General features: G+C 40.2%; 1 protein-coding gene and 2 long non-coding RNA genes across 7 annotated transcripts; 1 reads left to right on the top strand and 2 right to left on the bottom strand.

The window, feature by feature from the left end:
• Positions 1 to 8,060: 8,060 nt before the first annotated feature.
• On the bottom strand, positions 8,061 to 337,010 carry pvrl2l (PVR cell adhesion molecule related 2 like). 5 transcript variants are annotated; one of them, XM_008422835.3, is made up of 10 exons: positions 336,509 to 337,007; positions 194,908 to 195,020; positions 188,680 to 188,923; positions 175,654 to 175,947; positions 174,130 to 174,247; positions 173,859 to 174,007; positions 20,713 to 20,842; positions 17,866 to 17,923; positions 14,797 to 14,892; positions 8,061 to 11,709 (listed from the first exon to the last, which is right to left on the bottom strand). In XM_008422835.3, the coding sequence occupies exons 1-10, from the start codon at positions 336,594 to 336,596 to the stop codon at positions 11,545 to 11,547; spliced, it is 1,455 nt and encodes a 484-aa protein (XP_008421057.1). In that variant the 5' UTR covers positions 336,597 to 337,007; the 3' UTR covers positions 8,061 to 11,544. The 5 variants fall into 5 exon arrangements, with proteins under 5 accessions (XP_008421057.1, XP_008421058.1, XP_081468281.1 ...); XM_008422836.3 differs by lacking the exon at positions 14,797 to 14,892; XM_081612155.1 differs by lacking the exons at positions 8,061 to 11,709; positions 14,797 to 14,892 and adding an exon at positions 14,899 to 17,794.
• On the top strand, positions 49,543 to 52,158 carry LOC103472956 (uncharacterized). Its single transcript, XR_534950.3, has 2 exons — positions 49,543 to 49,918; positions 51,892 to 52,158. It is a non-coding gene; the product is annotated as an uncharacterized LOC103472956 (long non-coding RNA).
• A 21,748-nt stretch (positions 337,011 to 358,758) lies between the features above and the next one.
• On the bottom strand, positions 358,759 to 379,957 carry LOC103472954 (uncharacterized). Its single transcript, XR_534948.2, has 3 exons — positions 379,893 to 379,957; positions 379,441 to 379,558; positions 358,759 to 360,927 (listed from the first exon to the last, which is right to left on the bottom strand). It is a non-coding gene; the product is annotated as an uncharacterized LOC103472954 (long non-coding RNA).
• Positions 379,958 to 412,289: the final 32,332 nt, after the last annotated feature.

Raw genomic sequence — 412,289 nt, 5'->3', positions numbered from 1 at the left:
AATTTTAATTTCTTATCTAATGGAAACATTGTAATTGAGAAATTGTGTTTTTCCAACATTAACAGAATAAGGATTAATAAGGTTAGATTTCCTAAGATCAAAAACTGATAGAATAATGAACTGAACTAAGTTTACTGTTTGATGTGGTGCATGTATGACTGAACTGAGCTGATTTGTGGCAAAGTGTCTTGAGGTGATGTGTTGTGAATTGACATTTAAATGAACTGAACACATTTTCAATGTTAAGTCCATTGTGCTCATCTCAAGCTCTTGTTTGCATCTTTTGTTCAACATAAAAAACATGACAGTCATTTACCAAGTTATTTTTAAAGTCCAACCATGGCCAGTCTAATTGGTCATCTGAAAATCTAATCAGCCTTTAATCACTTATTAAACTTTAATATTGTGTGGAAATTACACCTAAAAGAGTTTGTTTGGAGCAGTAAATAAAACTTAAGACAAAAATTTAAGTTTCCTAAAAATAGTGGAAAAAAGTCTAATAGTAAAACTAATGTGAAAGCATGATTAATGAACTGAAGAACTTGAGACATAAATTACAATCTACAAGACAATTCAGTTTCTCACTTATTGAGGAGCGGCCATTTTAAAGATGAATGCTGCGTCGGCTAAGAATTTAGCTCATTTAAGGCTAAATGCTGTCAAGAGGAAGATTATATTGATGGCCTGACTCAGAGTTTTATGACCTACTTTTAATCTTCGATGGGACTTTAAAATGTGGAAATTATGGAAAGAAAAAAATTAAAGTTCACCCGTTAAAAGGCACCAGAGACTCAGCCACACCGGCTACCGAAAACTAAAGGAAAAAGTCCCTTGATTTAAATTTGGGAAGTGGGTAAAGGTGGTGGAGGAAGATGATTGGAGAAACCAAAGGTCTGATTGAAACTGTTTTAAATCAGCGACGTTCAAACGGAGAATCTTTATAGAGAAAATAAAGCCAGAGCTCATCTGATGTGATCCCTGCTGCGACTTTAAATGAAGATCCACAACTCAAACCACAGGCAGGTTTATTTTCCCCCTGAATCCACAAATCAAACAAAAGTCCACAATCCTCTGCTGATACCAAAGGTAAGTCACAACGAGCCGATGTAGAAACAGGAAGAGATGACATATAGAAAATATATATCAGAATCCTTCAGATAAATAAAACATCCCCTCCTGCCTGAAGCGAAAACATCTCTGTTGTTCTGACTGGAATATTTTCTTTACAGACCGACGCTTCGGTGCTGAAACAACAGAAATGCCAGTCAGTAAGTGGAAATGTTACTTATGATACTTTTTCTATTAGATTATGAAGCTGGAGCCGACAGAACTTTGACAATAAACCCGTTTATGCAGCTCCACCCGGCCAGATATGAAGACAGGAATATTTTCATTCACAGCTACGTCTTCCTAAGCTGCAGCTCCTGAACATGACAAAAGCAACCAGGAAGAAAGAACTGGGATAATTATCAAACTCCACAGAAAGTAGGAGTCAGAACTCAAGAAGGGACATAATAATGCATAAACTGGCTTTCCAGAAAATCACATTCTAATTTATAAAGTCTTAGAACAAAATGATGGTGTAAACACACACACACACACACACACACACACACACACACACACACACACACACACACACACACACACACACACACACACACACACACACACACACACACACACACACTTCACTAACTTAATCTGCAATAACTTCCATTAACTTTCCATTAATTTCTATTACCATTAGCAGTTTCCTAACTCTAAACTCGACCCAAACTTAATTCACTCCCCTTCTTCTGGGGGCTTCAGTTCCTGTAAAGTCCAGTCTGCAAAAACACTTGTTGGAAAATTATCCTTCCAAAGAGAGAAATGCTAAAACAGATAAAAAGACCAAATCCCATTTCGGCTCAGACAGACGATGATTCGATTATGAACAAAAAGTCTGAACCTTCACCAATAACCCAGTAAAGACAAACATGGTGGAAACAAAATTCTGCTTGAAAGAAATTTTACTATAAGGTTCTGATGACACCCACAGGCCGCTTTATTAGGTACCCCTATTGCCCTCAGGGTTTCCTCGGGCTACTAGCAGCTGGAGGAACATCTAAACATTCACGATGAGTAACTTCTTCAATTTCCTGCTTCTGAATATCATCAGGATTATTTTCTCCTCTTTTTGACTGAAATTCTGTCTAACAGACGAAGGACTAAAAGCTGAAATGGAGCCAATCATTTCTAAAACAGTCAAACATCCTTTAACGTTTTGTGGGCTTTGGTCTGAGTTCTGGTTACAGTTATTGTTCCATTTCAGCCTCACACAAATTTTTAACAACATTTAGCAGCTTGTTTTCAGACAATAATTCCCAGAACTTGTTTCATTGGGAGATTATTTCACTTATGACATTTTCCCATAAGCCGGTGAAACAAGCACTTTTTTAACATCAATTTTAAGGAATTATTGACTTAAAACAAGCTCCTATATCTCGCTGAAAAGTTACTTGAAAGTTAGTTTTGAATTATTTCAGGTATAATAAGATATGCGCATTAGAAATCAGAAATATAGTTGGAAAGATTTTCTGTTTTTGCAGTTTTTCGTTCTTAGCTCACAGGAGCATTTATGCTACTCAGAACGATCTGTTTCAAAATCTGACGTGTTGACACTCTTTGGCTGCTTAAACTGATTATAAAGCTACTTTAGCCTTTTTATCATCTTAAACCAGTCTGCCAATTATCCTCTGCTCACTGGACATTTTCTCTGCAAACTTTAGACGTTTTTGCATGAAAAACCCAGCAGATAATCAGTTTCTGAAATGATCAGACCAAAGTCTTCCTCTGTTGAATCTGTCGTCTTCACATCCAGGTGCGGAAATATATTCAGGCACCTGTCATGTGATTGAAAACTATTTGTGTAAACAAGCATCAAAACAGGTGAACTTTGTTTTTTTGGGGTTGGGATTTTGCTCTATTCATTTTTATGTATCCAGTCAATTTTTCTCTTGCATTCCCAAAGTAAAAAAAACTAATAATTTACCCAAAAAGATTTATTTGAAAGGCCTTTTGAACGTCCTGCTGAGATATTTTGATATTTTTAACGAATTTTGAAAACCATTAAAAAAACCATTAGGTGCACATTTTACTTCATATTGAGTGACTAACTGCCTTAACGTCAATTATTCACACTTAAGAGTCTGATTTCCAAAGCCAAAAGAGCGGGATTTAAGAACAGGCGGAGAAAGAGGAACGATTGTCGAGATGAAAAGAGGCAGAAAAGGAGGGCTGTGATTCTGGGACGTGAGAAAAGAAACGGAAACGCGAGATGGAGGGATTAGTGTAAACAGGTAGAAAGGTAGACTCAGAGAGATTAAGACAGTCAGATTGACGGAGTGGGGAGGGAATCAATGAGCTCGTCGATAGTGAGTGGGAGAGACGAGATGAGAGAGAAAGAAACGTGGCCTGGCAGAGCAGGAGGAGGAGAGGAGAGCGCCCCCTGCTGGGCTGGAGTCCCGCTGAGATCAACTGGCCCAAGAGAAAATGAGAAAGTGATTGAGGAAGCTTGTTTTTACTTTGTCTTATCACAGAAAACAGGTTTTTATATTCAAGATAGCGCGGCAACGGCTATTCTCAGGGGGAGCAGCGGCAAAATGAGGTAATATAAGCTTAATGTTTGATTTGAAAAATTACCGAGACTCGTAATAAATCTTTAATAGCGGTAAAAGATTAATTATTCTGGGTTGAGGCTGGAGGATAGCTGGATGGAGGAATAAATGGAGAAGGTAATGAGAGCCGTGATACAGAAAGCCAGAGGCTATTTATTAATGAGGATTACCTGTAATGTTATCTGAAGCAAGCAGCACAATGACAACAAATAAAACAAATGATTAAATCACTGCAGACAGTTGGAGGCAGCTGCACACAAAAGGCCTTTAAGCTGCAAACTCAGTCACTTCGTTCAGTCATTTCAACTTTAATCCATTATATCGTCATGAATTTTATACATAAAGCCGTTTATAGACGTCATATATCTGTCCACAGTTAATTATTGTCACTTTTTAATGAGAGCAGAAGCTTGTAATTCTCAGATATCTCAGCTGTAAAGTAATAATAAATATTTCTACTGAAACATTATTGTCCTCTTTTAAGTCATCAGTTAAAACTTGTATAGACTATAAGTCTGAATTTCTTTTGTATTTTTATATCATGTTGTTGTACATGTTGCTACAGATGTTAATAGATTTGGTATACTTTTTGTTTTTTGTGTCATTTTTGATGTTTTAATATTTTTTTACGTGAATCCCTTTGTAATATTTGTTTAAAAAAGTCTTCTACAAACAAGATATAATTATTATTGTATCATTCAGGTTTTCAAGTCCTGACAATAAACATTTTGGTATCGATTTGATATGTTTGATATATCATAAAACCCCTGATTGATAGTTATTTTGTTTTTTTCACACAGAAACAATAAAAAAAACAAGTTTGTGTGCATTTTTCTTTTCTAAATAAAGTGCAAAAATTATTTGATAACTAATCAAAACCACCTTTTTGTAGTAGAGAAACTACAACACAAAAATAAAATAAAACTTTTGGAAAGAACAGGAGCTTCTTAAAGAGACAGAGGCCAATTTCAAAGGCTCAAATTTTATTTTTTTTCATTTTTACACCTTAATATAGCTACTTTATTGTGCTATAAATGGAGGTATTTGGCTGGAAAACACATAAAAGCAGATATTAAACACTGCTTTCATTGAGGCTACATTTCTGTGTTGAAATGTTTTATTAGTTTGATGTGACATTCTAACTTTAAATGTCAGGTTTTCATGAGCAGAAAGCAGAAAACCATCATAATTATATACATAGAGTATATTTTTCAAATAGAGAAGCGAGTTTCTCCGTTAAGGTTTCAGAGGAAACCGTTGTGAGTATAAACTACAGCAGACTTGAAAGCGAGAAGGTAAAATACATTATTAAACGATGCCTCCGAGGAACAATAAAGGGAAAAGAGGACTGTAGAATATAAAGTACAACAGGTTTTTGGGATAAACTTGTTGATTGAGCTCGTTTTTCCGGCTCTTTTTGCTTCTCCACCTTCATGAGTCACGACGAGCATCTTCAATCCGGATATAAAAATCAGAGAAATCAAACTTCAGCTGCCAGACATGTCAGTTTTTACCCCGACACCTGCGGATGGGAAACATATACAGTTGAATAACGCTGAGCTGCTGCCCTGGGGTTTTTCTTATTCATGCTGCTCCTCCGTCACCAAGCAGATTTTACTTGAACTAAACCGCTTCTGATGTCAGAGCCTCTCCTCACTCACTTTATATGTCTGTCAAAACGCTGAGCCCAGCAGGGACCAGGATGAACTTAACGATACGGTTAATTAGCCACAAAAGTGAACAAATGCTCGCTGACAATGAGCTCGTCTCATCTCATCTGATCTGACAGCGGCTGGGTGGCAGCAGCTACACTGAAGGATAAAACGCAGACGCAGAAAAGAGAGTCGGGCAAATCCAGCGGCTAACAACAAGATCAAAAACATGTTGTACAAGCGTTTCATTCTCAAAGCGGAGCTACAGTACAGTCCTGGATTCAAAGGCTTTCTTATGCTTTTCCTAAAAGAACCACATTTGTCTAAGAACTATTTACAACTGCAGGATTGTGTCAGAGTTTGATTAATTTTATTAAAGTGGATTATAGGGGCAATGTAGAAAAAATAAAAAGGAGCAAATTTCTAAGTTTGACAAGTTGAAAATTTGCTTTAAGAAACTCTAATTTCTTTTAGGTCAATCTCAGAGATGCTGTATAAAAAAACAAGGAAATGTCTGAATTCAAACTCAAATTTTATTTTATTTTTTTGCTCAATATCAATTTTTCTAAAGAAAAAAAAAAAACAAGAAAACATCTGAGCTTTAAGAATTTGCAAGAAAAGTGAAATGTTGAGATTAATCCCAGAAATTTTCTAGAACCCCCCCCCCCTGCTGAAATTTTGAGTTATCTCAGAAATGTAGAAAAAAACTCAGAAATTTCTGTTTTTTTCTAGAAAATTTCCTATATCTGAGAAAACGTAGAACTGCTTGTCCGTCGTCATTGGCGGCCATCTTAACTAGCCTGAGCATTCACAGCTGGCTCTGCAATCAGGAGCCTGTTGCAGAGAGCAAGTGGGAATCAGCTGATCCATGATTGACAGCGCTAAGGCCCTCCTCCTGGCTCTGATTGGCTGTTTCAAGGTAGCACTGGGAGATGACAGATTATCTCTCATACCAGAAATCTAAAATAAATCAAACTTAAAGTGTAAAGCAAAAACAGAAAGTTGAAAGATGCTTGGTGTGTTTTACAAATCTGAAGATTAGAGTTATTCAGAATGAATAAAAATGAGCTTATGATTTCATGTAGGGAGGATTTTTCCTCATAATTTCAAACATATTTAATTTTTTCCTGAAATAATGATCACAAAGTCTTTTTGATTTACATTTTATTTGACAAGACAGTGAATTGAAAAACATATACAGTATAATTCCCCAAAAGCATACAAAATGATAAGTGATACATAAGAAAATGAAACGAAATCAATAACATTCACAAAGATATGATTATATTTCCAGTGCATGAGAGTGGCTTTGTTTCAGCATTCCTACTTTCCTTTTCAAACACGTCCTGTGTTTGTTACTCGTGTCATCAGCGCTTCTACTGTCAAAGAATAAAATGTGAGAATTGAAAGGCTAAAAATAACAAAAGAAGGCACGTCTGGCTCCGTGACGAAAAGCTGAAGTGACAAAGGATGAAGAGGAGAGACGGAAGGAGGAATAATTAGGCTTAATGAAGGAGAGGATTCAGACTGATCAACCTCATCGTTGACGTGCGCAGCTTATGGTTGTGGCGTTTAACCTGTAATTGTGGAGGTGGGGAGACCGAACAAGCACCGCGGCCGAAATGCAAAGCAGCGACTGAAGGGACAAACTCTCCATCTGTTAAATGATCCGTCTGCATGGAGCTGCTGCAGGATCTCCTCATTATGAACGTGCAGCCCAAGTCGGCCCATCACACATTTGATTTCTTTGCAGATTTCGCAGTAAGTGTCGACCTTCATGACTATCAGGAATCAGACATTTCAAGGAACCTCTAAATGACAACGCATTTAAACGTGAGGCGCTGCGTAAAGCCAAATGATTCTCCAATGAGACGGCAGAGCCAAAACTCATAACTGAACGCTTGCAGAGTCATTGGTCTCTGATGTAATGTGTCCTGATGATTGTCTTTTCCCCCTTTCCTCAATCTATCAAGAGCAGCCTGCTGGCAAACACATTAAACACATTAATCCACAGGAAACTAAACATTCATTCATTTTGTGAAATTAATTTACAGACAAAAAGAGGCAAAAGCGCCGCGTTCCCTCTTTGAAGACAGCTTTTTGTTCTGCGGCAGGGCTATAAAATACATCACACATGATTGTCCAACACTGCAACAGAAAAGCAAATTAAAAAGCTGGGCTGCTAACGTGACACAAGCTTTTCTGCAAAATATGGAAATAGCTTTTTTTTTTCTCCCAAAATATCCATGCAGCATGCAGACATTCCCTTTAATGAAAAATAACATCAGAGCCTACAATCAGAGGAACTTGAAAAGCTTTTACTCCATTAGCATTCTCCCTCCCTAAGTATTTTCAGAAAAGAATCAAAACTTACAGTTAAAGAAAAACAACTACTTTTCATATGTATTTGTTAGAAATTGTCCAATTTCACTTAAAAATAAATGTGTACATCCGTTACTTCCTCCTGAAAATAGACCAAATATTTCAGTGAGCACGTTGTAGTAAAGGAGACCCGTGGTGAATGTTGTTTTCTCCAATTAGTTTTTCTACAGCTAGCGAAGTTTTACTAGAAGAAACAGAGAAATTCTGGAAGTTGCTAACTTTAGCTACGAGCTAATCAAGCTAACAGCTACTTGAAACAGGACCAATCTGAAGCAAAATTATGTTTATAAAAATAACTTAATCAACTTAAAACTTTTTAAAATTATGAAGAAATCCTACATTAGTAATGTTTTACAACTTTAACCTGATCTGCGCCATCTATTTTGCTATAATGTTTTGCCGCAGAACAGCCAGTTGGACCCATCCATTTCCAAAGTCTGAGCTGGAATTCACAGAAGAAGAAATTTGAGAGAAAACAACAATTACTTGTTTTTCTCTGTAGATCAAAAGCAAACTGTTCAGCCAGAACCACAACCTTTTTGACTTGTGTAAAATGAGTAGCTGTTATCTTAAGTTTCAGTTAGCTAGCTTCTCAAATGGGACTTTTCCTCTCTTAGAGCCAACTGGTTTACATCATTACAAACTAGATTGTTAAAGGATTTTTTAAAACGCTTCATCACTTTTGCATAAAAGTTATGTCGTCTGCTAAACTGTAAAATGTTTGTGTTGCTACAAATAGGATAAAGTAGATAAAATCTCTAATGTTTTTCTAGTTTGTAAACAATTGTTTAAAAAATAAGCTGGTGTAGCGATTACACTGCAAAAACACAAAAACTTACCAAGTATGTTTTGTCTAGTTTCCAGTGCAAATATCTTTGTACACTTGAAATAAGACAAAAATGAATTTCAAGAAACTTTTCCGCAAGAAATAGGAGCTAAATAATTCCTTAATAAAGAGGGATTAAAAATAATCTCAGTGGAACTAGTACTTTTTCATAAATTATTGACTTAAACCAAATTCCTTTATCATGCTGAAAAGTTAGTTTTGGTTTATTTCAAGTGTATTAAGATATTTGTAGTAGAAACTAGACCGGAAATATTTGGTAAAATGTGTTTTTGCAGTGTAGCTTCCACAGTGAGAATTTCTTAATGATTCTTCACATTACGGTCACATTGGATGTTCAACAGCAGGAAAGATACTGACTAAACATAGATACTGTAAGTTTTATTCCCTTATTATCTCAGGAAATAAGTGTATTAGATGCCTATGGTTCAGAAAAAGTAAGAGATGATCCATCTCATCATCCACTCAGCTTCTACACGTACTGACCAGCTCTGGAAAACTGCCGTTTATCCTCCACCTCTGTGCTGGTTGTAGCTCCAACCTGCTTTCTGACAGCCGACATGATGAACTCAGGACAAATTGTGTGGCTCAAGGAAGATGAAGCGTGGTAAGGAAAAAACAAACAAACTGCATTTCTGTGTGAGTTGCACTCTGCGGCTGAGAGAAATTCAGTGACTACTGTATTTTTGGATTTGTGCTGAAGACAAACACAGGCAGCCTGGGGAGCTGTCACAACACAAAAGAACACGCGCCTTAAATTAGATTTAAGCTTGTGGTGTGCATGATTATGACAGATGCATCGAGACACAGATTGTAAAAAAAAAAACAAAACAAAAAGAAAAGCAGCGTTCTTTTCCGATATTCAGAAATGCTTTTACAAATGATGGAGATTTCTTTTGGGCAAACAGCCTCGGGAAAGTGTTTCTACAAGCCACTGATCATGCCATGCAGAGCAACATGAACAAGGAATAAAATCCACACCATTTATTTTTTTTTATACTCAAAACATCTTCGTATTAAGTGACAACTTTAATGGACTTGTGAAAAGCAAAATAGTAATATACACTTTGTTTTTTTTAGTCGCTCGTTTGACGTTTAGCTGACTTCCTTCCCCTGTACAGAGGCACTAATAACACCTACACCTGTTTATTTTATGTATACACATGTCACCAACAATATATTATAAATCAATATTATCAATGCTATTTACAATTTTTATCATTTGGTACCGTTTGACATCTGTGTTGACCCAATTTCAGTTTCAGCCAGAGGACATACAGCTAAAAAGCAAAATGTTCTGCATATATCATAGTTTATCATTTCAAATGGTTGAAATGGTTTTAATGGCAGTTTTTCTCTAATATATGCTCAGATTTGACACATTATGACACAGTCTATATATAAATTTTAAATAATAAGGAGGAATGTGTCTCTGTGTGACAGTTTGTGAATCTTTATGTGCATTGCTATAAGCTGATTTACGCAGCTGCAGCGCCACCAGATTTTGCAATTAACACAACCAATACGGATCACGGCATCTTAATTATGGGATGTTGCCAGGTTACAGAGCTCCGAATTATGACTCGTCTCCTTTGTTCACGTTAACGACGGCTTTGCTGCCACCAGAAAATTCACTTTTCCACATATATTAGAGACTTGTTTAAAGGTTAAATAGTTTTATTTAAAAAAGAAAAAGTGAAAATGCTCTTTACCAACAAACTGAAAACATGGTTTTCAGTCAGAGGTACATAAATACACCCTCCCATTGCTATTTCACTCAAAATGGAGCCACTTTGAGAGCTTTCTGCAGCTTAATTAGAGTCCAACTGTGATAAATTCAGTTGACTGAAGATGATTTGGATGTTACACATTTATCTACTTAAGATCTCAGACTTAACGGTTCATATTAAATCAAAAGTTCAAAGATTTGTCTGTAAACACTGCGGTTGTTTTCCTGCAGCAGAAACTGGGCCACTGCTTTGCATCGGGGTGAGACAACCACCAAACACAAAGGCTGTTTTGGGTCTCAGGTGATAATTCAGCTTCCAAAATGGCGGCAGGCAGGCAGGCAGGCAGGCAGCCTTCAGAAGCAGATTTCAGATTATCTGAAAAGATCCAAACATCCATTTCAAACAAAACTCGAGGCTTCGATTGATGCCAAAGTATTAAACCAGGAGTGTTATGTTTACATTTTAAAACACTCCAAAATGTCTGAAAACATGTTTTCACTTTGCTATGAAGGGTGTTTGTTGATTATCTGTTAGAAAAATGTAAAAAAAACAAAAAGGGTGTGAATCCGTACCGTTTCTTCACTGGTGTGTTTCTCAGACAGGAATATGGAAGTTGTTACTTTCTGAACAGACTGGAGGAATTTTTTAAAGGTGTTTTGTTTTGTCAGACGAGTGTTACAATCTCGTTTTGAAAGAAAAAATTGTTTAAATTATGTCCCATGGCTGTAAACAGACAAGCTGAGACTCAGCAGCCTCCCTCTCACACTTTAACAACAATTTGATGCTGTTTAAACGTCATGGCACAAAACGTTGCATAAAACATCTCATATTAAATCCCAGGAACAGGCAGTTTTCTGACTGCTTTTGGTGGAAATGTGGATTTTAATTAGTAACCAATCAGAGCTCCGGTTCATCTATACAGCGGCTCTGCATGCGGTTTTAAAGCCCGCCTCATCTTATGCAAGAACACATATGATTTCAAAGGCTTCCTGGCTCGAGAAGATAGAAACTTTAACTGAATTTCACAAGTGTTTAAAGAAAGAAAACTTGAAAAAGGAAGATACAGGCTGTGGCTTCGATGTAAACACAAAAAGGAAATGTGAAGGCAGGAAATAAAACCGAAAACCATCCGTGAGCAGATTACTTTAAAACATTCAGAGGTTAAGTTTACAATGAAAAGCAGAAACAGGTGTCATGGCCTCTCCCTTCGTTTCCCCCTCTAATTTAGGTGACCTGAAACTTTCCCGTGTGCCTCTGTTGCGGCGTCGTTGCTACGGCTACACATACATGGGGGTCGATACGAAGCTCTCGCCACGAGGAATGTTGCCGGACGAGGGCCCGTGATTGGACGAGTCGTTGCCGTGGTGACCGTCGGAGCCGTCCTTGTTCAGGACCGGAGGGGCTCCGCCGTTCAGCGCGTCGGTGGCGTCCTCATCCAGCATCTGAGGAAAAGGTCAGCAAGGTCATGTTTACAGCATCTTATCGGGAGAAACTCACTTTAGAAATGGTTCAGATATTTATATTCATTTATGTTTTATTCTTTAAATTTTCATGTAGTAAAGGTAATGTTTTGGTGGTTAAACACCTTCTGCAAGGCTCCTGAAATAAAATAAAATACTTTTTTCAGCTTCGCCAAAAATTCCTGCCAAAGAAATCAGGAGTCATTTTTTAAAAAATGTCAATTTTTATATTTTTCTGGACAGAACCAGAGCCAAGGTGAGCTATACCTGGAGGAACTGTAAAAATATATCATACATTTTATTTTATTTACCTATTAGTTTGGATTTAACGTTAAAATGAATCAATTTTTTACTGAAGTGATTCTTCATGAATAAATGGGGTCAAGACTTTTTGCCACATGAGTATTTTTGAAGTTTTTAAAAAAAGTAAGTTTGCATTTTCTTTTGTGCAATATTTTGATAAAAAGCACTCAGGAGTCTGACCTGTGTAGAAAATGGATCTGTAAACTGACATTCATTTGAAGGAAATGTTGCAAACTCTTCAAAAACACTGGGAGCGCACAATTACAATAAAACTTTAAGATAAAAAGAGGAAATATAAATAAAAGACGTATGTTTTCTTAATGTTTTCTTTTACATCAACTGTTCTGGCAAATTTATGTCAGTTTTGAAATGATTTTAAGGGCCGGAAAAGGAGCCAAACCGAACTTTAAACACCCGGAACTGAAATAATTCAAAGAAAGTTTTCTTGTGGCAACCAAAGAACTGAATTAAACTTCTGTAGTTAATTATCATAAAGATAAATACAGACATCATGTCAAGTTTTTGCCTTTCAGGTCTTTACAAAAACAATCTAGTTCTCACATTATTTGAAAGTTTCTAAAAGAGCAAAAAGAGAAATCCACATATATCCTTACATACCGACAGATAAAGTATTTTCTTTGTATTCAGAACAAGAGAAGCCACATTTCTCTAGCATCATAAGTTATAAAAACGTTCCAGTGAACAAGTGGAATATATTTAAAAGTCTGGGAGAATAGAAATAAACCTTTCTTATAAGGGGAAGAGGAAAAAAAAGCAGATTTGTTGGAGATTATCAGAGTATAAAAAAGAAAGATCAAAGAAAAACGCTGCACTCTGGACAAGATGGATTCTCAAGAGGTTTGTGAGATCACAAGGTAATCATTTGTACTCGGCTCCGGGCTGCGAGAAGCTAAAGAGAAAATAAGCAATGGTTTCTCTAAAACAGGTTAACTCAGACGTTCCTGCAATGTCATCAGATAAGACAGAAAAGGAGAGTTCTTCTGCACCGAGGAAATCTCTCATTTAGACATTATTTATCGCTCAGCTGGTCTGTGCAGCTCTGCAATCTGAGAATTCACTCTGGATTATCAGAGCCAAACAGGAAGAAAACTACAGTTTGGAAATAATAACAGAAAAATCTGGAGATTTCTTAGCTTTATCGTATAAACAGTTGAGTTTAAAGCGAACTAATAAAGCGCTGATGGACAAAATGGCCGATAAAAACCATTTACTGCAGGAATCTATCACAGGGTTCTGCTTCATTGTTTCCTTTTTTCTGGACTTCAATCTAAAAAGCAATCCCTAAAACTACAACCAGGTCAGCAAAGTTTAAAAGAGTGCCAATTGAGGTCTTAGCAAAAGTTATGTGCTTTAAAACAAAAAGCGTTTGTGTTGATGGGGCCTTTAATCCCTGTAGAGGAGATGGGAACCGGCGGGAAAACCCACAATCACATCTTTACGGCTCTGCACTTAAAAGCTTTAAAAGGTGCTGCGTGACAATTTCCAAAGCGATAGCATAAAACATTTAACACAGCTTTTTTAAGTATCCTGTGCTTGCATTATTTTACTTATGCACATTGAAAAAAGAGAGACGATGTCCTTTAAATGCTCAGTGTTTGTAAAATCAGGTCAAAGCTGAAACATCAGAACTGGTCAGCGTGGAAAGCGTCATGCCAAAAGCAAAACTAAATCAGTTTCAACACTTTTGCAGCTTCCTCACAAGGCAGAAAGAGGATAACTAGTAAAGAGCTACAAGGAAAAGTATCGTCAAGAAATTCACCGAACCACACAGGACAGAGACAAGAAGCTCTGGATTTTAAAAAACTTGTCAAGAAAACGAGGGACAAAGTCTCCTGTGAGCCAATAACACCTGCTGGGGTGATATTAATAGATTCCTGCACAGGATGGAGAGCAAGGAAAACTCTGCATGCTGGAACCACATCTGTTGGTCAGATCCGACTGAACCAGAACTGTCTGGCCAAAGGAAAGCATCCTGTGTTTGAGGAAAGAGCAGTGAAGCAGGACTGGAGGAAGTCCTGCCTTTAACTGCAACAGATCCTGGAATTAATTTGTGTCAACAAGTAAAAATAATGCAAACATCTAAAACAAACACTGGAGAAGTTCAGATGAAGCTAATTGCAGTACTTCGGTAACATCACTTCTTCCAGCGCTAAATGGGAACAACCAATCAGAGGCAGGAGGCGGGTCTTAGTGCTACCAATCACCCACTTCTTCTCTCCCTTTTTCTCTCAGCTACGCTGCAGCTAGCAAAGCTTGCGGTGAATGCTAATGCTAGTTAGCATGGTTGATAAACGGTTTTTCTGTAACGGTAAGTTGTTTCTCCACCATTAGCATATTGAGCAGCAAGCGCCTGAGGTTGATTGACAGCGTTAAGACCCTCCTCCTCCCTCTGATTGGTTGCTTTTGTTCTAATATTACTCTGTCACAATGTAGAGACAGTTTTAACAAAAAAAAACGTAACCAGTTATTTTTTTACTGAACTACTGCAGTCAGAGCTGACGCCAGAACTCTCGAAGCTTCGGTACACAGTTGCAAACTTCTCCTTACTACTCCACACAACTTCACTTCAAAAAAAAATCTGAACTGTTCCTTTAAGAAGCAGTGAGTGACTGGAACAAAGCGGACAGCTCACACTAGTCCATATGCATGCAGTTCTCTGTCATCGTTCGTCTCCCAGCCTTAAAAACGTTGGTTTTGGATCTGTGTGCACGTTGTGTTTGTGCATAAACAGTGTGTGTTAGTTACTGTGACAGGCTCTCCCCCTGTGGGCTCGTAGTAAACCTCTCCTGGGCTCAGAGGCACAGTCTCTGTGGCTGTGGGCGGCTCTGACGGCTTGTTCAGCTGCATGCACACAAATCAGCGCAGAAAGAGAGCAAAAAAAAACACAAAACAGCACAGAAACAAGCAGTCAAGTGGAGAAGACAGGAGAGGGCCTTTGAAACAATTCAACAGAATCTGTTCAGGAGATAACACAGCCGCTTCAGGAACGATCCGAATCGGACTACACACCCTTTGAAAAGAGAAGCGCAGCCCTTCACTTGCACAAACACTGAATGGTATCCTTCAGCTTTGGTGCTTTCAACAGCCTCTCATTTACATACAGAGAGCAGACACTTTGCTTCGACTCCCGTTGAAAATTATATTTTTTAAACAGGAAAATAGCTTTGGCATGAACTTTGAGACACTTGTTTTTCCACTGCAATTAAGCAATTAGTGTGGCACTTTGACTACATCTCCTCAGATGCATTTTGACCTAAATCACTTCAGCTCTCCTGCTCTTGCTCTCTTTTTTACCCAACCAGGCTCATAAATTGCTCACTTAAAACAAAACTGGAGAACTTCTGTGCCCTCCACAGATTGAAGCTGTGAGATGTTAAGGTTTATTTAGGTCTTTTTAGGCGTTTCATGTAAAGAAACAAGCCAGTCGCTTGATCCAAGTCTTTTATTTTGCAATTTAAACTGTATTCAAGCACAATGACATGAAGTTGAGTGGAAGGAAAAAGTGTGATAGAGGAAAGATGCACAGGAAACATGGTTAATTTGAGTTTAAATAGGATTGGTAAGCAAAGCAAACAGGAGCTACAAAGTTACTTTGCTCCTTTTTCACCATTTTCTTGTACTTAGTTTCCCAACAAACAACCCTGACGTAAAACTCAATGTATGTTTCTCCATTTTACGTTTTCCTTTCACTCGACTTTCCTTTCAAATCTAATAGAAGGTTCAATTTTTGAATTGAATTTACTTTTCAACTACATCCTGATTTATCGAGTTATAAAAGGATGAACAGGTTGATGCACCAAATGGTTACATCTTCTAAAAGGTGAACATTAATCGGTTTTTAATAATCGGTTCTGCTGAGATATTTTTCACAAAGATCTTCTGCTGATAGTGAGATGTAATGGATGACTATTTTCATTTTTTTTTTTATGGCTTTGATTGGTTGGAAGGCGACGGTTTCATGGTCTGGACGTCTAATCTGGACCAGAGCGGTGATGTCAACTCACTCAGAGGAAAATTATGATTCACATCTCAGCAGAAAATCTTCCATTTCAGCCGCAGACGTAGCTGAGAGCAGACAGTCGGCTGAGCTGCTCCAGCATTAAACTGTAATTTATCCTTTAACAAGATAACAGCTTGAGAAGCTATTCTTTCAAATTTGCATCTGTGGCCTGAAACGTCCAATTACCCGACACTCACACTGGACAAAACTCGCAAAAATAAAAATAAAAAAGAGGAGAGTGGATATAATTGTAGACAGACAGATAGAAGTCATGTGATTTTTCAATTTCATTGAGAAAAAACACATTTAGAGGTAAAAGTTTAGCTTTTTTTGGTTTCTTTTTAACCAAAGGGAAGTTTTGTTTCAAAGCACAATGCTAATACAGCTAGCTAAACCATGGCTGACGTGTCTGTCACTTTAAATACTCAACTATTATGTATTTTGAAATACTAAATAATTTTGCTTCTCATTTTAGTAATTTCAAAAAGCATGACATCAGACAAGAAAGCAAAAGATGCCACTGTGGATCCACTGATCTAAATCTGTAATTTATCATTCACAACATGATAATCTCCTAATTTAGTAATCAATTAAAATTAACACTAAAATATGTTTTAGAGAGGCTAAAATATTTTTTCCAACTGGTTGGCTGATTAATCGATTATTCTGATGATTTATTGGATTTAAAAAATCTGCATAATCTGCAGATTTTTCATTTAATCCTTTTTATACAATATTACAAAATTAAAAATGCAAACATGCCTAAGAGTCTCTTTTTTAGATAAAGAAATAAACATTTTATTGTCTAATCTGCAGCAATCTTTTAGAGTAAACTTGATCTTTTGTAGCAGCAAATACATTTAGAGCTAAAAAAATACTTTTAGCATCAAGATGTGAAAAACTCAGCTCTTTAGATGTGGAGATTATTATTCAATTAACCAATTAATAACTGAATAACAAAAGCTGCTCAATGAGAAATGTAATTTACTGAATTTGAACCAGGTGAAGGCAACACTTGAGGAGATTAATTACAGACAAAGTTTAATTTTTTTACATCTTAAATGCAAAATGCATATTTTTTTTGTACAGTTTTGGTATAATTACTGCTCTGACTGTGTTGTTCATTCAGCAAATGGTCATTTTTCAGTCTGTATGCTCCAGTTAACGATTAATCGTTAATAATGTTGATTAATTGCGATCAACCTGATTAATAGTTTCAGCTCTACTTTGACATTAGCGATAAACTGAGAGAGTTTTCATTCACAGTAAACACATGTGGGCATGTTGTACAACAATTTGAGAACTTTATCACCAAAAGTGAAGCAGCTATAACTGCTGAAGCACAGAGTGTTATTTAAAAAGATTCAGCCAGAAGACTCGTAGCCTCTCACCGCCCTGAAAACCAGAAGCTTTAAGAGTCACAGCCTCGCCACAGGTGCTGCTTCACAGACAAACCTTTAAACGTCTAAAAAAGACCCTTTCGCTGCTGCACCACGTGAACCGTCCTGGGCATTAAGAGCCATTAGAGGCCTTTTTCCATGTCTAATCAGCATAAAATTACTGAGTTTTTAGTCACGTTACATAAGTGCACCAAAATGCGAAGGAATGATAGGGAAAATAACGAAGTGCTCTAATGGTGCTCTTTACAAACCAAGGTAATTATTTGGGCACATGGAAGCCAACTGAGATCTCCAATCAATAGCCATTAGCCCCATTATGACGGCCCAAATGGACTGTGTGTATCTGTGTGAGAGAGACGATAATATAACTGTGGTGACAATAAGGATTGATTTGAAGCCGCGCCGATCACTCACCATCTCCGTGGAGCTGCCTGCCTTCACCGGAGGAGGAGGCTTGTGCTTCGGAGGACCCCTGATTGGTCGAGAGGGGAAAAGCAATGCGGTTATTGATCTTCGCTTCGTTAAGACATCAGATTTTCCTTTGTGTTTTAAAAGATGGACAACTGTGGCCGCTGAGAGGCTGAAGGACAGAAATGAAATATTGACCGCTGAAGATGTCCCTTTGTGTCGCAGTTCAGTCAATGTTGTTTTTGCAGAAAATCCAGCAATCAGTTGGAGAAAGAAATACATTTTAGTGAGCTTAAAGATTTTTTTTTTCTACTGGATGACTGAATCAATTCAAACACAGGTGGAGAAATCCTTTACGGGCGTGGAAGAAACCGTTCGGGCTCAGCAGAACTGCTTTGCTTTCATCGTTGAAACGGTTAAATTGGGGAGCTAAATGAATGTTATTGATATTAAATATTTTCTTTCTAAACTCTCAAGACTATAATTAACATTTTGGTTATAGATTCCCTCTGTGGTTCCAGTACATTTCATGGTATTTCTCTCTGGGAGAAAAGCAGCTGGTCAGGCAAGTGGAAGAAAAAGTTCTGCCGGGTTCAACACAAACCTTAAAATGCAGATTTAAAAAATGCACCAAAGCAGCACCAGCCTGCTTAACGTCACAGCTCAGCTGATGTGGATGTAAAACTAGTTTTTTCTTCCAACACCGTGAAATAAGGAGCAAACCAAAATCAAGACAGAACCAAGAACAGATCCGGTTCTTCTCAACTCGGGTCCAACTGTTAGAAGATCTAAAACCTACGTCAGATAATCTCCATTATCTCGAGTTGCTCTGAACATCTGAGCTCTTCTCTGCTGCCCGTAATTATGTTTGAACTCTTAAATATGGGCACTTTACTCCAACAGCCATTAATATATTAAATCACTCAGTGATTGATGTGATGCTCAAGCTGCCTTATAGTTGGTCTATATAAAGCGCTGTCTGCTGGTTTATTTCATTAGTTTCCATTAGTAAGGCATGCTAATGGTTATTTATACATCATCACTGCACAAACAATGAAGCAAGAACAATATAGATGAGTTATTAGTGGTGCTGAGGTGGAGTGGAGGACGGGCTTGGCTTCAATTAGGCTGCTAATCAACTTCTACTGAAGGCTCCCATAAATAAAACAGAACCAGCATAAAATCAGAGTTTCCTGCTCTAAACTTACTGCTAAACAAAAGTGGAGAATGGAGACATTATTATTATTATTATTATGATTATTTATGGCCCAAAATAACGGAAATAATCAAGCAACAAAATCAATAGAACTTGATTATTCCTACAAGGGAAATTATTAACCTGTCAAAGTTTAGCACATTGAAAAACGTAAGTTTTTATTTATTCTCTATGTTTGTATTTTAACCCTATGTAGGCCGTGCGGCGTACAAGCATGTGACGCATTTATAAGGCTTCGTAATAACAGACGGCATACCGAGTTTTCATTTCGACTCTGTTGGACAGCACGGACTTCAAACTTTATAAAAGTGGTGTTTTTATATTGGTTTTGTGGTTATTTACTTCAAAATAAAGCCAGAAATAAGATCGATCATTTCCGCCTTATTTTGTGGGGTCTAAATGTACCACATTTCAAAACAACCAATGAAAATGTGTTGACGGTCTGTTGCTAGGTAGAACGGAGACACGCGGAAAGAGACGGGGGGCGGCAAGAGACTAGCGATGCTGTGGATTTTACTAAGAGTGTTTCAATGGGTTTTTTTGACTATAAGTGTGTTAGAGTTTATGGTGTGTGTAGGGTTAGTAGTAGTTTTGCTAGCTATCGCTACATGGCTTCATAGCGAGCGCTGACGCACAGAGAAGAGAGACTGGGTGGCCATTTGGACCTCGTCTTCAAACAAAACTTTTGGTGTGTTGGTGTGTAAATTCAGACTCAAATAATCTAAAGAGGATGCTTATGCTAAAATTAATAACAATCTGTCAAAGATAAATTTTTACTTCTGAGAAAATAAAACTCATCAAGGTATAATGAGTGTGTTTCATGACAAATATGTTCAATTTACTTTATTATTATCTTAATATATAAATATATAAAGGTGTATCTATATGAGTGATTGCTTGTGATTTAAGAAATTTACTTCTCAAGCTTATTTTTTATTGAAACTTTTGTTGATGAAACATGAAACATCTTCATTTTAAACTGTAAATGAATGAAACAAATAAGTTTACACAACTTATTTTCTGCTCACTATAAGAAAAACAAACCATTTCACCAACATCACCGATTTATTTTCCATCAGTTTCATGAAAGTCTCATCCATATGTCTGTCACGTTCGACACAAACTTTTTAAAACTGCTCTAAAATCAGAATAAAATGACATTTTCACAGAATAACATCAGAGTCTATTCTTTTCAAACCAACAAGGTTTGAGATATTAGCCAAAGATTCTTTCTGTTTGTTCTGATTTACAGGCTGACTGATGGTCTGGATGCATCAAATTTTAATCCCGGCATAATGAATGTTGGAGCTCCCATTTGCTCGCTCGTTTATAAAACACCCTGATGATCTACATGGAGCTCCAGCTTGGAGAATTGCATCTGAAAACGTGGAGCAAAAGCCCAGAAGGTTTAATAAATCTCCATCCTCAGCTGCAGCCCAGGGGAGGATAAATGGGAACCTTGAACCGGGTTGGTGCCGTAAACTTCAGGTCCGGATTTGAAACCGAGTCACCACTGCTGGATCCTTTAATGGCGCGTGATACGTTTTAATGAGCTGCAGCCCCAGAAGGAGGGATTAGTTTGCTCAGGAGGTTAAACAAACGTTTAAGTTAATGCAGAATTAGTGAGGAAGACTCACTCCGTGTCCTGCTGGTACTTCCTTATGAGGAAGACGATGCCGATGATGATCCCGATGAAGATGATGGTGCCGAGGACGCCGCCGACCAGAGCGCCCGTCTGCTGCTCCTGGACAGGTTCCCGTTTCTCCTCTTGTACCGGCGGAAAGTGGGTGGGGAGGGAGAGGAAGAGGAAACAAAGTGTTATTACAGGTTCATTTAAATTTCATGAGGCCGATCTCGGCATTTTAATGCTGCTCACTGGCGGTATTTGTGTTTTATGCGTTCTCCTGCTGAGAAGAAGGAATAATCTGCAGCCGTGTGATTCAGGAGTGCTTCATAAAACCGAAGCAGAGCAAAACATGTAAAACAAACAAACAGGGTGACAACGCAGCGCAGCCATAAAACATAAAGAATTCATACAGGCAGCTCTGAACTTCCTGCCGTAAAAATGCCACAAAGCTCCGACTCGATCCAGTCAGAACAAGTCATTGCTCTTTAATTAAGGATTTGTTTATGGTTTCCACAGGGATGTGAGGAATCTGAACTGACTGTAAAAGCTGCTCAGATTGAGCTCTTATTTGAAAAGGCAGGAAAAAAAAAAAAAAAGCGGTCGGCAGCAGCTGCACGCAGCGTTCCCTCGGCACAATCACCGACTATCCCTGGGAATTTGGCAGGAACAACAAAGAGGGAGGCTGAAAGGTTTTCACAGGTTATTTAGTCCTTTGTTTTGATTTTTCCCATTTACTCAGTGTAACTGGAGCGTGCCCACACCACTGTCTCTGGTACAGAGGTGATAAAAGGACAACCTGCGGCGTTTGCACCCTGACTTCATTCATGTTCCAGTATTTACAGCTATTCACCACATCACAATTCCAGGAATATTGTTGGGTTTTCATGTGACAGAAGACAAATAAAAATATAAAACATCAATAACTTCTAGCACTAGTCTTTGCTGCAGGTGCAGCTCAAAGTCTCAACATCGAAACCTTTGACTAGTCCTCTTTGAAAACAGTTCAAAGTCAACCAGCCTGGACAGAAAGTGACTCTGAAGAGCAACTGTTGAGTCTCTCACCTGGATTCAGGGCTGAACTTTGACTGGGCCGTTTAAACACATTAATCGCTGCAGCCTCTAACTCAGGGGTGTCAAACTCCAGTCCTCGAGGGCCGGTGTCCTGCAACTTTTAGATGTGCCTCTGCTGCACCACACCTGAATAGAATAATTAGGTCATTAGCAAGGCTCTGGAGAACTGAGGAGGTAATTAAGCCATTTGATTCAGGTGTTTTGTACCTGTGGCACATCTAAAAACTGCAGGACAGCGGCCCTTCAGGACTGGAGCTTGACACCCCTGCTCTAACTGGTTTCCCTCCAGGATTATCCCGAGTTTAGCTTCATTCATCTTCTGATCAGACTCCTTGAAGAAAAGCATCCCCACAGCATGATGCTGCCACTATCACCTTGCAGAAGCACGGCTCAGGGTAATAGTTTGGTGTGTATTCTCAGTCATCCAACATATAGTCATCATAAATGCTTACAAGGAAGGCAAACAGACTTCTTTCTGTGTTTCCTGGAGATGTTTCTGAATATTCAGAATTGATGAATTCATGCTCCCATATTTGTGGGAACAGTTTAGGAGTTGCAGACATGAGACATGAATGCAAAACCGGTACATGAAGTAGACTTGGTAAGGCCTTGAATAACAGTATTGTTTTTGGAAGAACTCGGTAAGAGTCCAAACTCTGTATCTCGATAGGATGAGTAGAAGTTGAGCCAGGACTTCTTGCCCAACATCAGTGTCTGACCTCACAAATACTCCTCAAGAAGAATGGCCACATATGACTGTAAAACAGGCTACTAAGAGAAATCCCGTCTCTTTGGTCTTTAAGGAGTCCATCAAAGTCAGGCTGAATGTCTGAGACAAACAGAGAGGATCGTAAAGATACTATCTACCTCTAACTGACAGGCCTGACTTTAGCTAGCAAGGCTTCCAATGTCTGCACCATTCCAGCACCAGTCAAATGTTTTTATTTGGCTGCGTTTCATCTCGTATGACCGACTCAAACAAACAGCTTTACCACCGACTTCAGCACATAAATACTTGGAAATCCATTATTTTGCTAAAACCTTTGCATTTGCCTCCTGTCTAGATAAGCGATCGTTTATGGCGGCTAAAGTTGTGACCTCCTTGTGTCATTATGTTAAAAAAGCAACTTCAAAATAAAGTCAATGCAGCTTCAGCCGAGACATGAGGTTAAATTAGAAAATACGTGGGATGGACAGACTCAACCAAAGATGATTTATTATTGACTGAATTTGTTTTCTTCCTAAACAGCAGGGGGCAGCCTGTTCATATGCAGGTACATTTAGACGGACAGGCAAAGCAGCAGCTTTTCTTTCACAGCTGGACACAGAAACAGACAGAAAACATCCAGACGGCTTCAATCGGCTCCTCCCTACATAGGAGTTTCTTCAAAGCTCAACTGATGTGTCAACGATCACAATTTATATCTTTTTTTTTGTACACAGTTAACAGCAAACCAGCTTTTCAACAAAGACTGGGTTACCCTGCTGCTAGGGAAATTCCCAACAGGTGACACAGGAGTCAGGATTTAATACAGGAACAGAGATCTTATTGAATTCGGAATTGAGGTGAGAGGAGGCTGCCTCCCACGAGGAGAGGACTGCTGCAGAGAAGATTGATGGAGGAAGCAGGGAGTTTGTTGGAGGGCAAATGCAAAACGTGTTAATAATCTATCAGAGAAGCCCATCGCATCTCTCTGAACAGAAAAAGCGCTTCAGGAATCCTCATCAAACACGACCGGCGCTCTCTCTGCAGGGAAACCAGAGGTGCACCAAGCAGTAATAACTTTGTTCTCCTGCACCTGCTCAGACGAACAGCTTGAATCCAGAAAAAAAAAAAAAAAAAACACGTTTCACTGTCGAAATGTCATTTTAAAAAGTTTTTGCATCTAAGTGGTAGAAAAGTTTGCTGATATGGAAAATATGCAAGTTGTTTTCTGACCAATATTCTAATTACAGGGCCGATATTTAGCCATGTCCTTTACGGCAGCGCTGCTCCACCACGCAGCCCAGAAATGAAAGAATGAAAAGGGCAGGAAATGCCAGGCGGTGTTTGTGGACACAGAGAGAATTTGATTTCCATAACTATGGAAATGTGTGAAATATATTATCAAACTCGGGGTGTTATCAGTCTCCATGCAAAGATTATAGCAGCACAGGGTCAGAGTATGAAGAGCAGAGAAAACCAGGAGGGTTTTTTACCGTTTATCTTCTTTTGGTTGAATTTAAAGCAACTAAAAAGGTCAGAGGAATCGCAGAAAATGGCAACATTTGTTATATTTTCAGCTGCTGCGGTTCTCTTTCACAGTGTTAAGTGTCAAACAAACCAAACTAATAGAAATACCTGGTTCCCTCCTCACCTGTGGGGGCGCTGCACCAAGAACCACTGAAGGAAACAACATGAAAACCTCTGAAGAAACTAAAGTGGAGCGGCGTCAGATTTTAGCGGTTGTAGGATTTCTCTTTTGCCTTTGGTAAAAAAAAAAAACACAAAAAAAACCCCAAACCATTTCTTGAGCTAGCTCTAGTGTAGCATGTTTGTTTTGGCTGTATTTACCCAGAATGCCCTGCACTATAGTTCGCTTCCTGCTTTTTGAGAGATCTCTGGTCCGCTTGGAGTTTAGATATGCATTCATTTTATTTTGCATTGTAGGAATTACCAGATTCAGAGAAACAAATTAATTAGTAATATAAAAATGAAATGTGACATTGTTGATTAACTGAAAAAGGATTATACACAGGGGCTGCACAATGGCGCAGTTGGTAGAGCTGTTGCCTTGCAGCAAGAAGGTTCTGGGTTCGATTCCCGGCCTGGGGTCCTTCTGCATGGAGTTTGCATGTTCTCCCTGTGCATGCGTGGGTTTTCTCCAGGTACTCCGGTTTCCTCCCACAGTCCAAAAACATGACTGTCAGGTTAATTGGCCTCTCCAAATTGCCCCTAGGTGTGTGTGTATGGTTGTTTGTCCTGTGTGTCTCTGTGTTGCCCTGCGACAGACTGGCGACCTGTCCAGGTGACCCCGCCTCTCGCCCGAAACGTCAGCTGGATAGGCACCAGCAACCCTCCCGACCCCATTAAGGGTGCAAGAAAATGGATGGATGGATGGATGGATTTTACACAGAGCCAGGTTGACTTGTATAGCTTTTGTTGCATTATTAAAATAAATCATGTGAAAACTGCATTTTGTTTCAATCAGATTATCTCTGTCTGATATTAAAATTAGTTTTATGATCTTAAATTTCTTGTCAATAAACAAAATGCCTGGCTTTTCCCACCCAGCCATGCTAACCTGATTCCAGTTTGAGCAAAGCAAACTGGAGAGTGAAAACTTGGTGTGGGCTGAGGCTATAATTGGCTATAATTGTAAGCAGTGTTTTCTACAGACGTCTTTCTCCAGCTTTGAGTTTACGTCATTTGAAATAAGACACGTAAACCAAGTTTTCTGTGCTGTCGTTTACCGGCCCCCCAAATATAATAAGGATTTTATAAGCGACTTCTCTGACTTTTTATCTGGGATTTTAACTAACTATGAACATGTTCTTATTGTTGGAGACTTCAATATACACGTGTGCTGTCCTGATAAGCCTCTGGTAAAGGACTTTTTAAGTCTTCTGGACTCTTTTAACTTGGTACAGGCCGTATCCGGTCCTACACATGAGCACGGACACACACTGGACCTGGTTATTTCCTGCGGTCTGCCTGTGACTAACCTGGAAACCCGTGACTCTGTGTTCTCGGATCACCTGCCTGTTTTATTCACTGTTACTTTGACACCAACTGCAGTTAAAACTCGCGCTTCTGTTCGGCGCTGTCGGATTATTAACCCTTCCACTGCCACTCAATTCTCCACCGCTTTTCTTCAGCTCTGTGGATCATCTGACTTCCTCAGCTCTGATACAGAAGAGCTCTGGTCCTGGTTCTGTTCTTCCTGTCAAACCATTCTGGACTCGGTTGCTCCATTAAAAACCAGGCAGCCAAGGATTAAACCTGAGCCTTGGTTTAATGACAGAACTCGTGCTGCAAGGCAGGAATGTCGTCGTGTTGAACGCAGATGGAAAAAGGATAAACTGCAGGTTACCCTTCAGATTTTAAAAGACTGTTGGCGTCTCTACCAGAGCACGGTTAAAGAGGCTAAAAGGGAATATTTAGCAAATATAATTTCCTCAAACAGCCATAACTCACGTGTTTTATTTCACACCATTGACTCTGTCCTTAATATTCCACAGAATGCCTGTTTGGAAGCTTCTCCTGACATGTGTGCTAAGTTTCTGCGTTTCTTTATTGAAAAGGTTGGTAGTACCAGGGCTCTTATCACAGCTCCTGACTCCGACCCTTCTGTTTCTGTACCTTGCTCTGCTGCTTTCAATCAGTTTGAGCCTGTGACTGTTTCACTTTTAGAGGACGTGGTTGGCCGCATTAAGCCATCAGGTTCCCCACGTGATCCTGTCCCTCCACAATTTTTTAAAGATATTTTATCTAGCATAGTGCAGCCTGTTCTTGCAATTATAAATAGCAGTCTGTCCTCAGGTGTGGTGCCCTCTAGTTTTAAACATGCAGTAGTGCAGCCACTGCTTAAAAAACCTGGCCTTGATCCTACTGTTCTGGCTAATTATCGGCCTATTTCGAAGCTGCCTTTTCTTTCTAAGGTTTTAGAAAAAATTGTGTACTGTCAGCTGAAACAGTTTTTAGATGACAATGGCATTCTGGAGGTTTTCCAGTCAGGTTTTAAAACTCTTCATAGCACAGAATCTGCTTTAATAAGAGTTTTTAATGACATCCTTCTTGCATGTGATTCTGGTAACCGTGTTGTTCTGATTTTACTTGACTTAACTGCTGCCTTTGATACAGTAGACCACAATATTTTATTATCGCGATTACACCACATTGTTGGTATTGATGGCACTGTTCTTAAATGGTTCCAGTCTTACCTAGAGGAGAGAACATTTTCAGTGAAAATTAGTGACTCTGAATCATCTGCTGTTTCAATGACTTATGGTGTCCCGCAGGGCTCAATTCTGGGCCCACTGCTTTTCTCTCTTTATTTATTGCCTTTGGGTTCTATCCTTAGGAAACATGGGATTTCTTTTCATTGTTATGCTGATGATTGTCAGATTTATTTGCCCATGAAGCAGAAGGATGTCCACTCCATCAAACATCTCCTGGCATGTCTTGGTGATATTAAATCTTGGTTGGCCTTGAACTTTTTAAATTGTAATGAAAACAAAACAGAGGTGATTGTGTTTGGACCCAGTGGCTCCTGTGAGTCCTCCTCTGTTGACCTTGGACCTTTGGAGGTATATTTTAAACATGTTATTACGGACCTTGGTTTTAAGGTGGACAGTGATTTTAAATTGGACAGCCAAATCAGAGCCGTGGTTAAGTCCAGCTTTTATCATTTAAGGCGATTGGCATCAGTGAAATCTTTTCTTTCCAGGCAACATTTTGAAACAGTGATCCACGCTTTTATCTCGACTCGACTGGATTACTGTAATGCACTTTATCTGGGAGTCAGTCAGTCGCTGCTCTCACGTCTGCAGCTGGTTCATAATGCAGCTGCAAGACTTTTGACAGGAACTCGGAAGAGGGAGCATGTGACTCCTGTCCTGGCTTCACTTCACTGGCTGCCTGTATATTTTAGGATTCATTTTAAAATTCTTTTGTTTGTTTTTAAATCACTGCATAATCTTGCCCCGGCTTACCTCTCTGAGCTTCTTCACCCCTACGTACCCTATCGGTCACTCAGGTCAGCAGATCAGCTGCTCTTGGAGGTACCAAGATCCAGGAGGAAGCTCAGAGGGGACAGGGCTTTCTCTGTCATTGGTCCTAAGTTATGGAATGACTTGCCTTTACAGGTCAGAGAGGCCCCTTCACTGTCCACTTTTAAAGTTCGTCTTAAAACCCATTTATTTTACTTGGCTTTTAACTCCTGTGGGATCTAGTTTTAGAGTGTATGTTTTTGTTTTTAAACTGTAAGAGTTTTTTTTTTTTTTTTTATTATGCTGTGTTTTAATGTACAGCACTTTGTATCAGCTGTGGTTGTTTTAAAGTGCTTTATAAATAAAGTTGGTATGGTATGGTATGATTCCAGTTTGAGCAAAGCAAACTGGAGAGTGAAAACTTGGTGTGGGCTGAGGCTGGAACTGGGTTTTCTGGCATGGTAATTGGCAGACTAACGCCTCCACCACCACTACACCCACCTCGGAAACATTTGTATCCACATCAACAATGCATGCAACAGCATGTTCAGCCTGGACCCCATCTTGCAGTGAAAAGAGACTTTCAGGACCAATATTAGGGAGAATAAAGTCAGATTTTGTCCAAGAATTACGTTTTAAATCACAATAGAGCAACATATATTGAAGAACAACATTACATTTCCTCACCCTCACAGGGCAGCAGTTTAGACTAAGGTTGGAAATTATTGATTAATGAGTTAATCTAGAGTTGGCTGATCTTATCAATCGATTGTGGATTAATTGATAAGTGGACATTTTCTTAAAAATGAGTTTATTCTTGTATCAGTTTTTCATATGCTGTCTGAAAAAAAACTTACTCTTTGTCAGGTATACTAATAATTTCTCACACTAAGAAACGTGTATTTATAAAATATAATACAACAGCAATCTATTAAGTTGCTGAATAGGAAGGTAAAAAATAAGATAATAAGCAACTAACACTTAATTAATCATAAACAGAGAGATATTACCGTCTCTAGTTGCGCTTGAAGGAATGTTTTCTCCGTTTCCCCTCCCGTTTCTGTGTCTTCGTAGCTCGGTTGAATGTTTGCTGTTAGAGGGGAAACTTAAGGAGCTGGTCGAGACTTTATATTTCAGAACAGAACCGAATAAAGTGCATATAAAATCCTGAACACGGTCTCTGAACAGGTTATCTTTCCAGTTCTGGTATTGCGCCGCCATCTTTGTTTCTCTAACTGGCTCCTCGTCGCCCTCTGCTGGATGGCGGCCAAATTACAACACTAAAAGAATGTGCAAGCTAGTTACACGTTACTAGTTCATCAATTAGAACTAATTTTAATCTAATAACCTATTAATAGATAATTACAAGTTGATTAACTGTTTGCAGCTCTACCTCAGACTTTAATGAGCGACACAAAAGAGGCAGAAATTCGACTTTTTATGACATCTATGTGGAGTCAACAAATCCGCTGTTAGATCCCAGGTTTTCTCCAACTTTCTGGTCAGTTCTAAAATTGAATCAGCAGATTAAGCATTGGTGTCCTTTTGTTTTCTGTATTGACAACTGAACGAATGGGGACAGATAACATCCTGTTTGTTTCTCGCTCCACCGCCTGGGTCAGCCTGAATCTGCACACATTACGCTACTATCAAAGTGACACTCAAATGATCTGAATTTCTGACTGCATCACATGCAATTTAAATGGATTTGAAATAACAGCCCCCTGTGTTAAGTGCTCCATCGCTCTCACATACAGTGTGGGGGCTGTATTAGCAATCAGAGAAACACACTGTGCCCAAGGCCTGCACTTAAACTGCCTCTTTCTGCTTTCTGCTGAATTATAAAAACACAGATTTCTGCTCCACAGAAAAACAAGTACTCTCCACTAAAAAAAGGCTGAAAATCATGTTCAGGAGTTTGTTTTCATTGATTCCACACAGCAGCTATTACTGTTAAATAAAGATGTATCGCATAATAAAAGAATGGATATGTCAGTTCTATCGACATCTTTGTTATAAAAGTCAATTAGCGAATAATTGGACTGGTCCATGTGGCCTGGATCTGTTGACTCTGGAGAGTTAAAAATATAATTTGATTATTGAAAAGCTTTAAAATCAAATTGAAGGGTTAAAACTTGGTTGGGTAGAAAGTGTATGTACTTAATACTCCTGATGCTCAGGAGGAGGGACTGGTGCAAAGTCAGCTGAGATGACTATTTTGATAACTTTTGACTAATATGCATTATATTCTGCATACTGTACATTTAGGATCAGTTTGAATTGTGTCTCATTTAATATGTCAACATAATTGAACCCTTTTCTCCCAAATGGCCTTAATATGACATCCATTGTTCATTGTTAAAGTATAAATAAAGTCAATTTTAATGATTTGAACAGATTTTGCAAGCCAAATAAATGACTCTTTTCAATCCTAAATTCTGTCTTGCTTCCACATTTTTAAAGAACACAAGTGTTGAGTTTGTCTCTGGCAATTACAGCTAAATGTAGCCCTGCATTTAGCCACACTGCAATAAAATACTCTAAGAATTCAAAGAAAAGCCATTTTTTTCCTGTACACTAGTGGTTATTAAACAGTGTGAAAACCTGATGATATTACAATCGAATTCTGCAAAAAAGATATTTATTTCAGCTTTCCTACGTGCGAGTAAATTAAAATAGAGGGAAGAAAATAACTGGTGCACTTCTTTTCATTCCGCCTGCTGCTCCCCGTGAATGTGGTTTACAGTAAAACTATTTATAAATCGCAGCTTCAGCGTTGGAGGGAAGGTGGAAAAGAGGAGGGGAGAACGAGAGGATGTGAGAGTCGGTGGGAACAGAAATAAATGAAGGAGGGGAGGAGGGAAAAACATTTCAAATGAACTGAGAAATGGAAGAAAACAAGAGAATGTGGGTGATGAGAGGAGAGATGGAGAGAGAGAGAGAGGGATGATGCGGAGGGGTGTTAGCTGCCTGTGGAAAAGAGGAGATTTTAAAGGTCTAAACACTCCCGAGGGAGGCCATGAGTGACACTGCAACAACAACTGCTTCTGTCTTCCACTTTTCCCTCCATCATCTGCTTCTCTCTCATTTCTCATTTCTATATTCCAATAAGACATCCCCCCTTTTTCATTCTTTAAATTTAGTCCTTCATCAAACTCCGTATACAACTCCAATTACTGCGTGTAGCAGCATGAAAGCCGCCACCACGGGAACTTTGTTCTTCTCAAAACTGCCTCCCCCACATCACAACCCAGCAGCGGCTCTGGCAGCAACATTAGCTCCCACCATCAGCGCGCACACACTCACACACACACTCACACACTCACGCAAACACACAAATACGGCCTGCAGTGTGCGCTCGCCGTTGCTAAAAAGACCACTGGAGTTAGGAGTGTGCAGAAATGACTGCAATCAGCGAGCGATAATGATGAATCAAAGGGCACCTTTATTCCTTTCAGCAAGGCACTTTAGAAAAGAGGTGTGAGAGCTGCTGCGTGGGAGAGGGAAAGGTGAGTGGAGAAAAAAACACAAAGACCAACAGCTTTGGATGGACCGCAAGTTATTTTTTTTTTATAAACCTGGCAACTCTATGTACATCTTTCTTGTTTTTGCTCAATTTAGCATAATAACTGCTTCAGTTTTACACCAATTTGTCATGTGTGATGGGTGGAAATTATACAAATTATGAGGTAAAATGGAGATGAGTAAAATGCATATTTTATAAATGAAAAGCCGACTCGATTATTCTGGTTTATGATACAGGTTTCCTTTGTGTGTTTGGACGCTGTATGTGCTAATAAAGCGCTAAAAGTAGTAATGGTTTTGGATATTTCTAGTAAATACTTTGGTTTTTAATGGTTTATAAATGTTAAATTGAATAATTTCAAACTTCAAATCAATGGTGGGCCACTTTATCTAGAATAAAGAGAGCAGCACATCTACAGCCAAGTCAGGCTCACTTTCAGGACCGGATTAAAAAGCTACATCAATGCCCACATGTGTGTAAAACATGTGAAGCGCTTTTTCACCCACATGTGGATAAATGAAACACTGACCACCAGATTTCATGTGTATGATTTTGGTGTTGGCACTCGTCAAACGTAACACTTGTTAAATTGCTGACTGCATGGTGTTTATAACTTTATAACTTTGTAATGTTGTGATTTTATCACATGAAGCTCTTTGAACTGTTTTGCTGCTACACAGAGAAACTTGACTTGACTGACCAGGTCAGGTTTGCAGGCAGCTACGCAGGTATTGGAAGGGAAATTATTATTATTATTATTAATTTGTTGTTCCTTTCAACCATCTGTGTGATACTTCAAAATTTGCATAAAGAGACGTTATTATTGGGGTGTCCAAATGATCTGTAGGCTTCGTCCCGGTAACAGAAACGTTGACCAGATGTTCTGTCTGCTTTTGTTTTGTGGATTTGAAGCAGGATTGTGACTGCGCCATTTGTTTGGGTTTCTGTGGGAATATCAGATCCTTTTGATGGTTTTCTACTTCTTGGAAAAGAAGAGTAATAATAAAGTTAATGTATTGCTACAGTGGTGTGGATGTGGAGCAGTGGTCCCCAAGCTATGGCCCGCGGGCCTCCACATTTGGTCCGGCTCCCTGAACAATGCCAGAGAGCATTCAGATTTTTTTTTCATATATTGTATTTTCCGGTTTATACGTGGATTTTTCTTCAACCACCAGGGGGCTCTTTGGCAGAGGGTGTGTCCTGTAAACTGCTTGACTTTTATGTTATTTAATCAGTACGGTTGTTTGCTGGCAGTAGAGCAGATGAACACACGTGTTTGTTATGAACGCCGCATACCAGGTTTCCCTCAATGGAATATATACTAGTCAGTCCCAGTGACCGTTTCACTAACGGTTTTTGCCCAGGTGCTAAAAAACAATTGAGAAACTCCCCCCGCAGCGCAGATGATAAACGTGCAACACTTTTTCTGTTACACTTTTTCTGTTACAAACTGACTCCGGCCCCCCACCAGAGAAGGGAAAAGTTATGTGGCCCTCACAGGAAAAAGTTTGGGGACCCCTGAAGTAGAGAATGGTGCTCGGTTTGTTCATCTTAAGGTGTTCACTGCAAAAACTTACCAATCATTTGTTGTCTTCTTTCTAGTGCAAATTATCTTCATACACTAGAAACAAGACAAAACTAACTTAGATTGAACAATTTTCAGTAAGATATAGGAGCTTGTTTTAAGTTAATTTCTTTATATTGATGAAAAGTAATGTCTCCACTGGGATATTATTTCACTTATAACAATTTTTACTGTGGTTTAAGTAAAAAAAAAATCTGCCAATGTACTTTTTAAAATCAACAGTAAGGAAAATCGACTTAAAACAAGTTGAAAATTAACTTTATTTAAAAAGTACAACATCAACTCAAACATAAATGTCATGTGCTGCACCAGATTATAGTAAAAGTAAATTTGCATCTTCAATCTCTTGACAAGTGACACTAATTAATATACAATACAAGAAAAAGACAGAAAATGCCCTATTTACATTCCTATATCAATCAATCAATCAATGAATATTTGTACAGTACATTTCAGCAACAAGGCCTTTCAATGTGCTTTACATCATAAAAACAAAAACACAAACTATATGTTGCTAAAAAGTTATTTGCAAGTTAGTTTTGTGTTATTTCAATGTTTTAAGATATTTGCAATAGAAACAAGACAAAAAATACTTTTCACGACCTCCTGTTTTCACGACCTCCTGTTTTCACGACCTCCTGTTTTCACGACCTCCTGTTTTCACGACCTCCTGTTTTCATGACCTCCTGTTTTCACGACCTCCTGTTTTCACGACCTCCTCATGACCTCCTGTTTTCATGACCTCCTGTTTTCACAACCTCCTGTTTTCACGACCTCCTGTTTTCACGACCTCCTGTTTTCACGACCTCCTGTTTTCATGACCTCCTGTTTTCACGATCTCCTCATGACCTCCTGTTTTCATGACCTCCTGTTTTCACAACCTCCTGTTTTCACGACCTACTATTTTCATGACCTCCTGTTTTCATGACCTCTTGTTTTCACGACATACTATTTTCACGACCTCCTGTTTTCACGACCTCCTGTTTTCACGACCTCCTCATGACCTCCTGTTTTCATGACCTCCTGTTTTCACAACCTCCTGTTTTCACGACCTCCTGTTTTCACGACCTCCTGTTTTCATGACCTCCTGTTTTCACAACCTCCTGTTTTCACGACCTCCTGTTTTCACGACCTCCTGTTTTCACGACCTCCTGTTTTCACGACCTCCTGTTTTCACGACCTCCTGTTTTCATGACCTCCTGTTTTCACGACCTACTATTTTCACGACCTCCTCATGACCTCCTGTTTTCATGACCTCCTGTTTTCACAACCTCCTGTTTTCACGACCTACTATTTTCATGACCTCCTGTTTTCATGACCTCTTGTTTTCACGACCTACTATTTTCACGACCTCCTGTTTTTACGACCTCTTGTTTTCACGACATACTATTTTCACGACCTCCTGTTTTCACGACCTCCTGTTTTTACGACCTCTTGTTTTCACGACCTACTATTTTCACGACCTCCTGTTTTCACGACCTCCTGTTTTCACGACCTCCTCATGACCTCCTGTTTTCATGACCTCCTGTTTTCACAACCTCCTGTTTTCACGACCTCCTGTTTTCACGACCTCCTGTTTTCACGACCTCCTGTTTTCACGACCTCCTCATGACCTCCTGTTTTCATGACCTCCTGTTTTCACAACCTCCTGTTTTCACGACCTCCTGTTTTCACGACCTCCTGTTTTCACGACCTCCTGTTATCACGACCTACTGTTTTCACGACCTCCTGTTTTCATGACCTCTTGTTTTCACGACCTACTATTTTCACGACCTCCTGTTTTTACGACCTCTTGTTTTCACGACATACTATTTTCACGACCTCCTGTTTTCACGACCTCCTGTTTTTACGACCTCTTGTTTTCACGACCTACTATTTTCACGACCTCCTGTTTTCACGACCTACTATTTTCACGACCTCCTGTTTTCACGACCTCCTGTTTTCACGACCTACTATTTTCACGACCTCCTGTTTTCACGACCTACTATTTTCACGACCTCCTGTTTTTACGACCTCTTGTTTTCACGACATACTATTTTCACGACCTCCTGTTTTCACGACCTCCTGTTTTTACGACCTCTTGTTTTCACGACCTACTATTTTCACGACCTCCTGTTTTCACGACCTCCTGTTTTCATGACCTCCTGTTTTCACGACCTCCTGTTTTCATGACCTCTTGTTTTCACGACCTCCTGTTTTCACGACCTCCTGTTTTCACGACCTACTATTTTCACGACCTCCTGTTTTCACGACCTCCTGTTTTCATGACCTCCTGTTTTCACGACCTCCTGTTTTCACAACCTCCTGTTTTCACGACCTCCTGTTTTCATGACCTCTTGTTTTCACGACCTCCTGTTTTCACGACCTCCTGTTTTCATGACCTCCTGTTTTCATGACCTCTTGTTTTCACGACATACTATTTTCACGACCTCCTGTTTTCATGACCTCTTGTTTTCATGACCTCCTGTTTTCATGACCTCCTGTTTTTACGACCTCTTGTTTTTACGACCTCTTGTTTTCACGACCTACTATTTTCACGACCTCCTGTTTTCACGACCTACTATTTTCACGACCTCCTGTTTTCACGACCTCTTGTTTTTACGACCTCTTGTTTTCACGACCTACTATTTTCACGACCTCCTGTTTTCACGACCTACTATTTTCATGACCTCCTGTTTTCATGACCTCCTGTTTTCCTGACCTCCTGTTTTCACAACCTCCTGTTTTCGTAATGTACACGATGACATTCTGCTTGTATTCAACTGCCTTGAATACTTGCAGTTATTTGTAGTTGAGTGCAAATCGCCTCCTCTGAGGCCATTGTTCAAATAAATAAAGTATCGTTCACCTTTTAAACCATCAGCATGTTTTAATCTACTAATTTGGTATTTAACTTGAGTTAAAATGATCTAATTATGCTTAGTAGTTCGTTCTTACACCTCTCCATTAAAACGATTTGTATTTCTTCCATCTGTGTTATTATATTCCAAGCACTTTGCTGTGGTGACAGCTTGACAATAAACTACTAGTAGCTCTGACTCAAACAGCCCTCCCGTTTCATATTCACCGAGTCTTAAGAGATAAACACCGGCGGTCACAATCACACGCACACAAACCCACACAGCAGCAGCAGCAGCCAGCGTGCGGCCTGCGGCCACCATCACTAGAACCGCCACTGAAGTTATAAGTGCATCCAAATGACTGCAATCAGAAAACAATTACGATGAATGAAAAAGGGGAATGATTATAACGTTGGAGGAGAAAATGCACCTTTATTCCTCTCGGCGTGGCACTTCAGGCAAGAAGCACGAGAGGTGGTGGGTGAGAAAAGGGAAAGGTGAGTGGAATAAAGACAAAGAACGGCATGCGGGGATCAGCATAATTTAATAGTGTGTTGCTGATTTTTGTGGGCTGAGTGCTGCTGCTTTACATTGCAAAACCCCCTCCACTCCGCCGCGCAGGTCCCCTGCAGTAAAAGTCTTAATTAAAAACAGCAAACATGCAATTTTTGCTCCATCTTAAGTCGACAAAAAGGCCAAAAACATTAAGAGTGCTAAACATTTTGCCGGTGGTGTTAGAAGACTTGACGAACCGTAGGAGGATGTTTGCACATATTACACATTTCCTGCCATGTGACCGTTTTTAAAACAAAGTAATGCTGTGAAAATGGAAAGAAATCAAATATTGATTGGGTTTCTGAAGTTTTGAGCTAAAGTTTGCATTAGATGGCAAATTTAAGCTGTGAATCAGCTTCATTTTTGGACTACAGAAATTGTCTAAATCCCACTTTTTCCCTCCTTTTTATATATTTCTTATGTTTCAGGTGGGCTGAGTTGTTGCCTAGGAAATTAAAAGCACATTGGTGTTAAATGGCTGAGGATTGATTAGTTCTTTTGGTTTTACTAGAGAATAATACATTTGACTTTTTGTGCAGCGTTTACCTTCAAGCTTCTTTTTACCGTTGAAAGCAAATATCGACGTTTTTTGATTTTCATCTTTTGTTATTCTCATCGTTGTTTAGCATCAACCTGAGCCCTTTATGCTTTAACTGTTCCTTAATGCCTTACATCAATCCAATAGAACCCAAAGATTCAAGTTTATCGTTCAGACAAATCCATATTTATTTGTTTTGAAAGCTGCAAAGCTTTTATTTTGAAGGTGACTGCCGGGAGTTTCCATCATTGGCATCTTTGATAATTACATAAGTACCTCTACACTGCAAAAACACAAAATCTTACCAAGTATTTTTAGTCTAATTTATTGATCGGATATCTTAGTACAAGAACTAAACTTGTACTAAGTCTAGTTTAGTACAAGTGTCTATTTTCTACCCTTAAAAAGAGACAAAACTAACTTAAAGTAAGTTGTTAGGAAGATGTTGGAGTTTGTTTTAAGTGAATAATTCTGTACTAGTTCCACTTTCAGATTATTTCACATGTAACAGAGGAAAAGGTCTTGTTAAGTGAAATAATCTGAAAGTGGAACTAGTACTTTTTTTCTAATATCAAGGAATTACTAATATTTATCCATATCTTAATGAAATGTATTTGTAAGTTAGAAATTAGTGTTTTCTTATTTTAAGTGTGTAAAGATAGACTAGAAACTAAACGAAATTCTGTGTGAAAGCAAAGTTGAGAATCTGCATCATCTGCATCATAAGCACAAAGAGCATCAGGAGGATTGTTTTTCATTTTTTCTTTTTGTGATTACCCTGTTTACCTCAAATAAATGTAAAGCGTCAAGTAGCAAAATGAAACACTATAAAGAGGCTCTGCCTGGTCGGAGAGAAGAGTTTAGCCTCTCAGTGAAAGGTCGTTTTGTTTGCATCGCTGCATTTTGTTCATCTACTTTTAGCAGATTTATTTCTGATTTTTCTCTACTGAACACCATGGAGAATCATTTAGCTTAAGCTAAAAGTTAGAAGCTTCTTGTTATTTTAACAAATGTGCCTCAAAAAGATCCAAGATCAAAACCACGAAGCTGTTCAAGAACCTGGACCAGGTGAGATCCATTTATCCATTTCCTGTTTTTATTGTGTCCTGAAACCTGACGGATCAAGACCTTTTCTCTCCTCTCTCATGTTAAAGATCTGATAAATGCTTGATTTTTAATCAGCTTAGATTATAATATTTCAAAAATTAATTCCCTTCTCCTAAAACATCCCATCTAATCTGCAGTTGCGCAGCAGAATTAGCATAATTCCTCTTTGCTTGTTAAATTTGGGGTTTTCTATGATTAAATATTCAACAGGGAGTGGATGGGTAATAGATCTGGTTCTGATCAAATTAGCGATTTTTCTTATATTGAGTAATTTTTGAGTCGATTCTAATTAAACTGTAAATCTTGAGAAATAAATACAACATTTGTGACATGGATCGTTCCCAGTTAAGGAGAAGCAGCCATTCTTTAGACTCAAATAGAAAACGATTCCCACACTGTTTTCCTTATTACTATTTATGTTGACGAATAAACAAAAATGCTCATTTTTGCAGGTGTAACTTTAGGAAAATTAACAGAACTATACAGAACATCAGTCCTGTCATTTTACTCCTATTGCCAGTAGAGCATAAATATCGGGATCAATAAGGTTTGTTACTTTTGCTGTGGATTTCAATTTCTCGTTAAATTTTCCCCTATTTTTAAGAATCAACTGGGTTTGATAATTATTAGCTGAATTAAACAGGCAGTTCTGTCAGCTGCGGTTTCAGCATTTAGACAGCGTTTGCATGTTGTTGTTTCAAGTTAATTTATGCTATTATTGGGTAACAGCTTCAATATTTGCATGCCGATGTGTAAATGCAGTAGCAGTGTTGCACATGTGAGGTAAGGCTCGACTGTGAAAAAGTTTAAATGAATTAAATTAACATTAATTAACATGTGATAGAATAACAATATAGTTCAGCAGTTTAATTTCACTCCATGATATTCTTTGTGGTTGACTTGAAAATGTTTCTGGAGTTTGTACAAAAAGAAAAATCGTAATTAAAGAAAGAAATGCAGCAACTGGTTCTGAAAACACAACTTTGATCAACAGCAGGGCTGCAGCAGCGACCATCTGTTCTGTGAAAAGCTCTGAATGTCTTTTTTTGCTGCTTTCATATTGAATTTGTTATATTTTCAAACTCGATCCAAACACATGGACAATCAATGCTCACATTGTATCAGGTTTTATTTTCTCTGCGCAGGAGAACAGCGGAGAAGCTGCAGAACAAAAAGGCTCTCAGGATGAAAATGGTTTTAATGACCTGAAACCTCAATGGTTTTTAATATCAGGACTTTTGTCCTCTAAAAGCAAATATTGACTGGCTGGGAGAGAAACTTTGGGACTGATTGAAGATATTCTTTATTTTCCTTTAAAGAGCTATTCTGAAACAAATGGGAAAAGAAGCAAAGGGAGGCTGAGGATCAGCGCCGATCTGCAAATTGAGGACCCCTTGTTTGACGAGACGAAGCGGGCCAGCAGAAGGATCATAAATAATTCTTAGGCAGCTCCGTCCCTGTGCACTCACTATAATTAGCCTTGTGAGAGGCGGCGAGAGTCATCCAGCAGCGTTTCTGTTACAGTACGTGACAACTCCGGCAGCCCGCAGAGGACCAAAGCACACAGCCGCACCTGCATGTTGCACAGAAAGACAAGCCGCTCTTTAAAATCCCATTTCTCACAAACACTTGCAGAGACAGACGCTGAAACGCAGCGTGACCTTTTTGAAAATTAATCTGTCTATCAGTGCTCTGTGTTTCTGTGACAGATATTTCAGATGTGCAGCACTTCTGAACCTTATCTGTAGCCAGATATCCTCTTTTATTTTCTGACAGCGGGAGCTTTTCCTGTCCTTTTCTACCCCACCAGGGTAGGGCACCGACTTAACAGGGTAAAGCACATAAATATGCACAAATTCTGCTGCTTTGCTCCTGAAATAACATCGGAGCTGGAGAGGAGGCCCAGGAAACACAGCGGCGTTGCTCTTTAGAAGGATCCAGAGGAGGTGAGAGTGTCTGGGAGACCTGAACCCCATCCAGGATCAAACTGGGTCATGTTAGTAGAAAGAAGGAAGCAGGAAGTGAAGCAGCCAGATAACGAGCAGGACCCGGCTGACTTTATCTTCTCAGCTCAGTCTCCTCGGTCTCGCTGCTCCCGCTTTTTTTCTGTAAACACACTGACGCTGACATTTCCAGTTGTCGTCTCTCTAAAAAGAGCTGTCATCTACCTAGTCATACAGCATCAAATCACTTAAAGGCTGAGGAGCCAAGGGAAAACACTGAGATATATGCAGAGAGATTTTAGCAGCCAAATCCTGGAAATGTGCTCCGTCTGAGGTGTGACGGTGTAAACCAACAACAGGAACCTCTTCAGAGGTGTGACGCTACAACAACAGCTCAAAACTGCATACAACTGGAAAAACTTTAAAAAATACACAAAACTTTGAAGAGCAGACCAGAAAATGTCAGTAATTAAGGTTGGAGATATTCCAGAAGAGCAAAGTTTGCAAAAGAGAGAAAAAAGAATCAAATTAAGTTTGTCAAACTTACTTTATGAACTTTATTTGATTACTTATTACAAATTAACTCAGTCTTTTAAAAGTTGGGCCACGTGGTTTTCTGTCTTTGGTCAAATTGAGCTTTTTGTCCAACATATAATATATGTACATATAACATATTCTATTTTTATATATAATGTTTTAAGGTGAAACTTTATCAACTTTAAACTTTACACTGCTAATTGTTGGGCAGGGTGGTGGAAGTATCATGCTGTGGAGATAATAGATTCAATTTAACCTCCAAATTTTTCAACTTTTACTATCAGCAGCTATTTGGTTGAAACTTGGACACAATGAAGTGTAATGAAGAAGTTTTCATGTCTTTAGAGGAATGGACAAAACAAATCATATGTCTATGATTTATCTTATCTTAGAAAAACAAAGACTACCAAATGGGCCAAATGTCTGAAAACAATACCTTCAGACATATCTTGATACTCATATGTGAATGTTTCTGTGCATCAGAAATTAATTTACAGTTCATTTCATTTCCCTCTCTGAGCCTAAACCATCCTGAGGCTTTTAATTCAAGTCATATTCAATGGAGGAATAAGAAACTCCTTTAGATCTATTCCATGATGCTGTTCTAAGAAACCAAGATCTATAGCACTAATTGAAGCAAACGCTTAAGATGTGTAACAAAATCCCTTAAAATAATTAAGTTTTATTACAGCTGCATAATCTCACATTTATCTCCAAATTGAAAAGAAATAGAAGCACGACAGCTTATTTTAAGTAAATTAACATTGATTAAAAAATATACTGGCTCCACTGGGAGATTATTTTACATGTAACAAGGGAAAAATGTCTTGTGATATTGTGAAATTATGTTTTTTTTTTTAACATTAGCAGGTTATGATAAAGCTGTAAAGTGAAGATGGTTAATTTAGATTTAATCTGGTTTTCTCTCCTAAACTGACAACACGTCGTCTTTGGGTCCAAATCATCTGATTAAATCAACACAGAAAAAGTTCAGCTGATACAAAACACAGAAATCCCCTCTGTGTCTTTAGTCAGAGGCTTCTTCTGATTTGTTACAACACAGACAGCTACACGGCATCATCATATACAATAACACTTTGCAGAATCTTTCAATAATATGAGGAGCAACAACATTTCCTTTCCCTGTAGGATCGATAATTGATCAATATTGAATAAAAAAATCAGCTTTCCTCTATGACGTTTCACGACCCAGACTAGAAAACGGATGAGGAGTAAACATCAGACAGGATTCAGCATCCAGAGGTTGTGCAAACATCCCTCTCCTTTAATGCTGCAGTGTTGTGAAATGTTAGAGAAGACGTGATATTTCACCATTTTGGCAAAAGAGGGTTTTACAAGCTGCTACCAGCGGGGGTGCCAAGAGGTTCGGTACAAGAAATGTTATTAAAAACAAATATTTCCACTCCTGGCAGTAACAAATTGCATTAAATGGGAATATTTTGACAAGATGAATTCATTTCCAGGCTTTTCACACATTTTCACCAAGAGGCCAATAACTGAGATGCTGGATGTGGTTTCTACGAGTTCCTCCACTGTTAAAAATGATAAAATCTTCTCTCATTTTGGTCTGGGCCACATAAACTGAACTGCAAGTGTGAAAGAGCCATTAGGGACTTCTGCAGCCTGCAAGAGCCAAAACCAACATTTGCTGATAACAAAATATTCCGGTTTATCAGAGTTTAAGTTGCCGTATTGTAAGTGGCTCAGACTAAATAAGTCCTCTTTTATGTTTCGGGCCTCGGTAAAGAGATCAGACCTGCATTGCTGCATCTGCCAGCTGCACATTCATCCTCTGCTCTTTAGCAGGAGTGTGAAAGAGCTCCAGAGTCAATTTGGCACTCAATAGCAGTCGGCTGAGCACTGCGGTTAAAAGGTTAAGCGACTGGGGTAATACCTGCACAAAGAGACGGGAGAATGCAAAAGTGGGCTGTTAGGTGTTAAAGGAGTTGGGGCGCGCTCAATTTTAGCCTCGTCAGACACTCGGAATGACCTGGAGAGTGGAGGAGAGATCAGTTCCATCAGGCGCTCCCTGGGTTATTTCAAACATTTGGAATATATTCAAGTGCTGTTTTGCCCAGGTCTGGAGCCGAGGGAGCGCTATAAATATTCATCCTACTTTACTGTTAAGTTCACTCGCTCCAGCACATGTCACTTCGAGCCACTTCAAACACACTTCACGCCGCGGCTCCGGGTCCTGCGGGCCCAAATCGGGGTCGCCTTCTCCTGACGGCCAATCAAGGCGACCCTCAGAGATAGGGATGCGACTGCGTGTGTGTGTGTGTGTTTCCCCATCACTCGGATTCAGATCATGTTTATCTGCATATGTGGGTGTGTTGAGAGGCCAAGAGACAGCCAATCATGGAGGGCCAATCATCCATCACTCAGACAGCAACTGTGTCACCTGGGTGCCTGAGCGGCTGTCTGTTACCGGGTGACCCTGCATACGCGATGAGCTCCAGGTGAAAGATTTGAGAGATGGGAGGAGAAGCAGAGGTCAAAAACTCCCTCTCACACACTCAGACGAAAGGGTCAGAGGTCAAATATGGAGACAGGTGGAATGTGAAGGACTGGAAATTCAAATGTATCTGTCAAAACATGTCATGAACTTTAAAGTGACCGACTACAATTCCTTGAATGGGTTAGGATAGATGTGTGGGCGAAACAAAACACGTTTATTACATTTTTTGTGAATAAAATCACTCTTAGATATTGGAATTTGTGAGCTCATTTCAGGGCGTCTGTCACTTTAAATCCAAATAAACTGCAGCTGGCAAAACCCCCAACTCAACATTTACACTAAAACATTTAAATGGCTGCACACAGAAGCACAATTATGCATCTCTAAAAAGCAGAAGTGGAGCCTCCTGCACAATCACCAAGAACGCAGCTGGTGGTTTCTGGATAGTAAGTCAGCAACAAAACATTTGTCTTTTCCAGCAGCCATTGTACAGCAGTAAACCAGCTGACCAAACCTGCTGGAACTCCACTAATTGCCAAAAAACAACAGATTATTATTCACTTATAACATTGGAAAAATGTCTTATTAGTAAAAATAAAATCTGCCAGTGCAACCAGATCTTTTCATTAGTACTGAGGAATTATTGACTTAAATCAAGCTTTAATATCTACTGAAAAGTTACTTGTAAGTTAGTTTTATCTTATTTCAAGTGTGTTGAGATAAAAGCTTAAAGCAATTTGAACAAGAGAAACAGAAAGTTTCTCTCTACACCTGGCGCAGTGACGGAGACGCCTCCAAACTTCCTGTTGGAGGAAGGCAGCGAGGATTCGAAGTGCCATCTTGAGGTCTCCATAACGACGATTAGGTGGTGGCTACATGGCAACTGGTTGTTTGAGAGGCATGAAAAAGAAAAAGTCTTTTTCTGTCCTGTCACCACAAAACAAGCGTGGAGACTGCTGAACCACACTGAAACACAGAAACGGAAGAAATCTGTCACAGGGGAAAAACACTGGCACTTGGGGCATATTTTTTTTTTACACCTGAATGAGTAAGAGGTCAGAAGTTGGGGTCAGAAACTGGAAAAGGATAAAAAAAATAAGTGGAACGCCATTACCCAGTAAAGTAATAATCTAAACAAAAGCTCAGAAAGATCTTTAGAAAAGTTGAATGATCAAAAAATTAGGGAAATTTAAGAGAAAAGACATTTTACAGAGAATCACCTTAAATAAACACAACATCATCTATAATTCAGTAGATTCCATAATTATAATCTTTAATTATCCTTTGCTCCTCTGAAATGACGGACCTGCAGCTGGAATCTGTGAAGTCAACAGTTTAAATACTAAATGAAGCTGAATAAATGAAGTTGAATAAATGAGGCGGTTCTTAAACAACGCAGCTCCTGGAGGTCGCGCTCTCTCTCCTCTGCCTGTTAAATGAGCTTTAGATGTGTGCACACATAAAAAAAGATGTTTATTTGTGTTCCTGCGCGTCTTGTTGCAGTGTTTGTCATCTGTCTCTGCTTGTAAATGTTTGACTGATGGCTCACACCTCGGCCTCTCCGTATGTGTGTGTTTTCACCTGTTTGTGTGCCATCTTTGACTGAAATGTGTGTCTCTTGCTGTGCGTCACAGTTTGGATATGTGTGTGTGTGTGTGTGTGTTAGCTCCACATGCTGCAATGCTGCTCTGCGCTGGCGGGGAACCGTATGCTTCCTGCCATCCGCTGCCACACCGAATCATTCACACAGAACCACACAAAGCCCACGGCTCCGGTGGCCTCCCTGTCCTTGCAGCCCTATCGGTCATCTGTCCCCTTGCTGCTGACCTTCACACACAATAAGTCCATGCATGCATAAAACAACAAGGTGAGCAAACTCACAGCTGTGCTACAGAAGCAGCAGACAGCGCAGCTGCTGGTAAGCAGAGGTAAGGAGAGAAATGACAAATGTCAACACGCGGGACGCTACAGATGAACTTTATTCAGGAAGGAAGTCACTGAAACACCAAGAGCCCTTTTTGCACCAATTCTCTGTTTTTCCTCTGAACAAACATGATGTCAGATCGGATCAATCGGTTTTTACACACTGACTCAGAAGTTTTAGGATTTAGCAAAAGTGTAAAGAAGAGTTTTTTGCATCGCTCTAAAGTATTTCTTTGTTTTTCAAGAATAAACATAAAAACTAAGCTTCCCTCCTCCCAGCAGTGCAGAATATCCAGTCAACTTTTCGATCATCTTAGTATTATCAGCAAGAATAATATCTCAACTACTGCGCATTCAATAAAGCATAGAAAAGTATAAAAAAACTTGTCAAATGTTCAATCGACAGATCAGTGATCAGTGGATCCCCATTTTCTAATGCCACCCTGAGCAGCCGCCCACATCAAAAACCAACTCTAGATAAGTTGGCCATTTCTCACACTTCTAACAAACTACTTTTTTAATTTAAACTACTGTAATCTGTTTCTTTTTTAAGGATATGACAGGTAAAGTTTAACTACATTTATTTATTTAGCATCAACTAAAAAAAAATTTACTTTAAAACTCTTTACAAGACAAATAGGCCAAATTCATCGTAATTTTAGAGGATCCAACATGGGGCTAATTTATCCCTTTTTCATTTTTTAAGAATTTATTCACAATATAATACATTCTTATTGTTAATAATCTAAAAAAAAAGGTCATTTCTTACATATAATCAAGCTATTGAGAACGCAATAAACTTAATATATTTACTCGGATAAACTTAATTTGATTACTTGCAGCAAGTCAAATATTTTTTAAAAGTTGGATGTCTGGTTTTCTTTTTTCATTGTGCAGATTTGTAACGTTGTTTTGCTGAATTACCATCTTATTATGTGCTACTAACACAAGGTGGCGCTAATGCAGGACTGAGCAGGTAAAGAAAAAAAAGCTTCATCACCAAAGCAGAAGCTAAGAACCACAGTTTTCCAAATAAGTGGCAGGAAAACAAACTTCTGGATTTGCTTTTCACTAAAGTCAGCCATGGAAATAAGCTTACATCCCAACCTGCAGTTTCTCTAAAGTATGCTAAATATTTTCCAGCAAAAACACAAGTTATACAGATTGGTGCTGAACTGTGAGTAGGAGGTATGCTGTATTTTTAGCAGCAGCAGAAAGTTTCTCTTACTGATATCATGAAACTAATCTGGTGACAACAAAAGGTTCAGAGAAAAGTGCAGCTGGAAAATATAATTATTCTCATTGTTCAGGAAGACAATAGAGCCTCTGTGCTTAGTTTGGTTGCTATGCAGCTGAATATATAAATAAAGCATTGTTTGATGTCTTTGGGATATGACTTTATTTAATCATATATATTATGCATATTTGGCGTAGTTTTCATTAATTCAATATTCATTCAGTGACACGTTGCGGTCAGATCCTGCAGGTTTGTTTTTATGACCACCATCACAGGCGTCAGTGAGAACTGAAAACATTCATTTTAGAGGTTTGATGTTTGTGTGACGGAGGATGAAAACAGAATCAGCTCTGGCAAAGATGGCGGCCTGCTGTGACTGCAGGACAGTCGGTTGTTTCATGGAGGGAACCAGAACGTTCCTTTAACTCCGGCTTTAAATGAGTTTTAAAATATAAAAACTGTTTGTAGCTGAATTTGTCCTTCCTTTTAATAATGCACCAAAGTTGCTTGAAAAAAAGGGAACAGAAATAACCATAATTTGTGAAGATTCAGTGCGAAGAATCAGCAGCAAAGTGACAGGAAAGTCGAAGCATGCAGATTCACGCAAAGACAAAAATGTAAAAACAGAAGAAAGAATGAGGGGCTACACATACACAATACTGCACAGCTATTAAAAATAGCACACTGAATCAAGGAAATGTGTAACTCAGTAGGACAATTTAAAATTTATAATTCAATTCCTACTTTAGTGATCCCAAAGGGAAATTACATTAAAACTAGAAAGTGTGCATTTCCTATGAAAATGCCAGAGTGAATGCTGAATGCTTTTGGTGAAAATGGTGAAAGTGATTGAAGCAGAAAGGTAAGAAATAGTCCACGCAGTGTGACAAACCCACGTAAAAGCCAGAATTAGCTAAAAAGCTAAAACTAGCTAAAATACTATGGATAGCAAATAGGCTACCACTAGCATGATGGGTTACAGTTATATACTCCATGAAATGTAAAAAAAAACAAAAATCTCATATAAACACTAAAATTTGAAAAGGAAAGAAATGTTCCCCTGTTCCTTCTGATAATGGGTGAATGAAATCCAAACCTTTTTTGGTTCCTCAGATATCAACATGTGTTTGGAGGCGTCGTTTAGCATGATGGCTACAAAAAACCTGCTACATGCAGCACGAAAAAAGCTCAAATTATTTCCAGGTGTTAAACAGCATAAAAGCTGTTAAACTGCCCAACTTCAAAATGGCTGCTGCCTTATTTCCTCCATCACAGCCCTGAAACGCGACATTTTGTATTGTAATTCACAATTCTGCCACAGGATGGAGCTGTTTCCCTCATTGGGAGAAGAAGTCATAAAATGCTGAATATTATAAAAAAGTATGAAGGTTATGAAAACCAAGAGATTCAAACCAAGAATAGTATAAAAGCTGAATGGTGAAAATAGCACAAAGTATGCAGGAGAAGAAGCACAGCGAAATTTAATTAAATACAAATTTATATATAAAAAAACATTATATTTTCATAAAATTGAAAAATAACAGCATGTTTATTGAGAGCAGAGATGGTCATAAAAGCTAACATCTGGCAGAGAGGAAGGATCTGTGATATCTCTCCTGTACACAAAGGACGCAGAATTCAGTTTTTAGTGGAAACTCATCATTATGACCAGAAGGAAAGGCTCAAAAACACCAATCATGTGTTTCATTTAGAGATGGCTCTACTGAAGTAAAGATACTTTTATTGAGAAGCACTTCTATATCTCTAAAATAAAAATAAAAAAACACCTGACTGCTGCACAGATGCATAACATCTCATAACTTTTTCCCCAAGAATCATGACCCTGAGAACAGAGTCCAGCTGATGGTTTTAGTGATATTTTCTCTGTCTGAAGCTGATTCGTTTCAGTCTGGACAGGTTTGCACTTAACACTGTGAGCTCCAATGATATTGTGAGTTTTAGGGTAAAAAAAAAACACACACAGACCACAGAGTGAAATGATTATTTCCCCCGTTCACTTTCATTTAACACAAAAGTAGCTATATTTTTCATTCTGCGCACTTCCCACACTCATCCATCTCTTCCCACCTCTGTTGAAAACTCGACTTATCTTAATTCATTCAGAAACCTTTCCTTTTTTAAATTCTCCTCTGCTTTGTTTTCCTCCCTTGTCATCTATTCTCTGTCCATCTCATACACACCTACACCCACTGCATCCCATTTATCTCATCCCTGTCTTGCTTTCCTCTCCATTATCATCGACACCTTGGTGACAAATTGAAAAACGAGCACTTTAACACGGTGAGCCGCCTCCTGCTAACAGAGCAGCTGAAATTAGTTTGGTGTTAACTTGTGAGTTTACTGCTGATCGTGCTGAACAGATGGGAACTTGAATCAATGATAAATATTTATGGAAGCTGGTAATAATTGTCAAGGTGAAAATTAACGCCGCGGCCAAAACTCCATCCATCACTGCTTGCATCTCATCTGCATTCCAACTTTGTTTCCAGGTGCATTTATTTGTTTCTCCATCTTGGTAACGAAACACGTCCAACGTTAGCTGACATTAAAGCCAAGACTAATAAATCTGACAGAAAGTTTTACAGCTCCCCACACTGCAAAAACACAAAGTCTTATAAAGTAGTGTTGGTCTTGTTTCCTGTGCAAAAATCTTAGTACACGTGTAATAACACAAAACCAACTTAAAACTAACTTTTAAGCAAAATATAGAGGTTTGTTTTAAATGAAATAAAATGATAAAAAACTCTTGAAAAACTCCTAAGCACTAACAAGTGCTTAGATCTTGACTGAAAAAGAAAACAAGCAACGCAACTTTAAAAAACAACTAGTTAATCAATATTTCTAAGTTGCATCTCCATTCTCCTTTTCTTCTTACTTGTAAGTTTTTTTTTGTCTCTTTTCACATGTACTAAGATATTCGCACTAAAAACTAGACCAAAAACAATTGGTAGGATTTTGTGTAAGAAATGCGCATCAGTAAACAGAAAGTTTAAATCATTTCTGAAGGCAACATTAATTCTCTCATGTGGAAATCAGTTAGAAATGAAAGTCAGGAGAAATTACTAAAGAGACACCAGGGAGAGAAAAAGCTTAAAGGGAAGCAAACGCATTTAGCGTCTGTTGCGAAGGAAGACGGGTAGGAGGAAACAGAAAACAGATGAAAGGAGAGAAAATGCAGGAAAGGACAGGAGCAGAAGGATGAACTTTCTCCAGAGCTCTTAAGCTCTAGTTACGTACTGTAATGAGCGGCAGTGTTTGCTGAGTTAACAATACGAAGTGCAAAGAAGGAGAGAAAACACACATGAAACCCAAAGGGAGGAGAGAGAGGGCAGAGGGACACACACAAACACAGCAGAGCAGCATGGAGCCAGCAGAGGAACCATCTGACCACCCAAAATAAACCAATTTACAGAAAAACAGCGAGGCTGGTGGGCGGCTTTTACTTTTTAAACCTCCATTAAATTAAATGAAACAAATCTGGCTTCTTTCTAATAGATTTCTAACCTGCATTTCTTTAATATTTCATGCTACTGGATGGAGAAACCGCAGTGAGAGCGATTCACTCACCTCAGCATGAGAAGTGCTGATGAAGGCATGCTGAGTATCACCTATGAACACATGAACAGGAAACTGAGGCTCTAATTCAAACAGGATCAGCTAAACTGGGCTGAAATGAGTTAGAAAATGTTGAACCTGGATTTTAGTTACACCATTTAAATATCAGAATTTCACATAATAAACCTAAAAGTATGGGTCCGTTTCATTAATCCAACATTTCTGTATAAAAATGTCTTTATTTATTAGTATGATATAATATTTTAATCTGTTTTTATTTGCTGTAGGCAGAAAATCATAATAAAGACTTAAAAAAGTGATTCTGTGCTATATAACGTGTTTTACTTGCTGAAATAAATGACGTTTGTAATAATCCAACGTATTCAGAATGATTGCACTGAAACTCCCTCGGTTTGTAAAATGCAAATTGAAAATGTATATGAATTATTCCTCAAACTGCAATGATTCTAAAACATACTGGAGACTTTTTGTCATAAACACAAGGACATTTTCATGACCTTTTCCCGTGGTTTGGACTTTGTTTCTGTACTTTTATAGGTGATATGAGGCAACAGATTACATTTCCTGGAAGAAGAAGAGCATGTGAGGTGAGGCCTGCATGCTCATCTATGTGTTGTGAATACTAATGCTAAAGATTGAAGCAATAATCTGAGCTATGCAGGTGTTTCTGTTCACATGTAAACAGTGAAAAAGTCTGTTTTTAAAATAGAAACTCAACAAAAGGCAGCACTAATCACCTCCCAGGGGTAAACGAACAGAAAGGACTGAGTTCGCTTCGTGTTCACGTTCACGGTTTGCATCGGCTTCACCTAAACACGGCCAAATCCCCGAGCTGATAAACACGTTTCCCAGGAAGCACTAATGAACGAACAGGCAAAGAAAAACAAATTTAACGCATGACGGGATCCAGCGGGATGGATGAGCAAAAGAATTTAAATAAATAAAATAATGTTGGGACTCTGGAAAATGAACTTTTGCGTAATTGAGATTACAACAGCTCAATTTTCCCAATTGATGACCATGTAATTATCACATTACCACGTATTAGCAATGGCTTGGTTTGGTCACGGAACATTTCTTTCACATGGGAAATAATGTTTTATTGTTAATTAGAGCAAAAAGGCGGCGGAATGAAAAAGTGTTGATATGGTGAAGAGTCTGTGCAGTGAATGTAAATATATTGGGGGACCGAGGAGCCAGAGCAGCGACGGCATGTTGACCTGCATGCACAACCATCACTAACCTCCACTGAGCGGGAGATTCTGGACTGAGGTTCCTGATCAGCAGCAGCAGAGATGAACGTCCAGAGTAAAGCTCCATTTGGATTAAATGCAAATGAAGTTGACTGCTACTTCAGTGTGAAGTTCAGAAATGGACAATGCTTATTTTATGGAATGGCTGCAAAAAACAGAATGTGTTTTTTTTTTGTTAAAACATATATTAGTTTCAATTTTATACACTGAATATCAGCCAGAAAGAAAAAAACAACAACATTAAGCTAAAAACAAGACAAGAAATAATATTTTTATTGTCCCTTCATACAATAATCTTGATCACTTTTCACGTTTTTTCATCTTGGAGAACATGAATCTAACTTAAACATATTTTATTTTGATTAGAAAACCAATAAAACAGATCAGTAAAGTGTTTGTTTTCAAACCTTTTGCTTCATTTTTGGACAGTTATTTCCTCTGATGTGAAACTGGAAGGATTTTTGCTCTCATTTTGTTTTCGTACTTTCGAACAGTTGTTATGGTGCGTAACCTTGGCAACTAGGTATTATTTTTACAACTGAGTAGCTGATTGGCATCTAAAAACCTGAAATAATACCTGAACTAAAACCTTACATCCCCAGGAAGTTGAAAAAGACGGTGAAAGGATGCAGAGAGAGAAAGAAAGAGGAAATTTAAATGACCGCTTCCATCCGGCGTGATGGGGAAGAATCACATCCCAGAGACATGATTGTTTTTCTGAATGACTTTCTAACCAGATAGAGATTTAAAGAGGAGCAGCAAAAGCAAATGAGCTGGGTTAGCAGTGCTTGCTAACATGTTGGCGTCTCATGAGGCTGCAGCACAGCAACAGTCTTCAGTCAGAGGCATCCTGACTGCTACTGGTTTACTACAACATTTAATTGGATTTATTTGGATTTGTATTTACTGGTTTTTAATCTGAAACTCCTAAACAACATTTACTGCAACCAAACACCTCCAAAAGAACCTAAATCAGTGCCGATGATCAAGTTTTGGACTTTAATCAGATACAAATGCAGTTTATTCTTTCAAAACTTTATTTGCAAAGTTTGAAATGGCCTTGAACATACAGCCAGAACTAAAATGAAGTGGATCAAGTCAATGGATGTTGCTGTGTTATTGTGACCTAGTCAAAGTTCAGATCCAAATACAACTGCAAAAAAAAAAAAGAAAAATGAATGAATATTTCAGTTTAGATGTGCAAAGCTGGATGTGATTTGAAACAAGACAGAGTATCTGAACATTAAAAGCACAACACTTATTTGTATTCTTAATTTGCTTCTTCGTTCTCTGTGTTTCCCATAAAGCTCTAAATTCTTCAGTAAGGATGTGGATGAGAGGTGATGGATCACCTTTCTGTCTTCACTCCAAAGGAAGGCCGTCTCATCAGAGAGCTTATATAACGTGAAGTCAGTGTCTGAACAAAGCCAGCCTTGTGCTAGTCAGAGACACCAGATCTGGACTTTTCCACATTATAAAGCACATCCATCACTCCCTCTCTGGGGTTTCGCTCTGGCAGAAAATCTCAGGTTGTTTTGTGCTTTGATACTGAAAGTAAACAGCATGAAAGGACATCTGCAGAAACACTGTGAGAGGTTACCCGTCAGAAAATCTGAAGGTGGGAGGTTTTAGGGGAATTATATTCAGGCAGTTCCTGACTTGTTTTCCAGCATCCTCCTCGCTTTTCTCCTTTTATATCTCTGCATCTCTATTCTATTACCTTTTATCTCCTCTCTACGCTTCTCCCCGTGTCTTACTCCGGAGCCAAGTATTTATCATGCAGGGAACACGGGCGGCGCTGCTGGTAATATCTTCATTCCCCTACCTGTGGTTTTCCATTTCATTTACGCTCCATCTCTCTCTGGCTCTCCGAGATTTCAGAAAAGGCTCTCACCAACGAGACACACAAACGTCAGAATTAGATTTTTTTCCCCACTGTAGGTAATTGTCTAATTTAAAAATGGAAATGTTTCATAATTTTTGGGATAAAATTATAAATGCATGCATGGCGGAGTGCTAATCTATCAAACTGTTCCTCATTTAGGCATCAGATCAGCGTTTAAGTCTCACAGCATGTTAACCTTTTTAACAGAAACTGAATCCGTCTGACAGTCGAACCTCCAGAACAATAAAACCTTTTTTCTAATCCATACGGAGCAGCAGAGATGAAATATGGAGAAATTACTGTAAATTAGAGGAGAGGAGCTGCTGGCAGAGAACTGGAGCCGCATTAAAGCAAACAGGTGGGAGATTCTGGAGAGATTTTAGCTGCAGATGCAGATTGTTTCTAAACCTTCAATTAAGTTTGGGGTCGTCTTACTGGTTAGTCTGGAAAAGTCTGGGTTTAGGTTTCAGCCAAAGTAAATGCAGAATATGGACGAATTTCTGGAGCTCAAGATTTTATTTTCTATTTAAATGATCCGGGCTGCACAGTGGTGCAGTTGGTAGAGCTGTTGCCTTGCAGCAAGAAGGTTCTGGGTTTGATTCCCGCCCCGGTCTTTCTGCATGGAGTTTGCATGTTCTCCCTGTGCATGGTGGGTTTTCTCCAGGTACTCCGGTTTCCTCCCACAGTCCAAAAACATGACTGTCAGGTTAATTGGTCTGTCTAAATTGCCCCTAGGTGTGAGTGTGTGTGTGCATGGTTGTGTGACTCTGTGTTGCCCTGCGACAGACTGGCGACCTGTCCAGGTGACCCCGCCCCTCACCCGGAACGTTAGCTGGAGATGGGCACCAGAACCCCCCCCGACCCCACCGAGGGACAAGGGTGCAAGAAAATGGATGGATTTAAATGATCCATCAATTTGCCCTTTTGTCCGTCCATCCGTCCCTGTGTGTGTGTGTGTGTATGCTTATTATTCCTCTGACTTTGAAGCTCTGAGTAAAGATGTCAGAAGTCAGAGCTGCTGCTCGATCCTTTACTTTCTTAGTTTTATCATTTGAGCTGCGCAGCATGTAAAAGTGTAAATAGAAGCTGAAAGTCGAATGACGGTGATTCTGAGTGATGTGCAGCTGAAGTAACATCACACTATGAACAAGACAAAAAACAAAAAGCTGTTTTCAGTGCAGCCTAACAAAGGTCAAGGACTCACTGATTATGAGTGTTTGTGGAACAATTTAGTAATTAATGAACAAAATGAAAACGATCATCCTTAGTGGAGATGATGAAAGGGAAACACGGCTGGAAGAAGCAAGAAACAGAAAGAAACTCAGAATCACAGATCGCAGCAAAAAACCCGACAGGAGCCACAAGGAAAGCAACGACTCTTTCTGGTCCGCATTGCCAAAATTTCTCCAGAGCATCCTAACCTCCATGAGAAGACGATTTCGCTCTCAAAGGTAAAGGATCGCAGGTCTCGCCTGAAACCTTTGGCAGCTCAAATCTCCAGTTGCAGGATGCAGACAGTAATTAGCTCTTCAACCTCAGAGGACAAACACTCCACCAGCCAGACAGTCTCAGCCTGATCCCCAAAGCAGCAGAAAAGAGCTGCACGTTGACATGATTTGGATTTATTCAGACAACGGACACACGTCCACACACACACACACAGCCGGGGCAGCGACAGAGCGGGGACTAATGGAGCTGTAAAAAATAAAGAAGGCTTTAAGAAAACCAAGCTGTGTGACTGAGTGTGCTCTGCAGCCAGCGGCTCGTTTGATGTTTTCATGACCGCGGCTTTTACGACTCAAACCTGATTATCGGCTCAGAACCACAGTCTGGACCATCACAGCCTGCACGATGCTAATGGGGGGTAATGACACGGACTTTAATTGTTGTGCTGGCAAATCTAGCACTGCTAGATAAAACACACCAACATGCGAGCGAACACTTCAGAGCACCAAACCCGAGAAATACGCCACAGTCACACATTATAAACACCTTCAAGACACACAGCGTTGATCCAAAGGTGTCATAAGCCTCAGTGTGGTAAAATATGATAAAGAGTAATTATGCAAAAACACTGGCAAAGACAGAAAAACTCATTATAAATGTAATTAAAGTAGACATGGGAAGTGTGGAGCTTGTTTTCAGTATTTACAGGTTTGTGCAGGTGTGAAAGAAGAGTAAATATTTGTGTTTTCAGACTTGTTACACTGTATAGTAGATCTATTTGTGGTATTTAAACTCCACAGCCACTCATGAACAGATAAAATCCATAAATACTTGAGATGCTCTTTAAAAACAGACTATTTTACCAGTTCAAACACTAAATAAACCTTAATATTTATTCATAATAATAGCTGTAGCACTACCGCAGAAGCTAACATCTACAGTCTTCTGTATTTCCTCTCTTAGGGATTCAACCAATCAGTGCCAAGAAAAATAAATGTCGCTCCTGGATTGGCTGCTTTGCAAGCGCCAGCCAATAGCACCAAGTGGCATTGAACTGAGATATTTCAGCTTCCAAAGCCTCATTTTATTTTGAAATCTTTCTACAAAAAACCCTGCAACTTTGCTAATTCTGAGCCTCAAATAAACGGAGGCCGACTGTCTGGACAAAATGATTTTCCCTTCCATTCAAAGTATTTCATTCAGGTGAGCTCATCACCTCCATCATCAAATATTTGTGAAGATTGGGTCGAGATTTCTAAATGATCAGAATGATCAGAGGCTCCTGAAACACTGGAAAACTGAACTTTGCCTCAATCTGAAGGTTAAAAAACACATTAAAGACAATAAATGTCTTTGGTGTTGAGCACATGTCTATTTACTCAAGAATTTAGTTTTTAATTTGAAAATGTTGCTCATTTTGTGAATATATAGTTTTCAATTAAAATTACACAACAAGCAATTAACCTGATAAAAAAAATTATCACCACAACATTTAACTTTTTGCAAATTTAAATTATTTAGACATAAAATGTTGCTTTTGAGGATCATTCAGCAACTTCATGTTGTCCTTCTGGTTCTTTTTAAGTTTTAAAACCTGGTTTCATAATGGAGGAAAATGCTCTGAATGTCTCACCTTTGTGCTGCAGCGAATGACGGTACTGATGCTGCTGAACTCAAAAATGATTGACGTGTTTATGTTGTACCAAAAAGCACATTTAGTTTTTTGATTTTTGGATAAACTCTCCACAGAGAGTCAACTGGAACATGTCAGGATAAAGGAGCAGTGCAGAGTTTCAACAGCTCACAGCACAGAAATGATGTTTCTCATCAGTTCAACAAAGTCATCTCACTTAAATTCAGCCAATACTTTGAAATTGATTAAATGAACATCCTTCACATTTTACGGTGAAACAAATTACACACTTGGGCTTTCCGTCGATGGCTTTAACTGGTGCTTTATCCAGCCCTCATTAGACCAGTTACAGCTGCTAAGTATAACATTTTTACATCGATAAATCATTACGGCCGTCAGTGTTATTACAGTACACAAATGAGACGGGTACTGACAAGATTAGCAGCCTTATTGACTGCTTCCAAGCCAAGTAATGAAGTGGCAGAAGGCCTTATAAGAAAGGTGGTGACAATTACGGGAGCCCGCTGTGAGCTGAAGGCGCCTGATTTTCTCTGCTGGGTTCTTTTGTTGCTTACTGTAATTAGACCAACATATAACAAGTGATATGACAGTGATGTATGGAGGTTTAGCAGCTTCTGTGTGACGTGAATCCAGGCTGGATGAGTCGTTCAGACTCGCAGCTCAGCAGGAGGTTTTCCTCACATGACTCACTTATATGTGCTGTGTTTCTGCATGCGTGACTGGAAACCACGATCTTCGTGGAACTGCAGGTAGAACTGGCTGAAATTTGAGTGAGAAATGTGGATTTTAAAAATCGTGTCGTGTGGGGATCCTGTATTCCCTACCGTCAGGTTTCCTCAGAGCGCTCCAGTCGTTTCGGCAGATGGCTGCTGGAACCCGAACCCGGTCTGGTTCTGATGCTGGTAATGGTTTCTGGAACTGGGAAGCTGCATCAACTCTTCACTTGGTTTGCTCAGGCAGCATTTTACTAATTGGCATTTTATGAATTCCTGAACCTGATTGTTGGGAATTGCATTACGACCAGATTGCAGAAGACTCCAGTTTTGCTGACGGACTGTAAATATGAATCGATTAAATGTAACTGGGTTAGAACTGGACCTGTTTGTTATTATTCTCAGAGGTGGATGTTTATATAGGTTCTGTTTGATATAAATAAGCTGACCTGAGTTAAACTGAAATGTGAGGAGAATCGTGTTTGGGTTAGTTTATATCAGAGCCAGCAGCTCGGCATCAGCAGGGGGTTTGGGTCCATAGTAATCAGGTGGTTCATTAGCATAATAAAAGGAAGTTGTTGTGATTCATCTCCTCATCACCTCTTCACCTCGCTGACAGATGGCATCCAGGAAGGTTAGGAAACAGAATCAGAAATAAACGGCCATTTGTTGGTTTATTGGAGGAAAAGACAAAGAGATTGGGAGAAAATGAGAAGCAGCGTGGATGCAACACTCTGGGCTCAGGTGTTTTCCTTCAGTTCCTGTGACATTTACGTCTCATTTGGTTTGTGGCTGCAGCTGCTGTGGCAAATGTTGGAGGAAGTTTGCATGCAAGTGTGAGATCTCGCTACCCTTAAGGTGAAAGCTATCCAAAGTGACAAGTTGTAGCTGTAATCACAGCTTTAAAACCTGCGTCAGTCACACTGAAAGCTCATTTTTAACTCCATCCACGACAAACAATCTGAGATGAAGCAAGACAACATCAGGACGACAGCCTAATTATGCACAGAGAGGCGAAGGAATCCGAGCTTTGAGAAGCCCAGGAGAGTACAAACAGCTCATCAAACTGTCCTCACCTGAGGTCTCTGGAGGGCGATAGGCACAGAACGACTGAGTGAGGGGCTGCGCAGCAGACAGACTCACACAGTCTGAGCAGAAATGTGAAATACTTCCACAAGCTTTTCACTGCACACCATCACACGGTTGCAGAGACAAAAACACACAAACGCACAGAGAGAGGCAGATGGGAACCTCGGGCTTCACAGGTGGCAGCTGCATTTCAAGCAGGTACTGCTGCCAGTGGCCAGTGCAGAGAAACAAAATCCAAACACAAGTTAAAGTGTCATGTGCAAACATCAGCCATCAGTTTCCCCGTTCCTTGCAGGATAATGTTTTTCTCCAGCCAGCAGAGCGTGAAGCGCCTCAGGTGTGCCGCGTTCGGCGGCTGCAGCCCGTAAACGGCCGCCATGAAAACACAACACTGGGAGGCACAGACACAGACATCTGTCACGTTTCCAGCCATGTCTGCAACATTTCGGCGCAGGACGTTTCATATTCCTCATGGCGCAGCGTAAATGTTTTACATCCTCTTTCATTTTTAAACCTCCTACTTGTCAGACGACGACTTTAATAATTCAAAACACTAATATTAGTGTAATATCCGCTGGAAAGATCAGCAGCTTGTTTCCCTCCTACACACATTTTGCTTATATTTTTCCAGAGGATGACAGATGGGAACCGGTTCAGCTTTCTGTTGTTTACACATTAATCTTATTATTGACTTCAGATCAGAAGCAAAGATTGTTTGCAGATGCGTTTTTAATCCCCGCAAGATGAGAGACAAAAAAAAACGTGAATCCAGAATATTATGTACATTTCTTAGAAAGTTAAAAATGTATAAAAATCTTTTATCCGTTGCATTGAAAAGTGGCTTAATTCGGGTAAATCCACAAACTCTTCTTCATCCATCCATCCATTTTCTTGCACCCTTGTCCCTCAGTGGGGTCGGGAGGGTTGCTGGTTCCTCTCCAGCTAACGTTTCGGGCGAGAGGCGGGGTCACCCTGGACAGGTCGCCAGTCTGTCGCAGGGCAACACAGAGACACACAGGACAAACAACCATGCACACACACACTCACACCTAGGGGCAATTTGGAGAGGCCAATTAACCTGACAGTCATGTTTTTGGACTGTGGGAGGAAACCGGAGTACCTGGAGAAAACCCACCATGCACAGGGAGAACATGCAAACTCCATGCAGAAAGACTGGGGCCGGGAATCGAACCCAGAACCTTCTTGCTGCAAGGCAACAGCTCTACCAACTGCGCCACTGTGCAGCAAACTCTTCTTCAGTGCGACTTAATTTTTAATACATGGAGAAAAGATGATTTCCTGGCTATGCAAAAACAGAAACCTATAAAAGTTAATATTCTATTTTAATCAGAGTAAAACATAGGTGCAATTTGGAGGTGTGGCTGATACTGCCCACCCAGAACCAAAGCGCCAATGGAGAGTCCAGAACAATACAGATTTATAGTACAAAACTATTTATTGGGATAAAGATAAAAAATGAAGCAGGCAGTTTTATAATAATAATAATAATAAATAATAATCAATTATTGTCAGCCTAATCTGGTAAGTATGTGTGCAAAATACATCAAGCATTCAAAGAGCTTAAAATATAAATATCTGCTGTGAACTGTAAACACAAACTTTATTCAGCTGTAGAGTTTATTTATGCTCAGATGATGGGAAACTGTCACCTCTTTCACTTTCCTTCATCCGTAATTAGCAACATTCTAGACTTTCTGTTCAATATTCGCTAATTAGTTTGTGTGTAAACACCTTATGGCGTTGTGAAAATTACGTTTAAATGGATTCTGTTATCATGTAGTTTAAATCCATATCTCTAGCCCTGCATGATAGGATTGTTGAAAAAAAAAAAAAAAAAACGTTTTCAGGTGAATCTTAAATATAAACATCGAGGAGAGAAATCAGACAGCATAACCTAACGGTGTGTAGCAGCTAAAACCACTGAGTACAAACTGTTCTGCTCTTTAAATAGTGAATTCTTTAGAAAATGATGAATAATCGCAGAAACTCTCTGTGGAACATCAGGATATGTGGTGCAAAAATATTTAACTATTTTACACACTGTGGTGTTAAACCTCAGAGTTTCTCACTCGGATGTCGTGAAACAGACCAACACAAAGAAATGCAGTAAAAGGATTTATGACTTTCGACATTCACTGAGAAATTCACCCAGATGTAAGTCATTATTGTAGCTTTTTAAAAGACCTTAACTACAAATTATTCATGAAAACTTTTCCTGTTAGCCGATTTATTTCCAGAGCATATGTGAAATATTTTAAATTAAAACAGTTATCACTGCTGCGAGCCGTTTGGAGGTCATGTCTCTACAGTTTTTTTTTTTTGCAAAGTTCCTAAAGCTGAGAGCATCAGCGTTCAGGTCTTTCCCCCAGATTCTCAATTAGATTTGGGTCTGGACTTTGACTAGGCCATTCTAACACATACATGTGCTTTGATATAAACCATTCCTTTGTAATGTTGGTGGTTTCTGAAGGCAATTTGTTGCACTGGATTTTATTTAGAGGTATTAAAAGAAAAGGTGTCTGAATACACATGCATGCCACACTTTTCAGTTTTTTGTCTGGAAGACATTTTGAATCACCTTCAAATTAAAATTAAAAAATATTTTGATGATCCCAGAGGGAAATTAAATGTTGTTGTAATTCATATTACTGATGGCAAAAATAGATCTCCTGTAGCAGTCTGTATTGCAGCGAATTTGAAGAAGCCTCTGACTGAAGACATTCTGTTTTCTAAAACAATCTAATCATGTTTTAGAGAACATGGTTAGATAGTCGTGGTTCTCCATAATGTTGTTGATTTCATGTAAAGTCCTTCTTTCCATCGCCTTCCATCTTTCTACTTCACAAAGATCCGTTTCTCTGTTTTGCTCCAGATGGATTCCTAATAAAATCATCACAGTTTGATGCTGTGATGTGATCAGATGTTAAGGTTTGCTGGTTTCCTCACATAAAACCTGCATAGGGAGGATTTGTACCTGGAAATCTTCTTGCAGGTCGTCATGGAGGCGTGAAGAAGCTAATGGAAGCTAACAGTCTCAGTCTTTGTTCTGTTCTTCTAACATGTCATTTAACCTGCATTCTTCTACAGTGAGCCTGAGCTCCAACATGAATTCGCCTAATCTTTACATCAGCTGCATCATGTCGCTACATGATGATCCTTCGGTGGTTTAATGAGGATCACATCTCTGCCAGCATCTCTCCGGAGAAGCTGTCAGTCAATCAAAGCAGATTTGGAGCCTGATTTTCAGTCTGCTAACAAATAAAATCTGTCAGCTGATGTTTGACATGAACTGCACCTCCATCTGACAGCGCTGTGATTATCTCCAAGTTAACTGCAGCGGCCTGCTTACCCCCACGCTGCGCTCCACATTTAAATTCAGCCCGAGCCCTCGCTCCGACAGATGGTCAGCCTGTTATGTGTGCAGCATATGAACTATTGATTGCAACATTTGCATGAATTATTTGAGCTCCCGTTCTGTTGGGGATTTTTTTCCAAGATGGGATCTGCTGCTGGCAGTCTAAATAACAACAAAAAATAGATAACTTTAGTGCTGCTATTTTTTAAAATGAAGAAGTAGCTGTACATACCAATAAAGTTCAGAGAGAGGAAGGAGCACAACGACATCTTGTTTCTTCTCCCAAAGTCATTTTTTCTTAAGTGCACGTGAGAGACCAAGGCCAGCTGACAACACAGCGAGCTCGGCGTGTTTTCTCAGGCATGCATCGCTGTGTCATCAACGTGTTTTTGTGCAGGTTGCACGTGGGTGTTGGTTCACGCACATGCATGTTTGTGTGGGTTTCTTGGCTTGCGTGACCACGGCTTTCAGCACTAAACAAAAAGAGCTGGTAAGGCTGACTGAGTGTTAGAATAAGACTGACAGAGAGAGGGATGAGGACTGGAAGGAGGGCAGGGTGGGGTACGACCCAGACGGGTGGAGCAGGTGAAGGCTTCCAGCGTCAGCGACGGGGATTTGTCTTTTCCTGTTGCTTTGCCTGCAGAACAGCCAACTACAGGTGAGATTTTTGGCTATTTTCTGCTCCGTTGCTGAGTATAGAGGCCCAGTGGTGTAATGTGTTTGTGTGAGTGCATCTCAGTGTGCAGCTGAAAGCCAAAAATACACAATTCCAGCAAGCAGTAACAGCACACAGGAGAGAAAGAGAGGAGTAGAAGGATGAGGAAGAGAGGCCACAGGCTGAGGGAAGACGAGAGGAGAAGAAAACAGGAGGAGATGAATTATAATCAGGGCTTCAAAACCGTCAAAGCAACATTTTAGATTCCCACATTCTAACATCCTGCACAGACCTTTGTCCTGTGAAGTGGATAAACGCCTCCGCCACACCGTAGAAATCTAGTTTCTAAAAGCTGCACAAGTGAAACAATGGAGCCTGTTAACCTTCTCCTGTGCAACGCAGAGAAATCTGCAGCAAAGCTGCAAACACACAGAGGGTCAGGCGGACAGACAGACTCACAACCAGAGTCTCCCTCCGATGAGCTCCCAAAAGATCCAGACAAAAATACAGCAGGAAATATGAACTGAATTAATTTCTATTTTAACTCTCTTTATTCCAGACACATAGATGTTTGTTTCAGCTGCATTATAAGGGAAATAATCCCAAGAGAGTGAAAAGATAAATAAGGATAATAATAAATGAATAAAAGGAGGAAGATCCAAAATGGAACAACTTCAAACATTCACTGGAACAGTTCATCTCTACAACAACTTCTGGAACAGAAACTCAAAGTATGGAAGCCCTGAAAGGCAAAAAGAATGAAATGAAGGGTGCTGGGTACATTTTATGCCATAAACTTTATGACATGATAGGTGCTAAAAAAAAAGTTTTTAAGAGAAAAACAGAATCTGTTGAGGATTATTCTCAACTTATTTTCAGAAAGAGACAAGAAAAAAAAAAAAAAATCATATTTTTTCTCTCTTCAAAAAGTGACTTCCAAACCAAAATCTGAGCAGGTTGGCATATCTGCTTATTTAGCAGATAAAAAGGTTTGTTGAGGGCAAATATCTTCAAGAGGAAGTGATTTAGAGAGAAAACATGAAATTTATAAATGGAAGAAATTTTCAACTTCCAACTTTCAGGCCTTAAAGTAAAAACAGTTATTAAGGAATCTGACCAGTGTTACGTTTCCCTCTCATTCTGTGACTCGGGGGCTGAAAAAAAAAGTCTTTTGTAAAATTCTATCGGCCATAAAAAGCAATATTTTAAAACTTAAGATCCATTTTTGAAGTTTGACCAAAGTTGCTTTTAGCTCCTGGATTTTTGCACTATAAGCCCTAAAATGAAAACTGAACTTTGGAAGATGAAGAATGAAATAAATCTTTCAAACCAAAACAGAAAGCGCTGACTTGACTGTTTTGTTCATCCTGGTTCGAACAGCCATGATGATAAAAACACAGTTCCTAGTTACTAAAACAAAAATATGACTTCAATAACTTTTTCTTCACATTATATGATTTATTAGGTGAAAAAAATCGAGTTAAATAAACCTTCAGCTCTGAAGTCTAGAGATCCGTTTCCTTCTTGACTTTATGATTTCCATGTCATGAACAGAATGAAAGACGAACCAGACGGTGATACACAGCAAAGATTAGACTAGATTTATAGTTTTTAAAGTTATTTAGGTGTCCAAAGTAACCAGAACAAGTTTCACTTCAGAAAAATGGAGATAAAAAAAGCTTTATTAAATTTGTGGGAAGTTTATATTCAGTGTCATAAATTTGGGCGTTTGATTTTCTTCTCTCTTTCTTCAACCACATGATGTTTGCAGTCATCAAACAAGCTTCTGTTGACGACTTGCTGAGATTCATGTTTGATGTTTAATTTACTCCAATAATTATTCAAATAAATAATTAGCAGAACATCTGACCAGAACCATCTGTTTGGATTTATGGATTTCATTTGTGGTTTTTCTCTTGTGACGGATTTTCAGTTGATATTATTGTGAAGCTGCTTCTGCTGCCTGATCCTCAGGATCCTGTTCAGTTCCTGATCATTCAAATATTTTCCCGCTCTCCGCAGAGATCCATGGAAATGTGGGGCTGATGTTGCATGAAGAAGCGACGTTCAGTGCCACCGGTTTGTTTTCCTGGCTGTGTGAACGCACACACACCAGCGGGAGTTTGATGAATGAATGATGCTGCGCAGGAAAGCAAACTGCAGCCAGATTTATGATGATGCCGCGTAGCTGTAATGAAACGAGGATGCAGGCCAGGAACGCCGGATCTCCCGGTGCCTGAAACCGGACCTGAAATCACGTCCTCACACACACTCTGCCGCGGTTCGACAGATGTTTTTAAAAGTGTGGTGGAATCGATCGTTCTCGTGCGCGCTCACGTCACACGGACATAACCTGCATTTTAATCTCCATCTTCTCTCCTCCATCTTTTCTCAGGTTTCCACCGTCATATATGCTGCAAACATGCACGTCTGTGTGACACTTTGCTGTTATTAAACCCATTTTCAGTGACTGGAGTTTGCAGCCATACGTTTATTGCGTTAGCGCCTTCATGCATGTGAAAGAATCCCATATGAAGGTGTTGTGTCACCTTTTAAATCCAGTTTCTCGTTCCCAGCCCTCTCTCATGCACATAAATAAAAGTTTAAAGGAAAAGACAGAAGTGCAAGAGTCACAAAAGCCAAAGAACAACTTCCACAAACGACAAACATATCGCTTTTTATGGTTCCTTACAGAACCACAGAACATCTTTTATCTGCGTCTCTTTTTAAGGAAGCGGATCCTCAGGCAAAACTCTGCAGAGGCAAAATGCTTCCAGCAGCGCAGAGAGGAGAGAAAAGGAGGAGGTTTATGTGTGAAGTCCAAAACTTTTTGTTATTTCACAGGCAGGCTGGGTGAATGGATTATTCATGGGTGGGGAGAGAAGAGCCAGAGTGGGGAGATGTGGAGAACAAAAGGTATAAAAGGCAGAAAGAAAGAAATCAGCTTAAGGAAATTACAGAGTGGAGGAGCTTTAATCATTGCCTTCCATATTAATGCAGCTCTGGTTCGAATGCGTCCGTCTGAACCGAGCAGAGCTGGAGACACTTTGACTGGTTCTGCTTTTAACAGCCAACACAGATTACCTGCACACAGCAGGATTTATCATCTCTGCCTTGATGATCCGTATTATTGCAAACAAAGAGTTTTTTTATTATATTTAGAGAGATATTTCAGCCCACAATGTCGTGCACTTTGGTGACGGAAAGTTTTTCTGAGCACAGGTTGCTTTGGCAACGTTAAAGTCTTAAGAAAATCTCCTGCTAATGAAGAGATTTTGGACGAACTTCAGCTTCACTGGTTCTGCTCTGAGACCCAAACAGGTTTCATTCAGAGGGAATAAAACCTGAAGCAGAACAGGATTTGATGTAAATCTGCTTTTGGGCAAATCCACATCATTCTGGTTCCGATAAAACATGAATCATTCTCATCTTACATTTAAGTAATTATGATTAAAAACTAACCGACTTGCACTAAACTTTAAGTTTTGTTGTGAATGCTAGCCCAGTCCGATACTTGGACTAGGCCAGTATGTGATGATGTGGTTGACTTTGATGGCTGAGAAAAAGTTATTTTCTATAGAATATCTTCTTGTTTAACAAAATAATGAACCTTTTTTTAGCACACAGCCAAGGTTTGATTCTGTTGGAGTTGAAACAAGCAGTTTGTTGTGGTTTCTAATACGTGTAAGAATATAGTTATTGCTTTTAATAAACTTTTCTAAGAAGCTTGTAAAAACTCATATTTGGTCAAACTGCAACCCCCAGTTTGCCACCAGGCTTCACCACTGAATAAGATATTTGTTAAACATAATTCTAAAATTGTCAACCTAAAAAATAATTAATTGTTTCTACTGGTAACTTTATCAATGCAATAAATGCAAACTTAAGTACTTGTGTTGTAAATTTGAGACATGAAGCATGACTGCGCATGCCTCCAACCACTAGATGGCAGCAAAGCACCTCCGGTACGACCACCGTATGTGTAGAATAATACACACCTTCATGGCAGCATAAAGACAGAAAGACGAATAAAGAACAGGAATTTGTAGCAGCAGTCAAAATGATTATTATTCAGCATCAAAGCTGATCTGCGTTTTTGATGGTTAAGTTTTTAAAACCGAGTTTCAGTCGTGTTTAACAATCTACAGCAGCAGTTCATGTGAAAAGATCTTTATAAACATCATATGTTCAGTTAAAAACAGCTGCTGCTGACATTTTTACAAAAATCAACAAGAAAATGATGATGAACTCAAGCAGGTTTCATGACAAACAGGAGTTTTAAACATGGTGGTCAGGAAGTTGCAGCTGCTTGTGAAGGAGCCGCTCCCGGATTTGGAGCTCTGGCTTTGAAAACTGGAGCAGAAAGAACTGATGCCAAGTTAGAAACCATTTGGTTTGAAAAGTGAGATCCAAACCTGAATAAGCATGATCTGTTTTACATCGGACAGATCCCCCAGAAGGAGAAACGCTCACAGGTGCTCCTGCATAATCATGACGGTTAAAAATTCACAGCTCTGAACTCAGTTCACCCAAAACACAGAACGTTCTTCAGCTGCACGCCGCAACATGCAGGCGGCAGATTATACGGTTCTGTGCACAGCTGTTTCTAAGTGTGTTTTGTGTGCACACTAATAAATGTGACAGCGCCGATAAGAAGCACTTACAAACAAAACCCCAGGCGAGGTGGACACACAGCTTGGTTCCACCAGTGTCTTGTTCCCACTCACGGCTAAGTCAACACTCAGCGACGGGAAGTCGAGCGGCGAAGCGGGAAAAAAACAAAAAATCACCGGGGACAGAAACATCAAAACAGAGCAAAGAATAAATAAACCTGCTTCCTCAAACCGCAAACATCTGCCTCCATCTCAGAGACGCTTCATTACTACATTAATCTAGAGACTTCCCAGTGAAGAATTAGATCCAACATGGCCGCCGTGGAAAGGCTCAACCTCCATAATCTCTGCATGTGGTGAAAGTAAAGCCAACTGAATTTATCCTTTATTTGCTTCACATTAATTAATAGAAAAACCTGATTGATTTTCTGTATTTCTACAGTTTCTGGGGTGAATAAGAAGTTTAAAAAAGAACCAAATGTGTTATTTCAGCTTAAATGTAGTATTTATGATATGATTTAAGCATAAGAAGAAATGAAACTGAAACCTGAGTGGTGCAGTCACCAGATGGAGCAACGAGATCCTGATCAAAAAGTGTTCACAGTTTGAACTCGGACTCGGATTTTTTTCTTTGAAGCTTTGATTCTTGTAAAAATGTGTTAATATGAGAGTAAAACTTTACGGTTTTAGAGTATTTAGGAATAAACACAGTGGAGATTAGCTTTTTGCTTCCTGATTGTCAAGCTTTCTTGCATACAAACATTTTTTCCAAACATCTTTATCTATTTTTACTGCAAGTTCAGTTGCCCTTTTCAGCCAGCTGACCAGCAATATGCAGCAACAGGAGGGGGAAGGGCAGCTACATTTCTCTATTTTCACTTAATTTAATTAGATGCCACAACTTTTCACAGGCATCTAATTAAAAGTTCTTGAAACCGAGTCATTAATATGATCAAATATTTAGGCAGATTTTAAAGCTCAAGTTGTTTTAAATCTTGAGAAAGAAACTTGATACCAATACCGCTCCCTCCATGACTTATTTAAACTAAATATTATTCTGAATCTCCATTTTAACTTGTAATAAAACATAATGAAAGCTAAACAAGCTCCCAGGAATTGTTTCCTTTTGCGTTATAAGCCTGTTTAAAGAAGAAAGACGGCATGTTAGCTTATAGCTGAGTGTTTTTACAGTCTTTAAAATCTTAAATGCTCCCATTTATGAAAGCATCGCAGTTTTATTATCAACAGTTTTATCCACAACAAGCTGTAGACATTAAACAATTATTATGGATTGATACAGATAAAAAAACCCCAAAATGTTTCTTTTTAGATGTTTGGTTTCTTCTGTCAGACGCAACCAATACTGTGCATTGTTTCAATTTTGACCCTTTTTTCTTTCCATATTTTCTGTTGCTGCTGGAGAGTCACAGAAACTCAAACTTTTCTATTCCTGACTCAGATTTAATGATCGTCTGCTCGTTGTTTTTGCTGTTTCCCTTAAGAAAATACAATAAAAACATTCATTTTGTTGTGCTCTCCTGGTGGGAGAGCCTCTGGCTAGCAGATTCTTCATCAGCTTGCATTAGCCAGACATCTGTGCTGTTGCTTTGTACGAATACATTTACCACTGGACCGCACCGCTAAATGGAAACCATCCAAGATTTAAGGCAGAATAAATCATCACTAACCATAAATTCAGATAGAAATTCTCTTTTCACAAACACGTTTTGCAATAAACATCCATCTTAGGTTGGGTCCAATACTAAATGCAACAATTACAGGGACTAATAGTTTGAATAAAAACCCAAGAAGCTTTTGTGTTTTCTGCAGCTTCTTCACAAAATGCTGCAGAGTAACAAGGTTGGAGTGACAACAGGCACTCTCTGCTAAAACACATTGGCAGAATAAAGATCAAGAAACAGAAAATGCCAGTTTTACTCCAGAGACTGAGCTGCACAAACACAAGGCTGAAGTAAATAACACAGGGCAACAACAGCAATAATCTCCATGTCACTGTGAGCGAAAAGCCCGGGAAGAAAGCCAATGACCCACAGGAGACGAGACAGAAGCTGACAGAAAAACACAAAAACGTAGTTCCAAGAACATACGAGTACATGCATGCACGTGCACACCGACGAGTAACTGGAAAAAAGACGTATGCTCACACACAGCGGCGCGCACACAAGCGCAAAAAGGTCAATGGTGTAATTCCTCGCTGACAGAGTCGATGCAGCCGTTGTGTCGGCTGCAGACAGGGCCATGCTGACCATGAGTAATTTGTAGTGACCTTTACAGTGTCAGCTAACCCAATGAAGAGCCTGGAGGCTGACATCTGCTCTCGCTGACGTGTGTGTCGGTGTGTGTGTATCAAACAACTTTCAGCAGCCTAAAAGCTCATGGCAACAAAAAAATGAAAAGAAAAAACAGAGAAAACTTCCAGGAAAGAATGAAACACAAACCGCTTCGTTTTATGGTTTGGATTTGTTGAACGTTTGACTTCCAACAAATGTCCTTCGACTTGCTGTGGGAGTTTCTGTCTTTTTATGAAACAACCTCAGCGGCTTCGGCTGATTCCGTGATTTTTGTCTTGCTATAAAATCTGCAAACAATAAAGGCTGCAATAAATGTCATTCATGTTCAGAAGGCATGAAATGTAACACGAAAAATGCATTCTTCAAAATACAGCTTTAAAAAATCCCTAGTAAATATGCTGAGAAGTTGTTTGTTCCACATCATCATAAAATTCACATAATGATTTATATAAAGAGAACAACACATATTTTAAGCTATTGTAAAATATGAAATAGGTTCTTTTATGCTACTTATTATTTATGACAACAATATTTATTCACATTTTTAAAACAACCGAGGAGAACCACACGACTCTACTGCCATCAATAACAATAAAACAGCAGCTCAAATTTAAAGCTGCACTGGAGTCAAAGTTATTCATATTAATGCATCTCCGTCTAAGAATTTAATTTATCTGATTCCTGAGCGTTTGAATAACGAGCTCTTGTCACATCACAGCACAGAGAACAGCTTCTGGACAATCAGATTCCTCATTCAAAGACATAAAAGCTCTTTGCAGAACTGAAAACAAATTATGTCATATTTTTCCAGAGAAGCGATAAAATTGATTTTTAGTTGGCAAACCTGCCAAATGCTTTGTTGTCTCTTTTTTTTTTTTTAAATCTTGTTTGGTTAATTTTCCAAGTCGACGTTTGTCTTCCTTGCAGCTGCCACTGGGACTACAAACTGAAATTAGATGAAAAAAAAACTACAATCTGGTGGATTTTTGCTCTTTGAACTAAATGTTTTCTGGATACTGTCCCAGATAAATAAACACAAATAAATAAATAATAAGGTAAATAGATATTGTATGCTTAAAATTAGCTGGCATGGTCTGAACAGAGCTGATTGGTAAACTAATCCCACTGGACGTCAAAAAAAAAAAAATCTATTTCTATTGAAATTTACAGTTTCCTATTTGTGCTAATTCTTCTCTAAGTTTGAATATTTTCTCTTTCCTGTATTTGTCTTCCTGAATCCAGACCCTAACAACAAAACCAGCTCTATTCAGATGACAAAATCCGCCATAAATGAACGGAAATACAACAAAGCAGTTTACTAAGGTCAGAGTTCATTATTAAACGATAAGGAGAAAATGTTTCCAAGTCCAAAAACCTTCAGGAACGATTGCTGCTTAATGCTCCACGTCTTCATCCATCCGTCTGAAACACCTTTTCATTTTTTTCCGTGTCTGAAAAGTTGCAGCAACTTGTCCATTGTTTGAAGTTGTTTATTTTTCCATTTCTTCAAAGTCGATGCGAACAGCATTTTAGTGATGTTTGAGAAAGAAAAGCAGCAGCTCAGTCCTGTTAATGTTTCTCTCTAAGAAAAGTTCAGACCAAAACAGCAAAACCAGAAAATATCCACTTAGATTCTGACCCGTGTTTATCTGATCCACAGCTGCTGGGGACTCAAAAGACCCAATTTCATGGGGTCAAGTTCCTCCTTTCTACACTGAAATTTGTTCCAACTAAGTTAAACATGATTAACTTGATAATGCAATGCATTGTGGGAATTAGACTCTCTGTAAATGCCATGAACTGGTGCACTTATGGAGAAAAAGCACCAACCTTCAGAACTTACCCCGTGACCTAACCTGCAAACACAGATTGCTAATAGAAAGTAGACGGGTGTCGTCGTCATGGCGGATAAAGCTCCTGATTCCTGCATGTTAATTTTAACCTTTCGAAGAGCAAAAAACACAAAACAACAGCAGTGATTAGAGGCTTGATGATGTGAAAGCAGCAGCGTCGGACAACTCTGCATCTGCAGGCTTTAAAGGGAATGAAAAAGTCAGGCGGGTTTGTGGAAGCAGCACCATTAACATAAATTAGAAATCATTACTTCAAAGCAGTTATCAGACTTTCTTTTGCACATTTCAGAGGCTAAATGAGCTTTTATCACCGTTTTTAATCAACAGTGTATTTATTGATTTGCGACTCGACTGCCAGACACGACACTGTTACTGACAGGTTGACGTCATTTCTCACACGGTTAACTTTATTCATCTCATATGATTCAATCTGTCTCCAAAATAAAAGGAAGCAGTGAGATACTACAAGATGATCTGATACAAACAATGACCAGGAACACGAGAAATACTTGAATACGAAACATGATTTAGAGGATGATTTAAAAGGTTGACAACATCCATGATAACCAAACAACATGAACCATCCATGAATCCATTCAGGAAAAATAAATGAGCTAAAAAATAAAGCTGTGACTTTGACCAAGCAGAGGTCAAAGAGCAACATGAGGTGGACTGAAGGGAGAAAATATCCAAAAATGTGAGAACAAATTGGCTGTATTTTTTAAAAAGATTAAAAGCTTCATCAATAGAGTTTTGCCCTTGTTAAATTCCTAAAATATGTAAAATTCAATGAGGAGATCAAGTTTGTTCCATTTTATAAAAAACCCAAACAGATTTTTTGGTATCCTTCCCAGCCTGATCAAAAGTCAATGTGTTGTTTGGACTTTTTCAGATTTTCAGTCAACTGGAACGTCGTTAAAAGAATTTTGTTTTTTAATCCAAGCCATTTTAACGCTGACCTTTAGGTCACTCAGGCATGAAATGCTCATATTCTCACACGAACCAGTGTTGCATTTACAATTTAGCAAAGAAACCATTTGAAGTTTGATCTTGACAGACCTTGTTACCACAGGTCTGTCTCACTTCTTTGGCTGAATCTATTAAAACAAAGTTAAACCGACAGAAACGAGGCTTTTAGCTTCAACAAGTTGCTTCCCAAGGGAGCGTAAAACTTGGAGTAGGGTAGAGGATTAAACCAAGAATGATGCAGCTCCTTGTTTCTTTTCTTTCCCACCTTCCTGTTTTGTCATGCAGACTGCATGCACAGAGAGGCTCTCGTTGTCAGGGATGGGACTGAAATCGAGTAAAGAGAGAAACTTTAGAAACCCGTAAGGAAGCCGGATAATGACTGAACCAAACATCTTTCAAAGATTACAAGAAAATCTGGCTGCAAGACGCAAAATCAGAAAACTAAGAGGAAGCTTTACATTTCAAACTTCTGTTTTCTTTAAATCAAATTAAATTACAGAAAATGGTCGATGATTATGTGGCATTATTCTTGTCCTCTTTTTGCTTGTCAGTTTTACTCTGAAAGTGGGTGGTGTAACGTTTTGATGGTTGCTAAAGTCTAGACAGGAACATTAAGATGCAGCACAAACCGGCCATGTTGCATTTGAGACGCACCATTAAACACGGGCAGGACATGCTGCAGGCATCACGGGACGGAAGCAGGTAAGGTCAGGAAAACGGAAGCACAGGGAGCTGATCGATGCTCGGACTGAAGGTGGGGTATCGCTGTGTGAGTGTGTGTGTGTGTGTGTGTGTGTGTGTGTGTGAGGGAGGGGCGGGCTCTTTCTCCTCAGCTGCCAATCAAACAGAAACGGAGACAAACTGAGGAGCATGAAAAGTGAAGCACATTAAGAAGGTTGAAGCCATGCAGATGTAATCTACATGTTTTACTCTTTACTTTTTTCCTCGTCATGATCGGATCGGTCATAAGTCGAGCTTGAAGACACAGAAAATAAAAAATAACAGAACAAAACAAATAAAGATTAATTACTCAAAAGTTCTTTTATATGTTCAAACAGGATGTTTAGCAAAAGGTGATCAAGAAATTACAACAAAAAAAACAAGTTAAATTGTCAAAAAGCAAATAACACGATAAAAGCATTTCATAACGGTTGATATCAATAATTATTGATTAGTTTTTTGCTTTAAATATCTGAAGTTCTAACTGATGGTGTGACCTTTACTGGTTTCCACTTTGTGCTGTTTTTTATTTTCAGCTAGTTATGAGGCAAAACCTTAAACTGCTGCTGTGCAAGTTACTTAACAGGCTGTTGCTAAGTAACCAAAGAGTGAGTGAGTTGCTAGGTAACCAAAGAGAAAGGGAGTTAGTTGATGCCACCAACCTAGCTAAGCCTTTCCTCTGCCTACATCTCCCAGAATGCAGTGCGGTTCTGGCTTGGAGTTCACTGAAATGATTGAATATTCTATCAGATCGATTATCTATTGATTGATCACGTTTCTGTAGCGATACGTATTGTTATTGATTGATTGTCCAGCCCTGCTGATCAGAATGCTTCCAGTGTGTCCAAACTGTTTGTCACATTGGTCAAATTCATCAAAACAAAAGTACTCATGGGTAAAAACAATCTAACTTAATAAAAACTAAACATATTTTTGTCTCAACAACAAACTAAACATACATAATTGAACTTAAATAGGTTTTAAGTGGGAAAGGAAAGTTTAAATCATGGCTGGACGAGTTGAGCCTATGAGAGCTAATATTCTGCAGATGCATCTGTTCTCCATCAGACGTGACTCAGATGAATGGCTCATCACCAGACCTCTGCAGAGCTGAATGCCAGGCTGATGAGGCAGTTCAGGTGTGCTGCAGAACGGATGCATCAAACAGTTGCAGCGTTGTTGCTCTTCAGGACTCACAATTGTGAGAAAGATATTAATTCGTTGGTAGCAATTTAAACCCTTATTAAAAATATTAAAAATATGAAATCTTCATGTCTGCTGAAAAGTCAAATATGTACAATTACGGATTGGAAGTTATAGAGTTATATACGTTCAAACATTTAGCTTCACAAAACAGTGGTGGAGATGAAATGATTAAAAATGCAACATCCTGTGTGTTTCTGATAGTAAATCTATTTTAAAGTGTAAAGTCACTGCAGAAATAAATATGTTCAACTTCTCCAGAGGCTTTTTAATCATTAACATGCAAACACACATCTGACTGAACTCCAGTTCATTGGTTCAAGTGCTTCTGTGAGGAGTTCTTCATGCTTGGCTTGTTCTGCGCAGCGTAAATGTAATTGCCATTAATTCTTCATACGACCCTTCCTGAGCCATTTAGGCCTAAACAATGTGACCACTCTGAAGAGTGGAGCTGCCACAGATTCAATATTTGAAAAACACACATTATGGTGTCCTCAGGGTTGTCGCCTTTTACTGAGGAGGGTTTTTACAAAGACTTGGTGCTTTAGAAAGGGACCAGCATGATTTATATTCATTCCACCAATTGCTTTTTAAATGGGGTCAGCTCCTTTGAAATGCTCTGTCTCCTCTGAATGAAAAGGTCCAGGCAGGAGTCACGTCTTTAAAAACACAACCCATTGAGGGTTCCTACTTCATGCTGCCTCTGACTATTTAATAGCAGCAGAAAAATCCGTCTCAGATTGGAAAGCTATCATTTAGAAATTAAAAGCTCTGCAGAAAATTTTGCAGGGACATTTTTCTTCCTTCGGCCTGGAGTGAAACTCTAAATGAATAATAGAAAAATGTCTATAAGACAAGTCTACAGTTCAATAAGAAAAAGAAAATCTTGTTGACTAAAAAGCAGCCAGAAGATAAAGCTGGATTGGACATGATCTTGTAAACATGGCAACCAAAGATTGGATTGGACCGACCTGATGCTAGAGACTCTAGTACAGATTTATCTTTTTTTTCTGTCATATTTAGGAATTAAATAAATTTTAACACCAGACAAAGAAGAGCTAGGCTTAATGTCAGCCTCCCTCCATCATCTTCTGATTATCTGAGATTGGGTCGAAGAGGCAGCAGGTCCAGAAGGGAATCCCACCTCATTCTGGGGGATTCTGGAAGGAACGAAAACATTTTGTTTTCATCAAAACAACTAAAGGTTTTCATGATTTCTCCTAACATGTTTTCATCTGATAATGTCCTCAGTAAACAGAAGGATGTTGTTTTTAAAGCAATAAATCAACTTCAAGCAGGATGTAAATAAAAAAAACCCAAAACCAGCCTGCAGTTTTAAATTAAACATGTTTATCGTTACGTTTCAGTTAAACAGCTGAGATAAATCGATCTCCCCTTAATGTCCAACTGAAAACTCCTAACAGCAAAAACTGCAAAAAGCTTTGATGACTGACAGGTTTAACTCACAGATTATTTTGTTCTCATTCCTTTCTGCAGTACCAGAGTCTCCTGTCTTTGTATATTTCTCCAAAAGTTTATAAAATACATTGTTAGAATTAGTTTAAGTATCTGGGGATCTTGTTCACGAATGGGGGAAGAAGGGAGCGGGAGATCGACAGGCGGATTGGGGCAGCGTCTGCCGTGAAGCGGGCGCTGTACCGATCCGTCGTGGTGAAGAGAGAGCTGAGCCAAAAAGCGAAGCTCTCGATTTACCGGTCGATCTACGTTCCCACCCTCATCTATGGTCATGAGCTTTGGGTCATGACCGAAAGAACGAGATCACGGATACAAGCGGCCGAAATGGGTTTCCTCCGCAGGGTGGCTGGGCTCTCCCTTAGAGAGAGAAGCTCGGTCATCCGGGAGGGACTCAGAGTAGAGCCGCTGCTCCTCCACGTCGAGAGGAGCCAGTTGAGGCTCGGGCATCTGGTCAGGATGCCTCCTGGACGCCTCCCTGGTGAGGAGTTCAGGTCCCACCGGGAGGAGGGGAGACCCAGGACACGCTGGAGGGACTATGTCTCTCGGCTGGCCTGGGAACGCCTTGGGATTCCTGGAGGAGCTGGAAGAAGTGGCTGGGGAGAGGGAAGTCTGGGCCTCCCTTCTGGAGCTGCTGCCCCCGCGACAGAAAATGGATGGATGGATGGATTCTGACCTGAAGAGTCGTTTGATGAAGCCCAGCTGTGATTTCTACTTTCTACTAACTAAACCTCTTTTATCTAGGTTTAGGTAAGTAAGGAGAGGAGAGTCATGTAGGTTTGTAATTATAAATTACAGGCTGCAGTGGAATACGGGAAACAGAACGCTCCATATGGGACACTTCAGTTTGGCTTAAAATACGGGAAAGTTGGGAGCCAAACGCCTGGCGAACTCGACACGCCGCCTTCAGCTCAGAGCTTCTCTCTTCACAGCGGAGGATGGATGTTCACAGCAACATCCGGTAAGCTTCATACGTCAAACTGCTGCATTGCAAACGTCACAGACAAACATTAGCAACTGGGCAAAACTTAAGACTTCAACAGAGTTCAAGGACTTTAAAAGGCTTTAAAACTGAGAATACGCATTATGAATCCCACAGACGCTCCTACAGTCCACAGGCTGTGGGTTCACAGCCTGTGGACATCTATCACCATGATTTATCATTTTTCAGAATGTGTGTGTGTGTGTGTGTGTGTAAGTAAAGAAGATTTCCCCAGAGTCTTCCTTTGATTAGATTTAACTTAATTCAAATACACTGAAGCCTTGATTTAAATGGAAAGCACTGAAGTCCATTATGTGGCACAGTGAAGGACAGTCGCACTACATCAGCCCTGAACTGCATCAAAAGCTCTCAGTCAGCCGCCGTCTGTCAGCCCAAGGTTGGTGTGTGACTGACAGGTCAGCAGAGACTTTCTGCTCCATAATGCATGTTTTCACAAAGACAAGGATCTCAGATATAAATATACACACATGTGCAGCATGGTCTGCAACAGGACGTCACAACACACCTCTTATGTATGCACAGAGTGAGACATTCAGACAGGTAAGAGTGATTTGCAAAGGTTGGAGGGCTGCAGCATGAACAGGTGACAGATTCAGAGAAACAAGCAGCCAGAGGAGAGTCGCTGTTCGAATGCTGCATCTAAACCCCGGCGAACGCTACAGTTTTTTAAAAAGTCATGCAAGAAGTGAACATGCCACACTCTGAGGTCGATGTTATGAAATCTTGATGGTGACATGGGTCACAATGCACAACGTTGAGACTGCATAACGGAATTAGGTCAGACAGATCTGACAGTGTGACAATGAGTGGAAGCAAGACATGGATTTTAGGGCCTTGGGGTCAGAAACAGGAAAAAGGGGAAGGAGGCAGCTGTCAGGGAAGTCAAGGGTCTGTCAGGATCCTAGTGGGTGGATGTGTTTTCATCATTTATCACAGATAAAAGGGAAATCCTTCAACCGCTAAAATGTGACATCCGTCTTTGTTTACATTTTGCAAAGAAGGAAGTTGTGCTCAGTGTCTTCTTCTGAGGTCTTTGTGTCGTTTCCTTCAGTGGTTTTTGTTGCAACACCAACATCGGTGTTAGAGTAAACAGGTTTTCTAACGGGTTTGTTTGGTTCGACGCAGTGCAGCGTGAAAGAGAACCGCACCACCTAACAGGTTCTGAATCACAAGCACCAATGTCAAAAATGTGATATTAGACGGATTCACCCTAAATTAGACTGACTGAAACCACGTAGCATTTCCTCAAATGCCTGGTAATGAGCCATTCATTACATCCAGGTGTCCAATTAGCAGTTCTGTATATCTGCTAATGATTACTGATTAAAAAACATACACATGACTTTGCTGAAGTAGTTCAGCCTGTCTCACATTTTGCAGAACAACAAAGTGTGAAGAGAATCTGTGAAATAGACGCAGAAAAACCTGGAATATCTCTGAATTTGGCAGCAGTCCAGTACCTGCGCTCTCTGTACAGAGCAGGAAGGAGCCGGCTCTCTATCAGCCTGTCTGTGTCCGAGGCTCAGCTCTCAATCAGACCGACAGCCGCCTGGGAGAGACTCATCACGCTGCAAAGATCCTCAGCAGAGGGAGATGTGCGCTCCTACATAAAGACTTTTTTCACCCGTATGTACAGAGTTACGGTTGTCCTTCAGAAGAAAATAATAAATCTCCTTCAGGTGAGGTTGTTACAACATTGTAGCTTCTTTGTAAAACCAAATCGATCAAACTATACTGAAGAAAGTGTAAATCATTTCACTGACTACATCATATCCTAAGGGTATTAAATGGATAAAATGTGCACTTTTTAAAAAACTTTTCATTAAGACTGTGCTATTTTTTGGTTGGAGCAGCTTTTATGCCCAGTTTATGGCCAGTTCTCTGAACGCCAACATGCTCCACAGATCTGCTAACACAGAAGTATTGGATGGCCTGCAGCAGAAGCTTAATGGGGTTTTCAGCTAATAAATCTGCATCAGTCGTTTGAAGTTTTTATGTAAATATAATCATAATCTCAGAAGTTTCAGAAAATTCTTCCTGAATGCATGATGTGAAGAATTAAATCAGAACTAAAAGCAATATGGGACACAGAACTGAGATTATACTTTGGATGCATTCTGCTGCTGCTAATAGACACTGCATTGGTTTTCCTTTGTAACATTTTGGGGACCATTGGTTTGATTTGTAGAGATGTTACGTTAGAAGGACGTAAAAAAAAAGCCTCTTTGTCAAGAGAATGTGCTCATAGTCTGGTTAGAATATGCAAACTTCTGTCATTGCAGAACCTGTTCCCTTAAAGCTTAAAGTTCAGCTGCGATGAGGCTCCGTCATGATCTTCCCCTCAGGCAACTCTGAGAATTATATTAGAGCTTTACTTCCAGATGAGGTGTGAGACAGACATCCAACAGGTGTGTGATTGCCCCATTAGCTCTCCTTCCTCTCTGGCTGCAGGTATATCTGTGTGTTTGGAAAAGTGAAAGAAGGCAAATAAAAGCTGGATATGAAAAAAGGTTGTTTTTTTCCACCAGCCCTGTTCAGTTCACCTTAATCCAACTCCAGTTTGTTAGTCTAGAAAGTCCGATTTGTTTGAGGAGGAATGGATGTAATCAACAAACGGAGCCTAAAATCCTCAGTCTTGGTTCGGTTGAAGTGAAATCTGGTGCATGTGAACACCAAGTGGACTGGAAACTGCTCCAAAAGCAGGAAGTGGGCTACAGAGCAGGGCATTCTGGGTAAATACAACCAAAACAAACACGTCTAGTTCTAGTGGGAGAAATGGCTCATATTTTACCAAAGATTAAAGAGAAAACCTGGACTTTCAAAGTGTTTTTTTTTTTACTTTCATACTGTGTAATGTGAAGGCAAACTGCAGGAGCTGAAAATGTAAGAAATGTTAGAATTTTGGTCCACAGTCAAACCGAGTCCAGTGGACTACGAGGCGGGCAAACACCCTGGTCCTACCATGGATCATTCACCCACACATATCTGCTTCACGCTCTTTACTAAGCAGAAACCTCAAACATAGCAATACAAGCTTGTTTTTCCAGATGGAAATTGACTCTGCATACTTCGTGTTTGCAGATAAATTTGCACACCAGCATCTTATAGGTTATTCCCTAATGGAAGCAGATCCTCTCAAGCATGCAGCTTCTCTGGCTGTGCAGAAACAGGCACCTTCACACCACCACATACACATCCACAAGCACACGGGGCCTATTTCTTTTCTCTCTAATGGAGCCGGGCCCCTGAGAATGACAACCAGGCTGCTACGCATCAGTGGTCATTACCCACGAGCGCCGGGGCCGTGGGGCCGGCCGGCCGCCCACTCTCTCTGCCTTTCACCCTACATCCGTCAAAAACAGGTACACGCTTCCTCCTGTTTCTCCACTACTCCTCTTTATCTCCTTACTCTATTTATAGTGCCTCGCCTCCTCTGTGTCTCTGTCTCCAGGGAGGAAAAGTCAAATTTAAAATTTCCAAGACAGGAGAAAGAATGCATTTCTCTAAAAGTCACCTTTTTGTGTCTCAATTTGACGTTAAAGGGAATGTCGCCCTCTTCAGAGGATTTATTGTTGACCCGGGAATTAATTTGGCTCACGTAGTTTCAGGTAAGCTGTTTTCTTGCAGTCTGTCGCTGACCACAACATCCTATCAGACAGACAAGAAGATGTTCCTCTGCTGCACACTAGCAACACAAGTTGATTTTCTACTCGGAGACCATTTCAGCTTTTGCACCCTGAGCACACTGGAAATAATCTCCCAGTCATGACTTATCATGAATCATCTGCGGCGGCCCACAGGGGACGGTGGCTGCATTCAGGAGGAAAGGGCAGAATGTAAAATAGCTTTCACTTAGATTCCTCCTCCTGCTGCTGCTGCTTTCGCCCCCAAAAGGCACTGTGAGAAATTTCAAGTAAATTTTATCCTCGGGCCTTGTTAACCTCTGGCCCAGGGTGAAACTCAACACCAAATTGAATTGCAGCACTAATTAATTAAAGCAACAGAATACTCAGCATTCAATGCAGCTGCTCATTAGGTTCATCTGATGCTTTGAGACCTTTAAATATAGCCAAGTCCTATTAAAACATGTTTATCTGAATGGACTAAATTTCACAGGTTTAATGAGAAACCTGTTAAAATTAGGACTGGGCCATTAAAGGCTTCAAATGGGAATACTGCAACGCAATTCTTCAAATTAGTGTAAAATATACAAATGTATGCAAGCCTAGAAATCTTTGGTGGATTTCCTTGTAAAAATATGTTGGATACTTTATGGAAAGCGATGGGTGGAATGTGTTTATTTCCCAAAGTCACAAACGTAACACTTTAATTGCAACATCCCGTTATTTTCTGGGATTGTTTCAGGAAGAGCATCCAGAGAAACCATCTGCCAAGTCTGTGAGCACGCAGCTGTGGAGTGGACAACTACACTTTAAGCTTTTACTGATATTTATATTGGTATTTTTAGAATCCAAATCATTCTGAGACCTGATAATAAATATTCAGAGTATTATTAAAAAAAGGATGGCTCACTTTTTGAAGTTTTTCCTCTCTTTGGAATATAAAAGTTTAGAGCATAATTTAGAGTTCTCACTATCTGCCTAACTTGGGGGATAAACATCAGGCTTGTCTTTTACTCTAATCAGGTTCTGTTGTTGGTTCTGGTTCATCACCGTTAACCAGCCCAAAGAAGGCCTATTTAAAGTTTAGCAGGAAACGCTCTACCATATGCAGATGACAAAATGTGCGTGCAAATTATTTTTCAAAATCACAGTTAATTGTTTTCTCAATAAAAATGCCATTTAAAGATAATATGTCACATGGATGCATGTTCTACCTGTGAACATAAGCTGAATCTTTTTTCTTCGTGTTTGAGCCTCATGAATGAGTTCGCTTGACTGCATTTGTTCTCTGATCATATCGTAATGTTTTAAATTCACTCCCAGAAACCGCTTTCTGGGAGTGAGACTTTATACACTTTCAGAGAGAAATAAATGCTAAACTAACCCAAAGGGAGGACTTTTTAAATATCTTAGATAATAGATGCGACCTAAATAGATATTAGGAAGGAAAAAGAACAAAAGTGCATTTATTTCAAACGCTTTCTGAGATCTACTCTAACAGAATCAGGTTATTGACTTGGTCATGACATGTATTGACAACATTTCATAACAGCCTTCATTACATTATTCATTACATTTAGAGACGATTTAACAATCTGAGGCTCATCATATGTCACTGAGCTGTAACCACTCACACCTGATCGTCATCACCCGGATCCCCAGCTGCTGCCACATAAGGACGGATCTTCCCCCTGCACGGCGTCAGATTGTTGTGAAACCCTCAGCGGTAACACTTTCAGGCCTGCTGTAGTAACGTGAGCTAACTGCCCAGTAACTAACCTGTCTGTCTCTTCCTTCTGCCTAGTTGCCTCTCCTGTCCCTGATCCTGACCCCCACCTCTGGTTTTGGACCTCCCGGCTTCGACCCCCTGTCTGTCTGATCCAGAGATCTGGAACCTGTTTTGACCTGGATTTGGACCCACTGGCTCTGACCCCCCTGTCTGTTTGACCCCGAGATCTGGAATTGCCTGACCCTGATTTGGATTCCCTGGTTCTGACCCCGGGCTGTCTGACCAAGAAATAGTTTATCTCCTAAATAAACACCTGTTTTTGTATTTGCTGTTCAGTCCCTGCGTCCATCAGTTCCTGAACGTGACATCATATGAAGGTTCAACAATATTTTATCTAATTTATTGAAGGAAATATGCACTGTATGGGCCAGAGTATAAATCTAATAATTTGTTGTACATCAGTTTTTTTTGGTTTGGGGTGTTATGCCAATATCCATCTCACAGGTCAACAGTTTTCGTTTTTTTTTCCAAAAATAGTCTGATTAAAATGTGGACAGTGACTTTCAGTACTTGGTTTTTACTTTTGGTAAACTGTGAATGAATTAAGACTTTTGAGTTACAAATAATCCCCCTTAGTGAGTGATGACTGGTGGGTAATCTCCTGGAGATTGCAGGACTTGTTGTCAGCTAAACTTTTCTTTAGAAGCTGTTTTGTTGCCTCGTCAGCAACAAGCTGACAGGAGAGCAACAGAAAACAAATCTTGGTTCTTCTTCTGGCAAATTGAAAAAAAAGTCTCTGATAAAACCTTGATATTGTTTTAAAGCTGGAAATGTAACCGTCTGAGTTTTTCTCTCTTTCCTCTGAGCTCCTTTTGTTCCGTCTCCATCTTTTATCAGCGTCCTTTATTTTCTTTTTGTCTTAAATCCCCTCAGTCACTTCCCTAAGAATCCACCTCGACTTTCTTCTCCCGGTCTCTGATCTTCTCTGCTCTCCCTGCTGTCTGTTCTCGTCTTTTCCACTTGTCAGGCTAAAAGGAGTAGACAAATGGATGGACAGATGAATACCCAGATCTGCGGAGGGGCACATGGAGTGATGGAGTGATGAAATGAAGAAGTGGCGGTGCGTGACAGAGCTAAGCTCAGTCTAGTTCAGGGTTAGGGAGGAACCAGAGGAGTCAAACGAGAAGGGGAAAGACGAATAAAAGAAGATAAAAAGGGGAATTAGATGGTGGAGGAGGATTGATTTAAATCTCTATTATATCATCCACAGTGGGGGTTAATAATCCATGAGATATAATGACGAAAATTGTGTTTTTCATTGCCATTTGATAAAAACAATGGTGATTAATGCTTTTTCCATGAAAGCTTTTTTAATGTTTTGCTTTGAACACCCACTAAGCCTAAATCACACATAATCTATCTGGTGAAAAAAGAAGCAGTTCATCATTTGCTTTCTTTCTGGCAGAGCTGGAGAATTCATCGATTGTTCAGGCTCTTGTCCTTTATTTACCGTGTCGACGAGCATTAAGCCTTCACACAGCATGCCGGCACTTTGCAATAAGAATGGCGCCGGTGTGTCATCAAAGTGGCCTGGATATGAAAACAAGCTTTTTCATTCCAGGCTAAAAAATGAAGACCAGACGTAGGGAGGCAGACTTTCAACACTGTCAGCAAATGTAATAATACCAACACCGTGATAGGTTCATTTTGGTTGATTTCAAGGGGAATAACAGACTTTAGCTTCATTGTTCAGTTGGCCGCATGTAAACTTTACCAGCAGATTGTTAACTATGAGAACCAATAATGTAAGCACCTGGTTACAGGCCATAATTCAGATCCAGAACATTTATAAATCTTGAAAGTACAAAAAATTGATTACAAAGAATGATTATTTTCTGTTTCTCAAAGTACGTAAATAATTTGAAGAAATCTGATGCAAAAAAAGAGCCGCGTACAGCCATATGCAGATGATAATGTGGTGTCTATCCCAGCAGAAAACACTAAATCTACTGGTTTACTGGACAAAAAGACCTTTTTAATGATAAATGTGTGTTTTACTGATGGTCATTAGTTGCAGCAATATTATTTTTTTCTTCCTGTCTGAACCTCAGGAATGAGAGTTTAATTATCGGCTCTCAGAGTGTAAATCACTTTTACATTTTTTTTTAAATAACGCCTCTAAAAGAAACCTGGACAACTGACTTTCAGCTGCATCCATTCACTGCCGTTATATTTTACACAACCACAGCACATCACGTTATGATAAAACCGGTTATCCTGGTGATAAAAGTCACCGGGAACAACAAGGTGTGACTAAAAGCCAGAGGCACGCAGACTGATGATGCTGGTCAGAACCGGAGCACACAAGTGGGCAGCTGAAATGCAGGCAGAACTCAGTGCAAACTGCTTTTAAATCCTTGGACAGGGTTTCTGTTTGTTAGGTTTTCAAGATGTTGCTGTCAATTAACTCTTCTACATTTTCATGTGAAGAACTCAAATGAAAGCTGTGGACTTTTATTGATCATTCACTGATTAAAGCTGTGAAAAAGACCGTCTCTTTAACTTGGAATGTAATATTTACTTTGCAGCTGGCAGATCTGGATGGATTATAGTCGTCTAAGTACTTTTAAAAAACATTTTTTGTTTGAAGTTAATACACATTTGGATCTTTGCTAATGCAGCTGAAACGATTTCCATGTGGCTCCATGTTTCCAGAATAACACCATCGATTTTTTAGCAATATATTAAAGAAACGTCCCATTGTTGCACCTGCAGAGTTCTTACTTTCCAGAAGGATTGTTTTCTGCTAAACATCCCCTCTGGGTGTTAATACTTTCAATCATTGGAGAGTTTGAATGTTTTTAGGTTGAAAGAAAAAAAACCCATAAAGCTGAAGCTGCTAAAAAAAAAAAAAAAAAAAATTTGCCTCAATCATTTACTGAATTCAAATTTCCTGAAGAGTGAGAAGATTGTCACTGGAAGTGATGAATACATAACAACCCAAATCCACACCCTGCAGACTGGATCCTGCTGCGTAAAGCTAAGCAGAATGCTATATGTGCACAGAGTGTGTGAACAAAACACAAAGAATCACGATCTGGGTGAGAACATGTTAAACACATGTACAGCTTTTTGTTTAATGCATTCATACAGACGCTGTCCAATCAGACCGTTTGACACGACATTGTTCGTCTGATCTCAGTGCATAAAACTGAAAATGCAAAGGTTGTTGGGTCCTTTACGTCTCACTGAAACATTCCTCTAGTTGTGCAGAAGAGCGATTCAGATAAAAGTTTACACCTGAACTCTTTCACTAAGCCCTGAACATATGCAACTATGGGGAGAAATGATCTGCTGACTCATTTACCAACATTAAGAAATGCTAAAATGTCACGGACGAATGTAAAAAAGAGAGAAGATTCAAGTTCCTCCAAGGTTTTTATCAGCCTTTCGGAAACTAATAAAAGATAATTTTTCTTTATTGTCCCACATAAGAGTCATTCTGCGCAAACATAACATAAACATAAAATATAAAATATATTTAAAAACAGAATAAAGGATAGAAAATATTTTTGCAGATATTGCAAATCTCTGAGCAGCTACTCTAAAGGAAAAACAAATGAGATTCATGGGTCTGAAAGCTGTTCAGTGCAGGGATGGAAGAGGAAACTGCAGGTTGATAAAGTGGAACAAAGACTGTAAATGGTAGAAAAAGTACCAATGAAACCATCCAGAACCATTCAAGCTGAAGTCGGTACTGAATCACTATATTTTGAAATGTAAAAATGTGATTGATGATAGCTTTACTAACAGAAAACATACAAAAAAAAAAGGCCAGACTGGAATTAGTCACTCAGCCTTTTTACCACATCAAATCTTCCAGTTCCCATTTCAACCCAACCAAAACAACTGAGCTGACTTTTCATCTGCACCCTATTTTTTACGATTACCCAGACATTTTAGCGCCTTATCATTTAATTTGATTTGTTGATTACAACAACAAATGTTTTATTTTCATTAATTATTATTGTAAACAGCGGATTAGTGAGGTGTTAATTTAAAACCTTTTCTAATGTTCCCACTAAGCTTTGCAAAGCATCGACAGAGGAATAAGTTTGCTGCAGATGAAAAGATGTGCTTCAGACGGAAACGCACTCCTGAAGGGAGACGAGTTGTGTGAAAGGAGGAGGCATCGATCTCACCACAGATCAGCCTCTCAGATACACCCTGAAACCCTCATGACAACAAATTAACAGCTTTTTTAATGGGATGCAAATTATGAAAACAACTCCTTATTTTCTTGACAAGATGCTCTGAAAATAGTCACCTATTTATGGTTCTTCCCAAGAATACGTCTGAGTTAATGCCGTCAGCTCTGAATCCCTCTATACCGACTGCAGATCTATCTGCATGACATTGGGGAGGAAAAAATAAGTCGAGAAAAATAGAGAAATCCGAGTGTGAAATGAGAATGTAAGCTCGTTGTCGTCCGGGCGTCCAGATGAGTCGATGGAGGCTCGACGAAGCGGACGGACGGAGGTGTGAATGGACAGATGCGGGGATGAACGGATGGACAGGAAATGAAACTTATAAACCAAGTGAAGACGTTTTGGAGGTTTGACAGGAGCAGATATATAACCTTGGCGGAGACGAATGAACGGAGGAAGAAGGCGCCGGACGTGGAGCGTTATGAAAAAGACGACGTGTCAGCGCGGCTGAAGCTGAGATTTTTTAAAATGAAGGAGTGTGAAAACAGGATGAGGAAGGAAGGAGGAGAGCAGCTGCGTGAGCAGAGGTGAGAGTTTCCTCTGCAGCGGCTGAACTGTCGCTGCTTCACTTCATCCATCCTGGTTAAACGGACAGATGGGGATGAATGAACAGATGACGCAGGAGGTGAAGAAAGAAGAGAGGACACATTAGAGGAAGACAGGAGGAAGGAGAACTCTGCGTCTCTCGTCCCTCTCTGCTGTCCTTTAATAAAGCCGATGGAGGGTCATGTAAACAGAGCAGAAGACATTTGGTTGAACCAGTTTTAAATATCACAGCAAGTCAAAGATGGACTATTGATTCCTGAGCAACACGTCAATGTTTTCTTTTCATTTTGCTTCTCAGTGGAGGAAAAAAGTAATAAAAATGAACAAATCTAATATAACAGCAACAAGATATATGCAGAAACACACAAACAACTGTTTAATTAACTATTGACAGATGGAACGTTTCCCTTTCTTTGGATTATCTGATGATCTGAGATTAAAAATCATCTTTTTACCGTATTGGTTCCCAGAAATGCATAACATTTTACTCAGCAGGAATGTGTTATTGCTTCATATTTCCCCCCTGGAAGTTTTCTTTTTGGGACCAGGCTGCAATATGAGTCAACCTGTAACCTGATTCTTCAGATACTTTCCCAGAAAGTCATTTTTCTAGTGCTTATGAGACACTTTTTTGTTATAAATGCTAAAATCTGACATTTTGTATAAATATGCCGACACACATTTCAATCCTCTGACCAGCGCCGTTAAAAATCACATTTCATTGACTTCAAATAATCTCAGATGAAGAGTCTGCAGCTGCCTAGATTCAGTGTTTATAACTGTAAAGATGTTACATAAAAGGTGTGAATTTATTTTATTAGTTATGATTTTTTTTCTGCTATTTTAGCACTAAGTGATCGTTTAAAATGACCCACAACTAATTTGTGATTAGTTCCAACCTTCAGACGGTCAAACCTCATCAGATGGATTTTGATAGCTTTGAAAATAATTTACTTCATTAATGAGACAGATAAGAATCTTTAATACATAAACATAATCAAGTAGCCCTAAAGTTATGATCCACCAGTTTTCAGGTTTGATTATTTTCTACGGTTTTATTAATATGAGGTGATGCTTGTTTAAAATGTACAGGTTTTCTATTATACTTTGAGTTTATAGTTATGTTTTTATTAACTTAAATTAACCTTCTGTTTTTGGAAATCAATGTTAACGTTATTTCCTGACTTTAATTTTGCTCTGGATTCAGACAGAACCTGCTGCTAAACCAATTATCACTTTGTCTGATCTGTGTCAACAATAAAGCTCAGAAAAAAAGCATTAATGCAAATATTTCCTTTGTGAGACGTTAGAAGCTTAAATCACAAGCGGCTCAGAGTTTCCACAGGAATCCTTAAGAGAAAAGAGTAAATATTTCTTAGAAACATAATTAAAGCAACTTCTCTACTTGCTGGTGTCAAATTTCTATTTCTAGTCAAGATTGTGTTTGCTAATGCAGTGGCTGGTGTTTAATCTCTGCAGGGAGCCATTTAAATCCTAATTATCTTCCACTATGAACGTAACGACCTGTTTTTACTGAATCTCTGATGATCAGTTTGGGTTCTGTGACTGTCTTAGTTTTGAGTATTTTAGCTGGCAACAAAACTATAAATCATAAAGAAAACAAGTTTAAAGCTGTGCTCATGCTAACAGGATAGATGGATCTGCTCATCTTTTCATCTGTTTCAGGAATTTAACTCAAGCAAGTCCAGGTGAAGTATCATCATGTTTTTGTTGCGTAAGGTGCTTCAGTATAGGCCTGGTCTTGTTTCAGTAGCAAAGTACTGACATGGTTTTAGTTGAGGAGTTTTATCCTGGTTCACAGTAAAGTACTGTCCATGTTTAGTCCTTTTAACCGTACCGGGCCGGAGCCCGCTGTGGAGCGGGCAAACACGTGACACATTTATAAGGCTTCGTAATAACACAGACGGCATACCGAGTGTTCATTTCACCTCTGGTGGACAGTACGGACCTCAAACTTTATAAAAGTGGTGTTTTCATATTGGTTTTGTGGTTATTTACTTGAAAATAAAGCCAGGAATATGATCGATCATTTCCGCCTTACTGTGTGGGGGTCTAACTGTACCACATTTCAACACAACCAATGAAAATGTGTTGACGGTCTGTTGCTAGGTAGAACGGAGACACGTGGGGACAAACGAGGGGGTGGAGGGGATTTGGATACGGCAAGAAACTAGGGAGAATTGATGCTGTGGATTTTACTAAGAGTGTTTCGATAGGTTTTTTATACAGTAAGTATGTTATTTAGAGTTTGTGGTGTGTGTAGTGTTAGTAGTAGCTTTGCTAGCGATCGCTGCATGGCTTCGTAGCGAGCGCTGACGCACTGAGAAGAGAAAGACTGCGCGCCGGAATGGCCATATAGACCTTGGCCTACAAGGGTTAAAGTACGGTCATTTCTTAGTTAGTTGAAATACTCTTGTAAAACATAGTAGGTTTTAGTTGGGTACCGTTTTGTTTTATCCCAGGTAAAGTACTGCCATGTCAGGTAAAGTACCATCCTGGTTTGTTCTGGGTTCAGATAAACTGCTGCCATGTTTCAGTCCTAGTAAAGCACTGACATGGTTCAGTCTGACCTGGGAGTAGAGGAGTTATGTAACCGGTTCAGACAGATTAACATCAGAGCTTCATGGGTTAATCTGTCTGGGTAATGTGCAGTCAGTTAAACAGGAAGAAAGAGGGCAGAACATGGCGGAGGGATACTTTGATATGACATTGAGTGGAACACGATCTTCAGTGTCTTCACTCTCCGTCTCCGGTGGAATCTAATAAAGTGACATCTGCAGTCCTGATGCTTTTAAATTCACCTGCTTTTCCTCGTCCGGAGCAGCAAACCCAGCACTGGGTTTTTTAATGGCTGATTTTTACCTTCCCACCGCAGAGATAGGAGCGCGGCATCATCGTGCATCCTCAACACAAACAAAGACACAAACACACACCCATCCTCCAGTCCGCCCACACGCTCCTCGGATCATGCTATTCATTTCATCTTTGATTCCCTTTGCGGAGATGATGAGTTGGAAACATGAAAGAAATCCAGTGAACTGAGGAGAGAGCCATTCTCTCGCTCCATCTCCCCGTCTGTCCTTTACTCCCCGTTTCTCCAATCGTTTGTTTGCTTCTCCTCCTTTCATTACTCTGGCCTCTCTGTCTTGTTTCCTCTCTCTTTCTTGCTCTTCATGTATCAGTGATTATCTCGTTTTCCACCTCTGTCTCCATTTTATCCTTCTCCTCTACTTACATCTGTGGTCAGCATGATCCTCCATTCCCCTTCATGCAAATCTTTCTCCTCCTTGTATTGCACTTCCTCCTCTCCCTGCTTGTCTTCCCCTTCCCTTCTCGCTCGTTTTCTCGCTCCCCTTCCCCCGGGGTTCTGCCGGATAGTAGAAGCTGCCACTTAGGAATGACGAGGGCGGTGAAGCGGTGGATTAAACACTGAACGAGCCACAGGATGCCTGGAGTCGAGGCAGGAGAACACTTTCCTGCAGTAACGCACATCGTGGCATCGCGCCGGCTTTAGTTTCCAGGATCTATTCTTAGAAACAACAATATCTCCTTCCTTTCCTCCCGTCTACCTCTCCAACAACCCACACTCTGCCTCCACCGTCTGACCCACTGCTCTCTCTACTTTCAAGGCCCATCTGCCCTTTTCCCTGCCTCAGCCTCCCTTGCTTCATAAATCTCCTCGGCTCTCATCACTAAAACTTCATTAACGAGCTCCAATTAAGGCCTGCTAGATTAGTGGTTGCTATGGTGATGAGGCTGGTCGTACCATTGCCGGGTCAGGAGACATGACAAAACCAGGAGGAACACAAACGGAAAGGATGGAAGAGAAAGAAAACTAGAACACGAAAGAGCAAATAATTACTGGATGTGGTGTTAAGAAGAGATTAAAGTTTGGCCAACTACACTGTAAAAACACAAAATCTAACCAAACATTTTTGGACTAGTTTCTAGTGCAACTATTTTAATACAGCTGATATAAGAAGCTTGGTTTATGTCAATTAAAGCAGATAATTTCACTTAAAACAAGACATTTTCCCCTTGTTGTAAATGAAATAATCTGTAATGAAATAAAACACTTTTTCATCAATATTAAGAACTTATTGACTTAGAACAAGTTGCCATATGTTGGTGAAAACTTTCTTCTAATTTAGTTTTGTCCTGTTGGAAGTGTGCTAAGATATTTATACTAAACTAGATTAAAGTTACTTGTTAAGGTTTTGTGTTTTTTACATGGAGATTTTTCCTCCTAAAATTTTCTGTCTCAACCAAATCAGCCCACAGAAACATGTAAAAGAGCCAGGAAGTGAAGTTTTAGACAGGATCACATCCAGATGAATGAGATCCAAATTTAAGAGGTTGGGCTTGATTATGTGTGTGCAGCTCACACACACACCCACACACACACACACACACAGCTTGTTACGTATTTAGGATTGGCACCTCGGTGTTCTGTTTGGCAACATTTTGAATTCTGCTGGTTTGATCGAAGTTATTATTGGTGTTGGGGTATTTATGTTTTATGAGGGTTTTCCTGCTGAGCTGCTTCGTCATTTTCTCCCTCTGGGAACCAGAGAGGCCATGAAAACCTGAGCAGCTAAAGCATTAAGTCTCAGCTGCGGTAAACTAGAGAGCAGCTTAACATGACTTGCTGTTGAAACTGCGTGAAAAGTCTCTACAATGAATGCAAATTAATGCCTCAAATTAAAAAATGATGCATCATTTTCCTTTTACTTTGGAAATATTCTCTACATTGAGATGACCTTTCATAGCAAATCGAAACACTGAAGCATGAAATATTCTGAAAATCTGATTAAGATTTTCAGAATCTTGAATAGATTCAGTTTTATTTCCCGTATTTTTGAATATTATTCCATTAATATGTGAATTTAAGGCAATACTTCATTTGAAGGAGTTTGCATATTACATTGTCATAAACATAACTGTCCTGAACATGAAGAAGTCTTTATGAATGTTTGTTACTGTTGCCATGAATGCAAAGTTGATGCTTTTAATGGACTTTTAGTAAATGTTTTAATGTAACTTTGCATTAAAAATGTCATTATATATCAAATAATGCAGTAGTTCCCAAACTTTGAACATAAACAACATCGGTAGCCTACAGGCTACTTGTTAAGCTTAAGGTGCTGTATTGATATTAGCTAGTCATCTTTTAGCTAACTTTACCTGCATCCAGCAGCTTTACTCAACTCAGTCGGTTAGTTTGGGGGAAAAACTGTGAAAGGTTTTTGCGTTTTGCTGATTTGCTGCCAAGATTCTAACACACCTGCGTAGCTCTGCACAGACCTGCTGCACAGGTGTAAACCCGGCGCGAGTGTCGTAGCGCTCATGTTGCGTTTAAAGGCGGCTCGGAAAAACAGGTTACCACATGTTAACAACGGAGGAAATAGTTTTAACTGCTGATAAAAGTGACAGAGGAAACAGATATGGGAAGTGTGGAAGTGCCTTCTGTATCAAATTGACACAGGAATAACAGAGAGTTGGAAATTCTAAGGTAAAAACCGAGAGCATATAGCGTTCATGGTTTTTTTTCATCCAGACGGCTTTCCGCGCCCCCCCTGCATTAGCACGGCGCCCCCGCTAGGGGGCGCGCCCCACAGTTCTGGAACCTCTGAAATAATGCAACATTTACACTTTTAACGGGCAACTTATGGTGCAACTCTACACTATAAGTGTCGTTACTGAATGACTCTTCATGACAAACATTTATGCAGACTCCTGTTCATGTTATGTCATGTTTATGACAGTCATGCCAGTCTTCCACACCCTTTCAAATAAAGTGTTACTGAATTTAATTATACTAAATTCCAGGCATTGTAATTATTTTACAGAATGATAAGCAGTTTGACAAAAGCTCTTTAATTTTCCTCTAGTTTTCCAGCTCCTTTTTTCATGAATAAACTAATCATAATTAGACTGTCCGTTATTACATTGCGTCACATCACAGATTGCGTGGAAGATTGCTACATTTCTGTAAACCAATAGCCCAGAGATGGGGTCTTTCCGGTAATCAACCGTCCTCCCCTCACTCACATGTAGTTATTCCACAGTTCTGCTCTGATGGCGAGGGCTGAATGTGGCACTCGGGCCCCGGGGAAGCCGAGCTGAGAGCAGCAGGGGAGATAACTAAAATAGCCGCCGTAAAGCCGTAAGAGCCAATTTAGGCCAGGCAACGGCGCCTGAACAAATCGGGAGTCGCACATCTCTGAAAGGGAGAAAATGAATTTAAATATGATACAATTTTAAGAGGACACAATGATTTTAAGGTGAGAACTGAAAATGAAAATGGGACTAAAAAAAAAAGAACCTTTTTCTTCAGGGGATTTAAAATGGATTAAAGCATGCCTGGTGAAGCTGCAGAAGAAACGCTGCGAGCTTTTCCTCCTCCGCCACCATGACACCGCAGCGGCCTGTGAGTCAGTGGAAAAAACGCAGAACAACTCCAACACTTTGGGCCGCGGCCCCCGGGACGCTGCGGTGGGATTGAAGCAGTTTGAACTTCTGTTGGCACTTAGGAGGCAACTGAGAATTTTTGCTCCCATTTATCCGCAGGGCTAAACACGAATCATCAACAAGGCAGGAGCCGAGCGGACGCGTTTAAATGGTTCTGATGGGAAAGACGAACGTTTAAAAGACGACAGAAGTGGAAAACAAACATCTGCTTTGGAGAGAGCCAACAACATGAGAGCTAAATGATGGTTAGCGCTGCTGCAGACAGCAGGTCCACAACAAGACACATCCACAAAGAGACGTCTGGACCACCAGGCCTCACTGCAGCGTCAGCACGCACACAGTTTTACGTCTCTACTGGTTTTCATGCAAACCCACATCACAGGAAACGCTCTGTGTGGGCAGCGATTCTCAGTGAAAAACTACGAGTTTGCATAATTTATATGTATAAAAAAACGAATATGCAGCAGCCGTTGTATAATTTAAAACTGAACTAATGCATCCAAAGTACCACATAAACTTCAGGTTATGAGGATTAATGTTGAAACTCTCTGACCGCTCGGAGCCTTGCAGACATTTTATATAAAGATTAAAACTTAATGCATGAATCTGAAATGTTTTTTTTCCAAATCCAAGTCAAAACTCAAGTTAATGAGGGCCAAGTCAAAGTTTTCATCAACTGAAAAACTTTTTCTCATCAAGTTAATCCACCTTCACATCACTGAAGGTCAGGAGCTCAGACTTTTACAGTTTGTCTCCAGGCATAAATGATCACATAATATTCAATATTAATCTGTTTTTATTAGTTAACAGCTGTATTTTTATCATTTAGCATTTGATTTACCATAAAAATCTGTTAAATAATACTTTATAACATTCTGAAACGGAATCAGGTGTTATATTTACCCCAAAAGGCATAAAAACAGGCATTTATGCTCAAAGAATAAATAATATAGAGATTAAAAGCTGCTAATGTTTGATTTCTGCTTTTTAGTGTTTGTAATAATTGAATTAGCAGCTGCTTATTCCTGTCTTCATATTCTCATTTTATTATTTATTGCACTAAATCTGGTTTGAAGGGTTTTCATCTCCAACATCTTAGCTGAAGAAGTTTTTCTAACATTTTCTAAATTTACATTTAAAACCTTTGTTCTCAATTATAAACAGCAAAGACATTGATTTATGAAATATAGATCACAAGACAAAGTAAATAGCATGTTAAGCTTATGAGTAAATGTCACAGGAAGTGCTTTTATTTTGATTTTTAAGGCAGGAAGAAGTAACAGCAGAGAATAAGTTACGTTTATTTTGTTCTGAAAGTGATTTAGTACAACATTCAGCTGCAGAGACATTCATGTGGTCATTACTATGAAGCTACAGCGAACATGAACAGATTGTTATGAGCCACCGACATCCCATAATAATAAACTGGCTAATCAAGCCCAGCTTTTCACAATAAAACACTTGCAGCAGCTTCCAGTTTCCTTTCACTCTTTATATTATGAGATAAAAACTGTCCGAGCCTCAGACCAGGAGTCCAAGTCAAGTCAAAGAGAATCAAGTCAAATCTGAAGTTTTATTTTTATTTCTTACCAAAGCTGTCATGATCCGTGTTTCTGCGTGTTTATTTTTAGAGTTTTTTGTGTTCAGTTTGCTTCCGGTGTCTCCGTCTCTGCGTCTTCCCCGTTGATTGTCTCCCAGGTGTGTCTTGATTACCCCGTGTGTATTCAGTCTCACCTGTTGTCTCTGTTCTTGTCATTTGCTGTCTAACGTTTGTTGCAAACTGTCGGTACTTCCGGTGGAACCGCCACGTCCTGGTTTGTGTTTGCTCATATTTCGTCCTGTTGGTCAGTTGCTACCGGCAATTAGCTGTTGGCTTGTATCCTGCCTGTCCTGGACTGTGTACCGAGCAATATTATCATTAAATTCCTCTTATTCATCATCCTACCTGGGTCTCAGCTTCCTCTCCTCTCCTCTTCTCTCCACAACGACACCGATCCTGACAAAAGTCTGAGGGTCAAACTCGACTCACCGTCTCTGGTCTGACTGGACACCAGTAAACTCACTGCAGGCTATTGAAGCTACAGTTTATGATTAAAAAATAAAGCATTTAATCTAAATAAAACAAAAGCTTGTTTGTTTTCTGTTTTCCCAAAAATATTAAAATCAAATTTTGTTCCTTTCCAAAAATCGAGTGTCATCTCTGTTCCTGAACTGAACGTATTTCCATCCCTATTACCAGCATAACATTAGCTACATATGTACCAATATAATCCTATATGCAATATTCTGTAATATGTTATTTTTACATTATTTACCACAGCTACGCTATGATAACCATGGCAACCGTGAGACTGGTTTAGTTCAAGAGGAGGTTAAAAAGAGCCCTCTTGGGAAGGTTAAGTTCTTTTTCTCCTTAAAAAATATTTTTCCGCTACTAAAAAACGATGAGGATATCTATTGTATTACAGATGTTTCCACTGAATTTACGATACAAGGCCTTTCTAATTTAAAAAAAAGGTTTTTGTGAGTCATGAAGCATCTTTCCTTTGCTTCAAACTCGCCTGTTGTATCAAATCGTCCTGAATCGAATCCTGTTGAATGAAAACGCCCATCAGAAGCCCCTCACTCCTCCGTCTTTCTCTCACAGAAAAAGCTTTTCCACGTCGGAACGGGAACTTACTTTCCTTTTCTGTCCAGCTTTCATTGCAAATTAAGCAGAAAATAATATTTTGCTGGAAGGAAGACATTCTCACTCAATATTCAAAGCAAATATTTGAACACTGCTGTTTTGATCAAAGCTCGGCACAAGTTAATTTATACCTCATTAGGCTTGAACATCTAAATAAATACATTTTTAATTAAACATTTACAGCCCGGGTGATTTGGGATCTGGATGAAAAATATTCAAATTTGCGAGAACCCTTCCACCAACAGAGAGACATGTAATTATCTTTCCCTGTGTTATGTGGTGGGACATCTCAAATACTGGGCGATTCGGTGAATATAAATAAGTAATCTCCAGCCGAGCGCTTTGAAATGTGCCTGGAAGAGCGTGAATTGAAAATACACACGGATAAATGTTGACATTTGAGATGGTTGTTTAGATTTGCTGCACCGCTGACCAGAAAGCAGGCTGGAAATCAACAGGCGCAGGATGTTTGTGTGCCTTCACTGTTTGTTTTTCCACCTGTTCCTGTAAGCCAGGAAGGCAGGCAGGAGCTGCCAGGGAGGAGCACGTCACCGAGGTCTCTGCACACAAAAACCAAAACTACGGGAGCTGCTGCACTTTCACAAAAATACAACAACTGGTCCTGAAGAGACGACACATTTTGCCGGATGGTAAATTGTCCCGGAAATTATTGCAACCAACGGATTTTTTGTCTTGTAAATTAAAAGCTGAAGTGAGATTATGTTGTTGCAATAAAAAAAATATTATATGACTTTTTCAATCCATCTTACAGGTGATGAAAGTTGCCAACATTTTCGGATTTACGTCTCCAAAAAGGAAATGATATTTCAGATACTTGAGTCAGAATATGAAAACAACGTTTTTGTTCTATTTCAAGTGAACTAAGATATTTACATTAGAAACTAAGATATGGTATTTTTGCAGAGTTTGTAAACGTATAAACAGAGTAAACATTAAGTTACTGTGCATCACTGCCTGATGGCTCACAGTCCTGAGAATCCTGTTTCATTTATGGTTCCTGTCTTAACCCAAAGCTTTGCACTGAGGAAATGCAATGTCTGCAGACAACAACACATGATGTAGGTTCTGATTCAAACCTTTGGAAGTTTATTAAAATGTCGGTTCACTTGTATCCTTCATGTTTAGTGATAAAGTTGCTGCTTTGGTTGAAAATATTTCTGGTTTGTTTCTATTCTTAGTCAAACAATGCCTGTTGCTTCTTTTAATTTCCACTATTTGAAGAAAAACCGATGAAACGCTAACCGTGCCTTTAGTTCACCTTCTCTTTTCTCAGGTCTTGGTGAGGTTCAGTGTTTTCGCAGTGACAGCGGCGCGACATCATGAGGTCGATGCATAATCTGAAGAAATGTTTTTAGCCGAGTTCATTTGGTTTCTCCTGAGACGCTGACTGCTGGCCAGATGAAACCAGCTGGACGGAGATTAGAGGGGAAGATGGCGCGTCACGCTGAGTGTGTGTGTCCCTCTCACGTTAAGTGTGGTGAAGATGCGGCCACTGACACGCTGACCGTGTCTTACACGCCTCCCTGCACATCCGTGACAGCGCCAACTCTCTCAGCTATCTCCCTTCTCTCACCTCTCTCTCTTCATCCATCCATCCGTCTCCGTCCTGCGCTCGCCGTGTCGCTCTCTCTTTCTTTCTGGCCTCAGGAGATAGCTCTGACACCTCTGGGATGGATGCTCCCTCTCTCACACACACACCTCCTCCTCCACACACGTATACATAGGCCGATAAGCAGCCCAGGCGCTCGCTGACTGACTCTCATACATGAGGTAAAATAAGCTTGGTGTGAGTTCTGAGCGCCAGAGGAGCCGCTATCTCCACCTCCATAGTCTGGAGCTGGTTGTATAGCAGGGGAATAATGGGCTATAACTCACCGCTAAGCTGTACAGGATTACAGCCCGGGATCGGCGGCATGGTGGGATGTGTGTGTGTGGAAGTGTTGGTAGATGCTGGAGCAGAAATTGGTGTTAACAGCAGAGGAGGGCAGCTAAGTACTACTAATGTGATTATTTTTGTGTTTATGGTCTTATTTAAAGGTTCAAACTGAAGCCGTTTCCTTTTCATGAACTTTCTGCTTGAATCTGCAAATATTTAGCCGTTTGCTTGTCCAGAAAAGAAATGTACACTAAATATATGATGAGGGAACAGTTTAAGATCCCCACTGGGACAAACTAATATCTAGCTGAAATGTTTATAGTCGTTTTAGTGTATTGATGTAGCCTAGATTCAGCTGGGTCAGGGTTTTTTCATCAAAGTTTCTGTCTTCAACAGATGAAGAACGTGTAAAGATAAAGGTAGATTTCTTTAATCTTCCTTCCTTTTAGTATGTACTTCTAGTTGGCCAATCTGCTGCTGTCAATAACTTTGCTACATTAAATTACTTTGCGTAGATTGTAATGCAGAACTGAGGCAAAACTCCAGCTAACTTCAGACAATAAAAAACGTAGCAGTCATGAAAGTGCTACTAAGCTGTATTAATGTGATTATTTTTTGTGTTTATGTTCCTTTTTGTAAACTTTCTGCTTGTATCTGCACATATTTTGCAGTTTGCTTGTCCAGAAAATAAATTTAAAACTAAATATATTACGAGGGGACAGTTTCAGATCCCCACAGAGACAAACTAATGTCTGTCTGAAATGTTCAGTCACATTTTATCTGCTCTGTGTAAAACAAATGGAACAAGCTAAGTCCAGCTGTTGTCCAACAGAACTAAACTGTTTTAGAAATTAAACAAAGTCGTAAATATTCACATAAAAGATGAAAAAGGTCAAAGAGTCACGTGCAGGTCAGGTTCTTTCTGTGTGCAAATATTCCTGCCTTTCCATTTTAGCTTGATTGCGCTGAAGCTGCTGCATATTTACGGATGCACACACACACACACACACACACACACACACACACACACACACACACACACACACACACACACACACACACACACACACACACACACACACACACACACACACACACACACCACTGGGCAGCAGACACCTGCTCCCTTGTCTGGACTCGTTGTGAACAGGTGAGGAGAAGCTCAACTGCTGTGACAAGCAAAACACAACAACAGCATTCCGCTGGGAGGAAGAAGCAAGAGGAGCGACAGGAGGACGGGAAGGGAAGAGAGGGAGGGGGAGCGGAGGAGGAGAGCCGCCAGCTGGGATGCAGGTGGGTGCAGATTCTGCTTATTTGGATAATGAACGTTGAAGGAGGGAAGCAATGAGGAAGATGGAAGGAAAGGGAGAGAAAGGGAGAAGAAAAACAAATGTTGAACGGTTGAGGTTATAAAGTCAGCAGGTAAATCCAGGAGGGAATAAAAGTATCGACACGAAGCCGAGCTCGTCTCTGCAGCCCAAACTGACCGACTGACCGGAAGCTGATCACTAACTCTGTGTTCGGTTTTTGCTGCTATTTGCATCACTAATTATAAATACCAATAACCAGCTGATCAGGGCCAAACAGACAACATTAATCCATCACTGGTTCGTGAACTGACTGGGAATCAGATACTCTGAAAATGTAAAGTTTTCCAGTTAAACAAAAAACTAGTTTTTTGACGCTAGGATGAGGTGACCTTATCAAAACTGTTTAATTTCACCAAACTGCAGGGGAAACACTTTTTCACGAGTCACATGATCAACAACCAGAAGTTGCCACTGACGAGAACCACGAAGAAGAAGAGGAAGGAGAAAAAGAAGAAGAAGACGATGGGGTGTAGTTGGAGGGTGATGGCGAGTCACGCTTTTTAGTGAGTTATTGCATGAACAAACTAATTCATTTCTGATTTTAATAGTGTTTTGTCTCTAATGAAAACACTGCAATGACAACTTTAAAAAAAAAATTACATCAGTGGAATATTGACAAAGTTTTGTACATTTGTAATGGAAATGCGTCTCGTGAAGCCAGACGTTTCTGATTAAGTTTGTCCTTCAAACCTGTTGCAGCGAAAAACTCCAGACAATTATTTATCACTGAATTTTGACACTTCTGGCTCCTAAAACACCTTTGGCATAAACTCACCACCGTGTCCAGTAAGACTGATTTATTTATTTTTTACCTTCAATGCTTACATATATCAAGCTGCTAGTTTCCACTTGCATAATATCTCAAAAATGTGAACTATGACCTGAAAACAAAGCAGAAAAACTAGCAAGTAACTTGATTACTTTTCCTTTTAGTCAGGAGCTGGAAGCAGGTTCATGTAGACTAACGTAATGGATGATGATAATTAAAATATTCTGAGTGCCATATCTAATGTTTAGTTGTTTTTTTGTTGTTGCTAATTTAAAACCACACAATAAAAGACCAGAGCTTCAACAGCAGCACTAGTGTCGGAACAATTACAGCTTATTGTCTGCTCTTATCTGGCTCGTTGTTTTAACATGGCCTCTGATTCAGTGTGTTTGTACACACCAATCAGAGGGTCAATAACTCTGGTCAGGGTTGTCATTAACAGACTCTGCCTGTTGTTAAAACCAGAGTTCATAAATTAGATTAAGACATGTTAGCTGGAATAATGAGACAAACACTGTAATTTGAGCAGTGAAGCTCTGCACTGTGATCCTGTCAGCGGCTCAGGATACAACAGAGAACGATGTAACTCGGCTCTTTGGTCACTTCATGTGTTTCTGTGGTACAGATGGAAAATCTACTTCACACATTATTGGCTGGTGTTTGCAAAGCAGCCAATCCAGGGGCACCATTCACTTTCCTTGGAGTTGATTGGCTGTAGCCCAAAGAGCAGATGAAATAAATGACTGTAGATGTATTAGCAGGTTTAATAATGACACAGCAAAAACCTATTGTAACAAAATCTGGTGCAACACTGCACAGACTCTGACTGCATGGTCTACACTATGATTAATTTAATAACACCTGTAGAGTATTGAAATGTCATTTCCAAATGAACAGTTGTTTCTTTAATGTGGAATAAGACTGATGTTTCTGCAGAAGTAATGGAGTTGAAAGTGAAAGACATCCTTCAACAGCAGAAGGCTTGAAGTTCCTCAAATGAACTTCATTTCCTAATGTTTGGACTTGGGTAATATAGTTTTCAATAAGCCGACATGTCAGGACAGGAAACGGAGTGGAAGCAGTTTTAGGTCTCTCTATCGCAGCTGCACAGCACTTTGTCGACTTTTCAGTCTGGGATGTGGGACGAAACGCTCGTTATTACCAGGAACCTGACTGGAGACTAAACTACAGATCTGTTCAACGATTCTAACTCTGAAGATTTGCACATAGAACATATTTGCCAAACAGTTCAGAGTTTTATAAAGTTGTATTTCTTTCTGTAGTGAAGCAATGATTTTTTTTTTTCATCGCTACATTAACTGTTATAGCAATTGGCAGTTATATTTGGAGCAAAACCTCTGCTTTCATCTGACCTGCTGCTCTAGTCACAGGTCCAACAGCAACCAAACGTGTTTGTCTTGAATCGAGCTCTTTAGAGAGGTGGAGCACGGATTTAGCATGTACAAATTAGAAGAAGAAGAAGAAGACGCTGAAGTTCTCTAACAGACGGTTGAACCACCTGCTTCTCTCGTCTCTTAGGTGATTAATGCTGCATTTATTCTGTGGTCATAAACACAAAAAAGGTTTCTTGTTTTTGTCTCGTTTCACCTACACGTGTTAAATAATCCTTTCCTAATCAAGTAAATTCCTCCGTGTTTCTACTAGACTGACAGATATGAAGCTCTAATTTTACTCCCCCGATATTAAGAGCCACACATCCAGACATCCTTGAGAACCTGCTGCATTAATTATGACCATTTCATCGAGAAGTTGTACATGCCCAGAGTTGATGAAAGTGTGGTGCTAAACTCTCTGAACATCCCTGTAACCATCGGCTATTAAATTCCCCTTTTTTATTTCAGCATCTTTTAGAAACTCTCTGCAGCTTGTTGAGTTGTGAATCCAATTAAGTGCAATCACCTGAAGGTGTTAAGCAAATGGACCAGATCTAACTGGCTTTGCAACAATATTTCACAGATATCTGCTGGCTGCTTTAATGGCAGGTCACACAGTCCATTTCTGGACAAACCAATTCTCACTTCGTAGCAGAAATAAGTGTTTTAGATCTCTCTCAGCGGCGACATTAACTGCTGTCGAGCCGCGAATGTCGCATTTTTCTGTTGCTCACACAGAAGAAACTCCTTATTTTCCCAACAGTTCAGCCTCTCTTCTGCCTTCTTAGCTTTTGCATCTCATGCAGAGTGACAAGCATATGTAGGCTGGCATTTATGAGGGCTGTTTCATTAACTATTTATGGCTAATTGTAGGTGTTAACAGGGTGGGATGTGCAGGACTCGTCTGGAAGATTGCAGCCTGATTAAACATGACAAGTGGAAACCGGTGTGATTAAAGTTCACACTCGAGGCATGCGCTGCTCTCCAAACTTTTGTTTAAGTAAAAAAAAATATCAGCAGAGTTGAGGCTAGAAGGATTTGTTTTTCTTCCTATGCTGGTGAAAGTATATTTAAAAAATGCTCTAAAATGAGCAAAAAAGTAAAAATAATGCAGGCTGTTTGAGTCTTATTAGCACAAATCCTAATTTCTTCTCTCCAAAGTTCTGCAGAAGATGTTCAGCATTTTCTCTGAAACTTAACATCTTCTGACCTCCTGCAATCCTGACCATAAAAAGGAAAATTCTGCGTCTAAAGATAAAACTCTGTGTGGGGATGGAAGTAAATGCTCCAGTGAATCTGTGCAGGAAGCAGTTTTACCATGTTCCCGGTGAGATAACTGTAGGTGAAAGATTAAGATGTGCACAAACAACGAGTTGGCCCGAGGTCCGTCCAGCTGAAGGAAATTCATCCTTCAGGAATGGGTCAGCACTTCAAAGAGAAGATCAAAGGAAACAACCAAATACAACCTGATTGAAGGACAGTCGGACGAATCGCATTATGAAAAGAAACAGGCTGGTAAACAGAATGTTATGATGTCTAAAGGTTGGCCTGAATTCACCCAGACGCTGAGAGGAAAAACTCCCAAAGAGACCAGAAAGGAAATCTATTTCATCCGTCCGTCAACTGTCTTCTAAATGAGATTTAAAAAATCTCCAAAAGGTCAAAGGTAAAGAACTGCAGCAAATAATGCCGACCTGTGCTCAGTACGTCTCTATGGCAACCGTTGGATACTAAATATGTTGCACTGATGAGTCTTTTCTATCCAAACATAAACATAGAGCTACTAAACTTGGATTCAGATGGAACTGCATCCTCCGCTGAGACTAAAGGTGTTTTCACACCTGATAGTCTGATAGACTCGGTTCAGTTTGCTTTCACACTGCACTGTCAAGAGATCCAAACTATTTATAAACCCGTTCCCCTCCTCGCCTGTGGTGGCGCTGCACCAATAACAACTGAAGGAAATGATCGAAAAACCTCAGAGGAAGACATGAGAGCAATTTCCATCTTTACAAAAATGTGAATTTTAGTGGTTTTAGGATTTCTCTTTTGTCTTTTTTTTGAAAGACCAAATGCCATTTCCCCTAAAATCACTAGACTCAAGTGTTTGTTTTGGCTATATTTACCCAGAATGCCTTGCAGTATGGTCTGCTTCCTCCTTTTGAAGGTCCCTTGCATCCACATATGCATCCAAACTGAACCAGAGTTCACTTTAATCAAACTGAGACCCAGGTTTGTAGGTAGATCAGAGTTCGCTTTTTCGATGACACATTGACACCTCGCCAAACGAAGCAAACCTTCAAGGCAAAAAAACTTTAGTTGGATTAAAGAGGACTAAACAGGGTTGGTGTGAATTCACTGTGAGATTTGGCTTTTTGACCACAGACAGCAGGTGAGTCTGCATAGATACAAGAAGCTAAGTGTGTTGAGGATCTGTGATGCTGTGGGCCTGCCTTTTTTAAAAGGCCTTGGGAACTTTGTTAAAATGCATAGATTTTACTAAAAAGCTGGATCCTGAACACAGAAATTCCATCCATCCATCCAATTTCTTTACATCCTTGTCCCTCTGTGGGGTCGGGAGGGTTGCTGGTGCCTCTCCAGCTAACGTTCCGGGCGAGAGGCGGGGTCACCCTGGACAGGTCGCCAGTCTGTCGCAGGGCAACACAGAAACCCACAGGACACACAACCATGCACACACACACTCACACCTAAGGACAATTTGGAAAGGCCAATTAACCTGACAGTCATGTTTTTGGACTGTGGGAGGAAACCGGAGTACCCGGAGAAAACCCACGCATGCACAGGGAGAATACGCAAACTCCATGCAGAAGGACCCCAGGCCGGGAATCGAACCCAGAACCTTCTTGCTGCAAGGCAACAGCTCTACCAACTGCGCCACTGTGCAGGCTGAACACAGAAATTGTTCCTCAAAAACACAAGCTGCCATCTTGACTCCTCTCAGTCTCAAGATCTAAATGCCACAGACCACCTGTTGGCTGGTTTGGTGACGGGAGACGAAAACCCACACATCCCATTGATGTGCAGCAGCAAAATGCTCCCAGGAGCCTCTACTCCCTCTCTACAGTCCAACCTTTTGAGATATTAGGAGAAAGCAAAGTACAGCCTGTGTGGAAGGCAAAGCGAGTCGCGGTGCCAATAATTGTGACGGGTGCAGCAGGTGAATGTTTAAACAGAAACCCAGTATTTTTACTGGGATATGCATCTTTCAAAGTGCTGTAAGTATAGCTTCGCCTGCAGAAGGTGAAGTGTCTGTTTGCACCAGAAACAAATTGCTGCCTCTGCAGCTCCACAAGGAGGAAGAGCGAGACTGCAGCCATCACACCTTTTCATTACTCAACGGTTCTGATGCGTTTCCCCCCCGGTTGGAAAAACCCTCTGCTCTAAAGGCTCTGGAGACGGAGTCAGGTTGAACTGGGAGAGAAAGGAAAATGTTTTAAAGTGGCAAAAACAGGCAAAAGAATATAAGAAGCTTATATTCTTATATTAACAAATGCATTCAAACTGCAATAAATTCAAGAAAGAAAACAATTACCATGAATTTAAAGATGAAAACTTGTCAAAACCTCCAGAATATTCCAAATTACATGACATTATAAGCATAAATCTTTTCTGAAGCTTCATAGCTGGATGCTATTTTTTTTTACAGCTAATTACTGAATACATTTGATGGGAGGGCATGAACTGCTCCCTGCTTTTAGAGACCAGACGCTGCTGTTCAGCATTGGAGGACATTTCTAATAAACAGTTAAGTGATGCTCTTCCCTCAGGTGTTCTCACAGAAGATGTTTTCGGAACATCATGCCAACGTTAATGCATATTTTCTTTTTACAGAGCAATTCATGTCCCAGCTCTCAGAGAGCCACAGGTGCATTTAATGTAGCAAATACAGAAAAGCATGAATATGAGAGGTGCGGAGGGCCTGATGCAGACAGCCTGAGCGTTTATTTCACCTCCTTAAAACGAGATGATTCCGGTGTGATTAAAAGAAAAAGGATGTCATGTAGAGCAGTGTGGGTTTGAGCCCACATCCAGCCTGTCCTGTGGGTGATCACACCTCAGCAGGTCAGCTGGGTCACATTCAGAAAGCGACTGCAGGGGTGAGGAAGCATCAAGTCACCATCATCATCACGGTGCCATCGCCTCGGCTCCGGAGGAGACGAAGGTGAAGAAAACCGAGGGCAAACTGGAGAGGTGAGAGAAAAGCAGGATTTACAGCCCAGGTTTCACAGTAACACCCTCTGGTTAGAGAAACCGTCGCTTCCCTCTGCTGCTGTTTCACCATTTTCAATTTTTCAAGCTATTATGAAAGCTGCATGCTCACACATCTCTGTGTTGTACTTTGCAGAGGTGAGAGCATCCACAATGGAGTCTGAGATTTATTCCACATTTACAAAAGTGAAAATAACTTTTTGTCCCCAGGTTCGAAGTAAAAAAGTTACTTTAGTAGCTTTTTTAAAGCCATTTATATGATTTGAAGTTTGAAAAACAAAATTAGAACCAAATTCCTTATTTATGTTTGTTTAGCTTCTTTCTGTAAAGTTTTTACAAACTTCCATTTGTGACAAACCATCAACGGATCTTATATTTTATACAAATGATCATCCAGTATAAAAAATCCTATGGAAATATGTGACCCTGAATTTTGAACCTGATTAAAGCGTCTCCAGCCTGTCCTGGGATCTGCCCTGGACAGCCGGGCCGTTTTCCTGGCCGAATGTTAAAGGCTCAGATTTATTTGAGGGGGGATTTAAGAGCACAGCTTGTTTCATTTCCCACTCTGAGATGCTCCACTTCTGCACCACTTTCTGACTGGGTCATCCTGCGAGCCCAAAGTTTGTCTTGCCTGCGTTTATGACTCCAATCTCTACCATCAGGGTTGCATCAACAGCGGAGAAAAGATCCTTATCTTTGGCTTCATCTGATAAGAACGTGTTCAACATGCACTCAGAGGGAAACTGGGATTATTCTCCAACAGAACAAACAGTGAAGGAATCAAAATTTTATTTAAAACTCCCAGAAGGAGAAAATTCATATCTTACTTGTACTAGGACACGTCTCCAACTGCAGCTATCGAGCCATAAATGACTATTTAGACTCTTTGGCCAAAAAGGTTAAAGAACCAACTAAAGTTTTTAAATGTAATAGATCTATTTATTTTTATTATTAGACTGGAAACTGTGTACAAATATTAACATCTCATAGAACAAAATCTATCCATCAGCTTTTCAAAAGAGGTTCATGGTATTTTTGGTGATAGAAATTATGACTAGAAATATTCTGACTTTTATTTTCAAAAGATCATAAATGTGGCTTTAAATATATTTTAGCTGAGATCTAACGTCAGAGTTTATATTTACATATTTGTAAAGAAGTTCATGAACGATCAGGTTCATTATTGAAATGCTGGAATCAAACTTTACTTGAATCTGATCACTGAATAACGTAAATAACATTAAAACAATAAATATCTGTTGTGGAGGTCATATATTTATTTAAAATTTAGCTTAAAATTGGGTTTTTGAATTGATAATGTTTCTTCTTTAGTCGCTAAATAGTTTTAGATGAAATTGAACTAATTGTGATTAATTACAGATCCTGCAATTAACTTGATTAAAAACTGGAATCAAGCGCCACCGCAGTCTCCCACCCCCACAACTTTGAAAATCCCTACTTGAAAATATTTAATAGTTAATTAAATTTTCAGCAACAGGCCATTCAAAATGCTTTTAAACGGTTCATAAATGAACCGTCTTTTGGTTGGTGGCGCTCTTCAAATGATAAAAGCAACTAAATCTACCAAGTGGACAAATCATTTTTTGCATTTAAAAAGAGTTGGGAATCCGTCCATCTGCTTTCTAATCATTTTCCAGGTCATGTAGGGGCAGAGTGGAGCCTCTGAGCTCTTGGGGTCACGGGGTCACAGCTGGTGTACATCCTTCAGATGCCCAAAGCTGAGAAATAGTTTCATACTTGGAGAAAAACACTGGAGTTCTTGGACATAATGGATTCAAGAAGAAGAAGAAAACACAAAAACTCAGCTGAGAAGTTAAACTGTTAGAAACCTTCCAGGACTTTGCAGGAGTTGTGAGTGCTTTAATATCCTCCGCTGTCTGTCCTGACCTCACTACTGGTGTCTGTGTCGGAGCTACGTTTTACTTCATAAGATTATCCTTCAGTCAACTGGGAGTTGCTGCCGGTTGTAGCTCAATCTTTATTACATCTGTCACAAGATGTTGGTCTTAGAGTTGCTTTTTGGGTGAAACTCCCAACAGGACTTTGTGTCCCCCTCACTTCATTCAGGCTTCTGTCTGATCCGGTCAGATATGAGGGCTTGATTGGTGGACTCATGCATCGATGCACGTCCTAATGCCAGTTCCTCTTCCTCCCTGGAGACGCTGTGGACCTGGTTCAGATCGACCCGCATCACCGTGGCTCTGCATCCCCAATTATTCAGAAATTTAGCTGTTGGTTCTGAACTTTCCATGTTAAAACATCTCTGAATTATTTATAGATGCTTTAAATGCAGCAAAAGTTTCACTGCAGCCTGAATGATCCACACTGTGTCTCCCTAATATAAGCATTTATGATGTTTTTCTTCTTTTATTCATCATCTGTCTCGGTTCGGCCTGTTGTGGCAGAATGCATTATAAAAATACTCATCACATTATTGTAATGTGGTCGTATACAAATGAAATAAAATAATATTTAAGCACACAGCTGTTATCTTAAAGTTAAATTCTTGTGAGTCTCTGGAGTTAAGAGGGCCACATAAATAGCTACAGCGGGCCGGATTTGGCCCCTGAGCCTTCAGTTTGCTCTCGATTTATGTAGACAAAAGAGAAAACTATAAGTTATGAAATAGTTCTCACACAAGGTGACTAAAGTCATTACAGTTTCTTACACTATTTACAGTTGTGGCTGGTGGAAATTGTTTTGTTAACGTGGGGTTAGCAGCAAAAGTAAAAAGTAAAGAAAGTCCAGATTTTATGGATTTAAACTAACGTGAGATCTTAACAGTTCATAAAACTGGCAGGAGACCTTTTTACTTTCGCAAACGGGAAACAAATTAGTGAAACTTGATTCACAATTTTCTACAATAAAAATCAAACTTTAAAAAATGAATAAAAATGTCACATGGGCCATAAAGTAAATGAAAATCTCCAACAATAACATAAAAGCATCTGCTTTTGACATTTCACAACAGTTTAATAAAAATATATACTTTTAGTAAAAAACAGCGTTACAAAAGGCAGCAGGTAAGATTCAGTAAAACAAACTGATGCTGTTAAACTGGATGAAGAAATGAAACAAATGCATTAATATTTTCAAGTTTTTCAGTTCAGTTTTAGCTGCTGCTTGTTCTACTTAATGAAAACAGATGAGATGCACTAATCATGTTAGGAAACTGATATTATTCTCTGTTTCAATTACATATTTGGAAAATGTACATATTTAAGACTTAAATATGTAAAAGGCATGTCTTTCATTCACTTGCATGATTTGAGTTGAACGACCTGAGACCTTCCTGTGACCTGCAATGACTTGGTAATACTTCTATACGTGGATTAAATATTTCCCCTTGTCACAGAAAATATATTTTTATCACTAGCAAGTAGATGTAACCTAATTTAAATAGAGAGTTTCAAAAATATATATATTCACAGAAGCAGGGAAGCAAATATGATGCAACGGAAAGGGGACGTTTTCTTTTTTCCCAGCCTGTATTAATTAAGATGTGGCCCAAAAAGTGCAGAAAAAGGGGGCATGATGGTTCAGACCCATGAAATGATGAAATAAATCAAACAGCTTTGATCCTGGTAACAAGCCGTGACTTTTTAACACATCCTCAGGAACAACAGCGAACGCCTACGTCCCTGGTTTTAATCTCACAATCTGAGAACATTCCTGAGACGTGCATGTGTGCAAACAGAGTGGGAGGCCAGATAGAGACACAAACAAGTAACAAGTGTTCCCGTGTAAAATCCACGGTGAATTAAAGCAGATCACCCCGAAGGCACAAAGCTCCACGCTCCTCTTCCTCAGCAACACAAAAATATGTTCCATCCATTTTTTTCTCTCTCTCTTAACCTTGAAAAACCATCTTTACTCAAGACAACATCTTCATCACTGCAGCTAAAGCACACAATTAGATTAGGAAGAACAGCACAGCTCACATGGTCGACTATAATCTGACCGTAGCAGCCAACCGGTGCTCCGTCTGTTGTCATTCTTCATAAAAAGCTCTTGAGATTGGACAAGGATACACTTGAACGAAATGAGCAGGAATAATAAACGTATCCTTCAAAGCTCGTCTAGAGGCAGGCTGCAGAAAAACCTCCAGTGGGTTCATCACAGCCCACCGTGGATTTGGTCGGTTTCGGCTTCCTTAATTGTGCTCCTGTTTTTTAATAAGTCTAAAACAAAAAGGAATCTGTACAACTCACCTGCGCTCAGCTTATTTTTCTACAGATTTTCAGCTTGGAAGCGTTTTTAATTACCAGATGCCCGGTTAGAGTCCAACCTCTGGCTATGAGGGGAACCGAAAAACCACTGCAGACATCAGATTTTCCTACCAATAATTAAAGAAGTGATGTAAAACTCACAAATATGGCTAAAAGAAGCTAATTAAAACATACTAGTGAACACATGTAAAGGGCAAAAACAGCACTGACACAAATTTTATCACACGCCCACACATGACTTGGAGCAGAAAATCAAAAATTCAATTTGTTTTTTATGGTGCTTATGTCAGCAAGAGATTTTAGCCTCTGGATGGAAGAAAAAGAGACATTACAACTTTGAATTTCTTGGTTTCTTTCTAAGGTTGATGTAACAACAAGTGGGTGTTATCACACTTTGGTGCCTACGGAAGAAAAGCCTCAAGTCTTGATCAACAAACATCCCAATAAAAATATGTTTGCATTCATCTGAAGCAGCAGGAATTTCAGGATAATTATGTTTACATGACAAAGATATTTAAATCTTGAACCAGCTGTTCACCTCTACATGTGCGATCCACATGATTACTTTATTACACTGAGATTATGATGCCTTTAAATAATTTGGAAGAGCCCAGATGGTGATGCTACGACTTTATGAGATTCTTATACGATAATGCAAACATGAGGTAAATGGAGGCACAACTGGGATTTTATTTCAACCTCTCAGCTACTGTTTTCTAGTGTAACATCGTGTAAAAAAGAAGAAAAAAAAAGAAATAGGTCAAAATATCAGGAAGAGAATGTGAGAATATGCTTTTTTATTTAATCAGCTCAATAAAAACTAAAGACCAGCAGCGATGGCGGCTGAAGCTGGTCAGAGTTTCATCATCAGTGAAACAACTCCTGCAGCAACATGGGCTGGGATGCCACTGTGAGAGGAAGCAGCCATTAAAGAAAAAAATAAAATAAAAATCATTGGAAATTTGCAAGCAGAGGTGAACTGAATTTCTAACTGAAGCTCATATTTTTTATCCGACTCCTACAATAACATAACATTACATCAGACTATGAGTGTAATGCAGAATATGACTTTAAATCATCGGGGTTGTCAAACCAGGAGTTGCATGTCTGTAAAGGAAGTTGTTTGGTATCTGAAAAAGTCTTCCAGCATCCAACACAAAACATTTCCTAATATAACAACACAAACCAAAACTCCTAAATCCAAGCAGGCAAAAATATTTAACAGTGAATTTGTGATACATTTTATAACCAGTGTCAGTATAAAGATAAGGTGAAATATAATCCGGATTGATTTTTGGTTTTCATTTTAGTAACAGTAGCTCCCTAATTTCATGTTTTACAAACCTAAACTAACCTCAGATTTTAGGATGGCCATGTAAGGAACAGGATTTCTTTAAACATATTTTAATAGAGGACAGCAGACGGTTTCAGTTCGGAGCCAATATACTGTAATTACAGCAGAAAAGCCTCTGATGGCGCCTGGGCTGCCTGCAGTGGTTCTCACCAGCAGAGACAGTCCAGAATACGAGCGATTCGAGAGCAATGATCTTTGATTCAAACAGATCTGTTCATGCTAGAGCTGCAGTGGAGAATCGTTTAAAAACTCCCAGTTCAACCTGAAGCAGACAATTACCCCAAAACGAGTCCTGGTGGCAAAATCAGCTGCGATCCATTAAACTCTAAAACCACAACGAGGATCAGGAAGTGACATCAGACCCAAGTTAACCAGTCAGAAAAACAGTGGTAGATCAGTAAAATACTGGTAGCAATGCAAGCTAACAAACTTTATGCTTATATGTAAGAAATAACATAAAAATCAGCAAAAAATACATAAGACCCTGCATATGTGTGAAATATTTAATGAAATCAAACTGACAGAAATGCAAATAAAATGTTTATTGTTGCAGTTTTCACTTTCTAAACCCAAAGCAGCCATGTTGGTTTTTGAGGTCTGGGTTGGTGAAAAGAACCTCAGACTTTCCATCCGTCCATCCGTCCGTCCGTCTGTCCATCCATTTTCTTTACACCCTTGTCCCTCAGTGGGGTCAGGGAGGGTTGCTGGTGCCTCTCCAGCTAGCGTACCGGGCGAGAGGCAGGGTCACCCTGGACAGGTCGCCAGTCTGTCGCAGCCTCAGACTTTCTCGACTGTAAATTTGATGTCAGGGAATTTTCTAGTCTAGGAAATCGGAAATTTTAACTTCTGACTCCTAAGCTGGAAAAACAACAATGTGTTTCCCCACAGCTACTCAAAGAAACCAGACAAGAATTTGACATTAGGATCTCTGAAAAAAGTCAAAATAAGATATATAAAACTGCATATTGCTAGGTGTAGTATGAATGAAAAACTGTTTGCTTTCTTCCTTTATTCGGAATAAAGCAACATTTGTGTGGCTCTGCAACGGGCTAATTGCATCCAAACAAGGATTAACTTGGACTCCTTTCTTCTAATCCCTAAACAGCAGCAAAGATGAAGTGCTTTTATTAAGAGATAAGTGGACATTTCTCTAGGGCAGATTATACCGACAGTTCAAAACCACAAAGACAAGAAAGAAAAACAACTCAAATTTATATGACTGGAACCGTAAGACTAATCCTAATAAAGAGCTGCTGTCTGGATGTTCTCCCTAAAAATAGTGTTGGGCATTAAAATGCATCTTTAACTTGAAAGTAATGTTTGCAAAAGTTACAATTTTTGGATGTGAACATAATTCTTACTGTTATTAAGTTATAAAACTTTAATCCAGAATCTGCAGATTTGCCTGAGGGCTAAGCTAATGAGCTAACAGAATCAGGCGCTTATAAGAAAACGACTGATGTTCATGTGTTCATTGTTTCTGACCAACCTGGACTGAAAATAACAGGCAAAGTCAAGCTGAGCTTTGTTCCTTCATTCATTATTAAATTGTATTTTAAGCTCGAATATTTTTGAAAATGAGCGTTCGTCATTTAAATATCAATAAATTGAAAAACCAACACACATAAAAAAATAGAAAAACACTCTGCAGTATGTGGTGGATGATTCCAACAGGCAGCGAAATTACGAAAGGGAAACACAACCCATAAAACTCAAATGAGCCAAGAGTCACAAAATTACATTTAAACTTAAAATGAACGTTTTTTTTCAAGCTGGAAGCAGCAGCGATGAATCACAGCAGCCTGCAGCGTTCGTCAAAAAGACCCCTCAGTTCTCACATGTCGAATCTAAAAAAGTATCAGAATCACAGCAGCAACAACAGGAAGCGAATGATTAAAACGGCCATAAAACATTTCTAACGCTCAGCTAAAACAGACGGAGAATGATAAAAACGCAGAGGAGAGATCTGGCAGCAGAAACAGCGAGGAAGAGGAGAGATTAAAGGATTACACCTTTCCCTGATGTTACCGACGGATCAGAGATGTAAATACAAAAGGTAAGCCGTCCACAAATCAGCCACGATGATTATTCCACCACCGATGCACTTTTATCTGTTTTTATCTCGCTTTATTGGGGGATTGGAGTGATTTTGCAGCCAAGCGGTTGTGACACATGTTCATGGCTCACTGCTGAGATGAAAATGTGTCGAAAACAAGAAGGAAGCGTTTGGCTTTCAGGAGGTCAACATGTTAGAAAGTCAGGAAGCAAATAAAAGGGAAAATATGGCTTTTCACAAAGCTACAGGGTAAAAACACGGATCTGTGCAGCATCATTTATCATCCCCACACTAATGGATACGTAAACATCACGGTTCCCTTAGTGGGAACACAATTCATATCTACAGCTAATAAAGTTTTATCATGGCGTTCTGCAATAAAAGTGATTATAAGAACTTCTAATAATAATGTAACTTAGCCCCACAAACACAAATACTGTTTTTGACAAACATTCCCATTATCAATATGCTTCTTCCATACCAGTCACATAAAGATCCGTCACTAAACTCCACATGATAACTGTAGTTTTCATTTTAACGGTATTTATTCATGCTTTCTTTAAACAAAGAGTGGATAAAACAGTAAAACTATCTGATTTTTATCTTTATAAGATCACGATAACTGATGAATGATGCGATGAGTAAATGTCCAGGCTACATGCTTCAATCACGTGACAGAAATCCTCATCATTTCTTCATGTTTAGACCAACATCAGATGCTTTTTTTGGGGAATCAAAACCCGGCGTAAGAGCAGCTGCAGTATGATTCTACAGAAACGTCGTTTAGAAAACATTAGCAGAAGCATTGAAGATAACAAATAGCATATTCCACAGCAGACCAAGCAGAAGCAGACATTTTCCTCCTCCTGCTCAGGTTTTCTTTCAAAAACTCATTTTCCAGCAACACAAACGGTAAAGTTTGAAGAAACTTGACAAACATATTAGCTTAAAAGTCATCAACTATTTTTCCTGCCATCATGAAATTCCATAGAATTATACTTTAAAAATCTTTTCTTTCTTTTTTGTTTGATGCTATCACCGGAGACACTTAAATCTTTAAAGACCTTCCTACAGTCTTAGAACCGAGGCTGTTATCGGATCCAATAATGTTTAAATTAGAACATATTGTGACTGGGGCAAAGTGGAATGATTTGAAATGAAAAAAGGGAGAAGCGAGGGAAAGTAATAAAACCCTGCATGGCGGCAGAATGCATTATTTCAGCTGCATCGATGGCGGCGGCGGCGGCAGTGCAGGTGTGTCTGCTCCAGGATGGAGCTGCGTGTTTTAACCTCCTGTTTGCGCTCAATTCACCACAAACCTCTGGACATTTTCCATCAAATATTCTATTGTTCTGATTATATTCAAGCTTCATAACTAAATGAATCATTCAGAAGAAATAACTGAGTCAAGTGGAAAGATTTAATTAAAGATATCACAGAACTAAGGCCGCTTCTAATGTCATTAATCAGGTTTACGATAACAGCTGCAGTTTGATGCTTTTACTTTCATATTTTATACCGCATGAAAAGCAGTAAAAAGTATCATTTTTTATGTGATTAGAGACTTTTGTTGGGTAATTACGTTAAACAAAACAACTCAATTCAATAACTTGCAGAATATTTTCCTGATCTTCATTTTAAGAAGAATATTATTTCAAAAAAAACTTGCAATGCAGCTTTGACTCTGAAAAAAATACCAAAACAAAACAATAACTCTTTTTCACATTACCTGAACATTTCTGCATTTGCTCATATCCTCAGACTTTAATGTTTCTTAGTGGGATTTTATGCGACAGATTAACAACCTGGTGAACCTGGTGAGGAGCAAAAACTGTAGATCATATTTGGTTTTATACAGAATAAAATCATGAATAAAATCTGAAATGTGAAGCTGTAAGAATGCACTCTGCTCAGATCAACAAACACCGAGCCTGAAAACGGTTTGTCACTGGTTGCCATGGCGATTCCCTCCGTTTCTGGGATTTACGCCTCAAATATAAAGTATAATAATAAGAATTCATGAACCCCGAGTACCAGAACCTTCTGGGACCATAAATTTCTTTTGGTTTTTTTGCTCTGCAGTGTCAAGTTCTGTTCAGTAACCATCAGAGTTTGGGCATCTGCACTGTGGCGGGATTTTATTCTGATCTTTTGCAGATTATTTCACATTTTGTAAACCCTGTGTTGTGTAATGTCATCAAAACTACCTCCAGAATATCTCCTCCATTGCATTTAGACGCATTTTTAATTTTTTTTGTTTTCTATTAAGATTTGTTACACTTCTGTCAAACAGAAATCTGTTAAACATGTTTACCATTTTACTTTTCTGCTTCTAAACCATTTTCCAACAGACAGCCGCGGTCCGACTCCATCTTTGGAATAATTTCTACCATGAACTGAAATCAGAAAGTGTGTTTAAACCCCTGCAGACAGAAATCAGAGCCTCTTTTCATCTGCAGAGGAGAAAGAGAGAGAAGGAACTACGAAGGAGAGCGCGCTCAGGAATCTTGTCCTCGTTAACGAGAGAGGAGGAGAATAAAAGGTAACAAGTTCCAGTTTGTGTTTGAAAGAGAGGGAGAAATGAAAGGAGGAATAATGAGGAAGAGGGAGAAGGCTGTGTCGTATAGCCCACCCAGAGAGGATGCAGATGAAATATACAGAATGCAGATTGCAACGCAGAGCTCATCTCTGAGGCGTGAACCAGTCTGATGAGGAAAACATCAGACTGGTTTCTTTCTCTTTCTCCTTCTGCAATGGTCTGATAAGTTTTATTAAAATGCTTTTAAAAGTTTTGCAAAGGCCGGCGCTGCATCTGCTTCTCCTGTGGGCGATACACACAGAACGTTCTGCAGGTCCAATAACAAATCCTGCTGCTCCAGAAACCTGGGAAGAGTTTGGACTCATTTAATGTGCCAGAAAAAGACAAAGTTTTCTTCACTGAATCATCAATTTCCACAAGAACAGGTCCAAACTTCCAAACGGAAAATCCTCAGCGGCATATTAGGATCCTGGTAGGTATAAAAAAGGAGTGAATTTCTGTTAAAAATCTTATAATATTTTAAAAATTAGTCTCAGGATTAGTCTAGAAATAATAAGGAAAGTTCAGAGCTCCAAAAAAATAAAATTGGCTTAAAAAAAATAAACTGAAATTTTGAGATTAATCAGAAAAACTTTGGAAAAGAAACAAATTTTTTTTGTTTTTTCCCTCAAAATGTTGGACTTTTAAAACAAGTTTAGAAAAAACTTTCCAAACAGAAAGTGAATATGGAGCAACAAGTTGCTGGGGGAATATTTTAGAGGGTTTTTTAAAGCAGAATTTCGACTTTTCAAACTTAAAAATTTCAAAGTTTAAAAAAAAAAAATTCTGAACAGTTTTTCTCAAAATGTCAGAGGGTTTTGGTGGAAAGTCACTACTTTTTTTTCTATTTACAATTTCAAAAAGCAACAAAACCAACGGCAAATATAAATACTGGGCCAGTAGAGGGCGATGTGACGGTGACAAGTTCAAGTAACAGAAAGTCAGGATTAACAAAAAATAGCTAAATAAGATCAAACCACAAACAGCATCGTTGAAAATTACACCAAATCTCAGCAACATCTAAACATCTAATTTATTTTTCTTCACAGGGATTTCTACTGGTCTGAATTTGAAAACTGTTTTGTTCACTGATTTTAAGAGTCGTTTCAAATCACTTCCTTTCCCTTCGCTGTTTACGGCTCTTCAGTTTTGCATAAATTTCTGTGAAACCTGCTTGAAGAGCTTCAGGAGTGTTTTATGTGAAACTGTTGATCATTCACAGAACACCGATGTGTCGTTTTTTGCACCATATCTAAAGACTTCTCAACTTTTCTGAGAATGTAACGTTTCTTTAGTATAAAACAGAAAAGTGTTGACCGAGGAAGGGAAGTGAAGCCCCGAAATAAAGACCCAACTTTCACACACAGTTGTAATAAATAGGCAGATTGTACAGCTTTCATCTACTAGATAATAATGCCAGTTGTACATCAGTTTCCTACCCTGGAGACCTTTCAGTAAAGTATCTGCTGCCATATTTGTGTCTTCCATCAGTGATGTTCTTTTTCTTGTCACACCAGGCTCTCCACCATCTGCCGCTTCAGACACCGAGGGAGAACAAGCCAAAGCTACTGGCTAACACCAGAAAGTGATCTTGTTCCTTTCAGCTGAAAATCAAACATGTGCTTTTAAAGAAACTTTATCCTCACTGCGTAAAAGAAGAAAAAAATAACTGTTGTGAAAAATGAACTCATCAGTTGTGTGTCCCGTCACAGCCACTGGTGGGTCTGTACCTTACCAGAGGCACAAAACTCAGACGTTTGTAAGTCGAACTTTCAGGTTCAGAGGTGAAAACTTTCCACATTTTTCTGAGATGAGTGGTTTATCTCAGAAACGAGCTTGGACCGGTACTTCCTGTTTATTACAGCCAAAAGTAACGAAACTACGGCAGCCTGGTTGGTTTGTCCAATGGAGTATTAATACCACCAAGAACAATTAAAACAATAATAACATAATAATAATTAAAGTATGAGAATAAAGCTGTAGAATTACAAGAATAAAGTTGGAATAACATGTATTATTTCAAATTTATTCTTGTACGACTTCATAATATAACTTTATTTTCATTTTATCATTTATGTTTTCGAATGGTAAATAGAAACATGCCTAATTCACATTTTCCACTTTTTTCTTTTTCACAACATTTCAAAATGGACAATTCAGTTAAAACATGGAAAGATGACATTTCTTTGCAGGATTTTGTATCTTTATATGTTTCAACAGCTTTATTTTCGTCTCTTTTTAATGTTGGCTTTAAATAAGCTTTTGATAAATAATTTTTTTTTCTATAATTGCAAAAATTACATTTAATTTCCCTTTTTAATGTCTATTATGAGCCAATGCTGCCCAGTAATTACTATGATAATTTTGGTAATTACACATAATTACAACAATACATAAGTTTAGATCAACATGGGGTTATTTGGCATAACTCCTGGACTCAATGTAGTTTGTGTGGGGGGTTAAAGTTTGGCTGCAGAAACAGAAAGTTTGCTCCGTGCTGATTGGAAGAGTAAATGTGTTTTACTGCAGACCCTCAAAAACACCCTGAAGGGAAAAGGAGAAGGATTGTTTTCCCCGGAGAAGATAAGAAAAAGTGAGCGAGAGGAGAGCAGAGCAGAGCAGCAAGTGTTTGTGGAGATAAATTTTAGATGAGTGTGAGTCGACTTCTCCGACAGGAGGAAGAGCCGGTTCAGGTTGGACCAAAGCGATGGACGTACAGATACTGTACAGGAATATCTGGACTTCTGATGCTGTGGCTGTAAAACTGATGGAAGAAACTAGAAGCTAGAGAAAGAAACGACTTTAATCAAGTCAGATCATATGACCACCTGTATGTAAAAGAAGATCTTAATGAGATCTTTCATGTTAGCCTGCAGCATTTCACAGGAACATTTCTGACATTTTGCTCCAATTATGCTCTAAATGTGAGTTTTAAATGAAGTTCATCCAAGGAAATAAAATATAAACTTCAAAAAGCTAAGGTGTGAATCCAGAAACAAAAAACAAATAGAATAATAGCAATGATTATAAAATAAGCTAAAACTAACAATGCTTTAAATTTCACGTGATCTATATTTAGAAACATTTATTGTAGGTGCGGCGTGGAAAACTCTCCTGAGGAATAACGTCCATCAACCTGCACTGGTGTGTGTGAAGCATCTAGTCAACCTGCACTGGTGTGTGTGAAGCGTCTAGTCAAGCTGCACTGGTGTGTGTGAAGCATCCAGCTCAACCTGCACTGGTGTGTGTGAAGCATCCAGCTCAACCTGCACTGGTGTGTGTGAAGCATCCAGCTCAACCTGCACTGGTGTGTGTGAAGCATCTAGTCAAGCTGCACTGGTGTGTGTGAAGCATCTAGTCAACCTGCACTGGTGTGTGTGAAGCATCCAGCTCAACCTGCACTGGTGTGTGTGAAGCATCTAGTCAACCTGCACTGGTGTGTGTGAAGCATCTAGTCAAGCTGCACTGGTGTGTGTGAAGCATCTAGTCAACCTGCACTGGTGTGTGTGAAGCATCTAGTCAAGCTGCACTGGTGTGTGTGAAGCATCCAGCTCAACCTGCACTGGTGTGTGTGAAGCATCTAGTCAACCTGCACTGGTGTGTGTGAAGCATCTAGTCAACCTGCACTGGTGTGTGTGAAGCATCTAGTCAACCTGCACTGGTGTGTGTGAAGCATCTAGTCAACCTGCACTGGTGTGTGTGAAGCATCTAGTCAACCTGCACTGGTGTGTGTGAAGCATCCAGCTCAACCTGCACTGGTGTGTGTGAAGCATCTAGTCAACCTGCACTGGTGTGTGTGAAGCATCCAGCTCAACCTGCACTGGTGTGTGTGAAGCGTCCATCTCAACCTGCACTGGTGTGTGTGAAGCATCTAGTCAACCTGCACTGGTGTGTGTGAAGCATCTAGTCAAGCTGCACTGGTGTGTGTGAAGCATCTAGTCAACCTGCACTGGTGTGTGTGAAGCATCTAGTCAAGCTGCACTGGTGTGTGTGAAGCATCCAGCTCAACCTGCACTGGTGTGTGTGAAGCGTCCATCTCAACCTGCACTGGTGTGTGTGAAGCATCTAGTCAACCTGCACTGGTGTGTGTGAAGCATCTAGTCAACCTGCACTGGTGTGTGTGAAGCATCTAGTCAACCTGCACTGGTGTGTGTGAAGCATCTAGTCAACCTGCACTGGTGTGTGTGAAGCGTCCATCTCAACCTGCACTGGTGTGTGTGAAGCATCTAGTCAACCTGCACTGGTGTGTGTGAAGCATCTAGTCAACCTGCACTGGTGTGTGTGAAGCATCTAGTCAACCTGCACTGGTGTGTGTGAAGCATCTAGTCAACCTGCACTGGTGTGTGTGAAGCATCTAGTCAACCTGCACTGGTGTGTGTGAAGCATCTAGTCAACCTGCACTGGTGTGTGTGAAGCATCTAGTCAACCTGCACTGGTGTGTGTGAAGCATCTAGTCAAGCTGCACTGGTGTGTGTGAAGCATCTAGTCAACCTGCACTGGTGTGTGTGAAGCATCCAGCTCAACCTGCACTGGTGTGTGTGAAGCGTCTAGTCAACCTGCACTGGTGTGTGTGAAGCATCTAGTCAACCTGCACTGGTGTGTGTGAAGCGTCTAGTCAACCTGCACTGGTGTGTGTGAAGCATCTAGTCAACCTGCACTGGTGTGTGTGAAGCGTCCATCTCTCTGTGAGCAGCTGAATGCAGCGTGAACACAGAAACGGATCGGAGCTGGAGGTGGAGGTGGTGACCATGGGGGTTCGTTTTTATTGCATTATCCACAGTCTGCTTGTTTGAGGGATTTGACTTTTTAACTTCAGATGTGGATCCGGTAGAACTGGAAGCATGAAGGTGGATGAGGTCAAGCACTTGGGGTCAGCCATGCAGAGCAACAGGCACAACACAAGATGGGTGAAGAGTGAGAGCGGATGGAGACGAGACATCCCAGCTCTGCCAGGGAGGAAAAGAGGAAGAGGAGGAAGGAAGGGACAGACCTGCTCCGGTGTGACGCCCCCTAGAGGGAGCAGCTGAGATGAGACGAAGGTTAAAGCCTCAGTGGAATCTGGTTATGAAGGATTCTGCTTTTATTCAAAGCTTTTGAACATTTCCATACAGGAACAAAAAGTGTCAACATGTTCCTGGCAGGTAGTCTGTATGATGCAGAGTCATCTTCAGATGATGAACGCTGCAGATCGCTTTTGTTAAGACATAACTTTATCTGACACAGAGCCTGCTGGGTGAAACAGATTTCATGTTTTAAGTTCAGAATAACAGCACTAAAAACTGGTTTCACTTCCTTCACTCATCAGTGTGATGTGGCAGCACGTGTTTCTTAAGAAAGATGGAACAAATAAAGAATCAGAGGTAAAAGGTGACCCATCATACTTCCTATACAAAACATGTCCACTGCCTTTTTTCACAAAATCCCTCTCAGTAAATGAGTCGGATCAGTTCTGCCTATTTGAGCTGTTTTAGGGCGTCTAGTCACTTTAAATCCAAATAAGCTGCTGTAGGCCACGCCTCCTAACTCAACGTTTGCACACAAAAAAATGACTGCAAACAGATGTGCAATTATATAACTGTACATCTTTGAAAAGCAGAAGTGGAGCCTCCTGCACAACCAATGAGAATGCAGCAAGTGGTTTTTGGTTGGTAAGTCAACAACCAAACACTTGACTTTTTCAGTAGCCATTGTAAAGCAGTAAAACCAGCTAACCAAACATGCAGGGGCACTAGTTAGGTTGCTAGGTAACGGGGTAGTAAATACTCATGTGCGACGTAACATTTGGAAAGGCTTTTGAAATGGTTCATTTCCCAGACACCAAAACACATGAACTTATTCCCATTATTGGTTTTAGAAGCAACTGAAACACAAATGGAAATATAAAAACATGCAACATGTGAATATTGCATATTACGTCCCCTTTAACTGCAGCTTTGTCAACAGAGGGCGACATCCAGACCCCTGGCAATTCTGATCGTGTTACTGAAGTGAAAACTTTAGGATTAAAAAAGTTCCACTCTTTAAGACAAGCTGCTGCTTTGTCAAAGCAGGGGTCCTCAGCCTTTTTCTGCAGGCAGAGTCTGTCTGCCTCCCCACAGAGAGCTGGGAAGTTCGTATCGCCGAACCGCGGCCGTCCTTCTGAGGAGCCGCTGAGTCCCTGCAGCCTGTCTGCAGGTTCAGTTCTGCCCTGAATGCTCCTCACTAACAACCTGAGGTGGGAGGAAAACATTAAACCGACTTCTTACCTCCAGTTCAGGCAAAAATAAAAAGAAAAGGCAGTTTGGAGTCAGTGTGTGTGTGCACAGTCTGATTTGTTTTGCAGTTCAGCTGAAATGTTTTAATCATTTTTAAACAATTTTGCCAGATTTTTATTAATGTAACAGTAGTTTTGGGGTTTTGTGGGAATATCATGAACAGAAGTGACTGTAGATGCTTTTTCTTCTAAACTGACTTGATTTACTGTCAAGTAAGAAAACAAATTAATACAATGGAAACAACGGAGTGAAGTAGAGGATGTAACAGAGGAATCATATGCAAGGCGTTATTTCTGCATTAATAAATGATGTGAATGGCTAATGCAGCACCAGATGGAGGCAGTGAAAAGATTCATCTCTTTCATTTCAAACACAAACAGGACAGACTGCAACCATCCAGGACTGGTTTTATTTTTAAAGTTACAAACTTAAAGCTTTAAATCGCAATTGCCATAAAAATACCAACTTGTCTAACATTATCACAATTTGGTAGGTTATTATATTTCATAAAGCTTTACATTTACTTCTTCTGTACTGCTTATGAATCTTTGTCCAATGAAATCGATTGTTGTTTCAACGTGTTGCATCTGAAACAGACTCCAGAGCTTTTGGCTCCTCCGACTGCAGGATATCAGAAAACCATGAAATCTTCACTTTACAGCTGAATTTCACTTTGACGATCCAGTTTGCAACCAGCCAACATTTCCCTCCCTTTAAGACTTCCTGAAAAAGTTTAAAAGTGAATAATTTATGAGTAGCAAATGTTTGAATATCAGTGAACTCTCTTGATAATAAAGAGTAAGAGAATAAAGAGGCAATAAGAAAACTAGGGCATCTATTTCCTCACACTGACCACTCAGAAATAATGTGATAAAATGGTAACAGTTATGTTTAATGTTGATCATCATTTCTCCCCCCTCCTTCATTTCCCTTCGCTGTGTCTTTTTTTCTCTCTCTCATTCTCCTGACAGCAGAAAGCAGAATAAAGGAGAGAATGAAACAGCTGGTGCTGATATGAAAAGTGCAATTGGAAAAAATTGGATTTGGGAAGAGAGGATGAGTTTAAACCTCCAGACAGCAATAAATGGCTGCAGCCACTAAACTAGTGGTGCATTTATTAATCCAAAACGATTTCAATTATCTTTTAGAGCTTGCTTTTGACCAGCAGGAGAGAGACGAAAATGGCTGGAGGGGCTTTTTACTCCGGGAGCAGCTTCATCTTCTGACACATGCTGCATGACAAAGAGAAGTAATTAAATAATTTCTAATTAGCAAACTGTCCCTTATCTTGCATTAAAGGTTATTTCTGCAACACTGAATGTCTTTGGTAATAAAATTACATGTCTGAAAAAAATAAAATAAAAATAATATAGTTGTCACCTGATAGATTTCTCCTGTTTTCGCTTTTATGTCATAGTGAAATGTTTCATATCTTAATAATACCAAAGAATGGGAAAGGAAGAACTGGAAGAAAGGTTCCCAAACCAACCTGACTGAGTACAAACAGAGATGTCCCGTGTTATGAAATCATGGATTAACTGTGATTGGCCATCGGTTTTTCTACAGCTTTCATTCACATGATTACTGCCTGAGCTTCAGGATCTGGAAAACTGCTGGAATTTATGGAACCAACTAAAAAATCCTGAGAGAAAACGGACTGGATTAGTCAGATTATGCAGATTAATGCCTCCATCTTTGAATGGCTGGAAGAATCAAGCTTTTGGGGTGGCCTAGTCAAAGTTTTATTGATGATAAAGGTGGAAAAACTGATTAAATTGAAGAAGCAAACAAACTTAAAAACTGATTTTTCATTTAGTAAGTTTATGTTTGTCTGATATGATACATTTTGGGCGCCTGGTTTTCCACTCTGCTTTGAAACCCGTCAGTATAATTTATCACCACTGTCACATATTTCCATCTATATATGCTCCTTTATAAAATGTGAAAATGACTTAATGTAAATTTTTAACATGTTTCCACATTTTCACAGCAATTTAACGAGGACATTTTTCCTCAATATGATGAGAATCAGACAAAAAACAACATTCATGATAATTGTACAGAAAAAACAGTTTTCATCAATGCATGCACATTTTGATGCAATAAAACATGTTTTAATTGCATATTAACTTAATTAAGATTCATTGTTTACTTTGCATCTCAGTGGAGAAGAAAAGTCTCATTCTACAGAATAAAAATGCATCTTCTACAGTCTGCAGAACGAATTCGACTCCTTCGGTTGAACTGTAAATAAAACCAGCAGATTTTCCTCTGCTAACTTTGCTGCAAACTCACTGCTGATTACTATACCATGTGCCTCCAGAAATATCCTCTCTGCAGATTTAAAGTGGGATAATTTGTTTTGCCGGAAGGTTTTCTACATAAACCACTTTTACCCAAAGTGGCTTACAATGACTACGACACTGAAGTAGCTTCAATCACAACACTACAAGTCATAAACGGAGAGGGAAAAAATCTACGCGAATAATGATTCTTACTTTTAAAAGGTCCCTCTTTCATATGTATGTGCAGCGTAAAGTGGACGGCAATAAGCTTTGGGGATATTTAGGGGAAGATGGCGTTCAGTATTCCAGCAGCAATCTGTGCTACTGTGCTGAGCAGCTTAATATTTTCCAGTTTGCAGGATGGAGTTTCATCCCCTGATAACAACCACAGACTCTGATTATTAATAAGGACAATTATTCTTTGTCAGACTAAAGCTTCTAAACATTTACGAATGCCAAACATCTGTTGTTATGAAGCAGGTTTTCGCACAACCAGCACATGCAAACCATTGCTTCACCTCCATTGCATCAGATTTTCAGTAACTGATTAAAAACGTCATGATTCCAGGCTCAGTGTCTAAACCTGCAGCATCACTGACAGGCTGGATCAGTGAACCAGCCGGATAACGAGCTCAGGTACGTCAAACTCGAGGTGGGAGATGAACTTTGGCTAACAAGCGCTGGTCAGGCTTCATGTGTAATATTCTACTAACCAGTAAAATTGAGTTTGACACTTTCTCCGAACAGCAACAGCTAAACACCAAACTATCCACGTCTCTGCCAGAGAACATTTAGACGACTTTAGCAACATGTTTTTGATATTGATATTTTGGGGAGGCCCATTCAGAGTTCTGACTTAAAGCCAATAGAGAATCTGAAGGAGGAGGGAAAAATAAAGTGATGGTGAAGAAGCTGTCCGGTTTTATCACAGATAAAGAGTTGAAAACTGGTTAGAAATTATAACGAGGGTTTTATTTCCTGCACTTATAGTTGGAACAGAGTAAAATTAATTCTGAAATTACATTATTAGGATAAAATTTAATCTAAAATGGATAGATTGTAGTTAGCAAACTACCTATCTGGATAGACAAAATTATCCAAATAACTTAAACACCAACTATCTGCTGATCCTGGACATGCATTGACTAAAATAAAGAAATTATTCTGATCAACTTTTGCAAACATTCATCTTAACTTTGTAGCAAAACCAGAAAATTCACATAGCGGATAATCCATGGAGATGGAAACAACGAGATCACACCAACCAGCTTAACGCCAGACCTTATCCCACTCTGTCATCAATAAACCAGTAACATTAAAAATGTACAAGAAAAACTAAATCACTTTTTAAAGCTGCATTTTGATTTATGCACCAAATGCTAGTTTCAACAGCCAGAAATAGAGCGTTCAATATAGACACAGATATGAAACGTCAATATTACACAAACAAAAATAATAGATGTTTGTTTGCACTGAAAGATAAACAATTTCAAGATCCAACCAGAACCTTTTCTAAGTAAGACTAAAGTAATATATGCCTCTACTCTAAATGTTAACATTTCATTCATATGTAGTAATAATATTGTAAACTGACTTATTAAATAAAGAGATTACCTTCCAAGTTTTCCATTTAAAATGTGTCATAGCGATAAGTGGACAGCGTCTGGTCTGCATGTGATGACTGACATCAAACTGTCATCCAGCAACAAACTTCAGTCAGAGGCCTCCACAGGCGAGATGCAGGACTGTCTGCTACTGGAGATCCTTCCTCCCACCAGCTTCAACATTCACAACGACTCTTTAAAGATACTTAGATGAGACGAGGTACAGCAACATCTTAAAATATCTTTGAATTGAATTTTATTTTTGTACTTTTCCACATTTAGTGACATTTTCATGATATAGTTAAAAAAGAATGTTGGTTAATTAAATAAAGCACACAAAAAGCATAAGGAAACCATAAACTCCAACAAATTTCTTGCTCATAATAAACAGTTCTAATGTGACATCAAGAGAAAAACACAAAAAACAGAAAAATCCTAACCTGCAGAGAGAAAAACTTCCAGCAGGTGTCACCGACCTGTTGATTGCAATCAAACACTGATTGCTCTGAAAATCCAAACACACCCAGAAACATTTAAAAACAGCTGAATGAGTAATTCTGTTGATTTCCACTGATTAAAATTAAAGGATTGTTCTGCGTTTAGCTTCGACCATACAGGTAGAAGATGTTTGTAAAAAAATGAATGTATCACCTCAGAAACCTGCGCTCACACACAGATTTATGGTATATGCTCTGCTCTCTGACAAAAAGTGATGTGCTCATTCAGCCGTGAAAAAAAAGCACCGCCGCAATCCGTTTCACTTTTCCCAGCAGGAAAAGCAGCACGACCACCGAATATCTGACCGATCATCAGCGATGACCTGAACTTCCCTGCTGCAGTGCAGCGTTAGACAAGAAGCACGAGCTAAGAGAGCTGCAACATCTGTCACCCAGAAAAGAGCTCTGTCTGCTCCTCATCTGGGGTTGGAAGAAATTAATGTGAGGCAGCACTTAAAGAGTTTCAGCTCAGTGAGAGGCATTCGTCATTTCACCAAACTGCCACGGAAAAACGGGCAATTTTGGGTTTAGGAGTGCAGCGCTGAAGCATTTTCAAAAGCAAAGTAAAGAGTAAAAAATTAGCAGAAACAAGGTAAAAAATGTCATTAAACTGCAACTTAAGCTTTGGAAAAAGGTTGCATGTACTCATTAATTAGATTTCTGTGATGAGAAAAAGTTTATTTAAAGTCTCATTCCACATTATTTCACAGATCTTGACTGGAATGGTTTCTTGTGAGCAACACTTAGCAAGACTTTACGTGATTTCTGTCCGGTCTGTCACATTGGCAAATTTCACTGGACGATAAATTGTCCATTAAATTATTGCGATAAATGATCATGTTACTGTTTTGAGACCATTTACCAAGTAATATAATGGTAATGCTACAATAAAGCAAGAAGACGTTCTTGAAGATCAGTAAACCTTTTAAATGCTAATGAATATTTAACACTGGAACTGGAAGACATTTTAAATATCCAAAATAAACAAAAACAAATAAAATAGAACATAAAGTATCTGTAAACAAAACTGTCTTTCAAAAAAGGTTTAGTTGAGACCAAATCAAGTCTTATATTATCCAAGTTTTGGTAGAAATGATAGAGTTTGTTTTATCATGAGGTTATTTGATGTATTGCTTATTGTAATTGTGTCAGTAACCATTTTAGAAAAACATGCATGTATAAAGTTATAATGCTCAGCAGTTTTTGCTTTCAAATTGAAGAAAATTACCAACGGGGTCAATCCGATCCCAGACTTTACATCTGGAAGTCGACAATCTTTAGTCTCTCATTTGAATTAAAGCAAATCTATAATTAGACTTGCATCAAAACATACCAAGAAGCTTTTATTGCATCTAAAATCCAACATTATGTCAGAGCTGAAAGATGCAGAAATCTTCTTGGCATGAATGCAGATCCTCTCAGATCGCCGTGGAGGTCGGCGACCACAGGAACGAGCGCTGAGGTCATGAAGGGAGGAGGAAATAAAGCCAAGCAGATGAATGCTTTAAAACTGCAGGCGCTGGCAAAACGAACACATTAGATCTTCATCGGCTTTTTTCTGGAGTCAAACGTTAAGGTGAATTAGTGCGGGTGAAAGTAGGCCTCTCCAGCGGCCGTGATCGTATCGGCTGATGCTGTGCCATGTACGGGATCCTGTGAATGGTTTAACTATCTGCCACTCTGGAAAGGATACAAAGGGATGTTTAGATCCAGTTCATTAAAGAAACGCCTTAGGAGTGAGGAGTGAATTAAAATTTAATTGTTTCAGTTAGAAAGAACCGACTAAATGAAGACATTAGAGCGTGATGGATGGGAGGACTGCAGGGCAAACCTTCTGGCTTCTGCTTTTCTAAAAGTTCAGGAAGCAGAATCTGCTGAAATGAAATAAAATGCAAATGATTATTTTCTATTAAAATCAGCTCGCAGACACAGAAGCTCGGAAGGAGCTTTGTGTCTGTCGGCTAAACTCCTTACTGCTGTTTTTGTTTTGTGCCTGTTGCGTCAGCAGGCATGGCTTCCAGCACCGAACAGGGGGAGAGGCGACCTCTCCCTCCATCACCACCAGCCAAGTCCGACTCGGATAGAGAAACGCTGCACCGAAAAGCACACAGCTTTCAAATAAGATATTGAAAACACGACCCCAAGGAAAACCTTAATAATGTTTCAGGTTTTCTTTACTTCGGCTGCACTAATGAGGTCAAAGGTCATTCAAATTTGCTGCTATGCAAATAAACCGCATCTGCTAGACCACGTTTTACTGAAATGTTGGGAATTGTGATTAAATCAGGAAGTAAAGTCTCAACCTATCAGAAGGTAGAGGTGCAAACATAAACAGAGCTGGTACAAATAGTTTTGAACACAAAGATTGCTTAATATTTATCACTTTTTGCAAGCTTCAAATGATTGTTTTTAACAAAATTGTTTAACAATATTGTTTTTACCTATTCAGGGTTTATTAATGCACCTCACAATAACAGATCAAATTCTTCCAGTAAGAAAATGGGAAACAAAAGACGGAACGCTGTCCAGGTAAGGCAGGTAAGTGTTGACCCTTAGATTAAGCTGTACCACCACACATCTTTGAAAAGCAGAAGTAGAGCCTTCTGCACAACTAATAAGAAGTGGATTCTGGATGGTAAATGAAACACTTTTCCAGCAGCCATTGTACAGCGCATACAGCAATAAAACCAGCTGACCCACACATGTCAGAGCTCAGCTTGGGTTGCTAGGTTATGGGCGGACGACGCCCACGTTGCTAGGTGAGGATTTACACTCTGGAGGTTTATGAAATGGCTCATTTCTTTAGACACCAAAAAAACATTAACTCTTTGCCAGAAATTTTATATTTTTTCATTTTTTTGTGCTTGGGCTGTTTTTAGAAGCAGCAGAAACCCAAATGGAAGAACAAAAACATGCAAACTGGGAATTTTTGCATTATACTTCCCCTTTAAATAAAGTCTGCCAGAAACCTGCCAACGATCCTGCTCAATAAAAGCTTTCAGCAGGATAAGGAGCCAAAGCATATGGCCAAGTAAACCCAGAGCTGGTTTAATAGACACAAAGCAGACAGTCTTCCGTGGCCGTCTCAAACCTCTGGCCTGAATCCTATAGAAACCCCTCAGGATGAGCGAACGAGAAGACTGGACAGAGAGATTTCACAAAGAACGGTCACAGAGCCCCTCTGTGCTCTTCAGTCTTGTGAAATGTTGGTGGAGAAGACTAACTGCTGTCCTACTTGCAATTCAAGGCAGGAAAACTATTAAGGGAATTGGTTCCAATACGTGTGGAGGGTATCTGCTAATAGTTTGGGTTCAGCGAAGCTTTATAAATTATTGCAGAATCAATGGCATCTAAACAAACAGCCAGACGTCTGTAAAACAGCAAAGATCACCTTTTCTTAGCTGAAGTATAAAATACACTGCAGATCTTTTTTATTTAATATGCAGCTCATAAAAATAACCTGAGGACAAAAACTCTCCAGCATTACAGAAACTGTTGTTGTTCCAATTGAACTCTGATCCAATTAGCAGAAGACGGAAAGCTTTAATATCCAAGGTGGTTTCGATGACTCTAACGCTGATGCTGCTTTTGGTTCCATCTACAACTTGAAGACTTTTAAAACTTTGTTTCCCTTCTAGTGTGGATTTCACTTAGTTTTCCCTTTCAGGTCAAACAAAACCCCCAGATAGACCAAAAACAAACTCACCACAACACCTGCTGCACACAGCGCTACTTCAGATCACTGCTAATGGCTTCCTGAGCTGAGGGAGCACATCTTTACAACCTCTGTTTTCATTTCACCCTCCGTCTCTTAGGGACCTGCAGACGCCCTGCAACGGAGGAGAATCTCCATTTTCTTGCTCAGCTGTCTGAATAAAAATGTGTTAAAGCAGGAAATATAAAAAAAGATAAGAGGTTGAACCATTGATCTGTTGTATCTTTGGCTGATTGTAGTGACAGCAAAAGCTTTACAAGAAAATACACAAAAGAATGAGTAAAAAGGTTTCATTCAGTATGGATGAAAAATTACAGGCGTCTTCTGTCAGACAAGATAAACTCACTACAAAAACATGAAATCTAACCAAGTATTAATGTCTAGTTTCTAGTGAAAATATCTTGAAAGAAGACAAATCTAACTTAAAGTAGGTTTTAAGCAAGACATTCGTGTTTGTTTTACGTTCCACCGTCAGATTATTTCACTTTAACATAGGAAACCAGATCTTGTTATGAATTAAATAATCTGCCAGTGGAACAAGAACATTTTCATCAATATTAAGGAAATATTTACTTAAAACAAGCTTTCCTGCAGGAAAAGTTACTTTGAAGTTAGTTTTCTCTTAAGTGCTAAAATATTTGCACTAGAAACTGAACCAAAATGAGATTTTGTGTTTGTGCACCAAAAACCAGGTATGCTTTAAAAGATAATTCATTTATATAAAATAAAACTGCTTTGGCTACTGGTATCAAAATATATAAAAGTTTTAAATAGTAACTTAAAAGTACAGTTATGTCCCTTTCATCCCTTTCAATGTCATCTAGCTGAAAGAAGGCTCTTATATTCCTACATGAAAAAAAATATTTACTTTGATGCTAATGTTTTGTACGGAAGAGGATTAGGGCCACTGGAAAAAAATAAATAAAACAGTTCTGTCTTTAATCTCAGAATTCTGACATTTTTCTCAGAATTCTGAGATTAAAGTCAGAACTGTTTTATTTTTTTTCCCAGTGGCCCTAATCCTCTTCCGTAGTTTTGCTATAGAGCAGAATGGAGGAAAAAAAAAGCTTTATGACATTCTTTACAAAAAGGCCTTGAGAATTACCACACCATGGGATAATGTCCTGTGTAAGACCACTGAGGTCTTACACTCAGTAAGAGTGTAAGCATCTATTGTTTGTGAGCATAAAGTTTCTCAGGTGAGAAAATGGTTTCCTAATCCTTGTTGTATGTACAAAAGACCTTCTGATGTCGGCAAATTGCACTGAATCGACAACCTTCAGGTATGACTTGGTCCTCTATTAACCCTTTAACAACATGTTTACCAGCAGAAACTCAGCAGACAGACAGTTCCACCAGGTGTTTGCTAATCGCTGCCGGCTAGTCTGAAGGGAGCTGAGTGGGGAGATCATGAGAGGAGAGCTGCTCTGTGAGGCAGAAGCTGCAGCCCTGAGGAGGAGCTGCGCCTGGAAGGCGGGGCTACGTCCATCCAGGTGTTTAGCACACCTGAGTGGTTGCCATGGAGATTAAAGGATTTCTGAAACATGCTTGAAAGAATCAAGGCAACACTCTAGGTACGTTGTTGATGAGGGTGTAACTTTGTAACATGATGTAAAGCTGAAAACAATTGATTTTACATAATATATTACATAATTCTGGCCCTTAATCTAAGCTGGATAGAGAGAAAAAATAATGAATTTGCAGATATTACAGAAAATTATGAACACACAGCTCAGAAGATTGAAAGTGGAAAAACAGTGAAAGCCTTTCAAGAAACTGGAAGCAGCTCCCTGAAGCTCAGCTTTAACGGCATTTACAACAAAAGTTGTTCTTGGTAGCTAGCAGGGCTCTTCTTCCTCTCTCTCCCTCCTTCCTTCCCTTCCCCTCAGAGCAAAGCAGAGATAATGTACAGCACTTTTATGCCTTCTGCTGAATTAAACATGCAAGGAATAGCCTGTGCTGGGCGCTAGAGCTGAAGCAAAGAGAGAGGGAATTTTAAAACGCCTTTCTATGCAACCCCCCTTCAGAAAAGTCTCCAGAGAACTGCTGAACATTCTTTACAATTAAAAAGATCTGTCGCAGATAGGCTGAGCTGAGGGAAGCTGAACAGGACAGGCCTGTTTTCACTAATTGGTCTGGTTGAAAAGGGCTGTCAGTTGTTGTTGGGCAGAAGCAGCCAATCGCCAAGTGGAGGGCCGGAATACCGCTCGGAAATACTCCTGAGACTTCCCTTCCACCTCCAGCTTTCGTTGTTAGAGCCGTAAATCCCATCCTGAAAAATATCTCGCTCCTTTTCACATCTCTGTCACGTCTGTGCTGCAGCAACAGATCGGGCTTCACAAGTTACAAATCTGGCCGTCTCTAACTCCTGGATCCGAGGCGGATAACTTAGTTTTTCCAGACGCACTTGGTCTCAGGTGGGTTAAAAACACAAAAAAAAACTAACTGCTGCTGTCTTCTCATGCTCTCTGCGGGGGAAATGGTTTCAGTTTCTGCCCAGCTTCTGCTCTTTTTCAGACTCCATGTCTCTAATCTGAGAAGAGAAAGTCTCCTTTTCTCTCCCGGCCTGTTTGGTATTCCCCAGATGGAGCGCAGAACTACCACCCTCCCCTCCCTTCTGGCCCCTTTTCCTTTCTGACAGAGCCAACTGACCTGTTACTGAGCGCTCTGCATGCAGCGGGGGCCAACACTCACAGAGGCAAGGACAAGACTCTACAGGGGTGAGGCTCATAAGAGCAGCCTCCAGCGGCACATGCAACATGAGGCGCCACGGCGAGCTAAAGATCAGAGAGGGGGACGTGTAATTATCACATCCCGCTTTCAGCTGGCCGCGGGAACAGCAAGGGAAGAAAAAAATCAATACAAGGGAATCATGGAGGTGTGAAAAAAAAAGATCAAACATGTTCTAATATATTCAAAAGGTATTTTATTTTCTGTTACTGGATTCCTGGGTGATGTGTTCCTTTTAAGGGGCAGCATTATGTATTTTCCAGGCACATGGTGCCATTTTATAGCACAAATATCTGTTAACTTCAGTTGTTATAAAATGCTACATTTATCAAATTTAACATAAAAGGAATTGGGCCGGGCTGCACAGTGGCGCAGTTGGTAGAGTTGTTGCCTTGCAGCACAAAGGTTCTGGGTTCGATTCCCGGCCCCGGACTCTCTGCATGGAGTTTGCTTGTTCTCCCTGTGCATGGTGGGTTTTCTCCGGGTACTCCGGTTTCCTCCCACAGTCCAAAAACATGACTGTCAGGTTAATTGGTCTGTCTAAATTGCCCCTAGGTGTGAGCAGTGGCGCAACTACACATTATTCAGGTGGATGCGAAAACATAGATTGGCGCCCCCCCTACCCCCCCCCGACCGAGGGAAGGAACGTCAGGGTGAAGGAGCGACGCTCACTCAGTCCCCCCCGAGGCAACGATACGTGAAGGGTAAAACTCGCTACATTTACCTCGTTATGTGCGCGAGGTGAAGGAGCGTAAGGAGCGTAAGGCGCGCAGAAGTGTACGGGAAAACATCATCGGCGCGCCGCCCCCTCCAGACGGGGTTTTGGCAACCCCTCTGGTGCTGCGCCCCTATGCGTTGCATACCCTGCATACCCACTTTTTGCGCCACTGGGTGTGAGTGTGTGTGTGCATGGTTGTGTGTCTCTGTGTTGCCCTGCGACAGACTGGCGACCTGTACAGGGTGACCCCGCCTCTCGCCCGGAGCGTTAGCTGGAGATGGGCGCCAGTAACCCTCCCGGCCCCACTGAGGGACAAGGGTGAAAGAAAATGGATGGATGGATGGAATTGGGCCTGTTTCTTCAAAAGCTCCTGCTCTATTAACCCTTCAGCAAAGTTTTTCCAGCATTGCATTGAGAAGCAGTTCCTATAATGAGCTCAGCGGTTCCACCAGGTGTTTGCTAATTGCCGCTGGCTAGTCTGAAGGAGCTGAGTGGAGGAAGTGAGAGGAGCCCTGAGAAGGAGCTGGGTCTTGAAGATGGAGCAACGTCCAACCAGGTGTTTTGCAGAGCTGGATGGTTGGAGTGAAGGATTGATCAAACATGCATGGAAGAGTCAAAGCAACACTCCAGGTGTGTTTGTGACGAGAGAACAACATTATAGCATGATATAAAACTAAAAAATATAGCTTTACGTAATTATCTTTAATCTGTAGCTCAAGCAGTAGCTTCAGAACAATAATGTCACTTTAGAAAGTTGTTCCCATCTTTTTATTTCCACCTGTTGTTGACAAGGCAACAGCTGGAAATCCTAAGTCAGGCCACAAAAAATATGATTTCCCTCCAGTCTTCATCATTCCGTCCTCATCAGCCCTGTACCACCTAATATAAACTAACTTATCCGCTTCCTGCCATACACAGGTTACACATTTCAGATGCTTAATCTAGAATCTTGTTTTTTGGGTCATGACCCACATCTCAGGACTTTACATGAAAATGCAGCAGATGGACAATTAAACCATGAATTCCCTTCTGCACCGTCATGCACTGAAGGAAAGCAGTCATTGCTGCAGAAAAAGCCCGACGCCGATACCGAATGGCACCGAAACAGAAAGAATACATGTCCAACTCAGGAAAAAACTAAGTTATTAAAAGAATATTTCAGAAAATATTTAGATTCATTTAGGTTGTACAACGATGACAAGCCAAACCTTTTCTTAATCATTCTTTTAAATAACATTATTTAAATCTCTCAGTAAACACTATACATATAAATTACTATGTAATTCATCTTTTGACCTTTTCTATGAATTATGACTTTACAAAAGTCTAGAAAAGACTTTTAAAAGTCATAATTCTGACTTTGTTATGTGAAAATCTCACTATAATCTTGAGGAAAAAAGTCAATTCTGAAAATTAAAGTCAAAATTTAAAAAAAAGTTCTCTTTATCCATACTTTCTCAACTGAATATCTAAAATGAATTAAGTTTTTAAATATTGAAATTTGCTGAAACAAACCTTTGCATATGTGTGCATGTAATGGAAAGGCCTCTAGAATAAACTGCATGATAAACATGCAGATTACTTTAAACAAAAGCGTCAAACTGCACAGTACAGTATGCGGTGTGTTACATAATGAGCATCCAGGTGTGACGGTGGATTTAACTGTAGATGCTGTGACAAAGCAAGTGTGCAGTTTTTGTGTAGAGTCTGCAGAACCAGAAATAGGTCCCTGTGGCAGGTCTGTTGAAGAAGCTAAACACAGCAGGTGCAGCGGTTTGGTATTTATGGACTGATAACCCAGAGCAGCGTAATTAATTACCAGATTCTCTGCAGAGTCTTTTTGAAATGCTTTTCTTTTATTGAAACTGGGTTGTGCTGAAACAAAAAGTTATGACCGATGAAGATTTTTCTCGCAGAGGGTGCATCCACGCTACAAGACTCTGGGAATAATTAGGCACCAAATTTGCGTTTCCAGTTTAAAGTTACCTTCAGAAATCCCTGGAGAAACAAAACGCTGAGACCAGAAGCTGGATATAGTCACATACACCCATACGCCTACCAAAAATATCTCCATTTAAATATAATACAGCACTGTAAACAAAACATAAATAACTGACTCTCTCAATTTACACTCAGACAGATATCATATAGTTGCTGGAAAAATGTGATTCTTGGAGCATGGATGCACCAACAGAGTCCTAAATAAAACCCCACATCCCATTTTTTCTGTAGGGAAACAATAAACACGACATGTGTAAGAACTGCAGTTACACTACGGCTGTCTGCAAGTTATTTCAACAGAATTGGCAGCTTGTGCAGACAAATGATGCGGCTGTACGCAGAGTCTCCACTGAAATATTTAGTAAGAAAGCAGATACAACTGTCTCATTTACAGAACAACAGATTGCACAGTATGTCCAACATCAATCAGCAACAAGGGAACTGCTCAGCGGTGGAAGAGCTGAACCAGCTTTCCTGTAGAACAAAAAAAAATCAATATAAAATCCAAACATTTCAGCTTTTGATTTAATGGCAAAACTGCAGATTTCCAACCCACACGACAGTAGTTACAGTTCATGTTGAGGAATAACAGCTATAGTGTGTCGACAATACTTTTTTCTTTCACAGTACACTGGATCATGAGAATATAAAAAGGGAGAGATCAAGACATTCATTAGAAATTCCCTTTTTTCTGTTATTCTTTATGTTGAAACTGATGAAACAAATGAAAAACCGTTTTAAGTGCAGAGCTTCTGCAGGGTCTTAGAAAGTTATTAAGTCTTATATTTGAAATCTAGGCTGTAAATTTGAAACTTAGTTCATTGTAACGGATGTTTAAACACTTTTGTTCTGAGAAACAAAACTCTTCTGGTCTAAATGAGGAATTCAGACATCATTATGCATTAAGTGCTAAAGCAGGCAGGACGATCGTTCATCTTTACTGTGGAACGTTTCCTATCATTATCATCTTGATTCAGTGTGACAATAATATTTAAAAACTCAAAAACTGCATTGGTGGAACTGTTATATTGACCAATTTCTACACATTTTGTTATAAGAGAGCATCAACATGTTGGAAAATGTGAGTATAGCTGATAATCAGGGAAAAGGGATAGAAAATACTTTAGATCTCCTCTAAAAATGCTTCTAACCAAACATAATTTAATATGCATTAATAAACACAGTGGAGCTCAGAACCTAACATTGATTGTTTTCTTTATTTCTGTTATTGAGCCAATCAGCACCTAGAAAAATAAATGGCTTTTCCATAAGTAGTCGTGGCTCCACTGCATTTCCAAACACTGAGTACAGATCAGTGATAACAATCACAATACTTTATGCATTTGGTGTCCTTAAGATGCCTGTTTGAAATGTTTTTAGAGTAGTATTTGTGTTCGTCTGGCTTTGATTGTTTCATACACTCACTGACGTACCAAAAAGAAGAAGCTGGAAATATTTTTATGTCATCACGTTTATCGTTTTTATGACGGTACATTAGATATTGTAATAAAATTTGACGCCTCGCTGCAGTTTGTTTGGAGAGTTAAAACCTTATTCATGGTCATGTTCTCCATCAGAGGTGGACGTTAAACACGATTAAGCTTGGAAAAAGGGATATCAACAGTTTTGTCAAAAAGCTACTGAAGTTGGAAAAGATGTCTAACTTGCTTAAGTATTATTTTGTAATTCATGTAACGTTGAGTTTTGGAAACCCTTTATTTCACAGTTTTGTTAATTGCAACAAACAACTTGTAATAAACAGAGTTTGTGTTCAGATCATTTTTAGTTTTAACGGCAGCGTCGATGGATTCTCCTGTGCCGAGTTAAAAACGGCGCTGACCTTGAATAAAGTGAGCACCGCCTCATTTTGAGTGTAGTTCACACTGTGTGGTGTATCTAAAATACTTAATGCCTTTTTAAATCTTAATTTAACCAAATTTGCCTCTGCCAGTGTTCATTTAATAAAAGTTGTGAATCCTATTTTTGTTTACAACAGGCTTTCTGCTTGATATTTTCTATTTTTCTGAGCAGTTAATGAGTTTTCTGTGGCTTGAAATGTTCCAGTTGTGACCTTCCCTCCGTGTGTAAGCCAGTCTACGTTCTTCTTTCTGTCTTGTGATGGTTTTCCTGGATGGGTCGCCTCACCGTGGCATAAAAATGATTCACACAAGCTGTTAATTAAAATGTTTTCTCAAATGAAATGTTTTATTTACACCTGATCTCCGGAGACTCTGGTCTTGACTTACTGCATTATGTTTCTCACATAAATCGCTGTGCTTTATTTACTGCTACATTCAACTTGTAATTTCTCAAGAGAAACAGGAAACTGGCTGGAAAACATTTCAAATACGCCTGAAACACAAAGACTGGAAAACACGAAGCTTCATCTCTGGAAAACGATCAGAGCTGCAGAGCTTGTGTCTTAAAACATTTCAACGTTTGTTAGTCAGAAAATGTCACAAATAAAAAAGAAAAAAAAATCTGATTCTGACTATTAAGAAATAAATTGAGATTTTATTGTTCCAGATTTGCCACAAATCATTTCAAGCTTCTCTTTCCTGACTTTCAAAACATACATTTGTAATCTTAGAAGAAGATCTAATCTAAAACTGCACTTAAACCGTATAGGATATTTATTAAATCTGTATTTTATGCATCATATTGCACCTGAGACTAGCAGTTATAAGCTAATTAAAGCTCTTTAGCCTTTCAGGTTTTACCTGAACTACTTTTTTCAGATTAATATTGAATTATCACATCTCCAGTGCATCCTGAAGAACAAATTACTGTCCACTTTATTAGATTTGCTTCCTGTCTTAATGAGCGACTGAATAGGTGTTACTAATAAAGAGGCCGGTGATTGTGTGCCGAATGTCACCAAAAAAAGTTTTCCGATCTAAACTTGGAGTTGTGGCTCATTACTGCACTGGAATCCTTCGGTAAGATTACATCTTTAATATTTCTAAATATATGCTAACATACATTGTGTAAGTGAGAAATTGTTAGATTTTCTTTTCTTTAATATTCATAAATGCATCTTGAATATTTAATAATCAGAAAAAGACCCTAAAACATTCAAAAGGCCCTGAAAAAGTGATAAATGACATCCAATAACCTCCAACAACGTTGGCGGATATGTCACTCGACACATGGAGCCGAAACAGAACAAATATGACTGTTATTACATAAAACTGGAGCATAAAACAACTGAGCAGTCCTCTAAGGAAGGAAACAAGTGGGAAGAAAGTAAAGAAGGTAAAACAAAAAGGAAGAAGAGTTGGAAACAAAGAAAAGCAACTTTTTTATTCATTTAATGAGTCATTACAGACTCGACGTGAAACTTTGTGAAACCCCCCAAGGCTCTCGGTGCATCTTTTCCCAAGTAAGATCAACACCATTACACAAGAGCAACAACAACAACAACAACATCTACAACAACAACAGCAACAACTGTGCTACAGTGACACACCGCCCAATATACGGATGATGCACATCATTAACACCACAGCCAGCCACACATTAGCACACACTGGTAAGTCAGCATGGGGCCCCGCACTTCAGCGGCTCCCATCGGGAGACCAGGTGGTGTCGCGGGGAGCGAGCCCCCAGCAGAGCCAGCGTTCGGCGATTAAGAAGGAGTCTCTCACTGTTGCCAGGACGACAAGTTTAGTCTTTCAGAGTTTTTTTTATTTTTTTATATAAATTCAGGTTCAGGTTTCGTCACAAGAGCAACAGCAACATCCACAGAAGCTGTTAACAAGTTGATGAACATCTCACATCAATCTGGGTGATTTTGTGACGGTTGTTATGTCTCTAGTTGAGATTTCTGGTAATGTTTACGGTACAAACACTGGAGTCACTCTGCACATGATCACACAGCGAAGCTGAAGCGAGAAGAACGAAGCGATAAGCAGCGTAGCGTCAAGAATCCGCTGAGGTTTCTGACTTACACTGAATCAAGTCTCCCCTGGTTACAGTTCAACACGGTCACAAACTGAGCCACAGCGCACAGCGCCTCACAAGCATCACAACAACTTCTTTCTGTTTTTATTGTTCTCGTAGTCCTCTTGGGTAGTGATATACAGGAACTGTGAAGCATAGAGGAAATTACTGATGGCAACTCTGCAGTCAGGTTGGAGTTTAAGCAGGTAGGTGTCGAGCTAATGGAGGCGATTTGAATTTTAGTGCTGAACAGGAAGTTGCTTTAACTCCCTCACTTCCTCCATCTCATCCTCTGATTTCCAGGCCCTTCTTCTCCTCTCCACATCCTCAGACATAAATGGCAGTCCGGGAGATGACAGAGCCGTCCCTCTGGGACTCCATGTCGTCGTCGAGGTACACATCCATTTCTGCTTCGCCCCCATGACCTCTGTGGGCATGATACGCCGGAGGCAGCGCGTTCCCGCCGCCTCCAAATCGATTGTATCGCTCGTCTTCCTCCTCGATGCTGTCATCCAGGTTGAACTTCCTCCTCTCGGCTTCATCCATCTCACCGCAGAGGAGGATGTCATGGGGGGTCGGCCGGGTTCCGGCTGGGGCGTGGTGGAGGTGGTGGTGGTAGCTGTTGGGTTTCTCTGTCAGGGTCCCGGTGGCGTCGCAGCCCTCCCGGTACGTGTACACCGGCCCGTTGTTGTTCGCCCCGGTTCCGTTCTTGCTGCCGTTTCCGGAGCCGGCGAATAGCAGGCGGGCTTTGTTGCCGTAGTCGGAACCGTTGCTGCCTTCGTTGCCCGCCGCCACGGAGTCCCCGCTGCTGGGGAAGCCCCGCCTCTGTTGGCGGCGGCTGCGGGTCAGGAGGACAACAACGAGAGTCACGACCAATAGGAGGGCCAGGAGGGAGCCGATGACCGCGCCCGCCACTGCGCCGGCACTGGACGGATCCTCCAAGGCTTCTGCAGAGGGGATGGAGGGGTTGAAATGAGGGAGTGAGTGGAGGAAGAGAAAAAGGAAGGAATTGATGGCTGTAGTTCTTCTTCTATTGTAAGTGGTGATGATAGCACGTGTGTTACAATCCTCTTACAAGTGTGTGGTAATGTTCTCCTCAGTGTAATCCCTTGGTGAGGGTGCAGTCATTGCTGGGATCAGGCTGAATGGGACTCATTCACTCTCCCAGCTGCTTTTTGTGCGACATTTTGCAGACATTTTGCTCTACATTTATGTCTGTCCAGCTGTCGGCTCCCCTTTTGTTGCCCTCTCCCCGCTTTTTTTGGCAGCTGGAGGGGGTAAAGCCTTTTCAACTTTGGGTTGGTGTGAGCCAAGTTTGCCTCTCCACTCATGTTTCAGTTGAATATTGAAACAAGAATGAAGTCGAGCGTACAACATCAGCGAACACAGGTTTGCTTTGGACCTCATTTTTTGTCTCTGAAACGGATTAAAGGTTTTGGGTCCAGCAGAGCGACACAGCAGACAGACAGACAGACAGAAGCAGAACCAGAACAGAGAGGTGAGGGTGTTAATTGAGGAGAATGAAATTGTGCCTGGAAAGTGTTTAACATCCCCAAGCCCTTCCAGTTTGACCCTGTCTAATTCCCTTTCTCCCATTTGTACCTGCTCCACATGCCCTTTATCTCCCCTCTCATTGTCCAGTTCTCTGCTGTCGCTGGCTTTCTCCATCTGACTGCTACTGGTCAGCTAGTCAAACCATTGGGCAAAATGATCACCTGCTGTTAACCTGGGACCCCATCCAGACCTCACTGACAGGCAGCACACAAAGGTACAAGTCCACACTGCAGAAAGGCTAATGCCAGGCCGGTTTTAGGAGGAATCTGAGTAGAAATGAGAAAGAAAAACAGCATCTGGCTCAGATAGTGTTGGATCTGGACGAACAGATTCATGCAGAGCTAAAAGACAATATCAAACCAACCATGTGGGAGAATACAGTGAGCACCACCCAGTAAAACACCAGGTTTCAAGTAAATGCTTGATGAGACATAAAACAAACATCCAACAGGGAAAATATAAAAAAAACCCAAAATCTAAAAGATACAATAACATGGTTACATGGTGTGTACATAAAGTTACTATACTACCTCGATCTATAATTTCATCTCTTCTTGGACTCAAATAAACTGCTCCCTCCTTCTTTTGCTTTTGTACCAAAAGGACTTGGGTCAAAACTGACTGATGTTTGGATCTGTTCATAACTTCTGGTTCCATAAACAGTTCAGATCAATTAACTGGGAAACAAACCAATGTGTCTTGGTTTCATCAGATCTTCATTTTACCCCTGAGCATGCTGGGAGATTTTAGCCATACCTGGATGATTACATTTGAAAGAAAGGTTCCTGTTGTCCAACTTCAAAGTTTGTACAAATGTAGAACACATTAGATTTTGTTAGAACTTGACTAATAGTGGATAAAAATGGTGTCAGAACTGCCTGACCTCTTGATCAATGTCCGTCTGATTTTTCCATTCAGGAAAGAGAAATGTTTTAGTTGTTACATTACTGTATTAAACTTCTGCTAGTTATTGATGACAGCACTTATGTACAATGAGATCATTTTGTCCTTGAGACCTTTTGCATGCTGCAGCTTTAGCTACAAGATGATTGTTTACGTCGTAAACACCAACCATTGCAACAAGGGGGTGCAAACTTTTCACATCCACTTTAAGAATGCAATTACACACTGTCATTTTTTCTTTTTGTAGTTGAATTACATGCAGACTTCCCTTTGAGAAGCTGTACAATTACAGGAGAGCGGAACAGCAGCAAGTCTGAGCTCCTTTTTGTTTTATGCAAATGACTCGCTGGTTCTGCCAGCTCTCCTGGAAAACACAGCCAGGCACGCCAATCAAGCAATCTAAGGTTCACTGAAATGATGCTGTTAGGGTATATGTGCAAGAGAAGCAACATTATGTGAATGACATTGTTTTCCTTCAGAGACACCACATTGGACACTGGATAATGGCCTCTCTGGAGCTGCAAAGTGTGGTTATGCTAACAAAACCAGCAGGGGGATGTCACTACAACCGGGCCTGGATTGAGAGCCTGTGATTCATGCAAATTGTTCATTCTGACAGTGCAGGGGGAAAAACAGATGAAAGAAGAGAGGAGCTGAGCAAAGGGACAGCAGAGGAAGCCGGAGAAGGTTTTTGGTGGAGGGAATAGAGAGTAAAGTTGAAAGCAGAGGGCTGGTTGGTTTTAAAACACTATCTGCCGGTTCAGAAGGAAAGACGAAGCCAGGATGACACAAACCGGCTGTGAGAGCAAGGCGGGGCTCAGGGGAAAGGATATGATAGCTAAATTAGGAGGCAGTGTTTATATCCAATGGAAGTGATAGAATGCACTAATGATGATGAATCCAACTTTCCTGTCCTACTTTCCCCTCTTTTCAAACTTACAGACTGGCATTGAAACACAACATGTGGGCCAAAGTGATATTTATTTTTATTGTGCCATTTATATTTTAGGCATTAGTGGCATTTATCAAGTGCCTGGGAGACAGAGAGACAGCTGAATAATTGCCTTTTGTGAGAGGGCCTTTGGTGGCTGTCATCCTTCTGTTAATCAAGTGCTAAAAAGTCCATTATTCTGTATAGGCTTTACAGACAATGCACCTAAAAAGGTCATTAGAGCTGGCATGTTCATTTTTCAATAGATCAGGTCATACACAGGAGCAGTGTGAATTTCCCTCCATTTTTCTACAAAACCTAATGACTGCTGATATTTTAACTAAAATTATGCATAAAGCAACTATCTTCTGCAACTAGGAGCAATCATTTCTCCCCTAAATTAAACAGAAACACATATTTGTTTCCAATACCTACGCTGTTCTTTTTGCGATACGATTACTCAAGAAAAAATGCAAAAATGAAAACATTAACACTGTAAGAATATCAGATGGCAAATATGAGCATAGATAATGGTCCATATTATGAATTAGCACAACATAAATAAACTGAATTGAGCTGAAATTGAATGCTAACCAGCTGTTCTTTCAAAGAACAGAAAATAAACATGCAGCTAGCTTAAAGAAAGGCCTCTTGTTAGCTATCTGTTTAGACTAGAGGCCTTATTGTCCAGATGTTAGCTTAGAAACTAGCCTGTTAGCTTTGTAGCTATCCCACCCTCCATTAATTGGCCTTCAGCTCAACTTTAACCTGAGAACTTTTCCAAACTAACTAGTCACTCTGACGTTTGTCTCCTGTTGTTTCTGTGCCGTCTGTTTCTAATCCACTAAGTCAGTCGGTAGCCGTCTTGAAGTCAGAAACTTGTGGGTTCAATTCTAGTTTATTCCTCTGACTTTAGATCTCAACCACAAGTGGCCTATCAGTCTGCAGATGTAAGAGGATGTGAATATTGAGTGGGGCGTCAGAAAGCAGACTTAGGCTGCGTTCACACTGCAGCCTGAAGTGAAACCGATTCAGATTTTTTGTCAAATCGGATTTTTTGATGATGATTCACACTTTCAAATATATGCCACCTGTACGTGATCTCCAGTGTGGACGGGCAAACGACCTGAAAGTGTCCCGCATGCGCAGTAGAGGGCGCAATAGTGTCAGCGTTCTCAGTGTTCTGCCAACCACCAAAAAAAGAAGAAGAAGTGCTCAGTGTTTGTGGAAGTAAACATGGAGGCTAACGCTGGAGCAAAGCTTACTGGAGTTGTTGTCTGACCGTAGCAGCATATTAACAACTTAATCCTCATATAGTCCGTCATGGTTGCTGTTTTTCTTCCTGCTTCTGCGTATCAGGATGCAGAATAGTGACATTTGTAGAGTATCAGGGACGTTCAGGTCGGATGAATGTGACCTGGGCGTTAGGTCACATTTCAACCGAAGACGTTTCTGATACCCAAGTGATCTGGGTCACATTTGAAAGGAGCCGACCTGTGTTTTTAGACTGTCATGAAAAGATCAGATACAGGTCACATTACGTCCAAAAAATCGGAATTGGGTCACTTCAGGCTGCAGTGTGAACGCAGTCTTAATGTGCAAAAGGTCTTTGAGCCATTATCATAAAAATGCTGCGTAAATTCAATTCATTTAATATTACATTTTAAACATCAGTGGAAAGCTGACAACGTGTGGACATTTCCCATCTCCACTCCATTAGTTCAAAGAAAAACAATATTGATTGGCACTCTCTAATAATGAATGATTTAATGTTTAATTTCATCACTTGTTATCATCCATCAAAACCGGATATAGCATGTAAATGCTTTACAAGGATGGCAAAAGTGGATGTTATGTTTAGTGATGTTTTTAATAGATGCGGGCTTTATGAGGGCGTTATCCGACATCATTTATTACAATCTAAGACACTAATGGATCCCAGTTTAGCGCCGACAGTAAAATGCCAGATTTACGATCAAAGTTTAATGTCAAATTCTTGTCAACCATGCTGCGAGACACTTTAGTAAACACTCTTCAGTGCGAATACTCCCCCCAAAAAAGTCAAAAGGAGAGGAGCCTATCATAAGCAAGAAAATAGGCCACGCTTGTCATCCTTACTTCTCGTCAACAGAGGCAGGCTGGCTGCATTAAGAAGCACAGTGATAAATGTCACAGAGAGAGGCAGGAGGGCTTAGATCAGTCTCTGTATTAGTGTCATGAACATGGAGGAGATTAGAGGAGAGGGAGAGCGAGAGACCCGTGAAAACTACCCATTTCTACTTGGCTCCACTCACAGCGGTTGGGATAATCTAAAGCAGATGATTTGAGATGTGGGGAAGCAAGGTGGAAAGAATTAGGGCTGAGAGGGACGGACAAACAGCCTCAGAGAGAGGCGTGAAAAACTAAAATAAACCCAAATCTGAATAATCGGAGGGTCGTCTTCTCCGCCTCTCTCCCTCTTTTCTGCACTTTTTTCATTCTTTGAAGTGGGGCATGAAAACACACCACAGGCTGTCAGTTCGCACCAACACAGAGACGACTGACTCCAATTAAATGCTGCTTTTGGTCAACGACGTCTAGTAATGCTGAAATTACTAAGAACCAAACACTAAAACACAGAATGAGGAAAAATATGAGAGAGCAAAAAAGCGTCAGAGGAGGATTTTAACAAAATAACCAACTTTTCCACATTTTTTACTCTAAAGATACAAATCCGAGACAGGACACTTTGTAATATATTCTATCATTTACTGCTCCCCGGTAGTGAAATTTAAAAGTGTAAACATGATGGATTTTATTAGCAGGTTTAGACTAGAAGATGAGTCAAAGATCAGCACCTCTTTTAGCTCCCAGCATCTAAAAAACTGCTTCCAGATTCAGTGTGAAGGCCTTGGAGATCAAACCTTTTCCTTGGGAAGCCATCAATACATGAACATCATTCAAACCACATCTGCTCACAAGGCAGAGGTACTGCACCAAAACCCAAAGGAGAGAACTAAAAGAACTACATTTTAGTTTGAAAAGACACTGAAGCACAGAACAAACACTAAATAATTCCTGATAAACTACTTTTTGTTTGTTTAGCCTTTAAGCATCGCGACCTTTGCCCTTTAAAGGCACATGCCTTAATTCAAAGAGATAAAACAGTGTGATAAATATTCACATCAGTATCAAAAGATTTAAATCAAGTTTCTATCAAGTGCAAAGCAGGAAACTTTGTAGCTTAAAAACAAGTTTACTTTTCATGACTATCAGACTTCAGAGGGACAAAACACCTGATCATCATAGTGACTACCTCAAAACCTCGTTCTGGAACATGAGGGTGTGTTTTAACACGAAACGGATCAGGACTTTCCTTTCAGTCACTGAGTCGGCCATTAATCCATCTGTACATTAGAGTATAATGGAGTCAAACATGAGGACATCAGTCCATCATCTGGAGTTTGATTCAACAAGGATCCCAAACACTCAGAAAACAATCAGTTTTATCGCTGCTATAAGTTTGTTCTACAAATGAATCACATGGAGAAACTGAAGTACAAATGTTAGAACCGGGTGAAGAGCAGAAATGACAGATGAACAGTGAGAGGTGTAATGTGCAGAAATATCTCAATTTATTTCTGTTATTAGAGCTGATGTGGTGCATTTTTAAAAGTACAGATTTAAAGGTTTAAACTACTCTTGTTAAAAAAAACTGGTAAAACCAAAGAAATGGTGAAAGAACAAACTTTATTACTAGAGATGGTTTAAAAATGTTTGGCACAGGTTAATACTCCCACAATACCTGTCTGAATCTGATTAGCATTTATTCTTGGATGACAAAGAAAACCAACTGAGCCATTTTTCCAATTACCTGCTGGGTTTTTTCTAAATCAGACGGCCACAAGTGCATGACGCCCATTAAAGGTGTTTATGCCATAGACACGTTGACCTGGCTCAGTGGGAACTGTGGAATAAAATCTCTTTAAATAGTCGAAGGAGCAAGTTTCCTCAGGTAAACAGGGCAACATTGTTCCTGTGCAATTTAACATCATTACATATAACAAAAGGGTTCAGAATTTTCTACCTCCTTCTTTAATCCACATGTTGGCTTTTTAAGTTTCCGTAACACAGAAATTCAAACTTCAGATGCAGCAAAAGCAAAAATCTATAAATCCTGTGCAGGTATCGATTCACTCTGAAGTTACTGACTGATTTAACGACATAATTTTAAAAAAAGAATATATGTTGTGGACATGATCATCCCAATGATGTAAATATTACTATTAGGCTCAGACTCCAACGTCACAAGATGCTAATGCTGCACTGAAAACCACAAAGCATTACCAAGTGTTTATCAGGGTCCACGTTTCCAGCTCAAATATCGAAAAGAAATATGATAAAAGTAATTTACAAGTAACTTTAAACAAGATATAGGAACTTGTTTTAAGTCAATAATTCCTTAACGTTGATGAAAAATACTAGTTATAGGAAAAATGTCTTGTTATTTAAGTAAAATATCCAGACAGTGGAACTTTTTCATCAGTATTAACACATTATTTGCATAATACAAACATCTGTCTTACTTCAAGTGTACTAAGATATTTGCAGTAGAAACTAGACTAAAAATAATCAAGAGTTTGTGTTTTTGCAGTGTTTGATTTGTTCCAAAAGTTGGAGCTTCAAGCTGGGAATGATGTCACACTCGCATCGGGAACCCGGGGGATTGCTAATTACTGAAGGCCGATGATATATTGATCTTACTTTTATTGGTTAAAACACAAACGGAACAAGCTAACAGATGTTTGTCTTTTACATCAGTATTATTACAAAGTCAGTAACCATCATATAGTTTCTATTTGCACAGTCAGATTGGAAACTACACTCAGGGCTGCTCAGTCAGCTCAAACTTTCTCAAATCAGAATTCCAACATCAACAGGAGTTTTGTTGCATTTCTGACCCCAGAGAGACACCAGAGTACGTTGTTTTCTGACGACTGGGTCATAGTACAAGTTCTACTCAAAAAGAGGCAGAGAGACTCAGACAAGAAGAATCAAAACCAACAAAGTATCAAATTATCTGAAAGAAATCAAATAGTTTTTCCTTATAATCTCACAAGTCCAGAGCTGCCACACAGTTGACCCCAAAATACTTTGAAAAATGCCTGGTGTACACAGAAACGTGAAGGAAGCTTCACAAACACACAACAGAAACACTCATTAAATGTTCTTTGTTTTGTTGTAGTTCCAACACACACATTATCTGGTAGTGTTACACACACATGAGCACAGCGAGCTCTTAAAAGCTCCTATTAGCCTGAAGACAGCAGAAGCCTCAGAGTACATCTGTATCACACCTCTGACCCAGACGGAGTAATTGTACATCACACACTCTGCTTAATTACCCCTGATGACACAGACAACCTTGCACACATGAAAATACACACACAGTCTATTAAATTACCCTCTGATGATCACTGATCTTTACACACACTTCATTTACCCCACAACTGAAAGTCGACAGACACACACTCACCTCTGAGCACACACACACACACACACACACACACGCACACGTCTAAGCACTGCCGTTTCCATGACAATCTCAATTATTTCCCCATGCATCCCCACGACGCCGCAGCGAGAGGAAATTTCCCGTCTGAATCATCCTCAGTTCCTTCTCTTCATCAGGGATTCTGGCCACCGCTTTTCATCTACTGGCTCCTCACTTTTCATCAGTGAGGGAGCAATCAGAGGGTGGTCAGGAACGACGGAGAGACGGTAAGAAAGAAATTAAACTGTAAACCACACAAGAAGAAGAAGACGGCAATGAAAGGAGGGGGAAAGTCAAAACGACTTCTTAAGCATCTTGTTTTCGGCATTTCTCTTGGCCCATCGAGCCTCCCCGTGCTCTCTCCTCAGAGACTTTGGATTTTAAATGGATGCTTTCTGACACAGAGCAAGCAGATGGGATGAGAACTAAAAGGCACAGACAGACGGGAAGGAGAAAGTAGGAGAGAAGGGGGGGGAGAGAGAGAGAAAGCGCGAAAACAGGGGATGTAAACAAACCGGACGCAAATGTATAATAGAATACAACACACATAGATTAAAAACAAGGCTCATGCAAGACTTAGAGAGTGAAAGCATGAGTGTGCACACACATGCACACACATTAGGTCTAATTAAGTTTTTTCCATTTTACTGCCTCCTGCAGGGGTTCTGAACTTCAGGGGGTTATGCAAGTACCTCTCCACTCTCCTCTTCAAGCTCTGCGCTCAGTTAGCACCCAGCTGCTGCACATGCAGGCTCTCATACAAACACTCAATAACTGACTCATTTAAACACAAAAACAGACCTTTCTACACAACTCCTGACTCCACTCGCCTTAATGCATGCATGCATACTTCTGCCTGAAGTATGCATGCACAAAAGTATGCATGCACAAAAAAAAAAAAGCTGCAACCCCCAAATAAGACGCTTTTTTCCTCTTTGCAGACGGTTGCTGCCAAGTGGCACAAAAATCAACTCAACTCTGTTGAAAAGCTTCTGACTGCATATCTGCACACTGGTTTGCATTTTACACCAACATGGAAACAAATGTTCATCAGATTCAGACACGCCGCCACAGAAATGTAAAGCTTATGAGGGAATGAACTCCAGCCAGCAGGTTGCAGAGCTCAGATTAACAGTACGGTTGTAAAATACAGTCATAAAATCAAACAGCAAGGCAACAAAACGGAGCCAACAGGACTCAGCATTGATTTCCAGCCCATGAACATGGACTAATGGTTGTCTTATGGTTGGAGTTCATATTGCACACTGCAAGTCCACCTTAAACAGCAGAAAGTGATACTGTAAGCCAGACTGGTTTACATCCACGACATAAAATACGTTTGTTTCTGTGAGGCTTAAAATAATTGGGGGAGAGGAATATCTTTGGTTTCCTATAAGATAGTGATCCCCTATAAAATGTTTTCATTTTGAAGACGGAACTGTGTATTTTTAGTACTTGGACCAACAAACTGTGAGCGACAGGGAATAAGAGATGTGGACGAACTAGCTGGGCTTGATTTTGCTCCAACTAAAACTTGTTCATGTCAAAATCCACCTAACAGCCAACATGTGGTCTGTAACGATGTCAGGAACGGATAACACATTTAAGACCGCTTTGCATGCTATTGTAAACACTGAGCTAGTATAAATAAATGACATGCCAGAAACCTACATTTACAGCCAAACAGAATAAAGTCTGCCACTAAAATACAATCTTGAAACATGGAAAGACTTTACAGATGCTGCACTGATGCTTCAGGTTGAACACGACCAAGACAACGCAGCAAAGAGAAACATTCATGCAAGAGAGGGACATTGTTCAAAAAAATAAAAATTAAATAAATTATTTAGATAAAAGCTTTTAAATTGGCAGATTCCAGCTGATGCCCTAACCAGAGGAACACTGGGATAGTTTTACTCACAAATTAATGGCAATATTTTCTGAGAATTTTGAACTTAATAATGTCGATGATATTACTTAGCGAAGTTCCACTGGTGAGAGAAAGAATCCTGTAAACTAAAGGATTTATAGGTGGAGTGGTTTTATTTCACACTGCATCAAACGATCCAGACCCTTTAAGCAACCAGTTCCCCTCCTCGCCTGTGGTGGCGCTGCACCAAGAAACACTGATGAAAACAACATAAAAACCTCTGAAGAACACACTTAGCGCAACTTCCTCCTTAACAAAATGTCAACAAAAATGGAATGTCTTTAGGTCTTAGAGGTAAAAGACCATGAGCCACTTCTGCATTTATTTACCCAGAATGCCCTGTGCTGCTTTTGGAGCAGCCTCCACTTAGCATTCACATATTGTGCGTGCTCCTGAGTGCATTCCCCTTTTCTAATGATGTCCAGCTGATAAGAAACCCAGAGGCAGACCCAGAACTCGCTGGAATACCTTCAGGTTTCACAGAATAAGGTTCAAAGTGTTGCTGAAGTATTTACCTCCATGACCTGAACTCAAATACGTTCAAGATGGATGGAAGGATTTTGCATCAAGCTTGTAGTGTTTAAGTCATGGCGATAAAAACTTAATGGAGGAGATTTCAAGCTGCATGTCAGAATTTGTATCAGGTTAGTAATTCTGGTTAAACTCCTTGTGAAGTCGTTAAGACCTTTTGGTCTTCATCAGGAACAAAACCAGCCGCAGACCTTCTGACCTACCTGCATGTTTTACACCAATAAAGTGTTTATGAGGTGATGCAGATGGAAACGTTTCCTCAGACAGAACCTTTGCGTGTTTCTCTTTTCCTCCCGTCGCGTGTGTGATTATGCGACATCCTCAAGCTGCGGATAATTAGGTATGCCGTGAAAATGTGCATCTCCTGTAAGATGAGTGCTTTGACCTGAAAAGGATGAGAGCCTCCGAGTCTCTGAATGTCTTTTAACACTGTCAGGTTTGCCGTTAACATCTCTCTAATTAGCCTTTCCTTCTTATTACAGGTGAGGCTGTGAGTGGGGAGGTGGAAGTGTTTTCTGAGTCTGATTTGATCAAACTCAGATTGCTACGTGGGGAATGTAGAAATGAGCACCCACCGGGCCGGCTGGGTGGCCTGTGATTACAGACAATCTAGACTTCTACCTGAAGCTGCGATAACACCTCTGATTTGTTTCCTTCGCTGAAGTCATTTAAACTTTGCTCTGCATTTTTTTTTTATGTGATTATAGGACAACCACAGCTTGTAAAACACATGCCATGCAGCACAAACTGGCTGCTTCCCTGGACGGTTCCTGGAAACTGACATCATGCCGGAAGATTACTGGGGAAAACAGAATTTCTGTTTCTTTTACACTTGGTGTTCTTTGCCATAATTTCATGTTTCTCTGAGGAGACATGAAGCAGTAGTCTAGCATCTGTCCAGGCTGCAGACTCCCATGGGTTTAATTTGTTAACACTCTGCCTTCCAGAGAGGAGAAACTGCTTTCTATCAAGTTCAGCTGAAGTGAATAAATAAACTACAGCCTAGACGTCTTGGATGAAGCTCCTCAGCAGGAAAATTCTCCTAATAAACCGAACCACATGCTTCTTGGAACAGGAGTCCTTTTACTGACTTTTTTTGCTGGGTTTTGGCAGAAATGTTTCACTCATGCAGCAGTTAAGTAGTAAGAAGGTCATCCGGGGTAAATCTCAGCCTGCATCGTGGAGAATCGGATTCTGATTGAGAAACAATAATCCTGTCAGCAGATCCAGGTTTGGAAACCTCTGGGTGTGGTTTTCACTTTTCCCACGTGATTTGTTTCTGTTGGCTCCTCCAAAGCGAGCTGAAGCACTGTGCAGCTAACGTACACATTCATGCCGTTATGTTTGAGGAGCATTTCACACTTTCTGCTTCTTCAAAACAAATATTTCGAGGTTAAAGTTCAGTTTGAGCATGTAACCATGGTAATAAATACTTTCTGAAGTATTTAACATCCAATTAAAATGTTGATCTCACTTCCTGACCACATAAACACGTCAGATGTAATGTTTGCCAACCTAAAAAAACTAAATCTGAAAACCTTTCAATTAAAATTGAACTGAAAGTGAAAGTTCAGCAGTGCTTTAAATTCAGTTTGGATGCCAACATTTACATATTTTAGCAATAATATCTGAGTTTTCACTACATGGCCTCAAACCTAACACCTCTGCCAGCAGCCCAAAGAGCTGAAGCTCAGATCATCCAACACAAGATTTTTTGGTGAAAATATAACTAAACAATATCAAGACTGAACTTGTTTAAATCTCTATATATTTGGTCAAAACGTTAAAGTTTAGTAAGTATCTAAACTTAGCTTAGATGTACAGGAAGGCTTCCACCAAGCGGTTCTAGTTTAGCACCAGTTAGCACCAAGAAATGAAAATGGAAAAACTCAGAAGTTGTGCAGCTAAAAACTGAAGCTACTTAAAAGTGCAGAGCATGAAAATGAATGAAAAAGTTGTTTTAGCAATGAAATTACATGATGTCACTCCCTCTTGTCATAAAGTTCTGATAAAAATGTTGAAATTTTTTCACTCTTAAAGCAATGTCAGACCAAACTACAGGTAATAAGTTATTTGAATATTTTATGGTTTTATGTCATTTTTCTCAGTCCATCCTGTGTTTTACCTGCCATATTCAAAACAACTGCTTCATATCAACACAACACACATATGATCATTTCGATAGTTTCTGTTTTGTTTTTTGCGATTTATTTTTGCAAGACAGAAGAAAATGGTCTCAACTCAGGCATTCGGCAGAAATGTTGTACTGCCCCTTGTGCATAGGGGTTTCATTACACCTAAAACCTGTTTTTATTTCTACAAGAAATGCCTTATTATTACAGTATGTCAAACATATGTATATGTGAAGTTAATCAGCCCTAATTGGTGCCAAGAATAATGATAATATCCTGTTATTTACACATCTCACAGCAGTGAGAGAGCAAGCTGCTCTCTGTTAAGTTAAGTGTTTCTCAACCCAGTGACAATTGCAGAATAAGCTGCTTGGTTAAATGTGGTTATGTTTAATTGAAAAATGTCTCAAAGGTTCAAGATTATTCAAGGTGACAACTAAGAAATAATCAACAAAACATACATTTTCTTACTTTTTGTGATTAGTTCATATTAAAACAGGAACCCGCACACATTCAAACTGCCAGCAGTTTTCAGAGTTGTCTTAATTAGAAGTAAAATGATTAGTTTTTTTTTTAGTACCAATGGCAAACAATTAAAAGTAATGCAAAGGAATTACATTTTAAAGTTAGAAAGTTGTGAGATGGATGATGTACTGATTTTCTAATCTTCTGTATCTCTGAAACTTGCAGCCAGCAGAGATGATTAATAAGAAATCGTCCTTTTCCAACCATCCGTGTCCAAATAAAGAAGCATTTAATGCAAATCTGCGGTGATCCATCACCAAACTGCGAGTGCTGCGCTGCTGAGACACACTCACACACCGAGCTGTCAGCTCCAGTGGGTTCAGGAGTTTAATGAACATTATTGATGCAGAGGCTCGTGCAATTACTGTGACGCTTACACCTACGTGTCGGTGGCTTCATTAATTCAGGGTAAATTCTGGCTAATATATAAGGACAAGCAGATATGTGTAAGAAGAGCTGTCGTTTGTCCGGGCTCCTGCTTCCCCGCCCCGCCTGCTCTCCATTACAGATCAACACGGCCGCCGGTCCGTGTGTCCCGTTTGGATACTGTACGTGTGTCTGTGCGTGCGCGCCGTCAGAAACATTTTCTGCCTTATTCTGCCTGGCTGAATGCAGGGAGCTGATTGGATCCAGACCTCGGCTGTTGGTGCTGATCAAGGAAGCCAAGCAGGGTGGAAAAAAACCATCCCGCTCCCCTCTCTCCATCCCTTTCGCTCCGCTCTCACTCAATTCATCTCCATCTCAGAGTCACCCCTCCTTCCCTTTGCTCCACTAAACCCCCCCTCACTCCTAAATGGGCGATTTGTGGCTGGGTGAGTCATTTCTGAGCAAATCCTGACCACGGATAAGGAAGGGGGGAGTAAAAGACAAAGGGGATGTGTGGAGGAGGAGGAGGGGGCTAAAGGGCCACAGAAAGAAGAAAGAAAGAACAAACTGAACAAATGTGTGCTTTTCATTTCAAGCGGAGAGAAAGCAAAGAGGGAGAAAGGAGAAGGATTAAGACTGCTCTGTTATTTCCCAGCTCACTCACTCCCTTATGATCAGGAATATGAAAATGTTAAGCAGGAAGGCAGCAGAATCATCCCCCCTCTTCACATTGCTCATAAAGTAATCTCAGCGCCTTGCAAAATTATTCATACAACTTAAGTCGTCACATTTCACACCTCAAAATATTTCTCCAGCTTTCCAAATGTAGACACTTTTACACACTTTTCTTTGCAAAACAGCCTGAAGTTCAGTCTGATTGGATGGAGAGCATCTATTAACATGACTCTACGAGTCTTTCTGCGGAGTCTCAGTTCAGATGCACCGATCCACTTTTTTCACTTACGATGCCGATATCTGGGGCTTCGTATCAGTTTCTGTTTTTAGACACGGACATAAATGAAATGAATTACACGTTTGATAACTGCACCAGCAGAGCACACTTAAATACTGGAGCAAACTTCCAGAAAACTGCAAAACAGCTGAAATGCTGAGTTCCTTTAAATCACGGCTAAAAACGAATCATTTGATTAATAACTGGAACGTTGATCAACAGATCTGAGGTGGATTTGCTTGATGATTTTAATGACTGTGTTTGAAAAAATGTAATATTTACCGATTGTTTCATAATTGGTTGCAAACTCAGGCAAGTTGAGGAAATGGATGAATCACTGGCGTTTCCATGGCAATAAACTGCTTGGTGTTTATAGCTTTCCTTTATCTGTGATGGATGCTTCCAGCATATTGTAAAATCTTAGCCACATCGTTTTAAGGCACATCTGAAGGCTGAAGACGGCAAAGCCTAGAGAGTTTGGACAGATGTTTAGTCTCATTCATTTGTTCTTTTTATAAACATTTTTCTCACAGTTTTCCAATTAACAGTCCAACTGGGTGTAACTTCACTTCATTAACACAAACTGCTGCTCTTTGTTCTCTGGTTCTGACTGAAACTTGCTGTTGTTTTGTTGCTGACGGCTGCTGCCCCAGGTCTGCTGCTTGCTCTTTAAAAATCAATTCAAATAAAACAAAGTAAAAACGTCTACAGTAAAGTGAAAAAACGTGGCTTTTATCAGCCACTGGGTTACGGGACTAACTCTGGCTCCTCCCATGGGGGGCCGGGACGTTTCCAGGAATCAGAGACACCATCTCCTCAGAGGATCCGCCCCGCCAGGCCCCCCAGGCCTTCACCTGGTGAGACACTCCGGAAACTGGTCCCCCAGTAGACGTCTGGAAGCCATCCTCATCAGATTCCTGGATAACCTCAACGGAGCGGGGACTCGGAGCGCCTCCCTGATGGATAAGCCCCTCACCACATTCCTTACTCTTAGACACAGCCGCTCTTACTCTAAATCTCGTTCTGCCCAGAGTTTAGCAGAATGACTGCAAAGTAATAATCAAATCAGCAGATTTTACAGCCACTTGATGCCAGAATATGACTGGAAATGTAAAATTTGGTCAAGAGATTATAAAAAAAAAAGTAAACAAAGAAAAGAAAAAAGCTTCAAGATTTAATCAGATTTTCTGACTCAATGTTTAATGTTGCACGAAGCTGCCAGACATCAGCCCAGTTTGGATCTGTGCAGGAAACCAGAGGAAAACTTTATTCCATCTTATTAAAAAAATAAAGACACGTCAGTGAAGCAGCAGAACAATCACTTCCTCTCCGCTGTCATCTCCTCCTCAAGGCTTTTATACATTGACCTGTTCTCAGATAATCCACCCTGACAGCATTCCATCTCTCCTCCCTCTTAACCTTTGACCTGCCCTCCTCCTCCCTGCATTGATCAGCTGGTAGTGGATCAGCTGTAGATGTTGACAGCAGTCTGACCCTGAACATTTGCTGCTGGCTAATTAAAAGGCAACGTTGGTCTGCAGGATTACATCCAGCCCACTCCAACCTGCTTTTTTTCCTCCTTAACAAATAACCTTTGTTTTATTTTTTAGATAAAAGAAAAATGTGTAAATGCACAATACATTTAATTTTTAAAGGAAGAAATTCATCCAACCCAATCCAGTCCTATAAGGAATAGTAATAACGCCCTGAACCTAGCAACTATTTGTGCCATCCTTAATGGCCACTTCCAGGAATTTTTGATACGTTTCCAAGTTATGGTCGAGGAATTTTGACCCACTCTTCTTTGCAGAACTGTTTTATTTCACTCATATTCAAGATATTTGGAGCATCTTGATTGCATCCAAGTTTGAACTTTGACCAAGTCGTTCTAAAACCTTCATCGGAGCTGGAGTTTATGAAGTGCTTCTAGTCGTAAAGCAGCTGTACTTGATCTTAAAGTGCCGAACAGAAGATGAGATATTGTTTAGGATTTTCTTCTAAACAGCAAAATTCATGTCTCCCAATAATAACAAGTCTTCCCGGTCCGGAAGCAGCAGATCCAGACCAACACACTATCAAAACTGATTTCTCTTTGAAAAGGTGCGTTAGCTTTAGCCCAGGTACGGGACACACCTTGATTTTAGTCTCATCAGTCCATAGAATATGTTCAACGTCTTTGGGATGCAGGATGATTCTTTTTCCTTACATGTCTGATTGAAACCATTTTTATTTATTTTATTTCGCTGATGTTCACTGAGTGTGTGAGGCCTGCTGAGCTGCAGATATCCTGTTTTTTTCTGACCTTGTAGATGAGCTGAAGTTAAACTCTTGGAGTAGTTTTGGTAGAGCTTCCAGCGGGAAGTTTCACCACTGATTCACATTTTCTCCATTTGTAGATTTTTTTTAAACCTTTCCATGCTGACAGGTGTCAGTAATTTAGTTTAGTCTCCTTCACATATGGACTGCTGGGTTCAGACAGATTCTCCTGCTTAATAAATCAGGTTAATATTGCTACTCTGGTCATTTTTTCGTTAGTATATTTTTTTTTTTACATGTGGGAAAAAAATAGAACAAAAAAATAAATTTGTAAGGCAGGCAGACACTTTCACATCTCTCTATGCTAATAAACACACAGTTCACCAGGGGAAGTTTATTGGGGCTTTCTGATGCCGACTGGAAGGAGATCACAGAGAAATGAGAAATGTGACCGAGCTGACACCACAGATTGATGTTCAGTGAATATTTCTCTGCGCTTCCAGGCTTTTCTCCTTCTGGGGATCAGGACCATTGTGTCTCTGCATGCACCATGTCTGCTTATTTGTTTTTGTGCAAAAATCTGTTTGCCTCTTCCTTTCACCTGACGTGTCTCGAAGTGGGATGTGGTGAAATGAAGAAAGAGCAACAGTGGCTCAGGGTCTTTAACATTGAAATAGAATGCAGCAGCAGCAGAAGCACAGAGGTAATCATGAACTGCTCCCTTGCCAAGCTTTAGCTACAGGTACCAACATCTGACCCTGCAATCTAACTGAGGAACGAGCTTGTGCTTGGGTCCAAAGTCAAAACGCTCATACAACGGAAATCTGCACATAAATGCAGAAGCATTGTGTGTTTGTTGCATGCAAATTGCATCATATCTGTACCACATAAACCCATATATTTGTAAGTGCAGTGGCTCTATAGGACATTTCTAATGTGCAGTATACAATCTTTTTTATATGCTTCTAGTGAACTATGACATGTAATTCTGCCTGAAGCACGGCAGCAGAGGAAGTTTGGCCTTGGCTGGAAGAAAAACAGTGGAGAAAAAGGAGAGAAATGAAGAAATGGAAGGCATCCCCGGGGATACGAGAACAGTACATCATGAGCGTATAAGCGTGTTCTCGTTTATGCATCTCAGGGTCACCCACATGCCGCCTCACCCTGATTGAAACCAGCGGCGTCGTGGCTTCGCTCGGCTCGGCTCCATCGGTGAGCTCATGTTTCCTTTGTAGTTGATGAATAAACAGAAAAAAGAAAAATCTTGAAATCTTGATGTTTGAACTGCACAGCCTCCAAATGTGAAATATTTAAACCGCAGAGCAGAGAGAGGCAGGTATGTGTCTTTAAAATATTAATACCATATACCAATCATTCAACTCTCTCCAACTAGGGGCAGCTGGGTGTGAACGTTGAGAAAATCAAAAGCCAAAATAGTTTAAAACAAGCATCAAGTGCAGCACAGATCTATTTGAACAGTTTGTGCAGAAACAGCAGAGGAATCCAAACTATAAGACTCCCAGAGGTTTTCAATGCCCACAAACATAACATCAATATCAAACTGGCAGCTTCAAAACTGGCCGGCAACCTCATGTAGAAATCAATTTCATTGACCAGAAACATAAACAAAAACTCAACAAATTTTCAGTGTAACAAGTGAAATGTGTTAAACAGAAAAAGTTTTATTTATGGCCTGTACAGCAAATACACAGGACTAAAATCTAACATGCTGGAATCAGTGAAGTTAAGTTTAAGAGCCCAAACTCCTTAGAAACATATGATGCAGCTGCCAAATATCAAAAAATAAAGTTTAAAATGTGACATTTACTCAGTGAAAATGGGACAAGTTAGGAATATATTGCTGTTTTATATTGGATAACATATCCAAAGCCCCATGTTAGGAGAAGAGAAGTCTTTATGTAATATGATAGAATGCCCAATTTGTTAAATCAAACATGTAAACTCTAAAATCAAGATGTTCTCTGTTGATTTTGATGTAAACCTCAAAGCATCTATAGTTTTATTGGAAATGTGGGAATATATCTTGCATGTAGAGAAAGTGGAGATCAATCTTTACACTAACACCAAATCTTAGCTCATCTTTCAAAGATTTTCTGGCTAATGTTAAAAACAACCAGTTGAATCCCCATCAGGAAGAAAAGTACATCAAAATGTCACCACTGTTCAGTTTATGACCCTTTATTCCAAATTTCACATCCTGTTATGAGATCAGGCAGCTGTTACCGCTTTGTCTGACCCACCTTCACTTGTCCTTTGCTGTCTCCATGGGAGACAATTTCACTGTGGAGAATCTGTCAAAATAAATGCTACGTTACATTCAGAATTATGAACTAAAAAAGGAATTCATGGAATTAGTGTTGACAGGATGTGCAGGATCATCAGGTTTCTATAGTAACTAATAATGGAGAGCCACGGGATTCATTTTTAAAAGGAATTACGCGATCTGGTTGTGTTATTTCTCATTTATTTTGTTTGAATTAAAACAAAACTACAACTTGCATTTCTGGAGTTTCTGCACATATTCAAGTTTTTAGATTTTATTCTTCAGTTTTTGTTTACAGTTTGCTGTATTTCTTTATATTCAGTTTAAAGTTGACCTTTTCACACTGATGGTCATAAAGGACTTTGTTTTTAGAAGATGATGAGTTACTCTGAGATGCTCCATTTAAAGAACAACATCTGCAGCTCAGCTCAGGTAAGAAGGCCTGAATTTCTCCTTTAAGCTCAACTTTCCAACTTAGTTCATTCAGGCTAGATAGTTTTCCTTTCTTACAGAAACATTCTTCCTTTGAGATTATGGTTGCTCCTCATTTTATTTGAACACCTGACTTGTTTTAACAGAAGACTTTTAAGTTGCTGCTCTACATGTCAATGTTATATTTTTACCCTGCTTAGTAATTTGTTCCATTTGCTTTGATGGATTCAGCAAAGCAGAGCACAAAAACTGACTCCTCAACAACACGCATTGTGCCTTCCAGGGTAGAAAACAGAAATGCTAATAGCAAATTTTAAAAAAGGGACGATGCGTCTTGTCTGTATCTGCAACTTAAGAAAGAAACTCTTCTCATCTCACCACAATGCATTCAGTGTTTTGTGAAGAGAACCACTTCTGGCTGCTACAATGTGACAGCAGCTCCTGGCTCACTTCCCAGGAAATAATCAACCAAGCAAAGGGACACTTTAGAAACAATTCCACTTTATTCTGTGAGACCAGGACTCTTCAAAACTCCTTTATTTCCATGTTTTGAACACATTTTTTGTTTAAGTTCCATAAAATGGATGACTCCTTTCTGTGAATTATGCTAATTTGTTTCCGTTACACTTTTCCAAACATGCAGACTTTATGCTCTGAAAATGGTGCAAGGAGTTATTTTGATGCATCTTAAGTAACAATAGGACTAAATCTACCAAGGTTTCATTTTTGAGACTTATAACCTCAAAGTTTGTCTTTCATTTTTTCTTTTACTTCATGAATAGTTAATTCTGAACTTAAATTTTCACAGACAAACTTGTGACATTCTTCTGAATCTCAAACACCAAAAGAAAGACAAGTTATATATATATATATATATATATATATATATATATATATATATATATATATATATATATATATATATATATATAAAAAAAAAAAAATTCCCTTCTCACCCTCCGCGGGTGGTCTGTTTCATCCTCTGAGCTCGGGTCCTCTACCAGAGGCCTGGGAGCTTGAGGGTTCTGCGCAGTATCTTGGCTGTGCCTAGAACTGCACATTTCTGGACTGAGATGTCTGATGTTGTTCCTGGGATCTGTTTGAGCCACTGCTCCAGTTTGGGGGTGACTGTCCCGAGGGCCCCGATGACCACAGGCACCACTGTGGTCTTCACCTTCCAGGTCTTTTCCAGTTCCTCCCTGAGGCCCTGGTATTTCTCCAATTTCTCATGCTCCTTTTTCCTGATTTTGTAATCACTTGGTATTGCTACATCCACCACAACGGCTTTCCTCTGTTCTTTATCCACCACCACAATGTCCGGTTGGTTCGCCATCACCATCTTGTCTGTCTGGATCTGGAAGTCCCACAGGATCTTAGCTCGGTCATTCTCCACCACTTTTGGGGGTGTTCCCCACTTTGATCTTGGGGCTTCCAGTCCATATTCTGCACAGATGTTCCTGTACACTATGCCCGCCACTTGGTTATGTCGTTCCATGTACGCTTTCCCTGCCAGCATCTTGCACCCTGCTATTATGTGCTGGACTGTCTCAGGGGCCTCCTTGCACAACCTACACCTTGGGTCTTGTCTGGTGTGGTAGATCTGAGCCTCTATTGCTCTGGTGTTTAGGGCCTGTTCCTGGGCGGCCAGGATGAGAGCCTCTGTGCTGTCCTTCAGTCCAGCTTTCTCCAGCCATTGGTAGGTTTTCCTGACATCAGCCACTTCAGTTATTTGTCGGTGGTACATCCCATGTAGGGGCTTGTCCTCCCATGATGGTACTTCCAGCACCTTGTCTTCTGTTCCCCATTGCCTGAGACATTCGCTGAGCACATCGTCTGTTGAGGCTTTGTCCTTGATGTATTTATGGATCTTGGATGTTTCATCCTGGACAGTGGCTCTCACACTCACTAGTCCTCTGCCTCCTTCCTTACGGCTCGTGTACAGTCTCAGGGTGCTGGATTTGGGGTGGAATCCTCCATGCATGGTTAGTAGCTTCCTAGTCTTGACATCCGAGGCCTTCATCTCTTTCATTGGCCAGCTAATTATTCCGGCAGGGTATCTGATTACTGGTAAGGCATAGCTGTTTATTGCACGGATCTTGTTCTTGCCATTGAGCTGGCTTCTCAGGACTTGCCTTATTCGTTGGAGGTATTTGGCTGTGGCTCCTTTCCTTGTGACCTCATCGAGGTTGCCATTTGCTTGTGGTATTCCCAGGTACTTGTAGCTGTGCTCTATGTCTGCTATTGTTCCTTCTGGGAGTGAGACCCCTTCTGTGTGGGCGACCTTCCCTCTCTTTGTAACCATCCGACCATATATATATATATATATATATATATATATATATATATATATATATATATATATATATATATATATATATATATATATATATAAATTATATATATATATATATATATATATATATATATATATATATATGGCTGGAGATGGGCACCAGCACCCCACCCGACCCCACTGAGGGAAAAAGGGTGCAAGAAAATGGATGGATGGATGGATGGATATATATATATATATATATATATATATATATATATATATATATATATATATATATAATTTTACTTTTGATGAAGTAAAATTCTGCTTCATCAAAAAAGGATAAAAAAATCATTACCATTTCACAAATTAGGAGTCTTGGTTCTTATATATTTTGTTAGTTTTATATAAAACTATTTTAAAATAACTATTCACATTTTCATTTAAAGTAAACACTGACAATAATTAAATCACACTAATTGCTTCTGTAACCCAGTGTTAAAAACACAAGTAAAAAATGAATAGATGTTGATTTAATATATTATTCTACAACGAGATTAAAAAGTAATAAAGTTATAAAAAGAATATGTTTGTAAATATGTTCATCAGGCACGTGCAGAGGGGGGGAGGGGGGGCTGGGGGGGCTTGAGCACCTGCCCTTTTTGCTCCTTGCCCCCAAGTGCCCTTTTGGTCAATTTTTATTTTTTATTTTTCTTGTATTATTATTTCCTAAGCCCTCTTCTGACACATAAAAACATGTGCTAAAATTCTTTGCTTTTTTGTATAACATAATAAGCCGGTCACCTTGTTACCTTTGACCTTTTGCCCGTGACGCATGACGCAGTTGCCTCTCGCGCAGTGAGATAAGGCGGCTAACTGGAGCTCAACGTAGTGAACGTTCCAGATTATAAAACAGTTTTTGGTGAATTACAAAAAAACATTTTTGGTGAATAAAGTGGAGTAGACTTGCTACTTCTCAGATGATGGAAAACGTTGAAGTATCGTTTCTGCTTCAGCTCGGAGTCGCGGTTTAAGCAGAGAGGTAATGAAATACAACAGACACTGACAGGCCTCTGCGTCTGCCTTTCTCTGAAGAACTACTGAGCAGGAGGAGACAGGCAGGTGAGGAAAAACTGTTCTTACCTATCGATTCAGTATTTTATCATACAAATATTAGGCTCTTGTTATTGTGCTATTAGCTAGCTGCTAGCTAACGACTTTGCTAGCAAAGCTAGATAACTAAAAAGCTTCTCCCCTGTATTGTTAATGATATCAGTCATTCTTCAGTATTTATTATGCAATAAGGGCACATCGCCCGTCCAAAACCGATCGTCTCCATAATGGATATATGTCCGATCTTCTAATTTCCTTTGCTGCATAATGTACATTTAATTTATTCTAGCATTAGGTAAATATATCTTGAAGGAGAATAACACTTAAATAAAAGTCCAACAAGGATATTAATTTAGAATTAAAAATAACTCACCCTGAATTACCATGATAGATATAATGTATGTAATAAAAGTGACATTAATGAAGGGGAAAAAACTCAACCCAGACTTTAAGTTTAGTTTCTGGTTCGCAGAGTATGAAGTTAAATTTGTTTTCCCAATTGTTCAATGGAAGAAAAAAAACTAACCTCAGTTAAGTAAAATAAAATTGTAATCAAAACTTTTGGAATTGTAATGATTCCTTTAAAAAAAAAAGTTGTGTTTAAAATACTTTTTTTTAAATTAAATAACTCATTTTTACCAAACATAAACATTTATTTGCACACATCAGAAATCTTTTATTGTGATGTTGGGCTCCGTTCACGATATCATGTGAGAATCACAAACAAAAACTTAGAATAGCAAGAAAATATTTCTGACAAGCGCAACTAAGTTTGTTTTGCAAAAAAGAAAGTTAACTTCATGAGTCAAAAATGTGTGATTTAAATTTTTTATAAAGTTTTTTTAGGCAAAACTCAGTAGGCTTTTCTCATGGTGACATGCATTAACAATTCAATATTTGCTTTTGTTTTTTGTTTTTTTCTGCAGTTCCACGTTAAAGTTTGATGCAGCTCTGCTTTCCTGAATGGACCATCTTCATCTCCACTGCAAGTGTAGCAACCAGGTAGCTCTGTTATAGATTACAGTCACTAAAAGGTTGCATTGTGTCCTTGTTTATATTTTTGATAGTGTAATTCTGTAAAGACTAAATATGTCTGGTGGTCCAGCTCTGATTTACATATCTTGCTAAATTGCGGGTTTGAATATTGAAATACTTTCCTATAACAAAGTAGAGCTGCAGAAAGAAATTACTAATAAAATATCTTACATAGGCATAGTGTTATGTAGATTGTATATCTCACAATTTTGTAATTTATCGTTATTTATTAAACTCTGAAAGCTGAGAGGCTGTTAATATTCTGTCCTAGAATGCAGTCAGGTCACCTAAGTTGATTATCTAAAAAAAAATCATCAGAATAAATAATGCCTTCAGTTTTACTTTCAGTTTCAAGCACTTGGCATCCAGAAACAGGTGAATCTTCACCATCGCAGACAGAGTGTTTGCATAGTGTTGCATTAGACTGAATAGTGGTATTATTGGACATGTTCACAAAAAAAGCTGCAATAGCTTAACTTTTGATTATAATGAACATTTTTACTACATTAATTTGTGTTTCCAGTTTTAAACAAAAGCATTAACAAAACATGCATAAATATTAGTCCATTTTTTTGTCACTTATTTTTATATTATTACCTGTTCCAACTTCAGATCAATAACTGATTAAACTGTATTAATCTTCCTCTCATCCTGTAAGACTCACACTGGCTGCTGCTGGTGTTTCTGGTGATGAACTGACCATACAGTCGTTCTGCCATGACAATGAGAGACTGAAGTTACTCCTGTTCTCCACCTGCTGACCTCCTAAAACTCAAATCTCCCCATGTGGACCACTTCATGCCCCTTTCCGATGTGGGCTTCTATATTCCCCTCATGTCTGTGGGTGCGATAAGCTGCAGCCTGGAGGCTCTCGCCTCAGCTCTTATCTCCCTAACAGATGTTCCCCCTGTGTGGCCACAGCACCAATGGTCACATGGAGGCCAGCAGCCGACAACTCCGTGTTATTCCTGGACGTTTCAGTCAGATGTTCTTGTTTCTGCATAGACGGAGCTTCTGAGGTCTGAAGGTCTATTTTTTAAAACAAAGGTTTTCCAGCCATGCAATCCTCCAAAAAGACCCTCAGAAGATGAAGAAACTATTAAGGAATTCATAGTTAGCACCAAAATTATTCATAATCTTCAAATATTACCGACATTTGTTTTGTGCAGTGAGTTGCAAAAACAATTTTGCCATCGCTTCCAGACGCTGTTGCCTTCAAACTTTAGCAATTTCCTGATAAGTTTCATTATTTAAACAGAAAACATGTCAAATAAAACCAAACTGCTATTTCTCACTATTTTAAGTGACCCTCCTGCCATCCTCTGAATGCTAACCGCAGTAATCAGCAGTGCCGCATGGTTACTTTGCTTAATTTTTTAAGTGCAGCAGAGAGAAAAACAGTTAAGCCCAAAATTATTCATCAATTTAAATCAGGGCTGCTCAATATTATGAAAATATTTCAATGCAATATTGTTCCAGGAAATTTTGATGATTAATCAACATTTTTACAACTCTTTTTTTTCCATCATTACACGGATTAAAATGATTTTTAATCCTATTAAAAATAAAGTTAGACCCCAACTGCTCCTCTCTGTTCTGCTCTAACCCGTCAGCTGTGAGGTCAGACTCTTTAACTGAGTTGCTTTTTATCGATTATGTCAGAGCTTCTTCCCTTTGTGAATGCATTGCAGTTATCGTTGACGTCATCTCACTTCTGCCAGGAGACATTTTGCCCAGTTGATGTGAAAATACAACATGAGGATGTATTCCTGCAGCTTAAAATGGCACCCGACGTCCTAATTTAACCAGAACCGCTAAAATGAATGGCACTTCCAGGTGATTCTGTATATTAATAACCACAAACAAACACTTCATGCTGTTCAGCAGCAACTTTCAGCACAGTCTGCTCTGAAAATTTGATGGAAAAAAAACAACTTTATAGAAATCTGTGGACGCCAACAGGCCGAGCACAGACAGCGATAATAATGTGCAGGAAAAAAGAAACAGCAGGATCTTATAGACTGTGATAAAGGCTTAGAATAAACAAATAACATAATAGGTCTGAAGGGGAGATCCCCACAGAGACAGGAATTAGGTAAACAAAGCTTTCTCTAATTAATTCATATTTCTCTTTTGTGAAACAGATTAAGTTTGAGCATGAATATTCCACAGGATAAACTAAACGTTGCAGGATGTAAAGGCGACGATCCGCAGGAGGCCATGTTGCTGCAGTTTGATGATCAGGGACCCACACAAGAGGAAACTGAATCAGCTTAATCATGACCTAAAGATTAGACAAAAAAGCCTAAACAGGCCGTTTTACTGTCTGTTACCGTAGCAACGGTGAAGCAGGAAGCCACAGAGAGCTGCAGCTGTAATTAGCTGAGCTTCTGTCTCAGTTTTACATGTGAAAGAATCCAGAGTTCAGAGACAGTTTAGGATTCATTTCTAGATAATTAGTCAGGTAATTACACTGATTTGAAATCACAGTCATCATCCCAGCATGATTGTCATAATTTTCTTCATTCCATATGTTTAAACGCAGCTTGAAGAAAGCAGTGGAGATGTTATATTTACCTTTGTTATAACTGAAACTTGATTATCATCGCTTCTAGATTTCTATAGGTTTTTATGGAATATCAGTTCATTGTCCACTATAAAATTAATGCATTGCATAAATAACAGTGTTATTTATGCTCATATTTAGCCAATGACGGCACGTTGCTAGTGTAAGGTCAGTTTTTCCAAATTGTCTTGAACAGCTCAGGGAAGAGATTGATGTTTTCACACCATACTGCTACAACATGGTCACACTTTTAACAAATAACAGTGTTATTTATGCAATTACTTCAATTGAAGTAATTGCATAAACGTTAAAACCAGTTTAATTGAATCCCTCCAGGATTTTATAATCAAATCGCTGATTTTGTGGTGGTACTTTAGAATTATTTTGTGATATTTTTTCCTCATTACACTGCAAAATTTGAATTTTAATCTTAATTGCGAACCCACTTGTGCAAAATCAAATGTCCAAAGTTTTGAAATCAGGAAACATTTCTCCAAAATAAAGCGACCAAAAGTAGGAAAAACTCTGAATTCCCTCAGCATGAAAAAAGGCTCTGTTGCACTGGGAATCACAAAAAAACTTGGCTGACCATTATTCTATTTCCCTTTTGTAAAAATTCATGTTATTTACACAAAAACTATAATTGAATTTTACAACTAAATTAAATATATTCATGCTCCATGTGTTAGTGTTAAGATTAACTTGAGTCGCCTGCATCATGCGTAGCAGAGCTACAGTGTCTGACATTGAAACAAGAAATCAAAGTCAAGGATCACCAAGGAAAAAAACACAAACATTGAGAGTTTGTGATGAACAATCTGGTGCTAAGCAGCTCAAATGAAGCAGATGAACATCAACTTTCATTGGACGCTGAATGAAGATGCTCCTCTCGGCATGAGTGCTCCTGGGTGAGTAAATCAGGACCTAATCTGGCACAACAACATCTCAGCAAACAAAGAGGGAGACCAGCAAAGACTGTTCTTGTGAAGGAGGTTGACATCAGGCTCCTCTCAGCAGCTTCCTCAGAGCTTCCTACAGAGGCGTGGTTGACTCTGTTCTGTTTGTCTGTCTGGTTTCTCAGTTGCAGAATGTCAGCAGAGAAAAGTTAAAGCTGTTGAGAAGATCATTGGCGTTTCCATCCATATCTTCCAAAACCGCTGCAGGAGCACAGCAGCGAACACCATCAAGGACGCTCAGCCGCTTCATAAATTCTTCAAAATGTTGCCATCAGGCAAACAACACCCACAGTGTAAAAGGCAGAACCTTCGGACTGAATTACAGCTTCCTCCCACTTGCTGCTATAAGCCCAGGTGTCTGTGTCAGTGTTTTACATCTAGTTTTTATTATTCATCACCACCCGAACTAATTTACTCATTTATTGTAGCGATACGTCTGGAATCTATGAGTGTTTATTGACGGCCGCTACAGAGCAAGCATATAAACCGCCTTTAAATTTCCTTTGGTGACCTTGGAGAAACACTGTTGCGTTTTGCGACTGAACACATGGCAGATAGATAATAAAGATTCATTTTTTACTTTATTTCACATGATGGGCAAACACAATTCACATGTGAATAAGGTTATTCACGCGATAAGTCACTAAGAAACATGCAGCGCCGTCGTCCTCCTACCACTTCCTGTCGCCTTCTCAGCCAGTAGTAACATCTGTTTGTTGATCACGACTCGTGATGCAAAAAAAAGGAGTTTCTATTGCAGCTTTGCAACCCACAATAATTTCAACCACCGGATCGGAGCACAAAAACTTTTTATACAAAAACCTGTTATTTTCAAAACCGTTCTGTTTCAATTGAGCAAATTTACTTTCTTATTTCCAATTTAGGCAATTATACGATAATGGAAACACAGCTGGTGACTTGATTTTATTTGTGTAAAATAAATACTACCTTCTCTTCTCCTCCTCTCCATGGTTTGTGTTTGATTTGGCCGGTGCTGAGGTTAGCTGTGGCTTTGTGGCACAGAGTCGGAGCCAGAATTTCCTCCCCATGGCTACATCATCTGATTATTTCATGGACAGTTCTGCATGGTTCAGCTTATGTGTTTGTGTGTGTGTGCGTGTATGTGTGTGTGTGCGTGTCCGGGTGTGAAGCACAGCGTGTCTGTGTGTCTTCAAAGTGAGTACGTGTCTTTCCAGTGGACATGTATCTCAGTTGCTGCAGGCGATCCAGGAAATGCTTTTCCACTCGTCCGTCTCGATGCGGCTGTGCGTTTGAGTGTGTGTAAGGGGGTGAATGCATGTGTGCGGCAACACAGCCGCCAGCCCCATGCCAGCTGGACTCCCCCATAAAAGGCTTTTCTTGCTCAGGGTAGGGGGTGGAGGGGGTGGAGTGACGGCCAGAGAGGTGGAGGACAGAGAGGGTCACAGCCTCCTGCCAGCTCAGTCTTACGAACTCGACCAGAAGTCATCACGGTTTTTAGAGAAACCCTTCGTCCACTCTCCTCCTGCTGCTCCCTGCGTTTGAACCTCTCCATCTCCCCCTCCACCCGCCCCCACCCTTCACACAAACACTCGCCTTTATCTCGGTTTTCAGCTCCTCTGCAATCACCGTCTTCATCCCGCTGCCCACCACCACTCCCTCCTGTCCTCCACTCCAATCGTTTTATTTTATTTTCTCCTGCCAACAACCTCTTCCACTCTTATGTGCACGCTGCCCTGGGCAGATCCAGCTGGCGCCGTGGAAACCAAGCGAGCCATGCATAGCTGGCACGATGCAGACGTTGACGGATGGGGTTTGGGGTGCGGGGCGGAGGTGGGGGGTGTTTGTGCATAACAGGAGGGAGGAGGGTACATTTCACTCCTGTCAGCAAAAACACTAAAATTTCTTGTTGCATTACAGAGGCACTTACTCCTGAGAGCTCAGTATAGATGAGAGAGATGGACAATATGGAGGTGAGTGAGAGTCATTTTATTAGGGCTCTGAAAATGCCTCCCAGTGCCATCAAACCCCTCCTTCAGACCCACTTCTGCTTCCACAACCATTTTCCATCCTTCTTCCTCATCAGCCCCGTCTTACTGTGCTGCTCTGCGGTCTGATGGGGGTTTGTGTGTGTGCGTGTGTGTGTGTGTGTGTGTGTGTGGGGGGGGGGGGGGGGGTTGTGACTTGTGATGGCTCCTTGACGGCAGCAGAAATGGCAGACGGCATGAGGCTTCCATCAAACGTATAACAGAATAGAGAGGAACCGCTAACGGGTCGCAGCAGCGTCCGCTACAGATCAACTTTTATTATTTAAAGAAATGTTTTTATGTATTTGTTAAAAGTGTGACCATGTTGTAGCAGTATGGTGTGAAAACATCAATCTCCTCCCTGAGCTGTTCAAGACAATTTGGAAAAACTGACCTTACACTAGCAAAATGCCGTCATTGGCTAAATACGAGGTTTGATAATGTTTCTGAGATTTGGACAAGTGTTATTAAAAGTGTATTCTTATCTAAACTTTTTAAACATTTTAGTTGAGTTATTTCACAAACAACTTTGTTCATCGTGTGCTGAAAAGATGCTTCAGTCTAAGTAATAGTTTAAAAAATCAAAAAGCTTTTCAGGATGCCAGGTCCAAAACAAAAACCCACATAAAGTCACTTCCTGTTGCGACATTCAGCAGCTTTTAGGCGCTAAAGCAACATTTTACTCATTTGCGGCTTCAGCGGCAGCAGATAACCACTCTGACCTTTAAAGCAGCCGAGTGTGTTTGTCCAAGGGTCAATGGTAATGATTTTCTCCCTCATCCGAAGCGTGTCTTCTGTTGAGGTAATTGGCTCGATACATTCATGGAGCCCGACCTCGGAAAAAAGCACCATTCTAAAAACAACGTTGTGTCTCAGAAGTTGAAGCAGCAGAAAGGATGTGAGGTAAAAAGGTTCAACAATTTCTGCTAGCGGTCACTCAGTGCTAGAAATAAGATAGGACACACTTATGATTTCATTCTCAGAGCCTTAATGATGTCTACAATCCATCTGACTCTCAGGGTTTAAGTCGTGTCCTTTCAGTTTTAATAGGGGTCAGTACACTCCTTCCTGGCAGGAACAGAATCATCTGAATTAGTTTGTCTTATTAATTGACATGAAGGAGGCTAACAAAGAGGTTCTGGTTTCCATTAAGGTGTGATTAGCTGGAGGAAAGAGAGTATTTGGAAAGTTCAGATACAGAACATGAGGTTTTAACACCCAAAAAGGAGATTTGGGACAATTTCTGCAAAGAGAGTCTAACTGCGACCGTAAAGCGTAATCCAGCGAAAGCTGCTTGGGATTGAATAAAAGTCGGATGAATTCGGCCCAACGGTCTGATAGCAACAAGTCATCGCTGCCTCCTCAGGGTGTCCAGGACATTTTGGGTTATTTGGGATGAGAGTTTTATTCCAAATGAGACTTTGATGTAATGCTATTCCCTTTTCAGTTCGTTTACTTTCTGCTTTCTTTTTGCAATCACTGATTTACCAAATATGACTCTACATCAGGAGTGTCCAAACTGATCACTTGTGGGATCAAAAAGGTAGTTGTGGGTCAGAAAAATGATATTATTTTTAACATTTATATATATTTTTTTACCTGCCTGGCAAGAAACTAAATGCACAAACAAATAAATAGTGTAATTTCTACAAAAAATGGATCAATTAAACGTTGCAGATTTCCCCTTAAAATGTTTTGCTTTGTTTAGCCACATCAGCTTTAGAGTAAAAGTGTATTAATCTGAAAAACATGAGAGAAAATGAGTTTGTGCTACTTTCCAACTTAGGCAGTTTTTTAGTTCACAGTGAAAATTTCACACCAGTTTTTATTAAAACGCAGATCTGCATCAACTGAAAGGAATCCCAAACTGTACGTTGGACCCCTCTGCTCCATATAATAGGATCATAATTGGATTAATTCTGAACAGAACTGGAATGTATAGAAATAAATTTGGTTGGGGTTTATCAGAATCAGTTGTTATTGTACTGAACTGGACTGCAAAGATGATCATTTACCTCTTTCAGTTTCCAGAACAGGAACCTCAACAGCCTCAACTGTTATTTTCTTCTTTTTCATAACCAGGTGAGTCATTTTTTCCATAAAAGACATGAAAACCCCAGATATTCCACATACACCACTATTCATTTTTCTGTTTCTATAGAAGATTGACAGTAATACTGAATGTTCTGCACCTGAATGCATCACATCAGATATAAAGTGGTTGCTGTGATTGTACCAAGCTAGCAGATGAATGTGGTGATATTTTGACGGTTGCTAAGAAAAGAAAATCTTGCGATTGGTTGTTACGTCAACAAAATAAATACAAAATAGAGAAAATACCAAAGTGCTGCTTCACTCCTCCAGCGTTTCTCTGTGGTGTTTAACTGAGCATAGAAGGAAATAAACAGAAGTTGTCCAAGAAAGCCAACATGAAGGACTGAAGCGTGTGTCACCAACAAGATGCTTCCTTTGAGCATTTAGTGGCTAAACTGTTGGCGTGTCTGAATGAGTCACTCAGCCTCGTGCTGCTGATCCTTTGGAAAGGTGAAATAAATGATGCGTTCTCACTGTGACTCACTACCAGTGGCAGACCGGCCATCTGGACTGCTGGGACTTCTCCTGAGCCAATGATGAATATGAATCAGAATGGTGGGACGGCCAACCATGAAGATCATCACTGCAGCTGGAATTCACCAGCTCAGCCGAAACGAGGAATGTTAACGATGCAGCAGGAACCAGAAACAGGTTTCTGGTTGGTTATTTGAACCAATTACATTCATATCAATCTGGTAAATATAAATACAGCTGAATAAATCAGCACCACATGTAGCAGTGGAGCTATTATTGGTGATGCCTTTTTTTATGTGAAAATATACAAAACCAGGAAAAAAAAATAAGCAAAACAAAATCAAACACTTAAGTGAAAACATCCTGGGTCAGAAAATATTGGTACTGGCAGATTATTCAAATCTGGATATCAGGATCAACTCAAAGGCAAAACCAGGAGATGAGAAAATCCAACAGAAAATAACAACAGCTGCAACATTTATGCACCAAATAAATTCCTAACCTTCAGTTTGATTCTGACCGTTGATGCATTTACACCACTAATGCCATAAGACTAACCAGGTCTGTTTACTTGTACATGAACACAATATCTACAAGTGTTGTGCATCTTTCAGCTGCTAAATAAACATTTAATGTTCGCTCATATTACACAGCAGCAATCAAAGGTCTTCACAGCCTCTAAGCTACTTTAATGAGCTGCTGTGATTCATTATTTCATCTCATTACATGCAATTAAAAGCTACTGTGCAGTTGTCTAGAAGGATGTGAGTTTGATTAATAACAGGTTTATTAATTATTCAGTAGTTATTAAAAATGCCAGTTGTTTTTGCGAAGTGCTACCAGATGCTTTATTTTTCACTTTCTGTTTAAACTTTTAAAAGAAGATGACAGTGAAGAGTTTTCCCCAAACGTGAAGCGAGGGAGGATAAAATAATCTCTTTTATCCACGATGTCTAATGTTACTGCATAATCAACACAGAAAGGCAGTTTACTAGTTAGTGAGCAAAGAAAATCTTTTCAGAAGCGCCTGCATACAGAAACATGCCACAGCGTTGACTTCAGCACAAATCAAGTTATTCTTACTCCAACAGTTCCTTTTATCATCTTCACTCACACAAAGCGTTGGGTCAGCCCACCGCCTCTGGTACTCACCTTCTTTAACAGAGTTCACTTTATACCATCTACTTACTGTAACAGGAGCCATGAAACAGACGACACATTCAGCACAGAGGAGATGAATCACAAAGCTCGGCCTTGATCTCAGACACAAAAAGATGAAAACCGTTTCTGCAAGGCCCTAAAAGTGTTGGGCGAGCCTGTGTATGGACTGAGCGGGGGTTTTACGTGTGTCTGAAAGGGATTTTGTTGAGATGTGCTGGAAGAGGAAAGCATTGACTTGGTGATACTCTGAGTCGGTCACAATGCTGTGCTTCCAGCGAGAACAGGAGCGGCTAAGCCACTTCCGAACCTCCCACACACCCAGCACACCGCCCGGCTGAAAGGGAGCTTTGTTTTCTGCAAAAGAACAATTCAAATCTGCGGCTCAGATTTCCCACGGATTTTCTAAAAGTAGATTCCTCGCTGTCATTTGGTTAAAGAGAATATGTTAGTTTTAATCATGTCTTGTTGTGAAGCTCAATATAGTGATAATCCATCTAATTCCTCTGACAAAGAAAAGGATTTTCACCAGTAGAGAAGCTGTTGAGTGCAACGCTGAAAGCAAATCGAGGAGAAATCAACACAACTTCTGACACCTTCATCATGGAGAGTTTCAGTTTGTGGACGTGTTTGATCAGTTTGTGACAGAAAGTCCCGACCAAGAGCAAAACCAGCCCTGCTTCCAGAACGTCATGAGACAGGAAAGGAAGGAGGAGATGAAAACTTCAGGAAAGTGTTAGTAAATGTATTTGTTGCTGAGGGAAGGTGGGAAAACGGTAAGAAAGAAAAGCAAACCTCTGCAAACTGGCTCACACCAACTTGAACCCTTTGGAAAAATGTAGAAATCCCGAAACAATCCCAACACCGGAGCGTCCACCGCAGGGCCAAGGCAGTGCGATAACGGCCTCCTTCACAGGTAATCACCTCCAGCTGAGTTCTGGCTGCACAGACTCAACTTCAGCACATAGATTTCATTTGAAAAGTTACAAGTATTGGGCCTTATCGTGCAATTTGGCCCTGCTGTGGGGAAATAGCCAATCAAAAGCCTCCGCCGGCCCCAGCTGACAGCGAGCAGCAAACAGATCAGAACCCCCACAGCGATCAGATCAGCTCTGATCCCAGCATGTGAGAGTTTCCAAAAATGAAATCTGCATGCATGTGTGCAGGTGTGTGTGAGTGGTGGGGGAGGGTGGAGGACACGTTGAGCATTCAGACGTTTTTCTGCATCAAGTTGCGCTGCAGAAACCGCAGACGTGCGGTTTGGCGTTTGCGGCGTCTTTGTGTGTTTGGGAGGTTTTGTTCGGACTCACCGATGACGAACGTGGTGAGCGTTTTCCTGCTGGCGCCGTGCTTGTTCTTGACCTCGCAGGTGAAGGTGGTGTTGACGGCGTCGTCCACCTTCCTCACCGTCAGCTTGTTTTGCTCCACCACCACCGTGTCCGGCAGCGAGCCCGAAGCCCTGGAAACGACCAAACAGGAAGACAGGACGGGGTTAACACGAGGACAGAGCCACCCGTCGTCCATCTGCTGCACCTTACAGGTTAATCTGTGCTGTAAAGACGTGGAGTGTGTGCTGCTCACGTTGTCCAGGTGATGGTGGTGGGCTCGGGGTTGGCCGTGGCATGGCAGAACAGAACCGCGTCAGAGCGACCAACATACCAGTTGTGGTCGTAACCGTCGATGGTGACGGTCGGAGGGTCTGGAAGTGAAAGTTGTGCTTAATTACAATAAATAAACGGATCATTTTTGACAGTGCAGTCCTGTTAATTGTTTTACAGACTGATGCGGTTTAACTTTTTTAATATTTTTCACAGTTTTTGTGATGGCTGTGTCTGGCTGCTCCTGGTGTTTTAAGGTTTCCGTTTCATCAGGGGAAAGTTTCTGGGGGAGCGTTAAAGATGGGTGATTTTCAGGGTAAAACTCTCTGTCTTTACTGAAGACTTGCAAGAAGAAAGGCAGTTTTGGAACAAACAAAAGGAAGTTTTGCAGTTTGCCAGTAAACGTGAACACACCATTCCCATGGTAAAGCATGGTGGTGGTAGCATCATGCTGTGGAGATACTTGCAGCAGAAATATATATATACGCTTTAGATCAAAGCACATCCATCTGTTGGTGTGGTTCAGACCTAAATCCATCGGTTTGTGGCGAAACTTGAACATTAATATTCAGACACGTTTTCCGTTTAATTTAATTGAGCAGACAAAAATAAGTCTGTAGATCTGAATACAAATGCATGCCACACTTTAAAATGTTTAATTTAATAATAAAAAACATTGTGTGACATAAAATGCAGATGAAGTACTTGAAGGTTTGTGACTAACTTAATAAATTTCTGGAAAGGTCGAAAGGTGCAAATACTTTTGCACTCTGCTGTTGGGCCATTTTATTTGAAACAACACAATGTTTGTGGTGAAAATCAGGAAGAAATGAGAGAAAATAAGACATGAGTTCATGATGTGTCCACATGTTGCATCACAGCTCCAGTAAAATGGCCTTCAGACAGCTGAGCTCTCCAACCGCAGGTCATAAAACTCTCAATAAGAACAACAACAACTGACGGATGTCCAGCTTTTCTCTAAAAATCTTAAGTGAGGAGAAAATGCGTTAAATCTAAAATCAATCTGAGCTTTGGGACATTCTGCCCTTCATGTTTTTGCAACCATGCATTCTTTATACATGCATGGCTGCATTCTTCTTCCCATGTATTTATGCAGCTCATGTTTATCACACGTCTCACTTATATTTCTGCTGAATCGGCCTTTAACATCCTATTAAAGATGAGCAGGACGTTCAGTGGGAAGCATTTCCTTCCTGTGTTGCTGCATGAAGACATAACTTGTATATGGTTTTGGTTTATGTGCATTCAGTCACTGCTACCAACAGACTGATGGGCAGCTGGAATGTCGGCGTGATTCACTGTGAATGTTTAGATAAAAGAAATAAATAAAAAACTGAACAACATGTCAAGTTTTTACAACTTAAAAGATATTGGAAGTGAATAAAGTGGATTGCTTCATTTCTAATAATGTAATAACTTATTTTCACCCTACATACGACTGATTCAAACTTGTTTTCTGCCTCTGTGTTTGTTTTAGGTAACTTACACTCCACTGAGAGCTTCAGAACCTCGGTCCACGGCCGGTCCTGGGTCTTCTGGTCGACCAGACAGGTCACCTCTCTGCCGTTGTCCTCCGCCGTCGGGACCAGCCTGTACTCGCTCCGAACCGTCACCGTGCCGTCCGGCCCGTTTGTGGAGCTGGTTGAGTGGTTGCCGCCGACCGACGCCAGCCACTTGATGGTGGCGGCCGGTTTCCCGTCCGCCGCCTCGCAGTGGGCCACCATCACCGACTTGCTGCCAGCCTGGACCGTCACGGCTTTGGCCGAGTTCTTGGGCTTGGCTGGCGTCGCAGAAAATGGGAAGAAGGTGGAAGGGGAAGAGAAACCGTGGTGATAAGAACACAGATGGTCCAAAATCCAAAAAAAGAGGCACAGAAGGAAAAAGGTTAAAAAAAAAAAACAGTTTGTGTAAAAGAGTCGAGAAAAGAAGAAAGAAGGAAGAGATGATCAGTTTCATGTGTTTATAATTTCTCTACTTTGCTTTTGCTTTCAGCTTAAATTCACAGAACAAACCAAGGAATATTGCATGATTTTGACTAATACTAAACTGATGTATTGCTATTACAAAAAAACACCAAAGTAAACTGATAACGCTGAATAAAAACACACAAGAAATATCTAAGTTAGAAAACTTTACAAAAAAAACTTACAAAACCTATTAATAAATACAGTAAATATTAAACTTTTATAATCATTTCAGGGCATAAAAGTAGTAAAATACCACCAATGCACCAACAAAGTTTCAATATTATACACAATTATTACAACAGAAAACTATTTTGGAAATTGAATGCCATATTGCAATAACACTTTAAAAAATGCCTCGTTGTACCACCAAATATTTACAGTGTACTCTTCTTTTATTTGGACAAACAAAATGTATTTATTTTCACTGCAGTAACCTAATCTCACAGTGGGGGGTGGGGGGGATCTTGATGGTATTCCTGCTGTTATTCTTTTGCTAATAAATTAAAAAAAAATAATAATAATGCCCTTAACATTTTGAGATCTGAAAGGGCCTCTAAGCAAGATGTATTTGCAATAAAAAAAAGTCTATTAAGAAATGAAACATATTTTAAACCAAAAGATTGTTTAAAAGTGAAGTACAACGACCAAATAGCACCGCTTTGCTGCCAGGGACAAAATAAATGTCCGCTTTCTCACATCAAGTTCAGCTGTCTGCCAGCAGCAAACAGGCTTCACAGTGCTGACCTTCAAGGGAGCACAGGAACACTCCAGAGCCGAAAGGAAAAAACGCTGCTGTTATTTCTGTCAGTCCAGTTTGGGTCTGTTTTCTTTGTGCAAACATGACCTGCTCCTCTAAAAGTGACCTGTTTTTCTGGAAGTGTCACAGTTGAACAAAGAAGACTTTCATCTAAGAAGTAACTCCTCTAGTAAGTTAGTAAAGTCAATTTATAAAGCACAAAAATCACAACCAAAATGCACATAGTGAGAAAAGAAGCATAACAAAGAGTGAAATCATGACATCAGAGCCTGAGAAAACAAAACGGTTCTCAGCTGGTCGTTAGGAATCCTCCAGTCAGAAAAGTAAAGCTGAGGGGCCATTAAGACCCACAGAGTGAAAAGCCTGGTTCACACAGCAAGACCTTTATGCCAATTTCCTGACGATCTTAAAAATGCCCCGATTATCAGGATGGCTCTTAACATAATCTAAAGAGAGATTTCTGCAGGGTGAGGCGTGTTGAGAGAGATCTGGTCCTTTTTGCAATGGACACTGGGATCTCTTCCATCTAAAATCAGGGATATTCAACATGTTGGATCATCTTGACTCGATTTCACAGGGTGTGATTTCCTCCGAGGACGAACAAGAACACGACCTGTTGAATGTGACGGAAACACAGAGGGGAATCCAAAATAAAGACAAAACAAATGCCATGAACTTCTACTGTCCTTTTTCTCTGTTAAAATAGTTCAAACTATCACCGTTGCTTCTTCCCAGTCAGCCATGCTTGTTTACACCGAACTCATGTTGAGTTCTGTGAAATTTGGCATCTGATGTGTGAATGTATGTGTGTGAAATCGGTGTGTGTGTGTGTTGTGCTCTCTGCCATGAGACTGTATTGTATGACAAAGCCTGCAATACCTGGGATTTTTTTTTATTAACATGTGGGGTGTGTCAGGTTTTGAAAATCGACCGACACTTTGAAATTCACCAGGCACAGCATCCAGACCTGAAACTGATGATCTGTCCCGACTGGTAAAAACAGCATTACAGTAATGCAAAAGTGATGACACAAATGTGTGAATAATGTTCTCTAGATATCATATATTTAAAGTTCCTGAGCTAAAACCAGCCACCAGGTGAGAGGATCTCTTTATATTCATGCACACGTCTCTGTATCCTGTTCATATTTGATGCAGATCATATAACAAGTGGCATCTGCAGAGCCTGGTTTCCTTACATGTTGATATAAAATGTGGGCAAATAGTTCCTTCAAATAAGAGGATTTCACTTTGATTAATCAGAGTCATTCAGGTGTGTGGAAGCACATTTCCAACAGGCTGTCTCATCGCTGCAAGAAGAACAGCAACCATCTGGTGTCTCAAACATACAGCTGTGTCGCAATAAATTAGAATATCCTCAAAAAGCAGCTTTTTTATCTCACTCATTTCATTTAAAAACAAAACTCAAACATTTAGAGCATGGAATAGATATATTTAAGCTTAATTAAGGTTAATTTTAATCATTCTTGATGAAAATATTAAAAGTGGAATGTTACGTCAGACCAATAGAAATGATTTTTTGATACAGATGTACGTCCATGTCCTGTACGGTCTGCGCTGACCACTGCGGTGTGACATGGAGCCGATGAGCCTCGGTTCTGCTGAGGCCTTGATGAATAATGACCTTCATCGGCTGTGGCGCCTCGTCTTCCTCTTGACAATCAACCGGTGATGCCATGGTTGCGAGAGCCAGTGTTGGTACTTTTGGCAAAGAGAACCACTGGCAAACAGTAGAAATCTTTTAAACATGTAATTTCTAATCAAATTAAAATTAAAACATCTAATATTTTCCCAGAGTTCATGCTCCTTTTACCTTGTTTCATTATATTTTGAGAGATATCTGGCCTTTCTGTCACAAACAAACTTGTAGTTGAAGGAAACACTTCAGTATATTTATTATTTGTAGTAATGAGGTAATGCCCTCTACATGAACTGGGCATTTATGATGTCTACAACCCTGGATCATTATAAATACACACAGATCAGGTCATGAAAGGCATAAACTTCAGTTTTACTTATAGATGTGAATAAGGCAGCATGTTTCACTAGCAAATTTCACATGGATGCTTGTCTATATAAAAAACTACATGATCATATTTATGGTTAGACATAACATCTTGGTTAAATGACCCCCAGTGTTAATTCAGCAAAATTCTCATTTATTCCCATAATTATTATGATTTCATACATTTTCAAGCTCTGCTTCTCATTAAAGATCATTAAAGCTGTTATTTCCTGTTTACCCATTTTCCACCAAACTTTTTACTTCAACTAAACTTTCCATGATTATACTTGGAAACAGCAGCATCCTTATGCATTATTGTGTGGGTCATAACATGAACACAATATTTCAATCAAATGTTATTTGTATAGCACATTTCAGCAGCAAGGCATTTCAAAGTGCTTTACATAATTAAAATAAAAACAGCATGTGACATTAAATAAAGAGAAAGAGATTTAAAAAAAACCAAAACATTAAAACCCCTTTAGGACTTCAGTTAAACGTCGTTTAACTGGGATTCTAACCCTCAGGGACTTTAGTCAAAAACACCGTTTGACAGGGACTCCAACCTCTAGGTTTTTAGTTGAAACTCCGTCAACTGGGACTCTAAACCCCGTAGAACTTTAAACGTCATTTAACTGGGACGTTTTCCGGGGGGCTTTACATCATTAAAACGTAGAAAAGAAATAAAAAAATGTAAAACATTAAAGACATAAAAACATGGAAGACATCAAAACCGGCACTTTAACCCTAATTTAGCCATAAGCAACTCTAAACAGGTGGGTTTTAAGTTGAGTATTAAAAATATTTTTAGAATTGTTCTGACCCAACATCTGAATTTTGATCTGCTTTAAGCATCAAACAGACGTAAACAGCAGACGTAGACCACTCTGTGTGTAGAAAAGCCATTTGTGAGTTTATGAATTAAATGACCTAAATAAATCACCTTTCCAAATGGTATGCTAATTCAGTGATGTTCACATGTAACTGCAGCGTTGGACCAGTTGCAGATAATCACTAAAAGATTGGTACTCTAAAGGATCTTTGGCTCAGTCACCATGCCTGTCGGCTTCCTGATAAGCAGTTTAAATTGGACGGTTTATTGATGGAGCCGCATCTCATCCAATCCAGAATGAGAAGATAAAACCTTCCTCGTCCCAGTCATTTTCAGTTTTTTTCCTCCATTCTGCTCCGCGCTGCGCTGGTGTTTTGGAAGAGACGGCTGAATTTCCCTCTCTGATGTGAGCTTGTCAATCACCTGCAGCTCTGACTCTGGTCAGACTTCGACATCAGAACCTCGCCTCTGGCTTTGTGCTGCGTGTCATGTATCACTTCTTTGATACCAGCATCAATGACACGTCGAAGCTGCTGCCTGCTGCGCAGATTGGCCCCCCGTTTCATCATGGGGTTGTACATTTTTCAATCTTGTCGAGTTCTTGTATAAAAACTGCCAGAGTCCAGACGTTTGGCTCCACCTCGCTGACTGAAACGTCTGCCGAGGTGACAGGACAGCGAGCCGTCACGGATGGAGAGGAAACATTTCAACCTTGTTCCCCGGAACGGACTTAAAATAAGCCAGAACTGCTATTGTGAGGCTCTTGTCAAGATGAGTGACAGAGCCAAGGTGGAGACGTGTAATTATTGGAGATAATTAAATTCTAGAGTGTGGTAAAGAGAATCAGTGTCAGAAGAACAGGGGAACGGCACCATCTGTCCCATCTATATGCAACTAAGAAATGATTTCAGTTTTTTTAATTTACATTCCCACTACTGCTTGAATTTATTATCAAATATTTTATTATTCCATCTTCTATGTAGGTGACTTCAGAGTTGCTCTGTAATAGAAAAGCACCTGCAGAAATTGTCTCAACATAAAGGTACGGCACTGAGAACACTAATAAAACAGATGAGAAATTGATAGAAACGAGACAAAGCTGTTATTAAATTATGTGACAAATGCAGGGTGAGATGGAAAAATAAAGAAATACGTTTAAAGAGTCACAGAGCAGAAAGGATGAGGAAAAAAAAAAAAAAGAGCGGCTGAATGGGTTTTGATTGATCTGGAGGCTTAAAGACGTCAGGAGAATCTGTCCATGATGTTTTCCGTGACGTTGCATCCAATCGAGCAGCTTCGACTCTTCACCTCAGCCTGAGGTTTTCTATCAGCACAGCAGTTAGCTTAAACAAACAGAGCTCACCGACGGGTGGAAAGCCGGTTATATATTTATTTACACTGTTTTCCCACTACTAGCACTGCAACACATTCAAATAATGACTAAAACCCACACGGGATTTTTGTGATAGCCTGAAAATACACTAAAAAAACAACTACTGATTGTGTAAGTTTATCTTAAACTCAAAAAAATCAATTTGCTGAAAGAAAATATTTACATTGCACTTTACCACTGAGGTTCTTGTACAGAGGCTATGATGCTGCAGACGGTTAATATGACATGATTCATCTAATAAAATGAAATATCTAAAGTAGCATCACTTGACAGGCAATAATTAAATTAAGTTTATTTATATGATGCCAATTCATAACTGTACATTCAGCATAATATAAAGAAATATATAATAAGATCTAAATACACACAATATCAGAGTTAAACAGTCAAGTTCAGCTTATTATGATTATTGGTAAAAATGTAAGAAAGGTAAAGCTACTATTCCAATAATATCTGCCTAATAAATAGAACTAATAATACAGAGTTTAACCAATTATAAGCTTATTCTCAGCCCTGCAAGTAAAATCAGCTTTATATATGTGACAAACTCGTCACTTATTTTGAAATGTTTCTCAAACACAACACATTTAAGGGAAAAAAACTATATATTTTATAATCTTAAGGGGAAAAAAACAAACGTTTCCAGATAATTGGATGTTGTAAATAGTGAACAAAATGAGGATATTGAGGTAGAAGTCCTGACATACTTTTAATACTTCACACCAAAAGGGATTAAAATTGTCAGAGAAGTTTAAGATCGTTTCTTTGCTACTCATGGTAACGTTTAAAATTTCTTCTCCGATGACATCGAGGAAAGATTTTGTCATGTGAAACAAGATTTCAGTAAAACATGTTGAAGTTCAGGCATCGGTTAACTATGAACCCACTGCATAGTTAGTAAATACACAACTATCTATTGCTCAATCATGTGTGGATACTAAACACTTTCATTAGTAGCTAAATAATTAACATTATTAGCACATAATTTATGTTAGAACAGGTCAACTAAGCAGGAAGCGCATCATTAAGTCACAAATACGTATATAAACGTTGATAAAGACATCGGTTTGGTAGAGAAAACAGCCCAACATATTTCCCAGGTAAAGACAACACGGACCTTCGCCCTGATGATAACTCAACCATTTCCTCCCCTGATGCCTCTGGGTTAGTGGGCTGCGCTGGTGTGTGGCTCTTAAAATTGAAACTGATATGTTAGCAAATCAGATTAAAGCAACCCATGAGCCTGGCTTTATGCTAGCTGGTAAATGTGACCCATGCAGTTTCAGCAAAATAAAAAATAATCATGTAGAACAACCGGATCATGTGGGGTTTTAAATAGAAAATCTGATCAGTGCGTGACGCCTGGTAGCGCGCCGCGTCTTCAAGGCAGGTCAAACAAAAGGCTGGGGACACATATTGATGTTTCCTCCCTCTCTCCATTTCTAAACATGGCATCTCTCACCGCTGTGCTGTGATGAAGGGCGGTCAGGTGATTTATTCTGTTATTTTCTACTTTGTTGAATGCATTGTCAAAAATCAATACATGCTTCTAGATCCTGCGAAGGCTTTAGGATCCATGTCTCACCAGCTGCCCGGGTTCAGAAAACTCTGCTCTCAGCCTGACACTCCCCTGCACACATTTACACAGGTTGTCATGAAAACATCTGTTTGCGTCTGAACTCCATGTCAACGTATAACAACACATGAATATTCAACATGGGAATCTTTTATCCTGTAATCATTGTAATGTTTTGACAACTCATTACTGGCCTCTGGAAATGTTACCAGACAATAACTTTGGCCTGAGATTAATTTAGATTGCCTCTATGAACCATCCAATCGTCTAAAAGGCATTAATTAGAAATAATTCTTACCATCATTGACATGCAAGGAGAAAAAAAAGCCACACGGATATTAGAAGCATCTAAAGTTTCCACATTTAAAGGCTATTTATGCTCAATTTAAGATTCCTTTCATGAGCATAAGCTTTCAATCATGTGGTAATTTTACATCTGCAGATGTAATAAACAAAACAAGATGAATGTTACTATTGTAGTTTTAACCTGCTGGTGCGTTCTGATTCTGACTTTTAATTTGAAAATCTAAAGAAAAAATGAAAAGAAAAAAAAGAAGACTGCACGGCGGGACAGCTGGTAGAAAAGAAGGTCCTGGGTTTGAACTCTGACCTACTTTAGTCTCCACTGAGTTTACATATTCTCCCTGTGCATGTCCGGGTCTCTCCAGGTACTCCGACTTCCTCCCACTTTACAAAAACATGACTGCTTTGGGTCTTGTTTGAGTTAATGTATCAGAAAAAGTTTAGCCTTTAATAAACGTTTCCTCTTGGGGGAACCAAAGATGTTTCCAGGTATATGTAACGTCGTTCCTGTAAGTTCTGGCTCTTTACCCATTTTGAATGCACTGCAGTTTGACCGGGACGATCCTGAAGGTTTTCAGTCGTTTCGTGACTTTCTTGTTGGAGAAGACATGACTGGGCACAAATTCGTTCCAACAGCAAGCTTAAAATTGGACTAAAAGAGAATTATGTGACTGACAAGAAGTGAAATGGGTCTAAATGTGCAAATATAAACATATCAGCAAAATCTCATGACTGCTACAGCTTTACAGTGTGTCGAACGTCCAACAGTCACTGCAATATCATTGTGTGCAAAATCACGATCGCAAAGGACCGAATGCAAGACTTTAATGGATGCAACATTTGATGTCCTATCCATTCACTGTCTCCCTATTGATAATATATTTAGCGAGTTGAGTGGGATTTATTTAACGACTCGGTCTTGTTTGGTGAAGTGGTCTAGTCGTAATAACTTGGTTAATTGTCAAACTTGCTCAAGTCCTGATCACTTCCTCTCAGTGCTCATAATGTTATGCCTCATCGGCGTCCAGAACCTCTTATGCATTATGAGTTTGCTCAGATTGTGATTTTATGTGCAACTATAACTAACAGCTTCTGTTTTCAGGGGAACGTTTGTCACACCAAAAAAAAAATACCTTCAGCCACTACAGCTTTATAAGAAGTTCAACCAGCAAGCCAAATAAATAAATCACAACAGGATAGATTCTGCAAGAATTTAGCAGGAAAAAACACCATTTATTTCCCCTCAGTGAAGTCAGATCCACTCCATTCACCTGAATGTACATTAACACCCTCGTCTGAAACAGCAGCTGCATGAACGCACATATACCAGACCGCTAATGTACTGCACTCGCCCTCACCTGCAATCATATTTCTGTCTTGCTGGCTTCGCTAAATTCAATAAGATGCAATATATTTGGCTGCCACTTATTACGTGTGGTCCCCATCCAAGATGATATGCCATCAATCACTGCCACGCCAGACATTTTTTTAAATTCACACTCCAACAAGAGCTAACAAGATTGGCTGGCTGTGCTGCTCTAACCAATAAGTGCTGTTAGGATTATGTATTCATACTAAAATAAGTCATGATACAATCGGGGAGCCCGTGGTTCAATATCCAATACAACGTAATATGATTGGCTTCCAGCAGCCGTGGGGTCTAATGTGATTGGCTCATATGGATTGCATTTCCAAGAAGATAGAATACGACTGTTCTCCAGTGACTTCGAGGTATTCAGTTTGCCAAATGCTTTCAGTCGGGCCAGGTTCAGTCTCAGGGAGTTTGGCACCGCCTCAGATCCACACAAAAAGACAACCGAGCTTTCCAGCAGGTATTTCCCAGTCTGGCTCCACTTCGTGCCAAGAGAAGCAGCAGTTGGGAGGCTTAGCCCAGATCCTTCTCTGCATAAGCCAGGAAATATCTCCATATTCCTTTTACAGAACCACAACAAAAAAATGCATCTTCTGTGTCATGCTATCTCTGGGACGGATAGCCCTACGACCTGCTGACCCTCTGAATATGACGTAATGCTCTTCAGAAAATGGCCAACTGCTCCATGACAGACGTCAAAACAACTTCAACGCTCCTGTAAAGCTGGTCAAAATACAGACAGCTGCCAACATAATATCACTTCTATTTATTTGATTTCACTTTAAAAATGGTGGATGCTGCACAAACAGACAAGGATGTGAACCAAACGTGTCACTTTACCTTAAACCTTTAATGAGGAAAGAAGACGGTGAAGCGTCAGAGAACACTTTGACAAGGTAACAAAATTAATGTTCATTTTTATCAGTAAGCAAAAATAGTCTGATGCAATTAAATGTGTCATTACAGAGAAGCTATGGGTCTAATTATTAGTAGCCCTGCAGAAAATGAATCAAAATTTGTGGGAAGGGCTGAAAAAGCACAAATCTGATCCGGTTACAGCGGTTCTGTTAGGAGCAATGGGTCAAACTTAAAGGATATCCAAAACATGTGGCCCAATTCATTCGGTTTACAAACCAAATACAGAACAAAATTATGTCAAATTCTGAAGTGCAATAAAGGTTTCTTATAAAACCATAATTATTCTGGAATTTAGCCCCAAGAAATTATTTTTGCTAATCCGAGATGACAAAATTCAGGAAATGCTTAGTCTGATTTATATCATAAACTGAGTGAAAAAATATATTAGATGTTTGTGCAGGAGACAAAATATCCTTGAGTTTAATATGAAAAACAGGTAATAATTTATTCACAGCCCCCATTTGAAACAATCTTCTCGTCTGCCTCTTTACAATAGAAAAACAGCCTTTTGACCGTTCAGTGACAGAAATGACTAATAATATGTTCTCTTGAAAAATAAACCAACAAAACAGAAAACAAGGATTCAAAATCCCATCTCTCCCTGAAGAATGAGTGATGAATAAAAGCATCAGGCATCTAGAGAATATTAAACTCCTCTGTCTATTCAGCCCAGGGTCTATTATGTTAGAGCGTTTGTTTCTGCAGAGTGCTGAATGTAGGAGGCTCTTGTTCTTCCAGGACTAATTTTTAATGTGTGCATGCAGCACTTCAGGGAAACAACAAAATGAACAGTTTGTTATTTAAGCACGAAGCCTTCTAAGTTTATTTTATTATTATTATTTTGGAGATGAAAAAACTCCGGCATCATTCTCTTTTTGACAAGGCAAATGGATAAATAGTAGAAGCCGTCTAAGATTGCAAAAAGAATGTGTCGCCTTTTAACACCCACTCAGTTTAAACCACAAAGACTCCAGCCTCAGTGGCATTTTTCTACTACTCCCATTATTGGCTTTAAGTGTTTGCTGCTTTGCAGTCTGCTGAGATCTGACAATGCAGAGGGTAAGAGCGAACACTGAACAAGCACTTGGCATCTTAGACTTTGCTCCTCAACACATATTGTTCACTTTAAGTATTCAAATAAGCTACATTTGCTTTCAAGAATTTAATTTTTAAGGCACTGAAGGTTTTGAAATTGTGCAAATTAAAAAAACCCTCAGATTTTCAGTCTTTAAACTATCTATCCTCTCTACCATTGGTACCAGGTCACAGTTGTTCCCTCTACTATAATGGAACTTGTCTGTTGTGTCCCTGAACCGTCCTGTTAGCTATAAACCGTTGGACGTCTGGTGCCATTTTGTCCTTCTTCCCAGTTCTAGCAGGAGTTCCTGCTCTGCTGCTTTGTGCTCATCATTAATCTCTCCTGTTAGGTTTCTGTCCTGGTTCCTGTCATGTTGGAGCAGAAACTTGCTTCCTGTTAGAGTGTTATACACATAATCAGGAAGGGGGACTGAATCCAACTTCTCATCACTTTCTAAGGAAGACTTTTTTTTTATTATTATTATTATTATTATTATTATTATTATTATTATTATTATTATTATTATTATTAAATGAATAAGGTAATTTAATTACACTTGTATTAAAAATCCAAACAAAATAAATATTGGTTTTGGCAATCAAACTGTAGCACTTTAGTTTCAGAAACACAAATTAACCATCAACCAACTTCCATTTATTCATATTAGTTATACATTAATTGTCAATGAGTCATTATTACATTTTGTTTATTACGGCAACTGACAATACTACAGCTAATTATGGATTATGATCTATTAAAGGTAAATAAAAAGATTGCTGCATATTAAATTTGATCTTAAACTCTGTTAATGTGTGGATTAAGAGGTAATAAAACAAGTTTTCCTACCTTAACAGAACCTACGAAAAGTTTCTGTTCTCATTCAACAAACACCAAACGACAGCGTCAGCAGCAACACTCAGGTCATTCTTTAGGAGTCAGAATATGTTCCCATGTCTAAAGTGAAAAATAGTTATGGCTAGTTGTTTAGTAGATGTGCATTAGTGAATAAAAACTTCCCATATATAAAGCCCAGACTTCTTTACGTTTTGTAGAGTCATTTTAAACACAAAGCATTTGCAACTGACTGGACAAATTAGCCAATTTAAAAATACAAGCATGGTGGTGGTTTACTTTCAAGATGGCGTCACATTAGGGTCCTGGGTGGAGCATCATGGGAAGCAGTGGCATTGTATCCATTGTCACTGTAATTTACTGCCTTAATTGTTTGGACCGCGGCAGAAGGTTCTGCAGCTAACATCCTGGTGCCAGATACTCCAGGACACCTTCGGGGGTCCACAGGCTTCCACGTCTCAACAGGTTTGGGCCGTTTTTGGCAGCAGAACGGCGACCGAAGCAACATTAGGCAGGTGGCCATAATGTTACGCCTGATTGGTGGATGAAATGCAGTAAAGGCAGCTCCCAGCGTGTATGTGTTGGGATGAAAAAATTTCACCGTGCCAGAACATCTATTGCTTTTTTTTATCTTTAATTATTTGGTTTGCTGTCATATTTGGGTTTTAAAGTAGAAAAGAGGTTCATAAAAAATTATGTTTTATTTTTAATCTTTGTTCTCTTCCTTTAAAAAGAGAGCTTGCATCTCTGTGTAATAGAAAAGGCTACAGAAACATTTATTTCCTCCATGCTGCAAGTTGTAATTTTTAACAGACTGCACCAAATACAGAAGGAATACATGCGTATGCTGCAGTCAAAAACTAATTACAGAACATCCATTTTAAATATCTGGGCAGGAGGAAGACAAAATGCTGGTGAAGCTAATCTATGCAGTCTTCAGATAACACGTATAAGTGATACAGTAGGAAGTTCTGTAATAAAACACCTGCAGGTCATCTCATCTTCCAAATTACCCTCTGATCACATCAGATCAACACATTTACCCAAATTACCTGAGTCTTCCTTCACAGTCTGAAAGCGAGTTGGAGAAACCCCAGGAGTCAAATCAAGAGTATTTCCAGGAAATCCTTCTTATATTTTATGCAGCATGTTATCAGGATAAACCCAGAGACAATTTGGCAGTGCTTTAACTTTAGCCTTCTAAGACTTCAGGTCCGTTGGGAACCGTTTTGTTTTAAAACGCAGAGATAATCAGACGGCGGAGAGGAAAGATGAACAGTAAGAGGAGTTTTTCAAAGCCTCTCTAAAGCTCCGCTGACAGAAAGTGCAAGTCCTGTGGAGGATTTTGGTGTTTTAATCATTCACATGTGGGCCTGACATATATTTATCCATAAATGAACGACACAAACAGCTGTTTGTGGTCTGGTGTGCGTACTCACCGAGCATTATGAGCGTGGTGGTTCCCTGCTCGTTTCCAGACGGGTACGTAGCGTACTCGCAGGTGTACCGTCCGGCATCGGACATGCGCAGGTCTTTAATCCTTATGGACGGGATCCTCAGGTTGTTTTGGAGAAAAATAACTCGATCCCTAAAGGCCACGTTGGGAAAACTCTGCCCATAGGTGGGGTGGTACACGGCAATGTTGTCCCTCTGGCCATCGACAGGTTCCCATATCCACGATACCTGGGAGAGCAGAGTGTTTTAACAAACACTGGAACATTAATGAGCTAATTTAAGGCAATGGAGTGAGAATAAAAGTATGCAAAATACACAGCAGTTAAAAAAAACCTGCTGTGCGATGGAAAAACCCAGTTTTATAACTTATATTTGTTTTACATAATTAAACATGAATAAATAAAAAATGCCAAAAGGCCTTTTTGGGTTTGTTTGGAGAACAAGGACAACAACTGAATCACATTTAAAACATTTTATTTAGTGACTAAATTGAATTTTATAGACCAATTACCCAGCTAAACAGATTTATAGCAACCTTGATTAAAAATATTGCAAAATGAAAATGTTACATTAATAAGAAATGTAAATGGAAGACATTATTGCTTTAAAAAAAAAGAAGAAGACTCATCATCAACCACCTCTGCTGCTAAATTAACATTTTGCCATTTTATGGTTTATTATTACAGTTTTAACTACATTAATTGTTATTTTGATGCAGAGGAGGTTTCAGAGCGTGGACAGCTGACGTCAGAGAATCCAATGACATGTTTACATGTGTAGGAGGTGGAGAGTAAAAGGCTCTTAGCTGCTACTTTATAATCATCAAGTGGCTTCGCTTAAAGCGACACATTTCCCACTAAAACACACTGAATGGCTTACTTATCCAGTCAGCTGGACATATAATCAGAAAGACTTACCAAACCTGCCGTTCCTTCACTTTCTGCACCACGATACAGAACAGAAAGGCTACATGGATTCATGGAGATGAAATGGGAACATTTACAACAGCTAGATTTGAAATAGTGTGTGCAAACATTAAACAGGACACAGCAAAGAGTGGTGCTGCATTTTTCAAGAGCTTTGAACTTAATGACTTCAGGACAAACTTTAGCTTCTTCAAGCGGAAATGACAAGTGACCCTTATAGGTAAGCGCTTGGTGACTGCTGTGTTTCAATGTCTCTGTGTGTTTTCACATGAGGGCAAAGTTCAAGCTACAGTAAATAAAAATCTCTGTAAATAAATAAATTGAGTCCTCAGAGAGGCATCGTTGAAAATGTATACTTCTGCTTCAAATATCAGAAGTCGAGGCTCAAGTCAGAATTATTTAACGTTAATGCAGCCACCTCATAAATAACTTCTAACTTCAAATCTCAGTTCAGTACAGCAGCAAATAGAAGTTCAGGTGCTTTTAAAATATGAAGGTGAAACTGAACTGAAGCATTCAGACAGAATTAGGACTTGTGGAAGGTGACAGCAAGTTTTAATGGGCTAATTCTTACAGAAATCTGAGAAGTAAAACATGGAAATATTGGAATTAAAGATCTGACCTCATTTGTGAGAAAGACAAAAGTAAGGAATGAGTTATTCTAATATTAGCTCACCATCTCTCTGTTTTAGCATAATGTATAAGACTAGATCCAGAGTCTGCGACTCCAACCCTCAAGTTTGACTCTCCTGCAACTTTTGGATGTGTCCTGCTCCAACACACCTCAATCAAATGGCTGAATTACATTATTTCCATGTCAGCAGGTTTTTCTAAGGCCTGGTCATTAATTATTCGTTTGATTCAGGTGTGTGGAAGCAGAGAGGAAAAGTTGCGGGACAGTGGCACTCGAGGACTGGAATTGCATTTATTGGCTGGAATAGGCCTAATAAGTCTCCACACAAAACATCTGGATTGTTTGCTCTCCATGACAACCTTCAATCATCCGTCAGCTGCTTGGATTCTTCCAAATGGGACTTTAAGGATCCCATTTGGATTATTCTATATAGAACAATCCAACTTGGTGAAAGCAGCAGATTTTCCATCCATATAAACTTTGAATCTGATAAAAGAACTGTAATGACGGCGTGTTCAGGACTTTCACACCAAGAACCTGACATGTTTTCACTGACATCTTCTTCTAAACGTTGGATGGATGCATCTTATAGCTTTACTGATTCTTTTTTAGATTACTATTCCTGCCACATATCCTCCACAGTCAGTTCATTGCAGTACAACTACAGAAATTTTAGGTTTTTTTTTTTTTAAAGAAATGACTTAAATAGATTCATTTTTGATGACATTCAAGTTACTGAGATGCACCAAAATCAGCCAAAGTGGTAAAAAAGAACAAAGAAACACTTTGGGTAAGGGCCCATAAATCTTTTACGGGACTGAATGAAAGATTTGCTTTACTTACAGATTCTCTCTCAAGGACCATTATAAGCTTTTCTTTGAGAGATTTCTGATTGTGACAAATATCGATATCTGCAGAGACTCTGCCCTGAGGGAGAACACTGTGATGCTTTCCCACATTGATTTCATTTTTCTCTGCTGTTTTCAAAGAGACAGCCGAATATTGGCTAAAGTGGGAGTCCAGGAAGGAGAGGGAATACAGCTCATCAATACACATTTAGCAAACATCTAAACGAATGACATCTGAGGGGGAAAATAACGGCGAAACAGAGGGGGATACAGACAGGGATGCAGACTCTACGCCACATATCATCTCAAATTAGGAGATGAGACTCCCTGTTCAGTTGTTGATTGCAGCGAAAATAAAACACAGGACTAATGAATCCATGTGCAATTTCAGATTTTGTATATGTGAGCAAATTACCTATTGATTCCAACCAGCAGCCTGAGGGCAGCAGATCCCTGAAGATCCAACTGAACTAGCAAACAGCTCATTTATGCGGGGGGTTTATGTATTCTATGAAACGTACTGGAAATGGGCAGGAAGTGAATGAAAACCATCACAACTCCTGCAGAATTAATTAGTTTGCTTTGTTTACCCCTACACAGCTGCATGTTTAATATCTGATGGTTGGGTGAAGTTAATGTCAGTTTTTATAATACGGCATTCCTCTGGCTAATTGTAAAAACCGTAATGGAAACATGTTTTTACATCACACCAGAGCTTTTTGTATGTACTGGTCTTCTTGGACAATACGCGTTACTGTGTGAGCAGAATTATCCACATATCATATTAATTCATTTCTAATTTTAAATAAACACTGCAATTGTGAAATTCTTACCATTTCACAACATTAGCAGGATAACAAAAAGTTTTGCACACATTTGAAATGGAGAAAACTTGATATAACCACCTGGGCTCCTCGGATAGAAAACAGTTTACTACTTAGCTTTGAACATTGTGCACCGAGTACAGACTAATTCACAGTTCAGCATTTGTGGAAATTCGTGCAGAAAATAAACTTTAATTTACTTGCATGTTTTGTTTTTTTTGTAGAGCATATCTAAAATATTCTAAGTAAAATACAGCTGGGAAATTGCAGGCATTTCTGATCTCTAGCTCCTGTAAATAATGGTCCACTGTAACTACAATATTGAGAATATACTGAAATGAACTTCAATGTAGGATTGGACATATTTAAATACATATTTTTGGATATAAATCTGTTTCATAGAAAGAGCCTTTAGATTAATTCTAATCTAAATTAAAATAAACTTTGGAAATGAGAGGATTGTGTATGTAATTTCATAATGATCTTACATTGGATGTTTTTATGCAAATCCATTAAACTCTGTGATGTTTAAGGTTTAAATTTGTGATGCAAGGCAGACGTATATAATGCCAAGTTATTTCCAGAACTTCATGTAATCAGTGATGTTTCTGTACGTGATAACAGAGCCTGCCAATGGCCTAATATAAAGTTTGTAAAACAGGATTTGTTGACCAAAGCAATTATTTAGTTGACCTGTGGAACAGACTCAGACGTGTCGGGTCGCTTTGCTGTCCGTAGCACAGAGCAGCTGTTTGTTTTAGCAGCAGGGGTGGATGCATGCACAGACTCACTCAGCAGAAAGAGGACGCCTGAACAAAACACCAACTAGTGGCACCTTTCCATGGAGGTGTGGGCGTGTTTATTTATGCTGCAGAACAGAAGCTCTGCAGAGCATCTGCTAGATTACATTTATTTCCCTATGATTTTTTTTTAAATTCTGTAACATCAATGCCAAAGGCTGCGGTTTTTCTTCTCATTTCTTGTCTGCAGCTCATTAGAACATTGCTGCAGAGATGAATCTGTTACATAGGCAGAAAGTTGAGTAAACGCAAGGCTCTTTGTTTTTCTTCCCACATATAGTTGGTAGGTTGATACTCCTGGTTCTCCCTGCATTTCTGTTGTTTTTCTGTCCAACTTTTCAAATGGTTAGAGGCACCGCCCATACAGAGGCTGGTACTGGTTCTGCTGGAGTCAGAAAATCTGACTTTGAAAATCTTAGATGTCATCATCATTTTCAAACTGAATGTGACTTTGTGTGATTTGCTGTTAGATTAAATTGGACTGAACTGTCTACAGTATGAATAAATGCTACCAAGTATTTTTAGTTTAGTTTCTAGTAAAAATATCTTAGTACACTTGAAATAAGACAAAACTTGCAAGTAACTTTTTAGGAACTTGTTCCAAGTTAATTTCTTATTAATTTTTGGGGAAAAACAAAAGGACTAGTTTCACTTATTTCACTTGTAACATGGGAACATGTTTTGTTATTAGTGAAAAAATCTATCAGTGGAACAAGTCCTCCATCACTATGAAGAATTATTAACCTAAAAAAGCTCCTATTTCTTGTGGAAAGATACTTGTAAGTTAGCTCACTTTAAATAGGGAAAAATAAAGTTATTTGCACTAAAAACTAGACCAAAAAATACTTATGATTCTGTTTTTGCAGTGTGTCAAAAGAGATTATTTGTACTATGCTGATAAAGTAAATAACTTAATCGAAACAAAGCGAATTTACAAATCTTGACTAATTTGACATTATTTTTCCAAAGTCGCAACTCTGAATCACTGATTTGCTGAGTGATTCAGCAAATCAAACATCCAGAAACACAAAGCACTGGATGCAGTGGAGCTCTGGATTCTAGATCAGCGAAGATGGGCTCTCTGGAGTGATGACTCACACCTTTCCGTTTGGTAATCCAAAGCATAAGTCTGGTTTAAATTATCTTGGCTCTACACAGAGAGACATTCTGAACAATTTCAAGCTTCCAATTGTCCTTCCTGTTCCAACATCACTGTGCACCGGCACAGAACGTAAAGAGCAAGCAAGACTGATGTGAAAGATTCTTGAGAGGCAGAGAGTCCAGAAAGAAAACCTTTGGGATGAAAAAGAACAAACTACAAGCCAGATCTTCTCGTCCAACATCAGTGTCTGATTACAAAAGGTGTGAAAAAGTTGCCACGTATTTACAAAAACAGACTCAACCTTTTGGAAGACATTCATAGGAGAGTTGAACCTGCATTAAAGCTGGGCTGTCATTAAAGGCAAGGGAGTTAAAAATGTCAGTCTGGTGTTTGTCCATTTTCTTGTATTATTGAAATTCTCTGTTTTAAATTCAAACATTTTAAATCAAATCTTTAAAAATTATGCTATCCCAGAAAGATCAGAGGTTTGTACCAAAGAATCATGTTTAATATGTGGAAATCGTTAAAACAAATCAATGTTCAGAAAAGTCTTGCTTAATTGTAGCTGATGCTCTGATACTTTGGGGAAAAGACTGCAGAATGCAAATTATGATTAATAACACAACTACTTACATGTTAAATAGCAATAAAATACAAAATAAAATAGAGTATTTTTGGAAATAATTAAGAGAAAAGCTTAGATTCACAGAAAAAATGCTTTGTGTTGATGTTGCTGTAAAAAGGGATCCATCAGTATGTTTTCCACTCATCCTCTGGAGCTTCATCCCCCCACCCATCTGTTGATGGAGCCTCTTAGAGCCAGCTTTTATCCTGCTGTGGAGGCTGCTCAGGTTTCCACAAAAATCTGCTCTTTACCTCTATAAAAAGAAACTCTTTTCAACAGAAAGTCGATCTCCTTTCAGAAAAACATGTTTATTGTTGATTCTTTGAACGTTTTTGGGAGATGGAGGAATCTTAGCCCCAAAATAATGCAGTGCCCCCTTCTTCTAACCTTTAGAAAGTCATCAAAGCCAAAGCATTCAAAGCTAATCAAAACAGTGTTGGTTTTTGTGCCAACCTGTGTGAGCTTGGTTAAACTCCCTCCATCGACGAATTCACAGCGCAGATCGACGGATTCTGTGGGATACGCCTCCAACTCTTCCTCCACTCGCACTTTCTGAGCAACGACACCTGCAGCAAAAGAAAAGGGAAAATCAGGATTCGCAAAATTCCTCTAAACTCAATTTTTTACCATTTGAAAATGACTAGCAGAGCACAAACATAGCATACGTCTGGAGCTATAACTTAATTAGAGATAAAAATGTTTGGTAACAAGCCTCGGGGAGCATCTCAGACAGTTTTTTTCATCTCAACTCCTGCTTATTACAGTAAAAATCACCCACAGGGGGCTGGCGCTAGGAGGCGAGCCTCCAGGAACGCCACGCCGCTTGGGAATGTTCTGCTTTTGATGGAAAAGCAAAATCAGCTTATAACCCCAAGCAGGAAAAGTTCTGCTGAGCAGCACCGGTCAAACGGACCTACGTAGCTCCACCGAGAACAAACAGGGAAGTCGTCCTCCTTGAACTTAAAGAGAGCAGCAAGACAAGAAGTCAAGCAGCGTCTCAGAGCTCGGCAGGATCTGGTTTTAATGAGCAAGTTTAGAAAAAAGGTTAAAAATGTATCACTTGTGCTTAAATTTGAGCAGAAACATCATCAAAACCTGAAAACTGGAGAGAAACGATTCCCTTGATTAACATGCAGCTCCGTTGTGTGACTGAAGGAAAAGTTCCAGATCATGACGGATCTCCAGAGGAATCTTCTATCAGAAACATTCAGATTACAGTTTGTTTTGTTTTTTTGTCAGAAAATCAAACTTCGTCCCACTTTTCAAATCTTTGGACTTTGGAGATGCATATTCTTTTCTCTAAGCTCTTCTCTTGCAGATGTTATCTTCTGGTTATTGGGCTTCAGAATCGAGAAATGTGGGTCAATCTGCATATGTCTTCCTCGACTAGGCCATCTTTTGCTTTACAGCAGGAATGTTTATTCCAACCTCCTGATCTAAAATAGCTGTCCATGGATAGATCCTTGCCAGTCTCTCTCTTCCATCAGGGATGTTTCGATCCAGTATTGATATCGGAAATTGGTCCGATATACACCTAAATCTATTGGATTTGATCGGACTTTATCTGAAATGTACGACAGAAGCAAGCCGACAGCTTCTCGCACACTAAATAGTCCGCCCCAGCATATTTATCCATCAGCGCATGCGCAGGTCAGGTGACAACAACAACAGTGTTTGCTAAACAAAACCAGTGTCGATACAGTGGCAGTACTTATCGCTAAAAACCGAAAAAGATGTTAGAGGACTGGAATTGCATCTATTGTAAAACTTGTCAAGTCTACAGGTATATATATATATATATATATATATATATATATATATATATATATATATATATATATATATATATATATATATATATATATATATATATATATCTCTCAAGAAGACTTCGTAAGACCACTGAAGAAAACAAACAAACCTCTGGCTTCTTCAAACGACAGACTCTTTCAAATTAATCTAAGAACAATCCTTCACATTACTGGAGAGCAAAACAAGAGAGAAAGGTTCTTTAACGCCGTCAGTTATCATTAACGAGCAACAAATGATTGACAGCGCAGCATGTCTTCTTCGTGTATTAATGGCGGTTGGCAAACAACCGTTTAGTGTACAGTACCGCCACCTACTGGAGCTCAGAATGCAGAAACACTTACCTTACAAAACAATCTTCACATTATGCTCTGATTGCTAAAAATTGAGATGAAGAAGTAATTTAGCTAACTAATTATCTATTTCTCTAGTTTTCTCTCTTACTTCTGTTTACACATCTTTTTCTTAATATACAAATTTTGAACCTCTGCTTACAAGTTGGTGACCCGTCAGCATGAAATACAAATACTCAAAATGTCTTCCTGGTTTAAGATTTTCCATCAGTTTATGTTTTGAGTTTGTAAAAAATAGAACAGCATCACACTTCTCCTGGGAAACCAAATTTAATTTGTTAAAGTCAGCTTAAGTTGCTTTTAGTGTCTGAAGTCGACATTTCCTAATCTAGTTCTGACAGAATTACAAAATAAAGCTGATGTAGAGGATCATCAAAAGATCTAAATGCAGAAAGGAAACAAAGTTCTGCGAATATTCAGCCAAATTCTGCGAAAAACAAAGTACCAACAGTCACATTTAATGCTTCTTTTCTGTGTTTCTACCTTCTGCTAAAGAAATTCATCATAATCTGACATTAACTGTTGCTGGCTTTAAACAATAGCTCATCATTTTATGAATTAATCCTCATCAGGAAGTTTCTAACCAGCAAAACTAATTGCTGCCTCTGCCCTTTGTTCAGAAATGACACATGTTGCAGAAACACAGTGTGTGTACTTCCTAAGATTAATGCACCGTAATGAACTTGTTACACTTTAAATTAGGAGAGGAAGAAAGAAAGTGACTCAAAGAGAAAATGAAAGAAAAGCAGAAAGAAAGAGGAGGAACAAGAAGGGAAAACAGAGAAGTTGTAATCCTTTGTGTGTGTGATGCGGTCCAACAATCTGCCAGCATCTGGGAGAATGAAAGCCACGTTTTCTGAGGAGGTTTTCATTGTTTGGGGATGACAGTCAAATCCCTTTTTTTGTTTCTCACTTCAGTAACTTCTACTGTAACTCTGGACGCCTACTTTCTGTTTCACCCTGCTTCTCTGACCTCATGCGGAGACCCGCACCCCCCGCCACCAACCCTCTGCAGGCCCAGTATCAAATCCAACCAGGGTCTCCTCTCCTGCAGCTCCCCTCTCAGCCTGCCTGTGGGCCTATAAAGATAAAATTCTTGCTCGGAGCCGGCCCTCTCGCTCTCCCTGCAAGAAAAGGGGATAAGCGCTCGCTAACTGCTTGCTAACCCCGGGTGGTTCTGCTGAAAAAGCCTCTTAGTGTGCGAGGGATTGATTAGGACAATAAGTTACAAGCAGCTGCACGGAGGTGAACGGGCCGGGGAGGATTTAGGCGGCAAATCAGCTGTAAAACACAGTCACACAAACAAAGAAAATAGAAGAAGAAGTGTGCACGTGTGCCTCAGGCGATGCCGGGTTATGCTGGATTTACAGCATGCATGTCGCCGCGTGACTACAAATACGTGGAAGAATGAGGATTTTTTGTTTTCACCGTGAAGTCATATGCATGCTTAGCGGTGTTGCTGCATGCATAAATCAGAGCCTCTCACTGTAATGTCAGTAGATGAGACCGACTCAGACACTGAAGCTCAGTCTTTACCCTGAGGGGGCAATAAGGCTCCCACTTCCATGTAATTCACACAAACACATGAAATCAAACCTTCACTTTTTAACCAGGTTTTACACAAAGAACCAAGATTGCATCAGCTTTTTATATTTCCTCTTTCCTCTCAATTAACTCATCAACATAAATCCTGCTAATCCCATTAAACTGATAAGAAAATCCACACACACCAGAAACACAAAAACAGGCACGAACTTTTACATTATTTGCAGATGTCAAAAATTTATTTATAGCAAAAAAATAATAAGAGAAAATCTGCTGCAACGTCGGGAAACGATGGGGAGAAATAAAGCAGCATGATATTAAATATTGAAAAGAATCAAGGAGTAAAAAGTCAGGAAAAGTGTACAAGAAGCTGGAAGGAAGGAAATTACAGAGACTGATAAATGCAACAGAATAAAATAACAGCGCGGAAAGAAAGTGAGGAAAAAGATTTATTAATGTAAAGGGGTTAAAGTTATGACTAAGGCAGGGAGAGCCTGTAGGCAGAGAAGACTCAGGGGTGGAGAGACAGGGAGTGCATTTGAAAACGGTCAAAAAGAAGAAGCAGAACGGGATGAGAGTTAAAAGGTGGAAAGAGACAATTAAGTTCCTCAAACTAAACTCCAGAACAAGATCAGGATAGAGAGATTATTTATGCATTCACACCAACCAGCTGTAAAACATTGTTCTTATTAAAGAGATCCAAACTGACACTTGGTTTCTCTGAAAAATTATCATTTAATGAAATGCATTTCCTGGACATTTGAGATTGAAAATGAATAAAGTGAAGGGTTCAAATGGCAGGTATGGAAATGCTTAGGTAAGAAATGAGGGCATAACATTTGCAAAGCCGAATACAGAAAAAAAGATCCGAGTCCTGGACTATAGACTTGTTTAAACGCAGCCAGTTTTAAAATGCATGGCTGACCACATTGTTACAGGTTGTGCACGTAATTTGATGATGCCCACAGAGAAAGAAAGACTGTGTTGGCTGCTCCAGCTCCTCTGGACTCGCCGTTCTCAGGGATCTCCAGACAGCAGCTGATCTAGTTCTCCATCTTTTAAACATAATTTATATCTCTTGACCACAGGGTAAAGTTGAAACAGCTTCAGGCTCAGCACTCTTCACTACAGCAGGCCAGATAGACTGATAAAGCTTCAGCACATCAGGTGTGAATTTGTAATTGAACTCTGATGTTCTACAAACCTCTGCCTCAGCTTGGTTGAAGTGAACTCTGGCGCGGTTTGAATGCATGTGAATGCCATGCGGATCGGAGACTGCTCCAAAATCAGGAAATGAATGATAGCGCAGGGAATTGTGGGTAAAAACAACCAAAAGAAATGGGGAAGTCTAGTGCCAGAGAGAAAAATGGTTTGGGTTCTTTTACCAACGATGAAACAGAAATCCTACTAGCACGAAAATATGATTCCTCAGAAAATGGAATTTGGTCCCCAACTGAACCAAGTCTACTGAACACAATAAAAATCAACAGAGCCCATATCAATGACAAACATTACTCATATATGTCCCAAATATACATTTGACAGATTCTTTATGGTTGTCATGCAGAACTCTAGATGGAAACTTTTCCTTTTCCTCTCAGTACGAAGCCAGCGGCTGTCGTCATCCAGCTTTAACAATTGAAAAGCTGTAATTCAACAAAGACAATTATTGGAAGAAGGATCTTTGTCAAATGAAATCACTGGTTGCCTTTATGCTTTTCAGAAAGAAGGTTAAACATATGCACGACGAGCTGTTGGGGAAATTGGTGTCAATGCACCTCAATAAACCTTATCTATCCCATCCTTTCCATTATAACCCCAATGATCCCACAATTTGCCTCCCATTCTACTGTTGCACGCTGCAGCTCCAGCTACACGGAGTGGAAAGTGGAAGAGGGGAGGCGGTTAAATGAATGGCCATACTCTGCCTGCCTCCCTGCGCTCCGGAGAGATGAATCACACTTAATTGACATTTAGAGGCTTGTGGCATTTGCCTGTTTATGCGGCGCTTCCCCGTGTAGACGGCGTGCAGTGTAAACAGGAGGAATATGCTGATGGGGTGCTCACTCATCCACATTAACATCCAAATCACATACTAATAGAAGGCAATGATGCACAGCTGTTTTGTTTTGGAGGGTTTTTTCCCCCCTGTCAGACTGTCACCATGTCACATGTGTCAGATTGTATCGGGGTGATTTCCAGCAGCTGTCAAATGACAGGAGGGAATAAATATCTGGATTTAACGGCTCAAACTGAAGCTACAGCAGCCAGTGTAACATGGACTCAGGATTTCAAAGGGTTTTAATTTGTTCCTCTAACTAATTGCATCAGATTTGTGGAGGGAAAAAAGCCTCCATCCAGGGGCCCTGAGTTGAAATATTTCTCCCGCTTCACTTCTTTTTGTTTCATGGATTTTGCCGTTCAGCTGCAACTATCTCCACAAAAAAGCCCAAAGGTGTTCAGTTGGATTCCATTCAGGCAACATTCTCGGCCAGATTTTCTCTCTTCAGAAACTCTTGTGTGAATTTTGGCAGCGTGCTTCAGTTGGTTATCAGACAGCAGTGTTCCTCTTCTGCCAAGCGTCTGCAGAAGCATTTAGGAGTTTTCATTCTGCTGCATCCTCGGGCATTCGGGTTGCCATGGATACAGTTCAGAGTGTCAACTCTTCAGCACATTTTTTTCACTCATGTGGTCCCGCAGTATGACGCTCCCTCCTCTTTGCTTCAGAGGTTGTGGGGATTTATTAGAATTACAGTTTTGTGAGAATGTCACACAAACATGCAAAAAAAAATGTTCACTAATGTTTAAAAAGCTTTTGTTGCCACCACAAACATCACAAAACAGTTGGAGTTACACAAATTTAGTTACCAATAAAGTGACTTTAATTATGTGCATTAGGGTAAAATGAGACTGAACATAGAGACACATTGAATAAATCTGAATGTATATAAACATTGTTTCCATTAAGTCCATATTTCTGAATTAAAAATGTGCTTTTTATTGGGTGATGTAATATTCTAATCATGTCGTGTTTTCATTAGCTGCAAGCAGAAATCATAATTAACAGAGAAAAAGGCTTGAAAACATCAGCGTGTGTGGAATTAATCTGTCTGTGTTTCACTTAGTGATGGAGTTACTGAAATAAATGAGCTTTCTAATAATGTTCTAATTTATTGAATATGTCTAAACATATCACCTTTCTGTTTTTTAAATGAAATATCTTTATTGTTTTTGTATCAGTCTGGTTGTGCATCACTGTGTTTAAAATCCCACAAAAGTGCTTTAAAGTTTGTGGCACAATCTGAAAATTTCGAAAACGACACTGTGGCTTAAACAAGCTCTGGATGAGAAACACCTGTTTTCCCATCTAAGATGCTTTTTCAGTCACTGACGCCTGAGAAGTAATTGGTAGTTGGTTGTTCAGCTAAAAGAAAAGACAATTTCAGTTTCAATAGTGGCAGGATTGGCTACTTTTCCTCCCATCACATCTGTGTGTTCATCCAGCAGTAAAACGGCGTCTGCCTCGGCAGAATGAGCCGCTACATGGGGGTTAGCCGTGCAATCATTTGACTCCATCATATCTCTATCCAGCAGCTTTTTACCAGTCAGGAGTAACTGCAGGCTGACGACTACGTGGCGTCTTTAAACCGAGAAACAGCTGTGGAGAGCGTCAGGCAATCAGGTTTAAACAGAGCTCCAGGCCATCAGTACGAGTGCTGCTAGAACGTTTCGGTCGCTGATCCCAGGGGTTGTGTGGCTCATCTTTAGGAGAATAAAAGTGTTTCAGGTGAGAGTGGGGGGGGATGAAAGCGAAGATTCAGGTGACAAACATAACTCTGGCAAGACGCTCTACAGATTATTTCAGACCTTCACACACAGGAAGCCATCCACTCCACTGTTGGTGTAAAAATATCCCTTACATGATTATCTGGTGATGCATTTAATTCATCTTCATTTTGAAATGTAATCCTGGAAACAGAAGACCACAAGGCTTTGACGTATTCCACACAAGGAACAGGCTATAAACAGACCAGCATCCATTCAAATCTCCCATTAATGTCATCCAGATAACTGTTCAAAGGTGGCGTGAATTAGACAGGAAGAGCTGCAGGACGGCTGCCGTGGAGTGACTGTCTCATCTACCCCTCACTGCAGAGATGAATTACCGGTAATTGGCATTTGACAGCTCATAATCATCGCATTTTGCTGCGGCTCTTACAGGAACAGGCCACTGATCAACAATGAGGTGGAGGGAAAGGAGAAAGAGGAGATTAGTTGTCACGACGATGGCTTTGGTTTGCGATAAAAAAAGAGAAAAGCATCGCGTTCGCTGGCAGTCAAAAGCTCCTGGCATCTGTGAACGTGTGAGGATTTTAGTTTCTTTTTTTTTATTTCCACAATGATGCTAATGGAGCTCAAATTGAGCCCAATAACCATCATTCAAACCATTTAAACAAAAGCAGAGAATTTCAGTCATTGTCTTGAATTTAGTGGTGCAGCAATTCAGCTTCGGAACCACAAGCTTGGTTTTGTTATTTTATTTCAAATCAGTAAAACTGTATTCCAAGTCAATGCTTACACCTATTAAACGAGAATTAGGCCAATAAAAGCAGAACAACCACATATTTTTACTCTTGGCTTTGTGTTAGTCAACACCCAAGATGGGAAATTTATTCCAAACAAATGTTTCATCCCCCCAGAACACAGACTGGTTGAATAATTACGATTAAACCCAAAAAGCTGCTAACTCTTCATCAACATACCAAACTCATGATTTAATCTGCAGACGTTTCTCAAAAACAGATTCCTATGAGCTCCAGGAAAAACTAATTGGAACATCAGATTAGTTTTGAAGAAAAATGCATGAAATGCTCTAAAACTCTTTATTATAGCACAAAATGAAGGAATATTGTTTATTAAAACAATGCTTTTTCCTCTTAGACCTCATCAGATTAGCAGAGGAGTCTCAAAAATCGGATATTTCAGATCTGTGGTCAGGAAACTCCACTGATCATTCAGGCAAGACTATCCTTCCTCCCGGGTTAATACTTTCCTCCCTGTAAAGTTTACAACCACCTAGTAATGCATCCGAGGGAGATTTTAAAGAGAAAACTGCAAAGTGGGAAGCATTGCCTGCAATCTCTGTGGTTTGTTGTTAAATATTCAGTGTGATTTTGTCCCTCGTGTGACTTTAAAGCTTCTTTTATGAGCTGCGTCTGCGATGGAAAAACACAAAGAGTTGAGTGGTGATGCAGGAGGAAGACCTTCAGTTGAGAATTTAAGATGAGTTAGAAAGTATCTCAGTTGCACCGTAATCTGAAATTTCATCTCATGAACAATGCATAAAATTTGACAAACTAAATCAGACTGAAGAGAAACTGAAGGAAGTTTAGCCTTTTAACGTCAGCGCTCTGCTAATGTGCAGCTGGCAGCTCCAGTAATTGGTTTGTTTACACTGTGGGTGGCTTTTCTATTACCATGCCGTCAGCTGACAACCCACTGGCTCTCAGGTATGTTGATTTTTTTTTTTTTCCCAACTGGGACTGAAGTGTTTCGTAGCCCACTGTGGGCTGAGAAAATAATCCGACCCGTGGGTTTATAAAACCTCTTCATAAAACCTTTCTGCATTGTTTGCGAAAGTGCTCCACGGGCAGGAAGCCTGCTGGGTTCTATTTCTGAAAACTTAGCATGTTTTTTTTGTTTTTTTTATAGATGCACAGCGTTCACTCACCCACGTGATAACAGCAGTAACACCATCCTGCAGATGCAGTGTGTAAACGATCTGTTAAGTCGAGGCTGATTCCCCAGTAATTGGCGTTTCACATAAAACTTCTAATGTTTCAAGTTAAATCAAGATGTTTTTTTTTTTTTTGATGATGCAGAGAGAGAACTGAAAAGACTTTCTGCCACATTTAGCTTCAGAAGGGACATTGAGGCCATGACACTCCACATAAACGCAATTCTACTCATAATGAGTAGGCGGAAGATGTGCAGTTGAGCTAAATGTTAGAAACTACAGGGCAGATTAACATGAACAGACTCCTGTTAGAGCTGACAGAAATAATCACGGTTAATCACGATGTCATGGTCTCCATGTTTGCAGCACAGTTCTTCAAAACAACTTTATTCTAAAGCATAGGCTGGTGAGTGGCAGCTTCATCTGCACAGTTCTAGCAAAGTGGCACATAGTTTGAAACAATGAAAAGAATGTAAACATGCAGTCAGATTTTCACATACAAACAAGAATTTGGTGCACAAGCTTTAGTTTATTGAAGATTTCTCAAGTTACAGAGTGAAATATACACATTATATCTCAGATCTGAGGACAGAAACTCCAGATTTATACAAGTCCATTTCTTTACACCCTTGTCCCACAGTGGGGTCAGGAGGGTTGCTGGTGCCTCTCCAGCTAACGTTCCGGGCGAGAGGCGGGGTCACCCTGGACAGGTCGCCAGTCTGTCACAGGGCAACACAGAGACACACAGGACACACAACCATGCACACACACACTCACACCTAGGAGCAATTTGGAAAGGCCAATTAACCTGACAGTCATGTTTTTGGACTGTGGGAGGAAACCGGAGTACCTGGAGAAAACCCACCATGCACAGGGAGAACATGGAGACTCCATGCAGAAAGACAGGGGCCAGGAATCGAACCCAGAACCTTCTTGCTGCAAGGCAATAGCTCTACCAACTGCATCACTGTGCAGTTGGTAGAAAAGACAAGTCGAAAAAGACAATTTCAGATGCGTCACAACATCTGGAAGTGAAACCAGACCGTCGCCCTCAGATGGAGCGATGGAGGTTAGGATGCTCAGGTACAACCGGAGGCTCAAACCAGCGAACTAGACTAAGGGGTTGTTAACCAAGAAACAAAGTCCAGCTCCTTAAACGATGCTGGACTGAAAATGACTCTCCACATAATATCCAAAATGCTTATTTAAAAAAGTTATGTCAGAAGGATTGTATTTGTGCAGAATGACATGAAGTAAGTTTAAGTGAGTCGTGATCAGGCTGTGAAAATTGGAACGCAGAGACACAGTGCAGCTACATGGACGTCAGCTTTGGAGAGATTTTTCAGCAGCAGAACAAAGAGCTTAATATTTATTATTGATGATATTTATTAATGAGCATCAAACCTGCTGGTTTTAACCACCTGTACGATATAAATGCTTGAATATTAATGTTTACATGAAATGCTCCTTAAGGCTGCTGAGCAGGGGCGTAGCCAGGAAGTCTTTAAAGCGGGCTAAATGGGGGCCATGAGGAAGCAAATATAAAAACCCAAGCAAATATCAGACTCACAACATGAAGGTCAAAGACTGACATAAAAACAAATACATAAAGCACAAAAAATATTCTAATTTAAGCTATTTATCTTCTTTCTTAAGTTATTATTCATCAAATTGATCCACTTTCTCTCTGGGAGGATTTGTTGGGCGATCTAATTTGTGGTTTAAGATATTTGTCAGAGCAGAGGTTAAATGTTTTGCATAAAAAAATTTAGTGTTTTCCAAATTATTTTAACAAATCATTGCAGTTTTTATGTATGTATGCCATTTATATCTACTATGTTTACAGTACAGTATAAGATATGAAAATGTTAGGTCACGATAATACTCTCACATAAATAGATATGAAAATAAGAGTTGAAATAAATGACCAAAAGCTGAAGAACACGACATTCCTAACAGGAACTGCTGCTCTGTTTCTGGTTCATCTGTGTAAAAAAACTCAGAAATGTTCTCTGACACGCTGTGGAACAGGTAGTCTGGTCATAATTCATTGAAGCGTCTGCAGCACTGGTGAAATCTCATGAACGTGAACTTCCCCACGAACAGAATGAATTCCTCATGCTCCAGGGAGCAGCAGAGGAAGGTTTTAGGAAACCAATCTCCAAAAACACAGCAGATATCAAGCCGGAGCTGCTTCATCCTGCATGCAGCTCTCAGGTAAAGCATGTTAGACTGGCTCCATGTTCCAGGCAGACAAACATGCAACAGATTCATCATCTTCTTGCTGTTCTGCCTTTAAAGCTGGCAGCGACTTATAGAGGTGCAGAGTTAGCATTTGATGGTTTGCGTCCAGAGGCCTTTCCCACAAAGCAGAATTCCTGAGTTAACCGCATATCTTTGATGAGTGAAACCCAGAACATCCTTCAAAGCTGGAACACGGTCTGAAGTTTAAAAAAGGAGCCGTGCTGGGAATTAAACAGAACCCAGGTAACTTTGAAAGTTCGGCTTTCAGAGAGGGGCCCCTGCAAAGGCTTGAAATGAGGAACAAATTCAGGACATAAAGCAGCTCCAGACACTTTTCTGGGATTATTTTTCCCTAGTGGTTGCTGTTTTGGACGACATAAGCTTGGAAGTGTGAGAGGTGGTTTATTGGCAGGTGAAGATAAAAGTCCAGCTCTGCATGTTGGCATACGTCTCCTCGGTTAATGCATCAGGAGGAGGGCGGAGCCTCATCGCTCCGGGGTTCACTTCAACCTCCAGCCGCCTCACTGAAGCTCAGACACATTTAGACGTTTCAGCTTCTACTTTACAGCAAATATTCGAGAGAAAATAAATGTAGAGATCAGAAGTGTCACGTGTTTGGGCAGAGGTGGTTGTATTCTTTGTCAACAAGGACAAAACAGTTAAAGGAGCCGCGCCAGCTCAGCAGTCAATCCGACCTTCGGTTACAGTTTGTCTGCAGGCTTTGCTGGGTGCAGTTCCGTCGTTCGCCTCAAACAATCGACGAGCCTCAACGGCTCGACACACTCAGGCAGCTGCAGAGATCAAAGGCCAGCGAGAGATTCATCAAAAGGAGTCATGAAGAAAAAGGATCAAGAAGGAAGAGATGGAGCTGTGAACAAATTAGATGGTTGTCTAATTTTGGTGGAAGGACAAGTGGAGACAAAACGGCATCTGGAGCCTCAAAGATGAGGAAAAAACTCTGAAGATTCACAAAGGAATCAAAATATTATTTCAGCAAAGCAAATGTTTCTGATATCCATCTGGTTCCTTTCTTTTCTCCACAAATACATCACAGATTGCTCTTTTGTATTTGCCAAATTGAAAAAAAGAATCAAATGTCCTCTAATATTTGATCTGCAGATAAACCAAACAAAGGAAGGTAAAGGAAAATTGGCAGATTTGATCTCTGGCTGGATAGAATGGAGCAGATCACAAAGCAAAACTAAAACAAAAATCAGTTAGTTATAAGTATGTTGTTCTAAAGTGTTTTAACATGAGGCGGTAAAACTTCATAATGACCTTCTGTCGCTGCCCATCGATCTGCGTTCACTGATCGATGCTTTGAAGATAAAGAAATATTGGTCATTTTCTCTGTCTCAGGATCTACACGGCTGATGTTGAGCTTCATGACAGAAAAAAGGACTTGAGGTGAAAATGAAACCTGAAAGAACCACAAACTAGTAACATAAGAAAAACCATCAAAAACGCATCGCAGACATGAAGCACGGTGGTGGGAGGGTGATGACTCGTTTTGCAGATGTTCCAACACCCGGATGTCATTCAGTCAACCAGGAACAACATCCATAATGGGTGGACGTTTTTTGGTTTCAGCTCCTTTATATAAATGCTTTTTTTAAAAACACATGAATAATGTGTTGTTGTCCCTGCTTCCCTTCCCACCTGTTTTTTCTTAGTGAAACCATCGTGGTATCCGGTGCTGAGCGTTACCTGTTAATGGCTCCATCAGCTCCATCAGCTCCAGCAGCAGGTACATTCTGCTGCCCTTTAAGAAGCCCATTAGTGAGGATGTGCAGACATCTGAACTCCAACTCCCATCTGCCTCACTGCAAGAAAATCACTCTGCGCTGCTCTTGTCTTTCACATGTTCTGGTTTGAAACCACCAATGTGTCAGAAACATATCCATGTGCTTTTCTGAATTCATTATCTCATATTTCATAATGATACGAGTTATTATTTCATGACTAATCCTTCTTCCAACTTGCTCTTTATTTAGAAAATGGACACAGCATGCACATCGATTCCTCTTTACCTGTTAATAAAAACACCAACGTTATCCACATAAGTACCCACTGAAGAGACTCACAAGAAGAACCCAAATCCCCACAAATGTAGGAGCTTATTTGATCAGATTAGATTTGTCCCTAATTTTTCCTGGACTCGTGGCTGAGAGGCAGAACTGCTGCAGCAGACGGGGGGGAATCCAACAATAGGGGCGGATTTGGCTCATTTCATTTCAAAGCGACATGGGTCCATTTTAACAAGCCCTCTTTAGCAAAAAAAAAAAGAAAAAAACACAAGATGAGAGTAATGTGGATAGCCAAGCACTGAGCCCTAATTACTAATCATTTCTGCCAGAGTGAGAGGCAAGTGGCAAATAACAGGATTACAGAGCTGAACACAAATTAATACGAGAAGATCAGGTGACGAATAACAGCGACACGGATCTGGTTCGGGCCAGATAATGGGTCCAAAGTGTCCATAAGAGTGGAATTAGAGAATAAACAGCAGCATGGAGAGTCTGGGCACAGAATATGCAACAGGAAGGCCGAATTTCTCATTTAATTCAGTCAGTTGTCACAACAGACAAGAGTCTCAGATTACATGTCGCAGGGAAGAAAAGTCCAGTAATGTTTCACAGCAGCAGGTAAAAGGAAATATTAACTTATTCAACCAAGAATTGTGGACGTCAGATTTAACGCTTTAGCAAAAAAGCTGAGAGAAAATCCTGACAAAACTTTTCAATTATTTGTAATTTTATTGCAGTTTCTTTTTAAGCTTGAATTTGGGGCACATTTGTCTGATTTTGCCAGAATGTGAACGACTGTGCAGTAAAAGCTCAATGGACCCAGAATTTTACTGTGAATCTTTGCAGAAGGACCCAAATGAAAACATAGAGAGACATTTTTCATCTTCCTCTCTTATTTCCACTATTTCCAACATATGTGCAATTTATTTTTTAAAAATATTTTGCTCTTTCCAAGATCCTCTGTCTTATTCTAGTCCAGACTTTGAGAGACAAACTCCTAAATTTGTATCTCGTTATTACTGACACCACAGGGAAGTTAGGATTCTTATATTTCTGTTGCGTAACTACATTAAAGAAAAAATAAAATCTAATTCTTGGTTACATTTATTCAGTTGGAGAAAAAATCCTGGTAGAAAAATTAAAAGTGATGGTGGAGGATTTATCGACACACCTGCCATCAATACTTTGCTCGTCCTTTTTCCCAACAGGGCAGTACTTACCCTTCTCCTAAAATATTTCACAAGGCGGGATCAAACAGAGGGAGGGACCTTTGACCTTTCCTCCATCACATTTTCTCTAGATTCATGTTTTCCTTTCTTCAACTGAGTCCACAGGTTTCCTCAGTCTCCAGGATTTAAGGCTGGAGACGAAACCAACCTTCTGGATGAACCGTTTCTCTGCTCATTTTGTATTTTGGATCAAAATCCCACCAGATTATTATTTTACCGTCTTCCTTATTTCCATCACTGGTTATACCTCCAAGGAAATGGGACTCCTGCATGGCTGCATTGCAAATGGCAGCCAAATAACACTGTGCTATATTTCAAATTCCCAAGAAATGTTCTATGAAAAAATCCACCAATAGGTGAATTACATGTGATATAATTGCTTCATCATGTAAAACCATTTAAACTGATTTGTTGCTGAAATGTCAGGGTTTCTGCAGGTTTCATCAAATCAAATTTAAGGCTTTTTAAGATCATTATGAATAAAATTTAAAGCATGTATTCTGACAGAAAAGTACAAAGGAAAGTAGAATATTTTGTATTGTAATGCCGAGGTTTTTTACACAAATGCATGTAACGTCATGTGTTGGCAACAGAAGTGAGCAGTGGTGATGATGGTCACCATCCAGCTAACTGCCAACAAATTTACACTTTTCTATGTTAGATGGAGGAAAGGATGCTAGCTAACTGGCTAGCAAGGGTATATTAGCAGCCAGTTAGCGTTAGCCTCAATCGACTAAAACGTAATTAAAACGACTTGAATGTTGCGTGACATAAAAATCTCTTGTTTAAACAAATTACATTTTAAGGCCTTAATTTTAGATACATGAATTTGAGAGTTTCTTGGACTAGAAGTCCCTGAAAATGGACAAAAGTGAAGATTTATAAATGACAAAAAACTGACTTTAAAGGGAAGGTTTTGGTATTGACGGTGATGAAACAGATAATAAAGGTCATAAAGACACAAATGTCACAATTAAGATTTTTGTAAATGTTTCAGTGTGAAATTCAAGTTCAATGTGGAAACCAGGAATCTAACCGTGAACGTTTGTAAAAACCTGTGTGCACCTTGTTGAAACACGACAGATTAAACTGCAGCTCTCAGGTCAGCTTTGTTTGACCCCAAACAAACAGAAACATTTTCAACTGGAAGCAAAAGTTACAGCAAACAACAAGAAAAGTAAATAGAGGTGAATCGAAGAACATCAAGATAAGAAGATGGGAGCAGAAAAAAAAAAAGTCAGACGAAAAAAAAACGGATGAGAACAAATGGGCTGATGAAAATTCATGTGAGGAAGAAGCAGAGAGAAAAAGCAGTAAAGAAGAGGCTGGATTTTTTTTTTGTTTAAAAGGGAAGATAAATGAGAAGAAATTGATTCAGGCCTGGAGGAGAGGGAGGACGTTGTGTACCGGGACGTTATTGTCTGAAATTACACAGGACGACATCGCTCCCCGCTTCCCGATACAATTCAATTCAAAGCCAGGGTTATTTGTCTCACCCTAAATTCATACACTGAAACCTTTTCTCTCCCTGCGCTGGGATGACAGCGCAGCCATATTAGGAGTAGGAACGTCTGTTTGTGGTGTGTGTGTGTGTGTGTGTGTGTGTGTGTGTGTGTGTGTGTGTGTGTGTGTGTGTGTGTGTGTGTGCGTGTGCCTGCGTGTGTGTGAGATCTCTCCAAATCTATTATCTCTGCAGGTATCCAGGTCACATCTAATGGTCGCGCAGAATGACCCATCACTGCTGCCGTAGCCTGGTTTCTGTGTGTGTGTGTGTGTGTGTGTGTGTGTGTGTGTGTGTGTGTGTGTGTGTGTGTGTGTGTGTGTGTGTGTGTGTGTGCGTGTGTGCGTGTGTGTGTGTGTGTTTGAGTGATCTCTGGCTGTCCTTGCTATGCCCGTGTCTAACTTCCTCTATGGTGTAAACACATTCAGAACACACACACAGGCAGCCTGTGTTGGCAGTAAAACACACACACACACACACACACACACACGCGCACACCCACACCCACACACACACACACACACACACACACACACACACTCACACACACACACTCACACACACCCCCACACACACACACACAGTGAGAGCCTCCAGCTGTTTCTCTGCTGTCCGTCTGACAGACACTAAGCAGACTGACCTCAGCTCCAGCCTTCAGACCCCCCTCCCTCCCCCACCCACTTTAACTCCTCCTCTTTATCTTGATTTCTTGTCGTCCACTGTCCTCCTGTCTCTGTTTTGTGTCTCTCTCCTGACTTCACTCAACATTTTTCTCCAGTTCCTTCCCCTCCTGGAATCCGCCCGGCTTCCTGAAACGCCCAGCCGGACGGGAACGTTAAAACCAGTCCTCCCTGGAGCGGTCCAAACTCTGAGCTCTGCAGGTTTTTCCAACATAATGGGAGAAGAGACCAACACTGGGAAAACAGTGTCATCACATCTATTCTTTTCTAACATGCAGTAATGTGTGTAATGAGCTGGGAACCCATTTAACCCTTCAACTCTCCTTCTACTCGTTTGTTTTACTGGGTTTTGGAACCAGGCGAATGAATTTGAATTGTGCAACTTTTGACCTTTTTTACCGTCTGTTACAGTTGTTTTTTATTCATTTCTACTTCCTCTTAAGCTTTATAAATCAACACCCATTTATTGTTGACACTTTGTTATTCAATCACTAACATACAGCAGTGAAATGCTGCTTCATGCTTAGCGTTTGCAGACTGCAGCCTATATACTGTAGCTCATTTAGCTTTGATGCTGTTTAAGCTCCATTTCTTATATTATCTCTGGCATGGTGTTAACATTAGTTTCATTTGTGAAAAATGTCCTTAACATGTTATATTTTACACCCTGACACATTTTACAGAAATTACCCAAACAGCTTCATTTGTCAGAGTATTTCCATTATGTTTTGACATTATGAGAAAACTTGTAGAGATTTGAGCAGGTTTCCAGCTTCAGAGGCGCCCAGTCTGCCCAGTCATTACCTGAATTCATAAACATCTGTTTGTGGCATAATGAGTTTGTCTGTTAGAATATTTAACAAATCGTCAATGTGTTTAAATGACTGAATGACTTTCACATCTCTTTTAAAAGTGAAAGTGATGTGAGGAACACTGCATGCATCTTTATGACGAGGCTAAAGAGAAAATCTGCTTTTCAACGACAAAAACACTGAAATGATCTGGAAAAGCAACCAGCGTCTGGGCAGAAAACCCCAATAAGGACGTAATGGATGGTTTCCTCAGGTGTTTCTGGTTAACTCCCTGCAACGTGTTCCATCATTTTCCTCACTCTTGCTGTTCACTAACCTCCTTCACTTGGACAACTCACTGCGCCTCTTATTATCCGTCTGCTGGCCTCTTGACTCCCACAATATGTCACCATATTCTGCTCCCGGTTTGACAGTCTTATCAGCCTCGGGGCAGACAAGCTAAACTGCTGCAGTGGGTGGCAGAGCTACTGCCCCATTTCTGCTTTCCCAGGAAATCAGACTGCACATACACGACACGCAGAAGAAAAACTAGATTTTACGACTTCTACGGTGACTAATACGATGTTCCTGTGACTTAAGGATCAATCTTTGCAGCCAGGTTTCAAATTCATAAAGGAAGTCTTCTAAAACCTGTGGCATGTTGTTTGGTCACAATTATTAACAGATGATCATACAAGTAAACAAGGAAATTATGTTCATTTATGCTGTAGCTGTTAGTCTTCACCTTCCTCCAGCGTCTTGAGCTGCTTCTCCTCCTCTCTCCACCACCTGGTTTGTCTATTTCTCCTCCGTATTTTCTCTTTTGTTTCCTGTTTTCCTTCCTCCCTCCACATTTTGTCAAGGGCACCCTCCCACTCTCCTCCTCTCTCAGCTACCCTTCTGTCCCTGTAATACTCTTCTTCTCCCACTCTGTTCCTTTCATCTACATCATTTTGAATGTCCCCCCTTCATCTCGTGCCCCTCACACCGTTTTTCCTCCACTTTCATCTGCTCCTAGCCCTGAGTCGGCCATCCTCAGATGCAGCAGCCTGCTGCATCGTTGACTTTCCTCAGAGCGCGCTCTACATAATATCTCCTCTCTCTTCAAGTCCTCTGACTTTCTCTGAAGTTTCTCTGAAGAGCAATCACCCACATACTCCCATTTCACTGAAAGAAGGCACAATCCTGGTCGGGCTCTTGAAAAAGAAAGTCCTTGTGTAAAAAGCCTAGCGGTATTTTTGTGCAACACAAAAATCCTATAAATGCTTTCATTACGGTACAAACCAACTGCAGTCTCTCTGAGTGGGTCTGGTTTTATCCTTCACTTCTCCTTAAAGTCTGAAAGTCAGCAAACAAATCAAGCAAACAAATCATGCATCAGGACACCAACAGGAAAAACAGAGCAATAACTGCACATTACGAGCTTTCTCAAAGAAAAAGCTAATTCTGCATCTGAATTTAACTATTATTACTGTACAAATTAACTGAGCGAATGTATTAAAGGGATAATCCTTCTCTCTTACTCGATATAAACATCACAAAGTGATTTTATTTTATGATTAGGAAGTTTATTTTAGCAGTTTAAGACTCGACCATGTTTTTGTTATTGTTAGCACTTTTGAAGTTAGCATGCTAGCTCATCTGAAGAGTTCATCCACATACTCCCATCTCATGCTAACATGCTAACATGCTAACCCAGCCTGTGCCAAATAAAATGAGCAGCTAGCTGATTTTTATTTTCATATAAATGACTGATGTATTGAGTCCTGAGCTAACTGAGTGTGACGTTAGCACAAATAAAGTTCACATGGTAATTAAAGATGTGCAAGAGCATTTTAATGAATTAGGAGCCTTTGTGCAATAAAATGTTTATTGTGAAGTCTAGAACTAAATATAATTTAAAGTCAAAAAGGAATATGCATTCACCTTAAGGTCAGACAAACCAAACACGAGGTTTGTTTGCTCCTGTTAACCTTTAAAAGATCTCAGGAAGATTATTTTTGCTCCAAAAGTATAAAATTTAAATTAGAACTGAACATCTATGGAGCCATATTTAAAGATAACATAAGAGTCCAACCTTCTGCAACCATCTGAAGCCTTTAAAATCAGTTATGTTGTCAAATGTAATCATCATTCTTGGTGAACACTGTTAAGGTGTCATGTTTAACCCTCATTCAGCTCAACCTTCTGGCATGTTGGGAAGAATCTCAGCTGGTTCAACAGTTTACATTCACAAGTCTGAAGCGCAGAAGAGCTGCACTTGTAAATGCACCTCTTTGTTTTTACTAGAAGGGAAAAAAAACTATTGTGTAATAAAAAAAACCATTGTGTGTTTTGTTTCACTAACAATTATCTTTAACTAGCAATAAAACTCAAGAAGTACATCATCTATCTTAATATATACATGCCAGTGTCAAAGCAAGAATTATACTTATATATTTTTATGTTATTGTCAATTTCTGTCAACCACAATATAAAATAAAGAAAATTTCACTCTTAATAATGTATGTTTTTAAACAAAAAAGACTCAAACATCCTATTTTATGTATTTTCTGCTGTGTGGTGTCATCATTATTTAACAAGTGCAAAGATTTAACTGCATTTTAGCAATTAAGTATTTATATTAATTACCTATTTTTAATTAAAATTGTTGTCTTGTAATGTATATATATATATATATATATATATATATATATATATAACTACAACAGCAGATTCATTTAAAAATACTGTTTTATGATATTTGCTTAAACTTTTTTTACAGTGTGAAAGAAAAAAAAACAATCACTTCCCTGTGCATCTGACAAATTTTTGTTACTTAGCAACAAGCTCCAACTCTTATAAAACTTGTAAATATTTTATTAGATCTATTTCCATCTATCCATCATCTGTACACATTTAATCCTGTTTGAGAACAACGGGGGCTGACGCTCGTCTCCAGATATGCTTTGAGCAAAGGACCAGATTTATAAATGGAAAACTTGATTTTAACCTGTTATTTCTTTTAAAATCTCAGTTTATTTTTCTGTCTCACCTTTTAGTCTGAAGAATTAATGAAACGAGAAGAGTACTGTTGCGTCAGGAACACAGTGATACTTGAGTTTGAGAAGCACTTGTTATCTTATCTGTATTTTGGATCTTTTATAATTAAATGAGCTTTACACAAACAATGCATGCCCGTTCTGCTCTGCCTTTTTAAGAGAACATCATGCTCTCGCTGCACAGTAAACAAATAGTGAATAATTACGTTTCCTCTCTGCAGTGAGCTGCTGACATTCTCCAGATCAGTCTCTAAATAAAGCTTTTCTCCCTCGAGTGTAAAAAGCCTAACAATCTGGACGGACAATTAATAAGGCTGAATGCAAACGCTCACTATCGTTTGGATGTGAACTTACAGACTTTATAAAATAGGGAGCATAATTTTTTATAATATATCATAATGTTTTATGATTAAATTGTTTTATTAGTGAGCTAGAGCCTAAAGCAGAGCAACCTTCTCCATACAGTGGCCATTAATTGAGGCTTGGGGAAGAAATAGGGAGGACTTTTATTTTAATTCATAGCTGATGGAAGCATGCGGGAACACTCAGAGCACTTCTTCATGATAATTACTTTTTTTTTCCATAAATTGTTTTATGGAAATTGTTGTGCCCTAATCTGATAGCAGCAGCAGCAGCAGCAGTGATGTAACGGAGGTAAAACCGAGTCGGGATGTGACTCACAAACAGATGAGGTTCTTCTGACGTGGAGCAGATCCACAGGAGTTAATGGTGAGCTCTTCACGACATTAACCTATAGATCCCCATCATCATTAGTTTTTATTTATGCTTCTACAACAAGAGTCAAATGCTGCACACAACCCGGATGGCACTGGTCATCCTGGTTAACCTGATTATGCAGTTAGTGGAGCCCGGCTCCCCGTGTCGAGTGGGATCCTTCGTAAACTGCTGGATGCAGCGATGGGAAGGTTTCTATCCTACATGGAGCCTGAGAGAGGAGGAGCATCAGGCAGCCAACCGGCTGCAATCGAAATTCAACAAAATTGCTAAAACACCCTGTGTCTACCCCTCACAATTCATGACAGGAATGAACTGGGCTCAGAACGTCTAAAAGCTGAAATTTAGTGCAATTTAGGCGTTAGAAAAACAGCTTTTCCCTTCCAAAGCTGTCATTTTTTCTTTTAAAATGAAGCACTTAACACAGCAGCTAGCTCCATCGCCATGACTCAGCACATCCACCACTGCCTCTGTCTCCTGAAGGGCGCTGTGAGTGGAGCGTACCGCACGAATCGCTTAGATCCCAAACAGCCAAGTTAACCCTCACTCTAAAGTTCGGAAATGCTCCGAAGGCAGCTGAGCAACGGCTCGAACCTTTTCACGTTTTAGGACGTCATTAACTCCAGCGAATGTTTACAGGACTTTTATGAGAAACACCAACACAGGGTCCAGAAGAACTGCCTTCTATTTACTCTGAGTCAATGTTTTGGTGAGCAAACTTTTGCAACAGCTGCACCTTCTACCATATATTCTTAATTAGATTTAAGTCTGGACTTTGACTGGACCGTTTCACTGTAGCTCCTGGTGTAAGATTAAGACCGTCCGTCCGTCCGTCCGTCCGTCCGTCCATCCATCCATCCATCCATCCATCCTGTTCCCCAGTAGGAATATTTTTAGACAGAATGCTAATTTCCGTTCTTATCAGTAACATTTGACTTTAAATGTAACTTCCTGTGACTCTCTTAGCAATGGGTCTATACTTTTCCGTAAAGACAATTTGTGAAATGTTCAAAACATGAGATGTTGCTTTAAAACCTGATCCTGCTTCTAACTCCTCCATAACTTCCCCCCCTGGACCGTCTGCTGGTCTCCATGATCGCCATGTTGTTGGTTGCTAATGTTCTTCAACAAACCCAAGACGTTTATAGGACAGCTGCATTTATTTTCAGATTAAATTACATCCTGGTGGACGACATTTAATAATTTTATGCTACTTCTGAAGGAAGATTTTGTTTTTGGTTATCAGAATAAAGGGAACTTGATAGAAATGTATTGGGAAACCATTTTAGAATCAACTGTTTGACAAAATGCAGGACATTTTAAGGGGTATGAATACTTTTGCTAGGAACTGCAAATGGAGTCAGTTGTTTGCTTTGTTGACCCTGGTGTGAATAGCTTTCAGCCTGGTTGCATCCATCTGGAATTACTTTAATTATTACATTAAATATTTATAAGTACGCCGTCACCCTGAAGATCGTTTCCAACGGCCTCGCCCCAAAAAGCTCCACAGCAGGTTGGCGCTCAGGAGGCATCTTAATCAGATCCCCTCACCTGAACCCACTTCTCCTGATGCAAAGCAGCAGCAGCTCATCTTAGCGTTGTATTTTGAGGCCAGAGTCCAGACTCGCTTCCAGAGAAAACTCATTTCCGTGAGTTTCATATTATGGTCACTTGGGTTGCTGTAATAAACCTTGACCCCCAGATAAAAGATGGGACCCTGCGTCAGACTGCCGGGTGCCTTGTTCATCCCTCATCTGCTTCATTTTCCTCATGTTTACGAGCAGGACCCAGATAATTACAGCCCTTTTCTGGCCCTCAACACCGGCTCTCTGGAGTGAGCTTTTTTACATCTTGTTTATGAGCTGAAATATTGTATGGAGATATGCTGAACTGTAAGGCACAGCAACAATCCTCCTCCCTTCGCTCAGGGACTCCATGTGTCAAGTCAGCGGGTTATTACATTATTTGACCTTTGAAGCGCTTAATGACAAGTTGATAAGTAGAGCCAGGCATTGAGATGCAGGAAGATGAAAACATCAAGACTTTCTGCACAGGAACAGCAATGACCAGGGGTCACTTTCTGATGTGGAGACTGTTTAATGCATGCAGTGAGGAGCTGCGTCTGTGAAGTTCACCCCAACGTCCGACTGGGGTGGCAAAAAAAAACTCCATCTTAGACTTTAAAGGCTTCAGTTAGATGGTAAATATTAAAGTTCAAGAAAGGACAAATAGAAAAACACAGAAAAAGTTTGAAGGAAGAAAGTTATGTATGAACCACAAAAGTCTAAAACTAAAAAGCTTTTGGCAAAGAAAATGACATGTTGATTTCTTTGCAGCTCCTCTTCAACCATGTTTTCCTAAACATTTCTGCTCAGGCCTTTCCATAAATCCACTGCACAAATTCACACAGACACACACACACACACACACACACACACACACACACACACACACACACACACACACACACACACACACACACACTCTCCCTCCATGGAGTACAAACAGTACTTTTCATGTACGATGACTTCTTGTTTTGAATCTCCCTGCTGTCACCAAACATTTGTTGAATGTTTCTTTGCTTTCAAAAGCAGTGAGTTTGTGTTCCCTAAAACTCACACTGTGTAGTATCCAGATTTCTCTTTTTATGTCTAAATACATCAAATAAGCAGAATAAAACTGGTTTTATAAGAGTGACTCCAAACCTTCACTTCATAACTCAGATACGGTAACATTAGAGACGAATGCAGACTGAATCAAGTATGTAACGTGTTTTCCTCTATACTCTGTTTGTCTCGAGTCATTTGGATTGTCCGGCTGATTTTATAGTTCAGTCTCTCTAAGTTGGAATGAAGAGCCGACCAAAGTCTCTCCACATCGATATGAGATCCTGATGAAGTCAGGGATGAACTGCTGCTGCTGAAGAAGCTTGAAGCTGTTTGGTGTGTACTTATGTTTTTTGACTGCAGCTTCATGGGACACACCGATGGACTTCCTCCCATCAGTCTGAGCTCCTTTAACAGGCGAGCCGCTCTCACTGTCAGCCTCTCAGCCGCCTCCATCCCTTCCTCCAGTCGGTCTTTTATTCACAGCTGTCGATCAAGCTTCCCTCTCTGTCACTCTGCCTCTCTGACAAGTCTTTATTTTTATCGCTAGCTCCATAAATCTCTTTGAATCCATTCTCTTCACAACTATCAGTCTCTTCTTCTCTCACTCACTCCTGTATTTGCGGTTTCTCACCGTCTCTCTCTCCTTCAGCTTTATGTCTTTTATAGCTTTTTATTATATCAATCTTTTTTTTTGTCACTTCTGGCTGCCTTCTCGTCGTCTGGCTCCGTCTCCTTCTTCCCCCATATTTTATCTCTACCTTTATGCCACTTCATTCTCATCATTTGTCTCCTTTTGAGGCCAGGACAGCTTGGATGTGTGTGAGCGTGAGTGTGTGATTGGTTGTCTGCGTAAGCCTCATAAAAGCAGCATACTGAGAAAATTAAAAAGAGATTTAAGGTTTTTTGTGAGACAGATGGAAAATGAAGTGTGTAAAGAGACATTTCGTGCATTATTTTTTTTTCTGCATGTGTGTGTGCAGCACTGACCATCATGCAGGGGGTCAATGATGAGACAGGAGGGATGAAAAATGTGAGGATTTAAAATATGATGAGGTCAGAGTTCAAGCATTCATTCTGGAGTTGGTGGAGTACGTGCACATTTGACACAAAATGCATCTATGCACAAAAGCTGCACACACAGTTTAGTCAATTTAAAGGATATTAATGAAGGTACTATGTTTATTCGTTGAACTATAGAGTTCAATGTGTTTCATTCCAATTTTAGGAAACAAATCAACATGAAGTAACTTAGAAATGTAAAGGAAATGATTTACTTTTTTAGCTTTCACAAATTATCTGAAAACTGACACGTGCATTTTTTTAAAAATCCAGTTCAACTACAACAAGAGTTAACAATTCACATTCTTTTAGTTTTGTTAGAGAACATTAGAGAACATCCAGCATCATGAAGACCAAGGAGCACAGCAGACATGACAGGGAGAAAGTTCTGGACAAGTTCAAGGCCAGATTAGGTTATAAAAAAATATCTCCCAGCTTTGAACATCCTCACCGTTCAAGGCTTCATTCCAACACGGAGAGAGGATGGAAACTGAACTGACAAGTCAGACAATCAGAGAACAAACCGAGAGCATCATGCTAACGCAGCAGCAGAGTTTATGTGGAAGAGTCTGTTAATAGCAAAACTGTCAGACGGCAAAACTCTGGTCCTGATGAAAGAGTCCTGAGAACAAAACCATTGTCATCAGATGTCCTGCATAAAGTTTGCTGGAGGCCATTTTGAGCTGAGCTTTCCAAACTTTGCTCCTAGAGGAGCTGGCCGCGGAAAACTTTCTAATTTTCATTCACAACAATGTAAAGAGTATGTATGTATTCAGATATGCAACGGAAACTGATAATGTGCAATCTGCTCCTTTCTATTCAGTCACTGACACGAGAGGAAACAAACTCACAGGGTTTCCTGATGGAGCCTGTTGGATGTGAAGGCAGCTTGTTTCAGGAACACAAAGCCGTCACCTTGAAGGCAGTCAGCCTGCCAGCTGCAGCGGCTCTGTGTGCAGAAAAACAATCAGCGGGAGCTCGCCATGCATCACCGTGGCTGTTAATCTACCACAAGAGCATTCACATGGCAAATGTAGTCATGGCAGCCATGCTTTTTATAATAATATTAATTACTGTAAGTTCAGACAGATGTTGAGAGGAATTATTGCTGCTAACATGAAGGAATGAGTCTCAGATTAAAGTCCTGCAGGCGAGATGGTGAGTCCAGACTTCCAAGAGCCTCATCAGTAAATGTTTCACAAGATGAGAGCAGAAGATGAACCTTTTAATTTATACATGCCTTCATGAAAACAGCCTTGAGAAGCAGCCGATATGAAGAGTCAAAGGTCAAAGTATGAAGAGATTTTCATGTTGTGTCCAGTTCTTAAGGCCTGCTCACCGGTCAGCCAGGAACTGCAGCAGCTGATCTTTAAACCTCACCGCTGATTACAGAAACATTCAGAGCTTTAACTTCAGAGACAGCAGGTTGCAGAATCCTCGCTTAACAAGAAAACTAAGTCGCTCGCTTTCTTTCAAGTTCAGAGAGAGAGAGAGAAAAACAAGTTCATGTCTTTGATGCTTGTGGTGAACGTGTCTGATGAAAAGGACGTCCTCCACCTCGCTGTCCTCCAGTTTCACCGTTTACCTTCAGATTCTGCTTGTTTGTTTGAACATTAATTACCTTCCAGAACAAAATTCTGCGACCCCAAAGGAAAAGCTAACAAGCAAACAATGTGGATCAGATGGAGGCGTTTCTCTATTTCCAGCAAATATCTGACGGGATGTTGACTTTTGTTTACTCCAACCTGCAGAATGCACAATATCCTGCAGTTTTCTACTCATATCTGATCTGAAATCTGCTGGGATTCACAGAAATGCTTAACCAGAACCCAGGAGCTTAATTAGGAAGACTGAAAAAGAAAAGTTTACCAAGTTTCCATCCTTGCTAACCATCAGTAAACGCTGAAGGCAAGCTAGTTGTTGAAGCTAATTAGGCGGCGATCTGTTTGCTGCGTCGTGTTGACTCTGGGAGCAGACACCTGCCTCACGCCGAAGCTTTGAGAAGCTAATAAGACTTTTTCTCCCCTCAATTGCTGCTCCTCTGAAACCTTATAGACGCTGCCAATTAAAATTCACAGCAGTGCAGGATTTGTGGCTGAGCAGGACGAGAACGAGATGCTGGACACATTTTTGGTTTTGTTCGACATGTTGAAGCTGAATGAAGTCCGAGGACTCTCAGGATATCAGAGGAATTGGATAGAAATTCCTCAAAACATGGAATGTGAAATCTGACCGTTATGCAAACGTAGGGGCCAGATCTAGAGGAGGGGTCATCGGGGTCCAGGCCCCAAATTCTGACATCTGACTCCGCCCCTAAACGTTTCCTGCTTTACAACTGGAGGCTTGGAAATAAAACAATCAGTAACTATTTATTTCATCCATAATGATGTGGAGTTTGAAACTCAATTCAGCGTTTAAAGCATAAAAGATCTGATCTGTGACACCTTCTGAAACTGTTCATGTCCAACCACAAGACGATAAAACCCACAACAGTTCCCATCGCCTCAATGTTCATTAAACAAAGTCATAAAAAATAATGGAGAAGTTTGTGAAACATAACACCTGATAACTGCATTTACAAAACAATAAAAAAGAAACGGCTCTCCGTTTAGCATCACTGGAAATGTGTGATAAAAGGTTATTCTCAGAACTACAGTAGCACATTCTTGCACAAAAAAATAAAAAAACAATATTTGATTATATTTGTTTGTAGGAAAAATAAAAATTGCACATTTGCAGAAGTTAAAAAAAAAGATTTTCCAAACCTCTCAAAAAAGTAATTCAAAAAATGTTTAATTTCACCTCAGGTGTTAAAAGAGGTACCTTTCTTCATTTTAAAACTGGATTCTTATGATTGTTTTCTTATTATCAGGAAAGTTTGTCTCACAGCAACCAAACCTAAAACATCACCACCCGCGTCCTGAAAAATAAAATCTGTTCCAGCTTAATCAACTGATCCACATAAAGTTTATATTAGTAATTAATTTCAAAAAGCGATAAGTGATTTAATTCAAGTGTTTATAGCCAAGTAGTTAGATGATTATGGCCTAAATCTAATCAAAACCCAAATTTTTATTTGTAATAAATTAGAATATCACCTCAGACCAATAAAAATATGTTTAATATAGAAACATCTTAAAGCCTGCATGATGTTCATTGGCATTTACAAGCAGCATAAGCCACAAAAAGTCACTGCAAAACAGTTGGATGTTCACAGAGGTCTGTATCAAGTCATAATGGAAAGTTGAGTGGAAGGAAGAAAAAGGAGTCGAGAATCAAAGCTGCTTCTGGTCCCGTGTGAAGTTCTTCACACAGTCAGTGATGATTTCCATCGTTTTTAATCCAATCCAAAGTCGGAACAGCCGGCGACAGGAACTGCTGGAGCACTTCACGCTTTCATTAGCAGAAAGCTCTCAAAATAAACGGATAAACACTTCAAATATGTCACTCTGTGTGGAATGAACCTTTATTATATACAAGTTTCATTTCCTGAATGACTGAGATATTTTTAATTTATTGAACATAGCCATTAAGCCTGTGCAGACTCCCTCATCAAGCGAGCAGCTCCTCCATCCACATGAACAGCTGAAGCTCCACTGAGAGCCTGCAGTCAGCCAGATGTACCAACACACCAAGCCAACCTGTGCACAGCCCCATGTTGCATTTCAACCCCCACCCCCCCAAAAAACAAACAAAAAAAATAGTTCAGTCATTTGCACACTCAAGTCAAAACAAATGAAACCTGCATCTCATTTAGCAGGCAGCGCAGGCAAGCCCTTATAAAACATGCATGGCATGTATTCCCCAGCTATATCTGCCTTCACATACAGCTCACTCTGAAAACAAACCGAACACCGGCTGCAGGAGGGAGCCCACCTCTGCAGGCCTCTACGCTCCATCATCCGCTGACAGACAATTATTATATCATGCATCACACGCCAAAACATACGCAAAGGCTAATACACAATCAGATCAGCTGAGAGCCGAGGTGTGTGCAGCGACTCCAGCCATTCACGCAGACGTCAGGTTAATAATTCAGTACGGTGGTTAAGAAGGGAGGCCTCCCTCCTTATTCAATTATTGACAAGCAACATCTCGACTCTGCCTGTGACCTGAGGGATGTGGGCAGGCAGAGGAGAGGAAGCAGGAGGAGGAGGAAGATGCCCAACATATGTGAAGGAAGAGGAGAGGAGGAACACAGGTGAGCTGTAAATACACCCAGAAAGCTTTAAACTGGGACTGAAATGGAAGCGCTGGAACAGCAGGGAGACGGATGGAGGTAAAAGCTGCAGGAACTGTATGCTGATTTTTGGCTTTATTCATAAATCTGCCAGTTTGTTGCCAAGGGCTACAGAGCTCCCAGTTCACAGTTTTCATTTCAGAGCAATTACAGCTTGTTGCTGCCCCGCTCCCTTCTCTGCATGTACTGGATGACAGCCTGTCACATTACCTGCAACTGGCCTTCAATCCCGTTTGTTTTTTTATTTCGCACAGTGAGAGAGTCTGCTGCTGCTTACCTTCTATTTGCATTTCAGCATTTTATTCCCGCCGGAGTCACAAAACATTTATATGTCAAAGTTTTGTTTTTTTAAAGTCTCACGTTTCCAGATTTCTCACTAGATTTCAGTCACTTCTTGAAAGTTTGAATAGGAAATTCACTGGCTGATATTTCTGTAGTAGTAAAGCTTTGAGCAGAGAGCCATCACATGGAAAGATTGATGGACAAATCAATATTTCATATGAACTTCAACTATTACTTTTAAGTGAGGAATAAATTAGGATGCACTCTCTTCTATTTCCACTAAAAATAGCTGAAGTTTTACACCGGCGTATAGATTAGAGCAACATCATCAGCATATATGAAAAACCTTTACATTCTCTAAGCATCATTTAGTTTAGTTTCTCCTGACTTCTGCAGTCAGAAGGAAGACTGGGTCAGATGAGTCTGGGAAGGATGCATGCTAATGCTGACAGCAGGCTGCAAGACGCTAAAAGAAATCTGCAGAATCTGTAAAAATAAAGGGAGCAACTGCTGGTGTACAGAGAGAAACTGATTAACTTTAACTGCAGCAGGACCAGCTCACCATCACAACACTTCCCATAAATGCACCAAATACAAGGAAAATGTGAGACCATCTGTAAAAACCAATTAAGCTGAAGCAACATGACAACCACCCAAAACGTCCCAGTAAATCCACCAACCAGGTTAGGAATAAAATAACATGATCAGACCTGGGTCTAGTCAAAGCCCAGATCTCAATCTCACAGAGATCTGAGATTGAATGAAGAACTGGGACAATTTTTTTCTAAGATTTTTCATCTTCAAATGCAATTCTCACAATTTCATTAAAGAAAACCTTTAAAACATTGACAGAATAGTGTTTGCTTCACTTTAACTTTATAGACCTTCAGGTTGTCCTTCATGATGGTGTTAACAGTTGGATATTGTCTTTAAGAGAAAGAAATCAGTTTATCTCGTCAGTGAAGCTGCATGTACTTCAGTGAGAACAGTAAATGATTGTAACTTATGTTTTTTTACCTTCCTCGCTTTGTTTGTTCACTCAGAAGAAACAGCATGAACTCTGTCTGCAGATCGAAGTATTACGGAGCAGTTTGAATTCAGCTGCTTTTTTGTTGCATATCTTACATCTCTCTCTCACACACACACACACACGCACGCACGCACGCACGCACGCACGCACGCACGCACACACACACACACACACACACACACACACACACACACACACACACACACACACACACACACACACACCTTGAGGAAAGCTAAAAAAGTGCTGTTCCACTTGTTTCATTGATCCGTCCTCCTCACAACCAGCCTGCAGAGTTTTTTCGGGCTGATCTGCGCCGCCGCAGCTCACCACCTCTGATTATCCTCACTTCCTTCCCAGCTTCCTGCTCCACGCTGACCACCTCTTTACTGCTCCACAGTTTCTGCATTTACATTCTCCCCGGAGACTTTTCACTCACCGCTGGCTGCTATTTACTTCAAACTCAGGGAAAATTCTTGATGACTCCAGGATTCAGTGACGCTTTTGGGCCGTTAAAGCAGGACTGTCTTTTAATGTTCCCACCCTAATGTGCTGAAATTATGCATCTCCAGGAAGTTTTTTCTCTCTCCTGCTTCAGGCGAGATGCGATTATGTAAGTAAATGTGGAAACGGCTCTTCACACTTCCAAAGGAGACGCAGTAACTTGGTGATTATGAGTTGAGCTGTTGGTAAACAGTCCTTTTCTAAAAGCCTCATTTTATTCATGTTTTCAATACAAATACAGTTACTATTCTTTAACTCTTACTTTTTCCTCCATTTTTATTTATTTTTGTGACTGTTGCTACATTTGTGTGACAATTCAGACCAAATGAAGTACGGCGCTCCTGGATTGGCTGCTCTGCAAACGGCAGCCAATAACAAGTCAGTAGCATTGCAGCTAGGAATTTAAGCTAATCAAGCTTTTCTTTTGAATATTTTTGATATGCTTCCTTAAGAAAATCTGCAAATAAAATAATTTTATGCAATTTTTAGAATTATGTTTCACAAAACAGTCAGTAAATAGTAAACCATAATAGGCAGGTAGACTGGAAAATACATTTAAATGCTTTGCAAAGACGTTCAATTAGTGCTTGGTGACATTTTTTTAATTATGTTGTGCCAAAAAAAAAAGAATCAATCACTCACGTACACTTAAGTTATTATCTCACGCTCCCAAGAGGAAAAATAACAATTAACGTCACAACAGGAGCTCTGTAGAAATTAAATTTAATGTCAATCCAAATGCTTTAAACTAATTAAAATTATTTGGTAATATCACCTTATCACATTATTCACATAGCGATGCAGAAATAATAGACGGCTCAGCTGTCCGTTTCACCGCCTAATGGCCTGTTTGAGAATTCATGGAGTTCACAGCTCAGCACCGAGAGTAAAGAGACGAGAAGAGGAGGAAGAGGAGGAGGAGGAGGAAGAGGAGGAGAAGGAAGAGGAGGTGGAGGGGACCGCCACACTTATTTCTGTTTCAGCAAAGCCTGAAGAGCCGCGGAGAGAAAGAGAGGAGACGGCAACAAATGGTTGAGAATGAAAGTGAAATCCCTTTTTTCTTTCTTTACTTTCACCACTAAACAGCCAACCACCACAATGGTTCCTACCGTAAAGGTTCCTACTGCGGCGAGAGAACAGAGACCCGCCGAGCGGAGCCGCCAGAACAGAGGGAGAAACCCGGAGCTTCCAGGTTTCCTCTCAAGTTCACTTCTGTTTGTTTATACAGAAACAGGAAGAAAAAACTCCTGACAGCCACGTTTAAACTTTACAACCCAAACCAAGAGCTGTTTGCATTCCTGTTTCGAAACACAAAGTTCAAGAGTTTCAGGAATTTGCATCATCCAGAGAGCGTTGAGTAAGATCCCTGCAGGAATCGATCGCTGCTGCCAAACGTTTAAGCTCCTGCTCTCACTGCGGCGCCTCAGAGTGACGCCCAGACCGGAAGGTTCCTGAACGCAACACCGTCTAGCGTGCATCGAGCTGGCCGGAAAACCCCAGGAGCCGCGGCGGAGCGGAGCTGGACCATCCCCGCTCCGTGATTACACGGCCGCAGCGAGTCTGACGGCCAAATCCCAGCACGGCTTTCCAAACGGCGGGGAAAAGCCACGAAAACATCTTTCTGCTAATCCAGAGTTTTCCATCCAGCATGGGAAGGTTTGGTGGTGAGAGGACGGCGGACAGAGAGACACTTCAGAGGACAAGACAAGTAGGGACCAGGGCGCAGGGCCAAGCTCTGCAACATCATCATAATCCATCCAAAAACTCATTTTCCCACAATCCCCTCCGGCAGGACATCACTTCTGAGGACGGCTGGTTTGTGCAGCATGTAGTTTGTGTTTCTGTGTAGCCCCATACGTTTAGCAGAAGAGTGTGAGCAGAGTTTAAAACACACACGGGGACAGAAAGATGAATAAATCAAACATAAAGAGGATTATTGTTGCGGTTTGAGCCACTATTATTCTCCGCTTCCTAAATGTGAAGGTTAATCAGATCATATGTGGACGTGTAGTAAAAAAATACAAGAGGAGAGAAAGGGGATTGGTGAGGCTGACATATTGATGAGATAAAGTTTTGTGGTCCACAGCAGCTGAAGGACGACATGCAGCTCAGGTCAGACTGAAACGGGAAGCATGAGGCTCGATGTTCCTGTTGCCAGGTTTCTAGAACATTTTGTTTTATCGAGGTCATCAGTTTTATTTGTTTCCACTGTGGGGTCCCAAATGATGATAGTTCTATAAATAGATGGCTGCTGCTGGGTGGGTTCACCTCCTGCTGGGCCGTCTGTGCAATCTGAGACCGAGATCTATGTCCACCATAAAAAAACAGAAACCAGAGAGCCGCTCAAGGTAGAAAAAAGCAGGAGGTGCAGCAGTAATCCTCAGATGTTTCACAGCGGTTTGGTTTAAAAATCAGCTATTTTCACTTTAAAGTTTAAAAGAAGTCATTGTGACTTCTAAACGTGATCAGGGGAGAGAGAGAAAGGTTGATTTTCCAATGATTCTGTCAGAGATTTCACTCTAAAACATCCGTTCAGTCACTTTAAACCTTCTGGAAAAGTTTAATTCAGGAAACGATGCAGATTTCCAAAGAAAAGAGATTCAACTCCAGTCACAATTAATCTGTGATCTAAAGTCAAAATATGGAAATAGTTCACAGCAGTTACTCTTTAAAAATGAATTGAAATCACAAAAATAAATTTGTGTCGATCTACGTTTTAAAAACCTGCAAGATGTTTTTCCAAAATAAAAAAAGACAGATTGGAATATTTTAGAGATATTTGCCATTACTTCATTGATTTTTTAAAATGTATTAAACATGAGCACAGGAAAACATGAGAATTTTACTTTAGTGGTTTGAATGATGTGAAGAAATATTAAATTACCTCCATTTAATGAGTATAAATGGTGTAGATGTCAGTAAATGACTTTCTGAAATCATGTTTTCTACACTGACGCCGTTTTGCTGATTTTTTGTGGTAAAAAAAAATTCCCAAATATTGTTTTTATCAGGTTATACTTCCATTAAGCAATAATTAAAAAAACTCAGACAGAAATAACAAAACAGTAATTATCTGCTGTAATTATCATCACCAGTTATCAAACGTCTGTCAACCACTGTGAATAATAAAAACCGTTGTTCTAAATCCGTCTTAAAGGACGATGTAAACATTACGGATGTAAGAGTTTGTGAGGTAAACTGACCCAATCAGGATCAAGCTGCGTCTGACTTGGAAGCAACAAACAATCAAAGCTTCAACCAGTTTTTGTTGGCAGTTGAGAGAATCTGTTGAAAAAGTTTTCTGGTTGCATTTGAAGAAAATTCTGCAGAAAACAGATGAAGAAATAATAAAACCTGAGCAAAGAAACTGTTTAACTGTAACCGACTAATTAGTAAAAAAAAAAAATTAGATTCAAACCCTTTTCTGGTTCCTGGAACCTTCTAGTTTCAGGCTGACTGGTCAACATGACCGACTCAATCAGCAGAAGTCCACAGCAATCATTACACAGCTGGAAGTTTCCAATGTGACGCAGCTGAAAGCAGGCCGGCTGAAATCTCCACCAATACAATTCTAGATCAGATAAAAAATAAAAATAAAAAACCTCTGGTGTTTTAAACGTAGCTGCTGCACCTCCATGAAGAAATGACCTGATTTTTCATGAAATATAAGAAAAGTCAGATTGAGAAGGAGGAGAGTTCCCTCAGATTTATGCATATTCCTGAATTATTTATGAAAAGTGAAACCTTGGCTGCTTCTACATCTGCCGTGCTGAGGTCTGCGCTCACAGGTGATGTAGAGCAATCTGTGCACATCGCTCTCCTCCGGCTCGTTCCTGCCGTTCTTTAACTAAAACCTCATGTTTTCATGTCTCACTGCTGCATCAAAGCTCATGTTTTCCTGACACCTGACTGACTTGATGTTCTCCATGTTCTGCGGTTTGATCCTGTTTCTGCTGTGATCAAGCTCATCTCTGTCCACCTCTACATGACAGACGTTCCCTGCTTCTCTGCATACATTTACATACAGATTTATGTTTGTTGTTTTGTTGTTTTACGCTCCTGATTACGGTTTCTCATGCAAAAACAGGTCAGCGACAGGCAGCGTAACAGCTGGCGAAACAAGACATGGGAAACGATCAGAAAAGGAGAAATGGCTAAAAAAGCAGACGTGAACAGCAGGAGGGAGAAAGCAATTTAATTCTTTTTTTTTTTCCAGAGGTCTATTTTAAACACAGTTGACAAGGTGTGGTGAGGCACTTTGTCATTATGAGGAGCGCCGGATGCCGGTGCTCGGGGATTCGTGGCGTAATTAGCTGGTGAGGCAGCTGAGAGACGATCCTGGAGCCTGATCTGCATTTGAGACGCAGCAGGGAGGGTTGAAAGGGCCGGGCTTCTCGTTTCAATTACCTGCTCCGCTGCTGTCTGCAAAGAAATGACATTATCTGCTTCAAACTGGGTTTATTTCACACCGCTTCTTCATGTCAGTGTCATCCCTTATCTGCGGGAGGCCAGTCTTTTATTTGCAATTATTAGACAGAGGTGAAAGAGTGACGGCGGGGGCAGATGGATGGATGGATAGCCGGAGCGCCGGGAGCACGGATGAGAGCGGGAGGAGGGGAAGCTCGTCTGCATGCGAATCAACACCAGGACCGACTCTGCCGGGGATTGTGGCAGCTAATATTGCTTTGCTTATCTGCAAACATTCCACTTTCAACACCTTGCTTTCAAGCTCCTGCACAAAGGATCACTGTGGACTCTGAGCTGGAGCGGAGGGAAGAAAAACATTGTTTTCCTCCTCTTTTCATCATTAAATCATAGAATTATTCCAGAGTTTACATGTGATCGCAACACGTGCTAAAGCAGTTCACCTGTTTTATTTTTTAAGTTGGACGAAACTCTGTTGTTCCCTTGGAAACAAAGCGCGCTCTCCTCATTGAGCTTCCAGGCTAATTGAACAATGTTTTCATGCACAGTTAAATATCGTGACATGTTTCTGCTCAGCAAAGCTCAGACACTATTACTAAAGCTTAAAAAAAAGAGTTTGGAGGCACAACACAACAAAAAGAGAAGAAATGATGTAAACACCTCAGACCTGAACTCACACAAGAACCGACTCTAAACTTTACTTGCTGGACAATCTTAGGAAAGTAACTTCTTGTTTCTGCAGCTGCTACTCTTGGATTCACATAATACTAGAAGTTTTAGTCAAAAAAATATTTATCTGAAATCCAGTCAACATGTCGCTAAACCTCCATTATTGATGATGTTATTTTAACAGTTTAGAAATCCAAAAATCCAAAATGAATCTTCTGAAACACTGAATGTGAACCTGTCGTCAGATTCAATGATTTGATGTGAAAACAAACAGTCTAAAGAACACGACAACGCTCTTGCATTTCCCAAAGTCTTCCTCTGATTGGCTGCTCAGCACCTCCTGACATCTCCACCAGGAAGTGAAGGCTCTGAGAGAACCAGGAAAGAAGCTTCACCACAACTGGTCAGAGTCAGATTCCATCGTTTTGGAATCAGTTCTTTAATTGATTTGTTTAGCTCTAAACTTTTTAAATTTAAAATGTCTGCAACAAGAATACTGTGTTTTTCTCTTTTTGAGATTTTTCTTTGCTAAACTACATCAAAGTTAATCAAACTACATCCTACTTTGAGTAATCACAATTTCATTTTTGGTTGTGTTGTTAGTTTTTGTCATAACATTTGGTGAAAATGTTCATAGATTTGATGCTCATTGCTTCATCTTTTCGACTTCGGTTTCCTAACATGATGGCGTCACCAGCCTGAAGACTCTCAGTTCATCTTTGCCATTTCAGTGAATTTGATTAGAAAGAGAGCAGAACACAAAAATAGGGGGGGGGGGATCTAATTTTGTGGCGTCCAACTGAGCATTATTCCCATTCTGTTTTTCTCTCCTCGTGTGCAGAAACGTTTTCCCAGAAGCAGCCGAGTGTGACACAACAGTTTAATTTAGGAAGAATAAAGAGGATCGTTCCCTTCTGCACAGTTATGCACCAAAAACAAATGACACCCAGCGACATCCGTTAAAATGTATTTTTAATTGCTGGAATCGATAGCTGCATTCAACTGACGGCATATTAAGTTTCTCTCTCTTACGATATTATTGGATTGCAAGAACAGAACTGTAATTTAATCTCTCCTAACTGCTTATAAATAACTGAACAATGTGGAAAAAGTTCCACTGTCATTTGGTTGAAGTTGTTTTTCTACAGGAGATCCTGCAGATCTAACAAGTTTACAATTTCAGCCTCAGGTCAGATTCAAATCTGCAGCAGTAACAGAATAATACAACAATCTCTGCTGTCAGGAATTGATCCAAACTCATGATTGAGTTGTTTGGGTCGGTCAGTCATCCAGATTCCCCGTAGTTTCTATGCTACCTTTCAGGACTCTAACGGAAGATCCACAGGTTATGACAGAGTTTCTCACAGAGAAGAATAACAATAAGAAACCCAAAGTGGAGGGAAAGCTGAAGAAATTCCTCTCCAATGTTGCCACAAGCCAGAAAAAAGTAACAATGGCTTCATCATTTTGTGGGAATACGATTCTGCAGCAGGAAGTGAGAAGCTAGTCAAAGCTAACAGGGACAATGGATGCAGCTAAATACCAGACGACCCTGGAAGAGAAATACTTGAGCAAAGGCTCACCTTCCTGCAGGACGACGACCCCAAACACTCAGCCAGATTATATTCATGGTCCAGTCAAAGTCCAGATCTAAATCCATCTGGGAAACTTTAAACTTGAACTCCTCGTTTAATCTAACTGAGCTTAGGATATAAAATAATAATGGGTAACAATGTATGTCTCTTCATATGCAAAGTTAGCAGACGTAAAACCCTGAAGGCTGGCAGCAGTTACTGCAGCTAATTTTGGCTCCACTGAGAACAGATTCAGCACTTATTTTTGAAAACCATGCATTATTTTCCATTCCTCTCACTGTTCTGCACTACGTTATGATGATGCATTACATAATTTCCAAAAATAACTCATACAAATGTTTGTTCCTAGTTAGATAAAATGTGAAAAGTTCAAGAGGAGTGAAATCTTCTGCTGTGTACGGCAGTACGTCACCTGAATGAAGTTCACAAGGTGAGCGACGTCTGGCCACAAACTCCAAACTCTGCCTCACTTTTCCAGTTCTCTGACTGGACTGGTGCAAAATGAACAAACTCAGGTATCCAGCAGGGGGCAGAACCCGAGGTAAACAGATGCACAGCAGTCATCTGCCTTCCTGATCGTGGAGAATAATTAGTCTCCAAACGCTTCCGACCAGCTGCAGGGATCATCCTCAGCATCACTTCTTGAAATATTCAGTCCTAAAGGAAATGATTTATGGCTTCTATTAATGTGAGGAACTGTTGGATGGAAAACCAGCAACGAAGTGACAGAAGAAAGCAGTAAAAGCATTTGACCCCCAAACTGTGTTGGGATGCAGCAGCTGTTTCCCATCACCGCCGCCGCTGTAAGCCACAGCGGGCCGACAGCTCGCCGTTACGTAACGTCGCTTAAACACGGCCTGATGTTGTTAGCAGTGTGTGTACAGTGCATCCTGCATGGGAGCAAACCACGTCTGTTTCAGTACAGCGTGTGTGTTTCTGCCCATATGCGAGTGTGTGGGAGGATGAGTCAGACAGCAGGTGAATCACTCCAAGCGTACACACACACACACACACACACACACACACACACACACACACGCGCGCGGAGAGGTGCTGAGGATTGCCTGCAGAGAAGATAGCACCTAACTTCTCCACGCGATTTAGTCCAGTTACCCTCCACACAAACACTGCATGGATCCCAAACAAGGCCAGAGGTTCTGCTCCCTGCGGGTCGCATAGAACCCGACACCTAACCGGCTGTTGGGCCGCGCTTCTGCAGGACCTCCTGGATTTTATGGATAGATGGGTGAGTGTGTGTGTGTGTGTTTTACAGAGATTGCAGGGTCTGTGGATGTGAGCCTTCGGTTTGCTCAAATGCCATAAAAGGTCAGCAGTAGCCAGGGTCCAAGTCTGTTCTCACACTAAGAACCGTGACATATATATGCTGCAAACACACACACGCACACACACACACACACACACACGCACGCACACACACACACACACACAAAGCAGGGTAAAGATTTGCATAGAAATACACCAAAACCAGACATCAATGCACCAAAGGCCCTGAACATGATGTCACCTGACCACCGAGGACACACAGGCACTTCCTGGTGACACTAAATACCTGGAAACAATCTGAGAAAAAGGATTTGACCTTAAACTCTGGATTGAGTTTCAGTAGGAAGGAGAGAAATCAGCTGTAAAAGAAACAGACCTAAAATCAGCCCCACCTCTCAGAATGTCTTTAAAAAAGAAGCCATTTACAGTCTTAAGAAAAAGAAAGTACACCCTTCGTCAAATGTAGGTTTTGCACATCAGAACATGATTAACATAATTACCCATTTTCAATCTCTAGTGTACAAAAAACACAGCAAATCTCACTTCAGAGTCCTAATTTATAAGGCAAAACCAAGATGAAAAAACTGTAAAACAAAAACAACAAAAAAACAAAAATTTGAAGTACGTCTCTTCAAATTTGAAGAAACATTTTGATGGCCACAAAACGACAGCAGGCAGCAACAAAAACTGGACTGCAGTGCAAAAGCAGTAAGTGTTTTAAAAACAAGTAGATAAAGACAAGAAAGACTTTATTTTTATTTTTTTTTTTTAATGTGTATTTTCTTCAAGAAACTGGTTTTAAGTTAAACTTGAAATGTATGGAAAAATATTGGCGTTCATGGATGATTCTCTATGTTTACATTGAACTAAAATGGTGATAAAATGACATTTTTTATGTGTAAATTAAAAAATCAATTATTGAAATGGCTCCTTAAACTGTGGCCACCAGAGATGCACCAACAAGAAAATATGAGCCAAAATCGGCTTTTATAGCCGATAACTGATATCTAGAGATATTATAATTTATAACCCAAATGGCAACACGACGGAAATAAATATCAATTGCTGATCTTGGCATGTTAATATAATACAGGTATGTTAAAAATGACTAATATTGGTCGATACTGATGTTGGTGTCAGTGGCAACACAATCCTCCAGGACCATCGCTGATGTCCAGAGCAGAAAACTGACACCATGATGAATTAAACATTTGTTTTTAATAAGTAGTGGAATTAGTTGTGCTTCTGTGCACCTCAGCTTGGATCTACATGAACGTAGAACCTGGTAATAATCACATCCTGATGAATAAAAGCTTAGAAGCTGCAGATTCTTTTTATATTGGCAACATCTGCATCATTACTACAGACAGAAACTCCCTGAGTTCTGACAAATAAAACTACTCCAATAAATCTGAACAAATCAAACACACGAGCGCAAAATGAATCAGAGCAGATTTTCTAGCCTGTCAGCCGTATTCGTCTCACTCAGTGTCACGTCTGCTTTTATTTTGTGCTGCATTTATTAGTTTTGCTGAGAAACAAACAGCAACATAACTGATGTCAGCATCGTTAGATTTAAAGCGATTAACATTTGCATAACTCAGCTGCAAAAGGTTTCTACAAGACAATGATTTGTTTGTTCCGGTTTTCATGCACTCAACTCCTTCGATTTTCAACGGCAGTTTTTAAAAGCATTACTGATGTAAACAAACAGGCTCAAATGTGCGTGAACACTAAATCTCAACTCTCTCCGTCATAAGCATTCAATCCCGCCGGGCCCCACGGGCTCCTTCCATCACTCTGCAAGTGAATAAAACGTCGGAAAATGTCGCCAAACGAATAAATCAGAGCGCAGCTGCCAGTGGGGCGACAGTGTTTCAGCAGGCAGGCGCCTCGCTACAATTACAGCACAGACCTTTAACTAATGACCTTGTCTGAAGGAGTAATAGAACAGCGCCGGATGAGAGGAAGATGGAGAGATAGTGGAGGGTGTGGCTCGCAGTGGGCCGTTCAGGATGGGAGGAGGATGTGCAGCAGAGATTAAAGGGAGGGCAGGAGGGCGGAGGGGGGCACTGGGTTGTTGTGGGCATCAAATATTCATGGCGTGCTGATAGATGGAGTGACAACCCGGGGAATTCACAGAACTCTCATCTGAATTCCCCATTAGTGTCCAAAGAGGAAAGGAGGGAAATTTCTGAGCCTCTTTGGAATGAAGATCCTCTGTGATTAAAAGCTTTGGGAGCAGAGCAGCGTCACGACAATGACACCCAAACACACAGAGCCGGGTTTTAAATGCATCTTAATGCAGCTGCCATAGCTGGAGCTTTCACAAAGTCATAAACCTATTTCTATAGTGGAAGAATCACACAGTGAACAACTTTAATTTATGTTTGAGAAACAGGAAAAAGAATGCTTTTAGAGGAAATCTAATATTTTTATCCACTTATTAAATATAACATGATTAGAAATTCCCTTTTTTCTTTATTTAAATAAAATAATGAACTTCTTTTAAAAGCATGCAGTAAGTTTTATAAATCTGAAATCAGAAGGATAAAGAAAGTTTAATTTGGTGCCTTTTATGGTCGATTCATACGTGATTTTTTTATATGTTTGGACTGAATATAAATATTGAAATAAGAAATAAAAACTACTTTTGGATTTTCTTTAAAACATCCATCCATCCATCCATTTTCTTGCACCCTTTTTCCCTCAGGGGGGTCGGGAGGGTTGCTGGTGCCCATCTCCAGCCAACGTTTCGGGCGAGAGGCGGGGTACAGCCTGGACAGGTCGCCAGTCTGTCGCAGGGCAACACAGAGACACACAGGACACACAACCACGCACACACACACTCACACACACACTCATACCTAGGGGCAATTTGGAGAGGCCAATTAACCTGACAGTCATGTTTTTGGACTGTGGGAGGAAACCAGAGTACCCGGAGAAAACCCACGCATTCACAGGGAGAACATGCAAACTCCATGCAGAAAGACCCCAGGCCGGGAATCGAACCCAGAACCTTCTTGCTGCAAGGCAACAGCTCTTTCTTTAAAACATCAAAGTCAAAATTATAATCTTAAACTTGCTATAACTTGAGAAAAATCCACAATAAAATAAAACTCGTGCACCAAATTCTTGTTTTTAAAGTTAAAGTTCTTTGTTTTATGATGATCCAAACTTGCAAAAAAAAGAAATTGGACTAAATCCTTAAAAGAATAAACTTATCAGGACGTTCAGGCCTGTAAGGAGCCAACAGTGAAGATGTTCTATGATTACATGGAAAGCTGAAGATTCTCCTAAAGCCTCCTCATCTTTTCCCTCCTTTATTCTCCAGTTCACACCTGAAAACTGAAATTACTTCTCAGCATTTCTTTTGAGTGAGCCTCTTAGTAAAATAGTTTCTGTGTGATTAAAATCATCTCAGGGGCAGGAGAGAGACGGGTTGTTAGTTTGGTAACAATAATATCAAAATGTGCAAAGAGCCTGGAATCAAATCACTATCAACAATGAGTTTTAAACATCTGCTCACTTTGACTTTCATTACCGCTCCTCTGCTCTGATTGTTCTGATATTTTTATAATGCCAGAAATAAATTTCTACTTTTAATCTTCAGGATCGGATAATTGCACAGGTCCCGTGTTTTCCTGTAATCAGCCACCGCCGCCTGAGGGAGCGCCGCCCTGACAACGGCGCGCGCGGCGAGGTGCGGGTTTATCCGCTTCATTGTTTCCCTAAGAATGCTGATTGAAAGGAATCTGATTTAATGCACTCAATTCCCTCCAGAAATCATAAAGAACCAACTCGGTGATAAGAGCGAGGCGGTCAAAGCCCAGAGGAGCTTTGTTTTGGGGAGACAAAGCGGCGCGAGGAGAGGAGGCGAGGTGCGCCTGCCGATTTTAATCTGGGAGATTTTAACATATAAACATTCATCAGAAAGTGAAACTAACTGAGGATCTGAATACATAACGACTGATAAACAGCTCAGAATAAACAGCATCGCACAGAAGGCCCGGGCTGATTGATGATGGCAATCACTCTGACGCCACACTGTTAGAATAAAACCATAGCAAACAGGAAGTGTATCCTCTTTCAGCCAGTTAGAGCCGGAAGTTCGCTGGTCTGGACCCAACAAGTACATCAAAACCAGGACAGGAAGACAACAGCATTGACTTCAGAGGATTAGCTTTTACCACCCATCAATCTGTTGGGACTTTTAAGACCATTCCCAAACTGAAGTCCATCATTCCAGACGGATCGATTATCCTCAAGTGGAAAACATTTAAGAGAGCTGCCAGTCTTCCCAGACGTCCCACTAAATTCCCCCCAGGGAAGGAAAAGCTCCAAGAGCTCCATGGCAGGCCTACAGACGGACAGTTAGAGGCTCATGACAGATCAGTTAGACGAGGCCGGCTCCGGCGGAGGGCTGCAGGAGAAAGTCTGCTTTCTCTACAAAGGTCTGGCTGTTAGGAGTAAACCAGTTGCCACCAGTCTGTCATAGAGCCTGAGAAACTGGATGACTACACACTGGACTGACTTTTTGGAAATATTTCTAGTTGACAAAAACACAGACTTTAATTGTGTGGAAAGAGAAAGAAGCAGCTCATCACTGTTCTTACGACAGCCTTAAATAACAGCTCACATGTCTGAACATGTCTGGTAATCAGCTGGCTGCAGGCCCTCTGCCGCAGCAGACAGCCTGACTAATTAACCAGCTAATATGGTGAAGTGAATTACCTTATATGGCACTCTGTCATTCCCGCTCGCTGTCCACCCACAGCCCTTTTACACTCCAGGGACATCCACAACGCTCACACACTCACACACAGATCGCGAGGCGACTTGGGGATGCTCACTTCTGGAGTCCAGCTGCCAAACCTCCAGCTTCTTTTCCACTTATCCTCAGCCGCCATCAATACCTGCTTCTCACGCTGAAGGTTATTATACAGTGAGAGTCTCATTCCACACCTGATGGCAAAACTACGTTTGGCTGAACCACAGAATTTCTGTGACAATGTCCTGCAGACAAATGAGATGAAAGTTGGGCCACAACGCACAGAGCAAATAGGCTCAAACATTTCATATAAACTGTAATGCACAGAGGTGGAGGTGGGATGGTTTGGGCTCATGAACTTCCTCTTTATCAGATGATTCTATAAGAGGCTGACCAAATGTGTTGGATCAAGACACCAATCTGAAGCAACACTGGGCTGAAAATCCTCCACATGGAGACGAAGTTGGACAAAAAAAATGAAAGAGTGATCGCTGCTGAAGACGTTAGTAAATCTTTGGGTCTGCCTCACACACACACACACACACACACACACACACACACACACACACACACACACACACACACACACACACACGCACACACACACACACACACACACACACACACACACACCCACACACACACGCACACACACACACACACACACACACACACACACACACAGCGCTCATATTTCTGCCTAATCTCTGTTTAATAAACAGTGACAGTGTGGAATCTGTTGTGTGTTTTTTCAGCGCTTGATGTTTGGTCTTGATACATAAGTTCCTGGAATTAAAACAGTGTTTTCTTCCTTTTTACTGTGACTTTACATAATGAGAGAGGAAGCGGCTCAGAATAAACAAAGATGTGTGCAGAGGGCTGAGCTGATTAATGATGGTTATCACTCCGACTCCACTGTTACAACCAACAGCTTTACAGGGGAAAAAAACAGAAACAAGTCTGAAATGTGAGCAAACAGAGACATGAACAGCAGTGTTGGTCTGAATCAGTGACGTGTGATGTGAAATGAACTCCAGGGACACACACACACGCACACACACATCCACATAACATATGCACTCAGATGCACATGTGCAGAGAGAAATGCAGGGTAGAATCAACCTGAGTCTGCAGGCTCATCTTCAGAAATCACACAGACCGGCTGCTGGAACCAAGCTGGCTTTGGGACGATAAGTCCTGAAAATTAGATGGCTTGCCACTATTGTGCAGTACAGATGGATCAGAACACACACACACACACACACACACACACACACACACACACACACACACACACCCACGCACATGCACACACACACGCACACACACACACACACACAGATTATAAAGACACCTAAATCTGTAATTTCTGTCCTCTCTGCCCCATCACACCCCTGGCATGTGCAACTGTGGACTTGATTACATTCATATGGCTCTGTTGGTGTGTGTGTGTGTTTGCGTGCGTGTTTGTGTGTGTGTGTGTGGCCTGATCCACCGGATTTCCAGAATCACCGTTGCAATCTGTTGCACGGATGGATGGATGAGGTGAGGGAGGAGGGATGGAAAACAGCGCAGGAAAAACTAATTACAGAACAGAAGGTTCTGGGCTCAGAGGCACGCAGCGACTTTTCGCTCACCGTTTCATTTTCTGCCTCAGACAGACGCAAACGCGGCCACTTCCTCTCAGACAAACCGGTGAGAGATGGGTGATCCCCACCTCCAGAACCTTTACCTTCATAAAAATCTGCTGCACGATCGGGCAGCCGGCGCTGTGCAGCTACCTCTGCTATCGTAAAGGTGAAATACAATCGGCCGCCTCGGAAAAAGCCAAGGATTTTCTTAGAGGACGAGACTCTGGGTGCTGAACATACTCAGACTCATACAGCGCAGATTAACACATTTATCACCGCACTCTGCAACCATGAAATTAATCTAGTCTGACCTCATCTTTTCACTGTAGATATTTCTCTGCACAAAACACCTCCTCAAGGCTTTTCCTGCAAACACCAGCAGCATGAAAGGGACAGAACATCGGTGCTGATTGAACAATGAAGCCTTTCTGGATCTCAGATAAATCCATCCCCAGCCAGACTCAGTCGCTGAACTCACAGATGTGATAGTTTTTTCTTAAGCAGTTACCAGATCTGTGCAGAGCTGAACAACAACAACATGAGATGGATTCCAGCATGTAAAACGCGAACAGGCGTGGGCGCCGCCGCCGTTTCAACAACTGTAATAAATTCATCCGGGCAACCCACAAATTTCAAATAATGAAAGTGTAGTAGGAGCGAATTAGAATAGATGATAGATGGAGATGAGCAGCCTGGTGTCGGAACAGCTCAATGTTTGCTCAGTCATATTAAATCAACCCAAATACACGGTGCATAAGCCTTTCCGTGGCTAAATTAAATTGCGAAAAGTGCCGCAATTTCAGCAGGCTGGAACCCACAGTTCAGCGACACACACCGGTGTGTGTAGACCAAAACACTCATATGCTGACATTTGTGTCTATAAATCACTACATTTTACATGATTAGTCTCCATTTGGCAGGTTTATTCATGTTATGTTAGATGGTTATGATTTGTTTACATGTTTGATCTGTTTTCTGTAGCACTTTAGAAATGAAGTACATTAATTTGATTTTGTTCACACAGACATCAGGATTTTGGTCTTAGCCTTTCTGTAGCAATTGGAGTAAAAATGAAATTTATCCTGCAAATGTTCTGCAGCAAACATATCCAGGTTTCTTAAAAAAAACTGAAATCTAATCAGTTAAATCAGATAAACTCCAATAAAGGCTGATAAAATAGGCGCTACCAGACGCTAGCCGAACTCCCCGTGGCGTTGGACCTTTATCATCCATGTGACTTTTGGATTTGATCAAAATCTTGTTAGAAAAATTGACCCAACCTGTAGCAAACCCTGACCACAGTATGCCTCACATCATTACACACATTTATTAATACACTATAAATTATAATTCCTAAAGATTTTAAATCAAAACAAGCAGATGAATGAAAAGCAGAAATGACTAGTTAGACAATCTCTAAAGTTTTTATTAAGCTTCAACTTCCATATGCAGAAACATGGTTCATACTGTGAGCCTCCTTTACCTACATACGTTAGATAAAGAGGAAATGTTGTCTGAGAGACACTTAAAACACGTAAACATTACTACAGTTGACATTTTAAACTATCTAAGTCATCAGCAGTCTTGCTGCGTTTTCCCAAAACCCAGAGGTTTGCTAAAGTCTGCCAACATTTCCAGATCCAGTTTGTTCCCTGACAGGCAGGTTTATGACAGAACATCATGGCGGTAGTCTGTTCACTGGGATGAGCTGAGGTTAGTTACTGGTCAATGTGGCCAGTTTATCAAAATGTTAGTAAATTAAAGTTGTCACCCTAAAACATGTGTCAGTTTTCATGAGGTTTGATCGCCAGAGAAGATTCCTGAATCCCAAAATGAGCGCTGCGTCCTGCTCCTTTAACAGAATGTTTCCTATTTAATGAATGAAGTTGATTCGTGTTCAGCACGATGGGAGCTGAAGAAAACCATCTGATGAATGTTTTCATGGAGAAAGAAACTCATAAAGTGACTAAAATGAACACATAAAAGTTTGATTAGTTTTTCCAGAAATAAGAGAGAAAAGATTGTAAATTTAAATTTCATATTTGCTAAATATTGCACATCATCAATCAGTCAGGTGTTAAATTTTTTTTATTAATTTTCTCACTTAATTTAGTATTCTGTGAGCAGCGAGGTTTACAATCATCACTTTTGACAGATTTATGATTTAATTTGTCTTTTCCAGATTTTATAGATCTGACTGAAAAGTTGCTTCATCAACTTCATACTTCTAAATATTCAAAGACATGTCTGACATAATTCAGGCTCCATGAGATGCAGTTCGCCTCCAGTCTATTCCACAGCTCAGAGTTGTATTTCAATACCAACACAGACTCCGGAAAGGATTGGAATCCAATTTCCCATAATACTCCACCTTAGGAGTAGACCTGGGAAATCGGCTTTTTAATCCTTGCTGCCTGCGTTTGGTTCACAGTCCCATGAAGCTCAGATCTAATCTTGCGTTTTCTGTCTGTTTGCATCAAAGCTTTTTGACGCAGAATGGAGTCAATAACATTACCTGGTTTAAACTGACTGACTTTACTGTCAAACTTGAACTTTATCATTCTGCATCGCAACGTCTCCACCTACGAGAGTTTTAGCATTTTTTCTGTAAACGACTAGAACATTTCAACTCCTTTCAAATCTAATTAAACATGAACTCGCAGCAGAACCCTGCAGACAGAGTTTAATTAGACTTTAGTTCGTCTTAATTGTGCAATTTACTTTAAAACTGATACAATCCTCACTGTTCTGCAGTGGAAGTGATGCTGGGATCTTTAATCATCTTTAAACATTAGGTGAGTGTAGCAGAAGTTATCAAACTAAGAATATATCAATCAGAGGCAGAAATGCTTTTATTTACTTATTTTTGTGTGTATAAATTTAAGTTACTAAGCAAAGAACTCCACACCACGTTAATGCCAGAATTGCTGCTAATGTTGGCACAGATTCCTGGTTTTATTGGCAACAGAAAGGAAACGGTGGAATATGGCAAGCTCAACAGGTATATAATATGGATATCATGGCATTTCATGTGTTTAATGTGTTTTGCTTGCAAGTCATGAATCTTCAAATAAAATATGCCACCAGGCGGTAAATAAATGTTCAGCTTAGAAGAAGGCTAAAAGGTCTTAAGTAAACTTTATGTCACCTAAGGCGACATAATTATTTGATGTTGCTATAAAATGACATCAAGTGCCAGGAAAGTACATGTTGCTGTCCCTTTAAGAATTGCTGCACCAAGTGATTTTTTTTAAAATAAACAAATAAACTTTAATTCTAGCTAGAAGTGAGAGATAAACATTGCAGCCACTAGACCATATGAGTCTAACATTCAGGGAAATGTTTCTTCCTGTCGCTCATCAGCTCATGTCTGAGTTTGAGACAGACGTTGGTCTGGAGCTGTGAGGAAATGTGTCTCGCTGCTCTGATATCACCTGTTTACATCCTGCGGTTCCCCATCTGCTTTTTCACACTTCGCCTCTTCACTTCTGCTCATGAAAAGGTTGCAGTAAATGAATTTATGCAAAGACTTCAATACCAACAAGTGGGTCTGAAAAGAGTTTTTAAAATCAGAATTTCAGCTTGCAAAGATGCTTTTATATACATAATTATTAGCCATTTATTACATGTATTTAGTCTAATTTGATCTTCAGATTTCTGTAATCAGCTCTAATTGCTGCAGAAATCATGCAAATGATCGACGATGCTGACCTTAAAAATGCAGACATTTCATTTTCTTTTATGTTTTTTTGACCTTGTTTATTCTGTGTCTGCAGCTGCGACCACACTGGTCCAGGTTTGGGTTGACGGCATGTGCTTTGAATTAGCAACATTTTAAATTGACCAAATGAATCCAGAATTTTGAGAGTTTTGACTGCAATCACCAGACTGAGTCTGTAAGGAGGATGAAATGTCCTGTGCAGGTCTGCAGCACTTTGTGTTTGTCTCTGTGTCTGACTGATAGGAATCAGACTTCACACTTCATAATGAATTAATGCACAGACCCGAGCAGCTCCAGACGACACTGGATTTGTCAGCCTTGATGTTGTTGTGTGGCTGTCTGCCAGTTCATCAGCCACTCGTTCATTCACTGACTCAGTCCACTGCCTGCCAGAACCTCCATTATTTCATTTCCTCCTCTTCCCGTTTCACGGTGCCACTGCCTCTCCCTCTCTCTTCATCTCCATCCGCCTATAATGCTTCGAATTTCACACTTTCACCGTCAGGACATGAAATTAATTAGATTGCCAGCAAGTTTACACACTCCCACACACACAACCTGACCAGCATCTTGAATTTCAGCTCTCGCCCATCAAACCGACTCCCAGAGGTATGTGGACCGTCATCAGGGAGGGCGTAAGTCCAAACACACCCACGGCAGGATTTCCCAAACGCAAAACGTCTGTTGCACAGAGTTCTGTTCACCACGGCAACAGCAAGGGTGTCGTAGCAACAAGACAGGCAGCTGTAGAGCAGAGTAACAGCTGTTCATTTGGAGCCACATCTGGCAACAGATCTTCTCAGTCCGCGAACACTCGCAGCCCAGAGAAGGTCTCTGGAGAGGGGACGCGTGTTGCAAACCATAAAACACGGGGAAGGAGTCCCATGTGTGGCGGCTCAGCGTCCGACCCAACCCGAACTGACAGTTACTGCACAGGCAGGGCCACGCATCCGCTGCCTCTTCTCAAATATGTCTCGCTTTTCACCGGTTTACCATCGCAGCGGCCCAGATGAAAAGTGTAATTATGCAAATCATCCGTTTACACACTCAGTTGGTGCTACAAAGCTTACAGAAAACCACGAGGCTCTTCTGGGTTTGGAGAGCAGAGGCTGCGAGAGAAAAGCTTCACAACAAACTCATTTTAGTCCAAAGCTGTGTGAGACCTGCTGCCGGGCTTAAAAAACAAGAATCAATAGTCCGCAGCTGCAAGGAGCACGCCGGTACAAAACGTCGATAATATCTGAGGCCAGAGAGGACGGCGCTCAGCGGACGCCATTTCTGTACACATCATATACAAAGACACAGGGATCCTGATATTGATTGGCTTAGATTTTATATTGTGTTTCATCAGGTTGCCATTTCTTAAGTCTTAAATTTGAATAGAAATGTATACATCTTTATAATTTGTTTATAAAAAGAACAACAAGATACTTATCACCAGACTCTTTGCCTAAACCAGCCAAACAATCGGTTCTGGAGTTAAAGTTGAGAACATTGGAGTTCTCTGTAATAGATGAAATACATTAAATATTCAGTTAATTTATCATATACCATGTCGGGACAAAGTATCTGTCAATGGAGTCCAGATTGTCAGTGCTACACATCACTAATGTCATTCTAATGAAATGGTGTGTTATATTACTGAACTTTAAAGCTACCAAGTTTACAACAATATAAAATGGTCAAAATAATTAAGATGTCAGTTCTTTAACAAAAACTACCATTAGTCTCTGGATTCCTCTCTTAATGCCTATTGGTGCGTTTTCTACACATACCCAGAACAGTAACAGAAAGACTTTGCTGCCATCTTGTGGTCAGAGTGTGAACTTCATTCATTTGTGATGTTAAATCTTTAAGCTCCATTTGAATTACGGTGGATTTGTGGTTCAGTTTTTCACCATGTCACTGACTTTCTGTGGAATGTGAATCCAAGTAATTAGTGGAAAATCTTATTTGGATTTTTTTCATAAAGCATCTCTAAAATAGCTGAATGAAAATTCAGCTTGACAAGCAGCTGATCCATTTATTTGTCTGTCTGCTATCACTAACCTGATATATTATATATGCTCTATCAAAACATGCAATTTACCGAAAGCGCCTGCTCCAAGCAAAGCAACAGACTTTTTTGCATAATTGTAAATAAATCCAGGCAGTAAGGAGTGAAATGCTGGAGTCCAACAGAGCTGGTTTCTCAATGTACCACTTCTTAAAATTTCTTGTCCCTTTGATCTTCGGTTCTGACAAAATGCTCAAAGTCATGTTCATCCAGTGTTTAACAGAGTAAAACCTGTAATGTCTGCTGCCGTCTAATCCTGGAATAAGTTCCTTTCTTTTCCCTTGTCGTGTTTAACATTTCAGCCTCTTACAGCATTCAGGCCTTCCTGGCTGTTCTCTGACTAAACATTTGATCATCTCCTCAGACGCGTTGCCTCATCGTCTGTTACCCTTTAATTTCTGAATTCCTCCGACTGTCCCCTCTCTGATCATCTGCGTCTCCCAGAACATGATTCTGTTCTTCATCATCCTCCTCTGAGGAAGAACACATCATCATCTGATTTGCTCTTTCATCTCTCTTGTCCCCGACTGCTTCTTAAGCAGGAAAGACACTGAAAAACTCTGTTTGTTCTTAAGTTTCTTCAAGAGGGACAAAAAAAAAAGAGTATTTGTTCTGGTTTTTAACTCTGAAAGAAAAAGTTTGAAATAAATCATGAATGATGCTAAATTATCAGAACTTAAATACATGAGTGAATTTGAGAAAAGAAAACGCAAATAAATGTTTTTTAGGACTGTATCTTCATGTGTGGGAGTCCGGCATCGGCTCTGCTCAAAACATAAGTTCAATATTAAGTGTTCGCTACGTGTCAGTGTGAGGGTCATGAGGGCAGCGTGCAAATCTGGTGCTGAAATGTCAATCTTTTTATGTAACTTCACATATGATCAGAAGCTAAAACCCCAAAAAGAAAACAAGGAAAATGTAGACATTTGCACAAACTGGAAGACTTCCAATCTGAGAGGGAATAAATATCAAACCAATAAGCTCACTGCGTGAACAACAACAGGCCCAGGGCTATTTATTCACTTTAACAGCTGCTTATACATACAGTTGATATTGTGACTTTTGCTCCCAGAAGATCTGTTGTTAAAAACGTAAAATACTTTGGCAGAATGGAAGAAACTCAACGCAGCTCCTGTTTATTTTGTGGATCTTCTCCAAAAACAACGTGAAGCAGATCCTCAAATTTAATGACGGGATTGTTTTACTTATCTCAAACATCAGCAATAAATACAACTTCTTTGTGCAGACTTCTTCATAACAATGAAGAAGAAAGCGCTTTCTTTCGGCAGCGGCAATAAACAACCGGAGAGGGAGAGAAAAATCCATTACAGGAGAGGAAATGATAGCATTTCTCCAGCAACAGCAGCAGAAACTCAAGGAACTCGAGAAAATGGCTCCTTTTATGATCCTAACTTTTAAATTGTTTGATTCAGTTCTTTGAAAAAAAAAAAAAGTTTCTAAACTATTTCATTTCCAAGAAGTGAACGGTTTCAATAATTTAGGCGCAAAAGGATGGAGGTTTGATTCCCTTTGGAAAGGCAAAGCAGCGTAAAGCTTTTACAAACCGTACAAAATAAAAGCCAGGTAACCTAAAAATAGAGCAGAAGATTTGAACCAGGAACGTCACAGGAAACCTCAGCTGGACCGGAGAACTGAAAGGCTTTTTTCTGCACTTTGTGACAATTTTCCTTTTAATCTTTAAACTGTCTGAATGTGGTTAAAAGAGGCAGTCGGGCTCAGAGTCAGGGGATAAAACTTGTGTTTTATATTTAAAAGCTCAGAGTTCAGACTTTTCTACCAAACTGCTGCACATTAAACATGATTTCTGTGCCAGTGCTAGTAGATTGGTTCTTGAATCTGCAGGACAAGCATAATTCTAACAGAGCGAGACACATTTCAAACAACATTACACTCAAGTACAGCAAAGCTAGAAAATATCTACTTCACTCCAAACCCTTTTTAGATTTTTTGTGGTAAAACCAAACATTTCTTGTCCTTTTTGTTTATCCAGAACTGAAACTGCTGCATGGCAATGATTAAATGCAACCAAAGCAGTTAAAAAAACACTTCAAAAATGATGAATCCACAGAGTGACAAGTCCTGGAATAAACACCAACAAAGAAGAGCGATTTTTCAACACTGTTGTGGAGACGCATTCTGCCAGCGTTGGAACCCGGTGAAGGTGGATTTCTGGCCGTGGTATTTGTCAACCACAGTTAGAAATCCACGTTTACCAGTGATCAGATGAAAGATGAAATCCTCTGTTGAATGTCACTTTTTAGCGTTTATTCTGCTGAGATCTGGATCCACATCTGCAACATGCCAGGGGAGTTTTTATGACGCAACATTTGAAGGTTGAATCAGAGGGAGAAGAATTTAAAAAATGAGACTTAAAACTGAACCGATGAACTTCTTCTGTCTAATTCTGTGCAAAAGGCGATTTTATAAGGTTTGCTGAAACTTTTTGATAAAAATACAGACTGTGGATCATACAGGCTTTCACAATAAAACAGTAAAACATCTGAAGAATTGTCTATCCTCTACTTTAAAGGACGGATTTATGAGCTCTAATGAACTATTACTGCTATGAAATTACAAAAGAACACTTCAAAGTGATGCCAACAGGTTCCTGCTCAGCATGACTGTGTGATTCAGAGGAAGCAAGACCACATTTTACTGCTTAAGAGCTGAAAGACAACAGTACAGGTCTATAAGAGCCAAATATCAGAGCAAATGCTGCAACAGTCTGTCATCTCTGCTGTTAAATGTTCGAATCGTCTACTGTAGTCATAGCACAGCACCAGATCTAAATAGTTACACATGGTTTCGATGCCTCCCTGCCTTAACAGGCCTCATTTAAATGAATGTGTATTTTTATCCTGCAGAAACTGGAGCAGAAACATCTAAAACTTGCCTTGCTGCGGCCGTTGAATGCTTGCATCTTATTTCAGGCGTGTCAAAGTCATTCATATTGGACAGAAGGATCAGATTTTTCATGTAAAGTTTGCTGCTCTTTGCATAGTTCATGCCAGACATTTCTAACCACCAAGCTGGTCGGAGTGTCGCTTTCCCACACAGAGGGAAACACAAACAGAAGAAAATGCCAGAGAAAATGGATTCCAGTGCAAGAAGACAAACGTGGACATGAAGCTGGTTTATCTCAACCAGATAGGTCCTGACCTACAGTCCTGCAGAGTGTGTGTGTGTGTGTGTGTTCTCAGATTCAGGCCCAACATGGAGCTTTAAATCAAACCCAATTTGAGTCGCGCCACTGCTGGGCCAAATTCCTTCCCTTTTCTCTCCCTATAATTCCCGTCACACCAGCCAAGAACAACTGGCCAGCTGCGGCGCGTGACTGTCAGGGTGTGTGTTTGCTCAGCGCCTCGCTTCAAGTCTGTTCCCGCTGAAACAACTGAGGTCATCCATCCTGGAAACAGCAGGATTTCCTGATAGACATTGACACAGCAGAAGCGGTGTGTGAAAAAAAACGGAGCCGAGCCTCACCGCTTCCACCAGAATTAAGAGGATAAGTAGCCGGGGCTGCTAATCAAATCCACATGATTAACTGATTATCAGCGAGCGGAGCCAAAGGTTCAGCAAGCAGAAGCTGTGGCAGAACGCCGAGGAAGGAGGGCAGAGTAATTATCTCCAACAAGCAATAGTTGCTGCTCATCAATCTGGGAAGGGTTACAAGGCCATTTCTAAAGTATTTAGAGTCCATCATTCTACTGAGAGGGAGATTATTAATGAGTGGAAACTATTCAGTTATTGCAGGAGATCACCAAGTGGCAAAACAAATACATAAAAATCAAAAACTTTTGCAAATCTTTCTGCTCAGCAGTCTGAAAGGTCAAAGGTCAATCTGAGCCCATCATTCTGCAGAGAGGATGCCTGTTAACAGGACAATATTCAGTGTTTGAGAAATACAATGATTCAACCAAAATGTAATCAAATACATGAAAAAACAACAACATGAGGAATAGACTAGAAACGAAGCTGAAGAAGCAACTGATGCGTTTTGGAGAATATTGAAAAAAAAACCTAAGATGCAAATATAGTCATCCAACAATGTCAGACCAAACAGAACTCAGGAAAATAATCAAAAACCCTGAAAAGATTAATTTTACTGTCATAAATTCACAGTCTGTTAAAAAAAAACAACAGATTGAAAAAGTGCAGCGTGATCAAATGGGAGGAAAATGAATTCTGTCCTTCACTTCTGGATTTAAACTGAATTCAACTGAAGCCTTTTAGGTTTGCAATGTTGCAGCTGAAGCAGCTTTTTGGAATAATCCAAAGACGTTTGATCAAAACGCTGCGCGAAGTGTGGAGAAAACCAAACAAACATCTGACTGCCAGGCATGGCGGTGGAGGGGTGATGATCTGGGTTGGTTGTGCAGCCACAACCAACCCAGATCATGGTACTGAGTGGACCAAAGTGTTTTAGAGTTAAATGTGAGGCCATCTATCTAACAGCTGAAATGGAAAGGTTGTTGAAATGGCCCAGTCAAAGCCCAGCTCTCCCCCTAGTTGAGGCTTTGAGGAGGGAATTGAGGAGATCTGAGCAGAAATGAATGTTTTCAGACATCCAGAAGTCAGACAAACATTTTGGATGAATTCTGCTGCTCCACTGAGTTTCACAGCAAGGCGCCAGTGGGATGGATCCTTTACTGCTGGTTCCGATCAGCAAACCTCCTGTAATGGAAACACAGAGCTCTCCATGACAACACGTAATGGATCTTTAAGTAGTTCAAGCCAGCCATCTGATTGGTCACAGCTGCTCCAATTAAAATCTTCTCAGACCAGGATGACAAATCTCAGCTCTAACTAGGAAGAAAATAAAACATAATCAATGTTTCCACATTTTGAATTATTCATCCGGCGCCCACAACTAAAGGACGCCCCAACTGAGTGAGAACTTCATTTCATCACTCCTGTGGATCCGTTTGCCATTTAAACCGTCTGATCCATGCTCCAGTAACAGCAGGATGGAACCATTCAGCTAAATTATGGGTTTAAACCTTCAGAGGCTGATGAGGTCCTGCGAACCCGTCAACATCAACCCAGAAAGCTTTGTGAAAGCATCCGCTGTTGGGCTGACAGTGGCTGTTTCCAGTTGGGTAAATTGTGCCATGAAGAGCTGCTTATGGTCAGCAGCAGAGCGTGGATACACGGCAAACATGGATTCACTGCTAAGAGGCCCAAACTCTGATCCCGCCATCTGTGGGCTTCAGCAGAAACCGAGAGCAGACAGGACTCGGTGTTTCCTCGAGCTTCCAGCCCGCTGCAGCCTCGCTTCTCTGTTCTTGGCCGCAGCGAGTGGAACAAGACGACGCGGCGCTCTGAAGTCGGAGCCCATCTGCCTCAAGGTTGGAGGTTCTGAGATGATTTTCTGCCCACCACATTTGTAAAGAGCGGCCCTCTGAGTTAGAGCGGAGCGAAGTGCCAAAGCTTCCCTCGTCGTTCTGCAGCGGCTCCAGAAAGGCTCCCGCTGTGCCATCAGCTATCACAATACAGCCAGGGATCCCATTTTCCTCCTGCTTGGTGTGAAGTGTGACAGGAGCTGCAGCAAGTGGAGGGTTGCTGCTGAGCACCGACTTCTGAAGTCTAAGATTACAAATATGCTAGGATGCAGTTTAATCCATGTTAAACTGCTGAACATGAGGGCTGAGGTCTTAGACGCTGTAATTAGCCAGCGACACCTCTAACCCCGCTCCTCTTCCTACCTCCACCTTCTTAAGGATTGCCTGAAGTTTTCACCGCAGGAAAAGAACCTCTTAGCCGTTTGTACGTCCATAAGGAGAAACTACCCTGCTGGTCTTTTTTCCGTTGCTTCTGGAGAAAATCCTGGTTAAACTTGTGAACATTTGTGGTGCTAGAAATCTTCAAATCCAAGAAACTGGATCATAAAATGTACTTCTGGTCGATTAAATGAAAAGTGTGTTGATTTTTTTTTCTTTCTAATCCCAACAAGATATGAATATAACTAAATCAAAGTCTTGTATAAACCAAAGGGCTTCAGTAAACGGCTCAATGTGGAGAACATAGCAGGAAACAGCAGCCATGTTTTCAGATATGACAAGCCTTCATTATAAAGGGAAGCATAGAATAACTGAAACCAACCTGCTGCAAATACTGAATGGACGTCTATAGACATGCAAAGAGGAAAGTTCGATCTCAGTTTTATGGTTTAATGTTGAAAACTGATCTGATGATAAAATGAGTTTTAAAAACTGATGCTTATGATGCTGTAGAAAGAAAAAAAAGGGGTAAATTTCCACCAAGAAATATCAAAAACTTGGAAGAAAAAGCAAAAATTTATGGATTAATTTCAGAACTTTTCTAGAAAAAAAAAGGAACTTTCTGAGTTTCAGAGTTTCAGATGTCAAAAATCTTTGGAAGATTTTTTAAATAATTAATTCTGAGATTTGTTGCCGGAAATTTACTTATTTTATTTTTATCTCCAATGAGCCTCGGATGGGCGTCTTAGACCCTTAATGCAAAAGGGAGGTTTTAATTCGGGTATAATGGTTACGGGGTAACAAAATATCCGGGTGGAAACATATCAGCAATAGCCTTAAAGTAGAAACTGTTGCTGCACATCAATCTTGGAAGAGTTATGAGCAAATGATTTGAAGTCCATCTCTCAGATGAGAAGATTAGTCAGAAGTGGAAAACGTTTACGGCCGGATGATGTAGACATCCAGCAAATTCACTCCAAGGTCAAAACTCACAGTGTTCACATTAATCACTATAACCACAATAAACGTTGAGGTCCATCCAAGCCTCAGGATGTAAAAACTTAAAGGTCATCACAGGACAATAAGACGGCGGGTGATGAATGGGGCGTCTCCCAGTCGACCATGAACTCATATTCTGGAGATAAACAGTTTGACCCACCGGGTCATTAACTGGATCATGATCCGGAGCAAATCTGACACAGAATGGCTGAAAAGTGAAAGAGCTGCGATGGCCCAGTCAAAGACCAGTCCTCAACATGGTGACAGTGATGTGGTGGCGCCCTAGAGAAGCTGTTTAGAAAGAAACAACATGTGCCAACCTCAGCCAACCAAAACATCGAATAAATTCCTCCACAATGATGTCAGAGGCCAATAAAGTCAGCCAGGAAACTCCGCAGGCTTGTTGGCGCTCAGGTTGTTTCTACACGTTACTGGATCACGTTTTTTCACTTGAAGGTATATTTGAATCATTTTAGAAGCTGGAAAAGGGAAAATCATTTCATGCCTTTAAAAGTAAAGCTCTACGACTGTGTCAGCGCGTTCTGCGCAGCACTGACCAAGAAATTTACTGCGAAGTCAAATGAGTATTGTAATTAAGTTAAGGAGTAATAAAATGAAGGTCTCCTGCTGGCGCCTTAAAGTGTAATTGTTAGCCTGAGATTTGGTGGCATTAAAACCTAACCAGATGTCTTCAGATTTCCCCGTCTGGCTCAGAAACACACCACAGTCCAGCGCTTCGTTGCACAGAGAGCCAGCAGCTCCTTCAGATTAAACTCGTCATGTTTTGGACCGAATCTGGGAACTCTGGGTTTAAACAAGCCTGAAAACTGAAAGTGCATTACATCAATATAAAAATAGCTGGAGGCAGAGTGTTTCCCCTACATCATCTGATGTAATGCTTTGAGTTCTTCCCTCTGCTGCTCGGACGGGCTGAATCGCAGAAAAGCACATCTCCTGTGATCAAATGTTATGAACTCAACAACTGAAGAATTGAGTTGCAGGCTTGATTTTTTTTAGCCGCCTGACTCCGACCTGGGCACAGAACCGCTCAGAGCTGACTTCAGAGTAAATCTCATCGGGTCAACAAGTTCAGGGCCAAAAGTTTGGCACTTTTGTTCAATACGAAAGATACAAACCCTCAAGGTTACAGTGAACTGCATTCAGATTCTGCAGGATGGAGGGAATATTATTAAATTATTCAAGCAGAACCACAAATACAGATATAAAGCATAATTAACATAACATTTTCCAACTATATAAATAGCTATTTACTAATATGATTTTGCACAATTTTGAATATTTTCACTGAAAACACAAAACAAGTTGGGATCTTGAGTACAAACCAGCCAAAGCTGATGATGATAAGCAGGGAGTCAACACTCAGCGGAACTTTATGCTCACAAACAAGCTTTATAACAGGTGGCATCTTAGTTACATTATTTCCACCCTACATTACTGCACTGAAGTTAAACACACTAGAATAAAACTGATCATGGGGAGAGAAGAGAGGTTTGCACAGAATCACCAGAATAAAGTATTCTGGTGAAAGAGAAGCAGATGAGCTGATCTATGCATTATAACATCAGCTGAACAGGAACTGTTGGCTCTACATCTAACCTTAAAGCTGTCAGAAGGTTTTGTCACATAAGATCATTAATGTCCTTCTGTTGGGTGCCGGTTTGCCAGGTCTCTAAGCTACACATCCTCTAACTATATGAAGTCAAATTAAAGCTACAGACGTTATGATTACCACTTTAGTTTTGGCAGAGTGTTGTGGTGTGCATTGTTGCCCAAATGCAATGAATTGTAAATATGAAAATAATATCCATCAAGAGCTATTAGCCAAAACTTAACGACAAAAAAAATTTGATCTGCCTTTTAATTTGTGAAAGAAACATGAAGATGCTAAGAATTAGCTGGAGAACTGAGCTGAAAAGAACCCAAACCCAAAAGATATTTCTTCTTTAAAGTTTACCTCAGTCGTGGCCTTCGTCAGCATTTAAAGCCTCCGCTAACCCCGATACAGATAAGCATCCACACTGCAGGCTCTGATCTGGTATTCAAAGATGAAGGGAAGATTTTAAAGCCTTAGAAAGAAACATACCCGCGGATTTTACACCCCGTTACTGAGATACAGCCAGGCTCAAAGAGATGTGCAACTTAGACTTATTGATTGTCAGTTTGATACACAGAGCGCAGAGGATTTCTACGTCTGCTCAAGGTTCTGTGAATATTCTGGCAGCGTAAAAGCAGCCGAGGTTGAGGGAAGGTTTGATGTTGCATTGACAAACATGAGAGGGAAACCTTGGAGAGCTGAAGAGGAAGTTTATCAGATAAACATCTGTCAGCGCTGCACACAGACGCGTCATTAATTACATGTGATCTGAGTGGAACTGCTGACAGCTTCCTAATCAGAGAGTCTTTGAAACAGTTCGTCTCCAGGAAGAGAGCAGGTTTGTAGGCCAGGGTTCCTGCAGTCTGGAAAAATGTGAGCTTCAGTTGAGCTTTTTAGGGAAAAACATGGAGAAGAAGAAGAAGAGAGCATGGAAAATAATTCAACTTCTGGACCTTTTCAGTCCTCTGAGTTTGTTTGACCTTTCATTAGTTCTGTTGTTTGTCCATCCATTCAGTTTTTTTTTTTTTTCAGAATCCATATTTAATGCCTTGGGGCCTGGAAAAGCCTGATGTTTTTATATGTAATATGAGCAGAGAAGGTTCTTTTATGCTTTTTGTAAAAGCGTATAACACCTTATTAAACACGGAAAGCGTGTAATCTGTGGTTAAATAATATATTACAGCCTCCCATGTGTTGATGGGACATGTATTTGTTTAAGCTGATTGTGCAGTTACAATATTTAAACAACCGAGTCCATATGTCTAAGCCAGGTCTGGCCTAAAAAAAATACATTTTACTCTCAGTTGGACGTTTTACTTCATTTAATCAAAAATTTAGAAGTAAAAAAGCATCAGCAGACATTAATGAAAGAGTTTCAAGTGAATAAACTACACAGCAGTTCTGATGTTAAAAGGGGCTGAAGCATGAAAGCTGCAGATTGCATTCAGTTATCTTTATTTAAGGTTGTCAGAAGATGTTATTTGTTTATTAGTTTTTGCTATTTTAGAAACAATAAAGTTCATTCTTGGGATTAAAACTACTGCAACAATCTTACCGACGTCATTTTTCTTCTTGATGAGTAAATAAACTCTGAACTGTCTGTGATTCATCCTGTTCCATGTTCATTCATCAGATCATGATTGAGTATTTAATGTCAGTTATTGTGGGTTTAATATGAAAAACAGAGAGATAAAAAGAGAAAAGGAAGAGAGTGAAAGAGAGAGAGAGACAGAGAGAGAGAGAGAGAGAGAGAGAGAGAGAGATCCACTGTATGTAGCCATTTGTCTTTCATCAGCAAACTGAGCGAACTCAAACAGAACCGCTCAGAACTGCAATCTAACAACATTTGGAGTAAAACTGCAATCGTTGCACCTGTCGGGACCTGGTCTGATCTCTGGGTGTTTTTAACCTGCATCACCTGCAACAGGGTCAATTTGCAGCTCGTACGTTCTGTACCTCTGCCGACTCTCAAGCACAAAATGTTCTTTAGAAATGAAAAAGGCGGTGAGCAGATCTCATAATACCAACTATTACCAAATGACGGCTGACAAGGAAGTGAAACCTTTTAGACTACATTAATAAAATGGAAGCTTTTAGCCTGTATCAGCTCCACAAACTACACCTTAAGAGGACATGGCTCTGCGTCTTCAGAGACTCTTAGTGGAGAATATAAAGGAATGAAATGATTGCAGGAATTGAGAGACGCTAACATTGTGTATAGAGAGCATCCATGTTTTCTTTATGCTTTTATGTAAAGCAGGAGTTTTATGTCATGTTTCTTCTACTTTTTGGTGTCTAATGTATTTCAGTGACAACAACTATCACACACTTACATCTACAGGAAATCTACATACTATTCAGCGTTTTTCACTTTTTTCTGACCTGTTTTCTCTTTGGTTTTGTTTTCTCCAGTAACCTGTTCTTATTTCCTGAATTTTCTCCAGTTTTCCATGTCTCCCGTCTCCTCCTCTTCCTCCCTGGGTCTCTGCATCCTTCTGCCTCCTCAAAGCTCTGAAATTTCATCTCCTTTTGGCTCATTAGGGAAAGTTGTTGATACCTTTCCTGCAGCTTCCTCTCCATTGTTCTCTGACCACTTTCAGCTGCAGCACCACTATCTCATTACAAACATGACCGCCCTGGTCTCTTTACCAGAGCCTTCCTGTTTATGCAGACTCTTCTTATTATATGGAGGCATCACACAGATCCAGCTACACGTTGTGAAACTTCTTTACCTCATTTTATTCCTTCCCATGTTTGAACTTTTTGTCTAATATATATAAAATATATACACTGCTCAAAAAATGAAGGGAACATTTAAACACTTAAGTGAACACTTAAGTGTTCCCTTTATTTTTTTGAGCAGTATACATTCAAAAACATCACTTTCAAGCTAACCTGAGCCGTCACAGTTTCCAAAAACTGAACGTTTAAAATGAAATGTGAGGAAAACAGGAGGGAAGAGAAATTGTGGATTGCAATATTCACCGTGAATATCATCAACCCAACTTCAGATTCATAAAATTTATGATTTTACTAGACGAAAACCTGGACAAAAGTGGGTTTTCGGACAGGAACAGGATGCCAGACTGTCCAAACTGGTTTTGGATGACGTAAAGCGCAGGATTTACAGGATTCCCAACAACCTGGCAAACAGCCAATCAGCACCAAGGACAATGAATGCTGCTCCTGGATTGGATACTTTGGAAACAACAGACAAAGGCAATGCAGAAAGACATTTTATCTTCCCAAACTGCATTTTATTTAGAAAAGTTTAGATATGCTTTATGAAAAGATCTGAAAACTGGCACATTGTTAAACTAATAAGTCACATTCCACAGAAAAATGTGCGAATAGACGAGGCTCCGCTGTAATCACTCCACCCTGGAAGGTTATGGAAATAGCTGTTCAAACTCTAATGACTTTTGTCATTTGTAAAATTGAGCTGATGTTCACTGGAATGTGGTTTAAAGCAAACTGGTGCAAAACATTTCATAATGCACCAGATTGCAGAGCTTGCTTTATAAATGCCTATTATACAATAAGAAACTGATATCTGTTTTTATAAATAATACATTACATTCTGCAGCGTGGCGGTTGCAAAGGAACCTGACCAAACAGATACAATTTGAAGCGTTTATGTTGCCGTGGGCGAATGTTTCTCCCTTTGGAAACTCTCTGAACTGCAGAGCGAATCAGGTGAACTTCAGAGGCCACTGGAACATTTGAAGTTTATGTAAACATTTTAGCTTCAACATGATGGATTCAAGAAATCAGAATGAAACCAAGACACATCACTTCTTTTATGAAGATCTTTGTGGTTTTTAGAATCTAATAAATCGTTTTCCACTGTTGGGAATCAGTGATTAGAAGATGCTTCATGTTTTGTGATGTACGATTAGCAGGAGATAAAGCGGATGGTTAATGTTTGTAGTTCTTTTTTTTGTAACTTCAGCTGATATTTGAACAGTTTTTTCTGCTGGTACCAGATATTTTGCGTCCCTCCTCTTTAACCTTCAGCCAGGTGGATTTTCTCTTCTGACTGATTCACTTCATTTCCTTATCTCATTTCCTTCTCTGCAGTCTCTTTTTTCTTCTTTCCTCAATAATACTGACATTGTTTCTTTTAGTTTAGTGTAGTTTCTGCATGCCCAGTGCTCTGAAACACAGTTGGAAACTACAAATCTTACTATCCAGCAACAGAACAGCTTCAACTGAAACAGACATCAGAACAAAGGAATTCCAGCCCCAAAGATCTTCACATTTTACTTTTAATGCTGCACTAACCTTATTTACAGCGTCTCTGGAATAAAATATGCACCCTTCTCAGACGGGCCAGAGCATTTCTGCAACTTGATCATTTCACCCTTCTTAAATGAAACCCAGTTAATCGTTCTCAGACGGTTTTATTTTCTCTGCCACAGCAGCTATGTTCCCTCAGCGCCAGAAACGTCTCGGGGAGGATTTTGTGGTGAATTGTTGAGCTATAAACTGAAACTCCATCCTGTGTGTAACTCAATCAGCACTTCACGACCGACGTCTACAAGCGGGGGCACGTCAGCCGTTGTAACAGCGGAAAGGTGAACCAACACGCCGCTGAAGATGGCTTCCACCTTCAGTTTGGCTCATTTTATCTTTGAAAGTTTGGACTCTTATCCAGCAGTCCCGGCCCGGTGCTTCTGCGGCGTTGCAGCGTCTGGGTTCCCGTTTGGTTTCTCTGCACAGCTCAGCTTCGTTTCAGGCTCTGAACAGCTCCATTTAACTTCATCTAAGCAAACAGTGGGACCACGTACGCACCATAAAGCAAAGACAAATGAAAACAGAAACAGATCCATCATGTTTTGGACGCCAGCTGCTTCAGGTTGGATCATCTCTGGTGAAATCCCGCCCACCAAACTGATCCAATAACAGTTTCTGGCTGCTATTTGTCTTTGGTTTAATTTTAATCAGTTCAGCTCAGTTAAGCTAACAGAAACTCCAGATTATTTATGATGTCTAAATTATGTCCAACTGCAGCTTTTTAGCTCTTAATTTATTGCTTCTCCCTCTGATGGCAGCTGAGCTGAGAACTTCAGCCATGAACTGTTTGTCTCACTTGGTCAACTTGTCGCATTAGAACATTTTAACGCCTGTCTGGCAAAATTAGGGTTATGGGTTTACAGCAGATAGAGCCAAAAGTCACAGCATCGGCGTATTTGGAGGCAGTTTGCTGAATTAGTCACAGGCTGAAGGAAAATTAAAGAAACAAGCATCCGATATCAGGTCATTTTACAAACACTCAGGTTGTAATTTAAACCCTGACAATCACAGGAAGCTACATTTTTGTGAATATGTCATCCTAAGACTCCATGTGAAATTAGTCAACTTGATGGAGGTTAATTATTCAAAAGGTCTGGACTCAGGTCCACATCAGAGGGTAAAATTACGGAGGCGAGTGACACATAATGAGCAGGGGGTCAATTACCCTGATAGAAAAATGTGAGTCGGCTGGGCGGCTGTTAACCACCGAGGTCTGCTGGAGGCGGACGTTAATGCTGCGCTGACCGCCGGCGGGCCAAGATGGCTGCAGTCCGACGTCCAGAGAAGCTGGATGGAGCATGTGGGTCATCAGCAGGTCATCTGCTGAGATCACAGAGTTTCTTAGAAAAGTTGCTTGATTCTTCAGATGTAACTAGGGTAACTACTGGAGGAAAGAAATGCAGTCTGAGTAAACTGCATTAGCTAATCACTTGCAGGATTAATGCAGTTTGACATGAATGAACATGAATAATTCTAATTTCTGATGGCTACAACTATTATAAATTCCTGAAGGGGAGTGACTGATGATCCTTATCGCCTCTTTTAACAGGAGGGACGTCTTGACTCCTGGTGCATCTCCAGTGAACTCCCTCTGAGTTAAATCAAGGACATTATCTGCAGTATTTAGCAAACAGATGCACCAGCTCTCACAGCCAGGATCATGAAGTTACAGATTAAAGGAAAGATTCAGAACAGGACAAACTCAGACTCTGGACGGCCGCTGCAGTTTCAAAATACTCTGGTATTTTTATCCTGTATGTCTTTGTGTCATTTAAATATAAAATAAACTGATTAACATTATTAGATGCAAGGTAAAACTTCTGAACTTTTTATCTGTGCAAAATTCTTTTAAATCTGAATCTGATGTTTTGGTCTTGTTTATGAAAACTGTCGATTAAAAGTCTGAAGCAGAACGTTTTGAAGAAGTTTTTCTTTCCAGACTGATACACAGTAACGTTCTCATCCGTTCTTGAATTTGTGGAGATCTGGTCATGATTTCAGCTTCTATTAAAACGTTTCTGGACTCAATCTAGCAAGTAAACCTCTATGTAACATTGCTTGCTGTTCCTTTTCATTTTACTGATTGCAAAGTACTTTCTTACACATCTCTGTGATGTTTTACCCCTTGCAGGATAAACAAACTTTATTTATATAGATATAGAACCATCAGAGAGTAAAGATCCATTTGGGACTGAACCAAATTATTCAGTACTTGGGAAAACAGCCGTAATTCCAGGAACTATTCTGGACTCAGAAGACATTAAGCACCATTGAATTGATGAATAATTCTTTATTTCTCACTAGTTTTTTTGTTGCTGTTGCTTTTGGTTTGGAACATTTTCTTGGTGATTTAAGTTTTAACTGTTCAATGTTTTCTTAGGTCATGTTTATTACCTTATTTATTTATCGAGGACATTTAAAGCCACTTCAGTTTAACCAAAGCACATCACACATAAATATAAGCAACAAAAGACAATAAAATGACAATAAAATAGAGCAAACAGAAGGAAATGGAGTTCAGACTCAGTTAACTAGTCATTTGGAGTCATTCTGAGAACCCAATATGTTTTATGAGGAGAAATAATTTTAAAGCCGAGTAAAGAGATTTGCCTACAGGCATCTATTAATGAACCATACACATAAAATACCTGCTGATATTCCACAAGAATGTTATCAGAAAATACAGCCAGCGGGACATAAGGTGATCAAAATGAGGCCAGATTTGTATAATCAATAAACACAAGCATTACTTTTCAGAGCTGAAAGCTTCAGCTGCAGACGCAACGCTCCCCGAAAAGAAAATCATTAAAAATGGCTCACATCTCATCAGAACCGGCACCTGGGTGTCATTATCACTGCTGAAATCTAATGGCAGCCCTCCTTAAACAGTTCCAGCATCAGCCAGCCATGATCACGATCATCATCACTGTCTGCACGCTCTGGGTGTGTGTGTGTGTGTGTGTGTGTGTTCAATAACCTTTTGCCACAGCTCAATGTGACGCTCTAAATACAGATTCCACATCAGTGACAGCAGGTCCCTGAAGAGCTCAGGAAGCGCCTGACGACACGGCAAAACAGACACAGCGTGTGTGTGCATGTGTGTGTGTGCGTGCGTGTGTGGGTGCGTGTGTGTGTGTCCGAGTGAAACAACGATCTCTTTCCCAGCAGAAGCACCTTGCTCTGATTGCTAATTAGCTACTTGTCAACAGTCTTTCCTGTCTCCTCTCCTGTGTCTCCTGTGTTACATGAACACACAGATTGCACGGTTAGAAGCACATTTCACAGAGAGCCCAAGAACAAATACCTGAGCAAACGCAGTCATTTACACATTTGTTTGCATGCATGAGTCATTTTGTTCATCTAGTGCACAATTTACCTTAAATGCATCACTTGTGAATCTCAACCATCCATCAAAACCAGCTAAAACCAGCAGATTGGCGCCCATGCTTTCACCAGTCCCAGTTTGTCTGTTCTCTCTCTGACAGAGACGTGTTGAGTTGAGTTTTCATCCCTTTAAAAACAGCGTTTCCTGCTCCTCAGGGTGCGCTTTCCTGCATGTTTAAGACGCCTTTCTGCTTTTAAACAACTGATTGAAAAGGGATGAAAGACCTCGACAGCTTGTCAGGTCCTGGAACAGTCAGTCCACACTGCTAACGTAAAGCAGGCGTGCTGAAGCAGGAAAACATGGAAAAATGGGACGTTCCTCAAGGACCAAGGTTACAAAACACTGAGTGCCAAACGCTGCCTCTGAACCATCTGAAGATAAAAATAAAACTGATTTTTATAGTCTGAGTTTGGCAAAAACATTCATGTTTGAAAACTTTACTCAATAATTTTTTTTTACATAATTATCCAGTATCAAAACTCCCACCACAAGGTGGCAGTAATGCACCAAGTTGCTTACTTTTTACAACAAAAAAAGAAATCCCTGTTCTGTTTTTCACTGTAGTTTAGTATTTCACAGTAAACCTGTTCAGTCCTCCACACTAACTGGGGAAAAATAAAGGAACTGTGACGCTTTTCTGGCCGCTAAATGGATGATTACGTCTGAGGTTCAGATCTTGGACTTTTTTGTGTGAAGTTTCCATATTTTTTCCCGTGAGCGCATGAATTCCTCTGTTTTCTGCCTCGGTCCAACAACATGCACATCACTTTAGATCAACACACTAAGCTGCTCTTAGTGAGTGTGTGCATGTATGTGATTGGATGGAGCCAAAAGAAGCAGCATCCCTCCAGCAGAATCCGTGTTTTTATCTGAAATAGATCTGAAGTGGTCACAGACCAATAGGCAAGTAGAAAGACTGAACCACAAATGTCCCATTTTTAACATTTTAATATTAGTCAGAAGGGCCGTGCATTATGCAAACTGAATACACTGCAGTGGAAGTTGAACATTAGGACATTTTCTAGATAAAAAGCTTACCGTGTTTAAGATTTGTTGGTATCAGAAGAGGAAGGAAAGCCCTGAAAGTGAGTTTAAACACAACTGCCCTACAGAAAAGAGCCAAACATTCACAAGATGATTGTATTTTTCAGATATGCACCACAACAACTAAAAGCCTTAGAAACAATGTTTCAGTTCAGCTATTGGCCCTTTAAAGGTTACAGAAAGTTGAAGACTGACTCAAGGTCAAAGGCAACATCAGGATATGACTTTCAGTCCATTGTAAAACTATCCGCACACTTTCACTTCAACGTTGTGTTGGGTTGCAACAACAGACCTAGGTGTAATTTAGTCTCTGCTAGATCAACACAAAGTAGAGAATAAGTGGAAAGTAAGAAAATAATCAATGGTTTGTATTTATTTGCTTCTAGTTTGAGTTATTGTTGCTAATTCTTTGCAAAAATAGCTCAAGCTCAGAAAAGCATGAATACACTGAAACTTTCTCCTACTACTCTCCAGTCACACAACTAACTCTTATTAAACTTTAATACTCTGTGCTACATTTGCCTCTGTGTTTCTGTGCTTTAACAAGTCTCTCTGTTGACAGGTACTTCCATGGTGCCAATAATATAGCTTTTAATTGTGGTCAATTCTCATGTTTTCTTTAATGTAGGCATCAAAACTTCATATATCTGGGCAACAAAATCCCCTTTCTCTCGACTTTTGAAAGAACTTGATGAGTTTCATCATTATATACTTTGCCAAAATCTTTGCTTCTAATTTAGATGCCTCATGAATAGAAGTGGTTGCCCTGGATTTTATTGAGGCACACCAGAGTAAAGGGGGCTCAATGCAAATATACACTGTTCAAATTTTGCAACGATTTCCTTCCACATCAAAAGTATGGACAATGATGAATTACTGAATGTTGTAACATCAACATTTTGAAGAAGTGTAAAGGACTTTTGTGCACCCTTTTCTCAATTTCCAGTTAGAAAAAGTGACAGAAGTGCTTCAGTGCAGCTGTAGGAAACACAGCCTCTCCAGAAGAGGAGCCTTAAGAGGACAGATGCAGCGCTGAGAACCTCCAGAGTGTCTAATGAGGTGGAGAACAGTCACCAGTCCTAATAGCGAAGTCACAGTGTGCTGTTGCTCTGTCGTCTGAGGTCTGTCTCTCATTCAATAAACAGTCGCCTCCTCCGTCGACTGCAGGGAGCCAAATGAGCCGACAGAAAACGCACATGTAGCCCTGCGTTCCCGCTGCAGCGGCTCGCGCTACGCTGCCTTCAAAACAAAGAGATTCCCATCCGCTGGGCCAGTTAAGAAAGCCATCTGCTTCCTCAGCCACTCTGCAGAGTTCACTCACTTTCTTTTCCTGTCTGCACATAAAGACTCTGCACCTGATTATTAGAGGCAAACAAGAATCTGCTTCCTCTAAAGACATAAAAGAGCCATCAGAAAGTTGTGTGTGTTGTCGTAAAGCGTTTTCTTTCTCATTAAAGGTGAAGTTCTGTAAAGGTCAGGCAGGGTTCTGATGGTTAAGAAATCAGGATCGACTCTTTCGGAGACGAAGCGACACAAACAATGGTTCTGCAGATGGAACATGATTTCTACACTCAAGCGTACACCTTGACCTTTTCTCTAAAATGTTTTGGGAGAAAGAAATTACTTTTCACTCCAGTGACTGAGAGGAGTTTCATGCCTTCAATCCCTGAGAAACTATTTCTACAAGAGGAGCAACTGTAGGTCATTTCAGACTCATCTTTAAGAAAACAGAACCACATTTTCAGGGTTAGAGCTGGTTCACCTTACCTTAAAATAGTTATATACCAAAACTACTGCCATAATTATTACAATCTCAATAGTCTGAAAGAGGAGGTATTATGCGCTTTTATCAGTTTATACCAAGTAACTGAATTACCTTCAGTTAATTTAATAATGCTGTGTATATAGATAAATGTAACTACGTAATTGAACACATTGAAATTCGGATGCTGTCTCTTTAGAAATTTGTGCTCTTTCTGATTTGCCATAGCAACAATGTTTTTACCAGTGTTGGTAAGCAGCTCCTGTAATGAGCTCACAGATGGTCAGCTCCACCAGGTGTTTGCTAATTGCTGCTGGCTAGTCTGAAGGAGCTGAGCGTTGGCGTAGCGGGTGAGAGGAGCTCTGTCAGGTGGAAACTTGGACGAGGAATCAAAGCAACACTCCAGGTATGTTTTAGATGAGGGAGTAACGCCATAACATGATGCAACGCTGAAAACAGCTGATTTTACATGTTACTGTCCCTTTAAAAGCTTCACCAACACAAACTCGTTTATGGCTCCAATGCCTCACAGAAACGAGGCGACTTCAGGTCTGAATTGCTGTCTGCAGTTCGGTCCGCCCGGCTGATTAAAGGAGTGGTGCTGTGGGCTTCCCATCATCAAGACAGGAATCACCGTGGCAACAGAGGACTTGGATTTTTCATTTTATGAACCCATCACCAGGTAGGTTTGAAATTAATACATAAAGGGCCAACAAAAGGGTGTTGATTCATGCTGGAAAGGTTCTGGCTTAATTTGGACTCTTTGTCACGCCGACGGCTCTGTCTGCGTTTGTGCTCACTGAAATACAAAACTGGAGCTAATCATGAAAAGGAGAATAAAAATGTACAGAAAAGCTGAACTGGAGCCTCCTTGTCAGGTGCTGACGTTAACACGAGTGCAGGGAAACTTTTGTGATGCAGTCAGCTTCCCTGGCAGCTAATTAAGCAGCAACATGTTATTTTAACGTCAGACGTGCGTCTTCTGTAGATGCAGGAGATGAAGATGAAAGATCTACCTGTGGGGCCCGTTTAGCTCACAGCTGCGGTTTTACAGAATCTCTGCTGTAAAGATTCACACGTCTCAGGAGGATTCAGAGAACGATGTCGGGGCTCGGGCAACACGTAACCATGGAGACGATTACGAGGCCGCAACCTCTTTGCAGAAGAGGACTCGAAAAGCAGAAAGAAGAAAAATATTTGCATACTTCTTGTTGATTTTGAGATTAATCTATATGTTAATAAAAATAATGTTCTGTTATGTTTTTAGACGTCCTGTAAAGTTTAATGTATCAATTCTGCACCATGGCATTAGTTTAACATTTTACTGCGATTGATTTCATCTGCTATGAAGTGTTAAAGTGACTAAACCCAAGCAGATCAGAAGTAAAGAGATTAGAAAATGTTTCACATAATTGACCTAATTTTTACTTAAGTGTTTGTAGCTTAATGAAAACATCACTTTTGAGGCAATTTACAGTTTTTTTCAATCTCGGCTGGTAATTTGAAGCTTTTTGAGAGTTTGATAGAATATGTCTCAATTACATTACCAATTTTATACTATTCACTGGCAGAGTTCAATCTTTGTTTCATTATTGGACAATCAAAGTGACATTTTTCCATTCTTTTGGCTGAATCTGAGTTTTCCTTTAGTTCCTAAACCTCTGTAAATTTTTACAGCAGCTCTGAGTAATTTCCAGTTTTTGAATGTCTTATCAGTTGTGTGCAAAAATAGCCTACATTAAAATATGCACAAGTGTTGATTTTGCATTCAAATACATTCCATTAGTTTTTAAAATAAAGTTTTTATTTTGAAGGACATTTCTGGGATTTTCCTGTGTGGGTTGTTTACATCAGCCTCTTCGTTGGCTCATGACAAACAGAATGCAGAGCAATAAGACAATGTTTCGACTTACAACAAGCAACATATAAACCGTTTGCATGTCAGTAAGAGTTTCAGGATGTTGGCTTGACTCTCATTGCAGACCTGACATTTCTGAATTTTGTGAAGATCTACTAAATACACAAGAAACCTGCATATTTTTCATCATTTCATAAATATAACATCTGCAACATAAAGCTCCACTTGTCAGTTTCAGATGTTTCATTTGACTGACTAATAAAATGCAGCATCTATTGTTACAAGACGTGGAGGAAAATCATATTTAGAGTCAGTATATTTTTGAACAATGAGTTCAGGCTATCGACTACAACCACAGCTCCTCATGTGGGAAGATTAAATATCCAAGCCCAGTCTGGCAGAGAAACCGACTGGATTTTAACTCCAGTGGAAAGCTTTTCAAATATTTGCTTCCAAAAAAAAAGAGGACTTAAAAAGCAAAAGAAGCTAATTTTTTATGAAATTACTAGCTTGAAAGAAAATGGTTGGAATTAGATTTTTATTTGCTTCCTGTCAGAACAGACAGAAGTTATGACAGAGGTGAAGTCTGTTTAGCTTCACTGGCACAGTCCTCTGAAAGCAGCAGAGTGATTTATGCATTCAAATTATCATGACAAAACCTCTTTTATTTTGATTTCATAAAAACAGGAAATTGAAAAGATGAAAGAAAATGTCCAGGAGTCTCTTAACAATGCAGTTAAACAGACAACTTCTCCTAATTGTTTGGCTACATGCAGCTCTTTCACACCGTTAGGAAGGTATTCATACAAATTATAAATGAAAGCAGCAGAAAAACAACACACACACACACACACACGCACACACACACACACACACACACAGAGATCCGACATATATCACCTTTTTGTAATCTTAAGAGCCTTCCAGAGGATTCCTCTGTAATTATAGTCTCAGGAGAATTGTACTTTGCTCAGCAAATACCAACACTTCCCAGTTATGAGCTCAACGTGCCTGAACACTCCACAGAAATGCAGCAGCGGCTCTGATGAAGAACTGGCAACACTTCGACATGTAACAATGAGAAACGCTAAGCCAGGAAAGATTAGAATCACATTCCTCATGCAAAACATCCACTCTGCCTCACAGCCGCGCCGCAGTCAGGCCCTACGTCTGCAAGGAGAAAACCAAGATTAGGTCTGGCTTCATGAGGTTTGCATTTGCATTTCGTTCATTCATTTACAGGAAATGTGTGTGTGTGTGTGTGTGTGTGCGTGCGTGCGTGCTTGTAAAGGCAGAGTTTACGGTTAACAAAACACTCCTGTTCCTGAAGCAAGAATCGAAAACTGAAAATCAGCATCCGTGTTCTTGATAGTTTTGGTTTCTCCACAAGAGATAAAAAAGAAAGCCACCCGTCGCATGGCATCTGCCCAACCCTGGGGGTAAACCTGTTAAAAATGCATGCATTCAGCTGCAGCATATGGCATTCAGTACAGTCAGGGCGCGTTAAACATTTAAACATGTTCCATAATTCCCTGTGTGGAGCGCAGCTTGACCTTTCAGAGCCTGCAGACGGCTGGCTTTAACACGCCGCTTGACATGTAAACCACAGGAAACGTATTTAGGCCCACACTTATTTCTCACTTGTTTCAATGTCGGCAGGCAGAGAGTCATGATACAGCAAAGATCAGGCCGTCACCTCAGAATGACTGTTTCAAACTGAAACAAATAAAACATAATTAGAGAGAAAGCAGAAGAGAGAGAGAATGAAGAGACACCAAAGGGCAAAATCCTCAGGTTTAAAGAGAACAAAGTCAACATCAGGTGACTTTTTAGTACAAATGTTTCTATAACACACCAGCAGATCATGTGCTTTACAAAGTTAAACTGATGAAAAGAATAAAACTTCTAGAAATTATTTAGAGACTTCCAAAATAAAAGCCAAAATGTTGCTGCAAAGACATGAAGGACTGAGTCAGTTTTTTAAATCTCATTATTCATCAGAATAATGTACAGAATAAGTGATTACTAAAATAGCTGCAGCCCTAAATACATCTGTTTCTTATTAATGGTCTTGCATGACAAAATGTATTAATATCATTACGCAGAGCATTACAGGATGTGTGTCTTAGCTCATGCAGACAACTTGACTAAAATAGGGAGCAAGTATAATGATGGAAAATAAAAAAACCTAAAAATTAATCATCCTTCTTCAAAGAACGGACAGTAAAAAATGTTAATGATTTCCTCGGGTCTTCAAAAGCAGACTTTAGAAAGATTGAGGACTGAGGTGCTCATTAGTTAATCATTAGCTTATCGTTAGCCAGAAGTAGAGTATAACTCTGAGCAGAACACACACACAAGGTCAAAGTTTCCCCTGCTGCAGATTTGTAGTAAAAGTACTGCTTTGGTTTCTTCAGGCGAGATTATGAAATGTTTGCAGCATACAAAGCTCTGCATAAGACAAAAAAAAACATCTTTAATGTCAGATAAGATGGTGAGAAAAGCTACAGGGAAGCTGCTGAAATAGAGTCTGAATTAGAACTTCATAAAAAAAGAAAGACCGAATAAATCAGAACCCAGAGGAGCCGGAGGAGCCTTAACCCCAGGAGAGGAACGGATGCAGACACATCCCCCTAAATGACTTCTCAGGATGACTCCAGCTATAAGTGGGTCAAGGTATGCATTGTTCCCCCCTGTGGGGGGTCGGCTGAGCGGCTGAGTGGGCTGAGTGCTTCTGCTCTGGAGCTAATGCAAAAATAAAAACTCTGAAGAGAAGGTAAAGTTCAAGATGAATGATAATGCACCAAGTCATCAGGCAGGACATGTTTGGGATAGTTAAACTTGTTAGAAGCATAACTGAGCCATTAGCTATAGATAAATACATATGACAGCTACATAGACAAATGCATACAGTGTTTAAAAAGATACTTATGGTACCCTTTGAATTATTATAGTTTTGTTCCTGTCAGTACAAACATGTACCGTCAAGAAGAACCGCAGACAATATAAACAGAAGCTCTCAACCCAGTTCCAGTTTGATTGCACTTGTTATTTAGCAAAGAAAGGATAAAACTTTGAGTGTCCATAAAGCTGATAGAAACAAACCCTAAATGTGGGTCTATAATACTAATAACTTATCTTAAAAACTATTTTTAATGTTTTCTTTCACGTTTTCCAAAAGGATTAGCAACATTACCATGATTTAACTTTTCACTTCTTGTCTGTCAAGCTACAATGTATTTTACTTTGATTTTATGTGATGATCCAACACAAAGCTGAAATCTGCAAATATCTGAAACCCAATCAAAAACATCTCATAACTTCTTATTTTAACAGTTCAAACACCAAAAATACCTTAATTTGTATTAATGTGCAGCAGAAGCCATCTTGGCACGACCACATTAGTTAACATCATCGTTTGAATCATTTCATGGTGAACTACAATGAAGGCTCATTGTGCCCAATAACACAGACCAAACAAAACAGAAAAATACAGAAACAGCACAAACATCAGGTCTGCAGATTGGATCAGATGTAGTCTGGGTTCCTGGTTCCCCACAGACACACGGGGTTCACAGCCCCCTTCACTCCTCTGTGCCCTTCACACACAGACCAGACATGCTACACATTTGTAGCTACATGACTCGGAGGTTCACCGTCCTGAGTCAACTGGAAATAATCAAACATCACTTTTACAAATGGACTCTTGAGTTCAGCTGTGAATTATTAATGATGTGATGAGGCCACTGGAGGCAGACTTTAATCCACGCCAATGCAAATGCACCCCAAGGTCAGCAGCATTACGCTGCAGCGGCCCGTGGTTGGCACAGATTGACTGGGAGAAAGTCTGTGAAATGGGTCCGTCGTAGTTTAGCAGAAATCAGAGCGCGGCGTATAATGGAATGGCCTCGAGCCCCAGGCAGGCAAAGGGGGGAATTAGTTAGAGCCTGGGCCACATCAAAGTATTTCAAGGACAGAGAGTGTGTTTTTTATAAACCGTCACCCCGCTGAGCTGCCATTTTCTCTGGAAACAGGATTCACAAAATAACCACAACAATGTTGTTGCAGAGGGCCAGGGCGATAATGAGTGAGGGCTGTGTGTTTTGGGACTTCTCTCCGCCACGCTGCCTTAATTCTACTCATTATTTTGTGAAGGACAGCAAGAGGATGGCCCTCACGGCTAAGCATGCTCTGAGTGGAAGAAGTTTAAACTAATTTTAACTTTTAGAGAGCCGTGCACTTCAAATGAGTCTACACAAGTTGCATAGCAACAGCAGCGAATGTATTGGCGTTGCTGTTTATGTTTGATGGCGGTTAAACCCGGAGAGGTCCAGCGGACTTCAGAGCTCCTTGGTGCTAATAAGGGAGTTCTGGTCGGGTTACAGTGAAACCCGGACAATTAGTGGGTCTGTAATGGTTTGTAGGAGCTGCAGTGTAACATCCAGCCAGCCGGGACTGCCATGGTCTCTGATTAGCCGTCTCACAGGAAAACGTTCAGATCCTCACGGAAACACTCTGATTTACACACATTTACAAATCCACTCTGATGCAGCAGAGGAAAAACACTCACACAACTGATATCTTTCCATTACATCTGCTGCACAGTCACAAATGACTCAAAGAGTGTTTCATTTCCACAGAGTCTGACAGTCGCTGCTCAAATGGATCTAAATCTGCAGACAACAGCTTTGTGCTTTCAGATAAAAATAAAGGATCTCTGGTCGTGAGTAATCGGCCGTTCCGTTTGGTTTTAATTCCAGTCTCTGGTGTGCTGCGATGCGTTCGGAGGTTTTCCTGTGTGGATGGAGTCCAGGTCTGTCCCTGCTCAGCTTCCCTTGTAGCAGCGGGTTATATAAAGATAAAGACTCTAATTGCACACAGCAGACTTCCATCATTATCCCCAGCAGTTTTTGTTTCTACCAAACAAGGACGCTGCCATCGTTCCCTCTCCTGTGATCACTTCACCTGCTGGTACAGGCCTTTTACTGCTGAATGAACACAAGCCCTGCCTTGTGTACCTAATACCTCAATAATCTGTTTAACTCTTTATGGTCCTGCAGCCTCACAGACAGAATCAGCCATCAGACGGCGGTTCCTCCTCTCCTCCAGTCTGTCAAAAGTCTTCTGGAGGAAAAACTCCCTCTGTTCTGTTTTCACCAACTTCCTCCGTCTTTAACTCTGACTCTTTATGCTCTCACTGTTCAAATCTGCAGAAACCCAATTAGTGGAGATGGGAAGCTCTTCCCTGTCGTGGCTCCAATTTAGGATTTAAACTGATAAGCAGAATGCTTTTTTCACCCCCAACATAAAACCTTGCCAACGTGGCGAAGTAATGAATTACCCTCCAACCTCTGTTTCATTAAACATTTTCACACAGGATAATAAAATTTGCTGAAATCACAGGTGACCCAGATTCTGCAGAGTGATGTAGGGTGAGGTTTTACCTCCCCTGCTGCTGATGTGCCAAATTAGAGCTGAAGACTAACAGCTGAATAGTTAAACCTCCTTATGTTCTGAGATTTGCATGAGACTTACTGAGAAATTTAAATTGCAAATTAAAGAAAAATTGATGAAAATCCCTGAACTGCTCCTCATGTGGACGTGCAGTCGGAGGTTTACACCCTCATCACTGCAGTGAAGATAATTCAGGACTTTTAAAGATTTGCTTCAGCTCTTCTGTCTCCAGGCTGTTAAAATGAATCACACAAAACTGACCATGTCTTTTTAAACCAGAATAGGTTCATAACTTTGAATTGAATGTGGATTTTTCTGCTCCATACAAGGTCAAAATGATGTTTTATAGATAAAAGTCACACCGTCACCTTCAACAAGCTTCTAACATGAATCCGGATCCATAATTATCACTTTTTATTGATATAAATAGTTCAGTTTATTAAAACTGGGTGAAACTTGAACAAGAAGGAGATCAGGTTAATGTAAGGCTCCGATTTCAAGCCTGTTGAAAATGTGTTAATTACATTTGAAAGACGAGTCTGTGGGGAAAATATGACGTAATCTTTTGTGACGGCTACAAAACGTATGCAGTCAAAGTGCAGAATGGTTCAAATAAATCATCAATTATTGAGATTCATATGCCATCTGAGTGTATGTAAACTTCTGACCAGAAGTTCAACTCTGACTCTCCTTCCTCGGAGTCTCAGTTTGCAGATACTCAGCAGTAACTGCAAACTTTTCAAAGACAATACCAGGAAGGAATCAATTGTGGTAGTAAAAACATAATCAGGAGGTGATGAATAACATCTGTATGCAGCATTCAAGCTGCACCGTTTATCAGATGTCCTTTTAAATCAGCCAGAGAGCCAAAAAGGAACAAAGTGAACAGAAATCAATGTTAGATTTGCTTTGTGGTTCATTCCCTCTCTGCATTTTTGCATCTCCTCTCATTCTTGCATGAAGAGAATGTCTTTTGTTGCTGGGTATCAAATGAGCCACACAGATCATTTGCAATTCAGAAAGAATCTAAGCAGCATATATTTCTTTAAATCTTAGGATAAACTACTATTTTAACAAAAGAGCTGAGGTCTGGTGGAAAACCTCTGCCTTCATGCGTTCTTTAAAAGTCTGATCTTCATACTGAAGAAACGTAAAGTGGTGAAACAGTTTGTGGTCTGGAGTTTACGGGCTGTTTACTCATGCAACTGCTGCCGAGCTGCACTGACAGACACTCGGTTAAGACTATTTTCTTATCCTCTTATTTGTTTTAATTCTCACAGTCATCCCCTTGCCTGACCCCCTCTGACTTTCCCTCTCATTTGCTGCTTCTCTTCATCTTCCCAACTGAATAAATAAATGTAGAGATGAGGGAGAAGGACAGGCTGGAAGATGAGAGAGGGGGAGAAGGAAAAAAAAAGTAGGACACTCCAACCTGGATGCATCGTCCAAAGCAATTTGCTCAGATGGAAAGCGAAGCTGAGAGGAGGAGGAAAACAAGGAGCTTAAGAGCATCTCTGCTAAAGAGGGGGTGGCTTAGAGAAAACAAGCAAAATGGACAGACAAGCTGTGCCACCGAGAGCCGAGGAGGGAGGGCAAGGAAAATGGGAGAGAAAGAAAGTGTTGGTAAAAATCACAAAATGGACAGGGTGTGTGTAGAGCCACGGAAAATTGTTGTGCAGCAGTAGAGGGAAAACAGAGCCCCAGATTTCCCCCTGAAATAAATAAATAAATAAATAAAAGGACAGTTTAACTGAGAAAAAGTAAAAACTCAACTTACTTCTCAGTAGAAACATGATTTCAATTTTTATTTTCACCTTGCTTTTATCTTTAAAACTAAATCTCAACTCAAAAAGACAGACAAAACTCCAGTATGTTAACACATTCCTGATCTGGCTGCCATCAGGATTCAGAAAAACAAGCAGATGAGAAGCAACATCCCAATTCTGAGGCTTCAAAATGACTGTCAGCAAACTAATGGTTGACATTACAAGACAGCGCATGATTGCAGAGAACCGAATGCTGGGAAACTGTAGGGTACAAGAACAAGTAGGCTATTATTTGGTGTCGTTGAAGGAAAGATGATGATCCAAGAGACATCAGCGAAGATGGAACCAAAATGGAAGCAATGTGCCTCTTAAAGTCTGTATGTTTTTAAAAGCTGCACTGGATTTATAAAATGTCACCAATTCAACGGTTTTGCCTTTTCTGGCAGACAGAAAAAAAAACATTCATCTTGGAAATGAGGCAGTTTTATACCTCATTTTCTTTACTCCTCTTTCTCATCGTCATCATCATCATCATCATCGGGTCCCCAACACTTTGCAACAGGAATGATGTGTCTAATGCCTGGTTCATACGGCAAGATTTTCACATTTCACATCCTGAGAGAGATCACACACACGACAACAAGTCTAAAAGGTTTCGTCTCACAGTGTGTGTTGTCCAGCCACACAGCAGGAGCAACGCACACACACGAGCGCACACGCACACACACACACACACACACACACACACACACACACACACACCAATTTCACTCACCAACAGCCAAAATTTCAGACAGGAAAACACCAAATGTACCTAAATAAACACAGTGGAAACCATCTTGCTACTACCAGAAGCTAACAGCCTCAGACTTTCCTCATCTTCACTCTTGAAGGTCCAACTAATCAGTGCCAAGAAAAATATATGGCACTCCTTGATTGGCTGCTTTGAAAACACAAAGCAGCCAAAAATATCTAAACACAAATGATCAAAACCATAAAACAGAATGATTTTCATGACCTGTTTGCTAGTTTTGCTAATTTTACGCCATGATGTTTAAATAACTCCTTTTCCACATTTGGATCCATATAGCAAAAATAATTGCTGTCTGGTGTTGAAAACCATACTTTAATTAAACACATGATGCATATTATCTTTTGTAAGCCTCACATGGCATGTTTTATAAAACATTCAGTTCCTGTTCAGGAATTCAACACAGCGTTTCTGTTTTAGCCAAGTTAAATATCTATGTAGGCATTCCAGCAGTGATGCACAAACTGCTTTCTGCAGGTACAATTAGAGTTCAGTGGACCGAAGCTCTGTTAGAGGTAAATAAAGTGAATATGCTGCTGTTTCTGCTGACCTTTTAAAGCACAATACAAAGCACATGCTCCCATTAGCGCACACTTAGCCATCGCTATCCCACACTCCTCTACAAGCAGTTTTACAGCCTTTCACACATTTATTCATGTGATCCAAACAGCTCAGGTTACGACCAGGAAGGTCAAAAACATGTGACCAGAACCAGAAACACTCAGAGGATGAGAGGGTGAGTCAGTGATACACATGACTGAATATCCCAGAAACATAAAAACATCCAAAATGTGAACAAACATTCAGAAAGATGTTCCAGTCACCAAACTGAGCACATTTCAGCTTCACCAGCTTATGGTGCTGCTGCTTAACGTCACACAAATGTTCTGGTTCCATATTTGTATCTTTTTAAATCATTCTGGCTTCTTCTGATGTCAACTGGACATTTCTGTCCACATAGCTGTTGCTAAATGTATATTTTATCTTATTTAGATCATTTCAAACATTAAACAGAACGATGATTGTATGCTAAGACAAATATGCCATTTTAAGCACATTCTTTAGTTATTAAAGATTTACCAGCTACAGTAACCCAACTTTATCTGAAATGAGTTATGATTAGGCTCTAATTTGATTTTGAACATAATCTAATTAAGTCACGGCACAAAAATGATTTCTGACTAAAGACCATCTACAGACGCTTTTATAAGAAACAGAGACGCTTTTGGTCAAACTAAGATGTACAAAATCCCTTCAACCTCATCAGCTCTTCCTATAAACGCCTATGAAAGTCGGGAAAAGCAGGAAAAGTTGCCTCTACCATGGATGCTGGTCCCAAAGCTCATTTCTATTCCTTACAGCTCATCAGGTTATTAGTGAGTTGATAGTGAGCAGATTGATGGCAGAACAAAAACTGTCCAAACGATCAGCGTCCAGAAAGGTTCATCCAACCCGACGAACAGGAGAAACGTTAAAACATCTGATTTACTGAAACATGACAGAAAAGAGGAAGCCAGAAGATTAGGTTACGACTTGAATGTTATTATTTATTATTATTAAATGACATTAAACAGTTGGTATAAATGTCATGTTACACACAGAGGCTTCTGGGGTCGTCATGCACTCAGCAGACAGCCATGTTGGGCAGGGATTGAACTAATTCATGTCCAAATCTTCATCTGTTTCACCTCCACATGCAGCGAAATCCTCCTGCGTTTGTTTCCTGTTATTTCTGATGGAAGGAATAAAGACAAACAGCAGAAATAGCTGTTTAAGGAGGAGAGATCAACTGACTGCAGGGGAGTCCTGAAAAGCAAAGAGCAGGATGAAAATATGAACTGGGGCAGAAATGAGAGGAGAAAAGAGGAAGTGAGAAATGGATGCAGCTGTACGGCGGCGGGAGGCTGAAGGTGAAGATCAGCTCAGAGGTGAAGGTTGGAGCAAAGTGGAGAAAATCCTGCATTTATAACTTGGCAGACATTGAGACGTCTCACACCTGAAATATGTGAATTTGGTTTGTTTCACGTTATTAGACCCTCCGTCAGTTTCAGCTTTTGCTCTACTTGTTCTTTCTTTTTACACTTGAAACTAAAAAAGCACATTTATCAGTACAAGTGCTGTGGTTTTGTACATTTTGTTGGCTTACAACCAAAAACTTTAATGTAATTTTCTTCCAGAGTATCTGAGGCTAAATGAGAATGGATGAAGAGGATTTAGAGACATCAGTTCAATTCCTCCAGATGGAATGATTTTAATAGATCTGGGCCCAGAAACCAAACACAAGGATTCACACTGACTTTAAATTACACTCATGTAGACTTTTTACAAATTAAAAGACAAGTGTTTGTGCTGGAACAACTTTTGGGGCATCAGAGTAAAGGAGGCTGTAGTTAAGTGGAAGGAAAAAGTTCAGATTTTGATTTGTAACCATCTATATTTCATTTCCTCTTCCCAATTACAATATAACTGTGTTATGTTGATCCATCACCTGTAATCTTCCCATAATTGCTGATGTTTGTGGTTGTAAAGTGGATGCTGCTGCCTGAGGTCAGGCGTTTGGAGGGTGTGTGATCCACACACACCCTCTGTGGCTGTGATGAGAGTCTGTTTTCAAACAATAAAACAACAGATTTAATGCAAAGCTAATCAAGAATCTTCTGTATACCGAGCTCATAAAAAGCATCTCAGAGTAAGTGTGTTTAGTATGTACTCGTTTATGGCTGCCTTTTTATATGTCACTGCCAGCTCTAAATCAAATTCCTTTGTGGATAATAAAGCTGCGTTAAGCTTTCATTGAGTTTGACGTCTAGATTTAGGGAAGCGGTCCAAATCCAGCGTTAAGGCCGGCTCCCTCCTGGGTTCGTTGGTTCTTCCGGCTCCGTTGGTGTTCTTTGCTTTAAACTTCCTTTAAGCTGTTTTCTCCTGTCTTGTATTTGTGCTACGCGTCGCTTGAGCCAGCGCTTGATGTAGAAAGGGAGATCAGACGGATGAGAGACACACAGGAGGGTGAAGGGAGTGTGAAGGAGAGGAGGAAACAAAGAGCACAGTAACATGGGGAGAAAGGAGTATGATGGATGTTGAGGGGGCTGCCCCTCAGAGAAGGGGCATTAATAATCCATAGCGCTTTAAGTACTCCCTTTGAGGGAGAAAATGGCCTGCGTGAGGCTGAAAGCAGCCAAAACACTCATCCTCCCTCCTCCTTTAACACCTTCCCTCTCCCCAGTGCTGTTAGATGCGCTGCCTTTTGTTTGCGGCTTGCTCCGTGGCTCGACTTGTTCCAGAGTTGTACTGATGCGACGAATGAGACAGTAAATCTCTCACTTAGGGCCCTTACACACTGAGCAACAACAGCAGCAATCCTGCAGGGTTATTGCATGTCATACTGAGCCAAATGGCTGCGATAAAAATCAGCCTGAGTGAGATTGTATGATATCAGTTTAGTCACATGTCAGGCGGCGAGGCGCACACCTAATGATTTGTGGGACAAAAACGAGCAGATGTGCCTCATTAACTCGCCATGTGTGTTCGGCGCTCTGCAGACCATTGTCTCGCTTTGCCACACCTTTCCTTTTTCATTTTAGCCTCCAGGTTTTTTTTTTTTCCTTTTGCAAACAGCAGGCTGGCAACATGCTATTTTGTGGAGTTTGTTCATCCATTGTTTCTGAGCTTTTGCTACAATCCCCAGCAGGGCAGATTTGGAGTCACATACAAGAAGCCTTGAGTCATTCTTCATTGTTTTAGATTTCTTCCTTCCAAGCAGCTGGACTTTCTCCTTTTGTTGGTGTCTGAAGATATGTTGTTCTCCAGATTAAACTTTAGCCTATAAAAAAGCTCCCACACACAGAAAACATCCCAAATGTCCTGTTTTAAATGTATTCTTTGGAATGTCCTTATGAACAGATTGGACCAGAGACTCAGACCAGTATTATTCAGTACCAAGTATCCCAGTTCCTGTCTGGTTTCTGGTCTGGTGTCTCCAGTTAGTCGTGCATTTGAGCTGATTCATTTGTGCTTTAATAAATGTATGTTTTTTTGTTGTTTGTATAAAAACTCTTTTAGGTTTCAGAAACATTAAAGTTGTGTGAGATGACATTTCTACCAAAAAAATGCCATAAAACAATATTCTGGTTTGATTGAAGGTGAAGACGTGTCAGAATAAAACGGCCCAAATCAGAACCAAAACACACCGACACACAGAAGATTAAATAAAACCCTGACAAATCAATCCTGACTGGATTCACACATTTATTCCTGATGATTTCTCACCTGCCGCTTATCAAAAAGTTTGGATTTAGTTCAAGGAATTATTTTAAAAGATAATTAAAAATGATAAAATGAGATGAGAAACAGAAACACAATGTTGTCACCTTCCTAAAATAATGGCCTAAGTCATTTTTTGTCTAATGAATAAATAAATAAATAAATAAATAAATAAATAAATAAATAAATAAATAAATAAATAAATAAATAAATAAATAAATAAGGGTGAAAAAACACTTTCAACAAAATATGACTTGGATCATTATTTTAGTAAGATGACAAAATGACAGATGGAAGATATGATTTTAGCTCTGAAAAGATCATTTATAAAGAGCTGAAAACCTTCCTGATTTATCTCTCAGGTTTTCTTCAGATTTTCAAATTGTGTTTATTTCCTGGAGTTACTATTTTAGCCCTTTATTAGTCAGAGTGTCTGTTTTAGTTTTTAGATCCAGTTCTTCTTCTTTCACTCATTAAACTTTGATTTCACTTTTCATTTTAAAGGTCATGTTGCTTCATGGGGTCACGGAGGCTACCTGCCTCCATCACATCTGAAGTTATGTTGCAAAAACATTTCTGCTGTTGTCAGAGGAAAAGCTTTGTGCAAGATTCCTGAGGTGTGTGGAAGAAAGAAAAAGATTAGTTGGGCATCACAGATAAAGAAATGAGCTCCACCCGCAGACATTTGAGTCTATGAGGCAAAACAAGCTGAGGATTAAGACGCTGAGTTTGTTGCACGAAACTGACAGACGGATGACGTGTCAGAGTGGAGATTCAACAGGAAGGAGGAGAGCGAATCAGAACGTCACTGCTTTTTATTTTACATGCTAGCAGCTACAGAATGTCCCCGAGATAAAGGCGGACGGAGATAAAGGTTCCCGTACAGCCGTTCCTCTGGAAGTCTGACTGCTGACTGTGATGAATTGGTGAAATCACTGACAAAGTACTACAAGCCAAGCCGGCAGCGGACAAAGACAGAGGAGAAACACAAAGACACACCGAGCCAAAGATGGGAAAATTAATGACCGAGATGACAGGGAGGAGCAAAGATAAGATGAAAGGTGGAAACAAGAGGAAACGGAGCAAGAGCCGGAGAAAATCTGAGACAAGAAATGAGAAACGCTGTAAATGAGTGACACAAAGCAGAGAAAATGATGAGGAAGAGCCTGAAATAAAGGGAGGAAAAGGACCGAATCAATGAAACACAAAGAGACAAACCGAGGACTGCAAGGAAGGAAAAAAAAACAAGGAGCAAAAACTGGGTCAAAAAAGCCGAAAAAAGTGAGAAATAGATGGAGATGGAGTGAAAGAGAAACTGGATCTGACAGGTGAAAGAAAAAAGAACAGCATCTAGAGTGAGGAAGAACAGAGCAGGAGGCCTGAGCCGGGCGTCGCCCCAGGCAAAGCCATTGTCTTGAGTGCATGTGAGAGTGTGCACGTAACATTTCCATCCAGCAGAAACCCTCCACACAACAGAAAATTAACTGCTGCAGTCGTTTCCAGAGTCCAGTCCTCTTTGTTGGGTTTTGTCCAAAACTCTGCAGAATCGTCCCATAGACATTGGAAAACTGCCATCCTCAGTCGAGCTGGAAACGGACAGATTTTAATGATATCTGAAAAATATGCTGATTTATTTTCCAAATCACCGGCATGACTCAGCATGTCCAATCAAAAGAGGGGTTTTAATAATTTACAGAATCGATTTTGTTTCTAAAGTTTCAGAAGATATTTGTCCTGAAGCCGAATATGTCTGAGATAATAAGCTGTGTGTCTGCTGTTGATGTCAAACCACCAAAAGCACAAAACTGAACTGAACTAGTAGAAAATGTCTGTCTGGAGAAGACAAAACGTCTTTAACAAAGAGGCAAACTCTGAAGTCCCAACCAAAAGAGTTCATTTTGGTTCAAAAGGCAAATTTACAGAAGAGAAGGTAAGATGTACAGATTAACCTTCAAGGATGGGTAATAAAAACTGGGTTTAACGCACAAATACCTGATCTTTAAATCTACTCCCAAGTATTCAAAGACAAAGAAGGACTAAGAGCCCTAAAATCCTGGTCCTTAAGAAGTGGAGAGCTGAGTAGATTGTTCTTCAGATTGTTCAACCTGAACTCTTTAGGTTTTGTCACCGTTAAATGTCTCTTTCTGTCCTGGCAGCAGTGCAGTTAAACAAGATCAAATCTTAAAGATGAAGATTTCAAACAACAACGCTCCTTCGGTTTGATGCATCCATTGTGGACGAGTTCTGGTCCAGTTCATTAATCTTCTGCTGCTTATCCAAGGTCAGGTTACAGAGGGAGAAGCTGCATGAGGGAAACCTTTTATTAATGAGACGCGTCGCCTCCTGGGAGGTTCTCAGCCATTCCCACGTCAGAACATGCATCATAGTCCATCTGCAAAGTTTGGGTTCTGTCCTGGGATCTTCTTCCAGTAGGGCGCGTCCTCTGGATGACATGTCAGTTTATCTCAGAACAATGACGCAATCTGCTGGGCTTCCTTAGATACAAACTACTAAGAATAGCTAACTGCACTGTGTGAGAGCAAGGATACGTTGTGGGGTTTGAATAATTTGAATTTATTTCTTTTTTTATATATTGCCTCAAGATGACATCTTTTGGTGCTACATGAATAAATTGTATTTAATTAACTGAACCTGCTTTTAGCTCACAGCTCCAGTTATTACAGCTAGAAACTGGTGATCAGGCCTGAAACCTGGGAGCAGTGATGGACTCAGACCTGAACACTCAGAGCCACATAAAGACAGTAACAAAGCCGGCCTTCCCAGGATTAAAGGACTAAGGTCTCAACAACATCTAGACAAACGTCTTATCTTCTAACTGACCATTCAGGTATGGCAGCATGTAATCCCGGCCCTCATAGCAGAGACTGGGAGAGCAGAGTACAGTGATGACAAACAGACACAGCAGTGTTTACTTTGCTCCACCGTCTGAACACTGCAGAGGACTTTCCCAGTCCGTGTTGTTCCTGGCACCAGCGGCAGACTGTTCATCTAGAAGGAGACCCGGTGCAGCATGCATATGGATTCACCATTACCGGCGTTTTACTCAGCCCAGTGGGTAGAACACATATGCTCCAAAACGGCATGAATCACAGCCAGTTCAGAAAATCCCTCTCCATCTGCATCTCCTGTTGGCCAAGTTGTGACTCAGTCGCTGGAAGTCAGGAGCAAACTGGAAGCCATCCAACTGTGAGACGGCTCGTCACGTATTAAACCTTCGATCTGACTCATGTCGGACGTTTGAGTCCAGGCGGCTCACTGCCACAGCCCGGTCCGGTCCGGTCTGGTCCAGGTTGGATTTGGATGGCTTACAGTGCGGTGCACTCCCGGTTCTGTCCAAGATGTCTGCCCATGTGCTAGGGATAAATGTCCTCTTTTATTAGACCTGATGCTCAGAGGGGGCATTTTATCATATTGGTATCATTTATCGTGATAAATTCTAATTTCAATAAGAATATTGGTTTATCCCTGTCTCAATTAATTCCTATTAATGATATTTAAAAGCCCCCAAAGCTGTCTGTGTTGCTGGGATTGTTAGCTTCACCATTTCCTCCACAGGTTTTTCAATAAGCATCAATAAATATCAAATTTAAAAACATGATTAAAAGCAGATACTGTATCCAGGTCAGTGAAACAAATCTCACTTCTTCTTGCATTACAAATTTATGTATTTGTGGAAATATGGCAGGTGATCCAACTTTTTAAAAAAATGAGTTAATTTGTTACAAGTAATCAAATTAAGTTTATCCAAGTGAAAATATCAAGTTTACTAAATTGTCATGTTAAACAACTTAATCTGATTACATCCGTTCTCTTTTTTCAGTGTAGTCACAGCCTTATCTAGATTTAATAAATAGTAATAAATAATTCTTATTATTACCACAATAGCACCACAAAATATTGTGATAAAACTTTAAGTCCGTGTCGCCCACTCCTACCTGACAAATCAATCCCACCTCACGATTTCTTCAAAACAACGTTTGAAACTATTTTGGTCCAATTTTAGAGTCTCTTTTACTTCTTACCAGCAAATACTAATTAAGTTAAATCAATTTTATAAAAAGGATTCCAACAAGATCTTGATGAGCCCATTAACCACCCACTATTACTGACCGTCAAACTATTAATCAGCAAAGGCCACATGCTGTAAGAAAACAACAAATCTGCCAGTGGAGTTTGCTCCATGTCGTCTCAGCGGTTCTTGTGGCTCCATTGTTGGAGCCTCATTGTTTGCGCCACAATATCCTGAAGTCTCCTCCAAGCTCCTGTTTTCCTCCTCCCGCTCAATCGCTTCCCCTGCTCTCCTTTTCCCCTCTGCAGCGCCCAAAAAAAAAAAAGAAGAAAAACAATGCTGGCTTGTGTTGGTGCCAAGCTCACATCCAGCCATGACAAACAGCCGGTCAGAATGCACAGCAAGCCGCGCAGGCACACAGAGACAAAGGGAGAAAGTACAGAGGACACGGGAGGAGGAGAAATAAAAGTGGAGGCCTGGAGATTGGAGGTCTCTACATGGCTGTTGGTAAATGGAGGGCTTCAGGGAGAGGAGAGAGGAGGGGGAGAGGGAGGGTCTCCATCCTCAGCCAGCCGTGGTATCACTCCCCTCTGTCATCTTTAAAACATCCACCAATAGGCTGGATGTGCAGCAGCAATGTGCAGCTGCATGATAAAACCAGGCCAAGCGGCGACGAACAAGCTGCACTCACAAAAAGCAATCCTGCACTCACTCACAGATATGTATCTATTTATCTCTGCATGCTGTTTGCATTCTGCAGCCCTCTGCTCCATCCTCTCACCCCTCGCCCCTCCTCCACCCTCCTCCATCCTCCTCTGCTCCCACATTCAGTCCTGGTGTTCATTTGGGTTTTTGCTACTGCAGCTGGCTGTAAAGATTCTGGATGAGCCGTTTACTTTCTGACCCGGCCGTGACATTCTGATGAATTGAAATTCAGGTCACAATCTTTGGTGGATGTCATCGGTTTTCTCCCTGCATCTTAAGCTCTTTCCCACCCCACTCCAGACTAAAGTCAAATTACACAATGGCATTTATTTTAGGGAGGCACAGAGCAATCGGCTGCAGGCGGGAATCAGATGATTTTCTGCTTGTTCAACCTGATCTATAATCAGAAAAATGGAAACTCAAAGATATAATCTTTTTCCAAGCAGAATGCACCGGATATATGAGGCCAAAATGTTAACAGTTATCGGCCTGGAATCTGTTACTGACTGAGAAAAACGTATCTTTTAATCAACAGTAAAATATTTAAAATGAATTCAGAGAAAGAAAAGTTCAACAATTTTTAAGGAAACTATTTTCAGCGACATGCCAGCAAGACAAGAGCAAGACTTTAAGCAGATAACAGGAAGGCTAAAGCAGTTATAGTTGTATTATTTTATTTGTTCACACTCTTCTTGCTTCCAAATGCATTTCATGTGTGTAAAAATAAAACTCGTGTGTAAAACTGAGATACTAATTGGTGGGAAAAAAAACTGGACATCAGATAAAACTGGTGTTTGTAATAGTTTAGACTCGTTGTTCCAGAATTTCTCTCTTCTTTTTTACATTATCGGGTAAAGTGTGTATGTCACAAGGTCTTCAAAGATTCCTGGTTTAAAACCATAAAGAAGCAGGAAAGTTGGTGAGGCAGAGGAGGATTGTCTAAATATACATTTCTGGAAGATGTCATAAGTGGGTTTCCCATGTTTGAAAACACTTCTTACAAGCTCTGCCCAGAGATCAGCTTATCAACACCCACACGCCGCTTTAATCCACCGCTCACACACGCCTGACCCCGTTCCGACTCGCTCCGACCCCCGTTTGTTTCACGCTGTTTTAAATCTTTCAGCGTGACGCCAAAAACATCCCCCTGAACCCATCCTCACATCAACCCTCCACAGCAAGAGGGAACCAAAGTTAGTCAGGTGCAACCCGAGTGTCGCACGAAAGGTCGTCCCCCACCCAGCCGCTCAGACACTCAGACCCCCGTAACGGCCCACTTCACTGATGAACTGTGTGTTTTCTTGCAGCAGTAAAGATGAAATGATGGAGAATGGCAGGAGGGCCAGATATGAAGAGTTCACTGCTGGACAGTCATTTTCTTACACAAAACCTTTCAGCTCGCCTGGACCGCCTGACACAGTTTTGCTCTGCTGATGAAGTGCACCACCATGCATACTCCTCAGTGGTCGATGGCTTCATTTATCATTTTTTAGAAACTGTGAGGACCATTGTGGAGCAGCCTCAGGCGCCATGTTTGCAGCCAGGTAACATTTTTCAAACGCTAGCAGCAGAAGTTGGTTGTAATGGCTTCTGAAAAGGAGGGCACCGAGTCTCCAACACAATCAGTTTCTGTCTGAAGTGCTGAAGAAACAGATCAAAGTAGTGCATAAAATATGGGAACATTGAATTCAAACATGTCATTTCTTATAGCTGCTGCAGCATGCCAGCTTCATGTGGCTATAAATGTCACTGCAGTCCATATGATCACATATAAAAGGTGTTTTATAAAAGCTGCTGGTCACAAAACGGGCTGAATGGGTTTTTAAGGAGATTCAAATAAAAGGTAATACAGGGATCAAACTTTGCTTTAAAGGTTTGAATGTCAAGTGAAGGCTGACCTTTATTCCACTGATAACGGTACAGAAAGGGGTTTAACCTTTGAAGCAGCATTTTAAGGTATCAGTCACCATTAAACTGCTGAGAAAAATTTAAGAAACACTGAGAAGTAAAAAAATCAAAAGGTGGGCTGAACAATGCAGCCTCTGAAATAACAGGCCAGAGCTGAAAACCTGCAGCAGAAAATAACTGATAGTCATTCATGCTGGAGCTAAAAAAGCACAGCTGGGATTTTATTATAGTTACAAGTCAAAGTCATAATAATGACGCATCAAGTCTCATCTGGGATTAGTGATGGTTTTGTTCCTCAAAGATGATGTTCCTAAGGATTAATGCAGACATGGACACATCGAGCTTCATGAGTCAAGGTTCAGCAAAGTAGTAGAAATATGAAAAAATATATACATTTAAAAAAAAGACTGCTTATAATAGCCACCAACACAAAACAAATGTTGTTCAAAGATGGAAGCAAAAGTCCAACAAATAGATAGAAAAACAAACAATTCATGGATTAATGGAAACTTATTAACACTTTATACAGCTGAGTAAGGTTCAGTTTAACAGCATAAAACTCTAGATAGTGATTAACACTAAGAATAAAATAGTTGCACTTAATGCTGACAGAAACACGAAGCACAAAAAAGGTTTTACATCTGGACCAGAAAAACTGACAGGTTTTTATAAGGTTAAATACTAAGGAAGAAGTAGTGAACGACACAGGATGCAGGAGAGGAAATCAGGTGATTAGAAAAAGCTGTGAGAGAAATAAAATGTCCAACTGAGGGAAGCAAAGAGAATAATAAACACAAAGAAAGTAAAAACCTTTGGGAAAAGACACAACACTGATTCAAGAGAATAAAATCTGATGGTACAAAGAACAGAACACAAGAAAAAACCAAGGAACTAAATAAAATGTTCTCATATGTCAAACATTGAACACAGAGGAATGAAGGAAAAAGTCAAAACAAACAGAAATGAAACACCAAGGATCATAAAATCCTCCCAAAGCTTATTATTGCATCAGTACAATAATTATGTAACTCGGGGTAAAGAACCCGATTGTGTCAACTGGTAGACCACTGAAATATCAAGTGGCCTCAAGTCTCACAATTAACAATACCCAGGTAGGTCTGGCTGAAAATGATGAAACAGAGATAGTATTCAAAATACATTTTATTTATACATTCTTTTACAATATTAAAAATTGACTTTATTATTCTAATTTAAAACCCAATAAAGCTCACAAACCCAGGACAAGACTAGAAGCAATCTGAAACTTAACCAAATGAGTAGAAACACAAAATAATGTTAAACAAAAACAAAACCCACATGGCCTCAACCCAGTCCTATAAGGCTGTGGCCCATAAACTAATTCATAAAAATAAGGAGATATAAACTGCTGTGGTTCTGCACGTCTGGTGCTACAACTCCAGCTCTAATTGATTAGCTGAGAGCATCTAAACTACCAAACAGATGCACTTTGGTGAGAGCATAAAAACACAACAGCAGCAATCTGTAATACCCATAAAGTTTCTGCTGACAATAATAAAGCCATGTAAGGTAAAATGAAAAGGTATCAGCTACACAACAGGTACATTCAGACGCTGCAGTGAGAAGCCACTGAAATGCATCCTAAGAGGCCATGAGAAATCACATCAAACTTTCCATCCATCCATTTTCTTACACCCTGGTCCCTCAGTGGGGTCGGGAGGGTTGCTGCTGACCATCTCCAGCTAGCGTACCGGGTGAGAGGCGGGGTCACCCTGGACAGGTCACCAGTCTGTCTCAGGGCCACATCAAACTAGTAGCAACAATATAAAAAGCGGCGGCCTGACGTTACACAGAGCTAGTTACAAGTGACATCAAAAATCCATTTATCCTACCAGCAGCACAAATAGCAACGATCCAGATCCTCCAGCAACCTGATGAGCACAACACCAGCACTCATCTGACCAGGATCCAACTGCAAACAATGGACCTGACAAACACTCTTAGAGTATCGTGCACATCTGGTGCCTGTATACACTATTGAGCCCAACAAGGCTGTGAAACGGAAGTGAAGGTGGGGAAACGGGGCCTGGATGTGTTCAAGGGCCCTAAATCGGGTGGGAATTTACAGCAACTTTATGTAACAATGTTTTCAAGTAAAACCACCCAGTTACACTTATGTTGAAACAACCTGATGAAGAATTAAATAAAATAGAAGTAATGACATGGACAAACATTAAACATTGTTATTCTGTGACACATCTATTCACTACAAAACCATCCAGTTTGCATTAGACATTCAAGAGGAAGTTGCACCAAAAATATTTCACTCTAACTTCAGCATTTTCTATCTATAAAAAGACATAAACCAACTACTTCCTGTTTTCCAGTGACTTCTAAAAGAAGTTGTTGCTTCAGAAAACTAATCACCTCATCAACTGACTCATGAATCATCTCTTCCGTCCTTTTCAGTCAGCCGAATTATGTAGGTTAATGCTGAACTCGAGCATAATGCAGAACTCTTGAGCTCAGTGCTTTAAAAGCAGCTTTTGTTGGTTGTGCTTGGAGCCCGGAGGTTTTCAGAGAAACCTCGATGCCCCACCGGTTCCTCTGCTGAGAGAGAGTTTGCCACTCACTCTTGTTTGTCCTTCATTGTTACACCTGAGGGGGAAATTCTTAGAAATGCTTTGTGTAAAAAGGAGTAGGATGGAAATCTGCAGGCTATTTTCAAAAGATGAAAAAGCAAAGTCTTTGTCCACGCAACAAGAGGCAGAGAAGAACACCAAGTGCTTAAACTCCACTCCTCCACCTGCACAGCTTCCCTGTGATCATGTCGATTACCTTCATTCCTCCCCTCCGCCCCCTGAGGTAACCGCTGCACGTTTCTGTCCTGGCCATTACCTCCCATCTTCTCCTTATGAGTTTTATTTCTTGGTCTGTGGTTAATAAAGAGAGCTCGGCGGCGGAGGGCACCAGCAGAAAACAGAACAATGAACTGATGTGGCGCTGCAGATTGTTGCTACGAGGAATCCTCATCTTCCCGTTATTAGATGTTGCTGCGTTGCTGCCAACAGGAGAAAACAATAACCGCCTGGACGCTGCAGCCACACAACGGTTTTTATGTACTTTCCTGAGAAAGTGGCCTATTGACAGCGACGAGCCAATGCAACACCTGCATCACAGTGGTTTGCTGTGGATTATTGGTATGTGTGACTGAAGGAAACAACGTTAAAAAGTCCTTATTTTTTTGTATTTTGCTTCAGAAGAAACTGACTTAAGATTTGAAAAGTTTCTTGACATTATTTCTCCAAACATTTTTGAATGAGTTCCTTTAATATCCTCCTGACTACCAGGAAAAAAAATATTGTCCAATTACTTTTTTTTTTTTTAAATCCCACAGTGTTTGTAAGGTAATAAAAGGTTATATGCACTTACTTTGTCTCTTCCCATAAAATGTGTTATTACTGATAAAGGCCACTTTTCTGAATTAGAAAACAGTACGTTCAAAAGTCCCACCACTTCACATGTGGCATCCTTGAAAAGCCCTAAATGTCTCCAGATACCAAAAGGAATGAATTCAGTAGAATGCAGGGGGTGGGAGATATTCAAGTTTAGAAATGTCCTCTACAGAGGACAAAAATGAACTTCTGGTAGTCAGGAGGATATGATAAGTTTCATTGTTCAGGCAGGTTTCCTTGCAGTTGTGGCTTCTTTCACGCTGAGCGGCTGTTCAGACCTTCCAGCTGAAGATTCCTTTCACTCTGAATAATAACCAGTATTTGTAATCAGGCTTTGGCTCCTCAGGGGAAATATTCACAAATAGCACCACTGGACATTTGCATGTTTGTTTGAACAGCTGAATGTGGAACCACCTGAAAATCAGACCCAGGAAGGAAACAGACTTAGGTTTTTCCACTATGCCATCTTAGGAATAAGTCTGCTTAAAGTTTGACCTTAAAATACATCTACAGGTGTCCTTTAGACGAATCAGATGTGAATTACAATGAAGCCTTACAGACAAACTGAATTTTTCATTGAGTTTTAACAGATAAATGCAGGGCCTTGTTCAGCAGCCATCAATTCTCCGGCATTCTTCTGTCGTCCTTCGCCTGCTCAGATATGCTAATGAGATGCTCAGAGGACAGGTGTGTGAATATTTTGTGTTCATTAGTCAGCAGCAGCCACTCGACTCCACACCATCTCAACCAAAGCTCGGATTCAGAGACAATTACGTCTCCACCCCAGAGGGCAGCTATGTGGCAGAAAACAAACACACCTGTGACTGCCGCTGCTCTGAGGAGAAATGTCACGCGAACCACCTGACGGATCGTCCTGACAGGGTTTGATAGCCGAGGCAGACCTGCTGCACCACCTGTCCATTATTTCCTGACCTGCTTTGCACTTTGGAGCTGCAGCATCGTCTCGTCTCTCCTGACAGGCTGCAGGTTTCCTCAAAGGAAGAGAAAATTGATGCCTTAACAAACCAGAATCAGTCATTATTACCTACTTATCTGTTATTACTTAACAAAAGGCTTAGTTTCCCTCTTCAGCCTGGCCTTCCACTCGTAGCTGCCCACTTCCAACACACACCCTCCTTCCAGCCGGATGAAAGCAGCCGAGAGTTTTCTGCGAAGGTCATGTGACGGTAATTGCTCAGGGCATGTTTTTGTCGAGCTGCCAGAGCCTTTTAAACATGCAAGTCAGAAGCAATGAGCTGAGAGGTGGACGCTCTGGTCAGCCTCCAAACATGATGCTGTTTAATGTAAAGAGAAGTACTTTACACTCCTGACATCTGCTCAGCTCTGCAGACTGCATGGTGCCAGGCAGCTGTAAACTGGTCATGATGTAAAATGACAGTTTTCACACAGTTTAGAGCAGGGAAGTATTAAAACTAAAACTTTGGAAGATGCATCTGTAAAGAAGAGAGACTGTATGAAAAAAAATGTAAATGACTTTGCAGAACTTTTATGGGAACAGAAGTCGTGTAACTGTTTAAGCATCAGACAACCAGGGAGTCATTTTTAAACTATTAATTTGTATTAATTCTACGTTTCTGTCCTCCTGGGTCAGAGCATCTGATTCTGCCCGAGTCTTTCATGGACAAACTGTTAATGCTGCCATCTTATACTCAGCTTTGGTTCTGTGGTACCTTCTAGGATGAGGGGATGGTCTGAGATTATGCTGCCAACTAAACATCCTTTTAACTTATTTTTCAACTTTTCTGTTACTCAGGAAGTTCTCCTACATCAGCTCTTCTGTTTGCTCTGATCTTCTCAAAGTCCCAGCCCGACATGGAAGATCTGACAACACAGTATTTACACTGGGAGCTTTGATCACTGGATGATCATTTACTCACTGCAGGTGAGTAAATGAGCGGGAAACAGCTGTAGAATCGCAGGAAACTGAGGTAGAAACAGCGTTTCTAATCATAACAGGAACAAAATGAAACAACAGAACGAAAGGTATCAAACTAAACTCAAAGTCCAGCTGACAGTCAAACTTCATCCATTCATTCATTCATTCATCTGTTTCCCTTTGGTTTTTTTATTCAATTGAGTCCATTTTAACACAACAGACAATGTTTGATACTAATTTGCTTTCCAGGGAATTTACTCAAACTGAAGATAATGGCACATAATGACCGTATCATACAGGAGCTTGTCGGCGTGTTTGGTTGAATATGCTAAATGGCTTTTTAATTTACGGCAGAACAAAAAAATAACAAAAAAAACAACTTTTCAATCAGGCTGCTCTGAATGAAAAAAAAAGATGAACATTTATTTCAGATGATAATTTGTGCATTTAAAAGCTCCGATGCTTTTAATTACCTCAGCACCTTCAGAGCTGTTTGCAATTTGCTCTTCAGGGTGGCAGCTCTTTAAAATTTCACTCCTGCTTTCAGACGGACAAACTGGCTTTTGTGTGACATTTCCAAGCAGCCTGTAATTAGGTTCATCGTGGTGTTTTTGCTTGTGTCAGTATGTTGCCACAGCGAAAGCAACAAGAATCTGAGGCGCAATTCACGACCTCTGCAGCGCCTCATTTCATACCAATGATGTCAACTGTGTATTATGAATTATGTCATTCATACTCGCATGTGGGGCATCTTAAAGCCATGCATGAAGTTAAATGTGAGTTGAGAAATTCTGGGAAGGCAGTCGGTCCTGCAGACCTCGCTGGTCAAAGGAGCAGAACTGTGACCACATCCAGTTGATTTGAATGTCAAACGGCATCTTCAGCTTGAACTTTATGAACATGTAAATGTGCCTTTTAAGATCATTTGTCAGACCTGACATTTGCACTGTCTCAAGAGGTCTGGAAATGACGAAGCTCGACAGTGAAAAGCGGCTCTGGATGAGAAATCAGTCCGACGACAGCGACGAGCGCCGCGGCTTTAATTACAGCTGGAAAACACATGAGCATCATTAGACCCAGGGATTCTTAATGGAGCTGTGCTATAAATCCGGTTTTTATTTTTGCCTCGAAATGATTACAAAAACAAATTAATACCTTCTGACTTCAAAGCAGGAAATGCAGATTCCACTTTAAAACACAAAATAGGATGTCAGTTATTGATCTGCAGACGGGATTCATCAAATCTGGGTTTCCATCCTAAAAACGGAGAACGGAGGCTGCAGCAACCAAAACAGTTACGTTTCCTGCTGCCTGTGACCTGATCTGCTCCGTTTGGCTCTTTTCAGTGTTTCAGGTCATTTTGCAGAGCTGGCTCCTATCAGCATCACCTTCAGCCTTCTGCTTTAGCAGAATACAATGTTTTAGTCAAACCCTAGTTTTTGTTTAGAAATGTTATCAGGTGCAATACGAAACCATAGAAAAACAAGTAAATTAATGATCAAAGTCAGTTTTTGCCTCTGCCTTCTCCCCTCTCCTCAGGTACCACATTCTTTCTTCATATATTCCTGGATCCTAACATATTTGCATATGCAAAATGTGGTGCCGGACCCGCCAGCTTGGACAAACATTCAGGTCTCCACAAAGGCTCTGAACCATGAACTATAAGCTGGAGGCCCAGATGTCCAGGAAGGAGATCCAGGAGATGGATCAAGAAGATCCAAGCCAACACAAACACAAAGAAGCCAGACTTGGCTGCTCCAAATGAGCCGGCATCCTCAAAATGTTCAGCACAACAAACCACACTCTGGTTCTGGAGCCGAGATAAAACCCAAACGCTTTTGATCCATACGCTGGAAACGGATCAGCTTAAATCTGAGCAGAAATTATTTCAGTTCTGCATCTCAGACTTACTGAAACAGAACAAATAAGTGCGATTCTGTCACAAGATTGATTATTTAAAAAATGCAGTAATGATGAAATAAAAACTAGCTGTAAAGTGTTTATCCTGCAACTAGTTTTGCATGTAATTTCTAATAAATCATAAATTGTAAAAGAAAAAACTGCAAACAAGCCAGTGAGATTCAAGTAGAAGCTTATATTACATTTATAATTTTCTGGAGGACAACTGAACAAAAGTTCACCACTAATAAGCTTACACTGTAAGCTTTTTATAGCTTATTTGGGTTGAAAACTTTCCCAGCATGCCTCTGATTCAGAGGAGCCTCTTAAGAACCTTCATCCTCATCAATGAAGCCGTTTCTTCTTCCTGCTCTGCTTTCTCCACAGAACGGGACGGATCCGTCCTCAGAAGGCTTTTAATAGGAGGTCTGGAGAGCCGGAGCCGTTTGTGGGCATGTTGTGCAGCGGGAGGTAACATGAGGTTACATCACAGAGAGGAAAAATAAAAAATAAAGCTGTGCCCAGAGGGAGGGTAGCTGGGAAACATCTTTTTACTCTACAGAGCCAATCAGCAGAGATGTGCTTCAACCAAATCACCTAATAGGAAACTGTAAATTAGGGATTTTATTTTGAGGAATTCTGGTTACATTTGAAGAAAACCGAACATCAAATAAGCTGGAAAACATTTTCTTTGCTCCACTCTAACTCACACCCTGGAAATACAAAAAATTTTGCCAAACGTTTTGTGAGTTTTAAAGCTGAATCTAAAATAATGAGGTTGTGTTTCTTACATTCTTCTCCGTTTTGTTGACGTCCATCCGGGTCGGAGGAACCCAAAGATGATCTGTCTGAACTCGGCTTGAATGGACAGATTTATGATTTATTCCTCCTCCACTGAAAACAGCAGCTCAAAAACTGAACTGAAATTTATGTCCCTGCTTACAGGAACATAAAACTATTTCTACAGCAGTTAAACCACAGACATGACTTTACTTAGAAGCTCAACTTCCAGATGTTCCCAGGCTGTAACATTAAAACTGACGGTTGTGATGTAATTTATATGCATTTTGATCTTAAGCATACATTTTTCCACCGTTAAAATTATAATATTTTGGTCCAAATGAGGTTCAAGTTCTCAGGAAAACCTTACATCACCAGCTGCGTCCCAATCGACTATGTAATTGCACAGTTTGACATTTTGAAAATACATTTGCTTAATGCAAACTCTTGCTTTTTGATAAAAAGTTTTGCTGTTGGATGTGGTGGATTTCTTGGATGTATCTAAATTGGTTTATTTTGCAAAACTGCAACAGAAACACTTTTTTCACATCCAAATCACATGATCAACAGCAGGATGTTGCCTCTGGCAGAAACCATGAAGAAGACAGGAAGTAGTGGGCAGATTATGGTGTGGCAGGTTTTTAAGGACTTACTGCATGAATGAACTTGTTCCTGTAGGATGTTGATTGAGTTCACCGCACATGAGAAATTGTGTTTTTTATATGTTAGCATAATATTGATAAAGTTTAGAGGAAGATGGACAAACACTTAGTGTAAGACATATGTGAGCTGATTCGTGCATTGACAGCCTAAACTCACATAAAACAGGAAATGAAAATAACACACCTGGATAAAGACCTGACTTAAAATTTAACCCAAGTCCGTGTTCTAGATGTCAGGTAAAAATACCGGGTAGAAAACTTTCCTCCAGAGCATATGGAGTCCAAAAGATGCTAAAAATATTTAGCTATAAAATACAACCCAATAACTGGCGTAATATTCTGTCTTGGGAATAACTTGTTTATATTGAGCATCACAGGATCAATGCTAACTAACTGCATAGAGCTGTTGGTTTGTGTCTATAGGTTGTTAAAGAGTGCAGGAAGAACAGACTCTATTTGTCTTAAAAACACAAAGAAATCATTATATCTCCCCTTTTAAACACTTTTACTGTCAATTTAGCTGTGCATCTTGAAGCAGATAAAACAAGAGGGATCCATCATGTCAGGAGCAGAGTGATAGAAACCAGAAACTCACAGCGGTTTGATTTTCTATCCCTGCTGTCACATAAAAGACAGGAGTGGAGCGTTTCTTCCATAAGGTGCAGAGACCTCTCAATACCACTAAAGGCTGAAAAATACAGCGTGCAGCTTTAATCCGCCTTTTCTGTCTGCAGATAATCTATGATTAAAGCCTGACAGTAAAAACAAACCAAACTCATCTTTGTTTTACATCCACGTTTGAAGAATTCAGAGGCGCAGCGTTTAAATATAGAACAAGAGTTTCTCTCATCTCCATATGCAGGCCTGGATTCCTGGAACCAACATGGAGCCGATGGAGGACTTAATAACTTTGATACATTTCAGTGGTGCTGACACCGAATAACTGACACGAAACAGAATCGGCATGTACAGTAATAACGTACGACTGTGCACAGTAGATTATCATCGCTGCTTTCAGCTTCTGCGGCGTCAGACCTCATGAGAAAAACAGGCACAAATGGATGGATTAGGTTTGAGTGGGCAGAAAAGTTCCCATTTTCTGGAACAAGTTTTGGATCAGTGGTTCTGTTCTCTGTCTTTGTTTTTGGTCACGAAGCCAATTCACTGCAGATGGAGAGTAACGTCTTATAGAAATGATCGAATTTCACTGTACATTTAATCTAAAGCTGAAGTTCAATTCAAAGTTACTCCAGATTGATCATCAGTATTTCAGTTGGTTATTTAATACCAAACCTGACATTAAACAGACTTGGCCACAAAGGTTTGTGTTTATTGTTTTCTTCTCTAATTTACAAAGATTCAGATTTAAACATAAAGGCTGAAATCCACACAGATTGAAAATAAAATAAAAGTACAATCAGCATCAACTTAGAAAAAAACTATGCAATAAGTAGCAATTTACAAAAAAAAAAAAAAAATGACACATCAAAATATCACTGGTTGCAAAAATGCTCAGCATGATTCTGCCACTTCCATGCTTTCAACTGGTCCACTGGTCTTGGGTTGTGAAATATTGATTCTTTCAAACAAACTTCTGCAACAAAAGTTTGTTCATCACTGCAAATATCTAGTAGTGGTGGGTGTATGTATATATTTGAGCCTGCATACATGATCCTAACCCTGTGCTGACCAGACGTCGACGTCTGAGTGTATGAAAACGTTTGACCTGAGCTGCAGCCGGACAGGAGAAGCAGCAGCAGGAACGACCAGCAGAACAATGAGAAAAAGCTCTTTGTTTGCAGACATGTTTAATTCTGGAGGATTTTAATTGCTGCATTAGCAAGATTAATGAAAAGCAACAGAGCATAAAAGTGAAAATTAATGTTTGTTCAAGACAATTCATTAACAGCAAACTGCCAAGGTGTGGCTTTATTCTCAGAACATTTTTAACTCACCGTATTAATTAGAAGCTTGTCAAAATAATGACTGACGAATAAAAAGTGGATATAAAGTTATTTTCTCTGATCGGTTTGTTAGAAATCTTCACTTTTTCGTCAGAAGTCAAAGTTTGAGTCAATCTTCTGGTTTCATCCAGCCGTAATTTTTTGCCATTTTCTTATGAGGAGCCGATCTGAATCACTGTGTTTGACAGCAGCAGGAGTTTGTTCCTGAGCTGAAGCCTCTTTGCTCGTAAATCATCATACAACGTAGTAATTAGCACACGCTGCGTTGGCCCTGATTGATAGCGGTCGGGAGGACGGTCTGCAGCACACACAGCGCCCAGATTCACACACAGATAGAGGAGAGCAAACAGTAATCTGCGTCCCTTTACTTCACACCGAGAGACGCTTTATCAATAACGAAAGCAACAGTGTGTGTGTAGTTTCATCCCGGAGAGTCCTGAGGTGTTGCCTCCTAATTGAAAACTAAAAAAAAAAACAACCAAAGTGAAACAAACGACTTCTAAACAGACATGCCTCATTAAAACAAATGAGAAATTCTGCTCATCTGTGCAACGTGTTTGTGATTTGCATGACAACAACGGCGGGGCGAGGGGAGACAAACGTAGCAGCTTGTAACCTTGTTATCGACACACACGCTGCACCCCACACACACACCAACACACACACACCAGCGGTATCGATCAGAGGCCAGCTACAAAGAGATCAGGTCAGCAGAGATGCGTTTCTTAATGTGCTGCTTTTCCTTAACGGCGCTGCAGCAGACACAAACATGAGCACTGAGGGACAGAAACTAATGAACATGAGACCAGAGTGGAGGCGTGTCCACATGCACACGCTGCTCGGTAATCAGGGAGTTTGGAGAAGATGAGGATTAAAAGAGGAGAAAATTTGATTGCAAAATGATTAAGACTTTCACAACTTTCAGCAATAAACTAATGATTTATGTAGTTTCAACAGGACTACGTGACTTTTTAATATGCTTGAGCATATGGCATGTGGAACAACTTAAATAACTGCAGTTTGTACCATCAGTCATGTTTGATGACTTTGGGAGGAAGCTGGAGTACCCAGAGAGAAACCACACATGCACAAGGAGAAGAAGCAAACTCAAAGCAGGAGGAGTCCAGTCAGGGATTCAAACCCAGGACCGTTTTCAGCTGTGAGGCTTCAGTGCATCAGCATCACACAGCCAGCATGGATACGGCATGAGGAAAGGTCTGGACAGAGCAGGAGATGCTACTTGTTCACTGCTGCCAAAAACTGGAATAAGACTGATATGTGCAAAATGAATCACTCCAAATGTCGCCATTTAGGGTGAAACCTTCCTTCCATTTAATGTCAGAGAAATCCTCTTTATCTTGATGAAACTCAGAAACATCCAGAACATCTACAGGTAGACCTTAAAAATCAAAACAGAACAAGAAAAATGAATAAATAATCATCAAAATTCAGAATAAAAAGCTTAAAAAGCAGTTTGGTGTGATCCAGGTGGTTTATTCCACCAACATGCAATAATGAGGGAAAAAAGTTGTGTTTTTATCACAACTAAAAGAATCAGACTGGTGGACATTTCATCTGAAACACACCTTTCCTTTCACAGACTTACAGGAACAGAAATGATAATGTTACATTTCCACTCTTTGTAATGCAAGTAGGCCGAGCAATGACCTCCCCAACACGTGCACATCAAATGTGCAAGGTTTGCACGTTTTAGCACCATGAAGGAAGCTTCCCCTTCAGGCTGACCTCACCAAAACGCTCATTAAATATTCAAACACGGTTCCTTCTCAGGCTATTGGTGGTGTGACTGTAGGATTTACTGTAACCATGCAGTGGCATTAATTAAGAGTACAGTTGTTTATTGGTGGTACCCATTAGTAGTAATGATTATTCCACCATCTCCACTGTGCAGGAATAATCGACCCAGTGATCGAGTCAGACTCTCCACACAGCAGCAGGAGAAACCATCAGACAGGCGGCTGCAGACACAACCTGAACGATAAATCAATCAGTTTAAATGTGAAACATCCAGAATGAGAAGACCAGGCGCAGAGACCCCAACATGTACAGATCTGCTGCTGAAGCTTCAGGACAAACCTCAACGTTTTGGATCCATTTCTGACCGGTCAGAGGTTTCTAGTGACAAACACTGGAGCTGCTCATTATTCTGTTAACTATGATCAACAAATATTTGATGAAATCTAAAGAATCTCTTCCGTTTTGTCACAAGCTTATTGGAGACGTGGTTTAAGTTGCACATTTCAGGTCTTTGCTTGGCCTACTGACATTAGACTGTTGGGTTTTTCTAAATAAATTCTGATTAACCCAATCCTGTAATCACCAGGCTTGACTTTAGAGAAAAATAAAGCTTTAACATTCAGCTGGTCAGCAAAACTTAGCTGTTCAACACCATCAGTATTCACAGAGGTCAGGGACAGCTGCTGCCTGCAAATAACTAAATAAATACTTGAGATTAACTCTAAAAACACTTATTGCTGCCTATAATTATATTATACGGATTAATGATCACGAGGCACGAAAGCTAGCTACAGCCTTCATCATTTCAGCCAATCAGCACGGAGGAAAATAAACGGCGCTTCTGGATTGGCTGGTTTAGAAACAGCAGCCAAAACCAGGTCAGGTTTGTGTCAAAGTATTTCAGTTTTCCAAACTGCATTTTATAATATTTTGAGTCAGATGTATGGAAAAAATCTGCATAATGAATATTTAGTACGTCATGCACAAAAAAGTTCCAAACTGCTGTATGCAATAAAAGGTTTTCTGTGTTTTAAACATGCAGAAGTGAAACAGTCCCAGGCGCATTTCCTGTCACATTATGTACAGACAAGAACGGAAACATCATGGATTAGGGCAACGCCTCAGGGGAGACGAAACAGAGGGAAAGAGCACAGAGCGGGAAAAAATCCCACGGAAAAGAGCAAAACCGCCCACAGGTGAGTTCCTGTCAGCTGGATGCCACAGTCAGGTGGGGGCGCATGAATCGGAGGTTAATGGGGGGTTGTCAACGTGATCGATTACACTCTGGGATTTACGGTGGATCGCTGAGAGAGATGGCAGCAGGAAGATCACCTGGGACTGGCGGCTCATCACAGATTCAACAATATTTACATAGAAAGTCTGGAGAAAAACAGGCAACAGAGGCTGACAGGACGCAGAATCAAACTGAAAGATAGAAACAAGCTGCAAAAGGCTGAATCCATTCCCTAGACTTATTTTAATCAGGTGTTATATTCATGTTATAGCTCATATCACAAACCGCCAACCTCAACAATGCAGCGTTTCTCTGAGCTCGATTCTCTGAGAGCAAAGAAGTGAAAACGACGAAGAAGCACAAGTTTATAAGCAAAGGGCAGAAAAAGGAAGACAGAATCTGAGGCGTCAGGTGAGGTGAGTGTGAGAGATGAGGAACTGGATCACGCCGAAGGAGAGCGGCTGAAAAATGGGAAGAGACAGAGGAGGAAGATGAAGAACGGCGGAGCAGAGAAGAAACGCTCATCTCACGATGCTCTCTAATGAAGCTGGCTGCCGTTTGCGTGTCAAAAAGGTAAAAAAAATAAGAAACGCCTCAGGCTCTTTCCAACTTTAACATACAATAACAAAAAGACACCGGAGCTATTTAAGTAACAACTCAAACAAACGTCTCTGCACATTTAGGAAAACGTAGCACCAACAGCACAACTGCTCAGCCTCAAGGAAAGACAAGCTTCCCTCCAAAAAGTGACTTGTTGTCATCGAATAGCCAACATTTCATTCCATCTAAACTGGGTTGTGATTTTCCTCTAAATCAGAATTCATCCAAAGCCGACTTTCACAGGCCTGGCCAGTAGTACACAGAATAAAGCTGCTGCTAAAAGTTCCCTTTATTGGTTCCATGGAGAAATGTTTACGTCCTGCTGCAGCCTGCAGCTGTTAGCAGCTTCAACTGAATGTCAAAATCCACCTGAGAAGCACAGAATCGGTGCAGAACCTCGGATTACCTTCAGCTCAACCAGCAGAAGGAAATACGCCGAGGAACGCTCCACCGTCACAGCTCCTCTCCTGTTGTCTCCGGGGAAAGTTTTCCTGTGGATCTAAATGAGAAATCCCATCCCACACAGTGACGATGATGAAGATAAGGGGAGTTTAGGCTGGGTTTGTGTCAGAGCACACAAGTGAGGAAGATCTTCCATGCTGTGATTTTTCAGCTCTTTTGTCCTGCAGTGCAAATCCAGATTTTTACCCAATTTTACCCAAATCGTCCACGTTAGATTTCCTTTTGACTGCCAAACTGCTCCTTTCATTTTATTTAAGTTGTGATTCTCATTTTTAATGTCTGAAAATCAAAAAGTTGACACTTTTTTCTAAAAGTTATGCAGGTCCATTCATTAATCTTTTTAAAAGTTATTTTATAATGAAAGAAATGCATTTGAAAACAAGGAAAAGTAAACACAGACTCGTGAAAATGTAAATGTCACATTTAAACTTAATGGCAAAAGCAAACAAAATTACAGTATGCAATTAGATATTTTTTGTGTTAGTTCCTGAAGTTTCCACATTTATATACAGTAACTCTTAAAAACTCTTAAAAATCTAAGCCACAAATATTTGACTTCAAGAGAAAACTTTAATCTCTTTGGTGGGATGAAATTATAGTTTAAAAATTACAGAATATATATGGGTCCTAAATATTTAAATATATTTTTTATGAAATACCAGCGAAAGCATCAGAATTATCAGGTTTTTTATTATATTGGGACAACAGACAACAGTAACAGGCCAAAAAAATGATGACATGTAGAATCTGCATGCACGTCAAAGGAAATATAACATGTAGTTCAGGTCTCCTACCATCTTATATATCTGTCAAAAATACAAAAAACAAACATAAAAAGCATCAAATATCAATAAATTAAACACAGAGCAAACAAAACTGGTAATTTGACACTTTTTTTCTGACATTTCGACATTTTTGTGTTCATTTTTTGAAACCAACTCAAAACTCTTTTATAACCTCAGAGGGCCGTTGCCAGTTTTTTTTTTTATTATCCTTTTGAAAATCTTAAAAGCCACAAATCGTACAAACCAAGAATTGTTCATTTTGAGATTTAAACTTTGAATTTCTCACGTCCTCAAAAAAACAACAAACCTTCCAAGGTCTTTTAGAAGCTTTGTCTGATCAACCACCAAACATTTCATCTGTTTCACTTTAATTTGCTGCAACTGCTTTAATTCCTCATCCTGAACCATTTAAAGAGATTCTTATGGTAGGAGGAAAACATGTTGCACAGATGCAATCACAAAGCTGTTAAGACTGCACAAACATTCAGTGTGCAAATATGATCCACATAATAAAACTATTTATTTTTTTTACATGGGTTTTTGGTATTTAGTGGGAAGAAAAATGGGAAACTGCTGCAAAAATGCAAGTCTGACTTTTTATTTTTGAAAAATTCTCCCAAAAATCCCTTGTTGCGTTTAGAGAGCTCAGACTGTCAGGATGGATTCTGTGCATTATCCCTAATGTTCTGGCTGTAGTTTCATTTCTCTCTCTAAGCGCATCACTAAGTTTTATAAAGTTTGTACCAAAGTTAGCAGCTGTGTCTCCAGTTCTGTTTGGCCAAACTCTGACATTTTGCACATTACTTAAGATATCGTGGCTATAAATTCCAATATATTGTCCAATGTAGACTGTCATGAATATATATAAACACTAATCGATATTGATTAGTTGATAATAACATTTATTTACATTAAATGACACATTCTAGGCAATGTTTTGATTTCAATCTATTTTTCTATGGGGTTGTAGTCTGATGCTGAGCACAAAGAGGAAAAATCTGCCAGCTCTATATCAGTCGCACATTTTCAAAACCATTTCAGACAGAACAAAACCTCATTTTTTTGGAACCAATACCCGTCTGCGAGCGTAGGACTTCGGCCCTTGAAAGGGGGCAAAGTTGAAGACAAAAGGAAAGCGAGAAAGCAAAGAACCACACGCAGGTTAAGCTAAAGAGAGAAAGGCCAGAACAGAGAAAGACGGGAGAATATAACAAACCCTGCCGGCAGAAACCAGAAGCCAGAGATAAAGAGCGGCTTAAGTGGAAGGAGAAGGAGGAATGAGAGGAGACAGAGGTGTGAGGTAAGAGGTGAAAGATCTCAGCTGCAGACAGCCACTAAAATAAACACGGCCCGACCCGACCCGCCCTTCAGAGCAGGCAGGAGGTCAGCTGGAGATTGAGTAAGTTCACGGCGAGACCATGAAAAGAAAACAGGATCCAAAATGGAAAAAGAAGACAGAAGCAGAGAGGCAGATCCGCTGCATAGTGTGGGATTAACCTTGAAGCACAGAAAAGCAAAAACAGGACATGAACAGAAAGATGAAGAGAAAAAAATTATTTTACGGGATTTTTTTATTTTCACTTCAAAATAATGAAGTAGAAAACAACTTTACAGAGATCTACTCAATACTGTAGAGAGCTGGCACTTTTTTAAAGATATTTGAGTTCAATATTAAAAAAGTATAATTAGCTGCGTCGTGATTGAAGTGATGTCATCAGGTGGTGACCTGAGCACCTACTGAATCAAATCAAATATAAACAAACTGTTCACTAGTGGAAGGAGTTTGAGGTCTAAGTGGATTTTTCATCAGGCCTCTGAAAAAGCATCAAATATTCGCCTTTATTTTCTATAACCTTTAAAAACATAGTCATGTTTAACCAAAACGAGAAATGTCCACAGTGGTTTGACTTCGGACCAAATGACCTTCCAGGTGGACCGTTTGTTCTGGTCCAATCCTTAAATATTCCATCAGCCAAGAAATGTAAATTAAGACTAATTTGGTTCATTTAGAGCTAATTTATGCTGCAAGATGAAAGTCCAAGTTCAAGTGAAAGCAACCAAACAGCTTCAACTTTATTTATTTGAAGAAGATTCAAAAATATGTACAGATGCTGCATCGGGTTTTGTCTAATACATCCGAAGTGGAGACAAACTGAAGGTCATGTTTCATTTAAGCCCCTCAGATTTCAGGGATTTCCTCAGTAATGAGTCGACTTAAAGTTCCCAAAACACGCAATCAGAGACGGAGACGAAAATCATGTTCCATCTATTACCGTAGGTCTGACGGCATGCTGCGGTTTTCTTCTTCATTCTGAGCCAGAAAAGCATAACTCTTAACCTTGACTGCATCTTGCAGACATTTTTGTAACTTTGAAATTAAAAACAACAAGCGAGGCGAAGGTAGAGGCGCTGAATGGCAAGAGGCATGACAGAAAATAAAACAGGACAGAAGTAGGTCAGAAAACACATTTATAGACTCAAACAGGCACTCAAAGATGACAGACGCCAAATACAATGCAACAGGAGGACCGGGGTGAAAATATAAAAAACAGAGGAAGTCTGGTGGCAGAGCAAGGTGAGACAGTAAACCTGAGAGGAAAAGGAGGAAACAGAAAACCAGAGGCACACAGACGAGAAGGAGCAGATGACCAGTCTGGGTTTTAGGAGGAATCGTTCTGAGAAACATTCTGCCTTCGTCTCTTTTTGCTCCGGTCTCTGGTCACTGTGGCCATGCTGTGCAGCTGGTCCACCCGAGACTCACACACAGAACCAATAAGCCACGGCAGCCGTACTGAGGGTGGCGGCGTGGTGCTGAATACCAACACCGCCACCAATCAATGGCAGCAAACGCAGCCGCCGCCGCTGTGCGTCGTCTGTCTGGGCACAACCCAGAGACAGATTACCGCATTTATACCCCAAACATCAAAAACATGGAGATGTGTCAGGATTTAGATGCATGAGAGCGTGTATATTATATATATATATATATATATATATATATATATATATATATACATAGCCTTATGCTTTGAAATTCATGTGTCAGGGGCTTTAAAGGGAGCTGGGGTTTATTCAGGAGACTATTTTATGAAAATTTTCAGATTTGCTCAAGTCAATGGTTTTATATTGCTGATTGGTGGGGGAATAGATCACTGAGGCTATAAATCTGGTGAGGATATTTTATTATTCAGAAATAAAATAAAGACATACTTGATTTATACTGTTAAAAAGCAATTTCTAAGTTCTTAGACCTGCTTTTCCTTTTTATTCACAAGGACCCATAAAAATGAGCAGAACGTGTGAAAAGAGTTAAAAGTGAAGAGTTTTAACCTTAATGTCAGCGTCTTTAAATCCTGAATGATGAAGTTCAGACTGAATTCATGCAGCTATAATAAATTATAAAAGGTGTCTTCACTGTTTCCAGATTTTCTTAGGTAGAGAGGAGATTTATGCAAATCACAGAGCAGCAGCCACATGTCAGTAAATCATCCCATTGTGTTCGTGTTAGTTTGTCCATATCACCTCTGAGGAAACATCCATCCTCTGCATCGGGACAGAAATGTTCATGCAACTCTGAACATTTTTAAATCATCACCAATATTTATGTGGTTAGTCTGCAAACTGTGCATGCAGCTGAAACAGCAGACCAGACGAAGCTCACCGCACACATTCAGCCGGGAGCTAAAGAAGCTCAAGGCCACTGATAAAATGTGTCTCCTCCTCCTCTGCTTTCTGTTTTACAGGAACTGGAACGTCACCTGGCAGGTGCAGAGGAGGAAGAAACCTGAGATCACTTTCTAGCTTTTTGCTTGGGTAGCTGGCCTAGAAAGAGAAGTTTATGTGGTCGGATACGTTTCTGCAGCTTCATGCATTTTACCTGCAGTGGTTGATTCAACTGTATTAGAAGATCAATGAAAACACATGAATAAAGACCAACGGCCACAGGAAACACTCCAGTGTTACGATGTCAATTAGATATGAAAGAATCTAGAATATGTGTTTCTATGAAGCTCGCTTGTCAAATCAAAAATACATTTCTAACTATTCTATAAAACATTTGTTTCATTACGCCCACATTTTTGCATTGACAAGTTTTTATTGGTCTGATATTCTAAACTTAAATGTTTTCATAGGCTGTAAATGATTCATAATTACCAAAAATAATGGACTGAAAATATTAGTCTGTGTGTAATTAATCTATATAATGTGTTCCACTTTATTTATGGATTGATTCTATGTATCACAAACTGTCAGAAATTTAGCGAAATTGCACATTGGAGCAATATTTTCTATCTTATTTCTATTAACATGCTCTTAATGTCAAAGTATTGCTTAATAGTTACTGTAATGTTCATCATAACCGTCACCATGAGGTTTCAGTCTAACTGAGGAAAACACCGTAATAAGAATACTCTTATTACTTTTTAATCATTTCAGTCGTTCTCCAGTTTTCTTCTCAGGTCCAGACCGGGATGGATGACATTCAGAACACCTGCAGGGAGCTCAGTGAATGTTGCAATGATAATATAACTTGATATAATAAGCGAGTAAATAGGGTTCAAACAAACAGATGATGAGTCATCAACCCAGCGAGAAATATTTATTTATTTTCCATCTGAAGAACAAAATTTTATGTTTGATATTCTTGTAATGAAAAAATGGAGTTGTAGTTTTATACCATCTAATCATCATTGAGAAAAACAGTTTTTAATAACTGTAATTTTCTGAAATAATAGCATCTGAATTCATTCAAACTTTGGTTTTTAAGTTATAGCTGGAGGGGAAGAGTCGCTCTCTGGACATTCAAGCTTTTTCTCAGGCCATCAGGCCATCAGGCTGCAGAAACGTTAGGCAGGAAAATGTCATTTTGAAACCATAAATCTCTAAAAATATCATTATGTTTAAGAAGAACCATAACTGTACTTCAAATTTACCTTTCAAAGTGCTTTACATCATAAAACACAAAAATACAAATTCACAGAACGTGCAACCAACAACTGACATTTTGTCAAGCGCCATCGTTTCACATCAGATTGTTGATTAATGTTTTATTAATTATACTTCTAAAACAGCTCTAAACAGGAGTTAAATTTAAAGAGTGCCTGAAGAAAGAGGTTAGAGTTTAAAGGTTTTTCTGCAAGAAATTATATTTTCCTGTCAAACAAATCTAAAAATAAATCGCATTTTGCAGAAGGTTTTTCTTTTGTGTAATAGATTCACCTTTAGTAAAAAGGACCTTTTATCACTTAACTAAATACAATTTTTGAAAGAAATAAAACTTGTTTCCAGCAGTTATTAAAAATTTGAGGCAAACTGTATGAGAATACAAAAAGCATTTATTGTTACACGTATTTACCAGGATTCATTCATATTTTAGTTTGAATATCTTGGCTGTCCAAAAGATACGCAGAGTCGCTCTGTCAATGTCACACAAGGTAACAATATGGATGAGAAATAATTCACAGCCTCACAAGGAAGTCTCTTAGTTTTATATACACACCTGAAAATTACATCAATAACTGCAAGGAGGACAATTTAGTTATAGGAAATAAGAAATGGCACCTGAAAGACTTAGCAAGGCAGAAGGTTGAATAAGAGGGCAAATTCAAGCGAGAGCAATAAGGAAAGCTGATATGAATAGAGAGGAGTGAGACGATGGAGGGGGTGAGAGGACATGAATGACAGCATGAAGGAGAGGAAACACGATGACAGGAGGATGAAGGAGAACGCAGACGGCAGGGGAGCAGATGTGACGAATGAAAAATCAAGCAGGAGAGGCCAATGACAAGGCAGAAAGGTGAGAGGGAAGGAGCAGAATAACAACGAGATGCAAGTCAAGGAGACACAAAGACATCGGCCGCTCCGGAGAAAACAGCAGGGATTAGTGGAAACTAAAACAAAGGCAGCGAAACGACTGGATGACCAGCAGCAGGCGAGTCAGGAGAGAGGAGCGATTCCACTAAACAAGCCTGCAGCCTGACACTGATTGTTCAGCGCTCTGATGTCCGTTTAAGGTAATGGAATGTGTAAACGCTGCTACTGTTCAAACCTGCATTGATCTGAGATCAGACCTCCGCAGAATGCCTCACAGAAACTCCCCGAGCATAGAAATGCACGGTGAGTCTGCAGCAGAGCGACACCGGACACAGCGCAAAGACGTAAACCAAACCTTCTGCAGGGAATCAAGGACAAACCGAACAGGCTGGACGGTGGAGAGAGGAGCGAAGAAGCTTCAGCGCCAACCGAGAGGCAGGAATACTCAGAGTTCACTGCAAGGACTCCCACAGCAAGCTCGAGTAAAAATAGGGTATTAGTGAACATTTTAAACTAATATAAATATCATGAGGTATTTTAATTAAAATCTGAAAAAAAAACTATTAGTTCTTTTCCATGTCTACATGGTTGTAATTATAATTTTGATACAAATCCTGAAGCAAAAAGCTAATTTTGGTATCAGTTCCAGTGTTCTCTATGGACGACCTCGGCTTTAACAGGCTCATTTTATTCAGTGATAATCGGTTAGTCAGGTCGTCTGCTCCGGCAGAGAACATGCTCTGCTGACATGAGATCCACATCGTATAAATTCTAGTCTGAAAGCAGCAAAACCTTCACAAAAGTGATGAGTTGCTGTAGTTTTCACACCACAGCTGCTGAATTTGTTTCCTTTATAAGTCATAGAAAAACTGTTGGAGGTTTCCGTCAGTCAGCTGACTAGCAGCAACATGTGGGGGAGGGGCAGCCACAAAACCAAACTATTGTTTCGCTGGCTTCTCATTAGAAAGTGAACATGAGTCAGTAGCTGCATTTCCATTGACCATAAAGTTGCGCAAATTGGCATTATGAAAATAAATGTGCTCAGGTCAAAAGGGAAACATGCCAGAGTTGGTTTCTAAACCACATTAAAATCTCCAATGGAAACATTTCTTTGAGTCGCACCAGTTCATGTCAGCTCTGGTCTGGCTGGACGATGTGCAGCTGCCAACTGCAGTTTCCCAGAAACACAGCCGCTCTCACGTATAAGTGTAAGAAATGGGAACAGATCTAAAGTGTCGTCTCCATGATTTTAATCATTTGGTGCATGATCAGACTTGTTCACATCTGATTTTAATTGCATTTCTTATTTAATAGAAACACAGCAATTGCAAAGCTGTGTTTTATCATCATGCACAGATGATGAAAAGGTTTTCCACTTGTAATGGAAACGGAGGTAGAGTGCAGAACTCATGGCTAATAAACCTCTGAACCACAAAATCCTGGAACTCAAACTGGGCTAATTTTTCTGATTTGGTGATGCAGAAATATTATAAAGCACTTTATGTGAATCATAGTTGGTTGCTATGGTGCAGTGTGACATGGGTTGGCGTTTACGTTCTGAGGCTCTGTGGTTAACAAGCATATGCTGGCAGCAAAAAGCCACACTGACTCTATGGTGAATATGTGCATTTAGACAGACCACAAACTGACGCTTAAATGTTTGAGTCAATCAATATTTTGCAAGATTTAAGATGAGATAGAGGTAACAGGCCTGATCTTCTGCAGTGCAACACCTGCATCAGGGAAGAGCTGTCAGCAGCCACCTAAAAGAGGAATGTTGTTGTTGCACCAACAAAGCAGCGTTTTAAACCTCAGGTGAACGAGTCAGCTCCTGCTCAAAGACCCACAGATAACCTACTTTCACACAAGCAAAACAAAATCACTGGTGGGGGCTGGGATCCCCTCTACCAACCAAATATTAATAACTCCAACCTGGATGATGCGAGGATGTGTTGGCAGACTTGATTAATCATCTGCATCATTAATCAAAACTGACTTGTGGCTCCGGCTGTTGGGATTTTTTTCATAATGAATAATCATTTATTGGATTAGGTACCGGCTGCTGTCGGCTCCGTTCTTGTTTAATTTCTTTCCTATTTGTCCCCCCTCGCTTCAAACATGGCGCCAGACTAATTATGTTTGAATGTGAACGTCGATCCGCGCGCCACCTCCTCTGATTTCCTGTGACCTGCTCGGCGTAGCTGCGGGCGAACGCGGCGGCTCCTTCTCCTTTGTGAAGGTTTGATGTGAAACAGATGGAGGCTGTTATCGAGTTGAGGTGATGCATCCTGTCAGCCTGCTCTACTTCCTTATGATTGGCTGAAACAGTTCTGCCTCCTACAGGTCAGGCGTCTTACCAATCGGATCAGACAGAACATTGTTTTTTTAGCCACTTTTACTCAATCTGCTGTTTTCTCTTGCTACTCTCCATCTATGGGTCGTCTCTTATCATGTGCCTTCGTATTACCTCATACTATGAAAGGACACCTGGCTATTGCTGGTTTAAACTTTATATACATTTTTCTCCTTGTCTTATTTCTGTAGAAAGTACCTCTGGCCCCATTTCTAATGCATTAACTGCATCTCTTTTTCTTTCTCTTATTCCTGCCATTAACTCTGAACCTTGTTTTTTTTTTTTTTTTTGCTCCATAGAAAGTACTCCTGACTCGGCACTTATCCCATTACCACTGTGTGGTCTCTAAGTTTTTCTTTCTTATAGAAAGTACAGCTTTTCCACCATTTGTAACCCCTAACCAGTCACAGCAGATCAAAAGCAGCTCAGTTCTGCTAAATTTAGCAGAACATTGAACATAATGGTTTAGAATATGGACCAAATACTAATATTACTATTAGTATTTCTTTTAGAATCAATGAAATATTTTTGAATTGAATAACAGGACAAGAATTTGACTATTCTTTTTTTTCCTTTCTCCTTTTTTATATTTCTCTAATAAATTGTAGCTAAAGGGTGAAAAGTCCCTGTTGTGTCAATTTTATTTGAAAAAAACTCATTAAATTTGAAACCTGAGGGAACAAACGTTGGCAGCTGTCTTTTATGAGAGTGTCCATTAAAGTCCGGACATCAGTGCGACTGGGCTGCATTATGTTGGTCAAAGCGGATTGATTAAAGCTGGTAATTAATCCATCTGCGGTCAGAGATTAGAAACTGATACTCTGATGGGGGCGGGCCAACATCTGTGGGACAATTATCCGCTGACGATCGCTGCTCTAATGCAGAAACAAACCGGCTGAACACGCAGAGAGGACCCTGGCCTGCGACTGCAGAGCTCGTTTCACAAGATTCTCCCAACAGAAACAAACACTGATCAAAGTGTACCTGGGCATTGGAAGGAATATTTCTTTTTTCAGAGCCAAATCCTTTGAGTGCCCCAAACAGAATAAATAATCATCTAAAATTAGATCTTATCCAATTAAAACAATTAGTGGAGGTTTGTCACTAAAGAGGCTCAACTCTGAGGAGTTTGAACATAACTTAATAAAACTACTTCAAACTGCTGTTTGCTCCTCCATCATGACTTTATTCTCATTTCAGACAACAAAACAATGTCCATCATGTCACATTGATGGACATTTCATATCTTAGTACACCTGAAATAAAAAAAAAACTAACTTACTAGTAAGATATAGAAACGTGTTTTATGTGAATCTTTATTTTAGAATAAATGAAATATTTGAAATATATGAAATATTATATTGATTAAAAAATACAAGTTAAGGGTGAAATAATCTGAAACTGGAACAAAACATTTTGTGTCTCATTCTACTGGTTAATATTTCACTTATAGCTGGAACTTTATCAGTATTAAGGAAATATTGACCTAATATAAGCTCATATTTCTTGCTGAAAAGTTACTTGTAAATTAGTTTTGTCTTATTTCAAGTGTACTAATACATTTGCACAAGAAACACTTGGTAGGACTTAGTGTTTTTGTGATTTGGTGCCAATCATAGAGAGCTCTTCACCACTTCACATCCCAAAACAGAGACATGCAGTCACCACCAAACCAGAACATTTTGGCCCGTTTGTTGCAAAGGGTCTGATTCTTCTTTCATAAACAAGCATCTCCAGAACCTGTCTAAGCCGTTTGGTTTTATGTTTTGTGTATTTAGCAGCATATAAAGGTGCTGTTTGTTGTTTCTATTCGATCCTTTGGGTTAAATGGGAGGTTAGATAAAAACAATGTGGTTGACAGATGAAGGTGCAACAGTGTGACCTTTAAAAATCCAATTCCCTGTGTTAGTCTCATGAAAATGCATCTTAATCTGACCTCTGCTGGGCCTGGGAACAGGACCTGTCTGGCATGCTGATGTCATCAGGGTAAGACAAGCATAAAGATGTTCACACAGTGCTATCAGAATGCTTCATCTCCAGGGGAATATTTGGAAACTCACACTGACAGATTTCCCAGCTCTGAGCTCCATTTTCCATTGAATGATAACCAGAAGGCGTGCAACCACTTCTCCGTCTCCTGGTGGGAGGGACGAATCTCTGAGGTGTGCTCAGATACGTTTAAAGCGATCGCGGTTTCTTATGACGCACAAACGTCTGACCATGTCAGAGCCAACCTGCTGTCATGAGGCGGCTGGATTTCCAGTGCAGTTTCGGGAAATAAAGGACTTTAATCCAACATTCAACAGTTTATAGAACAACCTTGACTAGCGTCGTCTCCCGGCAGACGTTTCTGTCAGTCTCTCTTGTTCTGGAGAAGTTTTTACCCACTTTTTATGTTCGCTCAGCTTGTTGAGGTTTGCAGACATTTGTTTCTGCACAGCTCTCTGAAGACGCCGTGCAGCTTTTCAGTCAGTTGGAAACCTGGACTTTGACTGGGAAATTTTTCAGTTTTATTATGTTGTACGTCTGACCCAGTCAAGGCCAAACCTCAAGCTGTCAGCCCGACAAATTCAGACTTGACTCTGAAATACTTTCATGTCAGCTCATCAGCTGCCTTCAGGTGTTTATGCTAACATTTGTTTTCTCTCTATAGCGCAGAGTATGTGGATCACGACTAACCGTCTGTTTGTTCACATCTGCTCAGAGGATATCATTGCAGAAATCTTGTGGCTTTGCAAACCAATTTTTATTTATTTTTCAGAAAGAGAGAGATGAGCCTTTCTTCTTCTTTTAAACAAGTCGTCCTTGCTTGGTATTTTTCTCATCACCTGTTTGGTTCCTCCAGGCGTTGCATGGTCTGACCTTGGGGTGAATTTATTGGGACATCCATGCTTGAAAAGATTGGTAGCTGCAACAAATCTTTCCACTTGGAAATAATCTTTTGCTCTGAAGAATGATGGATTTTAAATTCAAGTTCAGTTGCTTCTATAAAGGCCATTAAAGTGCTGGTGCAGCCGTATTGTCCAAACCACCTAAACTCCTGATTTATAAGGGCTGAAATTATTAATAAGAATAATTTTTAATCAGTTATTGACATAATTGCTAGAGAATAGAGACTCAAGGAACAACACAGAGCAGTAATTAAGCCAAAACTGTACAAAAAAATATACATTTTGCGTTTAAGATGAAAAAAAACAACATATCTGTAAGTCTGATCTACCCAGAATTCATCAAGTGGCAGTTTTAGTTTCACCTGGTTAAAATCTGTAAAAAAAAAAAAAATCTTTAGCACCTTTTGCATCCATTTATTAATCGGCTAATGAAAAATGTAATCACCAGATCATCCTCAAACTGTACTGATGTTAAATTTTACAGAATTGAGCTTTTCATGTTGATTTAGCTGCATCCTGCTGCAGATGATCAAATATTCACTAAGCGAATGTGTGTTGTTGCATTTTGGATAATAACATGTTTATTTATTTATTTATTTAAAGAAGGAATGTAATTATTTGTGTATTTCGGTGTATTTCCAATATTATATGAAAAGACAAGTGATTAACAGAAAAATGTGTGGAATGTGCATTTTTTATTCGATTAATTGATTAATCGTTAGACACTCAGCCTTACACCTGAGTGTTACTTTCTGTTTAAATCCTACAGAAGCAGCGAGGGTGTACTTAGTTTTTCCAATGACTGTCCATCCCAGAGTAAAAACTTAATTGTCATGTTGCAAACAACATCCTGCATTTTTTTCTTAAGTCCTGATCCTTTGGCGTCAAACTGTAGACGTTCCACCAGAACATACGGTGACACGTGGTTGTTTCGTCAGCAGTCATATTTCTGTCTATTCTCCACACATCTGCACAAACAAAGCGATGAGACGCAGCATGAATGCAAATACAAGCAGTGAAACACGTTCACACACACAGAGGCAAACACAGACCCTGCCAACGCCCACGACTCTCAGAGATGAGGAGAAAAAGAGACGTGAGTTGGGGGGGAAAGACATCGGAAAGGACTTAAGAAAACAGCTTTTATCTGTTATCTGTGTGGAGAGAGTGCGTCTGGAGAGCTGTCAGGAGGTTGCTGCTGAGTGTTTCCAACCGACTGAGACACTGAGGGTTTCTGTGGCTGCGCAGCAATCATTTCATATATGTGGCAGAGAATCAGCGCCCTGAACGGACAGCGCGCGGGATCATCAGAGTCTCTGTGCACGAGCGCCCGTGTGTGCTTGAAAGTAAATTTGAGTCCGAGCGCCTTCCATCAGCCTCTCTAAGCCCGGCAGCCGTTCCGCTCTGAGAATTAAATACAAGGGCAGAAGTGAAGGGAAAAGAGCCAGGAGATGGCGAGGAGGAGAGAACAGGCTGGGGGGAAGGTTGGGACCCTCACACTTCTCTCTCTGACATGTTCCAACCCCCCCCCCCACCCTCCACCCTCCGCTCTTCGTCCTCACTCGGTCTCTGTCATTTCAGGAAAAAGGGGGGGCTGGTGAGCTGACACTCAGCAGGGAGGGTGGGAGTTGTCACTGTGTACTAACCCCAGCATCCCAGAGAGAGGAGGTGGAGGTGGGGAGGAGGGGAGAGAAACCAGGAATAGAAGCAACAGGATGACGGTTTAGCCAGACCTGTCAAGTGAGACGCAGAGTGAACCCAGAGCTCCGAAGAGCTTCAGGCTACAGCGAGCAGCAGCTTCTCCCGCATGCATCTAAACCAGAACACATACTGCGCTAATTGTCATTTAACCCATCGCGCCCGTTGCATATTTTCTTCTAACAAGCAATTACACAATGCCCCCTATCATCTCCAAACAACTGAGCTGTTGTGGAGCGACGATAATCTCGCTGCAGTTTAAAGCTTCAACGCAATCAAGTTAGAACATGTCGACACTGTTCTGGAGACAAAAGGTTCTGGAGACAAAAGGTTCTGGAGACAAAAGGTTCTGGAGACAAAAGGTTCTGCATTTCAGAACCATCACTCCCAGGAGCGTTAAATGTGCTGCAACAACATGCAGAAATTCATCTTCCTTGCCTTGTGAGGACCTGTGTCCCCTAAACACACAAATGTGATTTTCAAGATCATCATAATTACCCCTGCATTAATTTAATGTATTTTACATTTTCTCAAACTAACCACTTAAATGTCAGCTTCACTAATTGGTGTTTTCAAAAGGGAAAAATAAAAACAGAAGCATTTCAGTTGATGGTTTTCTGTGCAGTCATTGATATGTGACTAAGCTAAATTGTATTACCAAAGTCCCACTAACCAGAAAAGGAAAAATAAATCAACATAATGATGATATCTTTGGTTTGAAGTGAAATCTAAAAACCTCATACATATTACTCATGAACATATTAACCCCTTAAAAACCAATTTTACGCCTTTTTAGTTTTGCCTTTTCCACAAAAGGCAAAACGTTTTGTTGTACATCCCATTACTGCAAATTGATCAATTTACAAAAAGGTACATTATGTACTTAATATTCATTATTACATATCATGGTGTCATATTACTTTTGCATTAACACAACACACAAACTTTCCAAGACACAAAGTCTCAGGATCCAAAACCATCCAGCTGACGGAGTCACAGCTGCCACATTTTCTGGTTTTCAAGGCGCTCGGTCTGGTATGCTCTAGATGTTTCGCTGCTTTAAAACACCTGGACTCAAAAGCTCAACATCTTCACTCTGTTCATTTGAAACCAGCAGGACCAAAGCAGGGAAACCTTTAACAGATCTGGGTCAGTGTGCCTTCAGAAACAGGGGTGGAAAAACTCTAAACTACTTCTGCCATGATGCCAGATGAAAACCACCAAGAACACTTTAGTCCATTAATCATGTAATGAGTTTTTCCATTACTTTCTGTCCGGAAGTAATTTGTGGTGATGCAGAGTAGAAAAAATAATATAAAAATCAGTTCAAGATATTAAAGTTGCATGAAATGATAACCTTCCCCATGTCTGCTACAGATTAGGCCATTGCTTGGCAGCCGAATCTAAAGCCTTGAGAACGTGTGCTTTAAGGTGGTCGGGAGAAAATCCTGAGCAGCTCTTATCTGCTACTGTAAGCAGCAGATAGCAGAAAGCCACTGTGGCCACGTTCAAACCTCAGAGGAAGAGTTTCATACAGCGCAGAAATGAATGGAAACAGATCAGCGGCATCGTCGTTTGGTTGGTCTCAGGTTTTCTCACATCAATCTCTGCATCCATCCGTCCGTCCGTCTGCCGCAGCAAGGAAATGACTCCCATCATCATCATCATCATGTCCTGCATATCCACTCCTACGCTGATGATAATCCGCTCTACATTAAAGCCCATGACTGGAATCCAATCCACCCAGACTAAATTATACACTAAAATTTAATTTTGAATGACTCCTACTTTTCCAGAAGGTAACTCAGTATAACTGAAAGAGTCATCGACTGACAAATTGGAGACATATTCCCAACTTTTGCATTCTAAGGATTGATTTTGAAACTCAAGCTGAAGGTTTAATGAGTTTTGAACTAAAAGCAACATGTTTGTTGTAGTTAATGCCGAAAACATGGTAAAAATACCGAATACTGCTTAGAAATATTTTTAAAACTAAAACCAGCTGCTGAAAGTAATAATTAATCATGTACTGATAACCAAAAGTAGCATAAACTTGTCATAAATAGAGATAAACTTTTCTATTAAAGTCAGACTTTTAGCACTTTGCTGCTATGAAGTACAGAAGTAAAGCAGAAACTTTAAAGAAGCAACTTCTACTGCCCACAAATCTGTGAAGGATTATAAGACTAATTCCAATCTATTTGAAGAACATCTTACTGCAGAGAAAATAAAGACAGATCCGTTTCACACTCTACATACTGACCCTATATGAGGCTTCGGCTTGTTTTTAAAAGGACTGAAGATAAAAGTTATTTATTCAAATAAATATGGCAATAAGACTAAACACAAGATGTCTGGAACAAAGTCCTGAGGACAGGTGAAAGCCAAGCAGAAATACATAATGCAGTCAAACAGAACATCAGACCTTACAGCAACCATCAGCCACGGTGGTGAGGAGATGATTTGGGCTCATTTTGTAACCACAGAACCAGAACATCTAACAGTCCCTGAATCAAACATGAACCAGCCGAACCTGGGCTCAAAGTGAATCAAACCAACAGAACAATGATCCCAAACATCCATCCATCCATTTTCTTTCACCCTTGTCCCTCAGTGGGGTCGGGAGGGTTGCTGGTGCCCATCTCCAGCTGGCGTACCGGGCGAGAGGCGGGGTCACCCTGGACAGGTCGCCAGTCTGTCGCAGGGCAACACAGAGACACACAACCATGCACACACACACACACACACCTAGGGGCAATTTGGAGAGGCCAATTAACCTGACAGTCATGTTTTTGGACTGTGGGAGGAAACCAGAGTACCCAGAGAAAACCCACCATGCACAGGGAGAACATGCAAACTCCATGCAGAAAGACCGGGAATCGAACCCAGAACCTTCTTGCTGCAAGGCAGCAGCTCTACCAACTGCGCCACTGTGCAGCCCTGAACCCAAACACAGCAACACATTTACAACAAAACAATAGTTGTTGCAATGGCCTAGTTAAAGTCCAGTTCTAAATGAAATCTAAACTAAAATACTTCAGTTTGCTGCTGAAGCTGGTTTTTGAAGGATGAGGTACAGAGAGTCATGAAAACCTTCACATCAATCTGTTGGAGTTATTTTTCAGCCAGCTGGGACGAAAACATGAAACAAACAGAACAAACTCGACATAAAACACGTTTTTCATAAAACACGTTTTCAAAAGATATAAAACGTGGATGAAGATTTAAGGGTGTAATTTTGAGCAAGATTTATTGAATCATTTACCATCAATCAGTTTGTTGTTGATTTTCTTTATTCCTGTGCGGTTTTAGCTTTCTGCTCTTCATCCCTTCTGGACGGTTTCACGCTGACAACCACTGCCGGAAAAAAGTCATGTTCCAAACTATCTCATTAGCACGCTCCCCTTCAGCTTCTTTTATTCTGAAAAATGCCTAATTCAATTCCAAACCTATTTAACTTTTTACTTCAGACACACTTTGTACATTAGCTGTGAAACACCCAGAGGCTTACAGCTTAGACACCCACAGAGTCTGTGGAAGGCATGCTGGGAAAAAGGGAAGATGCACATAAAAGAGCGGCGCTCATCCTGTAAACACCCTTTTCTCTCCGTCCAGTCGGCTAACTGGGCCGCCAGTCCACCGCCCATCAGGACGTCCGCGCGGTTGGAAACGGGAACAGTCGAAACATTTCACTTCCATCCTCGAATGCATCCGCAGGGATTAGGAAAATCATCCTCCCATTTCAAGAATCCCACCGCCTGGAAATTGACTCGGGGGGATGAGAGGGTGGATGGGTCAGGGGCTTACGGTGCACGAGTCGTTTTCTAGTTTCCATTTCAAACTTTTTCCTTAATGGAGTTTTTTGGAGGCACTGCAGGAGGGCAAAGCCGAACTGGAGAGTCGGTGAAATTCACCTTCTTAGGAACATAATAAGGAGTCCAACTCCGAGTTACATCCTGACAGACACTTTTTAAATGGTACTGGAATTGCTGAAATAGCTTTTTGACTTAGAAATAATATTATTTGACTGAATTTAACTACGACTACACAGAGCTGGTTAAAGGGGTAAAAGACTCATGTGTAAATAAAAACAGAAAACATGACAGACTGGGTGAACAAGAGTTCACTGAAGCAATCCTGTTATTACATTTTAGGCAATAAAATGTTTATTTTGTTATTTAAAAAATTAATGTATTTGTTTATTTGCATTTAAAATGTTTTTTTATACTGCATTAAAAGGTTTACACAGTTAAACTGATGATCTTCAGAATGTTTTATTATCCGATTATCCATTAGTTGCAGCTTTACTGCATATTATACAGAAAATGAATGCTGTAAACGTTTTATGTCTGGATGGCTGCTGACCTGTTGTTTAATTATTGATTTTGCACTAATTTATTAAATAGGTTGATTGTGCATTGCTGATTCTTGTAAGAACTAAAACTATGTCTTCAAAATTATTCTTCTGCATCAGAAGAAGTGAGACCTCTTTCTAATAAAGAGTCTTATGCTGAGAGCAGCCAGGAAGGTAATGTATGGAGGACCAACAGTGCCTACAGTTAAAGCTACAGGCTGTTAAACATGTCTGGATCTGTGTGTTTAGACTTACTGAAGCTGAATGTGAGCGGCTGTGTGGTCAGAGCTCCTGGAGGGAGAGTCTGTCTGAAATCCAGCTCTTAGATTCTTCATGCACATTCATTTGTAACCTTGGCTTGTTTGATATAAAATCCTCCTTTTTTTTTCAAACAAGTCTGAGCCTCAGAGATTTGCTGGAACATTTCAGACATTTTCAACTGCAAAAATTTCTAAGTTATAATAATTTTATCCACAGCTCTTATTTATTGCAGAAAACAATTCATAGGCCACTGAGAAGCTTGTTTTCTTCTTTGACTGTATTATCCACAGGTATGCTCGCGAGCAAAATTCAGTTTCATTTTACCCGATCGACTGACATTTCTTTCAGTTTCCAAACATGCAAGTTCAACAAATTACTTGCAGAAAATGGCAAATTGCTACTTTCAAGCCTCAAATTACGCGAAGAAAATAAACTCATTCATTCTTTTCAAAATGCACGAACCCAGTGTTTTGATTTAAGAGTTCAGGAATCAACATTTGGTGAAAAAAAAAAGGGTTTGATTATTGCTGTTAGGTTTAGACGATTACAGCTGTTTAATATTTCCTGAGCTGTGAATCCACACGGACGATTTTAAATAATAACAGTCACCTTCTTTCAGCCAGCTGATCAGCAGTGTGCAGCAACACGTGGATGAGGGGCCACTTTATGTTACTGTCTCTGACATCTCAGTAGAAGGACTTTAGGAGGGCGGAAAGATGAAAAGATGTGTAAAATTAACATTTAAAAAAAAAATTTACTGAAAAAGGAAATTTAATTAAGATATTTAAATGTCAATGAGAAAGAAAAATATGAAGTAAGGTTGAAAGTTGCATCAGTGTTGAAACCACAACTTTTTAAAAGCTCAGTAAAGCCGTGCCAGCAGGCGGCTCAGTCCTATTACGGAAGTGTGAGGAAAAGATGGAGTGTGTGCCTGTTTCCAGTCCGTCACAGCGACTCACATCATCACCCATCACACAGTTTATGGTGACTGTAGCTCTGCAGCTAACAGAGGGACCTTGTCATGGCCACTAAAAGCTTCAATCCAGACTCTGCTCTGACTTAAATCTAAACCCAACCCGAAGCCAATCTAAAGAAACCACAGATTATGTGTCAGAAAGTGAAAACAGGTCGCCTTAAAAAATAAAACAGCTTCCCTGTATGAACCTGCGGCAGCCAGGCCAGTAAACAGACACATTAGAGCTGAATTTGAGTCCTTTGTTCTGGTGAAACGATGCCTGCTGGTCCTCCTTATTGTTTAGAAATGACTCATGATTACAGAACGGAGGCTCAATCCAAGGATCCCCATCACTTTCCATCAAAAGCACAACAAACAGAGCTCTGCTCTGGTAGCGTTTGCACAGACGCGTCGTGCAGCGAACCTTAAGATGTCGACGGTGACACACAAGGATCAGAAGGATGACAGATGTTCGGCAGCAGGCTCGCTAATCTGTTTTGCACTTTCATTCCACCTAATTGAGGGGGACTTGGACTGGATCATCCCTCAGAAAAATAGAAAAAAAAGCAGAGATCCTTTTGGTTCTGACTGACAGGTGAGAAAGCGTTCCCGCCAAACGCAGTAGGGAGCAGAAATAATGAAAGGCAGTATGAGAGGAGAGCCCACGGGGCCCGCAGAGGAGCGCCGGGCCGTATCTCCAGTCACTCGACAACGATATACTATTAAAGAAGAAAATAGAAAAGGCTGCCTTTGAATGAGCTCTGTAATTCTATCATGCAAATGAAAACGTTCATTGGTGCTCGGCAGAAGACAGGACGTCTGCTTCCATCTGGAATATTGAACGTTTTAATGTCAAAAAGGAACGGCCACCTTTTGTGCTGCAGAAAACTCAATTTGGGCCTCGCAGGGGAAATCTGCTGGGTGAATGGTGTGAATGGAGCGGTGACCACCAGTTTCACATTACAGACAGTCTGGAGTTAAAGAAGAGCTCCTGCTTTATACTGGAGTTAAGACAGAGGAGAGAGAGAGAGAGAGAGAGAGAGAGAGAGAGAGAGAGAGAGAGAGAGAGAGGAGCTCGTTCTGCAGACTGAACGCCAAATCTCTTAATCAACACCTAAATTAGAGCGAGATGTGGAAGTAATTAATCAGGTTCAGCAGCAGCCACCAGGTATGAGGTGTGTGTGTGTGTGTGTTGGTGGGGTGAGGGGGGTGGGGTTCAGCTGGATGAGAGCTGAAGGGACAGATTGACCCACCTTTTAGAAAGAAAATATAATGACAAAGTGGATATGAATTCATAACAGCTGCCCATATTGCTCCCAGGGTCGTATTAAATTTTAGGTTTATCAGCAGCTGATGTGGCCTTGAGCAACTTCCCTGAAACGACAGGGTCACCGACCCTACAGCAAACCTCAGCAAACCTTAACAAACCTCAACAAACCTCAGCAAACCTTAACAAACCTCAACAAACCTCAGCAAACCTCAACAAACCTCAACAAACCTCAGCAAACCTCAACAAACCTCAACAAACCTCAGCAAACCTTAACAAACCTCAACAAACCTTAACAAACCTCAACAAACCTCAACAAACCTCAACAAACCTCAACAAACCTCAACAAACCTCAGCAAACCTTAACAAACCTCAACAAACCTCAGCAAACCTTAACAAACCTCAACAAACCTCAGCAAACCTCAACAAACCTCAGCAAACCTCAACAAACCTCAACAAACCTCAACAAACCTTAACAAACCTCAACAAACCTCAGCAAACCTCAACAAACCTCAACAAACCTCAACAAACCTTAACAAACCTCAACAAACCTCAACAAACCTCAGCAAACCTCAACAAACCTCAACAAACCTCAACAAACTTCACGCTTTGTTTGACTGTTCTTCCATCGCAAAAGTATTCACACACTCTAAACCAGGGGTCACCAACTCCAGTCCTCAAGATCTACCATCCTGCAACTTTTAGATTCACCTCTGCTCCAAAATGTCTGAATTTCCTCACCAGCATTCATTCCTCTCTGCAATAGGCTGGAAATGAGCAGTTTATTTGATCCAGGTGTGTTTGAGCAGAGACACATCTAAAAGTTGCAGGACGGTGGCCCTGGAGGACTGGAGCTGGTGACCGCCGTATTAGTGAACGCTTCATTTGTAGCAAATGATGCATCTGCAGCTAAAAAATATTTGAATATGAGAAAAGTTTCTGCTCGACTTGTAGGGCTGACCTGTTTATTATTTCTTGGATTAACTGATTAATTAATGAAGTTGTTTGATGGAAAAGTTGAACAGAATCTGAACCAGGTGAAGATAAAACGATGCCATTAAAGCAGTTCTCAGAAGAACATATTTACAGATAAGTTTTTTGATTTTATGTGTAAAATGTATTTTTTATTTATTTTTACATTTTTATCTGCTGTTCTGAGTATATTGCTCTTTCAGTAAACTGCATTTTTTAAGTCCATATACTCCACTTGATTAAAATATTTGTTGATTATTTCAATAATTGGTTCATAAATAATCCGACTAACCCCCTCAGAAAAGGAGTATAAATATTAGTCTTTATTTTCTCCAGAGACGCATCATATTAATTTCCTGTAGCCTTGAGCCAGATCTGTGAAGCTGCAACACGGGGAGGATTGTAGATATTCTGAACCCAGTTTGCAGTCCAGAGTTCGCACCACTTCTTCACGCTCCAGTGTTCACACACACATCACAAGACTTGTGAAGTCAAGTAGGCCAAATTAACTTCAACAGATCATCCAGAACTTTTCCTTCCTGAACGCTGCAGAAGGAAAAGCGGCTGCGTTCTCCTTTCCCATGACTAATTCACAAGAGGAATCTGATGTGGTGTAATTAACTGAGATTTATGGCTTCTTGGATTCTCTGACATCTTTTTTAAGGCTTTATTTACACGGTTTTGCTAAGTGACGTATCGTCTATGTGGGTTTTCTGCAACATAAGGAAAGAAGCAATAGGAGAAAAAGAGAATTCAGTGGTAAAAATGGAAGGTAAAGAAGAGAGGAAAGTTTTATAAATTGTGCAATAATCCACCTTCTCACTGGCCAGTCCTCTGTTGCTGAACCAATAGCATTATGTGGAACAGCTTGGAAGCTAAAAGTTGCTAATTAATGATTATTTTCTGTAGATAAAGAGCGACACAAACACCAAAACTTGCAAAAACAAATACAAAACAGCTTTGGAGGTCAGAGAGGATGAGGAGAAGTTCCTGAATCGCCTGGGAATCTTTTACTCTAATTTGCATTAAATCCTCTTGGTTAGGGTGGAAAACCACCGTGGTTAAGCATTAAAATACAGCAGGGGGAAAAAAATAACATTTTCATGCAGAAAACTCCGCGGCCATTTTGCACATTTCCATTTCAATGCATCCTGCCATTCTGCTGCTGCCACCTCAGGAAACTCTGCGTGCCATAAAGTGACGCTTTGAGGGTTCCCTGTGTTTGAAAAACAGATCAGAGAGAGGGGAGGGTCTCTGTGGCTGCAGAGCGAACAGCTTCACGCTGCTGTGTGTGCTTCAGTCCTGCTGCAAGGCCATGTTTCAGTAATTCAATAAATAAGCAGCACCACTTGTAGAAAACCCTGCAACCTTTGAGAAACTAAGCCGAGCAGTGATAGTCTGTTAGTCGGTGGCACCTGGGGGAATCCTCGTGTTTTTAGAGTCAATTCTCCTCCAAAACCAGCACAGACTCCTGTTTCACAGTTTCTGGGGTGTCTGAGGTTTTCTCCAAGCAGAACATGTCTTAAAACTTCAACAAAAAAATAATAATCTAAACTTCCACCTAAACTTCTTCTACCGAATCATTTTGAAAGAAACAAATTTCAGTCAATACTCCACAAAAAGCTATTGCTGCTGGTTGCGCTTCAGTTTCATTAGCTTCCTTCACGTTTCTGTGATATCATCGGTTCTCATTGCTCAACAACAGGAACTACTGAGTGGCATCAATGTTCTTCTGTCGATTTGGGGATCAAACCGTTTACACAGAAGTTCCACTGCGGTCGGGTTTAATTACTGGTACGAACACAGACAATGGATTTCAGCAGGAATATTGGAACTGAATGTAGTGAACACAGGATGCTTGAATTACTCAGAGTGTCGTTGTTATTTGGATGGATTGAGTTTTTGAAAGAGCTGAACGGTGAATGAAAGAAGGTCGAGGTTTGAATCCTGGCCAAGGTCTTCCTCTGCTCAGTTTGCATCTTCTCCCTGCATGTAGTGGTTCTGTTCGGCACGGCTGTGTGCAGGCATGGCCCTGTGATGCATGTTTATATCTGGAACAAAGAAATACTGCAAACCAGAGCGGAAAAAGACATTTCAGCAAAGTGTTGTCACCAACAGGGCTGATATAGATCCGAACCACAAGTCCTGTGCCATTCCTTCAGTTTTCAGGTTGCTGTTCATAGAAAGCTCTGTGAAAACTTCCACGTCTGCTAATGAAGGCTGACAGGAAGCCATGTCCCATTGTTAATATAAAAACATGGACAGCTTCCCGTCACTCACCTGCCAGCTGCAGAAGATGTGCGAGTCTGTGCCAGGAAATAACTCCTGACACACGAAGCCTGACAAACTTAATTGTCACATCCATGTCTTGTTTTTTCCCCCTTTTCTTACATGCAGCTGCTTTGTTTGCCAGCACAACCATTCGCTGGCAGCCAGGTTTGAAATAACCGCAGCACGTTTATTGAAAAATGACAAAAAAATGATCTAATTAGTGGTGACATGCATGGCAGGATAAATGGGGGGGAAATGTGTTGGGAAATGGGCTGTAACTTTAAATGACACTGGTATTCTGTTTTAATGTGCGTGTGACTTGCATGAAAATGTGAAGAGCATTCAGTCAAATAGAGTTGTACATGCAAATGAGAAACAATGTTGTCAAAGTGGATCCACTTGATTAAGATTACTACCATCGACACACACACACACACACACACACACACCATGCAGGGCGATGCAGCCAATTTAAGGAATGATGAAGACGCGCAGGAAGCAGAGGGAGGAGAGGAAAATGCCGGAAGCACAAATCCTCGTCCTTAGCGACGTTCTCCTTCAACATGTCATCAGCGCAGTCAGGATGTCTCCTCCTCATGAGGCCGATCACCTGCTGACCTCCACAACTTGTTTCCAAGAGTCGGCCAGCTGCAGGGAGCTGGACAGTCCGGCTATTTTAGGAGGCAGAGCCACAGATAAATCAATTCGCTTCCTATTCTTCCTATGTTCCGTTTGAATTACCTCACAGAGGTGTAGAGCTTCATTCCCCCCCCATCTTTTTGAGTCGCTACTTTGTCTCACCAAGCGGTCAGGAACATTTGTTAAAAGGGTTGATATTTGGTCTGACCTTTTCATGCCTCGTTTCAACAATCTAAAGTCTACCTACGGCGCAATCCGGAGCTTTTTCAGCCGCGGCATGGAGGAAATGTTGAATACTGCAACAGAATGTCTCACTGCACAGTTCAGCAACACTTGGCCAACGTAAAGACATTTCAGTGCATTCAGGTTAAATTTGTTATATCTTCAGAGCATTTGTTCAAGGTGTTTAAAAGCCAGGTTATTGTATTTTCTTAGCATAAGACCAGGATCATTTCTCTACATTATCTGACCTTTAAAGTGACAAAATAATAAGATTAAAAAGCAAAAGAAAGTACATTTGTCGAGGGGACAGAAATATAACCTTTTGATTTAATTCCACCTTCTAGTCTTCCTCACATCACTTCATCCCAACCACAGTTAAACTGTCCTAGTCAGATTTTTCTGACATTTTCATATTTGTACATGTCATATCCAAAAGATCTCAATTTACAAAAATATCAGTACATTTTTAAAATATCTTTGGAAATTGTTCTGTACCCTTCTCCAGACTGATACATTTGCATAATAACATCCTTTGCAACCTTTCTGCACACTACAAAAACAGAACTTTTCTCCTGTTTTGCCTTTTCATAAAAGGCAAAAGATGGTTGAAAGATCTCACAAAAAATGCAAGAAAGAGCAATGCTGTGATTCCATCCATCCATCCATCCATCCATCCATCCATCCATCCATCCATCCATCCATCCATCATAAGTAATTGAGGTAGCAGATTACACAGAGAAGCCCAGACTTCTGTCTCTCCAGCCACATTTTTCCATGTAGTTGAAGCTCTTTGTCAGATGGCTGAAACTAAAAACAGTGACTTTTGTTTCTGATGCCGACGACAAAAACAGATTCGATTTTTCTGTATCCAAGCATTGAACCAAGTTCTGGCATCACAGGGGGGAAATGAAACTGTGGAAACCATCTGAACTAAATCTGACAGAATTACTCATCTAAAGAATAGTAAAAACTATACATATATATATATATATATATATATATATATATATATATATATATATATATATATATATATATATATATATATATATATATGGTAATGGCGAACCAACCGGACATTGTGGTGGTGGGTAAAGAACAGAGGAAAGCCGTTGTGGTGGATGTAGCAATACCAAGTGATTACAACATCAGAAAAAAGGAGCATGAGAAATTGGAGAAATACCAGGGCCTCAGGGAGGAACTGGAAAAGACCTGGAAGGTGAAGACCACAGTGGTGCCTGTGGTCATCGGGGCCCTCGGGGCAGTCACCCCCAAACTGGAGCAGTGGCTCAAACAGATCCCAGGAACAACATCAGACATCTCAGTCCAGAAATGTGCAGTTCTAGGCACAGCCAAGATACTGCGCAGAACCCTCAAGCTCCCAGGCCTCTGGTAGAGGACCCGAGCTCAGAGGATGAAACAGACCACCCGCGGAGGGTGAGAAGGGAATTTTTTTTATTTTTTTTTTATATATATATTTTAATAAGAGATTGTAGACTTTATTGTAGAGGGATCAGTACAACCACCAGACGACCATCCAGGCCTCTGGTAGCTGAAAACATGACCCAACCAGAAGCAGAGACAGTCCTGCAGACGACAGGACAGATTAGAGGAAATCTGGGTTAGTTCCTGAAGGATGTTTGTTTCCTCCAGTCAGAGAATGACGGTTCAAACATTCAGCAGTATCGTCACTTTTCAGGGACAGTTGACAATGGCCGACCTTTCTCGTGCTCCGACTTGAGCAGGACAGGAAACTCACTTTCAAGATCATGCAGACTTCTTGGATCCAAACTTCCTCAGCCAGGAAAGACGTTTCACTTCGAATGCGATTCCCTCAAATCTACAATACGGTGCAAAGCAATGGCTTCACGAAGTTATTAGGAAAAGTTTGATTGTTTCAGAGCGAAGGCAACAAACTGAGGGGAAAACTGCAGACTGTCAGAGGAACATTAGTTGAATCAGTTACCTCTGCAGGAATCAATTTATATATATTTCATAAATGGTGACATGCTTCATAGACTCATGATTTATGCAAGACTGACATGTGTAGAGCTTCCATAATTCAGACGAAATACAACCCTGAGATCTGTACTGCAGGAACTTTACTCTACTTTAAGAAGCTTGGATTTTTGTGTTTTAATGCAAAATATGGAAATACAACCAAAACGTTGCCAAAGTATTTACACATGTTCAGTTTTTCAATATTTATTCCCATTAGAGCCAACAGCTTCACATATTTTACTGGGATTGTATGAGGCAGACCAATAAAAAGTAGTGCACAAAGGTAAATGAAAGCTATTTTTTCTTTTTAAAATTTTAAAAAGAGTATTATGCTTTAATATTTGGTCATTCTCTCCAATTAAAACTGAAGTTTTGTTTTATGTGTTTCTCCCAGATGTGCACATCTAGAGGAGAGCATTTCTGTCCAGTCATGTTTGTAAAGTAGTTTAAGGTCAGTCTGATTCAGTAACAACACAATCAATATTCAGGCCTTGCAACAAAATTCTCAAAATGTCTTTGGTCTGGATTTTAATTGCAGCATTCTGGCACATAAACATGTTTTCTACTGGTTTTTGTTTTCCTGCTGGACACGACCAAAGGTTTTCTCCCAGGATCGATCAGCACACAGCATGTCCCGAACCTTTAAAAGGAATCATGCCTGAGTTTGATGCTGCTGCTGCTGCTACCATGTTTCACAGAGAGGTGCAGGATTAGTTTTTCTAAAACCGCATTATTTTGCATTTAGGCCAAATAAAAGCTGAATTTTGACATCATTTGATTTGCAAACCTTTTTCCATGTTTTCCATTTTCTCTGCTCGGCTTGTAGTAAAACAATCATTTTGTTATTGTCAGCTTCTCATCAAGCCCATATTTGTGGAGCGCACGACTGATAGCCGTCAACAGATTCAGCTATCTGAGCTGTTTATTTCTACATCTCCTCCAGAGTCACCAGGAGGCTTTTGGTCTTTTCCATTTAAGTCTAAAAGCCATTTCCTTCATAAGTTTGCAGTTCTGCTAAACAAACAAAATAAGAGCATCAAAGGTAAGGGGATGTGAATGAATATGCAGAACATTTCTGAGTTACGCTGTGTGACAGTAAAATGTAAAAAACTTTACAGTAACAATGTTTGTATTGAGCCTCTGAACAGACAGAGGATAAAAAAATAGACCAAGATCTACATTTTAACATTCCCACTGAAGTGGTTTTGCTCTAATCATGCAGCTGAAGTGTTTAATTGCAATAATGTCTGCTAATTCCATTCCACCTACTCTGATATTTCATCCCGACACACCGCTGATTACAAACAAATGTTACGGGGGTGAGAAAGAAATCTGCTTTCTGCATGAGTAATGTCAGCTCTACTGGGTCCCATCGTTGACATTTTAAATTGCCGTCTCTCATTAGCGTTTGCACATCATCCAGGATGTTTTCTTTATACCTCCGTTTAGCCGCTGTGTAAATTCCAAGTTGTAAATCTGCAAACGCGGATCGGTTTGGGCTCCCGCGGTTCCCGGTTTAACCGTCGCTCTTCCCGTCTCTCCGCAGGAGGAAGCCCTGCCTAAAGGCTTTATAATGATGCAAGTGAGGCAAACAAATGTTACTGCGCTTATTAAATCGCCCACATGGGTACAACAGGAAATGTCACAGAGTCACGCCGCAGCCTGATCCACTGCTGCACTCCCACACAGAGGGTTCAAGCCGTTTCCATTTTGTCACCAGCAAACTATCTGGGAAGGAAGCGGCGGCTGAAACGGGAGGAGGACGACTCGACTCCCAGAGCAGACAGAGCAGAGATGCTTGTCTAAACAGTTTCACACTTTCTGAATCCCTTCCCTTTCCAAACAATGAGGGCTGGAGGAGCTGGGAGCAGCAGAGAGAGGGAGGCGGGGAGGAGGGGTAAGGGGGCGGCTGGCACCCCTTTTAATTCCACCAAAAGCTGAGCCAACAAAAGGGCCTCCACTCGGGAGCTGGGATGGAGCCGCAGCCAGCCCGGCTGGCTCGGAGCGGGTCGTGAGCAGAAGAATGAGTGAGAGAAAGGAAGGGAGAGAATGAGACAGAGCGAGTGAGAGCGGAGGAATAAAGGAAAGAGAAAATGAATAGAATGAGCTGGGTTTGAAAGCCTGGAAAGCCCCCGCTGGAAGTTGGGCGTTTTTTCCCACCCGGCATGGAGGCAAAAGTAAAAACCAGAGAGAGGAAGCAGCATTGATTGAGAACGCAGGAAAGGTTGGGTGTTTTTCAAACGTCTGAAATGATGTTCATGATGCAGAGAGACGACTGAAACCCCCGAGAGCAGCAGCTTTTCCTCTGGCCGTCCGCGGATCAGCGCCATTGTGATTCATGGCTCCGCTCCTGTTGCTCCGCTCAGTAATCCCTCGTCCCTCTGACACCTGTTAGCCCAGGAATCACAAAGAGGTGCCAAGGTGTTAGCCATGATATGGTTTATTTCCAAAGAGCCTGATGTGGAATTTGCTTACGATCCCGATCCTTCAAAAAGAAAGAACTAAAAAGGAAGGAAAGGAAAATTTGCTGACTCGTACTCTGACTTGCGGCGGGTGAAGTGATGGATTAAAAGCTGCCCTGTGGACATTCAGCAAGCTGCAGCCGCACAGAACACAAAATCCTCACCCTGATTCCACCAGACCAAACGGAAACAAAAAAATCCTTAAAGTCACGCGCTGGTGCAACAGAGGAATCAGGAGAAATCCACCCTGCAGAAGCTGCATCACTGACCACCAGCAGGACGCAAGTTAACAACATCTGAGGCCAAAGAGCTGCCAGGGTCAAAACCAAGAAATACTGTGAAACCAGGCATCTTCACTGAAGATAAAACTTTCTGCTGCATAGAATCAAGTCTCTCTTTTAATGTCTCCAGTTAATTTGGACTCACAGAGAGGAAACTGTAGTTGAAAATAAAAGAACAGGTGAGTTTGTTGTAGTGATCCAGGTTTGTAGGTTGGAGGTTTGGATCTTTAGTTCTACAATTTTTCAGACTTTCAAACAAACTTGCTATTATGTGTCTTGTTTTTAGCTTTACATTATTTTGACCCTTTGCAGCTGGGTTGCTTTTTTAGTGACAAAAAAGTGTAAATGACTGAAGTGTGCAAAAAAGTCCAACAAGTCATTCCAGTTTAATTCTCAAAGTCGGCACAAGAACCACAATTAGACAAGTCTGAACAGGAACTCAGACCAATGATATTAATGTTTGCAAATTGGCAAAGAAAAATCTGTAAATAAGAAATGTAGTCATTTTAATAAATACCAAGAGAAGTTGAAGCTGTCAGACGGCCCAGAGGCTGCAGACATGACAGCTCATGTAGGCAAAACAGAAACCTTAGTATGAATAATTAGTGGTAATGGTTTGTCCTCATGGTGATGATCAGAAGGAGGAACCACTATATCAGTTCCTGTTAAGGGAAGTCCGTCCTTGAACCGCAGCAGACTGACCGTGACGGTCAAGGCGATGATGAGTCAGAGAAGAGAGCTTAAATAAAAAAAACCCACAGGAATAGACCAACACTGGCGGTTGGTCTATATCAACCATCAGGGCTGATATGAGTGGCGATGCTTTTCACGTGCAAACAGGACGTATCCAACTCTGGAAATAATTCACTTTTTGAGTGACTGTGTGGAAACAGAAGCAGTGCCAACCGCCGTCCTTATTAAAGTGCTTATTATCCAATCTACACAACAGGCTGCAAGCTGGTTGGCCAGCTGTTTCAGTCCCTAAAAGTATTTCTGTCAACGAGAAGCTGTTTGATTTTAACTCAACGTTTCCGTACTGCAGGAATCTGACATCAGCCACCACCGATTCTTAAAGACGATCATCCCAGAGGAACAGACACAAAATCCACAAGATATGGATAAATGAACCGTGTGGAGAAACTTTAAAACTTCCCAGGTGTTTTTCCTGTATTTTCTACTTCATGTCAATGTTTGAAATTTATCAGTTTTATACACTTCACACTCTTTATATAACGCACAGAAAGCGTCACTTTTGGATTCACAGAAATGTGAATAAATTAAACATGATTGACTTAAATCATGGTAAAAATCCATTTTAGAGTTGATGAAAATGTTTGTACTTTTTTTTAATGGAAATGTTTCATACAGTATCCATCTCTGCACTTCTCAGTTCACACAATTAAAAGCTTAACGGTGAGAATGTGTTGCTGACACGTCTGAATCCCAGACGACCTGCCATCACTGCATCACACCCTGGAGCCGTGAAGCCGGCTCATCCTCACACAGGTCGACCTTTACGGTTTCCTCGCAACCTTGGAGGCCCAGAAGCGTCACAGCGGCAGGTTGACAACCACACCCCACGCCGCCCGCATCGGTTCTGTCCAAAAACAGACGGCCAGAAGGCTTCCAAGTCCCAGCGTGAAGGACTTTCTGAAAGAGGTTAGGGACAGCGGAGTCACTGAGCTGCAGGACGGAGCAGCTGAAAGTTTCATGCATGGTTGAGGAATCCAACAACTGCAAGTGTTACTTTGGAAATTTAAAGCTTCTTTACATGTTCACAGACATTTTAATACAGTTTGGAATCTAAATTGTTCCTGAGGAAAAACAAATCAAAACAAAACTACAGCCATCTCCAAGACATGTCTCTCACATCAAAACCTTCCAACTTCCACAGAATCCGTCTTAAACCTCAGGGCTGGGAAGCTAAATGGTGTTTCATCAGGTTTTTTTTTAGTCATAAATTCTTTGGATAGCAATATTTCAGCAATAGTTCAGGTTTTCCTCCAAGAGCTAATCAGCAGCACCATTATGCAGCGACGAAGAGCGAACAGCCGGCTGCAGCCGAGCCGCTCACAGACGCGTCTCCCAAAGCAGAGCTTGGTTATGAATTTTAATTAAAGCAATAAAAAGGTCTGTATTTCCATTCACTTCGTTATCAATCCATCTCATCTTCTGGGAGTGGTCCAAGGAGTGTAGCTGATGACTGTTTTGAGATTTTTCTCTCCTCTGGAGGAAGAACTTTGGATGTGATTTTATGTTTTTGTAGAAAGACGGAAAAAAAAACGACTTTCCAGAGATTTTCAAAAGTCATTTTTTTACTAGTCTAAGACAGGTTACAGATCTCTAATGGCTGAAATAAGAAATCTCTCATCAGATTCATGTCCTCCATATCTGCTGACACAGACGTTTGGTGTATGTTAGAAATTCAAATCAGAAAACTAGTGGAAAGTCGTAGACATCTGCTGAGAGACTGTTGTTATTCAAGACTTCTCAAACACTTCATCTGCACTGTAGAGCTGTAAATAACCAACTATATATCTGAAAATACCTCAAATAGGACACCAACCCTTCTGATTAGAAGGCAAATGGTCCTTCAGTGTTATCTGTAGTAAATATGGTTTATTGTCTTCATACCAATTTGACTCAAACAATTTTCAGGATTATTAGGAAAGAAGTAAATAAATCTACACTGAGACGCTTTTAGCTGGATAAAAGCAGTAAACAATGCTAAATTATCAAATAATGCTAAATAATATAGATTTTTTTGTAATAGTGATCATTTGTATTTCAATTTCAATTCAAATTTCTAGTTCAACGTTGAAAAACTTACGAGGAAGTGAAAAAGTCCAAAGCTTTTTCACAGCCACAAAATCCAATATGGCTGCAAATAATATAAACCTTGGTGAGAGTCACGACAAAAAAAAAGTTTATTTTTGACTATCCCAGCCGGGTTTAGTGAAGCCATGACAGAGTTTGGAAAAAACTTCTGATTACATAAAATAAAGATAAATTCAAACCTGAAAACTTGAGTCCAGGTTTGAGTCGTAGAAGAAGAAATATAAGTCAAGTCTGACTTTGGTTGAGCAACTTAAGCACAAATGTTTTAGATCATAACATCTTGAGCTGAGGGAAGATGCACATTATTATATTGACACTATCAGAGTTCACCTACATTCACAGTAACCATCAATTAAGTAGGTTTGTATTTTCAAAGCGTCTTTCACAGACAAAGTGCAGCGCAACAGAAGTCACATTTATGTTGTTCATTTTGTAAAAACAAGCATAAAGTCGTAGGGATCCCAAGTCGTCATTAAGCCAAAGGAAAAAATGAAAATGCCAAAGCAGAGAAGCTCCAGATGAAGTCTTCAAATGGAGGGAAAACCAGAATGGACCTCTGGAATGCACATGCATGAATATGCAAAACAACAACACGGTGCAATGCAAAGCAGACCATGAGTCATTAATGACTCTCGATAATCAGGCCGCGGCGCTGCAAGGGCGATAATCATCGGCCGCCTGCTCTCCAAGTGATAAGCTAATCAGCCGTTCGTCTCCAGCGAGCCGACAAGGGGACTCATCATGGCTGACATTTCAGAGCAGGATGGAGCCCAAAGAGCCCAGCCTCCGAGGAGAGAGGGCACCTGAAGTGACTTAATTATCACTGCTGCAGAAGGAGATCCACTCAACCCTGTTCTACACTTTTTTTTTAACTCAAGGTTAACCTGGTTCTTCCAACATTATGGTTTCTGTGCTGCATTAACGTGTGTTTCAGGGAGCGAGTAAGAACAGGAGACTGAACGGTTTCGGTTTTATTTGTGTCATTCAGGTGTATCAAAACAAAGAATATCAGAGGTGTGATCACACAAACATAAACCTTTAGTATTTCTGCTGTATCTAATCATATCATCACCATGTCCGTCACAGATCTGTTGGGAAACGGCAGAAACAGAAAATTCTGCTGAAAACGGCTTCAGATGCCAGGAAAAACCAACGTTTGCGTTCACCTGCACCTCCTGCGGCTGTGGTGGGTGAAATGAGCGCCCAGGATTTCTCCTCCTCCAACAAGACAGTTGTGTTGTTGCACGCTCAAATTAAATCATAACCTGTGGGGATGCTGTCACAATAATCTGACAGCTCTCAGACAACCGGATGTAGCCGGCGTCTCAGCCGAGCGGCTGTCATCCTTCCACCAACCTGTGCAGCCCAGCCTGCAGCAGCATCACAGCCCTCATGCTCTTCACAAGCACGAGGAGGAAGGCTGGGTTCACAGCGAGTTCCCCATCAAGGTCGAACCTTCACCCAGGAAAGAGAAGCGTTGGTCGGCGCTCCTCATGCAGCAGATGCTGCTGCTAAACGCAGCCCTGAAATATCCTGCCCTCCCAGCCGCTCTGATCTCTGAGGCGCGCCTCGGAGGAGCGACAGCGTGAGAGATGACACGGCTCCAATATGACCCATCTTCTGTTTCCTCTGTGACAATTCAGGGACAGCTCTGACAGACGATACGAGTTACACCCAGGTGGAAGCAACAGTCGGGGCAGATTTCTGCTGACGCTGAGCAGGAAAACAGATTTTTATGCCAATATGTTCAGCGTGACTGGCTGCTGCTGGAAACGCTGCAGCTGGCTGCAGGAAGCGGAGGAAACACTGAAAACCTGACTAGTTTCAGTCAAGATGCATTGATTAGACTTTAACAGGGAAAACAGTTTTCTGCTTTTATTCTGAAGGGAGAAAACACAAGCAGGCTTTTGTTTCAGCTGCTTGGATTCAATAACTGACCATGAAGGGAAACTGAGCTGCAGGAACTTCGATAGGCTGTACTTTGGAATCCAACATGAAATAAATACAAACAAGATTTTCCCAATTATGCATGAGTGGACGTGTCCAACCGTTATGATTTTACATTTGACTCAACACGTAACACTTCGATGATAAATCCACAAAGAGATTTGTTCAGTATTTTGTCAGCGAATGAGAAAAAGCGTCAGATTTTGATCCCTATCTGATTGGCTCTTTACCAAGTTTCAACAACAACAGTGCCATGTTATTCTACAGAAATGTGCAGTGGGGTTGAAATATTGCAGAAAAACATTTAAGGAAGCCAAGGAGGTTTTATACTGGTGGACAAATGTACTGCTTCCCAGTAAAAATGTGAAAACATTTTTTTTTTTTACTGCAGTAGCATAACGACTGACTGAAATATTTCAGAAAATTCAACCTTAACTTTCAGGTTTGGTTGTTTTTTTTCCCACTGAACTGAGACAGAAATGGAATAATATTGACTTTAAGATGGCTGAATGATTTCTGTTGATTCTAACATGTTTCAGATCAACGCTGACAGACTCGGCTTGTTTCAGATCTCTGGCTGACCCGACATTGCTGCCTTGCAGTTAGAAGGTCTTGGGTTCAAATCCCAACCACAAGCACAACTGTTAGGTAAATTGGCCTCTCAAGATTACAATTAGGAGTGTGTGCGCATGTGTGTGTGCGTGTGCATGTGTGTGTGTGTGTGCGCGTGTGCGCGCGTGTGTGTGTGCGTGCGTGCGTGTGTGTGTATGCGTGTGTGTGTGTGTGTGTGTGTGCGTGTGTGTGTGTGTGCATGCGTGTGCGTGTGTGTGTGTATTGGTCCATAGTGGACCACGCCTCTCCTCTGATCAATGATGCAGATAAACACCAAACATTCCCATGACCCTGAGACGATGAGCAGATGATGGATGATCTCTCAGCCCCACAGCATCACAGATCCTCCACCATACTTCGGAGGCATGTGGTTCGTTATTAAAATTTAATATTTCTCTTTGCACAACTCCCAAACAACCTATAGACAAGCACAAGGCGCCGGTTTTTGAGGGTTTTTTTGTTGTTTTTTTAAACCTTCCTTACCAGTGTTTTCTCATATTTCCCATTTTTATTGGTGGTCAAGCAAAAAACAGGAAGTCATGGAGAACTGATGAGAGGTTTGACTCTGAACATGTTTTAAATGAACCTAAGTTGATCATTCTGTGCAGAATCAAAGGTTTCTGAGTTTCTCACTGAGATTTTCCATCACTATAAAAGTTTGATTCATTTTAAGGTTTTTAAAACGTCTTCACCAGGAGGGCCAGCAAATGTTGCCTGGATCTGTAATGCTGTGCATGGCTTTCAATGATTCAGATATCCTGTAATTAAAGCTAAAATTATTGGTCATTATTGATGCATTAAGGCGCCACAGGATTCATTTCTAACGTTTCTTTGACTGTTTTTGGCGCGTAGCAGCAGAACGGCTGATAATCGGTCATTACTGGTGCAGCTGAAGCAGGAAAACCAAAGTGACCCTCTCCACGTCTCTGCCTGTTTCACTGAACGATTCACGGTGAGATTGTGCAGATATGGAGCATTTTGCATGAACCACCTATGGCATTTTCATATACTATGATCGTGCATTTCCTTTAATTAACCACTTAATTATTAAAGCGGGATTTCTATAGAGAAGCCAGTAGAAGCGCAGCTCCCCATCGTCACCCTGTTGCTCCGGTTTCCAGCATTGTTCTAACAATCAGCTGCTGTCCGGTTTGACCGCACACGCGTCTCCCTCTGCAGGTAAACACAGACTGCAGGTCAGCCGTGCATGGAGGGGTTTGTAGAGGCTCAGAGGGGATTAGGTTTCCTGAGCAGTCACCTGCCGACGGAAGCAGCCAGGAATTAGGACAAAAACCACGCCACGCCTCGCATGTCAAGACCCCAGCTGAAACTCAGCTGCGACCTGGTGGAGGGAAAGCGGGATCAGAAACTTTTACAGTCAGACATCAGTCAGTCGGAGCGGAGACGTGACTGTGAACATGAGCGGGGAATGCGCGGCTGGAAAGTCGGAAGATCAGCCGTGATCCAGGACGCGCGGCGCAGGAGGACTCAGCCTCCGCTGGCACCCAGCTTGGCTCGGCTCGGTTCGGTTCTGCTTACCTTGAGCAGCCAGAATGATCAGCGTTGCCACCATCCAGGCGTTCCGCCCCGGAGAGCGCGGGCAGCGCGCTGCGTAATCTCTCGCCATTCTTCTGCACTGGCGGTAAAAATCCAGAACACCGAGGTGTGCCAAGACCGGACTCCGAGTTATTCCTCCGGCAGCCCGCTCACAAACTTAAAACTCAGTTCAGATCGCCTGCTTTCAAACTAGTCAACTTCTCTCTCTCCTCCTCCTTTCCTCCCGCAGCTCAGCGCGTCCTCCTCCCGATTCCGGACCGAGCGCAGATCCTCTCAGAGTCTTAACGACAGGCAGGAGCGCGACCCCTCCCCCGTGTGGCCCGGCCGCAGTGCGCACAGGTAGCCCGCGGCGGGTGCGTGTCTGGCGGATAGCGATGAGAGCAGCAGGCGGAGAACAAAGTGTGGACGGAGTGTGAGAGAGTCGCAGGAGCTCCGTGGGTTTGATGCGCAGAGCTGAGTGGGGAACATCCGAGTGATGTCAGCAGAGCGTCACCAAGAGGACTTCAGCCGAAAAGCGGAGAGGAGAGGAGAGGGAACATGTCTGCGTCCTCTGAGCTGCTCAGGTGGAGATTCTCATCATCACTGAGAAAATGTTTGGCTGATTAACCGCAGACGTAATGATTTATTCAGCTAAACGGAAATCCAGAACAGATGCCAGCTGAAATATTTTCTTCTCAACCCTCCTTTGTTTTTCAGTCCTACTTGGTCTTAATTTCCAGACAAAATTTAATTTTGCAGACTCGGTTTTCCATACAAAGCAAAATTATCACAAAAAATAATGCACAAGTACCTTGTTTAAAAATACAACATGGATATATTTTATGTTTTAATTATAGTTGGAAAGGAAATAAAACTGGCAGGACAAACCAAATAAAACTGGGATCACTGGTGCGTGTCCAGTTGTTCTGGTCAAACTGGAGCTGACATGGCTGAAAGGTTTAAGCTCATAAACCTGATTTATTAATCCTTTTTACTCTGAAACTAAACAGATTGTTCCTATTAAAATGGTTTTGCTTGTAAAAGTTTTGAGGTTGGGACATTTTGTATCTTTAAAAGGGATTTTTTTGGGGCAAAAACATCCAAAATATTAACCTGCTGTAGAACTCCCTCATCCCTCCCTTTTCTGCTCAGGGTCACCCGTTGACCTCGTCACTGGACATGCTTTAACATTTTCTACTCTCTGCAGAGTTTACATTTTGATGTTGTGTGAACCTCAGGGCATGGAGGCGAGGAGGAAGACCCTCAAATGACCTGATGAAGATCAGGGGACCTTTAACCTGCATGTTTCCAGACTGAATGAAGGTCAAAAGAGTGATGTTCTCTATATTCATTTATTTTATCTTTGTCTTGAGAGAAATCAACACAACTTTTCCATTCCTCTATCAGTTTGGGAAATAAGTTGTTTAAAGCTTCCTGGTGTCTTTTTATTACTTCCAAGATTAGTAATTTTATAGAGTACATATTTTAATTTTAAATTAGGAACAGAGGTCCAATAAAGCTGTTGTATTTGGTCACCAAATGTCCTGCAGAAAACAAATCCATGAACTTCAGAAATGATCTTCCATGCAGAACTGAAATGAAAAGCCCAGGATCTAAAAACACGATCGCCTCTAAAAGCTACATTAAGATTCAGATGGTTGGGATTTTATTATTGTACATTAAAGGGCCTTCTGAACTTTGATCCTCAAGTTAAAGTTCATGCAGTTCGCAGGTTTATCAGTAACAAAATACTGACAGTCTGGGATTCTGATTTTTCTTGGTTTATTTCAAAATAAAACATTTTAGGGATAAAAATGCTGTTTTTAATAACCTCTCATTATGTTCTCAGACTACTGCCAGGCTTTCCAGGAAGCAGCTTGTACTTTATATTTGACCACCAAAGAGCAAAGTGGTCACTTAAAGTATTTTATCGTTGCACATAATTGTGTTGTTTCGGTCATCTAAGACGAAGTTAACATCCCTCTTATCCCTGCTTGAGCTTTCGAAGAATCACCGAAAAGTTTCCTAAAAAGATGCTTTGATGTTTGTAGAAACCTTGGCAAAGGCAACGTAAGCAGAGATAAACCCGTCCGCGCTCAGAAGACAATGAGCTGGTTAAAAATAGGCTTATGGGATAAAAATGAACTAATTAGTCATAAATTCAAAAGAGTATAATCCAGCACAAATCCAATGAAATGGGATGGATAAATAATTTTCCTTTAAATGTCAGGAGACGATAGAAATATACTTAGTTCTGTTTATTTTTACAGCCTCAGCAGACAATTGAAAAGCCCGTTATAAAGCCTCATCTCATATTTAAGAGCCTATTTTATATTTAGCCTTCAAAGATGCTAATGATCCTTCAGAGAAGATCTCAGACTCTTGTCCCAGCACAGCTTTGTTCTTGTGGCACCAACGCAAAGTTAAAGTCTGCAGAAAAGAAAAGTAAATCTAAAAAGTATTCAGAGCCCTGAGTGTCTGGAGCTGGAGAAAAATTTGATTTTTATGTTTTTGAGCAAAAGAGAAAATGAGGTAAATACACAAAGTCATGTTTGCAGTTTGCAGTAAGTAATATTTGGTGAAAAACTTAAACACAGATCGCATTAAATCAGCAGCCAGCAAAACTTTAAGTACAATTCAGAGAAGTTTTCCATTCAAACTGATGAAGTTTGAACCATTTTGTGAAAAAGAACAAACAAAAAATGTTCTCTAGATGAGCAAAGGAAGTGGAAATATATCCCAAAAAGATTTAATTAACTTGGCAAGTTGTAATACAGATGCACACATAAAATCTCATTACCTTTATAATTTTTTGTTTGTAACATGACAAATTGTGTTAATTTTCAAGTAATATGAACGTTTTAGTAAGAAAACATAACATTCAACAATCAAATTAAGTCACATTCTTCAACATCTGTCATCTTTTATGGATCTTAATTAAAAATGTTGGATTGTTTGGTGGATTTTTAGAGAAATAAAGCCTTAACATTGTCACACTGGAGGTCAACTTCTGTTGTTGGTAATATTCTGGTTTCTGTTTTCGTTGCTGCTGCATCAGGTACCACAAATCTTCAGTTTTTTGAAATCAGAAACAATCCCTGGATGCATGTTGTGCCTCCTGATGATGATTCTGGCATGGAAGCAGGAACAGTTGGAGAAGGAGCAGCTGTCAGAGCGTGTGGGGGCAGCGGAGGGTCTCAGTCTCCAGATGGATGGGCCTTTTGTTCAGAAACGTTTTTTAAAGTCAGAAACGTTCCAAACACACACAAGTTGGAAATAAACAAATTGAAATCCTCCTGCTGTTTATGACGATAAGAGAACGTCTTTGAAGACGACTGAGGCACTTTTTACGTTCGTCTTTAAATAAGTTGAAGGAGATTAACTGAGAATCCTATTTTGTTCACGAATTGTGGAGATGAGGCAGAATTTGATGGTTTAGTCGTCGCTCAGTCTGTAAAAATCAAAACTACGTGGAGAAATCATTTCAACAGCATCAAGGGGAAATGGGAAATGTTTATGTGAACAAATACAGTAATCAGGCAGAAAGTTTTTGGCTGAAATTCAGAGCCTTAGACACCATAAAATAAAATGTGGACAAAGCGTAGATCAGCTGACTCCCGTCCACACTGAAGGTCATGACCTAAAGATACGACAGCACGTAAGGGCCAGTGTGGAAAAAAAAACAATAAATTTCCACCAAAAAAACTGAAATTAAACTAAAAAAATATTCCAGAAAAAAAAACTTGACATTTGAAACTCCAAGAAAGTTCTAATCTGTGTGTGGACTGGCTGTGGGATCCAGTCAGAAACACTAACAGGACCAAATATTCACACCACAGTCCAGCCATTTTTCTCATATTATCCATTTCTGCTCAAACTATTATAACACCAAGCCTTTCTGTGAAGTTTTTATTCAGATTACAAAGCGTACTTGCCTTGCCTCAGTTGCAAAGATCAGTCAGTGAACATGATTAATAGTTGAAGCAGAATTATGGATGTAAGATTCAGGAGAACATGCAGAAACTGATAACCGGAACTAACTGTGCATCCGTCTTCACTTTGACCACATTAAGATGAAGAAAGACCCAAAGGGAGGGCTGGTTATTAACTTTTGGTTATCCCCAAATAATTTTGGCAATATCCTTAAATTGAAATACTGAATCAGAATCTTGTTGGAGACATGTTGAATCTCTTTAAAGATAATAAATCTTTAATAAAACATTGTTTACGGAGTCCAAAGTGTTTTATTATCGTTTTATTGAAACTGTTCTCATCTTTTCTTTTATCTGCTGCTGTGAGTCTCTAAATGTCAAACAGAAACATCACCTTCAGGCTATTTTAAAACGTAGTAAAATTGCTCCATCTTCCTTTTAGGACCTTGGTGCATCAGGTCAGGTCGTGGAAGAAAACCCGATCTATCGAGCTTTACACTGAGAAATAACTGCTTTGGTCCAATCAGGGCACAGATGTTCCCCGAACCAAAGCAGAACTAATCTGGCCAGAAAGTCAAATTTACCATCAGTTATGAGTTTTCTAGACTTCAGAGTGTAACTTTGTGTATGTTGTGAGTTTATGTTGCTGTTCTGCTGTAAAACAAACGACCCCTCTGGGATAATAAGGACACCTTCAAATTTAAACCTTGAAAGCACAAAGCAAACCAAACCTGAGTATTCATGTTATAGGAAATGTTTGGAAAATAACAATTTTATAAGATTATTCAAGTTAAAACTGTGAATCACACTGGATGATTCTTTTAATAATTGGTGTTTTATTGCATGAAGTATTTGATCACCTATCATCAAGTTGTATTCTGACTCAGACATGTTAGTTCATCTTTAAGCCCTCATGTCTTCCACTCATTACCTGTATAAAGACCCGTTTCCCCACATTCAGTCAGACTCCAGCCTCTCCACCAAGTCCAAAGAGTCGTCTGCAAAAACCAGGAGTAAAAACTGTAGATCTGCACAGAACCGGGTTGTTCTACAGGACAGTCAGTCAGTTTGATGACAGGAATATCTGACCTCTACAGCTGTAAGTGAAGATTTCTATACCAGATGGTGAGTTTATTTTTCCCACTGTATCAAACGTTAAATATGAAGTCATTCTTAAAAAATCATACAATGTGATTTATCAGATTCTGTCACAGACCTCTCCATTGTTTACAGGTGAGAAAACTTGAATCTGCTGCGTATCAAATACTTATTTGCCCCACTAAGTGGAGTTATGGTGGGCCAGGCGCTCAGACTGCCTCCATGTCACAGATGAACATAAAAATGTTCTCTAAAATAACAATTAAAGTCAAGAAAACCGCAGAATAGTCAAATCCAGATTGTTCATTAAAGCAGCAAGTCATCTGTTTTCATTTTACATCCTTCTTCTCGTCGTCAGCTGTTAAAGCCATCGGATCGCTGTGTTCTCCAAGGAGAACAAACTCCACCCTCGTCACTTTAACACTTCTACCTGGGTCACCCGCCAGCCGGCTGTTAGGAAGCAGACCCATTAACTGCTCAGAACCTCTCAGCAGAACCCAGCTTCACTAAACCAGCCGTCACTGTAATGGGCATTATGGGCCACTAAAGTTTTAACAGGTGGAGTCCAGTCCGGAGGCCCCGAATCCCAACACGGAAACAGAAGAAAATTAGGAGTTTCATCCCTAGAGACTCTTAATGTAACTCCAAACCACAAACAACACTGACGATGTCAATTTAATGAATTGCAAAAACATTCTTCATCCCTAAACCCATTGATCTTTTGCTAAACACAAACAAGGTTTTCTGTTCCCCCTTTCGGTGCTTACAGAGCTGCCTTGCCCTCCATTCGGTTGCAGAACTCCCGCAGTACCTCATTCTAAAACCAGCAATCACGGTTTGAAACCCCCTCATCATGTGAAACTACCACCTGCCTGCTCCACCTACAGTTGCAGTGCAACACTCTCTGCTTTAGTGTTTCTGAATAAAAGAAAAGCCTCCCTCTGCCTCTGTGCACCTTCAGCATTCAGACCAGCCAAAAAAACAAACACAAATCTTCCGTTTGGAGAGCGAGCTCTCCTCCCTCCTGCCTCTGAAGCCTTCCCAGCTTCGCTTCCACCATTCTGCAGGGTGGTGGCCTCAGCCACCCACCTCTCCATTATCACCTCATTAGTGGGTTTCAAACTGGCCCACCCCCTATTTTGGCTCCAACCTCAATCAGCCCATTAATCACAGCAGAGCAGAGAATCCTTCCGTCCTCTGAAAGCTCGCTGTGTACTCTGCCGGTCCCCGCTGTGCGTGCATGCATACATGTGTGTGTTTGTGAGCGTGTGTGTGCTGGTGCATACAAATGATCCGGTTACATCCCGCCATCTGTTGACTCCTGACAGTAATGCTCCTGCATCGACATGCATCATGTTCATGATGTTCCCTGGCTCTCTGTTCATCCTTATCTAGAAGTTATTGCTGTGAAAACACCGAGGAGGATGCCATTTTATTTTCTGAACAGGAATTCATTTCAGCACAACTGCTTTTTTTAACTGAAGCCCTCCTTCTTCAGCAGCAGTCTGTGCAGATAAAGTTTGCAGAGACGGAAAGCTTGCAGGAATAAATATGTGAGGGAATGTTTCCTCTGTGCAACCACTGGAAACCCTCAGACATAAAAACATGGATGTAGAATAAATTAGTATTCCAGTAAAACTCATTGTTTCTATTTGCAATTAAGTCTTCAAGTTTCTTTAGTTATTAGGCACTTAAACTAATCTGACATACCACACATGTTTTCACAGTGTACTGTAATGAAAATGGAAGTGCACCATCAAAACATGTCAGGTTCTCTGCAGAGAAAGTCATTTAAGTGTTGAATAACAAAAAACTACGAATAAATCAATCCATTATCCCATCAGGCCAATTTCACAATCAAAATGTTAGAAAAATCTTATATTCATTGGTGGGTTAAAAAAAAAACAAACATTAAATTATACTTTGTTTATTATTATTTCCACAATTACTGGTACCCCGTAAGTCCTATAAACAAAATAATTTTCAAATGTACAAACGTGAGTAATTCAGAACTTCTATAATATAAAATGATAATTACTGGGAAAGACAGGAGAACATCTCATTCATGTTTGTGTTCCAAGCCAGAAAATGGCTGCTAGATTAAACTCCACATATCTAGAGTCAGAGAAACAACAAATGATAATATGGTTTAATAAATTAAAATAAACTAATGAATCTCATCATTTCCAAGAGCTTTTTCTATCACGACAACTGTCAAAGTTAGTGTATACTTTGATTTCAACATAAACACAGCCATTCTGTGACGTCCTCAGAGGTTTGCTAGACAATAATCATGAAGACCAAAAACATCCAGCAGAAAGGTCAAGGAGAAAGCTGAAGAATTTTACAGCAGGATTTGGTTCTTAAACTAAATCCAGAACTTTCAACATCTCAGATTCTGTTCAGTCTTCTGAACACGAGGAGGATGAAGCAACTAGACCTACAAAGACACAAACATCAACCTTCAACAGGGTTCAACCTACGAACAACAAACCTGTTAACCAGGCAATTCACAAGTACAGCTCTATGGAAGAGTGGAAAGAACAGGGTCAGGTAGAATGGTTCTCCTTGGACTAGACCAAAAAAAGCAAAACTATTTGACTTGAATGAAAAAACTAAGTGTAGCTCATCACAGGGGTGGCTCCAGGCTTTGTGTCTGATCTGCAGTAAGGACAAGGAAAGGTTGATGGGAAACTGTCGTCCATCCATAACCCAGCAGCACCATCATAACCCTCATTACCAGGTTTTAACCGAAAAGGTGCCTTTCAGTTTGAAATTTGCTGCTCTGACATTTAGGGAGACTGGTCAGTAATGGTCAACGGTGGAGCACAGAGAGAGTCGGGTCAACGTGTTGTTAGCACCACTGAACACCTGATCTACGGGTCACATCAGCCTCAGCAGCATCAGAGAGCAGCTGCCTTTTATTCCTCTCTGCTCTGAGAACTAAAGACTTTGGAATAATATCAAAATCATTTTGCCAGGAGGGGAAAAGCAAAGAAATCTCAAGGATAAAATAGTGAATCCTCCAAGCTTTACATCCTTACTGTAATTCTTACAACTCCAACAGCGTGCTGCAAATGGAAACTATAGAGTTAGGTTTCAGTGGGTAGAAAATGAAAAGGAAGAGTGGGAGTTACAATAAATTACAATTCTCTCTGAGGAAGGGATGACTGCGGTAATCAGAGGTTCTCAACCAGAGGTCCCAGGACTCTGAGGGAGACGACGGAAATTCACAGGCGGTGCGACGGTTTCTGCAACCGACACATGCAAAGATCTTAAAACTTTGATTTACATATGCACAAGGAAAAATCTCTGAACATTAAATCATGAAGCCCTGCAGGTATGAGCAAATTTGGAAATGAGTTTTATGACATTTAAGGAAGCATAAACAATGTTTGTCTCCTGATACAAGACACAGACTGAGCAAACTGTCCACAGTGACGAGCATGCTCGGTGAAGTCAAGGATACTGGTGGTGGCAGCATCATGCTGTGGGGCTGCATCACAGCCAGTTTTAACGGCATATTCCAGAAAGTGAAAAGAAGAGTGAGGATGGACTTCCTTCAAATTACTGTAGATGGCTGAAACCTGGGCATGCGCTTCAACATGTGGGCGACTGTGGCTGTGTGGGTAGAGTGGTCGTCTTGCGATCGCAAGGTTGGAGGTTCGATTCCAACTTCCTCCTGCCACATGTCGATGTGCCCTTGGGCAAGGCACTTAACCCCAAATTGCCTACCGAGCTGCGTGAATAATTGTGTGAGCGTTTGTGAGTGCGAATGGGTGAATGTGACTCTAGTGTAAAGCGCTTTGAGTGAACAGAAATGATTGGATAAAGCGCTATATAAGTTCAGTCAATTTACCAAAACAATGATCCTGAACACATCCAACACACTTTCAAAATCTATAAAGTTGGGACTTTCCTTCTCTGAGCATCGGCCTTGTAGAAAGCTTGACTGATCTGTGATAAGAAACAAGACAATGGAAATTAGCATTTCTGCCAAGAAAAGTCTTTGGATGTAGAGATCATTTGGTATGAAATTCGCTTAAAATGCATTTACATCATCTAAATTGTTTAAAGTATATATTTGAAAGTCTGATTTTAATTAAATTCATCCTCACCAATGACTAAAACTATTCATAGAGAGAAAAGTCTCATATTTGATGTGCCTGGTTTCTTTATAAGCCGTTATGTAGACCAACTTCCTGGTGGCGTTCTCTCCACATCCTTACTGCTCAGGGCTGACCAGGTTCAAAAGTAAAACGTAGAAGACAAACAAGTGAGGGCAAGTTTTGAACCAGCAACGTTTCACTTCAGGGTCCACGAAAAGTCTCAGCCTAACATGCTCCACCAACTGAGCTCTGACTGCAGCACAGAGCTATAAAAAGAGCCGGGACTCCAAACAGCCGGACCACAGAGCGCAGGAAGAACGTGGAGCGTCTGACCGATCGTGTTTTGACATCATGCAGATGACCCGGTGTGTGTTCTGAGTTTATCTGGGGAAAACATTGCAGCTCTGAGGAAAACACACGAGTCTGCAAGACAGACTGGCATTCTGCTGAAACCTTAACCTTTGGTACTTTAACAAGCAACAACGACCTGCAACACGACCGCGTGGAAACAGAACTCTGATGGATGAGACTCTTCCTCACCGGACACAAAGTGTTTCTGGATCATTTGGCCCAACAAGTTAATGGCTTAGCAGTGAGAGGAAGTGTAAATCTGAGCTGATGCAGGTGTTTGGATCAGAACCCAGAAACATTAACGGAGAAGACTTCAGCGAATGAAACAAGAGGCAGAGAATGACTCAAACACACTATGTAGGTCAGGTAATTGCAGCTGTAATCTCCATCTTGCGCAACAAAATATTAATATCCGTCCCATTAGTCTCAAAGGTGGCCCAGAGGCATTTACCGTCACCAACAGGTCAGACTCATTAGGATCTCAAAAACGCAGCGCTACGTCAACAGGACACCCAGCGCAGGTTTACTGGAGCGGTCTGCTGACATTATGCACACGCAGCCTAAAAGTCTAAAACACTCGTAATATGTTTGAAACCATCAGAGGACTGGCACATAATCTGTTTTGGCTCTGAAATGCAAAAAAAGGCCACATAAATGCAATTTGGGGGAAATTTGTGTGACATAAATAATGAGTAAGCTCTGGCTCCAGGCCTGTTTGGCCCCGAAGAGCCAACTGCGCAAATTAATTCCTCCTGCTATAATGATGTTGTAAACAAAATCTGAATCAGTTTGAATCAGCTTAGATGCCAAGAGCTGCAAGTTTTTAAGTAATTTCCCATCAGTCACACTGAATCAGAGACTCACCAGCCCCTGTGCATGTAGAAACACACCAACACGGTGCAAAGGGATACGAGGAGGAAAAAAGTTCAGTTAGTTAAAAAAAACAAAAAAGAAGTTTGTGTCGGGCTTTGGGTGTAAAAGTGTGGACCGAGGACCCTTTGTGGCCCTCAGAATGAAATTTTATGGACACGATGCAACCTGTAGAAAGAACATACTGATAAATCTAAAATAATGTTTAGGAGGAAATTTTCCCAGATTTAAGGTGTTTCTAAGTAAATACAGACAAATTAAAGTCATTTTAAAGTGGAAGATGTTAGATTCAGTGAAAAGTGTCCTAAACTACATGTTTCTCTTTACCTTTAGACAGAGCAGGAGTATAAACTTCCAGTGACTTTTGCTGAAAGGCAGACGTGAGAGAACCCAGTCATTAAATTCTTATGGGTTTGGACTAATTACAGAAAGCATCTTTGAAAACAGAGACGCCTAGATCATGTTCTCAAACCTGAGATGAGAAAATTTGTTCCAGAACAAAAACCCAGGATGTAATTAACCAGATTCTTTGTCTTCTAAAATCTTACACTACATTTCAAATATTACATTTAAAAGAGAGAAGAGAAAGTGTTCATTTATGTATTTAAATCTTTGCTTTTAAGTTTAGACACCATTATAGTCTTGCAGCCCAAGCTCAGCTGTTCTCTTGACCCACATTCTGGGTAGAACTTTTTGTTTAAAGGGATATTTCTGATTGTCTTTGAGGAGTGATTCTATGACGTGATCAGTAATTGAACCCTGAGCTGAGGGACAGAATGTGAGATGTAACACAGATGTGTAATCCTCCGAACCAGAGTTTTCTCCAAAATCACAAAAAAATAAAAATAAAAAACTAATTCAACCCAGCTGTTCAGGAACTAAACAGTCTGAGGTCAGACATCACCTCCAGCCTGTTCCAGGAGGCAGAAACCTCCACCAGCAGTGAGCGATCATCAGTATTACAAGCTGATCATCCTGCACCAGTTCATCTGTTTCTTTTTTTCTCAAACCTCCAGTCAGTTGTGACAGAAGCTGTTACAAAGGCAATGACCACAACATTTACACTTAGTTTTATAGCATCAAATTAAAGTATGAATACCTACAAGGTGTCCAAGTCCAAAGTAAGGAGCACTTCATACATTTTCCTGGTTTACTCACTGTGGGTTATTAATGTGAAGGACCACTGACTGATGATTTGGACGTTTGAGCAGAAAAATACAAATTTGAAAGAAAACTCATTCACCTCCTAACCTTTCTATTAATCTCTGCTTTAAGTTTGCGGCAGCTTCTTTTCTCTCAAAGCTCATTTCAGTGAGGACGTTCCTCGAGGGAGTTGAACTTTTGTACATGAACCACTTTTGAGTCAAATGAGGGTCAAAAGTTCAGATTTGAGATTCGCAAAAGCCTAAAGAGCTAAGAAGTGGTGTTTTAAACATTAGAGAGGGGAGCAGCTTCTGGCTGTAAACAGACTCAGAGAACGAGAAGTCAGCTCCGTCTACATCATAAATTATTCCAGATAAAGTTGAAACCCATAATCATGTCGTATTGAACTGCTCCTTTTCAGGTCAAACTCACATAAAGGAATAAAAAGAACCCCTGTGAATGTTTGGTCTGTTTCTCTTTGCATCCATGATGTCAGGTTGGATGCAGGTCAGTCTGGGTCGTTAATCATCTCTCCTCCCCGACATGCATCACTCCATCCACCCATTCCTTGATCTCTCCTCCATACATCTCCAGGCCTTCGTCTGTCATTCCAGACAGCAAAATAAATCACCTCTTACATCATGACAGCTCAACACCTACACAGTGATTTGCTCCTTGGATCACTGGCTTCATTGAAATTAGCGAGAAGATATAAGTTTCACATTTAAATGCCTTCACAGTTGAAAGGTTTCATTTGCATGCAGGTTTGTGTATGTTTTAGAGCAAGAGGAGGTTGTGATGGAGGGATAAATGGATGGGTGAACGGATGAAGAGAGTCTTAAAAATAAATAAAAAGGAGAGGCAGCTGCTCAGTGGATAATCTTTCAGCTTCTAACCACAGAGGATCGGAGGGTTAGAGGTGCCTGCCAGTCATCCTGCGGAGTCCCCACTGAGGTAACCCGGGTTATGGGCTTTCAGAGGAGGGGGAGGCTAGTTACTGGAGGAAGTTCAGAGACAGTCTGCTTTCAGAGAGAATTGCATCCTCTGAAAAAATAAATAAATCTCTTTCTGAACTGAAACACAAAAAACAAAAAGAACATCAGGCTCTTCCAACTGCAAGGACAAAGAAGGAGAGGGAGACGTCTCCGATTCCAAAGGAGCGACTCGGATAACTGCAGCACTTGAAGCTTTTAGTGTCCACTCAAGGAAAATGTCACATGTCCAAATAAATCGCCTGTTTTATGTGTCTGCACTGATCAGAGCTTAAATGTGCCTGAGCAGCAAAGAAAGATGATATTCGCGGCGGCGTCTCTCCAGGTTTCCAGTTTTCATGTTTCCTGTGCGTCTGTGTTTGTAACATAAAGCTGTGAGCAAAATCTCATGAGCAACAATTGAAAACTTTATTAAAACCAGTTTGAGTTATTCAGCACCCAGATCACCAGACAGCAGGGTTTCCTAAACTCTTCATGACGAGTGAGGCTAATTAGAGTCACAGATTTGTTGTGAGTACAGACAAGCCGGTGGACAAATACCATAAGAGTTGGTCAGAGCATTAATTCTACATTGCTTAGGGATGCAGACATACACAGAGGGCAGAAAGCACCGTATCTGGACGATAAATCCAGGAAACAGTCTTTAACCTTTGAAGAAGGTTGTCCAGTAAGAAAGAAAATATACATTTACAAATGACTTCTACAAGAACAGACTACATGAGACCAAAATACTAAAAGTTATTTCTAGTTTTGGGTTTGAAGCTTTTTAGCAACACTAGGCAGTTAGGGAATGGAAATGAGCAACACTAGTAGGAATAAAAGCTTCTGGAACCGTACATTTAAGAACTTTTCTGTTTTTAAAACAGTGATAAACAACCAATGGTTGTTTAAAACATTTGACTAAATTCCAAAGTCTTGCATTAACAGAATCAATGAAATAAACTCAATGTGATTAAATTTAGACCGCTGGTAGATGCAATCTTGAAACTAATAACCTGCAATTGACAGCAACACATAATATTTGTTTTTATCACAATTTGATTTAATCCCAGTCTTAGAGCCCTGGATCAGTTAGTTTCTGTTAGGGACAACGATGAGTTGTTTTATAAAGCAGATATCTGAGGCCGCTGACTCTGAATGTTCACATTAATATGAAAACAGGTGGAAAACAGAAGCAGAGAAAAAGCAGGATGAAAGCTGAAGATGAAAAAATAATGACTATGCTCATTGCAGCTCCGTTTCTACCGCAGGTGTCAGCCGCAGAAGATCAGACGTTTCAGGCTTAATCTCTCTTCAACAATCAGACTCAAATCCTCTTGCATTAAATAAGGAACACAGGATGAATATTAAAAAAGTGTCTCAAATATGACTACCATGTTTAGCTTTGGTGGGTCTGCCTCACCTGGGCGGGGGGGGAGGGGGGGGGGGGGTCACCACCGATCCAGGTTCTCACATGTTGTGGTTTCCTGAAGTAAAACTTCCCTAAAAGTGTTTTTTTCAACCGTGGATTGTTTCTCATCTGTACTTGAGGATTTTTAAACTGGGGCACAAAGTATTGATCGATTTGAAGAGCTGCTAAACTGAGTTCATTTTATGGATTTGCACTAATCCTGGTGAAAGTGGTCCAGTTCCCTTTTAACTGCTTTTGTCAGTGATGCTAACCTGAGGCAACCACATCGTTCTGTTTCCTGTGTGTTTCTGTGAGTCTGCTAATTTAGCCGTTTACCCCGACATAAACCAGGATTAGGACTTAAAATGACCCAGGTTAACAGAAACCGACCACTTGTGATGCGGTATAAAGATCTGAACCCTTAATACCAGTGATTCAGCAACAGACCATCTCCATGTTGCAAGTATTTTTTCCCATTTCAGCCCATCAGACCAGCTCTCTCCAACTCAGTGATAAACTGCTAAGCATGCAGGCAAGTGAACCTGAACTCAGCTTCCCCCAAAATATATGTAAAAAGGATCAAAGCCCAGCACAACATTTTGTTGGTAGCTAAAGTATCTAAAGATGACAAGTGGGTATAAATGACTTGTTTTTTTGTGAACGTCAAGACAAAATGATTTGATTTTAAAGAGTTTTGCTGTTTACATTTTCTTGTCCGCGATTAAACTGGACATCAGTTCAAAGGAAAATCGTTTTCAGTTCTTACAAATAAGCAGAACAGAGGAAAATAATCCACCTGCAGAAACGTGTCAAATACTGAATTACTCTCAAATCTATGGAAAAAACAAACAAACAAACATCACTTCCAGCCTGGTTCTGCCTTCATCACAAAGCAGTTCTTCTTAATCTAGAAAGAAATTGTGTCTTAATATAAAAGTAGTTGTCAACAAGCAAGTAAAGCAAATATTGCAGTTGAGGAAAAAGCAGATGGACGCAGGCCGCTCACCCTGGATGACCAAGTTTCATTCTTAGCTGTTGTCTCACATCTCAGCTTCTGGACAGATGGTTTTTTTTATTTAATGGACATCCAGCAGCATGAACAGCAGGTAAGATTTATCACAGTGTCTGCATCTAAAGTCAGTCAAACTGCTCAACTTTTCCCCATCTTTACTACAGATTTCCACTGGGAGAAGATATTTCTGCACCATCAGAAAAAAGGAGCATCTGCTACAAGCAAGACATTTCTGCTGAAAGTCCAGATAAAGTCACAGCATTTGAAATTAGCAGCATTTATCCAAACTACAGTTCATTTCCTCCCAAACATCCAAAACTGAGCAACAGCAGCAGAAAGCTCAGTAATTTGGTTTGCTGCAGGAAAATAACTAAATTATTTGTCCTTCTTCAGCAAACGCAGCTCTTCAAATGGATTTTTTTATAAAATAGCCTGTGTGACACATCTTACATAAAAGCTAATTTTGCTCCACGGTTTCTTGGCAGGGGTCGACTCACCCCCACCAGCAGGTGAGACCACAAAAACAGAGCAGTAAAAAAAAAGCACTCACAGAAGTGAAGGAGCTGCAGAAAATCCAGAATTTCAAGGATGGATCCAAAAGTACTGCTGGATTCAATAGGAACAAACGTCTGGAACCAGTGGAGAAAGAAAACCTGGCAGGAAATAATGACTGAAGGAGCCGTGAGCAGCAGGTGCCAGAGACAATCAGCAACCATAGACCAGGTGTGTGCACGAAGCCGAGTTACACAAATTATAGGAGGAAGGAAAATTTAAGCAAATAACAGAAATGCACCTTAAGTTGGTTTTCCAAACCAGCAATAAAACTCAAAAGAAGAAGCAAAAAAAAGAGACAGAAAATCAATTTAGAGGAACCAAAAGCAAAAATGGCAAAGTTTACTTCAAAAGAACAGAGACAAAAATAACACAAAGGTAATTATTTCTATAAAATTAGATAGAAGTGATCCATCTGAAACAAAAGGTCACTGACAAAACAAACTGAACTTCTCCTTTCATGTCAGGCCTGAGCTGTGAGATGAGCAGTAGGTGTCTAACGAAGCAGCAGCCAGCAGGTCAAAGCATCAACGCGGAGGACACCTCATGCTCGTTAGAGACGCCAGACACTACGAGACACCAGCAGATTAAACACGGGGCTGATGCCTCTCAGCTGTTCTTCAAACCAGCCATATTCTAACAATCGAGCCAAACGTGTCCATCAAAGATCCACAAACAGCTTGAGCTCCATGTTCCCAACGCTGCAGCCAAGTTGTAGCAAAGTAGAACACAAGACCCTCTGACTTCCACCACTCACACACACACACACACACACACACACACACATACACACACACACACACACACACACACACACACACACACACGCAGAAGTTTCTCGATGGAAATGCCAAGCAGCTTGGCAGGAAGCTGACATGAAGCAGTGGAGGCTTGCTATTTTCATTCTGTGGAAAACCCTACGATGATTTAGAAGATGCCTCAGTTTGTTTCGCCAGAGAAAGACACGGAAAACACGGTGTGGGATGTGGCAGACAGTTTATTACCAATCCAAAGCCCTGAGTAGGAGGAATTTGCTGTGCCAATTTTTTGTGGAGAGTTGAGTTCTTTCATGTTGCACGGTTTAATTCTGCCTCTAAGTCATGCTTGTAAGCCCGTAGTCAAGGCCTCTGAAGTGGGAAGTAAGACATGTCATGCATATAAGTGCCCTCATAGTTGCAGGCAGCATTAGCAAACTGTTGCTGAGATCATTTAATATGAGGAAAAACTGGAGACCAAAAAGTAGGAGCCAGTAATGAGCCAAAAGAATTTTAATTATGGGAATACAGAGCCAAGCACAAAGTATTCACGCTCCTTGAACTTGTACACACTTCCTCACATTAAAAGCGAAAAGTACAGCAGAATTAAAAAGCAGAAATAAATTAATAAACTGCTTTTCACATAAAATATGTGGTGAAAACATTCAGCTTCCCTGAGTCAAAGCTTCGTAAATCCAACAAGTTTTTACTCACTTTGCTCATCTGGGGACTGAAATTGTTGCTCATTCTACTTTACATTTGATGAAATATTATATTTATTACTTGTTAATTACTAATAAACCTGACTTTGCAGAAACGCTAAGGGTTAGTCAGTCGTGATGGAGAGCGCCTGTAAACATGTTTTTAAAAGTTTTTGCCACAAATTCTTATGTAAGGGTCTGGACTTTGACTGGGCCGTTTTATAACATACAAATGTTTTGATCCAACCCTCATCTCAGAATCCCTGGAAGGTTTTTGCCCCACTAGAAAGTGAAGATTCACCTCAGCCTCAAGTCATTTGGCGTCATGCATTGTCCAAAGATTTTAATCAACTTCTTTGTCCCTTCAAAATAAAAGCACAGCATGACGCTACCACTAGGTTTTTTTACTGACATGTTGCATTCAATGGGATCTGCAAATCTAATTTACACAAAACATTTTATTAGGCCAAACAGTTCAGTTTTGGTTACACCTTCTTTCACATTTGTTGTGAACACGACTAAGCTAACACATTTGTTGATACTTTCTATTAAAAATAAATGTAGAAAACATGGATTTCTGAATAACTTAAAAATGAGTGATTTCCAAAGCTGATTACTGTGAGGAAAGCTTAAACTCTGGCATCAGGGTGGAAACAGAGACCAAACGATCTGAATGACATTCAACACAAATGAGAAAATTTCAGCTTCTATGAATTTTGATGGTTAATTATGAGTATAAAAGAAAATCTCCATTGTTCTCACTTCTCTGATGAACATTCCCAGGAGGACAGTCATGCTTTTTAAAAGCTGCACCTCTGCAGCAGCAGTTGGTTGAGAAGAAACCGTTTAGTCGCTCGGGAAGAAGATCCGTGCAACATAAATCCCGACTGCGGCGGCAGAGTCCTGCTGGAAACACAGGAGTGTGTTTCTGTGTGACGGGGAAATGTGACTTCATTGAAGTCCAAATGTACAATATTTCAAACCCCAAAGCAGATATTTGCTAAGAAATAAAATGATGCAAGGATGATTTAACCAGTGAGCACATCCTGCTTTCCTCTGCTCATGTCTGGGTTGCGCAGCATATCTGAGCATAAATAGGTAAAAGTCCATTTCACTTTTTATTTTTAAGTATTTTACTTTTTACAGAATGCAAATCTAAAACATCCTCAAGGGGTTGGAGCAACATTTGAGCAGTTTCTCAGGATATAACCATCCTGATACCTGAAGTTATTTTCCTCCCCCAGTGATCTGCGGCCGTCCTCAGCCCGGGTCTCACTGCCATCAGTCAGGGTTGATCCAGGCTGCAGCGGAAAGCCTGGCTTATCGCCGTCCCGGATCTCACCCTCTGGGATGAGGGTTAAGAGAAAACTCGCTCTAAAATTATGTTTTACTTTAGCCTTGAGGTGGGGTCAGGCTTCTCAGATTAGGGTGAAGGCAGCCCATGTGTGTGTGACGGCGCGGTGTGTTTCTGAGGTGAGATGCCCTTCGAAACCAAATGACTGAGTGAGGCACGAGAAACGAGTGATTACTAACCTCCAGGCTCCGTTGTTAAATGTCAGCCTCCTGAGGAACGGGTGCGTCATGCGACCTGGAGACGCTGACATCATCTGATGCTCCAGCGATGTTTAATTTGTCTCTCCAAAATGAGACGTCTCAATTTTGACCCTCAATTTTAAATCAATTATGTGCCTGGATGAACTCTATGCAGGAAACACTAATGCATTGTCCACATTCCTTCAAATTAAAACAGAGTACATCGTCTTCTGTCACTACAATGTTTGGCAATGTTTATGGAATAAAGTGAAAACAAAAAAGAAAAAAGAAATGACTTGAAATGTCACAAATGTAAGAAATTCCATCATAATTTACTGAAAATCCTGTTGTTGTAACTTGTTTACTGCTCATCTAAACAAAGCTTGTTACAATGATTTATACAGCTGAATTAATGTCTCTGTTTCAGTTACTTCAGTCAGTTCTGCAGACTGCAAAATATTTCATGTTGAAGTCTGAATACTATGATTACTGCAAAAACAGTCAGACAAAAAGTTTTATTCAGTTTCAGCTCCCCAACGATTCAGAACCGTTGAGTGAGATTCTGAAGCTAACGTGGCTAAGGTTAGCTTTTACAATGTCTCCACATCCCCAAAATCTTAAAGTCTAAAATCAATATGAAACCAATAAACCAAACCAGAGTAGATTTAGCTCAGCTTTTAGGGCCTTTTTCAATAAAAGCTGACATTTTCTAACTTCCTGTAGAAACTAGCTGTGCGAATGCTGTACAACTAGCACAACTGAGCAATACTTGTTGCTTGTCTTTTTATTTAATCTGGTAAAAACTAAAAGCTTACTGATCCTTTACAGTTTTTATTTATGTTTCTGATGCACTTAGTTTCAGAAACGAACATTTAACAGAATTATGGATGATTTAGAGTTGACTTAAAGAAGAACTGGTTCCTCAATTTATATTAAAAAAAATACATATCAGGTGTATGCAACTCCATCCATCCATCCATCCATTTTCTTGCACCTTTGTCCCTTAGTGGATCGGGAGGGTTGCTGGTGCTAATCTCCAGCTATCGTTTCGGGCAAGAGGCGGGGTCACCCTGGACATGTCGCCAGTCTGTCATAGGGCAACACAGAGACACACAACCATGCACACACACACTCACACCTAGGGGCAATTTGGAGAGGCCAATTAACCTGACAGTCATGTTTTTGGACTGTAGGAGGAAACCGGAGTACCCGGAGAAAACCCACGCATACACAGGGAGAACATGGAGACTCCATGCAGAAAGACCCCAGGCCGGGAATCAAACCCAGAACCTTCTTGCTGCAAGGCAACAGCTCTACCAACTGCGCCACTGTGCAGCTTTCAGTTGTATGCAACTGAAAGCTACAATTTGTGGGTATAGATAAAGTAACTTACTTACAATATAATGCTAAAAAATACCCCAGATGATCAATTAACCAGACTTTTTTTCTATCATATTCTCTCTCTTTCCTCTATTTATCAAGCATTTGGATTTAAATCCAAACCGATATGCCTCGTAACCTCAGAACAACTCAAATTATTCTTCAAGAGAAGCACAAAGAGCCAGAAGAGCACACATGTTGGTAGCACAGCATCAGCATCCAGCTGTGAACAGGTCGGCCTCCTGCTGGGAACAAGCTCTGCAAACTCATCTTGAGTTTCACTTAAAAAAAATAAAGAAATCTAACAAAACCTGGCAAACTTCAATGTGAAAATCTCATCTGTAGAACATTACAAAGTGCAAATTTTCTTCAGGCATAAAGCATTAAATATAAACCACGTGTTTTAATTCCTGCTGAGAGAATAAGTGAAAATTATTTCAGTAAAAATAAACTGCTTTCATTTCCTGCCCCAGATTTTAAAATGTACACAATGACCCGCCGACATGAGAACAAGGTTTTTTGTGATTATTTCTCAGTAGCAAAAATCAATTTTAGAGTTCAAAAGCAATTCTTTTTTTTTTTAATGTAACCTAATCTACACACCTCAACCGCTTAGATTTACATTTTAAAAACACTTCTTGATTTTCAGTCTCCTGAAGAAGACTCTAACTCTGCCTCCCTCTGTGAGAAATTGGTCATTAAACTGATGTTAACATGCAATTGCGCTCTTAGTGCCTGGGGGTCGGAGTTATTATGTGGTCTCAATATGAGGTCGCCTCATGTTAAAGGTTACAAATCAACCTTTTCGTGTGGAAAACTCGTCGAAGTGCTTTTAAAAAACAAATTAAAGCTGTAAATCCTGGAAACGGGAGACGGATGGAGACCATAAACAGATGCGACCTTCTGCTAATAACTGCATGTATCAAAGTACCAACATTCAGACGAGGTAGGATGACCAAAGGCTGATTTTCTGATAGGGTGATGTCCTGTATCCCTCAGCCAGGCTTCAATTAACTGTGCATTCCCAAGAACGCCTTGAGAAAATGAACCAGTTTTAAACTCTGGTCCATAAGATGAGAAACAAAATAACCTTGCAGAGCTGCAGTGCAGCACAGCAGAGGGCAGGAGCCAGCATAAAGACAAAGGGCTGTGTACCAATGGAACATGATGAAATAAGCTGCATCCTTTTATCTGTTGTTGCACACCTGCAGAGAGGTACTGGAGCGCTCTTACAAGAAAGGATGTACATTTATTTTCCCAAGAACAAAACCCAGTGAAAGATGAGTTTTTCCCCCCCAAGTATCAAATACCAGCAGTTTAAGAAACAGCCTTTATTATATTAAAAAGACAAAGTGAAGATATGTTTAATATGTTTATTTTCTTAATAACAACAATAATATAAAATGTTTTTTTCTGAAAAGGTGAGTACAAAAATATTTAAATTAATAAACATTCAATTAGGAAGATTAATTGATTGATTTAAAAAAGTAAACTATAATCCCAGTGAGCCTGAAAATCCATCAAACCAACATCAGGAAAATGGATCGATCACATCAGAACCGGGTCTGAAACGGTTCCATTGGTTCCCTGTTTATCAGATTTCAGCCTGAATGTTTTCCTTCAGCAGGGGAAGAGAAGCTGGTCAGACATGATGGGAGGATGGATGGAGGTAAATACAGAGCAGAAAACCTTTTAGAGGGTGAAAGACTGGAGCAGAGATTCACCTTTACACAGGACAACAACAAAAACAACCCAAACACCCATCAGCCATCTGGTCACCGAGCTTCACTGGCCGACATCAGCTACCTGCTGATGTCAGCATCCAGAGCGCTTAAAGGAACAGCTACCACCTGTTGAACGTTCTCACAAAGGCACGATCCACACACCACGCTCAAAACAATCCAGTCTGCATGTCAAGATCAGAACCTCAATGTTACAGCTAAAAATGTTTGAATTGTTTTCTGCAGTGAAGCGGGTTTAAAGAAGAACCGGTTCCTCCTTTAAGCCCAGTCTGTCATGGTGAGGAGAGAACTGAGTCAAAAGGCAAAGTTCTTGATTTACCAGTCGATCTACTTTCCTCATCTATGGTCATGAGCGAAAGATCAAGAGAGTTTTCTTTGTAGGGTGTCTGGCTCTCCCTAAGAGAAGCTCGGCCATCCGGGAGCGACTCAGAGTCGACCCGCTGCTCCTTCACGTCAAGAGGAGCCAGTGGAAGTGACTCCTGGACGCCTCCCTGGTGAGGAGTTCATGTCCCACTGGGAGGAGGCCCAGGGAAGACCCAGGACACGCTGGAGGGACGATGTCTCCCGGCTGGTCTGGGAACGCCGTGGGATTACCCCAGAGGAGCTGGAACAAGTGGCTGGGGAGAGGGAAGTCTGGGCCTCCCTGCTGACCCCGCGACCCGACCCCGGATGAAGCGGAAGAAGATGGATGGATGAAAACTGGCAAGTAAAATTTATTACAGTAGCCATAAGTCAAAGTCCATTCAAATTAATACATATAAATACAGACAAATATTGTTTGAGCTGCATTAAGATGAAAATCCAAATGAAAAAGTGAGTAAAAATATAAAGTCAATAATTTGTTAAGAAATCTGGTAAATTCTAAAAAGAGAGTTTCAGTCTGGTTACATTTCCACCTGCTAAAAATTGTAGAATAACGACCGTCTGGCCTTGTAACAATTTGAATTTTATCACATAATTTCATATTCTGCTGAACAAACTTCAGACAGAATCCTGTTATTAACTTTGACCCAAGTATCTAATTAACTTTTGGATTCCACTCATGGGTTTTTGCAGACTTTTCAGGCTGAAGTCAGGGTGCAGCAAGGCAACGTTCGCATTGCCAGGTGTGTTTGTGGAGGAGCAGAAAGACACACCTGCAGGGGGAAAACATGTAAACTGACAGGGACAGGTCCAAATGGGCTCAGACTTAAAACTCAGCTTTAGTTTCTGGAGGGAAACTGCTTACCAACCAGCACATCACCATGCAGCTCTGCTTGAGTCATAATGAAACAATCCACTTCCTGCTCTGGCTGCAGAATCAGGCATATGCAAAGGCTCTCAGTGCAAAGCCACCGGGACTCTGCTGATGCAAATCTGCTTGTATTTTTCACTATTTTTGGGTCTATCTGCGCCCCAGTTCTGGAAAACTGGGTCTACCGTCTTACCCTACAGAGCAACAGGTCAGAATGTCCTGATTTCTCCAAGTCCTGGCCTGAATGTGGCCAAACACAGACACAATTTTCAGAAGGATAATAACCATAATTCAACAATTTTGCTAAAAGTGTGTTCCAGTTGTAAAAGGTTATTGTCTGATAATGAAGGTATGCTGGTTCAACATCTCCCCTGCTGCATTTGAAAAGCTGATGGAGCTCCTGAATTATTGTGTCAGCTCAGTCTTAGAGATATTAATTATATTTTAATTAGCCTTGATGTATCTACGGTAGGCATAGCTGCTAGCCGACCTTTTAAAGCTCAGTAGTGTGGCGTTCATTGTAATAAGTCTCTAGCAGCCGGGCGTCTTTTATATTCTGGCCTGAAACACGTCCAGCTGTTAACAGCTGGCTGCCACTGTACATTCTTTTCAAAAACCCACCCACAGCTTCAATCTCTTCTTATAGCAGCCAATTATTTTTCTCTCATGCCCCGTCCATGCTTTTGTTGATAAAATTTCATTTTATTTTGTAAGTTGTGCGCTGCAATCTGAAGGATCCACAATTATTTTAAGAATTTTGTGCCCAAGCAAGTTTTGTTTTGTACATACGGGTTTCTGTTTGATCAAGCATTTACACAAAAGAGTCAAATAAAAATATAATATTTGACTAAAGCATTTAATTGACTGTAGTGTTTTTTTTAAGTAGTATTATATTTTAACCAGGATGTGATGGGAGTCCACATATTATCAGCCAAAATCGTCATGCCAACCAGACTTTTTGGGCTAAAAATGTGATTTTAAAATCACAAAATAATTATATTGTGGTCTTGTTTACATACTTCACAATGAATTAAGCATACAATATTAAAACAGTCAGATTTTTCTTAAGGAAACAGAAACTTATTGATCAAAAACCAAAAAGAAGAGCATTTACGTAAGCACTGATTCATCAGAGATTATTAGCTTTACAGCTTATCCTGATTACCATCAACTGACAATTTACTCTTTTTTTATCTGATACTACTTTACAATTATGCTCTACTTTATGTTGCTCTAACACATAAAATAAATACATTAAAGTTCAGATTTAGCTTTTTGTCATGTCCTTGCACACAAACAGGGAATATAACTTCAACTTTTTGCAGATATGTAAAGCGTCACTGTTTTTGTAAAAGACAAAACAAAATTGTTTGGTGTTCATCAGAGAGACAGACAGGTGGAAAAAAACTGTCTCTGTGGAGGCTGCAAACAACGCAGTGTAGCACCTGAAGGCAAAAGTCTAAAGAGTTTGTGTCCAGGATGTGCGGGGTCTGCAGAGATATTAGCTGACCTGACCTCGAAGGTGCAGAAACGGATCTCTTTGCGGATCTGATTGATTGTTGCAGTTTGGACTCGTCTTGTTTTGATGATGAGCCGAACCACATGGATCTGCTGAGGCGCAATCGTTTCTGTACAGGAGAAGAAGAATGGGGAGAGAAGAAGACATTGTAAGGTGAATGCGATCTGTAACTAAATCTGATCAGGGTGTGAATACATTAGTAAAGCTCGGTGGATAAAGTCCAGACTAACAATATATTGCAGCTGGTAGCAAAACACAATGGAACCAGATCTAAAAACATATACATCAGAGAATGTTTTCAAGTTATATCTTTGCTTTGTTGCTTTTTTAAAACTTCCACAAATTGCTTCACAAAGATATTATTTTGATATCTGTTTCATCTCAAAGTTTACAAGCATGAAACAAGATAGCAGCACTGAGAGACAGCCATGCAAAATGGAAAACAAGAGTAGAGATTACGTTTCTGTGAAGTGCATCAATCTGAAAAATTGGCAACAATTGTGTAGAAGAGCCGTGGTGTATGTTTACAGAAGCAGATTAGAACCGAAGACGAGTATATCTTGCAGAGTGGATGTAAAAGATGGTTAGAGGACAAAGAGACAAAGGAAACCAATACAGAGATGCTTCAAATCTATTTTATAAATGATAACAGCAAGACATTTTCAAAGCACACAAACACCACTTATAAGGCGAATGCAGTTGCTATCGGTACGACGTATTACTGAGCAAACTTCTTCAGTTTACAGTTTTTTCATTTATGAAAACATCCAAGCGAGACGTCAGAAGCTAAAGGTGTTGTGGTATTGCTTTCTGACCGTCAGAGTCTCCAGCAACTGCCTGTAACTTTATCACCTTCCTCTTCCTTAGACCTCACTGCATTAGCACCACTTCTGCCCCCTGGTGCCAGTTTACAGAAAGTGAATTACTTCCAACTTAAGATCATGTTTACCGAATTAGGCCAACCATTGCTTCTGGTGCTTAGCTGGTTTTGTCGGTGGTTGCAGTTTTTAAAGAATGCTTACTCTGAGTAGGCAGCGAGCATCCCAACGTACGGCTGCATTCAGAGTTGAGGTACTACACTTTTCCAAAACTGCTGGAGAAGTGGTTAAAGTAAATGTCTGCATAATTTTTTAAATCCTGGAAAAGAAGTTCTGGCAGGAACTGAAGTAGCTCTCAGTGTTGTTGCAGCCTGATTTATTGTCTGATAAGCAGGGACAATGGTTAAATGCAGTGATGCGCTGTGCAAAGTGCTTCATTTAAGTGGCTCCTGATTGGGAACAAAGAGAAGGGGACCTGGCCCTCAAAAAATGGCTACGTTGAAACAAGTCCTTAATAATGTTTTTGAAGAGCTTTTCATTTTCAAGGACAGGCAGCTATTATCGCGCTTAATCTAGGTCCTTTGATTAGAACGCTGCTCTTCATATCGGTAACAAAAGCCTCTTTTACATTATGTTTTTGACTTTATGATGGCTGTGACATAAACCTGTTTAGCATCTGTTTCTTCTAGAACGACAAAGCTTTGAATTGTCATGGCTCTTTCTAATCAAACATACAACAGAAAGAGACGACTGTATAATCATTCTAACTCATTCCTGGTTATCAGTTTGTATGCAAAAAGGTTCTGGAAGCCTGAACTTATGATTCAAAGGCTCAAATCAGGCTTTCCGTCATGTTTACAGTTAAAGGGAACCACAATGCAGAGAAAAACTGTGGTTTAACAGAGAACTTTAATAATATAATGAGAACTTATACAAAACCGCAGAGAACCAGATGAACTAATCAGAGAAAATGTGGAACAGCTGTGGCAGAAGAAAAGCAGGGAAACTGATGGAGAGAGACTAGCAGGAAAGAGGCTGAACTAAGAATGGAAAGGAACAGCAAACCACGATAAAACAGACTAATACAGATGAAAGAAATCAATTCAAATGCACAAAGAAGCGAACGCCAAAGTGTTCCCGTCGGTTGGTACCCATCGTTCTGATGCTAAATTAGCATCAATGCTAAAGTAAGCTCTAATATACTCAGTAGCATATGGAGAGTCACTAGCATGTTGAGTAACAACAAGCATGTTGAGCCACAACATGCTTAACATACTCCATTCAGTATGTTAAAATTAGTGTATAAGCTAAAATTAGCCAACATGCTAATTCTAAATGCTGCTAGTGGCATGTGGGGCATCAGCATGTTGTCTTAATTGACTTCCTCCATTCAGTGAGATAAACATGGCTAATGTATAAAAAAAGAGTTAAGAAGCTTATTTAAGGCAAGGGAAAGAGGAAGTGCACTACTAATGTTTGTGCTAATGTTAATACACAGAATTCAAAATCTGTTACCAGAAAACGCGCTCATCCCTTAGCAACAGATTAACAAATATTATTGTTCAAAAAACTCTGCTCTTTTGATATACTGTCCATCTTATCTACACTACTTACTACCTAATAAGAATTGTGCAGTTAGTTAATGTGGCAGAAAAGTGAAAATGTATTTTTTTATTATTTTTTTGTCATTGGTGGTGAATATATCAAACACAAAAGTTAAAAATCTGATTTGTACTTCGCGGCGGTTCGTTGCCAGAAAAAAAAACACTCATCTCTTAAAACCATATTAATAACAAGTAATACTGTTTCTAAAACATAATATATTTTAAATACTTCTTATCTGCTTAGATACAAGAAATTTACATTAAGTAAATTTTGCAAAAGTAAAAATCGGATGTTTACTTCGTGGCTCTTCGCTACCAGAAAACGCACTCATCTCCTAGCAACAGATAAACAACAAATGTTGTTATTGTTCAAAAAACATAACATTTCTTCTGCTCTTTTGAAAAACTACTCATCATTATTTACTACTCAACAAGAATTGTGCAGGTGGAATTTGGCAGAAAAGTGATTTTTCTTTTTTTTTTGTCATTGGTGGTAAATGTATTATAAAACAAACATTCAACACAAAAGTAAAAATCTGATTTATACTTCATGGAAGTTTGTTACCAGAAAAAAACTGTCATCTCTTAAAACCATATTAATAACAGGTAATAATAGAAAATTTCTGAAGAAATTTCAGCAGGGCTTGCCTATCAGTTGGAACCAAATCAGGGGTTCTGATGCTAAAAGTTAGCATCAATGCTAAGCTTAGTTAACCTGTATTCAACACTATGTGGAGATTCAGTATTCTAAAATTAGTGTATTGGCTAAAATTAGTCAAAATGCTAATGTTAGCCTAAATGGTGTCAGTAGCATGTGGAGCATCACTAGCATGTTGTTTTACATTGATTTCCTCCATTCACTGCTAAACATAGCCAATACATAAAAAATAGCTAAAATCCTTATTTTAGGAAAAAGGCTAATGCTAGTGCTAATATTTTGCTAATATTTTGGCTAAGGCAGTGCAATGAACTAACATGGGAGAAGAAATAGCTAAAATACTTATTTTAAGTTAGAGGCTAATAAAAAGGAAAAGGCTGAGAGGGATATTGAGGCTTTTGTTTTGAAATTTTCAGCTTCATCATAAAGGGCCACACTGATCCCATGTGTAACAGCGGTTGGATTAAACCAGTCATATAATTACCAATTACCTGCTGTGAAAAAAGTGAAGGCTCTTATTTTGGAGGGTATGTCTTGTTCTTATTTTGACAGTAAAATGTTTTTTGTCAGTTTAGGAGCATCAAGTTTGATGAAGCATAAGGAACACAGGGAAATGATCAAACCCAAACGCATCTGGATCAAAGTGATTGCTATGAATTATACTTGATTAATCCGTTTTTATTATCAATTCAACAATCATAATGTTGCTGGTATAAACTTTCCATAGGCTGTTGTCATTGTAATAAACTGAATATTATTGGAGCTTTAAGCAAAGCATAACACAGTAAAACTGTGTGCTTGCATAATAACGGAGGATAAAACAAACATAATAAAATATTTATAAATGGCAGAATTTCCCTGAGATCTCTGAATGCTTCCTGCACAGACCTCAGGAAGTGAAAGGTTGGGTAGTTTGTGACTTTTAATTGGTTTTCTGTATCAATATGAGGACCTTATTTAGAACGTAAAGTATGCGACATGCCTATTTATATTTTATTTATATATTTTTTATATTTTCTAAGTATAAAAACGTGTGAATCTGAGAGTTTGCCCGTTTTCCCGTCTTTCATCGATCCATCTGATGTTGGTGGCGTTCCCATATGAGAGGAGGTCTGCAGCAGCGGCAGGGAGACCAGATTGATTAAACGTGCTGCTGGCGTAATGTGGTCATGTGTCAGGAAAACCACACATTTAGCTCGCTAATACGTTCTTCATGGCCGCCTGTCTCCTCTCCAGCTTTGCCCTTTTGAAGTTAAAATCCACAAATCCCCCCGCCAAGCTTCCCCCTCCCTCCCTCTCTCCCTCTCTCGCCCTCTGTCTCTCTCTCTCCCGTTTCCAGCCGTCTATTCGTCCCATTCCATCATCCTCATCCCATGCGTCCGTCTCTCCGTCCCGGCCTCCAGCTCTCTTTCACCTTTAATAACTCCACTCATCTCGCCGAGCTCGACTTCCAGCGTTCCTTCGGCCTTGATGAATTCCCTCGTCCCATCTGTACCTTCCTCTCACGCTGCGTTCCCCTCATCATCAGAAGTTTTGACCCTCACTCTTCCTCCTCCATCAGTTTGTTTCCAAGCTGAGATTTGGTTTGCTAATGACACTCCAAGGGAGCACAGCAACAATGCTGTTGGCTTTAATTAAAGACATTAAGGGGATAAAAAGACACAAAGATCCCAGAATGGCATGTTTTTCCTTTCATACCTCCCAAAATACCTCTCTGTTTTATCTTCCCCACCTTCATCTCATTCCTGGCAATAGCTCACTGGCTCCTTTAAGGCACACTTTCACACTTTCACTAATTTGTTTTTTCACACAAATGCTTATTCTTCTCTTCTAGATTTACATCACCAGACTGTTGTAGCTGAACTTGTGTGACATCATGCACTTCTCTTCCTGCCAGACACTGATGAGGAATCCATCTATGCATTCATTGTTTCGATCTTTCGATCGCCATCTGCATCTCGTGGCCGTAGGTTGGAGTCGGAACGTAGACGGACCAGCAAACCAAGAGCTTCACTTTCTGGCTCTGGTCTTTCTTCGTCACAACAGACCAAAGCAGTTCCTGCAGACAAAACCCACAGTCCCTCTGTCCTCCCGTTGCTTGAATTAAAACATGATTAATTGTGATTACTTAATTGCAGGTCCTGCGATCAACTCGACTAAAGATTTCAATCCAGTTCTAGATGTTGGATGCAGACAAACTCTCTTTGAGGAAAAGATTTCTACCCGTGTGTCTGGCATTTGTTCTTCAGAATCTTGCAGGAATGTTTCAATTCTGAGAAACGAAAGAGGAGAATCGATATGAAACATGAACAGAGAGAAGCTCAGTCTGCAAACTGATGAAAGAGAAAGCTTTAATGGAACTATAATACTGTCTCTTAATCTCCCTGCCCTTCCTCTATCTCTCCATCTTTCCTCTGATCTTATGTCTCTCTCTCTCTCTCTCTTTGTGCAGGTCGAAGTCTTTTAATCTCTTCATTCGCAGTCAGAACTGTATTTATCCAGAAAGTCGTTTTACTTAACTTGGATGTTGTTTTTTAGAATAAAGGCAACATTTCTATGGAGACTTGCTGGCAGATTACAGGAGCAGAGTGAAGGCATTCTGATCCACACTTATAGGACTGTAGAGGCTTTATTTTTGTCAAGATGTGCACCCCATCTTCTGAGCAGCAAAAACCCATCAGTACTAAAAACTCAACAAGCCCAGGTGTCAGGCGTTTTTATGGCTAGTCAGAAAAATGTGACCTTGTGCCCACACAGCGTCTCCAAAAGCAAAACTCCAAATATGTGTCATATGCAAACTACAGCCCGACTGGGAGAACTCAGCTCAGCGTTTAAAACCACTGGTGCAGATTCTACAGGACCCATCTGGACCCAGAGTCATAACAGTAAACACTCAGCAAGCAGGCATCCGAGAGTTAAAGAAACGTCCTGACGGACTGGCTAACGGCAGCTAAGTGTTGAATATAATGATCACAGTCTGTGTGTCAACCAGCAACTGAATTACAGCAACTTTTATCACCCTGTTATTTTGTCATCGGTTTATAAATAATGTGCTTAAAATGTCCACCGGTGATGGAAGGCAACACCTAAAATGTTTCCTCTTCATTTAACTCGGCTCATTCTAAAAATCAGACCCAACAACAACAACCCATCAGGTCTGCAGAGAGGATCATCAGGGCTGACCTCTCCTTCCATTCAGGACTTAAAACAGCTCTGCAGACCCCACACATCCTGGACACAAACTGCCTTACCTTCAGGTCAGTGCAACAGAGCGCTGTCTGCAGCAACTACTGACTGCAGAGACAGCTTCTTCTCCAACACTGTCTCTCTGACAACATTCACAGTGTTAACAGCATTTCAATCTGACCGAAGTCTGGACTTTAATTAGGTCATTGCAAAACTTTGATCTTTCTCTATTTCAGTCAATTTGCTGCTGTGTTTTATCCAGTTAATGTTTCAGTTTGGACAGATGGAATCACATCTGACTCTTCAGTTTGGTCATATCCAGAAGACGATGACTGCAAGGTGTCCAGGTCACATGGCTGTAAACAAGCCACGATCACCCTGCATCCACCACCGTGCTTTCAGGTTGCGATGAGGAAAATACTGCAACTACAAATTTGCAAAATCTTCCCCACATATAAAGCAGTTCATTGTGGAAAAACAGAAGTAAGTTTGTTTAGTTGCTCAGGTGCAACTTTCTGATTGAACTGCTCACAACAAGCTGCACTTGTTAGTTTTTCTCTATTTGTCATGTAATGAACTTTTCCCTTTAAAATGCTAATCTTAAACGGCAAAGTTAATGTCTTTAACCCAGATTGATTTTTCTGGGACGTCCACCTCTGAGGTAGTTAGTAGATGTCCGTTTCCCTCTGCAGAATAACCTTCAACCTTTTCCACATTGACAGGCAGCATTAGCTACTTCTGTCAGGTCATTGCTAATGTCGTTCCACATTAGCTTTCTGTTGGGGTAAGTGGGCAGGACCTGCTCACACAGAGGATGATCAGTTAATTAATCAGGTTTGATTTCCTCCCATAATCCTCTTGAATCAGTAAAGGTGTGCTCCATCTTTCTCTCGACAGCATCTCTCACTCCTGAATTGTCAAACACTTGAGCTCAGTTAGTCAGTTCACTGTGGAAATGTGTGGGCTGCAGATGGGCCAGACCAACTCCATACGTGTTCCCCAGTCCATGAATACATAATGTTGCTGATTTTCATTTTGCAGAATCGTAGATTCTTTCCATGGCTGGACTTTACATTTGCATCATTTGCAAATTGAGTGAGACTCCAAATGGACTCAATTTTACTTTTGAATCTAATTGAAGTTTATAAAGTAGTGTGTTGGATGGGAGACAATTTTAGTTCCCCTGGATGATGGTCATGTTCCTAACTCCACTCAAAAAGCCTTTCAGGCTTTTGAAGCTGCTTCTGTCTCAGCGTCATTAAATGCAATGAGACAGTATCCTCACAAGATTCATTTTGTGGCAACTGAACCACAAAATGTCGCAACAAATTACCTGATTGCATCTTTGAAACTGTATCAATAATTCCCAGAGACACTTGTGCAGGATGCTTTTCATCTCTTTGACGCCACTTTGGATTGATGACAAATTTCCCCCAATGAGAGTTATTAAATAGAAAGCAGTTGGGGAGGGGGTTGTATATTTGCCAGCATTAGCAGGTGCTTTCAATGAAACTTCTCAAAGACTTTGGAAAGTTGTTGTTGCCAAAAAAACAAGACGAGGGCCGTCAGGGCGAAGGAACGACGTCGGCTTTTTCATTTAATTCTGATGCTGTTGGAGGACAGGAGGCAAACGGTGGAAACAAAACACAGTTTGTAAATCAGTCGAGCATCAACTGTTCTGTGCACAGCAGCTAAAAGTTAAGCTGAGAGTTGCACAATGCAGTAATCCGACCTTAATGCCGTTCTAATGTTTGGCCACAAATCCACCATTTAGTCTGGAAACACACCATATGTCGGAGTGTTATTAACTCACAGACCAGATAATGTAGCCAAACAGAAGTAAACGTAATATCAGAGAGTGTGTCTGTTCTTATTACACACACGGGGCTTAAACACCAGCAGATGTGTCCGTTCAGTCACAAACACTGGAAGCCTCACACTCGTCTCTGTCAGGAAAGTTGTTCACTTCAAGGCGTTGATTAGTTTGGCTGGCGGTGCTTCCCTGCATCTTTATTTAGTCATTATTGGAAGCACATCTGCTCTCGGTAGGCTGGCTCTGGTGGATGTCCCCTCCATCCGTAATGCAAGCATGTACACACACACACAGAATAGCACAAACACCTTCACAAACCTAAAACCAAGCTCATATGCACGAACACACCTGGACAATTCCAAAAGCTGACTTGTAAACATGCCAGCTTCTGCACACACACGCACACGCGCGGACACACACACACGCCCACGCGTGCACACACACACGTCAAGGAGATTCACAACGGGAGTGAGGCGCTTTCCGATCATCTCACATCAGCTCAACACCTCTCCATAAATAGAAAAACTGGCTCAGCACTGCAGGGAAGGAAGCATCGTTTGGAGAACAGATTAAAGTCCGGGTGGAGGTGAGCGCATTGATCATGCATGTTTATCAAGCCGAGTCTCAGGGTCAATCAGAGAGCAAACATCAGGCTGCAGCACTAAGCTGCGCTTTGTGTGAGTCTGTAAAGGCATGTTTGAATGTTTCCAACTACATGCATCACTGTTATCTCCACAGACTGCGTGTGTGTGTGTGTGCGTGTGTGTATGTTGAAGACGGAGTCAGCCTCTGGCTTCCCATCCGTATCCCTGCCATCCCAATCCTCCCTGCAGCAGAGACAGTGAGAGCTTCTCCGATTCCATCAAACAGACGACACAAAGGAGGAAAAGAGGCAGAAAACAATTAACTCTGGCAGAGAAAGTCACAGTGAGGAGGAAACACAGAGATCTGGCCAGAATTAGAAAAGGGACGGAGGGATGAAACCATCCAACAAACACAGAGAATCAGAGGTGGAGGAGATGAAACCAGATTTAATGTGAGCTGAACTACAAACCGTAGAGTAGCTGTGATTTACAAATGTGAGAAAAACTTTGTTGATATTCCACTAATGTCAAAAACACACAATTTCACAACTGTGTGTTGACATTAATTAAGCTTGTTCAAGAGATAAATCATTAAAAACAAACATGCCAAGCCTTCATCATCATACTGTCGTCTTCTTCATCTTTTCCACCAGAATGTGACTCATGTGATACTAAAAATGTTTCCATTGCATTTTAAGAAATACACTAATTTCACAATAGCCAAAAAAATTAAAAAATCACTTCATCCTAGTGCAAACATTTTACCAAAAAATAAGAGTCTTAGCGAAATTGCCGTGTTTCCAATAAGGAAATTCTTTTTTTTACTTCCCATTTCCACAATTATATGGTCAATGGAAACGCAGCTAATGATGCTCAAACAAAACAGGTGGGATGTTTGCAACCAACACAACCTAGTATATCTTGGCCTAAATTTTGTAATATGGGAAATGAATCAAATGAAGCATTAAAATGTTTACACGTGGTGTCCCTCTCTGAAATGTGTTTAGATTACCAGCAGAGGGGATACACATGATAGGAGGCGATAATGTTCAGGATGGTGAACTGTACATGAGAGGCAGCCTACAATATTCATAAGTGACATGTTTTTCAGGAGGAAAATGGTCGTTTGAAGGCATTTAGAGAGAAAAATGTATTCCTAAACAGTCTTTTAAGTCAAAGCCACCTGTCAGAAAATCCAGTGAGTAATTTAGAGCTTTTTATCTCCAACAAATTACCATCAAAATGTGTCCAATTCAGCCGACTTTTTATAAATACATCCTGTCAGCGCGACCATTTCAGAAACCACTACTGCAAGACAGCTTAATTGTATTATCAAAACATGTTGGCAGCAGTGTCAGCTCTCAGGAGAAGCGTTCACAACTACATGTGCTAGATCTGCACACAAACCTGTCCCATCTGCACTGGAGCGCCGCTATCTTGACAATTTTACATATTCCCGGTGCTCAGCGCCGCAGCGCCGCTGTAACATGACCACACAGAGCCAGCAGCTAACAAGGAAGCCCAGAGGACAGGAGGTTCCAGAGAAAAGTGTTTATGTTTCTCCTCTTTTCGAGTTAAATCTACCTTATAAGACATTCTTACGGCAGCTCCGCCGCTGTTATCTCCAATCAGCGGGAGCCTGCTGCTTCTGACACAACATAAGAGGGAAATGCAATCTAAGAGAAGTGCTTATGGGCTTCAGATGCTGCTTGTCGTCTCATTAGGCCGCTTCTTGTGCATCTGTCTCCCGTCGAGTGCTTTGCTGTGGCACAACTGAAAACAGCCTCTCCGTATCATCATTAGAATTATGGATACAGAAATGTGCGCCATGGTGATTTATAGTTTGTTTTTAAATCTTCCTGTGAAAGTCGTTCCAAGAACACAGAGTGTGGAAGTGTGCGGTTGCTGATCTTTATCCATGACCAATTATACGCCATAAAACTGACAACTAAAAAGCGCTTTCTACAAACTTTGTGGCTCCTCAAAGTTGGGGTGTCAGCACAGAATTTGCTTGATTAAAAGATAAATATTTTAGCCTCGTCTCCGTTCCCGACCACCAGAATGTTCTGTACTTTATTTAGTCAGATAGCTGTTCTAGTTTGGGTCTGATGAGGGCGGGTTTGTGTTGAGAGCTGTGTTCTGTCTCCAACAAATGAGACTGCTGAAGTTTCTCCAGGAAGTTTTTTTTTTTTAATCAGACGGGTCCCTGTACTAAACAAGTCCAGTTCTGGAACCATGGTCTTAACTGGAAACAACTGGTCAAGTTTTCCACAGCCACAGTGACGCACCAACAGGTGGTCGCCCACGGCAACAGCCAGGCTGACCAAGGAGAGCACACTCTAAAATGAAAAAGTTGAACCAACTTAATTGAATCGCTTCTATGGGTAACAAGCAATTCAATTAAGTTTATCCAGCTTAATTTATTAAGTTTAACCAATTCAATATATTCTAATCATCCAACTCAATTTGTTAATTTTTTAAACAAATGTATTAAGATTTAAATACCAGATTTAAGGCAGTGACCTCACATAAGAGTCACATTCACACATCAATATCCATATTGGCAGGAGGAAGCTGGAATTGAACCTACAACCTTCCGATCACAAGACAACTACTCTACCCACAGAGCCACAGTCACGGGGAATCTGTCCCTGGTCAGCTTGAGTCATGGTCAGACGTGGGATACAAATATTGAACTTAATTATTTCAAGTAAAGTCAAAGCAAAAAGGTCCTTTAAGGAAAAGATTTGTAACTTTTAAATTAGAGTATATTTAGAGGACACTGTAAAAAGAGTTTTCCAAAATATTTAGTTTGGAACTACTTAAAAGTTTGAGTTGACTTTCTGTAGAATTAAGACAAAGAGATTTTAAATGTTTATTAGAAAAAAATAAATGATTTGAGTAAGAGTGACTTAAATCTGTTATCTTAAACATACTTAATACATTTGTTAAATAAAATTAACAAATTGAGTTGGATGATTAGAATATGTTGAATTGGTTAAACTTAAATTAAGTTGGTTAAACTTAATTGAATTGCTTTTTACCTATAGAAGCAATTCAATTAAGTTGATTCAACTATTTAGTGTAAGTTTTGAGTTAAATTAACACAAAAAAGTAAGTTGGCATAGCAAAAGCAAAAGAATTAAGTTAAATAAATGTAAATAAGTCCATAAGATGAACTTAAGCCCAAAAAACACTTTTTAGAGTGCATTAATAAGTAAAACAGCCAGGAGGCTGATCACAAAGCCACGCAGGGGTCAATATTTCCTCTTATGTTGAGGATTTTATTTTCTTTGCACATTATAGTTCATCATCAACACATACTGTACCTGCTGAGAACTAACAGCTTAAAACCGATGTATTAATATCAACTTCAATTGAGTCAAAACCTAAAACAATAATGTGTTTATATCAGGACGACTCAATTTCACACATTTCCTCCACTAACAATTCAACACAGTCATTGCAATCAAATTATTTATCACAGTAATTGTGTTCCTTTACACACATCAGTTATGTATTACCACAGTAAATGTGTATACAGGTACTTTATTGACAAAACATGTTTAAAAAGTGATAATTTGATTGGAAATATTAAAGTCTTGTAGAAAATTGTATTTTATTGTTAATGGGTCACAACAGACCGACTTCGTAACTACACAATACCAATAAAAAAAAACTAGCTTAAATCTGGTGCAAAGCCAGCATTGAAAATCAACACATTTGTTTTAAGAGAGTAGAAATTTATAATAAATCTGATTTATTCTGTGTAATCATGCAGCACCAATTCACAAAATGTCGTCTCAAGGCACTTTGCAAAAACTCTTTTCAGTTCAATCACACATTCTGTACATTCCAGTTGATCTTCATTATGCTCAGTTAGTTATTTAAAGTAGTAAAAAGTTGAGTCTAAAGAAGCCCAGCAGATTGCATCAAGTCTCTGACTGCAGGTTCACTCCTCCTGGTCCAGAATCACCTGTAGTTGAAACGTTTAAATCCTTTAGAATAACTCCAGGTCGGAGTAAAAATAACCCAACAATCTCAGCCACCCCATGATTCATGTCAGGCCAACGCAGAACGACAGTAAAACTCCTGCGGTTCTGTTGATTCTTCTGGCGCCTCAGCAAAATGAAGACAAAGAGCTTCCTGTGAAGCTCCTCCCCGCCATAACCAACATTATGACACGCATTGATTGTCTCTGTTTACTGTAACTATTACAGGCTTACATTATCTCCACTCCACCAACACCGCACTCTGTTACGTATAATTACTTATCTTTCAAGTAAGCAGATCTGCACCCTGCTTCATAATCAGCTTTGGGCTGCAAAGATGCGCGATGATATAAACTTGAAGACCACAGAGCGCCGCAGAAATTGCACAGGAGCCGGAGTATTGATTTCATTTATCTCCGCCGGAGCTGGGACTTGTAAACAGGTGTGATTCTGTAATGGAGATACTGCACTCTTTGCTGGTAACGCAGCGCTGGAGTAATGCAGGCCGACGTATCAAGGTCGTCGTCTCCCTCAGCTGTTAGCCAGAGGTGCATCTTAACTGGCTGCGTGTCCCAGCAGCCAGCTGGGAGCAGAGCTCACAGGAAGCAGGTGTGAATGGATGTGAAGCAGGCCGTGCATGATGGGAAACATGTGCTGCTGGAGGAGGTTTCCCCGGTGAATAACGTTTTTAAAGGTGTAGCTGATCCTTCACTTCATCTTTGTCAAGGTAATTATAAACACTTGCTGTAATTATTGTCGGCAAATGAGAGCAGAGGGGAGACAGATGACTTTAATTCACACCTGCTGAGTTTGTAGGGATACAGTGTGGTCCTGAGTTACTAATATCTATTAGCACACGTGTTTAACGCATTTGTTTGAGTCAGATCTGCTACCCTATAATCTAAGACAGTGGTTCTTAACCTGGGTTCAATCAAACCCCAGGGGTTCGGTGAGTCGGTCTCAGGGGTTCGGCAGAGCCTCTGCCGACCGCGGAGGTAAAGACACACTTTGTCTTGATGACGCCCCGCTTTGCTGCAGAGGATCACGTTACATTGCTTAGCCAATCAGAGGATCACGTTACATTGCTTAGCCAATCAGAGGATCACGTTACATTGCTTAGCCAATCAGAGGATCACGTTACATTGCTTAGCCAATCAGAGGATCAGAGGATCACGTTACATTGCTTAGCCAATCAGAGGATCACGTTACATTGCTTAGCCAATCAGAGCTGCGGAGGAGCCCTGATTGAAGGAGCTCCACTCTCAGCATGGATTTGAACTTGTGTCTTTATTTACTTCAGCAAAGTTCACAGTTTTTACCAAATTCTGTAGTTTTCGGTGTACTTCTAAATCTGCTCCTAAGTCGCATCTTTTCGGGGTTGCTGCTGCCTCTAGTGGCGTGGGGGTGGTAACACAACTAATATAATTACATTCCTAAATCAGAATACGGCAAAGTCTTTATTATTTATTATTAAGTTTTCATTCTCTTAAGAATGTAGAGCTAATTAAATGATCTAAAGACCTTAAAGTAGTTACAATTTCTCTCGATGGCCAACCTGTTGAAACTGTGGCAAATTTTAAATACCTTGGTTTGTTCATGAACAATCGGCTCAACTTTGCTGGAAACACTGACTATATTTTGAAGAACTGTTCTCAGAGACTCTACCTTTTAAGAAGACTAGTTGGGTCACTCATATGTCTTGAATTTGAGGAAAAAAATCATATTTTATTTATCACTACAGAAGGGTTCAGTGAATCCGCATATGAAGCTGGTGGGTTCGGTACCTCAAAAAAGGTTAAGAGCCACTGATCTAAGATGTCCTTTATTTTAAATCTACTTTTTCACAGACAGCAGTACAGTTTTATATTTCTGATTAAACCTTGTTGTCGTGCATGTAAATGTTTTTTTTTTTGTTTGTTTTTGTTTTTGTTGAGAACCCTTGTTGTTGTTTAATTCCAGATATTTGCTTTTAAGTACAAAACACTAGACCAAAAATACTTGGTAAGATTTAGTGTTTAGTGTATTAAACACATTCCTGAATTCTGCAGTTGTTTTGACTCGACTGGATTTCACCAAACGTCCCAGAGAAAACAACGGCTCCTCACTTTCATTACAGTTTTTTAGTAGTTTCTTCAATCTCATTGGATGTTTTAATGCTTTATTCATGAGAAGATAATCATTACATCAGTTGGGGTTAATTAACTTGTTACCACAGATAATCACCCATGCAGTGATTATCAAATAGAAGATAATTACTTTTTTTTTACATTTGTTTCGTCCAGCCAGTGTACCATCTAAATCAGATTAAGCCGATTAAGAATAGTTATTCATACAAACTCATCTAGTGAGTTTCATAACTAGAGAAAAGGGACTTAAAATATACAGACTAATTATTCAACACACAGCAGGGCTCAAATGAAGAAACAGGAACAGGATAGTTATAGTGGAAACAGAGTGAAACAAGTCAGGCTGAAGGGAAAAAACAAAAAACTTACTGGAGGTAAAAGAGAATTCAGACGTGAACAAAGGAAAACTCAGCAGGCTTTCAGACCGACGACTCAATTCACAGCTTCATGCATGACGGTCCGTAAACAAAACATTCTTGGTAAAAATCTGGCCAGGCTTTCACATAACGCCACTTAAAACAGAGCAGTGGCAGCACTCTGCTCGGGTCGGCCGCTGAGTTTACTCTGAATAGAAACCACCTCCTCTGTCTGCTGAGAGCCGTGAGCTCACTCAGACCTGAAGACTGGCTGACAGTGGCAGCCATGCTTTTATACGCCGATATGTTTTTCTGCTTTCTGGTAACAAAACAAAAAAATGAGACAAAGAGCAGCACATTCATTACTTCTGTGTTGTAATAATGCTTCGTGATATTCGAATCTTGCATCATTGGGAAGCTTGTTTATTTCTTCTTACATGGAGCAACATTTGCTAGGAAAATGCAACTGGGGATATCAGCAGCGTGTGATGCATTTTGAAAATAATGCCACTCCGTTTATTCTGCTGTTGACTCATTTTTTTAGTCATTTACTGGATCTGATGTTGGAAATTTAAAGAGAAAACAACTTAATTTATTTAACAAACTTGATAGTGTGTTGAAGAATTATGCACAGGACATCAAGGTGAACTGTAGTGCAGGGCATTCTGGGTAAATAAGACCAAAACAAACACACAAGTCTAGCTCAAAAAGAAGAAATGTCTCATTGTATTTTACCAAAGACAAAAGATAAATCCTACAACTGGGAAAATCTGAGGCCTCTCCATTATTTTAATTCACAAAAAAGGAAGTTGTGCTTCATGTCTTCTTCAGAGGTTTTCATATCATTTCCTTCAGTGGTTCTTGGTGCAGCGCCACCACAGGCGAGGAGGGGAACAGGTTCTTCCAAGAGTTTGGATTGTTTAACACAGTGCAGCGTGAAAGCAAACCACAGCAGCTCAAAATGTTACAAATGTTGCAAATCTGTGGAAAAACACCTTCAAACTCCTCCACTGGAGGCGAAACCTGACCTCCAACCTGCTGTGGTTTTCCAGTTGAGAACCAGTTGATCTGCCTCAGATCTGCAGAATTGACCTCTAACCACTTTATGCCAGCTGAAGACACAACAGACTCACATTATGTGCAAAAAGTAAATATAAAACCTGACAATCCCCAAACCAGAACTCCTCCTCTCCAACACGCAGTCTGAGATCCAACTCACAAACACAACAAACAGGATGAAAGACAACCGGCAGCCTGGCGGAGTCCATCCGGGCCTGGAAACAAGCTCCACTTTGTTTCAAGAAGCAGAAGAAGACACATGATGATGTGCCCTGCTCCTGCTTTCCACTTTAATGAAGGAGAATGACAGCAGAGATAATCCAAACTCTTCAAAGAGACAGAAACCAAAGAAAACTGAACAAAAATCTGAGAGAAAAACAAAAAACAAAAACAAACCCCCGAAGAGATTTTAAAGAGTTTCAGAAAATCTAAATCAAAGTACTTTTGATTCAACTTTTAAACATAGATCTGCTGTGGTGAAAAACAAAACAAACTGTTTAATGTTTTCACCTTCAAGCCCCAAAGTTTAAACTTATTAATGTGAAAACCTCCCGTCAACAGAACCATCGCTGTCAGGGAACGCCTCTGAAATATTGAGCTGCTTTATCTTTTATTTGTTCTGCATTTCATCTAAAATGTACGTATTATACATTCCCTTTTGCTCCATCATGTTTTTTTGGGATTTTCACACCCTCTCCAGTTCTCCACTATTGTTGTTGTTTTTCACCTTTTCGTGCATCTCTCACCTCGCTCTGTATTTTCCCATCTTTATACGAATAAATTCTCCTCTCTGCTGAAGCTGAGAACAGCAGGCTGTAGGCATCTGCAGCAGTACTGATACATAAACCAGTATCCATAATTAATATTCCCTGGAGACAGCGGTGCAGCTCCACGCTTCATGATGTGTTCTACATTAATAAGCCGAGTTAATAAAAATCAGCGGAATGCATCGGTGCAGAGAAGCTGCAGAAAAATCAAGGTATTGATTTCACATCATTACCAGCAACTGAGGGAACAACTACAGCTGAGAGGAAGAAAATGAGACAAATATGGATATCCTTTCAGCTTTGTGGAGCACATAAGCATCTTAGATATGACCTTTAACCTTTAACAGCTGATTTAATTGTGGAAACAGGCCTGGTTACAGTGTGAGTGTTTTCTCCTTTTTAATGAACAGTTCACTCTGCTGGGTTCTCTCTGGTCTAAAGAATATGAGCTTGGAAAAATATAATTTTTATGACTGGAGAAGCTCTTAAATAACTACAACTTCACCTCTGATTGGCTGCAGAGAAGCAGATGAAGTTATGGATGTTTTTTAATTTAATCCAGGTAAACTGTGCATTTATGAAACGTCATTTAGATGCTAAAATGTGAAGTTTTTTGGGGGATATTTCTCTCTTCTCTTTATGTATTTTCCCATATTTATATTGACAAATTCTACAAAACACACTAAAGATTTTTTATGATTAACTGGATATCATTTGCAGAGCAATAATAGTAAATATCATACAGTAAGGGACCAAGAGGGAGAAGATGCAGCAAAATCTATAATGGCCCCAAAACAAAGCCTTGTGGATCACCAAACTGGACAGGACAGGATCTATACTTAGTTTGTCTTGATTTTCATGATTTTTAGCTCTTGGTGATCGTTCTTTAATCATCTTTTGGATCTTAATTGTCTTTGACCGGTTCCATATTAAATTAATTCCTGAACTCTATACAAGAATCTAATTTCTTATTTAAGTGTGTGATGGAGATCTCTCAAGGTTAGATCGATTTTGACAGATTAATACATCAAAATATAATTGAACTTGGCTCCTTTTCTCTACTCTTTGGAACCAGTGGACGTTTCACAAGCAGATGCAAAATTATTTTTAATCCAAATCATGTTTTTTTTTATTCCAAACATGCAAAAACCACCTGCCAGGACGCGTTAAATCCTGCACAGAGGATGAGAATTAATGACCTCCATCACAGCATAATTTATATGCTAGAACTGTAAATAAAGGAGTGGGCCGACTCTGAGGGAGCAGTCATGTTTTATACTTACAGAGATTAGTATTCTTTAAGATATTTGATGCTTCAAAATAAATGAGATTTATTTACCATTCGCAGAACTTGATGGCTCGACCAAACAAGATAGATGAGAAGATCTAATACATTATATCCCTACAGCATCTATCATTTCTGACTGTGAGCCAGAGCTTTAAAATGTTAAAGAGGTGTTTGGGAAGAATACAAATTAACCACTCCAACCGCACTGTTTTCCATTTTGGCTTATATAAGAGCAAGAGGTGCAACAGGGGGATATACTGTGATTTAATAAACAGGTTCTTATCCGAGCACGTTTACGCTTGTAGCTTTGTTTCCTTCGGGATGTAAGGAAGTGCGGCGCAGCGATTCGAGCGGAATGGGAGAGACCTTACCTCGACAGGAAGCCGGAGCTGACAGCGACCCGACGTTCTCAGGCATTTCTGCTCCTTACAGCTCCATCAACTATCTGCTCAGGTATTTCAGCCCCCGTCTTTTCAGGGAGAATGAGTGCTGAAAAGAAAAAAGAAGTGGGTAAAAACCATATTTTAAAGTAATTCTACCAGTCAAACACACATTCACTGCAGTCTGGAAAAGGTTTTTAAAAAGTGTCAAGGTTTTTTTTACAGGAGGAGGTCAGCTTGTACTTTTTCTGGGAACAGCAGATTCTAATATTCTTCAGGTTTCACTGCAGAAAAGGAACAAAGAGGAAGGAAAGGTTTTCCAATTTCCTGCTGAATTTGGCACATGTTGCTGCCCGTCTGTCCAGGTAATCTGGCCTCCTCCCACCGTCTAGAAACATCAACCTGAGGGGAACCAGAGGGCGTGAATGTGTGCATTGTCTCACCTGAGTGAAGACTTGTCCAGGTTGTATCCGCCTCCGTCCATTGAATCTGAGCAAGGACAGAAAAAACACAAAAATATTCAGTGTTTAACTTCTGGAGCGAATGTGGAGGCAGTTAGTCTTAAATTGCAACAAGAAATTGTATATCTGTGTTGTTTTGCTGGCAAAAGAAAACACAAGTCTTCAAAAACCTTCCAAATTTAACTTTGTTTTTCTCCCATGTAACATTCTGGATTACATTTAAAATGCTAATTTTTGGACAAGTCTGTAAAACAGCTGTGCTGCATTCCCCTTATACAGCAGCGCCATGTTAAACCTTTTAAAACTTTCCTCACAAACATTTGGATTTCATGTGACAGATTATAATATATGTATATAGTATATATAGTTCACGTGAAGAAGCTCAAGGAGTTTAAAGGTTAATTTGTGTATTTACAACCATTTTGTAAAGTGGAGCTGAAGCACCCAAACACAAGATGTGGGTAAAATGCAAATAAGAACTTAAAAGCAGAAGGACAAAAACAATGTTAACCAAATGAACAAGGAAACAACAGAAATCATACGAAGGACAAAAAGAACCCAACAAAAATGTAAATTATGGGTTCGACTCATTGGAATAAGAACCAGATGTGTGTCAAAGCTTGGCTGGGTGAGTAAGAGCTTCTCCTGGAAACATTACTGACCAGAAATGACACAAGAATCACAAAGGATGACTAAACAGAACAGGAACCAGAGCAAAAATAAGGAAAGAGAAACACAAAGTGATGAACTTATCCAACCTACTCCACCTGAAAACACTCAGAAGATTTAACTGGAACTGTAATTCTGTTGTTTTGACTAAATATTATCACAGACTGGAAGCTAAAATGTCTCCTTTCAACCAAAGTGGATGATTAGGATGCAAAACAATGGTGCTTTAATTAAATCTAATATATTTATCAGCAGCAGCAGCAGCAGCACATAAATAAAACTATATAATGCTACATTTGCACTGTTACATCAACATGCAGAGCACAGAACAAACTGTTCTGTCACATAATGTGCGGATAATGTTCTGCCTGGGCCATAATGATCCAAACCAAAACACACCTACAGCTAGAAAGACAATCTAAACAGTGATGTTATCCGTGTGGAGCCACAATAACACCTTCAGCGAGTCTCAGTGGGTTTTTCCAGTCATCTTTCTAACTGCTGGGCCACAAATTAGTGTCTGAGCTGCCACACACTCGCTCCGAGCCTAACAGCCGGCAAACTGCCACAAACGGCCCATAATGCAACATTTTCTCTACCTGGCTCTTCCACTGGGTCACCTGCCTTTTAGAAACCAGTCATCCTGTCAACGTGCGGTTTTTACATCTCAGTATGATGGATATTCTACACAGGAGGAAAATCATGTCACATGAGAGTGTTTTCTTTAAATTATAAAATTAAAGATCCAGATCTTCGGCTTCTCTGTGGAAAATGGTGAAATCAAGTCCAGTTTATCACAATATGTTATCTGCATGTCTCATACATCTCTACATGCAGAAAGAAAATGGATTATGTCGCCTTTAGGGTGTTTATCTACCTGATAGTCCAGTAGACTTGGTTCGATTGGGACCAAAACTGCAGCACTTGTTACATTTCAGCTGCTGTGGTTCACTGTCAAACAAACCAAATCCTTTGAAAAACCTGTTCCCCTCCTCGCCTGTGGTGGCGCTGCACCAAGAACTCCTGAGGGAAATGACACAAAAACCTGAGAAGAAACCAAGAGCACAACTTCCTTCTCTGCAAAATGTTTTTAAAAAATGGAGAAGAGTCAGATTTTAGCGGTTTATGGATTTCTCTTTGGTAAAAAAAACACCAACCATTTCCCATTTCCCTCCCCAGCGTTAGACTCATGCGTTTGTTTGTTTGGTTGGTTGTATTTTTCCAGGATGTTCTTTGCTATCAGTCAGGACCATTTATTTAAGGAAATAGCAGTTGACCAAAAGGCTGCCATGAACCAAATTACGAGCTACTCCACATTGAGAATTAAACTACATTTAAAAGTATCCAAGTCCCCAAGAGTGAAACTAAAACACTGCCTTGTAGAAAAGGATTCCACATTTTAATCCACTAAGTTTGGAGAAACGGCATGCAAACGCTGATTATCCCCTCGGCAGCCATAATGAAGACAAATAATCAGGAGGCCAAATGTAATCTGAGCAAAGCAGTTAGTGGATCCATGTTTCTAGATGTGATTAAAACACTGACAAAGCCTAATTTGGAGGAGATTCCTCTGGACTGCTGCAGCTGTAACTAAAAAGGCCTGATTAGACCACAATTCAAATCTTCTTGTCAGAACCTCTGAAAACCATTAAAGCCCAAACTAAAGCAATCAGCTTCCGAGTCCAACCTGGAATGAGAGAAAGAGCCGCGTCTCAGCCGGGTCTGAGAGGCCATTAAAGCGCTGGTAGGTAATCAGCAGGTGTGTGTAATTAATCCTGCTCCAGACATGGAGAGCAGGCATGTTCCAGTGAAGCTGCAGGTTCTGACAGAGCCAACGCCGCGGTATCAGCTGCACCATACCAACCCGTAATGAATTACAGTAATCCAATTCAGAGGGAATAAATGAATGTGGCCTAATTAAAGTAGTTTAAAGATAAGTTTGACCTTTGCTAAAGGTCTGGGTTGAGGAGAGTGTCCATTAAGTTTAGAAACATTCTTCCATTAGCTCTGCAGGCGTCTCAGAAATCACAAAACCAGCCCGTTTTCTCTGCTGCTTCTGTTTCGTTGCATGACTGGCAATGAAGCTGGAGGCTGAGATATGGCTGCAGGGAAAGTTACAGCTTCAAACACTGAGTTATGAAAAATACAGCACCCTGCAAGAGTACTGCACTACCTGACAAACCTGAACCTGTTTTATTGGGATATTTTTTAAGTGGTAAGGCAACATAAAGTAGAGATTGTGAGGAGGACAGTGGAGAGTGCACAGTTTTTAAATTGCATTACGGATAATAATCTGAACTCTGAGTCCAGACCTTCTCTGCAGTTTCAGATGGACGTCGTGGGTTATCGCTCCACCAGCTGTGAAAAGACTCCAGATTGTGACATTTTTCCACTACAAAGTGGCTCCGTCAGATTAAATGGATCATTGAATAGATTTCAGGTCATTGTCCTGTCGGAAGCTGAACCTCCACCTCAATCTCAAATCTTTTGTTTTCCTCCAGTATCAGCCTGTATTTAGCTACATCCATTTAGCCGCCATCAGCTCTGACCAGCTTCCCTGCTCCTGCTAAACAAAAGAATCTCCACACCTGGATGCTGCCACCACCAAGTGTCTACATGAAGGCCGACAGATGCAGCAAACAGCAGCTTCACGCAGGCTGCATGAAGTGAATGTGCATCAATCAGAGCCCACGAGTGTTAGCTGCATGCAGGTTCTAATGCATGCACTCACTCTGCAGACTGTGAGGAGCTGGTTGAAGTTCAGATGCATTAGTAGATGGGTGAGACTGGTGATGTTGCATTCATTGATGAGAGTCTGTTTAAGATTTAGTCTCAATTCAATCCAACATGCACACGAATCAGTAATTAGATCCATATTTGTTTCAAATGCATAATCAGTTTCTATCTGGCTGGATGTAAAATAAGACGAAGCCCAACTGCTGCTTCAGAGGAACCATGTGTTCAGTTTTTCTAACACATCCCAGAAGAAATGATCTAATCTAACATGTCAGAAAAGCAAAGAGAAAATCAAAAAGACATTTTAAACAGAAAAATAAAACTCGTTTTATTTGCACCATCTGTTCAAATCTGTAAATTTGAAAACACTTTGCAAAGATTTTAGTCAAATATAGTGTTGCTGTTGCACCATGCACTGACATAAAGTATGATTCTATATTATGAGGAGCTTTTTATAGGACAGTTTGTTTCTTATAGGCGTCTAATGTGCATTGTTGTCTCAAAGCCTTATATTTTCAGCTGTAACTAAAGTAAATTTTAAAAACGGATAGAGCTTAATGCTGCAGTCGTGTTGTAAGTGGCAGCTGATGACGAGGCGACAGGCTGAATACTCAGCTGCATGTTGGGACGCTTGGTGATGAAGAGCTCACTTTGATCAAGCAGCAGGCATGTCGCTCTGTAAGCTCTGATCCCAGCATTCCTCCTTCAGCGTCAGTCAGGTGATCACTCAGGTGTTTGCAGTCCTCCTCTAATCCTGTTTCTCCTTTTAGGATTTGGATTATTCCCACTCCTCCTACAGATCACAGCCGTTTCTTTTTTCCATCTTCCACCAACTTTTCCCTCCTTTTATAATAAAAACATCAATCAGTTTGCTGCACAGCTCATTGAAAACCTCAACTATAACATTTATCAATTCCTACTGATAAATCTACTTTCATGATAAATATAACAAAAGGTTAAAGTTTAACAAGAGTCTAAAGTGTTAATAAACAAACTGGATTTCAGAATACTTAAAGCTATTTAATGATTGTAGGTTTTATTTTAGAGAAAGAAGTGTATCCTAGCCATTTAACATGTTAATTTTATTTTTTATTATTATTATTTGGGAAAAATGCAGCAAAATCAAACCAAGTGACCCCAATATTATGGAAAAATATCATGGATAAAATTAAAATCAAACTTGACGGGGTTTCACTGTGCAGTTCTGGGAAAATGCAGGCGGAGGATGGGAGCTATTCTTAAAGGGCCGGTGCACCAATGTGTCGCCTTAATCCTCTGCAGAGTTGAGGATTTAAACTTTTTCCTTTTGAGGGCCACATAACTTTTCCCTTCCCTGGTGGGGGCTGGAGTCAGTTTGTAACAGAAAAAGTGTTATGATTGCAGGAGTGCCTAAATGTAAAAATGTATTCTTTTCCAGAAAGCGTAATCAAATAACCCTCTCTGGGTTCTTCACAGAAAAAATCCAGTAAATAACACTATTTATGAAATAAATACAGTATTTTCCAGACTATAAGCCGCAGATATCTCTGCCGCTCCAGGTTTTCCACAGCGACGCAGCAGCAGAGGGGGGCGACACCCAACATTTTAGTCATAACAAGTAAATTGAATATCACATTTATTACGGTTGAAAAAGAAAAAGTCGCCAAGTTTAGATTTAACTGAACTGATTACGGTCGTTTCCGAACGGTAACTGTAACAGTAAAAGTGCTGATCCTTCGTGTGCTAAATAATAGGCGCTTTCTTCTTCTTCTTCTTTAGATTTCAACGGCAGCTTGCATCCATTATTGTTGCACTACTGCCAGCTACTGGATCCTAATATCTATACCTCAAATTCTCATAATGATCCCAGTATTATTTAAAAAAAACTGAAAAATCTTCTTTTTCCCGTCAATGCTATTTAACTGATCAACAACATTCTCAAATTTCAATTCCCTATTAAAATCTGACTCCGTTTTAATGGGCGCTTTCTTCTTTTATTTCCAATTTTCACTTCCAATAATCGGGGCTGCACAGTGGCGCAGTTGGTAGAGCTGTTGCCTTGCAGCAAGAAGGTTCTGGGTTCAATTCCCGGCCTGGGGTCTTTCTGCATGGAGTTTGCATGTTCTCCCTGTGCATGCGTGGGATGTATGCACTTGTCCCACTAAGGGACAAGGGTATAAGAAAATGGATGGATGGATGGACTTCCAATAATTCACTTCCTGCTAAAGAGCCCCCTGGTGGTGGAAGAAAAAATCCACATATAATCCACATGGTTCAAAGTTTAGGAAATAATTAGCATCTTATAGTCCGGAAAATACGGTATATGAAAAAAAATCCAAATGCTCTCTGGTATTGTTCAGGGGGTCGGACCAAATGTGGAGGCGGGTTGGAACCGGCTGTAATTTGGGGACCACTGATTTAAAGGGTCTCGCTGACCTGCTGACCCCTCCTGCTGGCTGAAGCTCTTCCCAAACTTGCACCAGACTGGTTCCCACTGGCTGCAGACATCTGGGTTCCCCTCTGAATATTTTGGAGAGCAAAACAGTGTTGATACTCTACTCTGTCATAGTTTATGGGATGTCAATCATGCATCAGTGGTTATTTCACTGGGATGGGGTCATTTTTCAGAATCAGTCAGGCTCAGGAATCTGGCAGAGTTGAAGATAAAACCAGGAATCAGCTCCAGTCAGAGGTTAATATTCATCATCTCTAAGAATATTATACGAGTTTGTAGTTTTTCTTCATGGATTTTTAGCCAGTTTAACATCAGAGAAGAGAATAAAACTGTTTCATTTGGTAATTTACCCAGAATTCCCTCTTTGCTTCCTTACAGACATGTTTACTCCTCAGCGGCACGTCGCACTACTTTTCAGAAGCAGACTGTGTGATTTGTCTGATCGAGATTCATTATCAGATAATGATTTCAAGCCTTGGCAGCAACAGCGGCGTAACAACAAACAGCATTTCTGTTGTATTTTCAACTCAAACACACACCAACACACAAAGTGAGAAAAAGGAAAGAAGTGGAGGAGAAAGAGAGAAGTCTGTCGTTCGACGCCATCCAGTGTACTTGGAAACAAAACCCGACACCCACACAGCAACTCCGACCAAAAAATCCTTTTCAACCATTTCAGAGAGCAGAATAATTAACTGGTTTTGTGTCTGGATGCTTCCAGAATCCAAAGGTTATCGACTCTTTTGCCGGGGATCAGCTTTTGTTTTAACAGCTGAAAAGAGCAAAAAAAGAGAGAGAGAGAGAGAGAGAGAGAGAGAGAGAGAGAGAGAGAGAGAGATCTTCTTTCAGAAACTCAGCCGTGGTCTGCAGAGAAGAATGGTTGTGAAACATTCACCGCGTTCCAGGAGACTTTGAGTTGTAATTTTTCCTTTTGGTCTGCCTACCTGCCACCAGCCTGTCTGATCTACTGCTGCTTGTTCCTACATTTCCTCAAAATGCCATTTGACAGCCCCCCGCGGACATTCAGCTGCAGGTTTTCAGCTTCTCAAAGAGAACATTAAAGGTAACCTCAGAAAAAGTAATTGGCCTTCCTCTTCCCCTTTGCTTGTCTTCACTACATTCTCTCACAGCTGAAAATGTTCCTGCATATTTTACCTGCTGCTCAGCCTCAATAACTTTAAATAAAAAAGTAATTGCGTTGAGTTTAAGCTGCATAGCGCTGCTTTAATATTTAAGCTGAGATGTTGGATTTATGACCAAACTATGGAATTACTCTGTAATTTCACCTTTTGTTTACATATTTTGTTGCGTCAATATATTCAGTTCAATTTCCCACTGCAGCATCTATCTGACCGCGTGCAACGTTAGCGAGAAAATTAAGTAAACCCGTACAGCATTATGGGTTTATGAGGGGAAGAAGCAGCTTCTAACTGATGACATTTGATTCTTTTATTTAGTCTGATGCTCCGGGTCATAAACAGCAGTTTTATTACAACGTCAAGGTGGACAAACATCATCAACGGCTTCAGAGAAACAACATTGTCCGTTTCAGCTGCTGATCCACAGCAGGAAAATTCACCTGAAGGACGCAGCGAGGAAAGATCAAGAAAGTGAGGAAAGAGAAAAAACAACTGCTGGATGTCTGACTAACTTCTGTTCTCATGGTGAGAAAAAAGAAAAACATATGATGCTTTTCTGGAAAGAGGGGAAAGAGGCTTCAAAATTCAAGAGTAACAAAATAAATACAAAATGAAAAAAATATCTTTACGTTAAAGATGTAGCACATTTAAAAATGATTTAAACTGGAATTTCTGCACGTCACATTTTAAAAACCTTCCAAGAGTGGCACAAAACTGAGAGAGATGAAAGAAATAGTTTGTGTTTACACACAAAAAGCTCTTAAAGTGAAGGCAGGAAAAACCAGCTGATTAATCAGACTTATTACTCTATTAATACCTTATAGACAGACAGACAGACGTTATGCACTCAAACTACAGCAACATTTGCATCAGCTGCTTGTACATGCAGCTGCTTTTTATGTCAATATTTTGTTCATTTGCTGAAATGTCAAATCAAAAAGTGACGTTAAAACAGCTGAAGGCTGCGTTCAGGTGCCGCGGCTCACTTCTTTTATTCCTAAAGCCCGACTTCATGGTTAGTTAAAGAAATCAATTAAAAGGGAAAGGAAAGTACAGGTCGACCTCGCCTGGGAGAAAATCCTGAATTTAAAAATGTTGTAGGTTCTGTCAGCACAAAGAGAGTTTAAGGGGCTTTTTCTTGACTCCATTAAGAGTTTACAGATCTCAAAGGCTTCAAACCTTTTTAAAAGATAAAAAAGATAAAAGTTTAACGTTGGTCCTGAGAAAATAACAGAACGTACTGATTTCCATTAATAAATGTAACAAAAAAGGCCAGCGGTCAGTCCTAATGGAACAAGTTAATCATTTTTTGTCTCCTGCAGTGTGTGAAGTTTAAAAATGAATCAGTTGCATTTATTTGATGTGGATTCTGCTATTGTGAACAGAATGCAGCAGGAACAGCATGAAACACGAGGAGAACATTTCTGTTTGGAGTTTGGACCAATAAATGACGACTCGGCCTTCAGAGCTGCAGCTGCTCCAACAGCCAGACATGGATCTGATTTTAATGATCAGATTTAATGCAGGACAGCTGAAAAACACTGAAAGTAACCCATTCCTTCCTGGAGCTATGGATGGGATCGTCTTGTTTAGCTTGTTAGCTGTTCTGGTTTTATTAAATATGCAGGTGAGGTCCAGGAATGCATCTTTTCACATGAAGGTCTAAAACCTGCAGGTCAGCTCCAGCTCCAGTTGTTCTGCAGCTTCCACCTTTTCCTGCAGTGACCAGTCAAAATGTGTCCTAAGAAAATAAATAAAAAAGTTTCTTCTGACTTGTTCAAAGCAGCAAACACAATGACCTTTTCTTTCCTGGCTGATATAGATGGATTTATTTTTACTTTGATGTCATCTACGGTGAAAGAAAAATCGATAAAATCACTGAATCCATCTGGAAAAGAAAAGTCAATAACTCAGTGCTGAAAAACTAAAGAAAAAAAACTCACAAAAACTGTTTTTGTCCAGTAGATTTCTGCTCCGCTGTGGGTTCACACCCTCAGCAACACTCACGTTCTCTGCTAAAAATAAACATATTCACTTCTTTACATTAAATCTATGCAAGAAAAAAAAGTTTTTTTTTCCTTGTCAGGTTGTCAGAAAACCAGTAATGATTGCGTTTCACCCTGCAGCTGTTATTGTTACTTTGCTGTCACAAAGTGATCTCTTCATAAACTCCGGCCTGCCGACGCCTCTGTGTGGAAAACCGGCTGCAAACAGAGGAGGAAGAGCTGCGAGCAAAACACTTCCATCAAAATGAGTCCAACTAAAAATATATATGTTAGAAGAGAGGGAATTAGTGAAGAGACAAAGTAACTGTAACCAGAGTGTGTTAAAGAAAATCTTACCAAGTATTTTTGTAAAGGCAAAACTAATAAAAGCAACTTTTCAGCCTGATTTGTGAGCTTGAATAATTTCTTCATTACTTTCCCATGTCACTTATAACATGACAAAAATGTCTTGTTACAAGTTAAATCTGCCAGTGGAACCAGTACATTTTCATCAACATTAAATAATTACTGACTTGAAACAAGTTCATATAAACGTTACTTGTAAGTTAGTTCAGTCTCATTTCAATGGTACTAAGATATTTGCACAAGAAACTGGATTAAAAAGAATACTTGGTAAGATTGTGCAGTGAATCTACTGAAAGTTGATCATTTGAGGAGAAAATTAAAGCCAATAGTTTTCAGTTTGTTGATCACTGATGGGTTCAAAAAACTCACAAATTAAATACAACATCAGAGCCTTTCAGAAATATCAGTTAGTATTTTGTAATTGCAGCAAAATACTTTCAGAAGTTAAAGTTCTAAATTCTGCCATGAAGATCTGCAGAAAGCTTAAAAAATGGGCTGAATTTATAAAGCATTTTATAGTCATATTGATCACTCAAAGTGCTTTACACCACAGAGTCAGTCACTCACAAACACACACTCATTCATACATCAATACGCAGATCGATTGGTAACTCAGTGCCTTGCCTAGAGGCTTGTTGACATGTGGCAGGACGAAGCTGGAATTTCACCCCCACTTTTCATAAGACAGCTGCTCTCCCCACTGATCCAGCGTCGCCCAAACGAACCGAGTTGTGTTCACTCCAAACCTACAGGTGATATACAAGGAATTTCAAAATGATATTCATGAAACTCCTGCAGCTTCTGCTAAAAAAAGCGTGAAAAACAGAACCTGAATATTGGTTTCTCATCTCTAAGTGCTGTGAGAAGGAATGGCGGCGGTTATATGTAGGAATGGATGCAATTCGATATGAATATATCATGTGAAAAAAGTCTAATAATAACTATTTATTATTATTATACCTCATGAACCTCTCAGTAACTCCACCGGCTCTGATCTGGACCACATGAAAACCAAACTGCTTCATCTCAGCCCAGTTCTGAGAAATAAAGTGGGAAAAAAAAGGAAAGTAAACCAGCAGACAGGTGAATGTAGGATGTTGACTGCTCTATAAAACTGGAAGAGCTCCGTATAATCAATCTACCATTAAACTAATCTGTTCACACATGACTGGACAAAAACTTCCTCTCAGTCAGGCATCATTCAGTCTGTCACTCATCAAAGCTGTCCTCACCAGAAAAGTGTGTTAACATTCGCCTCTTCCTGATGAGTCTGACAGCTGATGTTGTTGTCGTCGTTATTAAGTTTTCAAGCTGTCACTTCTTCAAAAAATAAAAAAAATAGGAGGCATTCATTGCCGCACTTCCACTGGAGAGTCAGCGCAGCCGTGGGAGAAGTTTCTCCCTCCCGCTCTGACAGACACCATGGTGGGAACAACTGATTGTTTGCTTTACCACCTGTGGTCCGGAGCCTGGAGAAGATTGCTCTCCAACTGCGGCAGAGTGCCGCGCGGTGACTGATGGCTCCGCGTGTCGGCGTGTGCGCGTGCGGGTGTCATTTCTGTTTGCGTGAAGTTTATTCCCATCAAACGTGGGAGTCTTTGAGTTTAGCTCCTGAAGTTGACACAAAGGACGTGAAGCGAGCGGAGGAACCGCGGCAGCGCGGCGCGCGCCTAATGTACGCAGGTGAGAGCGGCTGAGCGCGTGCAGGTGTGTGGGTGAGAAACAAAACTCTTTTCCAACAGCAAAGTGGGCGAGCAGGTGATGGAAAGGGACTTCAAATACACCAAGCGACAAAAAAAAAAAAAACGATAGCAGCAGCAGCAGCAGCAGACTTTGTAGTCGATGGGTCTGAAATTGAATTTGTGCATCAGCCCTGTTCACCTGCCATGTCACAGCGGGTCACATCATTCCTGCCGCACCTGCACCAAACTCACCCTCACCCCGCTCACTTCGCTGACCCCATAATGGCTAAAACGAAGCCATTAAACTGTCTCGTCCAATTACGGAGCCACTTTATCTGACACACGCAGTCATATTCTGCAGCAGGCACTTCGTCTCTGATCTGTTAATTCACAGTGAGTCGCCCTCACCAGGAGCTATCATAAAACTTTAATGTCTCTCAAACCCTCGCCTCGGTCTAACCATCATGTAAAACGGAGAGAAATCCACCGTGACCCCAGGCTTGCCTGTTAGCCCCGCACCGTCAGAGGCTCTGCTCATTCTTCTCTATTTTTATCACGTCTTCCTGGACTCTGACTTGTTTGTCTCAGTTTCTGCAGGCGCTGCAGGCGCTTGGTTCAGCTGGAGTCGGTTTAATTTGCCTCAACTTTAGCTATTTAGATAACTGCAAAGTTATTTTGAACAAATATTCTGTAATCGGAGCAATAAAAATCTACTCATGAAAGACGTGCATGGCCGTTTTCTCAGCATCATTTGGCTCCAGTAATAATGTCTCTTGATGTTTTTCATATTTTGTTGCTCTTGATCAAGACAACGACACGTAACAGCTTTCAAACTGCTGAGTAAACAGAATCTGAAAGGTGATGTCATGCATTTGCATTCAACCCCCTGTACTCAGACACCCCAAAATAGAAAAACAGTCCAACCAATCACCTGATGAGTAAACTGACCTCACCTGGGTGTAACATTAAGTGTTTTGTTATGACCATAGTGATTTCTAAGAGAACATTAGAAACGTATGCTGTTGTTTTAAAATCTAAATAAACTGAAGGCTCATCCCACCGTGAACAACCGTTTGATCGTTTCTTTGCAGATCACGCCGGTGGGAAACGGAGTGAAGCTGCAGCTTCAGTCGTTCCAACTGCTTTTTCTGCCGATACAGAATCAGGATTTCATCAAACGTTGCCGCACTTCCAAATGTAGTGTTTTAGGTTTGAGCTACACTAGGAATGTTATAATTATTTTTGTTTTGAGGCAGTGAAAGCATTAAAATGCTGAATGAGGACATTATTAATATGCTAATGGGTGAAACTTTCTGACCTACATCATAATTACATAAAATGATTAATAAGCGTCCTGTTAGATCTGAGCCTTAGATGAAATATGAAGAATCTTTTCATTTTAAGCAGGAAGAACTGAATGTGGAACCGGTTCCAAGTGAACTGGGATGAAACTGAATCCGATGTTTTGAACCAGAACATGAAAGAAAAGGAAAGCCAGGAATTTTTCCCCATTTCATTTTCAATGACATCTGAAAGGAGCCTTTTTGAGTTTAAAACCTTTTTTTTTTTTGCATAATAACATCCCAAGTTTAGCCCAAGTCAAAGTCAGAGCAGCTGCTTTACTCCTATTTGGTTCTGATCATTTTTATCAGCTGAAGTCCTTCATGAAGGGCCCTCAAAGAGAAAAGTGCACAACTGGAGCTTTTCTGACAGAAATCATAATCATCTCCTGCAGCAGGTGCCTGTGTAAAATCAGCTTCACTATTTCAGTCCAACACTCAAATCAAATAAGCAAAAAAAAAAAGGCACTCCTGAAGAAAGAATGTTTATCACAATATAACCCAGGAAAGCCATCAGGATTTTGTGATAATATAAAGAATAATTTCTTGATCCTGTGAACGAGATGATCCGTTTTGCTGCTAGTTTCTCGCGTTTAATGCTTGATAAAAATAGATCTGCTGCTGTGATGGATGATGACGCAGCAGCTCCAGCCTGAAGGGAACGTAAAGGAGAGTTTAAGAACAAGCTGCCACGTTCCATAAAATTTAGTCTAGATGTAGAAACAAGTGACGAATGAAAACAAATATGTATGACTCACACTTGGATGTATGGTTTTGAGTAATTAGATTTAAATACAGCTATAATTTTATCCTAAATGAGCCTCTGAGCCAGTGCCAGGTCATTTTTTGTGCAGTGGATTCTTTATCATTTTCTAAATTTCCTCTCTCCTTCTTCCCCCTCCAGTTGCATTTGCTTCCCCTCCAAGTTCATCCGGGAAAACAAAAATCCAATCATCTGAATTAACTCGTCCTTCCTCCTCCGTTTGCTGTCGCTCAGATTTTCTCTGCTTGATTTCTTCCCCTCTAAATTTTCCCCAGTTCTCATCACTTGAAAGGCGGTCCGAGCCGATCATAGCAGCAGACACACGCTGCCCCTCACCTACCGCTGGAACCTTCTGACAGTAATTGAAGCCTTAACAAGCTGCAGCCCCACAAAGCGCCAGCACTGCCTTTGTTTTCTGCATGAAATGTTACCATTAGTGAGCAACACTTCTGCGCTTAAACATCCCTCACAAACTGCTGAATGCAACCTGAGCACACAGAAACACTCAAGTGTTTGCTGAAAGGTCCTTATTTTCCTGAAGATGGAGAGTTGTTGGAGTGTCAGCTCAGCTGATTGTTAGCTAGCAGCGCCGCCGATTCTCTCCTCCATGTTCCTCTGCTGTGAGAAAAGGATGCAGGATTTGAGACAACACACTAAACATCCACAAAAAAAACTCTGTTGTGATTTAAAAATAGATTCCCTCCCTGCTTCCTGTCTTGCTTCCGGCTCTCTTTACCTTTCCGTTTTGATCTGACATACATTATCTCCTACAGCTCATCTTTAAAGTCAAAAATAGCTTTGAATGACATTTATTGTTGTGTACCTCTGGACCTGCTCTTCGTCACGGCACATCTCCAGACTCATGAAAGATGCTATCTGTCTGGCTTTATTTTTAAAATCATCTTTGCCAGATTGACTGGCTCAGACAGGCTGTGCTGATGCCACCTTGACTTCTGTGTTTTTTATTATCTTTCTGGGTCATTGGTGTCAGAATAAGAGCAAAGAAAATGGGGAAAGTTTTGCTCCGACCCACTGCAAAAACAGCCTGGTTATCGGAAACGATCATCTCTCGCCAGCAAAAACTCTTTTTCTGCCTTTTGGTGCAACATAACTGAAAAAAAAATATTCTGAGATTATAGAGTTTTTGTTCTCCGTTTGGTAAAACTTATCTAAAATGCTGGAATATTAAAGTAGGAATGTCCTTATTTGATCCCAGTTATGAGCCGGGGGTTTGATTCAAGGCTTTTTTTAAATGAGAGAAAGAGAAAACTCAACTCGTATGTCGTCTTGGTCTATTGGCTGCAAAAACACAGAGTGCTGTGTTATGTATCCAATTTTCCAAAACCATGTGTGAGCAGTTTCCAAAACTGCATTATGGGCTGCACATTTTATTTTGCTGTTCTAAGGAAACTTAAGTTTTCTTTCTCAATTCAAGTGTTTTTGCAGCTTTTGCAATGTTCTTAATAAGGAAAGAGAGACTGTATCGGCTGCTGAACTTCCTGTTTCTTTATTATTATTATTATTATTATTATTATTATTATTATTATTATTATTATTATTATTATTATTATGTGTCTTTTCTGCTGTGAAACAAAAAGTGTTTGCATATGAGAAAGGTAGAAACACTAAATTATGATGTTTAATTTATGAAACTTGTTTGGTAAGTTCTGTCTGCACATCCTCATTAAAATCCACAATAATTATTACCTGATTATTGAATTTAAAGTTCCAGTCACTCTGATGGCAGCATGCAAACAACTCAGCTCAGTGAATTCAGTCATGAAATTTCCTCTGTAGGTCTTCCAGTCAACTGTTTGTGGTATCAGAGTGGAAGCGATTGGAAGCGACATTAACTTGCCCACATTTGTTAGGTCAGGTGAAAAGCACAGAGTGGGTCAGCAGATGTTGAGGTCCGCATCATGTAGAGGTCGCCAACCATCTGCAGAGTCAAACGCTGCAGACCTTCAAATGTTCACAAGAGCTGTAAGGATGAGGTTTCCATGGCGAAGCAGCTGAACCCAGCCCATAAATCACCGGGTGCAATGCAAAGCAGTGCAAAGGAAACTCCCAGTGGATGCTGGGAAATAAAACAGGTGCATAAAGTTTGGAAATGACTTATCATGTTCTCGTTTTTGTTAACCGTCAAACTCCTGGTATTTTACCAGATCTGTTCTACATCAGTGCCATTGTTTTGCCGATGTGCGACATGCAGGATTGCTTTGATTTTATCCGTAAACTGTGTGGTTATAAAACAACAAGCGGCTAAACGTCGTCATTTAAAGGTTTCTAACCAAAAACTGAACCTTTTCTGGTGAGACCAAACTCAAATAAAACTTTTAAAGGTCATTTTGGTGGAGATGGTATTCAAGAAATAACTGAAATCATTTAAATGTCATTTAAATATTGACATTGATGCCTTGTTTGATCATCTTTCTATTTCATATTTAGTTTTTCCAGCTTTACTTTATGGGTAAAACAAATCATAACATTTTCTGTAGAGATACTTAGGTGATGATGGGAAACATAATTATTCATTTTTCATGAATGCAAACTTATTTACTGCAAAAGTAATTTGTTGATAACTTTTCATTTGTGCTTTATTGAAGTTTAGCACAAAAAGTTTTTACCACCCAAAGTAAAAATTAGTGATTACCGGTAATTACAGTTGAGATGTTGCAATTTGAATGAAGCTGAATTGACTTTTTCTTGGTATAGACAGAGGATGAATGGATGTTTCCTGCTCTGAAGGCTAAACCTAAAGGAGCATTTTAATTTAAATACATTCCATAAATCAAATGAGTTTGCATGAAGTGACCCCGAAACCATCACTCAGGATTTGTTATTAATGTAACAATTTGCAGTTTTTCCTGATGAAAATGAACTAAATTTGTCGACTTCACTAATTTTCTCATTGTGATTTAAAGGTGAGAAGCTCCTCCACATGCCGTGTTATCAAAGCCATAGATGTGCAAAAAAATAATTTTCTGTTTTCTTGGTGTGAAGAAACAATAAAAGCAGAATCAAACCAACTGTGTAAGGTGTGTGTGAAAAGAGCGTATCTATAGAGATGCAAATGTCCTCCGGGATCATCCTGTTATCTATGCTAATTACTTTGAAGATAATTATCTGATTCTTCCCTGAAGGAAAACATTTATTGCTTCATGCTGGAGGCAGAAACTGTTTTTCAGGACAAGTCTGTGGATCTTTTCTAATAAAAGGATGTTTCTGAGGTGAATTGTCGCTGATGTCATGCATACTAAAAGCACACTGTCCCCCAAACTGATATATTTCTCAGTTTGTAGCTCCAAACCACTTTCATGAAAAACTGCTGCAGTCCACCAACATGTAATTGCTGCTGAGACCCTCGTTGCTCCCTCAGGTTGGAAACGGCACCTTAACAGGCCTGAAACAGTCCCAGTAACCAGCCGGAGCGGAGCACAGTGCACACCAAGCGGGAGTTTTTTCATTACTTTCCACCAGACTTTCCCCCCAACTTTTATATCAAACAGCACGTCTGTCCTGTTGCACATTTCCCTGAGAAATAACCTGTAGCTTGATCTAAATATAACAGCCTGGTGATAAGAGAGCATATCCCCCTTCCATAATTCATTACTTCCAACACATCCAGCCGCAGGTTCCTTTGTCTTGCTAATCTCCCGGCGTCCCCCGTGCGCAGAAAGGCCACGTTTTTGCGCCTCACAGGAAACCGGTTTTCTAAATCGGAGCGCGCATGAGAGTCTCCCGGGACGTGTTGTGCAAAACTGCTGAATCTCCAGAGGATCTGCTGCTGCAGTTCCCTCCCGTATGAGCGGCGCGCTGATGCAGCTAAACTGATGCCTGTTAGTGTTATAATGTAATTACGGCATTTATTTGAGGAAGTTTGGTGAGAGACAGGAAGGACGAGGTGTTACAAATGTAAATCGCTGAACTTAGGCCACAGTAATGCTGCAGTGTTTCCCAAAGGGATCATTTATGTAAATGCTAATTAATGGTGTGTTCCAGAACAGCACAGAAACAAATCAGGTTAACAGCCTAGCAACAATGTCATCTGGTAACAAAGTGTCATTTTTTGCATCCTAGGTGAAAATTTTTCATTGCGACAGGAAAGACAGCCTGCAGAGTAAAGTGCAAATGTGTCACAGTGTGTATATAGCACCCATAAACATAGTTATATACTTTTTCCATTTCTTATTTCTTCCTGAACTGACAGTAGAGCCAATTCTTTGTTTGTTTGACCAGTAGAGTCGTTGTTACTGAGGGGCTTAAAGATCCAGAATACGTCATAACCACAAATAATGTGGAAGATTTCAATACGTAACCATATGAGTTTATAAAAAATAATATAAATGAAAGTCATGACTTAATATTTCAAGTTATTTGGGGATAATCCCAAGAGAGGGAGGGTGTGGATATTAGCTTCTGTGCTAGATGGTCTCCACTGTGTTTTAATGCATATTTAAGATATTTGGAGTGTGAAACATAAAAACAGTCAGCTGTAAAGTGGGCTCAAATATTTGAAGATTTTAACTTTGCGCAGGTAGTTGTGGTACCCAACCTCCGCAAGTCCCTGGGGTCCAATGCAAGCTAATGTTAAAATCCTAACTATGGTATTTCAGTATTTAATAGTTTATGTGCTGCAGCGTGCTTAAGGAGAGGAATAAACTTCATCGTCATTTCAAGGTCATTTTGAACATTTATATCTTAATTGGCCTCATTAAGTGAAGCAACGGTTGTTATGGCTAAAGGTGATTGGTTAGAAGATAACTCATTAACCAATCAGATTTCAGGGTCTTTTAATTTTCTCATATTGTCCTGCAGCACTGGAAAGAACCAACAATTACATAAATGTTTTAAAAAGTCCATCCATCCATTTTCTTACACCCTTGTCCCTCATTGGGGTTGGGAGGGTTGCTGGTGCCTCTCCAGCTAGCGTACCGGGCAAGAGGCGGGGTCACCCTGGACAGGTTGCCAGTCTGTCACAGGGCAACACAGAGACACACAGGACACACAACCATGCACACACACACTCACACCTAGGGGCAATTTAGACAGACTAATTAACCTGACAGTCATGTTTTTGGTTTGTGGGAGGAAACCGGAGTACCTGGAGAAAACCCACCATGCACAGGGAGAACATGCAAACTCCATGCAGAAAGACTCAGGCCGGGAATTGAACCCAGAACCTTCTTGCTGCAAGGCAACAGCTCTACCAACTGTGCCACTATGCAGCCCATTTAAAAAGTGTTTTATTAAATATAATGAATTTACATGTAATTATCTATTTTTTAATTGGAAATATTCAAACAAATATAGATATAATTTCTGGCTGAACCAGAAAAGATTTTTGGTTTTGGATCCTTGTGATCAGATGGTAAGTTTCAGAAACATCTTGTACCCTGTTAGAAGATGTTTCTAACAGGGTAGAAACATCTATACGTTGGGTAGAAAGGGTAGAAAACATCTATATTAACATGATTAATATTCTAAACCAAGTAAACTTCTAGTTTAACATTTTAGAGCCTGAACTTTGCTCTCTATTTGGAGAACAGAATATTTAATGCATTCAGGTTCAGGCCTGAAGAAATAAAGTGTAAAGTTTGTCGCAGCTCAGCAGCAGAAAGCACCTGCAGCACATTCAGTTAATAAAATACAAGATGAGACGCGTCAGATCCACTCAGCTCTAACCGTGTGGCAGTGATATTGACAAGCTTATTAATTTGTGCACTCAGGGATTTTTCTGCCTACTTCATGGTGTCGAGTCGTCTTTTGATTCCAGCTCACTTGTTTTATCTGCAGAGACCAACTCAGTTATTGACACCCTGTGAAGATGTTTGAAAAGCTTAAAATGAATTAATACTTTACTGCTTTATGATAATAATTTGTACAGTTCTCTTTTTCCTGCGGTCACCTTGAAGGCTTTTCTTTCTTTTTTCTTTTTTTTCTGCAGGTTTTGGGTCTAAAGATTGAAACGGCCATGAAAAAATGCTGATTTTGTGTCTTTTGAAGCGATTCTGTGTTAAACCAAAGTAAGATATTGTTGGTGTTCTGGCTGAGAGACAGATTTTGATTTAAAATGTTTTGGTATTTCAGAGTTCATAAAGTCAGTCACTTTCAAGGTTTCTACATAAACAGTCCCACAGCATGTTTCACACCAGAAATAACTGGAACATTTGCTGAAAAGTTGAATATGAGCCTCAAGTGAATGGTGGCAGGTTTAACTTTAGTCCTCATTCATCTTAGTTCAGTTGTTTAAAACTTTTCAAATTCAGAAAAGTAGCTATTTTCTTGTTTTAAAACACATCTGCCATTTTTGAATGCCATGTTGTCTTTCATTTTTAGGAGTAGCTAAGAGAAATTACTGGACTATTCACTAAAAGTTTGACAAAGTTATTACAAAAAGGAAAATATGAAATGCTTCAATTCAGTTCATATTACCCGAATTGTTAGCAGTGCCGGGGCTGCACAGTGGCGCAGTTGGTAGAGCTGTTGCCTTGCAGCAAGAAGGTTCTGGGTTCAATTCCCGGCCTGGGGTCTTTCTGCATGGAGTTTGCATGTTCTCCCTGTGCATGGTGGGTTTTCTCCGGGTACTCCAGTTTCCTCCCACAGTCCAAAAACATGACTGTCAGGTTAATTGGCCTCTCCAAGTTGCCCCTAGGTGTGTGCATGGTTGTGTGTCCTGTGTGTCTCTGTGTTGCCCTGTGACAGACTGGTGACCTGTCCAGGGTGACCCCGCCTCTCACCCAGTACGTTAGCTGGAGAGGCACCAGCACCTCCCGACCCCACTGAGGGACAAGGGTGCAAGAAAATGGATGGATGTTAGCAGTGCCAATAATTTAGGCGCCATGGATTGTAATGTAAATGGAGTTTTTTTCCTGCATAAATACGCCAATAATGGCGGCGCTCCGTATGTTTCCAGAGTCAGAGCAAACCTGGTTGACTTGCTGATTAACTGTTGATTTGTCCTTCTCCGCTGTAATTTGTTCTGGTTCTGCAGGACAACGTTTGTGTTTTCCCATCTGTAATGGGAGTTCCTACGACTGCACGTCGTGGGTCCACAACAATAACAGCTTCCAAATGTAAAATCCACACTCGCAATCAATTTCAGACATGACGGATAAAGAAATAACAAAAGAATAGCTTCCACCTGAGCATGAAACGGCTTTTAAATCCGCTGATTACATCTGAAAAATGGGCAGCTACACATTAAAGAGCTGTTACCTTCCCTTCCAAACTGATCTCAATACACTCAAATTAGAGCTGAGAGTTTTATTTTCGAGCATGAAGGCAGAATTTCAATGAGTTTTGTTCTGAGACGGGCCTCATTCATCCACATTAAGTCGAAGGAGTTCGGCTGCAGCCAACCGACTGGGACGCAGGACGGGTTTTTTTTTTCTGCTCTGGATGTCATCACTCATCCTAACCACCAGCTCTGCTGCGTTTTCTGGAGACTAAGAGAAGTTTGTTCAGCCAGTAATGTGAATTTAATTACATCTTGTGAAATGTAGGAGTTTCCCCGAGAGTTCGAGTGCTGTCTGAATTTACTGTCACTTTAAATGTCTCTGAGGACTCGTTCTGAGTCCTGACCTCTCCCTTTGCCTTGTTAATTAGTTTGGAGCCGGAAAATTCAAACCCAGGGAAAATAAGATGGACCACAAATGTCAGTCAAGGAGATGATTAATTTTCAGAGTCAAAACTAGAAACATGGAAGAAATTAAGTTCCAGCCTTCAAAACTTAAAGCTCACAAAGTTTTTCTCTCTTTCTCTGTAAAGTTGGAATCATTTCAAACTAAAGCAGCGAGAGCATTACATATTGCTTTATGACATTTATTTGTTTTAGGGAATTAAAAGAAACTGTCACACGACTTTGTTTAAATTGGAAGAACTGGTTCTCATGTTTGAACTGGTTCACATCAGGAGTTCCACATCTGGTTACATTCAAGCAACATAAGCTCTCTGTGTAAAGAAAATTAAAGCTTGTGTTTTTTATTTCAGTGTTTATGTCAGCTAATTGTGTCATGCGCTCCGGCCTGCTCCCCAACAAGATCCAAAAGAGAAACTGGCTCGTGAACAGAATCGGTACACAGAGCAGATTCTGATTAGACGAGTGGATTGGATCGTTCAGAGGTCAAAGGTTTTCTCTTACTTCACTGTTGCTGCTTTGTTGATGCCAAAGTGAAAGGTTTAAATTCTTAGCATGATTTAGCCTGACATGATTCTGATTCAGATCCAAAAGCCATCTGGGTTCAGTCAGTGCTTTATTTTTAGGGCAAGTTTAGCTCCCAGCAACTGCAGAGCGGGAGAGATTTGATCACCAGGAAACTGGAACATCAGTCATCGATATGAAAACACTGTTTATAGAGCAGCAATACCACGTTTCTGTAATGTTTGTTCCTATGGGATTTACTGAAGCCACAAAGAAAACTAATTAAATGCAAAACTGAGTCATATCTAAACACAGGAGACATTAAGCTAACATTAGCCTAGCTCCACAACAAATACTTCACGTTCTTTAAATTTAAATGGTGAGTTGCTGAAGACTTTTTGTAGCAATATGTGAAGATTAAAATATGTTTTAGAAATAAATGATACAGCTGTGACCGTTTTATGTGAAGTGATTAAATATACTACAGCCGATTTAACTCCGTATTTGTGCCTGTCCTAGTTCAGAGACATTCACACACTTAAAACTGAATTGATTCATGTTCATATTAGTTCACTATCTAACTTCAATTATTTTTCGGTAATTTATACATCTTTGTTATTAAATAAAGAATTTAATTATATAGGTCATAGTGCATCAGATGACATCATCATCTAGCATTAGCAGTCACCCAATTAATCCCCTGTCAAAACATGCTCAGTAGTAAAAATTACAGTAATTTTTAGCCTGATAGTCAATAATCCTAGAAGCATTAATCTATAAAGTAATGATGAAACAAGAACTCATTAAGACATAGAGGATAGTTTCTCTGGGACAAAACCCTGTTTGACAAGATGGGACTGGTGGAGAGAGGATTTATTATTTTACAAATATGAAAATCTGTAAGGATTTTAAAACATCATAGTATGTTTATCATCCTAGAACAATCTGCACTGAACGCAGGACTCAACAACACAATAAATATTGACATTAATGGCATTCCATACAAACTATCTCAGCAGATTTCTTTTCACTGGCTCCAGATTTGCAATTAAATAGAAATCAGTTCTTAAACACTTACTTTTGTCTGCACTTTTAAAATGTCAGGATAAGCTTCATAATGTTGCTACAGCTCTGAGGCAGATTTATTAGGGCTAAGCTGCAGTTTTTCAATCCAGAAGTTCGACAGTAAGAAAAAATGGGTTTTTCCAAACCATCTGTGGGATATAATTTCTCCAGAAACTCTTTGGGCGCATAAACCTTCTTCCAGACACGTTTCTGCATGTTTTCTATGCGTTTGCATTCAGTTTATTATCACACTGTTCGTCTAAACATTTCCGCCTTAAATCTCAATAAACTGTAGATAAGTGAAATATTTCTAATAATAACTACTATTTAAAAGAAAAACATGTTTATACATTTCATGCCCATGCTGTTTATTAAATGAGTTCTTGTTTTTCTATCATCTTATAAAAACCACATAATAATCAGCGGCTGGAAGCATAAAAGAGTGGAGGAATCGGTGGTTGTTGACGCTGATCACACTTATTAAAGCGTGTAAGAACAGGCAAGACAGGATGAGTAAACCTCATTAAAGACAACAAACATGAAGATGTGATATGAAGAAAACGAGCAGAAACATCGATTTGATTTTCTCAGATACAAATCTGTTAAACAACAAAAGGTCTTTGGATTAAAGTCGAGGTTCTGCTGTTCTCCCTGCTGGGTGGATCTCACCGTGAAAATGTTATTGTTGCTGCATCCATTTGGGAAATACAAATATTTTAAATTACAACAGGCAGAAGGATTACTGATGTTAACTTTTGAGTACTGCTCTTGTTTCTGTGTTGAGTTGTGTCTTATTCCTGGATGCTATCAATGCAGCTTGTCATTTGTTGAGATATTTCCAATATTCTTTACATTTGTTTTGTTTTTCCAATAGAGAAAAAAAAATACTACCCCAGTTCTTCTTTGTCCAGCTGGGTCAGTGAAGAATCCATTGCAGTCTTTAACTTTTCAGTACCATCTTAGTTTTTGTTTTACCATGTGTTGTTCTCCCAATAGAAAGTATTCCTGGTCCAGTGGCCGTGTGTTTAGCTGCGTCAGTAGCTACGTTTCCATTAGCCACAGGACTGCTCAAAATAAGTTACTTAATGGAAAAACCTCATGTTTTTAGTAACATCTTACAATTAGTTTGATTGTTGCCATAGATTTTTTCCATTAAAGAGGAAATGATTGACTTTCAAACGTTTACTCAAAATGAGAAACTGCTGCAAAGTTCAAGACTTGCAGCAACTGCTAAGGAAACTGAATTTTATGGTTAACTAAATATTACTATGTCCAAGCCTTTTATTCTATGTTTATAATAAAAAAAATCCAAGCAGCACAAAATGAAAGAGCACATTCATTCGGAGCTTTTTAAGGGCCTCTTTTGAAGCTCGGGGCCCTCAGGAATCGTAACCCACTTTGAGTCCACTTATAGCCAACGCAGAGTCAGAGTCCGATGATTAATGGCATTATTAAACAGTTTAGAGAGGTCGTACGTTCCTGTTGCCGATAGAGGCTGATTTGTGAGGTGAAACAATGAACTGAAATGAAGAAAAGCACGAGTGGGCATGTGAGAGGGAACGCTTTGTAAGTGTGTGGTTTGACTTTAGTAATCTGTGCACAAATACAGGAGGTTGACTGAGTTTCCTGTTACCTGTTGGGGCGCAGAGGGAAAAAAAAGTGAATGTGACTGGGTCTGTTTGTGAGACAGACGGGTCAAACTGGGGACAGGTGGAAATAAGCCAATAAGCTCGAAACTCATTTCCTGTGAGCCGGAGAGGTGAAAGAGTGAAAGTTCGATGGAAAGAAAAACAGAGAAGGGAGGGGGAGTGGGAACAAAAGATAAAAGAGAGAGAGAGAGAAGAATGTCATTGATCCAGTTCTGCATGCGAGAGAAGAAGATGGCAGAACAAAAAGCCACTGAAAAAAAGACGGAGGGTAGTGACACACTGAGGAGAAGAAGGTGAAAGAAGGAGTGATGGAAAAAGTAAAGATGAAGGAAATGAGAGAGGGAGGAGGTCAGGGAAAGGAACAAGTTGAGCGGAAAAGGATGAAAGTCTAAGAGAGGAGGAAGAGAAGAAGAAAGGTGATAAAGAGACAGAAAATGCAAAGAAAAGAAGGAGTTGATAACTGAAAAGAAAGAAGACTTTAGGTGGTTTGAATAAAAAAAAGGAAATGAAGAGGAAAGGTGAGATAAAAACAAAGAATGAAAAGAAAACGGGATGAAATGAGGAGGAAAATGACATCCAGACAAAACATAGAGGGAAACGCAAAGAAAAAATAGAAATTGCAATGACAACAGGACAGGAGTTGAAAGGAGAGGAAATTAATCAATACGAGGAGAAAAGATAAATGAGAAAGAAAAAGGAAAGGAAATTGAAGTTAGAGCTACAGGATGAGGACTGGGTGGGATGAAGGTTGATCACCTCTTCACCGTATCATATCTCTGTAGTTCTGATCATTGAGAAACTTTATGATATGAAACTGAAACTTCTGCTGTACAGACCAGCCATCAGCTGGGGTCTTTATTCCCACACTTTAAAATTTAAAGTATTTTTTTTTAATAAAATCAACTCATAGTCTGCTGTAAGAACATTTGATCACATGAATCTGATCAATTATATCATGTTTTATAAGGATATTCTTAGCTATAGTGGGATCAATGGGTAAAGTGAATACAAAATGCTAACAAAACAAAATTCATATATTTTAGTTTAAGTGTGAAAAGGTGAATAAATGGTAAAACGGGGAGGAAGGTGAGATGATAAATGATCCATTGAATTGCATCAAATGTTCTTCCTTACATGCTCACTCAGGTCATAACAAGAAATAAGATTAGTTACCATAGCAACCCAGATGATACACAGCTCCGCATTGCGATGTCCACAGGTGACTCTGAACCATCCAAACATTAAACAGACGTTAAAAACAAATCAATGAGTTTGGAGGAGCCGCAAGTTTCTCCAGCTGAACAGAAACAAAAACTGAAGTTATTATATTTGGACCAACGATCGAGAGTCAATGCACAGCTTCAGTTTTTACAGCTGGAAACTAGTGAAATCTGGGGTTGAACATTCAGAGTCACATAAAGATAATTACAAAGTCAGCCTTCTATCACCTGAAGAACATTTCCAGGATTAAGGGACAGGGAATAAAAAGGATAAAAGGAAACAGAAAATCTAAGAGAAAGATGAAAATGGCTGCTCTCTCCAAGGTGGGGATGAGTTTCTTCCTCTAGCAGAGGAATATCTTGGTGTCTGGTCCAATAGTGATGGTTGGATGGATAGATTGAAGTGTTTCTCTGATCTGTCATGGTGAAGAAAGATCAGCTCAAAAGGCAACGCGTCCAATTTACCGGTCCGTCTATGTTCTGACCCTCACACACAGCCACAAGATGTGGATCAGAACCGAAAGATCGAGAAGGAGCTTCCTTCACAGGGTGGCGGGTTCAGATGGATGGATGGGTAAACAGAAAGGAAATACAGCTGGATGGAAGGAAGAGAGGAAAGGAGGGAAATGATTAAGGAGAGAGGGGGAAGCAGGAATTTGATGCTGACAGCTGGAAACAAATGAAACAGGGAGAGGAAATTAAGTGATGTAATTAAAGAACAAAGGAAAAATTAGGTGGGAAAGGAAAAAGTGACAAAGGAAGAAATTACGGTAGGAAAGGAGGGAAATTAAGACAAAAGAGAAGGCAACAAATAAGAAAGTGAAGGAAAAAGGAAAGAAATTAAAAAAGAAAAAAGATACAGGTAAAATAGAGAGAATGAGTTGAGATTAGATCTGTTGATAGATGATAGAATTGAAATATAGGAGGCAAAAGAAAAGAGCAGGGGAGCATTAAAGGGAGAAGAAATGAGATGAAAGAAAAAGATGGGGGAGGAAAGGTGAGAGGAAAGGACAGAAGGAAGGAATCTGGTCTGCAAGGATGAAAGAGGAGAGTGGGATCAGAAAAAAAGAGTGAGAGAAATAGATGAAGTAGACAAAGAGATGAAAGGGAGAGAAGAAGAAAAGGAGACGTGAATGTGAGAGGCTGTTGGGACAAATCGACATCTGCTCCCGAGAATCTATTAGAGCGCAGGCTGAAACACACTAACCCAGCGCGCTAACACGAACCTCATTGGCTCTAAAACTGTGTGTGATTGGAAAGTCATAGAGTTCACACACACACACACACACACACACACACACACACACACACACACACACACACACACACACACACACACACACACACACACACACACACACACACACAGGTTGGAACCCTGAACGCTGCAACATGCAGCTCCAAAACAACAAGAACTGAGGCCACAGCAGCACAGGTAGGAGGCAGGAGCATGCAGATGGTCCGGATCACCGAAGGGTCCAGAAATTTCCCCACTTCCACTCGGAGCGTTTACTCCGCATCAGCAGAGAGGAGGAACAAACATCCAGGGTGTAATATTCAGGGAGTGGTCCTGCATGTTCATCCTTTCCCTCCTGCTGATTGTCCTCTGTGGGCGTCTGCTGCCTGGCTCAGCACTGCCCCCTGCTGGGCCGGCAGAAAATCACTGACGGGAACGACGTCTTGGGCTTCTGCTCAGGAGTGAAAATCACTGATTTTCCATCTGTTGTTGGTTTATTGTTTGTTTTTGTGAGGCTGATGTTTGTAATATTGAAAATTTAACCAATGAAAAAAAAGCTGAAAGCACAATAGAAAATAAAATCTCCATCTAAAACATCAGCTGTTTAATTCCTCACAACTGAAACATGTAAGAAGCGGGAAGTGATAATCCATTCAGCGATCCTGTTACATCTAATGAGAAATTATGCAAAAGCTCATTTGATTTTTGTGTTTTTTTTAGATGAAGTCTGTATAAAACTGAGCTGTTAATATGACCTCTACTGAACTGATTTTACTCATTAAATAACGCTGCTATTGAAATGTGCTAAATTAAATCAGCAGAAGTCAAATCCACACAGCTTCAGGTATTTACAACAACCTTCAGTCATTTCTCAGCTCTCCTCCTTTATGGGATTCTTTTTCCAGGAAAATCAATACGGTTCGGGGAGATTTCTCTGGACTCAATACATACAGGATCAGAACAACTGATAGCGTCCATAACACCGCGGAGATTTATTGACTGCAGTTTTTACATGGAGATTGATCACAAAAGAGAAGAATATCTGAAATACAATGAAAGATGAAGACCTGGTCAGTCGCTGTTTATGACCTTCCTTTGCTTCATTGTTTAGGCTTCATGGATTTGACCTGGTTTTAGAGCCAGGAGCAGATAAATGGATGAATGAATGAATGAGTGATCACCAGGGAGATGCTTTCATCTTGAGAAATGTTGGACGTATTCATCTGTGTCCATGAAGCTGTAAACTCCTTTTGGCTGCAGCAGAAGGAAGGAAAGAGCTGCAGATGCAGAAGTAGATTCAGTCATCCAGGTTAGGTTGAGCTGGGACTTCTTTAAGGTCCATAAAGTCATTTTATTTCATCTTAAGAGCCTTTTATAAACAAAAATAAAAGATTAGGAATTGTTTTAGAAACTATAGATAAATCAAACTGATAAAGGGCTACTTCTCGTTTTATATTCTCCATTCTGACATAGATATTATGCTGTTGTGAAAAGGACATCCTTTAATATTTTAGATGTGTTTAAATGTGGCTGAAAGCTAAAAATCAGCAGAAGTCCAAATGAAGATGCTCCTCCAGACTAGCGGCAGCAGCAATGAGCAAACACCTGGAGGAACTGATCATAGAAACTATTTCACAGGCTAACGCTCCTAAAACCGGTTGTAAATGCGTCCTGATGACGTGATGAAGGCGGCGTGTCGGAAACAGCAGGAGCTTCTTAAAGAGACAGAGGCCCAATTTCAAGGCATCACATTCTGTTGTCATTTCTTGTTTGATATATGCAGCATTTCTATGGCAACTGAAGGCAACAGTTGCTTCATTTTGCTATAAAATTGCACTGTGTGTCTGGATAATACATAATTCTGCTTCTTTGATGTGTTTTTCTGGGCCAAAAGGAACAAAAGACTCTTTCACAAAACATTTCTGTGTACAGAAATGGTGATAACACACATGCACGCACACCTACATGTTTTCAAAGCCAAAGCCGGCAGGGCGAACGGCAGCAGGTGTCATCATGTGGCAAACACTGTTTCCTCCATCTGATGCCATCGTTGCCTCGGACGTCATTCCCCCTGTGAGGGCACACAGTCAGCACAGTCACAACAATTCACCTCAACACAGATGTTTGCAGACAGTCCAAAGAAAAATGCTCCAACTAAACCAGCGTTTGGACTTTAACTAGGCCAAAGCAACACCTTGATTTGTTTCTTTGTTTGGATGATGAGCCAGTCTGAAACAAGCTTCATCCGTCATACAGGGAACCTCATATTTAACTCTATGATGCTCTGTGTACTTTACCGTACAGAGGAGCAAAGGTTTTGCTGTGTCCAGGTTCTGAGCCCAAATCATGAACCCTCCAGATGGTTTGCCTGACAGTTAGGAAATATTCAAACCTACAGTAAATAATGGGTTTAGTTTTGTCCAGACATGGAGTTATGAATTATGGCTAAATATGTCTGTTTTGGTCTCAATCTGAAGACATTTCTTCCTAAAAGTCTTGAATTTGAGTTATATGCAGCTTTGTAACCCTGAGTCACGTTGCCATGTTCTTATTTTCATAGGTTTTCTTTTTTCAACTCTTCGAATTAAGTCCTGCTTGTTGAAATACGTTTAGCTGTTTTGTGAGGAACTTCAACATTTAACAAACTGAGACCTGTAGAGTTTAGGATGCAGCTCTTTGGATTTTCTCCATTTTCTGCTCATTGCATGGTCTGACCTTGGAGTGAGTTTGCTTGGATGTCCACTCCTGAGAGGACCGACCGTTTCCCACTTGTACAGACAGAATAATATTTCTGTCTGCACGATGCTTGAATATGAGTTTGAAAACAGTCTAATGGGCAGCAGCTGTCTGTCTGCCTATCTGCGCCTCTGTCTGTCTCGGTTACTGGAAGTGGATTCTTGCTGCTGAATTCTCTGGTTATGTTTTGTGTCTGAATGCAGATGGTTTTCAATGCGGGTATAAACTCTCTGGTTTCTCTTTTCTGCCACCGCTCTATTCGACTGCAGCGTCAAAACGAGACGGCAGCAGCGGCGGCTGTTCCTGCTGAGCTTCCTGTGACAAACAGAGACGAAGCCGTGATATTTCAGCCACGTCTGCACTTCAAACCACACTCAAAGACAGACCTCTGGGGTTTCTGGCACTTTGCTTAATGTGCTTTTAAGTGATGTTTTCTTGGACATTGCATTTGGGCGCGATTTGTTTCATCCATATTTAATCAAATTGTTTTCTCATATCTTTGTTTTTCCCCCATCTACAAATGAATACTTTGAGCCTCATGCAACTAAAAGTGCTTCAGGAATAAAATTACCCCAACCTTCCCATGCTCCTCTTCACACAATCATCTTCGCTGCCTCTTTCTATGTCAGTACATTTCTCGTCGAAGGGAATGAAGGTGTCAGCCGGTATTACAGGATGGAGCACAGGCTCGTTTCTTCCAGCCCCCCCAGCCCCCAAACCACCCAAAAAATAAAAAGCCGCAGACGAGCGTTGCTATGGAAACAGTTCAGACAATTGTAATTGTCTCCCTCCATCTTTGCAGGTCAGAGCAGTGGGCATAACAGCTCCATAATCTCTCCATCACTCGTATAACTCCCCACTGAACCAGCGCCGTAAAATAGGTTTGCAGGAGTTTTGAGTCACAAATTTGCTGAGTGATACATTGGGTAATTTTCCCAAACCAGTGTGTGTATGTGTGTGTGTGTGTGTGTGTGTGTGTGTGTGTGTGTGTGTGTGTGTGTGTGTGTGGATCCTATGAAATGAGATTCTGCATCTTTCTGTCTCTAGAGGGGGGAAAATGACAGCCTGACATGTTTTACTTTCATCATCCATCCAACTTGAAAACATTTATGAGAACACCTTGACATCCTGAACATTTTTTTAAAGACATATACTCAAAGCCTCATATCGGAGCGGTAGTCAGACTGTCAAGTCAGTCAAATCTGTGGGGTTTTTCATTTAAAAGAAGCAGAAACCCATCAGCACTGAGGAGGTCATGCCCTACAAATACTGGGTAACAAGCACATAAAACCAGCATGAACGTTTCCTGGAGTTAAATGTTTGTTTACATCAGTCAAAGAAACTCATTCCATCTTCAAATGGATAAAATAAATGGATATAGAGAAAGTACAAACATAAAAATAATGATAAATACCCCAAAAGGGTAAAATGTTTGCTCCATGGAGACATTTTCTGCTTTGGCATTAAGAGAAAACCTTTAAAAAAACAAAAGAATATCTCTTATTTCAAACCTCATTCCTGTGTTTTGACCCAGGAATATTATTCTTGCATCTCAGAATGGGATTTTTACCAGCTAATATCTGTGGATGTAGACTTTAAAAACATTAACTGTGAATGTTATGTCAGATACAAGTGACATCTTAGTTTCTGCTACATATTTTATATTAAGGCCTCAGGTTGAGCTTGGAACAAGTTTCAAAACCGAAGCCAAAGACCAGACTGTGTGTATAGTTGAGCTGTACGCTTCGAGGTACCGGGGCCAAATATGGGAAAGTGTCCACCGTCTGTCTGCCTATAAAGAGAGGCTCTGTTCATAATTCTTGGGGGATTGTTTGAGATTTGACTCTCAGATCCCTCCTGGTGCACAGAGCTGTAGTTTTATAAAAGGGTCAGGTTGAAATAAATTCTCTCTTTGCTCAGCTTGTTCTGTCTTAGCAGCTTTTTTTTTTTTCCTGGAGAAGTTTCACATTGGTAGTTTGAAGGTGACCAAAACCCCTAAAACACAACATCGACATACAAGTTATCCGCATGTTTTGGTGCTAAGCATGAATATTGTTGATATATTTAATATTTTGTGTGGTTGTGTTTGGATAAAAAAGAAAAAGGATATCTTATGTGCGCCTTTTTTGCAGTCAGAACTTTGAGAGGAAGCATTATTGCACCATCGCCGCATTAGCATGCTAACATTAGCTTCCTGTGTTAACTGTAGATATTTGCTTTATAAAGATAAAAGGTAAAACTCATAGATTCATTTCACAAAAACTGAAAATGTTTCAACCAAATATTGAGTGCATAAAAATGTAAATACTTTTCAGAAGCCTGACATTAATGTGTAAAATATTGTTTTTTTTATCTTATATACTTTTCGAATTCTCACTTTCTGAAATAACTGACCAAAAATCATTGAAATCTTTCACAATATTGTAACTTCTGTAGACATACATGCATGTTTTTAATCCTCTAAACTCTTTACTTTTATGATTATTGAGGGAAAATTACAGCCTGATACGTTTCCAGGATCCTTTCATCCAATTTCACATTTGCGACATTTTAAACATTATTTTAGACTTGAACTCAAAACTTATTTCACAAATTTAATCAGACCAGCAGAAGGTTTTGGGCTAAAAGAATATTCTTCAACTAAATAACCATAGAAATAGAAACCACTACATTTTATTCAAACTGAGCTATTGTTAATTCAGTTTAACTTGGATGAAGGCCAAACCAGAAAGAGAAAAAAATGGTTTACAAAACAAACTCTACTCTCAGTGGTGGATGCAACCTCTTCATGATGCCTTAGCAGCGTGTTTTACCTCAGGACAGGATTTAACTAGACATTTAGGCAACCCAAGGAGTGCTTGAATGATCATAGTTGAACAGTAGAGGAAAGGAGACATTTACCTAAACTAGAATGGTCGTCTATGTGGAGCTGAGGATAATAAAATGACACCAACCTGCACATTTTGCACATTTTTAGTAACTAAAAGAAGCAGTTTGGATGGAAAGTTGTTCGTGTGTAAACTCTGACTCGTCCTCTCTGACCGCCACAGTCATGATGACCTGCTGTTAGTAAAATGTAATTGTTTCTGGCTGCACAAACAGAGAAAATCACATCATGCAACAAAGTCCAAACATAACACAGCTGCATAAACAGCTACAACACTTTTTAATGGCTTTCACCAAACATTTACTGTCAAACAACTCACAAGCATGAA

Source organism: Poecilia reticulata, chromosome 11 (assembly GCF_904066995.2).
Source record: "Poecilia reticulata chromosome 11, P_reticulata-male-v2, whole genome shotgun sequence".
Taxonomy (NCBI): Eukaryota; Metazoa; Chordata; class Actinopteri; order Cyprinodontiformes; family Poeciliidae; genus Poecilia; species Poecilia reticulata.
Note: the sequence above shows the minus strand (reverse complement) of the source record. Positions and strands in the feature narration are given on the sequence as shown.

Bases quoted from the DNA above. Each gene is read 5' to 3' on its own strand.
- pvrl2l (XM_008422834.3), bottom strand. From the start codon at position 336,596: ATGGCGAGAGATTACGCAGCGCGCTGCCCGCGCTCTCCGGGGCGGAAC. The intron at 188,924-194,907 runs GTTGGCACAAAA...CTGCTCTCCCAG, and splicing joins GTTTAACCAAGCTCACACAG to GTATCGTGGATATGGGAACC. The intron at 174,008-174,129 runs GTGAGCAGCACA...GGTCGTTTCCAG, and splicing joins ACCACCATCACCTGGACAAC to GGCTTCGGGCTCGCTGCCGG.